The 495,950-nt window shown below is 46.9% G+C and overlaps 3 protein-coding genes and 1 long non-coding RNA gene across 4 annotated transcripts; 2 read left to right on the top strand and 2 right to left on the bottom strand.

The window, feature by feature from the left end:
• Positions 1-40,597: 40,597 nt before the first annotated feature.
• On the top strand, positions 40,598-75,702 carry RAB20 (RAB20, member RAS oncogene family). The gene is made up of 3 exons (XM_070578493.1): positions 40,598-40,765; positions 40,799-41,110; positions 74,658-75,702. Coding segments are annotated over exons 1-3 (846 nt in total). The 5' UTR covers positions 40,598-40,764; the 3' UTR covers positions 75,191-75,702.
• A 3,374-nt stretch (positions 75,703-79,076) lies between these two features.
• COL4A2 (collagen type IV alpha 2 chain) lies at positions 79,077-270,219 on the bottom strand. Its single transcript, XM_070578491.1, has 48 exons — positions 270,006-270,219; positions 269,600-269,687; positions 269,425-269,479; positions 221,490-221,570; positions 159,875-160,009; positions 159,739-159,783; positions 156,513-156,629; positions 154,937-155,008; positions 154,565-154,600; positions 154,395-154,457; positions 152,244-152,279; positions 149,487-149,528; positions 147,595-147,693; positions 145,901-145,936; positions 145,262-145,312; positions 144,228-144,272; positions 137,589-137,642; positions 136,697-136,763; positions 133,060-133,170; positions 132,404-132,553; positions 127,681-127,773; positions 126,722-126,885; positions 123,562-123,634; positions 123,371-123,477; positions 121,665-121,866; positions 121,212-121,271; positions 119,472-119,528; positions 113,179-113,286; positions 109,952-110,173; positions 105,988-106,149; positions 104,982-105,152; positions 104,040-104,183; positions 101,395-101,517; positions 100,925-101,106; positions 98,614-98,677; positions 98,338-98,412; positions 95,724-95,831; positions 94,938-95,045; positions 93,913-93,984; positions 93,147-93,272; positions 88,239-88,355; positions 87,242-87,403; positions 87,029-87,127; positions 86,554-86,700; positions 86,279-86,395; positions 84,772-84,963; positions 83,294-83,580; positions 79,077-80,105 (listed from the first exon to the last, which is right to left on the bottom strand). The coding sequence occupies exons 2-48, from the start codon at positions 269,641-269,643 to the stop codon at positions 79,848-79,850; spliced, it is 5,139 nt and encodes a 1,712-aa protein (XP_070434592.1). The 5' UTR covers positions 269,644-269,687; positions 270,006-270,219; the 3' UTR covers positions 79,077-79,847.
• Positions 149,701-150,765, bottom strand: LOC139076359 (uncharacterized). Its single transcript, XR_011527926.1, has 2 exons — positions 150,673-150,765; positions 149,701-149,847 (listed from the first exon to the last, which is right to left on the bottom strand). It is a non-coding gene; the product is annotated as an uncharacterized lncRNA (long non-coding RNA).
• Positions 270,220-270,280: 61 nt separating the features above from the next.
• COL4A1 (collagen type IV alpha 1 chain) lies at positions 270,281-417,383 on the top strand. Its single transcript, XM_070578492.1, has 52 exons — positions 270,281-270,578; positions 332,180-332,239; positions 357,640-357,729; positions 357,830-357,874; positions 358,500-358,544; positions 358,651-358,713; positions 359,202-359,255; positions 359,405-359,431; positions 361,809-361,892; positions 361,979-362,041; positions 363,148-363,183; positions 364,479-364,520; positions 365,810-365,896; positions 366,414-366,440; positions 366,606-366,656; positions 367,751-367,795; positions 367,879-367,932; positions 369,710-369,751; positions 371,064-371,148; positions 371,500-371,535; positions 373,388-373,552; positions 377,080-377,175; positions 379,208-379,291; positions 379,849-379,919; positions 384,445-384,636; positions 385,192-385,360; positions 388,023-388,115; positions 388,204-388,308; positions 390,150-390,247; positions 391,646-391,796; positions 392,030-392,143; positions 392,862-393,029; positions 393,145-393,234; positions 394,043-394,195; positions 394,344-394,442; positions 394,550-394,639; positions 395,667-395,806; positions 396,231-396,357; positions 396,453-396,533; positions 397,047-397,145; positions 398,187-398,237; positions 399,389-399,574; positions 400,188-400,321; positions 401,395-401,467; positions 402,287-402,358; positions 403,490-403,618; positions 404,613-404,711; positions 405,640-405,852; positions 406,779-406,956; positions 410,604-410,718; positions 413,803-413,975; positions 415,883-417,383. Exons 1-52 carry the CDS (start codon positions 270,495-270,497, stop codon positions 415,962-415,964), a joined length of 5,010 nt encoding a protein of 1,669 aa, XP_070434593.1. The 5' UTR covers positions 270,281-270,494; the 3' UTR covers positions 415,965-417,383.
• The last annotated feature ends 78,567 nt before the right edge of the window (positions 417,384-495,950 follow it).

Raw genomic sequence — 495,950 nt, 5'->3', positions numbered from 1 at the left:
TTTTGACTTTTAAATACTGTTTTAAAGTCCTCTTAAGAGGAACAGTAATGTGCTTGGGGGCTGTCAATAATCTAGCAAGGTCTAAACCATATTCAGACAAGTACCTCCTCTGTATTATTTTTTTTTTTTTTTTGAGGAAGATTAGCCCTGAGCTAACTACTGCCAATCCTTCTCTTTTTGCTGAGGAAAACTGGCCCTGAGCTAACATCCATGCCCATCTTCCTCTACTTTATACGTGGGATGCCTACCACGCCATGGCTTGCCAAGTGGTGCCATGTCCACACCCAGGATCCAAACTGGGGAACCCCGGGCCACTGAGAAGCAGAACATGCGAACTTAACTGCTGCGCCACTAGGCCGGCCCCTGTATCTTTTTTTTTTTTTTTTTTTTTTTAAAGATTTTATTTTTTCCTTTTTCTCCCCAAAGCCCCCCAGTACATAGTTGTGTATTCTTCGTTGTGGGTTCCTCTAGTTGTGGCATGTGGGATGCTGCCTCAGCGTGGTCTGACGAGCAGTGCCATGTCCGCGCCCAGGATTCGAACCAACGAAACACTGGGCTGCCTGCAGCAGAGCGCGCGAACTTAACCACTTGGCCACGGGGCCAGCCCCCCCTGTATCTTTTTTTAATGGAAATTTTTCTCCAAAATAAAATGAGAGGAACCCACTCAAAGGGTGGCCAGGTGATGTCACCTGAGTGGAAGCCAGGTGACCTAAGACACATGGGCTCCATCAACCTCAGGAGTTCAGCCTCTTGGCTAGATTAGTCCCTGTTTCTCAGTTATTCCTGGCAGATTGTGTAAGGGAGGAAAAGAGTCTTTTCCTCTGTACTTTCAGGGTGGGCGCCTGCAAATTAGACTGACAAAGACAGATTCACTGGGGAAAATGCATACAAATTATATTGTTAATCTTTTCATTTTTTTCCATAAATGGAGGCCTTCGTAAAAATCAATGAAGACCTAAAGAGGCAGTCCAGGTCAGGGAGGGGCTCGTATACCATTTTAACCAAAGGCAATAAATTGTGAAGAAGTAACAGGACAAAGGAAGCAGGGTTTGGGATTGGGGGGCGGTAAATTGTGGGAAAGTAAACATGTGGGGAAACTAATGGAAGCTAAGGGTTATTTAGACACATTTAGTTTACACAGATGCATCTCAGCACCATCTCCACCTCCCCTGATAAAGATTGTCCTTTCCTTCCTGGTACGGGAGAGGGGGACACCTTCACAAGCGAAATTCCTTCCCTGCTTTTAGGCAGATGGGGAGGGCAGACAGCTATTCCTGTGTCTGCTGTCTCTTAATTGCCTTCAGCTCAAAATAATCTTTATGCCAAAGTGACATATTTTGGGATGACATATTCTGATTTCCTTCAGTCATAATATATATGGAAACTGAGACTTCAACAGTGCTGTCTACTAGAACTTTCTGTGATGATGGGAATATTCTCTATCTGTACTGTCCAATATGGTAGCCACTAGCCACATGTGTCTCTTGAGTACATGAAATGTGGCTAGTTCAACTGAGGGGCCGGATTTTCAATGTTCATTAACTTAAATGGGCTCATGTGGCTAGTGTTGACCCTCTAGACAGTAGAGCTCTAGAATAGTAGGAACCTAAACAGATGGAGAGCGTCAGCTTCGTTCTGAGCAAGCGTGCTTTCACAGGGTGCTGTGCCAGGCACTACCCAGTGCTCCAGGCCACATTTCCTTCTGGGATGTTTGCTTTCTCATTTACTTTCATAATTACCTGGGTGCCCTCTGCTGTTTCTGGAATAACTGTGTTTTGAAGTGACCTTGGAGTGAGCAACTTTGGAGGACAATCAGTCCTATATACCCTGGTTAGCTCAGAACTAACCATTGTTATCAGATGGTTCTGTATTTAGGTCCCATCCATCACACTTTATTCAAGCAGAACTTCTGCTGAAGGCAAGTTAGAAATTAACCTGGGAGACAATTATGGAATTGTATCTCGGCAGTGAGAGGATCATAAACCGTTCTGGATTCTTGACTCACCATTGTTTCTGCTAAATCTTTTCTTCTTGGCAGAGATGATATCTTTAGGCATTGCCAAGAGCTGATGTCTAACATTCACATTTATATTCTATGTTACAGTGAAGATGACCAGGAAAACCAGGACTAGATTTGCATGGGTCTGAGGAAGATGTGGGCAAAATGGCAGGTGGCCTTGAAAATGAGAACAGTGAATTTAAGTCCAACCCAGGAAGCGTAGAAACCTAACAAAGCATGTTAAGGAAAGGCTTAGAACCTCTGCTTGGTTTGTGAACTTAACGATTTTATGGGTCTGAATCATTCCTCATAACTGACTCAGGGGCAAGTGAAAAAGAGAGAAGTCAGGCTGGATTCTGCTTAGGGGATATGGTGCTATTAAGTTCAAAGCAAGATTTGGCATCATTAACAAATCTTGGGGAGAAAAAAATGGTGAAGTCAAATTTTATGGAGGAAAATCATTTGCTTACTCGCTAGGCATGTGAATTACTAAGTAAAAGTCTGAGCATCAGGTTACTCCCCTCCCTCTAGGAGACGCGGAGAACACTTAGAGAACGCGAGTAGTAAGGATGCAGCCTGTGGGCTTAGGAGCGCGAATGACTACTTCAGAAAACAGCAGAGCACAACAGCCACACGGTGTGCCTCCACTCGACAGGCCAAAGGAAGAACCCAAGACAGGAGCCTCAGAGAGCAAGGCGGTGTGGGGACCTGGATTTGGCCACCCCAAGACATGTCTCTTTGGCATGATGATTATTTGAGGCTAGTTTCTTTGCAGACAGGAAAGCAACTGAAAAGTAGAACTTGCTTACCCTTTTGTTGAGACATTTACATTGTAAAGGAAATCTCCATCTGTAAAGATATCTCCCTCTCTGTGCCAGGAAAAACGGAAATGGCCTTATCTCTAGAAACTCCTATCAATACAGAATGCAAGGACTTAAATATGCATAATCTTATTCCTGTTTCTGGTAACCTCCTGTAACTGACTCCCCCCACCCCAACATCTTCCTTTGTCTTTAGATATTTAAGGTGGGGGCTTCAGCCATTTTGACGAGTTGCTCAGCTTGCCTGACCTCTCCCACATATACATGTTATAAAGCTTTGTTTAATTTTCTCTTGCTATTCTGTCTCATGTGAATTTAATTCGTTCTCCGGCCAGACGAACCCACTTTGGACAGAGGAAATGTCTTCCTCCCCTACAACGGACACAGCGTTGCTTCTGTGGAAATCGAGAGACGTTCTAGGTCTCAGGCTTGGTGCCTAAGTTTCTAACCTGGGCCATCATGATATGGTTATGGATGGAGATTTAGTTAGAAGGTTGGGAGGCAGAATAAGTATGTCAATGGCTACTTAATTCACTTCAACCAATGTGTATTAATTCTTCACGTGCATGGGGCACCCGCGAGGTGCTGGGGATAAGAGCAGGAGCAAAGCAGTCGCTGGCCTTGCCTAGCAGAGGTCGGGTGTGCTCACAAATCACGCAGGGTGCCCACTGCCCAGGCGGCAGGCAGTAGAGCGCTGGGAAAGAGGGAGAATAGCAGTGTCGGCAAACCGCCCAAGAGCCGTCTCCTCCTCCTTTCTGGTTGGCGGAGATGTGATGCTGCTCTTGACCCAGGAAGGCTGGCTCTCTCCCAGGTCTGGAGGCTAATCCAGACCCATCTACCCCAAGCACCAGGGTCCCACTTCCCTTGATGATGTTTATGCATGAGCGATGAAGTCCTGGCCACTATGCTGTGAGGGAGGCTTCCCAGAATGGGTTCTTTGCTCTTAGAGAGACGTGGGTGGGTATGGTCCCGTCTGTACATGACCCCTGGACCTGGGCAAGCCATCTCGGGGCCCTGAGGGCATCTGGCCTGAACATGAGCCAACAGGCTGAGGAGGGCAGGTAGAGAGACGGAGAGAACCGGGGTCTTCAGTGATGCTGAGTTAGCCAACACTGGACTGCCCTGTGGGGTGACCAGCTGTCCAGTTCGCCCAGGACTTTTCCAGCTATAGCACTAAAATTCCCACCTACACACCAGGCATTGTGCTGAGAGCTTGACGTAGATTTATTCTTTCTTCCTCACAATGATTTTTTTTCTCAAACTTTTTATTTTGAGATAATTGTAGATTCAACATGTAGTAGATAACATGTACAATGTAGAATCTTTTCTGCTGTACCAGTCAGGACACCCTGTTCAGTGATGAGTAATAGGGGTTATAGGTGACCTTGTCTTGGTTTTGACTTTAATAGAAATGCTTTTAGTTAAAACAGGAAGCATGATGTTTGCTTCTGATAAATACCTTTTTATCAGGATAAGGAAAATCCCTTTTATTCCGTGTTTGTTAAGACCTTTTTTTTCTTCTTCTGCGTCTTCTCCCCCTCCCGATAAGCCCCTGGGCAGTCTGCAAAGGCTGCTGGGGGCCCGCCATCTGGGATCACAACCTCCCCAAAGGCATTCTCTTTCTTCTGCAAGACAAACTCATAAATCCTCGAGACCCACGTCACCCCTCAAGTCAAACAAGAAAACAGCAAATTGACAAGATTCACCTATGTCTGTGTAGAAAACAAGGTCAAAACACAACCATGTTCTTATTGAATATCTGCTGTAACCCCCAGGTACCTGGGTCAATCTCCACTATCTTTTTTTCACTTCCTCGTTCCTGTGGGAAGCAGGGCATTTGTTGTTCCAGCTGAAAGGGAGCAAAGATGGGGAAACTAAGGAAGGAAATTTTTAAAATACTCTCGGGTACCTGGTTATGTTTTGCATTATCATAATTTGAGTGTCTTTATCGGCAGTCTTAGAGCAGCACCTTGTTCCATATTTGATTAACCAACTTCCCAGAACACAAAATGCAAGAACCCAATTCATTTTACCCATCTGACTGTTCGGTGTCGGCTGTCTTAACTGGGAACAGCAGCCTAAGGTCTTTCAGCGGCTCCCAAGACCAGTTTTTTCTCTTTTCCACTTCTGAGTGCTCTGGCTGTGGGGGGACCTCACTCAGGTGTGCTGAGTCCGTGGCTTGATTCCAGAGTTATCTGACTGGTGAATCAGTGCTCGGGAGGACTTCAGAAGGCCCTGTTTCCTTGGGGGCTAGGTGATTCTCTGCTCCATGCTCCCTCCAAGACTTAAGGAGACCCTTGCAGGGGAGGGAGACATTTCCTCTACCCTCTCTGGGTTCTTCTGACCAGAGAATGAATTAAATTCACATGAGACAGAACAACAGGAGAAAATTAAATAAAGCTTTATAGCATGTATACATGGGAGAGGCTCAGGCAACCTGAGCAACTCACGAAAATGGCTGAAGCCACCACCTTAAATATCATCTTCAGCTAAAGACAAAGGAGGATGTTGGGGGTGGGGGGAGTCAGTTACAGGAGGTTACCAGACAAGCACAATAAACAGGAATAAGTATTATGCAGATTTAAGTCCTTGCATTCTGTATTGATAGGAGTTTCTAGAGATAAGATCATCCCCCTTCTTCCTGGTACAGAGAGGGAGACAGCTTTACAGATGGAGATTTCCCTTACAAATGTAAATGTTTCTTAACAAAGGGTAAGCAAGTTCCACTCCTCAGAGCCTCCTTCCCTGTCCCAGTTTATTAAAAGTAACTAGCGCCAAATAATCCTCATGCCAAAGAGACATATCTTGGGGTGGCCAATGCCCGTCCCCCACTGGTCACCTGCCTTGATGTGGTGGAGTGGAACAGCTGACAGGAAAGGGGACCTGTGAGAGGCAAACTCATGAACGGAAACTAGAATTTCATTAAAAGAATTTTTTTTTTAAAGATTGGCACCTGAGCTAACAACTGTTGCCAATCTTTTTTTTTTTTCTGCTTTATCTCCCCAAACCCCCCCATACACATAGTTGTACATCTCAGTTGCAGGTCCCTCTAGTTGTGGCATGTGGGACGCCACCTCAATGCAGCCTGATGAGCGGTGCCATGTCCGTGCCCAGAATCTGAACCCTGGGCTGCTGTAGTGAAGCGCTCGAACTTAACCACTCGGCCACGGAGCCGGCCCCTCATTTAAAATTTTAAGCGCTGCCTGATCCCTATTTCCTTCTCTTGTATATACTCTCACCCCATGGGTGAAGCCAGGAATGGCCTCCCATACATCATTTCAAAGGGGCTCAATTGAAGCCTACTTCGGTGGGCTACACGGATCCTCAGCAGGACAGAGGACAACACCTCATCCCAGGTTAAATTAGTTTCCTGACAGATTTTGACAACCGTCTTCTTTAACGTGTGGTTTACTGTTTCAGTCTTTTCCGTCCACTGGGGCCACCATGAGTTTCCAAGAGATCCCCAAGGCTCTGGATAGTTCCTGGGTTATTTGGGAGATAAATGTGACTCCATCATCACTCTGCATCAACAGTGGGAGTCCGCACCTGGGAACCATCTCCTTTGGCCAAGCTTGGGTCACTTGGGTGGCCATCTCAGTTCTGGAAGGGACAGCTTCAACCCTCCCTGTGACGGTATCTAGGAATACTAGGAGGGGCCTGACATTCCCGGAGGCTCGAGGCATCATCCTTCCGAGTTACATTTCAAATGCCTTGCTCAGGTCTGGTAAGGCCAGAAGTTTTTGAGCTTATTGAAAACTTGGTCACATAGCTTCCCACTCAAAGGGGTCCACTTCTGACCCCTGTGGTTCATCAGAGAGAGGCTTAGCGATCAGCCCAAAGTTAGGGATCCAAAAGCGGTAAAAGCCAGCCATCCCCAAGAAGCCTCACAGCCGCCAACGAGTTTTATTACCATCTCTGTCTCGAGGAAGGCTTCATTGCGCTTTTGAGATGATAAATCCCAAATACTTTACTGTCTCTTTAGATATTTGTGCCTTCCCTTTAGACACCTTATATCCCTTACTGGCTAAGAAGTTCAATGTATTTAACTCAATTCTGCCACTGTCTACCTGGAGATAGCATCAGACCCCACAGGATTACCCTTTGCCTCCCATTTTAGATGCCAATTGCAAGTCCTGGCTGTCCTCTGTGCTTGGTCAGATTCCCATGACTCCCTCTCTTGGGTTTGATTAAAACATTTTACTTAACAGCCAGATGGAAGAGAGGCATAAAGCAAGGTATGGTGAGAGACGGATGTGGAGCTCCTAGGCTTACTCTGGGCCTGCTACTCTCCCGGAACCTCCATGTGTTCACCAACCCCCTATTGTCTCTGAACCCCCTATTGAACTCAGTCTTCAGCCCCTCTCCCCACTGAAGGGGTGTGAGGAGGGGGATGGGGCTGAAAGTCCCAGCCCTCTAATCACACAATTTGTTCCCCTGGCAAGCAGCCCCCCACTTAGGGGCTTTCCAAAAGACTGTCCTGAGCCTCAGGGATTCACATCCTTTGACAATTGTTGATGTTCCCATTGCGACCTAGTACAGATACAGTTCTGTAAATGTTCCATTTCACATACATTCCATGAAACCCTGTGAGATAAGAAGAGCAGGCAACAACTCCATTTTCAGATGAGGAAGTTAAGCATTAAATACACTAAGAGCCTTCTCACAGTCACATATTTATTAAGAGAGAGAACAAAGATATAAACCCAAACTTTCTTCATTAAAATTCCTCTCAGCTGTTTACAGCAGTCACCCTTAGGGCTGAGCAGGGAATGGGTGGATAGCAGGGGAGGCTTCCATTGTTACTTTGCATTCTTATGTAATATTCGATTTAAAAAAAAAAAACCCATGTATCACTTTTGTGATTTTATAGAAAGCAAGGAAAATGAGGCAGGGGTGAGGTAATACCCCTTCTGGGAATTTTTCTAAAGGACTTATTCACACAGATTCAAAAAGAAATGTAAGGATGTTCTCAACAACGGCGCGCCCCCCCCCCCCCACAGTGGAGTTGGGATTACCCTCCCTGGGGCTCTTCCAGCCCAGGTAAGCGTGCTCACACCCTGGAGCCACTCACCCCGTGATCTCCCCAGCTTCTCGTCAATCTGTGTGTGCGCCAAGGCGGGAATTACCCGCAGAGGTCTTTCCAACGTGTTCCAACACATCGACTGACATTGGATACTGCAATCTGAAGTATTTTTTATTTTCACTTTGTAGGGTTTTAAAGATTTTATTTTTCCTTTTTCTCCCCAAAGCCCCCTGGTACATAGTTGTTTATTTTAGTTGTGGGTCCTTCTAGTTGTGGCATGTGGGACACCACCTCAGCATGGCTTGATGAGCGCTGCCATGTCCACACCCAGGATCCAAACGGGCAACACCCTGGGCCACCAAAGGGGAGCACAGGAACTTAACCACTTCACAACGGCCGGCCCCTGTAGGGTTTTAAATAATGGTTGATGTCTTAAAGTATGTATTTACACCAGTTTTAAAACAATAAGGGTGTTATAAATAGAAGAGGAATGGAGGAGCTGCACTTGAAAGACCAGACTCGGCAGTGGTGGCACTCGGGTCCCTCCCTCCCCTGCACGGACTTGAGGCTGCCACCCCAGGGCCATGCTGGGACTGGGGGGGACGAGGCCTCCTGATGCGGGTCAGGCCTGTGTGTCCTGGGGCAGTGAGCCATTCCCTCTGGCCGCCATAACAAAGTATCACAAGCTGGTGATTTGAACAACAGAACTGTCTTCTCTCACAGTTGTGGAGGCTGAAGGCTGAGATCAAGGTCGCAGGGCTGTGCTCCCTCTGAGACCTGAGCAGGAGAATCTTTCCCTGTCTCCTCCAGCTTCCGGTGTGGCCAGCGCTCCTTGGCTCCCGTGGCCTGTGATTGTGTCACTCCAACCTCCGCCTCCATTGTCACATGGCTGTCTCCTCTCTGCTTCTGTCTCGGTGTCCAAATTTCCCCTTCTGTAAGGATATCAGTCATATTGGATCAGGGCCCCCCCCCACTCCAGTAATACCTTATCTTAAATCATTGGATCTGCAACGCCCCTGTTGGGGAGGAAGACATTTCCACTACCCGTTCTAGGTCTTTTTGGCTGGGCTACAAATTATCACATGAGACAGAATAACAGGAGAAAATCAAACAAAGCTTTATAACATGTGTACATGGGAGAGACTCAGGAAAACTGAGCAACTTGGCAAAATGGAGGAAGCTCTCACCTTAAACACCCTCCTCAGCTAAAGACAAAGGAGGATGTTGGGGGTGTGGGGGAGTCACTTTTGGGAGATTACCAGAAAAGCACAGTACAGAAGAGTAAGGTTGTTAAGCAGATTGAAGCCCTGGCCTTCAGCATTGATAAGAGTTTCTAGAGAGGTGGTCATCTCCCTTCTTCCTGGTACAGAGAGGGATACACCCTTACAGATGGAGATTTCCCTTACAAATGTAAATGTCTGTTATAGAGGGTAACTTCTACTTTTCAGAGTTTCCCTCACATCTGCAGTTTTTTAAAAATAACCAGCCCAAAATAATCCTCATGCCAAAGAGACACATGTTGGGGTGACCAATTCCAGTCCCTCACACCCTAATTCCAAATAGGGTCACATTCTGAGGTACTGGGAGCTAAGACTTCAATATGTCTTTCAATATATCTTTCTGGGGGAACAATTCAATCAACAACAGGCCTCCGGTGGGGCAGAGAGGAGAAGCTGACCCCAGATTCTCCCTGCCTTCCACCCACTGGCCCTGCTCCAGGTGCTCCAAACATCCAGTGCCTACTACCATGGCAGGTCGGTGACAGCAGGCTGTGGTCATCGTGGATCCAAGCCCAGAGGAGACCCCGAGTACACTCCCTCCAAACACTGATCTGCGGGAAAGGGGTTGTGGCTTTGGGATGCCCACCCCAGAGCAGTCTAGAAGAATCTCGGTGGAATCACGTCAGTGGACTTCAGAATCTCCAACGACTCCCAGGGAATAGCACACTGATGCGGGAGGTCATCGTGGTCACAGGAGGGCTTGCCCAAGGAAGAAGAGGAGACGGTTATTTCTTCTCCACATTTAAGTCCCTCACAGGAGTGTGTTGAGGTCAGCCCAGAAGGGTCCCCAGGACTCTGGAATGAAGGTTCTCCCTTTCTCTAATCTGGATACAGGAGGGGACTACCTCCCACCAGTAGGGGCCTCAAGAAGTTGAGCTGGGAGTCACGATATTCGGGGAGTTTTGGTCAGTCTTGGTGGCTCTTGACCATCACTGCACTGACAAATAAAAATGGCAAGCAATAGGATATATTGGAAAATTTGAGGAAGCCATTTGGTGCAAACCTAATTTGGCCTGACCTTGTCTTTCCAAAAGGGCCTGACCATGGCTGTTGAGCATGCATTGTATATCTGCTTTAGATATTCCCTATGGCAAGAACAAAGGCCCTTGAGATAAAGGTGCAACTTCCCTCCCCCTCCCAACGTTGGCATCTCCGTAAGGATTAAGCGTCTTTCCTCAGGCTAGAAACTGATTGCTGTGCTCACCTGTGACTGCCCAGCTCGAGACAATAGACTTGCCTCCTGCTATGCCCTCTGAGAGAGCAGATCCACTACCTCCTGTGTCCATCAAGCGCTGTGCCGACAGGGCAATCTTGTGACTATTGTGGGAGGGACATTTCAATCATATGTGAAATGTCCTGTATGGGGGTATATAACCACTCTGTATACTTCACTTCTTTGGTGCCCTTTCTTCCTTTGGGAAGAAAGGCCCCGGGCCATGGTCCTCAGATTTCAGCTCAGAATATACTCACCCAAATTTTCATTTATAGATTGGTTATGGATTATTTTCATCGACAGCACATTAGGATCACCTGGGGGCCTTTTAAAAACTACTACTACCTACAAAGCTACAGTAATCAAAACAGCCTGGTACTGGTACAAAAACAGGTGCACAGATCAATGGAACAGAATTGAAAGCCCAGAAATAAAACCACACATCTATGGACAGCTAATCTTCGACAAAGGAGCTGAGGACATACAATAGAGAAGAGAAAGTCTTTTCAACAAATGGTGCTGGGAAAACTGGAAAGCCACATGTAAAAGAATGGAAATTGACCATTCTTTTTCACCATTCACCAAAATAAACTCAAAATGGATCAAAGACCTAGAGGTAAGACCTGAAACCATAAGGCTTCCAGAAGAAAACATAGGCAATACACTCTGACATCAGTATTAAAAGGATCTTTTCGGACACCATGTCTTCTCAGACAAGGGAAACAATAGAAAGAATAAACAAATGGGACTTCATCAGACTAAAGAGCTTCTTCAAGGCAAATGAAAACAGGATTGAAACAAAAAAACAACCCACTAACTGGGAAAAAATATTTGCAAGTCATATATCCAACAAAGGGTTAATCTCCATACTATATAAAGAACTCACACAACTCAACAAAAAAAAACCAAACAGGGGCCGGCCCAATGGCACAGCAGTTAAGTGTGCACATTCCACTTCAGTGGCCCAGGGTTCGGCAGTTTGGATCCTGGGTGAGGACATGGCACCACTTGGCACGCCATGCTGTGGTAGGCGTTCCACATATAAAGTGGAGGAAGATGGGCATGGATGTTAGCTCAGGGCCAGTCTTCCTCAGCAAAAAGAGGAGGATTGGCAGCAGTTAGCTCAGGGCTAATCTTCCTCAAAAAAAAATAATAAATAATAAAATAAATAAATTTAAAAATTTTTTTAAAAAATCAAACAACCCAATCAAAAAATGGGCAAGAGACATGAACAGACATTTCTCCAAAGAAGATATATGGATGGTCAATAGGCAAATCAAAACTACGCTAAGATATCACCTTACACCCATTAGAATGGCAAAAATAACCAAAGCAAAAAGTAACAAATGTTGGAGAGGTTGTGGAGAAAAAGGAACCCTCATACACTGCTGGTAGGAATGCAAACTGATGCAGCCACTATGGAAAACAGTATGGAGATTTCTCAAAAAGTTAAAAATAGAAATACCCATATGACCTAGCCATCCCACTACTGGGTATCTATCCAAAGAACTTTAAATCAGCAATTCCAGAAGTCCCATGCACCCCTATGTTCATTGCAGCATTATTTACAATAGCCAAGATGTGGAAGCAACCTAAGTGCCCATCAACTGATGATCGGATAAAGAAGGTATGGTATATATATACAATGGAATACTACTCAGCCATAAAAAGGAACAAAATTGTCCCATTCACAACAACATGGATGGACCTTGAGGGAATTATGTTAAGTGAAATAAGCCAGATAGAGAAGGACAATCTCTGTATGACTTCACTCATATGAGGAATTTAAACATGTAGACAAAAAGAACTGACTGGTGGCTACCAGGGGAAGGGGGGGGGTGGGCATAAAGTGTGAAGGGGTGCACCTACAACACGGCTGACAAACAATAACGTACAACTGAAATTTCACAGGGTTGTAAACTATCATAAACTCAATAAAAATTTTTTAAAAATTCCACTACCTGTGCAAAGATTTGAATAGTTTCATCAAAGAAGATCTACAGATAGCAAATAAGCACATGAAACGATGCCCAGTGTCACGAGTCTTTAGGGAAATGCAAATCAAACCCAGAGTGAGAGACCACTGTATACCTACTAGAAAGACTAAAATTAAGAAGTCTGACACACCACCTGTCGACAAGGATGTGGAGAAATTGAACTCGCACACACTGCTGGTGGGAATGTAAAAGGGACAAGTACTTTGGAAAGCAGCTTGACAGTGTCTTAAAAAGTTAAACATGTTCCTACCATATGATCCAGCCATTCAATTTACCCAAGGTATTCACCCAAGAGAGATAAAAGCATGTGTCCACACTAAGACTTGTACAACGAATGGTCATGGCAGCTTTATTTGTAATAGCAAAGAGTAGAAATAATCCAAATATCCAGCAAGTGAGTGGATACATAAATTGTGGTAATGATGCTGACCCTGATATCAGTTTCCCTTCATTAAACCCAGCATATATGGGGTTAAAACCAAAACACTCATTCCCTGCTTACTCCCTGGCTTCCTGGTTCCAGATTCCACTATCCTCCATGGAGACAGACAGTGCCAAGGACAGGCACCTGGTTTCATTATCTCCTCCCCACAAAGAGATACAGGCTGGTGGGAAAGCTGCTGACCAGCAAGGTCATGGGCTCCCTTTTCTCTGCAAGTGTCTCAAGGCCAAAGACAGGCTGGCGGGAAAGCTCTGACCAGCAAGGCCATGCACTCCCCCTCCCCTACCTAAAACCCCAAATAAAAACCCTTCCTTTTAGCTTTTCAGGGAGTTTGGGATTTCAGCGTTAGCTGCCCTCTCTCCTTGCCCAGCGCTGTGCAATAATAAAATTCCTACTTTCTTCCACTACGCCAGTGGCAGAGATTGGCTTGCTGCACAACGGGTGAGTGAACTCACTTCAGCTTCGATATCAGTAACTGCATGCAATGAAATAATACAGAACAATAAAAAGAAATGACCTATTTATACACACAACGACTGGGAGAAATTATGCTGAGTGGAAGAAGCCAGACGAAAATGTGTACATCCTGTGTGATTCTGTGTATACAATACACAATGTTGGAAAACGCAGACTAATCTATGGTATAAGGTCAGTGGTCCCTCGGGTATAGGGAGGGGTGAGAGGCAGAAGGGAAAGATGACAAAGGGGACAAGGAGACTTTTAGGGTTACCGACATTTTCATTATCTTGACTGTGGGGATGGTCCCATGAGTGAACACATTTGTCAAACTTCTCCAGTTGCACACTTAAAAAATGTAGTTTGTTGGGGCCCACCTGGTGGCACAGCGGTTAAGTTTGCATGTTCCACTTCCGAGGCCCGGGGTTCCCCGGTCCAGATCCCGGGTGTGGACATGGCACCCACTTGACACGCCATGCTGTGGTAGGCGTCCCACATATAAAGGAGAGGAAGATGGGCACGGATGTTAGCTCAGGGCCAGTCTTCCTCAGCAAAAAGGGGAGGATTGGCAGCAGATGTTAGCTCAGGGCTAATATTCCTTAAAAAAAAAAAAGTAAGCTTGTTGCCTGTCGATCATATCTCAATACAGTTGTTCAAAAAAAAAGTCCTCAGTCCCCAGAGATCCTGACTTTATTGGTCTAGGTGGGACAACAAGGTTGGTATTTTTTTTTAAGGAAGATTAGCCCTGAGCTAACATCCATGCCTACCTTCCCCTACTTTATATGTGGGACGCTGCCACAGCATGGCCTGATGAGCAGTGTTAAGTCTGCACCTGGGATCCAAACCAGGGAACCCTGGCTCATCAGGCCATAGTGAGGCGGCGTCCCACATAGAAGAACTAGAAGGACCTACAACTAGGATGTACAACTGTGTGCTGGGGCTTCGAGGGAAAAAATGGGAGGGAAGGTTGGCGACAGATGTTAGCTCAGGGCCAATCTTCCTCACCAAAAAAAAAAAAAAGGAGAAGAAGAAGAAGGCATACCTTTAAAAAAAAAGGTAAACACAATCAATTTTCAGCTTTTCATTTGGTCCTTCCCATAAACTTCCATCCCACTTTTCCAAGCTCAGACTTAAGTTTGACTTTAGATCTGCTTTTCCTCTTTTCACAAGTAATGTGTATTCATTGTATAAAATGTGAAAAATACAGAAAAACACAAATAAGACACTAAAAATTAAGCATAACCCCACTATGCTGATTGCCCATTTCTGAAAACCTAGGACTCAGCCCAGTGGTTAGAAATTTTTGAAAATTAACTGTGGGTTATAAACACTTCTTTGTGGTTCCCCTAAATTATTTGAGACTGTGTTAATATTTACTCAAGTAGCTTGAAGTATGAATTAGTTCCTTAATCGTGAGAGCTGGATCTCTCATAGAAGTGTTTGTCCAGTGGTACAATAAAAATAGCTGCCTCATCTAGAGAATAAAAAGCCATTCAGAGGCAGATCTGAGCATCTCTGCTTGCTGGCTCTCACATGTGGTTCTTTCTAGTAGCGCCTGGAGAGAGGTTTTCTGGTTCTGTTCTCTAATGTACCAAACAGTCATCAGTCACTTAGAGCCAGGGGAATGGAAGACAGAATCAGATAAGCAAGATAGGAGAGTGGGGAAGAGGGCAGCCGGGGTGGACTGAAAATCTGATAAGCTAATTTCTGAAAATGCTCAGAGCCACACTGGGACAAACTATTGAACATGAAGGACGAAAATCTCAAACCGCAGTCTTAGTGGCACAGTGCTTTTCTTTAAAGATGGGCCAGTCCTGGGTGACAGCCAACAGGGAGGTGCCTTGGGGGAGTCCTCCCGGCTCTGGGAGGCTACACAGGGAGGACCGTCCTGTCTTCAGATCCCCTTCTGTTCAGAGTGCAGTCAAAAACTGTAGGGAGCATTTGGGAAATGAAAACACATTTATTGTCCTTGGGTAGTCTTTTTTTTTTCCTTTTTTTTTTTAAGATTTTATTTTTCCTTTTTTCTCCACAAAGCCCCCTGGTACATAGTTGTTTATTTTTTCAGTTGTGGGTCCTTCTGGTTGTGCCATGTGGGACACCACCTCAGCATGGCCTGACCAGTGATGCCATGTCCATGCCCAGGATCTGAACTGGCGAAATCCCTGGCCACTGAAGGGAGTGCGCCAACTTAACCACTCGGCCACGGGCCAGCCCCGACCTTGGATAGCCTTTAAAAAAGCATTATCTCGGGGGCCGGCTACCCTGGTATCTGTGAATTCGGTGCCTTCCCACTTCCTCCTTCCTGGCCGTCTTCTCACAGTGTCCTCACACAGCGGAGGGGGCGAGGGATGGCCTGGGGTCTCTTTAATAAGGGCACAAATCCCATCCACCCTCATGACCCAATCTCCTCCCATGTGTCTCATCTCCTAACACCATCACCTTGGGGCTTAGGATTTCAACACATGAATTTGGGGGGGACCCAAACATTCAGACCAGGCAAGTATGTATCTTTAAGCCTCGGAAATGAAAACTAACTTCCGCAATGAAGTGCAGGCCTCTTCGCCATCTCCTACTGGGAAACGCTGGGACTCGAGGACATGGAGATCTTATTTAGCACAACTCCAGGAGCCTCTGCACACGATCCAACCCCTGGAGAATGATCTGCTCCAAGCAGGGTCTCTATTGGTCCCATGGGAACCCACGTGGACCCACAGAGCTGGCAAGAAGATTATTTCAAACTGAAGACACTTGAGATACAGCTGATGCTGAAAGAAGACTTTCCGGAGCTTCCTGTGTCTGACTGAAGGCAGAGCCTTCCCAGAGTGACACAGCCACAACCCCAGGAGTCTCACTCCCGGGAGGGAGGTTGGCCACGCACCCCGGGATGAGAGACTGCATAAGCAAACATCATCGCCAGCTGTCCCACATTCCCCTTGCCTCCTACAAGCTCATCTGCCTCCCCATAGGAGCCCTTTCCACCCTGCTTTGGCCCCAGGAAGTTGGTGTATAAACCCCTGTCACTAGCGGGTCAGGGGCCTCTCCATGGGCATGCACCCACACTCGTGTGAATAAAACCTGTTTTCATTTCTCCTGTTAATCCGTCTGTGGTTCATCTGCAGGTCCACGACCACTGACTCTAAACTGGTAGAGGTTTTCCCCTCAACAGTCCAAATTGCAAGGGGGGCTCTCTGGGGTTGACAACCTCCTCCACATTGTACCCTGTGGATGGCTCTCTGCTGCCCCATCTCTGCCCACATGTGGGACGATCGGATTATCTCTTCCCAGTAAGGAAACGAAACCACGTAGTGATGCAATCTGAGAAATTTACCAGAACTATGAAATCATGAGATTAGACTAAATGGTTGTGTAAGGGGGCGAGTTTCAGCAGCGGCTGAGCATCCTGAGATGAGCCTCCCGGTCTTTTTTCAGCAACATTGCATTCCCTGTTTCTCGTTTATCTTTCAGACCTTCAGAAAGTCTACCATCTTTAAGAAGGTCTATTTTTACAAGTCTACTCTTGGCAGGACTTAGGTTTGATTCCAGCAGGGCCAAAGTCCTATTCCGAAGAAGTCTAGATACGAGTAAAAGTAACAGAAGTTTCAGTGCACAGATAAATACTTAGAGGATACTTAGCGAATGTTTGGCAACTTTATTTGAAAAGTAAAACCAAATGAGCAAGGGCAGATTCCGGGAGGCAAAGGGATGTGTGGTCAGCGAGGTCAGCAAGGCCACGGGGACAAATGGAGGAAGTGAGAAACAGGGTCAAAGGCCACAAAGGGGTTGAAAGACCGAGTGACTGTTAGACTGGTCACCGGTGATGAGGGCCCGAGCGGTTTCAGGGTGCGTGGTGGGGCCGGGGGGCTGCAGGCTCCCTGGAGGAAGTGGCACAACCCGTGCTAAGGAGAATTGTGGAGAGAATGAGGGAGAAATGACAAATGCCTCTGTTTAGAAACCTGCTTGTCATTCCTGAAAATTTGAGCTTAGAACCAGTGAGGAGTAAGAAAGCGAGAAACGATAAGAGTGGGGTATTTCTGAGTGGGGTGTCCATGAAAAGACCAGAGAAAGTGGTGCTTCACAGAGGATGAAGAAAGCACTCCGCTCCCCTCCTCCGTCAGATGCTCAGGCTCTCCGCTCTCTACCCAGCGGCTGCAGTGCTGATGAGCCGGGAGATGGAAGAGCTGATAATGGATGGATCAGCACCATTCAGGAAAGACTTTCACCAACGATGTTTTAAATACCTTCAAAACCTGCTCAGTTACTGAAAAATCGAAAGTGGTTGACAGAGTTCCCTGTTCCACCCGCAGGGGAAGTTCACATTGTTTCGCAAGAGGAAGTTGAGCTGTTCAGAAAAACCTAAACCTAAATGTTAGATGCCAGGGAAGGATGGAGGCAGAATTGCCTGTACTTTCGGGAGGAGGTGAAGAAATCAGAAAAAAAAAAAAAAAAGAGAGAGAGAAGGAAGAAACAACTTGGAAACTTTCCTGACAGTCGGGTTAATATAAGTCTTTCAAATGAGTTTCCAAATGTGGAAGCGAGCAGATTTCTCACGAGGCTGAAGGCAGTGAGTCAGGGGCAGACCCTCTGCCGTTGTTCTGGTTTGTGCATGATCTGAAATGTTAGACCCTGTGGTTATTAAGACGTGGCCAGGACAGGCCTTCTGGAAGAACTTTGCTGAGGACCCTGTGGGAAAAGGCAGTAATGAAACCAGCAAAGAGTTAACCTTCTTTTTTTTTTTTGAGGAAGATTAGCCCTGAGCTAACTACTGCCAGTCCTTCTCTTTTTTGCTGAGGAAGACTGGCCCTGAGCTAACATCTGTGCCCATCTTCCTCTACTTTATATGTGGGACACCTGCCACAGCATGGCATGCCAAGCGGTGCCATGTCTGCACCGGGGATCTGAACTGGCAAACAAACCCCAGGCTGCTGAGAAGTGGAATGTGCAAACTTAACCGCTGTGCCACCAGGCTGGCCCTGAGTTATTCATTGATGACTAAATAGCTAGGAACTAAAGGTTTTTTTCCTTTTTTGCAATTACTGATTATGGCTTTTAGCTGTTCACCCACCCACTGTTAACTGTGCTGTTTGGGCAATACGCTATCTGACTCCCACTAGGCTCCTATAGGTAACATCTCCCTGGAGCCTGGGTCACCATGGCAATGGGTGTGTGAGCTGTTCTTCAGGAATTAGAACTCCTTGTCCACTTCAGCCTGGTTGAGACCACCAGCTCATCAACTGGGCCTGCGCAGGTGTCCGATAGGCGACCTTTTGACGTCAAGAGGCTAAAAACTCCACCTCGGATCATACTAACACCGCCATTTTGTGAACATGGGTCCTATGAAGAGGCATGGAGTCTGACTATGCTTGCACGGATTATCAATGACCTCACCTCTCCTCGCCTCAATCACCTCTCTCCACATCTCAGATCACCTTGCCCCCCAGCCCATAAATACCCCTGAGTCTCTATTTTTGGGGAAGCAGATTTGAGGCTCATGCTCTCGCTTCCTCACGTGGCTGCCTTGTGAGTAAACCCTCTCTCTGCTGCCATCTCGTCGTCTCGGTGTTTGGCTTTCTGGGCGGTGCGCAGAAACAAACCTGGCGTGGTAACAGTAACTCCCACAGATTGGCTCAGGTATCCTTCAAGCTCTGGGTGCCTCCATCACATTACTCTGCAAATAAATGAAAAATGTGAGGCAGAGGGAACACGACGGCTGAGCAAACACTGGCCTGCTCTAGAGCCAAGGAGGAGGATTCCTGCCGAGGGGCCTGGATGCTCTGGGCCTGGCGATTGGAGCCCAAGGTCTCTGGGGACATTAGCCCAGGTACTGGCTGAGAGCAGGGTCTTGAGCTGCTCAGACTCAGCTGGAGGGCTTTTGAGAACCGGCGCAGCTGGGCCCCATCCAGAGTTTCTGACTCAGAGAGAATTTGCACGCCTAAGATGTTCCCCGTGCTTTGAGAACAGTTGGTCTAGACTGAGTTCTGAGAACTGAATAGGACTGCAGGGAATGGGCAGACACTAAGGACCCGAAGTCTTAAAGGAGAGTAGAAGAGGCGTCCCGGAGCTTAGGAGCACCCAGGAGAACATGCGGGCTCAGGACAACCCACACCCGCACCCACCCCGACGGAAGCACAGCTGAGCCCTGACTGACAGAGACCCCGCCCCACAAAGTGTGAACCTCCAACACTTCTTTGTCCCTCAAAGTCCTTCCCAGAGGCACATGTTCCCCAGGGCAAGGTCCCAGCCTTGAGGGTCAGTCAGGTGGCAAGGCACAGACCAAGCCGATCTGTTCTACAAAGGAGGAAGGCAGACATCCCATCTCTGCATCTAGACCTCCACCTGCACGTGGACTGCTGCCGGCAGGAGCTAGGGCAGCTGACTGGGCGTCTCCCACTGAACAGCAGCCAGCGATGCCCGACAGAGCCAGGCCTCCCCTGATCTTGGACTTCCAGCCTCCAGGACTGTGAGGAAATCAACCCCTCCTGTTGTAGCCACCCAGTCTGCGGTGCTCGTTATGGCGGCCCGAGATGACTGATGCGCCAGGGAAAAAGAGCTCAGTGTCCGTCCCCAGGAACCTGCAGTCTGTTCGGAGGAAAGCAACACAAAGCCCAGCGTCCATCATGAGACCGAGAAGGGTGACTAATAGATGCTTGAACCAGTGTCAGGACAGAACAGATGACCCGCAGGGTGGGGTCTACCTGTGGAATCACTCAGATTTGGATCAGGCTGAGCTCGGGGTAGAAAGAATGGGATGACTCAGAAGACACCATGAAGGAAAATGCTGGCGCGCCTATCCTGGACCAGTCACGGGAGTCAAGGGCAAGAATGACCCTGAGACTCCCCTGAAGTGTGTGTGCAATTGAGGGTAGTGCCAGTGGATGGTGCAGAGGGCGGACCGACGATGCAGAGGATGGACTGGTGGTGCAGGACACAGGACCTGTAACCTCCCCTTCTGCACTGAACGGCACCACATACTTTTTATATTAGAAGATTCTCTTTTTATCAGAAATCTACCGTTTGGGGCGTTTCTATTGATTTTGTTTCTATTTCCATAAAATTCCATTAAATTTGCTTTGAAGCTCTGTGATAATTTTTGTGATAAACAGAATGAGCTGACAGGAGGCCTCAGTGTTGAATCACGTGAAAGTGTTTTCTGAAACCTAGAAGGAAACGGTCTTGGCAGGTGGCTGACCTGACACAGCAGCCTGGACTGCAGGCGGGACCTCGTTGCAGCTCTGGATGCTTTGTTCTACTTTATTAATCAGGGAAGGGAATTCTCCATTAGGTCCCCCCTCTCCCACCAGCGTGTAGACCTTTATGTCTGCTAGTCTTTCTGCAAGTTCGGTTTGCCCAGCAGTCCTGCAAAGAGTCGAGAGGCACCGATTGCCCAGTCCTGGAATGTTCGAGATGCCAGCCTTACAGCAGGTGCAGCTGTGGGAGCATAGTGGGTAATCAGGCTCTCAGACGGTCAACGTGACTCATGAAAAGGGAAGAGGATGAAGGAAATTCTAAAAGAAAGAAGAGCAGAAACTCCCGGTGGGGGAGGGGGTGTCAGAAATTGAAAAGTGAAACAGACTCAATAAATCCCACTGTTTCCCACCGGAGCTGGGAGGAGGTTGGCATTCTCAAGGGCCTGATTCATCCCATTGAGGGCGGGTGGTGCTCACCGGGGGAATGCTGGTCGAATCTGGGGGGTCTTACAGAGGGGAGGTTGAGGGAAGGACATTTGCTCTGCACCCTTGTGTAGAGGGTCACATGCCCACGACACTGACAGGGGCAGTGTCAATCGTCTACCTCTGACAGGTGAGGAAACCGAAGTGCGGGACAATTAGGAACACATGCCCAGAATCGCTTAGTTACAAAGTGGCCCATCTGTATTTCAAGTCCAGTTCTTTACATGCTCTTTCCATTCGCTTAGCTGACACCAGGCTTTCAGCAGAAAATTTAGGGGGTCAAGATGGATATTGAATTGGCCAGAAACTATGCAGGTGTTAACACAAATAATCCATAACCAACCCATAAATCAAAACTAGGGTGAGTTTATTATGAACCAGAGTGAGGATTATGACCCAAGAAGGCCTTAGAAGGCATTCTGGAGAAGCATGGTTGTCAGTAAAGTCTTTTTTTTTTTTGAGGAAGATTAGCCCTGAGCTAACATCTGCTACCAATCCACCTCTTTTTGCTGAGGAAGACTGGCCCTGAGCTCACATCCATGCCCATCTTCCTCTACTTTATATGTGGGATGCCTACCACAGCATGGCTTGCCAAGCGGTGCCATGTTCGCACCCTGGATCCAAACCAGCCAACCCTGGGCCGCCAAAGCAGAACATGCACACTTAACCGCTGCTCCACCGGGCTGGCCCCTCAGTAAAGTCTTATATCTTTTAAGAACAAAGAACATACATTAAAAATGCCCAGAATACATTTTCATCAAAGTTTCAAAGAGATATTTAGTTGCAAATTAGCAGGTCAACATGACCGTGATGTCTGGAAAGTGACTAATCTGGGCATTACCAATAGGGCATAGGAGGGGACGTCTGCATTTTTATCTTAAGAGAGTGCATCCTGGGGCCGGTCCGGTGGCACAGCGGTTAAGTGCGCACCTTCCACTTTGGAGGCCTGGGGTTTGCCGGTTTGGATCCCGGGTGCGAACATGGCACCGCTTGGCAAGCCATGCTGTAGTAGGTGTCCCACATATAAAGTAGAGGAAGGTGAGCATGGATGTTAGCTCAGGGCCAGTCTTCCTCAGCAAGGAAGAGGAGGACTGGCAGCTGTTAGTTCAGGGCTAATCTTCCTCAAAAAAAAGAGAGAGAGAGTGCATCCTTTAATGGTTAAGCAGATGCACAATGTATGTGTGATAGGCCACAAGTCAGCCTTTTTAGTTCAAGCTTAATCAGTTTTGAACTCGAATAGTTCCCCATATACCTCAATATGTGAAATCTCTTGTCATTTTCCACTTCTGATCAATAATCTTTTGATAGAAAACATTGCTAATCAAAATATTGTCCCTCCGTGCCAGGCTGGTTGCTTCCTGCCCTGGGTCCGTCATGTCCCTCGGGGCTAGGCTTTTATTTCATTGATTTGCTCAGTTATCCACGTTGGGGGGAAATAGTCGAACATAGTGGACAAGCATATAGGTATACATTAACAGGGGAAGTGTTTCACAAGCTACATAATTTGTCAATTATTGTTAGATTATCATACAAACATTGCACATACACTTTTACATGACTTCCTATAGTTACATTGTTTATAGCAATTAGAATAGGTAATCCAGTATTTGAAATGATTAGCTTAAAAATGAATTCTCAGTCATAGCCTTAATAAGAAAAGTGGATTCGTCCAGGGTTGTAAGATCGATCAACCATCTCAAGTCACTAAGCAATCATTAGTCTAGCTTGCATGCCAGTCATGCAAGACTCAGAAAACAGTCATTAGTCTGAATATTATGACTAATACAAGAATTCCAAGGAGTAATAGAAACAGGAATTGCAATCCAGCCGCAAATGGAAGCCAGTACCGGAAGGGAGCCAACTAAACAAATCAAGACCAGGTGTAGGATCGCTTAAGGCATTGACCTGCTTTTTTTTCTTCATGTGCTTTAGCAGATATGATACAGTGGAGGACTCGTCAGGTATAAAAACAGAGCATTCAGTTTGAATGATTTACATGTACCACCTTGGGATGCTGTAAGAAAATCTAAGGCCATTCTATTTTGAAGGACAGGCTTTCTCACTGAAGACGTTTCGGTATCTAATAAGGCTATTCCTGCTCGAGTACTGTTAGGGGCTTCTGTATGTGATATGACATCCTCTGGCCCCAAAGAAGGAACGACTATGGCTAGCTGCTCAGTGGTCAGACCAGCGGAACACTGACTGAGCCCATCTGCCCTTAAAGCGAGAATCTCTTATTTGCAAAGAGTCTTTTATTTGCTACCTCTTCCAATCCACGTTATAGTCCATGATCTTTAAGGTCTGGGAGCTGTTTGTGAAAAGAATCAGCTACCAACATTTCATTTCTTTTAAGCATCTCAATGAGACCCTGATAACAATGCAATATCTCCCTTAAGCAAAGTTGGTTCATGTATTTCCTCATCTAATTGCATAGGCTGTCCAGCTATCATCTTGACAGGAGACAGCCAATGTTTACCAAAGGCTGTAGATCTGAGATTGAAGAGTACTAGTGGAACAGCTTTTGGCCATGAGAAATTAAATGCTTCTGAGAGCTTTGCCAATTAACTTTTGATTATGCTGTTAGTTCTTTCCATGGATCCTGAGGATGAGGGATGGCAAACACAGTGGAAATGCTACATTATTGGCCAAATGTTACAAATAGATTTAATTATTTGTCCAGTGAAATGAGTTCCCCGGTCACTGTGTAACTCAGCAGGAATTCCTCAAACAGGCATTTTCCTTTTCAATAATAATTTACCTAAAACCATTGCTCTTCTGAAGGAAAGGCTCAACCCAATGTGAAAACATACAGATCGTTACAAGATATATTTATCCTTGAGATGGTGGCATTTGGACAAAGTCCAATTGCCATACCTCAAAGGATCCCTTGGGAAGGGGAAAGTGGCCTTGTGACTCATGAAATAGTTTCCCTAGATTATATTTTGGGCATATAGCACAACGAGTATAGGCTTTATGAGCCACTGTGGGAGAAAGTGTCCAAAAGTAGTTTTCCCCTTTTTGTTGTCACTTTTTTTTTTTAAGATTTCCTTTTTCCTTTTTCTCCCCAAAGCCCCCCGGTACACAGTTGCATATTTTTAGTTGTGAGTCCTTCTAGTTGTGACATGTGGGACGCCACCTCAGCGTGGCCTGTTGAGCAGTGCCATGTCTGCACCCAGGATTCCGACTGGCAAAACCCTGGGCCGCCAAAGCAGAGCGTGCAAACCTAACCACTCAGCCACGGGGCAGGCCCCCTGTTGTCACTTTTATTGCTTTTCATCTGTGGCAGTTTCTTGAGCCTAGAGAAGGAAAGCTTTTACTAGGTCGGCAGAGTTCATGGAAAGTAGCGGGCACTCGACGCTGGACAGCACATCTAGCTTGATAGCATCCTTGCTCATAGTTTAAGTAAAACCCATCTGTAAACTATTAAAGAATAGACTGCAGTTGTGCTCTTTCCTCTTACAATGTTGGAAGGAAGGTAGCAGGGTTAAAATGGTGAATAATATTTGCCTAGACAATATAACCTAAGAAAGTTTATCATCACTTACTTGGCAATGCTTCTCCTGGAACTTAGCACACCAAACAAGCCTAAATTAGTGTCGTTCCACCACCCTCCCCCACCCCGTCCCCCACTTATAGCAAGAGAGAACAAATCTCTTTGAGAAGTCTCAGGGGCCCTCTGAAAATCCTCAGAGAAATTCTCTTCCTTCTTCCAGGTCAAAAGAAGCCTTTATTCAGGATTTGAATTTTTTTAGGGGGGGTGGGTGGGTGGGGAGCTTGTCAAAAATGTCAGGGGCCCGCCCAGTGGCGTAGCAATTAAATTCACCTGTTCCACCTCGGCGGCCTGGGATTTGCCGACCTGGATCCCGGGTGCAGACACGGCACCGCTTGGCAAGCCATGCTGTGGCAGGCATCCCACATATAAAGTAGAGGAAGATGGGCATGGATGTGAGCTCAGGGCCAGTCTTCCTCAGCAAAAAGAGGAGGATTATTGGCAGATGTTAGCTCATGGCTAAACTTCCTCAAAAAAAAAAAAAAAAAAAAAGAGCAGACTGAGAGTTTAAGAAAATTATCCTTTTAAGAGAGAAAGCCAAATTCTAGTTCTTGTACCAGCTTACTGTTTATATTAAAACTCATTTACTGAATTAGATTCATTTCAATCTTAGCCAACTTGACCACGTACCAAACTTCCTCAGGGTTTTACGTCTATCAGCCTTCTGTCACTTCCTTTTTACATTCAGAATTTGTTCCATGCCTTTCTTTTTCCTCCTAGCACTTTGGGACAAATTTATCTTTCTTAACCCAACAAACCAAAATACTTCCATTCTTTATACTTTCTTCACTGAAAACATACATTTTACTTTCCTTGAATACAAAGATGTTTTCCTCATTAATTTTTAGTAGCTTTAATCACATATATTAATGAGAATTTTTAACCCTTACAGACCCTAGTAAAAACTAAAACGATAAGCAATTATGAACTGTCTTTTATATCAGCATTCTAAACACTTTTTATAATTTCTAGAAACATGCTTCTTCATAGTAGTAAAACACAAGGTGTGTTTACTAATAGAACCAAACATGTTTTGGTTTCACTGTAATAAGAAGCCAAAAGTAGATAAACTTATATATGTTTAACAATAATATTTCAGGTTTCCATTCTATCCAAAACTGACCCAGATACTCAACAGATTTTCATCATTTAACTTCATTTAGCAAAACTCTAAAGTTTTAAGTTACCAAAAAGAATTTCAAAGCTGTTTTTCTTCCAAGCACACAGACCATAAGACATAATTATTGTACCCAAAACCTCTTTTTAAGTGCACTTTTAAATGATCTTATCTAATCGGAACTTTCCTTCTAATGGCCAATGGAATTCCCCTGAGGCTGGCAGCAGCTTGGTGGGATCCTTGGCCACGAACCGAGTGCAGCCCACATTTCTCTCTGACTACCTCTGACTGCAAAATAGGGTGCAGCACATTTGTCTGACATATTTCTGCACCTCTAACCTGAGGATTATTAAGCCAAGCCCTCAGGACGTGAAACAAGCTTGGTAAGATGACTTTTTGCTGCTCTTTGTAAATATTTATAGCTTCCAGAACCTTTAGTTTGAACAATTGTGCTGGAAGTTGGTGAGCTCAACTCTTTAAAAATTTCTCAGTTACCTGGCTCTTAAAAAGGAACCCCACAGTGGCCACTGTAATTTCTGACAAATAAAAATGGCAAGCAATAGGATATATTGGCGAATATGAGGAAGCCATTTGGTATAAACCTAATTCGGCCTGACCTTGTCTTTCCAAAAGGACCTGCCCATGGCTGTTGAGCATGCATTGTGTATCTGCTTTAGATATTCCCTATGGCAAGAACAAAGGCCCTTGAGATAAAGGTGCAACTTCCCTCCCCCTCCCAATGTTGGCATCTCCGTAAAGGATTAAGCGTCTTTCCTTAGGCTAGAAACTGATTGCTGTGCTCACCTGTGACTGCCCAGCTTGAGACAATAGACTTGCCTCCTGCTACGCCCTCTGAGAGAGCAGACCCACTACCTCCTGTGTCCATCAAGCGCTGTGCCGACAGGGCAATCTTGTGACTATTGTGGGAGGGACATTTCAATCATATGTGAAATGTCCTGTATGGGGGTATATAACCACTCTGTATACTTCACTTCTTTGGTGCCCTTTCTTCCTTTGGGAAGAAAGGCCCTGGGCCATGGTCCTCAGATTTCAGCTCAGAACAAACTCACCCAAATTTTCATTTATAGATTGGTTATGGATTATTTTCTTCGACATTTCAAATTATCTCCAGTTATCATGCCAGCCATTTACAGCTATCCTTATTTCCTTAACCACTTGCAAGTCAGAGAGGAGGCTGCCCATTTGGGAGCTGGTCGGCTTTTAGAAGCTTGACTTTCCACATTTTCTTTTAGTTTTGTTTTGCTGTAAAGTCCGAACAATCCCTAGGGACAGTGCGATGGCTCAGAAATGTGCTGCTTGTGAGTGTTACTCCCTAGAGGAAGGTCATAAACACTCTCTTACGTGCCTCAGTTTCTCCTGCCAGTAGCCTGAAATGACCATGTGAGCTGGGAGCTCGGGTAACCAACCCTCCTGTGAGCTTCCCGGATGAGCCTTTAATTAATTACCATGAATGAGAGTGGAGTTCCCTACGGGACCGCTGCATGTCATGACAATTTGACCCTCCAACACTCTCGCTAAGGTTCTCAGTCACCTGAGAACACCTTTCAGCCAGGAGAAGCTTTTCTTCTCTTTGGAGCTGAACACATTCAGTCTTTCATTTTTCTATCAAGCAGTGTGTTTACAAACACAGTTCTTTCCAATTTAAAGCCAAATTAAACAGGTCAGCCTGATGCACTCACTCCAAAATTCCCTGTAGGCTCCCCTGGGCTAGGAAGTCCCCCGGGTTTCTCTTTCCTGGGAATTGCCCCCTCCAGGTTCCTCTTACCCAGGGTGTGTACCTGTACCCCCTTAAGACACCCAGTCTTATGGTTTGAAGCAGCTCATATAAACTCAGGACCATCGACTTAAAATAAGGAGGTCCAAGTTTCAGGAGAACTTGCGGGGTCACTTGAAAACTGCCGTGATCCAGGAGGGCTCAGTGGGCCCCTATTGCTACCCCAAACCGGGTCAGTGTAGATTCCAGGTGGTCTCCGGCGGGTTTCTCTGAAATTCTGCCACGACTATGCCAAGAAATGTCAATGCAAATAATCCATAACCAACATATAAATCAAAATTGGGGTGAGTTTATTATGAGCCAGAGTGAGGATTATGATCCGGAGAGGCCTTACAAGGTGTTCCGGTGAAGCATGGTTTTCAGTACAGTCTTCTATCTTCTTAGAACAAAGAACATGCATTAAACACACCCAAGATACATTTTCATCAAAATTTGAAAGAGGTCTTCAATTGCAAATGACAAATAGAAATGGCGAGCAATAGGATATATCGGAGTATATGAGGAAGCCATTTGGTGTAAACCTAATTCGGCCTGACTTTGTTTTTTCCAAAAGGGCCTGACCGTGGCCGTTGAGCACACATTGCATATCTGCTTCTGCTTTAAACATTTCCTATGGCAAGAACAAATGCCCTTAAGATAAAGGTGCAACTTCCCCCCACATTGGCATTTCCTGAAGGATAAGCATCTTTCCTCAGGCTAGGAACTGATTGCTGCACTCACCTGTGACCACCTAGCTCACCTGTGACCACCCAGCTCACCTGTGACCACCCAGCTTGAGACAACAGACTTGCCACCCTGCTGTGTCCACTGAGAGAGCAGACCTACCTGCTGTTTCCATCAATCGCTGTGCCGACAGAGCAGTCTCGCAACTATTGTAAAAGGACATTTCAATCCTATGTGAAACATCCTCTCTGGGGGTATATAACTACTCTTTGCACCCCACTTCTTTGGTGCCCTTTCTTCCTTCGGGAAGAAAGGCCCCGGGCCATGGTCCTCAGATTTTAGCTCAGAATAAACTCACCCAAATTTTCATTTATAGATCGGTTAGGGATTATTTTCGTCGACACAAATTAGCAGGTCAACAGGACTGTGGTGTCAGGAAAGCAACTGGTCCAGGTGTTACCAACAGGGTGCAGGAGGGGAAGTCTGCAATCTCGTCTTAAGAGGGTGCATCCTTTACTTTAATGGTTAAACAGATGCACAATATATGTTAGGCCATAAGTCAGGCTTTTTAGTTCAAGCTTAAATCAGTTTTGAACTTGAACAGCTACCACATATACCCTAATATGTGAAAATCTCTGGTCACAGGAAAAGTTGGTAGACTTAGCTACACATAAAATAAAAAATACTTACATGTTAAAAAAATCATTATAAACAAAGTTGACATATTTATATAAGCAAATGTATATATAAGCTTTTATAGATGTTATGTATCACTGAAATTTATTTGCATATGCTTATAATTTACACATCTTTTGTATTTATATACATTTGAAATATATTTACACACAATATACACATGACCCCCAATCTTTTTTTTCTTTTTTGAGGAAGATTATCCCGGAGCTAACTGCTGCCAATCCTCTTTTTGCTGAGGAAGCCTGTCCCTGAGCTAACATCCATGCCCATCTTCCTCTACTTTATATGTGGGATGCCTACCACAGCGTGGCGTGCCAAGTGGTGCCATGTCTGCACCCAGGATCTGAACCTGTGAACCCTGGGCTGCCAAGAAGCAGAACGTGCAAACTTAAACACTGCGCCACCGGGTGGGCCCCCCCCCACCACCAATCTTTTATTTTGAATGATGTTGAACCCATAGTAGCAGCACCCTGATTTAAAAATGTGCACAGTCATGAAGAGGCAATCAACAAAGAAAACCACTAATGACCAGTAGATGTTTTTAAAAAAGATTTTGACCTTACTGTTAATCAGAGAAATGCAAATCAAAAGGAGATTTAACTCCACCCACCATCCTGGTAAAGATTAAACTTTATCACTCAGTGTTGGGAGGGTGTTGGGCTGGGAGGGTAAATATCCAGCACAGACATTGCTATTGTTCTCCACAGAGCCCGCTGCAGGTGTCACTACCATCAATGCATCTGTTCACTGAACCCCAGTGAGGTGACCGATTAGACTTGGCGCATAATTCAAGGCTCATTTGCCACCCAGGAGAAGGGAGTATTGTAATTCAGCATTCGTGGAAGTATAAAATTAAATAGATACAATGTTTTTTTGGCATTAAGGCATTTTGAACAATAGCAATTAAATTTGTCAAATGCAGGTGGCAGAAATTGCTAGTTGTCCGCCACTCCTCCCAGTATCCCTGCTCCTCTCCTTTTCACAATTGGAGAATTGGTGTTTGGGTGTATGATGACTCAGGATAGGGACTACATTTCCCAGCCTTCCATGCAGCAAGGTATGGCCGTAAGAGTAACTTCTGGCCAATAAAATGTAAGTAAAAATGTCATGTGGCTGCCATTTGGTGCTTCCTCACTCCTGCTGCTTGGAACACGGGTGCAATGGCTGGAGCTCCATCCAGGACAGGAGGGTGAAAGGCCCCTCTAGGCCGGCAGAGCTGTGAACTGGAAGGAGTCCTGAGGATTTTGTAGAACAGACTGCAGGTCAGCCCCAGATGGTCTACTTCAGAACTTTTCCATGAGGGAAATAAATAAATATCTGTCTCAGTTAAACTCCAGTTATTTGGGGCTTTCTGTTGATCTCAACCAGGTTGTAGTCCTACTGATACAATGTATATATCCTTGACTCAGCAATTCCACTAGTGGGAGATTAGTTTAAAGAAATGACTGGATGTGTGCAACAATGTCTCAGTATATCTTAGGATACAACAGCTCAACCCACTCTCCATCCTCATAAGGAGTAGCATCTTCAGCTGCTGGTGGATCATTTAGAGCACAATACCTTATACAGGAATCATTTTTGTTCTTAAGCAGGTGTGGGTCCTGTGGATATGAACTAAAGAGAAGGAAATCAACATTTTATGGATGTAAATGTTGGGGTCATTGCCTAGATGGCACAGCTCAGGGCCAGACTTTAAAATTAGATGCACACTCTGCCACAAGCTGCTGTGTGGTCCTGAGAAAGTTACTCACACTCAGCTGTGGTTTCTCTTCTCAGGAATCTACTGTAAGGAATGCTAGGGGCACAAAAGGTCATATGTGTAATGAACCTAATATATTGTAGGTGACTCTAAATAGTGGTTACTATTTTTATGTGGGACAAATTGAAGATTTCCACAGTATTTATAAATATCTCGTAAGATATGTTTCAAAATAACTAGTGAGTGATGATGTTCACATCTAAGAAATTTGATGATAAATTTTCAAGTGCATTGGTGTTATTCTAGAGCAGTGGTTCTCAACCAAGGGCAGTTTTGGCCCTCAGGGGACATTTGGCAAAGTCTGGAGACATTTGTTGGATGTCACAATGTGTAGGGAGTGCATCCTCCTATCTAGTGGGTAGAGGCCAGGGGCATTGTTAAACATCCAATGGACACCCACCAGAGCAAGAGTTATCTGGTCCAAAATGTAGTCGTGCTGAGGCTGGGAAGCCCTGCTCTAGAGGGGACTGCTGTCACTCGGGGGTCACTGAAGATGTATGTGGTGCCCCACCTTTCCAGATGCTCCTCCTTGGCTCTTCTCTCTTTCTTCCCTCCCCCTCCTCCTTTTCTCTCTTCTTTCCCCTACTCTCTTTATTCCACATCCAATCCATGCCAAATCCATGTCTCTGAACACGCATCTGTGATCAGGCTGATCCCAGCCACCACTGTCTCTCCCAGATGTCCCTGTATCTGCCATGGCCACCTCAACACAGCAGGCAGATGACCTCGTTTAGGACAGATCATGTTTCTCCTCTGCTCAGAATCCTTCGGCACCCTTCCATCTCACTCAGAGTATAAGCCACAGCCCTTATGATGACCCATAGGCCCTAATGACTTTGTCTGCCCCCCCGCCCCCTTTCTCATGGACCTGATGGTCAGTTTACCTCTCTCTCCTGCTCTGTGCTCCAGCCACTCTGACCTCCCTGTGGTCTGGCAGGCAGGTTTCCACCTCAGGGCCTTTGCACTCACTGCTCCCTCTACCTGAGCCCTTCTTCCTCTAGATGATTGCATTTTAACTCCTAACCTCAATTCAACGCTCACTGAAACTCCATCTGTGCAGACATCCTGTTTAAAACTGGACCCCTTGCATCCACCCTCAGGCCTCATTCTCTCTCTCCCTCCCCTGCTCTGTTTTTCTCCATCTAGCATTTAATCCCCGTCTAGGACACCATATATTTGCTTGTTTATGTGGCTGGCTGTCTTTCTCACTGCTCGACCCCTGGGTCAGGGCTGGTGCTGAGTGCTTCAACTCCTATCCGCTGAATGAATGCATGACAGTCGGGCAGGGGTTTTGTTTGTTTGTTTCTTTTTTCTAAGAAAGGAGGAAAGTAGTTTAAAAGGTAGAATTGTTCTACAACAAAGTATCTAGAAACGCTCCCAGGCCGCCTCAGAAAATCCAACAGAAGCAACACATTTTCTTATTTCTTTTATAGTAACTGCAGACATTCCCAGAAGTGCTCAGTTTGCATCTCTTTAAAAAGGAACTGCATAATTTTCTTGGCTTTGGGCACATTTCATCTGAGCAGTTGGAAAAAGGATTACCCTGTTAGGCCAGTGGTTTCAACCCAGGCAGAATAAGCATCGCGCTGGGCACGAGAGTGGCTGGTTATGAGAGACTCTTAACCTGACACCCAGCCGGTCCTCAGCGCTGCTTCCTGAATGTGAACGAGGCGATTGACAGTCTTTAAGGCTCTTTTAGGAGTGGTTGAAATTTGATATGGAGACGTTCTGCTGGTTAAATTTAGTTTTTCTAAGTGCTGGACAATTTTAATTTTTTTTCACAAACTTGCTGCGTGAATTCTCCATGCCGGGCCCTGGGCGAGGGGCTGGCATGGCCGCTCCCTCTCAGACCCTGCTCTGAAAGCAGCAGTTTTTCAAATGGAGACAACATTCAGGTAATCAACAAACTTATTCAAATCTGCACAGACTGACTGCAGAATATGTTGCAGTTCTGGGCGCTTGGGGGGCACCAGAGAAACAAAATATAAAGATCCCCCCTCAGGGCTTACTTTCCCATATTTACTGGACGATCGAGTGTGCAAGAAAGGTGTAGTGAGCTGGGTGGGATACAGAATTAGTTTCAAACATGCTCCCTGTCCCTAGGGCATTTTGAAGCAGCCAGAGGCGATAAGGATGAAATAATGGTGGACAAAGTGAGCGGTTAGTGATCGTCAGGGTCTCAACTGCACGGAAGAGGCTCCAGAGGGCGGTGGGAGTGCAGAGGAAGGAACCCGAAAGGGCTCACCATGGGGAGGACATCGGGGAGGGGTGCCCGGGCTGTCCACGGGAGCTCCCAGGCCCACCCACCAGATGAGGGATTGGGGGGCCTTGCAGGCCAGGCAAACCCAGTGCATGCCGGGGGGAGGGAGAAGCACAGCTGGTCGTGATGTGTTTGCAGGATATCACTTCTGGTCTCACCAGGATGGTGAATTCATCACCAATTCTGTCCTGACTCAGAGCTTTCTTGAGCACCAATTATGTGCTCGATACACTTCAACAAGCACAGTGATGAGCAAATCAGAAAAAGTCCCTTCTTCGTGGAGCTTACATTCCAGAGATGGAGATCGCACAGTTAGACATGTGAATAAGCAATACGATTTTAGATAGTGGTGAGAAAATAAAGCAGGATAGGACCCTAGAGAGAGAGGGCCGGGAGAGGAGGTTCCTCATAAGCTGGTGGTTATGGGAAAAGGGAGAGAAGGTGGAAGCAGCATTTATTTAGAAGGGAAAATCAACTGGGCTTGGTGATTTAGGACATGGCTCTAAAGGAGGTGGGGGAATGAATCACTTTGCATCCAGAGAAAGGCAGATGAGTGACACAGCGGGCTGCCATACTGAGGCATCCATGGAGAGGGTGTAGCAGGTGGATGGAGAGATGGGCAAGGAGCTTAAATGACAGAGACAGGCAGGAGACCAAGTTTAGAGAGTCATAAAGCATACTCTGGGAAGAGAGACATCTCCTCCAGGGAAAAAGGGTAGAGAGAGATGTACAAGTGCTAGGTGAGCCTTGGACACCCGCAAAAAACAGAGAGGTATGCCATGTTCACGAGTGGGAAATTTCAATATACAGATGTCAATTCTCCCCAAATTTAACTATACATTCCAGGGGCTGGCCCTGTGGCCAAGTGGTTAGGTTCACGAGCTCCGCTGCAGGCGGCCCAGGGTTTTGTTGGTTCGAATCCTGGGCGCAGACATGGCACTGCTCATCAAACCACACTGAGGCAGCGTCCCACATGCCACAACTAGAAGGATCCACAACGAAGGATATACAACTATGTACCAGGGGGCTTTGGGGAGAAAAAGGAAAAAAAAAAATCTTTAAAAAAAATGTTGTTAACTATACATTCCAATAATGTATTTTGTGGAATTAGGTAAATTGATCCTAAAATTCATATGGAAAAGTAAAAATCTAGGAACAGCCAATGAAAGAAGAAGAACAATGGGTGACCTCCCTCACCTGTTTCAAGACATTATGTAGCTGTAATTAAGCCACTGCGGGGTTGTTCAGGGTTAGACAAAGAAATCGGTGGGACAGATAGAGGGTCCAGAAATGGACCTGTGAGTAGGTAGGATTTTAGTACATGGTAGAGGCAGGCTCATAAATGGTATTAGGGACATTTAGTTTCTTTTTTGGGGAGATGAGGGAGGAAGATTGGCCCTGAGCTAACATCTGTTGTCAATCTTCCTCTTTTTGCTTGAGGAAGATGGGCCCTGAGCTAACACTCATGCCAATCTTCCTCTACTTTGCATGTGGGCCACCGCCACAGCATGGCTTGATGAGTGATGTGGAGCTCCACCCCTGGAATCCAAACCTGCGAACCCTAGGCTACTGAAGCGGAGCATGTGAACTTAACCACTACACCACTGGGCTGGCCCCTGAAATTTGCTTTCCATATGAAAAAATTAAGTTAGGTCACTACCTCACACCATATCCAGAATAAATTATGGATGGGTCAACGCATTACCTGTGCAAATTAAAACCTCACCACTTTTAGCCTCCTTGTGGTGGACGGAAGATGGCTGCACTTCTTTGTCACTGCCCCCATCCAGAGTTGGGGTGTAATTCCCCTCTCCAAAGTCGGCCGGCCCTGCAGCCCCTTGACACAGGCGCAGAAGTGATGCTGCGTGACCTCCCAGGCCAGGTCCTGAGAAACTTCATCCCCTCCACTCCATCCCTTGATACTGCTCTTGGGAGCCCTGCTCCTCCGAGCCGACAGTGCGATGCCCCGGGGAGAGAGGCCTCTGCGTTGGAGGCTCCGGAGCATGGGGAGCTGCGCAGAGGAAAGATGACCACAGGGAGGAGCCTTGACCACCAAACACCTGCAGGAAGACGCCGTTTTGGCTGTTCCGGCTCCCAGAGCCTCCTGTCTTCAAGGCCTCCAGCCCAAGCTCCATGGGAGACCCGGGCAAGCCCTGTAGAACCACGGCTCAGCCCAGTTAGAGAACCTCAGAGATAACTGAATGGTGGTTGCTTTAAGCCACTCCATTTTTTAAAATTGAGGTATAATTGACGAATAAAATTATATATGTTTAAAAGTATAGAACGTGATGATTTGATATATGTATGCACTGTGAAATGATGACAAATCAAGTTGATCAACACGTCATCAACTCGCATAGCTGTAATTTTTTTTTTTTTTTTTTGGTAAGGATGCTTAAAATCTAGTCTCTGAGGGGGCTGGCCCGGTGGCACAGCGGTTCGCATGTTCAGCTTCTCAGCGTCCCAGGGGTCGCCGGCCCAGATCCTGGGTGCGGACATGGCACTGCTTGGCAAACGCCATGCTGTGGTAGGCATCCCACATATAAAGTAGAGGAAGATGGGCACGGATGTTAGCTCAGGGCCAGGTTTCCTCAGCAAAAAGAGGAGGCCTGGTGGGGCTGGCACCGTGGCTGAGTGGTTAAGTTCGCATGCTCTGCTGCAGGCGGTCCAGTGTTTTGTTGGTTCGAATCCTGGGTGCGGACATGACGCTGCTCATCAAACCACGCTGAGGCAGCGTCCCACATATCACAACTAGGAGGACCCACAATGAAGAATATACAACTATGTACCAGGGGGCTTTGGGGAGAAAAAGGGAAAAAATAAAATCTTTTTTTTTTCCGTGCTCATCTTTCTGTTTTTTTTTCTTTTTTTTTTATTGAGTTAATGATAGGTTACAATCTTGTGTGATTTCAGTTGTACATTAATGTTTGTCATTCATGTTATAGGTGCACCATTTCACCCTTTGTGCCCACCCCCCACCCCACCTTTCCCCTGGTAGCCACTAATCTGTTCTCTTTGTCCACATTTTTAAATTCCTCGTATGAGTGGAGTCATACAGAGATTATCCTTCTCTAACTGGCTTATTTCACTTAACATAATTCCCTCAAGGTCCATCCATGTTGTTGCAAATGGGATGATTTTGTTCTGTTTTGCAGCTGAGTAGTATTCCATTGTATATGTATGCCACATCTTCTTTATCCAATCATCTGTTGATGGGCACTTAGGTTGCTTCCACGTCTTGGCTATTGTAAATAATGCTGCAGTGAACATTGGGGTGCATAGGACTTTTGGGATTGCTGACTTCAAGCTCTTTGGATAAATACCCAGTAGTGGAATGGCTGGATCGTATGGTAGTTCTATTTTTAATTTTTTGAGGAATCTCCATACTGTTTTCCATAGTGGCTGCACCAGTTTGCATTCCCACCAGCAGTGTATGAGGGTTCCTTTTTCTCCGCAACCTCTCCAACATTTGTTGCTATTAGTTTTAGATATTTTTGTCATTCTAACGGGTGTAAGGTGACATCTCAGTGTAGTTTTGATTTGCATTTCCCTGATGATCAGCGATGATGAGCATCTTTTCATGTGCCTATTGGCCATCCGTATATCTTCTTTGGAGAAATGTCTGTTCATGTCTCCAGCCCATTTTTTGATGGGGTTGTTTGATGTTTTGTTGTTGAGTTGTGAGAGTTCCTTATATATTATGGATATTAAACCTTTGTCAGATATATGACTTGCAAATATTTTTTCCCAGTTAGTGGGTTGTTTTTTTGTTTCAATCCTGTTTTCATTTGCCTTGAAGAAGCTCTTTAATCTGATGAAGTCCCATTTGTTTATTCTTTCTATTGTTTCCCTTCTCTGAGAAGGCATGGTGTCCAAAAAGACCCTTTTAATACTGATGTCAAAGAGTGTACTGCCTACGTTTTCTTCCAGAAGCCTTATGGTTCCAGGTCTCACCTTTAGGTTTTTAATCCATTTTGAGTTTATTTTGGTGAATGGTGAAAAAGAATGGTCAATTTTCATTCTTTTACATATAAAATCTTTAAAAAAAAAAAAAGAAGAGGAGGACTGGCAGTAGTTAGCTCAGGGCTAGTCTTCCTCAAAAAGATAAAAGAAAAATAGTCTCTGGGCAAATGTCATTAGATCCCCAGAACTTACTCATTATAACTGAAGGCTTGTCCCCTTTTCTAAGCTCTCCTCATCTCCCCACCCCCTATGGTGGTTTCTTATGCACAACAGGTGACTGACACGGTCTAATATATTGTTTATAAACTGCTGATAGTTACTGTTTTTTTTTTTTTGAGGAAGATTGACCCTGAGCTAACATCTGCTGCCAATCCTCCTCTTTTTGCTGAGGAAGACTGGCCCTGAGCTAACATCCATGCCCATCTTCCTCTACTTTATATGTGGGACGCCTACCACAGCATGGCTTGCCAAGTGGTGCCATGTCCGCACCTTGGATCTGAACCAGCGAACCCTGGGCCACTGAAGTGGAACGTGTACGCTTAACCGATGTGCCACCCGGCTGGCCCCAACTGACAGCTACTCTTATGTGTTGAACTGTGGCTCCCCTCCCTAAAGAAAAGATATGTTGATATCCTAACCCCAGAATCTCAGAATGTGCCTTTATTTGGACACTGGCTTGCTGCAGATGCAGTTAGTAAGATGAGGTCATCTGGAGTAGGGCAGGCCCTTCATCCAGGAGGTCCAGTCTCCTTAGGAGAAAAGACAAATTTGGACACGGAGAAGGGCGCACTGAGAGAAGCTGGTCACGTGAGTTCAGAGGGAGAGAGTGCAGCCTCCTGGGGCCACCAGAAGCCGGGAGAGGCCAGCCAGGATGCTCCCCCGAGGCTTCCGGGAGACCGTGATCCTGCTGACATCTTGATCCCAGACTTCCGGCCTCGGGACCGTGAGAGAATAGATGTCTGCCGTCAAAGCCACGCAGTCTGTGTACTTTGTTATGGCATCGAATACAGTGACATGCATGAGAGGAAAATCGCCTTTAAAATGAACCTGAAAGGCACACACCAAACTCAGGAACGGGGTTACCTTAGGTGGAGAAGGGGGACCAGGCAGGCGAAAGGAAGAAAAGGGACACTGAGTTTATTTTTAGTGTCCTATTTCCCTAAACATCATCTGGACTGGAAATCATACAATGGTAACCTTTGTGAGTTCTGGGAAGCGGGACTGCAGGTACTGTCTGTTATATTATTCTCTGTACTTCAAAAATGTTCCAAAACAAGGAACAAAGCTGCAGTCAGAGGAGGGGGACTGAAGGTGCTTGAGAACAGGGAACATGTGAGTGGGAATAACAGAGAACCACCGAGAACCAGGGAACGCGGGCAGGGTGGACCAACGGCGTCCAAGTCAGTAGAGAAGAGTGTGTCTGTAGAAAGGACTAGAAAGAGGCCCCTGGATTTAGAAACAAGCAAGTCATTAGTGACCTTGAGTAGATGCTTCTCCAGGGAGGCGGGCATGGAAGCCAGATGGCAGGGGCTGCAGGAAAAGGCAAGTGATGCCCAGAGAGGTTGGCCCTGAAAGGAAGGTGAGGAAGAAGAGGGAGCTGGAGGAAGCAGCAGGATTAAACATAAGATTCTTTTTCTCCCTCCAGGTAGGAAGACCTTTTTTTTTTTTTTTTTTTTTGCTGAGGAAGATTCACCCTGAGCTAACATCCAGGCCAATCTTCCTCTATTTTTCAGTATGTGGGCCATCAGCACAGCATGGCCACTAACAGAGCGGTGCAGGTCCACACCTGGGAACTGAACCCCGGCCACCAAAGCAGAGCATGCTGAACTTAACCACTAGGACACCAGGGTTGGCCCTAGGAAGACCTTTTTTTAAAGAAAGGAGGGAAAGGTGACCTCCTACTGGGTTCTTCTTAAACATGTGATGAGCATAGGACCCTCTGCAAAGGAAAATTAGCTTCAGACAAGTTATTCCAGACCACTGGCATTTGCTTTGGGGGCCCAGAAAATCCTGGGCATTGGTGTAGTGATGGGGTTCAGGGCAGGCCGCCCCAAGATGCGCCACAGTGGTACGTGGATTATTTCGAGCTGAAGACAATAAAGGCTGAGACGCAGCAAAAACATTCGACCTTCCCCAGCAACTGCCTAAAAGAAATTTAAAATAAATTTTGGGAACAGGCTGTCACCATAGATAACTCTGGGCTCCAGCAGACTGGGGGGATCCTTGATAAGCCCACTCTCATCAAAGTTCTATTTACCAAACATTTGCTTTTCCATTGCCATGAGGGTTGCCTTCCTCCCCTTTGAAGCCCCAAACTTGTCTGCAGCTGAAGATGCTTAAACAGGCAGCTTCGGCCAGCTGGCTGAGTTACTCAGTGTCCCCTGAGTTTCTCCCGTGTATGCATGCTATTAAAGTTTGATTTTCTCCACTGACCTGCCTCTTTAATTATTTGACCAGCCATAAGAAGCTTAAGGAAAAGGTGGGGGGGAATCCTCCCGCTTCCCCCACAGTAGCTTTGCAACTGCCAGCGCGGTCACCCACACTGTCTCGCTCTCCCCCAACCACCCAGGAGCTCGCAGGATCCAGTGGGTGATTTGTAGCTGAAGAAACAGTCAGGCCTGAACCTTCACACGCTCCCTGTCTAGGTCACAGTCCCGGCTTCACCTGGGGAGGGGGGCTCTCCTTCCCCCCGGCTCAGAGTCTCTCCCACCACAGGCACTTTCTGCTGGCTGCTCCACCTGCACAAAGGGGACAATTTAGACCTACTCGCAACCTTGCAGCAAGGCTTAGTTTGTTTATCAAAACCTATTCATCACCACCCTCTGGGGCAGGAACGAAATCTCAGTCCGATGCCCAGGGCCTGTGCCCTAAGGTGCATGCAACAGGCAGTCAACACAGGATGCCTGAAGTTCTGTTCCGGAGAGGGCGCCCAGAGCACAGAGGGAACAGCATTCGTCTGCCAGGGAGCCTCCCAGCCCGAGTGTTCGTTCCGCGAGGCCCCAGGTCGCTGGGCCCCAGGAGCTCTGCAGCCTGAGATGCCTTCGCCCCTCCACCCCCGGAGCCTCCAGGGCCCTTCCGTGAGCAGCCGTCCCCTTCTCCTTGGACAGGGAGCCCAGAGGACACACAGTGGTCTCGGCAAACAGCGCCCGCGGGGTTCTACATCAGCATTCCTCCAAAATAAATACACGCTGAATAGTTTGGAGGCATTTCAAGGTTTACTCTACGAAGAAAGGAAGGAGGAAAGATAGCAGTCGTCGCAACTGCCAAAGCCAAATTTTCGCTCCCAAGTTGAAACGGCGACGACTGTCCGCCGTTCAGATACAAAATAGCATAAGCGGTTTCTTGCAAAACTGAACAGTATCCCGGGACGGCGCGGTCAGCGCCCCGCCGCCGCCTGCTCTGCTCCCCCGCTTTCTAAGCACCAACAGCGTCCCGGGAGGTTTTTCACAGAGGCTCGTTTAAGGCGAACGTTGTATAACGACCTTGACTACTGGCCACATTTGCTCCCACGCAGATGAGGACAGGGACACAGCTGGCAAGGCGCTGTGGACGGGACTGGCCAGGTGCCCGCGGCTCTGGGGTCACCAGCGCCCCCGGGCCCGGGCAGCGCTCCGGGCTGCGAGCCTGCGGTCTGGGCCGCCCATACCAGGCCCCGGGGGTGGCAGGGGGCGTGGGCAGGTGGAACCGCCGCCCGCGACTTTCCTTCTCGCCTCCAGCCGCCCCGGGCGCGGCGCTCCGCCCGGGCCCGCATCCTCCCGGCCGCTCCGGGAGAGGAGCTCCGGCTCTTGCGCCAGCGCCGAGCCCGCGGGGGAGCGGGGCGGGCCGGGGCGGGGCCGGCGTTCCGGAGGGCCGGGAGGCGGGGGGAGGGCCGGGGGGCGGGGGGCGGGCCGGAGGAGGGCCGGGGCGGGGCCGGGGGCGCCTTGGGCCCGGCGCGGACCGCCGCGGGCAGGACACCCGAGGTGGGCGCCGGGCTGGGTGCCCCGCTCCTGCCCCGGCGGGGACGCGCGCTTCCTCTTCCACGCGCCGGGGCGTCCGGACGGGAGGGTCCCGGCGGGTCTCCGCAAGTTCGGGTCCCTGCGAGTCTGGGTCTCCGCGAGTGCCGGGTCCCCGCGAGTCTGGGTCTCCGCGAGTCCCGGGTCCCAGCGGTCTCGGGGGCTGCGGCCGGTTGCTCCGATTGCGCCGGGGACACACAGACCGGACAGGCGCCGGGAGCAGGAGGGGGGCATCCAGCGGGAAGATGAGGAAGCCCGACGGGAAGATTGTGCTTTTGGGGGACATGAACGTGGGCAAGACGTCGCTGCTTCAGAGGTACATGGAGCGGCGCTTCCCCGACACGGTCAGCACGGTGGGCGGCGCCTTCTACCTGAAGCAGTGGCGCTCCTACAACATCTCCATCTGGGACACCGCAGGTGAGGGCCAGCGTCTCCGGGGCCCACGCTGTCCTGGGGCTCCGCAGGGACGGGGGTGGGTGAGGGAAGCGAGGGCTTCCAGCCTGAGAGAAGCGTCCCAGGGCAGGGTCTCCCAGGATAGGGCCCCTCACCCCGGGTAAGGCCCCCTCCCCCAGGGCAGAGTCTCCAAGTCAGGGTCCCCCAAGGCACGATTCCCTCAGAGTAGGGGGTCCCCCAGGGCCGGTGTCCAGCGGCGCACAGGGCCCTCATATGGCTGGCGACCCCGGGTAGGACATCAGGCTGAGGCCATAGTGTGCGACCACCCCTGGCCACCCTCTGTTCCCACTTGTTCTCCGTCGCTGATCAGCCACTCAGTGCTTCTTAGTGACACTCCGGGTGACTCTTGGAAAGCACCACTGGCTCCAAGGAGAAGCTCCTGGTGTCCTGTGTCCCCATGACGGTGCTTGGCTCCAGAGCCCACGGCCCTGCGCTGCGCCCGCTGATGTAACCAGAGGCATTTAAGTCGCCTCAGGGACAGGGTCTCCTCCAGGGGAGAGCAAAGCTGTGTAATCACCCCTTCTTCACAAAAGAGGAAACTGAGGCACTGCAGGGCCTACTCGGCAAAGTAGGAAACAACTCAAGGCTGCCCCCTGTCAGTCCTGAGCGTATCTGCATTTTCCGGCTTCTTGATGGTCGGCTTGATCTCCGCTGATGTGTTGTGGGGGTTAGAAGTGATTTTCTGTAGAAGCATTCTTAAGATAAGTAAGGAATTACTTTAATGTGTGTAGTATTTGTAAATTTTCAAAAGTACAGCCCCCAGGGCATCTTGATTCAAGCTTTCAGTTTCGAAATTACACTGGTGTTTATAGTGTTACAGTAGAAAAGGTTTCCTTCCCCATGAACATGAATGAGACACTGAGTGAATAAAGAAACTGTAAACGGTATGGCAGGTTTTCCGTGAGCATGACTTTTTAGAAGGCTGAAACACTGTCTGATTTTTTTTATGTCAGTGCTTTAAAAAGTGATACACATCCCCAAAGGTCCTGTCCAGAATTTTTAAGTTGCCAATCTGGGCACGCCAGACTGCCAAAGAAGCGAGATAATAACGAATTCCCTACGTAGAATGAAGTGAAGGAGGTCACCCACCCTCGTCCCTCCTGCTTTCTTCACTGCTGACTTTTTCACTGTGGAGGTTCACGGCTTGTCTAACTCACTTGCAGTCAGGCTGTGAAAACAGCGTCTCCTAGGTACAAACGTGCCTTCTCTGCTCTTTTCCCAGCTCCAGGTGCACAGGGCGGCTCCTCTAGGACCCTTTCCTTGAGCTGACTCCCCAGCACCAAGCACTAGCTAGCGATGCAGTGCACGCTCTGGAAGTCAGATCAAGTGAACACGACTTGTCCGCCCGTTTGGTACAAGGCTGGCCTTTGGCCCCTTTGGTTGTCTGACTGGACTTCACTGCTGTCCTTGGTTCACAAGACAAGAAGGTGGGATGGGCGATGGGGGACCCAAACACAGAGCCCGGAAGTGGCGGCCATCAGAAGCTGCTGTTTACCATGCAGTGTGTGTTTCTGGAACAAGAGCCGAGCTTTGGTTGAGAGCTGGCATCCCCAGCAGGGAGGGTATGATGTGGCAGTGTAACTTGGACTGGCCACTTTTTTCTGCAGTGACAAAGATGCGAAGCAGCCAGAGTCTTGATGGCCAGATGATTTTGTAGTGCAGCCGACGAGATGTGTTAGATACCCTGCCCGGCTCCAGGTGCCGCGAGTGTGCGTGCCCTCAGGCTCTCTCCAGGCCCTGTCCCCACGTGCTCACCTCCTGTGTACACACACTCGGGGGACCGAGGCTGAGTCAACAGTGCCGCAGGCCACCTCTGTGCCTGGCTCCCTGGGGACGGTGGGCTGTGGGTGACTGGAGGGAAAAGACAGGTATGAATAGGCACCTTTTCCGTAATCCTTGCTGGAAATTCAACACTTGAACTTTTAGGGCGTCTTACTTTTGTCCTCCTTTCGTCTTGCTCTTAAACTTTCTTTCCATTCCACAGGCGTTGTTTTCTAAGTTGTGTGCACGTTAATTTTCCTAACGGGCGGGAGGATGAGGACCGGCTAGAGGATGGGTCGTCTCTGGTCACACGACGTGGGTGGGGTGGGCGTGTGCTGTGGAGGCTGTTAGGATGTTTAATAGTGACAGCAACAGTGAAGGGGCAGAGTTTCTGTTTTGCTGCTGGCGTGTCCTTTCAAAAACCAAAGCTTGGGGCCGGCCCCGTGGCCGAGTGGCTAAGTTTGCGCGCTCCACTGCAGCGGCCCAGGGTTTCACTGGTTCGGATCCTGGGCGCAGACATGGCACTGCTCCTCAGGCCACATTGAGGCGGCGTCCCACATCCCACAACCAGAAGGACCTGCAACTAAAATACACAACTATGTGCTGGGGGGGAGTGGGGTTTGGGGAGATAAAGCAGAAAAATAAAGAAGACTGGCAACAGTTGTTAGCTCAGGTGCCCATCTTTAAAAAAAAAAAAAACAAAGCTCCTGGCTTGACGCCTGCGGGGCAGAGTGGTGGGTGGAGCTGGAGAGAGGGGACAAGGTCTGCCTGGTAGGTTAAAAGTAGGTTACTGTATGCGGTTGACACGCATCCTTCAAAGGGAGGGAGGACAGTTTGCGTGTTAGGGATGGGGACCTGGAGGCAGGTGGAAGGTGAGCGGGATTCAGACTTCTCTGTCCAGGTGCATGCGTGTCCCTCCACCATGCCTTTGTGGCTCAGGCCCTCGCCTAGTGGGGCAGAGGGATGGGGGGTGGTCCCCATAGGTGGTTTGGTAAGTCCCGGAAGCAAAAGGAGGTTGCTGAGATGAGATGGCCCCACAGAGCTTACCAGCCTCCCCTCTGCCGGTCCTTCGGGCGGCCGGAGGCGTCCCGCATGCCGGGCGCTTGTTCAGGCCTCTGTTCTACAGCTGTGAACGAGCAAGCCGGAGTCACCGTCCCGGGGCTTTAAGCTCCAGAGGCAGCGGAGAGCCAGAGGTGACAAGTGACATCGTCTCATGTCTGATGATTGTTTTGAAGAAAAGTCAGCAGTTCGATAAGACGGTGACCACTGTGCCCAAATAGACCCCCCAGAGCCCTGGGAGGCTGGATGCCCCCCTTGATTACCCTTCCTTCCTCAGGGTGCAGCCCCCGGATCTGTCCCAGGAAGGCTGTCCCTGACACCACACCCCCTCTCCTCAGCTTCCAGCACGGTGTTCCTCATTTCCATCTGCGCTCTTGCCAGGAGCGCCCTGAAGGTCCTTGTCCACCTGTGGTCCTCGTGCTGACTTTGGCTCTGAGATGACACAGGCTTGCTCTTCCACCTCCCTGCTTCCTTCCGGGCCCTCACCGCAGAGCTGTGGACATCCCTGTTTCTCCCAGCAGTCTGTTCAAGGCCGTCTGGGCTCCTTCTATCACGTGTCTCGAGTTCTCCCAGCCTCTGCCCGTTGCCCCATTCCAAAGCCGCTTCCACATTCGTTACAGCAGCATCCCGCTCCCGGGGCCAGAATCTGCGTTAGTTTCTTCCTGCGCCGTAGCAAATTTCCATGAACGCAGAGGCTTAAACACACACAGGTCGGAAGTCCCCAAGGAGTCTCCCTGGGCTGAATCCAGCGTCGGCCGCGCTGCGCTCCCTTCTGGAGGCGCCGGGGACAACCTGCTTCCTTGCCTTCTCCCGCTTCTGGAGCCTGCCCGCATCCCTCAGCTTCTTCATCTTCCATCTTCAAAGCCGGCGGTGGCCGCTTGAGTCTTTCTTTCATCGTGTCACTGGGACCCTGACTCTCATGCCCTCTTCTCCCGATTTGAGGACCCCTGTGATTACACTGGCCGTCCTGACAATCCAGGATGGTCTCCCTGTGTTAAGGTCGCTGGTTAGTGGTCTGAACCTGTCTGCACCCTTCGTGCCCCCTTGCCACGTAACAGAACACACCCACAGGCTCCAGGAATTAGGGCGGCTGTGGGGGGCATCGTTCTGCCCACCACAGCCACTGACCACCTGTGTGATTTTGTGGCTGTGCCACCTCCCTCCACCTCATTTGCCTCATCCATAAAATGGGGACAATTGTGGCACCCATGTAGCACGTCGTTGTTAGGAATTGTTGAGTTAATATCGGCAAAGTGCACTTAGCAACACCTGGCAGGAGGCAGTGTGGTGTTCCTGTTTGCTCGATGGACAGTCATCTCCTGGCTCTGGCTGCGTACGACCAGCCACCAGCAAGCACGTCACAGAGGGACGAGAGAGGCCTGAGCTGCCCCCAGAGGTCGTCCTGCAATGAATGGAGAGAGCCAAGAGAGGGGGGATTCAGAGAACTTGGGTTAAGATCTTTCTCTTGAACGACTTCAGTGCAACCCAGGAGAGGATGCCAGAGTTCCCAGTTATGAGATCGTGGTGTCTGGAGGAGGGAGAATGTAGTTGCTCATGCTGTGAAGTTAGCTAAGAGGTCTTGGCTGTCTGTGGCTGAACCGAGGGCTAAGGGCCTGTGAGCAGCTGTGCCATCCCTGGGGGAGCATCTCTGAAGGATGGGGTGGCACACAAGTGAAGATGCCAGATGAGATGGACCGTCCATCTGAGGACCATAAGCCCCACATTGCTCTCCTCTCACTCCGCACAGAAGCCACAGCCCCTGGCCCCGCACTCAGGCAGCTGCTCCTTGATCCAGGGATGGCAGGGACGCTGTGTCCGAAGTGAAGTTAGTTCATGTTGGAACAGGTGGGAGGCTGCGACCGAGCCTGGAGAGTGAGTGGCTCTCTTTGATGGGGACTGCAGAGTTGCTGGTGGCCGATACTTTGGGCTGGCCTGGGAGATGGCACGTTTCAAAGCCTTGAGAGATTGGTGCAGAAGTGGGTAGACAGCCCGAGCAAAATGTGGGCCAGTGGATGGGGGGCTGGGTTTTAGCTGGCTCTTCTGTTATCCTCAGTGGTTACTGAGGTCCTGATATGGCGACCCCCAGCCCGGCAATTGCTATTTGCACGACAGGAGAGCATCTGGTGGATCACATCCCCTTTGTGTAGATCAGGGCCCGCACTGGTCGTTGCAGGTCGCTGTAAATAAAGTTTTATTGACACACAGCCGTGCTCAGCATTTCCACACTGTCTGTGGCTGCCTTCACATTTGGCCAGAGATGATCACATATTGGGGTATACGGGGTAAATATTCAGGTTCAAAACTGATTTGCCAACAACTAAAGCAGCCTGACTTCTGGCCTATCACACACACGCTATACATCTGCTTAACCATTAAAGTAAATTTTAGGATGCACTCTCTCAAGATCAGAAGGCAGACTTCCCCGCCTGCACCCTGTTGGTGACGCCCAGATTAGTCCCTTTCCCGACATCAGGGTCCTGTTGACCTGCTAATTTGCAACTGAACACCTCTGAGACTTTGACGAATGTGTATCTGTGAGTGTTTAATGTATGCTCTTTGTTCTAAGAATGGTGTGAGACGTGAAAACCATGCTTCTCCAGAACCTTCTGTCCTGGAAAGGCCTTCCTGGGTTACAATCCTCACTCTGGCTCAAGTAAACTCCCCTTCTCCCTCCCGTCCGGACAATGGTTGTTGATTATTTTGCGCTGACAGTTTGCAGCAGCAGAGCTGAGTTGTTGCGACAGAGACCACGTAGCACAGAAGACAAAGGACTTACTGTCCAGCTCTCTGTGGACACAGTTTGCTGACCCCTGGTTGAGGTCAAGTAAAGGGGAAAGTGCTTCCCTAAATGTCCTTTCTGTCGTTGCAGAAACTCCCCCAAGAGTTTAGCACTTGGTGGCCAAGGGACCCATGACTCACTTAAACTCATCGGGCGGTCTCAAGTTCTCCTGCGTCCACTCTGAGCTGGACGGGGTGAGGGCGGGGCCTGCACGGAGACTGCAGGAGCTCCTGCTGAAAATTCTTAGTTTAGGCTTGGGATCTGGAAGCTAAGCCTGCAAAGCCTGTGTTAGGAGGGCCCACATCTTTGTAGGTGGGCCCACGTCTTTGTAAGTATGCGTCTACATCTTTGTAGGTGGGTCCACATCTTTGTAGGTGGGTCCACAGTTTGTAGGTGTGTGTCCACATCTTTGTAGGTGGGTCTACTTTTTATTGCTACTGAAAACTTTGAATGGGTGCTCTCTGGGTGTAAGGCCTCATTTGCAGAAAGCCTCTGCTTTTCTTGATCAGAAACAGTGGCCTGAATGTGAATGTGGGTGTTAGGATAGGTGGGAGAAAATCGACTGTTCTGGGTTCAGCAGGCAGACAAAGTGGCACTGTACTAAGAGATTTCAGAGAACAAAGGATGCCTGTGAGCAGCTGCACGTGCTGGGAGGTCAGCCCAGGGTCCTCCTGGAGGGGGCGCCCAGCATTCTGGGGGTGGAAAGAGGTATTTAAGGCCCACTAGTTGGAGTTGATTCAGGGGAATTTTTTTTTGAGGGTGATTAGCCCTGAGCTAACATCTGTTACCAATCCTTCTCTTTTTGCTGAGGAAGACTGGCCCTGAGCTAACATCCGTGGCCATCTTCCTCTACTTTATACTTGGGACGCCTACCACAGCATGGCTTGACAAGCGAGGTGTAGGTCCACACCTGGGATCCAAACCGGCAAACCCTGGGCCGCTGAAGTGGAATGTGCCAACTTAACCACTGCGCCACTGGGCTGGCCCCCAATTCAGGAGAATTTAAGTAACGAACGTCAACCGTATTCTTTAATGCATACCTGAATCATATTTAATGTCTGGGAGATAATTCCAGGCCTTGTTATCTGTAAGTTGGCAGGAGAAATAGAAACTTTATGATTCCAAGTCAAACTTGCCTCTCTTGCTCCATTGAGAGTTCACACAACTTCTCTCTCTGTGAAAAAGAAATTTCACACACACATGCACATGTGTACATACTCAGAAGTTTAAATGCCTGTTTATTCTTAGAGTGACAGCTTCATCACTGTGACGACACCTTTCCATGGTCCCATGGTCCTGTGCCCTCTGGCCTCGGCAGGTTCCAGCATCCATTTCTCCCCAGGGGCCCAGACGCCTGTCTCTTCCACACATCGCTGAGGGTGTTTTTCTCTTGGCCCCCTGGATCCAGTCAACGTGGCTGCTCAAAGCCCCTCCCAGCCTTCCTGGATTATCTTTCCTCTCCTCCTCCTGTTGGCCGGGACAGGTGCCTTAGAGCTGCCCCGGAGTGCCCTGTGTAATTCATCATGTGCGCCGTCTTCCTTCTGTTCTCGCCTTCACTTAAGGCTTCCCTTTCTCTGGGAGTGTCTCCTCTCCTGGTGATGCCCAGCTCAAATTTATCCCATCTTTTGATGTCACTTATTTCATGAAGCACTCCTTGGTCATCATAGCAGAGGGAATTCCTGCTACCTCCACACTCTGCAACACGGTGACCTGGGGTCCCTTATTGTGTTCTACCTTCTATCTATTTTTGTTGCTTGTTTGTCTTTCATCTGATTTACAAACTCTTGGAGGGAAGATAAGGTTTGATTCATTTTTATGTTCGCTGTAGAATATAGCATTTTACGCTACAGTATTTTTTAAACTAAATTTTTGCTGAATGAAATTGTTGAAAGCAATGGGAAAAATTTGGAGAAGCTGAAATTAGTGATTTTATTTTCTTAACGATGTATTGACTCTGAATGATAAAATTAGTATAAAAATATCATTGTCATGAGCCCTATAATGCTGCTAAAAATAGGCCAGTGTGTGCCTGGCAAGGAAATACTTGTCTGTGGCATTCATTATATATGTCCTTAAAACAACTCTTTAGGAACTCTCATCTCTTTTGACTTGGGTTTCATTAAAAATCTATTTAGAGGGGCTGGCCCCGTGGCCGAGTGGTTAAGCTCATGCGCTCCGCTGCAAGCAGCCCGGTGTTTTGTCAGTTCGAATCCTGGGTGCAGACATGGCACTACTCATCAAGCCACGCTGAGGCAGCGTCCCACATACCACAACTAGAAGAATGAAGAATATACAACTATGTACCGAGGGGCTTTGGGGAGAAAAAGGAAAAAAAATAAATCTTTAAAAAAAAAAAAATCTATTTAGAGATGAAGAGTAACACACCAGGACTTTGCTTTGGAGAAGATGGAGCAGACGTACTTTTCCCTGTTCTTCCCATAAATTACAGCAAAAAACTTTGGATGTTAGATATAAAACAAACATAAGAAGACTCTGAAATGTGGAGAAAAGGCAGACAGGCTGGGACCTTGGGATGCAAAGAATGACACAGAGTGAGCTCTCTGGGTGTTCTTTTTGCCTCACGTGTCCCAGACTCAGAGCTGGAGAAGCCAGAAATTTAGAAATGCCGGAGGGCACAGGCAAAACAAGAAACAAAGCCTGCTCTCTCACCAAAGGACCAGGAAAGAGGAGGCCTAGCGGCACAGAAACTTGTAGACAGTAACTGCTGTACTGCAGCCAAACACACAGAAAAAACAGGGGCCACACCACCCCCACCAGCACAGCCGAGGGGGAGCCAGGGCTTCCACAGCCCGGCTGTAATGGGGCGTCCACTAGGATGCACTCCATCCTAGTGGACTACAGCACCACTAGGGTGCTGTCAGGGAAGGCTGAGAGGGAGCCAGGCTCTCGTCCCCACTTCACGGTGCAAGTGGAGGCCACATGGGGAGCTTGGACATCTGCCTCCACCTGCCAGGAGAGAGGTAGTGCCCACCTGGTCCCCTCAGCCCCTTCGAGATGGTGTCAGATGAGCCAGCTAAAATGGAAGGTTTAAGTAAGATCTGGAGTCTCATAACACAATACGAAATGCCCAGATTTCAGTCAAAAATCCCTCGTCATACAGAAACCAGGAAAATCTCAAACTGGATCAAAGAGACAATCAATGATGCCAGCACTGAGCTGACAGATGTTAGGGTTATCTGACAGAGACTTGAAAGCTGCTGTCCTAAGAATGCTTTGATGAGCATTTACAAACACACTTAAAAAATAGAGAGACTCAGCAAAAATAGATTAAAGAAGATCCAAATGCAAATTTCTGAACTGGAAAACACAATAACCAAAATAAAAGGCTCAGTGGATGGACTTGCCAGCTGAATAGAGGGGAGGGAGGAAGGAACCCGGGAACTGGGAGAGAGAACAATAGACATTGCCCAGTTAGAAGTACAGAGAGAAAATAGATGGGACGAAAATGAACAGAGCCTCAGGGACCTGTGGACCGAAGATATAACGCTGTATCGTCTGAGTCCTGGGAAGAGAAGAGGATGAGTGGGGCTGACAAAGTGCTAGCAGGAATCATGGCTGAAAACTCCCCAGATTCTGCAACAGACATAAACCTGCAGATTCCAGAAGCTGAAAGAACTCCAAAGAGGATAAACTCAAAGAAATCCATGCCAAGACACATCATAACTAAACTCAGGAAACTAAAGACAAGGGAAAAATCTTGAAAGCAGCCAGAGGGAAAAATCAGAATGACAGCAGATGTCTCCTCAGAAACCATGGAGGTCAGAAGGAAGTGGCATGCCTTTCAAGTGCAGAAAGCAAAGATGAAGAATGTTGATATAGAATTGTCGTTCATCTCCAGTCCTGAAAAGTGACTCTGTCAAGACTTGCTTCTGTTATAGACGTCACAACGTTGACTCGTGGGGCATCCAGGTTGCTGACTCACAGCCCCCACTGTCCTGGAGGCCCCTGCTTGTACAAGTAGCAGGATTTATCTTAGCCTCCTGGGTGCCAGACATCATGCTTAGTGCCCTCTGGGCCTTGGCTTGTTTATTTCTTACAACTCCTTTGTGTGGTTGGTATTTTTATCACCTCCCTTTGGCAGACCAGGAAGCTAAGGCCCAGAGAGGCCACAGAACTTGTTCAGGTGCGCTGGATGCTGAGGAGCCCAGATCTGAGGTTGGCTTTCTCTCAAAGGCTGTGGTTTCCTTTCCACCCTCCCAACACTCAGCCAGTGCGGCCAGGCACTTCCCTTTGGTGGCCTCCATGGGCAGAGCACTTTCTCAGACACTCTGCCGTTTGAACACCAAACTCGGAGATGAGATTAAGATGGAGACTGGCTCTTTCATGCCTGGACAGTCAAACCCCACATCAAACAGAAACAGAACAAACCAAACAGTACCCCAGGTGGCTGACAAGAACACAGACCTGCCCACCTTGCCCCCCAGCCTTCGTGAGAATGGACTGGGGCGGGACTGAATTGTGAACAATTTTAGATGACAATTGATTGGCATTGACATGTACAACTTTTGATTTAAATGGCCTACGTTAGAAGAATTTGCAGTTGATCAGTCTGATTTCTCATCTGCCCTTTTTTTAAAATTTTTTTTTTTTGAGGAAGATTAGCCCTGACTAACTACTGCCAATCTTCCTCATTTTGCTAAGGAAGACTGGCCCTGAGCTAACATCCATGCCTATCTTCCTCTACTTTATATGTGGGATGCCTCCCACAGCATGGCTTGCCAAGCAGTGCCATATCCGTGCCCGGGATCCGAACCAGCGAACCTGGGCCACCAAAGTGGAATGTGCTCACTTTAACCACTGTGCCACCAGGCCGGCCCCTCATCTGCTTTTTGAAAGAGGGTAAGGTGTGGGGAGCTCACCGTTTTCCTCAGTTCCCGATATTCCTTCTACTCCCCACTATTGAATACCGACTTTTGTTTCCACAACGCCCAAACCCAGGCCTCTGAAAGTTCCCTGTGCTGGAGAACAGGCCTGGCTGACATGAGCAGCAACCGGCCTGGAGTTCTCAGCCTAGGTTGCAAGTGTGTGGGGTGCCACTGTGTGTCTCCAAGGCCAGTCACGTGGGCTCAGTGGGATGCCATCACTTTTCTAGAGCAGATTGGGAAGGAAATGTTTGTTTGGTTTTGTGTTTTTTGGTAGAGTAACATAAGGCCTTTTCTTTCTCAGATGCTCCTATGTTTATTTGAGGAACTCCTGCTTCAGATGGTAGTGCCACTCAGGAAGGGTGGGGTAAGAGCAGGGGGTGGGGAGGGCCTGGGCAGCCTCCTCGTGGCTGGGACCTCACCAGTCCACACAGCCCTTCAGGCTGCCACGGTCTTTGTTCCTCTCCCCCCAACCTCTGTAACAGTTGTGTGTGTCCTTTGTTATAATGACTCGGTTTTCGCTTAAAAGAAGATGCCTTCGTCTCGCCTTCTTTGGGACGTAGGCCCTTGGAGCTGCTTTCAGCAACGTTGTGAGCACTTGGAAGAGGTGTTGAGACGGCCTGTTTCAAGGCTGCTCTGAGGAATCGTGGACCTTCCTCGGAGCCCTGAGCTCTTTCAGCTTGGAAGCCCTGTAGCGGCTGGGCTGCGTGTTTCTGACTTACGACTCTCAGCGAACTTCTTTCTTAGTCTTTGTTGTGGCCTTTCTGTCCTCAAACAAACGAGCAAACAAAATGTATATATTACTGGGGAACATGGAAAACATGGGAAAGTTGCCATAAGTTTGTTTTTTCCATTATTTTTTAAAATTAGGGGTGCACATATTATACATTTTGGCCAAGTGCTTAATGACTGAGTGTTAAATTGTTAGAATTTTATTGAAAATCCTAAGCCATGAAAAGTTTCCAAATTGGGCATTTCTTTTTGTTCTCAATACGCATTTATTTTTTGTCAAACATATGTTAAAAACTAATTTAAATATATGTTAGCAATTTCATTAGTTTAGGAAATCTATAACATCTTTACAATTCTTTTTTTTTTAATTTGAGTTCATAATAATTTACATCAATGTGAGATTTCAGTTGTACATTACTTCTTGTCTGTCACCACATAAGTGCTCCCCTTCACCCCCTGCGCCCACCCCCCACCCCCCTTCCCCTGGTAATCACTGAACTGTTTTCTTTGTCCATGTGTTTGTTTATCTTCCGCATGTGAATGAAATCATCTGGTGTTTGTTTTCCTCAGACTGGCTTATTTCACTTAGCATAATTCCCTTCAGGTCCTTCCATGTTGTTGCAAATGGGATGCATTTGTCTTTGTTTCTGGCTGAGTAGTATTCCATTGTCCATATATACCACATCTTCTTTATCCAGTCATCAGTCGATGGGCGCTTGGGTGGCTTGCATGTCTTGGCTATTGTGAATAATGCTGCAATGAACATAGGGGTGCATATGTTACTTTGGATTGTTGCTTTCAAGTTGTTTGGGTAGATACCCAGTAGTGGGATAGCTGGGTCATATGGTATTTCTATTTTTAGTTTTTTGAGGAATCTCTATACTGTTTTCCATCCAAACTGGCTGCACCAGTTTGCATTCCCACCAGCAGTGTATGAGGGTTCCCTTTTCTCCACACCCTCTCCAACATTTGCTATTTTTAGTCTTAGTGATTATAGCCATTCTGACAGGTGTAAGATGGTATCTTAGTGTAGTTTTGATTTGCATTTCCCTGATGATTAGTGATGTTGAACATCTTTTCATGTGCTTATTGGCCAACTGTATATCTTCTTCGGAAAAATCTCTGTTCATATCCACTGCCCATCCAAATAGGGCATTTTCTTGAAAGACGTGTGGCGTAAGTGGAATTAAATAAGTAAAAATGAAATCTTGCTCTTGAAGATGGTTCTATGTACTGTGAGTGCCAGGGCATCAAATACACTCAAAGATTAGAATTATAGTATTATCTATTATTCTCCCTTGAATTAAAAGTTTAAAAAACATTCGTTGGATCCAAAGAACTCAACCTTCTAACTAAAGTTGCCTAGCTAATGCACTCGTCTTTATTTTTGTCTTCTGCCGATCTATTCCCATATTTATCTTTTTGAAAATTCTTAATTTTATTATTAACAGCTTCCACAGGCATCCAGAGTTCTTGTGGTAGATAAACACTTACACCTAGTATAAGAAGCTTTTTTGTTCCAGGTTACACCAGAAATGCTTACCTGTATTTGAAAGCACGTGTTCAGAGATGGAGAATAAACTGAATGGTACGCTTGGTGCAGACTGATCAGCTAGCACACAGGCTGTGGCCTCACACGTCCTTCAGGGATCCCCCCAAAACCGGCCATCATCTCTACAGCCTCCCCAAGATCCGGCTCCATCGCAGATTTTGGCCAATTAGTAGCTGATGTTAACAAAGCACTGACGATACACCAGGCTGTTTTCAACTCTGTATGTATTTAACTCACATAATCCTCACTAGGGCCCTGGGAGGGACCGAGGTCAGGTCCTGTGTAAGTTTACACAAGCTGGGCAGCAGCTGAGTGCTCTGGGCTAGGCCAGCTGCCCCGGGGCTTATGGACTTAGTCACCAAGCCGTGCCGTGTCCTTCACAGCAGTGACATCTACTCTAAGGAGAGAGTGCATGGGCAAGAATGCTCTGTGTACAATACACAGCGTGGTGAGTACGGATCATGGTACATCCTGTTGGTGCCCCGACCTGCAGAAGCACTGCTGTATGCACAGGTGGAGGGTTACAAATGCCCCTGCCTTCGGGCGGTCTCACAACCAACAAGATCAGTGTACCAAAATGCCTGGTCGCTCAGTGCCTTCCCCATGCACAGTTATATGACTTTCTACCCGCGTCTTCGTGTCTGAGAGTTGCCTTCTCATTTGTACAGAGCCAGCTCATTTAGTATGTTGTTCGACTTACCCTTAAGACAGGTCCCGGAGCCGTCCCTTCCCCTGGGCTCGCTGCCCTCTTTCTGGATGACCTCCTTAGAGAAGGCGCCCTGGAGCGCTCAGACAGCGCCATGGGCCCGGCAGCCTCATTTGGTGGCGGTCCAGGTTCTGATGCACCCGAGTCCTGGAGAGGGAAGAGCACCTTCCGGGCTTTGTGGTGCAGAAGCTCAGCCTGTCCTGTGCACACTCCAGGTCGGTCGAAGCCTGCGTGCTAGGAAGCTGCCCGTGCTGGGTCTCGGCACGCTTCAGAGCCCCGCAAAGACCATGAGCAGCCTGCAAGTCGCTGTGTCCTTGATAAACGCTGGTGTTTCTACTCAGAAGTGGAAGGCTCAGGTGTGACTGTGGGTCCTATGGAAAGCCGTAGTCTGGTGCATGTCTTCAAATGTCTTGTGCCACATCAAGAGAAAGATTCAGAGCTGCCACCCTTCACTCATGGCGGCGTTTGGGAATCAGTAGTTTTTCTTGATGAATCAATTGGGGTGCTTTATTTTATTTTTGAGGAAGATTGGCCCTGAGCTAACGTCTGCCACCAATCCTCCTCTTTTTGCTGAGGAAGACTGGTCCTGAGCTAACATCCATGCCCATCCTTCCCTACTTTATATGTGGGGCGCCTAACACAGCATGGCTTGATGAGCGGTGCATAGGTCCACACCCGGGATCTGAACTGGTGAACCCCCGGCCAAAGCGGAATGTGCAAACTTAACCGCTGTGTCACTGGGCTGGCCCTTGGGGTACTTTTTTATAAGGATTATTCTTTCCGTCTCTGAGTCTCAGTTACCTCATCTTAAAATTGTAGCAAACCTTATTTACTGGGTTAATTATGATGCTTATACCAGATGGTAGCTGAGAAAGGGCCTTGCCCGCCTCACAGCCTCTTAGCACATAATGGATGTGGTCTTCTTCCTCGGAGCTCAGAATACCTGCCTGCAACTGTAAAGGGGAGGAGGGTTAAGTGGCTAGGCTTTTCTTGTGCCTGTCTTGTGGGTTTCCTCTGATTTGCTGAGGAGTAACTTAGACTTCTCGTCAAGTATGATGTGGGTTCCACGTTTAGTTGCAGTCTGCGTAGTTCCAGCTTCCAGGCGAGGACCAGGCGACTCCCCGTTTCTGCCCTCAGATTTGGGATTACAGAACTCAGAAGTGAAGTGGGAACACTGTTTCCAAAGTCAAGGTATTGTAATCTCTAATTGCTTAAAAATGAAGAATGCTGGGTATAAAGGGGCCCTTCACTTAGCATTGAAGGGTGTATTATAGTCTCTTATTGTCCCCTTTTCACATGTCGTCTTGTCCTTCTTTTTTGGGGCGGGGGTTTTTTACTATCTCCTGATTTTTGCGCTGCCTCATTTTTTTGTGCTCCTCCATGCTCCAAGGTGCCTTGTGGGGCCACCTCGGTTACCGCCCCAGCACAGTGACCTCCGCGTTCGTTCTAGTTTTAGCGTCGTCAGCGCACAAGCGAGTCCTCAGTAAGTGTGATCCGTGTGTTCATTCATTCAGTCAACGCCTCCCACACGTCAGACACTGTGCCCAGCTCGGGGAACAGTGTGAACAAAGCCCACAGCCTTTCCTGCTGGGGTCTGAGTCGGTGTGGAGACTGGCGACAGACAGAGCACGCATAATACGCTTGTCGTAAGCTCAGTGAGGAAAGGCTCAGAGGTCACAGGACAGTGGGCCTCTCCTTTGGATTGGAGGGTGTGCGGTGGGTCATTTTTCCTTGTGGAAAAAACAGCTTTGCCTCCATTTGCACATCCCTTCATTGTTCTTTGTGTTTTTCTACCTGCATTCCTCTTATCCTCCATACACTCTGCTGTTCCTGCCGTATACTCATGCGTCCGTGCCTTCTTGATGTCCTTGAACCGATTATGACATCTGTCTGGCTCCCTCATTAAATGAGCTAAATAGGATCTTTAATGTATTTATTCTTCGTATCTGTTTAAGAGTCGCGATTTTGCCCTTTCTTGGACATTGTCTTTTAATACGTTTCAGGGTGGAGTTGCTTAGACAAGCGCTTGTCCAAATCGCGTCCCCGTTCTCACAGCATTCGGAGGCCCTCCACCGCCGTTAAGCCCTTATTGTCGGGCAGTTCCTCACCCGGGGCCTTGCACACCACTGTCAGTGTGACGAGCTGCTGGCTTCTCGGGGATCCTTGAGCGGCTGCGTGAGTGCGCGTGGCCTCTGCTTCAAGATCCGTAAAGGATGTGCGCTAATAGAGGGGAGGATGAAGTGGAATTGAGTGTGTGTACATGAAGATGTGCGTGCATGTTGATGAGTATGCATGCGTGTACGTGTGTGCACCTGTGTGTGTGTGTGCACGCACATGTAGCTTGACTCTGCCCAGCACTTGAAGTCCAGTCTCAGTCAGGGTGGGCTCTGACGGCAGTTCCTAAAGAGACCGCTCGCCGACTTGGTTAGAAGAGTCAGATTCAGTTGACCCAAGAGGACTGGTGAGGACACCGAGCCCAGGACACCTGCGTCAAGAACCAGGCGCAGAGAAAGCAGTTCTTTCTTTCTAACTGGCAGCTTGTCCCCCAAATGAGAAGTCAGAGTGAATGGAGGACGTTTTCAACACTTTCTAAGTTGCCGTCATAACTGGAACCGCTCTGGGAGGACCTTGCGCTGAGTAGATTAGAATGGTGTGTGATTTGCATATCACGGTGCTCAGGGAAGCGGCAGTGTATTGTGTCTGGGCTTATTATAAACCATTTCTGGGCTCCTTGAGGACACTTTGTTCCCACTCTTTGAAGCCTGTTGACCTATTATTTACTTAGCTACGTACCTTTTCTACAGCAATTGCGAAAGCACATTCCAAACCTGATTAATTTCCAATCTGATTAAGTCTGGTTAGTTACCATGTAGCCACAGGTGCCAGCAGCTCAGGAGCGAAATTCGAACACCTGGCAAGTGTTCCCGTCTGCAGGTTGAGCTCCTGCAGCCACTCTGCAACTGTGACGAGGCGCAGAGTATCAGGAAGAAGGCAGCAGAGGGTGCAGTGCAAAAATGGCAACTCAGGTTTGAGTTGCAGAGTCAAGTTGTGTTCAGACTCTATCTCGTCTTGAGTTGGTGAGAGCTGGCCCTAGAATGCTTGAGGCTTTCCAGCCTTGCTCCTGCAAGTGAGCTGGCAGCAACAGAATCCAGGTGCACGCAGACCCTCTGAATCAGAGGCTGCATCTCAACCAACTTGCCAGGTGATCCACAGGCCAGGTTGAAGAGAAGCTGCTCTGGGCTTGTGCTGCCCCGGCAGAATGAGCTGTGAGGAGAGGAGGGCAGGGGTCAGGCCGTGCAAGTTTTCCGGCATTCTTAGTAGGTGCTATTTTTACCTGCAATTCTATCTCTCTCTCTCTTTCTCTCTCTCTATCTTTAACCATACGGAATTTTTTTTTTATTGTGTTAAAATACACATAACATAAAATTTACCCTTTTAAAAACAATATTTTATTTTTATTTTTTCTTCTTCTTCCCAAAGTCCCCCAGTACATAGTTGTGTATTCTAGCTGTGGGTCCTTCTAGTTGTGGCATGTGGGATGCTGCCTCAGCGTGGCCTGATGAGTTGTGCCATGTCCATGCCCAGGATCCGAACCGGCAATACCCTGGGCCACCAAAGCAGAGTGCATGAACTTAACCACTCGACCACGGGGCCGGCCCCTAAAATTTACCATTTGAATCATTTTTAAGTGCACAGCCCAGTGGCATTACGTGCACTCACCCTGTCGTGCAGCCATCACCACCGTCATCTCCAGAACTTTTTCATCTTCCCAACTGAAGCTCGGTACCTGTTACACACTAACCCCCTCCCCCTTCCTCCGGCCCCTGGTAACCAGTGTTCTGCTTTCTGTCTCTATGAATTTGACTATTTTAGGTAATTATTTAAAACTTTTACTTTTAGGCACAGCATAATATTGTTTTACTTAAGTATGATAAGTTGTAACAAAATACTTTAAGATATTGATTTAAAGGGGGTTTAGCACTGTGAAGTCAATAAGATTGTATCCAGCTATTCCGCGGTTGCCTGGGAATCATCCTGGAAGGCATTTCTCATTTTATGGTGTCTGTCAATGGATCGTGTACAATTCGGGGAATTTTATTAGAACACAGTCTGTTAAGCAAGAGATAGCTGGACACTTTACACATCTGTAAAATCCTGTTTCCTTAGGATTGTTCAGAAAGGATTTAATATGCTTCCCTTGAGAGAGAATTAACAGGAAAACGTTTGTTCTCTGCCATGTATTTTTGCAGAAGATTTTACATTATGGAGAAGAAGAAAAAACTAATCTGTATAGCAAAGCTGTTAGAAATAACTGGGGGGCCAGGCCAGCCCAGCCTGATGGCACAGCGGTTAAGTGGGCACGTTCCGCTTCAGCAGCATGGGGTTTGCCGATTCGGATCCTGGGTGCAGACATGGCACTGCTTGGCAAAAGCCATGCTGTGGTAGGCGTCCCACAAATAAAGTAGAGGAAGATGGACACAGACGTTAGCTCAGGGCCAGTCTTCCTCAGCAAAAAGAGGAGGATTGGTAGCAGATGTTAGCTCAAGGCTAATCTTCATCAAAAAAAAAAAGAAAGAAAGAACTGGGATATTTACTGAATGGGGTACTCCAGACAACAGGCTAATCTAGATAACTAAGTATTTCTAAGAGTTTTCTTAATATGGTATTTTCAGTTCAGCCTTGACTTTGAAACAAGTTAAAACTTGCTTTAAAAAGTCTGAAATGGTTTCAGTTTGCTGCTTTAATAAGTAGAGAATTTAGCAAATAATTGAATTTTTCTTTGATAATCTCATTCTAAAAATTAATTATCACAGGACAACAGAGTATCTGTTGAAGGTAAAGGAGATTGCATTAAATATCCTGGTATGTGAGAGTTTTTTTTAAAGCTAAATCTGTTATGTAAGTGTATTTTCTTTGGATTTGCCTCTTTTTCTTAATATTAGAATGTTAAAGAACGTCTCTTTATTGAGTTATTTGGTCTTGTTTTTGAATGATTTTTAGTAAATTCGTGTCTGAAAAAAGAGAAGAAATTTGAGTATTAAGTTCCAGTTATTCTTATGTAATCGTAGTAATTAGTTCAGAAAGCCCCATCGGCGCGTCCCGGTCAGGGACTCATTTCTGTGCAGTTAACCATTTGAGCGGTTCACATGGCTTATGACACGTTCTTTGATTTTCAGTTTTCAAATTACCAAACAGAAACAACAGAAGCGACACGTATGCTGATTTGTGTGAAAATACATTGTGGATGTGTTTAAATGTGGAAATAGATCCATTTTTTGGAGACACTCTTCCTCTCCCCCATGTGTTGCTGTTCCATTAGTTGGGAATCGTTTTGGGTTTGGGTCCTCTGTTTATAGAAGGAAGGAAGTCTCCTTCACAGGCGTGGGTTTAGATGTAGTTAGACGTGGCTCACTTGTCCCCAGTAGTTCAGTCCCACAGGGCTGTTTGTCATTTTGCTACCGGTGTAAGTCCGCGGGCTTCCTGGACTAGAAGAATAACCATCGTCCTTCGTGTCCCGGAGCACAGCTGTTTCTGAATGCCTTTCCGTGGTCACAGCCTGTTAAGAACAAGATCAGAGGAACTATAAATGCAAGCCACTAAGTTGGATTATTGGATTTTAATTATTAGTTTATCTTTAAAATGTTGCCTAATCAGCTCTCTAGTTAGTGTACCATTAACTGGTGTTGAGGGTTTCGTTCTTCCTTTTGGCAGAACACTTTTTTTTCCTTTTCAACTTCTGCTCTTTAACGTCCAGCTGACGGCTGCCGGCTCATCGTCTTTCCTGGCTCTGAGTTTTCACGAGGTTTCTCCTGTACGGTGGCACGTCCCCATCGTGGGGGCTCTTACCTGGGGGGCATGACGGGAAGGACCTGGTCTTAGGGTCTTCACTGGGAGATGGTGACTCCCCGCTGGGGTTGGTGAGGCCAAGCCTGTGTAGATGAAAAGTGCATGGTGGACTCCAGCCATCTGCCAGGCAGCGTCACTGCCGTCTGGGGACAGTGGACGGATGGTTCCTCCAGGCTCGTCCACATGGCGGCCATGCTGGGAGAAGGAGCTGCCCCGTGGGAGCTGCTTCCACTGGGAGGTCTCGGTGTTTTTGCTTTTTGTACTTCTCTTGCCTTTTTGGGTTTGCTCGATTTCTGATAACAGAGGCATAACAGGGGTCATCCCGTTGTTATTCCTTCTGGATTTTGAAATACTGGCCTTCTTTTTTTTGAACCAAGTCCCCTTCCGCATGCCCATCTTAGAGCAGGACTTGAAGCTGACGGTGTAGCATCGCTTAGGAACGGGGCTCTGGACCCTGATGGCGGGGTCACGTCCCTCCTCTGTGGTCGAGGTCTGTGTGCCACGGCGCAGGTACATTCCTCAGGCCTGGGGGAGAGGATGAGACGGCAGCCCCCCAGGGTGTGGGGTTTAAATGATGGGGCCCACAAAGGGCTTGGTGCCGGTCTGCGTGTAGTAAGTGCTGTGACAGTGTGGGCGACGGGAAAAGGTGCTGATACTCAGTGTAGTCACCGCAAGAGCTAGAATAGCGTTCATCCGCTGCCGTTCTGCTGGACGAGGAGGAGCTCCTTATCAGGGACTCTCTTGGACACCCTGAAGCCTACCTGCCCTTCATGGGACGCTGCATTGTCACACGGGTCTGTGACAGCTTCTCCTCTTAAGATGCAGACAATTCTACCACTTCTTTGGCTGGATAATTCGTTCGTTTTTCTTTGATATGTTTTCCAGCAGTTACCACCTCTTCCCTCTTGTATTTCTCGGGAAAGACAGCAAAGGGCACTTGGATGGTTTGTTTCTTCTTGTGCAGATCAGATTAGAGGGTGAAGATGCTTCCTCACGGCAGCACCTGGTCGAGCCAGAAACAGGGGAGCAAACTGAGACCGTCCAATGTGGAGGCGTCCGCGTGAATTCACTTGGTGATCTGGGGCTCGTTTTCAGGAAGTGAGCAGCTGTGCTGACTCTGGCTCGGCAGACGGTGCGTGATTCTTCATCTTTGGGATGGTTATTTGAGTTCACTGTTATCTGAACCGTCCTTATCAACTTCTCCTTCAGTGTGGTTCACCGAAGTTCATAATTTTCTGGGTTTTTCTCCCGCTGGCAGGGAGAGGAGGAAGTGGCGAGGGGAAGGAAGCAGAAACTTCTCTTGGCAGTCTGACCCCTTCGCATGGATGTTGTTCTTGTTCCATTTGTGACCTTTGGTATCTGAACGAAGAAGCCATCCGTCTGCAGCCCAATTCAGATCTCAGCGGAGGCGGTAGTTTCCTGGGGCAGTTGTGACAAAGTTCCACACACTGGGTGGTTTAAAACATCAGAAATTCATTCTCTCAGTTCTGGAGGCCAGAGTCCAAAATCAAGCTGTCGGCAGGGCCACGCTCTCTCTGAAGGCTCTGGGGGGATCTGTTCCGTGCCCCCCTCCTGGGTTCTGATGGGTGCTGGCGTTCCTCAGCTTGTAGATACATCACTCCAATGTCTGCCTCTGTCTTCGCATCATCATCCCTCTGCGTGTGTCTGTGTGTTTCTACTCTTTCTTTCAAGGACATCAATCACACTGCATTAGGGACCAGCCCCAGGACCTCATCTTAACCTGGTTATATCTGTAACAACCCTATTTCCAAATAAGGTCACTTTGACAGGTCCTGGGGGTGAAGTCTTCAACATATCCTTTTGGGGGACACAATTCACCCCCTGGTGGGGGGCAGGGACTACATTTGTTATTCCATTTCTTAACCTGAGGTGGTGTTCCCTGGCCTCTGGCTCACCTTCAAGGAGAGAAGTGAAAGGCCACGGTTGAGGACTCTGAGCAGCCAGAGCATCCTGGGTACCACTTTACCTGTCTGGGGCCGAGAGGCAGGACGTGCTCAGATGCTCATCACGTGCTTATCGAGCTCGCTGCTCAGAAGGATGTTGCGTGGGCTGCAGTGCTTTACGGCCACCCGTAAAAAACGAGCTGCACAGGGCGTTTTGTGGAAGGGCCCACAGCCCAAAGGGGCTCAGAGGCAGGGGGGAGGATGAGATTTGGAATCTGGAGAACTGGGCTCCAGCCCCACCATTTGTTGGCTAGTGATGTTGGCTGTAGCTTGGCATCTCTGAGCCTGGATTTCCAGATCATCAGAAAGGGGAAAGATGAAGACTTCCTGGGGTAGGTGCAAGGATTAATGAGGATACAGTATGTGGAGCTGTTTTATAAGTGAGCCCCGTGTCAGTGTCAGTTATTAGTTTCTGTGACTCAGCAGGTGCTCCATCATGCATGTGACAAGTGGTCCCTGAGTGTCTGTGTGTCCAAGAACTGTGCTCGATGCTGAAATGAACAGGTGCAGGTGATGTCTGCCCTCAAGGACTTGAGAGTCAACATCTGTGCTGTCCAGAATGGTGGCCAGCAGCCACATGGGGCTTTGAACACTTGAGACGTGGCTAGTCCCAACTGAGAGGGGCCCTAAGGGTGAAATACACACCTGACTTCCAACTGTTAGTACAAAAAAAGGGAAACTATCTCAGGGTTTTTATACTGACTGTATAGTGAAATGATAATATTCTGGGTCTGTTGCGTTAAAGAAAATATAATTTTGAAACTAATATCTGGGGCTGGCCCAGTGGCGCAGGGATTAAGTGCACACGTTCTGCTTCCGTAGCCCGGGGTTTGCCAGTTTGGATCCTGGGTGCGGACATGGCACCGCTTATCAAGCCATGCTGTGGCAGGCATCCCACATATAAAGTAGAGGAAGATGGGCATGGATGTTAGCTCAGGGTCAGTCTTCCTCAGCAAAAAAGAGGAGGCTTATTGGCAGTAGGCCCATGGGAAAGGGGGAAGTGGCCTTCAAAGGGCTTTTCAGCAACTGCAAGTATCGCTGGGACCCGAACTGGAGACGTCTTCATTAAGGCCGCCTGTCTGCCCTCTCTGCAGCCTGCCCAGTTCTCGCCAGGTGCAGACTCAGTCGTGAAACCCGCTGTGGACCTCCTGGGACTTCTGGCAGGCTTCAGAATAAAGCGCAAATTCCACCAAACAGCCCACGGAGATGGGGAACAGAACAGTGGACTACGTTTAGATTTTTCTGGGTTTGAAGTTATCTCCTCCTTCTTTCTCTGTCTTTTATTCTTGTTCTTTTGTCCCATAAAAGAGAGAATTGCTAAAGTCTCCTACCATCTGGAGCAGGCTGAGTGGTGGCCCCAAAGACACAGGCAGGCCCTCATCCCAGGCACCTGTGAGTGGCATCTCATTTGGTAAAAGGGCCTGTGTGGATGAAACTTAGTTAAGGTCTTGAGTGGAGGAGACCATTCTGGATTATCCCGCTGGGCCCCAAACCCAATGACAAGTGTCCTTAGCAGAGACACAAGGGAGAAACACGTGACAGTGGAGACAGAGATGGGGTGACGTGGCCACAAGCCCAGGGACCCCTGGGACCACCAGAGCTGGAAGCAGCAAGCAGGATCCTCCCCTCGAGTCTTCGCAGGGGGCACAGCCCGCCAGAGTGGAGACGTGTGGCCTCCTGAGCTGTGAGAGGCTGACTTGCTGCTTTAAGCCTCCCGTCTGTAATTTGTCATGGTGGCCCCAGGGATCTCACTCTCCAAAGCTTCCACAAGAACACCCTACCTCGGCCCGTCAGCAGCCATCACCTGAGACAGGGACTCTTGGTTGTGGCTGAAGAGGAGAACAGCCAGGGGACCCAGGCCCCGGTCAGGCCAGGGAATTCTCAATCCTGGGGACAGGGTCTGGACTGTCCCTGTAATGCCCTAGGCACCGGGTGGGGATGATTCCCGGCCACACACGTGATTCCCAACCCACCTCCGGCCCGTGGCCTGCGGACAGTGCCTGTTGGACACCCTGCCAACACCCTCCTCTCAAAGAATGATTAAAACCCAAATCATCAAGGCCAGCACCTGTCCAGCCCCCGTGTCTGCACTCAGGAACCTGAGCCCCCACCCGGCTTTGACTGCCCTGCCTCCCCACCGCTGATGCGCCCTGGCGAATGCACTGAGAAATCCTCAGTCACCCATCGACGTGCCCACGTCACTCTCCCCACCTTCACACCTGCACACAGGCCTTCAATCATTCATTCACTCACAAACGGGAGGTGACACACGCCTTGAGGCTGGACAAACTTGGTCTCCCGGCTCTATCACTTATCAGTTCCCTAAAACATTAAAAAGGTTTTATATCTAACCCCTCAAAGCTTTTTGAAAAGCAAACAGTAAATATTCCTCCAATGGCTTCTCTTGTTTTTATCACCGACTGACCAGCACTATCCAGCAGAAATATAACGTGAGCCGCATATGTAATCTTAAATTTTCTGGTAGCCACATTAAAAAAGCTAAAAATGGATATTAGTTTTTTGGTTTTTTTTTTTATTTTTACTATTTTTATTTATTTTATTTAATTTATTTATTTATTTTTTGAGGGAGATTAGCCCTGACCTAACATCTGCTGCCAATCCTCCTCTTTTTTGCTGAGGAAGACTGACCCTGAGCTAACATCCGTGCCCATCTTCCTCTACTTTATATGTGGGATGCCTGCCACAGCATGGCTTGATAAGCGGTGCCATGTCCGCACCCAGGATCCAAACTGGCAAACCCCGGGCTACGGAAGCAGAACGTGCGCACTTAACCCCTGCGCTACTGGGTCAGCCCCAGGTATTAGTTTCAAAATTATATTTTCTTTAACGCAACAGACCCAGAATATTATCATTTCACTATACAGTCAGTATAAAAACCCTGAGATAGTTTCCCTTTTTTTGTACTAACAGTTGGAACATTTCCCAGAGAAGCAAGTGAGTGGCTGCAAGTGTGTCAGTCTAGAGACACAGAACCAGTAGCATATACACACGTGCATATATGTGTATATGCAGAGAGAGGGAGGGGGCGGGAGTGATTTTAAGGGACTGACTCACAAGACTGAGGGGCTGGCAAGTCTGAGATCCGGAGGGCAGGCTGTCAGGCTGGAGCCCCAGGGAAGAGTCCATGTTGCAGTCTTGAGTCCAAAATCCATAGGGCCAACGGCTGGAAACTCAGACAGGATTTTTTTAAAACTCAGGTGCAGTCTGGGGACAGAATTCCTCTTTCTCCAGGAAACCTTAGTCTTGGCTTGTATGACCTTCAACTGATTGCATGAGGCCCACACACATTATGAAGGTTAGTCTGCTTTATGTAAAGTCAGTTGATTGCAGACTTTAACCACATCTAAAAAAATGCCTTTGTGGCAACACCTAGACTAGCGTTGGGCCACACAGCTGGGCACCTTGGCCTGGTCAGGTTGACCCTCACACACAGGTGTCTCGGGGCTGGCAGACTCATTCACCCGTTTCCTGGTGCCCCTGTGTGAACGGGGGATGCGCAGGCGAAGGGCCCTGCCCAGTGCCTGTCCAGTTTGCGCACATGTGGAGGCAGCTGTGCCCAGCGCTGGCCCCAGACAGCCAGCTCCTTTCGTCACCTGGGAGGACACATCGTTCCTCTTTCTTATTGCACTAAAAGAGCTTTAGCATCCACTCTGCAAACATCCCTGGGGTGTAGTTGTTTCCGTGGGCCCTTCTCTAACCAGGTTCACTATCAGTTTAGAAACATACATGCAGATGGAATGTCCTGTCTTGCCTGTGACTGTAAACGTCAGTCAAAACTCATCAACCTGTACAAAATAGAACTAATCTTTCAGTAGTATTTATAATGTTGTGGGTGGAACTTCAAAGGGTTGGAAAAAGGATTTTATTTTATTTAAAAAAAATCTCTCCAGCTATTTGCTGGTGGTCCCATTTCTGTGCGTGCCCCGAAGTTTCCGTTCATTCCCATGCCTGGTTCTGTGAATCTGGGTTTTTTATCTTTCTTCCTGTCGTCACTTCGATATTTCTGTGAGCTTCATCCGGTGCGCGTTCCCGCCCGCTTTGCAAGGCTTTTCAAAAGCTCTTCTTTCTTTCAGGGTTTGCATTTTCTGGTAGGCCTTACTTTTCAACTGAATTGAAATAGCAGCGTTCTGATTCTGGCATTTTAACAACTGTGTTTTTATCTCCCACTTTCGCTGAGCAAGTTGGGGATCCTCGCCTCCCGCTGCATGCGACTTTCACCAGGTGAGCTTTGAAAACGGTGCAGATGCCCACGCTCCCGTCAGATCCTGATCCACGTGCTCCGGGGCGGGGGGGTTTGAGCATCAGTATTTTGTAAAAGTCCCCACCCATGTTTAAAATCTGCAGCCAGGGGGCCAGCCCTGTGGCTGCGTGGTTAAGTTCGCGCGCTCCACTTTGGCAGCCCAGGGTTTCACCGGTTCAGATCCTGGGCTCGGACATGGCACTGCTCATCAGGCCACGGTGAGGCGTCGTCTCACATGCCACAACTAGAAGGACCCACAATTAAAAATACACAACTATGTACTGGGGGGGGGGCTTTAGGGGAGAAAAAGGAAAAATAAAATCTAAAAAAAAGAATCTGTAGCCAGCGTTGTAATGTGATTTCTGATGGTTATACCATCCACTGTTATTTTAGACTGTGCAAGCAAAAAGAGAGGTAGAAAGGTGACACTCCGGGTGAAAGGCTGGTTGTATTTGGCCTGAGGATGGCTGGAGAATAAAAGAGAGAGTAATCGGACCCTCTAGCCTCAGGTGTCCCACAGCCGATGGGGTGATCGTGGGCCGCTGACTTCTGTTCTTCTGTGCCTGCTGCTGCCCGGTTTCCAGCTCTTCAGACACGGGGTGCAGCAGCTACCTGATAAAGCGCCCCGGAATTTGGGGAGAGGGTCATCCTCTGAAAGGAAACCTCATAAAAATGAGAAAGATGTAGGAGATGGGTCAGCTGCAAGGTGACAACAGGCCCTAGGCGACAGTGCCTAAAGGTGCTGGTGAAGACCCAGGACGTGGCAATCTTGGGGGGCCAGGTTCATCCTGAGGTTTGGGAGGGCAGGATTCGTGGTTTAAAGTGTGTCTAACAAGCTCTTGCAGGCTGCACACCTGCCGGGTGTGGCTCTAGGCAGTTACCTGTACAAATTAATTCCGTTCTCACAGCTGCCCTTTGGGGGTCACTCTCCACATTTTGGCGACAGGAAACTGAGGCACAGAGGGTTAAGTGACCTGCCAAAGTCACATGGTGGGGATTTGAGCACAGATAGTTGGACTCTTGATGAGCGGTCAGACCACAGACTACCTGGGACCTGGGGCCAGCGTCTTGGCTTTGGGCTCCACCCTTCCTGCTGGGGGCCACTTCCTGTGCTTTCTGTGCCTCAGTTTCTCCCTCTGTCAGATGTGGGAAGGGGAAGGCCCACTTAGTGTGGCTGCCGGGACGACGGCGTGAGCTTCCTGAGCCCTGCGGACTTGTTAACCGGTCTCCTGCTGACCCAGCTTTCTCCTGGTCAGCAGTCCCGTCTTTCCTGCACCTGATCCTGGGAAGGAAATGTGGAGATTAATATCTCATTCCCAGTTGTGAATGACTCCGTGGGCATTCTGGTTTCCCACTGCACACGCAGCATGGAAGAGCTCTCTGGGTGAGCAGCCCCAACGCGTTACGTCTGTGATTCTGAAAGGCTGACCGCGGGCTCTGGCCAACCTGTTAGCACAGCACCTGCCTCCCCAGGGACCCGCCCGGCGGCCAGCTGGCCTCCCTCTCCAGCTGCTCCGGGCTCACCAGGCCACGTCCAGCCAGTTTTTCTGTTTCAGTGGTTTGTCCAAGGACGTCCCTGATCAGACACGGGCAGCACTGTCAGATCCCGTTTCTCCTCCACCACCAGGATAATAGACATCCGCGTCTGAATTGTGTTGGTGACACAAACCTTAACAGATCACTTTATTTGGGTTTGTTGATTTTATTTTACTGTGGTAAGAACACTTAACATGAGCTCTACCCTCTTGGGTTTTTAAGTGCGCAATGCAGTATTGTTTGCTTTAGCTGCAAGGTTGTACAGCCGGTCCCTAGAATTTATTCATCTCCCTTAACTGAAACTTTATGTCCGTCGATTAGTAACTCCCTGCTTCCTCCTTCCCCCAGGCCCTGGCAGCCACCATTCCACCCTTTGATTCTGTGAATTTGACTGTTAGGTACCTCCTGTCAGTGGGATCGCGCAGTATTTGTCCAGTGACTGGCTCATGAGCCCTCCCATGCTCATCACAGCGTTTTTCACAGCCATGGTATGGAAACGACCTAAATGTCCTTTGACAGATGATTGGGTAAAGACAACACTGCATACGATGGCATATGATTCAGCCCTAAAAAAGGAGATTCTGCAATATATGACAACATGGATGAGCCTAAGGGAAACAGGTCACTTGTTGATTTGCTTCACAGGGAAGCCAGAATTCCTGGACCCATCCCACTCAGACCCCCGGATGCTCTGACAATCACACGTCCTTCTGTCTGGGCAGCCCCGTAGACAGCGAGCTGCAAGGGAGCCCAAGCCCCTTCCTGGAGGCGAAGGAGACTGAGCCCCTGTCCTCCGTGCCAGCTCCTGCCTCTGGATCCATGGCAGGCTGTCCAGCAGGGGCCACGCCAAGCCTGGCAGCCTGGCCCCTAGACCGGGACCAGGGCTTGGCAGCTCGTTGACCCTCAGCTGCGTTGATTGAACTTGAAACAACTGGTGACTTTCCTCTTCATCCGCTCAGGGCTGGGGCAGGGCAGCCTGGAGCCCGGGCAGCCCCACACTTGGACCAGGAGGCTGCTTTGTTCCCCGTGAAGCCCGAGGAAAGGACTATAGGAATTCCTGGAGCTTTGTCTCGGGAACTGTGCTTGGGGACCCGGGATGGGGAGAGAAGGCGAGAGAGGTAGAAACACCAGATCTGGTCACCAGGGGAAGGGAATTTTTGGGATCCCCATTCAAGTGCATCCGCGTAGACCAGAGGTCAGCCTTCTGAAGGGCTGAGGAGCTGACCTTTATTTCGAGCAGTAGGAGCCTGGCTTTTAGCTGAGCGCAGATTCACAAACTATAGGAAAGCTTGCTCGAGAGTCTTGAATTCAAATAGGCTGTGAATTTGGCAGTGCCAACCGCCAAAGGTCAACTCTTACTGCCTTACCGCTTTATCTTCATTGTGTTCTTGATGCTGGAAATGCCAGGGCTGCCACTTAAATTCAGTTGGGATAAGATTCAGAACTTCTGTTCCCTGTTGGACTAGCCATCTTGTGATGGGCACTACAGCCTAAAAGCTATAGATCTCATCTAAAAGGGCATTTAAGAATTTAAAGTGTGAAAACGGCGCAGTTGTAAACTCTAGCTGGGGCGGCTTCATTTGGCTGGTCTGCGTTGCTTACTGGGCAGATAGCAATTACAGGGTTCGAACAGCTTCTCTTATTTACTCTCTACCAGGCTAGCATTTGGGATTCCTCACTCAGTTCCTATTTCCTTTAGTTATTATGATTTTTCTTTATGTATTATTATTATTTACTTTTTCAAAAGCAAATCAGACATTTTTATTTGGAAAGGAAAACTATTTTAACCGTTAGCACAGTCACCTTTTTGTCCTCAGGGAATTGCGTGGACTCAGTGAGCTACATCACTTTATTTTCCCTCATTTGCCTCTCCCTTCCTCTTATGAAATCTGGTGTGTGGGCGCTGACGACATTTTTAGCCGTTGGAAAATCTCATGATGCCCGGATCACTATATATGAAATTAGCATCCGAAAAAGAAGTCCTCGCTCAGTAGTAGTGATGGGGAGCATTTCTTTCTTTCTTTTCTTTTTGACTCACACCTGCTATTGCCAGTTTTTAAATTGACTTCTTGATCATCATGTCCCATAGGGAGTCCATGAAGAGACAGGAGACGACTGTTGAGCTCCTGCCTGTTGGTGTACAGTGTAGTTTGACATGAAACTATGATTAAATTGTCAGTCTTAGGACCGACCTGCTCTCGGTGTGCTGAAGGAAGGAATGTGGTTCTGTGGGCGCTGAATTCCAGACTGCATGCCGCGTGTCCACAGGCTGGCTCTTCCCAGGAGAGGGCAGTGAGCCAGTGATGATACTTGCTTTCTGGCACATCACTCGACCTTCAGGATGGCTGCAGGCGGGATGTATACCTCCAATCCTGCCAAATCTGGCTGGGCATCACCCTCCCCAGCTACCCTCCCTGTCCGATCTTTTGGGGGAAACAGCTGGGGCTTTGTTGGAGAAAAGTGGGGCATTGGGGGAAGAAGTCCCGGCTTTGGGTCTGGCTCTGGGAGAGAGAGAAGTCAGTGAGCGGTCAACGTAGGTCCATGCCGGGCCCTTCTCCCGGATGTCTTCCTCAGCAGGCTGCTCTCTCTAGGCTGGGCGTGGGGGCCACCAGCCTGCCCCGAATGAGGCAGTGCCAACCATCCTGTGTCAGAAAGTGGCCGTTCCAGAAGGATTGGGGGTTGAGTGGAATTTGCGTTTCTTGGTCATTTGGCTGAAGATGGTGCTTTATTGGCAAAGAACACTGTTTTATATAAATATATGTGCAGGTGTCACGCCTTCAATCTGTGCTCCTCAGACCCTCAGACCAAGGGTTCTTCATTTCTTTTGTGTCGAGGATCCCTTTGTGCCCAATGGTAGGAGCCCAGGGCCCTTCCTCCGAGTTCTGTACTGAAACCCATGCAATAAAATGCAGAGGTTTGCCGGGAGCCTGGCCTCCTGTACAGCGGCAGGCCTAACAGCTGTTCCAGCTGTGAATGCTGATGAGTGCAAGTACCTTGAGAGGCCGTGACAAGTGTAATGTGAACTGAAAGCCTCTGTTATTTGTATCCATGAGGAAGCCACAGGTACTGCTCCTAATTATCATTTCCATGGTTTGTTGCCAATATGCATAATCGGGGGAAATGCTAGACTTCAGCTCGAGGACAGTGAGGATAAATGTTATGTTCTTTCCCATCAAGGTCACGGACCTGCTGGGTTCTGTTCCTGCCTCTGTTTCTACTGTGTCAGCAGGGGGGCTTGGTGTCCAAACTAAACACTGCCGGCAGCCACCGAATTTCATCTGAGACTGTTTGTTACTGGCATGTCGGGTTCTTGTTGTCCCCCAGGATGGAAATCAAGAGAGACCACAAATGGGAGTAGAAAGTAAAAGTTTCTTAGCTTGTGCACAAGGGAGGTACAAGGAAGCCGGTGTGGAAAGGAAAGGGGCAGGTGACCAGCTTGTCAGGGAGCAGGACTGGGGGGCTTTCATTAGGCAGAGGCTGGGGAGACGGGCCTTGTCATGGCCTGTGGAGGTGGGGTTTTTCTTGGGCTTGTGCTGTCATGTAGCATGTCACCACGTGTGTTGCACACCCCTGGGTGTGATTTTTACTGTGCTAGTGGAGGTAGGGTCACCTTCAGTGGACTCCTGGGTGCCAGGGTGCATGCGGGAGCCTGGAAAAGTCCTGAGGCTGCGGGATGTGATCTTGGTGGTCTCTATCTGATGCTCCTAGCTTGCTGATTGGTTAGGGGCCTTATCTTGTTAGGCCAGGGCCCCTGTCTCCTTAGGCTGGTTCCTGTCTCCAGGTCAAAGGTAAACAGGTAAAAGCAGAGACAGCCTGGCTGGAGCTGCTGGTGGGGGTGAGTTAGGGGTCTGAGTGGGCTGGGCGGGGTCGAGGGCAGGATGTTACAGATGAACTTTCGTGTCGCCTGCAGGAGCGAGTTGCTAACCTGGTGGTCGTGTTGGGTGAGCACGGAGAGACTGAAGAACTTTTAACTTACCTTCTCGTCACTGGTGTGGGGATCTGTGCCTTTGCGTCTAGGACAGAGGAGTGATGGCACACCCTCCGCCAGTCCTCCCTCGAGCTTCCCTGCGTCCTTCAGGGAGAAAATGTGGCCCCAGGGGCACTGTGAGCTGGGAGTGCTGGGGAGGGGCCAAGTGATTACCCTGGACGCTGCTCTGAGCCCTGCCAGCATGGGAGGGGTGTTCCCGGTGTCCCTATGTTGTCATAGGTGTTGCACAGCCAGATGGGTGGGTGCCACACCCTACAAAGAAACGCAGACTCCAGACCTGGCTCTTCAGGATTCCAGTTAGGGAGAGAAACCGGCAAGGATGTTCTAAAAATAGAGTTAACTCTGCAAGGCGGGGGGCGACGGGCAGATCCCAGGGAGCTTGGGTGCAGGCCGTTCTTGCTCTGCACAATCGCCGCCCAGGGGGTGGAACTGGATGGCAGTGGCAGGAGGGCGTGACTAACCCTGGGTCTAGCACAGCTTCGGGAGGGGGCCCCATTCTGAATTATGAATTGCCCTTTATGGGGTCAATGAACCACCTCTCCCCAGTGAATGAGGAGATAAGAAACCCAGGGACACAAACACAGGTCAAAAGTGGCCCCTGGAGACCCACCTCAATGCAAGGGGCCGCCGGCCGTGCTCTCAGCTGTGATCTGTGCTGTTCAGACATTAGCTGTTCTAATGGTTTAACGTGGGGGAGTAGAAATACTCAAGCAGGAGGAACTCCCAGTTCGGGGGTTTGACACATCCAGGCTTCTCCTGCCTCCCTCCCTTCCTCCTGTGTCTCTCACCCCTCCTTCCCCTGTTCCGCCCTCTGTCCTCTCACCTCTCCCCTCCTCCCGCTCTCCCTCCCCCTCCATCTTCCGCTCAGTCTGCCGTTCAGGGTAAAGGTGGGGAGTTGAGACGCCCAGTGCAGGGTATAAATTAACCACTTTGCAAATCAGACCAAATTGTTACAGAACAAGCCAAGAAACCTTACATAAGAGAAAAACTGTTTTTTTAAACAAACGGAGGGGATGACTTCTGACTTCACTTGCTCAACACATTTATTGGCATCGAGTACCAGGGGCAGGTCAAACCACGCTGCCCAGCCTTCCCGGCTGGTAGAGAGACAAATATTTATTAACCTCGTAACCAAGATGTGGCTTTGCGATTGTGTGAAGTATGGGAGCTGATCTTAGGGGGAGCGCGAGTGCGGGAGGGGTGGGAGACGGAATCTGGAAGGGGTCAGGGACCCTCTGGGAAGTGACAGCAGAAGGCCTGGGGCGATGCCCTGCCCGTGCCCACCCTGTCCCCAAAGGCTGCGTGAGAAGGAGCTGAGCCCAAGGGCGACTTATGCACAGCGCCACCTGAGTTCTCGCTGTGACTGGCTGAAACTTTGAAGACACCCATTTCCTCTAGAAACAAAGAAAACCTCCCTCTTGTGTGTGTGTGTCTGTTTCCTTGGCACCCTGCTCTGGAAAGCTGCCCTCGGGCTCTGAGGGTGGGAGCAGCCTTGGGCTGGGGTTCTGGGGACCGTCTCCAGGTGTCTGGGTCCTTCTGGAACTTTCTTCTGTGGGTTTGCTCTCCCTCCCCTGGGGCTGCCACCTGAGGCCTTTGGGGGTCCTTTGCATCCCTAGTCGGGCCGTGAGCAGGTAAGGAAGGGAAGCAGGGGAGGAGGGTGAGCCTGAGGCATGAGGTGTCCTGTCTGAGCTCGCCCAGCCAGCTGGCCACGACAGGACAGGGACCAGGACGGAGGCCAGCCCTCTGGCGCTGGGATTTCCAAATCTCTGCGGTATTGTCTGCCGCTGGGTGAAAGTGGAGGTGCCTTGTTTTCCGTGGTTTGTTCCAAAAGAGATTCCTTAGTGTGCGCCCTTGTGTGTTCTCCGTCCGTCTTTCCTCGCTTCTCAGCTCCTCCCAGCAGTCTGGCCCCACCCCCGCCGGGGCCCTCGGTGCCTCTGGGGGGCCCGAGGCAAGAGGACCAACCTGGATGGGCGCCCAGTCCTGGGGCAGCCTTGAGGTGGCACAGAACCTCGGGCACTGGAAACCATATGCCCGTGTGAAGGGCGGGTTTGCTCAGTGCTGCACCAGAACGACTGATGCTGAGATGTGGCACAGACCATGTCATCGAGAATTGAGACCCCTGGTGGCAGCATTTTATTTAAACATCTTTTAAAATGCACTAGTAGGAAGAGGCCATACCACCTTTCATGAGAAGGAAGGCGGGGCCCGGGGCCGGGGTGGGGTGGGGGGGAGGAGGGGGTGATGTGCCTGCAGACTCCCGGAGGAGGAGGAAGCCATTGCATTTAGATCCCATGGGGCCTGGACTTTCTGCACGCCAGTGTCTTGCTCCAGTCTAGCCACACCTACATTTGGGATCACGGTTGCAGCATCCCTCTCCTGTGGCGTGGTGGGTGGGTGCATCCCCAGGGGAGAGATAACCAGTGTCTTTCCCTCTCCCCGCCAGGGCGCGAGCAGTTCCATGGCCTGGGCTCCATGTACTGCCGGGGGGCGGCCGCCGTCATCCTCACCTACGATGTGAACCACCTGCAGAGCCTGGTGGAGCTGGAGGAGCGGTTCCTGGGCCTGACGGACACGGCCAATGCCGACTGCCTCTTCGCCATTGTGGGGAACAAGGTGGACCTCAGGGAGGAGGGGGCTGCGGAGAGCCAGGAGGAGGACGGACACAGCCCCGGGATGGCCAGCGGCGGCTGCGCATCGCTGAAGGTGCCCAAGCAGGTGCGGCCGGAGGACGCCGTGGCGCTTTATAAAAAGATCCTGAAGTACAAGATGCTGGATGAGAAGGACGCGCCGGCCGCTGAGCAGATGTGCTTCGAGACCAGCGCCAAAACTGGGCACAACGTGGACCTGCTGTTTGAAACCTTGTTTGAGATGGTGGTGCCCATGATCCTGAGGCAGAGATCCCAGGGGCCAGCGCAGACTGTCGACATCACCAGTTACAAGCCACCCGGACGGACCAAGGCTGGGTGCTGTGCCTGACTCATGGGGCCCCCAACCCCAGTTTACATGATTGGCAGGTGTGTGGCCACCGAGCTGTAGTCAGAAGGGGCACAGAAAGTCAACGAGTTACTTTGTGACGGCGCCTGGAGGAGACCCGAGCGGAAAGAGCAGCTGGTTATGAGGAGAAGGTCAATGTGCACAGTTGCCTGCGTCTCCATCGCTGCCTGGGGAGGTGGGGAGCAAATGAATCATCTACAGAAAGCGCTCTGCTGAGCCGAGGCTGCTGGAGGCCTGTGCCCTCGCGGCTCCCTTCCTGACTGCCTGGCTCCGACCGGAGCCGTTGCCTGGCCGTGTGCACCTATCGGCACCTGCACATCTTCCCGCTTCTTGTGCTCAGATGTCCCACTTCACTGTGATTTATCTTTGGTCCCTGTATCTTGAGGCATCATAATGATTCTCGATGTGAATTTATATGAAATCAGGAATCACCTTTTTTATATTGGTTGCAGCAGCATGAGCGACACATATTATTAAAGAGGATTTGAGAAGGACCTTGGTGTGGGACTCCACTGGTGTAGACTTGATTTGGGGCCCCGTGGACTCCTGGCTGGGGAACCTTGGGAGATGGCTGTGCGTGTGAGGTACTTCTCCCTGTCTTTAAAAGCTACAGTGAGTCCTTCTAAATTCCAGAATATTCAGATTGGCCCATCTGCCTAGTTGTCTTAATGGCATGAGTTCCAATAATAGAAGCGAGACTAACAGCTCTGTTTTTAGGTCTGTTTGGGTCCCCTGGCAGTTGCTGAATCAGCAGCCCCCTTTCTGGTAGCTGTGGGTGGGCTGCTTTGTTATTAGAAGATGCTGATACAGGGAGGCTGTGAGACAACAGTTCTTGTTTTCTTAGAGGATTAACTGAGAGCAAGTGGGCCAGCCTCGGGCTCTTTGTGGGGAGGGGGCCTCAGCAGCTGGGGCTGCTCTGACAGCACACGGATGGGTGGCTTCAGCGGCCGACATCTATTTCTCACAGTTCTGGAGGCAGGAATCCAAGATCGGGGCTCCAGCCGATGCAGTTTCTGGTGAGGACACCCTTCCGTGCTTGTGGGCGGCCACTTTCCCACCGTGTCCGCATGTGGTGGAGACAGAGTGAGCTCTGGTCTCTCTTTCCTCATAAGGGGGCTAATCCCATTACAAAGACCCCCCCCCCCACCCCCGGCCCCATGATCTCCCAAAGACCCCACCTCCACATACCATCACACTGGGGGTTAGAGCTCCAACATGTGGGTTTTGGGGGGAACACAAGCATTCAGTCCATAACAGAAAGCAAAGGGAGACAGAAGGCCGGTGAGAAAACAATGTTTCGTGAGGCGTTTTTTGGTGGGGTGGTCGGTTGTCTGGCTGGATGGCCCTGAGCTCTATTCTGGGCCCCTGCAGGCCCGCCTCTGCCCGTGCGGGGCGCCTTCTCCGGGAGAGTGAACGCACCCGGCCTGCAGGATGAAGCTGGCACAGCCCCCTGTGTGACAGGGCACCTCAGTTAAGGTGTCCGGTTCCCAAGGCCCCTCTTGAGGGCTCACACTTCAATTTCACAACCGTAGCCCACTGAAAAGTGAAAACAGGTCACTTTGGTTAGTTTTCATCAATTTGGTTTAATTTGCCATTGGACAGGCAGGGGGTGTATTTATCTTCACTAACGTGCGTCTTTGCTGGTGACACAGCTAGGAAATATGCCACCACCCAGAGGCCCTGGAGCTTGCCTTTGGAGGCTGTGGAGGGAAAAAGTGTCCTGTGAATTGTCTCTGTGGCTCCTGCTTGAAGGCAGGGCTGGCTGAGTGGATTCCCAAGGCCCTTTCCTCCCGAATATTCTTAAATTATCTTGCCCTTCTGCCCTGAGCACCCCTGGCTTGTGTCCCCGAATGGCCACAAGCTCTGGGAGGTTGCCCAGGGATGGCACATTCTCCATCAACACCATGAAACATACCTCCCTTGCTCGTCGCCCTCAAAATAGACCTCTCTGGGATCTGTCCCAAGTGGACTTTGGACGCCAGCCTGGCTCTCGACAGGCAGCCTGGTCCTTGGGCCCCAGCCTGCTCACGGGTTTCTGGCCCTGATCTCATATGGGCCCCGTTCCTGACGAGGGAGGCAGCTCAGTTCTGGGGAAGCATCAGGTGGGTCAGGGCCGCTGGGGTCTTGGGGAGGTGAGCAGGGCCAGTCCTGCCTGTTCCCCATCCAGGGACTAGCCGGCCTGGGGAGGGCCACCGTCATCTCCAGGACGCACAGCGTGGGTGTCTCCGGGGGCACCTCCCCCCTCCTCCTTGGCCTCACTCAGTGGTTCACGCCCTGTGAGGGGGCCTGGAGCGAGCTCCACCTGGTGAGAGGGAGGTGTGGGGATCCCCCCACAAAATCCTCATTTCCTTTCCCAAGAACTCTGCAGGTAAAACTGACTTTTCTAAGTGTAGAATTAGGGGTAAGTGGTCCCCCCCACAGAGAAGCTGGACCCCGTCCCTGTATGATGGCCTCTGTGGAAATGGCTGCAGTTTCATGGCCAGTTTGTGCCATCGCATGACCCACACCTTCTGAGCCTGCCTGCACCCTGGCTGCCCTTTGCTCTCGAGCTTGGGCCGTGGGAGGGAGGCAGGGCTTCTGAGTCAGCCCCCAGTTCTGCAAGGCCGCCCAAGAGTCAGCCTGCAGATGGGGTGGGCGTCAGGGGCTGCCTGGGTGTATGTCCTGTTGGGAGGATGTCTTCCCTGTGCCGTCCTTCGTGGCTCAGCACCTGGCTCTGACGTGTGGACCACACAGAGGCCTCAAAGCTAAGCCAAGTCGAGCAGGAGTCAGGACTGAGACGAGGAACGTCATGACTGCCCCTTGATGGAGGGGATTGGAGTCTGGAATCAGCAGCTGCCTCCACAGGCTTTGTGGGGGGTGCTGCACTGGGCATCCTTCAAGCTCCAGCCTCACGGCCTCTGGAGCCATCCTTTTGCCATGGTGGTTGCTATGGAAATCAGCCATGTACAGGTGCGGCCCACAGTACCTTGCGTCATCTTCGCCTGGCTCTCTGCCACCCCCACCTGGGATGCCGCAGGGCCCCGCCGAGCCACGGCACCCCTGGGAGTGTGTGGGAGCCAACACTCATGGGCAACCCTTGACCACTAGGGACAAGAGCTGGAGGCTGCAAACCTTTCCTGTGCTCTGGAGGGACAACCTGAGGCTCCTTGTGTGGCCTGCCTCCATGGGTCCCCGCAGGATAGAGACCTCAATTGCCCATGGCGGTAACCCCCTTAGCAAGGCGCCCTCCTTCCTGGGTCCGCTCTGCCCGGGCCCACTCCATCCCCTGGAATCCCATCCCCAAATAACCCTCCTGCATAGAGTCCTCGTCTCGTCAGCTTCTGGGGGAAGAAAAGCTGAGCCAGCTGCTGATCTGTTTCAAATAACATTATCTGGTGGAATACTTGCTGCATTGCGTTACGTAGAAATTGTTCTTAGAAAAAGCTTAATAGGAGATTGAATTTTAAAGGGTAAAAATAAATTCTGTGAGTGGGTTCCCAAAGGTCAGCTGGGCTCCAGAGAAATCGAAGCCAGAAACGTGTCTTGGAGACTATTTCTTGGAAACGCTGTGATTTGACTTGGACGTCCTGTCGGAACGAATCGAAGGGCGTTGGAAGGACGTTTGTGAGGGACCCACCCTCCTAATTCCCAGGAGAGACGGCTGGGAGGTCTTCTCGAAACCTTAAGGGTTATAAACACCAACAAAGCTCCCTGAGGCATGAATGACGATGCCTCAGACCGGGGTTCAAGTCTGCAGAAACTTGAACGATGAGCGCGTGCAGCCAAGCTGCGCACGTTGCTGGCTGTCGCTCGGGCCGAGGTGGTGCCCCGGCTCCCGGCAGATTTTGTGCTCTAGACTCGGGAAAGTTAAGGCAGGCAACAACGTGGGTATAAAAATGTTCAAAACCAACTTTTATTCTGTGGTTGTTACATGGGATAGAGTGGCCGTGGAGTGCATGCGCCACAGGAGTGGAGGGCCAGTCTCCAGGCGGGCTGGGCAGCGGGCACCACGGCCGCCTGCATGGCCGGCTGTCGAGGGGCCTGGCAGACGCAGGGGTCAAAGGGCTCTGCCGCCAGGGAGCTGTGCCAAACCCAATGGCCTGTGAGGACGTGGCGGAGGGACGGGCTGGAGTGTGACCGTCGGTGTTGTGAAATGAAAGGCACGGTCTGGCCGCCTGTGGGCATGGGGACAGCCCACACCCACAGGCCGGGAGGAAACAGTGCTGTCATCACGTCGGCCTAGAGAGCAGGGCCGGCCCCCGGGAGACCCTCAGCACGGCTTCCTCCGTCTCTACCCCCCTGTTAAGTGGGTTAACTAAGGGGTGGTCTGTGGCCCCAGGAAGCGCAGTGCCTGCTCGGGGACAGGTGAGAGGTCAGCTACAGCTAGCGCGGAGCGGGGGCTACGGTGACGGGTGCTGGGGTGGGAACGGGCTCCTATACGAGGGGGAGTGTCACTGTCACAGGCGCCCGCTCTGCAGGGGGTGTGGCCGGCGCCTGTGGACGACCCGGGCTACTGGGTCTAACTGCTGGTGCTGGATTCCTTTGGTGACTTTGGTTTGCTTTTTAAAGGAAAGAGTGAAATGGATCTTGGGTCGGCAGCTGAGGTAATAGGTTAAGAACGAGCACCAAGGTGGCCGCGCCACGGTGGCCGCAAGCAGGCTCACAGGTTCTTCATGCACACCTGGCAGCGGCTGATGTGTGTGCGGATGAGGCCCGCCTTGAGTGTGTCGGCGGAGGGCGCGCCCTGGAAGCTCTGCTCGGGGATGGTGGTGAGCCAGAAGCTGTACTTGTTGGCGTAGTAGTGGCAGGTCCCACGGCCCCCGTTGCACTCGATGAAGGGCGTGGCGCGGAAGTCCTCCAGACAGCTGCCCGGTGACACCAGCGACTGGCCGCCACCCTCGTCGCCCGCGGCCGTGTGCTGCGTAGAGGGGAGACGGGACGGGGCAGGGCTGTGAGCGGCTTGTCATTGAGGACCTTCCTCCAACTGAACCACAAACCGTGAATATCCCTCTGTGTCGACAGAGACCACCGGTGACATCCCCTTCAACGCCAGGGGTGGGCCGAGGACACGGGGGAGCCGTGCAGAGGGCGCGGCCGTGGGTGAATGTTCGCCAACATGGACAGATGATCACGGTTTGTGGTTAAGTGACAACCCGAACAGCAACAAAGCAGGTCAGAGTCAGAAGCTACAGTGGACTACAATTTAGGGAGAAAAGTACCATCTACCCCGTCATCCATTCAAAGAATGAAGTGTCTGCCTGGCAGAAGAGATACCAAAATATTGACTTTCTTTTAAAGGAAAAAGAAAATCAATACGTGGGTCGGCATCTGAGGTTGAGTTAAAAAGAATCAGCAGAGAAAGAGACCGGCCGAGCCCCGCTCTGCTGACGATCACACGAGGAAGGGAGCACGGGCCGATTTCCTGATCTCCTCTCGTTAGAAAATCTCTACTTGCTGATTTTTCTACAATCCACATGGACTGCTCGTGTGATTAATTCAATCAGAGGGCTGCTAATTAAGAATGAGTCACTGGAGGGGCCAGTGCAGGGGCGTAGTGGTTCAGTTCCTGTGCTCCCCTTGGGCAGCCCAGGGTTTGTAGGCTCGGATCCCAGGTGTGGACCTACATACTGCTCGTCAAGCCATCCTGTGGCAGCATCCCACATAAAATAGAGGAAGACTGGCACAGATGTTAGCTCAGGGCCAATCTTCTTCACCAAAAAAAAAAAAAAAAAAAAAAGTTTCACTGGAGATGACCCTGCAGTGCCAGCTGGAAGACTGGGCCTAGGGTCTGAGGGAACATTTTCTTTGTCACTTTCAAGTTGTACTTTCTTTTGGTTTCATAAACATTTTAGTTTTTATTAAGGCACATAGTAGTCCCCCGGACCCCAACGCTTGTCTATGAGAAGTGTCACATGGCTTGGGGGAGCCAGCCTTGAGTGGAGAGCAGGGTGTGGAAGAGGAGTGTTGCACCTATGGTCTGCAGGGGACAAGAGGCCCGGGCAGGGCCCCGGTCAGCCTGTTCTGGGCACACGACAATGAGAGCCAGCCCTCTGACGAGTTTGCTCGCAGCAGCAGCCCTCCCACCCTGGGGCGACAAGCTCCCGTCGCAGGAAGCAGGCACATCTGTACTGTCTCGGCCCCACTGGGAGCCGCAGAGCCAGGACCAGCCAGGCTGGGTAAAGGCTCGGAGTTTGGTCCACAGCCACGGGCACACCTACACACGTCCATGCAAGTGCACAACACACTGTGCCTTCGGGGCACAGCAGGTCCCAGGGGGCAGGGGCTCAGAGGCGTTACAGAAGCAGGGGCAGCCTACACTGCCCTGGTGCTGACAGAGGGAAGTGCTCAGGCTGCAAGGCCGGCTTGGACATTTGGGTTTGGGACACTGCTCCCCTCATGAGGGAGAGGCTTGGTTTTAACATCTGAATTGCACAGTGGGAGTTAAAAAAAAAAAAAAAAGTAGGGGTGCACTATGGAAAACAGTATGGAGATTTCTCAAAAAGTTAAAAATAGAAATACCCTATGACCCAGCCATCCCATTACTGGGTAGCTATCCTAAGAACCTGAAATCAGAAATCCCAAGAGTCCGTTGCACCCCTATGTTTATTGCAGCATTATTTACAATAGCCAAGACGTGGAACCAACCTACATGCCCAGAAACTGATGATTGGATAAAGAAGATATGGTATATATACACAATGGAATACTACTCAGCCATAAAAAAAGACAAAATTGGCCCATTCCCAGCAACGTGGATGGACCTCGAGGGTATTATGTTAAGTGAAATAAGCCAGTCAGAGAAAGACGAACTCTATATGACTCCACTCATACGTGGAAGTTAATATATTGACAAGGAGATCTGATCGGTGATTACCAGGGAAAAGGGGGGTTGGGGGGAGGGCACAAAGGGGGAAGTGGTGTACCCACAACACGACTAACAATAATGTACAACTGAAATCTCACAAGGTTGTAATCTATCATACATTTAAAAAAAAAAAAAAAAAAAAAAGTAGGGGTGGCTGGAGCTTGTCCCTCCTGACACAGAGGCATCTGAAGCTCACGGGGACCACCAGAGGGCCGCCCTGTCCGTCCCCAAAAGTCACCTCCCACGATCGGCTTCATGAAAAGCGGAATGTGCACCAGTCCCTGCACAACATTCGCATCCTGTTGCTTCCAATTACAGCAACAGTAATGCCTCTAAGAATATTAAAATATCAATACTTTTCTTTCCTTACCTAGAATCTAGGATTTTTTCCCTGTTGTTTTGACAAAATCAGCAAACATTATATAATTTATATACTATGCTGTTAATATAGTTTATGAAATATTCAACAGGTTGGGTATCCAGTCAATATAGCTGGAGTTATGACCGTCATAAGAAACATGAGTGCAATAATTGTAAACACGAGTGCTACCCCCACTGGGCTCTCCTCTCCCCCCACAGCGGGGGAGTAAGCGGGAAAGCTGCAAGAGAGCCTGCTGGGGCGCAGTCTCTGCCCTTGATTTTAAACTGAACCTGAGTGGGCCCAAACCCTGAGTTCTCTATTTTATACCCAACGGCGATCTGACGCTGGTATTCCAGGATTTTCCTCATCAGTATATACCTGCTTAAACCAACAGACTTAAAGAGATGTTAAATGTTTAACACGTCACATAGAAGTAAATGGTGACAGATGCTTCCTGAGGGCATTCTGGGTTCCGGATGGAGTCTACACAAGATACTCAGGGATCCAGAGAAAATGCTTCCCAGATTTTACCACCTGATAAACCAGAAGAGCTTCACCTTTGGTGCTCTGCTTAGTGAGATGGACAACAAGCCAAATTTATCCTAGTTACAGCCCATCCAAACGGGCCCCCTCGGGGTGGGGGCAGCCTCAGGCCTAGGCACGTGGCTCCGTTAGTGAAGTACAGGCTGGATTCTAGCTCTCACTCATCCCCTGGGCCAGGTGCCCTTGTCTAGTGCACAACCTCAACAGCTGCCCTATCTGATTATTCTTACAAAGGCAGCTCTTTTTGCTGCCTCCCCAGCCAGGGTATGGTCAGGAAGAGGAACTAGATTTCCACCTGCTTCCTTGCTCTGTGAGAGAGCAGGCAAGTCCTACATACCATGAGGAAGGAATATCCGATCCACAAACTCCGCCATCCGGCTGGGCAGTGGGGAATGGAGACGTCTTGGCTGTGGACCGCTATGGCAACGGCCGGGGCCTCACACACAGAGCAGCGGCTGATGTAGGGCCTGATGTCCTCCTCGGCCACGGGCATCATGGGCAGCGGGGCGGTGGTGGAGAGCCAGTAGGACTTGTCGTTGCGGCTGGCGTAGTAGCAGACGTCGCCGGGGTTGCAGTAGAGGAAGGGCATGGTGCTGAACCGGGCCAGGCAGGAGCCCGCTAGTCCTGCGGAAGGAGTCACAGCTCAGTGTGGCCGGAGATGCTCCTCTAGTCTGGAGGCCCCACGTCAGGGACCTGGTGAGGCTCAGCCATGCACGGGGTAGGCACCAAGCTGGGACTTTCCAATTCCTTTTCTGGGACCCAACTAGCCTGGCATTTTAGCCCTGCTCTTCTAGATGTTTCCACACGTGCCCTGGACTGAGATGGGCCAGCAGGAGGAGTCTTTACGAAAGAGCGCTTGGGCGAGGCCCATGTTGGGGTGTCTCCTTAAAACACCAGCCCCAAGACACCAGGGTGGCCGCCAAGAGGAGGGCCCGGCTCGGCACAGCACACGGGCCCTCCTGGAAGGGGCTCTGGCTGCCCCACCCCCAAATAACTACTGCTTCTGGGTAAACACATCGCTTTATATCAGGGCCAGAGTGACTCATGCTGAGTGGGGTTCCCTCACACCCGTGGCGCACAAGCTCGGAGCCGAGGCTGGGTGCCCCAGAAGCCTGTCGGGCGCCGTGCTGCCTGCTGGGCCCTGTTCCCAGCTTGATTTCAGGCCCTCATCCGTGTCTGCTTTGCCCACTTTTTAAGAACTTCTTACGGCAGTGGACCACACAGATAGGAGCGTGCACCATCATCAGAACTTGGCCTCACGGATTTCCACAAGGCACTGCCCTCGAGGTGGCCGCTGCCCTGGCCATGACACCCAGCCTCAGGCCCCTGGCCTGCTCTGAGTCGGGCCGCTACGGTTGCTGTGTATGCTTAAGGCGTCTGAATTCCTCTTGGCCACCAGGCTCACTTGCACTAACACGGGCACACACGTATCCACGTACCCATTTTCCTGGGGGTCCTATGTGACTGCCAGCCCCTCATGCCCTGGCCTGACCGTCCACAGAACTTGGGGTGGAAAGAAAGAAGGGGGTGAAGCAGCTGGTGACCTCTGGGCAGAGCGGGGCGAGCACGAGGCTGGCCCCGCAGGAGCCCTGGAAGTTGCTGCGGGTTAAGAGGCAGGTCTCTGTGGTCCTGACCTGAGGTTTAGGGCATCACAGGCCATTTTGATCTTTTCTGAAACTGCGGGGGTGTGGATGGGCCCAGTGCCTTCAACCAGGAGAGACCCATCCACTTGAGAGGACCCACGACCCTCGCCGTGGCCGCTCCATCCTGACCACCCCCAGCGGGCTGGCCCCGGGGCTCACGGGCGGTACCTACCCAGGTCCTGGTTGTGGGCCTTTTCCTGGCCTTCAAAGTACAGCAGGCTGTACCCACTCCACAGCTTGTTCATGCCCACGGGGCACATGGGCTCCTGATCCGTCTGACTGTGCTTCACCAGCAGGTAGCCAATGCTGACGCTGCGGCCGGGCATGCCGGGCAGGCCTGGGCTCCCCGGGCGGCCTGGCTCCCCTAGGGTCCGAGAGAGAGCAGCTACCTTTCAGCTGCTGTGTGGACCTTGGCCCACAGTGCACAGCTGACATCGCACGGTGACATTTACGGCTGCCACTCTGCTTTCTCCCAAGGCTGAGCTCTGGCCTTTGTAGCCAGGAGCCCTCTGGCGAGGCCTTGCCCTATGGTCCACGCTCAGCCACCGTGGGATGACGCCACTGATGTTCAGTGACAGAGCTGAACAGGGGGCGCTGACACTGATTGAGAACTAGACATCTCGGAGCTAGAGGGTCCCTAGAGGTATCTCAGCCCAGGCCCCACCGACGAATGAGCCTCCTTGACCCCAAGTGGCAGACCCCTTTGCTGGATGCTTCTGGGAGAGGCAGCCAACTGCAACCTGGGCCTTTCCCAGGGTTAGAAACCTACCTCCTGTAACATCCACTCAGGGGGCTCGATTGTGCCCCTGGAACATAAAGGACCTCTAACTGCCTCCCCCAGGACCACCCTTCAGATGCTGGAAATCGGCTGTCCCGGGGGAGCCTGCCTTCCCCACCCCTCCTTCCCACCAGGGACGTTTTCACATCTCGTCACTGTCTCATCTCGTCACTTTCTCTGCCCTTTGCTGTCCTGGTCTCCCAGCCTGGATGGCCCCTGTCTGTCCACATGTGTCTACAGATGTGCATCCCCGACGTTACTAATCTCCTGGCTGGGGGTCAGTCCCTCAGGAGGCGGTGGACTGCTACTTCCTGTGATGTGGATGCTGACAGCACCGCCCGCGTTCACCTTTAGCGCAGCGCTCCTGCAGCTGGCTCAGACTGCACGGGTGCACCACAGCACACCTCGAGAATGCTTTTTGCACACATTGTATTATTTCTGCCCTGTCCTATCCTGCAGGTGCACAGATAATTTTAAGAAATCACTAATACAAGACTTTACAATGGCTCCTGTTCATGTAATTGGTTTCCCTCAGCATATTGCCTCAGGCCTTCAAGATCTTTATGATCCTGTGTCTGGAAGTATGTTGACTGCCTCCTTCTCTGAGGCATCTGCAGATGTCTCAGAGGAGGGAAGGAAGCCAGCTGTCCTGGGGGCTCTGTGCCAGGTGTCCTGCCAGGCACGGGTACTAGGAAGCAGGGCAGGTATTACAGAGCACCCAGGCTGCAGCAAGGGCCCAGGAGCCACGGTGGGGGTGCGGAGGAGAAAGGTGGCAACCTCCCACCTCTGATGTCTATGACTCGTTTATCCCCTCCCGGGGCACCACAGTCCATGCGTCAGACCCACAGTGGGACCTGGAAGACGTCCCTGCCCTCTGCCCCCTTCGCCGTCCGCCACTCACCTTCCTGGCCAATTGGTCCCTGGTGCCCCATGGGCCCCTGGTCTCCTCGGAATCCAGGAACGGCAGACACACCGCCTCTTCCCTGGGGCCCTGCCTTCCCCGGAGCCCCACGGAGCCCTGTGCAACCATGGAAACAGGTGTGAGCGCCGTGGAAAGAGAGACAACGCTCGGCATCGCTGGTGCTTAACGCATGCTTTCCAGCAAGAAGACACAAGCGGAAACCAGGCCAATGGGAAAAGCAGCTGTTCCCCGTGGCCCCACGCCAGGGCTCCTACCTGGTTCTCCTGGGGGGCCCTGGGGCCCCATCTCTCCCTGCGCCCCCGGGGGGCCTCTTCTTCCCTGCGGACCCACTGGCCCCCGCTGGATGGCAATCTTCTGAGGGATTCCTGCAATCCCCGGGGACCCCACAGCACCTGGGGTACCTGGAGGGGAAAAGAAAGGCCAGTTGACACACGGGAACCACTTCACTTTCTTGCTCTGATCTTGACTCCAGTTTTTCACCTGTTGAAACCAGTCTTGGAGCTTCTAGAACAATCTCACCCCAGAGATGAGATGGACAATCTCCCACCTGGCAGGTGGCTCAGTGCTGCCCTTCTGGCATCACTGTCATTCCCTGAGCCCCCCGGGAGCCTCGGAAGGCCCCTCTTGGCTTCCCCTTTGCACATTAGGGTTTGGGCCCATGCTCCCGCAGTCCTCCCCAGTGCCAGCTGACCTGAGCAGGCGGCTCTGCCGGTGCAGACGGTCACTTACCCGGGAGTCCGCGGTCTCCTTTGGGTCCCTTGGGGCCTCGGTCGCCCACGCTCCCGGTGGGTCCTGTGTTCCCCATGAATCCTTGCTCACCTCTGGGCCCTTCCGGACAAGCAGGACATTGAGGACACCCACGTCCAGGTGGGGGCTCCAGTCACCTCTGCCCAGCGCCACCAGCCTCCCCCAGAAGAGGAGCCTCTGAAAGGGTACAGTTACCTTTTTCTCCTGGGAGACCAAACACGCCAGGCCGGCCTTGGGGCCCAGGGTCTCCGCCCCATCCTTTGGTCCCTGGGTTTCCTGTAACTCCTGGGTTCCCCTCCTCTCCTTTGCTTCCGGGAAGAGCAGCAGGCCCAGGTGGCCCTGGGGGACCTCGATAACCTATCGACATTGGTCAAAGAAAGGGGAGTTGAGGGGCTGGCCCACTGGCACAGTGGTTAAGTTCGCATGTTCCGCTTCGGTGGCCCGGGGTTTGCCGGTTCGGATCCTGGGTGTGGACACGGCACCACTTGGCAAGCCATGCTGTGGCAGGCGTCCCACATATAAAATAGAGGAAGATGGGCACTGACGTTAGCTCAGGGCGAGTCTTCCTCAGCAAAAAGAGGAGGATTGGCAGCAGATGTTAGCTCAGGGCTAATCTTCCAAAAAAAAAAAAAAAAAAAAGAAGAAAGGGGAGTGAAATGGGAGGAAGGTAGGGTCATGGCATGCAGTGCCGGGCGCCACCAAAGGAGGCGCCCAAGGGGCCCGACGCAAAGTCATCCGTTTAGGGGACGTTCTTCGGCAAGTCTGTAACACTGGACGAAGTGTTTTTTTTATTGAGGTAAAATATCTGTACCATAAAACTTACCATCTTAACCATTTTTTTTACGGTTCAGTAGCATTAAGCACACTCACACTGTTGTGCAACCATTGCCACCATCCATCTCAGATCTTTTCATCTTTCCAAACGGACACTCTGTCCCCATTAAACACTAACTCCCAGTCCCCTCCCTCAGCCCCTGGGGACCCCATTCTCCTTTCTGTCTCTGGAATGTGACGGCTCTGGGACCTCATAGCAGCGGAATCACACAGTATCTGTCCTTCGTGGCTTACTTCACTCAGCATAATGTCCTCGAGTCAGGAAGGAAAGGCTGTCTGTCCCTAACGGAGTCAGGGCATCGCCAGCTCCTGCCCCCAGAGACTGCAAAGCACAGAAAGAAGCGTGAGTCCTGCTTACCTTCCAGGCCGAATATCCCCGGCGCCCCTTTGTCACCAGGTGACCCAGAGATGTTGGAAGGGGGGGTGATGCCTGGGAAACCCCGAAGTCCTGGACTCCCGACTGGGCCTCGCTCCCCTTAGGAGGGAAACAGAAGAAGTCCTTTTTAGTGCCAGCATCCAGCTTCTTGACCTCTGTCTCCCCCGCATGCTCACCTGTCTGGGAGCACAGCCGCCAAGGAGAGGCGGTGATGGAAGGGGCCCCAAGGCCAAGCACACAGCAGGCCCTCAGGGTGGGTTCGGGGAGGTAGGGGCTGTGTGGGCCCCACTTCCCAGCCCCCTTCTGCTGCCTCGAGGGTCCCAAGGACCCGCCTCTGCTGGGTTTTCATCCTTATGGGCATGCTACTTGCTCAAGGGACCGCCTGCCCATGCTTGGCTGCAGGGCTGGCCAAGAGTCACTCCTGCTCGCGATACTGCTGCCCGTGGGTGATGCCTCGGCCCCGCTAGGAAGGCCTCACCTGAGAGCTTAGCTCTGTCAGCTCGGCTAGCACTTGTGATGGGGTGGAAGGTTCCAGAATGGGCAAGACGAGGCTTAGGGACTGCATGGATGTTTTAGTCCTCCCTGTGACCATCTTTCAGTATCTCGGATCCTGGCTCTGGACAGAGGCCATCCTCACTACTCAGATTTTGTATTTTCCACGCTGCCTCCTCACTAAGACTTGCTATGACCCCAAATCGATACTTGTGGCATTCCTAGTTACCAACGACTGTTGATGGAAATGTGACCAGGGGCTGGCCGGACCCTGACCTGTGTGTCCACTAGGGGCAGAGGCTCCGTGTTCACCAAGTCAGCGTGTGTGGCGACTTTACAGAACATCATGTCTGCAGGGAACCAGAATCGACCACATTGAGTCAGGGGCTGGAGCCGGGTGGCTCTCGTCGAGGACAGACCATGGAGGGCAGTCCCCACACGAGGGATCCGTGGGAATTCTACTGCTCCCTGAGCTTGAGTCAACACGTCACTGACGGGCGCCCGTATGTGCCAGGCGGGCTGGGCGCTGCCGAGGCCGTGGGAAGTGAACGGCCAGCGGGGAAGGCCGTTAGCTCTGTCCTAATCGCCATACGAGTTTCTGTGTTCCCCTGAGTTCTGGGCACTGAGAGGTTAGTACCAGAACCCTGCAAAAAATCCGAATGGCGGAGTGTCCAGGGACCATCGTTTCCAGTCTGGAGAGAAGAGTGAGCTGGGGCAACACAGTCAAATGTGTGAGACCAGAACAGGTAACCAACAGTGGGCTCCTGTGTCCCCACGTGGTTTTGCGACTAATCGATGTTCATTAGCAACACGAGGGACTTCCACACCGGGGCTCTGATGCCCATCATGGGGAAAGGACCCATTCATGTGACTTCTGAGTGGGACGGAGAAACACTTAGAACGGTGTCGCCTTGGTCTCACTGATTACAGGCCATAAGCAGGCGGATTTACTAACCCTGCAGGGACAGACCGCCGCCACCTCCAGTTTGACATAAAATGACACCCGTGGAGCTGTTACTATTGTCACAAAGTAACTGAAACAGATGGTGAGGGTCAGGGGATAAGAGGACGACTCTGGGGTTAGAGGATGCAGACTGGCCAGATGCCCGCGAAAACACACAGAACTTCACTCTGGGAGCCGTCACTTGCCCACGAGAACATGGAGCGAGCGGGCGTCAGCTGGCTGGAATCAGGACCCAAACAACTCCGTGCGCCGGCTGGCCCCCACGGATCTCCCTAAGTACTGAAATAAGCACTCTGACTAATGCAGGGGCGAGGAAAGGCCACTGCGCACAGCTCAAAGGCAAACCATGACCCAAAGGCAAATGTCAGCCGCAGAGATAACTGAGGCCGCAAATTCGAGCTTCTGGCCTGAGATGTCACTCGTTCGATGGACGCCAATAGAGTGGGATTATTTCCCTATTGTCAGAGAAGAGAGTCAGGCCTGACCGACCAGCCTGGGAATGTCACTCGCAAAGTCACCTTTCCCTTATCCCGGCCAGAGGCTGAGGCCCGGGGGCAGCAGGAAGATCAGGACTGCTCAGAGGCCACCAGGTCATTGGGTGATTGTGACCTTCATGCAGGATGAGGGTCTCGCAGAGGACGATGGCTTTAAAGAAGGGACGCTGTGCTCAGGATTGTTGGGAGCCCGAGGCACGCTCTGGGTCCCCTTGACGGCGTGCGGGGATCTGCACCTTCGGTTCAGGCAGAGTTTTGAGAAACGGACGCTGCACAGGCGAACGGGCGATGGGACCGTCAGGGCTCAGTTAGGGATGTTCTGGGGCACACATAACTTCTCCAACTGAGGTCAGAGTTTCCCTAGTTTACAACGTTCCCCCAGGACAGACATTTACCAAGCACTTATCCCACACCAGGCACTTGGCTGAGGTACAAATGGGGGCATGAGAGGTAACTTCTGCCCTTGTGGAAACTGTAACCGTGCCTCGTTGTCAGTTTCAGAGCCTGAACAGCACGCCGTGTGAGTCAAACCTTTAACCCTCGTGACACGGATGGTAAGAGCTGATGCTCAGCATCTTCGACCACACAAAGTTAATTCTCATGAGCCAAAGAACAGCAGTGCTCTTCAGTGAGACTCAAAAATAGAAACCAGAAGCCTGGCACGGCAATTTCAGCTTGCTATGTGGCCTCAGCGTCCCAGATTCTGAGACTGGAGGAACCCTGGAGATGGTAGTTGACCCCTTGGCTGCACAAATGAGAAAACGGAGGCCCCTCAGAGGGTTGTGGCGCTGGGACCCCACCTGACGCTCTTGGCTCCTGGTGGGCTCCTCTGGATGCCAAGCCTTCACCGGGTTTAAAGCGAATAACTGTTTAAAAGCTTTCCTGCTCACAGAGCAGGTGCTCAGAGCACACCGTGTGAGTCAAACCTTAACCCTCGTGACACGGACGGTAAGAGCTGATGCTCTGTGAGCGCTGTCCTCGGGCCAGGACTGCGTGGCATTGATGCCTCGCTTCCCTCTGTCCCCCTGCGCGAGGTCTCACCTCCATCTCCACCGGAGTCTTTCCCGTCGCTGTGTCCCCTGACCCCTCTCAGAGGGCAGACAGGTGAACTGACAAGCATGACTGAAAAAATGCCATGTTTCGAGGCCCTTCGCGAAGCCAGCACTGATGGCTGGGCTCCTGTGTGTGAGAGCCTCATCTGTACTACCTCACTGAATCCTCCCAGCGCCCAGACAGGGCGTTTCTCCCCTCATTTTGCAAAGTTGTGTCAAGATCACACTGCTCATGAGGCAGCACAAGAACACACACACACAGGCATCTGACTCTATAGTGGTGGGAACGGCCAACTCCACTGAGGACTCTTGGGGGGCTTGTGACAGTAGACTGACCCTAGATCCTCATCCCTGAGTAGGGTCTGTGCTGGTGGACTGATCCTAGATCCTCACCCTTGACTGGGGTCTGTGCTGGTGGACTGACCCTAGATCCTCACCCCTCACTGGGGCCTGTGCTGGTGGACTGACCCTAGATCTGACTGGGGCCTGTGCTGGTAGACTGACCCTAGATTCTTACCTCTGACTGGGGCCTGTGCTCGTGAACTGATCCTAGATCCTCCCCCCTGACTGAGGCCTGTGCTGGTAGACTGACCCTAGATCTTCCCCCCGACTGAGGCCTGTGCTGGTGAACTGACCCTAGATCCTCACCCTTGACTGAAGCCTGTGCTGGCACACTGACCCTAGATCCTCACTCCTGACTGAGGCCTGTGTTGGCGCACTGACCGTAGATCCTCACCTCTGACTGGGGCATGGGCTGGTGGACTGACCCTAGATCCTCACCTCTGACTGGGGCCTGTGTTGGTGGACTGACTCTAGATTCTCACCTCTGACTGGGGCCTGTGCTGGTGGACTGACCTGAGATCTTTACCCGAGTGGGGCTGCGTGAGCACCACACAGCCTTCCAGGATTCACATTAAGGCCCCAGTTCACAGCCCCTCTCCCCATTCTCCTGGCTTCAGATCAGTGCTGTAGAGCTTGGCTATCAGGGAATTCTAGAGTTTCCAGCTATTTGAAAAGGGAGAGGGGAGGCGACAGACCTTGGAGAATCAGAAGATGGATCTGTGAGCCCTGAGGCACCTGATGCCCCTACAGGGGATGGGTCGCTGGCCTCTTCTCCTTTGCAGTGTCTTTGGTTCCATCTTCGGAGGGAATCCTGACCTGAGCACTTGCGCTCAGGCTCTGGTGCTCAGGAGCCCAGTGTGTGACGGGGCCGTGTCCCCATGAGCTGCCCAGCACCAGTGCCCACACCATAGACAGCCCCTGGCTCAAGGTTGCCACAGGGGAAAATACTGGGTGAGCTGGCGCGGCAAGGCCAAGGATGGTCAGAAAATGAACACGGGGCTGTAAGCTCACACTCAGTGAAGCTGCAGTATCTTTTACTGGTTCTGCTCCAGATACTGGTCATATTTCTATGTGGGAACGTTTCCCATCTCAGTGTAGGCTCCAGCATGGTTTGGCAGGTGGATGGGTAGGCTGGGGAGGTGGGAGGTGGGTTTATTTCTCAGCAGCTGAGACCACCTCTCTCTGGTTAGCTCCACCAACGTTCCAGGCCCTCAGGCGGCCTCAGCTCAGAGGCTGTGAAGCGAGTATCTGTCTGCTTGTCCAACACCTAGAGTGCACGCATGGGTGAGGTGCCCTGGGACCCTAAGGGGATGGAATGTGATCCCTGGGGCGAGGGGCCTTATCCTGATCACAAGGGGGGGACGGAGGTCCATAACTAACCCCGATGGAATAAGATACATTTTTTAATAAAGACGATGGGAGACTAGGCAAGAGGTTCTGCAACAAGAAATTCTCTCCAGCTTCTTATTTCTCACTCTCACTCCAGCCACCCAACCTTTTGGGGGCTGGATATGCAGGTGGAACAATCGCAAGTGTCTGGCCTCACCTGGGGCTCCTCGCTCCCCCTTCTGTCCTGGGGCTCCCGCAGGGCCTGGAAGGGTGTTGGCCTCTCCTGGGTCACCTCTGTCCCCAGCAGGACCTGGGAAACCTGGGTCTCCGTGGATGTCTGCACCTGTGGCAGGGTTAGCAAGCAGCAACATCAGCATCTTCAACCACACAAAGTTAATTCTCGTGAGCCAAAGAACAGCAGTGCTCTTCAGTGAGACTCAAAAATAGAAACCAGAAAGCTGGCACGGCAATTTCAGCTTGCTATGTGGCCTCAGGGTCCCAGATTCTGAGACTGGAGAAAGCCTAGAGATGGGAGTTGACCCCTTGGCTGCACAAACGAGAAAACGGAGGCCCCTCAGAGGGTTGTGGCGCTGGGACCCCACCTGACGCCCTTGGCTCCTGGTTGGCTCCTCTGGATGCCAAGCCTTCATCCGGTTTAAAGCGAATAACTGTTTAAAAGTTTTTCTGCTCACAGAGCAGGTGCTCAGAGCAGCTGACGGCAGGAAAGAGTGACACAACCGGACCATTTTAACTGGAATTGACATGTTAAATGGAGCACGTGTGTGAATTTATATATGACCACACACGTACAAATTTTCCTGTACATAGATGATAGTTGTTTACATAAAATATCTATACAGAGAATATTCTAATAGCAATAGGACTATGGGCGATTTTTTCCCTTTTGTTTAAATACATTTTTAAAAACTCTTCTCCACTGAATATGAATAACTTTTATCATGTGAAAAGCAAACAGCCGGTACCTGGGGACCCAGGGGAGCCTTTGGTGCCTGGCAGGCCGTGTAATCCGCTGATGCCTCGGATGCCCGGAAAACCTGCGGAGTGTCATTCGTGGTTATTGTGTGCACGGGTCAGCAAAGAGAAACTAAAATAATTCACACATGTTCTCCTTTGCTATGACTCGGTCACCGACCCACCTATTCAGAAGCCCAGCAAACAGGAAGGGTTCAGCATCTACTCTGACATGTAAACTAATCACGTCTGTCACCTGGAGAACCGCTGAACTTAAAGACTGCTTTCAGAGACTCTCCTACAGACCCAGGAGAACCAGAGGGGGCTGGCAGGGGGTGCTCCCCTCTGTCCGGACGCTTGAGTCACTGTCTGTGTTTGGTTGGTAAAAACCGAGAGCCCGGTTGGAACCGAGAGCCCGGCATTAGTGCCACCCCCTCTGGAGTCCCGAGGATAAACAGTCCTACAGTGGGACCTGGGAAATGGCGGCAAGTCTTCCCGGGAGGTGGCAGTGGGAGGGGCAGAGAGGCAATTCTTGGGGCCAGGAGTGTGCAGGCTGGGGTGGGGAGGGCGGTCACCCTTAACTCTCAGGAGAGTGCGGTCGAGGGCCTGTCCCCAGGCCAGGCCACACAACCCCCCAAATCCTGCCAAGGGCTCCGCCAGACCTCCCTCAGTGGGAAGCCAGTAGTGGCGGGACAGGGCCCCTGGCGTCCGACCCTCCATCGCCTCTGCGCCCCCTGCTGACCGGGGAGTGGCCCAGAGGCCTCTGGGTGTTTTTTCACTCATCTTTCCGGGAAGTGAAACGCATCTTTGCACACTGGCGTGTCTGTCTTGTTCCCAATGGGCTTGGACAACTGCAGACCCTGTTCTCGGCAAGTTTCGTGTGGACAGTAAACCATGCGCACCCAGCCTTTTACCTCACACGGTGTCACGGAAAACAGCCTGGAGAGAGGCCAGCCTGCCTGATGGCCTCTCAACCAGCACATCTGACTCTCAACAGCCCAGGTGCTGGTGTCTGTGAAGGGAGGGATGGGCTTACCTGGTAAGCCGGGAACCCCTGGCCAGCCAGAGTCTCCTTTGTCGCCAGGCCTTCCAACCCGACCTGGCTCTCCCTGAGGCCCGTGCAGCCCCGTCAGTCCTGGAAAGCCTGGGGGGGCAAACGCATCCTTGAGTCAGACAAAGGAACCTGGAGGCCTCCTCACCTGCAGCCCAGGTCCTGCCGAGAGGAGAGGGCTCCGTGGGGAAAGGACCAGCTTCCCTCAAGTGGGAATGCACGAAGCCTTGGACCCCCGCATTCAAGTTCCACAGGGTTAGCCCAGCTGGCCAAAGAGAGCAGCTGTGCTTTCTTGTTCCCGTCCATCATCCACACCGAAGTCGGGGGCGAGCCCAGGAGAGGATTAGCTGCCTCTCTTGATTAGCAAGAGAGGTCACCGCTTGCTTTCTGCCTTTAAGTTGGGGTCCCCAAACGAGTTTCTGCATATTTAATGCAGGAAAGGGGTCCTGTGACAAGAACTCAGTCTGCGTTTAGGGGGACAGAGACACTTCCATCGGCCCCCCACGTGGTTCCATGTCGCTGTGGGTGCCCCAACTGGGTTGGCTGTTTCTCTCTGTGTGTTTGGCCCTAAGGCTGAGCCAGCTGACCGGCCACGTGACTGGCCACAGGGAAGAGCAAGCTTCACATGGGGGTGTGACCTGCCAAGGAGATGCCCACCGGCCGCCTCTATCCGGGGTCTTGCAGATTTGGAGATTCAGCCACGCTCTGCCCCGGGCCGCTGCCCCATCCAGCCTTGCTGGAGGAAGACCGTATGACCACAGGAGAATTTACCTGTTTGCCCTTTCAGTCCGGGGGGCCCTTGGACTCCCACGGCGCCTGTTATCCCCGGGAAGCCGACTTCGCCCTCTGTTCCTTTCTCTCCGAAGAATCCCTTTAGACCTGTAACCACAGAATTGCTGCTTGGACCAAAGCAGACGCTGCACCACTGGGGCTTAATGCTCGTAGGGTTCAAGAGGATGCCAGCCACAGGATGCTGCCATACCACATTGGTGCTTCTGCTGTGAATGGGGATGCGTATCTAAACGTGCTCCTTCCTCAACTGATTTTTTACCTAATTCTTCCCCCTGAGCCTGTGGTCAGCAGTCTCCTAGCTGGCACCCAATGGTCCTGTGTCCTGCCATTCACGCCCTCATGCAGTCCGCTCCCACACTGCCTAGGGCTGACGTGTGACCACCAGGATACCGCAGAAATGATGGGGTGTCACTTCAAGCCGAGGCAGTACAACGCGTCATTGCTTCCGCTTTGTCCCCTCTCTTGGATTGCTCACTCTGGAGGAGGCCAACTGCCATGTCATGAGGACACGCAGGCAGCCCTGAGAGAGGCCCACGTGGTGAGGAACTGAGGCCTCACGCGAGGGTGCCATCGTGGAAGTGGATCCTCCAGCCCCAGTCTGGCCTTCAGGTGACGCAGCCCTGCTGACGTCACGACTGGAATCTCATGAGAGACCTGAGTCAGGACCACCCTGATCCCGAATTCCCGGCCCACGTAAACTGTATGAAATAATGCGTGCTTGTAGATGTTCTCAACCACTGCATTTTGGGGTAATTTGCTGAGTAGCAATAGATCACCAATCAGGGCCCTGATCAGAGAGGTTTTTAAAGTGTGATGCGCCACAGAAATCTGGGGAACTAGTTGCACCTGCAGACGTCTGAGGCTCTCCCAGGGCTGACTTAGGGGGTTTGGGGTAAGGTCTGGAATCTGCATTTTGAACAAGCATCTCGGGTGATCGAGAGGTGGTCATTGGGCAGACTCAGAGAAACGCTAAGTCTGTTAGCGACCACATTCTACTTCAGATGTTTTGGTGTCTTCTGGTATGCCAGAAGGTTTCAAAAACCTCAGACCAAGCTGAATTCTGCATAATCACTTTTGTCCAGTGATTTGTGGTCTTGAAGAAAAATTACCCAAAAGGTTCTGCTTATTTTTTATTGATTCTCTTAGTTTTTTAAAATCTGCTCCAAACCCCTATTTACTCAGTGCATCTTCTTTCACAGAATACTCCCATCGTCTCCACCCAAACTGAGAGAGTCCAGTGTAGCTTGTCACTTCATTCTCCGAGGGATGGCGCCTGGGCCCCAGCTCCCCAGGGCCCCTCATGTCTGGGAGCTGATCTGACCCAGGGCTCCTCAGCCCCTCTCTCTGCTGCATGGGGCAAGGCTCTGTGGCTGACCCCACTCAGGCACACCTCACTTGTCCTATGGAGAATGGAACACCCCTGAGGATGGCTAACGCCACTGTCACGGCCCCGCTGCCCCCAGGACGGCAGTTCTGAGATACAGTCTCCTGGCGATGGATACGTGGGAGGCTCCACTTCCCGGGCCCATAGTTTCGCCAAAACCTAAACGTTCAAGGGGTAACAGCCACAATTCTTGGAGGGGAGTAGCTTCTCCCCCCGCCCGACATTTCAGTTGAACAAATGACACATGTGGCAAGATGGTCTCACATTTCTGGTTTTACAAACCAAACTGCCAAAGTAATTATTAGGATGGGAGTTTCAGCTAGCCGAGAGCCAGAAGGCTCAGCAGCCCAGGGTGCCCCTGAGACCGGGAAGGAAGCCATCAGGAGACCAAATTATAGATCCACATGAGCCCAGAGAGGCTGGTGAACGAGGCTGCCTGCTCTGAGGGACAGTCCTGCTCCCCTGCTAGACTGCTTTCCATCCTGGAGCTTTTTCTACATAAAGAACCAGCTCAGCATCCTCCCTGTTGGCCAACTGTATGGGCAGACCCTTCCCCTGACCAGGACCATCCCTAGAAGGACTTGGGGCTCCAGGCAGCTTAAGCCATGTGGGTTCCCCCAAGACAAAGTCCCCAGGAAAGAGGCCTCTATTGCAAGACCCGTGGGGTCTCACTACAGGGAGGAATTTTGACCTCGAACTTCAGTGATGCTCAGAGGAGAGGAGCGAGCTGCTGTCTACATGGGGCACCCTGAGGCGTACAGGGCCGGGGGCTGCTCCTCGTAGCCTTACTCAAGAGATGGGCCCGACTCCACTGCCCTTTCTCCTAGATCCGTCACTGTAAGAATCTCCGGTCATTGTGTCACTTGCTCCGCACCCTATAATGTGTCCCCGTGGGCCAGGCTCTGCTTTTCCACCAGTTACATTTTATGGGCCACAGCTACCCCCATCCACCGACTGCTGATTCTGGCTACCTTCCCTTTCAGGGAGAGACAGAGAGAAGTTTGCTGATATTGTCTTGGCATTTAACTTAATGAGCAATTCCAGAGTGTTCCTTGCACATGGGGCTTGAAGACCTCAAACCATTCCCTATAACATGATTCATAGTGCTTATCAAATAGTGACACTCTTGGCAAGCCAGCTCCTGAGTGACGACACAGACAAGGGTCAGGGCTGTTGCTGACACAAAGAGATGGAAAATGACTTAGGTACCTGGTGTTCCAGTGAGGCCCCGCTCCCCCTTCAGGCCCGGGCTTCCTGGTAAATCTATGGTGTCTCCAATGTCACCTGTCACGTGCAAAAAAGATGGTTGACAACAGGTCTTCCTGCTGGGAGGTGGTTAGCTTTGCAACTTCTCTCGTGCTACATTTTTAATGAGATAGTTTGTTTCAAAATAACTAACAGCATCCACAGGTCTGGTATCACCACGCCTGCCCAGAATGCTCTGGATTGTGGATGCCCTATTTTCACCATCGGAGCAACACTCACCGAAATCGCCTGTGGGGCCACTCTCGCCGTACAGGCCTGCTCTCCCCGGAGCTCCCTTGTCACCCTAGGGGGAAGTCACACGTGAAGCCACGTTAGGAGGCTGCTCACAAAATTAGCCTGTAATTGTGAAGGGTGAGGGGATCCCACTGCTCGCTTTGCTGAAAACCGCACTCAAGGTTCATGGTCTCGTCCTTTTGCAGAAAACCCCTAAAGCTTTTCAGGCCAACACAGTAGGTGGTTTCCTTACCTGTCCTTAATGAACAGCAACGTGGTAAAAATGAAACAAGCTTGCAGCTCTACTGAAACTAGTAACATCAGCGATGCGGATCCTGGTCAGGACGGTGGAGATGACAATCACAGCTCACGGCAGCCCGCCCTCTGCCAGGCTGTACATGGTCCCATCTCTAGAGCTTCATCTAAGCCTCATGACAACTCTATGACAGAGGTGCTATTATTTCCCATTTGACAAATGAGGAAATTGAGGCACAGAGAGGTTAAGTGATTTGCTCAAGGTCACTCAGCCCGTAAGCAGCAGACCTAGGATATCAACTTGGGCTGCCAGATTCTAGAACTAGCTCTCTAGATTATAAAACAGTTCCACGGTGTGTACTTCCATCCATGGAGAGAGTGGGACTTCTCCATAACAGTGTTGGTTGCTGATAATGAGACTGGGAAGATGATGTCTGGGTCGCTCTGCGATTCCACAGAAATCATGCATTTCCCCTCTGAAGCTGCTCCCTCCTTACAGGGCGGGAGGGAGTTCTGGTCTACCACGATCCCTCTGGTCCCCACTTTAGCATCAGCCTCGGATTTCAGAACTGCGCATCAGCGCTATTCCCCTGTCCTAGCATGGCTCAACTTGAGTCTTTCAACCCTAGTGCAGCTCCATTCTCTCCGGGGGTGGGAGGGTGTGCTGGAGGCTACATCCTTGTTTAGATAATAATCTATTTTCCTTTCTTAAAGCTTGCTTTATTAAGGCATAACTTACATACAGTGCAGTGCACTCATCTTAAATGCCCAATACCTTTTTACTCATGTGCCACCCAGATAAAGACAGAGAACATTTTCACCATTCTAGAAAGTTCCTTTGTGCCCTTTCCTAGTCAATAGTCCTGACCAAGAAAGCCACTGTTGTGACACACCTCTACCAAATAGTCTTGTCAGTTCTTTAACGTCACAAAAATGGAATCATATCACATGTACTTCCTATTTCTGGATTATTTCATTTAACATAAAGTCTGTGAGATTCGTTCATGTCATTGCATTTATCAATAATTCTCTGTTTTTACTGACGTCCATGAGTCCATTGTCTGAATGTACCATGTTTATTTATTCTTTCTCCTGTTGACAGGCATTTGGGCTCCTTCCCAGTTTTTGGCTATTATGAATAAACTGCTGTGAACACACATTGTCATGTGCGTCTTTTGGTAGACGTACGTGTCTCTCTTTTTTAAGTGACCTGGCTAGCTGCATATAAGACTGAGCGTAAGGTCCCACCAGCTACAGATTTGGGGAGTGATGGCAGGAAGACACCTCAAGAATTCTGAGAACATCACGTACACCAGGGTGGGCCAGAGAGAAGGCCAGGCCAGGGTCTGCAGCTAAACGTTTATCATAGGGTGGGCAGAACTTCTCATCTGCCCAAAATGTGCCAATCCCGCCATGAATGCCAGAAATGAGTCAGTCATATGCTGAGGACTCTGAGGGTATAATACCTTTAAATCAAAGAGGATAAAAAGAGAATTCCATGAGATACTACCTATGAGGAGCCACTCTGCGCCTCGTTACATCACTATCACCACCACGCTCAGTAAAACCGCAAGGAGGCCTTTCTCTGAGCTTACAGGTGAGGACACAGGTGTGGAGAGGCGAGCGCCCTGCCCGGGGTCAGGGTGCACACAGTGACCACGACAACACAGGGCCCGGCACACAGGAAGTGCTCTAAAGACCTGCACTGGGTGAAGAAATGAGCAAACAGCAGGCCGATGTCATCTGTGGTGTCATTTGGTAAGGGGCTCTCAGTCCTGATGTCACATATGTGCTCGGATCTCTGGAAATTCAAGCTTAGTTCTCTCAAGGTCCCTATGGAAAAATGCAGGCTCCGTGCTTGATCCCACGGAAACCCCTGGAAGGGCTGGGGGCACGGGTGGCGCTCACATCCTGGTTGGTGCTGTTCTTTACACTGACCAGGGACCTGACAGCCTGAGGCTTCAACTCTGAACCTGGGCCTGAGCCCTCGGACCCCGGCAAATGCTGGTCAACGGTGGAGGAGAGCAGTTCGCAGAACACATGGAGGAAGGTGCTCACTTACCCTACTTCCTGTGAACCCGGGAAACCCTATGATGCCGGGAGGACCGGGCACCCCCGGGAATCCTGGCACGCCAGGCACACCGGGCACTCCGATGTCTCCTTTGACTCCTTTGATGTGGCCGGGCCTCCCGGGCAGCCCGGGGATGCCCGACAGGCCAGGGATCCCGGGCATTCCTGGAACACCTGCAGGAGGACGGCGCAGGTGATGCCCTGGGGCGCATGCGGACCCCCGCCCCAAATTCTCCCCTCCGCAGTCCTGTGGGCTGCACACCTCACAGCGGGAAATGAGGCTGCTCGGGCCTCAAAGAACAGCCTGTGAGCCCACGCCAGGGTGGAGAGGGGCTGGATACAACACAGGTTGGCAGGGCGCAGGGCAGCCTCCGGGGCGGGAGCTGAGAGGCAGGGGTGGAGGGAGCGGGACCCCAGCTGGATGGCTCGGGGGTCAGGCCCAGCCTGTTAGCGTTGCCTCACCTTTTAGGCCCAGGTATCCTTTCAGTCCCATGGGTCCTTCATCTCCTTTCTCTCCCTTGATGTCTTTCATTCCCGGCAGGATGATGGGAGGCGGTCCTGGGGGGCCAGGGTCCCCTCGGCTGCCTGGAAGGGAATCACAAGGCTGTCTTTCCTCTGTCCTCCGGACCAGGTAAAGAACACAGGTGGGGAGGCCTCTCTGTCACTGCTGTCTCTCCAAGCCTGAGTCCTGAGAGGCCTGGAGCGGGGCGGGGGGCACGTCTCCCTGAACTGGAAGCCTGTGAGCTGGGATGCAGCGCCCCGAGAGAGACCCAGCCACGACAGACACCTGTCTTCTCCCCCAGCTGCTCTCTCCACGCAAGTGGAGCGTGGGCACAGAGTACAAGGCATGTGGAAGACCTGTCCCCCCGCAGTACTGCAAGGACAACGCAGGGACAAGTGTGATGGGTGACAAAGAATGTCAGAGTGTTATATTTGCGCCCTGATGAGACATTGATCAAAGTTGCTCACAAGCAGGAAGGCGCCGTGAGGAAGGACGCCAGCTCAACCCTCTTCCTACAGGCACCAGCCGAGCCTCAGAATTTACCAAGGGCTGGCCAGGGCTGGGGGGTCACAGGGAGCAGCTGTGGAGGGGAGCCTCTAAGGAGTTAATAAACTGCACGAGGGGCTTGGGGCTCAGGAGGCTGCAGGCTGGTCAGGGAACTGTGGCATAAGGTTCAGGCTGAGAATGTTCTGGAATCTATGTTGACTGGATGAGAGGGCAGCTGGTAAGTGAGATTTTGCTGAATGAAAAAAATTTAGTTTCATTCATTGAACATCCACTGAGTATTTAGTGCTGGGCTAGATACTGAATGAACAGAATCGCATTGTTCCTGTCCTTGGAGAGCTGGCCATCCAGCGAGGGCGGGCACCCCACGGTTAACTTCACTCCAGGTAGGCTGGAGAAGAAGGGACAGCGGAGCCGAGGGAAAACAGCGTGGAGTCCAAGGGTGAGTTCATCTTTAATTTAATTTTAAAATACCATTTCTTGCTCAATGGCCTGAAATCACTAAGTTATCATGAAGATTATTTGAAAATGCAGTGTGAGTAGAAAGCATGGAAAAAGCAGAGCCCTAGACTGCAATTTCTATTTTTCTAAGAATTTGTAAAAGTTACTACACTTTGTGGAGTAATTAAGTTTTTAGAGAAATAGCTTGATTAGGATACAATTACACACCATACAATTCACTCATTTAAGGAGAACAATTCAGAGGTTTTTAGTACATTCAGAGTTCACCAACCATCCCCACGATCTAACTGGAGAACATTTTCGTCACCCCAAAAAGAAACCACGTGCCCAGCAGCAGTCACCCCCAAGCTGTTTCCTGCCCCGAGTCCTAGGAGACCACCACTCTATGTTCTGTCCCCACAGATATGCCTCTTCTGGACATTTCCTATAAATGGAGGCAGACAACATGTGGCGCATTGTTTATCCAAGTCGAAGTATGTCTCAGAACCCCATTCGCTTTTATGGCTGAATAATACTCTTTAAATGGCCAGATCACATTTTGTTGATCTGTGACGGACCTCTAGGTCGCTTCTACTTTTGTCTGTTATGAATGATGCTGCCGTGAACACTCACGTACAAGTTTTGCGTGGAAGTGTTTCCAGCTCTCTTGGGCGTACACCCAGGAGAGGACCTGCTGGCTAACTGTGCTTAACTTTTTAAGAAACTGTCAGTTTCCACGCTGGCTGCACCATTTTATGTTCCCACCGGCAGCGTCTCACATGAGGGCTCCTGTTTCTCCACATCCTCATCAACACTTGTTATTAGTAATTAAGCGTTTAGGGACCATCGTGATAACTTCAGAACAAAGGTGTTTGAACGAAAGTCATGAGAAGGTGGCTGGTGGGTAAGACACTTCCCGAACAAGGAGCCTCACCCTTGGGGCCGAGATGCCTGCCCACACCAGGTCGTGGAGCAGCCTCTTTCTGCTGGGTCCCATCTCTTTGGCACCGTGTTGCTCTTGCACCTGGAGTCCTGTGTCCCTCCTGTGCCATCGGCATTCCTCTCCTGTAGAATTCACCTCCTGCTGTTCGCCTGGCCTCACCCCCCCACGCTCACCATGGAACAATCGTGGTGGGGTATGTTTCTCATGATGCTTTTGGTTTTCAATGCTACAGTCGTTTCTGTTTTCAAGTTTCCTTTGGTCGGGATTATTCCCGTCTTACACTGTCAGTGTATTGAGGCAGGGATAAAGCCTTCTAGCTTTTGTCAGTTAATTATTATTATTCTATTTTTTTTTTTAGGATGATTAGCTCTGAGCTAATATCTTCGCGAATCCTCCTCTTTTTGCTGAGGAAGATTGGCCCTGAGCTAACATCTGTGCCCATCTTCCTCTACTTTATATGTGGGATGCTACCATAACATGGCTTGATAAGTGGTGCATAGGTCTGCGCCCAGGATCTGAACTGGCGATCCCTGGGCTGCCAATGCAGAGCATGTGAACTTAACCACCATGCCACCAGGCTGACCCCTACTTTTTAAGAGTTTGTTTTTTAATAGCATCTAGCTTCTGGGTTCCTGGAAGCGTCATCCTGAGCAGTGTTCTGCCCCCGTGAAAGTGAGTCTCAACCCGTCAGAAAGACCTTGAGAGGCACGAACATACCTTTCACACCCGGCTCACCAGCCAGACCCTTCAGCCCCGGAACTCCAAAAAATCCAGCCTCTCCTTTGCTCCCTGGGAGCCCGGGTCGTCCTTTGAGCCCCAGCAGGCCTTGGAAGCCGTCCATCCCGGGTGAACCTCTGCCCCCTGCAGAGAAAAGGAGAGAAGCACTGGGTCAGGCGTGGACAAACACATGGGGTATGTCAGGCTTGCTCAGCCATGACATTCCCACAGAGTAACCCAGGTGACTAGATGCTGAGATTCTCAGGCCCAAACAGGGATTTCCGAGACACCGTTTCCTAAGGGGCTTGTCTGCTGACCTCCTTACAGACTGAGGGGTACAGAGTCAGCCCGTCTGCCGTCTGGCCACTGGGGACAGGACATAAGGCAAGCGAACAGAGGTCAGAGAGAAAGACACGAGGAAAACTGGAAGTCCCTAGGTCCGTGGGCCCCTGAGAGGAGGCTGGAGAGTGCCCTGGACGTTCACACTGCCCCCCGCATGGAAATCTGGCAAAGGACCACGGCAGAGACAGATCACTGTGTCTCCAGCAATAGCAAAGGGCCAGAGGCCCTGCTTCTAGAAAAACTGGCCTCGGCGTTGACCAAAGCTTCGTTTTGGTTTCTGCTCACCAACTGTCCTCCGGATTTGAATCCAGAATCCCAAGGGGGCATCTCTACCAAGTTCCCCACCAGATAGCGAGTCCTCAGCCCCAGGCTGTCTCTCTCTCTTGGTAAATCAATTAACTGGTATTTGGGGCACATGAGTGGCACAAGCCTAAGCAGCATTGGCCCGCTTCCCCAGGGTCTGACGCGTCCTGGGGAGGGGAGTCCAGAGGCCTCAGCCCGCAGGCGGGGGGGGCTAGCCTCTCCTGGCAGAGCTGTCCCGGGTCCCAGCTTAGCCGGCCCGCACCCCGCAGGGCAGTTACCCTGTCCCGTTACAGTTACCTTTTGGCCCAGGGATGCCAGGCATTCCGGCCACTCCTTTGAATCCAGGGCTTCCTGGGTGACCTCTATCGCCCAACAAACCGGGGTCACCTCTGTCACCAGGGACACCCTTCATGCCCACAGGGCCAGGGACACCTGTGTCGCCTGGGTCCCCTCTGTCTCCAGGTAGACCTGTCAAAGAGAGGGAGAAGGAAAATGAAACAGGACGAACAAACCACACCAAGAAGACTTCCCTTATGACACCTTTAAGGCATCGATTACAAAGACTTTTTTGACAAGAAAAAACTCTTGGAAGGAGAACAGGAGACTGAAGCTACAGAGGTGAGTGTTAAGTGGGCCCAGAGTGTGTGGGAAACCTGCAGGCTGGCCTTTCTAAGGAGGTCTTCCCCTGAAAGCCGGAGGATAACCTGTGGGATGAAGCCAAACGTGCTTCCAGACGAATCTGACTTTCTCCACTCAAGCCCTCCTGCCTTTGGAACCCAAAGAACAAAGCTCCAGGGCTGGAACGGTGAGGCAGGAGCAGGCGGCCCTGCCAGCTCTAAGCCGGCTGAGGCTCCTCACGGGCTCCCACCCTCCGGACCATCGCCGGCTCCAGCAGGGAGCAGGTTCTAAGGGAGGTCCCACACCTGCCCTCCTCTTCCTGCTCTCTCACCTCATTACTGACTTAGGGCCTCAGCAGTTGCCCAGCTCACCACTCTCCCTGAGCCCCCACACAGGCTGCCAGCTTTAATGCATCCTGTTAAAACCCCCCAACGGCTCCCTTGCTTAGGGGCTCTAACTCCTTAGCTTGGCATTCAATGCCTTCTAAACTTTGGCCCAATCTCCCTCTCCAGACCACCACTGCCCTCCTCAGAACCCTGCGTGGTGTGTGGGATCTTCAGAACCCCTGCAGCTCTTGAGAGGGGCGCTCGTTGGAGTACAGTTTGAGAACTCCCTGGGGGCAGCGCTTGTTCACTTGTCCTATGAGTGAGGCCCCAACCCCCTGCTGGGAGGGTGGGATCCTTACCTCCAAAGCCTGGGGCGCCCGGGAGCCCCAAGGGCCCCTGCTGGCCAGGAGCTCCTGGGAAGCCGTGCTGTCCTGGTGGCCCGGGCAGTCCTGCCTGGCCCGAGGGTCCTGGGAAGCCGGGCTGACCCTTCAGGCCTGGCATTCCTGGCATCCCCTGGCTTCCTGCAGGAACAGAGACAAGTGTCGTGAGGCCAAGCTACACGGTTCATTGCCAACAACACCCACCCCTCAGACTTGTTCTATGACAATGGGATTTAACTTTTCTGGATTGTAGGAACGCTGGAAAATACAAAGAAGTATAAAGGGGAAGATCAAAGTAACCCAGGCAATCGCCCAGAGATAATGACTAACGCCTGGGTTCCTTTCCTTCTGCCTTTTCTCCATCCACACGAACATTCCTAGGAGTAGATGTTTGCAGAACTGACATGGCACTAGAAGTACCATTTTAATCCAGCTTTTTTCACTTGACATTTTGAGCACTTTGCCACATTTTGAAATAGTCTTTACAAGTGTGTTAAATGGCTACATGAGTGGCATCCCATCGTGTGGACACATTTGGCCCCCTCACCTTTTCTGCCCCTACAAACAGTGCCTGAGGAAGTCTTTTGGCGTATGTACCCATGCCCACGATGCAGGTCACGTTTCTAGGAAGACGCCCTAGAAATGGACTTAGGGGGTTGAAGCAGACTGGAATGTAGTGCTCTTGAACACACATTGTCGCCGTCTCCGAGCGCCTGCTCCCATCTGTCTCCTGGCCGTGTTCGCCCAGTGTTGAGGGCCGGCCCGGAGAACAGACAGAAACCGGGAACTCCGGCCCACGCGAAAGCCGCACCCCCGCAGGACAACGTCACATGCTTTTGAGTCTGTTACTTTTCTTTCTCCTAGCTTTTGCTTTTTGGTGAAATTTTTCTTCTTTACTGATATCTTCCTCTGGGGATTTTGATATTTTTCTTCTGGATTTTAGTATTCCTCATACACATTAATTTTCCTTCATCTCTACTGTAAGGTTTACTCTACTTTGCTGCCCAAATTTTTATTTTGCTTTTGACATGCAGAATTCTAACAATTGTGTGCAGATTTTATACATCGTGTGTGTGTCTGTGATATTCATTCCATGAATGCCAGCAGAAGGGCTATTGCCTGCCATTTGCATAACGTTTCCCCAGAGACTTCCTGGTGCACTCACTCATTTATCCCATGACATCCTACTAAGTGTGCAGGGGGACCCGAGAGGAGGAGGAGGACAAGCGGGAGAACGGAGCGGGAGGGCATTAAGGAAGGGGACCAAGCCAGCCTTGGATCAATCCAGAACTTGGCTCTCAAGCCAGTGTCCCAGGCCCATGGTTCTGTGCACGGCGCCATGGAGAGAGGTCTGTGGCAGCAGCATGTATGAGGTCCCCGCGCTCCAGTTTTACTGGGGGAAGTGAGGACACTTTCACGTTTCAGTTTCTTTCTTTAGTGTTGACAGCTCCAGGGACAGGGGGACTGCTGGCGGTGCTGACAGTGTCAAGAGCAGGCGGCAGGGCTGCAGATGGTGAGGCTGGCCAAAGTCAGGCTCCTGCCGGGACACTCTGTCCCTTCACAGGACAGACAGGAGAACGTCACACCACACGCCCTTGATGTTGGTGGCCCGAGAGAACTGAGCAGGTCCGGTCCCAGAGCTGGGGCTGGCCGGGTCAGGACGGTCCGAGCCAGGGTTTCTGGGGTGCCCCTTCCAGAAGGGGGAGGAGAGGCCCCGGATCAATGAGTGCGAAATGACCCTGCGACTTCCATGTGGCCTTAGAAAACTCAGGCATCCTGCCTTGTCTGCCATCTGTCATGACTGGGGCTTGGGAGCTCAATGCTCTAAGTCAATTTCTATTTATAGAACATCTGTCAAAAAAGGAACAACTACAAAATGTCAGCTTTCCTCAGTAAATAAGGTCTACTCTGAGGACTCGGGTGACGACTTGACTCCCACGTTCTGCTCAGGATGGCGGGTGGCACGTGGGCGCCCAGGCACTGGCTGCCTGGCCACATGGTCACAGTGGCCCCCTGCCCGCTGCCCCGCCACACGGGCAGACTGAATCCACATGGAAACAGCTTCTCAAAACTCCCATGCTTCGGGAGTCTGAACTTTTACCAAATGCAATATTCGGCCTGAACGAGCTGGTCACACAGAGGGTGTCGAACGTGGGAGCCTTCGCAGGCTGAGGAGTAAGCCTGCCGCCATGCTTCGTTGTTGTGCCCAAACACGTCTAAGTCTTTGAGAAATACTTACGTTGTAAAAAATCTACCAGAAGTCCCTTCCGTAAAAGAGGTTGGGGCAGTTTCACAGTCAGATGGTGGAACAGACAGGTGGACAGGCTGACACAGAAGTGTGAGCGCAAAGGGGCGGCTCCTTGAACTACCCCACCCAGGAGGAGGACGCACAGGTGCCTTCCCGCCAGCGCCGCCAGCCCCTCAGGGTCTGCAGAGACCTGCCGAGTTACACCTCACGTTCCACCACCAACCAGGAGGCAGTGAAGTTGGCGAGGGCAGACCCTGGACGTCCTGGCACCGGGTCCCACTCCTTGGTGATTCTTCCAGTGGCTCGAGTACTTGGCTGGTCTTGGATGGAGCGGTGTGGTTTGCAGGTGTGTGTGGACGTGTGTGAGCACATGAAAGAGTATGAGTGTGTAAGAGTGTGTGTGCATGTGACCATGTGATTGAGGGAGCATGTGTAAGGGGGTAAGTGTGTGGACACATGTAGGTCTGTATGTGCATGTACATGAGTGTGGGATCATGTGTACATGAGTCAGCATGGATGTGTGTGTGTGCATGAGCATGTGCATATGAGCCTGTGTATATGAGCACGTGTGTGAATATGAACGTGTGTGTGCATGTGCACGAGTGAGTGTGTGCACACGTGCACTCCAGCCGGCTCAGGCCCTTCCTTCTGTTCTCTGGGCCTCACTGAACTGGGTCTCTCAGTGAACCCGGCCCCCACGCTGGGGGCTCTGCTCAGTGGACAGCGGAGGTGAGGACCAGCCTCGTCATCACGGAAGCCCCTGCCCTGTGCATGTGCCCCGGGCCTGCCAGGAACTGGCAGCCTCGTCACAGAAGCACTGGTGCTCAGAGCCTGGTGAGCCCCCCTGCCCATCAAGAGCCAGGCTTCATCCTCCTGTGTCTTCACGTAAAGGATGCCTGACTTGTGACTTGGGCCAATGGCAGTCGAGGGAGGGGACACTGCCTCCTGTACCACTTAGGAAGGCCCTTTCCGCCTGGGCTTGGGAGCAGGGACTGACGACAGCACTGTCACAGGCAAACGGTTGATACATAAAGCCCCGGTGCATCCTGCATCTTCACTCTGATTGGCTGGCAGTCTCCAGCATGTGGCGCACTGCACGCAAACGCCTGCTCTTTAGTGACGTGATCTCTCACTAAATCGAGGGCGTTTGGGGTTCCCAAGGCCAGTTGTGCATAAATTGGACACCTAAAGCCATCTGAGGCCTCATTCCCTCATCAAACAATGTGCAGTTTTTCTACTTTGGTAAACATACATTGATGACATTGAGAACATTAACAATTTTTTAAACCCATCAATTTTACAGCAGCTGATTCAACTGCCTTCCAGACCACCTCCACCTTCCTCTCAGCTCCTCACTAAGCATGGCTGGTGCCTCTTTCTTCACACCAGCTGCACACATCCTGTCGGAAGCACCAGCAGGCCCCCACGCTGTTCACACCACACTTGGGAACAGAGTACGTCAGTTAATCCGTACTTAGAAAAGGTCTCCCATGGCCACCCTTGCCTGGCCCTGGAAGGTGAGCACAGGATGATGACTATTGTCCCAAAACAATCTGGAGGAACGATGGAAGCGAGTGAGGAGAAGAAAAAGCCAGACTCATACAATACAGTCCTGTGGCTTCTTACCAAAGCCCCCAGGAGGGATTTGGGACCCACCCTTGGGAACCCCTGCTCCCCTCCGGCCACATTACTTACCCCTGAATCCAGGTGGGCCTCGCTCTCCTGGAGGGCCTTTCAGCCCAGGCTGTCCAGGCAGGCCGGCATCTCCCTGGGGCCCAGGGTAGGCTCCCAGGGCTTCTCCGGGAAGGCCCCTGTCTCCTGGAGGCCCAACTGGCCCTGGCAGGCCGGTGAGACCTGGCTGCCCATCCGGGCCAGGGAGGCCCACTGCACCTTTGGATCCTCGGGGCCCCACGAACCCTAAAAGGAAACATGGGTCATCCCCATAACCACAGGTCAGCATCATGACGTGCTAAGAGAGGTATCAGAAAGGCTGGAGACATCACGGCTTTGCCTGTGGGGTCCTCAGTTCAAGCCCTGGACCTGTCGCTTGTCTTGGAACCCACACCCCTCATGAGGCTGTCTTTCTGCCTCCCTCGGGTCTGGCCCCCAGCCCTACAACTTGGCTAAGGTGGACAAGGCTTTTGAACCAACTCCTTGGAGATAAATCTTCATAATTCATGGGCTTCTGTGTTGTGTAAATAATACCCGAAGAACAGCTTTTGTGGGACCTTCCAGGATGCGTGTGCAGGTGGGGAACAGAGCGGTGTGACGGAAGACACCAGGCGGTGAGAACGACCAGACCCCCGGAGCCCAAACTCTGCCCCTCGAGCTCTCCCTCTCCCTGTGAGAAGTCCCTGCCATCAGTCAGTTCGGAAATGCTCTAAAGAGGGAGCGAAGCCCTTCTGTCATCTTCACCATGAGAACCATCAACTGCCTGTTTTGGATGGAGGGAGGGCACTGTCATGGTCGGGCACTGGTGCCTTTCCTGGACGCCACCGGTCAAAGGGCCTCGTCACACCACTCCCTGTTCAGTGCCCTCACCCCGATGTGACCTCAGATTGAACCCAGGAGTGGACAGTCACGTGCTCGTTCAGAAGGAAAGCTTTCTGAGGTCCTTACAGCCTCGGCCATGCTACGCAGGATGCGGGAAAGGAGGCACCGTCCGCCCATTCTGTGTGGGAGACCCGACAAAAAAGATCCCTTCCCAGGACGGCGAAGCTGCCGGGCCTGGAGCTGGGAGGCGGGTTGATGAGCGTGTCCGTGTTTGGAACACAGAACAAAGATCTGGGCTTAACCTGAGGACTGATGAGCTGGACCCCTAGAGTTTTAGTGATGTGATTTACTCACATAAGGAAGAGATGTGGCTTTCATAGAAATGTGAGAATTGCTCATGGGAACTGGGGAGTGAAGTCTGCAGATGTGGATCCTACATCTGGCAGAGACTCTCTTTGAGCTTTGCCACCTCTGAAGTTGGGCATTTTACTTTCCTCTGCACGTGTGACAGGGTATGGTACACTCCATCACTAGGAGCAGTGACATGCATTTCAAAACTCGAAGAAATCCCTTCCTCATCTATCCTTTCCCTCTGGTCTACCCCAATCTCCCTGCTCACATAAGGGCTTACATTTCACTACAGAACAGGCTTTCTACTCATCTTGCCAACTTCCCAAATCTCCTGATAATGGGCACAACCCCCTCCCTCCCCTCTCCAGGAGAGCACTCTGTCGAGTTCACGCCCACTGGGCTGGGCACGCAAATTATGATTACTGGGTACGCTTCATATTGAAGGCAAGAAGCTATTTACAAATTATTATCCTTCTCTCAAAAAATTTCACACTTAACTTTGGTATACGTGACATCACCAAAATGACAATGCCATAACTTCTAAACCTTCAGGTGCTCCCATGCAGGGCAACAATATGACACAGTCTGACCCTCTTGTGTGACAGCATGAAAACTTCCCTCTGCTCTCTCCCGTGCAGGGTTTTCACCAACACTTTGATAAAAGACACAGGGGGCATGCCTCCCAATTTTGCAAAACACAGAGAGATGCAAAATACAAAAGGCAACAGAATCAAGGTTTGCAACAATCTCCATGGGCTGGAACACTGAGTCCGGGAAGAAGATCTATTGGTCTGATGCAAGTTGTCCATCTAGGATTAAACCCATTGTCCGAGTGTAGGACAGGAAACAGGCAAAATTCAATTAATTCTTGCTGAAAATATCTGCTAAGGGTCTAAATCTAAGGACACGACAGTCCCACTGCTCTGTGTGATAGTCTAGACGTGTGGACCATCTTTTCGGGACCCCAGCATGAAAGGGATGCTGACGAGTTGGAGGGCGGTCAAAGAAGGATGGTCAGAATTCTGAGATTATGTCCTAAAAAAGAGAGTTTCGTTCCTGGGGTCACTTCTGCCCGTCATGACCTGTCCGTGCAGAGCCGTGGCCTCTGTACCCTGATGTGTGTGAGGGCTGGCTGTACAGAAGTGGAACCACTAACTCAAGGGGCAACTGGGTGGGAAATGAGCGGGAGGCAGATTTCATTCCAACCAAGGAAGAACTTTCTAAGAGTTTCAATATTCCCCAGGGGCTAGGTGAAGAAAACCTGACCAGGATCCTGTGGAAGGATGCTGGGCCTGGGGTTGCCTTAAGGACGTGTATGGTTTCATTTAGATAACACAATCCCAAAGGTGGGTGTCTCTGCATGCCAAGAAATGTGACCACGTGCGCTCACACTGTCTGAGCCAGAACCACAAAGGGACACTGTGTTTGGGGACAATGAATCATATGATAGAGCATGCTGACACGCAAGCAGGTACTGCCTGCTTCTTACCACAACCCATTACTGGAAACATATTTGTTTTCCTCCACATACAGGTAAACAGCTTTAGCTGTTTTAGTGACTAAATGGCCTCCAGCATTCCTTGCTGTGTCAGGTGTAGCTGGGATGGTTTGAACTGCTTGCTCAGGCAAGCTGCAAACTCAAGAGTGAGCGGGCATTACGGTGAAAAGCACAAACACAGAGCTTGTGTGTGGATGTTCCATAGGTGGTGTCTGGCGAGTGATGAGCAGCCTGGGAATGGAACAGGAGGGCTCTTTGTGCCTTGAATGATAATCTCGGAAGAGGGTAACATTCTGTGCCCCTTAGAATGTTTAATATCGACCAGAAAATAATCTGTCTGCACGCTTATCTCTTTTTTCCTGCAAGACCTATAGTATCTTCTGCAAAACTCCAGTACAACATTAGTGACGAAAAAGCTAAGGATTATTAATCTCCCAAGGACAGCAACAAAGTTGTCATTGAGCATTTGTCAAAGCAAGTTTCTGAATGTTAAAAACAACAGACCTGGGACACCTCAATCATATGCACACAGTCATTTCCCGAATCTAAGGGACTGAGTGGGGGTCTCACCCTGACTTACCTGGGGGTCCTGGGTATCCCTCACGTCCTGGGTCTCCTGGGAGACCCTTGAGCCCTGGGGGTCCATCCGCTCCTGAGAATCCTGGTATCCCTCTGAGGCCTTTGGCACCTAAACAACGCAAAGAAACCACAGCACATGTCAGAGCCGCATGAGGAAAGTCCAGGAGTAGATAAATGGTAGATGATCAAGTTCGGCACCTGATTTAACGTGCTCTCTTATGAAACTGGGAAATGATGAGGCCAGAGGATGTCAACCCTAAAACAGCACCTCTGGCAGTCGGCCACACCCGACTGTGGACCCTGCAGATACCGGCAGCAGCCCCACCTGCCAGTGGACGCCGCCAGCTGGCTGGCCCAGAACCCCAGGCGGAGCTGACTGGTGAAAGTCCTTCCCTGCTGAAGCCAGCCGGTAAAGAGTGGAAGAGGGGATGGTTTCTCCAAATGCACACGCCAATGCCAGGATGCCAGGATCACAAAGAACCAGGGAAACAAGCCCCACCAAAGAAAACTAATAAAGCTCCAGTAACCAACCCTGAAGAAGTGGAGATCTACAAACTGCCAGACCAAGAATTCAAAATAACTGTCCTAAAGCAGCTCGGTTACTACATGAGAACACAGACGCCAAACAAAATCAGGAAAACGACACATGAGTGGCATGAGAAGTTCAGCCAAGAAACCACCAAAAAAAAAAAAAAACAGCAAAGAGAAATCCTGGAGCTGAAGATTACAACTACACCAGCAACTCTGGGCTTTCAGAATGATTTCCAGTTTTAAAATTCATGCGTAAGGACCCAACCTATAATAAGAATCATATTCAGCGTTATGATTGCACACGGTCCTAACGAGGGGCTTGGAAAGCTAGGGAGTCTTGGCTTTCCTTCTTCTATCTGTGCAAACTTGGGCAAGTTTCTGAACCTCTCTGTGTCTGTTTCCTTGTCTGAAAAGTGGGAATAACAATAACGCCTACTTCACGGGGTATTGTTAGGATGAAAGGAGATGGTTCCTGTCAATTATCTGAGCAGTGCTTGCTCAGTGCACAAGCGCCATAAATATTTCCACAATTAGAAGCCTGGGGTCCCTCCCCAACGTCCCAGAACTGAACTCCATGCTTTTTCATCTACATTCCCAGCTTTTCCTCAGGAAGGAGACACCGTGTGACACACACCCGACCTGCCCTCCGTGGAAAGTGGGTATGCGGGTGGCAGAAGTGAGGGAGAAGAGTCAGACAGGAAGCTAGCTCGGGGCTCTCTGCCACGGGGGCCTGTGCGGGACGATGGCTTGGAGCCCCAGATGCCCAGACCCGGACTTCTAAGCCCTCTGCAGTGCCCAGGCCTCAGATTCCATCTCCGGTCAGCGTGTGTGGGCCTTTGGTCTTCTCTGACCATCCTGACTCCTGCAGGAGGCAAGGTTTGCAAACTGACACGAAGCCCATGTTCCCAGACCTCGGATTCTTGGGAAAAATTCCTCATCTGTGGTTCTGTCTCCCTCAGGTCCAGGGTCCACGTCAAGAGACACAAGATTGAAAGCTCCACAGGCTTGCCTGAGCCCAGCAGATCCTTTACCAGGCTTCCCAGGACGGGGCCTGAGAGGGTCTCATCGTGATGTCCAGTCCAGGAGCAGGAGGACGGAGAGCAGAGCTCCAGAAACATGACACGGCTTCCCGCCTCACTGAAGGCTTGACTGCAGGGATCACAGGGGAGAACCAGGGAGGCCCTCGTTGGCAGGGCACTCGCCACCTCCCCAGCCAGCTGAGGGGCGCCGTGCTGTCCCCAAGTGCATGAGCTCAGGTCTGTGCCATGGCTGGAGGTCTGGGCAGCCCGCCGGGTGCCGGGTGGGTCTCAGCCGCCTGTGGCCCCTCTGATGCTCTTCTCCACTCACACTAGACTCTCCTGGAGCTTCTCACCCAACACTGAGGTCTGGGTGCCACCCTGTCCTGTTAAATCTGGATGAGGTCCCGTTAACATCATCTCCAGCCACTTGGTCCTGTTTCCATGCACCCAACTGAGGGCACACACCATGAGGTGCCGGTCAGATTTTAGGGTGACCCCAGCATTCCTGATGCTTCTGAGCCCTCACTGCCTTTCACCCGACCTTGGGGAGCTCTGGGCTCAGAGAAAGGCAGGCCTACAGGATTCTTGTCATGTGCCCAGAAGAGTCACTAGAATCTTCCAGAATTCTGCTGCTTCTCATTCTTCTTTTCTCTTCCTCCTCCTTTGTAAATAAAATGACTGAAAAGTATGATAAACCTTTCCTTAAATCTTTGTTCAGATTTTGAGTGTAAGTGTGACCATACTAAGAACTCACTCCCTCTTTTGTTTCCCCTTTCTGGAAATTTCTACTCCCAAAGGAGTTAGCCTTGCCCAGATTTACTCAGGTGTGGCGCCTCCATCTTGTTTACATATGGCCCCATCTCGATTACTTGTGCTAATATTTACAGGGCTAGTTGTTACGTTCTGACCTCTTGCTCTGAATAAACATGTTTTCAAACGAGATGACTACCCAAACATTAGGAGGGGTGGTTGCTCTGTCCGGCTGAATTCTGCACATCCCCTAAAACTGGACTGGAAACATGTTCCAGCTGGGTCATACACTGATGCTGGTTTCTCAGGAGGTGCTGTGCCCAGGGGACCTGGACGGTGAAATAGAATTAAGGAAAAACAAGGGGTATAGAACTGGGTTGGGGGCATTCTGTGCCACAGATTAGTCTGCCTAGTTGACAGTGCGAGGAAACAAGTCACGCCCTGAGATGCTCAGATTTGTAGGAAGGATGACGGGGACCACAGGAGCCCGAGCCAGGACCTCAGCGTGCACTCGAGGATGAGTGACGTTTGCATCTGGAACAAAGTCAACCAGAATGGAGAAGTACCCTTGGTACCATCTCACGGGGACCGAGGTCCACACACTATGACCTTCTTGCTTTCTTCTAGAACATCCAGGAAAAATTCTTCAGGCTGTCTGGGGAATTGGTGTTGGAAGAGCAATGGGAACAGCTCAAATGAGAGCAGAGGGACACAGGTTTGTGTTCTGCACCTCGCTAAACAGCTGTGTGACCCGGGCAGGCCATTTGCCCTCTCTGGCATCTCCCATCTTTATGTTCGGGAGGGTGGATCACACCAGCGCATCTGCGAGGACCACATTCTCAGCAGCAAGGTGCTCGAAGGCTGCTACAATCTCCTCCAGCTGTATCAGCCTTCATTCAACATCTCCTGTTGCCTTCTGCAAACACTTACAACACCTTAAGCATTTTAATAAGAACTTCCTTGAAAGTTTCCCATATCTTTCACCCGGAGCCAATCTACCCAGGATTGAGAAACGTTGACTTATAATACTTGTAATGAATGCCTTAGACTGAAAACAAAACTTCAGACCAGCTAAATGAGATAACTCCTAATCTATGGACATCTTTCATTTGAACCTCTTCATATGGGAAGCAGACGCGAGACACTTTTTCCAGGTGTCTCTGTGCCTGTCTGGTCTAAGGCTCAGAGATTCCCTTCACCTGAGGCTCTCGGAAACCGCAGCCCGCCCTCCTGCCTCCCGCGGGCAGCCAGCACTGCAGCATCACGGTACTTGCGTGTGAACAGCAGCAGTGAGCACAGCAGCGTACTCTCGAGATGCAGCATGCGAGGCTGCGTGCGGGGCGGGGCAGGCTGAGAGCCGGTGGAGAGGTGCTAGGTACGCTAGGGAGTCCAGCCTCCTCAGGCTACTTTCCCTTCAGAAATGTCCTGCAGGCCGTTAGGTCGGGCTGCAGCCTTGCCCTCATGCAGAAGGGGCCAAATTCAACATCCTGGAATTTTCCATATTTTTCTATGTGGCAGCAGAAAGGGGTTGAGAAAGACTCGAGGATGCCCCTTCTCTAGGGCCAGGGAGCAGAGGGGGGCTGCGTGTGGCACCCACAGCTCTCAGTGTGGGACCCCACTCCCCGAGGGTCCCGGTGAGGCACACCTGGCCTTGGGACAACATGCTGGAGGAACGTAAGCTTCACCCCGACTCACACGGCAAGGAAAGGCGGAGATTATGCAAAATTTCCCATTGATAGAATGGTCCCCGTAGACCATTACTGCCCAGTGTATTAAATGATTTTACACAGACCCTTACACTTGACTGGGGGTGATGAGGAAGGAGCAGTCAGCGCCAAGTGATCTCTTTCACACAAGACTGAACTTCCCTAAGGTTATCGTTCTGATGGTGAAACAGCGGTTTGGTCAGACGCAGACATCTGGGACCACGTTTACTCAGAGTTCCGATATGCGTGTGAGTCTAGAAATAGGAAGGGCTTTGCATCGATGAAGTCCTGCAGGAGCATGAAGTTCGACACTTAGATAAAATAAAGCAAAAGTTCCGTTTTTCAATGTTCTGAGGTGAAGATGAGCTCAGCTCATAAGTCAGTTTCTGAAAGGAAATCCCAGTCAAGCCTAGGGGAAGTTGCAGTTAAAACTGAAAATGGGACACAAAACACCAGCATTCTGAACTCTGTTGCCACTTCAGGATCACAGGCCATGTCACTCCCACGAGATCACTATGTGTAGGAGGCACGAAAGATCCTTTTTGCAAGTCCACCCAATTCCTGGATATGTTGGGCCCTGCTTCCATCCAGTTGCACCGAAGCCTGTCCCACTGCAGTCTCTGAGCCCCCACGCGGGCCCCTCCCCCAGCAGCTGTCACCCTCTGGGGGGACGTCGTATTTAGCGCCTGAGTTGGAATCCACGGGCGGACAGACCCCTCCGGAGCTGGAGCAGAGAGAAGGTCACAAAGCACCCGTGGATAACAGAGTGAGGAAGATGCCTGCTCAGTTCTCAGAAGACAACACATGCACGGTTAATTCTGCTTCATGGTGCAAACGACACTGTGTGTGTCGTCCTGTCGTCCCCAGATCCTGCAGACACTGTGCACCTGGAAGATGCCCTTAGGGTGCAGGATGCACATGATAAGTCAACACACCTTTCTAATTTTGTGGGTTGTCCCACACAAGCTCCGCACTTTATAGTTTATATAGGACCTTACTCACAGCATATTATGGGCAGTATTAGGGGCACCAATTGCAAAGTAGGAAGAGTCTAGACCGCCTGCAGGATTATTCCAGTATAGGTGAGGAGACTAAGGCCCAGAAAGAATCAGGGGACGCCCAAGGCCCCCCGCTAATTAGTGGTGGAAGTAGACGCCAAGGCAGGCTCTGTCCTCGCATCTCACGCTCTCAACACCGAATTATCTGAGCGACTTCCTTGGTGGGTGAGGGAGTGGCTCTCCCTTGCCCCACCTGTCAGAGGAGGAGAGAAAGCAAAAGCACAATCCTCCCGGCTGACCTCCTATGGGTTGGGGCTGTCCGAGGACTCGCTTGTCCTGGGATGACCGACACAGACATCTGGACGGCACTGACCCACTGTGGCCGCCCTGGCCCATCTGTTCTCTCTGGAAAGGCCACGCCACGAGTGGGCGCACGGACAGCTCTCGACACTGGAATCTGTTACAGAGAAGCCTGACGTATTTCACCCGGGCTCTTGAGTGGGGTGACTGGCCTGTGTCAGCAGACAAAGAAAAGCCCGGTTCCTTCCAGACTCTAGAGACAAACTCCTAGCCTTGTTTATTTCTGTTTTCCTCTCAGTCAAAACCCAGAAGAAACAAACCTCTCTCGTAGGTTCTTCCTATATATCTGGGACACAAAGGGATAAAAGAAACATACACAGCGACAAGCCTCCTTTCCCATCTTAGGTCACGAGTCAGTCTCTGACGCTCTTTGGGTGTCCACCAAGGTATGCGCCACGGCTAAGGCTGAGTTCTGTGTGGCATGAATTTTTTCTTTTATTTACTTACTTAATTTATTTTTTTGTGAGGGAGATTGGCCCTGAGCTAACATCTGTTGCCAATCTCCCTCTTTTTGCTTGAGGAAGATTGTCACTGAGCTAACATCTGTGCCAAACTTCCTCTACTTCATGTGTGGGACGCCTGCCACAGCATGGCTTGACGAGTGGTGCTAGGTCTGTGCCTGGGATCCGAACCTGCGAACCCTGGACCACCAAAGTGGAGCACGCGAACGTAACCACTACGCCACCGGGCTGGCACCAAGAATTTTCTCTTTTAGCTTGGGGTTCAACTAGGTGTCAATGAACACATACATTTTTCTAAAGTGATGAGCAAAGCTGCCTCCTGTAGAAGCTACCACAGTCTGAGGCACAGAGACGTCTAGGTAGGGAGGAAGGCATGGGGCAGAGGAAAGATGTACAAGGAGGAGAGAAGAAAACTGAAGACACACGGAGGAAGGCTAGAAGTGCTCTCCAGTTTTCTGGAGCACCTTACCTGTGGGGCCTGGGGGTCCTGGCTGGCCTGCCGATCCCTTGGGCCCTCCAACACAACCTGGGAAGAGAGAGGAAAAGAGATGAACCAGAGCAATCTTTAATATCCAGTCTCATGGCTCTGGGTTGAAAGCACCAGCCATGAAAACTGGCTACCATTTGATGATCGGAATAATTGAATGATTTAATTAATCTTAATTCTGATGTAAATAAAAGTTTAATTTTCATCATGTAATGAAATCAGAATATTAATATAAAATGCAAATCAAGTTAAGTCCAGTCAAATACAAACTGGCACTGTGCTGGCAAATGATTCATGCCCTCTTTTAGGACATTCCCTCGGCACACTGACTTAATCTGTGTCCTCCCCAGCCAGTCACTGTGAATGCCTCTCTTTGTCTGGAAATGCCCACCAGTGGATGGAGAAAGCTTTCGATTTCAAAAGGAATTCTTTGACTTCTCCTTTGTGACTCCACATACTTTCAGAATTAGCCACAGCAATTAGCTGCTCTGAGCTGTGCAAAATGAAGCCAGGGTGGCAGCCGCTTCTGGTTGGTGTGGCCAAGGACAGTGACATGTAAGCAGAAGGATTTTGTTGTCTGGCCTTTGTCTGAGAGAGCCCCCTTGCAGGCACAGCAATTCTTCGAGACGTCCTTTGTCTGTTTGCCTGCAACTTGGCTGGGCTCCTCTCTTGGCCTGACTGAATGGCCAAAGTTTGCAGAAGCTTGGCCTCCTCTGCCACACTAGAGGTACAGGAGGTGCAAACTGGCCAGCCGAGGTCACAAAGAGGAAGGAACCGGAAGTCTGCAGGGCACACGGCCTCCAGCCCACAGAGCCTCCCACCCAGGGGCCTCCCCACATCTCCATGATTGGCTAGTCTCCCAAAGCTGCCGTCTTGCCCTTCCAGCTCTGCGCCCTTGCCCTGAGGGCCTGTTCCCTTCCCTTCCCACACCTCAACTGCAACCTCCTGCAGGGGACCCACAGATGCTGACGCTGCTTCTCCAGCCCTGACTTTTATCTTGAGAGTTACCGCCAAACTTTCAACTGCCATGTGTGACCTGCTACCATCCAAATGTTCTGCTACTGCCTGAAACTGTGCAAAACTCATCCTCTTTGCTTTTCTGTTCAAAATCCTGACTGAGGTTGCATTCCCTTTGTATCTAGGACTCATCTCTCTCCCTGGCTTCCCATTTCACCTCTCCAACACCAGCCAGGTCAACTTCTGGAGTCTCCCTTCTCCTGCCCACCACTGAGCCTTGGCTCAGGGTCACCTACATGGCCTCCTGTTCTCTGTCAATCCTTGCTCTTTCTAGTGTGCACGGATCACTAGACCAAATCTTTCTCTTCTGACATGTATTTGGACTCACTCTTCACCCTATATAACCAGCAAATACTCATGGTTGTCCTTTACACACATATGGACAAAGAGATGTATATATATTTTGTGCACATATTTTAAGTGCGAAAATACCCACCTGTTGAGTTCCCGCCAATGTCATAAACGGGTGCAAATGCGCTTTACATCGGTGGGTGGACTTGGTACCACCATGTGTCTTACGCCCGTCTTTCCTGTGACTCTCAGCTGAAGGGGACGGGCTTCCAGCCCCAAGTTTTGCACGTACTTGTATTTCTCACTGCAGCTAAACGCACACTGCAGGAGCTCACAGCAGTTGGTGGAGAGTCACATACCTTATAAACCAGATGTCTTAAAGAGTCCTAAAGCCAAAGATCGTCATTACAGTACCTGGCTGGACAGTCTCCTGTCCGTCACCTCCGATGGGTCTTTTCACGCCTGCATCACAATCTGGGAGTGAGACACAACGAGAGAGTGAGGCAGTTTTGGAACACCGAAAGCTACTAACGCATCCATGGGTGTGGGTGTGTTGGCAGTGGTGGGAAGGCATGTGGGTCCCTGGGAAGGGGATCAAGGCCCATTTCTGAACTTCCGTGCAGAGCCCCCATGGCTTCAGCAATAGAGGGAGGGGCCCCGTGTTCCAAGTGGTGAGAGGAGGCTGGTGGGCCCGGAAAACCCCACGGCTGGGTGTCGGTGTATGTGCTAAGAACTGATGGTGCAACACAGGCAGTGCGCTCATGTGACCCCTGGGGAATTTAGATATTGCCAAAGAAGAACAGTGGATGTGGAAGTACCAACAGCGTCTCCTGACTTTGAAAGGTAAAAGAGACGACTCCTCCATACCTAGGAGTCCTGGAGAGCCTGGGGGGCCAGGAGGCCCGGGGAGGCCTGGTGGTCCAGGGAATCCAGCATCTCCGGGGAAACCATGCTCGCCTTTGGGGCCTGGCAGGCCCAATCCTGGAGGACCCCTTTCTCCTGGAATGCCCTTCGTGCCGGGTGCTCCTGGGTGACCTGTGTCCCCTGGGGGTCCTTTGATGCCATCACCCTGGGAGAAAATTTGGTTGATCTCTTAAAGGATATATAAACCTCAAAGACAGCCATATCTCAGTTCCCTTTGCTCACTCTCCTGAATTCCGTGCCACAGACACAGAGCAGAAAGACAGCAGAGACTAGCATGAACCTACAGTCAGGGTCTAACCAAAGCCCAGGAAGATGGACAGGTTTTTACAACAATCATAAGCAACACAATAGAAGATAGTTCTGGCAGGCACACAAATCTGTTTGAATATTTATTTTTCTCTTTCCAAACCACTAGCGCCCCTCCCTCGATTCAGACCTTCATTCACAGGAAGAATTCTGCATGAGAACACTTAGGCACAGATTTGGATAAATGGGAGTAGAAACACATTACTTTACTGCTATGATTAGGCATTTGTGACACATTGACTATTCACAAGGCTAATGCATTGTTAAAGGAAAGGAATTCTTTACTTTGGACAAGAAAGAAAGAGCAGTGTGGTCATCAGAAATAAGGAGAGAGGACAGGATCAGAAAAGCAGGGAGCTGGGAGGCACTCAGCAACACCACGTCCTGGTGATGGAGCCACTGACCAGGTGCAGGACATGGGGTGGGTGAGGGGGTGATAAACGCGGAGGGGGCTCCAAGAATCGGGAACGTCGGAGGAATGATGTGGGCAGGGTCACAGGCAAACCCGGGGGCCCTGGCTTTATGGTGAGCTATCTGAACTGAGCTGGTACAATAGTCATGCAGATAAGTCCCAGCCCACCCACCCAAGCCGTGAAATGAGCCCAGGATATTCCAGAGGCAAGTAGGCAGCAGCGTCTAGGAAGTGAAATGCTGCTGTCCAGTGAGGTTATTCTTCTCCTGCATTTTCAAAGGCATGAGCTAGTGGGACGGTCACTGATTAATGACCAAGCTCTCTGTGTTTGAAATGCCCTGATCAAACCACACAGCCTCCGCATTCTGGCTTCTTTAATAAGCATGTAATGATAAGCACAGGACTTTCCATCTCCCAGGTCTGCTGCAGAGATCAAATGACGGGGCACCAAGCTTAGATAGTGGACAGTGATGACAACGATGACGACTGGGGAGCGTTCTGGGGGTGCTCACTGAGGTTTCTCAAGGCAGATGTTTACCTTCACAGCTTAGAGATTCCAGCAAGCAAGGAAGGAGCATGCACGCTGACAAAGCCACTGGACTGGGACCAGACACGGTGGGTTTGAGCGCTGGCTCTTAATAACAGAGGAGAACAGCAGCCCCCTACTTTAGAACATTCGATTTGGGAGGCTCTGGTTCTATGTTACACCAGGAGCAATATTTGTTTACTCCTTAACTTTTAAATGTTCACTGTGGGCTTGGCTCCAGCCTAACTCACTGTTTCCTAAAAAAGTATGGTTTCTACTCATTCAAATCAAGCCGGCTGCACTGGGAGTTTTACTGCAGTGCCAGCACCGTTCGCTTCTCAAGTGTTTAAGGACAGGACTGGTCAGGATGAGGGCTGAGCCGGTCCCACACGCGTGGCTACTCACAGGGGGCCCCGGAAGGCCTGGGAATCCATCGAGCCCGTCACGCCCCCGGATGCCGTCGTCACCTTTCATTCCAGGCACCCCTGGGACACCTGGCTGTCCCCTCTCACCTGGGAAAGGATTACGGTGTGAATCTACTTATCCAGTGCCAGAGGATACACGGCCCAAGGACTGCTTGGCCACAGAAGACTGACCTTTGGTGGTTACTGTTCTGGAATCTCCCTTCACTCCTTTGGGCCCAGGAGGTCCAATGTCACCAGGGGCTCCCTGTGGAAACAAAGACAAAATGTCTTCCTCCTTCATACTGTTAAGGACATCGATAAGACGATGATTTTCCATCTATACAACTTGAGGGCTATTACCCATTATGAAGCCCAGAACAGTTCAGAAGAACTCTCTGCAGTCTAGAGATGCTCCAGACCCGGCTGTCCGATCCAGAGGCCACCAAGCACAAATGGCTATTGAGGACCTGAATGTGGCCAGTGGGACTGAAGAACTGAATTTTTAATTTTAAATAATTAAAATTTCATGGAAGTCATCACACATGGCTGGACAGTGAAAACCAGAACCTTGCTACTCAAAGTGTGGTCCACGGACCACAGCATCAGCCTCTTCTGGGAGCTTGCTAGAAACGCAGAACCTCACGCCCCACCCGAGGCACCCGAACCAGAATCTGTATTTCCACAAAGTCCCAGGGATTCACATCCTCAGGGACTTTTGAGAAGCAACGATCTAAATTACACGGTTGCTAACTCCAACTGCAGTTATTTAGGATCCGAGCAGGCAACCAGCTTCCAAGTACAAAGGATGGAAATTTGTGATCATTCAAAGTTGAGAACAACAGAGTATTTCACTGACAGCTTGTCTTCCAAACTGAAATTAAGGTTGGAAACAAACGCACTTTTGAGACAAGCTTACTGCAAGGACACTCACATTTTAGGCTATAAAATCTAGTGAAGTCTTCCAGTCAGCAGAAAGGAGCAGGTTAACGGTTCAGGATGTATTTTAATATACATGAAAGGCTACTTTTGGGCAAATCTTGGTTGTTGTTATTTGCAAGAAGATGAGAGCTTTTAGTGTTGGCTTAATTAAATGGAATGCTACAAGTGATTATGAGTTCCTTTCTCCGTCTCTCTCTCATATATTCCAAACACACTAGATGTGCTGATTGAGTTCTTGGCAGAAAAGGGTGACATTCTTTCAGTATCCAGGACAGTGTCTCACACACAGACGGTGCTCAAGAAATAGGTGTTGGGCAGATGGATGGAAGGACGGGTGAATTTATCTATTGGCCGACTCCCATCCTTCAAGTACTCTGCCAGACTCTCTCAGCACGGATGTGAAAAAACAGAAAACCCTCTCAGGCATTCCTACTGCAGGGGGGTTGCCAGGCACACAAACATATCAGTAAATGCAACACACACAGTACCCGAGGTGTTGGCACAGAAGTGCTGTGGGTGTGTGCCCGATACGGCTGGGGAACGCATGTGCTCTGGGAAGATATTGGACGTTCCAGGTGCACAAAATGGGAGCTGTTTGGCTTCTAGGAAGCATTCAATCATTTTATAAACAACTAAAGACCCTACCAGTTTGCCATTATTAAGTTTGTGATTCTCACTACACACACTTTCACATGCTTAGACAGCCACGATTTGGAGACAGTATCATTTTTAGACTGGGATAAAATGTAGCACCTACTATTTTCAGTTGGATAAAACGACAGTCACGTGTCGTTTAAGGATGGGAACACATTCTGAGAAATGCATCGTCAGGCGGTTTCCTCACTGGGTGAACATCACAGAGTACGTACACAAATCTACACAGTGTAGCCTACTACACACCCAGGCTCTATGGTGCCAATCTTATGGGACCGACGTCGCACATGGAGCCCATCGTTGACCGAAGTATCGTTATGGGTGCATGACTGTATTCATTTTCTGAGAAAGCTCGGGGCATGGAGCTGAGAGGTGCCATGGATCTTATTTTCACCCGCAAAGCTCCCGCGCCATGAAGCAACTAGGGGTCACCACTTTCTGCACCAGCAGCTCTGTGTGGTGACAATTCCCCTGCACCATGTCGTGGAGCCACATCATTCTAACCGTCGCTGGCCAAGCATCCTGAGCAATTTTTCCTCTATTGCTGAACATATAAAACGATACACTTTTCATTTTATAAATCTCCTGCAGTCCTCTTTTTGAGTAAAAAATAAAATATATATATGTATATATATATATATATATAAACATTTTTTTTGCCTTTATCTGAAATTTGCTTTGAAATCATTGGTTAGTTAAAACCCGTCATGGAAGAGAGATCTATCTCCAGTGGACATTTTCATAAGGCGTGAAATAAAGTCCACTTAGCTGATATCCACAGGGAATCTGTAGGCAGGGAATTTTATCCATCCATCCAAAGTAAATTCATGATACTTGGAAGTTTCTCTTTTTATTGGGTTAGCGGAGCCTTCACAAAAAGTGAAATCAGTTCTACACTCAATTTGAAGAGGTGAATCCTCAAAAAGTAAGATGCTTTACATTCAAAATGATAGAAGTTTTAAAAAAAGATATTCATATACCATAAAATTCACCATTTTAAAGCATACAATTCAGCAGTTTTTAGTATTTTCCCAAGGTTGTGCAATCATCACTATGATCTAATTCCAGAACGTTTTCACCACTCTGAAAAGAAACCCCATACTCATACCCCTTAAATACTCATTCCCCCCTTCCCCCCGCCCCTGGGAACCACCAACCTACTTCCTGTCTCTAGATCGGCCTGTTCTAGACATTTCATATGAATGGCATCATGTAATATGCGTTCCTTTGTGTCTGCTGTATTTCACTAAGTGTAACATTTTTGAGGTTCATCCACATCGTGGCACGGACCAGAACTTCATTCCTTTTTATGGCTGAATAAGATTCCATCGTATGGGTAGATTATGTTTTGTTTATCCATTCATCAGTTGATGGACATTTGGGTTGTTTCTACTTTTTGGCTTTTATTATTAATACCGCTATGAACATTTGTGTACAAGATTTTGTGTAGACATGTGTTTTCATTTCTCCTGGGTCTACACCTAGGAGTGGCCTTTCTGGGTCCCATGATAACTCTATGTTTAGCTTTTTGAGGAATCATCGAACTGTTTCCCACAGCGGCTGCACCATTTCACATTCCCTCCAGCAAAGGTTTTCAAGGTTCCTCTTGGAGTACGTGGCTTTTTTAAATGGAGCATCAGGTATGTGTGTGTTGCTGGTCTAAAGATGTGTTAATTCAATAAATAAAAGCCAAGAATAAAAGAATGGGGCTAAGTGTCAAGGACATGTCATCAGCTTTGTGACAGAAGTGGTCTCTCACCTTGAACCCGGGGAACCCAGGGATGCCGTGCTGGCCAGGATCTCCTTGGCCCCCTTTCCTGCCCGGCTCCCCATTGATGCCTGGAAAGCCCTTGGGCCCTGGTAGCCCCGGCAGACCCGTGACGAACTCATCACCCTCTACACATCTGCAGTCGCCGGCGTCACCTGCCACGTGAGCAAGAGGGAGGGACTCGTTATTCACTTGTGCAGCAGATGAACACTCTTCTCGGCTCCTCCACAGAGGTCTGATTCCTGCAGTCGGTCCCTGGGCGCTGAGGCACCCACACATCCCACATACACCAGAAAGGTCTGGGTGTGGTTAAATGCCAGAACGGGCTACTCACACTCAGGGATGGGAGAGCTGAGCAGCTGCCACAGTGGAGCCCCGAGAACCTCGCAGAGAAGGGGCCGCCCGGGCCGGTCCTTCTCTGGAAAGGGTATTGATCTAGGGGCAGTGTCCCCCAAATGGAGACGGAAGGGGACACAAGGACAGCTGGTTCCAACTGCCCCTCTACCACCAGGTGGGAGTGAGGCGACGGGCAGGTCCGTCATTCCTGAGTCTCAGCCTCCTCGCGCTAAGTGATCCCTAACTCAGGGAGTCCTGTCGGGTCACCAGGTGATTGGTCCACAAGCACCTGCCACGGCCGGAGCCCGTCACATCGCCTTGGAGCTGAGTACTCAGAGGAGTCGTGTCAGTTCAGCCTAAGACATCGCTGCTCACGGTCTTTGTCCTGTACCCGGCTCCGTGCTCCCTGGAACCCACTGACACAGACGGCAGACTGAGGACAGAGGAGGGTGAGCGACTGCGTGCTGGGTGCCCAGCCTTGCTCCAGGGTGCTATCCACCGGGAGGCGCCGGCAGGAAACAGGGTCGTTTTCACGTCTGAACAGTGAGGAGGGGGACGTGGACTGGGGCCCAGGTTGTCTCTCCAGCCTTCTCCCTCCTTCCCTAGGCTCTTACCTTTCCATCCTTTCTGTCCACGAGCCCCAGGGAAACCAGAAGGCCCGGGGTAGCCCGCTGTCCCTCCTGTTCCTTTAAGGCCGAAAAGGAAACCTAAGGAGAAGACCCAGAAGGATAGCACGTTAGCACAGCATGCGGGACCCCGCATCCCGCTGAGCCCCGTGCTGGAAGGTTTCCAGAAAAGTCTCCCCACATCGGGTAAGAACGACCCCAGCCCCAATTCCACTCCAAAATTCCTCTTCAGAAGCCACGGAGACTGGAGGCCACAGCTTTCAGGGATGGAAAGACATCTAGAGACGTCTAGGAAAAAAAAGTCTAGAGAAGAAAATCTTTACTTTTGATAAATGTTGAATCCAAAGAAAGGTTGTGATTTTTTGACCCCGTGTTTTACTTATGTGCTAAAGCCTTGGATTCTGGCACTCCCACAACTTCTGGTTCCCCAAAAGACAAAAGCAAAACAAAATAAGATATTAACATGAACTCGGTTCCCTAGTCCATCCTGTCCCGGAAAGGGCGCACGCACATGCACGTGCACACGTGGGTTGGTGTCATTAATGCAGATCACTTGTGACTCATCTGGATTCTGCGTGCTCACCTCCCCACTCCGGACCCGCACCCCCACGGCTAGCATCAGGGGGCTTCAGAAGCCCTGCGTCGTCGTCTGCAAAGGTGTGAGAGGGAGACTCTAAAAGCCAACCAAACTCTCTGTGTCACCCTCGAGAGGAGCACCACCTTGTGGTAAGACTGGGGCTGCGCGTGCCCAGGAAACATCCCTGCCGTGCATGGACTCCGGCTGTCCGTCTGTCTGCCTGACTGGTTCTGTCCTCCTCACTGCAAACCCTGCAGCGCCCACAGCTCCGTGGATCCAACAGAACTCCTCCAAACAAATTAAAATACGTGTTGCCATAGCCACCCCAGGGGACCTGAGAGGAGGAGAGGACGAGGAGATTAAGAAGGCAGGAAGGAGAGGAAAACACCGAATTTTAAAACTTTTTGCCATCTGCTTGGGAAAATGACGCCAGAATCTGAATGTCAGATCGCTTTGGGGAAGGATAAATCTTTATGGAAAGGTGGCAATGACTACTGTCCTGTGTGATTTGTTCTTACTACATATGTGACAATGTCTCTCATTCATACATCCATCCATCTATCTGTTCATTCATCAACATTTATCCAGCGCCTATGCTAGCCCAGCAGCATGCCAGGTACTGTGTATACAGTTGGAAACAAAACTGACAGGCCTTCAGGGAGCTTACAGTTCAGATGTGGAGACACGCATCAGACACACCTTAGTAAACACAGCGACACAGAATTTGCAGCGACAGCCAGAGCTGTGAGAAGAGCAGCCTTCAGAGAAAGTAACGGGGAGAAGCCGGTTTGCAGCTGGGGACAGGTGTCAGAAGAGCCCTTTCTGAGGAAGTTGACCCTTCACTAGAGAATAAAACCGAGCCAGCCAAGAGGGGCGGAGGGGATGTTCCAGAGAGAGGATAAGCATGCCTAAGTCCCTGAGGTAGGAGGAAAGGCAGGGATTGCATTTTAGCCCAAGGGCAATAGGAAGCCATTAAAGGGTTTTGAGGAGGGAAGTTACACAGTCTAATTTACATGTAAAAGGACCGGCTGGCTGTGTAGACAATTGACTGGAGAGAGAAGGAATGGAAGCTGCTCAAGTGTGGGCTGCTCTTCCAGCTGACTAAGCGTGGGGGCTTCAATTAGGACAAAGGCAGCAAAATGAAGAGCAACGGACAGATCCGAGATTCAAGAGGCAGAATCTCCGGGACTCGGCGATGGATGCAGAGTGTGGGTGCGCTCTGGCCTGAGCGCCCGGGCTTGTAGAGATGGGCGAGGCCCAGGAGAGGGGCATGTTGGGCCGGGAGTCGGGGAGCAGGAGATCCAGAGTTCACTTCTGGACACACATGGTCACCAGACACACAGTGGTGACTATGCGACAGGTGAATAGTTCGTATGAGTCTAGGCTAGAGACACAATTAGGGAGTGCTGGCATGGAGCTCATATTTAGGTTCATGGGAATGGATGGGTTTATCTAGGTGGCGAGTACACAGAGAAGGGCCAAGACTGGACTTCAAGGAACTCCACTGTCCCTGGATGGGCAGAGGGGATGAAGAAGTAAGAGCCAGCCAAGGAGCCTTAGAAAGGACAGGCCAGGAGACAACAAGAGGCACAGACGGCGGGGCGTCATGGGAGGCCAAGAGGAGCGTGTGTGAAGGAGGATGCCACTGCATCCTGTGAGGCTGACAGGCTGCCGGGGAGCAAAACGGCAGCCCAGATGCGGCTCCGCGGGTCACTGGTGAGTGGGTCAGGAGCATTTCAGTCCAGTGGTGGACTCTGTGGGCTTTATTTTATCTCCAAGTTCTCCCCACGTGTTAGGAAAAGCACCGTATCAGAAGGTGGTTATTTAATCACAGATACTTCAGGGATGTTGGCCTTGTACATGTGAACAATGAGACGGTGGGGGTTCCTTATAGTGTTTGCAAATCTGTCCAAAAGCCTCATATGGCCATCTTAAGGTGCCATCCTTCCTCTCTCCTAGGGTGTTTTTTCGTTAGCTAATAAACTAATAACTTCAAACAAGTCCTATAGAATAGCAGTGTGCCTCTTAGATGTTTTCCACACGATTTTTCTGAAGAGGCCAAGGGCCATCACAAACCAGGCAGCATTTGACTTACTCTAGAACACAATGGAACTGCCTCAATACTCGATTTAGTGAACTGAGCTGGACCAAGGAGGAAGCAAGATATTTAGCTCAGAAAGAAGACTGACTTCACAGCTTGATTTTGCTGGAACCGCAGAAGACTAAAAATTCTGGTTTTCATCAGTAGCAGCACATAAAACAGGATGAAATGCAGTTAACAAGAAAAGAATCCAACAGTTTCACTATAAGGGAAAAGTTAAGAACTCTGTGGGAATCTAGGTCACCGATGTTAAATTATGACTATACACAAAAATGTTTTAAAAGGCCATTATGGTTGGCTACTTTTTGTACAAGAGATAACTTTTAAAAAAGTAATCTGGAAACAATGTGTCTCACAGGGTAAAATAAATATTTCAAGGAGAACTTAAGTTGTGTGCTTTTAAAATTTTAGGTTGATACAATTTATTGGATACCATTCCACCTGTTTTGTAAATTCCCCCTTCAGTCTACAACATGGACCAGAAATTAATTTGTTTACAGATGAATTATGTTAGTAAATCATAGATTTACTAAGCAAGATTTATAAAGCAAGACAACGTGTGACTGTGTCTTTCTCAAAATGGAATTATGCTTTCATTTTTAACACATCATGTTCTGTTGCCAAAAAAGGAAAACTCAACAGATACCACTTACTTAGGAAATATAATATTCATAGAAACTTAGCCATTATCCCAGATGTCACAGTAATAAATGTTACTTCCAGGATAATTAAAAATATTACAGATAACACTGCTCAAAACTATTTGGCGAATCCTAGGGAAATAACTGTACCTAAAAATTTTCTAAAGAATGTGAGAATCTGGTTTTTCCAGTTGAAGGAAAACTGGAAAAGTAGAACCACATTAACTTAAAAATTCTCTGTAGAATACAAAAATGGAATCAGAGAAGTGACAGCTGAGTTTTTAATGGAAGAAGGATGTACAGTAGACATGCTTCTAACACCCCCAACAGTTTCCGTTCCAGAGACGGCAAACAGAAGGAACTTCCAAAGCAATTCAAGCCTGGATTTGCCCCTTAGCCAAGTCCAAACACTGTCCACCAGCAAACACGATGCTCTTCCCCAAAGAGAGGAAGCTCTAAGAGATTATCGAGGGGGATGTCAGAGAATTTCAAGTCAAATATTTTTAAAAGAAGAGGCTGCTAGATGTGGTCCATGTCACATAAGAAATTGTGACCTCATGTTTTCTTCCACTGCCTCATTTGTCTCATCTCTTGAGGGGATGAAATGTTCCCATTAGGAGATGTTACAACCTCTGAAACATAACTCTTTCAACTTCGAAGCTGAAAAGAATAACCGTTTTTGATGGCAAGTTCAAAGATACAGAGTGCACATTTTCCTGCCTCCTTAGAACATTCTAACTAAAAGATGAGCCATGATAACATGGGGACCTGGAACGACCACTTCGGGCTGGGACTCTGTGCTGCCCCTAGGGAGCACGGGGGGCCCAGATTCTCATGCTCGTCTAGCGTATAGACTTTCATGGCCATCCATCTCGGCCTTGGCCGACGGCTGCCACTTCTTTTCAGAAGTACAGAAGCCATCTCTTCTTGTCATCAACTATAGTCACCTGTTCCATTGTCGCCTTGGCTCTGCATGGCCTGAGAAGGCAGATTATCGAGCCTACTTAAAGTCATTGGTGAAACAGAGAGAGGCTGCACGTCAAGGGTGAGCCCTCCGCTGTGGACGAAGGGGTACGGGCTATCGCAGACACCGATAGCTTTCGGTTTCCATCTGCTTCCACACCGCCCCCCTCAGACGCTTGCCGAGGGCAAGTCAGCCCGCCCTCAGTGTGTAACAGCCACGGGACTGTTGACGCAGGTTGGCCAGGCTGTGCCCTTCTTCCATCACCAGCTTTTTCCATTTGCACCCAGAGCTGCTGCTCCACCCAAAGCACTGCCTCCTGCATTAGTTCATGGAATTATTGAGCAGAAAACCCAAGTAAAAATGCGGCTGGGGCCAGCCTCCTTTGTCTGGGCACTGGAATGCCCCCCCTGGAGGTTCCCTCTACTTACCATCGGGTCCAGGTGGTCCGGCGGGCCCTGGGGGTCCTTGGAGCCCTGGCTTTCCGTCAGCTCCCGGGGGGCCGGGGTAGAGCGCAGGGAGGCCTGGCTCTCCTATGAAGCCTTTGGGTCCCATTTCGCCTGGTAAGCCTCTCTTCTCATCTGAAATGCAACAGCAACCCATGCAGTGTGAGACTTCTGACACTGACCGGCTGAGCTGGCACTGCCGCTCACAGGAGGCCACCAGCAGGACCAGAGGATCCACAGTACAGTCAGTGGCTTAAGGGGTGGAGGTCAGTGGTGTATTTCACCACCACTTTTTGACTTTACGAATGCCCCTCTCTTTGCCCCCAGATCACGCCCCAGAGTTGCTATCAGCACTTTGCAACATTTGACCACGGCCGTGCTCTTCCGGCCTGCTGACAGAATCGTGCTAGCTACTCATCAGGGCATAATCTAACCCAGTCAGGGAGGTATCGTGACAGGTACAACGGTCTGTGAAGACATCCACCACACGTAGCGAGACCCACGGGGGCTGCCACGCTTGGTCTATGAGAAACAGCAGCACCCGACAGAGCCATGCGGTCAGTCAGCAGGGCCCAGTGGGTGAGGGCAGATCTGACGGGGTGTACTTTGGTCTTAGTTTTGACATCAGGGAACCACGTTACCTTCATCTCCGATGGACGTGCCAGGGAGGCCTGGCGGGCCAGGGTCTCCTGGCTCACCCCGGGTTCCTGGCTCCCCATGGGCTCCTGGGAATCCTGGGTCACCTCTGGCACCTGGAACCGAGACAGACCCCAGAATAAGAAGAGGACTGCTGTCGAGGACTCGTGACAGATGCTCCCGTTTTCACTAAACGTGTATTTACGGATTCACTGAACATTGCGTGAAGTGTGTGTGGGGGGGTCCAAATGTTTAATATACAGTGTCCCTGTTTTCAAGGAGCTCATTCCTGATCAAATAGGGGTGATACAAGATTCCTGTAAATATCATAAAACAATAGAGAGGCACAGAATGCCAAGAGGACACAAGAGAGGTTTCAAAGGAGGAGAAGATTACTCAGGGGAAAAAATCTGGTATTGAGGGGCCACAGAGAGTAAAAATATCGGAAGGAGACAATATTCTTGAGCTGTTGCACTAGGTTCAGCGTTAGACACTTTACATCCATCTGATTCCTGTAAAGCTTTTGTGGCCTGGATGCTATTACAGCCCCAACTTTACAGAGAGGTGAAGCACCCTGCCCACGGGCGCTCAGCTCTCACGGAGACCGCAACTGACAGCTGAGCCTCCTACGTGGTGAAGTCAGATGGGAGACGGGGCAGGGAGAGGCCAGAGGATGGCTGACGGAAGGGCAGTCAGAGGGAACGACAGACTGCAAGCAGAGCTGGGGGTGCTCCGCGGGATTTGGGCTGGAGTTGGGGTCCAGGCAAACGGGAGTCGTGGGAATTCGGGCTGGACAGGAGCTGAGTCTACAGCGGGGATAAAGAAGGGAAGGATCTGATCAGGAGTCCTCCCACACAGCAGGCACGGTGCCAGGGGCCAGAGGCGAGGAGGGGCCAATTCTCTTTGAACCCCTCCTCCCCTGAGCCCCAGCTCCCGCCTCGATAGGCCTTTCATAGCTGTTTGCTGGATGGATAACATATGTGAAAGCTCTCACAAACCTTCTCCCTAAACCAACAACCACAAAGTGGCTTTGCTACATTCTTTGCTACATTCTTCGGCTGTGTAAATAGCAACACTTTACTGGATAACACATTTTTCTGGAACATAACTGGGAAAGACGAGAGAAAAGCAAAGAATATTATGTTTTCTCGTACAGATAATAGCAACTGTCAGGAAAGCCACCACTCTGTATGTGATCTTTAATTTTTTAATCTCAAAAGAAAGTCCTTAAAATAAGGAGATTTGCTGGGCATCATAATTGCCTTGTACACATGAGGGACCCCAGGGAGGGTCTGGGCTCTGGAACCAGGCGGCTCAGGTGGGAGTCCTGTTCCTCCACTTATTACAGACGTGACCCTGGGCACATTACTTAACTTCCCTGTGCTTCAATTTCTCCATCAGTAAAATGGGGCTAAGATCAGTCCCCATCTCATGGGGTTGTTAGGAGGAGTAAATCAAGTGACAAGTGCGGTTAGAACAGCTTAGATCATTGCCTGGCACGCGGTAAGCACTATGTAAACGTCAGCCACGGAATAAAAAGAGACAAGATCAAATTGAAAACCGCAGACCTGCCCATTTGTTTGGAAGAAGAGCAAGGTTACTTTTATTTTTAGTTACCTCGCAATCCTTCTTTTTTCGATACAAAGCTCCCTCACTTTCGCGTTTGGACAAGCTCCTGCAATGCTACTTTGTAAGGGAGACATTTATTTTCCTTTCTCCCCTGAGGAGATCTGCTCATTAGCCAACCTCTCGCCCTGAGGAGCCCTGGACTGCGGCTCGGTGAACACTCGGCTCACCAGCACCACAGGGACGCCAGCCATCAGGTGGCAACACGCGCAGCGGTGGACTTGCTGACTCTGAGTTTGGGAAAAAACGAATTTAAAACATCCACCTTCTGAGTGTGGTTTCTAGGAATTCAGGGTGGAAAAGGCCAACTAAATCAATTCTGGGCTCCCGGTCAGTGACGTTTCCGATGAATGAAAAAGAGAGATAGCCAACATTAATTTTAAATATTACGTTCCCAAAGCCTCAAAGACAGCATTTCCACTTCACCAAAATCACCAACACTAAGTCAACCTCATGTTCCGTCTCCTGGGGTTTCTGCTCGGCAGGCATGCTGGACCCCACGGAAAGGAGGCGAGCGCGGGCTCTACACGAGGCGGACTCCCGGGTGTGAGCATGGATCCAAAATACACTCATTAACGGTTCAAAGTCAACCTGGAGAGAGATCTCTAGGGGGCTCCCCGACACCTTGTCCTCGGCCCTGCTCTGTTCTATGTTCTCAATGACGTTGGATGAAGATATGCAGAAGTGGTTGGATGGTCGCCCCTGAGCAGGATAGTGAGCCCTGGGCCCCGGGACACAGATGAGAGGCCTGAGGCCGATCATCCACCGGGAAACAACACTGCAGTATCTTTATTTAAAAACTCTCCCCCTTTGGGGCTGGCCCCGTGGCCGAGTGGTTAAGTTCGCGCGCTCCGCTGCAAGCGGCCCAGTGTTTCGTTGGTTCGAATCCTGGGCGCGGACATGGCACTGCTCATCAGACCACGCTGAGGCAGCGTCCCACATGCCACAACTAGAAGGACCCACAACGAAGAATATACAACTATGTACCGGGGGGCTTTGGGGAGAAAAAGGAAAAAATAAAATCTTTAAAAAAAAAAAAAATAAAAAAATAAAAATAAAAACTCTCCCCCTTTAAAACCCCTGTGTGATGCATACATGTTCGCATGAGCATCATTCAGTCACTCAGGTAAATATTTACTGAGCGCCTGGTGCTGTCCTAGAAGCTGCGGATGCAGCAGCGAACCACACAGGCAAAAACCCCTGCCCTCGTGGAACCCCCTATAACACGGATACACTACCCATAAGTAAACATACAGATGATTATTCAGAGGGGTGCTGAAAACGTTTTTTTTTTTTTAACCTATAAGGATGCACATTCCAAAAGGCTCAGAGAGCACTGCTCTAATCACAGAATTGGAATCCTGTTTCAGTCTGCTCTGGCCAGTTTGGACGGCTGAGCTAAAACGAGGAGCGGAGCATGAGCTGCAGCACCTGCCCAATCCTTCACCCCCACCCCGTGGTCAACTGTGACAGCGGGAGCATGGTCCCAGGTCGTAGCTCTGTGCAAACATCTGGGGGCTTAGTTCCCTGAAGTGTAAAGGATGTGACTGTTTACAGGTTATGGATTACGATCAATTCCGGGTTTTAGACTGGCGAGCAGGGGGCGTCAGCATCTCGGTACTTTTGGAGCAGATGTGAGGGAAGGCAGCTGGGACTGCTGCCACGGAGGCCCGGTGTGCAAGGCCTGGTTCCTTCAGTGAAAGTGCAGGTGTGCAGAATCTGCACAAGGTACGCAGACATGAAAGAACTTCCCAATGGAGGGGTCACACCTGGAAAGTGGGGAGCACTCTCTCAGGAAGAGGAGACCAATGAGGGTGTCTCCGTGATAACACATTGGAGCCACGAGAGCAGGTGTATGTGAGACCAAGACTCTCCAAAGCTTATATCATAAACATCTTTTTTTTGTTTTGTTTTGTTTTGCTTAGAAAAACCTTTCCTGGAAGTTCATGACTCTGCGTCCCTAACAGAAGAGAACGCACATGTAATGTACACATGCAAGAGAAACCACGCACACACCTTTCCCCAGGGAAGGATGAGGGGAGTAGGCAGGCGGTCCCGGCAGGCCTCGGTCACCCACTTCTCCCTGGAGAAAGAAAAGAGGAAAATAGAAGCATGTGAGACCGGCCTTTTGGAGTTTTGGACAACATGCATAGTCCCAAAGAACAAAGCTGAATGTGGACTGTCTGCTCAGCAGAGCGGCTGTTCTGAGTGATCAACGCACAGACTGTGCCTGAGGCAGCATCTCCACTACGCTATGGCGCAAAGTCCAGGCGTCTCAGGAGACTGTGCCTTCCATAGGGCAGGCTATTCTGTGTTGACGTTGGTATCTGAACAGGGGTGATGCAACTGCACCCTGACATGATACCGTCTGAGCTGTAAGACCCACAATTCCGTGTGCTGCCTTGACGTCTCTGAGCCTCACAGGCCCAAAAGGCCTAACCATGAGGCCCCTGTCCTCACCAGATATGCCCCCCGCCCAGCAGGAAGGGCTCCCCATTGGCTGGCCCCCCTGTCAGCTGGAGCAGCTGTGCCCCACCTGGTCCTCAGCCTACTGGGCTTCCCCTCCCTGCCAGCCCATGGAATCTTTCAACAAGTCAGTCATCTCCTCCCTTGGGAACGGGGGCACTCCATCCTCTTGTTACTACACAGTCAGCCTCCCACAGGCCTGCCGGTTCACTGTGCTCCCAGTGCAGGCCCCCATGCAGCCTCCACGTAGCCCTGCATGGCGTGCAGCAACCTCCTCGCCATGGCTGGGATCACGTGACTGATAAATGAGTGTCCATCTTGCATCTCCAGTGCTGGGTGCTGTGTGTTTGGTTATCTTGTATTATACAGGAGTGAACAGGAGGTGATCAGGACATTACTCAAAGGGAAGAAAGAAGGCCATCCAGGTGAAAACTGAGCTTACCTTGGGTCCCGGGCGTCCATCAGGGCCTTGATAACCATCCAGTCCTCTGCTTCCCTGCAGGAAAGATGTGCTGTGCTTACTTTTATCTCTGACATATAAAGAAGGGACCACAATACCACTATTATGTCTAACAAAAGTAACAATAATTAATTAAAATCACCTACTACCCAGTCTATGTTCAATTTTCCTTGATTTTGGTCTCAAAAATGTCTTTTTAAATTGTTTTGCTAGAATCAGGATCCAAACAAAGTCCAAATATGACATTTGGCTGATATATCTCTTAATTCTCTTTTAATTCATAACAGTTTCCTCTTCCTTTCTGCTTTTTTAGCAATTTTTTGTTGTTCTTTTGAAGAAACTGGGTCATCTGTGGTGCAAAGATCCTACGTGGTGGATTCGCTCCACTGCACCCTGTGTTGTGCTATGAATGCGCCTCTAGCCCCCATGTTTTCTCTGAATTAGTTAGATCTACAGCCTTCATTAGGCTCAGGTTCATCTTTTGAGCAAGAACCATTCACGGAGGGTACTGTGTCCTTCCTAGTGCATCACTTCAGGAGGCACAAATGCTCAGTTGCCCACTTCAATGATTTTATGACTGAGCAGTGGGGTTGAGTGTTGACAACCTGATCCATCTATTAAAACCTTCTCCCAAGATGGTTTTGAAAAATCTCAGTTAACACCAAGTAGAAGCATTTGAGCCTTTCAATTTAGAATTTTTTTCTCTTCAAAAAAAAAAAAAATCTCAAATGATGTCAGCGACATGGTGGCATGAGCTCAACTGGGACTCTCTCCCCTCCAAATTACAACCAAAAAGAGCAACTGCTTTCCAACCAAAAAAAAATCCTAATAACACAAATCGTCAGAGACCCACAGCAGCCAAACAACGGAGGGTGGAGAGGCTGGAGCTGCTGTTGGAAGAGCTGGAACAGGGTAGGAGAGAACTTCACTCCCACCCCTAGAGACTGGGATCGCTGCCGCGGGTGTGGGAAGGAGGGGGTGGGTGGCCGCGTGTCCATGTTATCATTCAGGACTCCCACCGCTGTGCAGTGGAAACCCTCTAATGGGGGAAAGCTTTTGTGTGGGGGGATCCCATCAAGCCAGGGCCCTGGGAAATCAGAGAGTGAGAGGTGATTAGAATCCAGCTCTGCAGGCGAGAGAAAGTGCCCCTCCTCCCCCAGCCCATGCTGCGCGCCGCCAACGTGGCTGAAGGCGGAGGGCTCAGAACACGTGGCTCTCAGCCCCCATCTAGTGGCGACAGGCTGTAACTGCAACCGAATAATAGCATCATGTGCAAAAACCGCTCCTCTACCAGCCAGCAATTTATAAAAGCTTGGAAATAGGTAAACTAAGTGAAAATGAGTTCAGAGCAGCTATCATCAAAAAACTCAATGAGGTAAAGGGAAATATAGAGAAACAAGTCAACGAGTTCTGGAGTTACTTCACAAAAGAGATTGAAACTATAAAGAAGAATCAATCAGAAATACTAGAGATGAAAGATACAATGGATCAGATAAAACAGAATACAGACTCCCTGAATGCCCGTGTAGACACCATAGAGGAGCAAATTAGCATAATTGAAGACAGACAGGCTGAATGGCTCCAGACAGAGGAAGAAAGAGAACTAAGAATTAAAAAACTGAAGAAAATCTCCGAGAACTAGCTGACTCAATGAGAAAATGCAACTTAAGAATCATTGGAATTCCTGAGGGCGTGGAAAAGGAAAATGGAGCAGAAAGTGTGCTCTACAAAATAACTGAAGAGAACTTCCCAAATCTAGGGATTGAGAGAGAAATGTGGGTGGAGGAAGCTTTCAGATCTCCTAGATTTGTCAATGTAAAAAGACCTACTGCAAGGCATATAGTAGGAAAAATGGCAAAAAAAAAAAAAAAAAAAAAAAATCTCTAATGCTAATTATTGCTTTCAAATTCCCTTGAATATTATCGAAAGAGAAAGTTTACCCTTATGAGACATGTCATATCTGGACAGATGTACAAAGCTTTTCAAAAATCTAGAAATATTCCCTCTTGCTAAAGAATAGGTACAGTAAGGCCCTCAAAATTCAGAAGGCCAGGTGCCAATGGTATAAAAAAAGTACATTAATTATTTTACAGGATATTTTGAAATCTAGGAGCATGCATACTGAAAGTCATGTGGTTTAGAATGAACTAAGATTGGCTTAATTTTGAGTTTTTTCATTGTGGGTCTATGATTTAAACTGACTTTCTTTCACACTAGGTGGAGCTGAAGATTCAAAAGTGAAGGCAAATTTCTCTGATATTAAAAATGATATTAAAAAATGATTAAAAAAATGATAGCCCCATGGCTGAGCAGTTAAGTTTACACAATCTGCTTTGGCGGCCCAGGGTTTCACTGGTTCGGATCCTGGGCACGCACGTGGCATCACTCATCAGGCCATGCTGAGGCGGCATCCCATCTGCCACAACTAGAAGGACCCACAAATAAAATACACAACTATGTACTGGGGGGATTTGAGGAGAAAAAGCAGAAAAAACAGAAAGATTGCAACAGTTGTTAGCTCAGGTGCCAATCTTTAAAAATGACCTCCTCTTTCGAGGCCATCTCATGGGCTAGGCTAGGCTAGGCTAGGAGTCCTCGAAGAGCTTGCCAGTGACTGGGGGGTTGGTAAGCAGGCATTCAGGCTGAGCTGTGTCCAGCGCTGACATAACAACCCAGCTCAAACAAGGCACTGGATTCTGTCAAATCTCATCATTCTGGGCCACCCAGGCCTCGCTCAGAGTGCAGTGACATCATCAACAAGCAATAACAAGCATCTCCAATTACCAAGTGCTTACCACTGTGTTGATTAAGCCAAAATAGCTCCAACAGTTTTGAAATATGTCTGAACAGTTTGGAATTAACTGGGTATTACGTAAAACCAATTGGAGAAAGGGGAAAAATTCAATAGCACTCAGGATGCCTCTGAGACTATTGGCAGCTAGAACCCCAATAGTCTGGAGCCTCGATAGCCATAATAATGATCTAGAAGTTTCCCTGTGAGTTCTTGGCAGCAGATGAATTGATGGGGGTCTGGGGGTTGGGTATTACGTAGTATGTATAACTCAGCAGAGTAAAGGGAAAAGTCTGTACTCACAGCTCATCTCAGAGCACTGGCAGCTGGAACCCAACAGTGTAGATCCCAAGAATCAAAACAATGATCTGAACTGTCCCCTTTGTGTTTCTGTGTGACAGACATCACAACAGGGGGCAGGTAACAAGGGGGTGTGGTCAAGGAGGAATTATCTGAGGGTGGTACCCAGGGTGGTGCTGGAAAACACAATCCTAGGAAGGACCAGCTGGGGGTTCCTGAGCTCCTGCCAAGAAGCGTGTCACAGCACCCTCAGCATTCAGAGAACTGAAGTCAGGAAAGTGACGCTCAGACAAATGTCTATTTTAGAATGAATAATTATCAAGTGCTTCGAAAGTATATATTCGTCTCTTCCTGTCCCCTCAAATTTAATAACACATCACTAATTCCACTGCAATTATTTGAAGTTCTGATTGTAGAATTTTAGAAGTAGTCAATTTTATCTTTTTCAAGGGTAGAAACAGCCCAAACTAAGCTCGGGAAAATCATTAGGCAGAAGTCATTAGGGACTGGCTATAACAAAGAGATAAAGAGAATTTATAATCAGATGCTTATAGGGACATGTATACTTCTCAAGTGCGTAAAACAGTTTCCTGTGGTCAGTAGTGTGACCGAGACGCTCATCTCCCTGATCTTCATTTGTTTACTGCACCCTTTCCCACTTCAGTGGCTGAGCAGCGTCAATGAGGATGTATTGGGTATAAGAAATGTGCTCACGACAGGGGCACCTCCGCAAAGAAACTGCCAGCCTGAAAATGAAATAGAATTTGGCATGCGAGAATGGAAGCCAGGGAGCTTTCAATAAAAGAACCCAGTCTGAAACCAGGTGTCTCCACGTGGAGCTTTCCAGAGATAACTACATGGCCATCACCAACCTTCCCGCATGGGCAGCTGGTGAGAATCAGTCACCTCCTGTTACACCCGGTGTCAATGCCACCTCCTCTGAGTCCTGAGCAGTATTGACAGTGCAACAGTCCCACTGACACAGGGAGGGCTCCTGATGACATCACACCGGGGTTGCCATTAGTCCTCAGAGGAGATGAGGTCTCAATGAACACTATTTTAAGTGACTCTAGGCTGTGAAAAGCTTTTGCTTAGATACTAAAAATATGTTTCTCCTAGAAAAAGGAGGGGAAACAATCTCTCATTTTTCAGAGAGTTTACTATAACCAAATGGATAAAACACACTTCCCCATTCCCTTTTAGAAAAAGTTCAAACGAACAGAATGAATGGCAGTTCCATCAACCTCCGTAGGAACGAGGGAGGGGCCAACAACACTCTTTCCCAGAATCTTCTCTTTTTTGGCTCATCCCATTTGGATGCGTTTTTAAGCTGGTGCTCACCGTTGGTCCTTGGAGCTGCTTTTGGTTTCTGGTTCCATTTTCATCATAAAACCAGTCTGTGAGTACAACTGAAAAGTTAGTTGGGGAGTAATGGCAGCTTGGCCAGGTGGGTAACGCATGTAGACATGTCTGCTACTGGCAAGGAGGACGACTCAGCTGTGTGTGCACATGAGACACGCCTGCAGTGCATTAGCTGCCAACGAGCGGGGTGGCTCAGCCCTGTGTACATGTCCTGGGCATTTTCTACCTGTATAGTCGAGCAAACCATTCCCCGCAGCCACTGAGACGTCCCACTTAACCGGAAGTACCCGCGTCTTCCCCACTTATCGCAAGTGCAGAAGGCAAGCTGGAAGACGTGAGCCTTCGATCCTAACATCTGGGCCTCAGCAGTTAGAGGCCCCAGGTGGTCAGTGCCTGCTGGGCATCTTGTCCTTCACCAACTTCTGAGGTCTAGGGGCAGCTGTGTTGAACAGCACTTTAAAAACACTATATCTCCCTAGTGTTGGGTGTAGAAAAACAGATCATAATTATGACTCACTGGCACATGGCGGGCAAAATATTAGCAGTAGCACTTTAATTACGTGGGGTAGGTGGAAACGGCTTACTTTTAAATGCTAATGCTCGCTTTAGTCCTCTGTCTCTTTACAGCACCCGCTTATTGTCATCCTTAAACTAGAATCCAGCTGCTTGGCCTTTGGTTGGGGTGTAGCACGGACGGCTGTCCACCAGGTGTGCGTGCTGTCTTTGCGGATACTCCTATCCCTTACTAAGGTTAGGAGAAGATGGCTACAATTCGGGCAAACCTCGGTGTCGTCCCTGACCTGAGTTTAGGAGAAAAGGACAGGAACGGGAAGAATAAGACCGACTGAGGCTGCAGGAAGGAATGAAGATTGGTGCTCAATTGTGGGTGGTCAAAACCAGAGCACGAGGTTCACACGGCGTGTGCCTAGAGCCAGCAGAGGTCAGACATCGAACCTGGGAGGCCAGGTCCATCTGTAGGCCCAGGACAAACAGCAAAACTCCCTGCAGGGGGACTGACGAACCCTACTGCTCACTAGCTGTGTCCTTACGGTTTTCCAGATGTCACACTGCCATCCTGCGATGGAGCCAAGGACAGGATTCAGTGGAGCCATGACGGAGGCTGAATTAAGTTTTTAAAAAGTCTATTTCTGTGGACCTACAAGGACTGAATTAGGGAAATACTAGCCCATGGGCACCAAGATGTGAGTACCACAATGTTGACCGCATGATTGCTGGAAATAGCAAGCAGCTAGAAACCCTGCTAGGGGCTCGGTAAGCAGCTACAGTTACACCCATTTACTGCAAAGCTGCACAGCTTGTTAACAGAACCAGGTAGACGTGTACGTGCTGACATGCTGACGCAGAACCAACTCTAAGGTGCACTGCCTGAGAAAGACATGTGGCAAAGTGGCATGCATAATGTTTACTTTCTGCTGTTACATTGTATGCATATAAATGCTACCACTTATGAAACAACACCCACAGAGCTACTAACAGTGGGTGCCTCTGGGAAGAGTGCTAGGGGTCTGCGATGGGAAGGAGGTGAACCATAAATTCTATCACTGAAATAGTGAAAACAACGAATAGTGAAAATAATAAATAAACCATTAATCAAAAAAATCCATTTCTATACTCTCTCATATGACCTAGTGTTCAGACAATTCTAAGCCTGATCCAGATTCATAATACATTTCTCACATAACATTTTCTTCTAAAAAAAACTGCCAAAAATCTGGTCATAGAACACAGGATAAAAATAACTAATTGGGTCTCACTGAAGATAAATGAAGTGTCAAAATGTGCGAGATCAATATGTAGAAAATGTAGGTGGACCCTTGGTCACCACGTGGACAGTCTCTCCGAGAATGCCCCACAGTGACGCAGAGGGGGAGGTGAGCCTGGTACAGAAGCTGTGCTGCTGGGGCTGGACGATGGGAAGCCTGCGCGGCGAGAACCACTGTAAAGACGAGGAAAAAGGTAAACAGTCTGACTGAAGCATTGCGTGTGATCTGGGAGGAAGGACCATTTACGCTACTGCAAATGTAGGGAAAGTTTTAAATGTTTTTTCTGGGGCTATTTTCCTTTCCTAGGATATCACAGTCTTCATATTTGACCTTTGTAAGATGTCTTCAGCCTGGAACACACTGCATTTTACGCAACAAACTTACTTTTTGTCCTGGTGAGCCTTTTTCACCATCGAAGCCAGGGGCACCCTGGGAAGAACAGAAAAGAGAAACAGTAACAGTTCAGCAGATGCAGCAACGTTTCCCAGAGGGCACTGTTATGGCACCTGACGTTGACTCAAATAAAGTACTTCACTACGAAAGTGTCAAAACCATCCAAAGACTCCTTTTATTTTCTAAAGGAGATGGGGCCTTTTAGCGACACTAAAACTATCCAGTGATAACACATCCTGTCTACCGCTCAAAGAAATGTGGAGAAATCCATAAAGATGGTAGTGTAAGAGTGGCAAAGAGATAAACTGGCCTGTGCTCCGATGTTCTCACGAGTCTCTGTGCTGATTTTCAGAGACTACAACATGTCTCTTGAGTGGTAGTGGCTACCAGGTGGTCACCGCAAGGCCACTTTCTCCTCTTCCTGGCCTGTGGCTCTGGCCACATTGCCCAGCTCACTTGCGCTAGGTTTGGCCAGTGACCGAGTCCTGGCCGACAGAGGGAGGGCAGAAGTGGCAGGTGTCATTGGAGGCTACCCTCTGAAGAAGGCGGTCTGTCCCCGGGCATGGGGGCCACAGGTGGCCGACTCTCCTCGGGAGCAGACACCCCCACTCCCACCCCCATCCCATTTCGTTGGACTCTTAGGACAACAAGAAACCAACTTCTTGTGTTGGAGGCAGTCTACATTTTTGTTACCACAAGTTAATTTAGCCCAACTAATACAAGGGGAAATGTTTGTGTTCCGTTCCCACTCTCCTCCAAATGGATGGGCACCGTCTAAAAACCACAGTTATTGGGTGATAATGAAGTGTCAATCAACATAGGCTCATTGACCGGGGCCCGAGGACTGCCCTGGTGCGGGGCATTGATAGTGAGGGAAGCTGTGCGTGTGTGTGGGAGGGCAGGGAAGGCACGAGAAACCTCTGTACTTTTGGCTCAACTTTGCTATGAACCTAAAACTGCTGTGAAAAGTAAAGCCTATTTAAAACAAAGCAAAGCAATCTGCAGTGACAAGATGCGTGGCTTACCCGCGCTCCAGAGAAGCCCATGATGCCTTCTTCTCCCTTCAAGGAAATGCCCTAGGAGAGAACAGAGAGAGCCCCACACGTCAGCCTTTCCCTGCTCAGGGGCTCTGGTTCTTCCCGCCCCGACCGTGGCCGGCCTGCCTCTTGTTCTCCACGCGAGCTCCACATAGCGACAGAGTCACGGGCAGTCTGCAAGTCTGCCTGGATTATCACCTATCTGGGACGTCACCTATCATGGTCATGCAGTAAGCGACGATGGGGAGATCCGGGAACACGGGGCAGGCAGGATGAGGATTAAAGCGAGTGCAGTGTGACACCGCGGCTAGAGCCCCAGAACAGAAGCCACCATCGAAGCTACCCAGCTCTTCCACCCGCACATCCTCTCTTTTAAAGTGCTTAGGTTCATTTTATGAACTTAAGAAAACGTTGATCAACCGATGTTTACTATGCAAAAAGGAAGGCATTCTAAAACTTCTGAAGAAAAGTGTAAAAATAAATGAGAACACTTTCTCGCTGTAGACAAACGGACTGGAAACCCAGAGCTGGGGCATCATTCCCACCCCTGCACGCTCCATCCTCGCAACAGGACCACCGAGAACCTGGGAGCCCTGGGGAGAAGAGCATCTTTATGGCTCGACTTACTTGTCTTCCTGGTTCCCCCTCACTTCCTTTTTCACCCTGTGAAGAAAATGAAAAATAAGGCATGTCATTAATTCGAGAATAGTAATATTCAAAATCGACCAGGGTTTACGGTAAGAGGTGAAAATATTTAATAAAACTGTAAACAGTGATTAGAAATTAATTGTAACAAACGACTCCTAAATTTTGCGGTTTCAAAATTCAAGGGAAAATATGTGCTATTTCTTCTGGATTTTCATAATATAAGTTAAATCATGCGTTATTTTTGCCACAATTGCAAGGCTGTCTCTCTTCTCTCTGTGAGGTTTCCTTTACCCCACAGCTGCAGGTATTTATCAACATCCTGGTGGTGGGAGATACGCCCAGGGGGAAGTCTGTAATGATAACGTTCATTTAATAAAATAGTATTAGGAGATTGCTCTGAGGAAAAGGCACTTTTGGAACATATTAAAACCCCAAGGCTTTAGAAAGCAATGTCAATTTTATATGATCTATTAGTTTCACTTCTCTTGGTCTAAAATGGGGAAAGAAATGTTACAGGCCTGGTCCTTTTCCCCATCGCTGCTAGGACAGCACGGGGACCCCTGCACCCAGGACTGCCCCCTGCAGGCTGGCGAGGCCCCAGCTCCGAACCCACCCCCTCTTGGTAGCACATAATGAAGGAAATCTGTTTCAGAAGCTTGAGCATCTCAGCGTGGATGGGACCTGCTCTGGCCTCGATCCATCCTCTGCTCCTGCCCTGAAACTGGACAGAGGCCCCACCTGGCTGATGGTCAGATCACCACCAGGGGCCAGAGTCCCTCCTGGTCCCCACCCTGACGACTCAGTGGAGCCCCCCTCCTGCCTGTTTGTCCAGGGACGTCCTGCTCTGAACTCAGCCAACACACAACCACCCACTTCTGACACACTTTCCCCTGGCACTGCTGCCTCGCACCGGCCACCTCCCAGGCCGCTGATTCCCCACCTCAGTGCCCCAGCCTGCCCGCTCCCACCCACAACCGGGCACCCAAACCTCATCTGGACAGAGACTTGAGAGATGGGAATTCCATTCTCTGTTTGGGTTGTTTTGGTTCCTTGGATTGTCGGTGCCCGACCTTCGACCTCACCTGTGCCCCTGTAACCCCCTCGGCAGCCACACCAGGTCAGTATGACTGTCTTTACCCGATACAAGGAACACGGAGGGGTAGGGAGGTTAGGTGGTCTGTGTGAGCGAGTCACTGGAAGAGCAGGATTGGACTTTTATTTCAGGCTCCAAGAGTATGTTTTTAATCAAACGAACATTAATAGAAATTATAAGGAAAGGGTCAGAAAACTGACTTTAATCCCCAAAAACTGAGAATAGTGCTCTGTGTCAGCAAAGACTAAACTTTGCAGGATACAACATTTTGCTCAGCTAGTTCCGTGACCTGGCTTTGATTCACGCTCTGACCGTCACCCATGTCTACACTAGGGACTTGCGTACTTAAGGATAGATTTGACATATTTTAATGGATTTTTGTGTTGTTTCAAATTCATCACAAGTATTTAAGATGATGGACTGGTGCACATATGACTGTGAACAGTGCTTTCACGCACAATTTGCCAATTTGGTGGCGAGGCCTTTTCTACTTTGAATAAGATCGAAGACAGTTACCTTTTTTCTTCTCCTTTTTTTAGTTCAACTGGGAATACAGTCAATGGTGGTGAAAGCCCTTTACCTTATACTGATCTGGGTGGAACACTTCCTTCGTGGGCCCGATGATGGCATGGTGGGTGTCTGATGGAAGCCCATTGGGTCCTGGCTGGCCCATGTCGCCCTGTGAATGGTTTAGCAAAGCAGTGGTCTTTAAACTGAGAAGACACCAGCAAGCTTGAATAAAAGCACGATCCCACCACAAACTGCTCTTTTTATCTTTGCATATTACTTATCACACACACACCAATTTTGTAGTGTTATAATCATAACATGAAACAAAAAACATACGACAAAATAAAATGATCATGATATCAAATTATTTGTATCTTACTTGCACTAATAATCCTTTAGAATGTATGCATAAAAGCTGTTTAGGTTGTTGACAACTTGGGGCTGCATTTACTTCTGTGGAATTATCTCCTCACGATGAATTTCTATACCAGGAAGTTACCAGGTCTGAGGCTAAATGTCTTTATGGTTCTTGATAGGAATTACTCTATTGCTTTCCAAGATTGGGACCAAGATATAAGAAATGCCTAAGAAATGAAAGGCTACTCCAGTTTCAGACTACTTCACCAGGTAAGGATGTTTTTATATAATATGAAGCAGCCTCTTTAATAAGTATGATATCTCAAGATTGCTTTCATTTGCATTTTATCATTAGCGAGAAACACTTTTCTATGTGGTGCACAGAAGGTGAAATCTATCGATCTGCAACATTACTGGACAGCGATCCTTGCACAACATGCTGGCTTCACCTCCTGGGAACTCATCAACACAAAAAGAAAGTCACTGTCTTTCCTTTTGCTATTTCCACATACAAACTATAGAATGCAAGCTTGAGCCCAGACATCACATAATGTGAACACAGGCAAACTGAGATGAAGGATCAGCTGCAGAAAGTGGCCCCCCACAGTGTGTTCTGAGCGTCCACTAAGATGACACCTACAAGACACCTAACTGCTCCTCTGCTCTTTACCTACGGGGACCTTGATGTTTTTATCAATACTTGAATAAGCTCTTTGTAGATTACAGACATTAATTTCATTTCTACTCTATCTAATGTGACTACTCTCCATTCTGCCCAAAGATTTCTTCCCAAAGTTTTCTTCATGTTATTTTACTATTTTGTTATATTTCATTGTACAGAAGTCTATATTTTTATGTGTTTGGATCTTCCGATGCTTTTCTTTTGTAGTTTTTTTCTATGATATTAACACAAAGAACAAAGTCGTTTCTCTTCAGACCTGAGCAGTGCTGGATTCTGTTTAGTGTGCTGTTCAATCAAAAAGCAACGTGGAAAACCAAAACGAAAATGTGCAAACAGCGAGGCCTGAGGAATGAAGCTGTTCCATGGTGGGTACGGAATTTTGTGGTGAACACGGTGGGGTTATGTGCTGGGGAGGCTCTGCTCGTTGGGTGCGGGTGCCACATTGAGCCTCTCACTCACATGGTCTCAGGTGACCCTCTCACAGGCCATGTGGTCTTTGAATCTTGGCACTGTGGGGAATTCTAAGAGTCCCTGTGGTCCTCTTTCCTGCCTTGAGCAGCCAGAGCTGGCCACGTCACCTGAGCTGGCTCGGGGCTAGTCTGTGGCTCTCGTCCCCTTGATCACCTCTGGATTCCCCATGCCAGAAGACACCTCGGGGAAATGCCCTGACTTTCTGGGTGCTGAGGACGGCTGAGGTCGTGTCTCCGCCACAGGTCTAGGGCCACCCTGGACTTTGTCTTATTGATCTATAACTGTCACTGGAGCGTGTTTCATAACTTGGCACTTTAAATGACTATTTCCTGTACAAATGGTCTGTCTGCAGAGCGCCTCAAGGTAACAGCCTACGACGTGGTCACGAAGTGATTTATTTCTTAATCACTAAACCCGGCCTGTCTCCCCTCCAGCTGTTAAATCCCCCTTACCTTCTCACCCTTTTTTCCATAAAAACCAAGTCCTCTGTTGCCCTGAAAGACAAATGCTTTCTGTAAGTTTTTAAAAGTCAATAATCAGAGTGAAACAAAATTTTTTATTTAGAAAAAGAAACCTAAGAAGCCTATTTATTTGCAACTTTACTGGATTACCCTCCTGGCATAACATTCTGGCTTCGCCTCCCAGAAACTGACACAAAGACAAAAATGAATGACTTTCCTTTTGCTATTTCCATATACAATGTAACACAGGTTTGAGCCCAGACATCATGTTACACAAACAGGAGCAAACCGAGACGATGTATCCAGAAGGTGGTGCTTCACACTGTATTCTGAGCATTCACTGAGACTGAACCTAAATGACGAAAATTCTGGGGTTCAGAAAAACCATATGTGACTCTCTTAACACAGATGTGCTTTTAAACAATTTGCATTTTACATTCTAAGCAAACCCTCAAAGATAATGGAGTAAGGGCCAGCTCCGTGGCCTAGTGGTTAAGTTTGGTGTGCTCTGCTGTGGCAGCCTGGGTTTGGTTCCTGGGCAGACCTCTACCCCCTGTCAGCAGCCGTGCTGTGGCAGCAACACAAATACAAAAATAGAGGAAGATGGGCATGGATATTAGCTCAGGGCAAATCTTCCTCAAGCAAAAAGAGGAGGATCGGCAACAGATGTTAGCTTAGGCCAAATCTTCCTCAGCGAAAAAAAAAAAAGTGGACTAATAGCACTTATTCTGTCCCCTTTGGGAATATTTAACAGTTTTCTTTTTGAAATATATTCTATTGTTCAAACATCCTGATGATCAGAAATTGACTGTATTATCGATTCTGTACTTGCAGCATGTACTACACAGCCCAGGGCCTGTGCTAGATGCCCACTCTCCCTTTAAGCCTCTGCTCCCCACGATGAGTGTGGATGTCACAGGTGGTGACACTGTCATACCCTTTGACCAAGGCCTCACAGCTCATGAGTGGCAGAGCTCAGACTCAGTCCTGGTCTTTCTCACCCTCAATTGCCCGAACCTCATCTCTGCAGGTTAGCATCTCAGAGCCTTCCGCAGGTTCTGGCCCCTTCATTTGGAGAGCAGCCATTTTTTTCCCTGGATCCCATTCATTCTCTCTTCTGCCTCAGTCTTTTCTCATTTGGGGAAGATAATCCTAATTTCACATAAACATTTCTTACCCTTCTCATGATTTTAGGGGATGGTGAGTCTCTGGGTTTTATCCAACTTCTTCATCTTCCTTTTTGCTTAAGAGACAAAGCTAGGCTCAGCAACTAAGAGAGTATTTAATGGTTTCATGAGTGGGGCTGCCACGTAGGGGAGAAGTGACTCCACCCTAATGTCTAAAATAAGCGCATGAGAAAAGCTATACTGCAAATTCACGCATGTTATAGAAATAGTACTCTTTTCTTTGACCTCCAGGCAGCTCGGCTTCTTTCCCAGGGTCCCTACATTCCCATCAGGACACAGGATCATGTGGGGCCCTATCTGATCTCTCTCTGTAGTATACTGTCTACTCCCCTCAATGCCCAGATATTTTCTGAAAATAAAAACAAAGCCTTTAATTAAGTTTTGCTTTTTTTGCTTCTTTCCCACCTGGCTGGGAGCTGAAATCAAAGCACAGAAACGCAGCCAGACTAGATGACAATGCGATTTGCCTGGGCCCCTGTGGTCCCTCTGCCTCACGGCTGGTTGTCCAAGTCACCAGGAAGTGACCGGTCGGGGGTGAGGGCCGTTTGTGTTGCAGCCAAGTAGGGATCTGAGGCGACCTCGGGGCTCGGCTGCTCCGTCTTACATCCGCTTCTCTTGGCTCAGGGCCGTTCCCACCCCGCTCAGGGCTGCTAGACAGTGGGGAGCCCAGTGGTGGGGGCAGCAGCCTAATGAGCTCCAGGCCTGGCCGGAAGCCGTGTCAGAGGTGACGGGAGCTGGGGGCCTGGGGTGGCGGCAGTTGAATTCCCCAGGAGGTCACAGAGATGGGATTTCCGTGGAGCAGGCATGGGAATGTGCAGGCTGGGAGATGTCCTCAGCCATGTTCAGGCCACGGAATGGTCCTTAAACGTTGGCAGCGATATCCCACTCCTTCTGACTCATGTCGAGTTTTAATCAAACACTTCCTTCCAACCTCCTACTGTCTGTCTTGGACAAACAGGTCACACTGAGCCCTAGATCCATCTCCAAGTTCTAACAAGCCACCTACTTTTTTGTGCTCCAACCAACTTAATAATCTTCCTCTGATGGAAACGGTACAGCTTTGGGCTCTAGCCCGACTTGAATATCATTGGCTACATCCCTAGAGGCCGACATGAGACCCGTGTGGATCCTAATTCTATCCAGGGAAGAAGGCCGTCAGCTCCCCTACACAAATACAGCTACATTGTGTCCATTCTCGTAAGTTAACACAGGGATAAACACGGCTACATTGTGTCCATTCTCGTAAATTAACACAGGGATAAACACGAGCTGTCCCTAAGTCTAGGTCTCTGATCAAAAGTTCACCAGTTTGATTTTCATACAACAGAATGTTACTCAATTTGCAAACAACAAATGGCTCAACATAACTACCTATTTAACGCACCAGCTACTCCAGGTGACCACTGGGTTTATCCTTGGAGTTTATAACGTTGTCTTAAAAACCTACAAGATGGTCCTCATCGTGAAATAAACAATACACAGTTGTCAACCAAGCGGTTCTATGGTCAAGAAAGATCTCCACGAATACCTGAGTCCCCTCCCTCCCCAGCAACCAACTTACTTGCTGTCCTTTTGGTCCAGGGGGTCCAGGCGGTCCCTGCACAAATACAAAGAAATCTGTAAACTGTTTTCTTTATCTCAGGACCCAGATAACATCTGCTAGAAAGCTCTGGGAGAGCCATCCACCGTAGATTTAGAACCCCGTGCAGCATGTACAAGGGGTCCCCATGCGTTTGTCTTGGCGGGCAGGAAAGGCTGGAGGGTAGACGACTGCAGTCAGGCCCAGATCTCGGGATTTGCTGCTGTCCACGCACAGCTATTTCAGGTTTGCTTCTCTGAGTTTAGACTTGGGATGTCACCTGTGTTCCAGTCGCGTTTCCTGTAGGCCCTCTGCAAAGTCCCAGGCCTGTCACTGCACAGACCGTTTCTCCTGACTTCCTCTGGGGTCCCCATGGCGCACTGCCTAGCACTTTTTGCTGGTGGGTCAGCAAATGTTCACAGGCAGAATTAATCTACAGGCCAGTACCGCAGGGTTGAAAGTCCGCCCGCAAATAGCACCACGTGTCTTTCTGCAAAGCATTCAGTATCAACGCCACACTCAGGAAGAAGTTTTAAAAATGCATGTGAAGTACAACTGTGCTTAAGTACAAAGAAGTGGACAGGCGGGGACTGCGGGCGATTTTAATGGCCCACAGGAGGAACCTGAAGCTGTCAGATCAGCTACAGACACAGCAGGTACAATCTATTGTCTCAGATTTCCCTGAACTGCATGTTTAAAGAATAAAACCTCCAAACCATGTGGTAGGTGTGCTGTAAGCCAACAACTGTGCTCAGTAGGAGAGCAGAGAATCTCTAGTCATATAAGTCTTGTTTCATTCTATTTGGCCAAATCTTTCACAGCCAGAGGGCTACTGGCAAAAATGACTTTCACAGCACCATGGAAACTCGCTTTACAGAAACAAAATCAATGATTATTAGCCACAGCCTGAAGGAAACTGAGGAGCACCCTCTCTCAATGGTTATATGACTGAATCTTCCTGAACACACGTGTCTCCATCGTTTCTCATTATCTGTCAGGAAACTGAGACCACAGCCTCCCTGGACGGCCTCCCCCAGTCTTCAGCAATGGTTTGCTGTGAGGTCTCGCTCACCTGTAGCCAAAATCTCTCTTTGTAATTTAAGGTCTATTTGTCTTACTACTAAAAAATGTGGGAGTGAGAGAGTCAGAAACCTTGCAGGAGCCAGTTCATCTCCCGGGTCCCTTGTGGGGTGGTGGGAGGGGCCTGAGGGCTGCGCGCGCACTGGGAACTCCCCTTTCTCCTCCTCTCCCCTCCCTGCAGCCAGCCCTCCTTCATCCGAGTATTTGACCTGTCACACCTTACTCTACCATTTGATTTTCAGGGGGGAGGGAACACCTTTAGACTGCCACTCAGGTAGGGTACTAAGGCCGTTTTGTTAATTGATGTCCAATATCTCACTTGCTATAATGACCATGCCCCGGTGTGATGCACCTGCTGTGACGGCCATGCCCAGGTGGGGTACACCTGCTGTGATGGCCATGCCCAGGTGTGGTACACCTGCTGTGACGGCCATGCTCAGGTGTGGTACACCTGCTGTGACGGCCATGCCCAGGTCTGATGCACCTGCTGTGACGGCCATGCCAGGTCTGATGCACCTGCTGTGACGGCCATGCCAGGTGTGGTACAACTGCTATGACAGCCATGCCCAGGTGTGGTACACCTGCTATGACGGCCATGCCCAGGAGTGGTACACCTGCTATGACGGCCATGCCCAGGTGTGGTACACCTGCTATGACGGCCATGCCCAGCAGAGTCCATTTCCTCTTTATTGACCTGTTGGACTTTGGTCTGTTTGCCCAGGGATGACAGGCCCCTTGTCAGCTGGACAGGTGTGGGGCTGACAGAGCTTGTGCATGGCTGGAAGGCGCCCCCAGCCAGGACCAAGTCAAAATTTGACACAGCTGGCAGTGATCTGGTGACCACAAATCTCAAGTCCTTACTCTTCAACCTTGATGGCAGCCAAACATGTGCAAGGGCTGAGCTGACTCATTTTGTCTTGCCGTTTTCTATAGTGAGCCCAAGCAGCAGAGCTGTAGCAGGAAGCTTCCACCTGCATCAACAGTTAAAGAAGCTGCACCTCTAGGGGTGCGCTGACAGTGGTCCAAGAGCGAGCACATGCACCTGCTACTTACTGGTCTCCCCGGAGCTCCAACAGGCCCCATCGGTCCCACAGGCCCGGGGCGGCCGGGAGGCCCCTACGGACAGGCAACAGAAGAAGGCTTGTAAGACAGGAGGCTGGCATTTGGAGTTCTGAGTGCTTGAAGTTTTGTTTGGAATCTTCTCTAATAAAAATAAAACTTACCTGGAAGCCGACCAATCCAGGCTCCCCAGGTTCACCCTAATTGAGAAGAAATAATTTCAAGAGCTGTTGCGCATCTTCAGATTTCGTCACATTTTATTGCAAGTACATCAAGTGCACCAGCCCCAAAAGGACTTGATAATGTTCATGACTTCCTATCTGTAGGATTGTGAATGTGGGAGAGGGATGCAGCCACACGAAGTATGAGACTGAAAACATCCTTTTAAATGGACCATGATTTGGATGATTCCATCATCCTACGCATTCCTCCACTTCATTCATTCTTACACCTCAAAGTTCACCTGGAAATTAACTTTATCACTCGGAGCTTACACTGGACCCCTTAATCACGTCTCCCATCTCTAGCAAACTCACCCTGTATTTGTCTCGGTCCTCGCTAGACAGTGCGTAAGGTTCACCTTTTTGCCCTTTGGGTCCTTGGGGTCCCTAAATTAGCATATATATGATAGAAAGAGAAAAACAAAAAAAAAGTCAATTAACATTCAGTGTAGTCATTTGGATGATTAAATAGTGACTTTTATGGGCGATGTTTAATTGTTCTTATGGCTTCCTTAGGTTATTCTGGACATCAGTTACTACATTCAACCACAGAGGTGAGACTTTTACTTTCATATTTACCCAGCAGCATCTTTATTCAAAGTTAAAATGGAAATACTTCCTAGAGTTTAAATTATTCTCAAAAACTCAAACGAATGCTCAGTAAATGAATCCTTGAGTACACCAACATGTTATTTTTCTCTGTAATAACATGATTATGTGTTTTCTTAGGCATTAGCATACTAAAAATATTAACACGTATGTTCTTAAGCACCATTTGTGGGACAGATGCTGGTCATTCTTTAAAACTGGAATTGTGTCAATATACACGATACATGTCCACATGTCTATGTGCAAATGTCTTTTAACACCTACATAAAAACCCAACATTTTAAAGTAACGCTATACTTATTGATAATGAAAGCTATGATGTTAGAATAGACCAGAACATGATGTAACCTACTGAAAAGTTGAACCACATGAGAAAGAAACAGCCAATGAGGAGGAACGTGAAAGCAGAGGTGTAAGTATGATGAGGAACTGATTAGCTTTGGGGAAACACAGGGAAGGGGTGGTTATGACTGCCCTTCTCCCATCTTAAAAATGCTTTTTTTAAAGAAAAAGTTAACCAAACAAAATGTTAGTATAAACCTGAATTTGCAATATCTTAGGGGTAAGAGGGTAGCAATACACTGCCAAAAAGTATTTCAAGATTCTTTGCAAACACCCTGAAAACGAAATGAGGACACGGACTAGAATAATATATGAAAGTTCTTTCATTAAAATAAAGAAATTCCTATAATGTCTATGCTGGAAACTGTCATTGCTCTTTATGCCACGATGAATTTTAGAATCTAATAAAGATGGTGACTAATAGAGAATTTTGTCAAGCTTCAAGCTTTTTATTTCACTGTTATTCACTGTTATTTGAATGGAAGCGTGGGAGACAATGAAGTGACTCTCAGGAGACTGACGGGTGAACAACATAAACCAAACCAATTATTTTCTATCTAACGTTTAAAGAATCAATATGGAAAACGAAGTTATTTGAATCCAGGGAAATCATGCCTGGATATATGTAAGAAAGCTCAGCAGAGAGGTACTCTTCATCCTGAGCACTGACAAAGGAGAGAGGAGCAATTTCTTCTCAGGGTGTAAAAGCCAGGCTTAGCACGTACATGCCTGCATGGCCCTCCCGTCAAGTGAACAGGAGGCAACTCACCCTCCTTCGAAAGTTTCTCTAAGACAATGCCTTAAAGGGCCCTGAGCCGGCCTTCTAGGCCCCAGGAAGAGAGCTCAGCATACGGCAACTTTCATTCATTTCTTCCGACCAGGGCCAGCCTTCCACATTCTAGAGCTGACTCCCGAACAGCACGTGCCTGCCGATACTCACAGGAGAGCCAGGGAAGCCCCCAGAACCGGAGGGTCCCTGCGGGCCGGCGTCTCCCCTCGTTCCGTTGCAGCCATCATAGCCAGGCGGTCCTCTGGGTCCCCCTTGCCCAGGATGTCCCTGGGAAAGAGAAACGGGAGTGAGTCCTCTAGTCCATAGATTTTAGTTTTCACCTAACTGTGTAATAGAACAGTTTCAAACCCTCTCGTAAGAGATGTCCCTGGCATGAATCCAAGGGAAAAGACAGCTCAAAATGAAAGAAAGAAGGAAAGATTAAGTAGATAAGGCACAGGGTGCAGTTCTAAGCAGGAGAAAAGTCTCCAAGACAAGCTCTGTTCCCATGGGCTTTGGTGAGAAGTAACCTGTCTTGAGGTTTCTCCTGCTTCGCTTCACTGGGTGACTGGGTGGATTGTTTTAGGAGGAACAGGTAAAGGTTGATTTAAAATTCTAGAAGCAGCCAGCTCCTTCTCAGGGACAACAAGGATGCCTCTGTCAGTTGTGCCCAGTTGGATGGTAGGTGGTGAGTTGGACAGACCCGCATGCTGAACAGGTGAGAGAGCCACACCGGCAGTGGGTCTCCTCAGTGGCTCGGGCACAGGCAGAACCGAGCTCCTCTTATCTACTTTCTTTGGAGACACTCCTTCTTAGATTTTGAACATGAATAGAAAGCAAGTCAGGTTCTGAGATATCTGGCGGGAGAGGAAGGCAACGATCAAATGTCTTTCAAACAACTGGAGAGGGTCGGGCTGAGTCTGTGGACATCTCAACTGCAATAACCTGGTTCCAGGGACACTGAGGGGCTGGATCAATAATCTACAATTTATGGACTATGAGGCCAGAGTCTATTTTGCTATTTCTTTATACAACAGATGTTTAGAGATATGCTTTTTTATTGTGGGATTTCTTTAAAATTTTGCTTTTCTTGACAACAGATCAAACACATATTCCAGAGCGATTTTTGAGGCCATTAGGAGGTCTTTTAAATTTGCTTTGAGAAATGTGGTTCATGATAAATGAACAAATCCTGTATCTAGTGCCTGTACCTTGAATGATATTAAGAAACACGATGAGAAAATCAGAATTTTTCTTTTGTTTGCACATCTCTTTGCTTCAGATGTTCAAAGCCATGGCTGTAGCTGGTGCCATCAGTCACGGGATTCAGGTGACTTCTCAGTCAACACTTGAGTAGATCAGAGGCATCCTGATCACTCCTGGAATCATGGGCACCATCTCTCCAGTTGGTACAGAGCCAGCTGTCTGATGGCCTTTGAAGTAAAGGCCTCTTTTTTGGGGTCTCTGAAAGCTGATTCTTCAAATTCAGCCTGAAAAATAAGCTTGGTAGGCATTCTGCTTGAGATCTGAGGTATTCTAGGATGCTTTGCTTAAAGTGTACCACTGGGTTCTTTTTCTCCTGAATTTTTGGTCTGCTGTTGGTCTTTCTTATTCCCTTAGAATTGATAAGTCATTTGAAATTGCATGTCAATCTGATGTGAGTTACAAATTGTCCTTCAAAGAAAAATTTCAACTATGTTGAGCTGAACGTCCATCTTTTGCTCAACATCTAACTAGACCCATTTCTATACAATACAACTCTAAGATTTCACTGCACGTCAGTTTTAATGTGCCACTTCTAAACAGCTCAAATTACCCAGGCCCCTCAAACTCCACAGTCATTACCTGCTTCAGTCTGGCAGGTGACATTTAAGTTAACTTAGGTATCAGAGTCTTGCAGTTGGACTATCTGTAGCAGCACTGGGATTCTGGAGAAAGTGATCAGTTATCTGCTCCCCACGATCACTCCCTCATATGATGATTACTTCCTCTCTAACTTGTGAAATATTTGCTTCTGATATTGAATGAGAATGAAGTGGAAAAACAAATTAAACTATGACATGGATTGGTTACACTATCTTTCCATAACGTCACTTCATTCAAACTCAGATTTTAACTTTCAGAAGGCAAAAACTGATGAACGCTCCAATGCGTTCCAGACAACAGTTCAAAAACGGGCAATTTAGTTTGAGGCAGTTGGTTGAAAAATACTTTCATTATTTGTTTAACCCCTGAAATCTGCAGATTCTTCAACTGTGCCAATTTCTCAAGATTCTGACGAATATGAAAGTTATTTCCTCATTTGCTCATGGCTGTGCGTTGTAACTGACGCATCTGTCCGAGCTCCCCATCCAGGGGACGCTTAGGATGATTGGCCATGTAGGTCTCAGGTCTTGGTAATCGTGGCTTTTTTCCTGAGCTCTGCCCACTTCCTTCTACTGCGGCAAAGGTCTTTCTGAACGTGGAGCTAAAGGTCTGAAGCAAAAGCATGAACTCCCCGTGATCACTCCCTACTCACGCTCTTCCTCCATTGTCCTGCAAGAGAGCAGCCCTGTCTGCGTAGCCTGGGGGATGAAGAGTCTCCCTCCCCGTGCGTGCGCACATGTGTGCATGTGCACGTGTGTGTGTGTGTGAGCGTGCCAGCACGGTGATAGAGAACATGTGGCTGCAGGGTAAGGGTGCAGACATCTGTGTATATGTGTGACGTTCCTGGAGCAGATGTCCTTAAACTTCGGCAGCAGACAGAGATGGGGCTGGTCTGAGTGTGCGATACACACATTTATCCCCGAGGCTGCGAGCTGCAGGAAGCTGGCCCTGGGAAATTTGCTGAGGGATCCCTGTGAAGAAGGCTGTGAGGCAAACTGTTTTGTTTATTTTTTTCTGCCACAAGAAGTAAAGTAAACTAGGTTAGACAAACACATGTTCTTGCATTTTGAGATTTTCTCATGGACAAACCATGCCTTTTCGTCTTCTCAGTTATGTGTGGTTACTACAAAGAATTCGAGAAGCTGCACAAATGCTCGGCAGAGCTTCATTACACGCCCGTTCTTGGCGGCACTGCTTTATACTCAGCTTGTTCTACAGTCCAAACAAAACTTCCAGACCGGCTCTTTATTGAGCATATCTGAGCAACACATTAGCTTTTTATTACAAAACAACGTCCAGTTTTAGCAAAGTAGCCTCAATTCTGAAGGCAAGCCTAAAAGAACGTTTACAAAGGAAACAATTTGTCCAATATCTGACTGGATTCCAGGAGAAAAAATATGCACGTAAAGCCACACAGGTTTTATATTATAAACAAAAAAGGAGGTCTAGTTCGAAATGTTTCTATAACTCATAAATGTATTGCTTCGCATGCGTACAATGTTTTAAAATTCTAATCTTACGAAAAACTTACGGGAATCCCGTCGGCACCAGGGAATCCAGAAACGCCTCTTGCTCCCTATAAAAAAGGCAAACAAGTTCAATGAAGGCCAAGACGCCCACCGCCCTTTACAAAGCAGGAGGAAATACCGACAGTCGTGTGTCCGTACCACATCTCCTTTTGGTCCTGTGATCCCGGGAGGGCCTCTTTCCCCCTTGTCACCTTTGCGGCCCTGCAGTCCTGGGAATCCTTGTAACCCTGGGGGCCCGTTGTACCCCTGGGGGCCCACTGGCCCTGGTTGACCCTGTAGAAACAACATATATTCAATTTCCATAATTAAGAGCAATGAATGAGCATTTTCAGTCACGGTGCTTTTAAAACCACACTTTTCATTCTCATAGAGCTATAATCTTCAGAGAACATCATATGGAAACTACATCTTCTGCTATGAGAGCCACAAAATAATTTCTGGCTAAGAAACAAATCATAGTGTTTAAAGGGAAAAAAATTAAATGTAAGAAAAACTTATCCTCCATGACTCAAGTGAAGTTATTATGAAACAATATTGAGTTGGAAAGACTCAACTTACACTTGACTTTTTAAAAAGTCCGTGCAGTATAAGAAAAGTTCCAAACAAACTTCTAAGATTTTCTCTCTATCTCAGTGGAATGCATACAATAGATATGGACGTGCATATTGCATTCAGGTATCAAAGTGACTCCCAGATGTTTAAGTGATTGGACAATCGCTCCTTTGTTCAAACACAGGAGTGTGCATGCATGCACGCATATGGGAAAAAAATAAAAGGTTTCTGAAACATATCAAAATGTATGTCCATATCCCCTAGTACGGCTATTATTAAAAGAAAAGAAAAGAAAATTGTGTTGATGACAATGTGAAGAATTGGTAACCTTGTGCACTGTTGGTGGGAATGTAAAATGGTACAGCCATGGTGGAAAAGAATATGGTGGTTCCTCAAAAAATTGAAAATATAATTACCATAGAATCCAGCAATTCCACCTCTGGGATAATACTCAAAAGAATTAAAAACAGAGCCTTGAACAGATATTTCTACACCCACATTCACTGCAGCATTTTTCACAGTAGCCCAAAGGTGGAAGCAACACAAGTGTCCATCGATGGATGAGTGGATAAGCAAAATATGTTATATACATATGATGAAATTTTATTCAGCCTTAAAAAGGAAAGAAATTCTGACAGCTGGTACAACATGAAGGAACCTTGAGGACATTATACTCATTGAAATAAGTCAGTCACAAAAGGACAAATCCTGTGTGATTCCACTGAGAAGAGGTCACTAGAGTCGGCAAATGCATAGGGAGAGGAAGGATAAGGGGGGTTGCTGGGGGAGGGGAAAGGAGGAGTCACTGTTTAGTGGGGACGGAGTTTCAGCTTGGGAAGATGAAAAAGTTCTGAAGATGGAAGGCGGTGATGTTTGCACAACAACGTGAATGTACTTAATGCTTCTGGACTACAGAAAAATGGTTAAAATGATTTTATGTTAGGTATGTTTTACCATAAAAAAAGATTAAAAAGAGGGTTCTATCTCTTTTATTAATGGAACTAATCCACGTATTACAGTTATGTTTCAACGAACCTCCCAGGTGAGACCAAATGAAAAAAAAACCAAACTCTATGTCTTGATTCCTCTCTAAATGAATGAGTCTGCTGTCAGCCATCATACAGAACCTTTAGCTGCTAAGCCCTATTTGCTTTCACGTATCAAATTCCTATTCTGTCTTCAGGCTGAGGGGGGACTGAGCCATTATTTTTAGTCTTCTCTTCCAATGCCTAGAAGTAGCTTTTCTGGTATAAACTGTGCTGCTAAAAATTTTGTCTTTACAGAAGGTTTACAACCTGTCCTCAACATTCCACACAACTGAGGGGAAGTGAAGAGTTTCACAAAGCAGCATATGCTGCAGCATTAACGTCACGACGCCGCACTGGCCTAGATGAGTGTGGGGAGATCTCGCCTCCGAATTTCATTATCCTCCCTATGCTGCGTGTTCCTTTAGATGTTGGCCCTGGCATGGGGGAAGCAGCAGTGAAGACATTGCCTTGGGATGAAAGATACGATGGAGATTAAGATCTCAGTTGGTAGCTAAGACGGGACCCCCCGACTCCTCAGACAAATGGGAGATTTGGGAAGCTCACTCAGGGCTCCCTCTGGGCAAGGTCAGAGTTTACAGATGGTGGGTTCTCCCGCTCTGCCCTCCACATGTTCCCAAAGAGGCCAGTCAATGCAGAAATCAGCAGGTACGCAGCCTGATCGCAAGCATGGTATGGAGTGGCGAAGCCAACGTATTTAATATCTTTGAAGAATGTGAAAAAGTGGGACCACTGCCACTGTTTGTTTATTCCTAGTGGAGGAGAACTGCGGTCCAGGACAGACAGCCTGACCGTGGACACGTGCTATCCTAGGCTCATCCTCATCTAACGCTCAGGGGTCTTAGTATGCCACGTTTGTTATGCGTTTGGGGACAAAACATGCTTTGATTCCGATTTTTATGGCTCTTTCCCAGTTGTGCTTATCTTTGTTTTGTGGTTAAACTAGAACACAGTCTTCTTGTGATGATGACATACCAGGCCCCTGAGCCTGCACATTCCGCTGACCATGGCGAGGCCCGCGGTTGGCTCGTGTTACAGGCAGCATCCTTTGGGGGATAAAATGTTCCTCATTAGCTCTGTCATTTTCACTGTCTGTAAACTACATCTCTATCGGGGGATTATTGTCCAGAGCCCTCTGAGGGAGAACGTTACTGCTAACCAGAATGGAATATGTGTATCTTCCCGATGAAAGGCCACATTCTAGCCTTGCATCCACTAACCACTCCTCTTTTCCCTTTGATGGGAAAGTGACTAACAACATCATGCACTCATTTTCCTTCCATTGTCAGTAAACTTTTTAACCTTTGTTTCTTGGATAGGAAGTCTGACTTTTGGAATAGAACTCCAGTCTTTCCTTTTCTGGAGCAGGCTGTCCCTTTTTTCTTTTTATCAAAGTGAAATTCCTATAAAATAAAACAAACCATTTTAAAGTGGCTTCAAATACATTGATAATGTTCTCTATCCACCACCTCTATCAAGTTCAAAAACATCTTCATCACCCCAAAAGGACACTTCATACCTATCGCTCTGCCCCCAGCCTTTGGTAACCACCAATCTGCTTGGGGTTTCCATGGGATGTACCCATTTTGGCTATTTCATACAAATGGAGTCAAGTGATTGATACCTGACCCTTTGTGTCCGGCTTCTTTCACCCAACGTAATGCTTTTGAGGTTCATCCATGTGGTAGCGTCTGTCAGTACTTCATTCACTTTGATGGCTGAATAATATTCCATTGTATGGAGAGACCACAATTTGTCCATTCATGTATTAATTAATGCACATTGGGAGTGCTTCCCCCTTTTGTCTATTATGAATAGGGCTGCTGTGACCATACGTGTACAAGTAATCTGGCTTGAGTCCCTGTTGTCAGTTCTTTCGGGTATATACCTAGGAGTGGACTTGTCAGATCATACAGTAATTCTGTGTTTAACTTTTTGAGGAACCACCACGCTGTTTTCCACAGTGGCTGCACTGCTTTACATTCCCAGCAGCAATGTGTGAGGGTTCCAATCCACGTCCTGGTCAACACTTGTTAGTTTCTATTTTTTTTTTTATTGTAGCCATCCTAGTGGGTGTGAAGACGGTGTCATTCTGAAGCTTGAGCTTCTGACAGATGGGCCATTTCACAAAATTCCATCTAGCTTCTGCCTGGGGAAGGGCCAGGAAGAGTCTGGAGAGAATCTGAATTAGTCCCTCATCCTCCAGGACGGAACACTCAGTCTTGCCCTGTGTTGCTGAGATTAACTGGACATTTACATCGTGGCCCAAGGACGCCACAGAGATGCACGTTTGGTCACTAGGGACTGAGATTTTCCCTAGGATATCCTGTCCACCAGGGCATCGAGTGCGTTTGTAAAGAGCAGCTGGAATGATCAGGTAATGAGGAGGATTTCCTTCTGTGCTCATCATCATCATTATAAAAGTCCATCCTCGATTGAAAAGTCCCAATGGAAGACTTATTTCTGTGTCTGCCTTTCCTTTTGTAGTAAGTGACGTTAAAAATAAAAATTACCCCGGAAAGAGTGTGACTTTAGTTTAAATGTCCTTGCATAAATCTCAAAAGCTCTTAAATTTCTAAAGCTCCTAAAATTCCTGCAATATACTTGATAAAAGCATTTCCACAAAATGTTTCTTATAAGCCAGCAGACGTTGCAGAAAGAAGCTGTAAGATCACGCCCTATGACCCCCGTCCCACCAGAGAATTTGATTCGTATAAATGTATTACTTCCTAGGAAACAGGATAATGAAAAGTATCCTTTAATTGTGTATCTTACGGGATGAAGCACTGTTACAGGTCTTAAAAAATAGTTTCTCTCATTTTACCCCCATGCAACCGCATGAAGTAGGCATCACCCCGACACTGGGGGCTCAGGAAGGTTCAGTATGAAGAAATGACTGTTGTGCAAGTAGGCCTGAGGGGCAGGGCTGAGTCCATCTTCCATCACACCTGTGCTGCTCAAAGTGAGGTCTCTGAGCCGCATCGGCACCACTTGTGAGCTTGTGAGAGTCCGAGTGTCAGGCCCGGCCCAGACCTCCTGACCTGCACTGAACATGATGACTAGGAGGTTTCTCTGCACAGTGACGTTTCAGAATCACTGCACGATCCCACCCTCCTTCCCTTCCTCCAGGAGAAGACAAGTACCTTTTAACAAGAAAAATCTCTTGAGCATGAAGTTGGATCTCAGAAGAAAGGCCAGGCTTACTGAGTCAGGCAGAGGAAAAATCTAATATTTATGTTTGTTAGATACTGTTCTAATCAAACGTTTTCTTGGTCTTACGCTTTAGTGATAACTGCAAGACAGAACAGACTTTGAGGGCTGTTAGAGCGGAGGGTTGCGCACGGTCCCTCCCTCTCCTGGAGTATGTGTGGGATGTGCAGGGTCAGTTTGGGAAGGCGAAGCCTGAAAGGCAGATGGAATGCGCCCAGACCTGAACACACATTACTCAAATACCGCGACTGTGGGGAGAATGCACTCAGAGTCCTGGGACGCTTAGTAAGCTCTTATGAATCTGGAAATTTCACTTCCGAGAAAAGGGGTAAAATATAAGCAGACATGTGCACCTGGGAATAACTATAATTTCAGGGTCTAAAATAAAGGTTAAAAAGATGGATGATTAATCAGGGCCCCAAGAAATTTTGTCGCACATGCACGGACTCCCAAGGTGGTGTCTGTTTCCATTCATAGTTTATTAACCTTAAAATCGCCTTGGGTGAGGGAGTAAAAAAAGTTTCACTTATCAGAGAAGGATAAAGAGAAACGTTTCCAAGGATAAATCTGCTTCACTGCCCATGAGGATTTTTCATCTATAGTACAGCGCTTTCCTGGTAGAATAAGAATAAGCTTTTCATGACTTACTGGCCAACATCTGAATAGTAGGAAATCCCTTCTCCTTCCTAAGTTTACTCTTCCCGTCTCGCCTTTTATGGGCACTGGGCACTCCACCAGACACCCCACATCCTCGCTGGTCCCCTGGGCGGCCCCTCCCTTCCTTGCCGTTGCAGTGTGTTCCAGACGGTCTGGCCCTGGAGGCTGCAGTTGTCGGTGACCAGCAGGGGAGTCCCAGCCTCAGCACTGGCTCATTCTGTGAGCTGTTCACACACATTCGAAATTATGTAAAATGGCCCTAAAGGCAGGAAGGGCTACTTTTTAGGATCCAGGAAAACAATTCTTTCATCCAAAATATAGAAATAGTCACTGATCTTTGGCATTAGCATTTGTGAGCAATTTGTAGATGATGCTGGCAGGATGAACTAACACCACATTCCAAGCTAACAACAATGTGAAGGTTAGTATTTGAATAGCATATCACATATATAATAACTACCAGTAAATAATGACCAACAGCCTATTCCACGCAAAATGGACAGAGCTCATGTTAAGTCTGCCACCTTTTACCTGTAGTTTCCTAGTTAATATATAACAAAACATTAGTCCCGTGCTGGCTTCTATTCCAAATTAAGGATTCCACTTATTCCAGCTTCCACTGAGTGCCTGCTCTCCACAATTATTTGACACAGAATGTAGGACGAGTGGTGATATAAAGGAAGTCACATCCATAGTAAAGAAACAACCTTGACACTCACCTCGCTCCATATACAACCATTTGGTCAAAATGGATGACAGAACTAAATGTAAGAGCTAAAACTATAGCACTTCGAGAGGAAAATATAGGGAATAATCTTTATGACTTTGGATTAGACAAAGATTTCTTAGACAAGACACAAAGATCACAGACCCTAAAAGAAAAAAAGATGATAAGACTAAAAAGTTTTATCTTCAAAAGATACTGTTAAAAAATAAAAAGCAGGCTACAGACTGGGAGAAATATTCGCAAGACACCTATCTGATAAATGACTTTTATCCAGATTTAGGAAGAACTCCCAGAAAACAATAAGGAAACAAACCACTCAACTGAAAAAATGGGCAAAAGATTTGAACAGACCTTTCACCAGAGAAGATGTACAGATGGAAAATAAGCACATGAAAAGCTGCTGAACATCACTGGTCATTAGGGAAAAGCAACTGAAATCCAGAATAAGCTATAACTGCAGCCTGTTAGAATGGCTGACACGCACAGAGAAGAAACTGGCCATGCCAAGTGCCAGGGAGGATGCAGAAAAGCGACAACTCTCTTTCCCAGCTGGTGGGAATGCAAAATGGGGCAGCCACTTTGGAAAACGGTTTGGTGGTTTCTTATAAACTTAAACACATACTCACCATAAGCTGCACAGGTAAATGTTCATAGTGGTTTAATATATTTTAGAGAAAAACTGGAAACAACCTGAATGACCATTGGCTGAGGAGTGGATCAATAAGAAACTTTTTTTACTCCCTTACCCAAGGCGGTTTTGAGGTTAATAAACTATGAATGGAAACAGACACCACCTTGGGAGTCCGTGCATGTGCGACAAAATTTCTTGGGGCCCTGATTAATCATCCATCTTTCTAACCTTTATTTTAGACCCTGAAATTATAGTTATTCCCAGGTGCACATGTCTGCTTATATTTTACCCCTTTTCTCGGAAGTGAAATTTCCAGATTCAGTGTGGAACATCCATAAAGTGGAATACGACTCAGCAATGCAAAGGAAGAAAGGACCCTGACGCGCAACAAGGATGACTCTCAAAGGCTAAGTGAAGGGGCCTCGCATGAAAGGCTGCATACTGTCCGTCCTGTTGATATGGTATGATCCTGCTTTCCTACTTCTAGCACTTTCCAGAGAAGGTGAAAGCAGAGACACAAAACAGAGCAGTGGCTGCCAGGGGTGGAGGGGGAGGAAGGGGCTGACTGAAAAAGGCACAGCGAAACTTTCGGGGGTCCTGGACCTGTTTGACATCATGATTTTCATGGTTGTTATATGGCTGTACACATTCGTCAACATTCACCGAATCGTATGTAAATTATACCTCAATATCTTGACCTAAAAACAACCAACCAACCAAAAAAGGAGCGTGGTGAAGGCAAAGATTAAGAAGACAAGCCCTGAAGTTCACAGGCAAGTTGCATACGCCCGAGTCCCTTTGGTACATTCTTACAAGTGAATTTATAAAGTGGATAATATTTAGAAAAGGAAGAAGAGTGGACACTTTTAAAATAAAATAAAAAAAAAATTAGCCAAAGGGTTTTTAAAAATGTCTGCCAGGGAAATGAAAACACGTGAAGACCTAGCTTTCCTTGTCTGCACTCTGGTCTATTTCAGCGTGATGCTGACAGAAATCAGAACCGTCCAGCGCCCAGCTCAGGGAGCAGCAGAGCTGGAAGTGGGTCAGGACCAAATTAGATTCAGGAGTGAAAGATAAGCCTGGATGTCACCGGTTTCCATTATGCATGATCTTCATAAAACACAAAAAGAGAGGGTGTCACCTATAATTGTAAGATGCTATTGTATAGTTTTCTCTGAAATGATTTGACTTGGATAGATTCACATTATAAAGCACAGACAACATGGATCACCTCTTGCTCTCCACCCATAGGACGAATAAGTCTGAAAACCCTGCTCCTTATTCTAAAAATAGGTAGCACAGGGCAGTCTCCCTCAATGGCTTTCAGTCCAATGCGAGGCCAAGCTTTTTATAGTCTGGATGTGATTTTGCTTGGCATGTGTTGGAAAAGTTGATTTTTCTGGGAAAGCCTTTCATTGCCTCTGTGCTTGTAGCAATAAGCACATTTCATCTGCCTAAATGTGAACCCTTGCCTAACAGACTGACTTGACCTCAAAGCCTCCTGTCCTCCAGGAAGACACGGAGTTGAGTGTGGATGAGCCCAGGGCCCTGGGGAGCACAGCCAGCAGCAGAGGAACTGACAGAAGCACATTCTGGGGCCGCAGGCAGCACACAGCGAGCTCTGGTTGTCAGGCCTCCCAAAGTACGAAATGCTCTTTCTAACTTAGCAGCTGACAATATGGAATACAATATCAACGACCAGAGCATTGTCGCCAACAATATCAACGACCAGAGCATCTTGCCAAAGAGCATTTAGGTCATCACGAGTCAATAATCCAGGGTGGCTCCAGGCTATACTTGCAGGATGAGAAAGCGACCACTAGAATAGGAGGCAACTCTTGAGTTACTGAAATCATGAAACTACTGGTAACTAAAAGAGTTAGCTGTCTACATTTATGGCCTCATTTGCAGACTATTAATTTCCATGTGCCAACCACATGTGCCAACATTTTACTAGCATTCTTAGATCATATGCTTAGGTCATTTTCCAGCGTGACGTGACTCACAGCCGAGCCTGTGTGTTCTACCTACGCTATGTTTCTGCACTGCCCCGTGGGGAGCTCTGTGCACGGTGATCGGCCAACAGCCCCAGGAACGCTGCCTCCAGGTGGAAGGAGCGACAGGAAATACCTGCGTGGTGGCCTTCCAAACACTGCATCCCTGCTGAGATGATCACCAGGCTGGCAGTCTTAGCGAGACCTTTTAGGATCTGTGGCACAGACCAGGAATGGAACCAACAGTTATATCTACTTCGCATGTAGACTAAACACAGTCACGTGAAAGAAAAATATTCTTGAGGTTGGCATTATACTGAGTTGGTCTGTTATGGGAAAAAAAATTGGCCAAGAAAGAAAAAATGATTAAGAGCAAGGGAGCATTCTGACCTGGCTTGCTGGCTTGGTACTCAGCTTTTTTCCTATTAATCTTTATTTGAAACGTCCCTGAATAGGACAAGTTTTAACTAGAGCTCCACATTTTCTGTCATCAGAAAAGGTGTGGCCACCACCCTCCACCTCACCTCTCCTTTCTCCTCGTCATTCCTCAGCTTTAACCTACTGAACTGCTACCTTATTTTCAAAGAGTTATTTACTGTCTTCATTTCTTTTTTAAGATTTTAACTTATTTTTAAATTTACATACAATGAAATCTACTTTTTGCAGCACACAGTTGGGTGAGTCTGGACAAGAGCTCAGGGTACACCACTCCTAGTCCCTGTGCTGCCCCCTTTTGTGGTCACACCCTCCTACCCCTCAACCTGTCGATCACTGGTCTTTCTCCAGCCTTATAGTTTTGCCTCTTCCAGGCTACCATACAAGTGGGCTCATACCATGTGTCATCTCTAGAGTCTGGCTCCTTTCCCTTCGCCTCGTGTGTTGGCCGCTAACCCGCTGCTGCCTCTATCGACAGTTTCCTCCTTGTTATCGCTGAGAACGGTTCTGTTGGATCCCATTACCAGAATCTGTTTATCCACTCACTTGTTGAAGGACATTGGAATTGCTTCCAGTTTTTGGGGAATGTGAATTGGGCTGCTATGAACATTCATGTATGTTTTTCTCGGTGTGGACACATTTTTGTAAATACTGAAGAGCAGGATGGCTGGGTCATACCGCAAGTATATGTTTAACTTTATTAAAAAGTTGCAGGACCGTTTTCCAGCCTGGCTTTTCTGTTTTGCATTCCCACCAGCGTCGTGTGAGAGTTCCAGGTGCTCCACTTCCTCGTCAGCATTTGGTGTCGTCAGTTTTGTTCTCTGAACCACTCTGCTAGGTCTGCAGTCCTGACTCCTGGTGGTTGTAATCTCGTTCCTTTTTATTAGCAGTTGCTACATTTCTGCTAATCGCAGATCCAGTTCAGGGTTCAGCGTTTCCCTTTATAGCATCATTATTACTGCTGCTGTGACATCCTTTGGCGATGAGAACCGATGGCCCAGCCCCTGGAGCACCCGTCATGCTGTGCGAGGAACTAGTGGTCTGCTCAGAGTCAGTGGCATGTGACCACCATTTTGGTCCCCTGGCTGTTTTCCGAGAAGACAAACAACCCACAGTCAACTTCTTCACAAACGTGTGAGTCTTGTTCCAAGGGCAGCAGGGCCTGAGAGGGAGGTGGACCCACACGGACCAAACATCAGGCCTGAAAAACGACCTCAGAGCAACGTGCCTCAAAGGCGGGGCCTTGAAAGGACCATCTTTGGTAGGGCCAGCCTGTTACTATGAATTCCGCAGAGGCAGGGGAAAAAAGATAATTAACAAAATGTCTGCCGTACGGAAACTAAAGAGAAATCTAGCTCCCAAGTTCTTACCTATCCTACAGATTTCATTTTATTTTGGCTAAAGGAATATTCCTTTCTGATACGTTATCGGACAAGATGCACGGTCGTCTTTCTGGCACAGGAACTGGCAGCCTCCTTCTCTAGCAAGACTCTTATAGAGAATGACGGTCATTTTGGATTAGACCAACGGTACATCACTTTGGAGATTCACATCTCTGCTCTTCATCAGTGATGGACTAGTACTTTCCCAAAGGCTTCCCACACCACCAGATTGGGAGGGGGCTTCAGAGAGCATGTGGAGGAGGTCCTCGGATCAGAGCATTAGCGTCGCCTGGAGCTCATTAGCAGCGAGGGTCCTCAGACCCTCTGAACAGAATCTGCATGTGAACAAGACCCCAGGTGACCCGTGGGCTCCTCAAAGCTTGAGAAAACCACCCTAGAAGCGCTCCCTGCCCCAGGATTGGTTTTGGCTGACTGCCAAAGCATCCACTGGGGAGCCCTGGTCCTCAAGGATTTCTGGTCCAGCAGTTTGGTGGGGGCAGGGTGGGGGAAAAGGCGAGCCTGGGAATCTGTATTTTCAACAAGCTCCCCAAGCAGGTCCGATGCACGGCAGGTTTGGGAGCTGGGACAAGGCTAATTCTCATGTAGGACAGGTGAGGAAACAGCTCAGGGAGTGAAGCGTCTCCCGGCTCTGCGGACCCTCCGCCCAGGAGCGCTTCACAGCCTCACTTCTGCCGGTGCCAGGAGTCCCTGCGCTGGCTCACCGCTACTGGCCCTCGGAGGGTTTACCTCTCATGTTTGTGAGATGCCTGTAGAGGCCTCTGAGACCCCTCCAGCTTTAAAACCCAAGGATCGCTCCACTACCCACACCCACAGAGAGGACGTCCCCACAGCCGACGGGAACTGCGGCCCAGCAAAACGCTTTAGGGTGGAATTTTCCTGTATTTTCAGCATTTATAATAGTTTTTCTTCCAAAGATTAAAGACCAAAACTCCCAAGGTCAGTGACCTTATTCTGGTGATTTTAAAAATGTGTGCGAGTGTGTAGGTCCTGGAGCAGAGGCCGTCCTGGCTCACTCCGGTCCATCTGGCTCCTCTGATGCTCCATGGTGGTCCCTGGCCACTCCCAGGGCCCCCTCCCTAGGACCTGAAATCCCTACCGTTCATTGCAAAGGGAGTTTGGGCTCACAAAGCTCCAGGGCAGAGTTCCACAGAGCAGAACAGAGTTTTTGGAAATTCTTTTTATCCCTCGTAGCACTTTTTTTCCTGAAAAAATTATTTCCATTTCTAACAACATAGGAGACATTCTTCACCTTTTAAAAGAAAACCTAACTAATCCACCTCAAATTCCACGATTGCCTAAACATAAGTCATTCGAAATTTTAACAGAAAGAACTATGTTTTGTTTTGTATTTTGTGCGTTAAAGTCGGAAGCGGCTTTCTAACGCTGACGATAAAATCGAATCAGTGACAACCGTGAACGTGGATGCATCAGGTCAGATCAGCCCGCGGAGAGCAGCTCGGCTCGCGGCCAGGTGGGGTCTGGTGGAGAGGGGCAGCTGTTCTCCACGGCGGTGAGCTCAGCGCAACGCCCAGGGCCGGACACCCCGATGGAGGTCCCGGTGGTCACAGAAAGTGGCACCGTGTCCACCGTCCTATCCTGGAAGACTGCATAGGCCCTGATGGGCGGCGGCTCCATCTGATTGATTACTTGAGTCGCAAAGGCAAGGCCTCAGGTATCTGACAAGGAGTGACGCCTGGTGCTCCCTGTCAATCAGCATGACCGACATTCCCAACTAACACCAACACGGTTTGCCCACGGGTGCTCAGGAAAACGTGCCCTCCTCATGACACTAACCGTCCTCATACACTGATTACGTGCAGAGAACCGTCTGAAGTCCACCATGGGAGTGATGCTCTTGACGCAGGTGCAGGATTCTGCAGCCATTTCTGGTTCCTCTTCTTCTCCTCCTCCTTTGCCCTCATCTTCCATGTGAGATCTGTCCTCAGGCTTCAGGGCTTCCACCTCATACACAAACCTCAGATGTGTCTCAGCCTTGTTCAGTCGGTGCAGGTGTAGACATGCATTAGTTGTCTCTGTTCCAGGCTAACTGAGTTCCTGGCCATTGGGCCAGTTTCTCTCACACCTCAGGGCCTTTGCACATGCCTTCCCTCACTGCCTGGTGACTCTCAGGGACACGAGAGGATGTAGCTCAAGCATCTCTGAAACTAGATTAGGTGCCCCCTCAGCTTGCTTCTGTCACAGCACTCACTGTGCTGGACGTAGGGACCATGCCTCACTCAAGCTTCTGTCTGCAGCGTTTGACATACAGAACATGCTGCATGACTGTGTGTTAAATGAGCCAATCATGTGATTACTCAGCTCCCTCAGACTCCAAAGTGCACGTTCTTCCCACATGGAAGTGGGAGGCCAGAGTTCTTCTATTTTTAGACCATTTTTATGACCATTATAATGAGTTCATGATTTCTGAAGCATTTTGGAACCAGCTTCAGTGGCAAAGACAGTGAGGGGCTGTCGTCCTCTCATTCTCTCTCCCCCTAGATTGCTCAGGTCACCTTCATATCTCGGAGTGTGTCTTCCACAGCCTCAGCTCTTCTCCAGTGTCTGTGCCCCTCTATGGGATTCCGGTTGCTGATCCTGCCAGATGACCTGCTTTTCTCTGTCTGCGTTGTCAGAGACAACGCTCTCCAGCCCTCGAAAACTGAATCATAAAAGGAGACCACCCAGACTTCGGGAAAGGAGTGCCAGCTTCATCAAAACCGTTCTTAGGATCTGATCGGTGAATAAGACGTTGTCGCCGAAACCCAGAGCTAGGAAATGAGGCAAGGGCTCTGGAATGCCAGCACTCCGTCCTCCAGGAGGTTTGGCTCTGGAAATATTTGAACCAAGCTGTTCTGAGGACAACTGTCGGTGATAAGCCAGACACACTTAAGCCGTTTAGGGCAATGAGTGTGACTCAGGTGGGTTAGAGGTTAAGGAGAAAAGGGGTGAGTTTGCCAACATGGGTGAAAAGCCATAAAAAGGCTCTCAACGCGTACAGAATGTGTCTGTTTTAAAACCAAATTTTAACTTTACATCAACAAAAGACACTTTCTCATTACCTGTTATATTCCTGGGCTGAGGAACAGCGGAGACCAGAAGGAATGCCTTGCAGTTCTCGTGGTCAACGCTAGGTGGCAGTCAGGCGCACACTTTGGGAGCAAGAACCCACCCCATTCTGGACTCTGGCACATCTGCCATGCCAAAGATTGCACGATTGTTTTGGGTTCTGATGGCCCCCCTCAGTGGGACAGAGGGCAGTCCCTTATTTGTCCTGGAGAGCTAACCTCTCATGGGGAAAATTCTGATGAAAATTCTGACGGCAGAATTCCAAAGGCGTCCTAAGACCATATCAAATTTCATTTTTCTTTTTATAGGGTGGCTGAACCCAATAATTAATTATAATTCTCTTCCCTTTTGACTTGCTCAAACGAATATGTTCTAAATATATATAGATATTTGAGGACCTGTCAGACCCAGACCCAGTGCAGAGGTCCAAGAGATAGTGGTTGGTTATTGGATTTGATCCTGGGGTGGGACTAAGCCATCGGAGCAGCTAGCATTCCTAGACTAGAGCATTTGCTGCTGGAGCACTTTCTGACAGTAACCTGGTTGAATCCCCACGCACCTCTGTGACGTGGGTACTGTTCTCACATCCTTCTTCTTACGGATGGGGAAAGTGAGGCACAGGCATGGGTCGCTCAGCTGGTTGGAGAGGAGTGGAGTCATACCCAGCTTTTCAGACAGTTCCAGAGGCACTGTCACTGTGCATATGAACTTCCCCTAGTGATGGTTACGACTGTGGACTCTGAATATACCCTTTTTTTTACTGATCTTCATGAAGCTATAATCCAGCCCAAAGCAGATGAACAAATCGTCTGCAAAAATAAACAGCTGTATGCCTGGGGTTCACGGAAATCCATATGAAACCCAGCCAGATTCTCTAAGAATCTCCTTCTCTGCTTTAACCCTACGCGGCTTGACTGTGGCTGTTTCACGGGTCATTAATCCCTCCCCGTGCTGGAAAGTGACCGGGGCCGAAAGAGAAGGTGAAACTCAAACAAGTCAGTTCTGTTACTTTTTAGCAACTCTAGTCAAAAGGTATGCAAGGAAGGCCTGTGGGGGCTGCAGGCTGCAACCCCGGGGTGTCACAGCGCACTGGGGGACAGATACAGCTCATGACCTGGGCTTTCTCCAGCCTTCATTAACAGACTTGTTGTTGAAGAAAGACTGTGTTAGGAAGATTTCTGAACAGTTATGGGATTTTTTTTTTTTATGGTAAAAAAAAAATCAAATTGTTAAGCATTTCGTGAACAAAGGGTTTAGCTGGATCTTTGAGAGAATAAGTTTTCTGATAGAGGGAAGTTGTTGAAAAATCAAGCATACACCTCGTATAAGAACAGGTTCATCTGGGGAGGAGGCCATTGTGGCTAAGAAGGCTGGGTGGGTAAGCCTCGGGCACCACCTTCAGATAGGAGCTGAGACATGAAACAGAAGGCGGCGCACAGCCACTGGCCATTTCTGACAGGGGCAGCGCTACCCTGGAGAGAAGAAGAGAAAATATCAGAACTGCTGGCTATTTGGTCGTGAACAAAGTCAAAGGATACAAAATTGACTTCTAATTTGAAGTTGAGAGAGACACTACGAGACAGAGAACGGTAGCTGCTTCCTAGAGTAAGTGTGAGAGGAAAGGAATCCTCAAAAGAGATGCTCAAGATGGAGGGTGGGAACTCAGGGACGGTGAGTGGGAACTCAGGAATGGAGGGATTTTAGAGAGGCAGCTGAGATGTCAGAACCAGAGGCAGAAGTCTAGAAATCAGGTGGTGAAGGGACTTCCATGTTACTTAACTACAGAAGGCTGTCCAAGAATGAAGAGATTCTGGTGGTCTACGAATGACGGTGATGAGGATTTTTAGGCTGCTTAATTTTAAAATGGTTTATGATGAGGATTTTTAGGCTGGTTACTTTTAAAACTACAGATGAGAAGCAGGCTCCGAGGACTGGAATTTTGCTTGCCCTTTTGAGAGACATTTGCACTTGTGAAGGAAGGGGGGATGACCTTGTACGGACCTGAAATTGGCCACCCCAGGATATGTCTCTTTGGCATTGGGATTGTTTTGGGCTGATTGCTTTTGATAAACCTGGACAGGGAAGGAGGCTCTGAGGAATGGAACTTGCCCTTGTTGGGACACATTTACATTTGTAAGGTAAATCTCTATCTGTAAAAGGTGCCTCCCTCTCTGTACCAGGAAGAAGAGGAGAGATGACCTTGTCCCTAGAAATTCTTAATGGGGAAGGCGAGAACTTAAGTTGCTTGCTGTCTGGCAATGTCATGTAACTGGTTTAGGGTGGTGGCGTCTAACCTTTCTAACCTTTACTTAATCCGATTTGATTCTTGTCTAAAAGTCATGGGATCACCCAATGACCAGACCCCACCTGCACTAAAACCATTTTAACTTTTTTTCATGTTCTTTCCTTTGTCTTGTAAAGAGATGAATCATATACCTATGCCTTATAAAATTAGCCCTAACCCTCAACTCGGGGCAGCAGCAGGAGCTCTGACTGCCCGTGGGTCCTGTCCCCACGCACCAGCTCTGCCTGCCCATGGGTCCTGTCCCCATGCCAGTGGGGGCAGCAGCAGCGGCCCTGCCTGCCCATGGGCCCTGTCTCCATGCCAGCGGGGGCAGCAGAAGCGGCAGCAGCAGAAGCTCTGACTGCCCATGGGTCCTGTCCCCATGCTATTCCACACTATTCTCTAAATAAAAGAGCACTACTGCCAGATCTTGAGAGTCTAAGAAATCTTTCTTTCGACTCCTCGGCTCACCGACCCCGCATCAACGGGACCATATTGTGTAGAGCTGGAAGACACCCTCAAGATGTCAGAAGCACCTTAAGGTACGTAAACATATATTTGATCATGGACACCTGAAATTATAAGCTTGGGAATAGCTCCTAGAGAAAGATCTAGCCTAACTTTGAGTATGATTACTACAATCTCTAAGTGGCCCGGACAAGGTAATGTAGGGGAGGAAGACAAACTTCTATCCTCCGGGTCCTTCTGGCTGGGCTGTGAATTAAATTCACGTGAGACAGAGTAACAGGAGAAAGTCAAACAAAGCTTTAGAACATGTATGAATGGGAAAGACCCAGGAAAACTGAGTAACTCACCAAAATGGCGGAGGCTGTTCCCTCAAATACCATCTTTAGCTAAAGACAAAGGAGGATGCTTGGGGATGGGAGAGTCAGTTATGGGAGGTTACCAGAAAAGCACAGTAAATGAGAGGAAGCTTATTATGTAGATTTAAGTCCTGGCCTTCCGCATTGATAAGAGTTTCTAGAGATAAAGGCATCCTCACTTCTTCCTGGTACAGAGAGGGAGACACCTTTGCAGATGGAGATTTCCTTTACAAATGTAAATATCTCTTAACAAAGGGTAACTTCTGCTTTTCAGAGCTTCTCCCATGTGTTCAGTTTAGAGGTAACCAACCCAAAGCAATCCTCATGCCAAAGAGACACATGTTGGGGTGGCCAATTCTGACCCCCACAGTAACATGGCCGGTCAGTGGCAGAGCAGCCTGGCATTCTAGTTCATTAATTTTTCACACTCCCTGTTGCCCTGGAAGTTTGATATTGGGAAAGGTTAAACGGCAGACAGTAAAGCCAGATCAAAATTCAGTCTCCCTTATTTACAAAAATCTTAAAAGTATCTAATACTTTGGCAATCGTTCCACAAAGTACTTTTGCAAAGATATTATCAATAATAATAGCCAGTGCCTTGGGAAAGTTCTGGAGCTCCTGACCAATCGGAACCACATTACAGCCATGTCCGTGGGTCACAGTGTGGCTGCGTGAGCCGCAGGCTTTGGCCCACCATCAGGGTTACATCCACATAACAAAGGGCTGGTGCTCACAACGTAGTTGACACTGCAGATGGCTATCTGAATGTCCTGGACTTCCCTCCTAAGACTCTCCAGTTTAGAGCGGTTACTCGGACGGACACTGAACACACATCCGCAATTAAAAAAAGAACAACAAACCACGAGAAACTGATCTTTTTTCAGTCTGGTGGAAAGATAATGGATGGCTCATTTGTCCAGACAAGAAACCCGGGGTCTTGGGTGAGAGGAAACCAAATGACATTAACATCCATTCCAGAGAAATGACTCAGCTGGTGTACTGTTCTCATGACATGGAGCGAAAACAACCTCCAGAACATTCGTTCTCCTCAATGGCATTTGTTGAAAGAAAAATAAACAGCAGTTTTCATCCACAAAACAGAAGGCAACAACTGAAGACAGCTGCGTTTCCAAGGCAGACACTTATTCCTGATGCGCTTCCCGTGCATCTGAGGTTCTGCAAAGATCTTACAGCATCACAGAAGAGAAGCGAAGATGCAGATGGCTCACTTCATAAAGAGGGAGCGGTTAGGGAGAGAGTTAAAGTACAGACTTGAGAGGGCTGTGACTAACATGGTAAATTCTTGCTTTCCTTGGGGGTTAGAATATCCACATTGTGGTTTATCACAAATTAGGAGTTCACCTTCTTAATGGGATTACCCCCAGAAAGCCTTACCCACGATGTCTTCGTGAGACGTTCCCCTTTGCGTGTGTGTGTCTGTGTGTGTACGTGTGTGGCTATCTTGTTCATCATCATCACGGCCACTTTCTGGGTCTGTCCTACTTTGAATGGGGTGTGCAGCCAGACATAGGCACCACAGGGAGCGTGTCTGGAGTTTTCTCTCTGTGCCTGTGCCTGGCCACATGGAAGGCCTTTCATGTCCAAACATTCGTCTTCCTCACTCCTCAAGGACCTGTGATCCAACGATGGCCCAGAGAGGGTGCTTTCCAGGGCTGGCGCTTTCTCAACCAGTGGGATGCCCATTATCTCCAACAGAGAAGGGAGAAATGGCAGGCCTTGGGGAGATCAGTGCAGCATGATGCTCCCCAGCTGCGCTGACATTGCATCTCAGAGCGTGGTTTCATTACTTTTTGGGAAGCGTTGCGATTGGTAGCATTTTTTCTGTATTCAAATAGAATCTGACACATTCCAAAGCCACTTCCTATCCCCATTGGTGCCTCAAGCCAGGGTGAGCAGGTTCCTGCCTGGCCACTTGGACAAATGCTCCCCGATGGTCAGCGATGACGTAATTCCTCCGCCAGGGCCTTGGCAGCGCCCAGCGTTGTGGCCTCTCTCAAGGACATCGACTCTTTTGGTGTTTCTTTGCACACCTCTGACTTATCTTCCCTGGCCTCCTGCCCTGATTCCCATTCTGTAAAGGGCTGGACTTCTTGCGGGTTTTGCCCTTAGCTCTTTTGCCAGTACTCTGGAGGTGAGATCTCTCGTTCACTCCAAATAGAGGCAGGAAACACTTAGACGACACATTCTCCTTGCTGGGTGGCCCGACCTGCATGTCCCACAGATGCCTTGGACTCGGCACACCTGAAAGGGAACTCGGCCCTCGTTGCCTCCAGCTCCGCTCCTTGCCAGAACCACAGGACAGCGACCAGCCCTCTGCTTCTCTGCCCCTCTCTCAGTTCGTGGCGATACCATCCATCTAGATGCCACACCTAACATGGTGGAGACACCCTTGGTGCCCCCAGTAATTCAACCTTCCCTGGAATGTGCCCCAAGATGGACTTGGTTTTAGTCACATTAGAGTAGGTCATGGGACAGTGCAGTGTCCATGTGCAAATGGTCTATCTCTGCTAAGGTACTGGCACATTCCTGGTTACACTGTCACTTCTTTAAGACCAGGCGGCACGCAAGTCTTCCAAGACTATGTCCAGCACGGTGCAGTGTCCTGCATCCCATGAATGCCGGCGAACACCCCACTTCTGACTTCCACGATGATCGAGGAGGCCGGCCATAAATGTCTATAGCGGTGATACTGGCTGCTGCAGGCTTTCTCTGATTTCAGACACATTGCTGGTCACGAAGGACAACTCACTCTCTGGTTTGCATCTGGGATTTATGGCTGATGCTGTCATGGATTTACTGGCTGCTCTGTTCAGCAGTGACTTCTTCAAGCCAAATATTCCTTTTTGTCATGCAGAACAGGAGCACTTTCTTGGAGGCTGGGATCTGACGTGCCAGGAAAGAATGCGGGAGGCAGTCTTGACCACTAAAAGGCTGGCATGGTTTTCCGCTCTGATAGTGATTCATCGGAAAATGATTTTCAACTACCCCCTAGGCTCATGCCTAGAGACCACAAGAAGGTGCCGAGCCGATGCCGGCTTGCTCCTGGGAAGCTCTCTGGGAACACGCTGATCGGCATGGAAACCAAAGGCCACTAGCTGGTGGGCAGAGACATCAGCCTCTCTCCCTCTTTAAAAACCCCAGAAACCAAAAACCAAGGGGAAAAAAAATGAGGCGATTTCAAATGGTCTATAAATTATTCAATTGGAACTCATTAAATTCCATAATCACAGTTGCCATTTCTGAACAAAAGGGTGTCCTGCGCCCACCTGCAGAGAGCAGAGAAGCAGGGGTATGAGCCTGGACTGCAGGCGGGGCCCTGGGTGAGCTCCAGCCCATGGCTGTGAGAGGTCATTCAGGCCTCCAGCCCCTCCCCTTGTCTAAGTTGAAGGGCCCCCCTGGCAAAGTTCTATGCCCTTCTAGGAAAATGTTCAGCAGTGAAGTTGACCGGTCTGGGAGTTAACTCAGGAAGTGGGAAGGGGTGGGAAAGTGGCAGTCCCAACTTAGTGCTCCCCACTGGAAAGCTTGCCTGGCACTGTCCAGCGGGCATTTCCGGGACACAAACACGAAACCCCAGGGGTCCACGCCGGGTGGTCCTCCAGAGATTCCACATCACCAGTCTCACCCTTCCCCAGCACCTCTGGGTCATCCGCCAGCGTTTATTCCCTGCTGGTCCTCTGAACAAAGACCTTGTCCAACCACAGTTCACCTCTTTGATCTCTGAAATAATCTGCTGAGTTTGGATTTTGCAGGAATTTTATAATTCCTCCAGCCCACATCTCCCACTAGCTACCACCCTCTTCTCCTTTTCTCTTCTCAACTCGTTGCTTTAAAAAGGGTCTTGGCTCCATCCTTGCCTCCCCGAGGCATCAATGCCGCAGACCACCCTCCTTCAAGAGGACCACTCTCGTGGCCCCCGTCTCTCTACTGCTCGTTCTCCATGTTCTTTTCAGGGGCTTCCTTCTCGGCTCCTAAATGATGCTACTCCTTAGATCTCGTCCCTTGTCCCTGCTCTTACCACACGCACTTTCCAATGGTGAGCCCATCCATGGACCCTCCCAAGTGATGTAGCTGCTCCCCTCCGGTGTCACCATAATCTGGGCACACGCAAGTGGCCCAGCACGTGCCACCCCTTATGTCTTTGCTAGGAGGACTTCCTGCTCTCTCCTCCCCTGGGCGGTGCTTGCTGGGGTGGGGGTGGGGGGCCGCCATGCCTTATTCAAATTTGCATCTCCAATCTATATCACAGTGTCTTGCACACAGTGGGTGGCAGCATGTTGGTTGAATAAAGGAATGATTAAAATATATTGACTTTTACAAGTCTTGCATTTCACAGGAAAAGCAGAACCTTCAAATACGTGTTCAGATCCTAAGAGCTCCATTGGCCCAGAAAGTTTATCTTAAAAAGGCAATTAGCTTAAATAACAGTAACCGAAACACATCATTATTATATGTTTTGCTACCTCGTACTTTTTTGTTTTGACCAGTAACTGATTCACAGAGATACGTTTAAGATCTTTTAGACCCAGAGAGTCCTTCAAAATAGCTGTGGACATAACCTGAGTGGACGGACTTGAGTTGACTGAGACGAGCGTATCAGAGTTCATTTTGCAATGAAACTGAGCTACTTAGACAGTAACGGAGCTGAACGGTTTCCTAACAAAATGTGAACCTTGAAGAAGCTTTTCTAAAATAAGTTTTGTTTGTTTCAGTTCCCATGGGCAGGCAAACATGCAAATAAAACCCCATTGTTTCTTCTAAACGTGTCAAATTAGGTTCCCTTGCGTTTATAGGGGAAGCACCTTCACGAAATGACATGGGCTATTCTGCATGTTACTGTATTTAGCTTATTATTCATTTTAAAAGACACAGGTCATACTAAAATGAGTTGGTTTGGTTCCCTTGAGCCAAGCCAAAGCTAATACTAAAAAAACCCAAAAAACCAACCTCATTTACAAACTAGGTTTCAGCTTTGACGACCCTTCTACCTATAGACACCTACTCTGCGGCTTCCTCCCTCCCAGACAACCGTGTGTAATCGGACATACTTAGGGAATAAGCAAATGGATAATGAATTTATAATAAAAGGAAAACTGAACAACTGTTTGGATGGAACCATGAGTTACAACACTGAGCACTGCTGAGCCAACTCAATGGTTAGGAAAAAAGCTGGAAATGTGTGGGTGTGTTCTCAAGGTCCTAGAAAAATTCAGGAAGTCCAGCAGATGTTTTCTGTTAAGAGGCCTTGGAGCCCCAAGAGCTACATCTGTTTTTTTAAAATATAAGTTTATTTGTGAGACTATTTTTTTCTTCTTAAATAGTTCTCTGCTAAAACTCACAAAAGGGAATGCCGACCAGTGTTGAACTCATGAGGTTTCAGTGAGTAACTCAGAATATGGGCCTGTGAACATGACAATCCCTATAGGAAGCGGAAATCCAGGTCAGTCATTTTAAAGGCCTTATTTTCTGAATAACCTTTTCTTTCCTCTTATTGATTGAAACGGAATTAGGACTTTTTCTTTAACGTAATTGATTCTAAATAGTATACTGCAGATTTCAGTAGTTACCATATTCCACCCCTTTGGAAAGGATATAATACTCATAATGATAATTATCCTTTGTGTGTGTGCGCCTGTGTTTCTGACAGAAACATTGATAAGCGAGGATCACATTCAAGGACTCAGACCAACTTAGTGAAGAATATTTAAAATATTGAGATTTTCTGCTAACTACAATTTTGAATACGTGTTTGAACACCTATGGAATGGTACTTTTCTCACTGTGGTTGTTTTGTTAATCAACTGTTGAGCTAAGAAAGCTGACCCGTGACTCTTCTCCCAGTTCCATTTTCCATGATCCTGGGGCGCAAGGGACAAAATTGCCCATTTGACCAAAGTTTCAAAAGCCACGAAATGAAGTCATGTTCAGAAAACATCTAAAGTCTTATTTAAATTTATCATCTGCTCAGGATCTTTCCCCGTTTTACTACTTACACAAATTGGTCTCCAAAGAGTTTATAAAAGATGAGATTTATATAACAAACATGCGCCGTATGAATGAATGAAAAGGGAAGTTCCCTTCCTGGCTGGCTGGTTAATGAGGCTGCGGGACGAGCCGGCATACAAACATATGAAAGCTGAGAAATGGAGCTGGCTGCACGTTTTGGAGAATTTGTCTGATTACTAACATGGTTACTGGATATATTATGAGTATGGAAGAAATTCAAGAACATTAGATTCCCTTAGCCTTGTGGCGATTACTAAAGTCATCAAGAATTTTAATCAAGCCATTTACAGAAGGAGCTTGTGCAATTATCGAGCTACAGAAGCCATGACCGGAGCAAGACCCACTCAGATCCCGCCCCCTCTCGGCCTGCAAACAGAATGCTCTCCCCTTTGCAAGGAGCAGGTGGCCTCTCCTCCCCCTGCCAGGAGGACCACAGATTGCAAATATAATCAGATTAAAATAAATTAGAGTAGTTCTGTGGGAATTTACCCGTTAAAACATTTTCATGGCAAATCCCCCCAAATTTAAACCTTTTTTGAAAAGTTCCAATATTTTCATATATTTCACAAAAGTGGATTGCGTCACCCAGGGAATGATACAAATCTGGAAAATGAAAGGTTTCACAAGACCTAGGCTGAAACCAACACACTTGTTATTTGCCAATTTGTGGGAAAGAAAATAGGAAAAATGGGGGGCTGGCCCCCTGGCTAAGTGGTTAAGTTCGCGCGCTCCGCTGCAGGCGGCCCAGTGTTTCGTTGGTTCGAATCCTGGGCGCGGACATGGCACTGCTCATCAAACCACGCTGAGGCAGCGTCCCACATGCCACAACTAGAAGGACCCACCTCAAAGAATATACAACTATGTACTGGGGGGCTATGGGGAGAAAAAGAAAAAAATAAAAAATCTTTAAAAAAAAAAAAAGAACATTAAAATGATGTGAAAGATTTAAAAAAAAAAAGAAAATAGGAAAAATGGGTCAGATATGCATGACTCTAGGTTGAGGGAGAATCAAACTCAAAGAGCCAGTATATGTATTTATTTATTTTTTGTGAGGAAGATTGGCCCTGAGCTAACATCTCTGCCAATCTTCCTCTATTTTATGTGGGATGCCGCCACAGCATGGCTTGATGAGCAGTGCTAGGTCCACGCCTGGGATCCGAACCTGTGAACTGCAGGCCACTGAAGCGGAGCACGTGAACTTAACCACTACACCACTTGGTGGGCCCCTCAAAGAGCCAGTGTGGGTAAAGCTGGACTTTTCCTTTATTCCCAGACCAAGTCAAGATGGGACACGTTAGCCCCAATGACAGCATTTATACATGACATCTGGCAGCTTCTCTGGTTGCTTTGTGAGTGTGGGCTTCTCAAGCAGGTTTCCCGCCTCCTGGGTTTGAGGGTCGATGGGAAGAACACGGTTTGTCTCACTCTGCTGCTTTTTCCCGCTAGGACTTCACCAAAGGTTTGACCTCAGGCTCGCCGGCCATAAAGCGAGCGTTTCTGGGAGGATTGCAGGAGGTGAGGGGCCAGCACAGGGTGTGTGATAAATGGGCGCTGCCTTTCTCTCCCACTGCCCTTCCTTCCTTCTACTATGTCTTAAACATCCTTCCCAGTAGCCACCGGGACATCGGGCGTCCTGCAGCTGCTTGACAATGCACATGCTCTCCTGACTTTACTGTCAACAAAGAAAGTTGTTACAACGCAAACCTGGCAGTATTTGTGTTTGATCTCTTTTGATAAAATGGCCTAAGCGAGCCAAAAGAGAGAACGGTTAGACAATCAAGGAAGAAAATAGTTTTTGGGGGGGGAGTTAGCCCAAAAAAGGGATGTTTTTTAAGTCAGTCTAAATAAATGTGGTTGGCGGTCCTGCATCACTAGACAATTTCCAACTCTGATTTGCTGGGGTGGACGTTGCTGGTACGATATCAAGTTGATGTGCTTTTCGTCATTCCATTTCCAAAGCGAATGCTGACTCTTAACTTGTATCTCTGATCTTTGCTGATTTATATTTACTGCTGTTATTTCAACAGGCTGTTTGAGTTTCCTCATAAGAGATAGGCATTTCATTATTTTTAGTTGCACTTAAATAAATATATTTCACACTGTGCCTTTCTCTACAAAAGCAGCATGTAAAAATAGCAATGGAAATAATCAAGGAGAAGGGACAAGAAAAGGAAAAGGAAGCAGGAACAAAAAAAATATATATATCTGATTTTTGACTCAGATTTTTGTGCTTTTCTAAAAATAACTTGAAAGCCCTTAAAATGCTTCACAGCCCAGCAAGGTTATCTTTCAAGGGAGGCTGCTGCTGTTTGTGTGTTTTCCCAGGGGAATGGCTTCTTTCTTAGGTCTGACACAGCTGCTTTCAGCAAATATCAGCCCATCTTTTCAAATTAGAGGGCTGTTAAAATTTAACTTTAGACAATCTTTTTTTTATTTTTATTTTTGTGAGGAAGATTGGCCCTGAGCTAACATCCGTTGCCAATTCTCCTCTTTTTGCTTGAGGAAGATTGTCACTGAGCTAACATCTGTGCCAATTTTCCTCCATTTCGTATGTGGGATGCTGCCACAGCATGGCTTGATGATCAGTATATAGGTCCACACGTGGGATCTGAACCCCAGGCCACCGAAGTGGAGAGTGCAAGCTTAACCACTATGCCACCAGGCCGGCCCCTAGAGAATCTTTTTACAGGATTCAAAATGACACGAATAAATTAGCGAATATAAAAACACAGGGAGAAAGCCCCATTCTGAGTGTGCTCTTGCAGCCCCAAGCACAGAACTGACTCTTTCTCCTGCCCCACACACTAGCCCACTCTCTCTTTATGTCCACAAAGGACTATTCATCCACTTGGGGTTGGTATGACTTCAGAACGCTTTGTGCCGCCGTTCCCGCGATCCATCATTCCTTCCGATCCACTTTGCAAGTGGCAGTCCAGTTCAGAGCCAATACTTTTGGCCTCCAGTTTTGATTTACTCCAAAAATGTCTGCATTTTCCAAGGTTGTGAAATACGCCACCTACAATGGTCTTAGTGAAAAGAGTTCAACAATTTACTCATATAAACACATGCATCTATCACTAAGTGGAAATGAGAAATCAGAAGTTCATTTTCCAAAGTTTTCCTTTAATGTTTTTTCCACCCTAATCAAGTCCATAAATATTAACAACATGAAACCCCACTCAAGTGACAGGGACACAGAACCAGGGAGACAAAGTGGTGGTTTATGGTGCTATGAGGGGTTCTTTGGTTCCAGGTCTGCACAAGCCACTTCCCTGTTAAAGTCATACTTGGCAGAACCTCTCCAAGAAGCAGCCCGAGACGACTCTGACGCAATTGTAAGTAAACTGACTGTAAAATTATCTTCAGACAAATATCAATGGGGGCGTATAAACAGTGGGCCAGAGGAGGTTTTCCAAAAAACCTCCGACTGCCATGTGATATTAACAGGGCTACGCTGCGGTCTTGGCAGCCCCACTGCAGCCCTGAGCACTGTTATGACCAAGGATGGTAAGGCTGTGAACAACCCCGCATTAGTCACGTTCCCGGAACCCGGCTCTCAGAAGGGAGCGCAGGCCTGGGACCCATGGAATTCACTGCTCCGGCTTTAAACACGAAGTAAAATCACAGAACATCTGCACACTCACTAGGCCTTTTTTTCTAAAATCTTTCTGTGCATACAGTTTCACATGTTCAACAGTTTAAAAATCTGATGGAAGACAAATATTTGCTATTCATACAAAGAAACAGCAACTGTTTAAACATCCACGTTGATTTTATTTCATCATTACGGATTGGAGACTACCTTGAACTCTTTGATCATAGGAGAAAAGGTCAAGCTAGTCATTTTTATGAAACTTTGAATGGCTTAATTTTAGACAATCGTCATATCTAATTACAAGGTGTTCAGTCCTTTTCTTTTGGAGATGATTAGTAATATAACAAGAAAAAGGGTGACCGAGTGTGTCTGTCATTTTGCTAATGTGAACCAGAGTCGTGAAGGCACATTCTACAGAAAATGAAAGGATTCTATTCCATGGAACGTCTCCCTGGCCCAAACCAATGCTCTTGGAGCTTGTCCAAGTGCAGAAGTCCCCCCTGAGATTGAGGGTAACGGCATATAAAGAGCTACTCTGGGATCACGTGCTTGTCGGGGAGCGACCACAACCCTCTAGTTACAGAGCGAGAAGCTTCCACTTTTTCCGCCAGCACTGGGTTCGTGGCTAAAAATCCCTTTCAATCTGCATTATTCAATCACACAAATCCCCAAAGACAGATTCCCATTTAAAAAAATAATGGAAGGTCAATATTGGTTCAACGGTTGTTACAAACGTACCGTCTAATGAAAGATGTTAACAATAGAAGAAACTGGCGGGGGGGGGGGGTGAGTGGGGGAACAGGGTATGTGGGAACTCTCTGTACTTTCTGCACAATTTTTCTGTAAATCTAAAACTGCTCTAAAAAATAAAGTCTTTTAAAAATAACAGAAGGGAGAGAAGAGTACATTCCATTCACTTTAGTCTCATTTTCATTAGGACCTTTGACTTCATTGGGTCCTTATTTATTATCTATTTTATTCCACATCCCTCAGGCAGAATTAACAATTTGGTTCAAAAGCATCAATAGTGACAGATTTTGTTGGGGAAAATTTTTTAATTATAAATTAAGTGTTATATTCAGTTGATATAATGACCACATTCAAAAAGGTGAAGTAAACATTACAGGAGAAGTGTGTCACAGTCTCATCCAACTTTGCAAAGTGAGGGTAGGGGATGGGGAGAGAGAGTCAGAGACAGAGAGAGACAAAGAGAGAGAGACACACAGAGAGACAGAAAGAGAGGGAAGGAGATGGGGGGGATCTCACCTGTTGAAACGGTGTGGACACTTTCCCCTGCCATCCTACCCCATATGAAATACCCCATGCACTTTCATATGGATGAAACTAGCCTCCTTAACACAACATGGCAGCTGCAATCACTGCGCAGGAAGCGCTCAGCAGAAGATGTGAGCTGTCCAGTCCTGAAGGGAAACCTGGTTTGGCTGGACTGAGACACGATCACTGGGCTCCTGGGGGCTCTGAAGGGGAATGCTGACTGTACCTGACTGTCATCTTACTCACTGACCTGAGATCCTTCTCCCCTGAGGACAGGCGTCTCCACTGTTCACCCCGACCCTGCGGAGGAAAACTAGCGGCTTGCTAGAGAACTGCGATGCAAGGAGCTCCTGGCTCCTTTGCCGACACCGAGCAGCCTGTCCACGTGCTTGCGGTAAGAAGCTGGGGGTAACTCGACATGTGTCCGCGAGTTCCACGAGATCTCCCACTGGTGTGGGTGTCGGTCATGAACTGGAAACCAAATCTACGCTGTGCAGCGGGGAGAGCTGGGGAGGTTGGGGGCTGCTGGCTGCTCTGTGCAAGGAGTGTCGGACGGGCCAGGACTCACGTGATGGCTGTTTCCATGGATTAGGCGACGGGATGTGTCTTATGCGAGCAAAGGCAAGGATGAGTAATTGCCACGTAACCCACGAGAGAGAACACCTCTCCACCAGCAGTTCTGGAAAAAGCTAAGCGAGGTGTGGCAAGCAGAAAGGAGGGGCAACAGAGTGCATACCGGCCAGAGAACTAAGTGATGCCTCCAAGAGAGTTCTTGTGTTACTGAGTGTGTTAACAAGGGATGTCTGTCAGCACGACTGGGATGTGGGTCTTCCAGTCTGTGATGAGTATCTGGAAATGTCCACACTCCAGGATGCAAGGGGGCACGATCAGGTGAGACCTCTGACCCGGAAGTGAAACGCTTTCCTCTTTCTGTGTGCATGTAATAACCTACCAGGCACTGACCCATCCATTCAACCCCCCACCGCAATGCAATCCTTTGGAAAAGCCTATCTGGTCACATAACCCTTCTGCCTAAAAGGCTCAGTGGCTTCCTTGTCCTCCTTGGAGAAAGCCCAAGCCCTGGGGCCTGGCGTGCTCTGCCTCACCTCCTCCACTCAGGCTCTGCTCTGCCGCTACACCTGCCTGCCTTCCACTGCCCAGAGGCGTGTGCTGTGCCCTCTGCCTGGAAAGTTCTGTCTCCCATTTGCTTTAGCACGTACTCCTCTGTCTTCCATCCTCAGTTCAATCCTCCAACCCCAGGCAAATCTCTCAAACCCCAGGACCACCGACTGCTCCTTCAGAGCCTCAGCAATATGGCAGTCTCAGCGATTCCCAGCGCTGTCCCTGGTTCCCAGCTACACGGTAGACGGGGAGCTCCCAGAGGCCAGGGGCCGGGTCTGTCCGCCCCAAGCACGCTGCAAGTCCTCAATAAGCACCCAGAAACGAAGACAGGGTTCAGTCCCTCTGAGGCTGAGGCGGCCGGCCCGTCCACCCTCAGGGCTGCAGCGTGTTTCTGCGACCCACAGAACATTCTTCTCGTCTCTCCAACACCCCCGCCCCCACTTCTTCAGCCTATCGGCCACCAAGCGTTCTTGGTTCCTTCTCGAGTACTTGTCTCTCCCTCTCCCCCTTCGCTGTCTTGTTTAAGCCTCAGCTCACCAGGCCTGGATTACCTTCCTTTGCCTGATCTCACCCTTTACCATCAGCCCCCCGACTTCTACCGAACCCTGAGCCAGCCAACTCCACACCAGCTGCCACAAAACCGCGTTCTCCCACGTCGGGTAAACGCTTGAGAGCCTGCAGGGCGCCCCACAGCCCCCTGCGTGGAGCCCATCCCCTCTATTCAGTCGGCTAGTCTCACTCCTGCAAGCCGTCCCTCTGCTCATGACACCTCCCCGCCTGGGATGCACTCTGGTCCTCTGGGGCCAAGCCCAGCCGCCCTGCATGGATTGCTCCCGCCCAGAGGCTCACTTTTTAAAAGGCTTCTACTGTTCTTCTGATCTCTGTTTCTCAGCCTCAGAGCTGACTGTGCTTGATTCATTCTTCACTTGTGAATTCCACGTCTCTCACTGGACTGTAAGCCGCTTAGGACAGGGGTCATACTTCTTTGGTTTTTGCCTTTAATTTTATTCGTATTGTAGTAAAATATATATAACATAAAATTTACCTTTTCAACCATTTTTAAGTGTACAATTCAGGGGCATCAAGTACATTCACAATGCTGTACAACCATCACCATATCTATTTTCAAATTTTTTATCATCCTAAACAGAAACTCGGTTCCCCTTAAGCAATAACCCCCCATTCCTCCCTCTTCCAGCCCCCCGTAACCTCTAATGTACTTTCTATCTCTAGAATTTACCTGTTCTAGATATTTCATTTAAGTAGAACCACGTCCTATATATCCTGTCGTGTCTGGTTTATTTCACCAAGCATAATGTTTCTCAGTTCATCCACTTGTAGCAGGTGTCAGCACTTCATTCCTTTTTAAGGCTGAATAATATTCCATGGTGTGGTTGTGCCATATTTTGCTTATCTTCTCACTTGTTGATGGACACATGGATTGTTTCCACCTTTTGGTGATTGTGAAAAATGCTGCCAGGAATATGGTTTTACAAATATCTGAGTTCCTGCTTTCAATGCTTTTGGGTATATACCTAGGAGTGGAATTGCTGGGTCATATAGTAACTCTATGTTTAATTTTTTGAGGAGCAGGAACCACATTTCTTACATTTGCACTTTTCTGTGGTGCCTAATACTGCTGGGGATGGGGTGGTGAGAAGACAGTGGGTAAATATTCAATATTTAATTAACTCAGTGGCAGCAGAAGGTAGTGGTTCAGAACATGGGCTCTGGAGCTGGAATGCTGGGGTTAGAACCAGCTGACACCGGGCAAGTCACTGAAGCTCTCTGTGCCTCAGTTTCCTCATGGTAAAGGGGGAACATAGTAACCTGCTCTACTGGTTATTGTAACAAAAGACTTAATATCTATAAAAGTAGAATAGTATCTGGTACAGAGGAAGCATTATCTAAGTTGTTTTATAATGATTATAAAATACTACCATTTGCCAACTTGTTGAGGGGGTTATAAGCTCCCTAACCTAGAGTTCTGCAAGAAACCCAGGCCAAAAAGACCAATAAATACACGTAAACCATAGGAAATCCTAGCATGAAGTCGTATTTCATGCTTTCACTGCCTAATTTAACTCTCCTGGATGAAGATGTGGAGGAAGCCCTTGATAGGGAGGGTGTGGGGGCATGACTAACACTGGCGCTGCGTGAGCCTTTCCACCAGCTGGGGGTCCTGTAGTCATGCTTTGGGAAAAGATATTTGACTCTCGTTCTATCTGAGTCATGCAATAAAGGTTTATATTTTTATAGTGAGATTCTCTTGAAATTTTCTAGAATTACAGCATAAACATAGCTGAAGTATAGCTGAAAACTGAGTAATTAAAATCCAATATTAAAAACCTTACTACCCAGAGAATTGGAATGCCTTTCAACAGAAATATCACTTCATTTTTACATAAGGCTTACATCATACTGTATTATATGGTCATAAAATAGTAATCCTAACAGAATTTCCACATCCAAGTATCGCATTTTAAAACTCTATGCTTTTGAAATTATTCTTGGATGGGAGAGTAATTCAGCATTAAGAAACTAAGCCAGTGAAAGATGCAGTTTGATATTTTTAATTTTACTTTTCCCTCGAACAGTCTTTAAAATGAGGTTGCTAGAGAAATGAAAAAGCTCGATTTTCCATTACAGAAGAGAATCACGTGGGGTTAACTTGATTCTCCATTTTTCATGAACTCGTCCTGCTGGAAGAGATGCGCAGCTGTCTGTAGCACCGCCATGGGTAAAGCCTCCCAGCTGGTACCACCAGGCGGGCATCACCAATGTCTCTGTTGTTCACGATGGTGGAATTCCTTCTCCTGGCTGAAACGAACCCTCCGTGCCTTCACTTCAAGACCTCCCCTGTCCTTCTCTGCGTGGTGGGGCTGGAAATCTCCTGCAAATTCCTTGTTTGTCAGCCCCTCCTGCACTTGTTGACTGACACAATTATTCCTTAGCTTTACTTTTCGGTGCTACACTGTCGCGGTCCCTCTACTTCTTTATTCTGGGACTTAACTTACAGTTAAGGAAAGAGGGAGTGTGAAGGATACCACAGAAGACCACATGGTTCCCAGGCAGGAAATACCCAATAATTATTCCTGACCATAATTGGATGAGGGGGAATGGGGAGGAGGAAACTCCAGCGGGGGATTCTCAGGCGTCCCGTGAGGAAACAGGAAGGAGACGGCGTTGTGCTAATATGGTCTGTCTTCTGCATGGCGCAGGGGCCGTCTGCTGCACAGTCCATGTCTGGTGGAAATTCACAAGCATTTTTTGCATACTAAGTGCATGCACATGCGGAAGATCCTGCAGAGCCCACGGACTCACGACCTGGCCCGTGACCTCTCCTCTCCCCGTGGCTTCTGTTAATCCTAAATCCTTGTGCCTTCAGACTCAGACTGTTTTGTCCTAGTTCAGTCCTCTCTGAAGCCTACCTCTCCCCCTACACCTGAGAGATGAACAACCAGCCCAGACACATTTATTTTTCAACTACAGTGTCATTCTTTGAGTTTACTCAAATTCCTTGGGAATGTGGAGAGGAGAAGAAAGAAAACAAAGTAATTATTTGAACTCTTCAAATTGGCTCCTTTTGATGCTCTTTCCTTGATGACCTGTTTTCTCACCCATTCTTTCTTTACTCTTAAATTCTTATAATGTTCAACCCCAACTTTCAGTATTGATTTCAACGTCTTCTTTTTTCTAGTATCTCAAATCTGAAATTCTTCACCTCCTGCCATTTATTGTTGAAGACTAATATGTTTGTCTCTACTCCCTCCAAATTCATCCTGGGAGGGAATGGTATATGTGGTGGCAAGAAGAGAGAAGGTTCCAGAAGAAATGTGTACATGGATGCTTGCGACACAAGGAGGTCTAAGAAATTTAAGGTAAATACAGAGGAATAGCAACATGAACCTGCTATAGCAAGCTGAAGAGAACCATCAAACCCTGTCTGCAGACGCTGAGTCTGCCAAGAGCGAAACGGTCCACACTCAGGATGGCTGAGGCCACCCTTGATGGAGTCCCTGCAGAAGCACCGATCACATTACTCACTAGATATCGGAGATGACCTCCTCCACCTCTAACATCCATGACAATACTACTATTCCATCTGCAGAGTTAAAGCCTGATGCTTGGAGCTGAGGGACTTCCTCAAGGCCACCAAGCTAGTAAGTGGTAGAGTCAGTTCTTCTTCATAAGCATTCTGAGCGACTCAGATAAGGGATACGTTGTTGGGTCTCTGGAAATTCTTTTAACTCAATGGATCATCAGCGTTATTAAACATGTTACACTGGAACAGCAAGGTAGCAACAAGGACCAGCTGCAGCGCACCTCAAGAACAATCAGGGCTGCTGACTCCTATCTGGCAAGGTTTTCTCTGTCCCCGTTTTGCTAAGTTGGAAATAGACGCTTCTAGTTCTTTTGCCACCAGAAGTCACACCCCTGCTCCGTGGTAGAAGGGCTCTCAGAGGCCCTGTAGACACTACAACTATTTCCTTAACATACGAGCTTCATATGCCCCGTGTGTTATGGAGCTCAGTGCAGCCAAGTCAGCATTCCAGAAGGGCAGTTTCCAATGAGACTCTTTAAAATGAAAACAAAACAAAAATAACAACAACCCTCCCCCCCAAAGCACTACTAAAAATGAACACATTTTTTACATGAATGAGGACGTATCATAAAAAGAAGTCTTAACTTCACAGTTTCTTACTCAAATTGGTGAATTCATAATGCACTGGTGACCCAAATAATTGAGCAATTTGGAAAGATACTGTCAGATACAAATGAAGCAGCTTCCACTTGATATATATGTGTTTAGAAAACAGATTTCAATATAAAACAATGAGAGTTTAGTTCAAATTTGGCAATAATTCTAAATGTTCAGGATAACATGGGAATGAGGACGCTTCAACCACAGCCCTTCGACGAGGGGATTACTCACTCAAGTTTAACAACAGGCTGCTCTGCCGTTTCTCAGGCCGAGCACCACATAGCCTTGCCATATAGGATTCCTCTGGCAAAGGCATCCTGAGAATGTGTCATTTGGAATTAACATCAATGAAGTCAAAGGGCATGAGAATGGGCTTTCCAACCCCTAAAGAATGGTTTTCAACTGCCCTATGGGATAGCTCCTGCTGAATTTAAACATGAACTTAAAACCAGAAATCCTAATAAAAAGTTCTGAAACGGGATTTAACGGGGTGTCAGTTTGTGGATGTGAGTCTGGACGAGGTTCTGTCTCTCACCTATGGCATGAAGTCGAGGGCAACACGTCGCCTCTGTGGGTCTCACCTTTGGAATCCGAGTGTGGGCTAGAAGGTGTCAGGGGTCCCTTCTGGCTTTAACATCAAAGATTTTGAGGTTCCCGTGCCAGGTCATCGAGTAACCTTTGGGAACATGTGGAGACAGGGATGCTGCCCACCTTCCACAGAAGTCTTCCCGGGATTCCCATGAGTTCAAGCAGACAGTACAGATCTTGTGTGGGGCGGCTGTGTCTTACGAATACTGGCAGCCTTGCACCAGCACACACCTGATACCTAGTGCACCCTCGAGATGTACTTTTGAATAAATGAGCAAGACTGTCACATTGACAAAGTCTTCCAATTTTTTTCAAATTACCTCATGCCAAGAAAAACAGGCATTTAACAAAACAGAGTTGGTTTGAACCAGTACATAGTATACTTAGCTAACATATTTATTAAACATTGATTTCCTTCTTTTTTTGTAGAGCGGACTAAGAGTCAAATAGAAAGCGAGGTATTTAAAAAAATTTTCCTGTTAGAAATGCTTGGGGCAAAGAGCACCCACCACAATAAACAAGGACGGCTGGGTAAACCAGATGTGGCTAACCCTTATCTCCATAAGCTGGAATGAAAGGTACTGGACCACAAGGGAGAACGCAGAGCAGGAGCCTGTTTCCTGTGTCAGGCTTTACTCCCGTAACCCAAATCTCGGAGAATCTCCCAGCATGCTCTGTGAGCTGTCAGTACTCACAGGATGCACAGAGAAGAGGAGTTGGTAGCCCATACTATTTCTATCATCTTCCCCAGAACAGGGAGTCCAGAGGACAATAATGGGGACAAATGGGACTGAGAGGGACTCCCTGAGTCAGGCCCTTCTGCAGGGAGGCCATGCTCCCATCAATGGCCCAGTACATGGCTCTGATGTTCATTGCTCATTGCCGTGCAATTTCAATTAAATCATGAAGGGTGGATTCACTCCAAACTGCGTGTGTGAAAATCTGTGTGAGTGTGTGTGCAAGTGATATGGCACAATGCATGCTAAAGATTGGTAATGTTTTAAAGATATTAAATGTCCCCAAATGATGCACTGCTTTATAGAAAACAGAAGTGGTAAGATCTAACTTGAACGTGAAGAGGGGATGGCGGTCAGCTTCTCTACCCCCTTCTATAACCAGGTTTCGACTCTGCCTCTCACACTGGCCAGTGGCATCTCCTCTCACTCACGGACTGGGCCAGGCCTCCCTGAAGAAGCTGACTGACAGGAACATTGTGATCAAGCTGGGAGAAGCGACCTGCCTGTGTAAACTCAACTGGAGACATCAGACACGGGGAGGGTGGACCTGGGGTTCTGCTTCTCAAAGCCATGGTGAGATGAGAGATCTGGACATGAAGAGACGGGAGAGAGCTCCCTGGTTATAGGGCCATAAGCCCATCCACCAGGAGGATGAGGGGAGCACCCGTGACGGTGAGGCTGAGGGAGCAGGTGGGTGGGACAAAGGGACCAAGGAGGAAGGAAGCTTTGGAGCAGCTGGCCTGACAGAGCCACAAGGAATCCACAGGGGCGGTCCTGGAGGCCATGGGGACCAGACCCTTGAAGTCAGAGCAATAGTTTATCACGCACAAATTCTGATGTCAGAGGAGAGCCTGTGCCTCCCACTAGGAAAACTACAATAAATGAGCCGATCAAACCTCATTTATGTGAGGGGCAAAAATCTTTTTTGCTGACTCACCACATCGAGGCTTTCTGCCATGTTTAATGTCAAAAAGCACTGCTCTCTGATGGATAAAAAGTGCTTCTTCTATAAACACATTCCTTCCGACAGCATTCATCTTGCTCTGTGGTCTAAAAATGTGGTAGCAGAGGAGAGGATGACAGAGCACAGGGTTCATTCTCTTTCTCATTCAACGAGTAAAAATAAACCCCGAATTTTGGGCAGAGGAAAGGTCCCGGTGCCAGGAGTCCGAGAAACCTTCCCTTTTCAAGTAGTGTCTGGAGCACCGAGACAGCCCCGGCACTCTAGGATGCCAGGGAAAGTTCAACAGCGTCATTCCTGCCTCCTCCTGAAGTTGAGGCGTGGTCCGCAGCCCGCACATCCAGGCTGGTGGGGGCGCAGGAGCGCGGGGGCCTGCTCGCTCTGTGAGAGCAAGGCTTTCGTGCTTCATCTTTTGTTAACCTGTCCTGAGGTTTCATGCTGCATATGAATCTTCCCTTACAGTTTATATTTAGCCTACTAGGGTCCAGCCTGAGGAATTCTATTCAAGTCGAGCTTAAATAGGACCTGCCTCTCAGTTTCTCCTTGACCATTTTTGGATGGTCATATTTAAGGATACCAAAAAGTCTATTTTTGGTCATGCAATTAACGTGGAAGCTTTATAAGTGTCTCTGAGGCGTATGTATTTTAATTGCAGGTAAAAGCCAGCAGAAGGGAAAACATACCCTCAACACTATAGCATTGCTTCTTTAACAAACACCAAACTCTCCTGAATCGAGTCCAGAACAAAGCAGGGAGCAGGTTCGGGGACAGGCCGAGAGAGCAGCATGCTGGCTCAGTGCGAGCACAGCGGCCAGGACCCAGGTGCTGGGCTTTCAAAGGCGGGGCCAGGGAAAAGAGGAAGCCTCAGAACTAGGCCTTAAAAAGGAGATGGTGATGTCACTTCCTCGAGGCTACTTATTTGGCTGAGGGGTGTTTAGAAAAAACAAAATCGAAATCCCAGAAGCCATCTAAACTTAGAAACAGGCTCAGGACTCTGTCTGGGCTGCAGTTGGCCCCGAGTTCTTTCCAGCTCGGTGCCACCAACAGCCAGGCGGCTCCCTCTGAGCCTAGTGTCGGATTGCCGGCAGACAGGTGGCGGGTTTGGCCAACAATCGTCTTCCCTAGAAGGTATTACTTCCCTACACATTTCAGCTCTCCTGACATCGAGGAACAGCCATACTGAAGGCACCAATGTGGCCAGTGCATCGCCATTTCTCTCAGCAGACGGATTTACGACGCAGTTCTCAAGACCTAAAGCAGTTCTATTTTTGGCCATTAAGGAGGCTGACTTCTGATATTTTAAAAACACTTGTTGTAGTAACATACCTGCTATATGTGGGCTTTGAGATGGTCTATTCAAGCGAGTTTTTTGGATGAACACTTATCTATTTAACATTCAACCTTGGACCACTTTCAGTGGACACTTTTCTAAAAGCCCTTGACTCAGAAGCACAACGTGGGTGGCGTCTGTCACATTCTTTAGTGATAATTTAGATGTGTTTGCTGTCTGCTGTCTCCTCCATCTCTGCCCCACATTGTGATCTTCTAGAGAGCAAGAATCTTACTCATCTTTTTCTTTGGAGTACTTTTTTACATAAAAGGTGCTCAATTTACGTTTGTGGGCCGGATAAAGAAGTGGAAGGATACAATAATAACACTTCGGCACCCCATATGGCGCATTCATTACCTTATATACCTCATTTCTAATCTCCACATCAAGCCTGTGAGGTAGCATTTTAATTTCCACTTTTACAGATAGAGAATAAGGGCTCAAAGATATTAAGGAACATGCCCAAATCACATGGCTGAGATTTGAGTGTGGTTTATCTCCAGAACCCATTCCACTTCCACTGTACCATGGTTTATACAAGGAAACATACCCAGGCTTTTCTTCTTAAAGAGTGACTACTGAAGTCGTTCTCTCACATGGAGACACATCTAAGTCCCTTGGGGGCCTTGTTCCACCACCGACTGCAAGGCTCTGCCCCAGTTTGCAATGCTGCAGGTCCCGGGAGATGCTGATACTGAGGGTCCAGGGATCTCACTTTGGGAGCCCTTGGAATACTGAATGGAACTCAACATTATCTCAACACTCCACTTACCATGACCATCAATGATTGGCAAATGCCGTTTAGGTCTTTGTTTTTAAAAATATTGATGCTGTTTGTCCTTTGCTGTCAACCTGTAGGCATCCCTTCTTGCTTCCCTCCAACAGCACTTCTATCTCCTTCTTTTTCTCTTAGTTCCTTCTAATCCCTTGTTTGCTGGAGAAATGGACAACTACCCTGCCTTAGCCGTCAGGCTTCTTGCCTTGTTCATATTTACTAGATATCTCCCACAGGCTGGAGAAGAGCTTCCTCCAGGAGCTCAGGTCCAGAGGTGGATGAAGTCAGTCACTGACTGCACAGGCTGCTAGGGGCACGGAGGTGGGCACCCAGCTCAGCCGGGCAGGCAGGTGGTCAGGAGTGGCATCCCCGAGAACGTGAAATTGGGTGAAGACTTCAAGCCAAGCTGGAGATGGTCAGGTAGAGAGGAAGGTGGGAGGGGGCCATCTGAGAAGAGGCCAGAGAGTGTGCATGCTCAGGGAACTAGAAGTAACTTTGTTAGGCTGGATCCTGACCTTGGGGACGGGTGAGTGACTGCCTGAGTCACCTACCTGAGGACAAAGGCACCTGAAGATGCTCTTGAGAGCTGAAGTTGCTGGTTAAATTCCCTCCGGACAAGGGGGATGCTGCTACTCACACAAACATGGAATTGGATGCCCGCAGAGGACTGCAGAGCTCACCTGGGCTGGCCCCCTACTTTCACAGGGTGTTAAAGTTCCCTGAAGCAATTAAAAACAGATGATCAGTCAAGGTGTAGCTATCTCCAGAATCCTCCTGGTCTCTCGTCTGTGTCCTCCCCTGCAGTCAGTTAAGGTTATCACTTCATGTGTATGTTTGCAGGGCACCGTTGCCCCTCTGTACAAGCTTTGGTTATTTTCTTTTCCTTCTCACACAGAGTGGGCCACCAGTGCAAACACACTGGTTCTTGTAATCCTACTGTGTGCAGCAGAGAAAGGGCTGCAGTCTGGGGCAGACACTATTCTGGGGCAGGCCCCACAGTCCTCTCCCCTTCACTTTAAGTTGGCTTGCCTTTCGTGGTGACCACGCGCATCAGTCTGACTCATGGGGTAGTTTGAAAAGCACTGAAGTAAAATGATCACGGATTGTTTCCCCTGTTAACCTCTTGGTTTATTATGTCTATAAAACCCTGTACGATCTAAAAAGCCAAAAGGAAAAACATCTATTCTTGACCTGATATAAACCTACAAATGTAGTCCTCGAAAACCCTATGTGCACTGCAGCATAACAGGATTTACCAAATGAAAATACAATTGATTAATTTCTGCAGCCACACGCTCTTAAAGGGCAAACTTTAGAAAACGTTAGCTTTCAGGATTCAGACCCACAGCTCTTTTCCCACTTTCTTCCTGTCGGCCCCCATGAGTATTATAAATAGTACGTATGGCTAATAAAATCAGGCAACAAGAAAATAATGAGTTTCATATTTGTTTTTTCTGGATCCTGTTCTGACACTATCTGCCATAGCTGGAAAAGGCCAGGGTCCTAGCATGGACACTGGGAACACAGCATTATTCCCCCAAGTCTGAGCAAACATTTTTTAAAATAAACAAGGGTCATGTCTTTTTTTTTTAAATGTGATACATCAAAAAGTGATATTTACAAGACCTAGTTGCGTTGATTCTCTGGCAGTACCTTATGGTGGAGATTAGATAAAATCAGCGGTGGAATTTCGTGTACATACTTTAAAGAGTAATATCCATAACTCAAATTCAAACAGCCACTCAACCCCCATTCTGAGCTCTATTTTCTGAGGTTAATACAAACAGAAATCTACTACCACTAAACTGAGTATGAACCTTTAAAAAAATTATCTGTAGATCATTTTTCTGTTATTCAAAGTATACATTTTAAATAGGGAAAATGTGCAACTACCTTCAAACTCCTTGAAAAAAACTGCTTAGGAAATGTAATAAATTAGTCACCATTAAAATAGGTAACTGGGGTTCCTGAAGGTAGGAGCACAAGGGGGTGTTTTCTTGTTGTTGATTTCTTCTACTAATATTGGATCACTTTAAGGAAATTATTTATTTGTTAAAGTGCTATTTAAATGTTAAATAGTTAAAGTTTAATGTTAGACTATTAACTTGTTAAAGTGATATTCAGTAGATTCTTCAATTTTATTTACTTTGTATAAGTTATGTTTACTTTGTGTAAGTCATTGTACATAGAGTTCATGCACCGTTACCACAAATAGATGCTGCTTTATTTGCAGAGTATCTAAGGAAAAGGATGATTCATGCTCTTCAGTTTGCAGCACCTGTTTTGATACTCCATTCATGTGCAGGGTTGTGATTCATACATTTCTCTCTGGGGAAGTGGGCGGAAGACGGGTGCACATTGTTCTACGAAAACTCCAAGTCTCGTTTTTTCCCCTTAAGTCTTTTAAAAGGTGCTGTGGAAAGAATTTATCCCATTTGGCTAATCACCAAGGATGCTATAGCACTATGCAGCTGTTTTTGAGAACAAAGGTCCTCAAATATGCTAAACATCGTAATTGCTTTGTTTGAAGACATTTGGAAAGGAGAGAAGGTTCAGTGATCCATTGAAGGGTTTCCCCCCTCTCTCTACGATTTGATGTACGCAAATCCTTTTAGACCAGCTAAATTGCTTCTACTCTCTGAGCTTAACAGTGTAGCTGTCCAAGAGCAGGACACAAATGAGGCCAGTATTAGATAAGGCAGCCGTGAAAAATTCAGCAATAATATTGTAGTTCCAGTGCAAATTTGTCCCACTAAAATAACTAATAATCAAGGCATGACATCAAGCTCCTAGAAGAAAGACAAGCCTGCAGAAGCAGCGATATTATAAAATCTTAGGATGGGAATGATAGCAGTAATAATAATAATAATTAAATGATGATGATCATGTGCTAGGCTCTTGGCTATGGGTTTCTGTCTCATTCATCCCTCGCACCTCTTTGAGGTGTCTATTATGATGTCCATTTTACAAATGAGCATGCTGATGCCCTGAAACATACGCATTTGCCTACATCCCACAGCCGATGGGTGGTGAGGCGGATTCCAACCCAGGCTGGGTCCAGGGACCAACCTTTGGACAAATAGGAGGGTTCCCAAATGCAAATCCCAAGTGGATTGAGTAGTTGATTATCTGAGACTCCTTTTCTGAGCTGTCCTTGAAGCTGAGTCCTATCAGGTGTTCACAGAAACCCTGCGTTCCGTTGTGAGTGGGAATGACCAACACCCAGGACTTGCTTGGCAGTAAGACAGGTATGAGTTGACAGCTCTGGCTCTGGCTCTTGATGAACTGGCTTTACAACTGTTTACTTCCCATAGGAATCACAGTATTTTAATTGTAAAAAGTACTCAGTTTTTCTAAAGAATTTATGGTAGTTCAGGTGTTTATATGAGTAAGGATGGGGCTGGTTTTGGTTCTACTGGGGTGGGGGACTTCACGGGAAAGGGGGAGGCAGAAGTACTGGGTTTGAGATACAACAATGTGGTTCAATGACTGTGGACAATTTAGCAAGTCTCATAGCCTCTCCTTTCTTGTCTGAATATTGATGGTAAAACCCCCTACATTCTTTAATTAAAAACACACATGAGCACGCGCACGCGCGTGCATGCATGCGTGCGTGTGTGTGTGTGTGTAGGTAACTATCTTACCACTAAGGGAATGTGAGACTCTAACCGGTTAGCACATGTAGAAATAGGAACATACTTAAAGAATTAATATTTCTTTAAAAATATTACAACTGTATAGAAAAATGACTATAATTACTATGGATTAGGCAAAGGCACAGGAAAAGTTCCCTTTAAAAAAGATCTCCTCCAGGGGCTGGCCCGGTGGCGTAGTGGTTAAGTTCGAGCACTCTGCTTCAGCCCCCCAGGGTGTGTGGGATTGGATCCCAGACTTGGACCAACACACCGCTCATCAAGCCATGCTGTGGTGGCATCCCACATACAAAATGGAGGAAGATGGGCACAGATGTTAGCTCAGGGACCATCTTCCTCAAGCAAAAAGAGGAAGATTGGCAACAGATGTTAGCTCAGGGCCAGTCTTCTTCACAAAAATAAAATAAATAAAAAATAAAATAGATCTCCATAAAATAAGAAACAATTCTAATACATGATGCCCAAGATATTGAAAAACAAAAGATCTAAATAATAAAAATTTTCTGTTCCACTCAACCCTTAAAACAAAAGCACCCCAAAAGATTTCTTTCAAAATCTACCTTTTAAGAGGCTTATTTGGGTGAATAAGCACTTATCAAAATGCAAACGTCTCCCAGCAGGGTTAGGGCCATGAATGATTTGTTCTTTAGTGAAATTTAGCTTAATCTGTAATCCACAGACAAGGAAACAAACCCAGAAGGTGTGAAGAAGGGTGTGAAGTGGAGCAGGTCCTTCTGAGCAGGATGGGCTGGGAAGACAGCTGGGAGCAGAACAGGCATTGACAAGGGCAGGCTGGCCTGCTAGGGTTAACTGGCCTCACAAAGGAGAGCTGTAGTGACAAAGGAGGAGACCCCGCCGACGCCGAGAAGGGGGAAGAGGCACACAGGTGGTGCACAGGTGGACGTGAGGCTCCTGCAGGCAGATGAGGCTAACATGCAATTCCTTCCTTCCAGCATATTCGGAGCTCGGCCACGCCTCCTGAATACGAGGACGGCTCACGCTGATACAGCTCACCTCGCCCCAGACACAGCACTCACACCCTCCACACGTGTTAGCTGTTTCCTAGCACAGCATCCTCACCACGAGAGGGCCCATCAGTATCACCATCCTAGAGATGAGAAGCTGGCGCAGAGATGAAACAACGTGCCCAACCATTAAGGCACCTCCAGGTGTGGATCTGGGGGTGCATCTGGAGGGAGGAGGAGTCGTAAAGCTGCCGCATGGCGGGAAGTCTGTGGTCCCCACCTTTGTCCCTCACCTCTGTTCCTCTGTCCCTCAACTCCTGGCCCAGGGCCTGGCACACGGCAGGAACTCAAACATTGGCTTTGTAAATGAAAGAAATGAGTAGTGAGATGGGAGAAGGTCACCTGGTGGCAGAAATTTTCTAGGGGCTTCCCTGAGAGAAACTCTTCCAGTGCACTGACAGGCATCCTCTCCTCGAAGGCTCTAGCCCATCACAGTTTGGGCCAGATAATTCCCTGTGCCTTGCAGGATGTTTAGCAGCATCCCTGGCCTCCACCCAGCAGATGCCAGGAACACCCTCCCCCCAGCTGTGACAACCAAAGATGTCTCCAGACATTTCCCAATGTCCCTGGGAGGCAAAACCGCCCCTGGCTGAGAAACCCTGCTGTGGCCACAGCAGACCAGAAACTGAGCTCTCTGCCATGCCTGTGGCCTAGGTCTGCGCCTCGAAGCTTGCCAAGTAGAATCAGAAATGGGCTCAGACAGGCCAATTCCATTATCTTCCAATCACAATCTTGGAATGTCCCAATCACAATGTCCCCCTCGCTGGGACATTGATGGTTCTGTTTCCTCAGGAGCACCTTCCATTCATGATTTTGTCGACTGATATAAATGCACAGCTTTCCACCAAGATCCTGTGAGACAGGTCGTCTTATCATCGCGTGGCGGATAAGGAAATGCACCCAGGATTACATTACTTGCCTAAGGACAGTCTAGATCAGATTGGAAATATTTTTCCTAGTCTTTCAAAGGGTTTTTACCTCCTCAACATCATTCAAATGCTGTCTGTAGAGAATGCTGTGCTCAGGGAGTGCCCACTGGGTGGATTTTAATATGAATTTCAACACGGATGGAATTTGCTTCAGTTATTTCCTTGTAAAACAGACTTTACTGATTATTTTTGTTTCTTAGAATTCTTTTCAGTTATTATTTTCTTCTAGCTCTTCAAATCAACTTTAAAAGGCTGCCTGATCTGGCTGTAATTCTGTAATCTTGTTCCGTCCCATGGAGTCTGCTGCGGTGTGGGAGATTCAGAACAGGGGGGCCTCGCTCCGGCACATGAGGCTGTGGACAGACCCCTAGACTAGAAGGGCCTCGGTTTTCTCATTTGCAAAATGAGATTTATGAGTGGTATTAGGTCCTTCCTAGATCTAAAATTCTCCAAATGTGTCCCATATATTTTTTTTTGGACAAAATTTTTTCCCTTGTCTGTATTTCTTTATATCTGTGTTTTATTTACCAACTATGTGGTGAGCAAATCTCTGATACTTAACCTTATAAGGGTAAAGACCCTGTATAAATGAAGATAAAATTAAAGACTCATACATCTCATTTTTAGCAGAGAAAACAGAAAATACTACTCAAAAAGAACAAAGGCCCGATGGAGCCCGCTGAGATTCTTTATTTCACAGCATAGTGTGCTTCCAGACACCTGGGTTACTCTCACTGCCAAAGTCATGTAAAATGGGATAGTGGTCTTAAGAGTCTCAAGATGTGCCCATTTCTTCCTTTTTAGAGCAAACCACTGTCTTCTGGACCGGGTTTTGATTGTCAACAAGAGAAACATTTTGATGATATGCATTTCTTTTCCCAACCAGAAAAGTTTTGTAAAGAAGAAAACCTGTACTGAAATACTTGCAATATGTTCAAATTGTCTGAATAAAACTGCTAAATATAAATTAGACTAATTTTTATAAGTCATGTGTTCAAGTGATTTTACCTTCTTTAAAACGTTTTTCTATCACCTTTAAGTATTGTTCTACCAAATTTAGTTCCATTTCATGAATCTCTCCACAGTCAGAGCAAAAAAAAAAAAAACAAGTCGAGGGAGGGAGGTGGTCCTCTGAAGAGTTGGCCCTTGGGGGTTATTTTGAAAAGCTTTTCTTACCATCAAATAATTTCAGTGGCACCACCATTCCTACTCCTGATGGCACAGTCAGTTCAGGGTGTCTCAAATCAGGGGGCAGTGTGCCCAGGAACAGCTGGAGGAACATTCCACAGTCCTGGGATGACGAGCACCTCTGGGCAATTTCTTTGTCTACTAAAATGTGCCCTTGACCTCTGCCCCTCCAGGGCCAGTAAACAAGCTGGAGGGGCAGGAGGGTAAACCAGCGAGAACACCCAGGCAGGAGTGCAATCCAGTCCATGCAGTGTAGGGAGGCAGGACCGCTGGAGGAAAGGGATGAAGAGCTGGGGATGAGCAGACAGCAGATGTAACAAATGCTCTATCTGAATAAAAGCAAGGTGACGCCAAGTAAGGCTCCAGGTGGCATTCACTGCAGGGAGAAGAGAAACGTCCCGCCCACAAGAGGTGATGTGATGACCCACTTTGGTGAACATAACCAGAACCGCCAGGGGTGCTGTGGGCAGCATGAACATGTGCTCCTCCCCCCAGGAGCTTTAATGGGTGGGGAAGACAGACCCTGCTCAAGCCTTAGCTGGTGGGAGGGGTCATCAATGAAGAACACAGGAACATTGAACTTAATAAATAAAATGAAAGTTTCTCTTAACAGCACATGCCACACTGGTCATTCTAAAGATCGATGATCATTGATTGAAGACAGGTCTGATTCCTATCACAGTAAGGAAGATCACTTTTAGGGAATGTCTTCTAGGTGTACAATGAATATCTGCTCAATAATCTGGCTTGATGTGGGGGTCAGGAGAGCACCTGCGTGCAGCACACTCAGGAAAGCCTCCAGGTGGGGTCCCTGGACCAGCAGCCCTGGCGTCACTTGGGAGCTGGTGGAAATGCAGACTCTCAGGCCCCACCCCAGACCCACTTAATAAGCATCTGCATTTTAATAAGATGCCCAGGCTACTTGTATGCACATTAAAGAGTGAGGGGCACTGGTTTGGGCAATTTGCAGGGTGGAGCAAACTGGTAACGCAAAAACAAGTGACTTTTTTAAACACAAAATTTCCAGGATTAATTTGAATTTTTGCTAAAACCCTCTCAAAAAGTACAAGAAAAACAGTGACATTATTAGTACAAGAAACACACACATATAATTATTTTTGGGTCAGTGACTACTTATGTTGTATAATGAATTGCAATCCATGTGCCAAACATATGCATGCCGGCGGTGTGATGAACATGTGCTCCAGGAGGGAGGGGACAAGGTCGAATCCAGCGGTAATCAGAAAGTCAGAGCAGCGGAAAGAGAGCTCGAGTCCTCCGACACGTGTCCCGGCTCTCAGATCTGCCAGCACTAGCGCAGAGATGGGAACTGTCTACTCATTTACACTCCTCCGACGTCTAAAAGGAATGTCAGGCGGTACACAGGAAGCTTAGAAACACACCTCTTGGGTCATGAGCAAGCAGGAGACACTCTGGATAGCAAGCTCTTATACTACAGAATTCCTAAGCCAGTGAATGCAAAATATTTTTTCCTCAGCAAAAAAAATTGTTTAACAAAATAAACATGTGATACTGGTGGTACTTGCTCAGTATAATGAAATACAGAGTACCAAAATCAGGATATAAGCTGACAAAGTTTAATTTACCCAGGGCATTTTGAGGGTAAAGATATGCCTCTGCAGAGCAGAAAAACTAAAAACTTAATTGATAAAACTGGTAAAAACTGTTTACATATAAAGGTATAAAACATAATCATGTTGTTCTTTGTTAAAGATTTTACAAAGACCTCAACGTCCAAAATATCCTCATTTATGCAATTTCAAATGTAGCCTTAACTTTGAGATGTTCACCCATAAACCCAGCATCCCCTTGAAATGTCCAGTTGACTTACACTTGATGTGATAAGGAGGATGTCAGTCGTGGAAGTTCCAGGAAAGATAACACACGGTGATGATATCCACCATTTGTCGAGCTTTTAGAAGAGGCTAAGATTCAGGAAAATTACCTCGGTGGAACTATTTTAGGTAGGTCCACTTTACAGAGGAACACAGGGAAGGTAAAGGAGCGTATGTGAGTCCCCCATGGTCTAGAGACATAAGAGGCAGAACTGGAATTTGACTCCAAAGTCAAGACTTTCACCCGCTGTTCTCATTCCTGAATACGAACGCCACGGTGTATCTTAGAGGCCAACTTTGCAACACATCTACCCCACATTTCCTGATATGTAGCCGGTCTTCCATGTGCCCCATTTGACTGGGTCTTAAAGTAAAGGGCTCCAGAAAGAAGGGGCTTAAAACCAGCGGTTACGCAAATTAATTTTAGGATTGAACCCCCCTAAGGAGGTTAACTGGCAGAGCCACGCAACAGCACCCCTTGATATACTGAAGAGAAGACTTGAAAACCTTCCAGTCCTTTCAGGGTGTTCTTTAACTTCAAGAATGCTTCTGAAGAGCGCAGAAAACCACTTGTTTAGTGAAACTGATGGGATATTCAGGACAAGGTTACAAGTTGGGGTGGGGCGCGTGGGTGCAGAGATGAGTCGGGAGATGGAGCGAGTGGGAGGAAAGGAACTGGTGTTGAGGGAAATGAAGAGTACATTTGCCGTATTTGGCGAGCCTTCTGGTTTACAAATAGGCGATTCCTTGTGAGCAAAGGGGAAAGCACGAAGAGCCAGGCTGATTTGCCAATTCAGGGAACAGAACGGCCTCCAGAGGAGGAAAGAGAGTAAGATAAGTACAAGCAGATGGGGCAGGATGGATTTTTAATTTACAAAATTGTGGCTTTATATGTTTTTGTTTCTTCTCTGGCTCAGCGGTTTTGTTTAGGAAAAGATACAGTTGATGCAGAAGTGATAGGTTGACAGAGAAGGAATATTTAGGAACAACTGCATTTCAAATGTGCAACACTTTACCCAGATGTTAAAGAGTGCCCTTCAAGAAAAGTCAAGAGTGATGGGTCTAGGTCTGGGTTCAGATTTTGTTTCCTCAACTCTCTAAATGATGTGACTTTGGAAATCTCTCTTTATTGTTCTCGATTTAATTTCCTTAGCGTAAAAAATTAGGGACCACATCCTAGAGCTCATATAAGGACAGGGAGTTGACACATGCAAAGCCTGTACCCAGTGCCTTCCCCATGGTAAGCCACCCATACTTCCCGGGTATCGTTACAACTCAGAGTGACGCAGATGGACACCATTTTCTGTTTCTTGCCTATAATTTATATCAAGAGCTAAAATTGACAGGATACAATTATCAGTCTTTTTAATAAAACTTCGGTTCAGTTGGAAACTTCTCGAGCTGGATAATTTGTGGAGTTATTCCAGAGTTCTCTGTCTGTGCTGCAGACATGCAAACATTGACCATGGCTGTGGAGTGCTGTGATCTCCTTGAAAAGGCAAAGAATCCAAAAAAGGGGCAAAAACAAACCTGAGGCGGCACCTTGGCCATTAAGGCACAGTTAAAAAGTGGTAAGGACAACACAGAGGTAGGCGTGAGCCAAGGTCACAGATGCTGGAAGATGGAGGTCTTAAGACAGGATAACTCGTGAGGTTTGGCAGAAGTGGACATAATTTTCAGGGGTGCCTTGGATTCTGAGTCCTCAAGCTCTACTACTTGGATATTTCTGTCATGTGCGCACAGCAAAATATCTGTGAGCAGTGGCTCCCCCTGGAGGCCACGCCACTCCACACAGGAAGTGCCCTCTGGCGGAACTAAGCCTCACGCGAGGAGAGGAGCCATGCAGCCTTTTGTCGAAATCCCACGCGTTACTGAATTTCTTAGTGCAGCACTTTGAGTACAACAGCTGCTTCAAATTTGCTATTAGCTGATCCCGTGGGGACGACTGTTCCGTGAGATATTTTGATTTCAACTTTTTAAAGAAAAGTCAAATATTTCACCACTAAAACCCCTTTACAATGGACACTCTACGAAGGTAAGATAAAATACGTTCTTGAAAATTTACTAGCTAATAAAAGTCCAATTAAATAGCAACACTGTTGACGGTAAAGAAGGCTAACATCTGGAGAACATTTTTCCCACCTACGAGATGCTTTTGCAACACAACTGGTCTTGGCTGGGCGGTGTGTGTCAGGGAAATCTTGAGGTTTAGGATTCTAAATCAATATGGGTATTTTGCAGCCCAAGTATGCTATTAAAGGGGGACAGATACCCAAAATCAGTAAGAGCACTGGTAGGAAAAACTTAACAATTAAATCATTATGATTCCCTATTAATTGCAAAAACAGGTAGCGGACATCCCAACTCTGAGAAATGCTTTGTGTACAAAAATAAACGGTTTAGTCACTAAACCATATGGCTATTAAAAAATGGGGTAGATAGTTCCACAGTGGCTAACAGACACCAGAATCCATACCGAAATTTGGAAATAAAGTCATGTGAACCAGAACAATGGCCTTCCATAGGAGGCATTGTGCACACTCCAAACAATGGGAAATTTAGACTCACAAACGAAAGATAAACAACAAGACCCGCCAACAGGAATAGGAAACACCTGCCATTTTTTTTTTAAATGGAAAAAGACACTAATGGTTATTTCATATGAAGGGTTTAAAATAATAGACGCTCTGCTGTAGGGACCACAAAACAAGATGTAAAGCGTCGTAGAAAATATCAGGGCAGCAGGATCCGTAGTTTAAAGAGGAAGTTTCTCTCTTTCAGGTTATCTCTATTGGCAAGGAGAGAAAAGATCTTTATAGGCAAAAAATCCCCCAAAACAGCTTACTCGTCCAGAAATAACTCACGTTAAAAAAGAATCCCAATTATATAAAAACACTAAAATGTCTCTAAATTTGAAACAATAGCGTAACACTGATTATTTTGATTAAAAAAGTTACATGGGACAAATTCCAGAGATGTCAAACTACCCAGGAGGACGCTTCTCCTTTCCATATTCCTGTCTTGTCAAAAGAAGACATAGATTCTGAAATAGCTCACAACCCATGAAGGAAAACCGGTCAATTTGGCATGGGCTTTAGAGACAGAAACAGTATTTTCTTTTTTAAACAAAACGTCTGTTGAGAGGTTTTGGGAAAGCTTTCCTCTTTGTGCTTGACCCCATCCCTGCAAGGGCTGGTGCCCGTCCTTTCAAAGGCTCCACCTCAGCGGTGGGCCCCAGGCCCCAGGGGGTTGGCTCGGGAAATCAATGGCACCGTTGTCAATGACTTCCTGAAATATCCAATTGTACGTATTTCTTTCATGTTTTAAGTTTCTGGGAAATCTAGTAAGGACACTTAGAAACTCCCAGGGTGGGACAGAGCATCCTCGTTATAGAAGCAGCAAAGGGTGAGGGGATTCCCCTCACCAGCTCCTGAGGGTGGAGGGTGATGCTGGCCGAGTCCGCAGCTCCTGCCTCCTTTCCCGTCTGTGAGCCAACTCCCTGTCGGTTTATTCTGGGAATTCCTGTTGACTCGACGCCAACAGAAGATAGAGATCAATGGGGCAATAAATGGTGGAAACGGGAATGACAGTGAATTCCTGGAATAGCCAATGTCAGACCACAGGCAGAAAAGTTTAATTCTAGAGTTATTTCCTATGACAGTGACATCTCCTGATGCTATTTCCCAAAGAACAGTGAATGTCAATGCCAAAAGTAGAAGTCTATCTAGAACACTTGATGTCGTCAAAAATATTCTAATTCTTGTTCAAAGTGCTTAGGAACATCTGGACAGGTTTGATGTAAAAACCTGGTCACGGTAGAAAGGCAAGGGCGTATTCTAAGAAAGTTTCAGGGCATTAAAAAATACACACTGGGGGGGCTGGCCCGGTGGTGCAGCGGTTAAGTGCGCATGTTCTGCTTCTCGGCGGCCCAGGGTTTGCTGGTTCGGATCCCGGGTGTGGACATGGCACCGCTTGGCACGCCATGCTGTGGTAGGCATCCCACATATACAGTAGAGGAAGATGGGCATGGATGTTAGCTCAGGGCCAGTCTTCCTCAGCAAAAAGAGGAGGATTGGCAGTAGTTAGTTCAGGGCTAATCTTCCTCAAAAAAAAAGAAAAAAAATACACACTGGGCTTCATTTTAATTTCTAAGATAAGATTAAATGCTAAAAATAACTGAAATCCCATGTTGAACATGTAAATAAAGGGTTTTCTATGATAGAAAATTGCTATTCTCCTGGAAAAACACACACACAAGATATAAATATTTATAAATATAAAGGTGTATGTATACACACATACATGATGCATACATTTCAAAATCCTGAGCTTATTTATTGTATCATATATATCTTAATTCCAGTAAGAAGTATCTTAATTCCAGGAACTTTCTCTTACTACTTCAGAGACCTCTAGGAAAGGATGCAGGATGACAGCATAGAGTCCCTCATCCTCCATAAATGCCAGTTTCAAAGGACTAATCTATTCATCTTTCTGATCAGCATGGGATTTCCATTACTCATCTTCCCTTCCAAGATAACTGACATTTTTGAAGGGCACCCTTTTTGTTAAATTTTATTTCCTTCTAAAGAAGTCTTTTTCATCTTCTGGAATTAAGGAGTTCATTTTCATCTACAAAGTTCTTTTTGTTTACTTCCTTGGTCTGATTATTCTACTTGAGGGTATGCAGATGGCTACATATCCCTTTTCTTCAATGCTATCCTCAAAATAAAGTCCCAAAAATACCAGTGGCAATTCACATTTAGAAATTTCCTTTCTGTTAATAACCATCCTCATGGAATGTCTGTGTTGGAACTAGATCAGTATTAGACAAGTAAAAGAGAGAAAAAAATGAAGAGCAGAAGAGCACCCTCATTTCCCCACCTCTACATCAGAAACTTTAGATGTGTCATTCAACAATTTCACAGGAATCAAAGTAAAACCCTGGACTGCAGTTCAAAAGTTAATTGCGCAAATGGAAGACCAATCGTCAAAAAGCAAGAGCAAAAAGGAACACAACGAAAAACTTCCTGGGGGGAAAACAAAGGATTTTTGGGTAGAAATACACTGCTTGTGAGCCAATGCAATAACGTGTTTGGTAAAAAAGGGTGACATGACTTTATGGCAGCGTTTTGGCAGCCTAGCATCCAGATTCAGGGAGGAAACGGTCTCCTTCCATCCACACTGGTCAGGCAGCTGTTGGAAAGCTAAGTCTGAATGTGCAGGCCAGGACCCAAGAAGGGAAGCGACAGGCTCAGAAGAAGGTGATTAGGATGAGGTGATGGTTTTCATTTGAGCAACTGGTCAGGTCGTTCAGGGTCTCAGGGTGCGCAGTGTCTTAAGAAAATTTTGAAATGCCTAAAGCAGTTAAAAATAAATTTATTTTATGTTCAGCCTCATTCCAGCGATGTACATAGCACCTATGCCTTTGACTATTAAGGATATGGTGGTTCCCTCTGATTAAAGGAGAAAATAAGGCAGAGACGAGATGACCCCAATTTTCCTTCCTCCGGGGTACCCCCAGTATGCATGTGTTTATGTGGCAAATTCAAAAGGCTCTCAGGGAGGAGAATGTGTATATGCCACTTGGTTTGGTCATTTCTGCCATTTTTCCTCTGGTTATTATTTTACTATTTCTGGAAGAAAACAAAAAGAGTAATTTCAAAATTTGGCAAAATGACCTATTAGTTTTCTCTCTGGTACAGGAGCAGTCTGATGGAAGGGCGCCTGGATGCAAGAGCCTTCAGCCTCTCGCAGGGGCTGCCCAGCTCCAGAGGCCCGCCAAGCGGCCTGAAGGACGGGCAAGGTCGAGCAGTCACCCTCCCTCCCTAGGGAGACTAGCCATTAGACCCTCTCCTTTCCTCCTGCGTGAGGGAAGGCAGATTCAGAGAGAACATTTCTATTCCCGAGTAGCTTTTGGAAAGCATGTCATGTTTGGTAAGAATTTTACTCTGGTCTTTTTAGAAATCCTGCAATTGTTTACTAAGAATGAATTGGAAGTGAATAAAACAAAGCAAAGGCCTTTGAAGACTGGCGTTCCTTGTCTGACAGAAAGGGAAATGCTTTAATGCTGTACTTGTCCAAACACTCGGTCAGGAGGGAGCCAGAACAAGGGGTTTCTAAAGGCAGAGCTGGTTCAGAAGAACAGGAGAAGCGTCCACTGCTCTCACTCAAGTTTATCAACAGTCTCTTAGAGTCTGTGTGAGGTTTTCAATCAAGACACCAAATAGTTATCGTCATCATTATCCTGGCTATGAACTGACGTGTATGTTTTCCTCAAAGCCATGGAAGGCCATTTCCCCGGACCTGTCAACTTTAGACCGGGATCCAGTTAATAACTTTGTCACCACCCTTAGGGCCGGGGGCTGGTGTGGACGGCCCATCTCCCCGTGGTTCTGCTTGCTGAGGCCTCCGCCCACAACCCCTGGGAAGCTGATGAGCACTCCTTCTCCAGCCCCACTGACCAGCTGGCTGGCCTCGCCGGGTCATTTTTGTGCTTTTGCAAAAACCATACTTTCACCGACGTCCCTGTTTTCCACTCTGTTTTTCAAAAAAAACATCTGATCACAGTTTATGGTTTGGGGAACAGGGACATTCCTAGGTAAAAAAAGTATTAATTTTTCTCTCTCACCTTTGTTCCCTCTTCTGCCCGAGCTCTGGTTGTCTATGGTTCTTTTGTGTGGATGTAAATTCAGAAGGGAACATACGGTGTGTGGTTCTCTCAGAAAGAGACGCTAGGCTCCCGCCTGCATTTCTAGGTCACAGGCTCTGCACTAGAGACTTGGGGTGATTAAGGCCTTGAAGCTATCATCTTTCTTTAGCAACACCTGGAATCAGAGCTCAGTACGATTTCTTCATCATGATGGAATGTGGCACAGGCTGCCAAAGCAATTTGTGTGTGTGTGTGTGTGTGTGTGTAGTTCATCAGAAGAGGGAGAAATGGATAAATAAAATATGAAAGCATTTTGAATTCTTCCTCTGGACTCAGATACTCAGAGATCACTGTGCCAATGCTTCACTATTAACCCCTGAATACGTACTGTACCTACCGTGAACGTGCTCTCTGCTAAGTGCATTACTTACCAAAGACCTGCTTCACTGTTAGCACAAGCAGTGGCGTCATGGGCAATTCCTGTCGAGGTTGATAAATGCTGGGGTACAACCACTGTGATTAATTTTCACCAATGACTTTCATGATTCCTATTATTTAATAATGTATTTTTCTGATAGGAAATCACAGAATCCAGGGCAAAGTTTGTCACGCTTCAGTTAAGGGACATGATGATTTCAGTGGTAATGGAAATACATTTTTCCCTAAGTGCTGACTTTCCACTAGCAGAGTCTGTCTATAATGATGTTCTTTGAGTCCATTCAGTGAGGCAGTGTTAAAATTTTTGTCTTTTTTTTTTCTTTCTGGGAAAGATTCTCCCTGAGCTAACATCTGTTGCCAATCTTTCTTTTTTTTTTCTCCCCAAAGCCCCAGTACATCATTGCATATTCTAGTTGTACGTCCTTCCAGTTCTTCTCCGTGAGCCACCGCCACGGCACGGCTACTGACAGATGAGTGGTGTCGTTCCCCACCCAGGAACCGAACCTGGGCCGCCAAAGTGGAGTGTGCTGAACTTTAACCACTAGGCTATCAGGGCTGGCTCAAAGTTTCTGTCCTTTTAGGACTTTAATAATGTATTCTTGCCACAACTAGAAGGACCCACCACTAAAAAAAAAAAAAAAAAAATACAACTATGTACTGGGGGGATTTGGGGAGAAAAACAGCAGGGAAAAAAAAATAATAATGTAGTCTTCCTTTTGGATGAACTCCAAACTGGCCTGTTTTCTGTCAAATCCTAAATAGTATTATAACGGTCCTTTTGAAATTAAATATTTATCATGTTTGGGTGGGATGGAGAGTGGGCCAGAGATCCTGTAATTGTTTCTCTCGTCTCCAGGGGCACAATTAAGTCACTCTACAACAGTTTATTAGAAGTCCTACTTTAAGAAAATGCTTACTTAGTCTTGCCAGAAAGAAGCAAGAGTCGTGTTATATTCTGAAGCTGCGGGCTGAATTATCAAAGGCCACCTGCACCAAAGCGATGAGCGAAGGAGTTTTCAGAAGTGGGGGCCTGGATGAGCGCTCACATTGGAAAAGCAAAAAAACACAGTTCCCCTAAGTGGCCATGGGGTGAGGTGACCACTGGCTGATGGACACGTTCTGCACATCCACCACTTCTAATGTGCTGTACTCACGGGTCTATATATTTCTGTGATAACATCCTTCTTGCAAAGATATAAGCCCAACAGATTACAAATCCTGGTCTTATTTTCATGAAATCTTGACTTTATATTGTGTTTTATTTTCATCTAGAATTTAATATCTAGAATATTCTTACATATTCACTATGAGTTTATTGTCTCTTTCTTCCAGTCTAAAGCTTCCACACTCAGTGGAATTGTGATCTTCAATATGGTAGCCAGTGGGTCACACGGGGGCTGTTTACTTTGAATTTAATTAATTAAAATTAAATAAAATTTAAAATTCAGTTCATCTGTTTCACTAGCCGCATTTCAAATGCCCAAATAACCACAGTGGACAGTGCAGACAGAGCATTTCCATCTTTTGCAAGGCATGGTGCTGGACTATCAGCCCCCAAAGATTAGAGATACCGTCTGCTTTGTTTACTTCTCCTTCCGGGTTCCTGGTGTCTGGATGGGGCCTGACACGTGACAGATGTGCACTCAATATGTGCTGAATGAATAAGTTTGTTGCTAAATCTCAGTAGCCAACTATGCCTACATGTGAGCTGCTGCCTGTGTTAGGGGCCAAGTGGCAGGGCATTTTCTCTGACTAGAACTAAACCCCAGTTGAATGGATTATCAAATGTGAACCTCACAACTTCCCCACACAGAGATCTGGGATGTGAATAAGTTAAAGTCACATAACTTCTCTAAAGAGGTCTCCTGAATAACTTCTTACCTCACTCACTCAGTCAAGTGGTCTCTAAGACTCTGACGCAAACTTCTCCCCATACCCACCTTCTTTCTCAGACCTCCTCGCCCACGAGTCTCTCTGTTCTTGCTCTGCTGGAGCCCCCCGGGCCTCCTCGCTGTCCCACCAGGACGCTCTCCCCTCACGGCCTGTGCCCCTGCTGCTCAGGTTCTCCTTCCCACTGCTCACCGCTGTATCCCCTTCTCTAAGACAAGCGCCTTGTCTCAGATGATACAAAATACAGATTTTGTATGTACATACATAAGGAATGCAAAATTCCATTGCTAAAAGGAAGCTAGGATTCTTCCAATGATGGCAGATATAAGAGAAAGTGTCACTTTAAAAACACATCTGGACTGGCCCCGTGGCTGAGCGGTTAGGGTTCTGTGCGCTCAGCTTTGGCAGCCTGGGTTCACCAGTTCGGATCCTGGGCATGGACCTGCTCCAATCAGCCATGCTGTGGACGCATCCCACATACAAAATAGAGGAAGATTGGCATAGATGTTAGCTCAGGGCTAATCTTCCTCAAGAAAAAAAGAAAAAAGAAAAAAAGAGGAAGATTGCCAATGGATGTTAGCTCAGGGGGAATCTTCCTCACCAAAAAGAAAAAGAAAAACAAAACAACACATCACTTACATGTGATGTACAAGTCAGGTGGGCATCATCTAAGTCTGCTGCAATACCAGTTTCCCTGCAGAAAATAACCAACTTGTTGAGTTGTGCAGCTACTGTGGCAGTGCAGGGGCCAGAACCGCCATCATCCCAAAAGTATGCTAAAAATAACCCTATGATTTTGAAAGTGGGTGAGAGCTGTGTGTAGACAAGGGTCATAAAAGCCCAGAGGCCAGGCAGTACTTCTGCTATTTTCAACTAATTCTTTGCCCTTTCGGGGCTGTGATAGTGCATAAAATATTGGAGATGACTTCCGTTCAGCATGCTGAGCACACCATTGAAGGGGGTCTGCCTGGGCAACAGCAGCGGGTTTGGAAAGAGGTGAGCCACAGCAGCACTGGTCACATTGCTCATGGAAACCTATATACAGCACAGACATCCCGAAACTCTCTCGATGGTGCCACAGTGCTCTGCCGGTTCTCAGATTTATATTGAATTGTTTCAGAGAAAAAATTCAGTTTTATTTTGAAATCTTGCTTAAACACATTAAGGGTAAGGTTTATGACTAGCAACACGCGGTAGAGGATAGCATTATTGGCGAGACTACAGCTCACCTTAGAGAGACCTGCCAATCACTTGTGGTTGCCAGCTGCTCTGGGCTCTCTATTCCTTTCCCTGAGGCCAGGGGTCTGCTTCTTTCACCTCTTGCTACCCACCTGAGCTGACAGCGAGGGCCAAAGACAATGAATTTCTTCCGTTCCCATCTGTCTCCACCCACCTTCAGGAGCTCCTGCTCACTTTTCTCTTTGCTTCCCATTTCACTCAGCTTCTCTCACTTGGACTTCCATCACTGAGCTGAAGGAATCTTGTGAGGTTACGAATTATTCACTTACACTTCAACCTGAGTCCAGGGACCCACAGACTGTGGGAAACTCTTAGCTTCATGAGAAAATGCAACAGCTGAACACAACTGTCTCAAGTCCTCAGTCGTTTGCTTAAGTGAGTGAGCTTGTCAACTGCACCCTTCCAGTCCAGTCTCCGGTTTGTGGCTCGTGCTGCGGCGAGCGTGGGCTGGATGACTGCTGAGGCATGGAGAGATGCAGTTACCCCTTCAGGGGCTGATAACAGGGCTCTGGGAACCAGGAGCTGTCGGAAGTTGCGCTTCCTCTTCTGCCCACTGTAGTCTGACAGGGCCATTGAGCCATCTCAATAATTCCCAATATTTTGGACTTAATCTCTCTTTGTATTTACCAATTTTTGAAATATCTGACTGTCTAGGAACACAGGTGCCCTGTGAAGGTTGATGTCATTAAAAGGTCGAAATAACCTATCTGATTGAGTTTATGGTCAAAAACCAAAAGGCTGGGGGAAGAGAAACTTGGCTAAGTAATTGAAATAATGAATTAAAATTGACCTTGCCTGGAAAAATCTGACAATTTCACAAGGTTTTAGGTGAGTTAATGCTCAAAGGCAAAGCTGTCCTTTTTGTTGAATCAGACGCCTCATCTGCTCGCTCTACTGTTTTCCATACCACTAACCACATGGTGACAGTCACTCTGCTGTGACAGAAATTCACTCTGATGCTTTCCATTTAACTGCCTTCCATCTCCATGGCATATACAGAAAGAAAGAAAGGAGGAAAAAGAATAGAAAAAGATCAGAGGGCCAGACAGCTGTCTGGCATTGATGACTGTACGACCTTTAGCAGAAAGTCTGAGACGATTGTTGATTTTCTTTGCACATATCACCCAGTGCAGTAAGGTGAATTAGGACTTATAATTTTTAATTACTCCCAATAAAATATAGCAATTATTTGAAATACAGACCCACCAACAACAATAAAGTCTTAAATAATTTCTCAAAGTTATTTATTTTTTAATTCACTAAACCACTGAAGAGGTGGTGAGAGAATTGGCCAGGGAGTCACAACGCTAGAAGAAAGGGAGCCTGAACTCTTTTCATCTCTGTCTCTGTCCTCTCCTCCCAAGCCCGAGATCTCCCCCATATAGGTTAACATCTGGCAAGAGGAGAGACACACAAAAGATTACTGTGCTGAAAAGGAAGTCATCAAAAAGTCTGAAAACTTGAGTTCATTCTGGACTAAGATTGGGGCAGGTCATTTACCCCTGATGTCACTGTCCTCCTACCCTCCTGTGGCTAGGTCACCCCGGCACACGGTCCAGCTCTGACCAGGGAGTCAGGAGTACACAGAGAGCTGGGCCACAGCTCCTGCCCCTTATTCCCCAGCTACCGGCTTGCTGGAATTATCCACGGGGCTGGGAGGTTCCGTCTGTGAGAAACAATTCTCTCTCTGCAACAAGCCACCACCCACCACTCCAGGGTGGACAGTCAGGCTCAAGACACTTTACACAGAGCTTATTCATTTGGCAACATGAGAACTCATTTGGAATTGGAATCCATAGCACATTTGTGATTTCTGCATAGGGTCCAAAAGTTATCCAGTAACATACAGTTTCTGATGTTGGCTGTCACCATGGTGAGGAACAAATTAACTCTACCCCATGGCCATATAAGGCTGAGCTAGCCAAGTGCTTGGGGAGGGGAGAGCTCTGCAGTCAGGCATTGTCATCGCTGCTGCAGTAGCACCGTGGGGAAAATATATAGCAGGGGACCCCAGGGGAAGCTGTGGGAAAGAACAAGCTACGCACACAGCTCTTTGAACGGCAAAATCTGTCCAACTGCTATTTTTATGTATTACATTACTTTAAAAAAATACTATCAATCCAAAAGTAGGGCAGAAATAGCCCTGCTTTCTACAGGAACACATTTGGGTAAACTTGTTCATTAACAAATATTTAATACGCATACATCAGGTTTGTAGAACTGAAATAGATAGCTTAATAAATAATTTAATGAAGGAAATGCAATTGCCCTAACAATAAATATCTTCAGTGATATACTGGATTTACCCGTGGAAAATGATAAATGGTATAATTTCTCTCTCCTCACTAGGTTTTTTTCTTACCTCTTACCATTAGCCATTTCTTTTTTTTTTTTTCCCCTTTTTTTCTCCCCAAAGCCCCTCGGTACATAGCTGTATTTTCTTCTTTGTGGTTCCTTCTAGTTGTGGCATGTGGGACGCTGCCTCAGCATGGTTTGATGAGCAGTGCCATGTCCGCGCCCAGGATTCGAACCAACGAAACACTGGGCTGCCTGCAGCAGAGCGCGCGAACTTAACCACTCGGCCACGGGGCCAGCCCCCCGTTAGCCATTTCTATCATCTTACTGGTTAATGTTCAATGGCACCCCTGAGTCAACTGGGCAGCCTTAGGTGCTGTTAAAACAACCCAATTTGGATGTGGATGGTCCAACTGCATTGTGGGTCTGGGTCCAGCCGTAATGACCGTGTGGAGCATTATGCAGTGCAAAGAGAAGGGTAAACTTAGAAATGTGTCAGGCTATCTGGACACTATAGAAAGTGAGTCCCATAGGTCAGGCCCCAAAGTGGGGAGTCATTTGGCTCTGTCTCTTGAACAAACTACTCAGACAATTGCCAAATCTCAACTTAATTTGACCAATGTTGATCACCTGGATAAACAGAGCAAGGTCTGGTTGAACAGAGCAAAGTCTGGATGAGCAGAGCAAAGTCTGAATGAACAAAGCAAAGTCTGGATGAATAGAGGAAAGTCAAGCCCACACTGGTGTTTGGATTACTCATGTTACTCAAATTAACCAGAAGGTGTCAACTTTCTATTTTCTTTGGCAACGTATAGAAACAGACTCAAGGTATTTTTTTATTTAGGGACAATGGGAGATAGAAAGGTCCCAAGGCCTGTACTGTAAACTTACTCAATCAGAAAGACCTAGGGGCCTTTAGAAATCACAGAAGACCTCTGGCATAATATAAGAGTACATTGCTATGCAGATGGCATTATATATTGAAATAATCAGAATGAACTATCTTTACCGAAGAAGAAAATTCCTATAAAAGCACTATGGGAAATGTTGATACACTGGTTCTGCATTAAATAATCATAAATGATGAAAAAGAATAGACTCAGTAACCTTCTACTCAGTTTGTTTAGGTTCTGTTTGGCTGATCACATGGAGAAGAAATGTCGGGTCCCTCTAGGGTTGAACTCCCTCTGACAGAGGCAGGTCTCACGAATATTTGTACACCACTAATTTATCTTCCCCATGCCCATATAAGGCCGAGCTAGCCAAGTGCTTAGGGAGTGGACAGCTCTGCAGTCAGGCATTGTCATCACGGCTCCAGAAGCATCGCTGGGAAAATCTATAGCAAGGGACCCCAGGGGAACTTTAAATCTCATGAAATAGCTTCCATATATTTAAAAAATACTTATCTGTGTTAAATGTGATAAGTGATCTTCAACTAGCGATTCCTAGAGCATAAAGTCCCCATTCCAAGTAGAGGGACCCTTCACTAAAGTAACAACACAGAAAAATGGTTTTGAGGATTGTAACTCATGATGAACACACCATGTGAAGATGGAAGCTCTGATCTAGAAGGCAAGAAGCTCCTCAGTTGTGATCTTTGCCATTGAAATAATAATTAGTCACACTGTAGTAAATGAGATCGCCACATTTATAAAGGGGTTCCCTACCACAAATTTTACTTATTTGATTTTTGGAGGCACAGAGGCCAAGTTCCACCACGACGTTTCTTCCTCTTGGTGAGTGGGAATGGGGAATGGCTACTTTAAAAACCAACTTCAGGATTCAGCTTGGTGGAACTCATTTGGAACACCCAAGGACTGCTATAATTTCTGATGCCAATGCCAACAGGGCAATGCAGGCAAGAATTCCCAACTGCCTCTCACAACCTGGCATTGGACAAGCAGAGTCCCAGAGGGAAATGCATGGTTCCACAGCACAGAGACTCAAAAGACTTGGTATCATAAAATGAAATACTGCACCCCACACTGCCACACGCCAAAATGGGCTTAAACACAAATAGAAACAATATCTTAAAAATCAGTAATGCCAAGACTCAAACATCAGCTTTAAAGGCAACAGAATGAGAGGCTAATCACTTTAATTGAACATATTAAACCCAATATCCATATTTCAAATTCTGCCAGGTGTGATGGTAATAATTTGGAGTGACTTTTTCTTACTTATCGATGAAATGGGCTACATAAAGGACATCCAGGGAATGAGTGGGATAATTTTAAAAGCTAGAATCATTCTCAGCAGTATAATGCCAGTGCCCTCTCATTTGATAGATTCTGCAGTATAAAGGCAACTATGTTTTCTTTATGTAATATTTTTACAAAATATGTTTATGTATAATATCGTAAGTATAAAACATAGTTGCATTATATATCCATATATGCACACACATATGATTTATAACAATGAACAAGAGAAAACATGTTGAAAGTTAATATTGTTCTCAATTTATTAGGAAAGTGGTTTTAATTGACCCAATTTTGCATTATATTATTGTTTGTTAAGTGGAGAAGAACACATCTGTATGAAATTTCCTAGGAAAGTATGCCAATGACTTAATCAGACAATTTAAGGTACTTTCATTTAATGGAAGTATAAGGAAGATAATATTTACTGCAGTGTCATGACTTACCCGTCCTCCTTTCTCGGGGTAGCACTGGCAGCCCCCACTGCAGTCTCTCCCTCCACAGGGCACATCAAACTTCTTCACACCCTGCAAAAATAAAACACAAAGCAAAGAAAAAGTTATCTAAAACACTGTCAACTACAATATGTATCATAATACCATCTGTTGAGAGCTCTTCCAATTCTAACAACTAACTACTCATTCAGAATATTCGATAACTCTTTAAAAAAACTGGCTTTAGTTTTTAGAGCAGTTTTAGGTCTACAGCAAAAGGTACAGAGATTTCCCATACAACCCACTGCTCCCCCACATGTGCAGCCTCCCCCACTGTCAACATTCCTCACCAGAGTGGGACATTTGTTACAATTGATGAACCTACAAGGACACGTCAGTATCACCCAAAGTCCATAGTTTACATTAGGGTCACTCTTGGAGTTGTACATTCTATGGTCAATAAGCCTCTTTTTCAGTGCCTACTAAGTGCCAGATGCCAAGTTAGGTCCTGGGGCTCTAAATTCAAGGAGAACATTCCCCGAATCAAGGGGTTCCATGTGAGGTGAGCCCATGACGCTCTATGTTAAGCACTTTAGTATGAAGAAGAAATTCAGGCACAGAGGAAGCAGCCCTTCCCTCTGCCTGGAAATGCGGGGGATGCGTCCCGAAGGAGGAGACGTTCAAGATGAGCAGGATCGCGTTAAGTTAAATGCAGCAGGTCAACTCTGGCCCCATCAAATTACACAGATCCTGGTGAATGAAAGGGAGAGGGGGTTCTGACGAGGAGGCGGGACTTGCAAATACACCTGAAAGGATGGCAAACCCTCACCTCCACCACAGAGGTACCGGGACATCCAGGGTGAAGCGCCTGCAGAGGAAAGCTCGTTTCCCTCCCTTCATTCTGCAAGACATGCTCGTTTACAGTAAGGAGGAGGGGGCGGGGGGCGGGGAGAGGCTTTCTGTAGCACTTATTTAGCGGGGTTCGGGTGGCATGGCCAAACTTTTGGTCGGACACTGCGATACAACTCTTTAATGAGTTCAGTGGGTAACTGAGGAGGTTCTCTGGCTGGACAACTCCAATGGGGAAAAAGGCATTTCTGGCGCATGATCTCAGCATCAGGTAAAAGAAGGCCCTGGATATTGGACTGTGTCTGAGCGCTTCCTTTCAGACTGCATTCACAGTACTGAGTATTCTGAGCAGGAAGTGACCACTGGATCCACTCTCTTCTCTCCCTCTCTGATCAGCCAAGCATCGTCGCTGCCTCTCCACCCTCCCGACAGGTGAGTTGGTGCAGCTGCTCACCCAGCAATCTCCATCTGGCTCATGACCCTCGGCCAGACTGCCCATCTGGCAGGCACTTAGACTCAGGGACCGTGGGCACAGTTAGCTTCCAGTGTGCACGGGGCCAAACCTTACCACGCAAGCAACACTCCCCAGATAACAGAAGCCGTTCCAACTTTAACCGCTGCATTTTACCACACTCTTCCGCTCTCTTCTGAGTTCAGTCTCAATGACTAAATAGGGTGGTCACTCGGGGACTCCCTCTGTCAGCTTTTCTGTCTGTTTTCTGTGCTAGCACGTCTGCCAGAAACTTCCCAGTTCCCGGCACGCACTGAACGTGCATGCGGCAGTGCAGATGGTCTGGCCTGGCCACCTCTGCAGTCCCCGCCAGCACCGCCTTCCTGGACAGTCAACCTTGGATGGGTGCACAGTAACCCGTGACTCACGGCCACCTGGCCAGTTTACCCCAGACCTTGACAACAACTCAATGTGCTTTTTTGTAGCGACGATAAATTCCTTTCCTGTGCTAACAATTTTCTACTAGAGAGTTCTCATTAGAGAGTTTCAAATTTTTTTGTGTTCTTATTATAATTCTTTACCTACTGCAGTATCTGGTGCATCAGTCACTAGTTTGAAGGATTCAAAAAAATCTGAAAATCTCAAATCCTTTAAAGAAACCAACACCTCGAACGCCTTTCGAATCTCTTGGTCACCTTTTTGTCCTGACTGATATGAGACAGCTAGAGTTACATCCTGTGAAAGTAACATATATCAAATCCTTTCACACTCTCAAAATAGGATTCTAGGTGTTGGTCATTTTTTTTTTATGGCTTCAATGTTTATGTACAGTGGAGCTCATTTTTAAATTCCATGCTTTTGAATATTTGGTTTTTATCACTCCAGCTCCAAGCTCAGCCACCACTTTTATGGATGACCCTGAGCGCCAAAGGCAGAAGCCTGTATGGGCCCTCACTTACACTTTGTATTACAAATAACTGTGACACGAATAGGTGCCTTGGCAGGTGTCCCTGGCTCACGCGAGAATTCATTTACTGGTGGTTTGGAAAGGTTAGGGGGCCTCCTCAGTCTAAAGGGTGAAGCACAAACTCATCTTCTCTATCTAGTGTTTCACGTGTTATTTTCAATTTTGGTTTTAAAGCCACCTGCCTAATCCCTGTATATAAATCAATGGTTGAAATGATTTTACTGGTTTCGAATTGATCTAACAGACCCTCTATTCTGGGCTTAGGATAGTTACTGGATTTAGTTAAAGAAACGAGTTCTTCACAACCTGCTCAAAATTTAACAGTGCTTTCTTGCTTTTGGAACCAGGACTTGTAGGTCCAATAACTCCCGATCTTAACACTTTTTCAACTATATGCCAGTGGCTCAGACACCCTGTCTCAGGAGGAGGAATACATCTTCGAGAGGCAGCCCTTCCCTTCACAAGCCACAGCCAATATCTGTCACGGAAATTCCAGCCCTCTGTGTGTGTACGTAGGTATGTATGTGTGTGTGTGTCTGTGTGATATGAGGGGTGTGTGTGTATGTGTGTGATGTGATGCGTCTGTGTGTGAAGTGACATGGGTGTCTGTGTGTGTGTATATGTGTGTAATGTGATATGGGGTGTCTGTGTGTGATGTGATGTGGAGTGTGTGTGTATGTGTGTGATGTGATATGGGGTATCTGTGTGTGTATGTGTGTGATGTGATATGGGGTATCTGTGTGTGCATATGTGTGTGATGCGGTATAGGGAGTGTGTGGGGTGTGTATGTGCATGATGTGATGTGGAGTGCGTGTGTGTATGTCTGTGTGTGATGTGATACGGGGTATCTGTGTGTGCGTATGTGTGTGAAGCAATGTGGGGAGTGTGTGTGATGGGGGTGTGTGTGTGTATGTCTGAGCGTGATGTGATGTGGGGGGTGTGTGTGTGTTTTCCCCTCGGCAGCTTACATATCCTACAGAGGGACTCTTACGAATTTCAGCATCTACAGGAGCACTAAGTACCACATATTGGAATGCCAGATCTCCAGGATGAACAGAAGTGTTTACTTTATTAGGGCAGGGCAAGTGTTCCAGACGTCTCTGAGAGACCGAACAAGTCTCAGACCTGAGCCTCAGCATTCCCGACAGACTTTGGTCCCTGGAACATTCTCAAGGTACAAAAGCCCTCCTGAGCACTCTGCATGGGGAGAGTGTGAACTGCCCTATGGGGTCCTATGCCTGTCCCAGCCCCGTCCCCTACCCGCAAGCAGAAGAATACTAAAAGCTCACACCAACCGCTGCCTGTGCTCCGAGCCCTTGAATCCACCCTTCATTTTATTGCTCAACACCACTCAAAGACAGACCCCGATCCTTCCTCTTGTCAGCTCCTCAATAAAGATGACTAGCCTCCTCCTGCCCTGCGTCCACCTCAAGAGTCTGCCCACCACCCTCGCACACGACAAGCTGGCCCTGGGCCAGATCCTCAACTTCAGAGTCCCCAGGAAGGCATGCTTCCACCTGTGAGAAAATCAATGAAATCCTCCACTGGTTTCTCACTCCAACTCTGAATTCCCATCAGGAGCATCGAGTAGAGCAATATTCCAACACCCCGTTCTCCCTGAGGCCCCCTGCAGGTCACTCAGGTCACCGTCTAAGCATCTAAGGAGGAGATGCAGGTCCTGGAGCCAGGAGGCTCCTTAGACCCTGCTCGAGGTGTAGAAAGTGTCTATTGTCATGGACCATGCTGCATCCATCCAACTGGGCTGGCCAAACTCTGGCCTGTGTCTGGATGTCCTTCATCCCAGGGCAGAAAAGGGCTGATGGCCCAATGGGACCAATTATACGAAGATGTGCGAAAACTCCTAAGGGCTCCCACCCCCTGAGAACACTTGAATCTAACATGCATGAGTTCTTAGGTCCTCATATTCACAGAGAACCTGCTCCCACCCAGGCTCCAGGATGATGAAGGAGTGCGCGACACATGTTTCCTGGCTCGGAGTGCTCAGAAAAACACTTTCCTTCAACTGCACCAGTGAGAGAACACCTAACAGGCCCAATTCCAAAAAATATGACAGCTGGAAGGGGCCTTGGGAATAATTCACCCACTCTTCGATTTTGCAAATTCACTCATTCATTCATTCTTTTAACTTTTTTATAGCACTATTTATTTTTAAAACTATGCTTTTTTTTTTTAGTGAGGAAGACTGGCCCTGAGCTAACATCTGTTGCCAATCTTCCTCTTCTTTGTTTTTCTCCCCAAAGCCCCAGTACATAGTTGTATATTCTAGTTGTAAGTCATACTAGTTCTTCTATTTGGGATGCTGCCACAGCATGGCTTGATGAGCAGTGCCTAGGTCCACGCCGAGGATCTGAATCAGTGAACCCTGGGCAGCCAAAGTGGAGTGCACAAACTTAACCACTTGGACACGGGGCCACCCCCTCATTCATTCATTCTTTACCAAATGTTTCTTCTGGCTGATGCACTGTGTTGGGCCACGGGTATAAAGTGGGGAAGAGATCATGCAAACAAGAAGACAAGAAAATTAAGTCAACAAACAATGAAACCTACGTGATTTAAATTATGACAAGTGCCATGGAAAAGAGGGTGTTGCAAGAATGATTAAGAGTCAAGGAGGCCCCAAGCACTAAATCACATTGGTAACAGAGAGGACTAGCACAGCCAGGCCCTTTCCCTTGGGCTACACTGTGCTCCCTCCTCCTTACATGCCTGCCCCACACAGGCTGACCTCCCTGCTGGCTGACCTGAGGCTCTGGCTGCTGTAACCAAGACACAGACAGACAGCAGCTAGCCTACCAGCCTAGGAAAGCAAGACCTCTGCATTATTACCCTCAAGGAATCAAGAGCATCTTGGATTGGAGTGCATTTGCACCCACTCTTCTTATGACCCTCAGGATGCCCCTGCATTGCCCCATCCCCCAACTTCCAGCCCAGGACTCAGATTCAATCCCCCGTCACTTTATAGTCCAGACAGACAGTCCACAGGGGTGCGGCATCCTCAGGACGTCTTGCTCAACCAAGAACCATCTCAGTTGCTACCAAGACGCGTGACCATTTCAAACTGTGGCGCTCACTTCCCAACTGGGGAAGGAGTTTGACCGGGGGATTAATCACTAGTTTCTTCGGCAATGGACAAACTCATTGAGGACCTGTGGGTGCTCCATCCTGGCAGCTCGCTCATCCCCCACCACACCAGAGACTGGGCCCCACTGGACTCATCCACTCCCTCCAGACAAGGCAGAGGAATTAAGGAGGCTGGGGAAGGCACTGCCGACACAGGGAAAGGAACGCTGATTTTGATAGCATTGTGAGCTCTTGACATCTTAATAAGTGTTGTGGAACCGATCGTATAGTTTTGAAAAATAAACGTGAACCCTAAGTTTTGGGAATTAAGACAGAGAGCAGCTTAAACAGGAGAAGCAGAGTAGCCCAGGAATGTCTCTGAGCTGCACCAGGAAGAGATGAAGGATGGGTAATTCTTGCAACAATTAATGAGAACAAAATCCATCGGCAAAGGAGCAGTAGGGTGGAGAGAGCCGTGGACACGAAAGAACCGAGAGAGTGAGTGCATGGAGAAGACATTGAGCAAAGAGTGTGAGGAAGGTTCACCTGAGACAGTGTCACAAACGGGGGCAAGATGAGGGAAGGGCATGGGAGGTTGACTGATGAGAGATAGGGACTCAGACACAACGTCAAAGAGTCAATCAATCATGCTTGCAATACCCCCATTCTTTGTCTGGACCCTTACTGCTGCCAGTGGGGTGTGTAGATGCACCATCAGCATCACCTTGGTGCTAGTTAGGAAGGCAGGCCCCACCCCAGATTTACTGGATCAGAGCCCACTATCTAAAAGGATTTCCAGGGAGGCACACTGATGTCTGTGGAGCATGGCACTTGATTGATGGGCTATCATTACAAAAAGAGACTTTGCTCAGAGACAATGGGAAAATTGTAAACCACTGTGCCATCTCCTTCCAGGGAGGAGAAAGCAGTATATCCTACAGGTTCAGTGTGTTTGGTGCCTAAAGTGGACCCAGGCAGGTCCATCCCAGAAAAGTGCCGGCCCTTGGACTCCCTGTGACCCCTGCCATCTGTGGTGAGTGTAAGGAGGCTCTGAGCCCCCAGGGCTCAGTCACTGAGCTTCTAGTCAATCAAAGTGCCAAAAACATTTTAGTTCTCTTTTCCTTATTCAACACTTCCTTTTAGACTCTTCTGCTGAGTTTCATCCTGCCCTGAATTGGTAGCCCGCGTTGCTGTGCTAATTAGAAATTCTAGGAGTTGGAAATCACCTGGATCACTGAAGGCCAGTTGGCAATGTAAAGGCATAGATACATCTTCTAGAAGCCTGGGATCATATTATACTCAAATGGAATGCAACAGACATTGTTTCCAGGGGCAAAGTGGAGAGCACTGAGCAAGAGATTTCTTGGTGAGCTTTTCATTACAGGAATCCTTTTCTTTGGAGCCTTATCTGAATCTAGGCATCACTACATTTAGAAAGCTTTGCAGGGGCATGCAAGACACATCAAAATCACCTCGGATGCACGATCTACATTCCTTGTTGAGCCTCTTGTCTCAGGGAGAACAGAAGTCACGGAAACTTCTAAGCTTCCTGAACGAGGCATCTATCAGGTTCAAGCAGAGAATCTCTTGCCTTGAGCCACTGGCTCTCTGGCAGCCAGCGGAGACTTTGCTCTGCCATCTATAAATGGAATTCAGTAACGAGGCAGAGAAGAGATCAATAGCAGCAGCTGCAGGATTAAGGGAGCATCCGGTCCCACATATTCCTGGCGCTGTTTCCTATTTGAGGGACCTACTGGCATCAAGAGAAGCGAGTATCACACTGCCCTCGTCAGGGATCATGTAGCATCAGGAAGAGAGCAAAGCCTTTCCTCGGCCGCCCAGTGAGGAGGGCGTACTCCCTTTAGGTCCAGGAGTGGCCCCATTTCAGAATGTCAACAAGAGTGCTCATCGTCTTTTCCCCAACAGTAGATCTGTCCTTATATTTAGGATATTTAAAAATAGGTTTAAATAACAACTTGAATGCCAGAAAATAAACATACAAAAAGATTTAGCCTCTCTAAGATCAGCTATTTCTGTAACTACCAGTGTGACTTGTTCACTTACATTAAGGGAACAAATCTATGGATATGGACCCAGCTTTCAGCAGATCTGAGTACCATTTAAAGTTGATATATGTAAATGAAAGAAAAAATGCTCACCATTGTTGTTAACTTGCACACAAGAAATGAGTATTAACCAAATTTATATTAAGATGCGAGAACAAAACTCATTTGTCCTAAAACAAAGAATATTTTGTCCTCCACATGTTCCAAGAAAGTTCTTGTCCAAGAAAGTCTTTTTAAGCCAATATACCTCCAGCCAAAAAGCGCAAGGTCTCTGTAGGGAATTTACAGATCTTTTACCATTGGATTGCCCCCAGCATCTAACCCAGGCTTCCTGGCCAGACGGATACTGAATAACCCATTCTAAGTGACATAAAAGACAAACATTTCTTATTGTAAAAAAAAGTACTCATCTTTCATATTTATGGTAAAAAAAATCTATACAAATCTTTGTCTTTGTCACAAGTCCAGTCAAGCAAGACTTTTTATAATTATTCTTTTAATCCAAAAAAAGGCCAACAAAGAGGAAAGCCAACTTGGGAACAAGGCTCCCAGTAAAGTTCTGTTCATTTATCAAAACAGGAAATATAAGCCATTTCCGCACATGCAGCTTTAGAAATTAAGGAAATAATTCCAACATAGTATTAGTAAGACAAAGTATATGGCAGAGGAAATTTAGATCACAGCCACTCCACAGAGAACAAAACCCTCCTCCCCAATAAGCCAGGCAGGAAACCCAGCCATCCAGTTTCCTTTGTTTAAAGCATTTCAAGGGCACCCAAAGTAAACGTGTTCACTGTAGAATGGTCCTGAAACTGTCACCAGCTAGAGGCTGTGAGATAACTGATGGACAGAAGTGCTCACCCATTTACAACAAACCACTCCACTGGACTCTGCCTCAGTACCGCCTGGTTCCAGCGCAGCTGGACCTGAGCTCCCGCCTGTCCTCACAGGGCGGGGAGTTTTGGGGAAGGAAGGAGAAGCGTAGGAGGCCGTGTTGGGAATAGGGCAAACAGAGAGGATGACAGTAGTTCAAATGAGAGACGATGAGCTCCAGAAACTCTTGCGATACCGTCCTCATGTCCTGTAGGGTTCATTTACCTTCGCCAGGTGCACACCTGTGGACAAGGGTGCTGTTTCTCCCGCTCGCCTTCGCGGCAGACCTCACCTGACTCACGAGCAACAAGCCACATGTTTTTATACCTGCATACTTAGATGCTTTTACGAGCAAAAACTAGCCAACTTCTCCACCTTCTCTTTCTTCTCAGGCAGCTCCAAGTCTAGGGGTGTTTTCTAAATAGAATTTGCTGTTGACGAGACAACCTATGACAGCCATGCTTTCATGCTGGGGCTGGGGTGCTGACAGGCAGGACTAGCTTACAAAATCCCACAGCTCAGAACTGGACCAGATGGGGAGGGCTGCAGCAGGCACAGAGAGCACGAGAGGCCGAAGGCCAAGGCCAGAACACTTCCCCAGATTATGTCACTTATGCTTATGACATTTAACATGGGCTAAAGGACAGACTGCATTCGAGGTGCTAAACTCAAGGATGAGGAAGCCCCTCACAGGGACTGCCCAGCGTATGAGAAGTTGGACGGCAGCGGTGGGGTGGAGCAGGAGAACCAGGATGCGGCAAAGGGTAGAGTCTAGGCACAGGAATGACCTAACTTTTCTGGACTGCAGTGCCCTTTGCACAAGATGAGGGTATCGATGAGCCTCTCCCAGGCCTGTCGTGAGGATTCAATGCCGTACTTCAAGACTGTCCTGTACCATCCACATCTAAGGGTCATTAGTATCAGGCGCGGGCCTGGCTTGCTGGCATGGAGCCCCAGACAGGAACGAAAGGTGAAACCCAGCCAAAGTTGTATGAGCCAATGCTTCCTTAGAAATACCTTGCCCAGGGCTAGAAATGATCTCAGAGCTTGGGTGGGCCTGGGCCTGCAGGTGAAGACAAGTGGGCTGTGTGGCTGAGCTGGGAAAAGGGGTGTGTGGCATTTCCTGTCATATCCTCTGTCTTGGCCATTTTTCACAGGCACTCTCCTCCTCTTAAGGCAAAAAGCAGGATCTGAATGTGTGTCCTCACCGGCGAGGACGGCAAGGATGTCCCAGCCCCTCTGGCATATAGCGGAGTTGGTGCAGGTGCTGACATGTGACAACAAGCCACCCTGAGCGCACACAATAGATGCTCTATCCAGAAGCACCCCTCCCTTCTTCTTCACAGCATCCTTTCCGCAGAGCGAGCTGGCCTTCACCTGAGATGGGTCGAGGCCTCATTGTTGGGTTCCTTTATTAAGAGCGATCTGCAGTTGCCTCATCTTAAGTCATCTAGTCCAGAAACTAGGAGCCTAGACAGCAAAGATCCAAAGACATAGGTGTGCGGCTGTTGTCAGGAGTCAGGCAGGCAGGAACCAGTGACCATTCAGGCTGGGGGTCAGCTGGGAGCAGACTTTACAGGCAGCCTTAAGAGCAGACACAGAGCCAAGTGAGGACACCTTGACATGCAAGTAATTCCCACCTGGAAGCATGAAATGATGTCCCATCTGAAGCGTAAGCTGCCTCCATTTTAAAGTTTTTCTTCCCCAGCGTCTAAGGTCTAGATCATCTGAGTTCTGGCACCTTTTTGTTTCTAATTCCTATTTGCTTCCTGGAATCTGTTCATCACCCCCACAGTATCCAGTGCCTCTTGTAATATCTGTGGCAGCCACAGTCCCAGCTCCTAAGATGTCTGAAAATTTATTTTCCTTGCAATTTAGATATGCTTACAAATCTATGGCTGAATTCTACTTCGAATAGCATCTTATTCACTCGATGCCAAAGGCTGATCTTGAACCTCTTCCTGTGTGGGATTCCCAAGGCTGTGAGTTACCGCTGAAATACAGTGTCCCAAGGCTCAGGTGAGAACAAGTTCTTCTTTTCAAGCATTTGAAACAGTTCATTCAGCTCCCGACGAAAGCCCCTCATGATCCACCCCACTCTCACCTTCCTGTAATGGCTCCTCAGCCACCGAGACTGTGGCTCACGATGGCCAGGGTGCTGCCTGTCTGACCAGTGTGCTGGTACAAGATCCTAGCTGGGTGAGCCTCCATGTGTCCTTCCAGGGGAGTTGGTTTGCTCACCAGTCAATAAAGCCCCTCTTCTTGATGTCCTCATGAAGTTGCCACATAGTGTGCATAATTTGAGAGCCAATATGCATGCCAGCTACCTTGTAGGAGTTGGCGTGCTTGAGTGCGTGTGTGAGCACACGTGCACACGCACACACACACACACAGATGGAACGAGATTGGATACTGGATGCTTCTATTTGAAGTCATTTGATTGCTGTCCTGGACTTCTTTGGTGGGCCTGTCAGTAGACCAATTTCTGGAAGTTGCCCTCCCTCCACCCCCTTGACTTATCTTAATGTAGACTGTCACCATTCGGGTTTTTATTAATCCCAATGCCCAGTGTCTTAGTCTGTTCAGGTGACTATAACAAAATAGCATAGCCTAGGGGGCTAATAAACAGCAGAAATGCATTTCTCACAGCTCTGCGGGCTGGAAGTCCGGGATCAAGGCTCCGGGAGATTTGGATCTGCTTCCTGGTGCATAGACAGTCTCTTGCTGTGTCCTCACGTGGTGGAGAGAGGGCCAGAGAGCTTTGGGGGGCCTCTTTTATAAGGGCACTAATCTCAATCAGGGGGCTCCACTATCACCATCGATTCACTTCCCAAAGGCTCCACCTCCTAAGACCTCACTTTGGGGGTTAGGATTTCAACATGAATTTTGTGGGGACATAAACATTCAGACCACAGCACCCAGCCAAGTGGTAACATTCAGACCACAGCACCCAGCCAGGTGGTATTAGCCCTTTAGTTTAGAGCCCACATCATATTCTGTTCACCAGATACAACATATTCTGTGTCTACACCCCCTCTGATCTCTACTCCCTCACTACTTCCCTGGACTCACATGCCTTGCTTCTCCTGAGACCTGACAACTTTGAGCTCTGTTCCTTTCGATCTGAGGTTTCTTCTTCTTTCAAAGCCTCCTGTCCTTTCAGTTCCAACTGAGTGCTTAACAAAATACTTTCAGACAACGGTGGAATGTTAGGTTTTAAATGCATTGAGCATTAATACCTCTGGGTCTCCATCCCGCTCAAAGAACGTGCCTTTGTACAAGCTGTGCCTCCAGCCTGGAATGTTCTCGCTCCCGCCTTTGCCTTCCCCATGCGTATAGCTGAGACCCACTCAGACACTCACACCCACCCACCACTCGCCCTTGGTAACAAATCAAACTCGTGTTGATTTCACATCTTGTCCCCACTCATTCTTTTTAAGTATGGGCGTTTCTGCTAATGCACAATATATGACTATTTCTGAAAAACCCTCACGTTCTGCAAGATGGTACACCAAACCAACAAGGCATACGGGGAAAACAGTGCTGGTGGCGGGCCGCTCAATACCTGCACAACTTTGTAAGCAGGGCACTAATAAAACTAGTCAAAATCCTAGTAAAAGTAATAGCACAGCTGAATAGACATGTAAAATTCCCAATGAGTAAAGACATACCACAGTGGATGGGGCGCATTATCTTAGAGAACATAGAAGGCAATCATTTGATAGAGGGGGATGCAAAGAAGTGGTAAGACTGCTAAGTCACAGAGAATAAGGGCTGCATGGCCAAAGATTGGGAAGAACCATGCATTAAGCACTCCCAGGGAACGGTACAGCCTAACCGAGCCATGAGGAAGAAGGCTGGGGGCGTGGGCATCCTGGACTGGTTAAATTCTTCGACAGTTTGTTGTGTTTACCGTGCTAATCTATTCGCCTTCACCTACTCTGGCACTTGGTGTGCAAGTGACACGCTGGGAAAACACATGCATGAATTAATATGACTCCCACTTAATATTGACATCATTCACCTGTTTATCAGCTATTGTCTATCAGCAGATCCGAGTTAGAGAAAAGGCACTGTAACAAGACAGAGTGTACTTTAACATTCTCTTACTTGCTACTCATTCAGGTGTCAGTGTTCTCACCAAATAATTAATAAGAAAATCAGCCACATTAAAGACTATCTTTGACAGAGGCTATTGTCATTCAGTCATTTCTATAGCCTTAGGGACAGAGTTCTGTCTCAATGTTGAGGCAAACAACTCATCAAGAGCTTTCAACTCTTGTCCAAGAGGCCACCCACATAATTACATATAGAAATGAGTATTTTGTCATACAGGGCACACACAGGAAACAGTTTCATATGTTATATTTAGAATAAATGCACTTAAATATTTATGAACTATTCTGTTCATGCCCTGTTCAGCTGGTGAGAGACAGTCTACCAAGACATCATTTAGTATAGGCATTACCTCATACATTATCTACACTAAGTTTCACTTCCATGGCATGTTGGTTCTTGGTATTCCCCAGCAATGAACAAAAATGTGTATGTTGTGAGTATTGGCATATGAGTGTGAAATGAATATTTAACATTGTTCTTAAGAAATGAAGTGGATACACCTCTTGAAGCTATTTATTCTAAGAAGTATGCCCAATTGAAGAGGTCTGTCCAAAATCCTCCGCTCGTACTAAATTTGGGCAGGGCGGCGGGGAGGGGGGAGATGGAATCTGAGAAGAACAGAATGAAAGAGACTTAGTAATACTTTTTCATAGTACAATAAGATTTCTGTTCTGGTTTGGTAAAGACTGGTCCAGGCAAGGCAGGTGCTGGTTTGTGTTGGCACGCAAGGAATACTAGGAGTCTGCCTGGGCAGGCTCAAGTCTAGATCTGAGAAGCTGGATCTTTGCAAACTTGATGGTTATCTGAACCAAAGTTAGGGGGGCTCTGGGCCCAGTGGCGAGTCCACACTAAAACCACAGCCACTTTACATACTGGCTGGCCTAGCTTCTGCGGCAGAATTTCTAAACTTCTGCCTTGCTCTTTTTCCTATATCTACACAGACAAATGAGTCATACCTGGCAGGTTTTAGAAGGTGTCTACATAGCCTGTGCATATTAGCAGTCATGCAGGATTCCTTTGCTGTGAGCTTATCAGTTTTCTCTTTGCACTGGAAGAAGGTCTGTGAATAAAATCTGCTCTCCATCACAGCAGAAACATACCCCTGGGGCCAGTAGCTCCATCTCAGAGTCCTGACGGGTGCAGGCAGCACTCAGTTATTCCTGTGGATTATCCACTCAGATAGTCCAACAGTGAATTTTCAATCCCATGCTTCTCTTTGCACCTCAGCAGGCAGCTGGGTTCTGAGTTCTTGTGGTCCTGTGCCGCATGCTTAGAGACCACGTATGACAGTGACTGCAAATTTTCAACCTACCAAATACTAAATTTTACCTGGACTAGCTGCAGTCCAAGTTTGGGAGCGGACCTCCATGGATAAGGCTGATTCGGAATTAGCACGCATACATTTTTAGGGTCAGGAGCCAGTTCCGTCACAGTCTTTTTATACTGGTGCATGAAGACAGTTAATCTAATCTTTTTATCCTGGATTTAGGGGGTTTGCAAGAGGATGGGGTCTTCCCTGGCCTCACAGTGCTGTGTCCTGTTTCCTGGGCTCCAGTCAGGTGTGCGAGCTCCACTGCGACGTGCTTGGATTTGCTGTCCACGGGGCCATGTTTGTAGGGAGGTGCATGGGCTCCAGGCCCGGCACTGCAGCCCTGTGGTCTTCTGAGTCCTCCTTATCCCATGTGTCCTTCAGTTTCTTCATTTGCAAAATGGGTAGAATCCACCACTCCTGCCTTGTGAGGGTGTTAGGAGAAAATGAGATAAACCTGTGGGATGAGCTTAGCACAGAGCCTGGCACACGGCAGGGAGCATCCGCTATTAATGTTCTTCACCTTTGTTTTCCTTCACCCACTGAGGGGCCGATGCCAGGCTGCCTCCACCTTCACAGCTCAGATGCAGTGGTAGAGCAAGGATCAACATCTTCACTGCTTACGGAGTCATTTGAATGTCTTAAGATTTTCATTCGGTAAGCATGCGTATAACACTGAGTCCATACAGAGCTCAGGGACCCACCTTGGAAAGCAGATACTTTGGGTGTCATGTACCACAATTTCTCTGAGCTGAGATTTTGAGAGGGAAAATTTAGTGTGCGTGTTCATCTTTAATAATGGAATTCTTCTTCTTCTTTTTTTAATTCAGTGAATAGCTGGCATAGGCACAAACTTAAGCAGTTCAACTATGCTGAATGTTGTACCCAAGGTCAACCAATGAGTCAAGGTCACCTGGGACTTCAGCCAAGACCTCCTATTCTCTTTCCGTCACTATGAGCGTAAGATAAAAATTCATGAATACTGTCTGAGCAACAAGGCCTGTAATTCCCCCGATGTATCAAAAGTGCTCTTATCGTATTACAAACAACTAACATGCTGAGATTATAAACATCCAAAAAAGCGGACTTCCTCAAATATTTTCAGTGATGTCATCTGGCCCTTCTTTCATATCCGTTTTTATTATGCTCCTGTCCTTTCAAAACAGAGTTTGTGCCACAGTACAACAAAAACCAGGAAATGTCGGTACTGTGGCAGTAAGACGGACCTGGAAACGAGCAGAGGCTGACAGAGCACAAACACCTCCAGATGGGGAAGAAAAGAATCACCCTGACAGCAGCGTGGTCTGGTGTGGCGAAACTGGTAATCCGCTACAAATCGAAAACTCTCGCTTTGCTACTTGGCAAGTAAATTATTGAGTTGTTTTCATCAGTGCAGACACTCCCCCCAAAACATCTTCTGGAAAACATTTTTGAGAGCCTACCACCTGTCATGCATGCTAAGTACTAGGGATCCAGAGGCGAAAGGCAGGCCCCTTGCCCCTGGGAGACTGCAAGTTTATCAGGCCTTCACAATAAACACTTAACAACATAACACATGCGATGATAAGATTACGTGCAAAGGAGCATGTGGGCACAAATGGGAAAGCAATTCTTACCCCAATTACTGTGTTTTAACTTGAATTTTGATTGCTTATCTGCATTGTTTAAATGAACTTGCCTTATTGATTTAAAGTGTTTCCGGCCCTTTCTATAAGCCAGTATGGATTGTCCATCTAACCTATGCGCTTTGGAGTCAGTCCCAGGCTCACATGCACAGGGACTGGATCCCCAGCAGACAGAGTTCCCAACTACAAATGGCAAAGTAGTGGGAAGCAGTGGATGCAGAGCTTTAGGGGGTGAGGGTGGAGAGAGCAGGGCATGGAGAGGTGTTGGTCTGACCTCCAAGGTGGAGCAGCCTTCCATCACAGTCACTCCACGATTCAGGGGCTTAGACAAATCGTGAAATCGGAGTCTGATTCTAAGGCAATGCTCACCGTTGTTTCCCTCTCGACAAACATGTGAAGCAGAACACTTGTGCTTCTTTCCCGACGTCGTCATGATTCAGAGCTTCCTTTCACCCAACGCACCACCCTCAGGAGGAAACCCCTGCCAGGAGCTCCAGCTCCCTTACGTCCATAAACAGTCAAGCGCTGATGTGGGGCCAGCGTTTCCTCCTACTAGTTCGCTCAAGCCTTTGCCCTTAATAGACAATACTTCTCCTCTCCTTGGTAGCAACCCATAAACACCCTAATAGATTCAGGAAGGGATGCGGTCCTTTGAAGTCCCAGCCAGTGGTGCCCCTAAGGTCACTTAGCAGAAAACAGCAGGAGGAAGGCCTGAAGATGATTGGAGTTGCACGTACACCCACCAGACTGGAGTTTGCTTTGAGACCACTGAACAGTCAAGGACTGAGTGACTTTGAGACCCTTTTAAATATTCTCTGTCCCTTTACAGTTCTTTGTACCTCAGAATGCCTTCATGAATTACAGCAGTGCTCTGCTTTCTCCTGGAATTGGCCTGTAGGACTGGACGTTTGGGTTCCTGCAGCCGGGAGGACCACCCCTTGGAAGAAGCTGCCAAAGGAGCCCAGACGTTCTGCCAAAATTAGGATTGGTGGGAGGAGCCAAACCTGAGCTCTCACTAGAAGAGTCATAGCATAAGGTATTTTCTTTTTACCCTACCACTGTCCCCGAGTCTGCCTGTCCCCTCGCCCCCTTTATCCTTTTTCTTTCTTTTATGTCTTTAGAATGAGCAGTCTTTGGAAAGGGCTGATTTGCTGCATTCAGAAGTCAGCTTGTTGGTTCCTTTGTGGCTGTACGGAATTATCTCCTTAGCCGGGGCTGCTGGTGGCATCAGTTACCGCTGGACCAGGGGTTCTCAGACTATACCACGCAGCCCAATGATTATCTGCTCCCCTTTTCACCCATCCCCAAGGACCAAAGCCAAGCTTACAGTGTCAAAAACAGCCAAGATGAACCTTCCTCCCGTCAGTGTAAATAGCGTCAGTAGAGTTCCCACAAACAGAAATCTGATGCGCTATGAGCTTAGACAGCATGTGTCCGTGTTCAGTTCTGGAATGCCTTTGAAGTGCTACACCATCACTGCTCTGGGAGTCCTGCTGAGGAAGCCCGAGGCACCTCCACGCTGCTCCCTGAGTGGCCCTGCCTTCCCCCAGGCCTCCTGACTGTCTACCACCGTGCCAGTGTTGTGCCAGCACTGGGCATGCCAAGATCAAACACCAGATTTTTGGAATTGGAAAAGACTGATGGGATGATTAATTCAAGGGGACCCCAGCCTTTTCTTAATGAAGACCTACTTTTGACTGAGTTCTTTGTTTTTCCTAAGTCTTAGGCTTACCCATGAAGAGGATGTGGTGTCAGCAGGTGCTGAGGGTTGACCAGCATCCCTTCAAGCAGGATCTGGTGGTAGCCAATGGGTTTAAGACTGACGGAGCTGGCTTCAGATGCTGGAGAACCTCTGCTCTAACCCCATTTCTCACAAGAAAACTGGGTGCCACAGAGATTTTAGATAACTTCCCCAAGATTAAATTCCAACGCGCAAACTCCAAAGCATTCAAATGCCTTCGCATGCCCTCCCACCTCGGGACATCTCGTCACGCAAATTCCCGTCGTGATAACACGATGCCTCTCCCCGTCCTCTTCCAATGACTGAATTTGGTCCTCCTTTCCATAAACAATGATTTTCTGCATAAAAGTAGAAAAAAATTCCCAACTCTCTGACCCACTTAAACAAGTCACGAAACCTTCTCTGAGCTCCAGGTGTGCTTTGTGTCTCTGAGCTCTGTCTGTGTTCTTACAAGATGGAAAAGCGTCTGCCCCACCGTCTCCACAGAGGACGTTGAGGAGTGCTGCAGCCCCCGGCCGACACTACTGCAGGCAGATCCGTAATTGCCAACCACGAGTCACTGATTACAATCCAAGAGCACCATTTTCTTCCTTTTATGGGGCATGCACTCCTCCAAAAATTGTCCTGCAGATATTTAAAAAAACAAAACAAAGCCCTAAACAAAAACCTAGCTTCTTATCCAGCACATAATGTGACCCCCAGCTAGAGCCACAGCAGCCCGGAGCTGTGCGCAGTTGGAAGGGAGGGGCTGGGCTGCAGAGGCTGTCTTGCTCCCGTCTTCAGGGACAGCAAACACAGGCTTTCTCCCTCTTGCAAAATTCAGGCCAGCAGTTCAGGAAAGCGAATGACTCCCTTCCAAGCTGCGAAAGTCCACGGATTTCCTTGGCCACTCTGCACTTTTTCCTCCAATCTTTCAGATAAGCGAGCCCTTGGGTCCCAGTTTTAGCTTCTCAGCAGAGGCCTGTTGTTTCCCTCGACTGGGAGGGCCCAGGCCGTGCCCTCTCTGCTCCAGCAGGACTATCCAGGTCCGGCTTCACGTCTCTTTGGGGAAAGCGTCTGACCAACTCACACGGCCTTTTCGGTGTCCTTCCCCCTAGGCTGAGAATATCAGCCTCTCGTCTCAGGAACTGTGCCCTCAGGAATCTTCTCCCTTCCTCCCTCCCACACCATTTGTTTTCCAGTTCATTTTTGCCCCTTCACCAGCTCATGGTAACAGATCCTCATCTGTGGACTAACTGGCCCAAACTGCCTCAAGATGCTTTCCTCCATTAAACTATGGAAGAGTCTTCTCCTCTAATTATTAGAATCAACTAGTGAAATATTTATAGACTAGAAAATGTATGTAAAGCTGACTCAGTAAGCATTCATGAAAATATCTAACTTAAAAATCCGCTTAGAATATAATTTAGCAATAAACAGCCCCTATCCTGGTAGACGGTTTATTAGGAAAACTTTTGCTTGTGGTTCTAGAGTACCACAACATGCCACTAGCCTCGATTCAACAGCGAAACAGCCTCAAAAATGGCAACTGTAAGCTGCTGGTGTCATGCTGTTTACTTTCAAAGCATTTTCACGAGGTGGGCTCCGTCCAATTTTTGCAAGCACCAATGCTCTATTTTTAACAGTTAAAGTATTTGCTTTCTCCTAAGCTGTCGAGAAAAATGTCTTGGGGACACGGGCACACACAGCAAACAGCACTGCAGGAATTTTCTGGAACACGAGATTTTCAAATTCTTATAAACACCACCGTCAGGATGGAGGGCCACTGCGGTCCACAGGGAGTGGAGCTTCAGGACCGCCGGGATGAAGCTCAAGGTGGATGTCAACGCCCAGCCTTCAGAAGCACAGGATCTGACCGGGGACCGTGCGAGAGAGCTCAGAGGAACCCCTCGCCGACCTGCTGTACTCGGGTTTCCCTTCTCACCCTGATCCAGTTCCACTTCCACCCCTGCCCTGGTGCTCCCCACAGCTGTTCTCTTGCCTCGGGCCTGGTAACCGCTCCTGGCCTGGGCAGGGGCAGGGGCGGCAGGACTGTGATCTGGGCCTGATGTAATGCTGGGCTCCACTGCCCCCCAGCTGTGGGCCCTCAGTGGCTCTTTTGGGTGGGGACAACCTACTTTACATCCTAGTTTCATGATTCCAAACCACAGAGCACAGTGTCTTTTCCACCAGACCCATGGTTTCTGATTATTAGCATCGTCTTGGGCGCCTCTAAAAATAGCAGTGCCCGTGCCCCACTCCAGAACCTTGGAATCAGAAGCTCCAGGGCTGTGCTGGCCCCGTAGTAGAAACTGAGGTACACATGTGGAACGAGCATCATTAGACACCCTATATGTACAAAATGTTATAAGCATCCCATGTATGTCATCTACACACACACACAGATACAGCATTTTCTCATTTTGTCCCTCCTTTCTCCTTGGCCCACTGACACTTGAGTGCTGACCAGGCCAGGACTCAGAGCAGCTATGGGAACTCGTGCTGGAACTCACATGGGAGGCAGCGTGAGCGTCCCATGAAGGCACACGGGGCACACCTGTGCCGCCTGGGAGGGGATGCTCCTGAGCTCACGTGCTTCCAGCCTGGCAGGGCCACTGTCCCTGTGGCTGCTCAGAGGGAGAAGAAGACAAACCACCCTCGCGTGAGGCTTCCTGGCGGCTTTGCGTGCGAGACACTCTGCAGCTCAGGAAGACGGTGCTCGGGGTCAAGGCTCTGTGTACAAAGCATTCAAGCCTCCTCGGGAAGGAAGCTCGGGACAAGCTGCGTGCAGATGTCATGCTGCCCCGTGACATCCAGGCCCGCCTCCTATATTCCGCCACCAAAAACTGACACAGATAAAAAGGACCCATTTCAAGGAAAGGGAACAACCGTGTTTTTAACCCTTTTCTCCACAACATAGTTTTTTGTGGGAAAAATGAGGCCCCTTTGGCTGGCTCCGGATCAGAAATAAAACCCCGCGCGGGGTCCTAGGAGGCGTCCGCCACCGCAGCGCCCATCACCCAGCTCCTCTGTCTGCAGTCCTCCAAAATGCATTTTGTTTTAAGGATCCTATAAAAACCTACTGTTCAACTTCATTTTGATATTCACTCCCCAGTTTTTCTGAATTCATCTATTTTCATGAATAGCACCCTTATATTCAGCTTTACAAATGTAGTGCCATTATAATTCCCTGCATGTTCATAATAGATTGGTTATGCTTAAGACATACAATCAGACATATTATCAAAGAGAGTCATTAGAATATTTTCCAGGAAAAGAGGAAATAGTCAACTTTTAATTTTCCATATCACTGTTCCAGAGTAATTATTCCAAAATAATCTGGAATCACTGAGCGACCAAAAAAATGGTTTGTTTTGTTTTTAAACTCTGGGAATACACACAGACTCAAACTTGTCTAATTTTTATCTTTATGTCTATCAGCTCAAGGTGGAAAGGTAGTTTAGAAGTGACTAAGTGACACTGTAAAGTCAGACTGGGATGAAATGCATTGCTAACAGGAGTTAATGATATTCTTACTTTTGTAAGGCACAATATAAGTGGGCATATGGTAAGAGACAGACAGACAGACAGTCCAGGCCCCTTGGAGCCGGGTCCCAGGCTCGTTAGCTTCCTCCTCCCTCCACTGGGGACGGCTTATGGATCAGGCCGTGCTGAGTCCACCTGAGGAGGTGCAAGGGGCCCAGGTCTCGGCAGATGGCATCTTATCGTTTTTCCTCTGGTCTTCTTTCTTGTACCTCTGTCTACATAATTGAGATCACATCTTACATAGAATTTTACATCCTCCTTTTTTTCTTAACATCAAACATTTCCCCACGCTACTAAAAGCTCTTCATGAAACAAAACATTTACAATATGTTGGCTGCATGATATTAGTTAAGAGATGCACTGTCATCTTCTTAACCATTACTACAATATTCTGCATAGAAGTGTTTTCTAAGTTTCCCAGATTATAAATCTACACTGCAAGGAACAAATCTGTCTAGCTCACAAACATCTCAGATGAGTGGGCCATGACCAGGACGGGTATGAAGGAAACTGAACATTCCTCAAGTGGGGACTAGAAGCCTGCTCCCAAGTGTGAATCCTGGATTTCACTCGAACGAACACCCTCCACAGAATGTAGTCATGAAACTCGGTCCTTATGCAGGTCATTATTTTGTGGCCTAAAGGAACTGAATCAGCTTGACATAATGCAAGGACATTCAGACATGCACACGGCAATAATACTCATACAAGGTTAAATGCCGGTCATGTCTGGTGTGCTCAATAAATAGACAAAGAAACAAAGACGAGCTTCAAAAAGGGGTCCCTCCCTTTGGCTGTCAAAGTCAGGAGTGTGGCTCCTGATCGACTCCCTAGTAGGGTGACTTTACAGCCCAACCTAATGGCATGTGCTACTCAGGTCCAAAAAGAGACACTAACTAGGCATTTAAGTCAAAAGCACTGTTTAAACTCCCCTGAGTTCAGGCAGTGGACGGGGGGGATACACACTTGACACGCCACATCCTGCGCTCTGAGAGCTAACACTGCAATGGCGGGTTCAGACGCACAAGAGCAGTGAGGAAGAGTGTCAAGGCCACTCAGGCTGCGTCAGGCCCCAGCACTCACTGAACTTTCTAGACCTCCGTTTCCTTGTCTGTATAACGAGGATCATGTTAGCTCTTAACTCAGAGTCACTACTGAGGTAACTGTGCAAAGCACTCAGCTCCTGGTCGAGCCCCGGTGAGGCCTCGATGGCCTTAGCTCTTATTAACTGTCTGTGATGATGATGATACAGCAAAGCAGATGTGGCTGTCTATGGGCCTTAATGAACGGAGAGAGAACGGACAAAGGAACTCAGACATGGGAGAGATCATCTCCTGATGGGAGAACTCAGCAAGGCTTCGGGGACGGTGCCCTGTGAGTGAGGCTTCAATGGCAGGCAAGAATCCCATGGTGGGGATGCCCTGTGGGCAGGGCGACATTCAGATACAGAAGGGTCATCACCAGTTGGCAGGAGCAGGGAACATGTCAGGGACTGGAAGGAAGTGGACTCCAGTTTCCTGGAGTGTGCAAGGCTATCGGGGCTGGCGCAGGTTGAGATGAACCAGCCAAGAAGCTGTATTTTATTTGTTGAGTGATCCAGCCTCGGAATTACGATGATGAGTTTCTCCTTTGAGGAGTAAGACTCGAAGATGAGAAGGGATGTGTTGATGGTCACACAGGAGCAGAGGACAAGGTTTCCCAGGGAAAAGGCAGCGCACTGCTGGAATGGTGAAATGACTCCAGGATATGCCACCTTCTCTATGCTCAGGTGACTCTTGCTATAACGAGAGGGGCATGTTCTGTCTGGGATGGCTTGGTCATAACCCATCCTAGAGAAGTTAGAAAATGTTTGGAGAAGAAGAAGAAGTGCTTCCAAACATTGTCCCCCATGAACAGAGTTAGAGAAGAGGTGGGTGTGGAAAGAGGGCACCCAAGAAGTGTGCAGGCACAAGAGGCACACTCTATCAGAGGAAACCAACAGGCTCAGCCGCTCCCCATCGTCACTGTGGCTGATCAGAAGGATCTGGGCTCAGTCAAGCTGGCTGGATGTGGGATGGACATTAGGTCCCAGGATACCAGGGCTGCAAAGGGGAGTGGAGAATCGTCATGAAGGCTTGTCACAGAGATGTATTTCCAAATCATAGCATCAGAAACCATCAAATGGCAGCCACACCCCTGGAGCGGTCATGAATCAGAGGAGGAACATGGGGCACAGCTGGTCCAGAGCCAGGACTTTCTCTGACTCTCAAGAATAGCTCTTAGGGTGATGGATAGACCACGGGCATGGCTACAAACTCCCCCATCCTCTACCTCCTTCAGCTGGTGGAACACATCCCTTCCAGAAGCAAGCTTTACTGGCCTCTGTGAGGACCCTGACATGTTGTGACACCTCTCACCTCCACCTTCTTGCTGGCTCGGAGACATGACTTTCACAGCTTCCAGTGCAATTTGGGCTTCTGGAAATACCACTGTGTGTTTAGGTTGTAAAGAATTTCAACTGAGTTCAGCAACAGACTTCACTGTTACTGGAAGTAAGTACACATTTGAGAATACTGCTGTTGTCAGAAACACGTCACGGTCTAATTATACAGAAAAATCCGATACTGCTGGCAGGAGTCATTGCTCCTCTTTCAACTTAACTTTTAAGGGTGGCAAAACATGTTATAAACATAGAAACTGATCACTCTATTAAAAGTGAACACATTAGATAACTGGGTAGACCCCTGTCTCTGTGAGCCTACTGTTTCTTGCCTCTTTGTGCCAGTGTGTGTCTTCTCAGGAACATCACATCCACAGTCAACGTTCAAACTCAGGAGGACAGAGGAGAGCAGAGGGAAGTGTGCTGTATGAGAAAGTGTCATGTGACAACAGCTGGCACGCTTCTCTCACTACAACAGTAAACACATTAGTTTGTGTTGTTGTCTCTATCACTTTATCCCTAGCTTACTGCTCTCTCTGCATCTGAATCTCTGATCCAAACCTAACTGAATACGAGGAGGGCTTGGAAAATCATTTCCTATGCCACCTTCTACTGAATGATAGTCCAATAAGCTATTTTGGGGATCGCACAGTTTGAAAGGCGAGCTTGTGCAGGTCTAACATCCACTTCAAAGCCTATTGGTGGAGTGTACATGATACACAAGGAGTTAATAAGCATTTCCTGGTTTAATATTGCTAATGTATAATATTAGACAATACAGACAATATTAGACAGTACAATAAGGCAAGAAAAAAAGAAAGAAGGTATAATGACTCAAAAGGAAGATGCAAAGCCATCATTGGCAGATAACATATATATGGAAATACGAAAGAATCTAGAGTAAACTTTTGGAATTGAGTGAGTTTGGGAAAGCACTAACTATAAAAAAATTTGATAAACTGGACTAAAATTTAGGACGTCAGCTCATTAAAGGACATCATTAAGAGAGAAAAAGTAAGCCACAGAGTGGAAAGAAGTACCTGTGAGCATGTAACCCCGTAACCATGTAACCAAACAGAGGCTTGTATTTAGAATAGACAAAGAGCTCCCAGGTCAGCGTGAACAGAGACCTCCAGCAGAAGACTGGGCACAAGATCGAATGGGCAGATCGCAGGAGAGAATACCCAAATGACTAATAAATATATACAAATGTGCTTGACCTCATTACTAAAGAGGAAAAAAACAAATATTGTGAGAGTAAATATAAGATACCAAATTCTTCTGTTGGTTGTTTGAATTAGATTTTGGAATATTGCCTCACCCCTCCCACTGACACAGGTCTCAGAAACTTGGCTCTATGGTTGTAAATGATTTGAATCTGAGAACTATTGGAAGTCTGTTAGCACATCTCCCTGCCCACCACCTCATGGAACAACTGGGGTCTGTTAGCACATCTCCCTGCCCACACCCTCATGGAGCTATCGGAGTCTGTTAGCACATCTCCCTGCCCACACCCCCATGGAGTCACTGGGGTCTGTTAGCACATCTCCCTGCCCACCCTCTCATGGCCTCAGCAGTCAGAGACTGATGAATGAGGGTCAGGCATGAGTTTTCATGGGTCAAGGCAGCCGAGCCCAAGGGGATCGCCTAACGGCTCTAGTTCTGTGGTGCGCTTGACCACTATTGACGAGCAGGGAAAATTATGGCTTCCTCCTCTTTTCAAAAACATGGAAATCTCTGAGATGAATAAGATGGAAATTTGCTACAGAAAAAATATTATGACTATTTTGGGTAGCTTTTTCATCTCTCAAGTAATCTTGTTCTTGTCACCACTTTGAGGATGAGTCTCAAGGAACCGGGAACATATTACATAGTATTAATTGTCCTATGCCAGCAACTTTTACTTTGTCATGACCTGGTGTTATCACACCATTTTACTGACATAGTTTAGGTTTAGTATAAAATGCTCAAGCTGATCTTTGAAGGATGGTTTAAGAGCCTTGGGATCTTTCTAGAAGAAAATAGTATCAGTACATTTCGTTTTGTAAAAACTGATATGGAAAGAAAAACACATTACTGACCCCTAGAGAATCTGAACACCCAGGGACTATTTAAATAGCATTTGATGAGTAGTTATTTTATGTTGAAGTTAAGAAGATCTAAGACACACATAGAGGAATGTAGGCAGCAAAGACTCCAAAACAGCCTAATCTCCTGATTACCAAACGATGTAGAGAGGAACCAGTCAGCCAAAATAGGTCAAGACGGGCAACCCCGCTGTCAGTTACTGTAGAAAACTCTTCCTAATTGCTGTTTTGGAAACTAATTACTCTCGGCAAAAGCATCTCACAGGAGGTCTTAAATCCAAAGAAGCAGGGCCAAGTGATCTCGCCATACAGTACCTATATGGTACAGCCCCGGAAGGCACTCTACCATGGGTCAAATGGGACCACGCGGCTCAGAGCAGCATTTCAGAAGGAAGGTGTCTGGCTGATCCAGGAAACCTGGAAAAACAAAGATATGCACTTTGCTTTGAACCATAAGAGAATCCCAGAAATACTGGCCTGAGGAGGTTTTAGCCAATTTTCAGAGTTGCTTAGATGAATCATGAACCGGCAGATGGGGAGTCTCAATAGATTTCAGGGGATTTGCCCCAATCAAGCTGACATTCTGGCTGGGAAGGGCTCTGGGTTGTTCCTCCCCCCACCAACACCTCCCAGCCTCATTCCAACGCGCCACCCACCTACACAATGAAAGCCACCCAAGTAAAACATCGTGTCACAGCAGTATCTTTCCACGCTTGCCCCGAAACCTTACCCCCTTCTAAACGCTGACACGTCAGTTGTCTGCTTAGTGACCGTTATAATACCGAAAATTCCTTTATTTAGCTTGCTTGAGATGAAGTCATGCAGCTGTAAGAGTGACTTGCAAAACAAAATCAAGTTCCATTCTCGGTTAAAGGGGCCACGGAAAGCCTTGGAATCTTATTATTCATCACATTCCATTATAAAATTGTTACAGTGGCCCAAAATTTTAGAAAGCGTAATTCATATTTATAGAAGAACAAAATACACACAGTTGTTGGTTTGGCAACTTAAAGCAATATACTTACTGAATCTGTCATGTTTGGTTTTGCCATTAAAAGAGATGAAAAGCTGGCTTCACAATCTTATATTTTGCTGTATCTTATAGATCCCTCCTCCACTCAGTATGGAATTATACACCTCGCTGGGTGTACTTGGGGAAACCACTGAGCGTTTCTCTCTTTTCCCACCAATGTCAAGGCAGTTATAATATCCCCCTATACCTTTTGTGGGGTGATTGAGAATACCAAATGGAAATGTCCACGGAGCTACGTGAGTCTGGAATAACTTGCTTGGGACAAACTTTTCAAGAGAAAGAAGGGTTCTGACACCAGCTCTGCCACAAGCTAGTGACGTCAGTATGTCACTGAATTCCTCTGGTCTTCCTTTTCTTCAGCTGTAACTAGGGATGACGGCACGGGTCCCATCTATTTACAAGGCTGCTACGGGGATTAAGTGAGATATGAAGCTTTTCTTTGCAAAGTACAAAGAACTATGACAAATATAAAGTATCGGCAACAAGGCGAGGGCGGGATTTTCTGCTGTGTCCAGGAACATTTAGACAGCTTTACCCTCCAAATTCCACATCTGACATCTCCCTCTGGGGACTCTATTTTCTTTGTGTTCTCTCTTCAGAACCACCCCATTCCCACCTTTGCTAATGGTTCTCACTATTGTCTCAGATTTTCAAGACAGCCTTTGGTATGTCGTGAGTCACATCTCAACTTTCTGGATTCTCTAAATTAGGTACTCTTAGGCTTTCCAACTTCAAGAAATCAAAACTCAGGTTGACTCAAGGTGATGTCAGCGATGGGGGGCTTCTTCTTAGATGGGTACAGAGTAAGGGAAGAGTACATGCGGTGACGTCTTACATTGTTTTAAATTTACCTTATCTTTTAAAATACTATCATTGGAAAGATCTGATACCCTAGAGATTGAAGTAATAAGTGACTTGTTTAAAGGTCCAAACTTCTCCATTTAATTTACTCCCGTAGTTTGTTCAGATTAGCACGCCTCCTATCTCTTCACCAGCTTATGGGCTTTAAACATACTGTGCTAAAATAGAAGAAGAATTTATTTTTGCCATAGTATGGAACCTCAAAGAACTATGAGCTTTGTTCCATGACGTAGTTCTATGAAGATCAATGGGTTTTGGCTTGGTAGAATGTTCTGTACACCATTTCCAAAACAAGCCTTTAAAAACAGTGAATCATGTAATTTACTCAAAAAATGATCTAACACATAAAATGACTTAATTAGTGAAATTAGATGACAGCGTTAGTTTATCAAGGCTGTCCCTGGATGAGGGCTGGGGTGTCTCAATTCTACCAGGAGCTAGCTGTGTGGTTATAGGTGGGTCTCTGTCAGCTCCTTGTCTTCAGGAGAAGTTTGGACTAGTTGATCTCTAAGGTCCTACTTTCTCTGAGCTTTTCATCTGGGATGAACCCTTCACAGAAAATGTCCTTAAATATCATCCTTCAAATGGTATAATCATTGAATTAAACATGCTCTTAGCACATTGAACTAAACATGTCTGCACCTTCAATTTCTTCTGAAAGTTTAATGTTTTATTTTCATATTTTGTAAAAGAAAGGAATGAAATAGTGAAAAACAGTAAAAGGCTTAACAGAGGCAAATCTCCCCTTGGACCACATTTGCTTCAGCAAACTCAACTGGCCTTGTTTGGCTCTTTTTCAATGTCAAACTGGAGTGAAAAATTTGATTAATTTTATTTAATTGTGGAAAGATAAGACTGAACAGGAAAGATATCTGAATTGGGGAATTCTGAAAAGAGAAACAAATATTACTGATTTTTAAACAAATCAACAATCGAGCTAAGGAGTCATGGCCCTCGGCTAAAGGTTCTTCAGGATGGTTTAACCAAGTGGATAAGACTTACGGGAAACAGAGTATTTTGCACATGTAGACAAGTGTTTCAGAAGTGCCTTAAGCAGATTTGTCTCCTCAAGCAGATTCAGTATCTTCCTGATGAACCTTTTCAGACTATTCAGAGTAACTGAAGACTCCTTCTTGCCTACAGCTGACTGAAGACAAAGTCACCACTATTAGTCTAGATTAATGAGGTTTATGGTACATGGTTTATAGTTAATAGTTTCATCATCACCTAACGATCATTTCAAATACTGGCTCTGTTTCATGAATAAAATTTCAGGAAAATGTTATAAAAATCTATTTAGATTTTGCTAAGTCCACGGGAAATCAGTCAGTTTGGGTATGTGACCAAGGAAAGCTGTTTATGTTCCCAATTTTGTTTTAAAGGGTGATTTTTAAAAGATGATGGGCAAGTGCTGAATCTCACTCAGAAAAAGCACCGTTACTAGTTACGAAAACAGAATTTGCTGGGTGTGGGTCACCGCAGGAAAACTATTTCTCTGGGACCGCTGGGGGCATTTGAACGCTCCAGTGACATCCACAGAATGAATTCCTCTCTTGAAACAACATGAGCCAAGGACTTCAAGCTGGATTTCTTTGTTTTTCATTCCAACACCCCAACTCCAACTCTTCACTATAAAAAGACATGCACTTCAAAATCATCCGGGACTATTTCAGAGGATCACTCTAAAGCACTCTCAATTCCTGGTCTTTAAGGACAAGAAGCAAATGTAAAACGTAAACCAAATGTAAAGGTCACTTTGACTCTGAGATTGACGAGCCAGGATGGCTGGCTGGGGGGCAGTGCTGACGTAACCGACTTGTTTTCTGGACGGAGTCCAGTGTGGTCAGTGATGTGCAGAGAAGTTTGTCTGCAATACCCAGAGTGGGCGACTGCATGGGCTGAGCCCCGGGGTGGGTGAGGTCCTGAGTGAATGGAAGGAAGCCGGCCAGTGCAGGGAAGTGAACTAACCCAAGTGGAGCAGCTGGTGAAGCCGAGATGTGGACGGCCAGGAGTCCTGACGGCAAGCAACACAAGTAGTTGAAATGGGGGTCCTGGGGACTGAAGGCCACCAAGGTTAGGAGATGAGCAGCGGTTGGGTGAGAGTGGTGGGGTGTATGCTGGAACAGGGCAGAAGTGTCTCAAGCCGAGACCCTACACCTGACTAAGTGAACGTTGCTTCAAACTTCTGGGAGCAAGCGGGGGTATAAATTAAATAAGGTTTCACTATGAATCCAAATTTATAATCTATCCATGGTCAAGACTTTTTGGTCATAAATTGGTCAAGTCTTTCAGTTGCCTACGAACTGCCATCTGAGACTGTGAGTTTCACTGATTTTTGAGCAGTAACTCAATTATCAAGCAAAGACAGTATTATTCTCAAGTTGCCATGTAGACTAACAGGCTGACAATCAGGAACAGATTAGGAATCAAGGCGCTGGATGTAGATGGATCCCACCGGGCATGACCGAACAGAGTAAGAATCACCAAGGAGGCAGGTGGACGGGGCGTGGGGCAGTGGGAAGAGCCCAGGCTTGGGGGAAAAGCCCAAGTCTGGTGTGCAGCCCCTCTCTGTGGAACCTCTGCCGCTGAACCTGTGGGAGCCTGAGAAGGGGCCCATGCAAGTTGGGATCAGTGAAAACTCAAGTAACTGATGTCCATAAACAGCCTACTTAAGACGCTTCCTGTGGCCTGCAATGTGCTGATGGAAAAGAGACGGGAGGAGCTGTCTCTACATTGAAAAAGTTCTGGAGCTACTTGCCAAGGCTCCAAGACTCAGGTGTGCAGAGGGGCTGGGGGGAGTGGGCTGTCACCAGGGAGGGTGATGAGGAGACACACTCAGGTTCAAGTGGTCACTGAGTTCACAGGGAATCACAGTAATCACAGCTCCTGTCAGGGGAAATCTGTCCCAGGCACTGTGTTCAACGCTTTACAGACATTACGGAATTTAGTCTTTTTAGCAACTAGCTGAGGGAGGATTATAAACTCATCTTACAGAGAAGGACAACAAGGGCTGTGAGTAACTAAAGATCTCACCGAAGGTCACAGTTCACGACTGATGGAGCCCAACTTCAAGACCTGTGAGCTGGACTCTGAGGTCGCAGCCCCTCACCCTCAGTGACAGGCAGGTGCGATGTGAGTTCTAAGTAAACGACTTGAAATGAAGTTCTGGGGAGAACGCATTCATAATGTGGGAGGCGCCTGCTCCTTCTCCTCCACTACATGCAAAGCACAAATCCTGTGCCTTGAAGGAGAGAGAACTTACAGGAGGAATAGGAGCCTGAAGAAGAGGAAGGAAAGACACGCAAAGGAATGAAGTGGTTAAGGCCTGCGGGAGGAACCTTCACACTATCACACTGCCTTAGTCATTGCTCAAAGCAAGGATTCTCTGCCTGGATCTGCTAATCTTTCAAAAAGATTCCCCTTGTAGACACTTACATGATATGTTTGCCTACTTAATCTCTGCTTTTCTCTCCAATGCGTGGCTGTCTTACATGGAATTTTCCGAAGGACTCCATTTGATAGATGCTTTAGCTAGAGTCGGTCAAACGCACGACTGACCTTCAGTAGGGACAACCAAGTGTCACTCCAAGAGAAGCAGAGCTGCCTCTAACAATGTAGAAAGATAACGGGGGTGGGGGCTGGGGGGTGGCGCTTTCGATGTCATTTCAAAAGCAAATAGGCTTCAAATAAACCCATGAAGCAGGAGTATTGTTTTCTGTTTCCAATAATTGGCTCTAAACATAGTGACTTCTGATGACAACTTACACCTTTGTTTAAACTTTGTTCAAGTGCTGAGCTAAGGGAGGTGGCATCAAGAAGACCCATTTTTGTGGGGTAAGTGTGTTTTCATGAAACAGGCCATGATGCCCCTTCTCCTGTTCTCCTCACTCCTCTAACAGGCTGTTTTTGCAAAGCTCAGACTTGCTCTCTGGCAGGACAGGACCCCAGAGGCCTCAGCCGCACGTGTCAAAAGATAAAACACTTTGCAAAGAGAACTTCCTTAACCCTTCCAGGGGGCAACAGATGACAATGATCTTTCTCTCCTCCATGGCTTTCCAAAACTTGCCTGCACAAGCGAGTGTGGTGTGTTCCTTGCAGCAATTTAGAAGACTGGCAGGACATTTTAGGGGCAAGCAGGCCCTGGTTACACATTCTATTGATTGCCAGGGAGCCACTATTCAAAGGGAAAACAGAATCACAAGGCTGCAGAGACGTTGTCTAGAACGTGTTACCCAAACCGCGGTCCCCAGGCCAGCAGCATCCCATCCCCTTGGAGTGGGTTAGAAATGCAGAGTCTCAGGCCCCACCCAGATCTGCTGAATCTGAACGTGCTGAATCAGACGTGGAGTTTGCACAGTGCTGCTCTGGCCTGGCTCTTCGGACTCCAGCCGGGATGAGGGGGCTGCACCCGATGTGCTTTCTCATGCACCCAGGTGAGGAGGCATCACCTCCTTGAGGACTCCTTGTCAGGGACTGGCATTTCTAAGAGAAAGAGACTTCCCAGGCAAGCCCCCTTCCCTTCAGTCACCTCAGGGGCCTGGTAGGGAGGGACCCATGAAGGAGCAAGTCCCGTTATGACTTTTATTGACAAGTCGGGGGCTTTGATTGACGGCCTCCCCACTCCCGCAGACTGTGGGGTTGGGGTCACTGGTCCACTTTCCACATTTTCACTCTTGACAGACCATGAAGCCAAGTTTCCAGAAGCACAAAGGAGGCCACACTGGCTAACCTCTTCTGCCCTGAAGAAAAAGTTCAGCTCAGCCCACAGACTGATCGTTGGCCAAAGGCCTGATTTCCCTTTGGGTCTGAAGCTCAAGAAAAAAAAATGCACGCTATGAAATAGCTTGGCACTCTGTCCTGCAGTGGAAGCATATTTTGCATTAGTTTGACTTTGCAGATAAGCCAACGTCTGTCTACCCCAGTAGTTTTTTATACAGCAATTCAAATGGCTGAAGCCAACAGAGAGGAACTCCTCGTCAGTTGACCTCAGGTGCATATTTCTGAGGGATGTGCCTTTGGCGCTGAGCAAAATGATTTGTGCTGTGATCCTGAACAAAAAAATTCCCCACTTAGCTTCACTTCTGATCAGGACTCCTGTCCTTCCAGCTTTCTTCACTCCTGCTGGCGTCTGTCCGTCCTGTGAGTCAGCTCCCAGCTCGATGCTGCACTGGGTACTGAAGAGCTAGCACGCCCATGCCCCGGCCCCTGCCCTCGTGGAGTTCACGGGGCCCAAGCTCAGGTTCGGGAGGAAGCAGCAGCCCTCTTTCCTTCGGAAGTTTCTTACTGCACCTCTGCATGCGCCCCCTATCATGAGCACCGGGCGGGCAGTAAGAGAATGCACTTCTGAGCCATCTTCATGGGCTTTCTCTGTCTGGGAGAAGGACCCTTGGGCTGGCCCCACGGCTTTCCTGACACTCACTCATTTAAACCCTCGGTTTCAAATTGCAGAGGAACGAGTATGAGCTGAAGAGACATAATCAGCATTGCTAACTTAAAAAAGAAAAAGTACATGGCAAGACTGGTGCCAGGTGTCCTTGAGGGCTCCTCGCCCCAACCTCTGACGTGGTCTCCAGGTAGGTGGCTGCCTGTCAGATGCTCGCCACCTCCTGGGCATCAGGTCACGGCCTGCTGACAGCTCCCCAGCCAGAGGGTGCAGAAGACAAACTCTGGAGTAGCTAAGGCGCCTCCAGTGATCCCATCTTTGGGATCTGAACCAGTGATGTGGCTGCAGGCCCTCAAACTCTTCGAGAAATGTCACCCCCACTCCCAGCACTGAATTCCACTGGACTGGCCACAGGTTTTCACAGGATCAGGACCTTTGTCCATTCGCTTCTCTAAGACGGGGAGACAGTTCAGCAGCTGGGGGCTGGTGTAGAATGAGAGCTTGGGCTCAGCGTGTCAGAACAAAACACTGAAAACGGGACCCTTCTCTGAGCCTGCCTCTGGATGTCCTCCCTCCCACCCCGGGAGCCTTGTGATCAAGCTTCCAGTCTCCTTGTTCAGAAACCTGAAGTATCTTGAGCCTTCCCATGGAATGGTGAAATAACACCTGTATTTAATAAAATTCCTTAAGCACCTCATGCAGATCGCTGTGCCTGGGGAGGACGCAAGGTCTGAGCTCTCAGGGAGCCTGGAGTCCAGTGCAGAAAGGAAGAGGAGCAAGGACTGGAGGTAGACACTGATAGAGTAGTTTAGACTCTCTGTCTCCACTTCTCCATGCTCTGGAGTGTCCCCACCCCATTGTGCCTGTAACCCCAGCACTGCGAGAAGAAAGAGGCCCAGGGCCTTCCAGCTTGGTAAACCTATGATAAGACCTCAGTCTTGGTGGCATCTGATGGCCTAATGACCACACCCTCCTAGAGACAGTCTCCTCTCCAGGCTTCTGAGCCACAGCTTCTCCAGGGCCTCCTCCTGGCTGTCTGTCTGCCTCCCTCCCTCGTCTTCGTGCTTCCATTCTCTATTTTCTTCCTAAGCAACCTCGTGCAGCCCTGGGGCCTTGGGAGCTCCAGCAAGTCCATGACGCCCTCATCTGCATCTCCGGCCCAGGCCTCACTTGTGAGCTTCAAACCTGCCCATGTGTGCTCTCCTGGACAGCTGCACGGTGCTTGTCCCAGAGGAACCCCAAATGAGCACGCCCTCGGAACCCACCATCAGGGAGTGGTCAGCATTCACCAGAAAGCGAGACAAACATCAAGAGGAGAGGGGCCGCCAGGAAGCCAGACAGAAGTGGGAAGACTGAGTGTGACAGATGGAAGTGCAGGGGGGCCCGTGGCCAATGGCCCGCTCACGCCTCTGCTTTGAGCTGAGCTGTGACTCCCTTCTTCTAAACCTGACGTTAACCATTGAAACCTACCAACCAAGAAAATAGAACTGGGCTTAAAATTCATAACTTAAGAAGCATAGGAATATTACTTAGCCTCCAAAAGAAAGGAAATTCTGATACATGCTACAACGTGGATGAACCTTGAAGACACTATGCCGAGTGAAATAAGCCAGACTCGAAAGGACAAATACTCTATGATGCCACTTACATGAGGTACCTAGAATAGGAACAGGAAGTAGAAGAGAGAGAACCAGGGGCCGGGGGGAGGGAGGAATGTGGGGTCACTAATGGGGGATATATTTTAATGTGGACAGAGTATCAGTTTGAGATGATGAAGAAAGTTCTGGAAATTGATGGTGGTGATGGTTGCACATAATGTGAATGTACTTAATGCCACAGAACTGTACACTTAAAAATGGCTAAGATGATAAATTTTATGTTATATGTATTTTACTTCAGCTAAAAAAACAAAAACAAAAAAACAGTATAAAAGAATCAACACAGGTTTGTACTATATCTATACAAGAGACCTGAGCTGACGTTTATAAGATCATTTTCAAATGATTCAGTTACAAACACTGTATGTTCGTCGTGTATGCGATGTATCAATCATGTGTCAAGATTTTATTTTTTATTTCAGGAATTTACTTAATCTTTAACACATGAAAATGCTTAGAAAGAATAAAGATCTGGGCCAGGCCGGTGGTGCAGCAGTTAAGTGTGCACATTCCGCTTCATGGCCCGGGGTTTGCCGGTTCAGATCCTGGGTGTGGACATGGCACTGCTTGGCCAGCCATGCTGTGGTAGGCATCCCATATATAAAATAGAGGAAGATGGGCACAGATGTTAGCTCAGGGCCAGTCTTCCTCAGCATAAAGAGGAGGATTGGCAGCAGATGTTAGCTCAGGGCTAATCTTCCTCAAAAAAAAAAAAAAAGAAAAGAAAGAAAGAATAAAGATCTAAAGTGTTTTTTGATGTGAGGAATTAAGGAAAACCTGCCTTTTTCCACTGTTTACTCTTAGAGACTCTAGATAATTAAACCCAATGAAGAAGAAAAATGAACATGAAGGCAAAAATGCTGCATGAATAAACAGCCTTAGCCTTTTGTCCTTATTCAAGAACTAGAAGAATAAAGGTTTTGTTAAGGGTACTGTAAAAAGGAGGAAAAAAAATTTAAAAATTGATGAAACATATGTATGTATGTATATCCCCTTTTAAATAAACTTATTTTCCCTGAGATACTGCTCTGGCTTTGCTCTCCCGTTTTTACACCAAAGAGAAGCGGATGGTCTTGGGTTAGATTTTGTTCCAGAGGACCCAACCTTTCAGTTATTTGAACTAGCAGTGGTGTCAGCCATTGCTTGTTCTAGAACTTTTAGACAGGATCAATACTATTCTCAACAGCTTTTACTTCCCAAGTAAGGAATTTTGGGGATTTACTCTCCTGTCCCCCTCTGGAATAAAGCCAGTCATTTATTTCTAGAACATGAAATTCCAATCAGGTGAGAAGCAGAAAAAAAACCAAAACACTCCTGTTGGAGAGCAAAAAAATTACCCACCAACCACAGTGCAGGGGCTCAGCGGCACCCATCAATCACAGCACATGGGCTCAGAATCACCCACCAATGACGGCACAGGGGCTCAGTAGCACCCACCAATAACGGCACAGGGGCTCAGTAGCACTCACCAATCACAGCACAGGAGCTGAGCTGAAATGAATGGCACCCACGTGGCGTGGGCATCGGAGTCCAATGACTGGCTCACCAGCAGTGGAGGGGACCCCGGGCTGTGTACCGCCAGCTGTGTCTCACCACCTTGTGTACTAGGTAAGCCATTCCCGGGGCATGGGGCAGAGTTTGGCGGTGGAGAGCCCAGGAGAATCACAGCCTTCTGGTGAGCACTACAAATCGTCCTCCTGATCTTAGAGGGCTAAGTGGTCTCTGAATGGGCTTTGAATTCCTTTACAATCATTTGAGGGACTGTATAAATCCCAATGGCCAGGCTGTACCCCGGATCCAGGAAGTCAGAATCCCTGGGGGATGGGCCCAGACCAGCATTCTGGAACATTCCCTAGATGACTGCCATGTGCAGCCCAGGTTGACAAACACTGCTAACTCTGATGCCTGGCCCCACCCCAGAGCAGCTCGCTCAGAATATCTGAAGAGCAGGGTCAGGGCTGTAGTCTCACAGAGTTCCCCAGGTGACCCTGACGTCCTGCCAGGCCCACCAGGTCCCTGGCTTCACAGAAAACTCGAGGCGAAGTCTGCATGTAAATGCTGATGTCAGATCCACTTTTGAGCAAAGTTTTAGATCTAGAAGAGCACAGGGTCTCGGTGGAGACATTTTGGAACAGGGATGAAAAAGAGGAAATGAGAATTTATTAAGAGGAATTTTCCTCTTTTTTCCCCCTAATTTCCTTAATGGGACTGCATTGACATGAATTGGAAGAGGATGATTTTTCTCTTCCATCTCCTGGCAAGAACAATTCAGCTGGAAAAGAAGAGTGGTGTGCTGCTACTAGGATTGGCACTACCACTACTGTCACCGGTGCCACTACTCCTAGGAGAGAGAGAGAGGGGAGCAGGCATGAGCACTTACGACTAGATGAAGGCTCCTGGGGGCTGAATTTGCTCTCTTACCTTGTTCCCTGCACCTTTCCTCCCTGTACGGGAGCTGGAGCTGAGCAACTTGGGTGACTTTCCACTCTAATCAAGAACAGACCTGACAACTAGATGCCGCGTTCCTGTAAACCGGGGTGCTGTGCTTCCTCCTAGATTCACTTGGCAGAACACGAGGACTACATTCTCCTTTGAGACCCCAGGAAATCTTTTAAGAGTTTGAAGGAATGCTTCATGTCATGCCTTGAGGGCATGTTCTTATGTGATAGTAGGAACCAGACCTGTTACCAGAAGGACATGTTACTAACCCGATCCATCATTCTACTAGCCTCCATTTTAAACATGAATGGTTTTTGCTAAAATTGTCATTTTTAACTTTGCAGCTTTTTAGAAATGCAATGAAAATGAATATGTTTGCTGTTTTGCAATTTAATAAGAGCCAAGGCAGATGGCTGAAAACTCCACTGTACCATGTGACTTAATGAGAAATGCATTTATTTTTCCAGCCTCTGGCATCTTGATGTTGGTAAGCACACGCAAAAACTGATGTCTACACGTATCGGCATAAGGTTTACAAATCATTTCAGACTACTTGCTGTTAATATTCCTTGTTTTGCAACGGGAAGAGGAGGCTGGACCATAAAAGCTGATGACTAAGACGAAGGAAATCCTGTCTGAGCTAAGATTGCCTTGGGGGGGGCGGGGTGGGAGGAAAGCAGCTGAAAGCTGGTGGGAACTGGTAGGGAAGGAAGGTGGTTTTTCTATAGGAAAGGAGAGTGTCTCAGACCCCTTTTTGGCCCTTCATTGTGACTTGGACGGTTGTTACAATGAGGACAATGACCAAGTAAGGAAGAAAGGGAAGAAGATGATTTTTCCTCCCTGTAATCTCCAGCCGGAATCTTCTTGTTTGAATCCATCCACTGGCCTTGCTCACCTGGGTGCTTAAGAGGAAACAGGTGGGTCTGTGTGTCCTGTTCATCCTGGTTGAGGAACCACAGTAGACAGACATCGAGTGTCGCTAATCTCGGAAATCAATGCCCTGTAGGAATTGGCACGGGGAATCCTCTCCTAAGATTCTGTTGTGAGATTTCTATGCCACATTGCCAAACCAAAATCTCTTGAGTTTTCTTGCTTTGTTTAAATTATACTTCGGTCTCAGAATTATTTGAACAAAATGTTCTTTGTTTCTAAGTCTTTCCATTTGTTCTAGAAATAATTTAGTTGTACCTTGACATAACTTTAAAATTAAAGTTCTTCCCTTTGCTGCTATTTCTCAAACTTAAGAAAACGAAAACAACTGTCCAAAGGCATCGAGAAGATGCCCCTACTACGCCTGTCACACCACGCGAACTGTGCGTGCAATGGCGAGCTTGTCCCCAGCTCAGCCTCCTGGCACCACAGCTACTCCCTGCCAGGAGCTACGAAGATGGCAGGGTCTCAGCGCTCTGGGCACCAGAATCCTGAAGATGAGAACCTGACTCCTTACAATTCCCTCCCACATCTCTTCAGTGCTGCTGGCCTGGTGCACCTGTGCCCACGTCCTCCTCTGCCCCACTATGCCTTGCTGGGCCCAGACTCTCCTCTCCTCTGCCTTGAAGGCCACACGCAGAGAAGGCCCTGTGACAGCAGAGAGGCCTGCAATAATTGTTCTCTCCTTTAAACTCAGTAAAAATCGAACTTATCTTTCTGTGGCTTCAAGTTTTTATGTTTTGAGGATGAAGACACATATTTAATTGAAAAAAACTCCTAGCACTAAATATCCATCAGCTAACATTTGCCAAGCATTACCATGTAAGACTGCAAAGATCTCTGCATGCAATTCCGTCTTTTAGCCTCAGGGCATACTTATGAGGAGGAATGATTTTTATTCATTTTAGAAATGCAACTAAAGCTTAAAAGCTAAGCAACTCGTCCAAAGTCACGCAGCCAGGAAGCAGCAAAAGCAGGTTTCAAACTCAAGACCCAAGCTGGCCTTGTTCCTCCAAGACCCCATACCACACTCCTGCTGTTTCTTCCCTATTCCCCTCAGAACAAAGCGTGGTTCTGAGTCTTGAGTGCGGCTTCTGCAGGCGTTTGCTGATGAGTGCGTCGCATGTGGAACCCACAGGACCGCAGGCTCCTGAGGTCACAGGAGACAGGACCTAGTCTCAGACCGTGGACTTGTGCAGGGTGCTCTCCCATCAGGGACAATCCCACATGGCAATATTTAACTCAAAAGGTTTGGTCAGGCAGTTGGACAACTCCTATTCCATATACATATACACAGAGCCCTCAGGACACTCCCACCTTCTGCTCCTGGCCTGTCCTTGCTCTGGACCCACACCTGAGCCCATGGGAGGATTAATGTGCATAATTTGTGAGCAAATACTATTCCTAGGAGAATCGAACATGTTCATTTGGCGAACGAATTTCACATAAATGATCTCACCATGAACTTGTGACATAGTTATCAGCATTCCTGTTTTACACATGAAGAAAAGCGGGCTCAGAAAGAAAAAGTGACTTCTCCCAGTCATGGGACTCAAACCCACATGCTCCAACTCTCTTTAATAGACCACACCTGTCTACCTGTTGGCACGTGGGAGATTCCACTGGAAAACATCAGAACGAAAAACAAAGCAGTAAAAGCAGACCCCAACAGGAAGAAGGTGGCGTCGGTCCAGGAAAAAGTGGATTCTGTCATCATTCCCCTGCTGTCCAAGGGGGTCTCCTGCACGGCCTAGATAATTTTGGGAAGGTGTCTTACTCCCCAGGGGGTTTCGGTAAATCTCTCTCCAAGTCAGGGCTAACAGTTTTCCAAAAGCCTCTCCGTCTGCCCTGAGATAATGCTGTGCCTGCAGGCCCCTCCCCCCTTTGCAGAGCTGTAATAAACACACCTTCCTGGCCTGAAATTTCCAAAAGGACCTGGAGAAGGAGACTCCGGCAGGCCCTCTGTTCTGCTGATTGGAGCCCCCTCTCCTGCTCATCCTTTCTGAGCCTCCCCTGAGTGAAGCCTTTCTAGTCTAGTTTCTCAGAGTTCACGAGCTACTCGGTCGTCTACACGCATAGGTCAGCCTCTCTACAGAAGGCACCTTAAAGAACAGGTCTGCCTAATGCTCCCCTGAGACAGTCATTCTCCCTGCTTCTGCCTGGGCAGCCCTTGTGGAGAAAGGAGCCAGGAGCATCCAAGGGCCGTGTGTGTGTGTGTGTGTGTGTGTGTGTGTGTGTGTGTGGTGCGTGTGCACGCACTTATGTCCTCTGTTCTCTCTCTCATCTTGATATTTACCTATCTATCTAATCATCTATCTATCTATGTCTATCTCTGTGACTCTCTCTCATCTACTTACCTATCTGTGATTTATTTATCTATCTCTATCATCTGTCTGTCATGTATCTATATCTATTAGCTGTCTATCTATACATCATCTTTCTGTCACCTATCTATATCTATCTCTATCAATCATCTATATCTCTATCATCTAATCCATCATCTATCTATATTCCACATAAATAATATACACATATATTTACATATAATGTACATATGTATATTTTACATATCCAGCATTTTACATATTTGGAATATGCACACATATTCTATGGCTAGGAATTTTTCAGCCTAGCACAGTGGTTAAGAGCAGAGGTTTTGGAATCAGCAAGTCTTGGGCTTCAGTTCCAGCTTTATTCCTTCTTGACCTTAACAAGTGCCCTAACCTGCGTGTGCCTCAGTCTGCACATCTGTAAAGGGGGTAACAGTTGTAGGCATTTAGCGGGTAATGTGTGTCAGTGGTTAGATCAGTTCCTGGCCCCAATGTGCTTGACTAATGGGAGTTGCTGTGTTTCTCCCTGGGATGTTTTAGCCATTCCTGGGAGTTGTGGAGCCCAGAAGCACCTTCAGGAGCTACTCTTTCTTATGTTGATCTCAGGGGACCCCTTCCCTTTCTCCAACCTGGAGCCAGTGTCAGCAGGGTGAGGGCAGAGGAGGAGGCAGGCTGAACCAGCAGGTCCCGCATCTCTCCTCCCCACACCAGTCTGCAATTACTGCACAGTCCTTGCTAATCGGCATCCCATTCCTCTAATGGACAAAGCAGAGTCCTGGAGGCATCCCAGGGAGCATGCCCACCAGCAGGAGCCCTTTCTTCTGTTCTCACAGGGCCCACATCCCTCCACAAAGACTCACACATCCCAAAGTGCTCAACATGCGGAAAAACGTATTGTTATGTAATTTCTACCAGGTACCAGAAAACTAGTCCATGTAAGCCAATAACACAAATTCTTCTGTAATTCCCACAGGGGAGATCACTCAGCTGGGCAAAAGCAGCAAAATAGGAATTTTATGGGTGGGGCTGAAACAACCCCTAGGAAAAAACGCAAATCTTTCCTGGAGAGATCAATGCTTTCTTTACCATCTTTACCATCATATATGGCTAGCTTTATCCAGTGGGGGGTGTGATTTCCAGCATTTAATTTGGAAAAAAAAAAACCAACAGTGAGAAAAAATATACTTTTATCTAGCCTTTTATTGTTTGTTCCATGACTGTATTCCTCATCCAAAAGATCTACACACTTTCAACTCACTACATCTTCACTCACTTATGGAGCAGACTTGATTGAGTGCCTGCTGTGTTTCAGGCCCTGGAGCACACAATGTCCCAGCGAACAAACCCTGGGGGAAAGATACAGTATGCCCTAAACTTTGGGTGGTGGTGACGACAAATGTTTAGTATCTTCAGGACCTATGAATGATCTTAAAATCACTGATCTTATAATCATTGATCTCTAACGATAATTTAAAGTCCTAGCAGTTTGAGAGGGCACGTTAATTAAATTCTTAAATGGGTCTCAATTCCAAGGGACAGAGGTCCCAGCCAGCTGCAGGTATCCTGACATCTGCCACATGGGTCCTCTGATAGGCAAGGGAGCAGGGTGTCCTTCTCGTCACAAGGCCTGCAGGCTACTGAGAGGAGAAAGGATGTGTAGGAAGCTACACAACAGAATTGCCAAGGGCCAGGGGCCAGCGGCTGCTCTGTTCCTGCAGGGTGCTGACAGAGGCAAATGTGTGAGGCAACAGCCCTTGGCCACTGGCCATCCTTGTTCCTGGCCCTTTATCCCAGGCCATAACAAAAGTAGAAGTTGTGACCACTTGGAGACTGCTAACTTCAAATTCCACCACAATGTCCTGTGGCAATACAGGGAGCACATGTGGAGGTGGGGTTGGGGACCCTGGACATCCCAGGGCAGAGCCACTTTCTCATCCTTGCCACCCACTGGGTTTCCTAGACATGCAAGAAGGTGGGGGTGAGGCTCCCCTTTTCTGTACAGCACCTACAGATGCTGGCCCCACAGATGAGTCAGGGCAGCGCTGTGACCATGTAATGTTTAATATCTTCCTGGAAGCGACACCATCATGCAAACCTGCCATGCCATCGCAAGCTCGGGAAACAACTGTGCAACCGTTTTCCCTCCCCAGTCAGTCAGTCAGTTAGAGGAGGCTCTTGTAGTTCACCCCGGGACCCTGTGCGAGATGCTAAGCTGTGGAAACTCCATCGGGCTGCCTTTCCTCTCCTCTCTTCATAAAGCACTCCACCCAAGTGAGGGGACAAAAGCCCTTTCCCCTGGCAGGGGTCACTTCTGCTATATTTCCAAGTACACAGAAGTGCCTTTTGTTTACTTAGCCTATGAGAGAAAAGAATGGGAGCAATATTTTCCTCTCACTGGCCACATCTGCGGCTCACTAGTGTAAGACTTGCTGATTCTCAGCTTTCTCTCTGCACTTGTCTGTCTGGTTCAAGCACGCCAAATGTGACTGGTCCATGGCTTCTAAGAGCAGATGTTTACTTGGAAATAATTTAGATTTCCAGAAAAGTTGCAAAGATAGTGCAGAGAGGCCCTGTATAGCCTTCACCCAGACATGATGATGCTATGTCAACATCTTATAGAACTTCAGCACATTTCATCAAAACTGGAAATTAACCTGAGTACATTAGCTAAACTACAGACTCTACTAGAATTTGATCAGTTTTTCCACTAGTGTTCTCTCTTCCAGGATCCAGTCCAGGATACTGCATTGCACTTGGACAGTTTTTTACAAAAGAACTTGTTGCTTCAAAAGGCAGCCTCACTCAAGGCAGCAGAACACATCCTAACAGAAGGCCCAGTGTGCATCAAGAGTCTGCCAGGAGCGGCAGGAGATGGGCAGGTACCAGCAGGAGGAGATCCAGGCGCTCAGGGCTTAGTTAGGGTCTAGTGGGTGGGGCAGAGCTTGCAGGGGGAGCTGTGGGCAATGTGCACTTTCTTTGAGATTCACTCCTGACCCATCTGGACAGGACTGGAGAAACCCATGGGATCTCCCTAAGATTAGACATCCCCTTCTTCTTTCATAGATAAGCTAAAGAGAAATCACAGACCCCAGGGAAGCCAATGAAACCAAGGTTAGTGAGTCATTCAGGGCTTCAGCTGTCCCAGGAGTGTCTCATTAACTGAGGGAGCAGCTTCCAGAGGAGTGGCAAGAGGTGACTACCAAATAACCTGCCCCTGCTCTCATCTCAGGCGATTAAGTACCATTCACTGGATTCCAGAAGCTTCTCACACTCTGAAGATGAAAAGCGGAATGCAGCATATTTAAGTCATATCCTGGAGCAGCCCACATGCTTACTTGGAAAAGCATTCCCATTTCCAATGTTACAGCTGCAAAGGGTGAGAGCCAGCTCACTGTGGCGGTCTCAGCCCAGGGCAGCACCGTGTGCGCTCTGTTCTGACTCTCCAGCTAATCCGGGTGCCTGCTTTCCAGAAGCAGTCCAGCACGGACATCACACCACACAACTCTTCTTCAGTCTTCCCTCACACCCCAGAACCAGAGCGTTAGGTGACTTGCCCTGGGGTCAAACAGCCAGTTGGTACCCAGGCTGGGTGGCACTTTGTTGCCCCCAAGACTACTGTGCAGCCACTGGCCCTGGAGACCACCAGCCACTGCACAGACTGCCTGGGTTACAAGCGGAATCAACCAAGGCCATGGTTCCAAACTTCACTCACCATCTTCCCCAACGGTGAGCCCACCAAGAGACTCCAGCAGACACAGCGAGAGGCCCAAGTCAGAGCTTCCTCTAAAGGCCTCTCATCAAAGGCGAGTATTCTCTTTCAGAGCAAAAGAACACCGCCTTCCAAAACCACCTTCTACGTAGTGATACCTTCATTGTATCATCATCAAACATAATGTTGAAAACTTCTGTCTCCCTTCCACTTCCATCTTTCCCTCACATTTTCTCTATTATTTCATTGAAGCTAGTCACCCATTTTTTTTACCCTCTCCCCAGAAAGACAGACAATCCTTTGACTTTTATTATTTTAGCAGTCTTTGTTTTCTATTCTAGAACTTTTTACTTGAATCTCACTTTTTTGCTCTCCCTCTGGTTCTGAAAATACCCACTGACAGTGTGACAGCTGTGTCCCCTCTGTCCACCCTTTGTACCTGCAACTGGCTGGATGCTATGACAAATCCCTGGTGTCATTTACTGTGGCTAGGGCATACAAGCCACCCCGGGGGGCTTACTTTAATAGCCTCCAGAGAGCAGGAGACAGGCCCGTTTTTCCATTAACAGAGAAAGAACCTTGTGATATCTCCCTTCTTCTTGGGGGCCTAGATTTTGAACAATAGGACTAAAGCTCTAGAGAATTCTGGGAAAGAACTGTTCTCCATAATTCTTAAATAGAGCCCTGGAAGCATCTTAGCAATATACGTGTTTCATAATTTTTCAATACGCTGATTGAAAGGAGAAGAGAAAAACTTTAGAACACATGGCTTCTTTTCCCTTCTTTTTTTTGCTGGGAGGAGGGAAATGCGTGGCAGGCTGCAGGAGCATCAGTTGGACTTTCCAGGGCTTGGAGCCCTGGAAGGCGCCCTGGAAACTGAAGCTGGTGCGGAAGGCAGTCAGGAGCGCAGCATTTCCCGGGGACACAGCCCCTGTGCCTGCAGGGCTCTGGCTGCCCCCACACCTGTGAGAATCTACATTATGTGGCCCGTCTCCCCAGCTTAGTGGTGAGACTGGCCCACAGCACATTTGATCTCAGGGAAGGTCTTTGTTATTTGGAATTCTCTTCCTCCCAGAATCACACAGGACTGGTCTCTTAGATCTTCAAGGCTGCTGCCCCATCTCTTGAGATAAGTAACAACACTCAGCATGGGTTGCAGTGAGCACTTTTAAGTCTCCAGGAAGGCCAGGAGCACACCGCCACAGGAACCTCCCCACACACAGGCCCAGCAGACACCTCCTGCACACGCTCCACCCCACACACCTCAGAGGGCAGCATGTGCCATGTGCATCCACTCAAGCGACAGCTGCCAGCCCTAGAGGTGGGGCCAGTATTCCCATCTGCATTGTGGGGGAGGGGTAACCGGCACACAGGGGTTTGGTGAGAGCTAGTGTGTGGCGGCAGCTCCTCAGATGCCGGGTTGGGACTGGCCCCAGGGAGCCTGCCTTCAGAGTCGGGATGGCAACCCTATGCCACACTGCCTTTTAGGATGGGCCATCTGCACACGCTCCCAGCACCCTGGCGCTGCATTTGAGGCATGCCACCTTAGGAAAGGCAGCCTGAACAACAGGGAGTGCTGTTGCACATGCCGAGCACCCGTGTCCACACTGGGTCCCGAGCCCAGGATGCCCAGTGGGATTTCTCCTTCCTTTTCTCCCCTTGGATGCCCAATTGCATCACTTCTCCCTTGCTCTGGGCTCCGCTTCCGAGCAAAGCAGGAGGGGAGGATGAGGGAGAGTCGCCTTCCCAGAAACCAGTGTGTGGCTTTACTCTGTTAGTCACAGTCAAGAGCAAGGAGAAACACAACCAGGAGACTCAAATCCTGGACCTCAAGAGCGCCCTCTTTACTGACTCAGTGTGATCCTGGGAAACAGTGCTGCAGGCAGATGCCTGGGTTCAAATCGCACGTCTGCCACTTACAAAGACAGAGAGCCTGGGCAAGCTGCTTAAACTCTGTGCCTCTGTCTTCTCATCCGCAGAACGGGGGTAATAATAGTTACTTACTCAAGGAGGTGTGTTTTCTTATGAGGCTTAGATGAATTAATGCACACAAATTGGCACCTAGGAAGTACTCATTAAATCATTTTCTATTTCTTCACTGACCATTTTCAGCTACTTCTGCTACAAAGCTCATCAAGCTACAACCAGCAGCCCTTTTTACTGAATTGACCCCCACCCCCAGCCAAGAGTCCTTCGCACCAAGAGGCAATGAGACAGGACTCTTGAGCATGGCAGTCAAACAGGGGAGGAGCTGAACTTGCCACAATTAAGAAAGATTTTTTAATGAATACAGTTAAGGATCAAGAAATTATTTCATGAGTAACAGCTATTAAAGCCAGTGGTCAATAAGAAGGCAGGAAGTAGAAGATCCATTGTTGAACATAACACATTGCATGTCTGTTGAATAATACATATCAATATGTCTCTAGTAAAATGACTCAAAAGTATTTATCTGTCTTTATGTGTAGTTTAGAATCGAATGCCCAGGGAAATGAAATAAATTGGCAAGTGACTCCAATGGCCTTCCAACCCAATATTCTTAACTCAGTGGCTGCCAAACTTTGGCATCAAGTGGGAATGCAGGCTCCCACGCTCCAGCCCAGGAAGACTGACTAGAAAGTCTGAGATTCCAACCAGAAGTCTGAATTTTTAAGCAGCCTTTCCAGGTGAGTGTAGGGGGCCAAGGATTGTACTCTGAGAAACACTGCTAGGCAAGAAATGGTCTTGGTCCCATCCAAGGGCAGAGAGCAAGGGGGACTCAGGTGGCTGTGCAGCGTCTAAGAGGTTTTAGAGGAAGGTACAGAGGGGCATTCCATGTGGCAGGGCACTGGCCTCTGTACCAAGCTGGGGGACATTCTCTTCCTGTTCAAACGGTGGAAACTGGGGCTCAGGATTTATGAGATCAAGGCAGAGCTGCGTTTAGTACCCTGGGCTTCTGATAGGAAGCCCTGTCCACCAATTTTAGGATCAGTCGCAGAGAAGATTCCTGAGACTCTACCATCCTCAGGAAGGGGAACATTGATATTACAAAAGTGGTTCTAGGGGACCGAGGGGTGTGAGAGACAGCACAGCCAATGTGCACACTCTCAACACGATTCTGTGCTCTCCTTTTGGGGGACCTCTTCCTCCTTTGAGTGTGTGCGTGTTGGTCTGGCTCATAACTCTGTGCCAAGTCCTATATGTCATGTGTGCATAAAGACCCATAAGGGTCAATGGGCTGGTTTAAATATTTAGATTCTGGTCTTCTTCAATCAGGACATGTGGAAACGAAGGAGAGACGGACCTGAGCTCTAAGAAAACTTCAGCCTGGAATGCTCTGGTCAAAGTCTGTGACCTCCTCTTCTGACTTCCCAATCTGGGCCCTCAACTGGAGTAGAAGGCAGCAGACAGAAGTGAGGCTAAAGGTCCTTTCCCAAGCTAGGGTAGCTCTTCGCTGCTCCCTGCCTTTAAAATCCTTGTTTGTTTTACACGAGGACAGAACAATGTGAAAATAACAGAATTTAAATCAAAGCACCAACACGGCTTCCCATTGTTCCCTGTGCGCTCTCCGCCCAGAGTGGGAACCCAGAGGGGAGGGGGCGTTCCCAAGCGGAGTCACCTGGGAAATCAGGTGTGACAGAAATCCTATCCCATCAGACACAGCACAGAGAGAGTGGGGTCCAGAACACCTCATCAGTCCCCTGGATTTTCAGTCCCAGTTTAAACATTTGTGTCCTCAACTGAAGGGACCCAGCAAACCGGTGGCACTTCAGCCCTGTTACATAAAGCTCGACGAAAGTGGCTCCTACTAGTTAAACACAATTTACAAAATCCCACAGGGCAGTCACCAGTGCAATGACAATACCGGCAGAGCCGCCTTGACGGCAGGGCTGGGGGGGCGGGGGGTGGACACTCAGTAAACAAGGTCACAGGTGGGAACCTTATCAGATCTCACCGGTGACTCTTCCAGCGCCAGAATAAGACCGGAAAAAATGCATGTTTTCTGCCATTCTTCCCTCACAATGGTCAAATTGTACAATGTTGTCGTGATCCTCTCCTCGCCCCGCCCATTCCCCCAAAGCTTCTCTTTTAAAAGAATGAGACTCTTCGCAAAGGACAGTACCTAGACACCAGCTTCTCAATGCCACACGTCTCTCCCCCCTCGCCCGGCGCCTCACTGCCATGTGACTGACAGTCATCCTCGATACTAAGGCTGGGCTTGGCTCAACCGAGGGAAAAGCACGCCGCAGGCTACGTTTTAAATTATTGGCTCCCGTGGAAGCGCAGACCCCTGTAATGCACAGGAGTGAAGGTGGGGAACCCAAGGCACACAAGTTCCCTGGGAAAAGCGAGCTTTCTCAGAACCTGGGCTGGGCAGGGGCTGCAGGAGGACACACAGGCACACAAACACGCTCAGGGCAGCACGCACGAGCTGCCTTTCGGCAAGGCCACTCGGTGTCCCAACCACTCTTGGGTGCGCGAATAAAGCCCGTGAACCGGAGGCAGGACTTACCCCAAGGACGCTGTGGGCCAGGAGCCCCACTGTCACGAACCCCAGCAACAGCCACCTGGATGGGAGAGGGAGGAAGAGCGCCGTGAGCGTGTGGCCGCGGCTGGGCATTTCCTGAAAGTTACACGAAAGGTCCCGTCGCGCAGGACCCACGGGGACACGGCAAAAAGTTGCTTACCGCCGCAGGGCAGGGCTGGACGCCGCGCACTGGTGTCTGTCCATGCTCCCAATCTGGCCACTCTGGGCTCGGGTCAGTCCGTCCCAGCCTGGAAGGCGAGAGACAAAGCGGGCTGAGCTCGGGCTGGGAGGGGAGCATCCTCGCCGCCCGCGTCGGTCTGCGAGACGCGGGAAAGCGGGGTGAGCCCCCGCCTCCTCGCAGGGGTGACACAGAGGCGCCCCACGGCGAGACAGAAGAAAGGGGAGCCTTCCATTTAGGCCCTGGCTGGTGCTACTCAGCCGTGGCCGCTCAACACCCCCCCCGGCCCCCACACCACTCCTGAGAGAAGGGCGCGCAGCCCGAGGCTGCTCAGGGCGCCCCAAGTCTGTGGCCTTGGCCCGGGTCTCGTCCCCGGGGTCGCTCTCACCTCCGGCCCGGCTTCAGGGGCTGCCGCCCGCGCGCATCCGCCCTCCAGCCGCGCGCCCGCCCTCCAGGCCTCCCTGGGCGCCGGCCTCGGGGCCCGCGCGGCTGCTCGCAGTCCTCCGCGCGGTGGGCGAGCGCGGAGCGCAGGGTCGCGCCGCGGCTGCGGGAGGGTGCGGAGCGCGGAGCCCTGGCGTCCCGGCGCGCGGCGGCCACAATCCGCGAGCCGCGCGCTCCCGCCGCCTCTTACCCGCGCCGCAGGGTCCTCCCCTTTGAGACGCCGCCCGCGCGCCGCCGAGGGGAGGGGGCAGCGCCAACAAATTGGGGAGCTCGCCTGGCCGCGCTCAGGTCTCCGCCGCGAGCCGCCGCGCCCGGGACGGTGCGCAGCGCTCACGCCCCGGCCCTCGCCCAGTGAGCCGCCCGCCGCGGCCCCCGAGCGTCCGGCCGCCGGCCCCCGCCGCCCCTCGCCGGTCCCCGCCGCCCCGGGCGCGCCACCATGGGGCCCCGGCTCGGCGTCTGGCTGCTGCTGCTGCCCGCCGCCCTCCTGCTCCATGAGGAGCGCAGCCGGGCCGCTGCGAAGGTGAGTCCCGCCGGCTCCGCTCCCGGCGTCCCGCCCTGCGCCCGGGGCGCCCGGCGCAGCCCCTTTGTCCCTGGCCGGAGCCGCTCGCCCGCCCCTCGGGGGTCGCGCGTGGCACGGCCAGGTGCAGTCTCTGGGCGGGTTCCCGCTGGTTATCCCTGGAGGCTGCCATCGCGCATCCATTAGGGGAGACTCCTTTGTTGTGGGCTGGGTAGGGGCAAGTTAGGGGACTCCTCGGGGCCCGGGGCAAGCAAGCAGAACTTGGAGCGCACCGTGCGGGGTTAGGGTGCCCGGGAGTCAGCAGGATTTGAACTCGCAACGCGGGGCCCTGGGCCGCTGGGCGCCTTCACCTGCCCTGGGGCCCCGGGTGGGCCGGGGGCGGGAGGGGTGGACACGGAGCCCCACGCTGCTCGGAACCCCACATGTGTGCCCGGGAGTCGCTTTGGGCGTGTTTCTGTGGTTCTTTGGAGACTCTGCTGGTTGATGCTGAACAGTTCTGGGCCGTTTGCCTGGAAACAGCTGTATCTTTGCTTTCCCACGACTTTTCTCTTGCTAACGTCCTCTCAGGAACAGAAGTGGGGCTGCTCTTTAGTGCAGCTTTAAGGAGTTACCATACTCGACCCACTGCCTTTTATTAGTATATTTTTAAAAGAAATTATAACCACATTTACATTTGAGTGTAAAACCAAAATGAAACTGCATCTCATTGTTCTACGAACCAATTGTTTTCCTAGTTTTCCTTTCCTCCGGCTATGTGCTTGCCCGGAAAGGATCTGGGAGTTCTGATTGCAGAAGTCAAGGCTTCCAGCTCTGGACAGTCCTTGACGTCCTGTTGTTCTTCTTTCCTTCTTTCCTTCCCCTGGGACAGAAGAAAGACCTCAGCTGTTCCCCGGGTCAAAGCCCTGTAGACAAAACCCAGGAAGGTGTGGCTTCTAAACACATTTTGCATCGCCCCCCAAAGGTTTAACAGTGATTTTGCTGCTGCCACATTTGCCATTTACTCTTGCCGTTTCAAATCCAACCCTTGCTCCCGGTTTTTTATTTGTTTGTTTCCTTTTTAACTTCTCTTAGGAAGAAGGATAACTCGCTGGCTTCACTGTGTATAAATTATTAACTGTTACTTGCCAGAATAAACTGGTAATATGCACGTCTCATCACTCGGGGTTTGCTTCCCAGCCGGCACCTCCTGCCCCGGGTAATGAAAGGACTAATGATTACACCAGCAATTGACTTCAGATTGTTTCTCCCAGCCCAGAGTCTAGCCAAGCACCATAGCCAGTTATTTAAACACTCTCTGATAATGATGACAAAATACTTTCAAAAGAGGAGGCTCCAGAACGCTTTATTTGGGTCCAGAAACACTGACCAAAACGTGTAACACTTCCAAAGAGTGACTGCTAAACTGGATGTCAAGCAAATGTGAGAAAGTTCTCTACTTGGAAATATGAACTTCTGTTTGGACTTAGATTTTCTGATTGATAATATTAGCAAAGCAAAACTAGTTGTAAGAGCTAGCTTTTCAAATAGCCAGGACTTTAAAGAATGAGCCACTCACTTATGGGAAGTCCTGTTCCTAGCTGGGAAATCAAAATCATTCCTGTTGAGTTTGGGATTATTTTACTTCCCTTTAATTATTCTCGAAAGCCCAAATACATTCCTGTGCACGGGCTTTGCTCTGTCCCTCAGGGTCTCATGTAGTGTTTCAAGCGATCTGGCATGTGGACATCCTCTGATCACCAAGTGAGTTGACAGGTATTATCATTACACTGTATTTTTCCTGGCTTAGTTAGAGGCAGAAAATTTATTGCTATGTGTATGACTGAGTGTACAAGGAAATCCATTTAATAATAATATCTAGATAATTTTTAAATTGATCTCACTTTTCATGCCATCAGTAACGTTTTTTGCTTACCTCTTTCCAGAATCAGTTGTTAAGTGTACCAAAAAGTTGAAATAACTTCCATATTGATCCAAGCAAAATATCACTTAAAAATAGATTTTGAATGATAAGATGCTGTGGATCAATCAAACCCTAATTCAGAAGCTGCTATGAGTGATTCTTGGAAACCCTGCTCCTTTGGAGTATCTGAATCACACTTTGCCTGCATTTATATGCCCAAATTGCATGCATTTTTTTTCACGTGCAAGGCTGTTTGATTTTATATTTGACCATATCTGCTGTGGACATACTGTTCATTTACTGGTGGATGGATTTTCTAAGCCGGTGGTTTTTTCCCATGCCACACCTACCCCCCATTCCCCTTCCCAGCTTTCCTTTCTTAGGCAAGAAAAGAGGACGAGGGTGCAGGCCTGAGACAAGAATGTGCCCAGAGTGTTATGCTCGTGAGTGGCCTCTGTTCTCAGTCAGGCAGTCATACTGAGCTGCATGAATTATTCCTTCCGCAGCCTTCAAACTGCCCCCCCAACTGGTCTGTGTGATGCTTCTTAGCGAATTATTTCTCAGGATCAGAAATATGAACTTTTCCCGGAGAGTGGGGACGCCTGCCTAGTCATATTGGCATCTCCAGACCATTAGTCACTACTCCTGGGACCAAATGACCTAGAATTCAAATACAGTGAGATTTAATTCCCATGCGAGTATGGACCATGTTCTGCTAGAAACATAATTTAAGTGAGAAGGCTGGTTTCTGACTTAGTCCCAATGACAGCAACATGGACCTAGTATCTCGAGAGTGAGATTGGTGAAGATGTAGTCCAAATCGTCCTGCTCTTCCTAGACGGAACTGGATCAGGGTGAAGGGCAGCACCTCTAATTCCAACCAGAAGTAATGCACATAACCCATGTGTGTGTAACAGTGTACTCTTACAGAATTACTAGCGATGTGTTTCAGTCACACACACAGAACAAGTGTGGTTTAGGGACTAAAAGATCCTAAATTTGTGTCTGCTTTTATTAAGCAGATGATTTTGGAGGACTCATTAACCCAATGCCTCAGTTTCCCTGGCAGACGTGTCCCTCCTCCCAGGGATCTGTCCCTTCCTTCCTTCATTCGGCACATGTGCCCTGAGCACTTCATGTCATGCACTCTACCAGGTGCTGGCCGTGCAACAGTGAGTGGGACCTACTCTCTGCCCCCAGGAAGGTTGCAGTCTGGTGAGAAATACTGAGAAAGAAACAGGCCTCTACAACTCAGGCTGGTAAATACTATAATCAAGGGAAACCAAGGGCCATAGGAGCACCTAATCCTGCTCTGGGGAACTCAGGGAAGCTTCCAGGAGGACATCCCACCTCTGAATCTGAAGCAGAAATAGGAACTGTAACCCCCGTATGTTATTTTCATATGCATTATTATGGCACACTGTGTAGTCACGTGCTGCATGATGACATTTCAGTCAACGACTGGCCGCATGTACGACAGTGGTCTCATGAGATGACTACCATATAGCCCAGGTGTGTAGGCCATAGCACCTGGGTTTGTGTTGGTACACTCTGTGATGTCTGTACAACAATGGCATCACCCAACAGCACATTTCTCAGAATGTATTCCCACCAAGCGACACATGATTATACAAGGGAGGTGTGATAATTCTGCCTGTCCTTTCACAAATCTAAGGGTCTTTGCATTTAAAGTTGACCCTCAAGTTTCCTCCTTTGAGATACCAAGATGTCATTGTTTCTGTTATTAACAAGCCTGGTATCTGAACTTTTCTCTCGGAGGGGTAGAGAGAAATTGAGGGGCAGGATCTAGAACAGTGATAAGAAGCACTGGCTCCAACCAGGTGTCCCCTCCCCAGGGCTGCAGGTACATTGGGACGTTTAGAAAGTTGCAGCACGGGTGGCTGATTCTAGGCGGGAGTGCCTTTGGGAACTGACCCAGAAAACTTACCCTCACTTAGGCAAGGACATGAGGGAATTCACAAAACCCTACATTATTCATTAACAGGACCGTCGGCAGATTTCTTAGGACTGGTAAGAATGGACGTAACTTAACAAGTTCAGTTATCTAGTTAAGAGCGGGTGAAGATTTTGCACATAAGTTGAACCCACAGTGACGCTCTAAAACGGAGGACATCCAGAACACTTGTTTTGATGAAGTATACAGTGTTTGTTGTAACGATTGTTCTAGAATTGAAAAAGGATTAAGCTCATTAAAATGTCTCTCAAGCAGATTTGGTATTTTGAATTCTTGGGATAGAGTAAGCAAAAGCAACAATAGAATGCCTAAAATAATACCATTAGAGCATTGTTCTTCCTGCTATTAAACAACCACTAAAAAATGTCAACTATAGAACAATACAAAAGACATATTCCTACCATTCTTGTGCATACAGTGAAAGGGGATATAAACCAGAAGGGGCTCCAATTGTCAGTTTCTGTTGAGGAGTTTAGCAGTGTAAGAATTACTTTGGGGTTAGTGTTTTCATGGTCTGGTGTCCCTCCATTGTTCTCCTGGTCTTAACCTTGTGGCATGAGTCTATCCTAGTTTTCTTTGTATTTCTCTGCTTCTCTGTTCTTCTTCCTCTTCCAGACCCTGCAGTGTGGGGGTGCTATGGGGGTATGCTTCATCTCCCTTTTCTCTACCCTCTCCACCTGGGGAGGTCTTCTCACGTGATGCGTTATCGTTCCGTGAAGGTGACTCCAAACCTTCTTCTTGAACGCCAGTCTAGCATCTTACGTTCCCATGGACTATCTCACCTGGGCTGTCCCGCTTTGATGGCAGACTTAGCAAATATGTCCAGAAGTGAACCTGCAGTCTGTTACCCAGACTGACTGCCGTTCCCAACTCTCCCCTTTTGGTCATTGGCACCCCGATGTGTCTGGAGGCTCAGCCCGGAGACCATGGCTTCCTCTGGAGGCCTCACCTTTTGCTCCGTTGTAACCTCCATGTCACTCAGTCGCCAGGTCTACCACGTCTTCTTTCTGCATGCTTCTCAGAGTCCCCCCTCTGCTTTCTCTTCCCATGGCTGTGACCCCATTCCAGGCCTCCTCCCCTTGTGCCAGGACAGCCACAAAACTTTCCTGGCTCCTGCCCCTCCTTTCAGCCTCCTGTTCTCTCCAGCCCATTCCTTATGCTGTCATGAGGCCTGTCTTGAGATCCCATTTATGGCCTTGTGAGTCCTCTGCTCAGGATCTGACTACCTACAATCTAACCAAAAGTTCCCAACTCTTTGGCTGGGTGGTTTTTGTTTGTTTTTTAAAAAAGACTTTATTTTCTTTAGAGCAGCTTTAGGTTCAAAGCAAAATGGAGAGGAAGGTAAAGAGATTTCCCACATAACCCCTGTGCCCACACACGCACAGCTTCCCCCACTATCAACATCCTCACCAGTGTGGTGCTTTTGTCACACTTGATGAACATACACTGACACATCTTTGTCCCCCAGAGTCCATAGTTACATTAGGGTTCACTCTTGGTGTTGTACAGTCTATGGATTAGGACAAATGTATAATCACATACAGCCTTCACTGTAATATTATACAGCGTATTTTCACTGTATTAACAATCTTCTGTGCTCCACTCGTTCATCCCTCCCTCCCGACCCCTGACAACCACTGAGCTTTTTACTGCCTCCATAGTTTTGCTTTTTCTAGAATGTCACATAGTTGGAATCATACAATATGTAGCCTTTTTAGACTGGCTTCTTTCACTTAGTAATATGCATTTAAGGTTCCTCCATGTCATTTCATGGCTTGGTCACTCATTTCTTTTCAGTACTGAATAATATCCCATTGTCTGGGTGTACCACACTCTATTTATGCGTTCATCTACTGAAGGATACCTTGATTACTTCCAGGTTTTGGTAGTTATGAATAAACCTATATAAACATCCATGTGCAGGCTTTTGTGTGGACATAAGTTCCCAGCTCCTTTGGGTAAATACCAAGGAGTGCGATTGCTGGATCGTATGGTAAGAGTATGTTTAGTTTGGGAAGAAACTACTAAACTGTCTTCCAAAGTGTCTGTACCATTTTGACTTCCCGCCAGCAGTGAATGGGAGGTCCTGGTGCTCCACGTCCTCATCAGCATTTGGTGTTGTCAGTGTTGGGTTTTAGCCATTCTAATAGGTGGTATCTTGTTGTTTTGTTAGTTTGGCTTGGTTTTATTTACCCTTCACAATATGGTCCATGAAATTATCTGGCCTTATTCTTCATACCACCCAATGTGCAACTTGAGTAATTGTCATGAAGGACTAATCCTGTGTTCCGCAGAGGCTCTCTTTGAGCCTCAGGTCCCTAATCCATCAGACGAGGACAGTACAGCGTCTACAGAAGCTTTCAAGTTGCACAGTGAAGTTGTGCGCTGAAGCGAGTGAGCACTCAAGAAACGTTGGTTGTTATCAGTGCCATGTGGCTCAGATCACGTTGTCTTATGTATGTTCATTTGACACCCCTGACAATTCTGAGACGCTGGAGGACTAGCTTCTTTTTAAAGTGCCCCTACTGTTTGGGGGCGTGCCGGAGACAGAGCGGGAAATCATTAATTGCTTGTCTTGGTTCTAATGTCTCTGGCTGTCGTTCACTCAGGACCCCGGGAGAGCCCTGGAGGACCTGTGTGCTGGCTCACGTAGAGGATATTACAGTCCTGACCCTTGTGGTGGTTCTAGGAAACACAGGGAAAAGTAATGCGGAATGAAGGTGTTTCCTCTTAATTTGGAATTAGGAGTAGATATTCCACCACAGACTAAACACGCCTTGGAAATATATACAAGGCTGAACTCTTTATGTAAATAGTTTGTTCCATGGTTTAGTAATATTCCTAGCTTTGCTATGTTTGATTTTTAATGTGCATACTGTAAGAACATTTTATGTCATCTGAGTCGTAAAGCTTGCTTGGCTTGTGGTAAAGTAAAAGGCAAACGCATCAGGTATTAAAGAAGTATTTTATGTCCCATGTGGGCTTCTCCTAATCTGTTGGTTGTATCTCTTGCTCATAAAGGAGAGTTATCCAACCGCCTCGTCTTTTATCACTCTTGGAATCAATACTTGGTTGAGAGTTTTGGATTACTATTGTTTATTACTGAATAAACATCTTAGCGTAGCATGGGTATTTTTTTCTTGTTCAGATAACAGCAAGAGACACTGGCTGTGAGCTGGAAGAGTCCAATTTGACGTCAGTTGCTCTATTTCTATTTCACCAAATATACTGATCTTTGGAGAAGCCATTTGTGTATTCACTCACAGTTTAGCTGATTAAATAAACACTGTCCAGCTCGGCAGAATATTTGGAGATGCAGTATTCCTGTATTTGACTTTTAATTAAAAATTTTATTGAGTTTCTGCTTTAGAAAATGAACATATTCCTTTATGAAGAACAAAACCCAGTGTTTTCTAGTTGTAACTCAGCATTTCCAAAGCTGTTTGCACGAATTTTTCCCAGCAGCCACTTGTACACCTAGAGATGAAGAAGGTTCAGAGAATAGTGATACAAAGCGTGTCTTCATTTCAGAAAGATAAATCTTACCTAACACTCCTCCTTTAGCTTAGGGGGCATTTCTGAGGGTCCTGTGTCAACGTTGGTTTCCTGCTTCAGAATGTTACAAATAAACCCAATGATTCCCATTTTGGTATTTTTCCTTCATTAATGTGTCTTTTAATCAGTGGAAGATTTGGCTACTACATCTCTGACAATATTTTTATAAAGTAAACATACTATTTTTGTAATATGAAAAAACAATCAAAATTTAATCTAAAATCCACAATTATCCTTTTATGCAACCAGTGGGTTATTTTTTTAGCACAAGACCATTACTTTCCATATCATCCAAGAGTATCAGCTTTAAAATGTCATTTTTAAATACAGGTATTCCTTTTCCTAGTTAGCTTTAGTTTTTGAGTTGCATTTTATAATTTTTAAAAGAATACAATAACATTTTAATGATGCAGAGTTATTACTAAGTTGCATGAAACTTATTTGCTAGGTCCAGGCTATTCCTGTGTCAGAGCCTGAGTTAAGGTATTATTATTCTTGTCATTATTACCTATAATGTGCCAAGTTTTATTAGGGATAAAAGGCCACAGAACCTATAGTTTGGTCTATTTTTTGTAATGTTCATTTGGAAAATACTTGATCTAACTTTGTCTCTTACATAGACATTGTATACTGTCTGAAGGTTCAGCTTAATTCCAAGGACTCTAAAATTAGCCAGGCAAAAGAAATATCAATTTCCCTAAGAAGCTTGCATTAAAGGGGCAGATGTACACACAGCTCTTGGAAAGACAATTGCAAGGTTTCAGATGCAACCAGAGAGGAAGATAGTCCAGCAACACACTTGCTCTGCCTAGGGTGGCAGGCACCGCGGTTAAGCATGGGTGCTGGTTTGAAAATCAGCCGTGCCTCTGACAGCTGTGTGACCGTGTGCAGATTACCTACCTCTCTCTGCCCACATTTCCCCATCTGTAAAATGGGGACAGCAGTGGTGCCTCGCTTAGAGGAGCTGTATGAGGATTAAATGGTTAATGTTTGCAAAGCATGTATTCAGTGCCGGCTTCATGCCAGGCACTATTCTGCTTATTAAATTAAAAACATATTTCAAGAAATAAATAGCAGAGTAATTATATCATCAAGGCAGCCTGGGGCTGGGGAAGGTCACAGAAGGCCATCTGTACCAGTAGTTCTTGAATTTGAGCTCACAGCAGAATGTCCTAGAGAGCTCGATGGATGCCGGGTCCCACTCCCAGACTTTCTGGTTCCGGGGGTGTGGGGTGCACCTAGAAGTGCATTTCTAACAGGGGATGCTGATGCTGCTGGTCTGGAGACCACAGATCTTGGCCATTCTCTTCATCTTACAGGGGCAGCTGCTTCATGGATGTGAGCTATAAGCGCGCTGTTCTGGGACATTAGTTTGTACTCAAATAGAATCTGAACCATTGCATTTAAAATGACTCCCCCAGTTTTTCTTTTCTTTTTCTTTTCTTGTTGGTTGTTGTTACTGCTGGCAATTCCAGTTCCTGCCCTGTGGTGCCGTTTGGAGTGTTTGGAGTGGGAAGAAAGTTCTAGAAGCAAGCATATAGAGTGTCAGGACATTTGAGAATTAATTTGGGGAGAGCTTGGCTGATGAGAGGTGGGGGCAGCTGGTGCTAGAGAAGATCCTGCTCCCCTCCTCAGGACGTGGCACCTGAGGTTTCTCCTGATTATCTACTTTAAGTCAGAGTTTTTCCATTGCTTTGGCTCCATTCATGCCCACGCATCTGCTGAGAATGGGCACCGATGGTTGCTTAGAGGCTGACCAAGCCAGAACCCAGTCAGGGCTTGCGAGGCCGGACCCCCAGTGCATGACTTCGGCTTCTTACAGTGCCCACGCTCACCCACCTCTTCTGTCCTTGGCCTCTTGGCCCCAGAATGAGGAATTTCTGTTTGTATCTTATTATGGCCAAATCCATTTTCTGGAGATTCAAGACCATTCGGGGTTAGTGGTTTAAAATAACTCCTAAATTTCGGTTTGGTCATGGCCTATAAAATTGAGATGAACTTGCCACAACAGGAAACTGGTCAGTGGTGGGAGAAGAATGCCACAGTTGGGGTAGTCCAGCTTCCGGGTCAGATATATGTTGGGTAAGTACCCAGAGCTGGTCCAGTGTCAGTCCTGTTCACTGAGAGCTGGGGCCAACGCTCCTTATTATGGAGGGTGTGCAGTGGGGAGTCTTGTCGATTCCTCCCTCATTTGTGCCTCATCTTTAACCAACATTTTCATGCTAAACATGCTAAGGACAGATGCTTTTTATCAGTTCCTGAAAGCAACTCTGAACAAATAGCTATTGGGTGCCTTTGTACTAATTAGATTTTGTTTTCTGAAATAGTTGAAAATAATAAGATTATATGTCTTTCATCTGGAATTCAGACTTTTAAAACTTTTAAAAAAAATCTATAATTAATTATTTTTTATTTTTTGTTGACCTTAGATCTTTTCTCTTCTTTCATGGAGTTATCATCCATTAATATATTACAGAGATATGTGTTTTTTTCTCTTGACTAGATAATTCTTTTAAAAGAATTTGTAACCAAAGTGCCATTTTTTTTTTTTTTTAACATTGGTGAAAAAAGCTACGGCTTCACTTAAGCACGGAGCACAAATGAATAGTGATAACTCAGGATCTTGATTCTGGCATTTGAAATCTGATCAATAACTATGTGTCGAGTGCTCGCTCGAGGTCAGAAAGTAGGCAAGCAGTTAGAATTGTTCCAATAATTTGTATTCTGATATCTGCCCAAGTTAAAGTAGGAATAATTTTAATAATGGTATAATAGATGTTAGGCTGAAAAATTAAAGCTTTCACTCTTCTCTTTTTGCCCAAAAAGTTTTTACTTAAGGTACTGAAGCTCTAGAAAGAGCATCACACAGGCATAGACTCTGGAGCCAGACCAGACTGCGTGCGTCTGAATTCTTGATTTGCCAGCAACTAGCTATTTGACTTTGGGCAACCTATTCAACCTTTCTGTGCCTCAGTTTTCTCATCTGTAAAATAGGGTAATAATACTATTCCTTTATAGGATTGTTGTGAGCAAAGTACACATGGTAACCCATGTCAAGCACATACATGAGTGACTGCTGTATCATCAGAGTCCCATCAATGTTAGCTCTTATTATTGATTTCATTATTATATTACTGATATTCATCTGTAACTTAAGCTATGTAGAATGAAAAATACCTTCTTTTTACCTCTACTTCATTCCTTAAAGTGAGATAAGCTTCTTGGATAATCTACAAATATTAGGATTATAATGATATTCACACACTTAATCTTTTTTTTTCTTTTTTTGCTTGAGGAAGATTGGCCCTGAGCTAACATCTGTGCCAGTCTTCCTCTATTTGGTATGTGGGTTGCCACCACAGCATGGCTGATGAGTGGTGTAGGTCCATGACTGGGATCTGAACCTCTGAACCTGGGCATCTGAAGTAGAGCATGCCGAACTTAACCACTGTGCCATGGGGCTGGCCCCTTCATTTTTTATTTTATAATTTTTAGGGGTATAATTCCATCCCTAAAGAATTCCCATATGGAAAACAGACCTTTGAAGCATGACAAAAATAAAACTAACAAAACCAAAGAAAAGCAAATTGAAATGAAATCCATTGTAGTGCTTTTATATAGGAAGTGGCGGCATTACCACAGTTTCAAATTTTTGTGAGATATTCTGACAGTTGTTATTTATAGCCATCAGAAGAGGAGCGTCTTCTATCAGTTTCTTCCTGTGAGTTACTACTGAGAAAAGAGTGTGGTTTAATAGGACATTGTGCAAAAGTGGGAATCACCTTCGAGAATTTTCCCCCTGATCTCGATAAAATGGGAAAGGGCATCTCCTCCTTAGCATGAGAAATGGAGGGTCCCCAGGGCTCTGTTTCCTCATCTTTCCCAGTGCACGTGGTTTCTTGGAGTCTGACCCTTGACCCTGGTAATTTTCCACCAGCGCATCAACTGAGTCCAGACTTGATGGGTCTGACTGAAGACGACAACCTCATCTTTCAGTGATTGATTTACCACTTCTAATAAATCCCTCTAAGTCAGCCAGTCGTGGAGGTCAGTGAGCTGCTTTGGTGTGAGTGTAGACGTGGAGACAGATCCAAGTGACAGGTCGCTCCAGTGCTGGGAATCTCACGTGTTGCTTGGTTTCATTCTGCATCGGAGGGGCCGTGTCCTTCCTGTCTGCCTCAGGCGGACACTTTCTGTGACAGACAGTGTCTGTGGGGCACCGGTGAGGTTTCCAGCCATATAAACAATTGTTGTCGAGACCCATGTTAGAATTCACCTTAGGTAGAGGTCAGAAAGCCAGAGTGGGAGAGCCTAAGAGGAAAACCCAAACACACTGACAGATGGAGGATGTTTATCCATTAAAAAGCCTAAAAGTGGAATTACCCCATGTATCTTGATAAAGAATCTTTCTGCAAAGGTCTCTACATGTCTTGAGGAAATGAGTCTTATTTGTACATTTTTATATTGGAATTATCATTTATAGGATGTTAAGGCTTTTGTATATTAAGTGCCTTCAATTAACATAAATATGCATATATATGCATGCACACATATATATACACATGTATATGCATACCATGAATATATTATATATTGATACAATTAATGATATTCATTCATCCATTCATTCATGTAATAAATATTTATTGTACACCCACTGTCTACCAGGCACTAGTCTAGGCTGTGGAGCAGAACAGAAAGAATCACTGCCTTCAAAGATTGTATGTGGGATTAATACAAACAGATAATTTTGCCCTCCCGTCATGCTGAACTTGAGATGATTTAAAAAGACATCCCTTTTTGCTGTTTTTGGGATGACTTGGCGTCAGAAGTTCAACTTTATTGAAAGAGTTATAAATATGAAGAAGGGAACTGAAGTCTCTTATAGGAAATGTTATCTACTTTGTATCTCGAAAGCACATTCATGAGACTAACAGACATTCAGGTTGTTCTGTTTCTTTATAAATTAGAAAATTTGAAATATCTCTTGAGTAGGAAATGACTTAGCTGGTTCTCCTCTCTGCCCTGGGAATTATGCAAAGCTGGCTGTGGGAAAAACGACTTGGATTCAGGGTGGACAAAGGCATCAAATGTGGAAATACCAGATGTAAGAAGGAGACTTCAAATAGTCAATGTTTCTACAGCATTCATGACTTCCAGGCATTTTGGTGGGAACAGCATGTGTCACAACAATGATGATGCAAGGATACTGTCCTTTGCCTTAAAATTGCATTGCTGGATGCCAAGTCAGCAGCACCCTGTGTGCAGAGGCTTGAGGCAAACAGTGAGAGAGGGGGATGGTGCTTTTATAATCGGGGGGCATACCCGGAGGACCTCTAGTTCCAAAGGACACAAGTGGTCATGCCGCGTACACTGTACGCTGCAACCCCCGTGGGACAGATGGCTGCAACGTGCAATGGCACCAAGACATGGAGAGCAGGTATCCTCTGGTCAACACTCACTTGAACCTGGAGTAGTTCCGGTCACAATTAGCATTTGAGCTCTTTTCTGTGAGTTAAGCTATTTGGCAAAATTGAAGTCTTCTTCCAAGGACCAAGATCTACTGAGTTTCCTGGGCAAAACCAATCTAATTTGTGAGTTTAGAATAAGTGAATTAGAAACATGAAGACTGTTTCTGTGAAACTATTGAGTGGCGTAAAAAAGAAAACAGGTCAAAGTTCTTGGCAAAATGTATTGGCCAACTGTCCTAGACAATTGGCAGTACATGTCCCATATTATCTTGCAACTGTGAAAAAGCTATTAATAAGGGGGAAAGATCTAATATAAAATCTCGGGTGAAATGTATTATGTTACAGTGTCTTTTTTGCTGGGGAATAATTATAGAAATGATCCTTACCAAGCTCAGTTCCTTAATTGGCAATTCTCTACTTAAATAAAGTGTCAGAGAGCGAAGAGGAGGCAAGATCAGCTGGAGTTTCCACTGTGTCCATGCATCACATTTAAAAATGCAGCCCTGAGTTTGGGTTGTCGTGTTTGAGCCACATCTGCCATATCTGAACGAAATTGCCTGTGACCTCAAATCAGAGTGACAGGTAATGGGTGATAACTCCAAGGAGAAAACTCCACACTTGAACACAACTTACCCTAGTCCTGGGTGGCATACAAGCGTGTAATTTGAGAGAACGCAGCATTAACTTGAAAACGTTGCATGGCAAAGCAAAATAATTAGGTTGAGTTTCTCGTTATTAATAGCCTTGCAGGTAGATGCAACACCCGCTAGCTTGTAGGATGTTTTCTCCGTTCTTCCCAGAGTCAGAGCCGTGGCACGTGGGAGCCGTCAGCTCTGGCAGCCTGAAGACATACAAGGCAGATGTTTCTTTATGTGCAACAGTTTTATACCCTTTTGTTCTTATTTCTTTAAAATTGCGGACTTTGCTAATTTGCATTGATGGGCCAGGCCCCAACTGTGGCACTGGGTGGCGCGGGTAACAGGAAAGTGCAGGTCTTGGGGCTCTGCACCCGTCTGGTTGACTCCCTTGTGTGTGTCCTGTGCTGAATGAAGCATTCACACGGGGCAACCGTGAATGGAATCCAGCACTTACTGCCAGTGGAAGGAGAGTGAGTGCAAATACTGCTAGGAGAAGCTCTGGAGAAGAGGTCTAGCTGGGGGTTGAGCAATCAATAATTTCTAAGTTATTCAGTAATTGCATATTATTATTATGTAATAATTTAATATCAATTATATTATAAATCACACTGAATATTATTTAATATTACTTTTAAATATTAATATATTATTAAATTATGAAATGCTGTTAAATTATTTAATAATTTAATTTAGGAATTGAACTTTTTGTAACAATCAGTAATTTCTTTCCCCGCAATCACAGAGTCTACCTGTGAGTATGAGGCGTGCCATCTTTAGGTACTCAGTGAGATTACCCAGCTGTTACCTCTGTGTGCTGGTACTAGCCTTGGAAAGCTGTGTTTCTCCTAGCCTTCCACATGGAGATGGCCTGTTTGTCCTACCTGCCCACCTGCCAGAAATCACTGAGTTCCTGCCCCGCTTCCAAACGGAGCCATGCAGGAGAGATGGCAGCAGCAGGGGGTTCAGAGCCCCCTGTGAGAAAACGACACAGAGGTCCTCCCAGCTGGGTCCTCCTGACATTTGGTCCATGTCTATCTTTATGCTTAAAATAAATTAAGGATAAAAGGTGGTTTGCCATACCCATCCCCAAAATAGACTGATGGGAAAGACTAGATTCAAGAAATTATGGTGCAGTAACCATTTACAGTACATGTGTGTGTCAAATCAACACATTGTATACTTTAAACTTATATAATGTTGTATAAGTTTACAATGTTTTCCAGCTTCAGTTAAGCTGGAAAAATGTAATCAAAATTAAAAAAAATAAATTCAACTTACAAGTTAAAAAAAAAGAATTTATAGTCTAATCTAGACCACAAAATGGCCGCTTTAGTTGGGGTGGTCCATGAACCCCTTGAATTGTATGCACATTTAATGAGTCTGTGTATGGCACTTTTTTTTTTTGAGGAAGATTGGCCCTAAGCCAACATCTGTTACCAATCTTTCTCTTTTTTCTTTCCTCCCCAACGCCCCAGTACATAGTTGTATATCCTAATTGCAAGTCCTTCTAGTTCTTCTGTATGTGGAGCACCACCACAGCATGGTTTGATAAGCGGTGTGTAGGTCCGCACCCGGGACCTGGACCCGTGAACCCTGGGCTGCCCAAGTGGAGCACATGGACTTAAAGCACTGGCCCCTGGGCTGGCCCCGGTATGGCGCATTTTTAAGGAGGCAATGCCTGGAGCATTTTTCAGACTCTCAAAGGGATATACACCACACACTGTTGGTCTAGAGGGATTTGGTAGCTGATTTTTATAGTAAGATCTGTTGAAAAAGATTTTCCAAGGAAAAAGCCCTTTAATTGGCAGTGGATAAGAATAGAGCTAAACTTGATAATGCCTCCAAAGGATTGGCTCTTAGAAACAGGCAGGATGCAGGCACTTCTAAGGGTGATGGGAAAGTTGGTCAAGGAAGACAATTTTGGCAGACATTAATCTTATTGTCTATATCAGATGTTTGGTGTTTATCTATTATTGAGATAAACACTAATTGCCTTTACGTGTGTGCAAACCTCATCTTCTCAGCTGCATTTCAGTTCCTTTGTGCTCCTCAGTATCTTGCATGGTATATGAGCATCATTATATAGATCAGATTCTCAACCAGTGTTGAGATTGGCTAAATTGTCCGTAAGGCCATGCTAGAGAAATTGAAATTTGAAGATGAATCTAGAGTTTGTTCATCTGCAGATGGCAGAAGCTGGTGATGACTTTAAGAACTCAGTTAGTTCAGAGCTCTTGAAGTGGGAGAGAAGAGAGAAAGGACCACTGAGGAAGCTGTCTGATCTTTGGGGGGATGTTCGTAAGGAAACAAGATGGAAGATGTTCTTACGAAGTGGCCCACTGGACTTTATACACATTTATTGAAGGCTCTCATACTCTAGGCACCTGCTTTGGGGTTGGGGTTACAGAGATCTACAGCGCCTCATCCTGCTATCAGCCGCATAAGGCAGAGAAGTGGGTGCGGAGAGGGCCAGCCCCGGGGTCTGGTTTGCCTGGCCCAGCCCGGTCCGTGCCTGTGACCTGGGTATAATCGTTAATTATTAATAGTGCTCCTGTTCACCCCCAGCAACGTCCTGATCTGGAAGATAAGTTATGTGGGCAGCCCGATTATGAGGAGATCACGTGGCTGAAGCTTTCCACTCAGTCTTGAAGAATAAAGCAGGTTCTTTGGTGCTGAGAGGTGCTGAAGGAATTAAAAGATAAAATCAAAAGATTGGAGGAATTTGATAGAAAATACAGAGATGGTCAAAGAGCCAAGTGGGTTTTAACTGCTGGCGCTACTTGGAGTCCACAAAGCTTTTCCTAGGGGAAGGGCATGAAGCCCGGGGTTTAGACACACGATTGTAACTTCAAGAGGGGATGCCACCAGTATTCTTGGCCAGGTCAGGGTTGGCCATGGTCCTGGGAGAACGGCAAGCAGCGCTGTTTACATCTCTGTGTACTTGCTCCAGGTAGAGATGGGTCCCCTCCCACTGATGCACCCACTTCTGTACTTGTCCAGGAGCACAGACACCCGATCCTGGGGCAAGCTTGTTTACCGTTAGCTTCTGCCACTGCACGGAGACTCCTTTCCATTGTTCACTGACCTCCCCAGGTGGAGACTAGCAAAGTGCCAGAGGTCAGAGGCAGAATGAAGATGAAGGTGATACCAAAAAACAGTGGGGTGGAGGTGGGGAAGCGGGTGGGATGCAGCCAGAGAGAGAAGAGTTGAGATGTGGGCAGGGTTAGGGAGCTGGAGGTGATTCCAGGAGAGGACATGTGGGGGGACCCAACACTAGAAGGGAAACTGCATGCAGGGTTCGCACCCTCTGCTGCAGTTGGGCACATGGTCTTGTAGTAGTTGAGGGGGAGCAGTTTGGGAGCAAAGCTGGAGTCCAGAGAGAAGAAAGGAGCGAGGAAGCCCGAGGGGCCTGTAAAAGGAATGTTAGGGTTATGTTGCCTTTTTAGGAAAAGTCTCGTGTAACATAAACATGTTGTGGGTCATTAGATGTGCTGATTAAGAGGGTAAATCATAAAAGAAATTATGTCTTGGATATAAAATTTAAACAGTGTAATGACGTTTTCATGATAAAACTAAGACTACACAGATTGGGGTCCCTCTGGGGAGCCTGGACATCAGAATTCCAAAGCCGTGCGGTTCGTGCAGTCGAGCTTGCGTCATGCTCACGTGTGCGCGTGTGGAGGAGGGCACCCACACATGTCTCAGGGCTGAAAAAAGAAACTTTAAAAGGCTTTTAACTAGGCTTCAATTAAGAGGAAAAGATTGCAAAGGCTGCACAGCAGCTTGTAAACGTTGCTGAATGTGAAACGGACTCTTCCATTTAGAGAAACACCAAACAGCCTTGGAGAAGAGCCAGGTTGCCGTGAATGTGTTCGGAGCCGCTGTGGCTTGTGTGGGGCCAGCCCCTCCACTTTGCACACCTCTGTTCGAGATCAGACCCTCTCTCACTGTTTCCCAGAGGCCTTAAAACCGACCTCCTTGTGTCCCACGAGGATGTGGAAGCAGAGTATTAACAGTCACTGCCTGGCATCTGCCAGTCTGGTCCATCCTCAAGCAGAGCAAACTGTCTGTTGGAAGAGTCAGAAAGAAGAGGTCGTGTGAGATGAGTCGACCCCACGTAGGGGCAACCTGTGGCGTTAGGTGTATCTCATGCTCCTTGACTTCTTGAATTTTCCATTTGGAAGGAGCTTGAGATGTTAGTGTTTAGTCCCTGAAGGTTGGCTGTGCATGTTCTCCTTGCAATTACGGATTTAGATCCATCATTATTTTCTTACAAACTATATGAAACTAACTCAGATTTTTGCAATTTTTAATTTTTGTGCAAAGAAAATAGACGCACCGCATAATAAAAATTGACATAGCAGAGTGGGAACAGTTCTGTCAGTCGCTCTACGTTATGATTAGAGAATCCTTAAACAGATTTTGGTTGCAAGAGATAAGCTTCTGCTTATCTCCCCAGCCATGCATTCTTTCCAAAAGTGGCAACAGGCCTCTCTTTGAAACACATTTTCCTATTTTCCCAGTGTGATCAAACGTGAGTTTCGTCTTGCGGGTGATTCAGGGCTACAAGCGCGCTTCCTTGGTCATCCTAGCGCCTCTTCCCTGAGCCTGGAAATGGTTTGCACGTCCTGGGCTGCAGGTGTGGCAGCTCCTATGTGAGTCCCATCAAGGAAACTTTTCTCTGGGAGACAGCTGTGTGGAGTTCTGTATGCGCTTCCTGCTTGTACGTAGTGGGAAACCCCCTGATATGGAAGTGAGTTTGATTTTCAGCATCGTGTCCTTGAGCTCCAGCCAGGCCCTCCTGTGCAAGGCTGCCTTGGTGGATGGCACCCAAGGACACACTGACTTCATTCTGGATCTCGCAGCAGGGCGAGCTTTCTGCACAAGTGACAATTCACAGTTTCCAGCCGTCTGGCCTCTGGAGAAAAGTTCAACGAGTACAATAAGGACTCACATGTAAACTTGCTTCATTTTATTCCATGTTCAAATGGGAAAACCAAGCGCTGGCTCCAGGTGCACATTCTCATTTGGAGAGGAAGCTGGGAGCTTCACTCAGATAAGATACCAATAGGACTGGACCCTTTGTAGACATGGAGCTGGGGAGATATTTCGATTCACAGTTGCACGTAACAGTTTAGATGCTGGCCTTGGGCTCTGGGTAGAGACCACATGTTGTCTGGCTTGCAGCTGAGATGTTGCAGGAGACTAAGGGAATTCTGTTACTGTTGTTGAAAGGGGAAATAGAAACAGATGAGGGTATTCTTTCCCTCTAGACCATTAGACCGTGAAGAAGAGCACCTTTTCGTGTCCATCACCCTATTCCTTGGCCTTGCAACCCTTATGTTTCCATCGGGGGTGCCAGACGTCTGCTTGCTTCTCCTTGGGTGGGAGACCTCTGGAGCGCAGAAGGATGCAAGATAAACAGCACTTCAGCATGCTTTTCCCCACCCTCAGCCTTAAGTTTTCCAAATGCCACTCCTGAATTTTCTGGAGTTTTGTGTTGTTTCCAAACTTGTTTCGAAGGAGAGCTTTGAACTAACATAGAATGCAAAGTGAAATTCTTCCCAGAAACAAGCTCTGTGGAACTGCTTCATGATGGACTGGATGTCAGGTGTCCAATGGCTCGAGAAACAGTAGGAGACTCACTCTTTACCACGTGGACTTGGAAGAAGTGAACCTTGAGAGATCGTTGTTGGTCTGGCCCCAGTCCAGGTGGGGCTCCAGCTGTGCCCACGCAATACCTAGTTTTCTGTGGCTTGCTCTGTCTCTCCCCTGCAACATAGAGAGGCTGGCAGGCCCAAAGAACTGTAGCTGTGGGCTGTGGCCCACTCCCCTTTGGGGTGGGAGCAGAGTAGGGTCACCAGGCTGTTGCTTGGGTACCTGAGAGGTTCCTGTCCCGGTAGGCATCTGCTGTGCATCCCAGCTAGCAGGCCACGACCCACTTTTCTGTCTTACTGCCACAGCCTCATTTTTCTGGGGACTGTTCCTCCCTCTCCACCACTCAGGATGGGTGTCCCGGAATGACCTGTCGTCGCCTCTCCCTGTCCCCACTGCCTCAGCCCTGAATTTCTCGTCTCTCTCCATCACCATCCCAGTGCAGGGCCCTAGACTCGTAATGTCCCTTGTCTGGGCCTAATGGCCGACTGTTAGTCTTTCTTGGTGCAGTCACTTCTTCTTTCCCCTCCCAGATTCCCCAGTCTGCCGTACAGCTCCTCCAGGAGCTGTCAGTGTTGGACACCCTCCTGTGAATAAACCAGACAGCTATGTGCCTGATCTTGGCCCCAAGCCCCATCTCCCCTGCAGTGTCAGGTCACCTTACCCTGCCTGTGCAGACAGGGCTTTGAGGCAGCATCATTCTGGCTTCATCGACCTTCCCGCCCCATGAGCACTCCTCGTTGGGGCATCCAGGCCTTTCCCTCCTTTCAGAGCCTCTCCAGACTCATCTGTCACATGAACAGGGGGTCCGAGTGGGCACCTTTGCCCTCCGTGCAGTGAGAGTCAACGGTCCCATTCATAGAGGTCTGCCACAAGACCTAGGGCAGAGGACCTGACCATTAAATAGTAACTTAGTTCAAGTGCTCTTTTAGTATCTTTTAGTAGTAGCAGTAATAGTGGTAGCAGCAGTAGTATTAGTAGATGTTCGTAGTATTAGTATTAGCAGATATATTATTATTGGTAGCAGCAGGAGCAGTAGTATTGGAGGTGGCGTTAGTAGATGTATTATTAGCAGTATTATTAGCAGAGGTATTATCATTAGTAGTAGTATTAGCAGTAGCATTAGCAGATACATTAGCAGCAGCAGTAGTATTAGTAGATGTATTAGCAGTAGTATTAGCAGTAGCATTAATAGATGTATTAGCAGCAGCAGTAGTACTAGCAGTAGTAATTAGTAGACGTATTAGCAGTGGCAGTAATATTAGTAGATGTATTAGTAGTAGTAGTAACAGTAGCATTAGTAAGATGTACTAGCAGCGTCAGTAGTATTAGTAGATCTATTAGTAGTAGTAGCAGTAGCATTGGTAGATGTACTAACAGTAGCTGCAGTAGCAGCAGTAGCATTGGTAGGTATATGAGCAGCAGCAGTAGTATTAATAGATGTGCTATTATTAGTAGAAGTAGTAGCAGTAGCATTAGTAGATGTATTCACAGTAGCAGCAGCATTTGGTAGGTGTGTTAGCAGCAGCAGCAGTAGTAGCAGTAACATTGGTAGACGTGTTAGCAGCAGCATCAGTAGTAGTAGCAGTAGCATTGGTAGACGTGTTAGCAGCAGCAACAGTAGTAGCAGTAGCATTGGTAGATGTGTTAGCAGCAGCATCAGTAGTAGTAGCAGTAGCATTGGTAGACATGTTAGCAGCCGCATCAGTAGTAGTAGCAGTAGCATTGGTAGACGTGTTAGCAGCAGCAGCAGTAGTAGCAGTAGCCTTGGTAGATGTGTTACCAGCAGCGGCAGTAGTATTTTCGCACAAGAAGGCCTCCTTTGTTCCCATGTCCCTTCTCACCGGATACACTTACAGGCCCGTCATCTCTTCTTTGTCCCCTGCCATCCGTCCGACGTGCGTCAAGTTCCTCTGTATTTCTCACGCGTGAGGGCATAGGAAGGCAGTAAGGGTGGCGCTCCCCGGTGAAGCTCTCCTGCTTCATGGTCTCGCACATGCATAGGATTCCGTGGGTGCGTGTAAGAGCTCCTGTTCCTTTTCCATTGTACATTCATGTTCTCAGAATACACATTTTCTTTCACAATCTATGCCTATTCGATTTAATATTTTAAGGAAAATAATGTTGGCTAGTGCCTTGGTCTTTCATTCTGAAAATAACTCGTTAGAAAATTGGTAGAAATTTTAACAAACAGTTAGAAAATTGTTTGTTCTTATGTGTTAAATCTGAAAAGAACCAGACCCCACTCAGAAATGTTCTTCCCCTTAGCAGCTCTGGGACAGGGCCGTCCTCTGTGAGCAGGGCTGTCTCCGGGCTGTAAGAGGATTGTTCCAATGTGGCCTCTCTCTGGGGCAGGGCGGTGTCGTCTCCCGGTTTGCCTCCTGGCCATAGCACCGTGCCTGCAGCTGTTGCTGCTCACTTCACTTGGGGGAGAAATAGACAGAGCGTGTTAACTCCAACCCGGGGTCATACTGTCTTCTCAGACGGTCAGAGAATGGCCGTCCTCACTAGCATTGGCCCTGCTGCCCCGAGAAGGGGCCACACTGAGAAGCCCTGAAGATCATGCCTGGCACCCTTTGGCATCCAGAGGAGGACAGAGCTGGATGTCTGTGCAGTAGGAAGGCCTTTCGCAGAGAGAAGACAGCATGGGGGCTGTTTTATTGTCTGTTTATGCCCACCCACTGAATGAGATCAGTCAGGCTCTGTCTGTTAGGAAACTTCACTAGTAATGTGTCATCCCCCATGTTTTTGTATAAAAATCGGTGAAAAAAGTGGATTTCTACCTCCACACTCTCGAGGAGTATAATTTAGACTTTCCTGTTCCTTAGGGATTAGAGGCTAAGATTAGGATATCACCCTGACTTCCCAAGGGGTTAAACCACAAGGTCCCTGCAACTCCCAGAGTATCCTTCTTGACTAGGGGCGAGGGCATCGTTCACGGGGGTCGGGCAGATGCCGGATCATCATAGTACCCAGATGTCTGAAGCAGCATTACCACGTTGGTTCCTAAATACCAGAACACTGGCTTTCTTCCCAATTCGGCTTTGCTTGTGGCAGACGTTTAAATCAGAGAGACGCTAAGAGAGAAGCTCCAAGGGGAGACGGTAGGTAAAATTAGCAGCCCCTCTCCAGACGTTTCTACCAGGCGGTGAGCACACTGTGTCGGGTTTAAATCTGGCCTGTGTTTTCTTCCCAGGCATGGCGACAGGTTTGGGTGACGCCTGCTCCCGCCCCTCGGCACCGTCTGCCTTTGACAGGGGTGGTCTGTGCTCTTGTGAGGGTGGAATTGGGTAGTCAGGGAGAAAGTATTTCCAGAACTCTCCTTTCTGCACTGGCAGGGCCACCAGTGCCTAAAAGGTGCTTCCCGAGAGGGAGGGAAATGCGCCCCCAGGTGGATGCTGCCCCTTTGGTCCCCAGGGGGGCTCCGCTCTGTGGGGGCTCGCCACAGGTGGTGGACCCTGCTTTGTAGTGGTCAGTCTCCTGCTCCTGGCTGTCACTCCCTTCGATGAAGGCTGCTGGCCGGTGGCCATCACTGCCTCCAGGGTACTATTCAATCCCCCTGACCCCACTCTTGCCAGCATGTGGCTGTCAGCCAGCTACAGTGACTAGAGCCTTTGGGATCAGGAAAAGTGACCCCCAGCCTGCAAATGCCACCAGAGCTGCTGTCCAGGGCTGCCCTGCCCAGCCCGAGTCCTGGCCCAGTGTTCCGTATCTCTGTCCTGGGATGTGTGTGTGGTGTCACCCAGTGAGCTCCCAGATACGTGTGTGCCTGTACTCTGTGTGTGTGTGTACATGCACGTGTCCTCATATGCGCATGTGTGTGTAAGTGTGTGCGCACATGGTGGGCCCAGATACCCTGGCCCTTCCCTCTGCATCTTCCCTGCAGGTTCTGAGTGCTTTTTGCATCATGCCTTGGGCACAATACACTTTCTCATCTCCCTATATTATCAACATAAGCATCACAAAACAAATGTATGATTTAAAAACTAGCTGTTAACTTAAAATTTGCTAGTCTACATCATTCTTTATTTTCTCTAATCTCTTTCTTCTGCTACACCTCTGATCTGATGATTCCTCTTTTGTGAACATATTCTATTACTTGATGACAGAGAGAATCCTGTCACTACCCTTCAGCCTCTGTCTTTCTTATGAAGGAGAATGTCCTTCAAACTGAAAACAATAGATGACACATGATAAAAAGAGAAGTGAATCCCGAGCAAGGTAAAGAGAGAGAAAGAAACATTTTCACTTTATTCACATCTTTAAGCCTGGGGGAGGGATGCCCCAGGGTCCTGGAGGGTGCCCAGAGTGATCAGGTTCTCTCTCTCATCTGCGGTGTTTGAAGCGTGGACAGGTGTAGGAAGAATGGCTATGGACCCTGTCCTGATTTTCGGCGAAGAGAATGACGTTGTGTTCCAGAAATCACAGAGCAGCAAGCTTCACATAGGCCACGCTCCCGGGTGGAGTTTTCAGCAAGAGCTTCTGAGTACCTAGATGAGAACTCAGGGTCCCTGGAAGCCAGCTCAGGAGCACCCAAATCAGCAGACAGAGTGGGTCTTGCTTTTGGCAGGCATACCACACGTGACTCATGCCTCATGGTGCGTATCCTGAGGGCAGTCTGGACTACTGGGAGAAGGCTTGCCCAGGAGGTGGGGTCCGCAGTCTTGTCATAGCACTCCTCGATGATCTGGGGCAAGGCCTCAAAATTCTTCCCAGTTCAAAGCTCCTGGCAGCCGCCTTGTCTGGTTGGAATTGACACATGAGATGAAACCTACTAGCCATCCCTGATGGAATGGATTTGCATTGGAAAAGAGGATGTGATGGGTGATGTGGATGGGGCATCCATGCTCAGGAAGGTCCAGAGACAGGGATGAAGATGGCGTTAAGGAGACACAGGTGGACGGCTTAGGATGCATGACAAAAGTTGGAAAGTGATAATGCTCGAAGAGTAAAGAAGGCATCAACGGAACTGATTTGTTGACTGTGTGATGAGCGAAGGGAATGGATGGGTTGATGTTTTCAGCTTGTGAGAAGGGAAATGACACTCCTGACAGGTTGGGAAACTGCCTTAACAGGACAGAAAAGAAAAGCCCCTTATTTTATAAAAATTCTTCGGCCGAGAGGAGCTAAATGAGAAAATAGAGATTTTTATAGGTAGCACGTCGCTTTGATGGAGAATGCTGTGATTTGAGTTTACCCAAATCTTGACTTCTTAGTCTTCTTGACTACTTAATTTACAGGTTTTTTGGTGAAATTGAATTTTTGCGTGAACGCACAGGTTAGAAATCTAAGCCTCCTGCTTTTTTTTGAAACTACGCCCTCAGTGTCACAGCAGGTGGACACTTATTCCTGTCTTCATCCTTCATTGCAATTTCTGCATGATTTGGTTGTTTTGGGCCTGCTGCAAATCTGGTTTTCCCTTTGGAAATTCTCAAGGGACTAAAGGATTAACTAATGTTAGTAAAATATTTTGAGATAATGTCATAAAATGTGCTTCAAGGAGCACAGAGTACTTTTGGACTGTAGAAAAATGCTTAATATTTCTGTTTCTCACGTTTTGTTTTGAAAAATAGTAATTCCAGCTGTAGGAGAGAGAGGGTAACCCTTCCTAAAATCTTGTCATCACATAACAATGTTGCTTCTTACAGCTGTTCTCCCAGGAGGAGAAAATTGGAGAGAGTATCTTGAACATGTTTGGTGAATACACAGACCAGTTGATGGTGTCAAAGATGCTATTGAGTCCTCTGGCCAAAGGACGTTCTGTTTACTGAAAAAGTTTAGAGCTGTAGAGTTTTTACATCTAAGTGGCTAAAGCAAAAATGAGACACATGGTTGGGGTGGGAGAAAAAATCCTTCTTTTTGACTGATCCAAAAGAACTGAGTCACTCCTGAAGCAAGCAAAGATTAATATAGCAATCAAAATAGATAATTAAATATATTGAGCACATGCACACACACAGCGGGAGAGAGAGAGGGAGAGATGGAGGGAGAAGGAGAGAAATCTTTAGCCAGATAGTTTGGATATATTTTATAAAGTGTATTTATTAATACAAAGAATATAAGAAAGACTGTAAGTCTTTTAAGAAGAAAGGAAATCCACCTCCATATTTGTATTGGAGTATTATCAGCATGATGAGAAGTTCTCAGAATAGGACGGGGATGAGAGGGGCTTACTAGGATAATTGGACTGGCCATTTTTAGAGGCGACTTTCTTTTAAAGTCAGCACACCAAATTTGGTTCTGCAGATGTAGGAGTGGGGTTGGTCCTTGTCTACAGAGGTGTGATGTGTAAAGACCGTGCCATGTAAAATAATTAAGCCAAAGCAAACTAATGATTTGTGAGCAAGAACTTGAAGATTCTTGCTTTTACTATAGAATTCATTTTTAGAATATTTTCCCTTGTAATACAAGCACATAATTGTTTTCATTTTCAATAGCATAATGGTGACTTTGTGATGCGTTCATGAGAATTATGAAGTTTGGAATGTGACTTTTATTTTAAGATTTGAGGGAACTCCTAAAGGCATTTCACTTTTGACCTTTATGTGAAATTTGTGGATGTCTTTGCTGGGTGGGGGGCACCAAGCATGCATTTTTGTTGTGTCTGACAGCTTGGGCGTAGTGCACAGCATGGTGGAGGATAAACATGTAGCAAACCAGGAACCGTTGATTTCCTCCTGTTTGTTCATTGAAGAAATTAACAAGTAATATTTCAGTTCTTTTAAAATCTAGCTTGAAAAGACACTGAGTTAGTTAGACCTGACAAATTTCATCATTTAATGGATTCATAAATAAAAATGAGCTCCAAATAAGAACCAATAAGAACAGAAAATATTAATAAGGAAGAGAAAGACAGGAAAGGGATCTCAGAAAGGGAGACTCAAGGAGAATTAAGTAATGTGCAGGTACTAGAATTTCTAGACGCTGAAGCAGGTGCAAGGTGAAGCTCTTTGCAGATGGTGGCAGGACCCAGGCAAAGACAGTGGACACAGCCAGCCAGGGCAGTACAGCCTTGTTGATGACAGCCTGTGGAAGACAGGCAAGAGGGCGATTCATTGAATAATAATGCAAAGAAAGGTAGAGGTTGAGCGTGAAAGAGTAGTATGAAATGGGCACTGGTTAGCAAGTTGAACAACAATATCAAAATTAAATATATGAAAACTTGGGGAGAAAATTATCTGAAGGAAATCATGCTAAGTATTTCTAAGTGGCAGGTTTTTGATGGTAGGAAGTTTTTCCCTGCAAGAAAAGACCTACGTAAGAGTTTGGCATATCTTGGTTTCCCCTAGTGACCTGTAGGTGTGTGTGTGCCCCTCAGAACCCCCCAAAGAACAGACTGAATGTGTCTAGCACAAGTTCAAGGGATGAGGGACTGAATTAAGTAGTATATTACAGGGTTTGCATACTCAGTGAACTACCTGGAAACATGAGTTATTTAAATGATGTCACAATATACCTACCTGAGTATTATATGAAGTCGAGAATGAGCCCATCTTATAGGGAAGAGCAACATTGGAAGGCATCACAGCAAAGGGTGAAAAGTGTGGGATTAAACTCTCAAAGTGGAGTATAGAGTATGGAATGGAACTCCAGAAGTGGAGTACAGAGTGTGGAATGGAACTCTAGAAGTGGAGTATAGAGTGTGGAATGGAACTCCAGAAGTGGAGTATAGAGTGTGGAATGGAACTCTAGAAGACCTTGCTTTCTGTGGGAAATGGTAATTATTGACATGTATTGTATCGTAAAAAAGCAAAAATATATCAAATATACAGGGAGATGTAGTTTTGTAAGAAAAAGGAGCTTGGGTGTTTGTGAGAAAATATTGGTTAGAAAAATGCCAAAAAGTACAAATGAAGCAAAATATTTTTAGAAACATGAAAAGCAGTAGGACAGTTGAGAGCACCTGTGACCTTATTGAAACCCTCCATATAGAATCAGAACAACGTGGATAATGTAAAGCACTTCATCGCACATCGCACGGAGAAGCCATTTGGGGAACTATGGGAGGAGGAAGGCAAATGGTGGTCATCCCACTGACACGGATGCCCAAGACCAATGTGTTAGTTGGTCCAAATGGTGCAAAAAGAACAGGAAATCAGGCATAAGATGTAATGAGCATGGACTGAACATGCTGGCAGAAGGCAGACTTTCAAAGGACCAGTAAAAGAAAAGAGGAGCTAGTAAAAAAAATGGAGGAGAGTGAAATAATTTCTGATGTAGTACAAAAGGAAAAGAAAGAGAAATGGAATTTAGAAGCCAAAATAACCATCTGAGAGGTAGAAAGTGTAATATATATCTTGGTGAAAGAAAATTTCACTCTCTTGGTACAAAAAATGTTGGCTACTTGATCTTCATCTTAGTTCAGCCTCCTATAACAAAAATACCATAGATACGATGACTTATAAACAATGGAAATTTACTCCTCACAGTTCTGGAAACGGGGAATCCGAGATCAGAGCTCTGGCATGTTCTGTGTCTGGTGAGAGCCTGCTTCCTGGTTCCTTGATGACCATCTTCTCTCTCTCTTCCTCTTTCTTTCTTCATTCTGCCATCCTCACATGGCAGAAGGGAGGAGGGAGCTCTCCGGGCTCTCTTTTATAGGGACACAGATCCTGTTCATGAGGGCTCCACGCTCTTGACCTGATCACCTTCCCAGAGCCCCATCTCCTGATACCATCACTTTGGGTGTTAGGATTTCAGCATATGAATTTTGGGGGGACATGAACAGCCAGTCTATAGCAATTTTATTAATTAATTTATGGTTTTAAGACTTGGAAACAAATGTTATTGGAATATTATCATCGTTGAAGCCAGATAATAAGTATTTGTGAGAGAACACAATTACAAAAGTGAAGAAGAATATGTGAGTTCAAAGCCCTTTGCTCAGTAAAAGAGTTGAAGGCTGTCCAGCAGTAATCATGGGCAGAAGGCAGATGGGGTGGGCATGTGGGTTTCAGCCTTGTCCTGGGTTAAAAGAAGGCATTGTACAGGACAAGACATGAATTTTGGTTGAAAAAACTGAAAAAAAGAAAGCAGAATGCCTCTGAGCTGCTGAAACGCAAAACACAGCAAACGTGTAGCCAACGTTCCCATAGTCGATGGGCAGATTGAGAAAGTGGTAACTCAAGAGTTAGGGCTGAGAAAAGAGTTCCATGAGTGCAGCCGTGCTCTATGCCCTGAGAGCCTTCCTCCAATAAGAAATGGGCCCCTGTAAAGTCCAAAGAATCCATAGTAAATAGAGAGGAGGTAGAGGCCACGCGGAAGTCCTGATCCCGGTCAGAAGCACATTTGTTGAACATGTGCTGTGTGCAGAAGACGGACATCCTTTAGGAGGAGAACTTGTTAAAAAAGACTTTGAAGGCAGTGCATAGTACTTTGTAGGCAGATGTTGAATGGATATAAGAATGGATGAATGGATGAAGAGAGAGCACACACACAGGAACAATCTACAGAGTGGTTCATAGTACTCCTGCAGTGGGTCCAGGGCAGTGTGTGAAGTGGGATGCTTTCAAGTGGTGGACAAATATGCAGATCTTTTCGGCATCCGGATCATAAAAATCGAATCAGAATGATAAGGATAGGAAGGGAGTGGGAATAAGAGAATGTAAAGGGAGTGAAGAGCTGCATGATCTGAATAGATAGACCCATGAAAATTCAGTGAATAAATTCTGGAGAAAGCTAAGTGGAAGGTAGGATTGGAAAGAAGGGGAGGAGAAGATAAAATCCGTGACAATGTAGGCTGTCTCCTGGGAGAGCACTTCATCTGTTCATAAAATGTAATACCTCTTCTTCCCCCTTGCACCACTGTTCATATCCAGCCTCCATGATTGTAAGTGGCTTGTGAAACTTATTTTTAAGATCTTCTGAATTATTAGGAGAAAACAACATTATTTAAAATTGGTTAAGATATGTACTTCTCAGTGAACGGGGCTGAAATGAGAAAACTGGAATTCTATTTGTGATGGTCTTAAAAGAAAAAAAAGGTAGGGGTAAGCTTGAAGGAAATTTAAAAAATTTCCATTGAATGTAACAATGTTAGGATGGGTTACCGTATTGATAAAGAAAAAAGGTAATAATGGTTAATGTTTGAAAAAAAGATTACCCTAGAGAGAGTGAGTGCTAACAATTTTAAAGGATGATATGGCAATTAAGGGAAAATGAAACCAAATGGGTATTGAGAAATCTCAAGAAAATAAAATTGCCGGGTTGAAGTGAGGGTGAACTTTAACTTACTCAACATGCAAGACTTAGGAAGATATGGGGGAGGAAAGGACGAAATCTGTCCAAGGGCCAGATGTGCAAAGGATGACATGAGTCATCAACCAGAGCTCAAAAGGAGTAGAAGGCTCCAATTCTAAGAGATTTGAGAACAGAGCACAGAGTCTAGGAAGTGGGCATGGTTACCTGCAGTTGAGGAAGAAAGAAGACTGTGTAGGTGTTGCCGGTACCCTGGTCACCAAGTTATCATAGTTACTCCAGAGGAGGGGTTATTATAGAAATTAACTTGGCGTCCCCGATAAAAAGGTGTTCAGAAAAGATGAGTCATCATATCAGAGATTTCAGGGAGAGACAGATTGGAGAAAATAAAGAATGATGTAGAATAGAAAACTTTATGTCGGTGGCTAGTTTTTAAATGATACGTTTGTTATGTGATATTTCAGAGAAATGACTGCTTAGTCAAAAATGAAGTGTGTTAGTGTTGATAATACAGGGAGATCAGAATGTAAATACCTTAGAGTGCTTTATTGCTCTGGAGTGTGGCTCTGGAGGAACATTCCTTTAATGTATGTTTGGATTTATCGGAATGCAAATTTAAATCCTTTAAGCCCAATCAGTACACTGTAAATTGGTGACTAAACGGAAGGTAATTAAGTAAGCAGCCCCCTTCTGACAGAGCCCATGTCCCAGCAAAAGGAGCTCAATGTGGTCTTGCTTTGAAAAGTCTAGAGAATAGTTAGAATCCTAGAGTCTCAATTTTAAAATATTCATTCAAAACGTTCTAGAATATGAAGCAGGCCAAGCAAGACATCTGCAGGCGGAGCCCAGCCTGTTGGCCACCAGTGTGCCATCTTTGTTCCAAACTGAAAGCATTAGGTATATCTTCATATTGTAGAGTTTTGTGCTGTGTCGTATTGATTACACATAAGTACTTGTAATTAGAGCTGGCACACCGTGGCAGGAGAACTGGATCTTTAGGACCAGTGTCTGTTCTGGTTGGTTGGTATGGATTACCATCCCAGTGGTCATTTTTATTTTTGAACATTATTCTGCGTATAACTAGCACATTTACACACCTAATAAGTGAATACTAATTAAGGTTGAGAAATTATTATTAACACATATATTATAATTAGTTATATAATATAATCTATGGATATATTAATTAATTATTGCCTATGATATTTAGAGTTGTCTTGTACTAAACATCATACAAAAATTTTGAAGCCTCCCCAGCACCCTGAATGAAAGTGCTTGGGTGTGGCGAGGCCTTGGCAGAGGGGAGGCATTTGGCGGTACAGTGCGGATGGGTCTCCAAGGCCAGGATGTGCTCCTCGGGGCCCGAGAGGAGGCTCGTCACATCTGTAGTAATTTATTGAACTAGGGCTCTGGAAGAAAACGACAGAATATTCGGGTCAACAGTAAAACAATCATGCAGATGTTTTACTAAACTCTGTTCAACTGTTTCACAATTTAAGGTTGCACGTGTGCAGGGTGCTCTTATGTAGCCCTGGTATAAAAATGGAAAATTTTGAAGAGTAAACTAGATAATGCAATTCATCCCAAAATAAAAATATTCCACATCTATTTGAAGATGTTTTGGAATAAAAAAATGATTAAAAATGTCTTGAATAATTTTTATCCATGTTCCCCACATACAGGCACACATATAGACACATGTATGTTTACATGTCCATCTAAATCTTATATAGGTGTATTTATTTCTGGTGTAGTATTTCGTATTTTCTCAGTGTTTATATTAGGCAAGGTTCTCCAGAGAAACAGAAGCAATAGGATATATATAGGTACATATAGGAGGGGGTTTATTTTAGGAATTGGCTCACGCAGTTACCAAGGACCAGGAAGTCCCATGATCTGCCATCTGCAAGCTGGAGAAGCAGGAAAGCTGGCGGTGTAGTTCAGTTGGAGTTGGAAGACCTGAGATCCAAGGGTGCTGATGGTGTAAGCCCCAGTGTGAGTCCAAAAGCCCGAGAACCAGGAGTGTCAGCCAATGTCCAAGGGTGGGAGAAGATGGATGTCCCAGCTCAGGCAAAGAGCAAATTCTCCCTTCCTCTGCCTTTGTGTTCTGTTCAGGCCCTCAACAGCTTGGAGGATGCCCACGTTGGTGGTTGGCGAGGGCCATCTTCTTTATTCAGTCTACTGATTCAAATGCCAGTTCCTTCAGAGACACTCTCATAGGCACACCCAGAAATAATGTTTTACCAGGCATCCCTTAGCCCAGGCAAGTTGACACATAAAATTACCCATCACAGTGTTTTTATCTAAGCTGTGAAAAGTTACCAAATCCATGCAATATTAGATCATAATAGAGTGGATTAGTGACCGGAGCGCAGCGATTAAGCTCCTATCTGTTCTCGCCCTTTCTACGTTATTGGGAGGAATGCCACAGATCCCAGTCTGTGTCTTTCCCTGCAGACGTGAAATAGACAAGGAGGTTTCATAAGAAATCCTTGCCAAAATGAAACTTTCAAAATGGCGGGGACACACGCACTGTTTGCTCTGTCCTGGACCACCTGGAAGTTGTATGATAGGAAGTGGGAATGGCAGGGTTCTGCCTGGCATTCACGGGCGTGGAGAGTTGGTCCTCTTGGCCGAAAAGCTTTCTCAGTACAGCTGGCCGTTCACATCTGACTTGACTCTAAAATATTTGGTCATCTTTCTTGGAGAATGAGTGGCGATTGTGGCTGCTAGCAAGGATTTCTGGAACAGAAAGGGCATTTTGCCCCTGCTGTGGAGGTATTGGAGAGCTTTAGAAGGAAGGGTCACCGCATGCTACCCCATCTGTCACATGGGTTGTAGTCCTGCCCCTGTCTCTCCACGTGCTTGTGACCTGATGCAGTCACGTTCTTTGGACGTTGGTTTCCTGTGCTGTGTGATAGGGAGGTGGACCAGTGGATCCCTCTAAAATGTGATTTACTGAGCAGATAATCAGAGCCACAGCCAGATGGCTCTTGGTTCCTCTCACTGCTTTTCAGTTTACCAGCGGTGACAATGTCGGAGGCAGTGCCAGCTTCTGGAGGACCCGCCACATTCTCTCACATGGATACATATATCCTCTCAACTCGGCAGGTTAGAGGACAGCGTTCTTACTTTACCTGGAGGGAACTGAGAGTCGTGGGTCTTCAGTGACTTGCTCAAAGCCACACGGCAGGTGAGGAAAGCAGTAGGGTCCAGATTCAGACCTACCTCCTCTGAAGGTCTGTGCTTTTTGTTGGCCGTGCTGCTTTCTCAGTGAATAGTGTTTTTTTTCAGAGCAAAGCATCTAATAACTCTACTGAGAGAAGAGTCTTCTTAAGCTGGAACCACTGTGTCTGTCTTGACGCCTATTTCCCAACCTGCAATTTTCAGTGATTTAAATGCGAGCCACGTGTGTTAGAGAAGGGTGTAGACGTCTCTCTCGTTAGCGCTCATGCCTCATTGTAGCAAGTAGCTGCTAATACTGTAATTTTTATTGCCACCACCATCTGCCCATTCAGTGTTGTCTTCACTGAGGACACAGCCTCGGTATTTTGCACTGTTTATCCCTAGCACTTAGTACAATATTTTGCTCAATGTTTCCTGAACAAATGAGCAAATGCATAATTAAAACAACGGTAACAACAAATTTTTAAATAAAAATTAGTTTTTAATTTGGTCTGGCCAAAATCTTATTGGTCTTTCTGCCTTCCAACATGATAATTTTTAAACTTATTGGAAAATTGAGGGAAATGTGATTGTTTAGTGCATTAAAATGCAATGTAAGTGCTCAGAGTGTCCAGATTTGTGTGTGTGTGTGTGTGTGTGTGTGTATGAGGAACAGTGGCCCTGAGCTAATGTCTGTGCCCATCTTCCTCCTATTTTGTATATGGGACGCCACCACAGCATGGCTTGATGAGTGGTGCATAGGTCCACGCCCAGGATCTGAAAGCGTGAACCCTGGGCCCCTGAAGCTAAGCATGCAAACTTAACCACTACACCCTGGGCTGGCCGAATGTCCAGATTTTAATGCTCTCTTGACCGATGAGCTTCTGGAACACTGAATAAGTTTTGCTTTACTCGATTTTTTACCCTCATTGAAAAGAGGATTCACCTGGGGCTGGCCCGGTGGCATAGTGGTTAAGTTCCCACGCTCTGCTTCCACAGTCCGGGGTTCACGGCCTGGATCCCAGGTGTGGACATACACACCGCTCATCAAGCCATGCTGTGGTGGCGTTGCACATATGAAATAGAGAAATATTGGCACAGATGTTAGCTCAGGGCTAGTCTTCCACATGCAAAAGGAAAAAAAAAGGATTCACATCTCTGCAGCTCTGATGGACACTAGGGTCACTTTGAAGGAACATTCCAACCTTTAAACCAGAAGGCGTGGTTTGACAGACCTTACACTTTAAATCCTCAGTGTCTACGCTTTTAGAAAAAGAAAGAAAGGGGAAGAAAAATTTTAGGTCTTCAGCTTTTCCTCATTACTCAGTTGTGTTAGACAATTTAGAACCATTTTTCTAATGAAACAATTAACTCTGGGATCTGAGTTTATACATCAAACAGACGTTTGATTTATAGACTTCGCCTTAAAGAGCACTGTCCTTTGAAGCTTTCAGAGTTTATCATCTAGTCTTTAAACTGTGGCCTTGAGGTAAGGGAGGGGAGGTGGGTTTACAATGTGTTTTGCTTGCTGATTCTATTAATTATTTAACAGCTGTTTGTTGAGCGCCTATTAGGGATTTCAGTAGGTGAAAAGCTCCTTGTCTGTTGAGTGCTGTAGCTGGGGCTCTACACTGTACTCAGAGTTACTGAAGATTTCAGACACGTGTGTCATTTCATTGCTTGTCAAGACAAACCCATAATAGACCTTTAGTTCCTTCGGAATCTACATTCCGTGATAGCAGGGACCTTGTCAACTTTGCTTCTCCGTTTGAGTACTTAGAACAGTGGCTGACAATAAGAGGGGTTAAGTAGACATTTGTAGAGTTCGTCAATGAGTGAGTGATTAACCCGAGCCGGTAGTGCCAAGAAGACCGAAAGGTAGTCTGGATCTCAAAACGCCTGTTCTCTGGGACAAGTTCAGACAGCCATTCAATAGCTTTATAACACGCATATTTAAGATTTTGAAAATTTTCAATTTTTAAAATTGAAATTAAAATTTCAGATTTTAAGTTTTAATTATGCTTGTTTAAGATTTTATCAAAACATGCATAGTTTTTTTTTTTTTTAAAGATTTTATTTTTTTAAAATTTTTTTCCTTTTTCTCCCCAAAGCCCCCTGGTACATAGTTGTATATTCTTCGTTGTGGGTCCTTCTAGTTGTGGGATGTGGGACGCTGCCTCAGCGTGGTTTGATGAGCAGTGCCATGTCTGCGCCCAGGATTCGAACCAACGAAACACTGGGCCGCCTGCAGCGGAGCGCGTGAACTTAACTACTCGGCCACGGGACCAGCCCCCATGCATAGTTTTTTTCCTTGAAGGAAGGGGTAAGGTGAAAGAGAAGTTTCGCTTTGCGTTAGATTCTCTTGTGCATGGTCAGTGCAGAGAAATGATGTTTGCGGGCCAGTAAGCCTCATCAGCTTTCATGAGCTGTCTTATTGATGGTGGGAGATGTGGGGTCAGAGTTTCTGACCAGTCATAGCATATTGGCATAGCAAAGGCCACGTTATAATGTGGTTTTCCTTTTAATTGTTCGGGGTGTAGAGAAAGTCAGCTTCCACCTTGTCTCAATTTTGACCTTCACCTTTGGGTGGGCAAGAAAGGCGGCTTGGGCGGGTGACTGTTAGTGCTAGGGACTAGCCCTGCCCACTTGCCATGGAGGCTGGAGATGAGGACCCAGGGAGACACAGGGGTGCAGCCCGCTCCGCTCACCCACAGCTCATCTGAGCAGCCACGCAGCTCGGCCTGTCTTAATTATTCCTTATTTTTTCACACTATCCTTCATCATAATCTGAGAGGGAATTTTACGAGGAAAATTGTGTTGTTATTAATTAAAAACCATTTGAAAGAGGAAATACCTATTGTAGCCTTAGTAAGTCTGGCAGGGTGGTCACAAGTGGTTTCTGGCCCATCAGTCTTCTGTTGCTTCTTTATCGATGCCATCTCTGCAAAGAGGAGGACCCAGCGTCAGCTCCTAAACTGGTCCCCTCCGCCCTCAGAGCAGCTGCGAGGTCTTGCCAGGTGAACTGCACAGCATCTGGCCCCTCCAGGTCAAGCATTTCAGACCCGAACCGACAAGCAGCTGTGTGGGGAGTGGGACGAGGAGTGCTCCTGCCCTTTAGCAGGGCTGCTTTCGTTTTGGCATCTCCCCGAATTAGGTCACAGCCATTCCAGCTGCCAAGCATTTATGAATTGCTGGCTTCCCAAGGCCGGTTTCCCGCTGGCATTTTAGGTATTTTACCACGTGTGTGAGGTGTCGGGACCTTTTTTGCCTGGCAAAGGGACCAAGGTGGTTCTTTCTTTCTGTTTGTTTTGGATCCTGAAATATGACCTTTCTGGTATAGTCATTTCAGAAACCCCACAAAGTCCTCTATGATTGGTAAAGCCAGTTGGGATGTGCTGTGACCTGTAGTCAGCTGGGAGCCACCCACCGTGCAGGGCTTGGGGCTGTCATTTGTATGCATGTCCCATCAGATGTCGATGTGTGACAACCTGTGCACCGGAGGCGTGGCAGCCCTTGTGAATTCAGTTCCAGTAGACATAGCCAAATGTCTAGTGTGCTCCAGAAACTAGCTTTACTTTTATAGTTTCCTAATTATTTTTAACACTGGTTGTCATACATGTATAAACTAAATGTTATATATTGATATATAACATTATATATTGTGTTATATATATTTAATAATAGTTACCTTATATTAAGTATGGTAACTAATTGCTATCTTCATAATTCCAAATGCCTTTCATGTTCCTAGATTTGTATTCATTTAGTGTCTGTGACTTTTGGTCCAACCTGTCAGCATTATTCAAAGTCGTTTTATGACAATTCTCCCTATACTATAGGAAAAATATGTATAGGCTCTCCTGATTTTATGAAGATTTCTAGTTTGGTTATTCCCCAGTTTCCTGTATTATTAAATTATCTCATAAACAAGTTTTTTGTTTGTTTGTTTGTTTTAGCATATGCCTTGAGCACTGGAGGATAGAAAAGTCTTATTTGTTTGGCATCAGGAATGAGATTTTTTCTGGCTATGAAGTGATTTTTCTGAAGCTGTCCTTAAAGTGCTACAATTATTTTTTACATTTTAGCCATCGACGTCTTTTCAAACTAGATTATGTACAACCCTTTCTTAACAGAGTGCATTGTCTGTATAGTCGAACCTTTTCTGAGTGACTCAGGCCATCTGGGTAAGCTCCCATCACTGAGCTGTGGGAGGTGTTGGTGACAGTGGAGAGCCACTGAGGTGTTGGCTTCTGTCCCCAGTGACATCACACCGCTCGGCTCCAGAAGGCGATGGTTCTGCTTTCTTCTCCCTCGAGGTCGCGTCCCATTTCCCACTGCTTCAAACAAGTCCCCTCTCCTTTTAACTTGCCCTCCACTGGAGGAGGAGCAAAAGAAACAGATTTGCTGAGCCTACCATGTGCCAGGTGTGTTTTAGTAATCCATCTTATTCAATCGTCACAGTTGTCTTAAGAGGCAGGGGTTATTCCCACGTTCTCGGCCCAAACTGCTGGAATTCAGAGAAATTAAGTAACTTGGCCAGTTGTGCACAGCCAGTATTTTAACTGAGCCTGTGAAACTCTAACTCATTTTTTCCCTTGCCACGTGACACTGACATCTGGGGATGTCAAATGACTATCATTCTTTAATTCAACACAGTTTTTGTTAAGTGCTCTCTTGCCTTGGTGAGAGTGGCTCTGTCTTCTTCCTAAGGCGATCTGGTTATGCCGGTTCTTGGCCTGGTCATCCTTCCCTTCTCCTTCTGCCCACCTAAACAGTCCTCGCCATCTTTTGCATCCTGTGTCAAGACCCAGCTCCTAAGCCTGGTCCTGAGGCTCATCACAGGCCCTGGAGGGAGGGCCATTTGTAATGCATCCTGAGGGCCGTGGCAGTGCCTGCCCTCTGCTCTTCCGTGCACACTCCCCGTCTGTTCTCTGAGGCCGGCCACTGAGTCTTATATCGCAGGCATTTAATAATTGACTGTTGAACTTTTGTCCTGGAATCAGATGCGTGAGCTTTGTGACAGCTGCTTTCCAGGCCATTTGGTTGCTTTGTTCCATTCTGTTTTTGGCAGCTGTGTTTCAGGTGCCGATCATGTTTCAAGTCTAACCCAGGAGAATGGACACACTGCTCTATATAAGATCTTGACGGAACTTTAAACCCTGACTTAAAGCGTATTGCTCTAAATGTTCTTCGTTAAACAGCTATTGTGAGTCTTAATTTGAACCAATTCCAGTGCTGTGGTTTGGGGAACCATTGCATTCTGAAAATCCTGCAATGTTGCAAGCTTCATTATCTGCTGCTTGCTAATTATGTTCCGTTTGCTTCCAGCATTCCAGTTACAGGTCCGTTTTCTTTGTCTAAGTGCTTCTTAAATGTGGGTCCCTGAAAATCTGGAGAGCAAGGTCCTGGCTGCTTTTTCTGGTGCCTGGGAGAGCTGAGGGAGGGACAAGGACGAGTAAAGAGAAAGCTGGCTGCAGGCGACGGGCCATGCAGGCACAGAGACGCTTTGGGAAGATTCCTCAACTCTTCTGTTTCCCTCCTCCCTCCCAGGGCTTCTCAGCCCAGGGAGGCCCTCAGATTACAGCCATGTAATTCAGGGTGCGTTTAAGAAGGAAGAAGCTCATCCGTCTTCATGCTGTGGTGTTGCTCAAAGGCAGGATGATCCTTTTAAATTGGGAACCCTTAAGGCCCTGAGCAGCCCTCTTTCTGATGTCTTCCCTCTGTCCTCCTTTGAGGTGCTGAAGTGTGTGTGGCTCCAACTTCCATGTAGCCACGCACCCTGTGAGGCAGAGCTGCCCTCTTCCTCCTCGCACACTGCACACTCCCCACCCCTGCCCAGCCAGAAGGGGCTCATTGGACATCAGCTAGATGAGGGCCCTGTCGTTGCCAGAGTGGATGGCAGGGGAGCCACTGTGCCCGCTGGGTGACCGGAAATCCTCTCTCCTGTGGGCGCATTGTGTCATTTGTGCTCTCGTCAGCAGCCACTGCCCTGGCTGTGAGGTTTGCTTTGTGGCTAATCCTTAGCTGCTCATAAAGGCTTGCTTTCTATGTGCCCCCGTGCTGCTGTTCCCCGGCAGAATGCCGCGCTGCTGCCTTACACCCTTTTAAAATTTTGGTTTCCTTTCCAATTTTCTAATATTTCTTTATCCTACTTAAAAAAAATTTTAAACTTAGAGAAAAGTTTCAAGAATTGTAAAAATAAACTCCTGACTACTTTCCAACTAGATTCATCAATTGTTTACATTTTGCCACTGTAGTGTTTTCTTTCCCTTTCAAATTGTTACTTTTTTGCTGAGCCATTTGAGAGTAAGTTGCACAAGTCATCCCCCTTAGTCCCTAAACACATCAGCATTGTATCCGAGAATAAGGATATTTTTTACTTAAGTGTGGTGTATTTATTAAATTCAGGAAATTTAACGTTGTTAGAATTCTTATCCAGTATACAGTCTGTTTTTGACTTTTTTCAATTAACCGACATTGGCCTTTATAGTGTATTTCCCAGTGCCAGCACCCAGTCCAGGATGACACGTGCATTTAGTTGCCGTGTTGGCCTGTCTTCCCCGAGGCTGCCACTCTTCTGCTGGGTGCACTTTAATGTTTTCCTGTCAGCATCTGGCTCAGGGGCCACATTTCCATTAGCATGACTCCAGGGCTGGCGTGGAGGATCCATGAGTGGGAGGCCTTGTCTTGCTTTTCATGCAATAAGATTCAAGGTGACAGTGATGGACCCGCTCAGGAAGCCAGTCAAGACATGTTCATCTTACGGCGTTGAGAAAGTGACTTGACACCTCTCAAGTCCTCGACCGTTGCCTGGAGTTTGATGCTGTGTGGATGCCTCGGTCTGTCAGCTCATTCCTGGACTCTGCGGCTAAAAAAGCTGAATTGGGAAATAGCTTTCAGCTCTTTATCTCGGTGGCGATCTTTTGCTGTGTGGGATTTCCCCGGTGCAGGCTGGTGCATGACTTCATTCTTTAGGGTATGCAGCAGTTGCCTGCTCTGGCTGCTGGCTCAGTCCCATGCTTGCTGTATACACTGCTGGGAACCGTCACCGTTGGCGTCTATCCCTCCGTGCAGTGAGCATCTGTGACTCTCAGTGACAGTGCTGGCAGATGGGTGGGCAGGAGGCGCTTCCTATACCCCAAGCACAATCCTAACAGGCATGACGGTTTCTGCCTTGATGCTCAGGAATTCCTGTGAAGTCTACTGAACCTGGTGTTCAGTCTAAAGCTACTCCTGATGATGAAGAATGGCCCTGGTTAAAATGGAATTAAAATGACTGGTTCAATTGTCATTTATGGACAGCTCCCAGCACCCAGGGTGGCCGACAGGATAAAGTGCTGCGGGAATGCACACAGTCATTCGGAAAATAAATCTTTTTGTTCACTGTATTTCCTCATAGGATGTGCAAGGAGGTAGAGACTGTGCAGAGAGGAGAGACCTGCCCTTTCCTGAAAGCTGGACATGGCGGTCCCCTTTGTGGGGACCATTGGCTGAGCTGGCCCTTGTTATCAAAATAGGCTCCGCTGACTTCCAGGGTCACGCTCTTTCTTATCTGATTGTGTGTGGTCCTCACGTGTTGGTTACCATGAGGTGTAGCTGTCGGTCACTTCTGAGTGAACACTCCAGTCGACAGCGTGAGCTGTAACTGTGCACACCTTTAGTCAAGGATGTCCAGGCGCTCATGACTGTTTGGGGCTGTGGCTCACCTCCTTGATCCTGTCGTTTTGGATGACTTTGACACTCTTAGTTATTAGAATGTACTCCTGGGCCTTTTCTGGCTTTGTTGATGTGCTCAAGTTGCTTGAGTAGGAGAATTATGAAATCTGTACATAGAAAATAAATCCCATTGTTATTGCAATTGACTCTCCACTCTTTCATCTTTCTGCGATTTTCTACCTTCCTACCTTCCCTTCTTTATCCCATCCTTCATCTTGCTGAGTGGAAATGAGGTCTTGCTTCACTCACTCCCAGATTACTTAGATTTGAACTTGAGCCATTTGGAACGTGGCTGAGAACTGAGAAGATGCAGAGCTCCGTGAGCCTTCAAGGTCGATAGGGGTGAGACCAGGCCACAAAGCTGAGCGCCTCACTTATGGAGTGTGCCGCTATCCTTTGCAGTGCCAGCATTCTAACACACGTTGGGTATTTAGCACCAGATAAGGAGGGGAAGAAAATTCGAGTTAAACAGAGTAGGAGATGACCGGAAAAATGTCAAAAGCATATCCCAGAACTCAAAGGCCTTACTCCCTGAGCTCATCTGGTCCAGGGGCCAGTGGCCGTGTTAGTCATAGCTCGAGAGGACGTTGACCCTCTGTCACTGCCTGCGTGATGGGGAAGGGACGGGGAGGGGGAGGGAGGGCAAGAATTATATTAATACTGTTGAGTCAATGGACCAAAGTACTGTGTAAAAACACTTTCCTTTTAAAAAAAAGATTAATTTTTGGATTTAAAGTATTAATTTATGAGCTAGAGTTGTCAGTCCTTGATTTATTCAGAAAAAATGAGGCATGACTGTTCATCCATTAAACTATATTATTTTAACTTTTTACTTTTCCTCCTCCCTCCATCCTTCTCCTCTTACTGCCCTCCCTTGTCCGTCTTAGGAATCATCGGGAACTGGTATTTGGACGTGGGCTGCAGGGGGCCGTGAGGAGGGTAGTTGCTAAGTTTTCAGTTTTCGGCAGAGGCCCGTGCAGCCTGGGCGGCTGAGTCCGTTAACTCCAGGGGGTAGAATTAATGATTCTCCCAGGAGCAGGAAACCTGTTACTGAGAGCGGAGAGCTAACATTTATGGTTTGCAACTCCTTAAAAGTTTAGTCTATGTTCCTCCCATGAATAAGGACCAGAGTCTATGGGCCTTCGACCTCAGAAACTAATTAACCCAGACTCGTGAGAAGCGTGGGTTGAATGCCAACTCAGAGCTCATGCTGAATTCCTAATTGGGGAGAGGGTGGGGGGCACATTTGAGAGCAATCTGTTGGCAAAGTCGTCTTATTTAGAGAGCGCGCTGGGAATACAGCTGCTGCCCTGACGTTGCTGCCAGACAGCATTAGGGATGAGGATGTTCTGAACTTTGTCTTTTGATACAACTTTTTCAGATGTGTTGGCTGTGAAAAAAATTTTAGCCTCCTCTTTTTTGTTTTTTAAGAATAGTAAACTTGTAACTGTTTAATTTTGGGTTTTCCAAGATTCGTAGTTAGGAATTTATTTTTACTTGGTCCTAACATAGATAGCCCAAACTTACTTTTTTTACATTTTATAAAGTAACCCTAATACATGTTTACAAGAAATGATCTGCAAAATAATATACCATTTCAACTATTAAGTTTATCTTTTCATTAAGTATGTAATTGGTGAAGCTTTTATAATCCCAGACAAGAAGTAAAATTTAATTTTTCATTCTTTTCATTCATTTAAAAAAATAACATTGATTCCATTTTGGTGATAAAAATAATACAAAGCTTGCTCATTTTAGTGCGAGTTTCAAAGTGGGTTTGTAAGGCGGCGATGTGGTTCAGGTTCTCTCAATGATGTGCTTTGTCCTTGATATAGTGAACCATTGGGGGTTCCCCAGTGCTTACTGATCTCACAGCACTCCCTCTTTTCTCATCCGAACTTAAATTCCCAATTTTGAAGTGCTAGAGTCGGTGGGATGTCATTCCTGGAGGTCAGAGGTCATCCTGCCTTCACTGGAGCCCTTGAACTGTCTTCCGTCCAGGTGGTTTGCTCTCTGGCTTGGAGTATCCAGGCATATGCTGCTGATCCTTTGGCTCCACGTTCATCGAATGCTTTCTGCCGTATGGACGTTTTCCAGGAAGGTTTGAAGAACAGGCAGGGCTCAGCCAGCTAAAGCTACCTGCTGGGGAGAAGTTTCACTCATCTGATTAAAATTCAGAATCACAAATTCGAGCGCAAAACTCTGGCCCACCGTCCCCCATTGTCAGGAGCTCCTTTATGCTCCTGAGGTCTGTGGGGTCTGTCGGGTCAGTCCACCAGTGTGTCTTTGGGTGGGATGTATTGATTGACTCTTCACAACACTCAAGATAACGTATTGATTTTTAACACAGTCCTTAACAGGAGAGGTATCGTGAAGGAGACAAACTCGTCAGGGGGAAAATCCTTAGGATTGAGTGGAAAATTTAGGAGGCCAGTACATTATAGGACAGCTATAAATATAGACCCTTAACCTGGAAATTCCAGGTAGGTGATGTTAATTAGTGCGGCTGAATCAGGAGACATGTGTTTCCCCTGAAGATGTATTGTTTATACTTTCCTCCCCATTGTGTGAACTCAGACCTTGGGGTCAAGGGCACCGTATTTCCTCTTCTTAGTACAGTAGCATGACTGTGGGATGAAAAGCATCCCAGAGGTTGTTGATCTCTGTGTAATTTTGTCCAAATAAAGACTAGAATTCAGAGTGAGGAATTCTAGTAAGAATAAGACGATTTTAAAATCCCATACCTCTTATATACACACAGAGCTTCTGATATTACTTTTGTTTTCTGATTTATTATAAATAACATCAATCTGTCAATTGGGTGGTTTAATTACCACTGCCTGGGGAGGGCAGGCCTTTTTTGAAGTCCACCTTCTTATGGTCGCCCATCAGAATGGCTGATGGCTCGAGTGCCGTCACAGAGGCAGCTTGTTGTGGAAAGAGCTAGAGCCTTGGAATTAGGCCATGGTGCTGGTCTCAGTCCTCCACCCCGTGACTGGATGATGCTGGGCTCGCCAGGTCTGTAAAACATCAACACCTCTCAGGGTTTGGTGACAATTAAATCAGAATCTGAGAATCTGTTTCTAAAGTTCCTATAGCACATATTATGTGCTCAAACAACATTGCTTTCTTTTCCTCTTTCCTCCAGTGTGGTTGCAAAGAGACCACACTCCATTCTCGAATTTCAGTAGAACCTCGCACAAGAATGGAGGAGTTGATGCCCTGATTGGAGCCGTGGGCCCCATGTGTGTTTTTGAAATTCCTTTAACCAGGTTCCATGTGTCCTCACTTCCCACCTTTCTGCAGCTGGAATGGGGAGCCCATCTGCCCCTTAAACTAACCATATGGTGATCTTGAAATGGGTCATTTCGCTGTCCTCCTTGGAGCAGTCAGCACGTCCTTGTGCCGCTCGGGCCTTGGCAGAAGGCTCAGATGCCGTGTTCAGACCCGTGCAAGAGTTCCTGCTACGTGACGGGCACTGGACTAGGTGCTGGGGACGAAAATAGGAAGAAACGTGTGTATTGTTAGCAGACAATGTCTGGCCCAGGGCCCAGATGCCTCCGCGAGATTTCCCTCGTGCTGTCTTCGAGTGGCGAATCTCACAGGAAGTGGTAATGCAGTTTTCAAACAATGTAGCCCACAGCGATGACACTCAAGCCAGATGCCAGGGTCGCTTCGTGCTGATGCAAATCTCTGAGGTGTGTCTCAGCTCCTTAAGCAATCTCCTCCGGTGGATTCCCTTGGCCACAGAGGAGTCTCCGTGCTTTCTAGGAGTGGCTGAAGCGGAGCTGTCTCTCTACGTGTGTGTCTTCCTTCTTGGCTTACGGAAGTTGAGCCTTAAATGTGTTTCGAGGAATTTGAGGGGATGCTTGACTTAAAGGCTAGGGAGTTCTTAGGCTGCTGGAGAGTGACGGAAGTCCTGCGCTTTCTTTCCCTAAATATTAGAAATGGATGCTGTAAACTTTAAAGGTCTATGGTGATGTATGTCAGTTATAGCTGAATAAAACTAGAAAAGAAATAAAGGTCACACACACACAAAGAAATGGTAGTGCTTCAGATGAATATAGTCAAAAATGAGAAAGAAGCAGGCCCTCAGATCTGGTGGTGGGAAAGGAGCAAACATCAAAAATTTTTTATACATGACATAACGTTTACCATTTTAGCCATTTTTAAGTGTACAGTTCAGTGGCATTAAGTACACTGACGTTGTCATACAACCGTCACCACCATCCATCTCCACAACTCTTTTCATCTTCTCAAACTGAAACTCATGCCCGTTAAACAGAAAAAGGTTACTATTCTATGCCAGTAGGAGAGGCACGCACTCTACGCTCATCTCCAGGAAGCTCGGGAAAGAGGATGTTGTCTTGGATGCTCCTTGGTGATACTTGGATTTTATTAAATATCAACATTAAGCATGTAGGAGTTTGGTGAGTTATGGGCCCGTCCTCTGTGGACAGGTTACTCGCTGAAACACGGGCAGGTGGCATGGAATAGAAGGATGGGTCCTGGCTTCAGAGTTGAGGATAGAGATTCGAGATTGGGTCGCATGGTGACATAGTCACAAGGGCAGTGACCATGTAACTGGACGTAGCTGTACGCCTCATCCACGGAGAAAAAGTGCCACCTGGGAAGGTGATATTTTGGTCAATGGCCCTACCTGTGTAGTGCATGTCAGTTGACAGTAGTCAACCTCTGGTTTCTGTGGCTATTAAATTAACAGAATTAAATTAGAATGACTGTCTTGTTTTTTGGCTTTTTTTTTTTTGACTTTTTTTTTTTTACTGAGGTCATGTTGGTTTATAACATTACACAATTTCAGAGGTACATCTTTAATGACTGTCTTGTTTTGATTTAAGATGATAACATTTTATCACATTCTAAACCCATTCTTAACAATAAACTTTTCCTTCACTTTTTATATGAACCAAAAGATATGAAAACCATTCGCAGACGACTAGATAGCGAGTTTTTCCTTTGCTTGGCACAATGAACTGTTTGAGTAAAGACGTGCTCTGGTTTTCAAAGGGAGAAAGTTCACATTGTGTCAGTTTCCTGTCTAGTCAACAGAGTAAAACAAAAGAGAAGAAAAGATGGACAATTTTGATTCCTTCAGCTCCTTAGACTAAAAGAAGACTTCCCATCATGTGTTTTGCTCCACCTAGATTTTGTAGACAAGCCTTTTAAAAAAACCTTTATTGTTGGTGGAATACTTTCAAACACTTTGTTTTAGATTTGCACAAAGTTTAGAATAAACACGTCGTGTCAGACTAGGGAGTGAATCATGCGGCGGGTCACTGATGGAACCACCTAATTAGGGTCAGTGAGCTAAAAACAATATAAAATAATTAAGGCTGGGTGGATGGAGGAGAGGGAAATGACGGTTTGTTGAAAGAAAAACAACGTCTGGAGACTATTGCCTTAAAAAGGTAAAATATACAAATTAACAAGATGGAAAAACCCAGTTATGTGTGGTTCTGAAAGTTGAGTAAAGTGCCCATGGCAGAAATGGACTTGGAAGGCCTGCCATGACCTCATCCCCGGGGCTGGGTGGGAAATGACAAGAAGCTGAAGTGAGCCTGGCCCCCGGATGTCAGAGTGAGGATTATTGGGCAGTACCCTGGGTTGCTCAGTCTTGCCAATTAATGGGAACAGTATTCTGGTTCATGGATCAAGGCTGTGTATATCCTACAACTCTTTTCCATTTTGGATCCTATGAAATGCAATTAAATGGACCCACCACTAAAACTGTACTGAACATAACTTAACCTTTACTTTTTCGAAGATATTTAGTAACTTAAGGATTTAAAAATTATGTATTTTGGAAACTACAGTGTGTTAGTTTTCTTTGTATGGTAAGGTTACCAAAAGCTCTAGTTAAACTAACATTGAAATCTCTGACTGAAAAACTAGTATTATTTACTAGCTTATTTATTAATTTATCACTAACATCAACAGTAGTTCCAAACTGTGTTTTTGATAGAGAGAAAGTACGTGGTTAGAGAAATACACTGAAATAATTTAAAAAATTCGAAGTGTATATCACTGTCTAAATTAATCTGTTGGATTTTGGGTATTTTTATTTGTCGGAAACTAGTAAAAAGGTGTTAAGCTGCAGTCCACTCACTATTAAAATGACCAGTCTTCGGGGCCGGCTCCGTGGCCGAGTGGTTAAGTTCGTGCGCTTCGCTACAGCAGCCCAGGGTTCAGATCCTGGGCGCGAACATGGCACCGCTCGTCAGGCCACGGTGAGGTGGTGTCCCACATCCCACAACTAGAAGGACCTGCAACTAATATATACAACTGTGTACCGGGGGGGTTTGGGGAGATAAAGCAGAAAAAAAAAAGGACCAGTCTTCTATTTCATATGCTGAATGGCAAATGTGTGTTATGGTCAAGTAATTGCGCAGACTGAATAAATTTAACCTTTGAAGAAACATAACCTGTACCATGAATTCACTTGTTTTCAGTCTGTTTGAAGATATGTTGATGCAAGACTGTGAAAGGGATTTTCAATTTATAGCGCGCTCTCTCTTCAAAATACGTTGTATCTGGATGTTTATGGATTGGATTGTTGTAACTTTCAGATGTATCTAATTCATTTCAATCACTCACCTCTTCCTTTAGTTGTCGTATATGGTAAAGGGTGTGCTTCTGTTAGTCTCTAGCTGTAAAAGCTTTCCGGTGAGTACCAGTACCTCCTTCATCCTCTTCACTGCCGTATCACAGAACCCAGCTCATAACAGGCCATCCATCAGTCTTAATTAAGTAGGTAAAACCCTTATATTTATTCTCTGAGTAGCTTAAATAAAACAGTAACTCATTTTCTTTTCATGGCAAAAACAACTGGATTGGTCTGATTTCAAAAGAGGTATATTTACACGTTGTGGGTTCTGTAGAAGTACGTTGTGAATTAATTAAAAGATGAATAAGAGGTTTCAATAATTGGCTCGTCATAAAGGAATATTTTCATGTTAAACACACGCAGACACACACCGACACATATAATGCGTACATTTCTTTGTGAAAATAAGATCAATAGCAACCACAAAGTTTATATTAGAAACAATAATACACTAAAAAATATATGATTAGCCTGGAGACATTGTGATTCATATATTAATTGGGATGCTATTGATTCTTGACATGAGATTAATTTATGCCTCAGAGTCCCTCTGATAATTTACGAGAACAGTGACTGTGGATGTGCAAAAGGGATTAGTGTTGGTATCCAACAACCAGAAACAAGCAAAGAAAAAGCAACTGAGAAGAATGGCCTCAGCACCTGGTGCTTTATCTGCTAGTCATAAAGGCAACTGGAAGTGGAGGTCGTTTTTGCCACCTTGTCAAGTCAGATATTTTTACACAAGGAAAAATTCGTGTGGATGCTCTTAACTGTCAGCTATACCGTCTATAGAGAAAAAAATTAACCGAATAGTTGCCAGTTCATCATGAATTTGGCTGATTGCATCATTATTCTTTTAATCTGTTAAGGATTCTATTTTTTATGTCAGGTTGTTGGTCAGGTTCTCCTTTTGGATGGTTTTATTAGCTTTTGGCTCATCCATATTGAATTTCTTTCAAGAGCTCGCTCAACTCCTTGCATTCAGGATATGTCCACCATTTCTGGGCGGATTATTCCTTCTCTGTCAATTCGTTGGCTTTTTGTTCTTGCTGGTTTTCCCCTTTGAATCATCCTTATTCCCTCAAATACAGAAATAACAATGGACTTCTAAAAATGAACCTTTACTTAAAAATTAAAGTGGAAATTTGAGCTCTAGAATTGGCAGTTTATAGCAAAGACACTAAAGTTTTTCAAAGAAAAAGAATTAGGTGCTTTTCAGCATATAAACATGTTCATCAAAATGTGAACATGTAATTATTAAAAGCACACATGTGGTTTTGGTTTCCAACGAGATAAACCTCGCCAGAAAGTGTTTGTTTGGAATTGTGTTCACTGTGCAGTTTGCCCTGACTCAACATAGATTCTCTTTATTTAGATTAAACTTCACAGTAAGTCATAGCAAAACATGTTCTAAAAATTTTCTAGATGTTAACATGCTTAGTCATTAGAAACCATAATTTTATTTGCACAAATTTCCTAAAACCCTGTTGTATTGTATTCACAGTATGTAATGGGGAAATAAGTATTCAATGAATGTAAATGAGAAAATAAAGAAACTAGGGCTATTTGTATATCATTCAAATTGAAGGACCAGGGAAATGGAAGGGGTTATACTTTCCATATTTTATTTATTTCCTACTTATTTTCATAATAAATTATGAATGACTGCAGTCTGCTAAATATTTTTCTTCAATTCTCTTGGAAAAGATAAGATTTTCTGAAGTCGTAGCACATTTTGATAGGTGTACAGGATTACATTCATCAGTGGATTAGACCACTTGGTTTCAATAGGTGCTGGTAAATTTAAGGTTTGGTTTTTTAAATCTTAGGAGTAGGTCTCTGCTCAGGGAAATAGTGGGGAAGTGTGGTTTGGAAATGATGCCTCTGACATGTGCAGCTGACCTCAGAGTCTCACAAGAACCTTGGAGGTATCTCCTGGCATCATCTCACGGCCACAGTGTAAATACCAGAGCATGTCATTGAGAAACCACGGTTTGACCAGCAGAAGTTCAACTTCCTTCTGTGGTTTACCCCATTTTCTCTTCTTTAACCATAAATGTTGTACTTGTGTTTTTAGATAGGTTCTTTGAAAGTGCCACTTATGGCTTGCAAAGCAGCATTTTGGTCCACCATCCATTATCTTCCATCAAAGTCCGATGAAATTGTTGAAGGTTTTAGTTTTGGCCCTGCTCAAATTTGCATGTTACCGGGATGTATGTCATGATAAATCTTCTGGATAGATCTCTGATCTTTTATCAAACACAGAGAGGGATCGATGAGCTGTCTTTTCAGGTAGTCGTTATTCCACAGAGTTTATTACGTGAAATTTGTTTACATTTTGTTTGAGTTTTCAAACCTGCTTTTAAAGATACATATGAAGTAATGTTGGTCTTAGGGGGTGATGTTTCCTCTGGGTTTGGAGAACTGTACTGCAGCATTTTAGAATCTGTCATTTATAGAGAGTTTAAATCCTTCCATTTATTTTTGAAAAGCGGCTTTGCAAATGAGTCTGGTATTTGAGACTGAGTGCAGTTATGAAAATTACACTTTAACTTCATTCTGACTGGCTAGGATTAGTCTAAACATGCGTATTTTTCTAAAACATATCCCATCTCTGACAAGAAAAGCGAATAGCTCTGATTGCTATCATAACAGAATATTTTATATTCTCTGAAATGGAAGTAGCAGTAAATTCACTATTACAATACACTTGTTTGATGCTTAGTGTGTATGGTTAGATTCTATCCCACAAGAAAGAATATCCATTTTACTATCCTTGTTATTGTAAATATTATATGGCTTCCCCGTCATGGAGCATGGTGTCTAGTTGTGTTAGAGTGGTGTGCAAACCCTTCACCATATGGCCCAAATCTGCATTTTCCACTGCACCGGTGTCTGCTCCCGGGGTTCAATCCTCTGTAGATTCCTCAGCGTTTCTCAACTTCCTCTGCACTGTCTTGTCTCTGTATTTGGTTCACACTGCTTCCTCCTTCTGGAGGTCTGTGTTTGCCATCCGAGGCTCTGACATCTCACCCATGGATCAGGGTTCTGTTGACCTGCTCCCTCCATGAAGCATATGCAGTGTGTTAGCCGGCCCCCAACAAGGTGTTCATTCTCTTCTTCCATCTTCATCTCTTTCTCTTAGTTTATCATCCCAGTCCAAAATAATTTTTCTTTCTCAAGCATCTTCTACTTTTATAACAGCAGTAACAATCATCCTCCCCAATTATTTAGTTTTATATATGAGTTTCTCCTTCTAGACTAGAATGTACTTGCAGGAAGGAGCCGTGGTCTCTCACATGACCTAGAGCAGCACATCAAGCAAGTTTATGTTCATATCCGTGCCTCTAGTTGGACATTTCATGGAGGAGGACATTGAAACAGTTGGCTGAAATGAAGTTTGGGGGTTGTCTGCTGAATCTAGGTTATTTCTTGCAGTGATGAATATAATCATGAGTTAAATAAAGTTTGCTAAGGAAGAAGAATATGAGATACACAGTTTGACAAATAGAATAAATATCTTCATGTGAAATTTATCTAACTGACCATTGCCAACAGAGAAAATGAAAATCGGTTATCTTCTCCTGTCATAAAATGAGACACATTCTTTCCATCCCGCCTCTCCTCTCCAACCTTCCTTCCTTCCGTTTCCCATTATTCCTGATGGAAGCACCGTCCTTCCAGTCACACTCCTTGGAAAGCCCTTCCTCCTACACCCTTAGCACTAAGTTGTAACTACTCTGTCTTCTTAGTCATCTGACTCCTCCTCTCCTCACCTTGGGTCAGCTCCGTTCCATCTTGTCAGAACTCCCTGTAGGTCTCCTTACTTCCCCATTCCCTTGTCACTCAATCCCTTTCACACAACGCTTTCAAACTGATGTTACTAAAATGCAGAGAAGGGAATTTGTCTCCCTCTGTTCAAAATGTGGCCTAGTGGACAATGAAATAGCAGTCACTCTGCCTTTCATTCAAGGTCCACCTAGCCTGCGTGCACCCAGCCCCTTACCTTATCTAAGGCTGACGCTGGAGTCTTTGCTCTTCTCTGTGCTTGTAAACTTTCCTCCATGGTAAGTGGGTCTGTGCCGGTGTGTTTGATCACCTCCTTGTTTTAGGGTTAGTCCTGTGGGCACAGCTCCTCTTCTATTAGATGGTGAGCTGCTTGAGAGCCCGAGTCATATCTCAGTCATCCTTTTACAGAGCCAGGCACACAGTGGGTGCTCATTAAATCCTTACAGAGTGAGTGAGAGAACAGCCTGCTTAGCTGGTGCACCAAACCGTCGCATATTCCACAGGAAAGGAGCATTGACTCTCTGTTTCAGAAGAAGAATATATCCTATTAGATGGAAACAGAGAGAGCATGGAGGGGGTCATATAACTTGGGTCACGTTCCAAACCTAGACTGGAGGAGGTTGGTGATGTTGCTAATCTGGGGAGAAATTAGCAATGATTTAAAATATTAAATTGTTTTAGGAAAAAAGAGGTAAACTTGTTACCATGGTCTAATTAAACTCTGTTTTTGACTTGCATGTCAGGCATACTTGCAATATTTAGCCAGGCACTTAAGCTTTTCCTGTTTTCATTTTAGGTAGGTTACAAACATAGGGCTCCTTAAAGGATCAGGACATGGAACACATGGGATAAACTGAAAAGGGACTTCACTTTCTAATGCTCCGTGTGACGTTGAGTCTTCATGCCTGTGTGCAGGTCCCCTGTCACTTCCGTATAGCCAGCGGAACCTTCGAGATGTCTTTTTAAAGACGGGTCTGTTGATGGAAAACTTCTCCGCCTGAATCCCTTTGGCTACCTGTCCAGTGATTGTATGTAGGGTGGTGTTAGGCCAGCCTGCTTGTTGGGAATCCTTTATTTAATGAGGTAATACGCTCTGCATTTTCTGGAACATAGAAGGAAAAGCATCAGAAGTTCACTAAGTAGTTTTTTTTTTCAAAAATATTTTAAAGATGATATATTGATGTGGTGTTGCTAAAACTGTGATACAAAGATGTTAAAAGAAACGGTGTGACTACGGGATACATATATGGGATAAGAACAAGAGACATGCAGCGAGGTTGGTCACAGGGGCTACCCGATGGGGTCTAACTTCCCGCCAAAACCCAAGCAGGACATGGCCTCGGTAGCTTTCCAGATGTTAGCAGCTGGGCTCTTTTCCTTCACGTCCCCCTCCTGCCTCCCCTTTCCTCTCCCTCCCTTCTTGCCCTTTCCTCTCATCCCTTCCTTTTATTTCTTCTCTGGCCCTTTACAACATTTCTAACCACGGTGGATTTAATAACACTGATGGTCACGAAGAAAGCACACAGTACTTGTTTAAAAACATGCTTTTAAAATAACTGTTAAGCTTGGAGATTGCATATGCAATAGATTAAGCTGCAATTTATTTATGACTAGGAATTAATAAAGAAGGCACCTCTTGTACCCAGTTGTGGGAATTTCTTTACGTCTTCCGGGAAATTTGCTGTCACTTTTAAGATGGCAATGAACGATTCATTTATTAGGATCAAAGTTATTGGTATACAGGAGAAAACACAGAAGTTAGGAACAGTAGGCCACGCTTCCGCACTGAGTCAGCGACACTGCTGTGAGGCCTTTGGGCTCAGCGCTCTCGGCCGAGACCTCACAGTCACCTCTCCTCCTCACTTAGGCATTGGCTGTCTTACTTGGTACCTTCCCGAGTAGCACCTGTGTCTACCTCCTGACCGATTCCTTGCACGTCTCTCTTCATTCTTTCTTCCTAGGAGAGCACATCTCCTCTGTCACTTGATTTTTAAAAAAGTTTTTGGCTCAGTCCTGCCTACTGGCAGTGTCCCTCTTGGGCTTCCCAAACCTGGCTCCCAGCAGCGCTGTGTGCCTGTGGGCTGTGCTTTGTCTCACATTTGCCTTTCTTTACAGCAACACCTCCTCCCCTCTACACGGCCCACCTTCTCTCAGCAGGCCCATGGGACCTCCTCTGGACATACCTTTGTCCCCGGGGCAGCGTGTCGGGCTCCCTCCTCTGTGTGTTTGTTGGACTTGGCTCACCTCTTGTGGTTTCTCTCTTCCTCATTCTGCTTGCTAACATGTTCAACTCGGCATTCTTAGCATCAGCGAGGATGCCTGGCCTCTCCCACACTGTGTGTGTACCAGAGATGCTGAAATCTTATCACCCATCAGGTAAAAGAGAAGTAGGACTGGGCACCGAGACTAAGAGGGAACGAATGGGTGGCACAGGCGCCCCTGGGGCCGCTCCCATTCCTGCCAGTCTACCCCCGTGTGGCTGGACTTGGGCTTCAGAAGTGAGAAATGAAGGTGGATATCTGAATGGCAGGGGCCAGTTGGGGGTGTGGGAAGAGTAAAGACTGGTCTGTATTTTGGAGCCGCAGAGGAGAGGGAAGATGAGAAGCAGAAGCAGCCAGGAGAGCTGCACGCACTCCATCCCAACAGACCAGTTGTGCCTTCTTTTCAAAGTTGGAGGAAATAGTCAAACCTTTTTTTTTAATGCATGGCTGGGTAAAACTGGCTGCTTTTCAAAGGTGGCTGGAAAATATATGTTTGTGGCTCTGGTGAAAGAGTCTTCGAGGAGGTGAGTCAGTGAGGAAAGTGGGGAGATGGGAGGGAAGGAAGGAGAGGTGATGGCTGCAGGGTGGAAGGATGGCTGGTAAGAAGAGCATCCAGGAGCCTGGAGAGAGCAGCTGGGGGTGAGACGTTTATTGATGGAAGATGTCCCCCCTGAAATTAGGAAGTGAGAGGTCCATCTAGGGCCCGCGTCTCTAAGCCACACGTTTGCCCAGGACAGTCTCTTACTCTGGGAGAACATTCTGGGGAGTGGCTTAGGAGGAGGACCTCTGGGCTGGAGACTTGCCGAAATGGTCTCCTCTGTGTTTGTACACCAGGCTGGTGACTCAGCAACCACTGGGGAGAGCCCCCCTGACTCCCCCAGTTCATGTCTCCAGGCCCCGTTTCCACCCCGGGGTCCCACGGGACACAGCCCACCAACTCGTTTCACACACAGCCATCTGAACTGCTGTCACATGGCATCTAATTGTAGCCACATTTGCTTGCAGCTGGACAAGACCAATGACTTGGAGGTGAAATGCTGGGCTTCATTATCAGTCCCTCTGGTCCATCCTATTCCCCGGGCAGGGACATTTAATGTCCACCCCCACTGAGTAGGAGAAAGGGAAGAAAAGAAATGAAAGTGAGTCAACAAAAATTGTAAGATGGGGGAAAATTAAGAACAGAACCATGATCACATGCTGATGGTCAGAGGAGCCAAGGGAGCACCCTCACCTACTCAGAGTGGTCGTTGGCTGGGAGCCCTCCCCACGCTCTGCGAACTCAGCCTCTAGCTAGAACCAGGACGCAGCAAGCATCTCTCGTGCACACTCCTTAGTCATGCTACAAGAGAGGCAGGTGCTGCTGCGGAGCAGAAGTTCATTTTGCTTCCCAATGTTTCATGCTAATTTTTTTTGCCAAGAATTTATCAACACTTGTAGCTGTTTTCAAATGAGAGCAGAAATATTTTGTAAGTCTAAAAAGTAGTGAAGATAATCTGTTTCCATGTTTTCCATGATTGAACGCATCAGAAATGTTATTTTATTTAACTAACTTCTCCTTTCTGTTGAATTAATGATGAAGAATTATTTCCACATCTTTTGAATCACATCTAGCTTACATTTATCAAAACAAAATGATGATGATAAAATAAAACAAATGCAGATGAAAACACATGGATTGTGAGCTGCTTGGCGATTAATTACCTTAAATAAACAATACCAAGCATATTTTTGAAAGTTCACGAGTGCTGTGCAAGTGTAAGCTTTTAAGAAATTATTATTTGTACTGCAACATTTGGGCTGTATTTTGCTCTCTATTTTGTTATTAATTTGTTAACTTTTTTGGAGGGGTAAATTTTATTGAAGATGTATGAAATTATAAGGGCACAACTCAGTGCATCTTGCAAGGTGGACTTGCCTATGAAATAGAAGCCAGATCATGAACCAGCACATTTCCAGAATTCTAAAAACCCCTTGGTCCCCATCCTGTCTCTAACAGCCCCTAAGGGTAACCACAGTCCGACTTCATTGACTTTAGTTTTGAGCTTTATGTAAACGGAATCACCCGGTTTGTTCTTTTGTGCCTGGCTTCAGTTTGCTCCTCATTATGTCTTTGGATCCATCCATGTGGTAGCCGCCTATGCTAGGAGCGCAGAGGGCTCCATTCTGTGAATACATACCATTGTGTATTTATCCATTCTACTGTTTCCCTTGCAGGCTACTGTGTATACTGCTGCTGTGAACATTCTTGAGCATGCCTTTTTAAAATTTTTTTACTGAACTACAACAAAGTGCAACCATCGTAAGTTCACAGCTCAATGAACTTTTACAGATGTAACCACCCACGTGTGTAACCACCACCCTGACCAAGCAGAGAATGTTCCAGTACCCCGGAAACCTCCCTCGTACCCCCTCTTAGTCAACCCCACCGAAGGTCTTCACTGTTCAGATGGCTTTCACCGTAGGTAGTTTCACCTATTCTTGAATGGAAGACGTTGGGACCACACAGTGGATGCTGTTCTGTTGGAGAAGGGTTAAGAGTCTCTTTCAGGGCAATCCCCTCTGGGGGTTGGGGGGTTGCATAGAGGTGTAAAGAGCCATTTTGCAGAACCCCATGGCAGTAAACAAAACTTAAAACTAGCATATGCTAGTTAAGACTGCAAACAAGATGGAAGTTGGGAAATAAATATTAAAATCTCCCCTATATACTCTATACTTCTTTATGATGTTTTCATACCCAAAAAGAGTGGGAGCGCTTGGTGCTTTTTTTTTTTTGGTGGTCATCTTTTATTCGCCACACCAACATTTTTTGGTAATGAGATAAAATTAAAACTGATAGAGCTGAAAAGATCAAACTCGAGTGGCGCGTAATCAGGGCAAATACTGTTTAATTAAAATGGTTTCAGCTGTAGAAACGTCTGAGCGTGTCTTTTGCTGCACGTCTGCGTGCGTCCCTGTGGGGCATCTCCCCGTGAGTGGAGTTGCTGGGAAAGCCATTGTGAATACTCGGTTTGCCCAGACGCTGCTGGACGGCTTCCCAAAGTGGCTGTTCCACTGGACGGTCCCACCAGGAGCATCTGAAAGGTCCACTTTGGTTTCTGTGTAAACGGAGTCACCCGATTTGTTCCTTTGTGCCTGTCTTCAGTTTGCTCCGTATTGAGTCTGTGGATCCATCCATGTGGTAGCCGCCTACGCTCAGAGTGCAGAGGGCTCCATCCTGTGAATACATACCATTGTGTATTTATCCATTTTTAATGTCTGCCTTTAATTTCTGCCCAAGTCACCCCAAAATACATTCCTTTGTCTCCACATATTTCCTTAGTTGCATAGGTAATTTTCTGAAAGATTCCCGGAAGAAGGGGTACAACCAGGAAGAAAATTGGGATCGTAATATCACCACAAAACTATTTTGACATTTTGCACAGCGTAGGGAATGTGAAAAGGAATTTGAAAGATAAGCTGTTTAGGCTTGGCAGATCTCCACATGTCCCTATTTGGTGGGATGTGAAACACATAAAAATTGTTAAAGCAGTGATGTTAGAGGTCTATCTCCCATCAGAAGCAGGGAAAAACTCAGAAGATTGAGGACTTGACTTTGTTTAGCTCATTCTGAATATGCCTTCTTACAGGAGGATGCCACAGTTAACAAACTAGCCTGAGAGTGCGACGTCCTTATGCCCTTGCTCCCCCTCCCGCTCTCTCTCTCTCTCTGTCTCTCTTTCACGCGCACACACAGCACAGCAGTTGGCGTCATTTGCTTCAGTAAAAAGGCAATCTCTAAGCAGAATCAGGGAGCCTTCCCCTTCCTGCGTCCCCACGTGGAACTCACTTTAATGTCGAGAAGAGCTCCCTGTTGGTCTGTAGATCAGAGAAGGACCGGAAATAGGCTTCATTTCAAGTAAAGTCCCTGACCTCCGTCCTCCGCCTTCCTTCTTTGGCACCAGTGCTGTATATCATAAATCTTTGGGAATTTTTAGTATGTAACATACTTTATAGCATTAATGGGGATGGTTCGATGCTCTGGAAATCTTTAATTGGGGCATGAAAGAAAATGGAATAACATTAATTGTTTTATTATATCCTGAAAAGTATAAAGAGACTCATATAGAATATAAAAGATATTTGATTTGGGGATACTTTGATTTACCTTTTGCATTCCTTTCAATTGTATTATTTGTTTGTGTTTCAAGTTGATCCCCGCTGTTGGAGTTGCGGGTGTGTGTGTGTCTGACAGACTTCATTGAGAACTGATGTATTTTTTTCTGATTCAAATACAGTTAATTCACTTCAGTTTCCATTATACTCTTGTGGTAAATTGTTGGCTGTATGGTCTAAAGAGGGTAGAGGGAAGAGGCTAAAAGGACTGCCAAGATTGACTTGGTTTTCATTAAGTTTCCTACAGTTTTGGGGGTATAAGCAGTGATGGTTTTCCCCCTGAGAGCTTTCTAGGCTTCTCTTTCCCCAGTGGTCTGGTGACCCATGTAGCTGTTGGCCGTAGATGGTCTCCTGCTGTAAGAGAGACCAAGACCCACAACTTTTTGACCTTTGGAACCGTTCCCCACATTCCCTGTTTCCAAGTGCAGCCTGTCTCCATGACCAACGTCGTCAGCGGTGACTATGTGAGTCAAGTGTGTGCCTCATGGGAAGAGGCAGGGCATTGCTCTGGGGACCTGGATCTAATTTACTCGATGCCAGCACTCCACTGAGGGGAAGGCAGGAAAAAAGTGCGAGTACTTCCCAGAATGGACAAGTTCTTCCTGCTCCAGAATCTGCAACAGATGGGCTGGGAGCTAGTTGACGGGGCCCAATATATTCCAGACATCAGGCAAAAGGAGCAGCCCTGGTAAACCCGTCAGATGTGCTGCCAGTAGGGAGCTGTTTGAGTCTGTGAGACCACGTATATCTTTTGATTTTGCTGAGGCGTCTAGATGCAAAATGTAATTTCTCAGGAAGTTGTGAAACTTGTGACATAGCCTTTAACATATTAGATCACCAATGAAATTGTGAATCTGAGTACCTCAGATAGTTTATGTGCCCTTTCAAATGTAGTCATTGAGGGTTGCGACTTGCATTATGTAAAGATTTTATTTCAATTAGCTGTTTCAAAGTCATCAGTTATACTTGATTGAGAAGGTTAACTCAGAGCATCGTTGGTCTTCTTTTTAGGAGTGTACGCTTGAATCACAGCTGAGACACCTCCGTGTGCCAGTGTGAAACCCAGCATGGGCCGTTATTGACAGCAATTGTAAAGGACCAGAAGAGTGATATTTCAAAATAGATTTCATTTAGCAAAGTAAATGTGTGTCTCATGATTTTGCTTTGTTAGTCTTAAAATTAGGTTTTTTTTTTTTTTTTTTTTTAGCAGAGCCATTTACATAAAATGCTAGGCCACCCAGAATGGGAAACAAAAATCATGGTCTAAAAATGCCTTTTGTCTGAAAAGCTAACCGTAATTTAGATATTCTTAGAATTATCAATTCTTTGGATTGCCTTCTAGGGCCAGAATTGGTAATAAGATTTTCTATGTGAATAAAGGAGGTAAGGAGCCAAGAACGTCTTTAGTCTGGGATATTTATTTATTTATTTATTTTTAAGATTTTATTTTTTCCTTTTTCTCCCCAAAGCCCCCCGGTACATAGTTGTGTATTCTTCGTTGTGGGTTCCTCTAGTTGTGGCATGCGGGACGCCGCCCCAGCGTGGTCTGACGAGCAGTGCCATGTCCGCGCCCAGGATTCGAACCGACGAAACACTGGGCCGCCTGCAGCGGAGCGCGCGAACTTAACCACTCGGCCACGGGGCCAGCCCTGGGATATTTATTTTTTAAATGTTTGCTTGACTTACAGTATAAGCTGGTTGGGGCAGGGTGAGGGTCCTTTCTTTCTGTAATACGGTCTGTAATAAAGGCTCTCGTCCTTTATTTCCTGTCCGATTCTCCAAGGGTTGTCGTGACCTGTAATCTTGCCCAAAGCAAAAGTGGTCATTTGTTGCCCACACGCGCCAGGTGTGTTTCTAGAGCGAAGACTCAGGAAGCAGCTTGACCCCAACATCCACAGTGGGGGCCCTCTCACCTCTTATCTGGGATGTCCTACAATTAAGGCGTTTACCGACAGCTTAAGGGAACAGGTCCAGGAAATTCATTTTTATAACCTCCCTCAAATTGGATAAAGATAAGCTTCTGAAATTTTATCAGCATCTCAGAAGAGGAGACCCAGAATCACCAAATAGCCATTTCAGCTTCAGTTGTTTGATTCTGTGCCTCACCTAAGTTTTGAAGAAACCGTGTTGAACTGTGAGCAGGAAAGCCCAGACTGCTTCAGGCCACTCTTGGGTTTCTGCCAGCTGAGCCTGGTTGATGGGTGACATTTCCTACATGGACGTGCAAATGAAAGAGTCTTTGCCTGGTTGACTTTTCCTTCTGGCATCACAGGAGTGGAGTGGAGTTAGCGGAGTTGAAAGAGCAGAGGTGTGTTTCTGGACCTGGCTCAGAAGCAGGAAAGTGGGGGCAATGGGATGGGGAGCAGGTGGACCCGGAACCTCGGGTACTTGGAGCCTCACCTGTGGGGCTTTCCTGCTCTGGGGGCTAACCCAGCAGCTCCGGGCATCCGTGCACCCCCGAGACCCGCCCCGCCTCCCTGGCTGGTCTGGCGATGTGGACCGGTCCTACAATCATTGCTGAGTTCTCTCTGTGGAGTGTTTCCCCCAGGGCTGTTACCCAGTAATGTGTTGTGAGCTGACATCCCACTGCCATTGGATTGTTATCTTGGGGTGTTATTTAAGGTTGATCAAACGGGCAACACCACTGCCACCCACAAAGCCGTAGGAACCCAGTACCGAGTACTCTATTGCATCTATATGCCCGTTTATTAATGTTTTGACAACTCTGAAATTGGGGTAGATCTAACAGGTGGTGATGTGTCATTGTTTAATCAGCGCTATTCTTTCCTGGTGTGGGTTACAACCAGCGTAGTCTCAGACAAAATACAGTCTACATGAGGCTTGGTGCCGGACTCTGGCGCTGCCCCTCGCGGGTGCTGGAGAGACACATGAGCACAGGGCCGTCCGAGATGTGTGGTGAGGGCCACAGTAGGGGTGTGTTCTGGGACCCACGTGGGAGCAGTCACCCCTCACCTGGAGATTAGACAGGAGTGGTGATGTTGAGTGAGGCCTGTCTCTTCAGTCTCCCCGGCCTTGTGTCTGTACGTCTTGGATGAACCTTCTGGAGCACAGGTGTGAGATTTGGGCCTCATCTCTGCGTGGTCGCCAGAACCACTCGTGCTTCACAGATTGTCAAGCGAAACTGTGCACGTGGATTGATTTAAAATGTTAGGAGGTTATGAGAGTGCATGCTGAAAATTGCCTAAAATGTGAGTCAGGGAAAGAAACAGATCCGTAATCTCTGGAGCCTGTTTGGACCGTTGTCAGTTGTCCCCATTTCCAAAATATGAAATTAAGACCAGCTTACTGTCTTAGAGGGACTTGTTCAGACTTCACTTTATAAAATAAATATCTCCAGATGCAGTTGTTTTATGCAGAAGATCTCCATGGCGATGGCGCTGAGACTTGAGTATACTGTTAAAAATATAGACGTCATGTGCTCACAGTGCTATTAATAGCGTGGCTGTATTTTCAGGAAACTGTTGTCACCTGAAGCAGAATTTAGGTATGCATTTTATCTCAGACTTAATACAGAGCCTCTAAGAAAGATAATTAAATTTCTCCATCATTCTGCCTTACATTCTGTCCATAATACTTATGTCTACATTGGTTTAAATTTGAGTTTTTCTAAGGAAATTGCAAATGTGTATAGGAACCATCATGTTTATCTTTTAACGTGTTGGCAACTTTATGTAATGGAAGTTGAAGTTGGGTTCTAATTTCAACCTTGTCCTAGCATTACATTAAACCTCCTAATTCAGTTTTCATACCCGTAAAGTGGGGATGGTAACACTCCTCTCAAAACAATTGTTAGGATTATTAAATAAGATGATGGCTGATTGTCAGGGGCACCTCGTGGGCTTTCGAACACCTTAGTTCCCTTCTCCAGCTTTTATTATGTGCTTGGCTTCTTTCCCTTGCATTTTTAACATTAATTTATGTGTTCTTTGTTGAACATTCAAGCTTTAATTGGATTAAAAAATCAGTTCTTTAAGGTTTAGGCTTAAAAATCAGCCCCTTTATGTATTTCCTCTTTGCACGAACATTTTTTGCATGCCTGTGTGTCCCCGGGAATTCGAAGGACAAAGCATGGACTCTGCTGGGCCCTGTCTCCCCTGGTCTCGGGTCTGAAACTCCTCAATCAGAAGTGTGACATTTTCGTAGCCTTGCAATTATGGACGACGTCTTGTAACGTAATCACTTGGAGAGTCAACTTCAAAACGTATAAGCGACATCCTTCGCTTTTTGGACTAAGTGTTGGTCTGATATGTTCTACTCCAGGACTGTGGTTTTGTCTGTTAGAGTTAGAGATGTGGGCCGTCAGATAAGTACGTGGCAACCCCATTAGAACAAATCCAGATATTACTTATTTTAAGACTGTGCTCATAATAACAGGCCAGGACTTCTCCCATAAATAGGTGAAGACGCCAAAATCATTTCGCTTCAAATATTGACCTTAACTTGCAAGTATTCTTCTATTTAAAGATGTTTTCTCTTATTTCCAGGGTGGTTGTGCTGGCTCTGGCTGCGGAAAGTGTGACTGTCATGGAGTGAAGGGACAAAAGGTGAGTGGCCAAAACTTAAGTGATAATTCCTTTTGAATCGCCATCAACGTGGAAATCACTAGAAGCTACATTAAAATTAACTGAATAATCGACAATTCATGTTGAAGCCTTATTACTATTTTAATAATTTCCCCAGAGCAATACAAATGAAGTAGAGCCAGGCTTAACAGTATTTCTCAGGAATCTTAACAGCTATTTCCCAAAGATTGTAATAATTAGTGGCAATTAATGTAGAAAAAGAGATTTAGTTTATTTTCCTTTTTTAACTCCAGAGGGAACAAGTATATTGGCAGAAAATCTGTTGAGTCAATAGTATTCTTTGGAATTAATATATAAGAGCTAAATATTTTTCTGAAAAAAGAAAAGTTTCTATTGCACTTGAGGGCCTTCTGTTCAAATTTAGTATTTTTAAACTTTTTTTTTTTTTGGTGAGGAAGATTGGCCCTGAGCTAACATCTATGCCAGTGTTCCTCTTTTTGTGTGTAGGAAGCCACCACAGCATGGCTTGATGAGTGGTGCGTAGGTCCAGGCCCGGGATCCAAACCCAGAAACCCTGAGCTGCCAAAGTGGAGCATGCGAACTTAACCACTACACCACTAGGCTGACACCAAAACAATTTTTAATTCATAACATACTTGTCTGGATTTATTTACAAAAACGGTGAATATTTATTGTTTGCCAGATGTAAAATTAAAATTTTTTTCTAGCAAGTGCTCCCCTCTCTCTCATTTAAGAACTCTGGGTCTAGATAAAGATCTTTTTCTCTGGAAGACAAGTCCTATCTGTGCATTTCAGTTGTTTGGAGCGAAGGTGCTTGTCTGGTTTTGACCCCGAGACAGGGCAGCATCCTGAACTGCCTGGTGTCACCATGGAAACCAGGTGTGGCAGTGAGACAGCATGGCCAACAAACATGCGGTGTGGGAGCACAGCAGGTTGAGGCCGAGTGGAAGGGAGCGAGCCCCGAGTGGAAGGGAGCGAGCCCCGGGGACCACTACCTGCCTTCAGGAAGCCGAACGGGCCAGCTGGGCCAGCGTTCGAATTTTCTCGCTCATGGCCTGTCGAAAGCTTGTGGAGTCACAGGCTCACACTTTTGAAATTCAGCAAATTCTACTTCCAGAAAATTGTTTCGTTTCTTTTTAGCTACTTGCTGAAGTACCAACATTTTTCTTTTAAAAAATATGCTCACAGTTGGTGGCACTGGTATTAGCTGGATAAATTTCGAATAAATGAAGTATGTGAAACCATTTTTATTTCTCTCATTATCAACTTTATCAACTATAATTCATCTTCACGCTCTGTTTATCCTCTTACTTGAGAATTTTTTCTAGCTAGTTCTAGTGTGCATTCTCAGGAGTTATTTTAGAGTAGAGGCAAGTATGCTCATACCACAAAGATTTTCTCATTTTTGGTCTAACTTGAATTATACACGTAAGCACACTGAACTAACCAAGAAATCCTTAAAACTATAAAAAATAGAACTTTCAGATGTCAATAAAGAGGAAATGAAGGCCTAAATCAACACTACTCTGTTTCTTTTTCTTTGGTGAGGAAGATTGGCCCTGAGCTAACATCTGTGCCCATCTTCCTCTCTTTTATGTGGGATGCTGCCACAGCATGGCTTGATGAGTGCTGCTTGGTCTGCACGTGGGATCTGAACCTGTGAGCCCCAGCCCACCAAAGTGGAGCGTGCGGACTTAACCACTGTGCCACCGGGCCCGCCCTTCTCTGTGTAACTGAAAGCATCGGGATGTGGAGAGGAGCAGGCAGAGTTTCTTACTCTCTTAGAGAGAACAGGGTCCATTCCACCAACTCTTGATTTCCACTCCCATCCAGCAGCTGAAGACCCCAGAGGGACTCCACCCATAAGGCTTTGGTGTTTTTCAGGCTTCCTATTCTGTACATGTATTTTCTAGCCTGATTCATTTTAATTTTTACCAAAAACCCACCCATAATGTAGAACAAGGTAGACTTATCCAGATACAGCTTTCCAAATATTTTCCGCTGACTTTGTGACTTGATGACGGCTAGTCAGAGGCTTGGCCCACTTCAGTTCAGAGTCGGTTAAAGATCTTCAGAGAAGGCAGGGGGAAAACTGAGTGACAGCAGCACCTAGCACCCAACCCAAAGAGAAAAGGGTCTTTCAACATTTTGTTTCAGAATTGCACCTCGAGGCACCCTTGCTGTGGCTGATGCGCTCGGCTGAGGCCAGGTCTGTGTTTATGGTGACGTGGGGACGTGTCGTAGGGCCTGCGTCTGCCTTGGCTAGGGAAGGTCGAGGGCAGGAGAGCCTTGAAGGGGTCAAGACCTGCCCTTAGATCGCACTGCTCTCTCGTGATACGGGTTCCAGGTTGCCTCCTCCTCTGACCAACCTAAGCCTTGAAATTGGAAAACCGCAGAGCTCCCACTGGGACTGGGGTGGAAGGTGTGAAATTCTGTTCTCCCCCTTGCTAAGCCTCGAGCTTTCCCAGCAAAGTGAATCAGACATCCGGCTCCAGGACCTTCATGGTCTTTCCTGGCCCGACTCTGCTCCCTCAACACTCAGTCTCCTCCATTGCCCACTTTGGATTTTTTATGTTATTATTAAATACAGACTGTTTAAGATAAAATACTGGCAAGCTATAGGTTAAACCATTCTGAATTTGCATTTCCAAAGACTGTAATGATTGAATGGGTTCAGGAGGGCTCTTGAAATCTAGGGGGATAGCTAAATGATTTAGTGTTATATCCTTTTAAAAAAAATTGGAGATCTATCTTTTCTCCTCTTGAGCATAAATATTTCAGGTTCACATAGCATGAGCAAGGAGAGGTCCTTCCTCCCACGGAAAGAGGAAATTTTAAACTTCCTCTTATTGTCTTGGAAGTGATGTTAAAGTAATCAGTTTAATGATGTGAAAGGCCTAGACCTTAACTGAGCTAGGATTTCAGATCTGGTTCCATGTTCTTATCCAAGGTCAGATAACAAAGACATTTATTCTTGGCTGGCACGTCAGTAAGAGAAATTGGTCTTCCTCAAATGCCACCACCTCCCACACATTCTCAGAGTACCCGAGTCCTAGACATGCTAATTGGGTGTAAATGCAAAATGAGTGAAGGGTTCATAATCATAGAATTTAAATCTAGTGTCTCAAAACCCAAGCCTGCTACTGGGCGAGGTCTTCAATTTCATCGGAGTTATTTTGCTGTTTTGCTATTCTCAAATGTCTACAAATTAAATGAATTTTGACTTGTTTTTGAAAATAGGATAATAGGAGCCACATAACCCAGAGAGAATTAAAGTTACCTAACTGGGACAGAGTGTCACGGCCTTTGAAATTTGGAAATCCTTGTTTCTGAGACATGTCTTAACCACATCTCCTTGAGGAACACTCTGACATGTTGGCTATTTAGAGTCCACCAATGGAAACTGGAATATCTCCAGGATAAATTGCCAGATCTCTTTTGGCCAAGTCCTGCTTTCCACGGAGATGTGATTCATTGACAGAATGTCCTATAGTCTCCAGATAGGATGAGTAAATGTTAATGCAGCAGATTGTTCGTCATTTTGTAACCTCATTGCCATCAATACAGTACTGAGTGTCTTATTTGGAGTTCAACAGTTAAATGGATTTCAGTGTCTTCGCTGAGTTGTTTATTTTCCCACTTCCCTGGCCGGCCGCTCGTATCTTCAGATGTTTTCTCTTAGGTGATTAATTTAGGTTTGTACACAATGGCTCTGTGTTCTTCCAGAGGCCTCGGTGGTGTGGGAATGTTATCTACTTAAACTGATTAGGGTTTTGAATGCTTGCTTACTCAGAAATAGCCAAAAATTAAGCTCTTCTTTTGCTTGATAACCTGATTTTCTCAACTATTTGAGACAGTAGGAGAGGCTGCACATTCCTAGGACTTACTGCTCTATGCTTGGAAATTAACCATTTATATTTTGTGAAAATAGAGTTTGCACAGGAAGTCTTGCAAATATTTTCGCCAGGGGAACCCATGTTTATGTAACGCGATCATTATATTCTATGACCCTGCAGCGTCCAGAAAAAGGAAGTTTAAGTTCAACTAGAGAGGTGAGGGATGTGCATGTGAAATAAATAGGTTAAGAGTAAATGACCAAATTGCAGGAGAAGCAGTAGAGAAAACAGATGCCACAGTTGTTCTGAGAAGGAGGTGATCTCCGTGGCCTAGAACCATAAATAAGGGGACAGCTTCCTGGAGGAAGTGGGATCAGGCATAGCACTGTTCACTGATTCACCACACATGCTTGGATGTAGAACAGGGTTGTCTGTCACACATATGCGTAAAGACGTACGCTGAATTTAACTGCGTGTTCAGAGAAAACAGCTCTGTGGCCACTTGATAAATGCCATCATAGAAAAGGTTTGACAATTCCTCATGTAGTGACTGTTGAAAGGGACATTCCCATCATAGTCTTGGGAGCGCTGAGAATTTTAATTAACCAGAATTATAGTAACTCTAAAGACTAGTGAGAACCGTTTGGCTATCTCATAACTTCTCAGAATACCTTAACCTGCTAACGTCCAGATCCTTGCCAGCGGCATGGGGAAGAAGGATGTTATCCTATTATGACTAATTAGACTGTCTATAAATCACAGCCCCACTCCACACACTGGGTCTGCACAGCAGTAATATAGTCATCAGATAGCATGGTCCCAGATTATCTTCAAAGCAGAGAGCTTTAAAAATGGAATTTCTTTCTTTTTGTCTAAAAATGTGTATCCTATCTGATTTGAAAAGGCTGGAGAAGTCTGGCTAATCTGGAATTGATTCTGTTGCTGGCCCCAGAAATCTGGGAAGATGTTAATGTTACTTGTGCACGAAGTTTGCACAAGATGCTCTTTTCTTGTATTCCGGTAGATGGTTTGTAGCTTTTCCAGCCATTTAGCTCCTATATGTATTTGACACAATCAATAGGTATCCCATGTCAGACCTCTGTATAAAACTGTTTGTCTGCATCTCAACATTAAATTATAGCCTCTGCTCCTACACAGCAGATCTTAGCCAGGACAGAAAAATCCTGACTTTGGAGTGTCAGAGTGAGAAAGAGAAAGGCGCTGATATGTATTGAACATCTGCCTTGGGTCAGACACAGTGCTGCACTTTTTAATGCTTATTATTATTGTACCCATTTTACAGTGGAAGAAACAATCAAAAGTCCAGGGTTTCTCAGCTTTGGCACTATTGACATTTTGGACAGGATAATTTTTTGCTGTAGGGAGTGTCCTGCACATTGTAGGATGTTTAGCAGCATCCCTGGTCTCTACCCACCAGATGCCAGTAGCACTCTCCCTCCCCCAATTGTGGCAATCAAAACGTCTCCAGATATGGCCAAATGTCTCCTGGGGGCTGGGGGCGAGGGAGGAGCAAAATTGGCCTGCATGGGGAGCCACTGAACCAGCCCAATCTCTTATAGGGAATAAGAGGCAAGTAAGAGGATTCAGGCGCTAATCACAGCACTAATCAACTTCCATTCTTGAAGATCAGAAGATCCTGATCTGAGAGAGCCCAACAAGATGAACTGATGGTTCGGAATATCCTGGAGTCGTGAGCAAACTCCCATTGCTCTAGAACTGAATCCGTGGTATACGCTGCTCTGCTGGCCACCTGCCACGGAATGCAAGCCTTCCCAAGCCTTTCTCTAAATGGGTGGTGATGGAGGGATCGCTGGAGGACCACAGAGAAAGAAACCTGTTCCTTTGGGGCCGTGGGCCAACCTCCCAGTTCCTGATCTAGAGAAAGATCCACTGGGGTCTCCATCTGGTTAGACAAATAGCCACACGGAGCCACCTAGAGTGTGATGTGGAGCAGGTCGGAGGGCACCCCACCCCCGACCTGAGGTAGGCTAGGGGAAGCCCAGCCCAGATGACTGGCGTTCCATCGCACTCAGGGGATGTTGATTCCATATGGCATTCAGAATAAAACCTTGCAGGAAGGGCGTATTGACGTGAGGACTTTTCAGACCTGTGTCAAAGATGGGAGAGCACCTACATTGTCAGGATTGGGCCTCCGCCACCCCCTTCCTTCAGGAAATCCTGGCATATCCTCTATCCTGTAGGAAATGCATCACTCTGGTTAAGAGGGAGAAATCTTTGTTAAGTACCGGGCATGTCTCCTTGATTTCCCAGGAGGCGAATCGAGCCGTGTTTCGTATGCATTCTGGACATAGTTAAAAACCAGGGTCGTCAGCTTGCTCATCAGCCTTGTCTGTGTCTGGAAAGCTGCGTCTCCCCTTTCCTTTCCACAGGCTACTTGGAGCTGTGGGATGAATCAATCAACGTGCACTTTTCAGTCATTACTTTTCTAGGCACTTTTAGAGATACAAAACTAGTAATTTTAATGTCTTTCTCTCAAGGACATGCTAAACAAGAAAAAGTGTGTGCAAAGAATGCTGTAAATCTAATCATATCTATATAGAAGAGGAGAAGCTAAATTTTCCACTCTTTCTAATTATATTGGCTGTTTTACACTGATTATTTTCCATTGGCTGCTGTTGCCAGAGACAGTGCAGTGCCTGCTGGATTTGGAGTTTAGGCATTAGCTTGCACGTCTTAATATTCTAGTCATTTTTGTGCTATATTGCAGTAATTGCCAAAAATGCCTTAGGGTCTGACTTATTATTATTATTATTATTTGAGGAAGATTAGCCCTGAGCTAACGTCTGCTGCCAATCTTTCTCTACTTTATACGTGGGACGCCTGCCACAGCATGGCTTAATAAGCAATGTGTAGGTCTGGGCCCGGGATCCGAACCGGCAAATCCTGGGCCATTGAAGTGGAATGTGTGAACTTAACCACTATGCCACCAGGCCAGCCCCTGTAACATTATTTTTAAGATAAAGGTTCTGACCTTTTCCTAAGATCCTAAATACAGGATACTTTCTTAGTTGTCATTAAATCTTCAGTGAAATTCCTTTTTGAGACAGGGACTATATTTTCTTGATATTTTTTGACAGTTCAATTGTCTTCAGCTTATATACATATTTATTTCATTATTTCATTTTTAACTTACTCATGTCTAATAGTAGAAATATTTTTAGCCATGATTTCATTATGAAGTAAAAAAATACAAGAGCAGAGTGCTTTGTATGCTGTACTTTATATATCAACTAGTTATTCTTTTTTCATTCCTCGTTATTCTTAGTATCTGTGTAGCATAGATTTGAGATTTCGAGGATTATTAAAGTACAAGATTATCTTTCATTTATTCTTTATGAGAATATTGAAAATTTCTTTCCCATAAATTAAATTATATTAATGATTATCCTAAATGTTAAAGGTGTTGCGTTTCTTCCTAGACATTTTATTTTTTTCTCAAGTAAATGAAAGTAAATATTTTTGTGTAAACTCTTTGAAACTTTGGCTAAATTAACTGATTTGGACTAACAATAATGAATTATGAATAATAACAATAATTTATTTATTAAGCACTTACTCTTTGAGGGTCAGTGCACCAAATTTGAATTAGTGAGAATTTCAAAATCTAGCATATTTAAAAAGAAAATCTGTTTTCTTCCTTCTAAGATGTGAAATATTTACTTAAAATGCAGAAGAACGTGCTAGTTACTATAAAATTTTATAAGGCTTATTTAGTAGAATTAGGTTCAGTGTCTTTGGAATTACGTCTAATGTTTTTGAGACTGATTGGGTATCTGTTTTTATAGTGTTTTTTGAGCATTCCCGAAAGGCAGTAGTGTCTAGCTCATCCTTTCCCAAAACGTGATTCTCAGACCATCTTGAGGACGTTAGTGAATGTTTCCTTTGGGGTGGGATATGGAAGAGCGATCCAAGGACAGATCAGTTTGGGGAAAACTGAGTTATGTTATGGTTAAATGGACATTTGCTGTACCCACTCTAGCACGTCTCTGAACCTTTCATAAGCTTCTGACTTTCAAGGGCTGGCATGTCATGTACCGTTCCCCAAACTTGATCGCAGACCCCTTTTATTGCTCAAATCAGGAACAGCCTTTAGGAAGGAACGTTTTGTTGAGTAAAAGCCTTGATTCTAGTGTGAGTTCCACCCACTAGCTGAGTGTGTTTCGTCGAGTCATTGTGACCAAGTCGCCCTAAGAAAAAGGGAAATGACCTTTGACATGCAATTTCCCAGTGTTGCTACAACAATCAAGTAAAAGGTATTGTGCCTCAGAGCACTTAGGAATTTTAAAATGTCATATAGGTCTCCATGTCATTTTAGCAGTAGCTGAATTTTAAAGTTGTGATGCTATGAGGAAAGAGTTTGCTTGCTGGTCCAGTTCTGGATGGATTCCTAGACATCAGGATGTGGGCACAGACCGTCCAGCTGAGGCTTCTCAATTCAGAAACGAGGAGTAGAAGACTGTGGAAACTGACTTGTTCCACCCATGACAGAAGCCCTCCCAGGACCTAAATTCAGGAGATGTCAGGATGCTTTTAGAATCACAGCGCTGTTGTCAGGAAGCATGTTTGTAGCTTTTGGATGCTTTTGGTGGAGGAAAACTGAGATGTGCTTACTTGGGAGGTCTGTCTGGAAATATCATCCAATTTCTAGTCAACGTTGTGATTTTAGCATCCGTTTCCAGAATCATTATCTCTTACAATCTGAGGGAAACCAACTCTCCCTTCATTCGGTTCCCTAACGCTTCAAATACCTCTGCAGGTTTTTGTTGTGGGCTGCTTTTCCTGAGATACGTATCATTACAAGTCTTGTCCAAACTCCGCTCCTCCCCCAGCCAACTTGCCTTGTTCTAGATATTTTTAAAGGGGAACCTCTGAGAAGTATGGCTTTATTTTGCCATATAATGGGTTCCAACACCCCCAGGGTCTACTTTAATCACTTGGGGGGCCACTGATGTTCGCTGCAGCATCTCTGATGGTGTGTTCCTTCTCCTTCTGTTAGCTGGTTATGTGGGTTAACACACACTCTCCCCTTTCCTTTTTTTGTGGGTGTCTTGCAATGCCAAGATTTTTTCCAGATGTCTCCTATTTCCTATTTCCACATACTGCACATGAATCATCATCTGGCAGAGTCCTCATGAGAATCAGAACGGGTTCCCACATTTACCTACTTTTGCCTTTTTGATAGTTCTTTGAAAACAAAGGATTTTTAAAAATATTTGCTTGCATCCAAGGGTAAAATATCAACAGTGTACCATGGGGAGTCCACTAACAACAGATCCAAGTTGAGTGGGTTTGTCTTACTCTGCTCGCAAGCCCACAGTGGACGCCGCTGAAAGGCACACTGTTCCATTCCACGGGAGGGTCAGAGGGCTCTGCTTCCCCCGGCTTCCATCTCGTCTTCCTATTTCTCTCCATTACATAAAATTGGCCCCTTCGCCAGGTGCTTCTGAGACGTGTTAAACTTATGATAGGTTACAGTTGTAGAAAAATCAACGTTTTTTATTTGCACCTGTATTTGGAACACACCTCATCCAGTGTCTTGAATGGAATAGCGTGTCCCCGTGACCCATGACTTCTGCAGCCCAGAACACCTCATGCGAGTGCACGCTGTCATCAGTGATGTAGAGCCCGGCCAGTCTTCGTCTTGACTGAATGGAAAAAAATCATTTTTTGTAAATATGATCCCAACAAAACATTGGCTGGCAGCAATACAGCTTTCTTTTAGAAGGAGCAAAATGAGATTGTATGTTTTAATTCAAGATCTAAGACAACGTAAAATGAACCCTGACAAATGAAAACTGTGCAGTTGGATATCCCTCCTGTTTGTTGGTGGAATACCAGGAGTGTTCAAAATATGTTTCCAGACAGCACGTAATGATGCGAGATAATTGTGTGGTGTGGGCGTGGAGGGCTGCGCCCGCAAAAATGATATTAACAGAACCCTCAGCCTTGTGAAGTGGCTCAGCACAATGTGCCATTAAACAAAGGAAGAATTAGTCAGAGGTAACAAGAAACCCAGATGACCGTGGGGAAGTGGTGCCCTTTGTCTTATTTTCCCTTGGGCAAGTCCATTAGAAATGTTCAGGGTACCCTTGAGTGCCATACCGGCGGTGGCTTAGCCTGCCCCCACTAGTTAACCATGTAGCTTTATAGAAGCACAATGCTTATCTGGCCCCAATTCAGTTGATTCTGGATTTTTTTTCACGTGAGAATCTGATCTGAAGAGTTAATGATGATTCTCAGCTGATCACTAACATGCTGTCATGAAATCATTCCCCGTTTATGGTCCTTCTGCGGGGGTTCTCCTTTGTTACAGTGAGACTGTGCCAGCCTTCGTGCTTACAGCCCAACCTGCAAAGACATGAAAGATGCTTTTGATAATGAATGATAGATATGAATCTCTTAGACATGTCTTGTTGGATCCCAGGATTTGTCCAAAGAATTTTTCATGGACGTCCCCTTGTAGGTCTTGAGGACCACACGTTAGTTCACTGATTCTAGGTGAGAAATCCATTGCTTTAATTTGATGTGAATTCTGAGGTCTCTAGTATCTGGCTAAATGCTTGATTTTGAAATGGTTTTCCCTAGAAGATTGGTAAAGGAATTAAATCTATCCACGCAGATCCAGTGAACTACTTAGGTCCACCATCCTGCCGGTCCGAGTCCTGCTTCATTCCTCGGGTCTTACTGTGCCTCTGCTCTGCAGTGGCCATGTGCCCATAGATTTAGGCGGTGGTTAGCAAGATAGGATGACACCTGTCCCCGGGATCTTGCAGTCTCATGGAGAGGAAACCACTAAACGAGTCATGGCACCAGTGAACCCCGGACGGAACAGTTTGCTCTGAGCTCTGAGGGAGAAAGATGGTAGAGCCGTACGGGAGCCCGTGGGGACCAGAGTGGAGCTGGCCTCGTGGGTCAGGGAGAGGAAAACCAGACTCTTCACTAGCGGGCACCTGAAATTCCGGCAGCACCCGCAGGTGTTAGGCCCCCAGCTCTGTTTCCCTATTTTTCGTCATCGTTACCCTGAATTGGGGTGGAACAGTGGACACTTGGGGAAACTGCCATGGACAGTTGTTCCCCTCACCGCCAACTCGTCTTCTCACTTCCACGCAGGAGACCCCAACTCATGCAAGGGCATATTTTCGTGAAAGTGGAGTTGTTTGGCAAAAAAGCAGAATGTGTGTCTTTCTGTAAGCCCTCGGGAGCTACTATTTTCTTGAGCTGGGCCTCTCCTCTCCAGTCTGATCACTATTTCCTGGGCGAGGGTGGGAGGTCCCTCGATGAGTCCTGTTCCAGACTGTCTGTTTCCTAATCCAGGAGGCCCTGGAATGATGTATTTTCTTCCAGATTGGAATGTAGCCCCTCTCCTCCTGGTTCACGGCATTTCATAAACTGCTGCAGCAATGCTCCAGCGTTGCTGACATTCTGCCTCTCCCCGGTAAGGAGTGGCAGCACCAGCCGATCAGTGTCTCGATCCGAATACAGAGGCCCACGGTGAAGGGCAGCTCGCCTCATCAATTCTGGACCACAAAGGCCGAACCCTGGGATCCTCAATCTTGGGAGGGCCCACGGGGCGACCTGGCTTCCCCTGGGTGTGGAATACACAGCTCTTTGCAAGAGATGGTGAGCTGACAGCTAGTTGAATGCCTTGCCTGCCAGGGTGGAAGTAATATATGGCTGGGGGAAAAACTTCCAGCAAAAGCTGGTAGTAGCATTCTAAAGTATGGTGTGGAGTCACGAAGTAGAGAAGCCTTTTCGTTTTTTTATGGACATTAGATTGCTGATCTCTGCCAAAGAATTTGGTTCTTCAGGCCCTTGTGGGTCCAGGGCTGTGAGGACAGGAGCTGAAGCCCACACCTCAGGGTGGAAGGCCGCCACTGCCTCAAAGGGGTGTTTGGCCTCCACAGCGATTCTGAAGACACGACGACAATGCCTTTAGTGTCCACCTGGGGGGTGCGGGAGATTTCACATGCTTTGTTGAAGCATCCGGTTTTCCTTTCGCTCCGCTCCCATGCACTGGTGCGCCAATTTTACTTTCTGCTGCCTCATGGCACACCTCTAGTGCCACACATTCTCTGGGGCCTGCCTGCCCGCTTTCCTCCTATCTCATGGGTGAGCACGCACACGTGCACACATGCACATGCACACTTTTTTTCCAGACCCCCTCGCCCTCTCCCCTGCTGTCTGCTTGCAACACTCCCTGCCCACTGGCTCTGAGTGTGGTGGGTCTTTTCCTTCTTTCTGGATCGGCAGTTTTGGAGGAGGCTGCTCAGGGACTCGTTGTGCTGTGGGGAGTGGGCAGGGAGAACAAGGGGACCAAGTTGAGAGGGTGAAATGCCCGCAGGGTGGCGGTCAGCAGCCACTTGAAGGTGAGAAGCATCGTGGGCCGTGGCCTAGGTCGGGGGACCTCCAGAGCCGGGTGAGCATCAGAGGGGAGCCCAGGAGCCCGAGAGTTTCCATGAGGATGGGGTGTATCTTACACTGCTCCTCGGGACGGAGGACACGTCTCACCCACAGGGCCCTGTCTGGATGAGGATGCGTGGCAGCTGTGGTTATTACGTGTCCTCATGGTTGGGTGTGCATTTCTCAATCGGAAGAAAGTCTAGTCATTTTGATTTAAAGTTGAAAATCGCCGGTAGGCAGGACTTGGAATCTGAGCTCTGAAAACCCTTCCGAATCGAAGCACCTACGGTCCCGTGATGGCAGGTCTTCCCTGCAAAGGCCTGAGCGGGCTTCAGCGCTGTGCGTTCCTGACCTTTCTGGAGTAGAACGTCCTTTTACTGAAAGGGACTTTGGTATGCAGTAGATGTCAGAAGGCTCCGTTGATCTGGAGGGAGGAAGGTCAGGCCCGTAATGGGCTATTACTTTACAAGTAGACATTTCCTCAGTGTCGAATACTTTCCCGATGATGTGAGCTCAGAAAAGGGAACATGACTCAGCAGCATGCAGCTAACGTGCCTTCGCCATTTGTCTTTCAAGCCTGCTGATGTGAAAATTCAGGTTTCTTGAGTCCCATTTGCCATCTGGTTTTTCTCCCCTTTTTCTCTTTTGAAGGATCACACCATCCCTCTGCTGAAGTCCTCACAGCTGAGAAACGTTCTCGTGCTTTCCTTGCAGTCTTTGTTCCATTTGCTAGTCTGTTCAGTTCTCCCTATTTTATGTCTGAAGTCTTCCTTGGGGCCGGGAGGTTGGCGCTGGTATTAAATAACTTTACTTAAATCGTGTCGGACTTTATAAAACGCTGCTCTGATGGCTGCCTGAGCCTAGTGACAACAGATCAGGTGTCACCTCTGTGGTCTTACTACTGGGTGAGCACCAGGAACTGAAAGAGAGGCAGAAATAGATTGTAATTATAAGGACGTTAGTGGGGAGTAACCTTGTGTTTCCTTTATATCTCACTTACTTGCGTTTGTGAAGTTATATTCTTAACCCAAGTGTGTATCCTGCAAATATTTAAAGTCAAAGTTCCCCAACTTGGGAGCTGTTCACACTCTGGGGACACAGTCCCTTCAGGGCTCTTCTTCCTTGGGACACACACAGTGTAATATGTAGTGAGGTGGGTGTCTGCGTGGTATGAATTTAAGAACTCTCTGTCAAAGGATGCTTCAAACAAGGTAAGCCACTCAGTGAGTATAGTTTAAAATTCCATTTTTTAAAAGGAATCTGCTCCACTCAGTGACAGATAAGAATATATCCAAGTCATTTTCCATCCTGTCAGATATTTTGTTCCTGACACAGGCACCCATCTCCTGAGGCGTTTCCTGTGTTCGATCACATTATCAAGCATGAGTTCTAGAAGAATGTGGGTAATCTTATTTCAGAAGCAAATCGTTTGTCATCTCCTCAGCAATTATGACATTCAGTGGTGACTGTTCAGATTGTAGGGGGCAGTGTCTCTTTCCTTATTTATGCCACATCACGTTTTCCTGGCATCCGATACCCCTTCCGTGGGTGACTTTAGTTGGGTGTACCCCAGTGGCCTCAGGGGCTAGTGTGGCTCCGCGCTTCCACAGTATATTTTGGGACCTGGGAGCGGGGTGAGCCCCGGGTTCGGTCATCCCCAGAGCAGAACTCTGTGTGGCTCTTCATAAGCCCCGATATAGGGCTGGCTCCCTGTCATTGCCATAGCTGTTATTCTAAAATTCTGGACCCAAATAATCAACTGCAGTATTTTTACACAGAATGTCAAACAGCTGTTCGATGATTATTTTTCATGTTTCTTCACAGAAGGTGCTGATTCTCCCCATGGAGAAGTACCGAGTTTGGAAACCTATTTCTTCTCTCAAGAATGCCTGGTGGGGCTCCCATTGGTTTGGAATTCCCGTGGGAGCTCAGAAATTTTACAAAATTAGCAGTTTTCTATCTGGGGCGGGAGACAAGAGAAGTTCATTTCAGGATACTTGACTGATCGGCCTCCGCTGGCCAAAGAGGAATTGCCTCGGTCATTGTGGGTCATCGTGACGGATGCAGCAGGTCCCCAGAGTGGGAGCGGGGAGGGCGCGTCGGCAGCAGGTGTGGCCTGACCTTTCTCTGCAGATTGTCCCTTCTTCGCTCCCCCCTCTCTGTCTTTGTCTCTAACACACTTACACATTGGGTCATCTATCCTCTAATTGATTTTTGTTTTTTTGAGGAAGATTAGCTCTGAGCTAACATCTGCTGCCAATCTTCCTCTTTTTTGCTGAGGAAGATTGGCCCTGAGTGAACATCCATGCTCATCTTCTTCTGCTTTATATGTGGGATGCCTGCCTCAGCATGGCTTGGTAAGTGGTGGCATGTCTGCACCTGGGATCTGGAGTGGCAAACCCTGGGCCACCGAAGCAGAGCATGCGAACTTAACCATTACACCACCAGGCTGGCCCCTCTAATTGATTTTTTAAAAATTTAAATACAGAATACATGGGAAAATGTCACACATTTTTAAACTCTACGATCCGTAATCTATTCTTTTATGAGAATGTTAATATCTCCTAATTTACAAACTGTAGTGCAGTTTGTCTGGGTCTGCATCTTAGCTCCTATCCAAAAAGCAAAATATTTTAGTCTATTGGCATTAAGTAATTAAGAATAAAAAAGCGAGAATATCTTATAAAGTGAACCTTTAAAACCTCTACAAAATAGAGTAAAAGTGGCATTAAATAAGATCCTACTAATTTAATTTTTTAAATTATTTGGCCACACCTTGGATTAAAATATATCCCCACATTATTTTTTGAAAATAGACTTGCCAATTTTGTGAATAATATTGAGGTAAAAAGAATCTACCTGTTAAGGGAAAGCTATGTTTAAGTATTTAAGAAGTAGCTATTTATTGTGTTAATTATGCATCATTATTTTGTGTTGATTCTGCAAATATGTGCTTTTCTTATCTATTCAGTTTTAAAATCAAAATCTTGACCAAAAAAATCCCTTTAACAGCTTGCTTAATTTCTTTCCTTGAGTGACTGTATATTTTTTTAAAGTATTAATGGTGTTTACTGAAAAAAGTTAAAATTCAGTTATTAATTCAGAGCGATCTTACCACAGCATTTTCAAATTAGTGAGGTTAAGCTAATAGTGGGTTTTGTAAAACCTCAAGCTTTACCTGCATTCGCCTGTGTTATATGGGCGTGTTTAAACCGCCTTGGAGCTGTTCTTATCTTTTAGATTCTAAGCGTGATTAATGAAGTCTTGAAATTATGGCAACATCCTGGGGAAAATGTTATTATCGATACGATACAGCCAAGTTACTTGGTTGGAGGGAAAGGAAGTAATTTGGGGATATCAGACAAAGAGGAGGGTCCTGGGGCCTCCTGTGAGTGGACAAGCTGGTGAGGTGGTGGCCTTATGAAGGCTCAGCCTGGGAGAATACACGGAACGTTCTGGGCTTGAAAAGAATTAATGTCAGAAGTATTCATTAAGAAAAAAAAACCTTGTGCATAAGATAAAGGAGAAATTTCTTAAAACTGTCATGTTTTTAAAATACCCAAGAAATTCTTATGTCCAATTTAGCCACAAAAACAAGAATGAGATAATTCATGGGTTATGACTGGAGGGAAGGGAAAAAAGACAACCTTGCGTTTTCATTGTCTCTTAAAATATTTCGTGGCTCTATAGGAAAGGCAGTTGGCTTCATGGACGTAGAAATCTTCAGAGTAAATGCAAAATACATGTGTTCAAATAAACTAAAGTCAGAACAGCTTAGTTCGTAATCATTTGTCTAGTGTTTCATGCCATGCAAAGTAACTGAACACTCCATCAAATCTGATGCCTTAAAAGGATCGTGTCAGGGAACTGAGACGGCTGGCGTTGTCCCATTTCACAGAGGGCAGCACTGGTTTTTCGAGAGTTTTGGTTCCTAGGTCAGGCTTCTTTCCCCATTATGTGGCGGTGTCAACTCAGTCACTAAAATGAGAACATAGAAAGTAAGATTCCCAGAAACTCCATTCACCAGTCCTGAGCAGAGAGGCCTGTGTTTGCAGTCAAGCCTGAAAACAGGATTCCTAAACCCACACCCTCTTGGTAGGTTTATATTATTTCCTTGGAATCTTGAACATTTTCTGTTTCCTGATTCACTCTTGAAAATGTTTGGTGAGCGCCTACCACGTGCTGTCTGTGCTGCGTGCTGGGGACCCGGGAATGCTCCAGCATGGTACCTGTAAAACCCAATTTTGACAGATAATTGCATTTAACACATTTTTTAAGCGAAAAAAAAATAAAGAAAAAAATTTTCCTATTTGCCAGTTGTTACTTTCTTTCAAAGTTAAACCTGAAGCAGGGGCCAGCCCACTGGTGCAGTGGTTAAGTTTACACGTTCTGCTTTGGCAGCCCCGGGCTTGCCAGTTTGGATCCTGGGTGTGGACCCACTTGGCAAGCCATGCTGTGGTGGGCATCCCACATGTAAAGTAGAGGAAGATGGGCATGGGTGTTGGCTCAGGGCCACTCTTCCTCAGCAAAAAAAGAGGGGGATTGGCAGCAGATGTTAGCTCCTGGCTAATATTCCTCAAAAAGAAAAAAAACCCTGAGGCGTATTTTGCATGCTTTTTGTAGTATTAATTATAGTTATTACTGTCAAGATATTCCTTTTGCATTTTTCATCTTTACTGTTAGCACGGAGCCCCCACCCCCCCAAAATAAAGTCCATGACCTAGATCGTGGCCCTTCCTGACTTTTATGTGTCCTAATTTTGCTCAGGATGCATGCACTTCCAGGACCTGCCACACACCCACATGCATTTTCAAGTTCAAGTTAACAACATCCCCCGCTATGGTGTCGGGAAAACCCTTCCAGGGCTGTTCAGGTCTTGTGCACTGACTGGTATTTCTCAAACTTGCTGCTAAGGCAGAATACATCTCTTTAAATCTCAGGGTTGTTGGTTTGGAGATGGTGAAAAGAGAGCAAAGTGTGTTTTTGAGAAAAAGATCTATTTTTTCTTGTCCAAACTCAGAAAGCAGCTAACCTCTTGTGGTTTTGTCGTCAGTTTTTCATTTTCTTGCGATCTCTCTCCTTCCCCCAAATCTTTAAGTCATGACATAGAATTTTGATAAGTCTCATGGAACTTTAAAAAAAAGGAAAGCCACGTGTGTTGGTGAATTTTACACGCAGGTTCGAAGCAGCTCTTGGGCACTGTTGTCTCCTTTCCATGTTCGAGACCACTTTGTGAGCATTCATCCAGGTGGGCTCTGTTTCCAGCGGGGTAGTTTGTTCAGCTCTGTGCATATTAGACAAGGCCCCCCTGCTGGGCTAATGCCGAGCCGCAGCTGGATTTTGCCCCCTACTCACTGCAGTGTGCAATATGCACAACGTTCCAGGGCCACAGTGAGTAAGGTTCCAAGCTGAAGTATTAGTTCCTTTTATGTCTTTGCTGTTTTTCTGCTTTAAAAGACGTTTTTCAAGTCTGTATGTGAGAAGCAGAATGTAAGATAATAGGTTTAGGCAGATGCGTTCACAATCTTGGTTTTCATGAGAGCCACATGTTGATAAATTAAGTTTTTAGCACGAGAGATTATGTTATCATCTTTTCTGGAAGCCATTAAAAATTGGATGGATTTTTTTTTCTTTCCAAATGGCGAAAGTCAGGAGAATGGATTTACCTTAAGTATATGTTTCCTATAAACTTGTAGTAGAAGGGACCAAAGAAAAGCCTTTAAATAAATTTTCCTGGCAGTGGGCTATTTAATAACAGTTTCTTAGGGACCCCCCTGCTATCATATTTGTACTTGTTTTATGCATGTTTTGTGGGATTTAAATTTTTTTCAGTGTATACTGTTTCTATACTATCATTCAAAAAACTGAATTTATTTTTTTTCTGTATTCTTGTTAGATTCAAATATTCTCACTTTATAAAATGGATGGAAAAAAGCAATCTGAAAAAATATCCACAATTCACATTATTTGTAGGGTGACAGCATTTACCTGTCATTTAATAGCCTTGACATTGAGATTACTAGTTTTATATTTAATTTCAATTATGTTTTTACTTCTGATTAAAGTTCTTTTTTTCCCTTAGAATTATTTTAGGCTTTACCAAACTGATTTCTGTCAGCTGTGCCCATGCTAATATCTTCCACAGCACTGAATATTTAATCAGTGATCAGAATCCACTGGGAAGTTTTAATTTGAAAAAATTGTAGTCCCATCGCGCCCTCTAGTGGCAAGAGGCCAGAGCCAGTAGGGGCTCTCCTTACCAAGCCGTTCCAGAAGCCCCCTCACCCTTTACAGCCTGTTCATCTAACAGGAGCAATTAGAGATGGGATAGTTTTCTTCAAATCACCTTGTGTCGAGGAGTTTTCTCCCAAGGAGGGCATGTGTAGCTGGGATTCCATGGGTGTGTCCGAGGTGCTAGGTGATGGCAGGGGTGGGTGTGAACACAGATATTTCAGGCAGACGCAACCATCTCTAGGTGGGCTGGGCGTTGCCTGGCTTGGAGTTACCACTTGGGCTGGGGAGGCAATCCGGAGCCAGGAAGTCGGCTGCATCAGAGAAGAAAACGGATGTGGTAAAGGATGACTGGGTGGGGCATCTACAGGAAGACCCACCGAGAACTCTGAACCTTCACAATGAAATTTGAATGTATCAATAGAGCATGAAGCCCAGAAATACAGACGTTTCCCAGAGGAAAAAAAAAACTGCATTTGGTTGCATGCAGTTTGATGGGAAAATGGACATCAGCTATCGATCAAAGATGAACTGTATCAGGAAACATACACAAGATTTGATTGAATGCACCCACAAGACTTTGGAAAAACATTATCACAATATTTTCCTAACTTCTAATTTGGGAGGCTGACTGCTTCAGGGGAGTGACTTAAAATATTTATACTTAAAAATGTTTTAAACAGATTACTGGTTTGGAATAAGAATTGACGAAAGCGTCTTAGACTGGTTTTTCAGAAAGAGCACAAAAGACAAATTACTGAAGAAAACATTTGCTGCTAAAGACGCTGGCTACTGCTTCCAACTTTGAAGTGTGTCCTCCATCAGTGGTCTCGGCTCTGATTAGGGAGAAGTGTCTGGAACTTTTATAAGTCCTGAGGACCTTTGGAAAATTTTAAGTTCTTTTTGCTGCCAACAATTTGTCAGCGCTTGTTTGCCTATCGCTTTAGAAAGTTTTTACTGGATCACTGAAGTCGGACAGTTTGTTTGCTTTTCGATGGCTTTAAGGGAAGAGTTTTAAATTGTTTATATTAAGACGGCACTTAAGCCTCTTTTGAGTTATTCTTGTGTTGAATGATAGTTCTTTAGAAAGTATTTTGTAAGGAACTCTTTATAATTTTTTTTCTCACAAGCTGATGTGCAAAGTGGGTTTTCATAGATCAGAAAGTGTCTACGGTTTTATTTCTTTGCGAATCTTAATGAATTAGAAATACTCCCTGTGCCTCTGCTCTGTCACTGTCCCTCTGCTCTGTCATGTCCCTCTGCTGGTTTTGTGTTATGTACGATTTGAGCGTGTAGCTCTACCAACCAACTTCACAGCAATGCTGAAATTCCTAGAGTCGTTGCAGAATTCATCATGGGCTCAAATAATGTTTTGATATTCGGATTTATCCGACAGAGATATCCTTGAACACGGACACTTGGAGAAAGTTCTGTCTTAAGAGCTGCATGTGTGGGCAGTCTGAAGCTCATGAACCTCAGCTGGGCGTAGGTGGACCCTATCCACGAGTTGGATCTTGTCCGTGGGCTTTGGGACTCCCCACGCAAGAAGGCTGAGGCAAAGGAGCAGCGTGAAAGCTGCAGTCCGGGCCTGGCCTCCGCTTCACTTGTGCCTGTCCTCTTCTTCTCACAAACCTGGTCTGCCGTAGCTTCAGAAGCCTCGGGAGCAGGTCGCTAGCCGGACCCCGTCATGAACGGACAGCTGAGGTCCCTGTGGCGCGAGGCTCAGTGGGACCGCTTGCCCAAACCACCCTGCAGTTCAGAAGAGGCCGGGTGGGTTCAGAACTTTCTAGAAAGAGAGTGCATCTCATAGTATGTGAAGGTCTGGATCAGGGGCCCTTTTTCTTTTTTCTTTTTAATGCTTTTCTGATTCTTCTCATCCTTTGAATTTTAAAGCTAGGGAATGTCCTCATTTCCAGGAACAATCTCTAGAAGGCTCATCTTTTCTCCCCCCCTCCAATATATAACTGCTAAAGCTCCTCCCATATACCCACATATTTGATAGAGAGCTTTGGGAAGAAGATGAAGATGTAGCCATGCTTTTTGTGCTTGATTATTTTACTCTTTCCTGCTTTATTATTAAAAGGTTAAATGCAAGAAACAACAGTCATGCCAGAACAGTTAAATAAAACAAGCTTCATTGTTACATTTAATTCTTTAAGAAACATAGTATACTTTAACATATGCGTATTCTTTGAAGAATCCGGTTTTGCATCTCATAGTGCAAAGGAAGATCAGAATTCTTGTCTTCCTCTGTGGAAACGGGACCTTTTAGGGCTCTTGTGTCTTTCCTCTCCCCTCCTCTCCTCTGCAGCACTGGCAATATTTCTGTCATAATGTCAAGCTTTGTGGTGTGGATGGAGCTCCCAGTGGGGCCTCGTCACAGAGCTTTTCCATGACCCCGTGACTCTGATGCTGGTCTTCCCACCGCTTTCCCAGCAGCATCGGTATTCAGGAAATGGTCCTGCAGATGTCTGATTGTTGCTGGGCTCCAGGAATTGGACTTGTGGAATTTTTGGCTGAGTCCCGCAGTCACCCATTGACTGCGACCCGTCATTTGAAATCGTTTCCCCATCACTGAATGCTTGGTGAGCTCTGGCTCCACATGGAAATGCTTTCATTCCTCAGTCATCTGCAGCCTTGCTTGGACATTGAACTCTCAAGGTCCCAGATGACAGAAGGAAACAGCTGATCCAGTGTCGTGTCCTGACCACAGCTTTGTCCCCTGTTGGTTCTTCGGCTGGTGCTGCATAGCCAGTCTCTCATGGTGCCCATAGGGCTCCAGGCTGGGGAGGGGAGACCTGGCGTCCCATCCTGCCCAATAACCGTATTTTGCTACGTTTTAAAGTTTTTAGGATGCGTAGGTAGGATCCAGCTTCATGCTAAGTGTCATGTTGTACAGCTCATCCTCCATTCACCGACTCTGAGTTCAAAGATTGTGCCAAACCCTGTGAATGAACAAAACAATATCCCTGCCTTTAAAGTATTTAATTCTAAGAGGTGGAAACCCAGCTGCAGAATCTTTCCAAGTAACATCGCTTGTTGGCTTTGTTCTGCTTTCTGATGCATGAACCAGGCCGTACCCCTCACAGCCAGGCCCCCTGTGAGAAGGACGCCCAGTGCTCTGGCCACAGTTTTGCTTGTGCTTCAGTCCATGGTAAAGGTCCGTGATCATGTTACTTTACATGTGAAAAATTAAATTAAAAGTTGGACTGAAAGATTGGGATCCCATGTTGACCATTGAAACAGGCATAGTAAGGTTTTTGATGATTGCTTATTCTAGATATATTTTGTATTAACTTTAATTTTTGTTGTTGGTAATTGTATTATCCTCCAAAGTTAGAAGCTTCACGCTCTTTCACCTGCAGCCATCCTGGGAGCTGCGTTTGGATTCGGATTTCTGGCTTAGATATGCAGGGGTTGTATTCTAGCATTCGATATGCATCATGAACTTGTTTCCATAAGCATTTTAAGACAAAAGGAAATAATTGGATACTAGGACTTTTTATTCCCATATTTTGTGATTTTTTAAGTATGGCCTTGCTTTAGATAATACATTATGCAAAAATTTTAGGTTGCTCCATGCATGAAACTTTATTTCATGCCTAATTGAGAATGGCTAATTTTGATGCCAAGATTATTCCCCATGGCCGTATTCTTTTATCTTTCTCAATGAAGGCATTTTGTTTTTCTTACTCAAATTTTGAGTTTCATCTTTGAGGATACAGTGGCAATCTCTTCTGTTGTTGGTATATAAACTTTCTTTTTTTTTGATTACTACAATGCATTGAGCTGATGTTCAGGAATAAAACTGTTGAATTAACTACATCAAAATGTTTTGTGTAATCGTTTACAAGCTTCTCTTTTCTTTCCTCCATTCGAAATTGTCATTGCTGTGATAACAGCGGTGTGGGTTTCATTTCTGTCTGGCATGAATTGTGTGGCCGCCATGTCCTGGAGTCCATGCCTTTAGCACATTGTGGGAAATTGATGGCTGTGGGGTCCTATTTCTCAGTTATTTTAACTGTGCACATCGTGCCGTGAACTCCAGCTTATGGGTGGTCACGACTGTAGTATTGCTGTTGCAGCTGCAAAGTCTGGCTTAGGAACTACCAGCACAAAGAACCTTTGCACAATTTGTCCAGCTCCTCGCTCTTCCTAGAACCCCAAGTGGAGACTTGCTGAAAGCTCAGAGGAATAATTTGGCCCGCATACAGCATGTGCTGTTTGCCAGCTAATTGTATAGCTGTTTGAATGCTTATCCTGTCTGCTTGCTGTGCTCGGGTGCCCATAATAACCTTGGACAGGGTACGGGATATTTAGATTATTCATGTGTACTTTTGTCTGAACAAAAGATTAGGAAAGTTAAAAAAATATGTGGGAGACGGCAAGAACCATGCTGACGGAGGAGTCACTTCCTTTTTAGCTACTTAATTTCAAAACTCTTGGGATATACGGATTGCTTAAGTGTTCCGGTGACATTTGGGAAAGAATGTGTTCTTTTGGTGAAAGCCAAGACTGGGAATTCAGATTTCTGAATTCTGTTCCCAGGGACATGCAGGGGTCGCGGAGTGACATGTGACAAGTCAGTTATCGGAATCCTCATTTCCCTATCTGTGAAATGGACATAAAAGGGGCTAACTTAATGTGGGTGAATTGTTTAATATTTTGCTGGGAACCAGCTTGCTCTAGTGACCTAGAAAAAACATGGACTGTGGTGTAGGCTGACCTCATTTCTATTTTTGGCTTTGGTGCTGACTCAGTGAGAAACTTGTAGAAATCAGCTAATCTGGCTCTGGGCCTCCATGCGTTCCATGATTAAAATGGGAGTTATAAAATCTCTTGTGCGCTGGTCTCAGAGTGATACTGCCAATATTAACCAAATGCTACAAATACTCCACCAAATGTAGGAGGCAGCTTTTACGTTGACATGCCTTTCCCATTTCCTTCCTATCGCATGTTAGGTTGTTTGGGGATGCACAATTCAGTGTTCATTAATTCTTTTAGCCAGCTGTTTGAAGTTCAATTCTATTGTATTTTGGGTAGAATTTTCCCATATCTGAATAAAAGGGAAGAGGTTGATAGGATGACAGTGTGCAATATGTCCCTCTCTCAGTATTTTCTGCAGTTGTGTCCCATTGTTATTATTTTAGGTTAAGAATGAATATATTTAAGTGGCTTTACATTCGAACCATTCTTGGTCTGAGAATGTTTTTCTTTCCCAGTTATCACAAGCTTCAGCGGGGAGGAGTCAGCGTTCTGTGTCAAATCCTAGGCTGAGGGCTCTGGGGATTTTAGCATCTGTTCTTTCTGGTAGATTCTCTGGATGCCACTGGTCCAAAGGGGTGTGCCAAACTGTAGGGCCTAGTTCTCTTTACTCCATTTACCATTTTATCATAGTCTCAGAGTTTGGGATAATCTCCTCCACGTTTGTTCCCATGCTGTTTTCTGGACTCCTGACTTACACTTCCAGTTAAACCCACAATCTTTGGAGGCCCAGTAGCTGGCCTTCCAAGTTCAGAACCACATTTCTGCATTTCTCAAGTGCAACAGGCGATTAATTCACCACAAGTGCCAGGACTGGCTCTGTGGTTTGGAAAGAAGGACAACTGTGACAGTTCCTGCTCTGTCTCCTTGCATTTATGCAACAGTGAAAAACTTTTAAGGAACTCCTGGTAATGTGCTATTTTGGGGGTAAATGTTTATGTTATGTAACGTATAGCTTGTCAGTTTATTTTTACGTTGAACTAATGTAACTGTGAGAAAAGTACTGGGCATCTCCAAAGGGCCTTCCGCTTTTTAAAATCAGCTAATGCTGGTTAACCTGCCCAATTTGTATTGTAAGACCACATGGAAGTCCACAGACTGTAAAGAAAAAGAGATTTTTTTTATTTCTTATCATGAATATGGGTGATTTTATATTGGCAATCTAAAGATGGCAATCTTCCTGAAACAGCGCTTAATCAGGTCACTGGCTGGTTGACGGCTGTAGAAGAAATCCTGTCTCCAGCATCAGAGCTAATGCCTCGTTCCTCCAGGTTCTTGTCCCAGTTGTGTTTCTTGCTGTTAAAGTTTCTTGTGCTCACGGGGCCTAGCTATCTCTCCATCCTCGTTACCGCCTGCTCGCCGTCCTCTGGCCCAAATTGCGTTCTCCCTTCTCTTCATACGTTTGTTTTGCATTCATCCTTCAAGGGCCAGCTTAAGGCTCAGAGTCACACAAAGTCCTTCTGATCGTTCTTTTTCCTTTTTGAATGTATTACAGCCTTATTTGTGTACCCTGAATAATACTTATTTTTTAATATAATGTTCCTTATTTCTTTTTGCTCCGTGAGATCAGGGCCCAGAATTAAACTTTGATCCTACCTTTGCAGAAAACACTTTTTATTTAAAGACACCGTACGAAAGTCCCTCATCAGACTGTTAGTTGCACAGAGAAGTCTCAGCATCTTGTGTGGAAACACAAGCTGTGAGCCTGGCCCACAACCTCCTGAAGGCATCCAGAGGGAAAACTTGATGATGGTCTGCTCACAAAGTCGCAGCACTGTGTCTGCTGAGAACAGGATTCTGCTAATTGAATAAACTTAAAAGCAGCTCAGTGAAAAAAATCACCAACTATCCGTTATTTTGTTTATCAACATATTATTTATCAGTTAGAATATAGTGTATAGAAAGTATTGCACCGGGTATCGTCTATGAGCACTGCTGTCCTCGAAGAGCTTGAAGAATCATCGAGAAAAGCCAGCTGGAATAGGAATTCGTTTGCAGCACCTCTTTTCGGGTGCTCCCTGTGGACTTGTGCAGTGTGGGGTGAGGCTTGGAGAGGTCGGCACTGATTCGTTCCCTTGCTTTCTTTCAACCTGCCTTTTGTCTGACTTGCTCCTTCCTCCTCTACAGGGTGAAAGAGGCCTCCCAGGGTTACAAGGTGTCATTGGGTTTCCGGGAATGCAAGGACCTGAGGGGCCGCAGGGACCACCAGGACAAAAGGTGAGCCTGGCTGTGTGATGGGGGTGGGGTATGTGGGGTTCAGCTGATCTGTATTCTTGTTATAACGAGTGGTCGTAATGACATTTCTCTGCTGTTCCAGGGTGACACTGGAGAACCAGGACTGCCAGGAACAAAAGGGACGAGAGTGAGTACGATCGTCACTTCACTTGGTTGCGATGTGGGTGACATGTGACTCAGCAGAGCCTGCAGAGTGAGGCCCCTCAACACCCCCTATCCCACCTCCAGACAGTCGTGAGGGGGCTTGCCTCCCTTCCTGTCGTTTCTCCTTGTCCTCTGCACTCCTGTGAGTCCTTGGGGCAGAGAGGGAGGAAACATTGGAACTGTCTGGGATGGAGAAGATCCGATTTCAGTGAGAAACAGCTTGATTTTCTTCCCCCAGTGAACTGATTTATCCCATAAACTCTTCTTGCCAACTGGGTGAGATTTTAGTGTGCATTTTATATATGTGTATATATCCCCTAAAGATTGCAAAGTCTGAAGTGAGGACAGAGTTTATGTTGTGCGTGCACAGCCTTGATTTTGGAAGGAACTAGTAGTCAGCTGTTGACGTGGATTGGCTACTGAAGCCGCCCCCGCTGTCTCCTCCCTGGCTGGGCCTCGGCCGCCCGCCACGGCATGCCCCGTCTGCTTAGGGTGGCCGTCCTGAACGCCAGCAATTCGGGTACGACGCCCTTAGGCAGGTGGGTGCAGTGGGAGGACGTGAGGTTCCCCAGCGCTCACTGGAAACTCTTTCCTTTCCGTCCTTACAGGGGCCCCCAGGAGCATCGGGTTACCCTGGAAACCCAGGACTTCCTGTATGTATATAAAATGCACCTGCTTCCTCTATGAGACATTTGACTGAGTGAGAGCACCATCAGGTGATGTTCTATTTTGGCTACTTTTTCGCTTTATTAATTGCAGGGTATTCCTGGCCAAGATGGTCCCCCGGGCCCCCCAGGTATCCCAGGATGCAATGGGACAAAGGTAAGTCTAGAACAGAGACCCTCCCCACTTTGCCACGTTTACCTGACCCGCACGTGGAGAAGTCGGGCAAGGTTGTCCTGTGAACTCTGTTTTAGTTGCTGCAGTTGGAAAATCCTTGTCTGAAGCTTTCTTCATTTGATGAAGGAGCACTGATTTCCCATATTTATGTTCAGAAAGCACCTAATCCTGCCGTTCATTTTTATAGACTTTTATCCTAAAATTGCTTTGTACTTCTTACCTATGATCTATTACTAAATCAAACAAAATGCTATTGTTAATCCTTGTCCCCAGTAATTATACTCTCAAATACATTTCTTCTATGATGAAATCGCTCTCAGCAAGAGAGCTCACAACAAACAACTTTTAGGAAATGATTTTACCCAACAAATGCGGGTCCCTAGGGGTGGGGCAGGGATGGCACGGGCATCTGGAGTGACGTCCTCTGTGCCTGGCCCAGCACTCATGATGACTGTCTGCTGTCCCTACAGGGTGAGAGAGGACCTCTGGGGCCTCCCGGTCTGCCTGGATTCACTGGGACTCCGGTGAGTATAGGGTTGTTATGTCAGAATTTCTTTCTTGGGTTATAATTTCTCTCCTCTCATTCTATCTTCTTTCCTTTTTTTGCACTTATATCTTAATGCTGATAATGTTTTGAGAAAAACGAAACTAATACCAACCTTTTCTTTTCTAGGGACCACCAGGGTTACCTGGAATGAAGGTACATTATTTTACTTTCTTGGATTCATTACAGAAGTCTGTTTAAAACAGATGCCATAAAAACCAATTTACTTTAAGTAACTTTGGTTGGTGAATTGCTATTAACATATTTATCTAAACTCTGCTCCATGGAAAGAGTACGTGAGTCATGTACACAAACTTAAATTTTCAAATCTAAAGTTTAGACATTAGGTACGATTTCTGAATAGGAAATAAGCAGCAATAGGAAGCATGTGTGATGGTGAATATTAACAGATGCAAGTCCAGGGCAGACTGGTTACCTGCATAGCCCATCTCCATGATGCCCTTTTCCAGAGCTGCGAGACATGAGCACAGTGCCACCCACAAGGGCTGAAATTGGTGTCGTATTGAATCTATGCGGTTTCACTTAAATACAGCCATCTTTCCACCTTGCCTGTTATAAATGCTGTCACTGCTGCCTGAGCTTAGATCCTTGGTGTCATGGCCCCTTCTTTCGGAGCCAGTCTCAGCCTTGCTCAGCTTGATTCTCCCTTTCTGTCGGGAGGGGCAGGGGAGAGGGAAGAGGCGAGCGAGGACCCTCTGTGCATGGTGAGGACAGAGGCCCTGGATCCCTCGCTGCCGTGCCCCTCAGAGCCATTAGGCCCCTACTGTCAGTTTAGGGCACTTTCTTCATCCACTCTTGCAGGGCACCTAGGAAAAGGCCTGGGTGGTTAACCCCGTGCCCATCACTGGTCACTGGCCACTTGCCTTCTCCTCCATGGGCAGTGTGTCTGATGCTGCCCCGTTCCCAGGCATGCCACCTCGCTTCCCTCCTCTCTTGGCCCATCCCTGCTCACCAACTCCCAGCCTGGTGTCCTGCAGGTGCCACCCGCCGGCACTTCCAGAACGGAACCCGCCCCTTCCCTTCTAGACTGCTGCTCTGTGAGCTTAGCTAAGTAGGGTGATGACACCACCTGGGTGTCCAGCCAGGAACCCAGCAGGCATTGCTTTGGTTGATTTAGTTTTTGCTATGGGAAAATTGCATGTGCTGATTCTCTCCTTCCTTCTTCCCTCCCTCCCTCCCTCCTTCTCTCCCTCCGTCCTTTCTCTCTCTCTCTCTCTTTTAATCATAAAGTCCTGTCACTTTCGCATCCAGACTTTTTCTCGAATGTGCCTCCTCCCTGGCCTGCCTCCCTGCACAGTGGCTGGCAGATCCTTCATTCATGTTTGCTCACTGAGTAAATGTGGGAGTGAGTCCATTCATGTGCTCAGCTCCCTGCCAGCTGCTTCAGCATTCCTCACTGTGAACTGCGAGCAGAGAGAAGACCTCAGCTCCTCAGGAAACTCTCTGAAATTTTATAGAAATTAACCTTTTAAAGTCTTCCCCAGGCAAGGGAATGCTGTCGCAGCGCCCGGCGGCTCTTATCAACCTGGCCTCAGACTGTGCGCTCCCTGTGCTGTAGAAAGGTGCAGAGGGCGTGGCTTCTGTGCCTGCAGAGCTGCCCAGGAAAAGGGATGCCTTCAGGTTTTCAACTGAAAAGAGATAACCGCATGTCTGAATGAGGTTGAGCACTCACGTGTCCCTGTATTTAAGAACACCTGAGAAACAGCATCCTTACGATAGCCCTGTGCTTTAGTCAGGGTTCTGCAGAGAAACAGAACCAACAGGATGTGTGTGTATGTATGAAGACATGTATGCATGTATATAATACATATGGAACGATAGATGGATAGATGGAGTGAGAGAGAGAGAGATTTACTGTAAGGAATTGCGTGATTGTGGGGCTGGCAAGTCCAAAGTCTGCAGGGCAGGCCAGCAGGCTGGAGACCCCGGGAAAAGCTGATGTCACAGCTCCATTTGAAGGCTGTCTGCTGGCAGAATTCTCTCTTCTTCACAGGAGTCAGTCTTTTTTCTCTTAAAGCCTTCAGCCGATTAGATGAGGCCCACCCCTGTCATGGAGAGTCATCTGCTTTACTCAGAGTCGACTGATTTAAATGTCAATCACATCTTTAAAAATACCTTCACAGCGACACCCAGACTAATGTTTTCTTGAAAACATTAGTGTTGTTTCATGACAGCAGCCTGTGATCACAGTCTTTCAACCAGCGATGGGGCGCTGGTCTAGAACTCCTCCTTGTCTGGGTAGGACGGTCACATGGAAGTGTCACGGATCCCTTCACTCAGCTGTCTGTATGTTCAGCCCCAGTTGCAGCCGAGTGGACCGTGCAGCACTTCATGTGGTCACTACAATAGTAGCAGTGCCTGGGGAGATGGCCAGTCCATTGATTCCAGCTGAGACAGAGCCTAACTCCCAATGTGGGCTCGTTCCACACCAGTAATGCATGCCTGTCATTCCATAGGTTTTAAGTTTCTTTACATAAATATTTGTGACTTCCTCTTACTTTTCATCCCATAGGGGGACCCAGGTGAGATACTCGGCCACGTGCCCGGGACCCTGTTGAAAGGGGAAAGAGGATTCCCTGGACCCCCAGGAACACCAGTAAGTGTTTGCTGAATAATGAGAAGCCCCTGCTGAGTCTCCTCCTAGGTTGCATTTTAATTCTTCTCTTTCTCAATAAATTGTAGGGTTCGCCAGGATTGCCAGGGCTGCAAGGTCCCGTTGGCCCTCCAGGATTTACCGGACCACCAGTAAGTTTTGGGGGATATCTCTCTGAGGTGATCATTCAAAGAACAACTGTGTCAAGGTGTGCAAGTAAAATGTAATGGGAACTTTACGCAGTGATGGTCTTTCTTCATTTGACTTGAGAAAATGAGCTTCATTTTTAAGAAAATCTGCCCTGGAGACGGACTTGTAGGAGTATAGTCAGCCCAGAGGGTCTGTTCTGTTGGGAGTTATGGACGCAGTCCCGGTGGCGGGGAAGGACACGGTGTTTGTAATAGAGACTGCGAACTGAGCCCCGGAGACAGCCTCCCGGGGGCTCTGCTCCTGCACTGGCTTCTTCGCAGCTGGTAACTCTCTGTAGAAGGAGGGCGTCCTGTCCTCCCACCCACACAGTTTTGGGAGCACAAGAGAGTTAATATTTACAAGGTTTCCTTATCTGTCGAGTGTCACGCGTGGTGGGAATGAGTAGTGCCCCTGGCCTTTCATCCGCACACGAGCCTGCCTGTGAGTCCTTGAAAGAGCCACAGGCTTATCTTTTAAACATATTCTTTCTTTTCTTTCTGTCTTCTTTTTTTGGATCAAATCCAGCAATTCTTCTTCTGTCCATTCCTGCAAATGTAACCTCTTTTATAATCTTGTAAATAGCTGGACTCATTTTTGTGAGGAGAGAATAACTGGTTTTTCTTTTTAAACGATGATAAAAAGCATTCTGAAATTTTGTTGCAAACACGGGAAGTTTTTTGACTTTACTACAGTCTACTTGCTTGAAGAAATTCAACTTTTTAAGAGAAATAGTTATATTTAAAGTGGACAAACATCGTTTCCAAACTGGAAACTAAAGGCTCAGAGTTTGGCTGGTGGTGTCGTCTGTTAACCTGGTGCATTCTTACGTCCGTGGATTCCACAGGGTGATGCCTAAGATTGGAGGTATTTTCATCCCTGTTAATAATTGTCCTGGACTAATTTCTGGTTGCTTTCAAAGTTTTACAGTTCTAGAGTACAGGAAAAAATATTTAAACATTTAATAAATTATCGCGTTAACCATGGGATCTTAAGATAACTTCAGTACAAAGAAACATTTAAAGCTTAGCAGAGTTGTGAATCATTTGAATTAAAATGCTCTCTCTTACAGGGTCCTCCAGGCCCTCCTGGCCCTCCGGGTGAAAAGGTGAAGATTTATTTTTCATCTGTCTTTCTTTGGCATTAGTATAAGACTGTTGTGAAATTTGCCATAAATCATTCTTTAAATCTCTGTAAAAAGTTTTGGGAAATTATAATTTCCTTATATATCTCTATATTTAACATCTGTCCACCCACCTTTCCTTCTATCCACAATCTATCCATCTATCTATCCATCTGTCCATCAATATATCTAACCTATCCACCTATCCATCTATCTATCCATCTATCCATCAATATATCTAACCTATCCACCTATCCTTCTATTCATCCATCTATCCATCTGTCCATTTATCTATCTATCCATCCATGTATCCATCAATATATCTAACCTATCCACCTATCCATCCGCCCATCCATCTATCCATCTGTCCATCTATCCATCTATGCATCAATATATCTAACCTATCCACCTATCCATCTATCCATCCATCTATCCATCTGTCCATTTATCTATCTATCCATCCATGTATCCATCAATATATCTAACCTATCCACCTATCCATCCGCCCATCCATCTATCCATCTGTCCATCTATCCATCTATGCATCAATATATCTAACCTATCCACCTATCCATCTATCCATCCATCTATCCATCTGTCCATTTATCTATCTATCCATCCATGTATCCATCAATATATCTAACCTATCCACCTATCCATCCGCCCATCCATCTATCCATCTGTCCATCTATCCATCTATGCATCAATATATCTAACCTATCCACCTATCCATCTATCCATCCATCTGTCCATCTGTCCATCTATCCATCCATCCATCCATCCATCCATCCATCCATCCATCAATATATCCAACTTATCCATCTATCAATCTATCCATTCATCTGTCCATCTGTCCATTTATCTACCCATCCATCTATCCATCAATATATCTAACCTATCCACCTATCCATCTTCCACCTATCCCTCTATCCATCTACCCACCTAGGCATCTATCCATCTGTCTATGTATCCATCTATCTATCTATCCATCTTTCCTTCCATATGTCCCTTAGTCATTATTTTGGAATCACTGATCTTTCCTTTTGTTTTCTAAAGCCAGAGTTTAAAAACCTTAAACTTCTTAAAAAAGGTTTTTATAGGATTCTTTTTCAATAATACTTCAAAGAACTTTTTTATGGACATTGAAAATTTTATGGTAGTTGTAGGACAAAGCTTTTGCCTTAAACCTACCATCTTATTGCATTTTATGTGATGTTTGTTAGATGATTTTGAACAAAGTAGACAACTCTAATAATGGAAGCCTAATTTTTAATCAACAGGGGCAAATGGGCTTAAGTTTTCAAGGACCAAAAGGCGAGAAGGTGAGTGCACACTGCTTTGGAGGGTTTTCGTGTTTGACGTTGGGGTTCTAAGCATGATAGGGTTCTGGCCTCTAGACCTGCTCTTGGCCCCCTGTAGCTATCATTACTCTTCTCTGCACGTTCTTGAGTTTTTTAGTGTTTTCCTTAAAATGCACAGCTAGAGTTCACTGAGACCACTCTGCTTGTGCTCTGCCCAGCAGAGGATACAACAAGGCCCTGAGTCCCATATCTCTGCACTTAGAGTTCAACCAGAATGTTCGCAGGCAGCGATAAAACCAGACCTGGACTTTATTACAAGAGGCCAGCTTTGGACTTGACTCTTAGTAGTGTAACTATATTAGACCCTACAAAGACAAAGGCCATCATCCCAGGATTGGGAGGAAATGAGCCCAAGAGGCAGGGTGGCACAGACCCCAGCAGCTGACCTCATCTTAGCAAAAAGGGAGGCCCACGGTGTGTCTCTGATCCTCTGGTGATCTCTCCACCGGTTCCCCCAGATCAGACCAATGAAACCAGCACCAGCCAAGCTGCCATGCCTACCACAGCCCAGGGTCTTCTCCATCGGTGCTCAAGCCGGTGTAGATGATGGCCACTAGGGGGTGCCAAGTCAGCCCAAGCCTGGGAGGATCCTGACGGAACAGTTGGCCTCCGCTTTCCACCTCACATTATGGCCCAGTCTTTTCACAAACCCCATAGGCCAGGGCCCTGCAGTTTATGCAGCTGAGTTTTTGGACCTCGGTCATTGTGTTATCGCTGGGATTCACTGTTCTTCCAGTGGTACCCAGCACTTAGGATGCCTGAGGAAGAGAATTCTTGGTGGCCCTCTTCTTTTTGGTTTACCTAACAATGCCTCCTTTCTCCCCAGGCTCTCTTAGACAGCTCGTGTCCCTTTCCTCCGTGCTGTCATAATGTGATAGGACAATGTGTATGCGATAGGAGAGCGTACATATACATGCTAGGTACACTGTGTGCATAAATGCATGGTCTGTACATATATGCATGCAGAGATGCGTCCTATAGATGTTCGGGTCCCGCTGTTACTGTTGAGGGAGTAGTTTCCCTGACCCCTGAGAGGCGCAAGTCTCCCCCTGGCTTTAGATACTTAGTGTGCCATCTTCCTGCTGAAAACTTAATTTTCTGCTGAGGCAAGGATAGATTAGAACAGAGTACAGTTACATTTTTAAAATAGATGTTCTATTTTAGACCTTTCCCCCCTCTGCATTTCTATATTTTTCTTCTCTGTATAATTATTTTTAGGCTTAATTAATTCCCAATCTTTGCATCCACAGGGTGATCAAGGGGTCAGTGGGCCTCCAGGAGTGCCAGGACAAGCTCAAGTCAAAGAAAAAGGAGACTTTGCCACTAAAGGAGAGAAGGTACAAGTGGACTTTGTCCACTGGATGCTGGCTTTCTAATTTTGGACAAATTCCAAGGGATAAAGAGAAGCCAGGTCAAAATTCAGTTTCTCCAGCTACCTTCACCCCTGACCTGGAAAACAGATTTCTAGACTATCCATCACATACCATATGATCATTTTGAGAGCAAAGGCAGCTGGAACTGGTTGGAGCAAGACTGATTTGAGGCTGTTTCACCCAAGTGAGGGCTCCGTAAATGCACCCAAGTTGGGGCTGGGCTGGGTCAGCAGGAGGGAGAAAGAATGAGGGTAGAAAGAGGTTACAGTTGCCCTGGATCAAGTGTAATTAACTGCCCTTCTTAAATCCTTCATCCAGGCAGTGCTAGGAAGGGAATACTGGAGGCCAATGTGAATTTCTTTGTTAATATATCAAGAAAGGGTTTTGTTTTATTTTCTTTTACATGTTCAATGTAGCACATAAAAAGTTGATACAGCCATTAGATAATACTGATCTCTTTCTTTTTAAAAAATTATTTTAGGGTCAAAAAGGTGAACCTGGATTTCAGGTAAGTACTAAATTCTTCTTTATCATTATTATTTTGAGTGAAAGATCATAACGTATTGCATTTAAGTTGCAAGCTTCTTTCATCTTAAATGTGACATTTACTTAATTTAACATTTTACTTATGTATATGAATGAATCTAACTCTTTCTCTTTCTGTTCTTTCAAGGGAATGCCAGGGGTTGGAGAGAAAGGCGAACCTGGAAAACCGGGGCCCCGAGTAAGTGCTTTCAAAAGTCCTTTTAGGGGCTGGCCCGGTGGTGTAGTGGTTAAGTTCCCGTGCTCTGCCTTGGTGGCCCAGGGTTTGCCAGTTCGGATCCTGGGTGTGGACCTACGCATCGCTCATCAAGCCGTCTGTGGTGGTGTCCCACAGAGAATAACTAGAAAAGCTTACGACTAGGATATGCAACTATGTACTGGAGCTTTGGGGAGAAAAAAAACAGGAAGATTGGCAACAGATGTTAGCTCAGGGCCAATCTTCCTCACCAAAAAAAAAAAAAAATCCTTTTATTCCTTATTGTAAAATCCTTTTCCTTTCATTCCTAGAATGACAGGTTGACAGAAACCTAGAGTGGATGAGCTCGTAGGGTCTTTCCCCTCCTGAAGGGCTTTTCTGAAGTCCTCGGAGCAGGAATGAGGAGAGCTGTCACCGTTAGAAAGAGCTCTCAGGAAAGCTTGGGCCCCCATTATTCAGGTGACCGCCAAAGACAGCCTTGGGAAGGGGAGCTCTTTGAAGAGCCCCCCATCTGCTGGCTCCTCACTGAAGCCACCGTCCACCTGCTCAGAGTGTTGGTGCCCTTTGATGCTGCCACCCAGCCCAGCTTGGAGCTGTGCCCAGAGCCCAGATGGCACAGCCCTGAGCCCGGATGCTCAGGGGCTTTCCACCCCCTGAATCCTGGCGGTAAGAGACCCGCCCGCTTGCAGTACCTGGGCCTTTTCCGGTGTCTGCCGTGAAATAACACACGGAAACTTCCATGAAAGTCAGTCATCAGTGGATCACCTACCAAATTCTCATTTGCCAATAGGAGAGCTTCTCTGGTGTTGGCTGTGCTGCCACGTGTCAGGGGTGGCTTGGAAGGTCGGGAGCTAATCAGCCTCCAACTTTGAAAATTGAAAAGTCCTCTTCTAGTGTGAGAACTTTTTCACAGGCATTCAATGTATACTGTATTGCTTGTTATTATTCTTGTATTGTCAACATTCACAGAGGTTTCATACCAGAGATGACATGTGAACTTGTATGTGAATCAGACCCTTGTTGTTACAACGTATTTATTATTATTATGGAATACTAATGTTTAAATCTTTATTGTACAGGGAAAACCTGGAAAAGATGGTGAAAAAGGAGAAAAAGGGAGTACAGTAAGTATTTCTTTCTAATTGTTTAAAGCAAACTGTTGTCTTCACTGGCTCATGATGCTTGTTGCTCCTCTGTTCCATTTTAGGGGTTTCCCGGCGACTCAGGGTACCCAGGACTCCCGGGCCGAGAGGGTTTTAAGGTAAATGGTGACACTACATTGAGTTTTTACTTTCATTTTATAGTTCAACCTAGTAGTTTTTCTTAGAGTAAAAGACCATGGATCAAAGAATAAAAATTATTGATGCTCCATGTGAGTAAAAATACAACATAATTTAGTGGTTTTATTTGTGTTCATGAATTTTTAAGGAAAAAACATAAAATGTAACGCTCATTCAAGTTTTTTTGTGTTTTTTGTAGTAGATTATTTTTGCCTGATTACAAAACAACAGAAAATGCAGAAAGATACAGTGAAGAAAAGAAAGCTCATCTAACTTTTCTATTACCTGCTCAGAAGTGGTCAGAGTTAACAATTGACCTGTGTGCACACACATACCTGTGCTTTTAAAAGAAATGATATCACCCACTACTTCCTGCTTTGTCACTGAGTAATATAACGTGGATATATTTCAATGTCCAGAAATGAAGTAATGCAGAAGGTTTTTAATGTCTGTGCCTTTTACTGCATGCTATTTAGGTCATTTGCAAATTTTTATGGTTAAAATTATTTTTGTTCACTTCTCTGATCATTTCCCTGTCATAAATTCCTAAATGTGTAATATCTAGGTCAAGGTGTAAACTCTTTTTGGGAAGCTTTTGCCATATGCCCCCAGAGAAGCACGTCCGTCTGTCAGCCCAAGGCCCTTTGATTTGTCAACTGCTTCTTATCAAACTTTAAAAAATATTTGTCAAACTGATAGGCAGAAAGAACTCATTGTTGCTGTTTTTCTCTTTTAATCATGAGACGAGGTTATGTAAATCTCTCTTAAAAGAAGAAATGGTTTTGCAATAGTCGTCTCTAACAGTGAGTGAAGCCAGGGGAGGACCTCACGGCCTGTTTTCACAGCCAGGGACAAAAGGAGAAATTCTTTACTCAGACTTTTGCTGAGAAAGTCAAATCTTGTAGATTTTAAAAGGTAAATATGTTTAGAGTATATTAGCTAAGATATAAGTCCCAAAGATATTTCTAAACTCTCTTCTCATATTCAAGTAAGAAAAATCAAAACATCCAGTTCTGGTTTTAATTTCTAAATTCAATGCCTTGGCTTACAAGGAAAAAGCATACATTCATGGAATATATGCTTATCTTAAAAGTATTGATGCTCATATAAGAACATCAGATGTAAAATAATTCATTTCTTTGAGTTTTTCATCTAATATGGATTAAATTAAGCCCAGAGTTCTAGTCGAATTTATCCATTCAATGTTTTTAGGTAATGCTGGATTTTAAAGGGAAAGAAAAAACCATAAATATCCTTTTATTATGACTTCCAGTGCAGCTTTAGACAATCTTACACCTAAAAACCTCAAATAAAATGATGCCTTTATGAAAGCATGTTTGGAAATCTAAAGCTTTCATGTCATTTTGTTTCATTTGTTTTCATGTTATTGAAAAACCAGTGTGTGCTAATTCACCTTACAAAGGGTTCTGTTAAAGTTCTCTGAGGAGCTTGCAGTCAACAAAACAAATATTGTGAGCTAGTTTGTAATGTGAATAATTAGCCTCCCATTTATGTTTTCTAGAAATCTTTATTTCCGTATGTCACACTTATGCAAAGCAAAGTGAAATGTAGTCGTTCTTGTTCTAATAGGTACAGAGCACTTGAAACTAATCACAGTGAGAGGCACTAGGAGAGAAAATAATTTTAGTATTATGTGGGCACATCTCAATTTTCCAGAAGAAAAAAGTTTAACCCTGCTTTCTGCAAGACAATCTTTCTAGTTAAAAAACGCCAGTAAAGCTATTGTTTTTCTTTTAGGGAGACAAAGGGGAAGCAGGCCCCCCCGGCCCGCCTGGAATTGTGAGTAAAAGCAACGTTTGCTGGGCTGTGCGGGTGTTTGAAATGAAGAAGAAAAGGAGATGGGCAAAACGGTTGCATACGCCACATGCCCCACAGCATTCCCAGAATTACACTTTATGTAGAGGGGGTGCATGTTATTTAAAATGATAATTTTATAGTTTGTATTGTGTGGAGTTTGGTACGTACTTCTATTTTGATAAGTGCTGCATTCCTTGACCACTGGAAATGAAAAGGTTTGCACACAGATAAGAATATGAGCAACACATTTTGAAACTGTTTTTTTTAAGTGGTCCTTTGAGGAGAATGGTAAGAGAAACACATCATCCATCATTTGACTATCCTAGGGAAACAATTTTTATTTTTGCAAATAACATCTTACTCCTTGTCCATATGCATATTTTTACATACTTGCAGTCAGTGATGTAACTTTTTTTATTTTTAGAAATGAACATTCTTCATGTTTACAAGTTGTTTCAAATTATCATTTTCAGCATCCTGCCAGAGTCTCGTACTCTAATTCTTTTAACCATTTTGCCCAGATTCTTTTTTGAAACAATGACAATGTTGCCGTTCTCCTCCGCAATGCCATCCTTGCACTGCTACAATGTGGTCATGAATATTTGCACACGATGTTTTGTGTATGTGTATGTGTCACGGGTTGAATAACTTTTCCTTAGGCTCCATTTCCAGGAATAGGATTATAGGATTATTGAGTCAAAGTATTGAACCTCCTTAGTGCTTTTAAGACTTCCTGTAGACTGCTGATTCCATTTTCCGTCTTGTGATCCAGCAGCAGCATTTGAGTAACCTGTTGGTACCTTAGCCTCATCAGCAGATTTTAATAATATCCCCTAATCACTACAAAGGAATTCTATTTTAAGGGTAATATGCATTATTTGACTCGGTCCTTTTCCTTGAATTTCAGTGTTTTAGAAATGGGGTGAACTAGTTCACTCCTTTTTAATGAGGCCAACAGTGCATTCTTCTTGCCCTGTATCCCTAGCACTGTAAGGAAGTCCCACTTTTGACCCTTTTAAAAAATAAAGCAAAGAATCTCTTCCAGTAAAAAAACTTGAGTGTTCCTGTTACATATTACCTGAGGAAATTGAAGGAGTTCTTCTCCTAATACTCTTTAAAGTAGAATATACATCTTATATCCCTCCCTCCTTCCTCCCCTCCTCCTCCATCACGACTACTTCTTTCAGCTTTCTTGAGATAATAAAAAATGTGTTAGTTTCTTGGTCTATACTGCTGTAATATACAGCAGCAGCCACTCCCGTGCCGCGCCATGATGTTTTCCTCTGTAACTCAGGTTATTGGCACAGGACCATTGGGAGAAAAAGGAGAGCGGGGCTTCCCAGGGACTCCAGGGTTGAGAGGAGAGCCAGGTCCCAAGGGTAAGTTTCTTTCCTTTTCCTCCCTTCCCTCCTGGCTTCCTTCCTCCCTCTGTCCTTCTCTCATCCTTTCTGTCTCTTTCTTCTGTTTTCGATCTGCACTCAGTCACATTTTGAAAGCATGTGCACACTGGGCAGGACCATGTGGTGACCAGTCCTATTGAGTTTTTCTTTTGTCGTTGCGCTGGGTCCAGGAGCCCATCTCCCGCAGCTCTGTGGCCTCAGGGCCACTGTGCCTCCGCAAGTTCAGTTTTCCCTGTTCGCCGTGACCGTGGGTCCGCATGGGCACAGAAATACAAAGTGCAAGTCATGAGTGAACCAGCCTCAGTTTGTCCAACTTGCTTTCTCTTTTAGGTTTCCCAGGATTACAAGGCCAGCCAGGCCCTCCAGGTGAGCATCCTTAACTGATTTTTTTTTTGCAATTTTGTAGATTTGTACAACTTCTCTGTGGTTTATATTCCGAACGTGTTTATCATGTACATTAGATGTTTGCATAAAATGGCTAGCACTTTTGTCACACGTTTTTCTAGTTTTGAAAGCAAGATGTGTTTATTTTAGGTTACAGGTTAGCCTGTAGTTATAAACAGATTTTCGTGGGTGGGACCCCGTATGTCTCTCATCCAGTTACGTCTACACTCTGCTCTGATCTAGCACCCCCCAGCCCCACCCTGCAGCCGCTCCCACTGTGCCCGCGGACACAGCCTGGGTCTTTCTGCAGATCTCCAGTTTCTGGCAGGTTCCCCGACGTCAGCATCCTTGCTCACCCTTTCCCCCAGATCTGGAATGCCTTGAGACTAGACTCAAGGCTGAAACCTCTTCGAACTGACCTAATCACCTCTAATCTTGCTTCTCCCTGGAATCCTGCCTCACTGAGCGTGTGCTTAGATGGTAATAGTTTTGCATTTGTTGGATTACGTATTGCAGAGGCTAGGAGCTGTACTTGTGCAGGTGTGTGTGAGGGTGTTTGTGTTCTCCCAGTTCCTAGAGCAGATACGATGAGCGCTCTGATAGAAACTCTCACGCACCCTGGAATTGACACCACAGCTGAGTGCTTACAAGCCTTACGTTTTTGGTTTTATTTTGGGTTTTTATCCTTTTTTATTTGTTATTTGACTTTTTGCCCTTTCTGACAGTTCTTAAGTTTCAGTTCTCCCAGAGCCCCTTCTTCTGTGCTGGGACAGACCCCTGCCCCCCCACGCCCCGGACGCATCTGCACCGTCTGAGAGTCACTCACTCTGCAGTGGCTGCGAGCAGGACCTTTGCTGCCCTCGCTTGGCCACTTCTACTAAAACTTTTGGATCTACCTTTCACATCATCTCTTTTTTCCCTTTTCAATCAATTTCTTCTCTTCGATTTTAAAAAATATTGCTGGATTTCAGCTGTTCTGGTGAACACATCACTTTGTGTCTCCCCTTAGTGGATGCCATACTTACGTTCTAAATCCATTATCTGCCCCCACTAGTCTCTTAACTTAGAATTTTAAAAAATTCCCTTGAAATTGCTGTGACCCTGCTCTTCGGTCCCCTGTGCTCTGCTGACCACCGCCCGTCGCCCCCCGGGTTGTGGGGTTCCCCCTCCTCAGGCCCACATCCTCTGGCTGGCCTCCTGTCCCATTGTTCTCTCTATTAGGGGTGCTCCCTCTCCTCTTGTCCCCTATCTGGGGGTGCTGGGTGGTGGACTGACGCCCCCAGGGCCTTCCTTCAGTTCTTCTGCCTTTGATGTGTTGTGCTGTGGGTCCAGCACCTTACAGCTTTCTCATCAGTGACTGGAGTTAAATGTTGGGGTCTCTTCATCTTCCTCAGAACTCCTTTCACTTCACTTCCTGGCTCCTTCCTCTAGATTCCAGCCCGATCCCTGTCCCCTTTGCCTCGTGTCCCCTTCTGCTTGGTCAAATGGCATTCTTCATGCCTTTATTCTTTAAGTAGAAATGGAATATACCCTTGATACCCTTTTCACTCCTGCACTGGGAATACTATTTACACCGAAAGAAACTCACAGATTCTAATGTCTGCATAACGAGGCCCTTTTCCTTAAAGTTAGTTTGTAGGGAGCATTTGACTGCCAGCACTTCCAGGGCAAGAAGCCTGCCAATTTAACTTGTTTTGACTTGTCTAGAGCACTTCCCCTTACAGCAATGGCCATTAGTCATTTCACCTCGAACAGGGTTAAGAAGATGAGTTTGTGTTGTGGATGTTGAACTCTGTGTTGTGCCTACTTACTTGAGATTTTGGTGTGCTTTCAGGCTTCCCAGTACCAGGGCAGCCTGGTGCTCCTGGCTTCCCTGGAGAAAGAGGAGAAAAAGGGGACCAAGGATTTCCAGGCCGGTCTTTGCCAGGACCAAGTGGAAGGGATGGGCTTCAGGGTCCTCCTGGGCCCCCCGGACCCCCTGGACGGCCAGGCCACACGAGTAAGTTCCCCCTGGGACCATTTGGCGTGGTGTCTTGTGTAGGACAGGAGGCCGGGCAGAGCTCCCTGGGTGCTGGGAGGGAGCTCCAGGGTTCGAGTGGGATGCTAAAGGTTGGGGTGTCCGGTGATTTAGGAATTATTTACATCCCGCTTAGGTATCTCTGCAAAATTTCCCTAGTCATGTTACAGAAAGGAATGGTAAAAATAAAATAATGAAACTGGTTTAAAAGAGTAAAGAACGACATTAACCAACTCTGATCTCCTGGCACCTAAAGCTAAAAAGCAAACCAGTTGAGTTGTATAGCTCTTCGAGAAAGCAGAATGCATTGCAGTTCTCTAGAGACACAAACTAATAGTAAGACACACTCTAGGAGGAGGGGACGGCACAGGCACCGACCGCGGTCCACATGGTGATGTGATGAATGACTTCAGGTTTGAATGGGTCTCTGCATGGGTTTTTCTTAGGTCAGCCCTCCGTCAAAGCTGAGCACAGAACATAAGCTCTTGATTCAGTTAAGGGGGTCCTTTGGTCCCAAAGTAATACCAACACAGAATGTAAGAAAATTTCAGAGGATTTAAGTTAATAGTTCTAATGGGAGTAAGCTCAGATTCCCAAAGCAGGGCCAGCATGTGCTCTGTGGAGCATCTAAAACGCCAGTCATCTGTGGGGGTGATGCAAGAAGGCTCCATCCGCCTTAAGCACCAGGTGATCTATTTGCTGGAATTCAAACGTGTGTCTATGGGAGTTCTCATGGATGAGGCTCTGTGTGGAGGCCACATATGGAATGGATGGAACAGTTGATTCCAGATTTGAAGCTTCAGCTGGGAAAGGATCAGCATGATTTCCTTTGACGTGTTGCGAGTGGGTGGGGGAGCGGGATGGATTATCTGTGACTTTACAGGACTTCCTCCCCTCTCTCATGGTTCTGTGGAACGTGGAGAATGAAGATGAAACCCTGAAGTCCTGGAGGCACTCAATCCAAAGTCGCTCTTTCTCTAAGTGTCTGGGAGAATGTTGTGAGCCTCAAAAAGGGCCATTGAGTTACCCATTCATTCAATAAGGATGCGTGTGCTCATAATCCACCAGGCACTGCTCTAGGATCAGTGACAAATGACAGAGCAATCTTGTGCTCCTGGGGTGTGCTCTACTGCAGGAGGACAGATATAACCCAAATGAATCAGTAAATGGTAAGGTACACAGGAGGTGACAAGAGAGGATAAGAAATAAGCAAGGAGGAGCAACAGGGAGGTCTTGGGGTGGGGTGGGTGGGCCATGGGTTGTAATTGTAAATAGAGTGATGGGCAGACAGAAGGAGAGAAAGCTGTGGGGAAATCTGGAGAACGTTTTTCTTTTGATACTTCTAATTTTGCCAGTACGGGAATATGAATGAACTTCTTATAAAGACTTGAACTTCCCACTGCTGTTAATGGAGTGGGATGTGCTAACTGAACACCTTGTAGTGTCTGCCGTCCCAGCTTTCTAGGCTGCCCTTTTGAGTCTGTGTAAATTAACTGGGTCACAATTGCAGAGTATCAAGTGATAATTTACAAATGAGATTTTTATTCAGATTTACAGTGTATGTTCAAGAGGCTACATCTTAAAACTGACGGCCACCTTGGGGCCTATCAGTAGCTCATTAACTACACACTGTGGAGATTTCCACATCCTGATTCTGCTCCTGTGTTCCTGTGCCATATGGTGGCAGCCAGCCCCAGGCCACTTGTGACTGCAGGTGCCCTCACTCAGCCACAGCATAGATGTCGAGTCTGAACTTGCATTTAGAACTCCTCAGAAGTAATCACTATATTCTTGCTTTAGACTTAAAATTATTGTAAAGTGATATTGATGAGGATATAAAGTTGCTTTCTTACCAGGGATGCGAAGGGATTCTGTTTGAGCTATGGCCCAGAGGTGTGTTCTGGAGAAGAAAAGTAATCAGTTTATTCCTGTCAATGTTCCTGAGTCTGCGTCTCCAGAGTCAGGGAGTCCGTATCCTCTTGGCTGGCAGGGCTGGGGAAGGCCAGTTCTTTACAGTCAAGGAATTTGGGGACTGCTCACGGAATCAGAAAAGTGGACTCCACCTCGTTCAAGACCCACCGGGTCAGCGAGGAGCCAGGTGGGAGTGGAGCCAGCAGGTGTGGTGGGCCTGTGACTGGGTTCCCCCCACCTCAGCCTCCTTACCGACCTGTGAGAAGCTCCTGGGGAAAAAGAAGCAACACGCAAACTAGAAACAAAGCAGGGAGCCAGCCCTGATGGCCTAGTGGTTAACGTTCAGCATGCTCCACTTTGGCAGCCCGGGCTCGATTCCCACTCGTGGAACCACACCACCCATCTGTCAGTAGCCATGCTGTGGTGGTGGCTCACACAGAAGAACTGGAGTGACTTACAACTAGGATATCCAACCGTGCATTGGGGCTTTGGGGAGAAAAAAACAGAGAGAGAGAGGAAGACTGGCAACAGATGTTAGCTCAGCGCGAATCTTTCTCTGCAAAAGAAAAAATAAAACACAGCAGGAACACTTTCTTGCTCCAACTTCAATTCCCACACGCTTGAAACCAACTTTCCTCTGAGCTGTAAACAAAGTCACAAAAGAGGGAGGTTTGGGCCCTTTTTTAGGCCTTCTGGTTCACCTTTTTGAAACCTCGTGAAAAGGAGAGACAGCTGGTGAGGGAGCCGGAGAGGTGGACCCTGGCTAATGCATCCTCGCCAGGGGGCCCACAGCAGAACGTGGGGCTCAGCCTCTCTCTGTCCCAGTGAGAAGATGGTGGAGGGAGTTGCGGGCACGAGCTGTAGCTCACGCATGTTTGACTATAGTTGTCATGGATGCCCGGCAGAACCCATATGCTAATTGTTCACTCTGTCATTTTTTCCCAAAGATAGTGGAAAAGGAAATATAAACTCCATCACCATTGTGTATCCGAACTATAAAAACAATACTTTGTTTTTAATAGAACCCACAACAGATGGTGTTTGCTTTACTGCAATTCATTTTCATGCTTCTTCACATAAATGGTGCTCAGAAATGAATAGGAACAGACAATTAGAGGCATTTTCCCCTGGAACAGTCTGCGTCTCTAAAATGATGATTACTTTGCTGTAAATTTGCTTAGGGAAAGAAAAGGAATAAAGTTGTTCACGTCTCACCTTTGACTTCGCAGATGTGTAGCCATGGACAAACCACTTTTTCTGAGCCTCAATTTCTTAATCTGTAAAATAAGGATGGTGGTGTGTACCTTGTAAGATAAAAATGAAGTAGGTACAGGATGGGGCTAATGAACTGAAATGTGCTTTCGGATTATAAAACAGAAATTTTAGCAGTGAGGGCTTGTGACAGCTCTGTGTGCTAGTCAGGGTTTCCAAATTAATATGCTGGTACTGTTGAAGCAAACTAAAGCTAGATTTCTGATACTTACCAAATAGCCTCAAAGTAGTTTGGTTTTATAATAGAGGTTGAATTAAGAGAGGGGGAAAATACCCAGCTTCAGTTTGGTGGGAGTGATCCTGTAACTTTTAAAAATCCATTTCAGATGGAATTGTGGAGTGCCAGCCTGGACCACCCGGGGATCAGGGTCCTCCTGGAATTCCGGGGCAGCCGGGATTGACCGGGGAAGTCGGAGAAAAAGGTAAGAGATTTTAGTTTTTTAAAAAATGATGATTGTGCTTAGGTTACGGTATATCTCTACACTCCTCTGGCTTTGGGTGGGCGTGGGCGTGTTCTTCCTTTGCCTGCAGCTCCCCTCAAAGTCCCTTCCTAGGACGTGTCTTCCTGCAGCTCTGCTGAGATTGTCCTGTTGGAGGGCGTTTGAGGGAGAGCTGTCCCCTGGGAGGCAGAGGGGAGCCTGGCCCTAGAGTCAGAGTTGCAGCTCTTTACCCTCTCCATAGCCCGCAGATTAAACTCGGAGAGTGATATCTTATCTCAACCTTTCATTTCAAAGTTTGAGAGTCCTGTTCTCTAGGAACGCACGTCTTTCCTTTAAGCCCCATCACACATGCGTACGGAGAACACTTGCCGCTGCTCCAAGCCGCGTTCCCATAACCAGAGTGCAGATCTGCTGCTGGGTCAGCTGAGCCCACCCTTGGCGCTCAGTTCCCCCTTTCGTCTTTTCACGTTTGCTGTAACACAAACACAGGACACCTCGTAATCCCGTTACAAGCTTGGAACCAGAGTGGATTATCACTGCGTGAACAGGCGTGTCTTAGACTGTAATAAACACGGGATATTCCAATATTTATGTCTGTTAATACCCAGAGAGTAGAACAAATAGGCAGCCGCTCTCTGAAATCAACCCCACTGTGCACTGTTTCTGGCTTTGGATTGCTAAGAAGTTTTACTCTTCAGAAGTCTACCACACAGATGCCTCCTGGCATACAGTTTCAGTTAGCATCTTAGAATGCTGACAGCCACAGAGGTTGCACAACTCGGATGGAAGTGGTCCTGGAAGTCATGGCGGGGGTGTCACCAATCAGCCTTTTTTTAAGGAATCTCTGGTCACCAGATGCTTAGTACTTTCTGACATGAGCTGTTCCGTGTCATGAGAGTCTGTGGTCAGCAGGTTCTTTGTACTGAGGTCTTGTTTATTCATCCCCCAAATCCTAGGAGAAGCCTCTTTCTTCCTGTGTCTTCATCTCCCGCTGCAGAGCTGTCAGCCTGCCCAGATGGCAGCGTTGGTGTCTCCCCGCTCACTTCTAGCCTGTGAGCAGAGACAGCCACAGCATCCAAGGGCACCCAGAACTTAGCTGGCTTGTTGGCTGACTTGCACTGTATCTCTCCCACTGGTGGGCCCCTGTTCTGCCCCCGGGAAGAACGCAGAATGAAGCGGTGTGCCTGGCCCACACTTCAGGGACGCAGGCTGCCTGCGTTGGTCCTGTTTCCCTTCCTAACCATGGGGACTGCTGGGATGAGGCTGCAATGGCAGTGCCTGGGCCTGGGGACGCCAGTCAGGATGGGGGCAAAGCTGATGTGGACCAGCCTGTCTGGCTTCCCACACGGCTCCCCACGTGCACTCTACTCTGTGCTAGGCCTCATTTGTGCTTATAAACCTAGACATTTTAAGGTTTAGGACACAGATATATCTAAGACACCATGCACACTTTTAGCTTCGTTTGAAAATCAAGACATAAGGTGTTAGAATTTCCAAAGAAAGGCATTTTTCTGTGCTACGGTCTCTCTCCTCCTCCTCCTTGGTGTCAGGTCAGATGTTTGTTCTTGCTTTCGTGGCTTCTTATGTCCAGGGATCATCTATCAGCCCGTAACATGGGTTTAGTCCAGGAGCTGTATGTGAAGTTTGCTAACAAATGCTAAATCAAAGAGAAAAAGGAAGGGAAGTTTTAGAGTTAGAAACAAACTTGTACCGGTCAGATCTTTTCAGGTTGATGGCAAGATTGAGTTCTGGGTCACTTTTTAGTGGGGCAGCCCCGTCCTTCTGCAGAAAGTGCCTTGTGGCTCCCTGCGAGGTGTGTGGAGGGTGGAGGGGGTGCCCAGACGGGGACACACAGTGGCTTAGCAGACAGTGATGTCTGGAGCAGGTGTTAGAGAATTGAGCTATCTCACATTTGACTACAACACCATTAACCACAACCTTCTATGCCTTTTTTATGCTGTTGCTTTGCTGTTCATATGTTACATACAAATAACCCTATGTTTCCTTTTTTTAGGTCAAAAAGGAGAGAGTTGCCTCATCTGTGACTCAACAGGACTTCGTGGCCCCCCAGGGCCCCAGGGACCCCCTGGGGAAATAGGTAAGAACCCAGTTGTGAAAGGGGTCAGGTCAGAATTTGCTTCAAGGGGTTAGAACCTTCACAGTGTAATGTCTTACTCCATGAGAGACCTAATTTTCTGCCTTAAAAACTAGAACCTAATATTGAGAATGTTAAGCCACACTTGTAGGATTTGTCCAGTTTGTTGGAAATTATCAAATGGCCTATAAATTCATTGTCATAAAGATTTCCTAGTAAAAGGATAGCAACGTATGGTTCACTCTGTTCCACAGATTTCGTTATCTCAAAAGAAGTTAGCAGAATGTGTTGGTAAAGTCGTCCCTGGGTGTGCGGATGGGGTCCCTGTAGGCGCCCTGCTTCTGTGTCACTTGTGTGCATTTGGGGTCCCTTTTTCCTTTCTGAGCAAACCTTGGACATTTGCATTATTACTCTCTTGAAATTCTTTAAACATCATCCACTTCGTATAAATCGTGAGAAAAGATTGCACTTTTGAATCTTGAAAAAAATAAAAAGGTTTCGAGTTATTAGGAAGTGTCTTATCAACAATGTTCTGCAATTTTCCCTGTCTTTCATGAAAGGTTTCCCAGGACAGCCAGGGGCCAAGGGCGACAGAGGCTTACCTGGCAGGGATGGTCTTGAAGGATTGCCTGTAAGTAAGCATGTCTGGGTTTGTATATGCATCAGAAGTTATCACCAAGCAAAGTAACAAAGCTGTGTATTTTTGCATTTGCACATACAACTTCTGCCTTATTTGCGAGCTGGTAAAGTGTCTCTTTGTTGAGCAGTCCCCCTTGTGTCCCTGCTCTCGGATTCACCTGAGAATGAGCAGGACTGGTGATCCAGAACCCACCTCTCAGCTGCCTTTCTTGCCACGTGGTCAGCATTCAGCTGCCCCTTGCCTGTGTCCAGGTGCAGCTGAATGGTGGTGTGGCACCTTCCCTCAGGATCTCTGGGAGTTCTTGAAAGAAATGGTGCCACCAAGAGTCACCTCTCAGAAGCTCCACTGCTGTGCTGAGTCCTTTGTCTGCGTGGTCATTGCTCATCACACTGATAATCCAAAAACTTGTTAGTGAATAAGTTCCACGCCGATAGCTTCCATGGAGAGATGGAGGAAAACAGACCTGTTTCCTTCTAAAAAGTTGAAATCTTTTTTCTTCTTCTTCTTGCAGATATATATTTTGAAAATTTCCATCACCAACATCTGTTGTAAAGATGCCTTTTCAAATCTATAAATGAAATATCTTGATCACATAGACTTGAAACCTTCCAGTTAAGCACAATACCATCTTCTTAGCTTTCCTACTGTGTTTTGAAAGAAGCCATTGAATAGAAGAGAGGAGTAATAATGTGCAATATGGAAGGACATTATTTTAGTGCAAATAACCAGCTCTGTTTCTACAGCCTTTAAACCTTAGGGCACTGTCTTCCTCGTATTTCCTTTGTTCCTCTAAGCTCTGTAACACCAACCTGTTTCTACAATTCCTTTCATTCCTTTTTTTCTTTTTTCTTCTCTCTTTTGTCACAAATTGAAAGTCAAGTCTTGAGCGTTGTTCTTTTTTCATGTAGCTCTTTAACATTTGTAATTTTAAAAAATATTTCTGGAAGGTTCTATAAAGGCGGGTCAGGGCAAAAGTGAATTGAAATAGAAATGAAACAGCTGGAATTCAGCAATAATTTTCTCCTTTTGAAGTTAGATCTTGGGCTTCTGCTTTCCAGAACCTCCCTGGTGCCCGGGGAGCTAAGTTAGAAGTTAAGATTGTTTAGAATATTTCTAAATAATTTAGAAGTTCACATAGCTGGAAACCCTGACTGTGGTGGGGATCAAAGACGGAAGAACTTTGAAGGCAGCAGAAAAGGATGCTTTGACGTCTGGATGTGGGCTTTATCTACTTGGCCTTCCTGGATTCTGTCCTGCCTCAGCTCTGCCTGAAACCCAGTCCAGACACCCACCCCCCAAGCCCGAAATCTAATAAAAATGGGAAAAGAGGAAGGAGGTGAGAGAGAAGGATGGTTGAGGAGAAATCATGATAAAGAAGAAAATAAAACATACAACAAAAATTCTAATCCCCATGCCTTGTCCATCTGGGGCTACTTTCTTTCTTTAGATGGGAAAAGTTTCTAAAAATTGTTTTTTGCTTAAATAATTTGAGAAGAGAGTAATTTTCCTTTTATTTGAAGCTATCTCGTAGCTCCATGGTTTAACTAGCTCAAAAATGTGGTCCTCTTATTTTGAATTTGGTTAGAGGCTAAAAGAGGTACCCAAGAACCTGTGGGACATATTGGAAAGTAGATTAAAATGAGAAAGTGATGAAATGCTCTCCTTTTTCGTTTGATTTAGAAGGCATTTCTGTGACACATCCTTCTGAAAGCCAAGTGTTTGATTTTGGGAAAGGAGGACAGATCAAAAGAGGTTGGCTCCTAACTGAGATGATGAAGCCGAAATTGACCCGAGCAGGTTTCCTGGTCATTGGAAGGGATAATTGAAACGAGCTCCTCCTGACAGTTCCCACCGAGGCCCCCCTTTCAGAGGCAGAGGACGTAGTTGTTGAATCTTCTCTGATTTATGTAGCCAGTGCTAAATGTTCAAGGCAGTATTTGATTCCCCAATGTTTATCTTAAGGGATGTGGATCAAAGGACCTTAGAACTGCCTAGAATTAAGAAGTTCTGTGGCAAAGAAACTGCATGAGAGGTCCTAGGGTCATAAATGTCACTTTTCAAAAAAAATCTAGGTTTCTCCCTTAAATAGAATGATAGCTGACAAGGTCATCATTATTAAAATAAAGAATTATATTCTCTCACCCTATGCTCATGGTATTGGAAAACTTTATATTTCTAGGTTGTGAATAATCACTATAAGATAGGGTAATGATGCTTCCAAGTTGAGAAAAATATACATTGGTTAAAATTTCTTACGTTGGTGCTTATTTTTTGTTGGTGAATATTGCCAGTTCAGCATACACTTCCCACAGCGTCTCCTTGGTTGCAGACGTTCAGGACACAAAGTTAGAGAGCCTTGGTCCTGCCCCCAAAGCCCTGAAGACGAGTGGAGAGACAGATGTGTGAGCAAATGTTCCCAGTAAAGCAAAGCAGATTCTCTAATGAGGACCATACACTGCCCTGTGGAGACACGGGAGAAGGCAGCCCGTACCCATCAGGAGAGGCTTCTGGAGGCGTCTGAGTTTAGCTGGGATTTAAGGATGCATAGGAGCTAATAGTAACGTGAGAGAAAAAACTACAAAAGACCACAACACCTTTCAACAAAGTAATGAATTTTCCATGACACTCTGCTAAACTTTCTGGCAGGTGGCTGGTGAAAATAATGTGTTGCCGTTCTAGGGACTAGAGCAAATAGAGTGGGCATCTTCTGCCTTTCCGGAGTAGAGCTAAGTGAAGTGTCCTCTGTTATCAGGGGCACCTCCAGCTCTGACCAGCTGTATCGTCCAGGAGAACTTTCTGCTGTGATAGAAAGGTCCTATGTCTGTGCTGTCCAATTTGGTAGCCACTGGCCAGTGGTGGCTATTGAGTCCTCAAAGTGTGGCTAGTGTGACCAAGGAGATGAAGTTTTAATGTGATTTAATTTACATTTTTAAATAGCTTTGGGCAGTGCAGACTTGGTGCTGCCTCTCCAGGCTCCTGGAAGTGCAGTGGATAGCTTTGGTTGTGCATCTGAGAAGGTGTAGCCGTGCCTTCTTGGGCGCAGGAAGAGCAGCTGCGCCACTTCCATAGGCAGCGTTGTGTCAGGTCTCAGGAAGCAATATGGGCAGGAGCATAAGTCAGCCCATTGGGATTAGTCCCGAATTTGCCGTTTGTTTGACTTCGAACAGACGTCTGCACCACTGTGAGCCTCATCTTGACATTTGTGTGATAGGCAGCTTTTCGCAGATAACACCTAATCTTTAGCTTTCATGTGTTGTGAGAACAAAGTGCAGGCTTTGCAGCCAGGAGTAAGCACTGTCTGGCTGCATCATCTTGGATATATCACCGAGTATTAGCTCGGAGTACTAGCTCCCTCATCAGCTAAGCGGTGCTTTGAGTGATTTCTCTCCAGAGCTGGGGTAAGATTCAGAGTGATCTACTGGGGGTTGAGACAGAGTCGGCAGGTGATGAATGTAGCTATTTCTTACATCTAAAGATTGTATGCATTGTGACCTGTCCCTTGTCTTCCAACTCCTTCCTTTGAGAAGTGTGCATCTCACATACACATGGAGGTGTGTGTATGCCTGTGAGTCACGGATATCCAAGAGCTGCTTGAGGGGTTTATGAGAAGAGATTCAAATTAAATGAATTGTCCAAGAGCTTAAATTCCTCCAAGTCAGCAGGGAGGCTGAAGAGATTGCTTTCTCAGGCCTAAGAGAACAAGTAATTGAGACAATTCTTTGAAACCTTTGCTGTTTTCCTTGTGAACCCCAACTCTCAGAGTGGCTGGAGGAGAAACTATCTGTGGATACGGGCATTCCTTGAAGATACAACTTTCTGGGAACAGAAAAATGTTTTAGAGTGTGTCTCTTGGGAAAGTCAAATCTAGTCGGCCAACTACTCAAAATAGCAATTCTAGAGCTGACCCAGTGCTCACTTCCTCTCTCCAGTTCTTCTAGAGTTGCCCTCTCCCTGGTGCCTTGGAAATCCTTATCTTTTCTGGAATTTGGGGTGTGAGCATAAATGGAAACCTGTGCAATTTCAGTAATGACCAGACTTAGAGAAAACCTGGCTGTTCCCAGCCTCATTGATACTTCACCCACCATCTGCACCCAGAGCCATTTCTCTAGTTCCTAGGCCCAGGAGGTCACACGTTCAGCACCTTCCAACAGTTGCTAAAATGTTCTTGTGAACGTTTAATGATTGTAAGGATCAAAAAAGTTACCTAGGGACAGTCTATGAGCTGGGTGCCCAGTACCACAGTCACTCCCTCGGCCCTATGCCAGCCTGTGTTTGGAATACCCAATAAAGATGTGTTTAAAGTGTTTTTAAGAGAAACACAAGAAGTGAGGTCATAACAGGGTTTTGTTGCAGAGCTATTGGCTTGCTCCTAGAAAGTGAATGAGGAGATCGAAACACATTACCAGTTTTCAGGGAGGTGGCTTTTTTGATTTTGTTGTTGACTGTATAACCAGTCATGCTGGTTCCTTCTGTGGATGGATGTCTTCAGTGGTGTCATAAGGCTTTGTTCTTGTAGGGCCCACAAGGTGCACCCGGGCTGATGGGCCAGCCAGGAGCCAAGGGAGAGCCTGGTGAGATTTACTTTGACATTCGACTCAAAGGTGACAAAGGAGACCCAGGTTTTCCAGGACAACCCGGTATGCCAGGCAGAGCAGGATCTCCCGGAAGAGATGGCCATCCAGGTCTGCCCGGCCCCAAAGGCTCTCCGGTATGTGTTTTTCCAGAGTTTGAACGTGCTCTTTATGAATGGATATGTGAAGAATGAAGACATGAATAATTTATATTATTAATGTATTTTCACTTGAATGGTGATTGTCATAAATGAACATGTTTCATGGTTCATAAGAAAACTTAAGTCTATAAATATTGGTGTTGATGGTGTTGATTTGAATAATTAGATGATAACAGATCAGTGTCTTCTGGGGGAACTGAAAAGACTTCCAGATGTCCGCTGGGAGGTGAAATTTAAAGTTAGTGGCATTCAGGTCATCGTTTAAAAGAAGATTCCAGACATAAATACCTTACTCTTTGAAGTGTCTCTGTATGCAGGGTGAGGGAGGGAGGGCGATTGCTCAGATTATGGAAGAGAATGCTGGTTTCATTTATTAACTAGAGGTTGACCTTTGTGGAAGGGTTGAGGTAAATAAATAGCATCAGCCATTAAACTCTGGTACTTATTTACTACAGATGGTGGAAAAATGTGACATGGACGGGAGTGTTGGTATGTCTGCTGATAACATTTCCTTTTCTCTTTTCGCTTCAGGGTTCAGTAGGATTAAAAGGAGAACGTGGCCCCCCTGGAGGCGTTGGATTTCCCGGCAGTCGTGGTGACATTGGCCCTCCTGGGCCCCCAGGGTTTGGCCCTATTGGCCCCATTGGTGACAAAGGACAAGCGGGCTTTCCGGGAAGCCCTGGATCCCCCGGCCTGCCAGGTGAGGCCTGAGGACCCCAGGTGCACGAGAGCCTGGGCTCAGCGATGTGGGGACATGGGTGTGGTTCCAGTTCTTCCAGGCAGAGGGGCATGACCTGGGCAGGTCCTTCTTTGGCCTCTCTGTACCTCCATTTGTTTATATACGAGATGGGCTGGGTATTGTGTAGGATCTGGCCGAAAAGAGTTTGAGTTTACAGATGATTTTCCTTATAATAAGTATATAGTGTATGGCAGCTAAATTCAGCCTTTCGTCTGGAAGTGCTACCAACATGAGCCCTTTTTTCCCTCTTCGCCTGCATATTTTCTGTGTTTCTCCGATGTGCAGGCCATTTTGGCTTCTGTATATCCTCAGCAATGTGGTCTCCACCTCTTCCCTGATATGCCCATGCCTGTTGATTAATTCCTTTGGGCACATCATGAGAAGGCAGGATCCTTTGGAAAGGATTCTTTGGAAAGGGTAGAAGGCAGCAGGAAAAGAGGAAGACCAAGAATGAGATGGATTGGCTCCATAAAGGAGGCCATAGGCCTGAGTCTACAGGAGCTGAGTGGGGCTGCTGAGGACAGGATATTGTGGACGTCACTCATTCATAGAGTTGCCAGGAATTGGAGTTGACTTGATGGCATGTAACAACAATTGACTAATTCTATATCAGTTTCAACTTCATTATTGCTATTTAATTCCATGTTGGTTTCAATCATTTGCTGACTTTTTTTATGTGATTCCGTGATTTTATGTGATTCTATTGGGACTGCTGTGCTTAGTGGTGACCAGAGGGTGATAAACAAGACAGGCGCCCTGCCCTCCTGGAGCTCACTGACTGTCCAGGGTTTGGCAGAGAACGTGGAGAAAGGACTGCATGAGGCTTCTCATGGACATTCTCTGCTGCATCCTCACAGCTTGCTTATTATCAAGGACAAGAGTGAAAAAGGGGTAGCCCCAGGCCTTGCACACAGTAGGCTCTCAATAATTTCTTAGTTGAACATGACTCAGGGTAGAAATGAACCCTCATATTGCTCTCTAGAAAATACTGGAATGAGAAGACTGGAGGCTAAGAATGGCTTGGGCGTAGAGGAGGAAAGGAAGGGTTCTTTACTAAGAAATGTTTTAAAAGTTGTAAAAATGATGAAAGGACTTTGGGTGATTAAAACTGTGTGACTAGTAAACCTTGAAAAATGTAATCACTAAGTAGCTGGACAATCAAAATATCCAACAGGAACTATGTAGAGTAATTACGCTGTGACCTTCTTACTCACTAAGTTACCGATTCTGTCACTTGCCATGTATCTAGCTTGAGTTTATCAGTCCCTGTACCCATTGGGCACTATTATTTCTTTATCAAGACATAGTGTAAAGTTCATAAGCACTTTAAAGAGGAAATGTTAGCCAGTCTTTGATGGAAGTCCAAGAATAGCATCCTAATGTAACTGTTAATGTCATTCTCATTGTTTGTATAATTATTGGTTACTTAGCACCAAGTTATGACCCCATTGATAATTCTTCTTTGCTTAGCAGGGATCCCAGAAATGTCTCTTTTATGGCTCCTTTGGAGACAGGGAAATACTGGGGTTGGACTTAGAAAGACCCCCAGTCTTGGAAAAGGGACCTCTGATCACTTGCCCCATAGCTCCTGATTCCAAAATCAACATAACAAGCGTTCTTTGTGTTTGTGGAATCTGAAAATTTGTAAGGCTATGAAAAGGAATCAGATTTTCTTCTTGGCCAGTTGGGGCACATACAGATACATCCTGGCAGGACAGAGAAGAAGGTTCCTGAAGAGGGTGTTGACAGCACTGTTGATCCACATTCCGTAGAGTTCCTTGGCCAACCAGACCCAATTGGCTTTTGGATTAGAAACCCAACCTTCTTTGATATGCCAGAGCTGTGTTTACTCTGGTGATCATAAAAGCCTCATTCTCAGAGGTGGAACTAATAGCAAATATGTGCTGGGGTCAGTTGCTTGGTTTTTCCCACAGTCTATCGCTAAAGAGTGTGTTGACTGTCGTTGGGAGGCCCTGCGCAACTTGAAACCTTTTAAGATATGTGAAGAGTCAGTGCACACATTCTTGGAGTGAGCCCTTTGGTGCTTTCTTAACAGCTAACTCCTGACACCCAGTGGATCTCGTAGGCATGAACACCAGGGAGCTGGGCCTGCACCTCCCGGGGCAGAGACAAGTGGTGGTTTTCCTGTGCTGCTCCAGATGCCACCAAACTACCCAGCCCCACCGTTAGGGATAATGCACAGTCATGCACTTAGTATACCCTGAAGATAATTTACCATTGATGAAAATAATTTAGGTTGGCCTCAAAGCAACTCAGAATTAGTACTATCTGAGAAATTGAGAGAGAACAGTACAAGTGTTTTAACTTTTTGAGATAGGCTAATTAAGAAATTACCTAGGGCTATCTCCCATTTTGTTATTATAGATTTTTCAGCTTTTTGTGACTTTTATTTTGGACTCTTCAGGAATTCTTGTGTTAAACAAACATCTAGGTTGTTTTGGAGATAAATTTTGGGGAGAGGAGGATCACTCTGTGGAAGATTCTGGAAAAGTCGAGGGAAGAAATGGAAGCCTGCAGACAGAGGCTTCTCTCCAGGTGTACAACGTGGACTCAGAGGACCTGATGCGGTGGCTCACACACGATGTCCTTGCTCTTTTCCCAGGTCCCAAGGGTGAAGCAGGAAAAGTCGTGCCCTTACCTGGTCCTCCTGGAGCAGAAGGACTTCCGGGGTCCCCAGGTTTCCAAGGCCCCCAAGGTACGTTGAAGGTTCTAGTTCACCTGGAGATATAATGGGAACATGCTCATGTTTTTCTCATATTGACCACTGGTCTTTCTTACAACAGGTGACCGAGGTTTTCCTGGAACCCCAGGAAGGCCGGGCCTCCCAGGAGAGAAGGGTGCTGTTGGCCAGCCCGGGATTGGGTTTCCAGGCCCTCCTGGCCCCAAAGGTAAACTGGCAAGATGAGCCCAAACATGAGTGGGGCCGTTGCTCTGGCCGGCCTGGCTGGTCAGCAGCAAAGGTCGTGGTCTCTTCATTCATCCTCATGTCAATTGTGAGAAAAAGAGGCAATGGACGTAACCATGCTCTATGACTTAGTGACCGTGCAATTAGTGGGGGCCCCAGAATCTGCACAGTGGGGGACAGCAATTTCAGTCCCCAAGGCGACAGGAGAAATGGCGCCTCCCTGTAGAGTGGTTTGGGTGGGAAGGAGTTGGGACATGAGGACCCAGAAGCTGCCCAGGGAGCTGGCAGATGCTGCATTTGCTTAAGACCCTCCCTTGAATGGGCTCCCTCTCATAGAGCCCACCGGGACCTACGCCATGCTGGGTTTGCAAGTCAGAGGGTAGCTGCAGGGGAATAGGAAGAGGGGCTCTGCTCTTGGGGGAAGAAGCCCCCACGCTACGGGGCTGGAATCCCCATTGGGTGCTGATGTTTTAGAACCAGTACTTCTTTCTGAAAGTTGTAAGGTCAGGAGGAATTTCACCCTTTTTGTAGCTTTTTTTAGGTTTACCAGTCCTTCAGGTAGAGCTTAATGTGTAGACTTGCCATATGGACCTCGGTCCAGGACTGAGAAGGCACTGAGAGCCACAAGGGGCGTGTCTCTCCCATTTGGGCCAGCATCCTGACCCCAGTTTTACTGGCCTTCTGGCCAAACTTAGCTAAAGACTTCTCCAGTCTCCTGACCGCTTGTTTGGAGGCCCCGTGTCACGCTCCTCTCACGGTTACAGGCCTTCACGTGTGGGGGACAGGAGACAGCAGGCTGTTTCCACCAGGAGCCACATAATACCTACCCTTGCACGTGGCCATTTCTGTCTTAAAGGGCAGCATGCCCTGGGTGCCCCTCCAGGCTCACGGGGAACGATGCTACGGCCTTCTGCGTGTTCATGAAGCACTGTAGTCCCTGTGAGAACCGGACCGTTGCCATCGTGACGGGTAGAATTTAGCTGCCAAAGGTCTCCTTAGTTAGAGGTCCTTTGCCCACATTGCAGGAACCTGCTTGGAGATGTGGGCACTGGTGGGCCATCAGGTCCGCCCTGTCGGGCCCCTGGCCGCAGAAGCCCCACAGCATATGCGATTTAGCTTTATGCTTCTGTAAACTTAAAAATTACCATGGGCATGGACCTCTGCAGCCCACGGGAAGGTTGAAAACCAACGGCTCTCAGACTTTGCTGTCACGTGGCCAGCTGTCAGAAAGCCCATCAGAGCCTCTGAGGTTGGGACCCTGCCAGTCCTTAAATGTCCCCACCTGCCTCCAATGTGGAGCAGCCACGTTTGAGAACCAGTGGTCTAACGCGGCGCTTCTCAAACTTTACTGTGTCCACGAACCACGAGGGGTCTTGATAAAGGGGGATCTGCCTCCATAGATCTGGGCTGGGTTTCTGACCAAGTGACGGTGATGCTCCCCACACGGCTGCACTTGCATAGCAAGAGTCAAAGGGCCATTGTTAGTCTGCAAACGCCAAGGTGTGCGTGTTTGTTTTGTTTCGGGGGAGTGGGGCAGGACAGAAGAGGTCAAAGGGAGTAGAAGAAGAGGAAGGGAGGGGGACAGGTGGAGGGAGAAAGAAGAAGGGGCTGCAGGCACTGCCGGTGCTGCCCGAGCTGCCCCGCTGGCCCTGGTGGCACCTCCATACCAGGTTGGTCTCATGCTGCCTCTTAGACCCGCCTCGATAGGGCTTCCGTGCTACAGCCCTCTCAGATCAGTTCAGTCCATTTGGGCAAGTACAAAAGAAGTGAAGAAAGTGGGGAATAGCATCGTTATGTTAATGATTTTTTTGTTCTTCAAAACAGGTGTTGATGGCTTACCTGGAGATGTGGGACCTCCTGGGAATCCGGGTCGCCAAGGATTTAGTGGCCTACCTGGCTCTCCAGGTGTGCCAGGCCAAAAGGTGGGCACTGAGCGTTCTCTGGATTGCTGTTGCCCTATCCTTGTTATTAATTGGACACATAAAATGTGGGTTATTAATCTCACAGGATTTGCTGGACGAGCATAGTTTTCTTTTTTGTTTTTTTTTTTGATGAAATAGCGTAGAATAGAAAATACCAGAGTTTGTAGCACGTGGTGGTGAATGTTTTGGGGAGAATCATTTGTTCCAGCTTTATGAGGATACTCTTGCCTCTGTGTACTGGATCTCAGTATACAATGTGTGTCTTCTTGTGGTGGCAAAAGAAAGCCATTTGAAAGTCACTGTACTAAAATATGTCATAGCCACCCGGACGGGTCCCGTGTAGGTTTCTCAGCCTCAGCATCATTGACATTCTGGTTGAGGAATGCTTTGTGGTGAGGGCTGCCCCAAACATTGTTGGATCTTTGGCCTCTATCCACAGATACCAGAGGAGCCCCCTATACCCACCACCAGTTGTGACAACCAGAAATATCCGTGGACATTACCAAATGTCACCCCAGGGGGCAAAATGGCTCTGGTTGGGGACCCCTGGGCTAGTGTGACTGCAGGACCCACCTTGCCCTCACATATTCCCCTGCCACTTGCTAATACTTGAAATTTCACTCAGCAAGTGTAGGTGAGCGTTGGTTAGATCCTCTCCTTAGTATAAAGAAGGGAAGGGAAATTGCCAGAGGGTGTGGGTCCTAAATGGAAGAAGGGGCCAAGGGCAATAGATACGCCTTGCCAAGGACAGAACCGGGTTGGCCTGTTCCCTCCCAGGGGGTTGGGTGACCTAACGTCCGCCTGTTGCTCCCCACGGCCCACAGCCGTGCCTCAACTGGGGCTGTTTTGAATGTACCCTCAGGCCCTCAAAATGCTTCTTTTACTTCTAGTCATCTGTGTTTGTCAAAGCCCTTTGATCATGAAACAGTTTTAAATGTTTAATTTGACACGAAAGCCTTCATTTAAACAAAAAACCAAACAAATGGTGTCCTGTTCCAGTCCTGGAACTTTCCACCTCTTAAGAAGGCATGTTAGCTGGTCACAAGTCGCATGTGGCGTTTTGTCCATTATTTAGAGTCAGCTCTTCCCAGACCGGGGGCCGCAGAGCCGAGGGGCCGGGAGACCCGGGGACATCCTGCCTCTGTGACTGTGCACGAGCTGTTCAACGAGGGGGAGTCTTGATTTTCCTCCTTTGTAAAGTGAAAATAATAAAAATCCCCTACGTTGCAGCTTGTAGTGAGACTGAGCGGTAATAATAGGCGTGAGGAAGCTTTGCAAACTGGAGGGTTGGATGGATTTTATTGTTATTAAATGTGTCGGCAGTTATCAGTTACAGTCTGCACTTGTGCTCTCGGCTTGATTAAAAACATGGCTTCTCTGTGCTTTGCGGACTTCCAGGGAGAGCCTGGTATAGGTCTGCCAGGACTCAAAGGATCGCCAGGTATTCCCGGCATTCCTGGCACTCCTGGGGAGAAGGGAAGCATCGGGGGACCAGGCATTCCCGGAGAGCATGGAGCTATCGGCCCCCCAGGCCTTCAGGGAATCAGAGGTAACTTCTTACGGCTGAATCTAGACTGTGGCATGAACTAGGTCTGTTTATTTTGTGTTCCCAGAGCACTTGTTAGGTTCTCAGTTAAAGTTTGTTGAATGAATGAGGAAAATCCTAGAAGGCTAGAGCTTATGGTTTTTGGTTGTTGTGGCTTACTGTGTGAGTGGGCAGTGTACGCTGTGAAGCATGCTGTGGTCCCTGTGTGGTTTATTCACGGTTTCCTCCCCATCCAGGTGACCCAGGACCTCCTGGATTACAAGGTCCCAAAGGAGCTCCAGGAGTTCCCGGAATAGGTCCCCCTGGAGTGATGGGTCCCCCTGGAGGACAAGGACCACCAGGGTCATCAGGTGATGCCGCATTCTTCCAGAATTATCCCTTCTCTAAATCGCACTCGTGATGAGATCGGAGCTGATGCTGGTGTCTCCATGACGGGGAGATTAGCATCTGTGAATTAAAGGGGAAAAAGTAAATTCTGTTTTGGGGAAATAGGTTCTACTGTTTGCTTAAACATAGAGTCGCAGGTGTCTTTCTTTTTCTCCCGCTGAGCTTGCTTTACTTGCCAGAGAGACAGCCCCCCTTTATTGTATATGCAATAACTTGTTCATTTAATTCACAACGATTGGTGTCTCTATCTTACCTTTCCATAGGAGGGTTAGTAAGCTGTGGGTAACTTAAAGCTAACCAAGTCCATGTCTGGAAGCTCCCTTTCCCTTTAAGAAGAATCCTAGAACGAGGGTGGGATGGTGGAGCAGGGCCAGACAGTCCGTGACACACAGTTGCAGAGAAGCTAGTCTTAGGCCCGAGGACGTCGGAGAGTGGCACTTAGAGTGGTAATTGCTGGCCACTGATGGCAGAAAGGAGGGGCTTTGTCTTGGGACATTGTCTACCGGTGACTGCCTGGGTGGCCCCAGATGCCACGATCCGAGAAGGCAGAAGCCACCCCAGCCCCCAATGTGGGCACGCTCACAGACCTTCTGTGCAGAGTCACAGTTGAGCGCAATGAGGGGCCCTGCACAGCGCCCTGCATGTTCTACTAACAGTTCTTTGTTCTTTGCCCACCATCAGGCCCTCCCGGAGTGAAAGGAGAGAAGGGTTTCCCTGGATTCCCAGGCCTGGACATGCCGGGCCCCAAAGGCGACAAAGGGACTCAGGGTCTGCCCGGCCTCACGGGGCAGTCGGGGCTGCCTGGTCTTCCCGGACAGCAGGGGACGCCCGGGCTTCCCGGGTTTCCAGGTAATGATTCGTGAACCCCTGCCCCGGATCGACAATCAGGGGACGCCATGCCTTGTCTTGTTCATGACCCTTAGCATCTGCCATCAATGTTCATGGTCCTTCCATCTGGCCACAGGTCCCAAGGGAGAGATGGGCGTCATGGGGACCCCGGGGCAGCCCGGCTCACCAGGACCAGCAGGCGTGCCAGGATTGCCGGGTGAAAAAGGTAGGGAGCTGGTAACTCCGGAAAAGTCCTTCTTGTGTTCACATCTCAATTCCTCCTTGGAAATTCTCCGATGGTTGTAGGTCATATTTCAAGAGGCAGAGGAAAGGAGTTAAGGAGATCAAGCAAGAGTCCTTCTTCCAGGAGGAGCTCATGGCGCACAGGGCCTGTGGGCTTAAAGACTGTGCTCGGCCAACAAAGCAGAGGAGACAGGTTTTCAGGTTTTCCTTATTGGCACAGTTGAGATTCTTTTCTTTCAACAGTGGAATCTTCAGTCATACAAAGGCACAGGGACTGAGTCCTTAGAATCAAAGGAGGAAACTGGGCACCTTTACAAATCTTAATTGTTATTCCTTATCTTGTCATTTGAAACTGGTCCAAAATTTTTTTTTTATAAAAAGAAATTGACTTTGAATGTGAGACGTAATAAATGGTCCTTTGTTTAGTAGAACAGGAAAAGTCCCATCCTGTTATTTTGCATAGAATTGAGGGGCACTGTGAAGAGAAGTGATAAAGATATTTAGGAAGGAGAGAAAATATAAATTATTTAAACTAATAAGCTAAGTCACATATATTAGAATTATTAGCAAGTCGTGAATTCTAGAAAATGACTTTATTAAACAGTTCCTTGACCTGGGGTCAGACTCTTCTGGGTAACTCAGACACTCTCCGTTTAATCCATTTTTGGACAGTCTGTTAGTTCTCGACACATTTACCAGTTGCTTCTACGAGCTAGAAACAGCACCGTGTTTCGTCACGGCCTTTGAGACCCTTGGCCACATCTCACCAGTGCCTTCTTTTTCCTCTGCAGGGGACCACGGCTTCCCAGGCTCCTCGGGACCCAGGGGAGACCCTGGCTTCAAGGGCGATAAAGGAGATGTCGGCCTCCCTGGCAAGCCTGGGTCCATGGATAAAGTGGACATGGGCAGCATGAAGGGAGAGAAGGGAGACCAAGGAGAAAAAGGTAACCTGGAGGAAGTCTTTAACAACGGAGATAGAACGACGTGCCTCGCCAGTTATTCAGTTCTCCACAAATAATATCAATTTTTTTGCAACAGTTTGCTTTATTTTAACCAGACACGGGTCATCATTATTTTTTCTGTGATGTGTAGGACAAATTGGACCAACTGGTGATAAAGGATCCCGGGGAGATCCTGGAACCCCAGGAGTTCCTGGAAAGGACGGCCAAGCAGGACACCCTGGGCAGCCAGGTACGGAGTGGAGTTCAGTTCGCCTCCACAACAGGCGCTCATGCTGAGGAGTGTTACCTGGAACTTTTCACGGGTGGTAACCTGTTGAGTTTTTCTCTTCATTCTAGGACCTAAAGGTGATCCAGGTGTAGGTGGAACCCCGGGTGCTCCGGGCCTTCCCGGCCCCAAAGGATCGGTCGGTGGAATGGGCCTGCCAGGTATGTTGGGTTTAGAACAGGGGGTCTTCTTTCTAGCACCTGCACCTGCGGTGCTGGTGGGGTGGCTCTGCGGAATGAGATCCGTTGTGTCTTTCGCATGAATCCACGTCTTCAATCCTGTGTGCTGTCCTGCCTGGGGCTGGATGGCATCTGGCCGACACCGTGACCAGTGCTAAAAAAAACCCTCACAATTTGATGAAATAAAACCTGGGCTGCACACCGTCACCTTTTGACTCTCTCCAAGTGATCGTCCACTTGGCTCTTATCTCCCCAGGAGATGTTTAGTTCTCCATTCAGTTTTGCCAGCACAGGATGCTCCTGCCTCTAAGGCCCCTTACAATTAGCTCAGAAGGACCATCTGGGCTCCTCGGCCCCAATCCTGAACCGGCCTCAACCGTGTGCCGCCGGCGTTTGCTCCAGGGATGGCAGCCAGAGGGAGGCACGGGAGAGAAGGCAGAGAGCTCTGGATGCTGTGGGTGTTACTGCTTCTCACAATTCCCTAGGGAAGCAAAAATCAGGCCAGAGGCCTCCCCTCTGACTCCTCCCTAAGTCTTAACGAGGCACATTACCACTTGTTTTGAGAAAGAAACACCTTAGGCTGCTGTTTACACCTGTGTATAAGTAGGGTTGGCTGCGCACCTACATTAGGAAACCAGGTGCACACGTACCCTCGTGGCCTGCCTCCAGCCCCTCTGATTCCCTTCGATAGTGAGAGCTGATTTTAGAATAAAGGCCATATAAGCCATTTTTTATACTGTTGTGAAAGTCGGTGTATTTTCCTAAGTGGTTGATGTGTCTCTCGTCTGTCTTTGTGAGGTGACTGTCTTCAGAAGACGGGAGCAACGTTTTCCAGAGTGGCTCTGTTGTGCTTCTGTGACGGGCACTAGCCTGGCTGACTCCCACCTTGAAAAATGCGTGAATCCATGTTCTCTCACGCCATTCTGGACTGATCGTCAGGGCGCTTCTTTATTTTTAACGTTAGCACCTGCTAATCATGCATTCCAAGTTCAGTTGTTTGTGTTTCCAGGAACCCCTGGAGAGAAGGGTGTGCCTGGAATCCCCGGCCCGCAGGGCGTCCCTGGCTTACCTGGAGAGAAAGGAGCCAAAGGAGAGAAAGGGCAGGCGGGTCTCCCTGGCATTGGGATTCCGGGACGGCCCGGGGACAAGGTAACAGCATCCTGCCTGGGGACCTCCCCTCCCATCCATCCAAGCAGAAATGCTTTGTGAGAAATGTAATGAGTGTCTCAGCCCATGAGATGAATCAGAACCTAGAACAGTGCCCCCAGTTTGTCATAAGTTTCCCTCCTCCCCCTTCTCCTCGCTACCTTCCCCGGGAAGAATCGACACTGGTTGAGAGGCCCGGGGAGCAGCTGCCACGGGGAGAGAGGGAAGGCAAGAGGGACGTGGGAAGTGAAACAACAGTGGGCTCTTTTGCTCTGGGTTTCTAGTTTTCCCTCTTTTTTCAAAAGTGGACTTTGATTCTTTGGTTAGGAAGCTGGAAATGGAATTTCTGCAATGCAGTATTCATTGTACCAAAGTGTGTGCTGTTGTCCAGATATCACATTATAATGAGCCCAATTTTTACTCCCAGGGAGACCAAGGGCTGGCAGGCTTTCCGGGAACTCCTGGAGAGAAGGGCGAGAAGGGAAGTGCTGGGATCCCGGGCATGCCCGGCTCCCCAGGCCCCAAAGGCCTGCCGGGGAGCGTGGGCTATCCAGGTAGGTGCGCGGGGCCACCGCCTCAGCTTGGGGTTCAAAGATAATGAAGAAAACCTCAAACTGATGGGCGTCCCGGTATCTTGTCTTTTCTTTAGGAAGCCCTGGGTTGCCTGGAGAAAAAGGTGATAAAGGCCTCCCAGGGTTGGACGGCATCCCTGGTATCAAAGGAGAAGCAGGTAGAGACCGCTTTTTAGAGCACAGCCGGGGGGCGTGGGGGGAGGAGGCCAAGGGGACATCAAGGCTTCCAGGGAGCTCCCCTCACAGACGGCGAGTTGTGGGCCCCGATGTCACTGGGTGGTCTCTGGAGGACCAGAGGCCAGTGGGCCCGCCCCTCCACTCTTCAGATGAACAGACTGAGCTGAGGCGGGCTTACGGGGTCTTTCTGAGGTCTGGCCACCAGTTAGGAACTAGAACCAAAGTCTCTGAACTGGTTTTGCAGCTGGTTCCAGTTGGTTCTAGAAATAGGTTTGTGTGTTTGGTGTGGGAGTTTGATGTACTTTCTCTCTGCTCGCACCGGCTTTTAGGGGTTGGGGCGCAGTGGTGTTGCCAGCAGCGTGGACGGTCCCTTCTGAAGGGCCGTGCTCAGGGAGGATGGTTCCCAGGGAGAATGTCGGGAAGGGAGCATGTTACACGCAGACCAGGTGCTGCGAGAGCTTCCGTGACTGACCGATGTGACCTTTCTCTCTGAGGTCTTCCTGGGAAACCTGGCCCCTCGGGCCCAGCCGGCCAGAAAGGGGAGCCTGGCAGTGATGGAATCCCGGGGTCAGCAGGAGAGAAGGGTGAACCAGGTAGGTCCGGCTCCCATCCCTTTCAGAGTGAGCATTTCCCACAGACGTACAGGCCGTGCTAAGCGACCAGAGCTGGGTACAAAGTGGCATCGACACCATACGTTTGTACGGCTGTTTAAACACCCACGTGGATAAGGGGAGCAGGCTCGGATGAGGAAAGGGTGGGGGGTCTTCATTTATTCCACAGATCCCTATGGGCACCTCCCCTGAAATGGCCTGAGCTCTCGGTGGTGAGTGAAGGAGCCACACACAAAAAGCCCAGACCACTCCTTCTCTGCCTGGCCTTTCCCCTTGGAGAAATGGTCCTGGGAATATTTGCTGCCCCTGAGTCTGCTCCTGTCACTGATGGGGGGTCGCAACTTGGGCAGAAGCGCCAGCTTCAAGCTTCGACAGTGACAGCCACATGTGGACTAATACTCATATGTAGCAAGACGCATGCACATCTGAAACAGGCTGCCCCAAGTCAGGGGAGTGGAGGGGATATCGCTGGGAAGCAGCGTCCAGGGGGTCATTGCTGTTGGTGTTGGCCTCTCTCTACAGTTCATTTTCTCGTTCTATGCACCTTATGTTTATGTCATATATTATATCACATATATATATCTCCTTCCCCCGTGTGAATCTTCCCTCATGCCCTTTACTCGTGTCTGTGGGCTCCCTGGTGTCTGCTGCCCCCGGTGTCTCTGGCTCTCCGCACCTCCCTTAGAAGAGCTGTTAGTTGGATGGTCGTCTGAGAAAAGCCATTTTGTGAGTCTCCAGACAGTGGTAGGAAATGAGTAGTCATTTGTGCAGATCATTTCTGCTAAATACTGTAATGGTTCTGAGCTGAAAGGTACTTAGGAAAAAGTACTAAATTCTATATATCCAGTCAGTAGTATCTTAGAACAACTGAAGGAATGTAATTTTACTTGCAAGGTGCAATTACTGATTCCTGTGTGTTCTGCAAGTGCTGTGTGGCATTGGCGCAGAGTTGATACTGCGCTTGTGCCTGCAGATTGCCTGTTTGAGGAGAGAGAAACATGGCTTCTTACCTTGGTCTTACAGGTCTACCCGGAAGAGGATTCCCAGGGTTTCCAGGGACCAAAGGAGAGAAAGGTAACATTTGCTGAACACATTCTTCCTTTTCAACTAACTGCTGATGCACACAGTGCCAGCAGACCAGAGCAAATGATTGCAAGGAAGCAGTCGGACGTGGGTGCTGGATGCTGGGTCTGGGACAATCTAACTGACACGTCCTACTGGCCCGTGACAAGCCACCCTATGGCACCTTGTGTCTTGGATTCCTTGCCCTGTGGAACAGCAGGGGGAGAATGCCAGGGAGGGACCCTGCCATCCTTCTTGGTGATGACCCTCTTTCTTTCCTTTTTTATTTTTTCTTAATAACCTTGAAAAAATCCTAGAATTTTGGTGTTTTATTGGCAAGTTTTGGGTAATATGTTTAAAACTAAGCATGCGATTTTCTTTTTCCTAAAAGCTCTTACTTTTAAAAAACTTCTAAAAAGTTTTTTTTCATCTATCATTGACATACAATAAACTGCACGTATTTCAAGTGTATGATTTGATAAGTCTTGATCTATGCACGTACCTGTGAAAATAACACCACATTCAAGATAGCGAACACATCTATCACCCCAAAAGTTTCCTAGGCTGCTTGGTCATCCCCACTTCTGCCCCTTGCTGCCCCCCACCCCCATCCCTAAGCAACCGTCTGCTTTCTGACATAATAGATTAGCTTGCATTTTCTAGAATTTTGTATAAATGAAACCCTACAGCATGTACGCTTTTTACTCTGACTTATTTTGCATAGCATAATTAGTTTCAGATTCATCTGTGTTGTTGCTGGTATCAGTCGTTGGTCCCTTTTTCTTGCTAAGTAGTGTTCCATAGTGCGGATATAACATAATTTGTTTATTCATCCACCTCTTGGTGGAAGAAGCCCTTAATTTTATCAGTGCAACTGCTTGCAGGCTTATCTATGCATGTATTCAAATGTCTTTGCCATAGAAAACTTCCTTTAAAAAGCATAAAGAGTGAGAGCCAGGTTCTTTGTATCTAAGCTTACTCTTCTTCATGGCCGTGGTCGGCCATGGTAGGAGTCTAGTGTGTTATTTAATAAAAAGGAGAAAAGGTACCCATCTCCAGTTGTGCCTTCCAGAAGCCCCTCCCTCCTTGTCAGTGCACTGGTGCACTGGGGTTTCTCTTCTTCCCTGCCTTTGTCATTATCTCAAACTGTTTTTATTGTTTAGGTTCAAAGGGTGACGTGGGTTTCCCAGGATTGGCTGGGAGTCCAGGAATACCTGGATCCAAAGGAGAGCCGGGGTTCTTGGGACCTCCGGGGCCACAAGGACAGCCAGGATTGCCTGGAGCTCCGGGCCACGCTGTGGAGGGGCCCAAAGGAGACCGGGGCCCACAGGGACAACCTGGCCTGCCAGGTAAGGAGGCATAACCCAAGTCAGAGCTGGAGCCACAACAGAAGGCACAAACATGCACAAGTGTAAAAGAAGTGTAAATACTTAAATTCCCAACTGAGTTCTTATTTAGAAATTTGCAGCATTTGTTACAGCTGGACGCTACTTAACACCTTGACCCTCTTGGATCTGGCCTCCATTAGGTCAATGTTTTTCTTCTGACTTTTCTGTCAAGGAATTTAGTAAAGATGACAGTAATTGGGCAGAGGCGAGAAAGGACACTACTGAGAAAGCCTGGAGCACAAATGCCACCTGTGGTGGTGTTTTAAACCAGACGCCCTCCCGGCAGGCCTCTGCCCCGCAGCCAGGGTGACCGCACTGCAGCACAGCTCCCCCGAGCAGAGGGACCACAGGGCATTTGGACGCTCCGACTGGGGTGTTTAGATCACCATTTTCTGCCCATTGAGCAGATTCTTCCTTCTAGAACCTGCCTTGATTTCTTCAGGGTTCACGCAGCTGGGTGGTGGTGTGTGTAGTTGGGGACAGTTGGGTGGCAGTGATGACAACCACAGCCAATGGCCGTTGTACATAAAATCCCCTCTAACCTCAAATGTGTGACTTCTGTGTCTCCTTTTAGGCCTTCCGGGACCCATGGGGCCGCCGGGGCTCCCCGGGCTTGATGGACTGAAAGGTGACAAAGGAAACCCAGGCTGGCCGGGGGCGCCTGGTGCCCCAGGGCCCAAGGGAGACCCAGGGTTCCAGGGCATGCCTGTAAGTTGTCTGTTTGTAGGTCCTGTTTTTGAAAAGGATCACAAAATAAGCTGTGTGTCTGTGTTTACATGTATGCATACGTGTGTGTTACCCTCCCACATCCTCTCTGGGCCAGTCCCTTCTCTCTTGCGAGTCATCAGCCATCTTTACTGGCATCAGAGTAGGCTACTCTCATAGCATTTTTTATAATCAGTTTTATGAGAACCGTTAAACGGAAATGTTCTACTACTAGAAATTTTAGTTCAATGCCTGGGTTTAAAAGTCTGTTTACAAACTTGATGCAAAAAGCAAGCCTCAGTAACATAGAAATATACTCCCCATTCCTACTGCCAGTCAGTGACTATCTGTCTCTCTCTATATATACATATGTATAAATGTGTGTGTATGTATATAGATATATATTTTGGTTATGGCACTTTTTAAAATAAGGTAAAGCAAAGAAACAAATATATGTAAGAACCAATGCAATGTTTTTTATAGAGAGGAAGGAACAGCTATGTTGAAATAGCTAGAAAATGAGATAATATTTTAAAATACATGAATATTGCTATATTATAAAGGAAAATAATCCTTCGTTAGTGTTTTCTGTCTTCTTTCCATATTTACAATCACTTTTCAGATAAGATACGAAGCTCATTCTAAGGGAAAAGCACTCTCCTTGAGTGTTTAGAGGAGAGTTCTCTGGAAGGGTAGTTCGGTGTTGATAGATTGATCTGTTGCCATAACAAATAGTTAGGGAGTTCTGACTCTGTTCATGGCATTGTGCTGTGGGGTGGGGACAGCCAGAGGTAAGATTTGTACCTGCTTCCAGAACTTACCATGTAGATGGACAAGCCGAGGGGACACAGTGAATGAAGCAAGTTGTTCCAATTTCCAGCTTCCTAATTTAGGCACACACAGAGGTTTTGTCATTCTTTTTACATCATTCAAGAAACCACAAGGCCCCGTTTGTTTACAGAGCTACTTTGCAGAACCTCGAGGGGCTGTCCCAGCTTCCCAACAGCCGGTTACTTGAGAGGCTTCTCGGTCATCTCCCGAGCAATTCTCGACTGACATCCTCTTTGTGTGTCTAGGGGATTGGTGGCTCTCCAGGAATCACAGGTTCTAAGGGTGACATGGGCCCTCCGGGCGTTCCGGGATTTCAAGGTGAGAGAGTCACGGAGACGCTGCTCGAAGACACGCTTACTACACAAAGCTTCCTAACCACGGCGCTGTCACAGTGATACAACCGGCGTCATTACAGCCCAAGACAGAGTTCCCTCTAAATTAAAAATGCCGTTGCGGCGTGGCGGCCGGGTTTGTATAACCCCGTGGATGGCAGTGTCAAGACGTTCAGATTTCCTTACTAAGAATCAGTGGATCATTACATCTCAGTCATTTGCATATCAATAAGAAGTCATAGATTGGGGCCATTTGTTAATTTATTAATGTATTAAGCAAACATTTATTGAGTGCCTGCCAGCTTCCAGGCACTGCTATTTTCACTGCTTAGTCAGATACATATGAATGAAAGGTGAGTAGAACAGGTTTTTGGCATCTTGTGGTCTATTTGGGGACATGTGTGAACTGGAATGTGACCAAAAGCAGTACCATTTTCCCCTCCACTGGTTGTGACCACTTTATGGTTTCTTGTGTCTTTGGAAAAATGTAACTTCTGGGTTCTAGAAAGAAGAGTTTCAAGAAAAGCTTTACATGGTCGACCAGAAGTAATGCTCTTTTCTCGAAAGAGCATAAATTGGAAATATGTTCACTGTGCATGCGTGCATGTGTGTGTGTGTGTGAATTCTTGTATATATAGTGTACACATGTATAGGTGTGATGGGCACGTGCATGTATATACATGCACATACACGTGTATATGTATCCACGTGTGTGCGTGTATATACATATGTGTTTACACACACACACACATACTTGCGTATCTTTTGGAATGCTGTGTAAGATCAATGTTCTGCTTTCCTCCAGGTCAGAAAGGTCTCCCTGGCCTTCAAGGAGTTAAAGGAGACCAAGGAGACCAAGGTTTCCCTGGAACGAAAGGTAGGAGAATTTGGCGGGGCCTTAGGATGATTTGAGGAAGTATGAAAGCCATTGAACACGTAGAATTAGGATGTTTGGTCTCACATCTGTGAAAAGACTTGAAGGTTATCAGAAACAGCTGATTAAAAATTCTTTGGTTGCTTGTCAGGATTGCCATGTTTGGCTAATTTAATTGACATATTTACCAGAAATTTGGCTTGAAAGGCAAGTGTGTTACATCTGTGACTCAGGTAGACCCGGTAGAGAGACCATGACAGGCTCAAGATTCACACACTCTCCCAGGCTCTAAGGGTAGACCGGAATCACCCACTTAGAGTTGCCTTGGAATGAAAGCAGTCTTGCACGGACAGGCTGAATGAATTCTGGTTGGACAGTAAGGAGTTCTCCACAGGACACGGTCTTCCTTGGCTTCTCCACCACCAGGAGCCAACAGCAGAAAGTGGCTTCAAAAACAGGATAATCTTGGAAGGAAATGATTCAAGTGTAGCCTGCATCCCGTTCTCATCTCATACATCTAAGGCCATGTTTAATTTTCAACACCATATTGAGAGAGAGAGAGCAATGGGAGTGCACTGAGGAGGAAGGAAAGAAACAGAATATGTGTGAAGGAGGGAGAGAACGGAGGACGTTTGGCTGAGGAGAGGGGCTGAGGTGGACCTCAGAAGCCTCTGCAAACTCTACGTTGTTGCTGCACGTAGCTCAAGAGCTGTCACGCAGAAGAAGGATTAGGTGTATTCATCAAGAAAAAATTAAGACCAGTGGTTCTAGTGTACAGTAAGGCAGGTTTCATGTCAGCATCAGAGAAAGCTTCCCAATCGCGCGTTGGAGCATCTGAGTGGGAAGCAGGCTGCCTGGGAGAGAATGGGCTCAAGGGAGGCCGGACAGCGTTGTCAGGGATTCCAGAACTGAGTGGACAGTTTGCTCTGTTGACCCCAATATCTGTTCCAGTCCCAAGGATTCATGGGAACGTCCAGATACATGGATGTCTTGTGAGGATCTGATTACTTGTGTTTTTGATGATAATTTTACTTTTAAGAAACATCGTTTGGATTGGGTTTCACATTGCAGTCTCCTCTTGAGGCTGTTTGTGTCGAACGTGAAACTGATTGGTGACGTCCCTGATTCCCACAGGTCTTCCGGGCCCCCCCGGCCCCCCAGGGCCTTACGACATCATCAAAGGGGAGCCAGGGCTCCCTGGTCCGGAGGGTCCCGCAGGTCTGAAGGGGCTTCAGGGACCTCCAGGCCCCAAGGGACAGCAAGGTAAGAATAACCAGCCTGCGCAGGGAGGTGTGGACTCCAGAGGGAACTGGGTGGGATTTCCTCCTCACCGTGTGTCTGAGAGCAAAGTCTCTGGGTGATGACTATAGAAACACTTATTTGAATATGGCTTTATTACCTTTCTTTAATGTGCATCAAAACCAAATGCAGTTTGTGAAGGGAGCTGAAAAAGCCAGAATGGAATACGAGGAAAGCTAGAGGAACAGACAGGTCGACGTATCTGTGTCCCTTAGAAGGACATGGGCTGCAGGAACCAGTTCGTCTTTCCCTAGCTAGAGACGAGGGACAGCAGGAAGCAGCGGTCTAGAATTGTGAGAGTCGTTGCCCTTGGCAGCCGCCCGGAAGCCCCACCCAGCTGGCAGGGATCTGTGCGAATCCCTGTAGTTGTGCGATGCCTGGGTCTAGAATCCTGCTGCTGCTTTGGGCCAAACACTTCCAATTTCAAGAGCAGTAGGGGAGGGGTGGGTGGAAAATAAAGGAGAATGAAAACGTTTAGAGTCGAAAAGTAGCATCCATGAAAATTTAAGTTTAAACTTAAATAAATAAACTGTACACCTGAAAACAGAAAAACTATCCATGTCATATATCCGTCGCCTGAAAATTATTTGAGATGCCAGAATATGGCTGAGGGGAACATGATTGAGGAAACAAAAATCTGTCAGATCTCTCCCCACCCCCCACATGACTGCCTTATCCAAAACTACCTGCCAAACAATAACAGCAAGAAGCCGGGAGAACTCTGAACTGGACGACGAAGCCCCCGGCCTGCGGATGGGAATTTGGCCGTTGCCTCTGCAGAGGGTGTCCAAGGCTTCGCACAGAAGCAGCACATGGGTCTCTGGGCAGACTTCTCCTCTGCAGTCTAAGCCTTGAGCCTGCCTCCCAGGGGTCACAAAAGATGTTTCGAAAGGGACGGGAGAGGTACAGCTGGCTGCTATCCAGGATGGGATCGTGAATTCTTTTTCCTTTCCTTTAGGTGTGACGGGGTTGGTGGGCTTACCTGGACCACCAGGTATCCCCGGGTTTGACGGTGCCCCTGGCCAGAAGGGAGAGACAGGACCCTTTGGACCTCCTGGTAGGTTTGCTGTGGGCTCCCAACCTAATTACCCTCTACCTGCATCTTTGAGTTCCCAGCAGTAGGCTCAGGCATGCAGAAACCTGCAAAACGAAATGGAGAATGTCCCTTGAAAGACTTCCAAAGAAGTCTGTTTCTTAGAAGAAATAAGATCCTACAGAAGAGTTAAAGGTTGTCATGTCTTCTGTGGAGAGAGATGTTGATCCCAGCACAGTGTTTCCAGATGTAGTTGAAAGAAGGCCAGTAGTGGTGGTCCTGTGTGGTTTCCTGTGAGGGAAGCCAGCTGCAGCGACAGAAATTCTGTTTCAGCAGTGGACAAGGGAAGTAGGTAGTAGAGCCAGTGTTGGCCAAAAGGCGGCTGTCCAGCATGAGATAGAGTTGGCCTGCTTCCTGAGAAAGCAGGAATCCGATCGCCCCTAATGAGATGCCGAGGACTGAGGGCGTCGGCTAACGGATGGGGCCCAGTCCAGCAGGAGGTCTGTGAACAGTTTTGTGGGCGGCAGAGTTACCCAAGGATGGAAGGACCCACTGCCCGGGAGCTTCCTCACTGCTCCACTTCCAGGCTCCGGCTTTGGGTGGCTGTGGACAGGAAGCGCCCTTAAAAGGAGGTTGTTTTATTAATTCTGTAATAATCCTCGCTTAGGGGAGCCCCCCAAATGCTATATGAAAGACATGCACAGAATCACATCATTTCCTCCATTTATTCATATGTTCCTTTTCGTATATTTCATTTATTCACTGCATTCAATTTTTTGAGCATCTGCTTTGCGCCAAGCTCTGTGCTTGTAAAACGTCCCGAGTTGGTCTGTAAAAGGAAAAGCGAAGACACTGTGAGGGAGGTGGGTGGTTGTGTGTGGTTAGTCCTGCTTGAAACCTTTCAGGGGAACCTGTTTGTGACTAGGGAAACTAATTCTCTTCTGTCTTCCAGGTCCGAGAGGGTTTCCGGGCCCGCCAGGCCCTGATGGACTGCCAGGATCCATGGGGCCCCCGGGCACCCCGTCTGTTGATCACGGCTTCCTTGTGACCAGGCACAGTCAAACAATAGATGATCCACAGTGTCCTCCTGGAACCAAAATCCTTTACCACGGGTACTCTCTGCTCTACGTGCAAGGCAACGAGCGGGCCCACGGGCAGGACTTGGGTGAGACAGCTAGACATGCCTGTATTCATCTAACGTGGGTTTCTGCGTTCGGTGCTCAGTCTGTGTTCAGTTCAGGGTGCCACGAAGACCTAGTTAATGAAAGGAGGGCTTGGCCGTATGTCACTCCATCCTGACCAAATGAACTACCATATTACTGATGAGAAGCCAAGAAAATGTAAAAGCTGAATCTTTGAAAGTTTTTAAATTAATAAAACTTTTCATCTTTCCTTCAAATTATCAAGTAGGAGCAAGATTTCTGGAGTACACACTTAACAGTTTGCACCGAAATTCTTAAAATAGGGCAGCTTTACTGTTGCTCTGTTTAAAATATGTCCATGTTATCCTGCTCCAAATTTCTCTGCATATCCTAAGCTCTGCCCCCGTTAGTTTGATCAGTAGAAGGCTGCACATCTGTCATCATTTTCTTAGTCTCCTGTAGACATCCCCCACCAGACTATGTCCTAATGTCAGGGACCTCTAACTTTTATTGAGGCTGGAAATAGCAGCAGCTATATAAAGAGATCTCTGCGTTTTGGGCAAAACTATCATTAAAGACATTGTCCACTGTGTTCTTGTCCATTGTACAAGGAGCCCCAGTTAAATTCCTTCTAGAATCCAGTCCTAGAAAAAGCTTTCTCTTTACTGATAAACTGGTTTGTTTCCTTTAATCAAAATATCCTACATAATTCTTCGTAGTTTCCCTTTTGCCTTAATCCCTTTAAATTTAATGTTCATTTACCATCGTACTAGTCTATTTGGTATATTTCCTTCCTTCTTCCTGTAATTTAAAACATTTTTAGTTCCATTTTAATGTCTATGTCAGATATATGTCTTTCGTGATTAGGCAGCTCAAATCCGTCTTGCATAGAGGTGGACTGTGAATTCTAATGCGATCCCTCCCATTGTCTTCTCTCCTGTGCCTCTAGGCACGGCTGGAAGCTGCCTGCGCAAGTTCAGCACCATGCCCTTCCTCTTCTGCAACATCAACAACGTCTGCAACTTCGCCTCCCGGAACGATTACTCCTACTGGCTGTCCACCCCTGAGCCCATGCCCATGTCCATGGCGCCCATCACTGGGGACAATATTAGGCCATTTATTAGCAGGTGCGTCAAGCGTTTGTAGGAGCAAATGTGTAACTGAAGAAGAAAAATTGCTTGTAGTCTAGACAGAGGGTTTCTTTTTTTCATATTTCCCCAAAACATTCAATCCATTGCCATTCAGTTTATTAATTGTGAAATCTGAGTTTTGTAACAGAAATCAGCCACAAAAATTAATTTGATATAAAAGTCATTTATCCTCTTTAAAAATTACACTGCAAAACCATGCTGAGATAACGCCCAGCTTCGGGACAGAATTCGTGTTGCAGGTGACTCCCTGTGGTGGTGGCCTTTCCTCCTATGAGCGAAGCAATGTTGCTGGATCCCAAGCATTAAACCAGCATTCTCAACCTTTTTCCCTTAAATAATTACCTCCCTAGGGAGCCTTTTAAGACATTTGCTTTCTGAAATGTCCCCAATTAAAAAAATTTTTTTTAAAGTTTTTATTTTTAGTAGTAAAATACACATAATAGAAAATTTACCATCTTAATCATTTTTGGATGTACAGTTCAGTGGCACTTAATGGAGAGATTCAAATATGGCTGTGAGGTGGTCCCCATGAAATTGTAATACCACAGACGTACTCTATGCCTGTGCTTCCAACATGAAAAGATTATACAGATTTACTGCATACAGAAAATGTGTACATATTAAGGTTTTTCTCATATTCCCCCACCAACTTTTGCTTCCTTGGTGACACTGTACCCATTGAGAACGCATGTGTTTGACTGAGCGACTTCCCAAATTAAGTGCTTTCCACAATAATTAGTGTCTGCAGAATATTTTCAGGTCCCCGAGAGTCTGCCTGGTAGGAAATAAGTTGGAAAATTGAAGTTATTGTGACTGAAAAGTACATGGCAGTCCTATCTTTACCTCTTTCTTCTAATTAAAAGTTGATTCCTTAGCTCCACTCAGAAGTCACCGAAACGTGGCAAATGTATGAATTCATGTGACTAAGAAGCTATTCTATAATTTTACTTTTTACACACTACGATAATAAAAGCTGAAAAGAATAACAAGGCAGGACAGGTTTGCCTCAGGAAAGTGAGAGTGAGAAAAAATTTAGCTTTTCTGTATTCCCTTTAAAGAAATAAGCAGCCGGGAGCCCCTGCATGGGTGCAGCAGTGTCGTTGGCCATCAGTCACTTGATGATCGCTGCCAGTTTGGGGAAGACTGGCCGGTTATGGTGTCTGTGGCTCCGGCATGTGGGAAGGCAGGTCCCGGGAGATCATAGTCTTATTAAGAAAACCGTACCACCTAGAACCCTGGAACAGCAAGTCTGAGAGACGCCTGATAAATAGGAAAATTGTAGGTTTTTGATTGCCTTACACTCAAATATCTCCTGATGGCTTTCTTTGATTCTTATTTTGAGTTATAAGAAGACTTATTTTACGGGTCTTAAAATGGGAAAACTCATTCATTGCACTTCCAGAGTGCCCCCTTTCAAAACAGACAGTGCTTTACGTGTCACTGAGTGCCTGTCGACTGTTGTTTTGACATTTTTGTGCCTGATGGGGAAGGAAGACTAACCAGCTTTGTGTTTTTGTTTAGCTTTCCTTGGACAACAGGTAGACCATGTGTTATTCATTTTTGTTTTCTGTTTACCTTCTTGATAAAATGGGCACTTGGCCTTGATTTGGTTGAGGACGCAGCCTCTGGCATGCATTTGCCATATTCCCAGAACGGGTCCCCAGAAGCCTTGTGTCTTAGATTTGCTTTTCTCTGTGGACGCGTTACTTCAGTCAGACACCCCTGGTTCTGCACGCAGGAGATGTTTAAATGGCCCAGTAGTATACATTTCTGGGTTTTCACATCTGTCTGTTGACTGACCCATAGAAACTCAGCGTGAAGGGACCTTAGGAGTCCCATCCGTCAAGCCTGCGGCTTCTTCTCGCGTTCCCTTCTGTGATAATGCTGCCCGTTTCTCCTGGCTCTGAGCACACGGCTTTCCAGGTCACTTTAACTTAATGGCTTGTGATGACTTCTCAGGACTGACAGGTTACGTCTGAGGTCTTCCCTTTGGGGAGGTTCTAAAGCTTAATTTTAGAAAGACTTAATAACCCCAAATTGTTCATTTTAAAAAGCAGAAAAGGTAGCAACTTTTCTGCTTTTGTCCTGAGAGTAGGGCAAAGTTTTCTAAGCACTTTCTGGCTTTCTATGATGACAAGAGTCATCATAAAACTACTAATTGTTTAATTATTCTAGTGGAAAGACCACTGGTCTGAGAGCAAGGAGAACTGAGTTCTGGATCTGGCTTTGACACAGCTAAGCATGGCCTCAGTTTCTTCATAAATAACATGGGGAATTAGACTGTATGAGTTTTAAGGGACCATACTGCTCCTGAAATCTGTGACTCCGGGTCCCTCATCCCCCATCTGACGGGGTCAGCACCACCTTCTCGTCAGCCGCTTGAATCCCCCCCAGCCCAGAGAGAGCCTGGAATGAAGCGCTTTGCTCTGTGCTGCGTTTCTGTTCCTGCGTCTGGCAGACAGATGGTGGCAGATGTGTGAGGCCAATTTCAGTAACTCTTGTTTAACAGAGTCTTTTAATTCAACTGCATTTGTGTGAATAAAATAGAAAATTGCACACCACACACACACACACACACACACACACACCGTCCACGGAAACTCGAATGACTAATTTCGGCCCCTCTTCCCATTCCTCATCCATTTTCATGCAAATGTTCCAGCTTAACTAGGTGTAATTATTAGCACCATTTATAGTCATTTATCAGCATTGTTAACACTCTGTTCATTTTCTGACTTGAATGTAATTATTTTACTGCTGGGGTTTAATGTTTTGTTTCTTTTTCTTTTTTTTTTTTTTTTACAAAACATTACCCCACCATCAAAGGGTTCCCTTAGCTGAGCAGGTCTGAGTCAGAACACTGCATTGTTTTAATTTATTCTTGAGTGCATTCCCAGCGGCTGAGTGTGAGCCAGCCTGGCTTGGGAAGCGTCCTACCCTGGGGAGGGTCCTTTGGGACTTACTCCAGCTGCAGTGGCCCTGCTGACAGCGTCTGCCCAGGGCCGTCCCTGGTCTTCTGGCGCCGGGTCGGGAACGAGTCTCCTGGAGGAGGCTTCTGTGGCCATCCAGCCTCACGTGCATTATTTGTCTTAGTTACTCTGCTTCACTAAATGTATTTCTTATATTGAAGAGGATTCATAGCTGAAAACAAATTTCTACATTCCGGAAGTGGTAGCACTTGGTCACCAACTCTTTTTTCTTAAGAATTAACTGTGTTTGCTGAAATACATGCTGATTGTTGAAAAATTGGAAAACGCTGAAATGCACAAAGGAGAAAACAAAAGTCACCTGTAGCCCCAGCCCCTCCGGGAGATGGCCACTGTTACAACTGGGCCTTCCGATTTTCTTCTTCTAACAAAACAGGTGGTTAAATAACAAGCGTTGGACCTGTTTTTGAATTTAATATTTTAGTACTGAGATGGGTTTGTAAAACCGACAAGAAGGCTCTCACCCTCAGGGTCCAAGCACTGGGCCGTTATCCATGTGATCAACATGTAATTGAATCAGAAAGATCGAGTGAAGAGAGTGAGTGCCAATGATGGGGAAAGGAACGAACAAATAAAGGCTTTGTCCTGCGCCGTCCCTTCAGCTGTGCTGAGTGTCTTTGCTCTGGTACCTTCCAGGTGTGCAGTGTGTGAGGCGCCAGCCATGGTGATGGCCGTGCACAGCCAGACCATTCAGATCCCGCAGTGCCCCAGTGGCTGGTCCTCGCTCTGGATTGGCTATTCCTTTGTGATGGTAAGCATTTTGGGAAACTCAGCATTTCCTGGAAGAGCTGCCCGTTGACGCCCCCGCCGCCTCTCTCCGAATGCTGCCACCTCTCGGTTGCCTGAACTATGCTGTGCAGGCATCTCCTGCCTCACTCCGGTGATCCCGCTGATGCGGGGTCTTTGAGCCGAGGAGTCGAAAGAAAGATTTCTTAGACTCTTAAGATCTGGCAGTAGTGCTCTTTTATTTAGAGAATAGTATAGAATAGCATGGGGACAGGACCCATGGGCAGTCAGAGCTTCTGCTGCTACCGCTTCTGCTGCCCCCGCTGGCGTGGGGACAGGGCCCATGGGCAGGCAGAGCCACTGCTGCTGCCCCCGCTGGCATGGGGACAGGGCCCATGGGCAGGCAGAGCCACTGCTGCTGCCCCCGCTGGCATGGGGACAGGGCCCATGGGCAGGCAGAGCCACTGCTGCTGCCCCTGCTGGCATGGGGACAGGGCCCATGGGCAGGCAGAGCCGCTGCTGCTGCCCCTGCTGGCATGGGGACAGGACCCATGGGCAGGCAGAGCTGGTGCGTGGGGACAGGACCCACGGGCAGTCAGAGCTCCTGCTGCTGCCCCGAGTTGAGAGTTAGGGCTAAATTTAAGGCATAGGTATGTGAGTCATCTCTTTACGAGACAAAGAAAAAAAGTTAAAATGGTACCAGTGCCGGTAGGGTCCGGCCATTGGGCGGTCCCACCACTTTTAGATAAGAATCAAACCGGATTGAGTAAATGGCAGAAATCACTGCTCAAATATTATCTTCAACTAAAGACAAAGGATGATTTTGGGGTGGGGGGGTCAGTTACATGAGGTTGCCAGACAGTAAACAACTTAAGTTCTTGCCTTCCCCATTAAGAGTTTCCAGAGATAAGGCCACCTCCCCTTCCTCCTGGCACAGAAAGGGAGGCATGGAGATTTCCTTCACAAATGCAACTGTCTCTGATCAAAGAGCAAGCAAATTCCGCTCCTCGGAGTCTGCTTCTTATCTGTAGTTTTAAAAGTAACCAGCCTAAAAATCCTTGTCATAAACCGTTTTAAAATTAAGCAGCCTAAAAATCCTCATCACCGCCAAAGCATCCCCAGGAGCCTGGCCTGCTCCACTGGGGACAGCAGTGGCTCCAGCATCTGGCCAGAGCCCTCTCTTGCCTCAGGACTGGCTTCTCTGGGACAAGGTAGCTGGGACGACACGATGAGATTTCCTGGAGTCAGAGGGTCTCTCAGGGAGAAGAGGGAAAGAGCGTACACATGGAGGGTACGCATTTTCTAAAACCCACCCAGGCCTTAAAGCAGAAGCTTGAGTCAGGAGAGAGCAGCGGAGGACTGGCTGGTGGTGTGCTGCCTCCTCCAGGCCGGTGTCCGGGAGCTCGAGTGCCCTCACGTAGGGTGAGACTGCTCTCCCATCACCCTGCTGTCCCAGATGCCAGGCCCCCTGGATGTTCCCTTCCCCTGAAAAGCCAATTAAAACAGGAAACATGGTACCTATTTGAGATCCCATTGTAGCTTCTTATTTTATTTTATTGTCTCAATTTAAAGTATTGATTGAATATATAAAAGCTTTGAACTTGTAAGGGGTGTACTGGAGTAACTCCCAGTAAACAACCCTACACAGTGACTTGCTGCGTCACTGCTGTGAGCAGGGCCCAGCTTCACACCCCCAGGTGGGGCCGGGTGGCACATTTTGACCTCAAGTGATCGTTAGCCTTATTATTTCATTGACAGGGAAAGTGGCTTCATAACTATTTTCTTCTGCTGTAAGTTACTCCAAGTGTAGAAGTTTCCAGGAAAACAGCACTTAAAATGCTTATGTGTGTATTCCACTTTGATCATGAGATTTCCTGGGTTGTTTATTCTGCGTTTAGACTCTTCAGCAGGTCCAAAGAATTTGCAACAACAACAAAAATAGCGAGTTGCTTTGATAATTCTAGATACTGCACTGTGACTCTAGCAAGAAAGCCAAAGAGGTACAGAAATCAAGACGCTAACAGTGATGTAACACAATTTTGACTGCAAGGTAGATGGGGGTTCTTTGACTATAATCATGAGAAGTACCAAGTGGAATCTCAGTATGACAGAAGCAGCCCCTGACCCAAGGAGTGAGGAACCACAGGAAAGCATTTGGTCACCACCCCTGCCTCATGCTGGTGTCATGTGTAGATCTGAAACAGTGATTACCTATAATTTCCCCGAATCAAGAGCAAATCAAAGAAATGATGTCCTAGAGAGCAAGGTGCCCTCGCTTCTCAGTCTCTGGGCTCTGGGCTGGCAGTCTGGAGATCCCTGTTCCCATCTCAGCCTTGCCTTGAGACTGATCTAGGGCCCTCAAGGCCTCATCTGGACATCGACGGATTCAGCTTTGTCCTCAGAGCTCCCTGTGGCTCTGAAATTCCAGTTTCTCAGGTCTGTTGTAGTCGTGGGGATGTTTTTAATGTCTTCTCACGTGTGTGGGTCCTTCCTTGTATGTCTTGGTTTCTGAGTAGAGAAAGATCCAACTGGACTCTGTTAGATCAAAATGCAATTTAACAAAGTTGCAAAGGTTCTTTTTCTCTTTCTCTTTTTTAAGTTTTCTCTTTTTAAAGAAAAAAATGGATGATTATTCTTTACCTTATAAGAGGATATATAGCATCTAATATAGCAAATATAGGATTTTGATTATCCTAAATAATTTTCTTTGGAAGGTCTGATTTCCCATCAGTTGGTTCCAAAATTATTTGCACAATTTGGCTGTTGTCTCATATCCCAAGTTAGAAGTGGTTTCAGTGTTTCAAAAATAATACATAGGGATGACAGCATTTCTTTAAGTTCTAATGAAGCTGGACTGGTCATCTCCTGTGTGGGGTGGAGCGGCTGGCTGATGTCTGGCGCTGTGTGGAGTACTGCTGTGCCCAGTGCGCGGAGCAGGGTCCTGCTTGCAGGCCGCGGGCAGTGTGGGCACCGGTGTGTTCCGTGGGGACAGGAGGCAGACAGAACCGGCTTTCTGGAAGGGGCATCCTGGCCCCACCCTGAGAACGTGCAGCTCTCTCCTGGTCTGTGGGGAGGGGATCTCGGACTCACGCTCACCCTTGTTCCGCAGCACACCAGCGCTGGTGCCGAAGGTTCTGGTCAAGCCCTGGCGTCCCCCGGCTCCTGTCTGGAAGAGTTTAGAAGTGCGCCCTTCATCGAGTGCCACGGCCGTGGGACTTGTAATTACTATGCAAACGCTTACAGCTTTTGGCTTGCTACTATCGAGAGGAGCGAGATGTTCAAGTAAGTCGGACGCCCCTGTCTCTGAAGGCCCCGTCCCCTTTCTGACTTTTAAGTTTAATCATCCATGATCCATATACCTTCCATTGCAAAGGCTCAAAGATAGCTATAAAGCAATAATTAGGAATCCTTCTTCCACACGTCACCATGAATCTCTGATTCTGCTCCCTGTGGCAGATAACCGAGAGGATTTTCAAAGGCAGAGCTTAGGCGACAGGCTTCATTTTTCCATTGACTGAAGAACCGAGAAAGGAACAGGGTCATTCTTTATTCTTCTAGGTGAATCCACTACCGTGTAATTAAAGCAACTAAAATCTTCCAACAGGGCATTTTAAAATAGTGTATATTTAACACTCAGAGAGGAAAGTGAACAGCGTTCATTTTCATAGCGTTTATGATGCCGAATTTAGTGTACGTGTTGTCTGAGTTCCGAGTGACTTAACAAGACTTTAGTTTTTAGATCTGCGCAAATAAAAATTAATTTCAGCACAAATGCAGCTGAAATCGATAGGGAAGCCTTTCCTTTCTTTTCCATTACCAAAATTTCACCTTTAAAACAACTGTCCCAAGTGGCTGCCGGCCTTGTAGAAGTTAATTTGGAGCCGGGCCCAGTCTGTAATGGACAGGACCACATAATGAGTCCTCTGTCCTCTATTGAGTGCCAGCTGCAGCCCCTGCTGGAGCAGCCACAGGGGGCCGAGGGAGCCTGAACAATTACTCAGTGTTCATTCCTGAAATAAATGCTTCTCGCCCCTGGAGATAAGCCTTTCGTCTTTACCTTTTTGGAGAGAATTTTCTGGAACTCTGCTATGATCCTCTTTCTAGCTTAGATCATAAAAGGTGAAGCAACATGCTCGCTACCAGTAATTCTTTAAGCATCAAAAAAGTACCATGTGTCTAGTTGGTAGCTCACACGAGACGTTGTAGGCAACTGGGAGCTTGACATCATCTCTACAGATAGAATTTAGCTGCCGAAATGAGTACTTTGTACGTGTGTCAGCTCCTGGAGCTTCTCGTTGTAGGGGTAATAGGTAATCTTGGGGTTTTTTTTTTTTTTTAACAGCAGCATAGGACAATGAAATAAAATGCTTTCTTAAACAAAATTAGCGATAAGATCCCATTAATTTAAGTAATTAATTGGGGGTACTAGGATTTTCACCAAAAGCTGCTAAAATAAGCAGCCTCAATTTTATGACAAGGTGCTTTTATTATATGCCTACTTTAATTTTATAGAATTGGTTAGTGCCAGCTTTAGTTCAGACTTCACCTTTCCAACAATCAAAGTAAGAGGGAATTCCTGGGATCAAGAAGCATTTGGGGCACTGAATGTCGTCCCCTCTCTTTGGTCTCCAGTCAGACCACCTGCACATAAACCCTTCCAAACTTCTAAAAGTCTTTCGAGGTCTAGTTGATTATTCCAGATTTGTTGCTCATCATTCCATCAACGGTGACGTAACGAGCACTGAGGGGTGTGAGGTGTCGCAGAGAGGGCACCATCTCTCCTGGCCGAGGCTGTGCCGAAGTTGAGAGGACAGAGGGTTGAACGGCGGGCAGGGAGGCAGGGCGGTGCAGTGGGGAGTGGGGGAGGCTCCGGAGCCAGGCAGACGTGGGGTGCCTTTTGCTCTGTCCTCACTCGCTGTGTGCGCTTGGGCACGTCACCCACCCAGGGCCCAGGGATGGGGCATGCAGATGATGACTTGCATCGCTGCGTGTGTTCTGAAGGCCCACCACGAGCACAGCGCCCGCCCGCTCAGAGGCAGGGTGAGCTCTGGTCACTGTCTGTCCTGGGGTGGGGGCCCGTCCTCATCCCATCCCTTAGAGATCTCCAAGGAGGTGGGAGGGCTGAGGACCTGGCCTCCTGTCTGCCGAGCGGTGAGGTGACAGCCGTTGGTCTCTGTGCTGCATTTTAGGAAGCCCACGCCATCCACCTTGAAGGCTGGGGAGCTGCGCACGCACGTCAGTCGCTGCCAAGTCTGTATGAGAAGAACATAATGAAGCCCGGCGCTCAGCTAACGTCACAACATGGTGCTACTCCCACCTCCTCCCTTCTCCTTTTTTTAACAGCAACGAACCCTAGAAATATATCCTGTGTACCTCACTGTCCAATATGAAAACCGTAAAGTGCCTTATAGGAATCTGCGTAACTAACCCACCCTGCTTCGTTGGCCTCTACTTGCTGAAGGAGAAACCAAGACCGCGATAAGCTGTCAATAGTGACATACCAAATGGCACTTTTGATGAAATAAAAATATAAGTCTGTTCTCCAATCCAGTGCACTGATGTGTAGAGTGAGAACTCCATCAGAAAACCAAAGGGTGCTCGAAGGTGTGCGGGGCCTTCCATACTGTTTGAATGCCCGTTTTCATTCTTGTATTATAATAGATTCATTCTCCACCCCCAGATGAGATGTTTGTTTATATCACTGTCTAGCTGTTTCAAAATTCAGGTCCCTTGGTCTGTACAAATGATAATCATGTAAAAACGGTGTCTCGAACCTCCAAATGGAATTATGGGCTCAGCAGCCATATCTTCCAACCCCCAAATATAAATTTAGACCTTTCTGCTCTGTGTGGTACTATGCAGCTGCTTTTGCAGAAATCACGAATATCCTGTGGAGTAAAGATGGTCCAAAAGTAGGCAGAAATTAAATATATATATATTTTAGTAATTTATATAGATGTCAGCAATTAGGCAGGTCAAGTTTTAGTTTCATTTCCACTGTTAAAATAAAGCTTACATAGTTTCTTCCTTTGAAAGACTGTGTTGTCCTTTAACATAGATTTTTAAACACTAGGGTATTGAATGTGCAGCATCGGTTTTCATTGTTCACCTCCAAACCAAAAGTCGTGTATTGCCAAAACCAAACCCGGGTTCCTGACTGGTGTCTATTATAGTGAAACATGTACTTGGAGCTTATTGTTTTTATTCTGTATTAAATATCTTCAGGGTTTTAAACACTAATCACAAACTGAACGACTTGACTTCAAAAGCGACAACCTTAAAAGGCCTTCATCTTATTAGTCTTCCGCATTCTGCAGGCTGGTGTGGAAAACAGCTCTGTTGAATCAGAGTATCAGTATTTTTACACGTGAGCACATTCAGGCGGCCTCCTTGGTTTTTCACGAGCTGTGTTCAGACTTCAGCAGGGCAGCGGACGGATTGCAGGAGAGCAGAATTGGACCACTATGCCTGAAATGACATTTCACTAAAGGTCTCCAAACGTTTTTAAGACTACTAAGGCCTTTTATGTAATTTCTTTAAATGTGTATTTCTTTAAAATTCAAATTTGTAATAAAACTATTTGTATAAAAATTAAGCTTTTATTAATTTGTTGCTAGTGTTGCCACAGAAACATTAAAAGAAAAGTTACTGCACAAGCCACTAATAAATTTGTAAGCTTTGCATACCTTAGATCATATTCATTTTGCACTTCTTCCAAACAAGAGTCCTGGACTGTGTGTACTTCACAGAAATGACGACAAAGAAAAAAGATTGGTCTTCTCCTTCCACTCTCCCTCCCTCTCTTCCTCCCCCATCCCTTCCTTCTGTCCATCCAGGCAGCCGTCATCCATCCGCCCATCTCTTCATTTGTTGTGTATATACCAAGAGAGAGTTTGCCACTTTTCGAGCACTGGTTAGATACAAGATAAACAGAGATAAATAACACACCTATCCAGCCATTAAAAGTGGATCCATTGGGGGTTAGAACTGAGATGATAGTTACGCGATGGAGGGGTGTGGAGCAGAGACTGGATTCCATGTCTTACATAAAGTAGAAAAGAAAGAAGATGGCAGATTTCTTTTTCCCTGGTCATCTAAGCTTCAGTTTAAACTTGATCAAAATATGATCCATGGAGAATGACTATGACACTGCGTACTCAAGAGAAAGCTCTAAATATTGTCTTGTTCTTGGTGGCTGTGCCTGGTGCAGCTGCAGTGAGGACAGAATAGGATAACCTGCAAACATGACCCCCGATCAGGAGACGTCCGGCAAGGTCTGGTTTCAGTTGCCTCCTTCCCATCTTTCATGAAACTGATGCAAAAGGGTTGTTTGCATTCCTTAATAAATAGGACTGGGTAGGAGAGAAGAAAACTAAAATCATTAGGCTTAGGGTTTACTGAAGTTACTGAGAAATATTAAACGTCTGCATATGGTAGCCATGTTAGAGCATTTTGTTTCTGTGTATAAAATTGAATCATCACAAATTATTATTTGTCATATACAATTTGGTATATGTAGGGAAGTACAAAGAAGAAAATATGATACTTTGAATCTCAACATTCAAATCCTGTGCATTTTTTATTTGTTATTCTGAAAGCAGTTTTTATGTTTTTTTTTAATTAACCTACGGTAAAACTGACTTATTGTGACGTACAGTTCTATGAATGGTAACGTATGTACAGGTTCGTGTGACCATAATGAAAATCACACACAGAAGAGTCACATCACACCAAAACCCCCTCAAGCTCTTGCTATGTAGTGACACACATACCCACCGCAACCCTGGCGACCAACCACAGACCTCTCCTTTGCTGTAGTCGAGTCTCTTCAAGAATGGAATAATGGTGTTCAACCTTTTGAGACTTTCTTCTTTCACTCAGCATAACGCGTTTGACATTCCTGGAAGTTGTGGGTATCAATAGTTTATTCCTTTTTACTGCTTGGTGGGATTACAGTTCGTGGATGTCTCACACTTCATTTCTCTCTTTGCTTGTTGAAGGACATTTGGGTTCTTTCCAGCTTTGGGTGATTATGAATAGAGAATAAACGTTCATGTTCAGGTTTTTGTGTGAACATAAGTTTTTATGTCTTTAGGGTAAATGCCCCGGGACTAGGATTGCTGGGTTATAAGGTAAGTGTCTGTTTAGCGTTATAAGAAACTGCCAAACTATCTTCCAGAGTCGTGTACTGTTTCACATTTCCACCAGGATTGTAGGCGAGCTCCAACTGCTCCACATCCTCACCGATGTTTGGTATTGTCACTATCTTTATATTAGTTGTCCTAATAAGTATGTAGTGGCATTTAACCGTGATTTCAATTTGCATTTCCCTAATGGCCAAGGATATTGAACATCTTCTCACATATTTTTTGGCCATCGGTAAATCCTCTTTTTTGAAGAATCTCTTAAGTCTTTGCTTCTTTTTTAAATTGTTTCTTTTCATATTGTTGAGTTTTGAAAGTTCTTTGGATATTCTGGTTACAAGTCAATTGTTGGATATGAGATTTGCAAATTCAGCCTCTTAGCAGTATCTTTCACAGAACTAAAGTTTTAAATTTTGATGACCTCTGATTTATCGATATTTTTCCATGGGACATGTATTTGGTAGCATGTTTAAGAACTCTTTGATTAACCCTAGGTTACTTAGATTTTCTCCTAAAAGTTTTATAGTTTTATATGCTACATTTAGATTTGTAATCCATTAAAACTTTTTTTTTAATTAATGAACTCACATAACTGAAAATTCACCATGTTAAAGTGAACGGTTTAGTACGTTCACAATGTTGTGCAACCCCCACCTACATCTAGTTCCAAAACCTTTTCATCACAGCAAGTCCAGTGTCCACTCAGCGGTGACCCCCCCAGCCCCCGGCAACCATCAGTCTTTTTGCCTCTATGGATTTACCTGCTCTGGATTTCATACAATGGGATTGTTCAATCTGTGACTTTTGTGTCTAGTTTCTTTCACCTAGCATAATATTTTCAAGGTTCATCCATGTTATAGCGTATATAATTACTTCATTCATTTTTATGGCCAAATAATTTACATTGTATCTACATGGCACAATTTTTTATCCATTCATTCACTGATGGACGTTTGGACTGTTTTGACCTTTTGACTGTTGTCAGTAGTGCTGCTATGAGCATGTTTGTACATGTATTTATTTGAGTCCTTGTTTTTGATTCCTTCAGGATACACCTAGGAGTGGTTACCTAGCTGAGTCCTATGGTTACTCTGTGTTTAACTTTTTGAGGAACTGTCAAATTGTTTTCCATAGAGGCTGAATCATTTTTCATTCCCACCAATAATATATGAGGGCTCCAATTTCTCAATATCTTTACCAACACTTTTATTTTCCATTTTTTGATGATCGCCCTCCTACCGGGTGTGAAGTAGTCTCTCATTGTGGTTTTCATTTGCATTTCCCTAATTACTAGTGATGTTGAGCATATTTTCATGTGCTTATTATGCATTTATACATCTTTCAAGAAATGTCTGTTCAAGTCCTTTGCCTATTTTTATTGGGTTGTTTGTCTTTTTGTTGTTTGGTTGTAAGGGTTCTTTATGTATTCTGGATACTAGACCATTATCAGATATGTGATTTGCAAATATATTCTTCCATTCTGTGGATTGTCTTTTTACTTCTTGATAATGTCCTTTGATGCACGAAATTTCTGAATTTTCTTTAAGTACAATTTATCTATTTCTCTTTTGTTGCTCATGATTTTGATGTCAAGTCAAAGAATCCATTTCTAAATCCAAAATCATGAACATTTGCTCCTATATTTTTCTCCAAAAGTTTAATGACTTTAGCTCTTATATTTAGGATATTGATCCACTTTGGGTTAATTTTTGTATATGGCATGAGATAAGGGATCAACTTCATTCTTTTGCATGTGGATATCCAGTTGTCACAGCACCATTTATTAAAGAGACTATGTTTTCCCCATTGGATGGTCGTGACACTCTTGTCAAAAATTAGTTGGCCATAGATATCTGGCTATAATTTCATTGAATTGATTTTGCATCTTTGTCAAAATTAAGTGACTACTTTGGTTCTGTTTTTGGGCTATTCTGTTTCATTGACCTATGTGACTGCCTTCACCAACACTATGCTGTCTTGATTAATTTAGCTTTAAAGTTAAGTATTAAAATCAGTTAGTGTGATTCCTCCCTCCTACTTTGTGCTTCCTTTTCAAAATTGTTTTTAGTATTCTAGTTTCTTTGTTTTTCTATATAAATTTGAGATTCAGCTACAAAAGCATTGTAGGATTTTGATTGGAATTGCATTAAATCCATTGATCAGTTTGGGAAGAACTGTCATCTTTGCTCTGCTAAATCTTATATTCCATGAACATAGTATGTCTTTCCATTCTTTTAGGTCTTCTTTGATTTTTTTAATTATCATTTTGTAGTTTTCAGCACACAGATTATGTACCTATTTCGTTATATTTATACCTGAGTATTTAACTTTTTAGAGCCATTGTAAAATGGCATTATTTTTTAAATTTTGATTTCTAATTGTATGTGCCTAAGCTATAGAAATATGATTGATTTGTGTGTGTGTTGACCTTGCATCTTGGGACTTTCCTAAATTCTCTTTCTAGCTCCAGGAGGACTTTTTGTGGCTTTGTTAGGATTTTCTGCATAGACAATCCTGTTGTCTGTGAGTAGGGACAGTTCTATTTCTTCCTGTCCATACTTGGACTCCCTTTTCTCTTTTTCTTGCCTCTTTGCCCCGTCTGGGACTTCCAGTACAATGTTGAATAGAAGTGGTAAGCAAGGACATCCTTCCCTTGTTTTTGACTCAAAGGAAAAAGCATATAGTCTTTCACCATTAAGTATGGTGTTAACTGTAGGTTTTTATATAGATGGCTTTATACTTGAGGGTTTTTAATCAGGAGTGGATGTTGAATTTTGTCAAATGCTTTTTCCGCATCAACTGTCAAGGTTATGTGAGGTTTCTCTTTTAGGCTGTCACTGTTGTGGATAACAGTGATTGATAATCAAAGATTGGATCAGTCTCACATTTCTAGGATAAAACTCACTTGGTTATGGTGTATTATTCTTTTTATATGTCTCTGGGTTTGATTCGCTAATATTTTATTGAGGGTTTTTGTGCTTCTGTTAGTGAGGGAAATTGATTTTTAGCTTTCATTTTGTCTTGTTTTTGTCTGGTTTGTTTATCAGATAATGTCATTGTCCAAAAGTAAGGTGGGAAATATTCCCTCCGCTTCTATTTTCTCGAAGAGATTATGTAGAGTTTGTGCAGTTCTTTAAATGTTTAATAGAATTTGCCAGTGAAATTATCTGGGCCAGCAAATTTCATTTTTGGATGTTTTTTAACTAGAAGTCCTTTTTTCAATAGTTATAGGACTATTCCGTTTATCTATTTAATCTTGGATAAGTTTGATAGTTTCTCCTTTCAAGAATTAGTTCATTCTAAGTTGTTGAACTTATGTGTGTGGAGTGGTTCACAGTATGCCCTTGCTATCTTTATATCTATTGAACCTGTAGTGATGTCTTCTATATCTTTCCTGATATTGGTAATTTACATCTTCTGTCTTTTTCTTTGTCAGGCTTGTTAGAAGTTTATCAATATTATTAATCTTTTCAAAAAAAACAGCTTTTAGTTTCATTGAATTTTTCCTATTGTTTTTCTGTTTTCATTGTTTTGTTTTGTTTTTTACTCCTATCTTTATTATTTCCTTTCATGTTCTTGAGTTTACTTTGTCCTTTTGCTAGTTTTTGAAGGTGAAAGCTTAATTGATTTGAGACTTTTTTCTTTTTTAATATAAGAATTTAGTGCTATAAATTTCCCTCTAAGCACTGATTTTCCTGCATCCCACAGATTTTGTTAAGTTGTATTTTCGTTTACATTCAGTTCAAAATAATTTCTCATTTTCCTTGATACTTCATTTGATCCATGGTTTATTTGGAAGTGTGTTGTTTAATTTCCAAGTGTTTGTAGATTTTCCTGTTATATTTCTGGTTTTGATTTCTGTTTTAATTTCCTTATGATCTTAGAACATACCATATATGATTTTAATAATCTTACATTTGTTAAAGTGTATTTTATGACTTAGGGTGTGGTCTTTCTTGGTAAATGTCCCATGTACAATTGAATACATATTCAACTAATGTTGGGTAGATTGTTCTATGAATGTAAATTAGAGTCAATTTAGTTGGTGGTATTGTTGAGTTATTTTATATCTCTGCTAATTTTCTATCAATAACTGAGAGATGAGTATTGAAGTTTCTAATGTTATAAATTTTTAAATTTCTTCTTTCAGTTCGGACAGCTTTTATCTGTTTTAAGCTCTGGTGTTAGGTGCACACAATTTAGTATTATTGTGTCTTCCCAGAGAGTTGGCCCTTTCATCTTATGCTATGTGCCTCTTTATCTGTGGCAATTATTTTTTTTGCTCTGAAATCTACTTTGTCTGATATTAATATAACCACTTCATCTTTCTTCTGCTTACTGTTTGCATGGTGTATCTTTTCTATTCTTTTACTTTTTACCTATCTATATCATTGTACTTGAAGTGAGATTCTTGCAGACAACATGGCCATGAAATGGGTCGTGTTTTTAACATTCATTTTGACAATATCTGTCCCTTAACTGGTATGTGTATGCTGTGTTTATGTTTAGTATAATGATTAGTGTGTTTGGTTTTAGGTCTAGCTTTTTGTGATTCATTTTCTGTTTGCTACTTCCATTTTTTTATTCCTATTTTTCTGCCTTTTTGTGTGTGTGAGTTATTTACATTCTCTAGTATGCTATTTTAACTTACCTATTGTATTTTTTACTATGTTGACATATTTTTTTAAATTCAGGAGGAGAATAGTCTATTATATTTACCCAGATATTTACCATTTCTATTTTTCTTCCTTTATTCCTGATGTTTTGAATTTTCTCTGTGTCATTTCCCTCGCGTCTGAAGAACATCCTTTAACAATTCATTTAGAGTAGGTCTGCTGGCAGCAAGTTCTTTGAATTTTCCTTTATCTGAAAATGTCTTCATTTTCCCTTCTTGAAGGATTTTTTTCACTGAACACAGAATTATGACAGTTCTTTTCTTTCAGCAATTCAAAACTGTTGTTCACTTCCCTTTCTTCTGGCCTCCGTAGTTCCTGATAACAAATTCTCAGTCATTCTTATCATTGTTCCCCTATAAATAATGTGTCGTTTTTTGGTTACTTTTAAGATTTCCCATTGTCTTTAATTTTCAGATAACCAATTATGCCATGTCTGGGTGTAGATTGGGTTCTCTTATCTTCTTGAATCTGTAGATTTATCTCTTTCTCCTATAAGAAAATGTTCATATTTTTGTAGGTCATTGACCTGGTTGGTATCCAGGCTCCAAGTTCCAACTCACCTTCCATGGTCTATAGTTCCAGTGTCAGATCCATTTTTGCAGGGCTACGCTGATCTGTTCCATGTGAACGCCACCCTGTGGCCTGTTTAGGGTGTGGGCAGTGTGGCCAGTTCTCAAAGTCCTTGGCATGCTCTTTAGAGTCAGAGCTTTGCCTGCACAGATCAAAGGTGAGTTCTGGAGTTCATAAACCACTTTATGGGTTCACCTTCTCAAGGTCTAGCCTCGTCATAGTCTTCCCATTACTTTCCAGTTTCCTGAGGTTCCTCTTTTTGATCCTTTGTCCAAAAAACTGAGTCTTTACTTACCTCATGCTGCACAAACTTCCTGCAACTGTAGCCACTCCTGGGCCAAATAGCAGGAGGCCAGGAGCAAAATAGATTCCTTTTTGGTAAATCCCCACTGGTTTGATGGCGCATCCAAGGCTGGTCTTCTTTCCCAGTCTGTCTGCTATTACTGCTTTGAGTCCTCTGATAGCTGCCTCGAGGCGGGGGAGGCCGGGGAACACTTCCTCCATCTCACCGGGACCAACCGTGACAAGCAGTTTAGAAGCAGAAAGAGTACTAGTTTGATGGTGATAAGTATGATGGTGAGGTACAGAAAAGAAACAAATGATTCGACTTCATTCTTTGTAAACATTTTTCCACTCTCATTTCTAATGCTTGAATGCATTGTAAGTCAATGATTTAGTTAACTATTAAGCAAGGGCTTTTCTATGTTAATAGATATATACTTGCTCTTCCCAAACACTTTTTTGTTACAGCTAACTGTCCTTTAAATAATATACAGTGGCTTATGCTCATTTTGGGTACCATCAATTTCACATCAGAACTCTTACATCCTAGGGCTCAGATGCTGGGTCTGTCTTCCTAATCTTTATCTGATCCCAAGGGCCATTCTGTCGTACTCATGAAACTAGATAGATCTGAATTCAGATTCTGACCCTGCCACTTCCAAACTCATGACCTTGGTCAAGGTATCTCACCTCCCAGAGATTTGCATAAGCTAGGTCATTTTTACTTTGCATTTCTTCCAAACCAGAATCATAGACTAGGAGGAATTTATAGGAGAAGGAGAAGCTTGTTCTGCTGCCTCATGGATCCATCCTTCCACCTATTCTATCACGGCTTCCATCCATCCTTCCATCCACCCATCCATCCATCCATCCCATCTATCTCTTCATCCTTCCTATACTGCATGCTTATCATTTCTCAGGTACCATGTTGGGAACAGGATAAATGGAAATAAATAATATTGAGCCCTTAAGAAATGTTCTGTGCAAAAAAAATCATTGCAAAGAAACCTGTAACTTGTATGTAAAATGAGCTTATAGATGTGAAAACTGCAAGTATGCGATAGATGGGAGTGGGGTTGAGGGTTGGATTACAAATGGGGATCATGAATGCTGCCTACTTCAAAATGTTGCCTTGAAGACCAAGTGAGAGATGAGATTAAATGAGAAGTGTGCACAGGAAGAAGCAGACTCACGTCTTCTTTCATCCAGGCCCTGAGCAGGGCCGGGGTGCAAGGTCATAGGGCACAATCCTGCCTGGGAAGTGTATCGGCCAACGGGTCATTTCCTCCCTCTTTCCACAACTTCCTGTCCCGTCTTTGAATCATTTCTATTTGAATGACAACCTTCCTAAACTTAATTCCCACACTGCAAAAAAGCATTTAGTCTTATTAGATCTGAGAAGATGGCTCCACAATATTAAAAGATGTCCCCTAGAGTCACTTTTAAGTATCTGAGATTTTGTCAAGATCATGCTCTTCAGAGTTCATGACCTCTTCAACCTTGGTTATTCCAGATTTAAGATGTTTTCACGCCCTGTTAGAAGCAGCTCCTCATCCTTTTCCTCCTTTTAGTTGTAGTTGTCTGATTCCACTGTCTCCCTGTTGGTTTCATAAAAGGAAATGACACACATTGTGGAGGTAATCAATCAAACATTTATTAAACATCCACTTATTTCTCCAGGCACTCTCCTGATCCCTTGGGAAGAGATAAGGCGGTAAAACCCATCTCCCCTTACAGGATCAGATCATTTGGAAGCTAAGATATACACACAGGAAGTATTTAATAATTAGGGTCCCCAGTGATAACGAGTTTGCAGTCAGCTTCCAGATCTCAAGCCCCCTCTTCTCCCACTTCCAAACCATACCTGGGTCACACCAGTGCCTTCAGACTCTCTCTTAAGATCAAGAGAGAAATATTTCACAAGCCTATTGGTAACTTTTGGAAAATGAACGTTCCTGTCTATGCCCCGTTGATCATGCTGCTGCTTGTAAGAGCTTTCTCTCTCTGCCAACGGCGAGGCCTCTCCTGGCTCTGAAATGATACGAAAGCCCCTTGTTCTCTTTAAAGCCTCCACATTAATGGCCAGGTCACCCACCACCCAGGCAGCTCTTTTCAGAACAATTTTTGAAATAATTCTGGTTCCAGGACCTTTTTCTCTTGGGTCCATCACTGACTCTCTCCGCTTGTCCTTACACCTCTGCACACGTGGACACCTGGCCCCGCCAAGGTGGGATGGAGACCAGAGGCCCGCATCCCCCTTCCTCCCTGAGCACTGCTCTGGGACTCGGACGCGCTCACTCCAGCTCCCTCTCTTGACCAGCTCCTCTGGGTCATCCAGCCTGGAGGTCACGGTTCCCTGGGTACTCAGGGCATTTAACATTTGTTGTAACTTATCTATATAGAACTTAGTATTTGTTCTACAAGGTAAACGTGAAGCCCTAGGCCAGGGAGACAACTTCCTGCAGAAGCTTCGTGCATGAGTTTGCTCCAGGTGAGTGCTGGAGCAGCCCTGTCTCCCGTACACGCCGCGTCTGGGGTGCAGCCTGACCAGCAGGTGCCTGCGGGGGTGGGGGACACGGTCACCTCGACACAGCGCTCTCCTGGCGCTGGCTTGCTGCGTGCTACTCCCCCGCACCCACCTGCAGGAGGGCCCGGGCGCCCCTCCCTCCCCTGCGCGCCGCAGCTCCGGGAGAGGCGGATTCTAGCGGCTCTGACTCAGCCGCAGCCTCTGCGTGGGGAGCGTTTCCTCTCATTAACGCCCTATTTGTACTTCCTGAGCTCGCGCGCGGACTGCGCTCCTCAGTCCCGGTTCCTCGCCCGAAATAGCTGCGCACGTTCCCGCGGCTTTGCGTCCCGACTGCAGAGCATCTGGCCTCATTCTCCCACCGCCTGAGCAAGCGGGGAGCGGGCTGAGTCACGGTGACACTGAGTCATTCAGCCACGATCAGGAAGTGCCTTTTTTAGACTTCCAGTTGGAAGCAGAGCGCAGGTGACTTCTGGCATTCGGTTCGTGTGTTACCACCCTCTTCCCGGGGACCGCCCTGGCTCCCTTTGAGCAGAAAGATTCCCACCTGATTTCCTTGACTCGCCGCTTGGGGCAAGTTTCACAGGAAAGGTGCCAAGGCATTCTGCCTTAAGGGATATTTATTTTCTGGTGCAAATGAGAAAATTCTGCAGACTGCTTTTGAGCAGCCTTTGCCAGCCGTTTCAGTGAAACAGTGTGTGTTTACAAATCAGCCCATCGCTTGCAGTCTAGGAGAAATTTCTAGAACAAACTGCAGATGGCACCCCCTAGCCTCTTACTGCAATATTCCACCTCAGCTGAAGGGTTTGCTAAAATTTGCAGTAGCACTGTCTCTTTATTCAGTGTTTAACGAGGTTACCCTGAAGCAAATCACTAGGTAGTAATTAGGACCTGTGGCCAGGACCAAGCGTTTTATTAATGTGATGGAGTAGGGTGGAAAGTGGATGGAGAATTATTCCAAATGCACAAAATGAACTCTTTCACCAGAATTTGTGAATATGAATTATAATGGTAGAAATATAGTGAAAACACGTTTTGAAAGAACTGCTAATGGACATCCGTTGCACGGTATCCCTCTGTTGGGCAGTTTCCTCTTAAGAAGCCTTCCTTGGTACTTGCAGAAATCTTGTCCCTAAATGCCTGTGTTTTTCATCCTGCCCTTGCCGAGGGCTGCCTCCAGGCTCCTGTCAAGTGTAGGGCCTATGGGGGCCTGGCCCAGCTGCGTAGTGAGTGAGGGTTCTTGGAATCCTTAACTGAAGTTGGGGATTTGGTGAGCAGCGTCTCTTCCGGGAGCCATGTGGTGGATGGCTCCTCGGAGGACATCCTCCTTAGCCTTTGCTGCTGCAGGAGGATGCTGAGTGAGTGGGACTGTTCCTGCTGCCCTCATTGGGAACTAGAACCCCAAACTGAAGAAAAAGAGGCATCCAGTGTCACATATTCTGAAGACAGCTGCCAACAATTGCGGGACAAGTTGCCATCTGTGAGAAACAACTGGGCTCCCTCCACCGCCACCCCTGGCCCCTCTTCTGGGAAGGAGGAGAAGAGCAGGGGAATGAGGGGAGCATGAGCCGTCAGCCTGGAGGGGGTGCTGTGCTTGTCCCTCCTCTTGGGGAGGAGAGGGCCCTTGCCAAGGCCCTAAGCTGGGAGACCAAGGGAACTGTTCAGACTTGGCGGTGCCCCTAAGAGGGGGAGCGTGGCATCTCATGATCCGGTGCAATTCGGCTTGTGCTCCCAGCACACTTCTGCTCAGGGCCCTGCAGAGTGGGGGAAGGAGGCAGAGCAGAGCTTGGGCAGGGGCAGCAGGACACAACCTGTGTACCCACCGGTTTTGTGGCATGGAGGGGTGAGCTTTCTCTAGGGGCCTGAGGATAAGGAGCTGGCTTGAGATGTTCTGGCCCTTTCCAAAGAGGGTTGCCTCTGGGGAAGGGGGTCCCAGCCGTGAATAAGTGTGAGACACTTGTGAGGCAAGAGCTGAAGCTGGAATGGAAAGGGGACAAGCCAGAGTCGGTTCTGCAGGGTCGAGGATCTGACATTAGGGAGTTACAGACACTCAGCCGCAGGCCCTCAGAAGGCTCAGAGCAGATGCAGGGGACAGCTTTGCTTGCACAGCTCAGCAGAAGGCTGTTGCTGTCCTCGTGCACCCCACCTGGTCCCCATCCTAGAGAAAAGGACCAGGCAAGCAAGAAGGAGAAAGACAAGGAGGAAGACGCTGCCCACTGCTTGTCTCAGGCCCCTCAGCCCCCAGGTCTTGTTCGTTTGTTTGTTCTGTGTGCTATGGACGCCTCTGGCCGTCCACGAAGACCGTCAGAGCTCTTCTCAGAAAAAAAATTCAGATAGTAAAATACAAACATAGTATTTTAAAGAAACCTATTATATTGAACGTACTTATCAAAATTCTTAAACATTTTTATATAGTAATATATATACTTCTTTATTAACACATTCGATGCATGATCTAGAAGCAAGTGTGATTACATCGTAAAGTGCTGATGAGCATAATGATGTTTCATGATATCTGAAGTTATTGTAATATAACACGATAGTATCTGTTTTTTCTACTGGTGACCAAGTTGCAGATACCGCTAATACTATAGAGGATTGTGGAAATAATGGAAATGCTGGAAAGGGATGCTGCATTTCAGTAGAGCTTGGTGAAAATGAATGTGTGCTTGTTTCATCATCTAAGTTCATGGATTCTGAATTCCATGGAGCCAGGTGGAAGGATCTTTGGAGAAGGGGTGGCTAGCCCGCAGTGGCTGGGGAGCAGCTGGGCGTCCAAATGTGTGGAGGGCAGCTTTTATCCAGGCAGGACAGGGCTTCCCCAGCTCCTGGAGGGAATCTGGAAGGTCCGTATCTGCCTGAGCCACTGTTAAGGATAGGACAGGTGACTTCATCCGAGCACAGTTTGGACTTATTGGAGGAAATTGAAAACTTCCCATGGACATTCTCTACTGAGTTCACTTTGAAGTACTGGACTTTTAGTTTATTGTGTACATTTGTATTGTACATTGTGTTCAACAGCAATGTACAGGCTTTGAAACTAGACTGCCTGGGTTTGAATTCTGAACAACCTTGGCCTGTTTCCTCATCTGTAGAACTCTGTAGGGTGATGGATAAATTCGTTGATCCATGTGAGGGGCTTAGAACAGAACGTGAGGTGGGGTAGGTGCTCGGGCACACGAGTGAGTCTGACCCTGCAGACACCTCCTGGGACTTTCCTCCATAGGTTCCCTGGGCCACACCCACGAGCCTCACCTCCCGTCCATCTGTCGGTTTAAAGAAGAATCAATGTGATCCCACAACTCCCCAGCACAGGTGGTGATCCACTTCTCATCAGCGGCCGTTGCTAGCAAACTGGTTATAAATAGGAGGCTATGTGTGCCATCCATGTCCTCTCGCTGTTGTGGGGTCCCAATTGCTCATAGGACACTGCACCCCAGGGAAGCCAACCTTCCTTCCCACAAAATAACTTCCTAGACAGGCCAGCGGACTGTGTTAGTGCTCTACTCGGTTCTGTGGATTAAGCGATGCCTCTTCAGGTAGCTTCTGTTATCCGGAGCTGTGGGCGATACAATTCCAACAACATCAACCCAGCAACTGTCCGTGTAAAATCCTTGGAACGTCTAGCTTTATAATTTCAGATTTATGGGACAATGGCAGTGAAACTTCATGGCTTTTCAATTTTCCCACTTGTTGTAGATGAATTATACTAAGGAAAGTCTCTCTTTAAATACAGAGACTGCACCCCCCCCCGCCCCCGACTTGCTGGTCCGTTCCCGCTCTCTAGGGTGTTCCCGCAGGGGCAGAGTAGCTGCAAGAGCAGGTAGAGAATCAGGACCTCAGGCTCTGCCTTGTTTTACTTTAGTTATTTTACTGATAGATCCTCTTGTCCCACTTTCATGTTTTTCCCTGTCTTTTCCAAATGGGGCAGTTATATTTAATCGAATACAATTGTACAGGAAAAGGAGATTATTACTTTTAAGAAATTGAAAATTAGGCAATTTCAAATAATCTGTCTTTCAAGCGTATTGGAACTCATTTTCAAAGTAAGACCCATCCTCATAGATCTCCTAAAATACAACTTTGAACATATCCCAGTGTGTCCCTGCACCTTGGACCATGAAGAGAAAATCCAGAGCAGGATTCTGTTTTTGCTGTTTCACTCTCCCTTTCAGACGTAGTGCTGATCACTTGACCTACGTGCTGTACTCCCTCACCAAGGGTGATGGATGAGATTGGCTATCTGTATCGGTTAGCTTTGGCCGAATAACAAACCACCCCAAACATGATGGAAGCCAATTTATCTGCTAACAGGTCTGTGGGTGGGCAATTTGGGCTGGGCTCCCTGGGATGGTGGGGCTGCCTGGGCTTCCTCATGCATTTGTAGTCAACCCATGGCCAGTAGTGCTGGCTGGGGATGGGGGCATGTGTCGCTCATCTTCCTGAAGGCTAGCCTTGGCTCCTTGACATGGCGCAGTCAGAGTCCCCAGGAGCAGCAGGAAGAGAAGCCCCAGTGTACAAGCACTGTGCAGGTCACTGCTGATGTCACATTTGCTGATTGTTAGGGACTGAATATTTGTGTCCCCCCCCCCCCAAATTAATATGTTGAAACCTAACCCCCAATGTGATGGTATTAGGAGGTGGGGCTTTGGGAGGTGGTTAGGTCACAAGAGTGGAACCCTCATGATAGAATTAGTGCCCTCCTAAAGAAGACCCCAGAGCTCCCTGTCCCCTTTGTCCCCATGAGGACACAGTGAGAAGACAGCTGTCTCTGAAACAGGAAGCAGGCTCCTCAGACACCGAATCTGCCAGGGCCTTGATCTTGGTCTTCCAGCCTCTAGAACTGTGAGAAGTAAATTTCTGTTGTTGATGAGCCCGTCTAGGGTATTTGTAATAGCAGCCTCGACAGACTAAGACACAGATGTTAAATTGGCCAAAGAAAATCACACGGCCAAACCCAGATTCAGGATCTACCTCTGGATGGGCGTGGGGCTACAAAGTCACTTTGCAAAAGGGTGTGAACACGAGCACAAAAGAACTTGTGGTCCTTTTTGTTATCTGCCATAATATCCTTACAGAATATAATGCTAAAGATGGATCGTATGATCCTCATCAAGAAATAGAATCATGTAATCCTAGTCCTTTTATAATATTATTGACATTTTAAATCCTTGTTTAAGTTTCTAACATGGAAATGAAATTCCAATTTCCAAGGGTTTTTTCCCAATATTTAAAGTTCTTTTCTTGGCTAGTGTTTTCCTCCAATCTCCCCTCTCTGTTACTCACTGCACCTTTTGTAAATACAAAGAAGAAACAAAGCTGCCCCATGGAATGCTAAAAAAGCAGCCTTCTCGTCTATCAGGGTGCGATCGGTGAATGTGACATATCTGGATTTTTCATCATAGGCGAGGGTGTGTGTGTCCCACATCACCCGTATTTGCTTAAGAAGCCATTCTATGTATGAGCTTCAAAACAAGGCAGAGAAGGTCACGTCCGTGGGGTCTCCACCCCGAGGCCCTCCGGCTTCCTTGTCAGCGTGGTTCTCTTTCCGGGGCTCAGTGATGCAGACTCATTGTGCTCAGCTGTTTCCAAGTGGGCGATGGAAGGAGTCGTCATTAGCAACCAGCTCTCCTGTTCTCCCCAGTGTGAAATAGGCTGTCTCTCCCCGATGGTCCAGCCAAGAGCACCCTTGCGTTTGGCAGAGCCCTGGTCCCATCCAGGGTGGGCTCCCAGGTGTGCTGTGAGGTCTGTACCTTCCGTAAAGCCACTGCGCGCTTTCAGATTGGGTCTCTAACTCTCCTTCAAGATGAGCCTGCACACCTGTTTCCTTTTTTTCTGGATGGACAGATAATCCTTTGAAAAGCAAACCGATTGAAGAGAGGGGTGGAATCCACTGTGAAGGAGCCGTGGAGAACAGCCGTGTTTGCCAGGAGATGGCGATCTCCACGAGGTCGCGACAGCAGGGGGACAGAGGAGACACACTTGGGGGGCCCTGAGTGATTGGCAAGATTGTAGCTGTAAGTGGGGGTCCCTTTGCTCCCCACTCTTCTCTGCCTCCTGTTTGTATGACTGACTGCCTGCCCGCTGTTGAGAGGGACCGTGCGTCAGTCCAGTGAGGCCTTAAAGGGGTCACTCCTCCGCCTGTTGCTTCCCAGCTGGTCCCCACTACCCTGTGAGGAGCATCTGGAGAAGCATTTGTAGGCTGCTTGCTTTGATGTCTCCCCTTAAACAGATGCATTCTTCCGTGGTTTCCTGGAGTCCTGTGGGTTACTGAGTAATATTCAGGGTGATGATACATAGGCTTTTCCTGAGATGCTCAAAATTCCAAAAGTAAGTGAAAAATCCCTCCAGAGATTCTCTAGTACGCTGGGCTTCCTTAGCCATCGCCTGACTGGAGGATCTCTTTAGAAATGCATCTCTGCAGGATTCCTCCCATTTGCCCCTGCGGGCCACCTCCAGCCTCCCCGCCCTGCTCTGTGCCAGGAGTCAGGAGTGGTCTCTGCCAGGTCAGCACACTCCCTTCCACCTGGCTTCTGTGCCATATGCCCACAGGAGGAAGGCAGGATGGGAGTGCAGGGGGTCCGGGTCGGGTGGGGGTATGTGTGCTCTGGGCTGTGCCAGGGTGCTGTGTGGGGCTGCATCTCTCTTCCAAGGCCGCAGCTCCCGCCACAGCCTTCTCAGACCATAGGGCTGCCTCACGGGACTGTGGGCCCCGCTCCCTTCCCTGTCTTTCTAGTCTAAGGCTGGTGACCCGTGTTGCACCAAAGCTTACTGCTTCCCCTAAAGCCTGCCCCCATCCTGGCCAAAGGTCCCTGTGCCACGCCGTCCTCCCTGTCATCAGTTTGCCTGTGCCTCCTGGGTCCTGCAGGGCCTTGACTGGTACACACTCCACACCAAAGGTGGAAACGAAGACTGGAGGGAATCAGAAGCAAGCAGCAATGGGTAATTTTAAAAGGCAGCACGGAACACCAGGCGCTCCCCGCTGCGGCTGAATCGCGTCGTCTCCTGAGTTCCCGGTGTTGAGGCCCTAAGCTCAGTGTGATGGCCTTGAGCTGGGGCCTGGAGGGAGGCGCCTGGAATTAAACAGGGTCATGGGGTTGGGGCCTTGTAAGGAGAGGAAGCGAGAGGATCCTTCTTTCCGTGTGCACACTGAACGCCAAGGAGAGGCCGTGTGTGTGAGCACAGCGTGAAGGTGGATGTCTACGGGCCAGGAAGAGCTTCTCACCAGAACCCAACAGTGCCAGCACCCTGAGCGAGGACTCCAGCCTCCAGAACTGCGAGCAATAAATGCCTGCTGTCTCAGCCGCCCAGTCTGTGGCCCTGTGTACTGGCAGCCTGAGCTAAGACACTTCCCATTCCACACTGGTGCAAAAGGGGCCACAAACCGGACACTGAGCTTCTACAGGAAATGAAATATAAGATTGGTTACAGATTTTCTACCAAAGTCACCTTGAAGTTTAGTTTTTAAGTGCCTCTCTGTACTGCCAGTTTTAAATGATCTTTAGTGGAGAATATTTGTGTGTGGGTCTGTCTGCCTAATATTTCTTGGAACATCCTTTTGACCCATTGTTTTCGTTTGTATACATATCACCTGTTTCATGGCTAGGATTTGGTCAAGATTAGGCATAGATGGGCCAAAGCTGACTTCAGCCAGATCCTGTTTAATTAGAAAGTGACAGAGTGGAAATATATCTAATATATGAAGGGACATCATAAACACATCCAGCCTGAACAACATTAAGTACAAGGAGAAGCAAGTAAACGCCATATTCCTTTTGAAGCAGCACCAGAGCGGGGTGACGGGCAGTGGGTCCCGTTGAGTCGAGGACACAGCCATTCATTCTTGCTGAGGTGCTTGCCCCTGGAGGCGCCTGTGGGACGCAGCAAAGACACTTGAGGGATTGAGCTGATGTGGCCCCAAGTGCGTGTTGGTGGGGAGGGGAGGATGCAGAGGTAGAGCCAGCCTTCATTACTTTTGGGGAAACTGGAATGAGAAGGGCGGAGACCACAGCTCCCTCGGTAGCTCAGGGTCAACCAAATAGAAATCCAGATCCTGCTGGCATTCAGAATGCCCAGAAGGGTGGCAGATGTGCAGTGCTGGAAATGTCAACTGCAAGCCCCTGTGCTCAAGGCCTGGAAGGACGGCAGCAGGGATCCCCAGAGGTGCAGGGGCTGTAGTAGAAAGAGACACTGAGGGACAGCAGAAACAAAAGCACCTCCCTCCCCCCCAACCCCGAACACCCACTCTCAGCTCAGGGGAACTGAATGCACGTCTACAGAAAGCTGTTTAAGATCCGGTGCACATCTCCTGCCCAGAGACCAAGACCGTCCATGACATTGATGTCCTTCCTGAATATGCCTGCATCAGTTTTCTAGGGCTGCTGGAACAAAGTACCACAACTGGACGGCTGAGAACAATAGGAATTTGTCGTCTCACGATTCTGGATGCCGGAAGTCTGAAATCAAGGTGTCCCCAGGGCCTTGCTCCCGTGAGACTCTGGGTGGACTCCTTCCTTACCTCCCCCAGCTTCTCGTGGTGGCCGTCCATTCTTGGCATTCCTCGCCTTGTAGATGCATCACTCCAGTCTCTGCCTCCTCCACTGTCACATGACCTTCTCCTCTTCTCAGAAGGACGCCAGTCATTGGATTCGGCCCACCCTCCTCCAGTATGAACTCATCTTAGCTAATTACATCTGCAAAGACCCTCTTTCCAGACAAGGTCACATTCTGAGGTACTAGGGGTTAGGACGTCAACATATCATTTTGGGGGGGACTCAATTTATTTTATTTTATTTTATTTATTTTATTTTTTTAAAGATTTTATTTTTTTCCTTTTTCTCCCCAAAGCCCCCTGGTACATAGTTGTATATTCTTCGTTGTGGGTCCTTCTAGTTGTGGCATGTGGGATGCTGCCTCAGCGTGGTTTGATGAGCAGTGCCATGTCCGTGCCCAGGATTCGAACCAACGAAACACTGGGCCGCCTGCAGCGGAGCACGCGAACTTAACCACTTGGCCACGGGGCCAGCCCCCAAGGTGGGGGGACCTCAATTTAAACTGTAATGATGCCCAAGTAAAATGATTTCATTTTAGCAAGTGGACTTCAGAGTTCTCAATTTGAGGCGTCTTTCTTAAAGGATTTCTAACAATAGCTCATGTTATAGGTTGAGTTTATTTTTCACCTTAATGATTTAAAAAATGTCAAAGTCTTGGCTCAATGGTGTGGGCGAGTTTGTTTGTATTGTTGGGAAGGACTCTATGCTGCTTTCAAGTGTTGGCAAGTTTATTTTTAACTGCACAGGGAGTGCATCTAGGCGTGCCTTCTTTTGTGGGCTGTCCTATATTGGAGGAGTGTCACTGGGAAACCACGTTAGGTTTGGAGGCGAGTTTGGATTGAGTGCCGCACAAGTCTAAGTTAAAACGACATTGCTCTCTGCTATGGATTTTCCAAAACAATCTTCCTGCCCTTCAGAATTTGAAACCTTTCAGATAATGCTTCCACGTACTATTCACAATTTGACAGCACAGCAATCATCTTTTATTTGCCTTTAAATGAAAGGTCAGGGGGTTTTGAAGGTAGGGTTGTATGGAAGGAAGCCAGTCCACAGCTGTGAGATATAAAGTGAGAAGTAAAAGCTATGAAAGTGCTTCTCTGTGACCACGTGACCCCAGAGCTCCTCTTGTCTGTCGAAGCTAAGTGTCCAGTTATTTCAGTGGGAGGGAAATAGTTCCATCAAGACTTGCCTATATTTTTTATTGTTTTAGAAAAAGGGTCTATGATTTGGGCACTTGTGCTCTTAAGCAGAGGACTCTTCCCTGGGACAGACTAGCGGCGCTGGGGGTGGCCAGTGTTCCAGAAGAAAGCAGAATAATTCCACCCTAACTCCTTGGTGAGGGTGGGAGTGAGGTCCAGGAAACCACGGCACCCTCTGCCTGGGAAACAGCTGCCAGTGGGGCTGTCTGGTTGGGCCGCTGGTGACGGTCCGCTCTCTGAAGGACGGCCTCCGGGGGAGGCTCCTAGGCTCATGCGGGTACGCTTCACTAAATGACGTCTGTTTCTCCATCCTCTTCTTTAAAATCTGCCCGGATGAACAAAGATACCACTCTCACTCCCCAAACCAAAACGTCAGTGCTCTGTTGAAGGAGTAATCAAGGAATTGTTGGCTGAGGACAGGTGGTTGTTTTCCCTATGACCAAAATGAATTAGCCTCAACAAGTAGCCTAGATTTCTCTCTGCTCTGTCTTGAGTGAGAATTACAGATGACTCAACCTTCCGTTTGGGTAAGGGAAGTTCTCGGATTCCCAGCAGACTTGATGGCTCCACTTACTGAGTGCCTGCTATGTGCCAGGTACGTGCTGGGTTTTGTATGCATCATCTGGTTTAAGCTTTACGACAACTGGACCCGGTAGATGGTGGCCTCTGTGTCACCTTTAGGGAGAGGCAAAGAGATTGTCCTGAGAGCACCCAATGACCACTGTGCTGAGGGTTTGAGCACCTGTCTGTTTGCATCAGGCCATGACTTTTTCAGGCTCAGGTGAAGACTCGGCCCTGCTCCTTGGGTTCCTGGAGGGACAGACAACTCACAGTGTTAGGACCACAACTTCCCTCTGAGCAAACTTTCTTTCCCTTCTTAGGAAGGGGGCTGTCTACACTAGAGAGACCCCTGTGACTCCTGGAGTAGTCCAAAGTTAGTTCACCTCTTATCTCCGGGAGCATCAACCATCACCGGAATTGGTGATCACTTCGGGGACCCGCTAATCCACCACAGTTGTTTTAGCATCTCTGCTCGTCTTCACTTCAAAATCACCTGAGTGGGCTGCTTGCCCCATTCCCGTACTTACAGCTAGGAATACGCTGTAAAAATCCCCTCCGGAGGGGGCCCCTGCAGGAAAGCAGACCCCCCAGAGGACCCTCAGTGTCCTGGATCATTCCTTCTGTACCGCACAGGGCACACCCTCTCCAGGGTTTATTTGTCTTAAGCGATTGCTCACATGACTCAGAAAGACAGACTCGGGGGCAGAGGCAGGATGTGTCCTTCCACATTTTAATTGCTTCCAAGAATGATCAGATAATTGCATTCCTTTGAAAGATCCTTGAGAATATGCTGAAGTGTCCCAGCAAAACAAAAGAGAGTCTCTGTGTGGTTTCTATTCTCATCTGGCTCTGTTGATGGGCGTTGACTGCTCAGAGAAAGAGCAGGCTGGTGGGGAGATGGGCCCCGCAGGAAAAGTCAGGCTCCCTCCGAGAGAGATGTCAGTGAGTTGTTCTCATTAAATGGAGAAGTTGCCGCTCCCCCCACTCTAGGCCTGCCACCCCTTCTCCAGGGACACTTGTTGAAGGCACAAGAAAATATGAGGGGGTCGGGAACCCAGGGGCTGGTGGCCTCTGGGGGCTTGGGCACATAATTCATTGCCACTCATTCCAGCTGCCAGATGGCAGTTCTAAGAGGCTAGGCTGGTCTTATATGGAGATTTCTAAAGGCTTGACCACTCTTGTGAAGTCAGATGTGGCTCATTTCTCCCTGTCCTCATAGCCTACTGGTCTGAATAAGTAGATGCTTTTGTAAGGAAAGGAAAGGAAACGAAAAAAAGAAAATACACTCTAATTTTCTACTTTTTTGGTGGTTTCTGCACTTAATTATCAAAATTATGGGGAAGAATAGCCAACACTAGATTTTTGGTGTGACCGTGGCTTCCGGCTGAGTCCGGGTGTTCCTGTTTGCGTTTCCGGTAGAGAAGAGATTTCTTTTTGTGTCCGGGAGTCAAGGGGGTCGGGGACCCATGTCAGGGGTGATGGTTCAGGCCACAGTGTGCCGATGAAAGGACTTGGGCATCGGACTCCAAACTCCTACGGACAGGGTCAGGAGGCAAGTGAGCCCTAGCAGAGAGCCCCACATATACCTCATGGGCACCCAATCAACCTGGCCTCTTGAGTGAGTTCCTCAGCCCCATATTTCAGGGTGTTAGGAAGTCAGGTAATGGGGCCAAGACAGATGATCTGAGAACCAAGACAGGTTCTTTAAGTGGTGGGATGAGGCAGAATCAAGAGTAGGGGAGGCTGGCTCTCACCGGCTGGTGGTTGCCCCAGTGAGGACAGAGTCTTTGGAAGCTTAAGAGTCACTGGGTTGACTAGGACATTGACTGCCTTCCTTCTGATAAAACCCGCCTGCCGGTTTATTTCCCCCTATGTTTAGTAGTCCTCTTGTAAGGGGTAATGGGCCTGGGGTGGATTCCATTGGTGCTCCCAAGTCCTCCCTCCCTCCCTGGACTAAACTCATTGTCTTGGGACCGTGTACCACTCAGAGGGCTAGCATCCCCCACTTTGGGGGGAGGGGGCCCCATTGGTGTCAGAATGGCCCTGTTCCACATGGAGATCTCCAGGGGCACCACAGGCTTCTGCTTGTTCCTCCTGCTCTCCTGACCTTGGCCAGGACAAGAGCGAGCCTCAGGAAGCCCCTGGTCAGGAGGCTGATGCCTCGTGGAGCAGCCCGAACCCAGCCCAGCTGACCCACGCTGGAGCAGAATGCTCGGGGCCCCTGCAGGCCTGTGAGCATGAAAAATAAAGGTCGTTGAAGGCTCAGACTTTTGGAGTTCCTTTTATTATGCAGCACAAATGGACTAATACAGGATCTTCTGTATTATGTGTGGTGCGTATCGAGGAATCCTGGGTGAGCCTGTTCTACGTGGTGGGTCGGCTGGGATGGCAAGAGGGGAGCTCGGCACTCAGGGGCCGGCTGATAGGACAGCAGGGCCTGGCTGCAGAGACTGTGGCCCCCAGCTGGAATGCTCTCTAGAGAAGGTGACCAGCCCAGGGTCAGCTGCCAGCTGATGGTTTTCTTCCCAAGGCCGCTGAAAACAACCACCACCACATCACACACACTCATCAGCCTTGAGGTGCTCCCTTCAGAAGGAGCCAACGCATCACCAGCATGTCCTTTGGGTGGTATGTGCCCGATTAATATTAACCATCCAGGCGGCAACTCAGTAACCCCCCCACATCGCTGTCCCTTTCAACTCTCCCATTGGCTCTCCATCTTTGAAGTGGGGTTTTAAAAGCAAATTGACAGCATCATTTGGGTGATTGGCCCAGCTATTGTAAAAAGGTTTAAGAAGATTAGCTCAGCTCCTCGACAAGATGGGTGGACCACGCTGCTCCTTGGCACCCCGTCATTAATCTATCCCAGAGCTGCTTCCAGGATCAGGGGGCGGACTGGGAGCTGGTGGCGGCCGCCTGGCTCCGACGGTGAGGACTTTTGTCCGATGGGCATTCTCCACAGCAATCAGCCTCTGCCCGTGCAACAAACGACATTTTCCTGAATTATGGCAGGCAAAGTCCATTAAGTGCAAAACCACGGTGTGAGAATGGCTTTCACAGTTTCCTAGGAGGCAGCCACTGGGACTACCAATTTCAGGGACTTACGCGAGAACCAGGCGGCAGATCCCGAATTGCCTGGGGGATTCTGTCTTGCTGGTGTCTGTCAGTGGCAGCTTCTTGCCATTCCAAATGGGTCTCTATTATGCGCTCTTATGGTGTGTCACCACCGTGTAGCACCATCACGCTGCAGTGGTCCCTTTCTGAGCAAAGCAGACACTGCCCAGAGGATGTAGATCTCCATCCTTTTGAGCCTTACTCCAACATGGAGGTCACGCGTGCATGTGTGTTTAGTATGTACACAACACACGAAGGAAACTCACAGAGGAGTGGTGTTTCCAAGCTGTGTTGGGAAGTCCAGTTTTTGGAAGTCATGGAGCAAAGCACCGTCTTACAGAGACAAAGTCAGGAAGGGTGTCTACACTCCCCCACCGGCTCACAGGCGGCAGGGGAAGCACACTCCTGAATTAGGACTCCCATGACACCCCAGAAACTGACAATGTCACTGACACGTGCTGTGTGCAGGACAGGGGTCCGCTGGTGACATCAGGAGAGCAGTCTCCCCTTCTCTCTTGGTTTCCACTTCCCTCTAGGCTTCCTTCCTCCCGCACCAGCCCCGCTAGGAGGGCTCAGCGTCCCGGCGGGCTCCGGCGGGAGCAATGACAGGTGGGAACAGAGGTCCGAAGTCACTGCTTCTCAGGGGCAGCAGGATGCCTGCTTCCCACCGCCCGCCTTGGCAGAGGCTTTCCTGGTGGTGGGATTGGATATTGAGGGGTTTTGCCAGCAACTTCTTGCTGGAAGGGGTCTGGTGACGCTGTAGGACAGCTGTAGACCTTGAATCCTCAGCCCTTTGTCAGAGATTCTAAATGGCGACTGATGTCAACTGTGATCCTCAAAAGCCTGTTCCCGTCTCCCAGCAGGCACCGGCCTGAGGTCCTGGAGGCTGCTGGAGCCAAGCACCCCCTTTGAAGCTTCCAAAGCAGGGCTGTTTGTGCTCCGCATTTACAGCCTCCTTCCTGGAAGGGCTCTTGCGATTTTTACTGAAGCTTTTTTTTGTAAGACCCAACCTCGTGCCCTTGGGGCTGGGCCAGGGTGGGTGTCCAAGGCCAGCCTCCCTACAGTCTTTGGAACCAGTGCAGGTCACCCTTGGCTTTCAATGCTTGTGGACAATATCGCCTCCCGGGAGTCGGGGCAGCCCCGTGGAATTGTGCCCTGCTGCTCCTTCCCACTGCTGGCTGGGCGAGCCCGGGCATGTCTGAGCCCACCTGACTCGCTTAGGTTTCCCGGGTCGCTGCTTTATAGCGGTCATTGATTGGGTTTACAGTTCAGTCACTCTTTTCAACTTTTGTGGGGAAAATTTAACTCCTTGGTCTGCAGATCGCATGAGGGAAGACTTCTTGTCAGATGACCCCCTCAATTAAATGCTCTTTAAAATTAGCACGGCAGATTAGTAAAGTAATAGCTTATTGACTCAAACTCATGGGCTCTTATCTAAACCAGACACAGACCTTCCAGCCCCCCAATTATGTTCTCTGATGGGTTGAATAGTGTCTCCCAAAAAGATGCGTTCACATCCTATGTCTGGTTACCTGTGAAGGTGACGAGGATTATTTTGGGCTGGCTACTTTTAAAAACTGCAGACAGGAAAGAAACTCTGAAACGTAGAATTTACTTACCCTTTGTTCAGAGACATTTGCATTGTAAAGGAAATCTCCAACTGTGAGTGTGTCTCCCTCTCTGCTGTGGGAAGAAGGGGGATGACCTTATCTCTAGAAACTCTTAATGGGGAAGGCAAGGACCCAAATCTGCATAATAACCTTACTCCTGTTTACTGTACTTGCCTGGGAACCTGACTCCTGCCACCACCAACATCCTCCTTTGTCTTTAGGTGAAGATGATATTTAAGGTGGTGGCTTCAGCCATTTTCACAAGTTGCTCAGCTTGCCTGAGCCTCTCCCACTATACATGTTATAAAGCTTTGTTTAATTTTCTCCTACTGTTCTGTCTCATGTGAATTTAGTTCATTCTCTGACCAGAAGAACCCAGAGCGGGTAGAGGGAATGTCTCCCTCCCCTACAGTTTGGTGACTTGGACAGGATAAAGTTTCACTGGCTGTGATGAGGCGCAAGGCTGCCCCAGGGAGAGAAGCCCAAGGTGACCTGCTCTACATACTGATCTGTATCATCCTCCAGGAAGCATAGGACATCCTGACTCAATCCAATCTGATTCTTATCTAGAGTTATAGGACCACTCAATAACCAGACCCCACGTGCACTGATACCATTTTAATGACTTTTTTTTACATATTCTTTCCTTTGTCTTGTAAAGAGATAACTCACATACCCATGCCTTAAATTTAGCCCTACCCTCAACCCATGTTTGCAGCTTTTTATTGCCCGTGGGTCCTATCCCCATGCTATTCCATACTATTCTCTGAATAAAAAAGCACTACTGCCAGATGTTGAGAATCCCAGAAATCTTTCTTTTGACTCCTTGACTCACTGAGCCCACATCAAAGGGACCTTATTTGGAAATAAGGTTGTTGGGATGTAATCAGACAAGATGAGTCATGCTGGAGTAGGATGGGCACCCACAGGACTGGTGTCCTCGTAGAAAGGAAAAGACCACGTGAAACCAGAGACACACAGGAAGGATCCAGGTGACCACACAAGCAGAGATTGGAGTGATGCAGCTGCAAGCCAGGGGATGCCAAGGATGAAGGACGGATGACGGCCACCGCCAGAAGCTGGAGGAGGTGAGGACGGATTCCACCCAGAGCCTCAGAGGAGTGCCACCTGCTGACAGCTGGATTTCAGACTTTTGGCCTCCAAAACCATGAGGGAATAAATTTCTGCTGTTCTAAGCCAGCTGCTTTGTGTTATTTTGTTATAGCAGCCCAGAAAACTCGTACACAGCTCACCAAACACACTCACTCAGCCTGGTAGCCTGCTATCCCCATTTGACAGATGAGAACACTGGCCTCGGAGAGGTTGAGCCCTTATCCAATGTCACACAGCTTGTGGCTCTGAGCAGAACTGGTACTTGGCCTCTTTGCTACAGTTCTGGCTACTTTGTTTTGTTTTGTTTCCTGATTGCCAGAAGATACTGTGTCTTTAGTTTGTCAGGGATGGGATGGAGATGATCACAAAATGATTAAACAAATTTTGGGAGGCATAATTTACGGATATCAAGTGTTACAATGAGTCTTGACAAGTACAGGCACCAATATAACCCAACTCATGTCAAAAACACAGAACTTCTCCATGACCCAGAGGGGCCCCGTTCCCCTTCTCAGTCAACTCCAGTCCCCGGCTCCAGACACCCAGGGGTCTGATTCCTGTCACTACAGATCGGTTTTCCTGTTCCCGATCTTCATGAGGAGTCCCCTGCATCTGTCTTCTTTTGTTCTGCACTGTACATCTGTCCGTGTTGCAAGGAGTGTCAGGAGTTTTCCCTCCTCTTGCTGGGTGGTATTTCACGATGTGGACACCCCACAATTTGCTTCTCTGTTCTCCTGGTGGTGGACATTTTGGGGGTTCCCAGTTTGGATTCATTATGGTTAAAGCTGCTGTAAATATTCATGTGGCCTTGTGGATATTGTTTCCTTTCTCTTGGGGAAAGAACTAGGTGTGGAATTGCTGAGTTATAAGTAGAGGTATGATTCACTTTATAAGCAACTGAGAAACCATTTATAAAACGATTTGTGAAACCTTATGCAGACCAAGCACCTCTTGTTGCTGCTCCGTGGCCGTCCCCTCTCCCTCCTCTGCACAGACGTGGTGTAATCTCGGCCGGACGGTTAATGAGACGCGTTTGTCTTGGGGCCTTGCCCACCTGTGACCACAGTGACCCACAGGTCGACCGTGCCCCAAGGCTCATGTCACCGTTTATGGCTTTCCCTAGGCTCTCATCTCAGTCACTGGGGGGACAAAGCTAACTGGGAAAACTTTATGTACAAACACACTTTGTTTTGTTCAGATATGGAGTTTATTTCCTTGATTTCAAGAATAGTGGCCCCCTTTCTATACAATTCAGGCGTCACGGGAGCTGCAGTCAGATGGTGACGTGGCTTTAGAGAACCTCTTGGAGTTTCACTTCATCCGGAACATTTGCAGAACGGGCAGTTGACTCCACCTTCGAGTCCACGAGAGGCTGTGGGAAGAAGGAGAGAAGGACCAGCTTCTTGGCGTCTCCTTGGAGGCGCCTCCGCAGCTGCTCGAGGAGTGCAGGGGAGAGAGAGAGAAGAGGGCAAAAGGGAGAAGAGGCGAGGGGCAGGCGGGCGGGCGAGGCAGCTGAAGGGAGTGGGGGAGAGCCAGACCGACTCCAAGAGAGTCAGATGAAGAGAGGAGAGTCCAGAACAGCGAGCTGGCTGTGAGAAAGGATAGCATGGAAAGCGCTGGGAAACGCTCACCTAGGGGACTTGGGGAGAATGTGCTTTGTGCACGAATGCTTGAGAAGGCAGCAGCAGTTTCCAAGGAGCACAGTCTGGCAGCAGCATCCCAGACAGAACGGCTCTTTCTGGGATGGGTTTCTGCAAATATTCACAAATACAGCCTTAAACACCAACTAGAATGTGTCCGAGAAGCTGGGTGAGGGCTGGATCTGCAAACCCCAGCCTCTCCCTGATGCCCACTTCCCTGGGGATCACCCGTCAGGGAAGCACAGTAACTCTTATGGTGAAGGTTCCATGGCCACATGGATTGGGGTCCCTTGGGTCAACCACACACCCTGGGGGAAGGTGGGCGCAGTGACATCATGGCGGCCTGTGGATGATCTTGGCGTTGAGTGGCACAGAGTTGGATCTGATCACCAGTTCTGAGTTAACTAACTGTGTGAGTTTGGGGCCGTCTCTCAACCTTCCTTCACCTCACTGGGTTTGTCTAGGGAATGGGCATTATAATACAATATAACGATGAGTGAATGACATGACCCGCACTGCTTTGGCCAGTGCCCAGATATAACCCGTGCTCTGCAGACCCCACTCTCGCCATGAGCACTCCCTTTACTATTTTATCATCGTGAGGGAAGGAACAGGACAAGCTAGCCCTTAGCCACCAAACCTCTTGTCTTTAGGGAGGCTGCATGGTACAGGGGGGTCCACACCAGGTCTGGAACTTACTGGTTGAGCTCTAGACTAACTTATTTAACCTGTTATTAAAAAAAAAACCTTTTTAATATAAATTTTTGTATCGGTAACATATTCAGATGGTTTAAAAATGTATAAAAAGAGAAACATTGAGAAATCTCTCTCTTACTCAATTTACCCACCTCTCCTCAGGCCTCCTTGCCACCACTCCAGGACGACATTATCGTTAATTGCTTATGTGCTCCCCAGGTTTATTAACGCACACAAAAGAAAATAAGAAAAATATATTTTAATTTTTCCCTCTTGTTTTTTTGAGACAAAAGTTTGCATAATATGCACACTTCTGCACATTGCTGGTTTTATTATTAATTTGATCTACTTTGGAGATCTTTACATGTCACTACACAGAGAACTCCTTCCTTTCTTTTCTTACAGCTGCACATATTCCGTTATACAGAATACTCTACTTAAATAGTCCTCTCGTTGTGGACTTTTGGGTTTTCTAACATTTTACTGTTACCAAAAAGCCTGCCATAAATAACCCCGCAAGTATATCTGTAAGGTAACTTCCAGAAATTGATTGCTGAGCTAGAGGATGAGCATTTTGAAACTTGGCAGATGCTGTAAATTCTCCCTCTCTGAGGGTACCGGTTCACATGCCCACTGGCAGCACACATGGATGGCTTAGCCGTCACAACAGAACATTCTATGGAGCTGTGTAGAGATGTCTGAAGATTGAAAAGATCTATTTTCGTTTCTCTTATTATGAGTGAGGTTGAGCATCTTTTAATATATTAAAAGATCCTTTGGTTTTTCCTTTTCTTAAAATTATTGTTCATGTCATTTGCATACTTTTCTATTAGGTGGTTAGTTTTTATTTTATTAAAGTGATTTGAGAAGTTCTGTGATAAAAATTGTAAATTTTTTTTTCTTTTTTTTTAAAGATTTTATTTTTTTCCTTTTTCTCCCCAAAGCCCCCCGGTACATAGTTGTATATTCTTCGTTGTGGGTCCTTCTAGTTGTGGCATGTGGGACGCTGCCTCAGCGTGGTTTGATGAGCAGTGCCATGTCTGCACCCAGGATTTGAACCAACGAAACACTGGACCGCCTGCAGCAGAGCGCACGAACTTAACCACTCGGCCACGGGGCCAGCCCCAAAATTGTAAATATTTTTATTAGTTTAACTTTGTCTTCAATTTTTCTTACAGGTTTTAAAGTTTTTATTTAACTTTGGTATGTAGAATTTTTAATGTCAATTCAAATTTTTGGTCTTTTTTTTCTGGGTTCTGTGTGTTGCATCGTTGGTTTGAAAGTTCTCCTCCGTGCCGAGACCATAGAGGCGCTCCTCCGTGTGCTCTTCTGGACTTTTTATGGTTTCATTAGTTACCTTTAAGTTCTTAAGCAGTGGTGTGCTGGAGTCGGCTCACACCAGCTCACCAGAGCTTCAAATCGGCAGTGTCAGGGTAGTTATACCACAGAAACCGGCAAATGCTGCATAATCAGGACTTTTTTTTTTTCCTCCAAGAGCCAGTTGTTAAGCATTTGTGAACACACTACTACCTTTAATCTACTTAGATTTTTAAACAAATTATGTACTTGACCACTTTCCAATTAGCTGCCTTATCCAGGAATAGAGGCGATCAGTGGCCAGCAGCCGGCACCTAGGAGGGGCTTGGCAGAGGCAGCCACTGCTCTCGTTGGAGCCCGCCATCAACCTACGAGATGTCCTTCTTTGTCCGCCCCTTTTCAAGACGTTGGACAGCAGCTCCAGCTTCTCCAGGTTGCGCAGTTGGTGGTGGAGGTGGCTCCTTACACAGAGCCTTGCGATGCCTGGGTTCGCTGGGGCTACATTTCCCCCTTAATACGATGTTGTGATGAGAGCAACGCTGACTGTGTCATAACCTTGGGGAAAAACAGAATTTCAATGGTGGAGGAAGGGGTGACCCTGGGGTGTGATGAATTGTTCTATTTTTTCAAGTCTTACTCTTGGGGAGGCCTGGTTTTTCCTTGATGTTCGGGCAAGGGGGACCAAGGAGGCTGCCCGGGGAGAAGCAACCACAAGTGTTCAGAAGGACTGTGGTGCTCGCTCACCCCTCCTGCTCGTCCTGGGGGATGATCTGGAAGGACCCCCTTCTCTGTCTCTCTCCCACTCACCAGGACAGCCCACGGTCCTTTGGTGGCTGCTTTCCTTTTGTGTAAGCCCGATTCTTTCACAAACATAGGTTGAGGTGGCAGCAGGCTGCACCAGCGTGATTTTCCCTGCATTCTGAAATTTTCTCGCCATGGCCCACGGTGGAGTTCACTTCAGCACAATATTTCCAAAAATGAGAGTAATTCTCACAAAAATGGCCTTTTATTTATGTTCACACACCAAAAGCATGTTCTCTCTTTAAGTGTTTCCTTCTCCTTAATTTTTCCCTCTTTCCACCCATCTTCTCTGTTCTCTCTTCTCAAGCCCCCAAAAGGGAAATTCTGTGCCATTCTTCCCCTGAAGTTCTTTTTAGGAAATAATGGAGAATATCCTGGGGTGATAGATGAATAGAGGAAAAGCCTGTTAGAACATGAAATTGACTCTCAGAGATGCTTAGAAATTGCATCTCTGGGGATATTTAAAGCTCACCTGGAAACTGTGTTGGATCTTTTATAGGAACCTGCCTCTAAGGGCAGGAAAGTGTCAGAATGGCCGCTCACACCTGAGCCCCAAACACACCAGTGCTGCTGCGCCCTGAGAACACCGAGGTGGACCCGTGGCGCCTCTGCCTTTCTACTTACGCCCTGTCTACCCAGCTGGGGACTGTCACTCATCCGCGAGTTGGAACTCAAGCATCGTCTGCCTCTGTAGTGCCTCCCTTCCCCACCCAGCTTTCTTTTAAGTCATCAGGTTCTCTTTCAGCGCAATTCTCACAGCAACTTTGCTCATCTCTGTGAAAGAACCAACCATGCCACACAATACTCACCAACCACGTCACACTGCAATACTCACCAACTGCATCATGCTGCAACACTCACCAACCATGTCATGCTGCAATACTCACCAAAATGCCACATTGCAATACTAACCAACCATGCCACACTGCAATACTCACCAACCGTGTCATGCTGTAATACTCACCATACACATCACACTTTCCTCCTCCACTGTACCATGAACTTCTTTAGGAAGGATGTCTCATCTTTTGTTTCTTTAAAATTTCCTTTGACACTACATTAATGGGCATAGAATACTCTAAATAAGTGTTTACTAATTGAGTGAATGCATGAACACACACAGAGAGATGACCTTTGCTAGCCGGGGGGGAATAGGGAAGTCGAGCGAAAATGAATTATTCAGTGCATGCAAACTTTTCTTTATTTAAAAAACTTGAGGTAATCCTGGTAAAATTGTGTTCCATCTTCCCTGTGTTTTCCTCCCTGTCTTGCAAGCCCTTTGTCTACCAAGGATCTCAGAAATGTATTTCCCATGGATAATGCTTTGTTAGGTTTCTAACGCTGCTGCAACAGATCACTGCAAACGTAGTGGCTTCAATCGCCACAAGTTTATCATGTGACTGCCCTGCAGGTCAGAAGGCCCACACGGGTCTTGCTGGGCTGAAATCAAGGTATGGACAGGGCTGCACTCCTTTCTGGAGGCTCCAGTGGAGAATTTGTGTCCTTGCCTTTTCCAGCCTCTAGAGGCCGCCACGTTCCCTTCCTCCATCTTCCAAGTCAGCAATGGCGGTTGGCGTTCTTTTTACATATCATCATGCTGTCTCTAACTCTGTAGTCACATCTCCCTCTGACTCTCTCTTCTGTCTCCCCCTTCCACTTTTAAAGACTCTGATGATTACATTGGACCCATCCAGATAGCCCAGGATAATCTCTCTATTTTAAGGTGTGCTGATTAGCAACCTTAATTCTATTTCTCAATCTTAATTGCCTTTTGGCAGGTAACGGAGCATATTCATTGGTTCCTGGGATTAGGACATGGGCATCTTTAGGGGACCATTATTCTGCCCATCTTAGAGCCCATGGACCTAGCTCATTACTTTTGGCAAAGCAAGAGAACACAGCAATACATACTAGTGTTCCAAATTAGTATTAGCATGTAGTATTGGCCATATAGCATCAATTAGAGTTGCTAGGACTCAGAGGTGAGTGGCCTGGGCTTGGGCAAGCCTTACATACAGGTGTGTGATATGAATTTGGAAGGCAGTCAGTCACTTCCAAAATGGTAAAACCATCATTCATTATTCTATAACTTTACCCTCATTTTCCTAGAATCCTTTCATTCTTCAAGACCCTATCATAATATAAAGTATTTCACTCATATATTCATTTGTTTGTTCATTTATTAATATTTAGAACTGCTTCAAGCCCAGATATTTAGGGGCACAAATGTCAGTGGGAATTTTCTGTTACAGACATTTGCAAGGATTCGTGGGAATGAGCCAAAGAGGAAGGAAGGCTGCGATGAGCAAGGGGTCAAGGAGAAGTCAGCCGTGAGTGGGTAAGCCTCTGAGTTATTCCATTAACATTTCTGCAGTGGGCTCTTCCCAATGGACCAGACAAAATGATATGGTCCCTGCAGTCCGTGCCTGTCGCTACTATTTTTGGGCCATGCTGTGACATTGTGACATTCAAATTGTATTTTACTCTGCTGGGGCTGAAATAATGAGAATCAACAATATAAAATTTGGCCTAAGATTTCAGAATAATGGAGAATAAAAACATACCAGGATCTACACAAACTGGGGGTAGGAGGAGTCGTGTGTAACCCTAGAGTAGCAGTTCTCAAAAAGTTTAACAGAGCCCACCTATCACACATCTGTGTAGTCTAGAGGAAAACTATTTCAGCGATAATTACTTGTTTGTTTTTGTGGGAGAGTGATGAAATATTCAATCATTCTAGCAAAGGGGAGAGTGGAGGCAGCCCTATAAAAACTGTAAAGAAGTGAATTGTTCATGTCCAGATTGGAAAATTATATGCTAAAAATGTTGTTAATGCAACTTTGAATCACTAGTCACTGTAGAGTTTAAGAAGTTCCCCACAAGTAAATTTATAATTAAGTAACATGTGATCATTTAAAATCAGGAACAGCAGCGACGGAACCACTCATAACAGGGCCTCCTTTTGAAAAATGACAGAATCCTGACCATTTGTCTGAACTCTAAAACGTGCCAAACTGACATTACAGCTAGGATTTAGATAAATGCTGAAGTAGCATCTTCTGGACACTCTGGGAATGTGAGAGCTTTAATTTATGTTTCTACTGAAGTAACTCTTCCTTTCCTCCCGTTACATTACTGGGGATTCGTCCTCAGTCCTGTCAGTGGATGTCTACCTATGTCCATCATTTGCCCGTAACGACTGAAGAAAGGAGTAGTTCTCAGCTTTGCAGGAAGCTATTTTGCCCATGGGTAGGACAAAATTTGGACGTATTTGTGGATCACTATTTTCTAAGTTAGAAAGGAATAATTGTTGATCAAACCATAAAATTAAAGAATATAAGTGATGGGTGAGACCTAAGGATACAGCTGCCCCAGAGCTCCTGAGCTGTGCCCACGTGGAACCCGCATTTGCAGCCAGTAAATCATCAGACGGCAGCCAAAAAAAAAAAAAAAATACATAAAGAAAAAAATGAAATGGGTAAAGGTTCTGCATTAGAAAGTTTCCCCATTTTTTCTTAAATCTTTGGTGCCTGCTCCTTCTTTTCTACTGACGTACCACAAAATAAAAAGCTGAATGGAAAACAAACATTTATAGAAATCAGTCACTTCTCATAAACATACGTGTGTTCATGCGATGTATAGGTATATGCTAGCAAATATGTGTAGGCATATTTTATGCCAGTACAATTTAAATGTCATATACAAGAAGGAAATATTTCAACTCTTCACTGCATTCTTTTTTTTTTTTTCAGATTGGCACCTGAGCTAACACCTGCTGCCAATCTTCTTCTTCTTCCCCTCCTCCTCCCCAAAGCCCCCTCGCGCATAGTTGTACATTTTACTTGTAGGTCCCTCTGGTTGTGCTATGTGGGACGCTGCCTCAGCATGGCTTGATGAGTGGTGCTAGGTCTGTGCCCAGGATCGGAACGGGTGAAACCTTGAGCTGTGAAAGCGGAGCGTGTGAACTTAACCACTCGGCCACGGGGCCAGCCCCCTTCATGGTATTCTGTAAAGGGTGAAACCTACTAGAATTCCAGGAACTCTGTCATTTGCACACATTTGAAAATTTTGATCAGATCCCGTTTCTTTTGTTCAGTTGCGTCTGCAGGTCTTCTGACGGATGACCTGTAGGTAGCATCGATTTAAATGCTAATAATTTCATGCGTCTCCCTTAGGGAGAAGGCAGCCTAGCTCATCATTAGTCAAATCAAGTTTTTAGAATGTTTTTCTTCTCTGAGTCAGCCTCAGCCCTTCCTAAACCTTTTTGGTACTGGTATGTCCTACGGAACACAGACGCATCTACTCCTCATTATTTACTGTGACGTCCTTCATGTGTTTGTAGAGAGCTTGAAGCTCTTCTTTTTGACTGCTTTTCTTCAGGCCAAACAGAAGCGACCGTGGGGTGAAGGAAAGCAGGCAGTCCAGCTATGGCCCCAGTGAGTCACTCACTCTGTCAGGGCCTTGATTTGTTTGTTAACAAGGAAAGAGTCCTGCCTGCTCACCTCCTGTGTGATGCCATTGAGTGGGATAACGGACATAAAATACGTAGTCCTTTTTTAGAGAGAAATGAGAGCCTTTGCCTGAAGCACCCCAGGTTCTTTCGCCTTCCCTCACGGCACCCGGCACTCACCTCAGTCCTCCGGACGCAGTCCAGCCAGTTCAGAATGTAGTGAGGCTATTTTCTCCCGCAACCTGGATGCCACCCTTAGGACATTGTCTCTCTACATTTTTCTTGAAAAATGGCAAGAACTTTATGAAGTCGGAATCACCTCTTTACACAGCAGGTAGAATGTGCTCCTCTGAGGTGAACCCGCTAAACACCTCCATCAATTCTCACACCATTGCTGAAGGTCAAGTATAGAACCAACCCCAGGTTGAAAGACAGAATGGGGAGAAGATACAGTCCTGCTCTCAGGAATTTACGGGACTGTCGAGAGGCCAGACAAAGAACATAAAGCAAGAAGACAGCAATAGAAGACAACATCTATGGAAGGACAAATCATCCAAGGAAAGCTGTGCCGTGCCATAGGGCTTCAGAGACCCAGGACCGGAACACAGACAGGAGACCCTCAGGAAGGTGCAGAGAGAAGGTGAGCCCACGCGGGCCTGCAGGGTGAATGGAGCTGGAAGACCACAAAGGGCCAAGGTGCCAAGAGAAACGAGGCTGGCACGTATGAAGGAGAGGGAACAAATGTGCTGAATCAGAACAAACCAGCGCTAGGAGAGTTCATGCAAGACCTTTAACTATAGGAAGCTGGGCATTGGGAGGATACACCAACGCAGAGGAGGGAATCCTGCCCTCTCCCCAAACATCTCCAGAGATGCTCTCAGAGGCCGACCTTTCCTCAGTCTTTTCATCTTTCATTTACCCAGCAGGGTCTGACCATCCCCAGGGCACAGGTGATGGAGATGCCAGAATAAGTATGGTCCCGTGTCTCCCTCTGAGGAGTCCTGATCTAGTTAGAAGGAAAGTGCACAGACTCTGATTTCATCATCACTTGCTCGGGGCAGCATTGGAGGGATGTCTGGAGTGATTTGGGGGCACTGATAAGGGAGCAATTCCTCATGCCAGACAAGGGCTCTGGGAAGGGTTCATGTAGCAGGTGGCCTTGGAGCCAGATGAGGATGAGCACAGTGTTCCCAGACAAGGGGGACAGGCGGCATCCCCTGGGCTTCCCCAGTGCACCTGCAGGGCCCTGCCCTGGATGTTCTAATAGGTGGCTCCTGGGCACGTGGATTTGAGAAAACCTCCCTTGGTTAGAAAGCAATAGGTAGGGCTGAGGGGGTGTGGGGTGGGGGTCTCTGGATGGACTAGAGCCTGGCTCAGCCTGCGTGGTGGTTTTAAAATAGGTCCACAATTCTTTGATATTCCTCCCTTAAAGAGGTGGATGTTAATTCCCCTCCCCTCGAGGGTGGGCTGGGCTCAGTGACTCCTTTCTAGCACAGAGGAACAGGAATCCGTGAGAGTGTGTGATTTTGGAGACGAGGTGGTAACAAGGCCCTGTGGTTCCTCCATGCTCCTCTCTGGGGTCATTCTCTCTGGAGGAAGCCAGACAAATATTGCAAAGATGCTCAAGCAAACCTATGGAGATGCCGTCGTGATGAGGAACTGAGGCCTCCAGCCAAGAGCCGTGGGAATGGTGTTAAAAACAGGTCCTCCAGCTCCCTTGAGCCACGAGCCAGAAACACCCTGTCTTCATCATGCCTTTTATTTTTTATTTTTTATTTTCTTGAGGAAGATGAGTTCTGAGCTAACTGTTGCCAATCCTCCTCTTTTTGCTGAGGAAGACTGGCCCTGAGCTAACATCCATGCCCATCTTCCTCTACTTTATATGTGGGACGCCTACCACAGCATGGCTTTTGCCAAGCGGTGCCATGTCTGCACCCGGGATCCGAACTGGTGAATTCCGGGTCGCCGAAGTGGAATGTGCGCACTTAACCACTGTGCCACCGGGCTGGCGCCCATCATGCCTTTTATTTTCTGATGTTTTGACATCTGGGGCCTTACTGACACTGGAGAGGCTGCTGCTCTGGGGGCCAGCTAATTCCTAGAGACAGCAGACATCTGAGTTCAGGCTGCCATAACAGACACCAGAGACCAGAGGGCTCACCAACAGCAGAAGCTTATCCCTCACAGTTCCGGAGGCTGGAAATCCAAGATCGAGGTGCCAGCACATACGGTGTCTGGCGAGGGCACTTCCTGGCACTTCCACGTGTGGCCCTGGGTGGCGTGGCGTGCCCCCTCCTCTTGGAAACTGTGAAGAACAAACGATCTTTTCATTGGCTTTTGTCTGATCCATTGGCCTCGTGGTACCTGAATAAAAAGAAAACCTACCTTCTAAAACACACCCAGCTAAACGCATCTTGAATGCCTGACTCAGAAACTGTGAGGTCATAAATATTTGTTGTTTGAAGCAGTAAGTTTTGTGGGAATTTGTTGCCAGTGATAGGTAACTAACAGCCTGTGAAGGCCCACAGATCAGGAAATGAGGGAGATACCACAGTTTTCAAGAATGAGAGCAACAGGCCAAGTTTTTACTGGAAAGGCACCTCTGGTAGAGTCAGGGATGGTAGGAGAGAGAGCAGCCACAAGACAGAGGGACCAGTGCATTGGACACTCCAGACCGGCCCTTTTATCTTGTTAGTACAACATTCTAGACCCTGTATTCTTAGATTATAACTCTGAAAAGAACATACAGAGTGTTTGACTTTTTTTTTTTGCAGGGGGAGATTTGCCCTGAGCTAACATCTGTGCCCATCTTCCTCTACTTCATAGGTGGGTTGTTGCCATAGCATGGCTGATGAGTGGTGTAGGTCCTCACCTGGGGTCCAAACCCACAAACCGAGCTACCAAAGTGGAGTGCACAAACTCAACCACTATGCCACGGGGCCAGCACCAAGGGTTTGACTTATTTTATTTGCTATTTTCCAAAGGATTCTGTTTCATCAGTGCCTTTCATGGCAATGTTTATTTTCCCTTTGAGGGCTGTCTTGAGAAAGACCTAAAACTGACAGGTGTCCCCTTTCTGACCTTGTTTTCTCCATCTGTTTGAAGAGTCCAAAACACCTCACGACTTTCCTTCGCTGTGGTTTTTGCCTAGTTTGTTTACTTTAGTGACATCAGGAGACCTGACCCAAGGGTCAGAACTAAAATCTTGGGGCTGGGGACATTCAGTGTGTCTAAGTGAATAGAGATGAGGGAAATAAGAACCGGCAGAAGTGATGAACTGGGGTTTATTGGGCTTGGACAGAGAGGGCGTGGGGCTGACCTGGCAGCCTTCTGCACGTGTCCGATGGCACCCCTCTCTCTGTGGAGGCCGGGGCTGGGGTCAGCTGCTTACCGGCACAGAAGGCAGAACGGGGCGAAAGCGGCTTATCCCCTCGTGCAGGGCTCAACTTGGGAACAGGGATGGTTTTACCACAGTCAAGGAGCCACCAACGGAGAGCAGACTCACTCAGCCTCGTCTTTCTGCAGACTCGTATCATGCTTATCTGAAGGTCTAACCCTGCGTGCTTTTAATGATTTCTTAAAGCCCATATTCTAGTACATAGGAAACAAAATCGGAACAGACCATCTTTAAACAAAGAATCATAATAACAAGCCATCAATCCACGTTGTAAGCACCCTTTGAGGAGGCAACGAGATGGATGCTTTTAGAACTAAGTAAATTTAAAAGTGGTCCAAGGCCATTTTCTCGGAACGGGAGGAAGACAGGCATGTATGAATCGGTGGTTCCAGAGCTGGTGAACTGCCTCTCAGGTGGAGCCCACGACCCCGAGGAATCCAGGAGATCCAGGGAGGCACTTAGCTCCAGCACCTTCCAAGGCATATTTGTGGGGCTGGTGATGGAACATGGCAGCTTCAGGCAAAACAACAAAATGAAGCTTCATTTACATTCAGAGAATTTACCCAATTCTTGATGCAGAGTAAGATTGCTGGAGGAGAGTGAACCTCCAGTAAGGATCTGAGTGGATGCAGAAAGCAACAGAGCAAGAGAGATGGGCCACACCATGGTCCTTGTCCTCTGCATGCAATACCCGCCAGCCCCTCAGTCATTGGGGTGGGCTGAGGTCCGTGGGTTTGGGGATAAACGACACAGCAGGGGCCTTCTGAGTGTGGCACCGGCTCTCAGCTCCTGCCAGCCTCCGCCTGCTCCGTGCGTCTTTCTTTGTCCAGTCTAGACAAAACACTCGGACCAGCGCCAACTCCCTGTTAGCCAGGGCCGGCACACGCCCAGGAGCACGTCCCTCCCCATGATGGCCGGGGCCACCACCTTCCTCTGGGTGGCAGCACACTCCGCGTAAAGCTGGCAGAGTCGGCACCAAACAAACGCCCTTTCCCGGGAGGACGGCTCTACAGAGGTAAGACCAGGTCACTGCCCGGCCTGGACCGCTCAGGGCCTGTCACCACTCCTCCTCCTGCCTCTGCCAATGCCTGCCCTGCCGCACACTTGCACCCACACGCACACACACAAACACATATGCACACACACATGCACACCCTCGCAAACACATGCACAAACATTCACACACAAACACATGTTCACCCATACACACATGCACACACTAGCACACTAGCACAAACATGCACATCCATGCACACCCATGCACACTTTCACAAACACATGCACAAACGCATACACATTCACACACACACACTAGCACACCAACATGCACACCCACACGCACACACAGTCACACAGTCTCTGGGAACTGGCCCAGGGCTCACATCCAGCTGCAATTCCTTCTCCCAGAGCCCCCAGCACTTTCGCTCCTGGAGCGTGGTGAGCAGTCAGCTCAGCTCTGGATGCCCCATAATGCAAAGACACTCCTCGGGGTCACTGCGGCCTCTTGGAGACACCCTGTGTTCCCATTGATGGAGCCTTTGCCTGCACGCAAAGTCGAGCCCACATGATCCCAGCTCCTTTCCGACGTCAGGCATGGGGTAATGCTCCTTCTGCCCTACGTGCCCACCCGGCAGCACTGTAACCTCTCGGACACCTCCCACAAGTGTTCTTTTCAGCCTTCACCCTTCAATCCTCTCCCTCGGGGACCAGTCCACAGAAAACCTGGCCTTTCCGCCCTTTCATCTTGACCCTGGCATCTTCAATGTAGATTGTCATTTCTGTGATGTGCTTGTAAAATACTCGTTACAGCTACTGTAGTGGAGGGAGGAGACCGACCCCAAACTACGTAACAAGAGCATTAAGTTCATCGACCAACACGAATATGATGTGTCAATAATTAATGCTGTTTTCTTTGAAAAGTCGGCCTTGCATATAGAAGGAATGAGAGGAGCTGATAATGAATCGAGAAGTACTTCCCATGAGGCTAATGGTTCCAGGACCTGAAAGTGGCAGTGAAACGGGGGCTCCGAGGACAGACTGCTGAGTCTGGAATCTTGGTTCCACCACCTGCCTGCTTTGTGGCAACAGGCAAGTGAGTTAACCCATCCAGGCCTCTGTTCCATCATCTGTGAAGTGGAAATATTGGTAGATCCTGTCTTTTAAGTTGGTACCCAGAGGTAATCCTTGTAAAGTTTCTTACCAGTTACCTGGCACATAGAAGCACTTAATAAATCTCGGCTACTTATTAATCTCCACGCTCATTAACAGAAATGAAGGAAACCAGAGGGAGCGAGTGATGGAGAAGCCCAGGTCTTGGGTTTAGAATGGGCTCCTTCACTTTTTAGCTCAGTTTCCTCAGAAAGTCTAGTCTCCACTGAGTTTGGTCGCCACATCTCTAAATGGGATAATGGTGACATGCCTCACATGGTGCCATGAGGGCCCACTGAGTGCAGAGATGTGGAAATGTTTCTCCAATGCTGGCTGTAATTAAAGACATTCAAGGTCTGTTATATCCTGAGAAACAGGATAAATAAGACCATGTATGCTGACGTCCTTCCAAATACATGAAGCTTTACACATGGAAGGCACCACATGATTACTAAATGAAGAAACTGAGTAAAGGTCATGGGAGTGACTTCAGGGTTAGGTCTTGGAAAAGAGCAGACCTGCCTGAGAACCCAGGAGTTAGGGCTTGAATTCTAGTGACTTGTTCTTCTCAACTAAGTGTCACGGTGAGCAGTTGTGCCCCTTTCGCATGGAGTTACCTTGAGTCAGCTTCCTCTGACCTCGCTTGGTGAGTGTTCAAGAGGCCAGACAGCACAGTGGCCCTGTGTCCCGGGGAGACTGGACTCACTTCCCTCCCGCCCCATGGCGGTCGTCTGGGAGATGCAAGCAGGCTGGTCCACAGTGGCCTCTAATCTCATAACGAGGGTGTGCTTGGCAGGCCTGGAGATATCTTTAAATATACAGTTGAAGAGGACGCGATGTGAAGTTCTCCTGCCACGTGGTGGGGAAAGATCTTTTCTAAAACAACACGGGTACTGTGTGTCAGGGATGTGAGACTTTTGGTGGTGGCAGTGGTGGCTCTCCATCTTGGGCATCATTAAAAGATGGGGAGAAAAAATCACAGAGGACCTACTAAATACCGCCGGAAGCCGTATGGCATTGGAGCTACCCTCCGAGAAGGAGCAGGTGCTGGTAGGGTAGCTTGAAATTCGAGAGTTCTGGGGTGTGGTGCAGTGGGCGGCGGGCTGGACAGCTCCTCCCGAGGGACATGTCTTCCCATTCATCCTGGTTGGGACAGGGCAGGGGAGCTTGAGATGCAGGCTCCAAAAGTTATGGTCCCAGTGCTTTCACGAGAGAGGCAATACCAAGGCTGGCTCCCAGAGGTCGGATGGCATCTCCCTCCTCCCGAAAGCAAGCAGTAGCTGCTGTAATTCAGTGGTCCACACACTGTGGTCCCCGCCCAGCAGCAATAGCATCACCTGGGACCCTGTTACGGATGCAGGTTCTAGGGCCCCAGCCCAGACCTTCCAGACCTGCAACCCTGAGGAGCTGGGGGCTGGCAATCCGTGTCTACTGAGCCCACCAGGTGGTTGGGCTGCCCCTGGTGGGTTGGGCTCAAGTGTTAGAACCCCTGGCTTATTTAAACATCGGCCTGAAGATGTAAATATTTATTCAAAACTATAAGGGGCTAAAATAAATTTGTCTTTTAGGGGCTGGCCCCGTGGCCTAGTGGTTAAGTTTGTGCACTCCGCTGCAGGCGGCCCAGTGTTTCGTTGGTTCGAATCCTGGGCGCGGACATGGCACTGCTCATCAAACCACGCTGAGGCAGCGTCCCACATGCCACAACTAGAAGGACCCACAACAAAGAATATACAACTATGTACCGGGGGGCTTTGGGGAGAAAAAGGAAAAAATAAAATCTTTAAAAAAAATTTAAAAAAAAAAACTTGTCTTTTATCCTGCTATTCTGCTTCTAGGAATTTATTTTCTTTCTAGGAATTTATTCTATGGACACACTCATCTAAGTGTCCAAAGTTATGGGCAGGGGTGCTATAAAAAATAGAAACATCGTAAAGTTCTGTCCAATAGGGCGATGGGAGTCATACGGACGACGAAGCTCTAAGCTTTCTAAGAATGAGGTGGATGTGTATACTCTGGTCTATAAAGATGCCTAAGAGATGTTGCTGAAGGGAAACAGCAAGTTGCACAACAGTCTGTAGAACGCAATCCTATTGTGTTTGTAAAAGGAAGCAATGTGTTCACACAAACACACTACTTAGTTTGTGTCTGGAAAATACACAACACGCGCCTGTATTAACTTAATGATTTTAAAACTACCCAGTGAAAAGAGATAAAAACCAAAAAATTACACAGAGAGAGCCCCCCGTGTTTCTCCGGGCACGCCCTTTCTCTCACCCCCTCCCCTCTCTGGACTCATTGCTGTCATTCTTATCAGACTAACAGCTCATTTCCTCATGTCTGTCTTCCATGGAAGCCGAGACCCAAGGCTTCAGGGCACTTGAGGATATTAAGCAGCCTCATAACCTTTATGTCCAGACTAAATAGTTTAATCTCACTGTCTAATTTCTCTTCAGGAAAACTTAGTCATTTTCTGAGGTTCTTCTGAGGAGCTGTCTATGGTTTTATAAATCTGGAGATGTCAGGCTCAAGCATAATCAATTTCCCCAGATAGGATAATCTCATTAGGACTGTTATGAATCAACGGTAATCATGATTGCAATGCTCTTGGTGATCATTGCCTAAGGGTGATACTCGACTGATGGGTAAAAGAGAAGGAAATCTTAAAATGCTGTGTGAATGAAGGAATGTGAGGAATTAAGACAGAGAGAGAGAGGGGAATGCACAGGTTTTCCACTACCAGCCCTTGACCCCAGAGGCCTCCTCTTCCCTGGGGGCCTGGAGGACTCAGCCCTCTGCCATGGGGGTACCCGTGCTGATAAGATGCTAAGGCCATCTGTTACTTTCTGGCTGTTGGGACTGCAAAGCAACCCAACAAAGGACCTCCGGTGACCCGGCCTTCTGGATCCCAGTGACCTGGCCTTCTGGATCCTTCCAGAAGACCCAGAGAAGAGAAGGAGGGAGCAGGAGCCCTTGCAACCACAACTAAAACCACTTCTCTCTGTTCTGGCCAGGAAACGATAAGCAAAGGGGGCAAGCACACTTGCCTGCAAGCACGTCCACATCCTGGGAGTGAGTGTAAGCCAGAGAAAAGGGAGGAATCTCCGTGGGGAGTACACGTGACTGAGGGGTTCTGGTGGTATTCCAAGCCTGTTAGTGATGATGATGATGGCGACGATGACGTTACCATTCCTTCTTAACTTCTTCCGTCACAAAAGACATATTTACTCATTTCACTCAGGAAAAGAAATGTGGAGATAGGAGTTAGCCTTCCCGCAAATATCCAAACGAAGGGCAGTTTTCACCTGGCTCTGACTGTGCAGCAGGGAGCTTGGCAGATGTTGCAACTTCATAGCATCCGAGCGGGGCTCTTTAACTTGAAACTTGGCAAATGTGAGAACAGAAGAATTGCGGAGTACTTTGGTACTGTGGGTGAACCTTAATGTGGTGGGAGGATGGCTTGTACCCTGCTTTGGGCACATGGGGAGTGTGTGATGCAGGTGAAGCCCCACTGCCTGGGGGGCTGGAAACGCTTTCTAGCCACCAGTGGCTGAGCCATGTCCCATCCTTGGTGCTGGCCTTTTGCTTCTCTGCACACTGCATCACCCTTCCTCAGTGTCTGCACTTCGCATCTGTATTAGTTCTTATTAGCTATCTGTTGCTGCAAAAGGAATGACCCCCAGGTTAGCTGCTTAAACACAAATAGTTATGCTCTCACATCTTCTGTGCGTCAGAATTCGGGAGTGGCTTAGCCAGGTGGTTCTGGCTCAGGGTTTCTCACAAGGTTGCAGTCAAGGCCACAGTTGTCTGAAGGCTCGGTGGGGGCTCACTCGCATGGCTGTTCGCAGGAGGCCTCAGCTCCTGGCCACATGGGCCCTATAGGGCTACTCGAGTGTCCTTACAACATGGCGTTCCCCCAGGTGAGCGATCCAAACAAGAGAGGAAGGAGGAAGCCATTGCCTTTTATCTCTGAATCTCAGAAGTCACACACTGTTGCTCCCATCACATCCTATTTGTTAGAAATGAGTCTTTCCATGCAGTCCACACTCAAGGGGAGGGAACGAGGACTCCCTTTGAAGGAAGGGGCACTGAGAATCATCGTGTGTAGTTTGAAACCAGTGCAGCCTCCATGGGATGCCACATTCACTCCATCACTTACTTGTCTGTGCATCCTTATGTCCTTCGTTTATCTAGCGCCTTTTTCAAGAGTGCCTGCCAGGTATGAGCACTATGCCGGTGCCAGGTGAGGGATGGGGGGGCAGACACAGAAGCCGTCCCTCCGTTTACCCCCAAAGCCTACGTCTCATGGTTAGACAGATACGAGCAAGAGTAGTAGGATTGAAAAAATGTATCTTAATGTCTGCAGGATTGTGGTGATGGTGGGGTCTTCATTTAATTTAGGAGCTAAGTGAATAGTCCCTTTCAAGGGGACTTACCAAGCGCTTGCTCTACAGGAGGCCTGCAGACCAGCAGGTGGTTGACTGCTCTGCACAGAAGTGACCAGGGATGGGCAGTTAGACTCTGTGAGGAAGAGCACCAAGGTGAAGTGCCAAAGGGCATTTAATAACAAGGACTCTAACGTCCGGCTTAAGCGATGGCACTCGGGGAGGCAGCTGGTCACCCACCAGCCCAGCAGGACCTCAGATGGAGACCGAGTCCAGCCCAGCCCAATGAAGGTCGACTGTCCAGGGCTTCAGTGAATGACAGGAGTGGGTGGTAGAGAAACAACAGTGGTGGGACCAAAAAGGGCGGGCTTCAAGGGCACAGGGACTTTCTCAGAGATGAGAGGGGCTGTATTCAGATAGCGACAAGGCGGAAGAAGTGTGAAGACACGCTGTCTGCCTCCAGCCTGGGGAGGAGGCAGAGGGGAGCAGTCTCTTGTCAGGCTCCATGATAGCTGGCTCTTCCGAGAGAAAAGGAGGCACAGGGGACTTCCACTCTGATTATAGGGGAGACTGTGTTACATAGAAAGTTTCCCAAGGGTGCTAGGGAAGGGTTGGGGTTTCAGAGGGAGCACTTTTCTAGAACAGTCTTGAGTCTGGTACAGAAGGCAAGAGTGCTGTGACTGTCACTTGGTGTGGTATCTGAGGGGTGAGCCACCCAGCACAGGTGGTGATGATGTGGGGTGGGGGCGTCTCTTGCTCTGAAGGGGGGAGGGGGCCCAGCAGTAGAATCATAGATCTTTAGCACTGAAGGGGAGCTTGGTGGTCATTTGATTCCATCAATTCCTACTTTTCAATTTATTAGATATGGTTGACATACACTAAAATTCCCTCTTTTAAAGTGGAGAGTTTGATGGGTTTTGACAAATGTAATCACTGGGGAACTATCACCACCATCAAGATACGGAACTTTCTGTTATCCCCAAAGGTTCCCTCTGCCCCTGATAGCCAGTCCCCTCCCCTGGTCTCCTGTCCTTGGCCACCAGTGAGTAGCTTCCTATCACTATGGTTTTGTGTTTTCTAGAGTTTCATATAAACGTAACCACACAGTAATTGCGTTTTGTGATGCCTTCTTTTACTTAGCTGAATGCTTGCGATGCATCCATTTGTTTGAGACAGCAGCTCCCCTTTCTATTGCTGAGTAGGACTCCATCGTATGGACGGACCACAGCTGGTTCATGAACTCATTAGTCCATGGGCATTGGATTGTTTTCAGTTCTGAGCTGTTATGAATGAAGCTATGAACATTTACATGTGGGCCTTTCAATAGCAATCGGCTTTCGTTTCTCTTGGATAAATACCTAGGAGTGAGACTGCTGGGTCAAATAGCGAATGCTGTTTTAACTTTGAAGAAAGTGCCAAACCATTTTCCAGAGTGCTTGTGTTGTTTTGCATTCGCACCGTCAATGGATGGGAGTTCCAATTCCTTCACATCCTTATCAGCACTTGATATGGTCAATCTTCTTAATTTAATAGAAGTGTTATTTCATGTGGCTTCCTGTGGTTTAATATGCATTTCTGGAGTGACTAACTATATTAAGCATACTTTCATATGCTTACTTGCCATCTTATTTGGTGCAGTTTTCAAAACTTTTGTCCATATAAAAAATTGGTTTGATTTCTTTCTTCTTCTTGAATTATAAGGGCTAGTACAAGTTCTTTATCAGGTTTTTAATTTTGTAAATATTTTCTTCCAGTGTATAATTTGTCTTTTCTTTCTCTTAATCATCTTTTGAAGAGTAGAAGTTTTCAATTTTGATGAAGTTAAATGTTTATTTTTTTAATGGTTTTTGTTTTTTTATCCTAAGAAATCTTTGTCTAACTCAAGGTCAAAGAGATTTTTTTCCTGTTTTTCTTCTATATTCCTACTGTATTAACCAGGATTTTCCAGCAAAACATAACCAAGAAGATGTGTATGTGGATGCATGTGTGTGTATATATATAGAGAGAGACAGGGAGGGAGGGAGGGAGAGAGAGAGTTTTGTTGGAAGAAATTGGCTCATATGTCTGTGGAGGCTGACAGGTCTCAAGATCTGCAGCGGGCAAGCTACAGACCCAGGAGAGCTGGTGGCATGGTTCCAGTCTGCGTCTGAAGGCTGGCAGGCTCGAGACCCAGGAAAAGCTGATGTTTCAGTTTGAATCTGGGTTCAGGAAAAGACTGATGTCCCCACTGGAATGCAGTCATGTAGGGGAAATTCCCTCTCATTTGGAGAAGGGTCAGCCTTTCTGCTGTATTCAAGTTGTATTCAACTGATTGGATGAGGCCCACCCACACTGGGCAGGGTAATCTGCCTTACTAAGTCCACCAGTTCAAATGTTAATCCCACCCCAAAAACCCCCCAAGAAACCCAGAATAATGTTAGACCAAATATCTGGGCACTTGCAGCCCAGTCAAATTGCCACATAAATTTAAGGCTCACACCTGGTCTTTGGTGAGTAATAAAAAACCCCTGAAACCTAGAGAGGCTCTTCAATCAGGCAGGGAGTCCAGGAGGTGAGGAGCGTCAGCAGGACGGGAACACAGACCTCTGCTCTTGGCTCTCTGCCCTAGCAACAGGTACATTCCGTTGGAACCTTATTCTGATGCACAGAGTTTTCCACTGCAAATGCTGCTGCTAGCTGTTTGCCTTCCACCTTTCCTTCTATGCATTTTGCACGTTTATGCATCGTGCCTTCTGTGCCAGTGAAGGTACTCCACTCTCTCCATTCTGTGTTGGGCTCAGTTACTGACCTCTGCTAAAACATGCCCACTGTTTGTGCTGCTTTTCTATCTGCCTCTCAGTCTGCATCTTCTCCTTGGCCAATGTCCTAAGGATACAGGGCCTAACCCTGCCACATGGTCACAGGATCTAGAACCTAACTGGTCATTTCTCTTCAGTCTTGCTGATCTCTGTGGCTGCTGTGGTGGCCGGTGGGAGCTCACTTCTGCCTGGCATTGATGCAAATACCAGGCATCCCCTCGATGGCCACCATCCCTACTTCTCAGTCAGGTCTCTTGGCTCAGTGCTGCGGGAGTTTCTTCATTTGCATATAAATCATATATAAGAAGTGCTTCTCAGTGTAAGATCTGTGGTCCTGTGTGGATTCTTGAACTCTTTGTGGTCTGTCCCCAACAAGATATTAAGTACAGAAATCAAGAGTAAGCATTTAGGGCCAGCCCCGTGGCCGAGTGGTTAAGTTCGCACACTCTGCTTTGGCAGCCCAAGTTTCACCGGTTTGGATCCTAGGCGTGGACCTAGCACCACTCATCAAGCCATGCTGAGGCGGCGTCCCACATAACAGAGCCAGAAGGACCTACAGCTAGAGTATACAGCTATGTACTGGGGGACTTTGGGGAGAAGAAGGGAAAAAAAAGAAGAGAAGATGGGCAACAGATGTTAGCTCAGGTGCCCATCTTTAAAAAAAAAAACGAGTAAGCATTTAGAAATATTTTCCATAATCTGACATAGCCACAATGTCCCAGCACATGATCCGTTGCTCCACGCAGCATGCACCAGATTAGGTGCGTTGAATTTGTGCGGTAGGTTGAGCACGTCATGAGCTGTTGAGTAGCCCAGTAGTACCACCTATTGGTCCATGAAGACTTGAACATTTATAAATATATAAATTATTCCTTTATGGCAGGTACTTTAAGAAGCATTGATCTATTTCTCCTTCAATACGTTATAAGAATATGTTTTTCTGACTCAGTCATTAATGATTGGCAAAGGAGGAAAGATATTGATAATAAATGAATGTGTTCTCTTTGTCATTTATATATAGATCCAGATTTTCCTATTTATGTCTCTGGTTCCTTTAAAGATTTTGTGGTTACTCCTAGATAGTCTGACTCAAGAGGACTCAGGAGCCCTGGGAATCTGCTTTGTCAATATTTCCCCCTTCCTTCCACCATGAGCTTGGGAAGACTGCACTTTGAGAAAAAGTGACCTATAAGAGGGAAGCACCAGTGGGGGCCTCTCAGTGGTCAGGAAGAGGCGGGTTACGTAGGGGCTGGCTAAGGGCAGACCATACATGGTGTGTGCTGGAGAGCTGGGGTCTGCGGATCCCCACTCTGCTCATTCAGAAGCCTGGCCCTCGGGACCAGAAGACACTCCAGTTGCAACCGAGAAGCCGAGGCACTCCTATGTTTCTCTTGAAGAGCTGATCTCCTACGTGGGAAGAATCTGAGGCTTCATGCAGCACAATAGAAACTCTCTGAGAATAGCATGCCATGTTGGTACTGAGCTTCTTCCCTCAGTTATGGTGAACCCATAAAATAAAGGGGGCATGCTTAGCCTTCCTTCTCCTCTCCCTTTAGTCGTATTAGCATCTCGACGTGAGGTCATAACCACGCGACTCTTTGTATTAATGTCGTTAGGACGTGATCACAGAAAGCAGTTTGTACGAGGCCTACTTCTTTTGCTGTGCTGGTTTTCCTAAGGCAAAATTACTATCCAGTGAAGTCTCTTCCTCTGATTTTATTGTTTCTAGTGCCGATTTTGTGTGTGCACAGAAATCCCCTAATTACTTGGAGTTAAAGTGACAAGAAGGCTCCAAGAACCAGACTGTTGTTTGGGGGGAGTCTCCCTTCTCCATGCTCTTGTCTTGCTCCTCCTACTTTCATGTCACTGTTGAGATGTGAGAGTCAGTCCACAGAGCGCGTGGGTCTCAGGACACTGCAGGGACCCCCACCCCCAGGGTTGAGGCAGCACCTGGAGTGAGTCACAGGGGTTACTCATGTGGGGGAGGGAGTGTGAGAAACCAACTCTCCCCTGATGGGGCCTATAGAAGAGCCCTCAGCCCCCAGGGCAGCTGGAGGGTCATTCCTCTTATTTTTATAGAGGGGATTTTGGGAAATGGAATGACAATTGTGACCACTTCTAAGGAATTCCCTAAACTCTTTGAAGGTACTAATTATTTTGGGTTTGGGTGTATCTTCTTTTGTTTTATTTTGCCTTAGAACTGAATTGTTTTATTTTCTTTGGTTTTGGAAAAGTTAATTTTCTTTCTTTGTGAGATAACACAGGCTTGCAAATTTATAAGAAACATTATTTACAGAATGCTTTCTATGTGCTAGTCACTTTCAATACAACCTCATTTAATTCTTAAAACCACCTTGTGAAGTGAGCGTCGTGATCCCCATCTAGAGACAAGCAGGTTGGGGAGGTTGGGAGAGGCGGAGCTGGGACGAGAACCCAAACCGGGGTCATCCACAACTTGTGCACTAATCGCTCTTCTAACGCTGCCTCTGGTTGTGGCTGGGCTGAGACTCAGCTGCTCTTCTCTTTTCTTCCTGAAGCAACTTGCCCAAGACCAGGCGGCACAGCACAGAGCCGGAGTATCCCGGCTGTGGGAGAGGGAGGTGAGAGGGTTCGAGGGAAAGGAAGAGTGGGAGAGAGAGAGAGGAGAGAGAGAGAGAGGAGAGAGTCAGAGAGAGAGACAGAGAGGAAGAGAGACAGAGAGAGAGTCAGAGAGAGAGAAAGAGGAGAGAGAGAGGAGGAAGAGGGAGAGAGAGAGAGGGAGGAAGAGAGAGAGCAGGGAGACAGAGAGGGAGAGCGACAGAGAGAGAGCTCACACTATGAGGGCGCTAGTGTAGGGAGGAAGCATCGCGCACTGGGCAGTGGGAAGTAAGCTTTAAAGAAGGAGCTGGAGTCGGGATTCCTGGGTCAGAGCCCCCAACTCTTCGCTGAGCTTCTGTGCCCTGAGCGAATCCTTTGGACTTTCTGGACTAAACCTCTGTTTTCTTTTTCTCGTGTACAATAAGGAGTCGTCGAATCCAAGGTACCTAAGTCAGTTCCACTCTAGTTTCTGTAAATGGAGGAGAAGCGGATTCCTGCCTATGAAGACTGAAGTTTCCAGCACCCTTTGCTCCTCAGGTACACTTCCAGGCTCCCTATGAGCACTGTGAAACTCTAAGGAAAAAAATCATCCCCACATTAGGAAATCTAAAAGGTGGGGCTGGAGGAAGAGAACCATAAACTGACATTGAATTCTGGTTGACAATAGGCATGTTAAAGTGTTTTGGGGTGAAGTGTGCTGATGTTTACAACTTACTTCCAAACACTTATAAAATAAAGTAGATCGACAAGGTGATAAAGAGATGGATAGATGAATAGATATGTGAGAAATTATGAACTGTAGATTTTAGATGGTGAGTATACGAGTGTTCATTGCGTGATTCTTTCCATTTTTCTGATGTCTGAAAATTTCTATAAGATGTTGGGAAAATACAATGACCATGTGGTTCAGGGGGAAGGAGGGTGTAGGGGTCAGGATAGATGCCACAAAGCTGAGGGGTAGAATATCATCGTAGCTTGAGCCCTGGGCCTCCCGGCTCTGCCTGGAGAGCCTCGTCTCTCCGCAGGAGCACCCTCCCTCCCCCGCCCTTCTGAGGCTGGTGTTTTCCACGGAGGCAACAGAGCTTCTGAGCTATCATTTATCAAACACCTGGGTCTGGAAAAACAAGCTTTCTAGCCAACGAGCCCAGGACGGCATCCCTCGCTGTGTGCGTTAGATGTCTTCTCTCTTTGTCTTCGTCCATTGACTGTCTGGTGCAGCGGGAGGACCCAGCAGAACTCCAAACAACCCCTGGCAATCCGTAAAGCTATGAGATCATCTTTTATTCATGGCCTGAAGGGATCCGGCTTTGAACACAAGCCCCAGTCTCCAGACGCTGGGACAGAGCAGAAGAAGATCATCAGAAGGTTCAAACCAGAGACGATTCGAAATAGAAGGGAGTGCCGGGCAGAGCAGGCTTGTGCACTTCGAGATCCTGATCCTCGGCAGCAAGGGCAGGCATGGGAGTGGATGGCAGCCCTGCTCCCTGCCCGTCGGGCAGACACCGCACAGGTGATTGGCTCCCCGGCTCTCTGGAGCTGCGATCCAGACCCAGCACAATCACGCCTTGTTCTGGAGAGTTCCAGGCCCACGGTGCATCAGCTTTCAAAGGGCTCTGACTAATAAGTTCCGAGTGTGGTGGAAGATTCTGAGAATGAACACGAGGGAGGTAAATGTCACTATTGTGTGGGGTGGAGGTTTGTTTACCATTTCAAACAGACCTGGCTGGCCTTGCTAAGGGCTCACGGACAAAGCATTGTGTAATCGCCCCCAGCACCGAGGAGGCTGGGCTGGCAGAGGGCAGGATCCACTTATGAGACAAACGGCTGGCTAACCACGGAGCCAGATGTTGGCAAAGGGCGGCCTTAAACCCAACATCCTCTCTACAGCTGCAAGTCCCAGATCAAGGTGTGGGCAGGCTCGGTTCCTTCCCAGGCCTCTCTCCTTGGCCTGCAGCTGGCCGTCTCTCCCTGTGTCCTCACGTGGTCATCCCTCTGTGTGTTTCTGTGTCCTAAATCTCCTCTTATTATTAGGACACGGGTCATACTGGATTAAGGCCAACCCAGATGACCTCGTTTAACCTGAATCACCTCTTTAAAGTCCCTGTCTCCAAACACGGTCACGTTCTGAGGTGCTGGCGGTCAGGACTTCAATGTATAATTTGGGGGGACACAGGTCAGCCCCTGGCAGTCCCAAAATTACCGTCGCCATGGTAACACTGAGCAAACATTGACCAGTATCGGGCGCCAGGCTGTGAGGCAGCCTAACACGACAAACCCTCCAGAATGGGGGCTCACAGGTGCTGGCACCGAAGGGCCCAGGGATGGCTTGTTTCAATCTGCTCTTTTATTGATGAGGACACTGACGTGTGGAGAGGGGTGAGGACAGCGCCAGATGCTGGTGAGGACGCGGAGCGGCAGGAGCCATCAGTCACTGCTGGTGGGGATGCAGGACGGTGCAGCCACTTTGGAAGATGGCAGTTTCTTACAAAACTCAGCTCCCTCTTGCCATAAAGTGCAGCAATCACACTCCTAGGTCTTTGCCCAAAGGAGAGAAATTCTACCAAATATTAAGATGCCCCAGAAAGTTTAAAAAAATTGCCAATTCGAAATAGCTAAAAAGAAAACTGGTGATTATATTTTATCACTTTTTCTATATACATACATTCTTTTCATAGCTATCGTATTGTTTTTAAAAGTATTTTTGCATATATTTAGAATCTATTAATTATCAGCATTTCAAATGAAAAGGAAAGAAGTCTTTCTTCTAATGGGTACTTTTTGCATCAGAAATGAAATATAAGATTTCATGAGGACACAAACAGAATGGCCCCTCACTGTATTCTTTGAGTTGTATTAAAAGAATTGTACATTGAATACATTGAATTGTATTCTCTCATTTTAGGACTAAACCTATGTTGTTATTGGAAAGTACCAACAAAGCTTGATAATGCCACAATGGAAGTAACCATTTAAGTCATGGTCAGGCAGGTCTCCTGAGCGTAGGTCTAGACAGCAAGGGAGGAAGAGCCAGAGCCGTGCTGAGAGAAGAAGCAAGTGAGTTCTCCAGGGAATATCTACGTGGGTCTAACCCATAGCAACGCTGCTGTCATAATTTTCACCCAGTGCTGATGCCCAACATTGAGCGCCTTTGACTATTATTTCTGGTGGCCATGAAAGAGGGCCACACGTCCCAGCGTCGTGCTCTGGGAAGGTGAGTTTGGTGGGAATGCCAAATTGCTCAAATCCCATCAGCTGGAAAGTCGAAGTCTAGGTCGCTGGCATACAGTCTACGGGGACCCCAGCCAAAGGGCAAAAACCGAGGTCCCACTGCCCTCCAAAGACAGAGATGCCCTCTCCCGTCAGGTCTAGTCACTGAGTGAAAGACTAGGGGAGTAAGCAGAATGGAGCAGCAAAGAGCGTCCGTTCCGGCAGACCTGGAGGAGCAAGCTTTGTCTCCGAGCTCTGGAGCAGCTGGTGGACCACAACATCAAACACTGCAGCTGGGCCCCCAACTGCGCAGCTTCTCACTAGGCGTCGTGTGAGTTGCCTAGGTCTTCAGGGGAAGGAACTGTGTGTGCACGTGGAGCGTTTGTTTCCGGGAACTTTTCTAAGTTGCTAGTACAGTATTAATACTACCTTACGTGCCCTCGTTTCTTTGAGATGTATACTTTGAATGTGGGTGGAGTGTACGTAGATTTCTCATGCATTAGCGGAGCGTTTCTGAAAACAATCCCCGAGAACCAGCATTTGAGAGGCCTGGGGATGAGCACGTTTTGCTGTTGGCACTTCTCTGCATTAACGAGCTGTGTGGCCTTGACTGGGCCACTCATCCCCTGGGTACTCAGGTATATTCCTCTGCCTGTAAGTAAAGCCATCAGATGGCAACTCCCGAGATCCTTTCCAGTTCAGAGGTTCAGTGGTTCTGCTGCAAGGTAGAGGGAGGTAAGTAAAGAGTAGCTGGAAGAAAACAGGCAAAGCTGAAGACAGGTCAGGAGGACTGGTATTCATGTTAGAAGGAGGGAAGGAGGAAGACAGCAGAGTCCTCCTGGCAGAGGCGAGGGCATCATGAGAACTGGGTCACTATCTGAGGTGCCCTGCGGTAAACAGAGGCTTCTTTTGAAATCTTGTGCTTTATCTTACAATGCAAATGACAGTCTATGGCGTAATGTATCCAGGTTTTTAAAGTACAAAATAAAGTTTTCCCTAAGGTGTTTTGGAAAGCTGCCCCACGCTTATGTCACAGCATCAAAGTATCCTATGCTCCACTGCCAACGACTACAGTTTGAAGGTCATGTAATTTGCTGCTAAACAGAATTAAAACCTAAAGTGAAATATTGTTTTCCCTTCCTCTTCCTTTGCGGGTGTACCAACCACTGTTTTTCAGAGTTAGCCTCTCGTTTGAAAACGTCACCATAAATGGTCAATCATGGCCAAATCCTTTCGCAGCTGTCAGCAGGTGAATGCTTCGTCAATTTTCGTCTGTGAGTTTGTCTGTAATGAGATTCTTGGAAGATGCATGCAGCAGATCCCCCTTATCTGTAGTTCTGCTTTCCATGGTGTCAGTTACCTGCAGTCAACTGCAGTCTGAAAATATTACGTGGAAAATTCTAGAAATAAACAATTCATAAGTTTTAAATTGAGTGTCATTCTGAGAGGTATGAAATTTTGTGCCATCCTACTCTGTCCTACCCTGGACATGGACATGAGCCATCCCTTTGTCCAGTGGATCCGCACTGTGTATGCTACCCGCCTGTTAGTCACTTTGTAGCCATCTAGGTTCTCAGACTGACCGTCACGATATCACAGTGCTTGTGCTCAAGTCATCTTTATTTTACTTAGTAATGGCCCCAAAGCACAAGAAACGTGACAGGCAATTCAGATATGCCAAAGAGAAGTTATTACTCTTAATCTTGTACTGTACTTAATTTACAAATTAACCTTTGTCATAGATATGCGTCTATAGGAAAAAATAAAGTATATATAGGGCTCGGTACTATCCCAGGTTTCAGGCATCCACTGGGGGTCCTGGATCATATCTCTGGTGGATAAGGGGGGACTACTGTAATCACAAGGAAAGCTACTGACTTTTAATCTCTCAGCATTGCCAATGGCCTCAGGGTATCTTACTAAATAGGCTTGTATTTATTTTTTTATGCCACCAGGACTGATGATTATTTCTGCACACAGAACTGGGAAATCTCTTGTACCAGATCACAACATCAGAGACCAGGACTCCCTGGGTCTCCTTCTCCTATCTTTACAAACCCAGATCATCCGTGTTCTCGCACCTCACCTAGCCCATGGCGCCCGTTCTCCCGTCCACTGGAAGACTCGATGCCTTGGAGTGCTGCCAGGGGCTCCCCTTAGAAAAGACACCCTTCAGGAGGGTTGTGCAGACAGCAGTGACAACGGGCCAAGTTGTCTTCATCACAGGCCACATGTCAGGGATGCGGGAGCTTCTTGTCTGCTGGGAGCACTGCAGGAAAAATCAATTAGTGCTTGTAATAAAAAGCTACTTCTTTTTGTTTGCTTTTTAAAAAGCAAATTAAGTGTTCTAGTCATCATAAATTTAAATTAAGGATAGAGAACAAAGACCAAACTAAAATTAATAAAAATATCCTGAAGTTATATAATATGATCAGATAAAACGAAAAGAGGCGGTATAAAAAGGGAGGAATGAAGGCAGGCAAAACACAGAAGCACAGACGGAGGGACAAGCAGAAGCAGAGAAACAACCAGCCATGCTTCTGTCGACGCGGACACACAAGGTCCACCAGTCAGTGTGATACATAGGGGCACATCACCCTAACTTGTGTCTCCCGGGATACTGGCAACAGAGACTTAAAATCTGGTTGCCTTTTCACAGTTAGAGAGATCACATTCCTGTCGGTACCTGCTCCATCTTTAGGAAGACTGTCTCAGTGCCTTTGCACAAATTTCGCATAGCTGTCTTGGAGTCTTAGGGGAAAGAACGAGCAGAAATGTTACAGAGCTAGGAGACAGTTAATGGTGAGCCACCTGGTGAGGGTAATAAATGACTTAGAAGCTGATTTTACAGATAAAAGACTCAAATTATTATAGATCTGCAAAAACGAAGACAGAAAAAGATACAGGCACACGGACAATCACGTTCAAGGAGGGCTACTCAGGCGGCCGTGAACCTTAATGCAGCATTGGGCTCAGCTGTGTTTTCTAGGGCTGGACGCTAACACCGCTCCATCAGATGCCACACCAGATTTTAGGTCCCAAACACTGGAGTCCCTCCTACTCAGAGGGTATTGGGTCAAGGCAAACCTTCAGACCTTTCTGGCCAGCTCACCCTTAGGCAGCCTTGGAGTATTTTATGTCAGAGACCCCAGACCAGGTACATAGTTCACGTAGCTTCTGGCACTGGCTTTAGATGGTCTCTGGGAACACTGCAAACGCTTCCTTTGTAGGCTCAAATTCTTCCCTTTACCTTCCTTTTGGCAAATGGCTTTTCCCATGCACCCCTCCCCATTTTACCCTGAAACTCTGCAGCCACGTGTCTCACCTCCAGACAGTGATGCCCAGCAGTCCCTTCTCCAGTGGGGCCGGTTCCTGGGGACCAAGGAGCACCACTTGAATCCCACTCTGACATTTGTTAGCTGGTGGCCTCGGGCTGATTGCATATACTCACAGTTTTTCCATCTAAGGAGCAGCGTTATATTGCAGACCTGTAAGACAACGTACACAGAGGACCTGACTCAGCGCCTGGCCTGGCCAGCTTCCTTCCCAACCTGACCTCCATCCCAGGCCCCACATCACTTCTCTAACTGGCCCTGTTTGTGCTCATGTCTGGTGGTCCTAGCTGTGGCTATTACCAGAGCGCATCTTTGGCAGGGGTCATGAGGGGGACGGTCTGCTGAACAAGGCAGTGCTGGGGGACAGTCGTAAGCAGCAAACATATCTGCCTGCAATACTTTTTTTTTTTTCAAGGAAGATTAGCCCTGAGCTAACTGCTGCCAATCCTCCTCTTTTTGCTGAGGAAGAGTGGCCCTGAGCTAACATCCGTGCCCATCTTCCTCTACTTTATACGTGGGGCGCCTACCACAGCATGGCTTGCCAAGTGGTGCCATGTCCGCACCAGGATCTGAACCAGCGAACCCCGGGCTGCTGAAGCAGAATGTGCGACCTTAACCACTGCGCCACCGGGCCGGCCCCTGCAATGTTTTTTTAAGTGCATTACTGTAGTTTTTAAAGAGTTGGCTCCTCCTACCACTCAAAAGGTGTCCTCATCTCCTCGCAGTCTGTGAGGTGGGCACTGCCTGCCGCCTGCAGGAAGACCGCCCCTGAAGAGGGGGTGGTGCCTGCTTGGCTCCCCCTCCTCACTGGGGAGATGCGAAGGCCTTAGGGAGGGGGGCTGGGGATGGAGTTTTCTGGAGCGTCAGGGTAGAACAAGAAAGCTCAGGGGGCGGGGAAGGCCCCGCGGAAGCGCCTTTCCCACAGTCCAGCTGCATCGTGCATCGCGGCATGGAGGGCTTTCAGCCCAGACCCTAAATGTGAAGACTACTGGAACTTTCCAAAGGTTTGCCTTGACTCTCTAGGGTTTAGAGAGAGCCAGTCCTTTAGGCTTCATTCCTCGTCAACTTTGAAAAATAATAATAGTTTTTTTAAAGCAGGCAAGAGGCCAGGCTCAAGAGAATGAAAAATGGCTGGGGGTGACTGAAGGAACTTCGCCATCAGGCGGCTGCAAGCGCTCTGTGGGTTCACGTGCAGATTCGACGCTGGTCTCGCCGCCGTTCTGCACGGAGGGGTGGACGTGCCTGGGTTACCCGCACTGTTTTCTCTTTCCCACCGTAATTTCAGGGTCTGGCTTGGCTGTTTGGAATTGAGCTGTCATGAGTGAAGACAAGGGCAGGTGCCACAGTGAGTGGCGTGCGGGGTGAGACACAGAGCAGAGAGCGCTGGGAGGCTGTGGGTTTTAGGCATTCGCAGGGCCCCAGAGGAACGTTATTCTCTTTTTCCTTTGTGTCTTTTTCATCTCTGAACAAGGGTCTCGCAAAATTTAGTTTCTACTAAAGACTGTGAAGCCCATAATGTTTTAAAACAGTATTTTTATTATTCTAAAATGCTAGAACTTCTGTACTTACTTTTAAGTAATTGGAGATTTATAATCCAATAAACTAGAAGCCTCAGATATCTGAAATTTTTGTTTATTTTCACAGAGATATTTTTATTATTGGATTTCTAAAAAACAGATAAATTTGTACAATCAGCAAAACCCATAAATTGTATTTGAAATATCTGTTAGAGGTTTCCTTCTTCTTTATATCACCCTGGACAGTGTCCCCATCTTGGGGACAGTGCCTTGGCTTGCTCCTCTTCCTTTGCTCCAACTAGTGTTACGGACTGTGAGTCTTATCACCTTTTCGAAGCAAGGAAGGTGGAACGGAAAAGCTGATGTGTTTTACTGGGCTAAGATGGAAACTTCAGAAGGTTTTACTAATTTTCTGGAAGACGAGGGAAAAGTGACCTATGTTTGGTGTCTCATGCTTAAACTGGCACAAAAGAATGTGTAGATCTCTGATTTGAATAGGAAGACCCCATCCGAGGTTTCTAAAACTGGTTCCCAAGCCATGAGCACCCCATACTGTTGTTAGTGCAGTAAAAGGGGAGACTGTGTGTCTCTAAATATTACTTTAAATAAAGAGGCTTCCAAAATAGATCAAATGAATGTTTTCACTGGTAATCTAAAGCACAACTATTGTATTTTAAAATTTCTTAGTTCAATCGGCAAATATCAAAATACACGAATACATTAGGGTAGAAAAAGAGACTGTTAGCTGTCTTTATAGGATGAAATGGAGCAAATAATTAGCAATTTGTTCAGTCGAGGAAAGGTTAGGAGAGAGGAGGCAACTTTTTAGAGCAATAAAATGACTCGTAAACACGCTCTGCCTGTCAAACAATACATGACAACAGACGTTAGCATGAGAAATAGAAACCCTATTTCCGTTCTTTTAAAAGCACGTCGATATAACCCATTTGGCAATGACATCCCTGCTTCCTGGCTGATGCTCTTCCCGCAGTCTATTTGCTCATCTCAGTTCTTGAATCCCTTTGCATCACTTGGGAGGCGCATTTCTCGCCCTTCTGTCTTTTGATATTTCTATTGTAATTGTTATGGTTTCTTCTTGGTAAATATTGTTGTTTGGAGATAAAGTCAAAACAAATTCTGTGTTATTTTCTTTTTTAAGCCAAAAATACTAAGCGTTCACCTAAAACTCAAGTGTTGTTGTTGATTGTAACCATGTAGCCTGCCTGAGTAATTCGTCGTTGTGTGGCATTAATGACCAAGCCTCTGTGGACGGGGTTTGTATAGAACACTCTACTCACAGTCTGGAGTCCCGTATATGGCTGAAGTTCTGAAAATACATCAAAACAAAATTTAAAAAAATTTTAAGGATGACTGTGAAGTTTTAACAACTCTCTTGTTAAAAGTTTTTGATGGCTGGAATATGAAGAACATGGCAGTTGTTTCCCAGGCTGGTTTTTTCTGCCAATAAATGTTCAATCAGGGAGGCATTGGTCTACCTTTCTCCTTGTCAATATTCAATTCAAACGACAGAAAAAAATCCTCCTAAAAAAACCATAGCAGTGTGCTAGGAATAAGACGGAAGATCTTCAGTAGGTAAGAAACTGAGGAATTCCTGCAGGAGAGAAAGCATTTGGGATCAGAAGGATGGAGAACGCAGAGCACCAAGGTGGGAATTGAATATGTAAATAATAGGAGTAATTAGTTTAGAAATACTTTGCTTAGTACTGCGGGTTCTTGAGGCTTTCTCTTCTCAAAATCTTTAGCTAAATCCTGAAAACTGTTCTCTAGAGAAAGCAAACCCCATGCCTAGAAAGGTCCCTGAGAGGCACCATGGAACTTACAGTAATCCTAGGTTCCTGCAAAAAACAGAGAAGAGAGGAAGGGTGGTTGTGATTTTTAAAGATTGGCACCTGAGCTAACATCTGTTGCCAATCTTCTCTCTTTTTTTTTTCTTTTCCCCAAAGTTGTATATTCTAGTTGTATATTCTAGTTGTGGGTCTTTCTGGTTGTATATTCTAGTTGTATATTCTAGTTGTAGGTCTTTCTGGTCGTGCTGTGTGGGACGCTGCCTCAGCATGGCTTCATGAGCGGTGCAGGGTCTGAGCCCGGGATCTGAACTGGGGATACCCTGGGCCTCCTAAGTGGAGTGCATGAACTTAACCATTCAGCCATGGGGCTGGTCCCGAGAGGAAATTTTTTAAAAAGATAAGCAGCTCCTTCCAAGACAGAAATAGACTAAACCATTAAGCCCCAGAGTAAGTATCTTAGGACGGCCATTGTGGATTCCCCGGTAGTTACCTACCCACCATCCTGCAGGGGAGCTCGCCTGCCAGGATTAACCAAGAGGGGCCAGGCAGCCACGAGGAGACCTATGAGGACTAGAAACCCATACAACCACGAAGGGAACACACGCCAACCACCTGTACCAGGGAGCACAGCCTTCGTGTGAGACATGAAGGGACCATCAAGGATCACCAGGTAGTTGAAGAAATTTAAGAGCATGAAGAAAGCAGTCAAGACCATCAAGCAAAGTGACCGGCCCTCGAGGAAGCAGAGATACTTCACGGGACAGAAAAGAATGCAAAACTTCTAATTACTGTTTAGTGAGCAACGAGAGAATTGTTCCTCCACAAAATGTAGGGAAGTTGCTTTGAAAGAGCAGCTATCAGGGGACAAAAAAGAGTCTTCTTCAAAAGAACTGTTGAAATTAAAGATGTGTGGATGTGCTAAATAGTAGAATGGATTTGATTGATAAGCCAACTGTGATCTGGAAAAGAATGCTGGGAAAATTTCAGCTTATGGAAGTAAAGTAGAAAGACTAAGAAGTGTGTTTAGAGACCTGAGAAATAGATGCCGGACTTTCAGGGAGGGAGGCAAGCTTCATGAAAGGGAAGGGTAGATCTGAGATGGGAAAGGAAAAGATGTCCTTGAGCTGAACGACATTTACGTTTTCAGATGGAAACGGTCAAGAAGAATAATTTACAAGTAAAAAGCCATTCTTGGAAACATAACATGTAATTTTGGAAGAGCAAGAGATAACCCTAAAAGCTTACAGAGTGAATAAAGCACAAACTCCAGATTCTCTAAAAGGAAGCGAAGATGACATGAACACCAGACGCCTCTCTTCAGAGGATGCGAGAAGACAGCAGGACTGTGGCTTCACAGTTTATTTGCTCAACAAACATCCATTTAGTGTTTTAGACACACATCCCTGCCTTCATGAAGTTTACATTGGAGTGGGGGGAGACTGACAACCCACAGATCATAGATGGATCAGTGGGATATATTGAATGTTACACGGTGTTAAAAGCTTGAGAGAGAAAAAAGGAAGCAGGTAAAGGAGCTCTGAAATGTTGGCTGGGGAGAGAGCTGGCAGCGTAGATAAGGTGTCCAGGCAAAGCCTCCCTCAGAAGTAACTTATGAGCACAGATCTCAAAGGGTGAGAAGGTGGGCATGCAGCTTCTGGAAGAAAATTCTTGGCAAGGCAACAGCAAGAATAAAGATCCTGAAGTAGGATCTTATCTGTCCAAGTTCTGAGGAAAATGGTTTGGAACCTAGAATTCTGTGCTGGGCCAACACCCAACAAAGTGTTAGTTAGGGCAAAATAAGAGCATTGTTTTACACATGCCCACCCTCGGGAAGTTTTCCATCCACATATGTCTAGGTAAAAATGTATGCAAGGATATACTTGAGCAGTATGAAAGGAGAATCCAGGAAAGAACGTGACCTGGAATATAAGAAAGAGTGATAGGTAAAGAAAGCTGAAAAGAAGCAAAAAACAAAATAAAGAACAAAAACCAAAACCAACCAACCAAACAGGAACATAAATTAATTTAAATGATGGTCCCCCAAAAGTCTGATGAAGGGGTCATTCTTGGGGAAGTGGCACTGTTTCCGCGATTGTGATGACATTTCCGGCTCCAAGAGTCTGGCCATACCATTCACTTCTGCAGTAGCAATATTTCTATCATCCTAACATTGAAATGCTGTTTATGGTATTTTAGTTTTAGGACACTCCTTTAGATAAAGTGCTGATGATTTATTGAAGGTTACAGAGTAGAATGTAGTCCTTATACACAAATATAAGCCTAATTTCACATCAAAAGGAGGATTCAATTGACATTGCCTACAGCAGTAGAGTTAAATGTGTTGTTTTAAAAATTATAATAGAAAGCACCAGAGAAATAAAAGATAAAAATGCATACTTTTCAACCGTATGAATGCATTATTTTTATGATTAAATAAAAATGAGTTAATTTTTGAATGTTTCATAGTGGAGAAGTGTAGCTTAAAATATAAGGCATTTCCAATTATGAAAAAGCTCTGATTTTTAAAAAATAAAATAAAATGTACTTGAAATCACTTTAGCTTTGCAATATTTGGTGGAAAAGAGTTGTTGGTAAACCTCAAAACAGGTTAAAACAATAGAAAAAGAATAAAATGTGTAGTTGTAAATTTTTTGTTTATTGGAAAAATATCACTAGGAAGGCAGGACTAATCTATTTCATCAGCAAATAATCACAATTTTTGGAATTCTTGGGAATTAGAGCATAAGATATTTCAAAGTAATATCTACAGAAGCATATAATTTCAAAATGAGATAAATGTGAGGTGAAGAATAAAATATTACAAGACCTCAGAATGAAATTAGCATTTTATCGGATTACTCAATATGCTAAAATTAGTGCAATGAGATAACCAATAGTTTGATGAAAAAGCAACTGTCAATTCGTGTGAGATACGTACAGAAAATGTCAAAATTGACAAGACATTCTTGGGTGTTTTCAATGTTGAAGAGACAACTGTGGCCAATTTACATCAGGCTGTAAAAACCTATTTGTAGCAAATCCAAGTAGATGTCAATAAAATGGGTTGCCAGACCAAGGATGGTTCTGGGGAAACAAACGGAAATTCTAGTGGAGGTGTAGCACAATGAGAGGGAGAGCCAAAGCTTTGTATGGCCAATGTTCAGGGAATGCCTGAAGTAAACAATTATTTAGTGACCAAAATGCTAAGTGCCAAATGACAGCTAATTGTTGGACAGCTATGAAAATGCATGATGGTTGATAAAAGCAGAGAGTTTTGTCCACTGAGCAGTTTCAAATCCCTTCTGCGTAAAGACATTTTTGCAACGTGCCCCCTCCCCTGGCAACCCCAAGTCATCAGCTGATATGATGGCAGAAATTATGTGACAAATCTGCTTATCGCACTGTAGTTGTTCTTTACTGCATTTACAACTGATTTTTCCAAAGTTCCCATTTAAAAACGTTCTGCGCTCTGATAATTATTGCTGTCAACATAAAAACACCATAGCAGTAGAAACGGCAATCAGATAGCATGTTCCCATTGGTACATCTCAGAGACTTTCATTCTGGGGAACTTCATCATTATGACAAGTAATTGTAACAACCGTAAGGGAATTTCACCCTCGAACCTTTGGACAGGTGATGTACTTGACCATTGTTTAGGAAGCAATGAGTTCTTTACTTCTTTGCGTGTCCATTTTTTATGTCTCAAGTCTTTTCAAGGAAACAAGAGGCTGGATTTGAAAGACATTTCTCAGATTTCGGAAACTCGTTAGAAGTGTTTATTTTAGGAGAGAGAAGAATCTGGGTTGACAGCAAGGTTTCCGTATTTGGTATCTTGAGTGTATGGTGAGGATGTTACCAGTCAAGATTGAGAATACAAAAGTTAGAACACATTTTCAAGCAAGGAGTAGAGAAATAGCCCCATTTGGGCCTATAAAGTTAGACCCTGTGGGACGTCAGGGTGCAGAGATGGCTAATGGACACATGCAGGTTCAATGCGGAGATCCAGGGAGAACTGAGTGAAAGGCCAAGATCAACTGCCGTCACTGTGAAATCATGCTGGATGGAATCGCCTAGGGAAATAAATGCCCGAGACTGAGGAGGACCAAGTGCTGCCTTCCAGAAACCAGCAGGTCCGGATGTGCAAAAAAGCTGGAAGAGAGAGTAGGAAAAGAAGCACAGTATGAAAAAGATTGAAGGAAGACTTGTGCCATGGAGGGTAGGAGGCCAAGACTTCAAGAAGCAGGAATGCGCTTGGGGAGTGCTGACAGGGATGAGCGGTGTGAAATACTGCAGGAGGAACACACACGAAGGCAGGCTTTTGGATTCTGTGATAATGGGGCCATTGGATTCCTTCTCGGCTCCTGTCAACTCTAATGTTCTCTGAGCAAACACTCCTCCTAATCCTTCCTGTTGAAAACAGAGCAAAAGTGGGATTAGATGTGTGCTTTTTTTCCTCCCGCAGTATAGATCATAAACAACTTGACCATTTCCTTGATATGAAAGAAAACACATGTTCATTTCAGATTGGGGAGGGGGGAAGTTAGTGGAAATTTTATAGGGACTTCAGTAGGCAGAATAATGGCCACCCAAGATGTCCACAGCCTAACCATTAGAACCCGAGAGCGTGTTACCTGACACAGCAAAGGGACTTTGCAGGTCTGGTTAAGGTTAAGGACCTTGAGATGGGGAGATCATTCTGGATTATCTGGGTGGGCCCAAAGTAATCACAGGATTCTTTAAGATCTGAGACCCTTGCCCAATGGCAGAGAACCAGAGAGATGGCAGGGTGTGGAGGATTTGGCCTGCTGATGTGCGGCTGCTGTGAAGCTGGAAGAAGGGGCCAGCAAGCCAAGGAAAGTTCCAGTGCCTTCTGGAAACTGGAAAAGGCAAGGAAGCAGATGCTTCCCCAGAGCCTCCAGAAGGAACACAGTCCTGTCAATACCAATTTGACCCAGGGAGACACACTTTGAACTTCTGATCTCTGGAACTGTAACATAATAAATTTGTATTGTTTAACAAATTACAAAGTTGGTGATAATTTGTTACAACAGCGATAGAAAACTGCCAAGGGGCTTTTTAAACACATAGTGTGTTGACATTTGTATTCATAAAATGTCTATTTGAATACATATGTGAAGGAACTGTATCTATTCTTAAGCTTAGAGGGGTCATGTTTAGCCACACGCAACTGTTTGTATACCATAAAATATATGGTCACAGAATTGGGAAAAAAAGAAATCATTGTTAAATAGGAGGAGTTCTTATTTTTCTCAAACAAACCTAGCACTTTGCTCCCAAGGAGAGAAAACAAAACCTGCCCTAATTTCAGGCCACCTGTGTCACACTATGATCATGTGATGCTGAGAATATTCCAGTTCCTGAGCTAAAAATAAGTTGATGACACTGTGTTCTATTAATGAGTACACGATCTTATCAGGACTCTGGGCTTTGATCTAGAGTCACCCACTTAAAGTCTTTGTAATTAGTTTTTCTTGGGAACTCTAGACTGACTTTCTTAGCCTTTATTTTTTTCCTGTTGAATGATCAGTAAGTACCACGTATTATTGCACATATGGTGGTTGTTTCTTGAAAAGTAACATTTTTTTCTCTAAAGTCTTAAATGTAGTCATTCTTGTTCCTGTCTTATTTAGACCACTAACATTTCCCACCACTGTCAGCCAAGAACTAGACCAGATTGTTTTCTTCACTGGGGTCAGACTGGTACTCTCTTTCCAGACAGCTCCAACTTACAAATGGGTTATGTCCCATAGTTCATATTCAAGTCTGTTCTTGGAATTTGGAACAGATTTCCCCAGACAAACAAGGTAATAAAAGATGATGTGGTCCTTACGCTGCTTTTCAAAGTGTATTTGAATGATCCCAATCTAAGTGCGAGGACTGAGAAATAGAGCCTACTTGGTGCAGGAGAAGAGAGAAACAGATGAACAGAGTATCTTTCCTATTTCTGCATAAATACCTAGGCAACATGCTGAAAGAGGAGGTGTTCATTTTCCTCCTCTGTCCAGCTCCCATTTGCCACTGCTGTGCTCTTCCAGGAAATCCAGACTCTCAAGCCTTTGTCAGCCCTCTATCGTGACATAAGACCCAGCTTTCCAACAGTCAATTTCTGGGAGTGCCCCGACACAATAATCTTCAAATCAGCAGTGACTTTGAGAGGAGTCTCTCAGGACTGTTGTCTTCTCTGACTTGGTCCTTGTTTCCCAACTTCTGTGGAGTGAATGTTTGTGTCTCCCCCAGATTCATATGTCAAAAATCTAATGTGCAAGGTGATGGCATTAGGAGATGGGAGGTGATAAGGTCAGGAAGGGAGAGCCCTCATGAAGGGATCGGTGCCCTTATAAAAGAGACTCCAGAGTGCTCCCTTGCCCCTTCCTGCATGGGAGGACAGAAGAAGGCAGTCATCTGCCATCTGAAAGAGGCCCTCACTGGAACCTGACCAGGCTGGTACCCTCATCTTGGACTGCCAGCCTCCAGAACTGTGAGCAGTAAATTTCTGTTGTTTATAAGCCACGCAGGCTGCGGTATGTTGTTCCAGGAGCCCACACAGACTAAGACACCAATATCCCAAGGAGTTTTATTGGATGGAGCCTGTGTGGTCTCCGTGATCTCCTTGTTAGCAAGCGTAATGTGTTTTATAGGAGACAGCCTGTGCCAGATGCCTGCCAGTTACACTGACGACAGCTAGAGGCTCCCAGAGTCCTGGCCGTGTGTTCACCAAATCACGAGCTGCTGTGTTTTACACGGTGGGCCTCTGTCAACCTGGCCACAGCTGTCTAGACCAAGGATGCACATCTTCCCAAAGAGGTCTTTAGTAGACTGGCTTATTAGCAGGAGGCCAGCCCCCTGAGGATGTTCTACACTTGGGCTGACCCTGTATCTGGTTTTCCCAGGACAGCACAAACACATGTCTTTGAGCCCTGAATGAATTGTTAGGAGTCCTCCTTTTCACAGGCAGGAGTGTTCTAGTCCAGCAATGGTCACCCTACTTACACTGCCCGGCGTTTCACTGAACTGTGAGGATTGAAGGACAGCACAGGGGGGAGTCGAGGGACCCAACCATGCATGGGGCACTAGTGGCAAGACCGGAAAAGCTGCGGAACCGTACAGAGTGAACACCATCAGGGGTCCCCAGACTCCTCTTCTAGGGGACAGCCTCAAGCTGGATGAATTTTCATTGATTCAGTCTGTGTTTACTGAATCCATCCTACGGGACAGATACTGCCAGAATCAGGGGACACTGCAGCCATTGGGCTAGGTGTGGTCCCACAGCCGAGTAGGCAGGTGGACCCACCAATGTGACCAATGCTCCAGGAGGAGAAGCTGCTTGGGCGGAGCAGTTCCCAAGCAGTGTTTTCTGGCCACACAGCAGAGGGGCCCTTCCCCCAGACTTGTGGTTGGGGAAAGGCTTTCCAGGAGACAGCGTCTGTGCCAAGCCCAGAAATGACAGAGAGAGCAAATCAGGGGGGAGAAAAGGGTGAAGTGGAGGGGCAGGCGAACTCCAGGCCTGGAGGGGAGAGTGGATCTGGGAAACGCAAAGGGCACGAGTGGCTACCGAGTCACCAGAGCACACAAAGCTGGATCCCCAGACCAGCAGCTTCAGCATCCTGGGAACTTGTAAGAAATGCAAATTCTCAGGCCCCACCCCTGACCTCTAAACCAGAAACTCTGGGGCGGGGCCCAATAACTGGAGTTTTCACAAGGCCCCAGGGTATTCTGACACCTGCTCACAATGGAGCATGCCTGCTGCAGCCTCTCACAGCCAAGGCTGCTTGCCCTGGAGCCACTGCTTTGGGGGAGCTTTAGGACAGCCTTGGGTACCGTCGCAGTAGACCCCTCTGCACAAAGGTCTCTGCAGCCTGGGAAGTCCATCCAGGCACTCCAGGCTCGCTCCTCAACTCTGGGGCATCTCGTGCATGATACTCATGGCTTCAGATTTGGACAACTCTGGTTTTCCTACCATCTCTGGAACATTCTCTGGTCTACTTGACTGGATGACGTGAGAATTCATCTTTACAGGCTCATAGCCTTAGCAGAAGGGAAGGGAGGAACAATGTGGTTCCATTTGAGCTACACGACCATCTTTTCCAAGACGCTGGTTCTTTGGCACTTATCTCTGACTTCTCATTGGGAAGAGACAATCCACGGGACACAGCCGGGTGCAGGGTAACGGGCGCAGATTCTGGAGTCAGACTGCCTGGCTTCGAATCCCAACTTCCTCACTTACCCCACTGTGTAGTCAAGGGCATGGCACTCAACCTCCGTCTGCCTCAGTTTCCTTATCTGTAAAATGGAGATGATCTTTCCTACCATGTGGGATTATTGTGAGTAACAAATGGGTTGACAAATGTCAAGCCCTCTAAACAGGGCCAAATGTGGAATATGTCCTCAAGAAGTCTTACCTGTTGTTTCCAGCTCATGGTATCTCTGCATATTACAGTGTTGATATTGTCTCCTCCCCAGCAGAATGTAGGGGCCACACCTGCTGCTGCTGCTGCTGCTGTGAGGCTCTGCTACCCTCGGACATAGGAACATGTAGTTTTCTGCTTTTCCCCAACTTCTTTCAGATATCCCCCAATCTCAGAGATTGGTCAGCAGCCCTAAGGAGGACGGCTTGCCGAGCTCCTTCAGTCTAGGGCGTGGTGGCCGCCAACATCTTGGCTCTCCCAGGTGGCTAGTGCTTACTTGTAATATTCCATTGCCCGGCTGCCCTTTGGATCTAAAATAGCCATCCTTTTTTTTTTTTTTTTTTTTTTCCCACCGGGGATTCTATTGCAGACTTAGGAGTCAAAGCTGATGATGGTTGGGTTTTGGGGAGGGTCAGCGTGGTGACATGTTGTCTTTATGGAGGGCACATGAGTCACGGAACTGCCCACGGTCTGCTTTTCCTGCTCTTAGACTTTTTATTGTTCTGGGCCCACTGGAGCAAACAGCAGAGTGATTCATTGTGGTGGAATCTTATAGAACATGATTCCTAACCTGTATATTCTGAATCTTTAGTTCTGGGTTATTAGGTGTTATATAAACAAAGATCCCTGAAGCCAAAGAACTTTAGGAAAAGCTGAGTGACAGATAAACAAGCTTCTTTCCTGCAGAATTTCTTAGAACTTTTGTGTATAAATGTGGTGGATGTAATACGCAATGTTCCCCAAATGTGTTTGATCTCCAAGCACCTTTTGGGGAGCATCTCGGGGTCTTGGCTTCTGTGTGGCCATACCCCAGAAGCATGGCTTTCGCTGCCACAGATACAGGAGCAGGAGTACGCGTCGGGAGGGGCTGTGATAGTCACGCAAGTAACTGTTCATGGTCCTGAACCACCGCTGTGGGCTAGTACAGGGCTGGTTCTTACAAAACGAGGACACTGAGGCTATGCAGACTCTTTCAGGGATTGTGAACCAGGGAAGAGAAAAGGTTGTGCTGGAAGAGAATGGAGAATGAGGGACTGAGCAATAGTGAGCCTGCTGGAGAGGCAGGGCCCTGAGAGCAACAGAGGAACAAAGAGAGTCCTTCACCGTTGTTTTACAAGAATTTCAGTTTCCAAGAAAGAATCACCATGGGCCATGGTCGTAACTTTGAAGGACTGAAGGAGAGGAAGCAATCAATGTGCAAGGCAGTTTAGACAGAACACGTGCTGACATGAGTTGATAAGCTTGCCTGTGCGGTCAGTGTCACTGAGTTAGAACAAAAGTGCTCATGGCTTTTATGAGTAGTTTTTTAGCGTCGTGAAAAATTTGCCAATTTAATGTGAGTTGCAATGTATTTCCTTATCATAAAGACTAAATAGCTTTTTCTGTGCTGTGGGGAACTGTGAGAGGTTGTGTCCCCCTTCGTTTCTCTTGGACTCCAGACGAATAGACCCTCGTGAGGGCACCCCGCAACTTCCTTTGCACTCAGTAGCTGTTTAGGCTTACTGGACCCTGCTTGCTTTGATGTGGGGCACATTATCAGGTCTTCTCTTTCTCATCTATATCTTCCCAAGAAAATACAATCTCAAATAAGAAAACATTTACATTTTATTTCATACTATGAGTTCTTCCAGGATACCTCTGCCAAACAGGAAAACATATTTTCATTTTTCCAAATTACTGAAGAAAAAAAATAAGTCCAAAAATCCTTTTTAAACTTATAATCAAAACTATTTTATGAGATACCTGCAACCTTTAAAATAAATGTCACTCTTCTGTTCTACTGCTTATGACAGTGGTTCTCACCCGGGAGCAGGAACGGGGCTGGTGTGCACCATTTCAGAATCCCCCTCCATGGGGCTTGCTTCTCCCTCGGTCTAGGATGGCGGGCATTTGAATAAGCTCCACACTGAATATTTTCCAGGCTCTTAACTCTTCAGTACAGACTTGCAAACCATTCATGGCTGATGGATACCTCCAAAATAATGTTTGATATGTTTTAATTGCCTAAAATACTTTATAGCTGATTTCTCATAAGAGGTGAGTTGAGCCAGGTGGAGGTATTTTCCTATTTTCTGTCTACTCCACTTGAAACTCTTTTTTGGGAAAGGGGTAGATGAAATAAAAAAGTGATCTGCTGAGGAAAGAAGATAATGCGTCCGAGTTTGGGAGTTGTGGTGTGGACTGCAGACTGAACTCTGGCGGCAAGCAGGAAAGGCAAGAGAAGAGAACTCTGACGGAGATAGTGCTCTTCTGATATTCCCATAAAGAGCCACAGCCGCCACTCGAGATCGTATTTGCTAAGAAGGACAGTGTTGGGGACCGGCTAGCTTAGGAACGACCTTTAGGTCTAGCTTATCAGGGAAATCTACAAGACAGCTGCTCCAATCATCTGAGGATGCTTTGCACAGAGGAAAAATCTGCTTTATCTTCTAACCTCGCTTTCGATAAAAGACTTGCATTTGGCAAAATGAAAGAAACATGAAGAGTATGTAATTTTTTAAAAGAGGGAACAGCAATATCAAATTTAAGGTAAGGTGGTAAAATAAATGCTTGGTTATTTATTGTTAATGAGTAATAGGTATCTCCCTTTAGTGGTGGGTGTACTCATGTGAGTTGTGGGCCAAGCTTTACTAACGTGGTATAACTCAGCCTGTTAGAGGAATGGCATACTTCTGTTTTATATCCTAATTAAGAGTAGTGGGTATCCCATTTAACAACTGATCCTGCTGAAATTATTATGTTAAATGGGCTCTTTCACCCTGCATCTTTTCCAAGCCAAGATATTTCTCTAAATTCAGAACTGTTAAAACATATCAGTATGCAAAGAGTATCTTACAGTTTAAATTTGATTTTTCTAATTTCTAAGTTAGTTTCTTACTATAAAAGTAACATATGCAAGCTTATGAGCAAAATTTCGAATGTTACTGATGGCATAAAGTAAAAAGTAAAATTTCTCCTTTCTGCAACCCCTATGAACATTTTTGTGTGCTTGCACCCTTCCAAAAATTTTTACTCAAATGCTATGATCCTGTGCCCTCTCTTTTGCAATTTGCTTTTGTTTCCCATTTAATATCATTTAGACTATTCTCTGCGTATCATTCTTTTTAAAGACTGCATGATATCGTTCAGGAGGATACGCCATAGTAAATCTAACAGACATCTTCATGAGCGCTTAGCTTGTTTCCAGTTGTTTCCTCAGCATCAAAGAATGCTGAGGTGAACATTGTGGCACACGGGCCCCACACTTGCTCAAGCAGTGGATACATTTTTGGAGGTGAAGTTGCTAGCACAAAGGGGATGTGCGTCTAAACTGTGGATTGCTGCTGTGAAAGTGCCCTTCAGCCCGGCCGTAGCCAACTCTTCCCAAGTCTCGGGGTGTTTGTTTATTCCCGGCCTCACTGAAAATTGGGTTTACCAATCTCTTTATTTTTTTAATCTGGTAGATAAAAAGTTATGTCTTGCTGTGATTTAAATTTTCTTAAGAAGTATGGTGTTGAATATTTTTACATATTTTATTGTCCATCTATATTTTTAACTTTACCTTTATTTATTTTTTTTGAGGAAGATTAGCCCTGAGCTAACATGTGCTTCCAATCCTCCTCTTTTGCTGAGGAAGCCTGGCCCTGAGCTAACATCCGTGCCCATCTCCCTCTTCTTTATATGTGGGACACCTGCCACAGCATGGCTTGACAAGCGGTGCATAGGTCCACACTGGGGATCTGGCCGGGGAACCCTGGGATGTTGAGGCGGAACATGCGAACTTAACCACTGAGCCACTGGGCCGGCCCCTAACTTTGCCTATTTTTAGATAAGGTCATTTAAGTTTTCTCTCTGATGGTTTGTGAGAAGTATTTCTGTAGGAAGGAAATTAGGTTTTGGTATGTTTTTTATGATGCAAATATTTTCTCCAAAATGGCATTTTAATTTGTTTATGGTATTTTCAAACATACGTTAGTGTAAGATTTTTTGTGGGGGTGTTTGTGTGATCATATATACTAATCCTTTCTTTCGTGACTTCTGGGATACAGGATACGTTTAAAGTTGATTTTATTCTGCTCCCCCACTCTTTTCTCCTGCTTTATTGGTCATATCCTGTTATGCACAAACAACCAAAAAACCCAAGCTTGTTGCTCATTTTTCTTTTACCCCTTGTGTTCCAAGAACAATTTTAAGGAGCACAGTAGTCCCGTTGTGTGCAGGGGAGTGCTGTGCAGGTGGGCTGTCCCTAGGTTAGGGACATAAGTACCTTGCTGGGGTCCTCAAATCAGTCCCATCACAGAGCAGTGAGGTCAGGCTGAGTCTTTAGGGGTCGGAGGAGGGCTCCGACTCAGGGCCCACGGGGCGTCCCGGGCGTCAGGCTGCTGTGATGGCTGCAGCGCACACATAATGGAACGTTTTCAGGCCTTCTTTCTAGGTGAATGGTCGTCATGTATCCTCTTTAAACATAATTAGGGTGAGGGAGGGAGCTTCGCTCTTGCCCTCCTGGGGTCCTACTCTCCCCGTCCCGAGAACACTGCGCTTCGCACGTTTCTGATGATGCGTCCCAGCCCATTCGAGGGCAGCCAGCCGCATCCTTAGTTATTTAGCTCACTGTTGCTCCAGGTGGCTGAAATCTCTCCTTCCTTCCACTTTTCAGACGAATTTAGATGCAGGAATAAGCTTATGTGACGCCAAATCAAGACATGAATAAGAAGCTTTGGACAAGATGCTGTTATGGAGAAAGTGACAGACAGTCCATGAACGTGACTTCCGAGGCGGGTACTGGGCCTACAAACGCCAGACAGAGAACAACATCTCAGTCAATTTGAAAAGTGAAAAGTGGGATCTTGTTTTAACTTGCATTTCTTTGACGACTGACAAGGTTCAGCCTTTTTTATATGCTAATGGCCTTTTGTACTTCTCTCCATGAAACTTAAAATGTTTCCCTTTCAAACTTGTTGTGTGGACACTTGCCTAGGCAATTCTCCACCTTCGACCACTTTGGGGTTCCATGGTGCCGTGTGCAAGCACAGGAGAGAAGACGTGGTACACAGACTCAGAAGGCACGGGTTCGGGTCTCTCCTGCGCTAACCACCACCTGTATGACACTGGGAGCATCTTCATGTGTATAATGGCCGTCACGACATACGTCCTACGTTCTCACAAGGTTTTGTGGAGGAGCGAAAGCGATTGCAGATTTGGAAGGATTGTTGAACTTGTAAAGCATGTATGGATGCTGCAAACAAAAAGTCATCAGAAAACATGATCCGTTTCCTCTCGTTGAGAATAGCGATTATGTCAAACGGGCAGTAATCCTTACAAAACCTCTTCTATTCCCGCAGACTCAAAATTCAAGCCTGTGTTCCCGAACCAGGTCACATGTTGATTCTAGATTCCAGCTCGTCAAAGGAGGGCTCTCAGGACCTTACTCTGAACCCCAGCATCTTCTCACAATGAAGCTCGAGATGTCTCTGTGCTTGTAAAGAATCTTCCTAAATAGATTTTTTTCTTTGAATTTTCTTAGCATGCAGGCTTCACAATTTTAGTAAATGCTGCTGAATCCACGAAAATGGAATTTTGTTTCTTGGAGTTTCCTAATTTAGAATGGATCTAGCTTTTATTTTATTAGCTGCGACACCTCTTTGCTACTTCTATAGGTGATAAGATTACTGTGTTGGTTAATTTTATGTGTCAATCTGGCTAGGTTCTAGTACCCCGTTATTTAATCAAACATGAATCTAGATGTTGCTGTGAAGATGTTTTGTAGGTATGTTTAACATCTACAATCAATTGACTTTACACAAAAGAGTTGCCCTCCATAACGTGGGTGGGCCTCATCAAATCAGTTGAAGGCTCTAAGAGAAAAACCAAGGTTTCCCAGGAGAGGAAATTCTGCTACAATACTTTTAACTCCCGTCTCAGTTTCCAGCCTGCTGGCTTACCCTATGAATTTTAGATTTGTTGGCCCCCTACAACATGTGAGCAAATTCCTTAAACTTTATCTATCTATCTATCTATCTATCTATCGTCTATCTATTATCTCCTTTTGGCTCTGTTTTTCTGGACAAACTGACTTACGCAATTATGGACAAGGATCAGCAGCTCCGTGGCACCTAAAGTCTGACACAGGCGTAAGAGTTTTGGAATGTTTTTCAGCATCGACACTAAAACGTATCTGCTGTTTCTTGCTCGTACTTTTGCTCTCAACTAGCAGACTCCCTAGCTCAGAAGAAGTATTCTAATGCCATAATTACTCGCTGTTTTATAAACTCAGAGAACAAAGAGCTACCAGTATCTTAACCACCCCTGAATCTAACTTAAAGGCTGTCACTTGGAAGAGGAAAATGGCCTGAACATACAGAAGGGGCAAGTACGATAGTTCACAACTCAAGTCCTTAAGTGCCAGATTCCAATGATCCAGGGTCTAGATTTCCAGCCCAGAATTTCAGCAAGAAGGGGCATTGGCAGGAGGCATTTGACTAGATTGACTACCAAATAAATGACAATTTCCTCTGTGGTCAGTCCCCTGCTGCAAACTATTGGTTGAGTTCCATGTTGAGAAAGAGGGTCCTGATTTCTCTGTCCTATCCTTGTGCAGAGGTGGGTGGCTGGCCTGAAATGGAGCAGGCTTACAAAACACACTGTTTTGGTGAGATGGTGGTTTCCTCACTAAGCCGGGGTTTTAATTTAAAGTCTGTGCTGTCACAGTAGAGCCTTGAATAAGTGTTTACTGTCTGCCTACCACGCAGAGGGCATTGTGCTCGGCCGTGCAGAAGATACAACACGGATAAGGCCCACGAAGCTCTCTGGAGTTTTACTTTTGGTAGAAACATGAGCAAAGTGCTTTTTGTGCAAAGACTGGAGAGGCATCCTTGCAGGGGAACTTGTTCAGAGTGTAGCCTAAGGAAGATTTGATAGCCCAGCGAGACGAGTTAAGACAAGACAGGGATGTGAAGTAGAATGGTGATGATAGGAATCGAATGGAAGAAATAGGCTCTATTGATTAGGCTTTTGTGGGTTCAGTTTTCTTTAGATGCGTTGCCTACACACTTCATATTTAAAGTAAAAACTAAAGTAATTAAAAGAGAGAAAGAAATAAGCAGATCTTGTTATGTTTAATTATCTGATGCATTTCTGAGCTTCCTGGAAGGCTGGGCAAAAGGGAAAATCCAGTAGATTACCAAGCTCCTGTTTCCATAAAGTGGGAAAAATACTAATTCAACCCAATTTATGAGGACATGGCAGAGTAGCTGGTACTGGGCACTCCCTCTTCCCATAAACAACTAAAAATCTAAACAAAAAATAAAAAGTAACTGTTTTTAGACATTGGGTAGAAAGCAGCAAAGACATGTGACCCAAGAGAGGACATATGGAGTGAGTCTCAGGGTAGCCCTGGTTTTCTCCCCAGGAGCTCTCTCTGGATTTTGGTGCAGGAATGTGGGGCCCAAGCAGAGCACTGTAGCTTTACTGAGTTGAGGAGATGAGATTAGAGTTGGAGTTTCTGAGGCAGTTGCCATTTTTGGAGCAGGATATTTTGAGAGGATCTGAAGAAATCTGCATAGGAGTTTCCTTGAGTCTTCAGACTCCTTAGGTCTAGTGGAGAACAGGTACAAGGAGCTCTGAGTAGAATGGAGATTCCAGGGGAGCATTATGCTGCAAGAAGCAGGAATTCCTTCTGCCAGAGTGGAGAGATCTCACTGAACCCCCAGGCATTTAACTGAGATCACAGAAAGTCAGGCATTAGAAACAGGCTTACCTTAGTCCTAGAGGAAGGGCTATTTTGGATTCACTCTCACAAAACTTAACAAATAAGCCTTGAAAAGTCATCTGGCCCTGCCAGTAAATCAACTTCCTGCCAGAACAAAACTCAAGACTCTTTAAAGGAAAGGAACACAATCCAGAATTTTAGCATCATAGAATCTGCAATGTTAAGCATATGATAAAATAAAATTTATTAGCCATGCATGGAAGCAGGAAAATGTAGCCAATAATTAGGAGGAAAAAAGGTTGGTGGAAACAGATCTAGCCATGACAGAAACGTTAGAATTAGAAGAAAAGGACTTTAAAACAACTATTATATATATGTTTAAAGACTTAAAGGAAAAAAGGGACAAAATGGTCAACTGGGGATTTTGGTAGAAAAATCAAAACTACTAAAAAGAATAAAATAAAAGTTCTAGAACTGAGAAATATAATGTATGAAATGAAAAGTTCACTGGGTTGACTTAACAGCAGATTGGACACTGAAGAAGAAGGTGTTATTCTTGAAGGCAGGGAAATGAACTTGAAGGCAGGGCAATAGAAATTATCCAAATGAAGAACAAAGAGAAAAGGTAAAAATAAATAGAGCCTCAGCGACCTTGGGACAACATCAAACAGTAAACATACACGTAGTGAAGGATTCAGAATGAGAAGAGAGAAAGAGAAGGACAGAAGATATATTTAAAGAAATAATGACTAAAATTTTTAAAAAATTGATGAAAAGTATACACTCACTGTACACTCACAGATTCAACCATATCAATAATTGCATTAAATGTAAGTGGATGAAGTACTCTAAGTAAAAGGCAGAGATTGTTAGACTGAATTAAAAAAGCAAGATTCAACTAAATGTTGTCTATAAGAGAAATACACTAAATATGAAGACACAGATAGGTTAAAAGTAATATGCTGGAGAAACATATATAATGCAAGCACTGATTATTAGGCAGGTCTAGTTACTATATTAAAATCAGACAGAACAGACTTCAAGTCAAGGTATAAGATCAGAGATAGAGACATTTCATAATTATAACAGGTTCAATTAATCAGGAACACACAATAATTCTAGATGTGTATGCACCTAATAACAAAGGGCCAACTTCCTGAAGCAGAATGACACAAAGGGAGAAATAGACAAATCCAGAAATGTAGTTCAGTGATTTTAACACTTTTTTCTTAGTGATTGTGAGAACTGAAGATAAAACATTCAGTAAGAATATGGACCATTTGAACATCATTGTCAAACAACATAGGGTTTTCAAAACAATTCAATGGGGGAAAGAAAGTCATTTTCATTAATTATAATGGAACTGGGTATCCATAAGGAGAAAAGTAAACCTTAACTCCCACTTCATACCTGCAGTGGGTTGAACAGCATCCTTCAAAAATTCACATCCACCTGGAACCTCAGAATGTAAACTTATTTGGAAATAGTGTCTTTGTGGATATAATTAAGGATCTTGAGATGAGATTGTCCTGGATTTAGAGTGGACCTTGAATCCAATGACTGGTGTCCTTACAAGAGAAATGAGAGGAAGGCTTCAGATAGAGACACACAGAAAAGAAAGTCATGTGAAGATGCAGAGATTGGGGTGCTGCTGCCACAAGCCAAAGCATGCCAGGACCCACCCCAAACTGGAATATGCAAGGAGGGACTCTCCCCGAGAGCTTTCAGAGGGAGTCTGGTCCTGCCAACACCTTGACTTCAGACCATGGCCCTCAAAACTGTGAGGAAATAAATTTCTATTGTTTCAAGCCACTCAGTTTGTCGCAATTTATGGCAGCCCGAGAGAACTAATACAATACCATACAGATAAACAATTTGAGATGGATCACAGATCTAAACGTAGGAGCTAAACTGTGATGTTTCCATTAAAGGGTAAGAGAGAATTTTCCTGATCTTGAGGCTAGACAACTATTTCTTGGACAGGACGGAAAAAGCACTAACCATAAAAGAAAACAATTAATAAATTAGACTTCATCGAAACTAAAAGCTTTTGTTTATCACAACACGCTATTAAGAGAATGATTAGGCAAGCTGGATACTAAGAGAAAATATTTGTAATAAACATATTTGACAAAGGATTGGTAACCAGAATATGTAAAGAATGTCTACAACCAATAAAAAAGACAAACAACCAAAAATTAGTAAAAATAGGCAAAAGTCTTGAACACACAATTCATGAAGGAGGGTATATGAATGGTCAGTAAGTATAAGAAAAAGTGTTCCACGTCACTAGCTAATCAGGTAATACACATTAAAAAAACCATAAGATAACACTGCAAACCCGCTAAAATGGCCAAATTAAAAAAAAAAATCCCTGAAAATAAATATTGATGAGAATGTGGAGCAATAGGAACGCTTATGTTTCTATGTCTACCCAGGACTAAGCTGTAACCCCTTTGAGGGTAGAGAACACGTCTTACTCATATTGGCAAGCCCAGTGTGGCATACAAAGGTACTCAATAGCTGTTGAATAAGTGAAGTTGAAGCTCAGCCACGCCCTGTTGGCACGTCGTGTGAGTCATTCAGGACTTCCTCATTACCATTGTAAGGTAAGTGGTTGTAGCACAGCTTCACGGAGGGAGCGAATCAATGGTTCAGTTGGCACCACATTTACTGGTGTTCCAATGGGTTTGTCGGGAGTGGAGTGGGAGAAAGGCCAAGGG

This window comes from Equus przewalskii, chromosome 16 (assembly GCF_037783145.1).
Source record: "Equus przewalskii isolate Varuska chromosome 16, EquPr2, whole genome shotgun sequence".
In the NCBI taxonomy this organism is placed as follows: domain Eukaryota; kingdom Metazoa; phylum Chordata; class Mammalia; order Perissodactyla; family Equidae; genus Equus; species Equus przewalskii.
This window is presented reverse-complemented; position numbering and strand designations above follow the sequence as displayed.

Excerpts from the sequence above, each read along its gene's own strand:
- RAB20 (XM_070578493.1), top strand. Across the intron at positions 41,111-74,657 it reads CTCCATCTGGGACACCGCAG|GGCGCGAGCAGTTCCATGGC; the intron begins GTGAGGGCCAGC and ends TCTCCCCGCCAG.
- COL4A2 (XM_070578491.1), bottom strand. The coding sequence starts at position 269,643 with ATGGACAGACACCAGTGCGCGGCGTCCAGCCCTGCCCTGCGGCG. Across the intron at positions 221,571-269,424 it reads TGGCCCACAGCGTCCTTGGG|GGTGTGAAGAAGTTTGATGT; the intron begins GTAAGTCCTGCC and ends TTATTTTTGCAG. Across the intron at positions 159,784-159,874 it reads CAGGACCAAAAGGAGATGTG|GGAGCAAGAGGCGTTTCTGG; the intron begins GTACGGACACAC and ends CCTTTTTTATAG.
- COL4A1 (XM_070578492.1), top strand. The coding sequence starts at position 270,495 with ATGGGGCCCCGGCTCGGCGTCTGGCTGCTGCTGCTGCCCGCCGCCCTC. Across the intron at positions 394,640-395,666 it reads CGGTGGAATGGGCCTGCCAG|GAACCCCTGGAGAGAAGGGT; the intron begins GTATGTTGGGTT and ends TTGTGTTTCCAG. Across the intron at positions 413,976-415,882 it reads GAGAGGAGCGAGATGTTCAA|GAAGCCCACGCCATCCACCT; the intron begins GTAAGTCGGACG and ends GCTGCATTTTAG.